The 531,402-nt window shown below is 40.5% G+C and overlaps 3 protein-coding genes across 6 annotated transcripts; 2 read left to right on the top strand and 1 right to left on the bottom strand.

Annotated features, from left to right (window-relative positions):
- The first annotated feature begins 14,910 nt into the window (after positions 1–14,910).
- On the top strand, positions 14,911–20,746 carry MAP1LC3C (microtubule associated protein 1 light chain 3 gamma). Its single transcript, XM_069544686.1, has 4 exons — positions 14,911–15,187; positions 15,294–15,349; positions 15,547–15,653; positions 20,034–20,746. Exons 1-4 carry the CDS (start codon positions 15,130–15,132, stop codon positions 20,257–20,259), a joined length of 447 nt encoding a protein of 148 aa, XP_069400787.1. The 5' UTR covers positions 14,911–15,129; the 3' UTR covers positions 20,260–20,746.
- Positions 20,747–48,040: 27,294 nt separating this feature from the next.
- On the top strand, positions 48,041–49,336 carry BECN2 (beclin 2). The gene has a single exon (XM_069544373.1). It carries the CDS (start codon positions 48,041–48,043, stop codon positions 49,334–49,336), a length of 1,296 nt encoding a protein of 431 aa, XP_069400474.1.
- Positions 49,337–107,925: 58,589 nt separating this feature from the next.
- PLD5 (phospholipase D family member 5) lies at positions 107,926–517,903 on the bottom strand. 4 transcript variants are annotated; one of them, XM_069545556.1, is made up of 10 exons: positions 516,861–517,903; positions 333,780–333,923; positions 262,501–262,669; positions 242,063–242,174; positions 194,386–194,513; positions 135,688–135,885; positions 125,701–125,837; positions 121,563–121,731; positions 116,605–116,719; positions 107,926–109,265 (listed from the first exon to the last, which is right to left on the bottom strand). In XM_069545556.1, exons 2-10 carry the CDS (start codon positions 333,827–333,829, stop codon positions 109,018–109,020), a joined length of 1,326 nt encoding a protein of 441 aa, XP_069401657.1. In that variant the 5' UTR covers positions 333,830–333,923; positions 516,861–517,903; the 3' UTR covers positions 107,926–109,017. The 4 variants fall into 4 exon arrangements, with proteins under 4 accessions (XP_069401657.1, XP_069401653.1, XP_069401656.1 ...); XM_069545552.1 differs by having other exon boundaries at positions 333,787–333,923; XM_069545555.1 differs by lacking the exon at positions 516,861–517,903 and adding an exon at positions 418,009–418,147 and having other exon boundaries at positions 333,787–333,923.
- Between the last annotated feature and the right edge of the window lie 13,499 nt (positions 517,904–531,402).

The following is a 531,402-nucleotide window of genomic DNA, read 5'->3' as shown; positions in this document are numbered from 1 at the left end:
TAGTTGACCAAGAAATCTCAGGAGAATACTGAGTATACTTTTTGAACACTGAAAAAGCAACAATAGCAGCAAAACAGCTGAGAAGCTCCCGTGAGCCATGCCTGCTCAAAGTTTAGGAAATTTATTTTTATTTAAACTACAGAAAAATGTTTAGGTCACTCCTTTACAAAACTGATTTAAAGAGTCAAGCAGTATAACATCTCTATAAATAATGAAAATCTACCAGAAAGGCCCACTGAGCCAATCAAAACCAGTGTATTTGAAAATGTGCTAAAAGTTAAATAAATGCTATGGAATATGAAGGAAATTTAGAACTGGAAAAAGTCAGAGGGGAAAAAAAAAGGCAAGCTCAGGAGAGCATTAGAAATAGAAATTTCAGAAATTAAAGCTAGAAGGAACACAAATAATCATACAGATAGATGATGCCTTAAATAGGTAAAAAAAAAAAAAAGGAAAAAACACCTTAAAAGATTAGCAAGTCACAGATATTGAAGATGGAGCAGAAGGTCCAATATACAGATAAAAAGAATCTCTGAAGAAAAAACAACCTATAATTTCAGAAAAATTTTAAATTTTAAGATTTGAAACAATATTTTTAAAATGCACTGTTACACCCAGGATTATTGATCCAAAACAGCTAACACCAAGACGTAAGTAACAAGTTACTTTAAAGAAGGAAAAATCCTCTGGGTAGGCAAGGACAGTGGGTGACATGTAAGAATAATAATGAGATTTTTCCACAATTATTCTTTATACCTGAAGAAATTGAGTAATGTGTTAAAGATACTCAAGGGAAAATGTAAGCAAAGGATTTTATATTCAACAAAATCAACTTTCAAGTATATAGAATACAAACATCTATCAAACAAGAATTTGGAAATTATTGCTCACTTAAGCTCTTCCTGAGAAATCAGAAAATAACCAAAATAACTGGAGAAATAGCACCATAAAGATTGATGATGACCATCAAACATAGTGACTTGTACAGCTAAAAATGAGAGCTAAAAGGGAAATATGATATGCAATGACTATGTGCCCAGATGACATAGATAGTACAGCTACAGAGAATAGAACGTATGTAAAACATTTGGTTTAGTTTGAAGTAGTCTGATAATTGTTATTTTAGGACTGTTTGTATATAATGTGGGATAGGGTAAATGAGTGTTTGTGGGATATTTTAATTCATCCCCAATTTTCTTGAGAACCAAGATACTTCCCCACCCCCAAGACTCTTAATGTCTAGGAAAAAGGAGATTAAGACAAAATACAGAACAGCTTAATTTTTTTAAATGTAGTTATGAACTTGAGTTGGAAGTACTGGTAAACTTATGAATGTGTATATACACACATACTATATGTACACACATATACATATATGTGTATGTGTACCTACATATAGCTTCCCTGGTAGCTTAAATGGTAAAGCATCTGCCTACAAAGCGGAAGACCTACCCAACAGGTACTAAAGAGACCCAGAAAAAAGTAACCAATCCTGTACCAATGAGCATCCCAATCACTAGTCTTAATATACCACTTTTTACTGAAAGAAATGAGAGCTTGGAAAAGACCTATAAAAGGCAAGCCTAGGATATCTTGTTAAAACAGAAGCCTTTAGTGAGTAATATGTAATTTCAAAAATGATTAAGGAGACACCTGAAGAGGACCCTACTCTCCAAACATGGGAGATTTTGATCTTGAAAAGATAGGAACTGTCCTTTATTTGATCCCATCATAAACATATTTTTAAAAATTGGTCACCTTCAGAAGATGACAGAGTATCGATGCATTATCTTGGATATGGGAAAGTAAAGGAGAAATATCAGGCATTTCCCCTATCTTTATACTGTATACTTATATTCCAGGCAAGAATACTGGGATGGGTTGCCATTTCCTTCTCCAGGGGATCTCAACCCAGGAATCAAACCTGGGTCTCCTGCATTGCTGGCAGATTCTTTACCAACTGAGGTACGAGGAATGCCCATCTTTATACTGTACCAGTGGGTTGCCAAACAGAAGATCAATCTCTTTTTAGTGCTCTAACAATGAAAAAGAGATATTACTGTTTTGCAACCCCCAGTGGATTAATGGATTTAGGTTTAAAGTGTCAGCTGCTGTTAACATTGTAACTAGACATTTCATTTCTCTTAATGAAAGAGCTCAGCATCCTCTAGTCTTGCCACGGGATTGGAGATAAGACATCATTCCTCTGGATCCAACTGCAAAATTGCAGGAAATACGGAGGACAGAGGAAATAGGGAACTGCAACCTGAGTGTGCAATTAGCAAAATTCAGACAGCAGCAAATTGCAGATGAAATGCCCCTGGATTCTCAACAGATAAATTATAAGGAAAGGGAGAGGAAAATTCCATATTAAAAGATGAAACTAAATTATTTAGGGATGCCCACTCTGGTGATTAGACAATAAGAGAAATATAAGGAAATGATAATTATAAAATTTAGGGTGGTGGTTACAGGGAGTTCAGTAGTGTCCAACTCTTTGTGACCCCATGGGCAATAGAGTTCATGGAATTCTCCAGGCCAGAATACAGGAGTGGATAGTCTTTCCCTTCTCTAAGGGATCTTCCCAACCCAGGGATTGAACCCAGGTTTCCCACATTATGACAAGGTTTGCTTATAATAGCTTATTAGGGTATCGATATCAGAAAGTAAAATGTTGGCCTTCTAATTTACTAGGCCATTTACTTGTTTTGTGTGGCTCTTCATATTCTGTTTTTTTTCATTTATGTAAATATTTTTTAAAATGTTTACAATGTCGTGTTGGTTTCTGCCATACAATGATAATTTTTTAAAATCATTATTTTAATAGTATTCCATCAAATTGAAAATATAATTGATTATAAGAGGCATCATTAATTTATGTACAGTTGGGAATAAACTCCATCAACTTTGAGGTACACACTGTTCTCAAAAATGTTAAAATATGTACCTTAGACTAGAGGCCCTGCCACAATTCAGAGATACACATCCTGTGACTTGGGCGCAAAATCAAGCAACTATCCTCATTTCGAAAAGTTAACTGGCCAGTTGGCACCAGACAGCCTCTGTTCTTGAAAGACATGAAGCACAGCTGAAAGTACAAGGCTGAAAAGATGGGATAAAGTGACAACAAATTGAACTCAGTCTCGCTTCCCTGTGTAGGCCCCATTCTCTCTTCTTTTGGGGTTCCGGCTGCACACATTAGAAAGCTGTAAGTTGTCACACAGCTATTAGTGCTGTAACGTTTACTCCGTTTTTCAGTTTGGGTAATTTCTATGAACCCATTTTCTAGTTAACCAGTTCTTTCCCTGACTCTTCATCTGGTTATTCTGCTTTTTGTTTTTATTTCTTGTATTTCTAACTTACAGTTTCCGTCTCTGCTGACATTCCCCCAACCTGCGCATGCACATACGGTCCATATTTTACGCAAGGCATATTCAGTTCAGTTCAGTCGCTCAGTCGTGTCCGACTCTTTGCGACCCCATGAATCGCAGCATGCCAGGCCTCCCTGTCCATCACCAACTCCCCGAGTTCACTCAGACTCACGCCCATCGAGTCAGTGATGCCATCCAGCCATCTCATCCTCTGTCGTCCCATTCTCCTCCTGCCCCCAATCCCTCCCAGCATCAGAGTCTTTTCCAATGAGTCAACTCTTTGCATGAGGTGGCCAAAGTACTGGAGTTTCAGCTTCAGCATCATTCCCTCCAAAGAAATCCCAGGGCTGATCTCCTTCAGAATAGACTGGTTGGATGTCCTTACAGTCCAAGGGATTCTCAAGAGTCTTCTCCAACACCACAGTTCAAAAGCATCAATTCTTCGGTGTTCAGCTTTCTTCACAGTCCAACTCTCACATCCATACATGACCAATGGAAAAACCATAGCCTTGACTAGATGGACCTTTGTTGGCAAAGTAACGTCTCTGCTTTTCAATATACTATCTAGGTTGGCCATAACTTTTCTTCCAAGGAGTAAGCGTCTTTTAATTTCATGGCTGCAGTCACCACCTGCAGTGATTTGGGAGCCCCCCAAAATAAAGTCTGACACTGTTTCCACTGTTTCCCCATCTATTTCCCATGAAGTGATGGGACCAGATGCCATAATCTTAGTTTTCTGAATGTTGAGGTTTAAGCCAACTTGTTCACTCTCCACTTTCACTTTCATCAAGAGGCTTTTTAGTTCCTCTTCACTTTCTGCCATAAGGGTGGTGTCATCTGCATATCTGAGCTTATTGAATATTTCTCCCAACAATCTTGATTCCAGCTTGTGTTTCTTCCAGCCCAGTGTTTCTCATGATGTACTCTGCATAGAAGTTAAATAAGCAGGGTGACAATATACAGCCTTGACGTACTCGTTTTCCTATTTGGAACCAGTCTGTTGTTCCATGTCCAGTTCTAACTGTTGCTTCCTGACCTGCATGCAGATTTCTCAAGAGGCAGGTCAGGTGGTCTGGTATTCCCATCTCTTTCAGAATTTTCCAGAGTTTATTGTGATCCACATAGTCAAAGGCTTTGGCATAGTCAAGAAAGCAGAAATAGCTGTTTTTCTGGAACTCTTGCTTTTTCCATGATCCAGCAGATGTTGGCAATTTGATCTCTGGTTCCTCTGACTTTTCTAAAACCAGCTTGAACATCTGGAAGTTCACGGTTCACCTATTGCTGAAGCCTGGATTGGAGAATTTTGAGCATTACTTGACTAGCATGTGAGATGAATGCAATTGTGCGGTAGTTTGAGCATTCTTTGGCATTGCCTTTCTTTGGGATTGGAATGAAAACTGACCTTTTCCAGTCCTGCGGCCACTGCTGAGTTTTCCAAATTCGCTGGCATATTGAGTGCAGCACTTTCACAGCATCATCTTTCAGGATTTGAAATAGCTCTACTGGAATTCCATCACCTCCACTAGCTTTGTTGGTAATGATGCTTTCTAAGGCCCACTTGACTTCACATTCCAGGATGTCTGGCTCTAGGTGAGTGATCACACCATCGTGATTATCTTGGTCGTGAAGATCTTTTTTGTATAGTTCTGTGTATTCTTGCCACTTCTTAATATCTTCTGCTTCTGTTAGGTCCATATCATTCCTGTACTTTATCGAGCCCATCTTTGCATGAAATGTTCCCTTGGTATCTCTAATTTTCTTGAAGAAATCTCTAGTCTTTCCCATTCTGTTGTTTTCCTCTATTTGCACACTGATCGCTGAGGAAGGCTTTCTTATCTCTTCTTGCTATTCTCTGGAACTCTGCATTCAGATGCTTATATCTTTCCTTTTCTCCTTTGCTTTTCCCTTCCCTTCTTTTCACAGCTAGTTGTAAGGCCTCCTCAGACAGCCATTTTGCTTTTTTGCATTTCTTTTCCATGGGGATGGTCTTGATCCCTGTCTCCTATACAATGTCACGAACCTCCTTCCATAGTTCATCAGGCAGTCTATCTATCAGATTTAGGCCCTTAAATCTATTTCTCACTTCCACTGTATAATCATAAGGAATTTGAGTTAGGTCGTACCTGAATGGTCTAGTGGTTTTCCCTACTTTCTTCAATTCAGTCTGAATTTGGCAATAAGGAGTTCATGATCTGAGCCACAGTCAGCTCCTGGTCTTGTTTTTGTTGACTGTATAGAGCTTCTCCATCTTTGGCTGCAAAGAATATAATCAATCTGATTTCTGTATTGACCACCTGGTGATGTCCATGTGTAGAGTCTTGTCTTGTGTTGTTGGAAGAGGATGTTTGCTATGACCAGTGCATTTTCTTGGCAAAACTCTATTAGTCTTTGCCTTGCTTCATTCTGTATTCCAGGCCAAATTAGCCTATTACTCCAGGTGTTTAATAGTTATTTTAAATATTTTGTCTGATATTTCTAGTATCTGGGTCATCTCTGAGTCTGATTCTATATCTTGTGTCCTAAAAGTGTTTTCATTTTCTGTGTTTTGTGTGTGTGTGTATCATGTTTTCTGATTGACTTGTATTGATGCCATATATTGATGTAGGAAAGTAGTGACCGAAGTAAATAATACAGTTGGAAATGAGCATGCATCTTCCACTGGGGGTTAGAGTGAGGCATTGTAAAGTCTACTCAGGAGTTTAACTGGCTTGGGTTTATTATTGCTATGACAATAAAGTCCTCTAGTGTGATGCTAGGGTTTTTAGTTTTGTTTGTTTCTCAGTGTTCCTGCTCTATCTTCAGTTTTTAGCCTTCTTCATGCACTTATGTCTCAGAAGGAGTCTATCTTCAAGCCCTTGCCCCTCTCCATCAGTAGACTCCGGTTGTTTATTGTTGCTTGTTTAATGACTAGATGCAGCCTGTGCTGTCCTTAGTCGCTCAGTCATGTCTGACTCTGTGACCCCATGGACTGTAGCCCACCAGGCTCCTCTGTCCATAGGATTTTCCAGGCAAGAATACTGGAATGGGTTGCCACACCCTCCTCCAGGAGATCTTCCCAACCTAGAGATCAAACCCAGGTCTGCACGTGCCACATTGTAGATGCATTCTTTAGTAATCTGAGTCACCAGGGAAGCCTAAGAATACTCGAGTGTGTAGCCTAACCCTTCTCAAGGGGATCTTCCTGACCCAGGAGTCAAACTGGGGCCTGTTGTATTGCAGATGGATTTTTACCAGCTGAGCTACCAGGGAAGCCCAGATGCAGCCTGAGGGTAATGTAAAACTATATCAATTACATTTGACTTTATAATCCACTGCACAATCAGCATTATCCACCTTTGTTTCTCAATGCCCAGAAAGTTCCTAGCAATATGATCAGTGTTTCAAGTTCTTATTACATGACTCCTGGATACCAGGCATTGCATATTGTGTAGCACTTGAAGTCTTTATAAACATGTGTCCAAAACTCCTAAGTGACCTTGAGTAAACTATTGAACCTTTGTTGTCTTCTTTTTTTTTTCTCATAGAACAAACATTACAGCTCCAAAATTCTGTGAATCAAACAGTAAATTCTCTGATTTATCCCTGGTGGCTCAGATGGTAAAGATTCTGCCTGCAATGTAGGAGACCCAGGTTCTAGCCCTGGGTCGGGAAGATCCCCTGGAGAAGGGAATGGCTACTCACTCTAGTATTCTTGCCTGGAGAATTCCATGGACCAAGGAGCCTGGCGAGCTACAGTCCATGGGGTTGGAAAGTCAGACAGGACTGAGCAACTAACACACATTTTAAAGTCTATTCCAAAGGCTCCACAAGGGGGCAGCTCCTCCACGTTGCTTAATGTCTGAAAAGAATTCCACAAGTCTTTAAGTCTTTACAAACTCACCCTTGCACACAATATTTTACTTTTGTTTCTTTTAATTGTACAAGTCAGGCACAAATATAGTCACACTTATGAAAAAAGTTCCAGGATTACAGACTAACTTCAAGTCTCTTAATTAGTACCCCCAATTTTCCCTACTGTCAGCTCATGGGTATTTTATTTTTTTATGAAGTTTTATTTTCTGTGACTTCTTTAAAACAGTTTCTGAAACTAACTAGTTTTACTCCACATAGGATTTAAACATCTTTTCCTAATAAAGATAGATTAGTTTACCTTTAATTATTCTAACTCCATAAAATGCATGTCATAATTAACTTATTTCTTAATGACGTTTAGATAGCGTTTTCAGTATTTAAACAATGTTGCATCAAAAATTTCTATACTGCATTTGGGAAAAAAGTGAAAATTCTCCCTCTCAAGATTCCATAGTAATTAAGATTTGAAAGCCGATTTATTCAACCAAAAGAGGAATGTTTTAGTAATTTTACTAGCCACAAAAATATATAACAGGAAAGATGTTACAGAAAAGGAGGTAGAAGGAGAAACACTTAACAGCCTTCCTTGGAAAATTTGCTCCATTTCATGATATAAATCATTTTAGATGCCATTACTGTTAGGGTGCTTCACAGATATGTTTTTGTTGTAGAGAAGACTAGACCTAGGCAACAAATGGCCTAATTAATACAGAATAGAGACAAGAAAGACTCAAGTGTGGCTACCCAGTGAGGGCAGGTTCTGTGTCTTGGTTACCTCTTTGTCTTCTACACTGTGAGGGACATGTTTTATGGGAATGAGCCAGAGCTGTTTATATGTTATATACCCAAAGGAAAAAAAAAAAAAAAGATATGTCTGGTGTTACTGCATGCATACACGCTAAGTTACTCAGTTGTGCCAGATTCTTTGCAACCCCATGACTGTAGCCCGCCAGGTCCCTCTGTCCAAGCAATTCTCCAGGCAAGAATACTAGAGTGGGTTTCTATTTTCTCCTTCAGGGGACTCTTCCCAGCCCAGGGAATGAACCCACGTCTCTTGTGTCTCCTGCACTAGCAGGCAGGTTCTTTTCCACTAGCACCATCTGGGAAGCCCCTGGTGGTATTAATGGATATAAGTTGTACCTATAGCAAATATTCCCAGAGAAATAGACAGGTTCTTCTTTGGAACTTTTTTAGAATTTGGAACCTGATTGTCCTTGAATGGGATGTGTGAAACAAAGACAAGTAAAGAGGCAGTTGGGATGCTTTCTGTGACCAAAACTTAGAGAAAGGGATGTACAGAATATGTTTGCAGAAAAGTGAAACTAGCTTAGCCAGACCATTCTAAACATGGAGGTTTGTTAGGCTACAGGACCAACAGTCAGGTGTTGTCAGGAATGTGTGTGTGTATGCTCAGTCCTGTGCCGGGGTCCAGCCCCAGTGGATCCAGGGAATTCGAAGGGTGGACGGCGTTGGCGTGGAAAGACTTGTTTATTGATTGATATAAGATTAGATTAAGAAACTATAGCGTAGTAGGAAGAATAAGTGGAGGAAGAGGGCTGAATAGCTTGGTTTACGTGGAAGACCAATAAAATTCCAGACAAGGAATTTGCACTATCTACGTTGGGCCACTGGCGCCCGCTTGAATATCTAAGGGTGCCTCGCCTTAAGCTCCCTTTCGTGCAGGTCTTAACAGCCAGGGCAAGTAAGTAGACCTGGCGAGCCTCCGTGCCCCAGGTGGAGATTCAGCCTGAAGTTAAAGTAAAGAGCAGAGAGAGGGAAAGGGAGAGAAGAAAAAAGAGAGAGAAAGACACAGGGGGAGCCAGAGTCCCAAGAAACCAGGCCGAGAGACTAGTTCGAGAAGCTGGTCCGAGAAACTGGCCCGAGAAGCTGGCCCCATCCTTTATTGTTCAGAAGGCCTTTTATACTTTTGATAAAACACAGAGATCAATGGGTAACACAAAATTATGTAGCGTTCGCAGCTCAGACTCTTTCTATACATCATTTTGTATACAAAAGGTCTCAGGTGATTTACATTATCTTCTGGCCAAGAGGCTTGTTAACACTTTTTGGCTCTCTTCCTTAATGAATGTTAATTTTGTTTCCCCTGAAGTGTTTTTCTTTAATCTACATCTCCTTAAAGCACTAAAGTTACATCTCTATAGAACAAAGGTGCAGTGGGTTATAACAAAGAAGGTACTTAACTCAAAGATCTAATGTTGCTAATACAAGGTCTACTACTTGTTTTTCTGTATACCAACTATATCTACAAATAAAGGATATGAAAATTTAGCAGCAAGCATTGATTCAACAAATGAAACTTTTAATCAGTCCTATTTTAAAGATTTTGACTCCTCGGAAGCTCCTACATTCCTAGGATGTTTTAAGCTTTCTGTGCCTCCTGCGGTCAGGAGGCCTCAAACAATCACACGCGCAGCTGTGCGAGTCCTGCAGGCAGGCTAGAAAGCCATCAGAGGGGTTTTTGGATTGAAACACTCTTTCAAATGCAGAAGACTAAAGCCCTGAATTGACTTTTTCCAGAAAATGTCAGAAGAGTAGAAAAGCAGAGCACAAAAGCCGGCAGATTTTTGTTGGGGTACATGCTTAGGAATTTCCAGAGGGGTCCCTGAAGTCTGAGCACGCCTTGCGTATGTCAGCTTCCTTCCTCATGACCTTGTCACGGGCGGGATTCCTCACACTGGCTCCCGGCAGTCCTGTCCTTTTTGCGACCCCACAGACTGTAGCCCATCAGGCTTTTCTGTCCATGGGATTTCCCAGGCAAGAATACTGGAGTGGGTTGCCGTTTCTGTCTCTAGGGGTACTTCCCAACTCAGATCAAAGCAGCATTTCTAGCATCTTCTGCATTAGCAGGCAGATTCTCTGCCACTGTGCCAGCCCATACATTAGAATAAATAAGAGGTGCAGAAGCAAGAATTTGCCTAGAATCTTAAAAAAATGGGCTTGGAACTCCCTCTGTGGCTGATCTCATCAAGGCCTGCCACCTCCCCAACCTGGTGTTCAAACTGTGGTCCAAACATTAGGCTTATTTTCCCCTTTCTACTTCCCTGTGTCTACGAGATGCTTTGATGTCAGAAAAGCATACCAAATTTTAATTTTAATATTTTTTTCCAATATTTAATTTTTTTCCCATAAGACACAAACACCTGAAAATTTGACTCATTAGAGGAGACCAAGGATTATGACAATGGATTTTCGGAGCTGTGGGGCAGGACCTTAAATCATTTACACTTACCCCCATAGGACTTGGAGGCAGCCTACTCACCTTTATTCTGGGATGCCATCTTTTGATTTCTGAAGAGACCATCTAGGATGGTATTTAGGGACTAAAGGAAGAATAGTCTTTGGAGGTATTGAGAAGGTATTCTTCATTTATAGACTTAAAGTGTTTAATACCTACATTTGGAGGTATTGAGGGGGTAGTCTTCATTTTGATCTGAACTTTGAAGATTTGTACACTGGAATGACAGTGTCTGGCCCTTTAAGAACTGTGCAGATGAGGAGGTTCCCAGAGAAATGTCTAAGAAAATATTTCCCCTAAAGCACAATATTTTCTACTCCCAGCTTCTCAACTTAAAATTCAAGAGCACGTTAGCAGCATGGTTTTTGTGTTGTTCAAATTCTACCACCTGTGCAATACAGTGCATGTTATTTTTTCTCTGAGCTTCAGTTCTCTTTTTCAGAAGAAATGAGAAAATATAGGTAGTAATTAGCAAGTACAGTGTCAAACACGATGTGCGCTTCCTGCCTATTCCAATGAGGGAAATAGTGATGATGATGACATTTGTGATATTGATAAACCAAGTCTGTTGTCCAGACTGACCTTGTCTTTTTCAAATAACATTACCCCTCTGATCCTCAAGCTGTTCATCAATTAAATGGTGACAACATTAACTTACACTTTATTGTTGTAAGTGTTTTCATATATTAATTAATTCATTTGATGCTCACAGTCCCCCAAGGTAGATATTATTTTTATTTTATACACAGGGTGTCAAGGGACATTTAACAGGAGGATTCCTGCATGCTGTTTTCTATTTCTCAAGGATTCTCTGTTCCTTATCAGTTCCTGTTTCAAGAATGAGTAAAGCTGCATGCAGTTCTCAGGACTGAGGTCGTGGGATGAGACATGCAGTGACTCTTTTCAGCGTCAGCGACCTTGTATGTATTAGACTATCCATATTGTGGCTATTGATAAAATTGCATCCTGTGCAATAGCTGAGTAATCATCTTACTAAAGATAAATAAGCCTGCATTTCTGCTAATAAAGCACTTTTGTTCCATCAGAGCTTGGGTCCCTGTGTCTTTCTTTCTTTCTGTCTTCCTCTCTTTCTCTCTCTCCCTCCCTCCAGCTCTCTCTCTTTCACTTTCTTGTTGTTGACTCTGGACTGCCAGGTCCCGGTCCATTAAAGGACCCCAACAACAGGGTAACTGAGGCAGAGAGAGAGGTTGGTTGCATCAATTGCCATAAGGTCACACAGCTAGTAGGTAAAAGATCCAGAGTTCAGCCCCAAGTGGTATGTTTTTTGCTTGTTGTTGTTTTGGTCACTAAGTTGCATTGGACTCTTTGGGACCCCATGGATGTAGCCCACCAAGCTCCTCTGTCCTTTGGATTTCCTAGGCAAGAATATTGGAGTGGGTTGCCATTAACTTTTCCAAGTATGTATATGTATACCAAATGGTATGCATACTATTTTTGTGGAATATTAAAATGTAAAATTAATAAAGAACATAGTAATTGCTTGGAATATAATCACTATGTTGGAAAAAGTAGTGATTATGATAGAGGCCTCTCTATAGGTATGGTCAAATGATTAATGTTCATCAGTGGAATATGAGTGAACACTATGAGATATTACCACGTTAAACACTTTAAGTCTGAGAAGACTATATGTAAGTGTCTTTTCCACCTATTTTTCTCATCTGAACTTGTGGGAACAAAGAACCTTGAGACGGCAGAATTTCAAGTGTACAGCAGGACGTGCACTTGAATTTCTTCTGAAACAATGCCAAACAGGGAGTCTCCTACCTGTACTGGAGTGCGATATGGGTGAAAATCAACTTTTTTTATGTTTATCTATTAAAGTTAGGGGGTTTCCCTGGTGGCTCAACAGTAAAGAATCTGCCTGCAGTGTCAGAGATGTGAGTTTGATCCCTGGGTCAGGAAGACCCTCTGGAGAAGGAACTGGCAACCCACTCCAGTATTCTTGCCTGGGAAATCTCATGGACAGAGGAGCCTGGGGGACTACAGTTCATGGGATGGCAAAGAGTTGGACTTGACTTAGCTTGTGGACTTGACTAAGTTGTGTTTGACTCTTTGTGACCCCATAAACTGCAGCACACCAGGCTTCCCTGTCTTTCACTATCTCCCAGAGTTTGCTCAAACTCATATCCATTGAGTCAGTGATGCTATCTAACCATCTCATCTTCTGTGAACCCCTTATCCTCTTGTTCAATCTTTTCCAGCATCAGGATATTTTCCAATGAGTCAGCTCTTCACATCAGGTGGCCAACATATTGGAACTTCAGCCTTAGCATCAGTCCTCCCAGTGAATATTCAGGACTGATTTCCTTTAGGATTGACTGGTTTGATCTCCTTATAGTCCAAGGGACTCTCAAGAGTCTTCTCCAGCACTACAATTCAAAGGCAGCAATTCTTCAGTTCTCAGTCTTCTATATGGTCCAGCTCTAACATTCATACATAACTACTGGAAAAACCATAGCTTTGACTATATGGGCCTTTTTGGCAAAGTGATGCCTCTGATTTTTAACCATTAAATGGAAATAATGATTATTTTCCTCAAGTATAAGTATTTCCTATATCTAGGAAAGAAAAATATCATAAAGTTAATATGAAATATGTAAAATTCTTTCTTCTTGAGAAATAAAAAGACATTTTGAAAACCCAGAGCTTAAGAGATTGGTTAGATGATATTGAGTGGAGACGAGAAGGAAAGCAAAACCAAGAAAGGGAAAAGAAAAGGGTCCCAAGGCAATCATGTTTCTATGGAAGACTGCCAGACCATAACAGAATGCCAGCACCTCTAGCCCCAACCTACTCCCAGGACATTGTCCATGGAGGAATGGCCGTACAATCTACAAGCCTTCTAAGACACCCTTCTAACTAGTGAGGCCAAGTTCCCTCTCCTCCCTGTGGACTCAAAGGACTCAGAGTGAGTCCAGCAACTTTATGATGTCCTAGCTTCCTGTTGTTGTTCTTTAGTCATAAAGTCACTTCCGACTATTTGGTGACTCCATGAACTGTATCCTGCCAGGCTTCTCTGTGGAATTTTTCCAGGCAAGAATACTGGTGTGGGGTGGCATTTCCTTCTCCAGGGGATCTTCCTGACCCAGAGATTGAACCCATGTCTCCTACATTGGTAGGTGGATTTTTAACCAGGGAATCCTACCTAGCTTCCTAGGCAGGAGAAAAGGCAAAAATAAATAAATAAGTTTTAATGGAGAAGTTTTAAGTAGTGAAAGTGAAAGTCTCTCATTTGTGTCTAACTCTTTGTGACCCCATGGACTATACAGTCCATGGAATTCTCTAGGCCAGAATACTGGAGTGGGTAGCTGTTTCTTCTCCAGGGTATCTTCCCAACCCAGGGATCAAACACAGATCTCTCGCATTGCAGGTGAATTCTTTACCAGCTGAGCCACAAGGGAAGCCCATAGAGAAGCAAAATAAACTACTTTTCTTTGTGTCTCTCCACAAACCTAGAGAATGTTTGGTTTTCTCTATGTCATCATCATTAGGCTGAAGACTTCAATGTCCGATGTCCTGCATGGAACAGAACCAGGGATGACCCATGAAAGTCATGGTACCTTCAGAGACCATGGAAGAAGTCCAAATGGTCCTATTTATTCTTAGGACATACCTGAATAAGATGGCAGGACCACTGTGCTCCTGGATGTAAGGTAAGGAGGTGATCAGCATCAAATGAGAAAGCTGAATCACTAGAACCATAATTAATGCATAAAAGAAGCGCAATCAGGTGAAACACCCTGATCTGAGAATAAGGAGACCAGTGAATCAGCTTCTATGGATCTCAGTTTTATCATCTTAAATGCAAGATCCTGAGAATAACAACCAGTGTTCTACACACATTCCTAGACCTGTAAAAATATGAACAAAATATGTTGGAAATACTACTTTGCTACACAGCTGGATTTTAACACTGGTTTTACATATTTTTATCTGGACAAATTGTTCAACCTTTTGGGAATACCTATTAGTATTTCTTACTGTGAAAAATAGCAATATATTTCAGGATAAGGTGAATCACTATTCAATTTGCTTCATTACTGTAGTATTACAATGTCCTCACATGAAACTGTTTCTATCCGTAACTTCTTAGCTTAGGCTCATAGGACCATTTATAGGGAGGACCAGTGCTTTTTGTTTTAGTCGCTGTCATGTCGGACTCTTTGCCACCCCATGGCTCCTCTGTCTATGGAATCTTCCAGGCAAGAATAGTGGTGCAAGTTGCCATTTCCTTCTCCAGGGGATGTTCCTGATCCAGGGATCGAACCTGCATCTCCTGCAATCTCAGGCAGATTTTTACCTCTGGGCCACTAGGGAAGCCTCGATGATCAATGAATGACAATATAAAATTTAATTTCTTTGGCAAAAACAAAATTTTTAAATAGTAGTGAGTGAAGTAACTTTCTTGAACCAGCAACCAGGTGCCTGTTTCATTTCCTTTCTCAGCACTGACCTCCTCCTGCCCGGGGAGAAGGGAGGATTGGAGAAGGGTGATGTCACACAGCCCTACATAAAAGCCTCCTTTGGGCTCCTGCCGGCAGTTTGGAAGCAGCTGGAAGGATGAATTAGGTCCTGGTGGTGAGATTTTTTTTTTCCAGGCAGACACAGACACAACTGTTGAGCAAAATGCAGACTCCACAGAAAAGCCCAAGCCTCAGACCTTTCAAGCAGAGGAAGAGCTTAGGTAAAGCTCTCAGAATAGCTGTCTGGGTTTCGGCCCTTGAGACAGCAAGAGAAGGTACAGACTTCTGTATATGCCGATGTGCTCATTTAATCTTAAATGTTCACAGCAACCAGAAGAGAGGAAGTTGCTGGAATCAGAGTGAAGTTCCCTGGCAAGATCCCGGTAAGACTCCATTGTCCTGGGGAGTGGGAGTGAGGGTGAGGGCAGGGATTAGGGGGAGGGGGCTGTGAGAGCCTATTCAAAACACCAAAACCAGCCAATGACCTCCTTCTTTCTAGTCCAAGTTCCTCAGACATAGAAAGTGAGGTGTATCCTTTGACATTTGCTTCAGAGGAGATTCAGGTTGAAACCCTTGACAGGTGATAGTGGAGCGCTACCCCAGGGAGAAGTTCCTGCCCCGGCTGGACAAGACCAAGTTCCTGGTCCCACAGGAACTGACCATGACCCAGTTCCTCAGCGTCATTCGGTAGGTAGCTAAGAGCCTGGGGGGTGGGGGGGGGGTGTTGTGTGGGCTTGGGCTTTTGGGACAATGAGAGATGGGAGGTGGCAGAGAAGGAGAATGATTTGTGCTCCCCCTTTCTCTTCAATATGCCTTTTGTGTGTGTGTGTGTGCGTGTGTGTGTGTGTGTGTGTGTGTGTGTGTGGCTGTCCTGCGTCTCCATTGCTGTGTGGGGGTTTTTCTCTAGTTGTGGCTGGCTGAGGCTACTCTAGTTCTGCTGCACGGGCTTCTCACTGTAGCGCTTCCCTTGTTGCAAAGCATGACGCTAGGGCTCGTGGGCTTCAGTAGTTGCATCACGTGGGCTCAGCAACTGTGGCTCCCAGGCTCTAGAGCACAGGCTCAGTGCCTGTGGTGCAGGGGCTGAGCTGCTCTGCGACATGTGGGATCTTCCCAGGCCAGGAATCGAAGAACCCGTGTCTCCTGCATTGGCAGGCGGACTCTTGGACTCTTTACCACTGAGCCACCAGGGGGGCCCCAACTACGCCTTTAAAAAGGATGATCTCATGAGTAACCAGTTTTAAAATGATGTCAAATATTTTGCTACCGCCCTAAAATAAATGAGCACTCCCAATATTGATGTATCAGCTATTTTCCCCTTTGTTCCACATTTTACTGGTACTGTGTTTTAATTTCTGCCTTCAAATTTCTCTAAGAATTTTTCAAAGAAACTTTTAGAAACTGGTCCAAAACCCTGTTTTCAGCTATTTTAAAAGCCTGGTGACAGCATTGTACCTCTAAATATTTTCCCTCTTGTGGCTGGGAGGGAATTTGGGGTAGGAAAATGCACTGTCCACCTGCTGAATCACTGAGCAGGAGAACCACACCTTCCCCCACATCCTTCTTTCTTCCATTCAGAGCAAGGGAAGGGTGTAGAGTAAAACCAGTGTTGCTGACTTTGAAACTTAAGGGATTGAGGTGGTCATCTGCCAGCTGGACTCAATAAAAAGTGATATGAAACCAAAAATAGCTGACTAAGGGTTCCATAAACATGGCTGGCGTGTGAGTCTCCCTGTGCTGGAAACAACCTCTCAAAAGTTTTGGCTGATGCAGACAGTTTCATCTGAGAACTTATTATGATGCTTTTTAAAATGAGCTCTTTCAGAAGGCCCTGCATTCTTCTCAGACCTACTTAAGGGTTAGGTTAATCCATGGAAATTGGGGCAACTCAAGGAGAACCACAGTCGGGTGTAGACCCCTCCTTCTGTCAGCCAGCAGGCTGCTGGGGCACAGCGTGGCTTCACCAAGAAGTGAATTTTGACACAACTTCCTCCTTTTTTCCATACAGGTACACCTCCAGTTATCATACGCTTCATCCTTCATCCTAATAATTTTGAATCTTTGTATGTATGTTAGTCACTCAGTCGTGTCCAACTCTTTGCAACCCCCGGGTCTGTGACTCACCAGGCTCCTCTGTCCATGGGATTTCCCAGACAAGAATATTGGAGTGGGTTGCCATTTCCTTCTCCAGAGTATCTCCTCGACCCAGGAGAACCTGATCTCCTGCATTGCAAGCAGATTCTTTACCATCTGAGCCACAAGGGAAGCCCTTGAATCTTTACATTAAGTCATAATGGGTGCTTAATATCAATATGTTTAGATGACTTGACTCTTAACCTTGTCATTAAGCACACTGATATTAAGCACCCATTATGTATCATGCACTGTGCTGGGAGCTGCACAAAGAGCAATGAAAAATACAGACCAAAAGTCCTATGCTAAACAACATTTAAACTAAAGTTTCCACTCTTGGAGACTCCTCACCCTTAATAAAATGAGACCCTCGTGGAAGAAGAAAGGAGATGAAGGTGCAATGTGGAAATATAGGAGCCCCATCTTCAGATCTACACTTTCCATGTAGAACAGGCATTTGCTCACCACACGAGAGCAGTGCAATGGTCAGGGTCTGGTCTTTGGATTATCCAGTGTTAGTTAACCAGATTCTGAAATTACTTCCTCTCCCACCCACCACATAAATTTAGCTCCTCCTAGCTAAGAGTAGCGGAGAAGGCAATGGCACCCCACTCCAGTACTCTTGCCTGGAAAATCCCATGGACGGAGGAGCCTGGTAGGCCGCAGTCCATAGGGTTACAAAGAGTCGGACATGACTGAGCGACTTCTTTCACTTTTCACTTTCCTGCACTGGAGAAGGAAATGGCAACCCACTCCAGTGTTCTTGCCTGGAGAATCCCAGGGATGGTGGAGCCTGGTGGGCTGCCATCTCTGGGGTCGCACAGGGTCGAACGCGACTAAAGCGACTTAGCAGCAGCAGCAGCAGCAGCTAAGAGTAGGGGTGTAATGCCTGTGCCTCTAATGTCTGGGTGGAGGATGGTCAGACAGGGCGAGCCATTGCCAACAGATTCATCTTGCTCTGCTATAAAAACAATTCAGAACTCCTATGAATCTAGCCAAACATGGCTGCTCCTCTGCATCCACAACCCAAGGGGAGGGATTTATACTTTTGCATAGTAATGCTTTTCCAAATGGGCTTCCCTGGTGGCTCAGATGGTAAAGACTGCCTGCAATGCAGGAGACCCGGGTTCAATCCCTGCCCAGATTGCTCAGTGGTAAAGACTATGCCTGCCAATGCAGAAGATGCGGGTTCAATCTCTGGGTCCAGAAGTTCCCCTGGGGGAGGAAATGGCAACCCACTCCAGTATTCTTGCCTGGAGAATCCCCATGGACACAGGAACCTGTGAGCTATAATCCATGGGGTTGCAAAGAGTAGGACACAATTTAGCAACTAAACAACAACAACCTTTTCCAAATGTCACGCCCAAGGCTGCTTAACTGACATGTCAAAATACACAGCATTATGTGTTTTCTTTGCACCACTCAGGAAATTCTTAACTTGAAATTCATAGCAAACTGAGGCATATTTACTTAGCATTTTTGAGCTAAGAATATTTTTTTCTAGTTTTTAATGGGATGGTCTCACAGTCTGAGCTTATCTATGAGTTTGAAGACATTTCAAATCGCCAGAAAAATGAACAATCTTTTAGCCAGTTTTTAATAAATTTATCTTATTTACTAGAGAGAGACAGAGAGCTATGATAGGCAGATTCTTTGATTTCTTTTATTATTATATTTTTAATTGTGATAAAATATTATTTTAATCATTTTTAAGCAATCAGATCATGGCTTTAAATACATTCACATTGTTGTGCAACCATTACCAGTACCCATCTCATCTTCCCAAAGGAAAACTCTGTCCCCATTAAAGACTGATTTTCCCATCCTCTCCTTCCCCTAATCCCTGGAAACCAGCATACCTTCTATCTCTATGAATTTGACTATGCTAGGTACCTCATGTAAGTGGGATCATATGGTATCCTTTTGTGACTGACTTATTTCACTGGACATACTGTCCTTAAAATTCATCCATATTGTAGCATTTACTTGTCAGAATTTCCTTCCTTTTTAAAGGGTGATTAATACTCCATTTATAGATGGACCACGTTTTGTTTATTCATGTGTTGATGGACACTTGAGTTGCTTCCATCAGATTCTTTAGCTTCTGTGCCTTAGTTTATCTGTTATTAGGGAATGAAATGGAACAAAGACTGAACTGTATATTAAAAAGTTAGGAAGTGACTTTTCACTTTCCTTGAGGTCCGTAATTAATAATCTGCATGCCCATGCAGGGGCCGCAGGTTTGACCCCTCATCTGGGAACTAAGATCCCACATGCACTGGGACAACTAAGCCTGTGCAACCTAGCTGCTGGAGCCTTAGTGCCCTAGAGCCAGTGCTCCACAACAAGAGAAGTCACCCTAGTGAGAAGCCCAGGAATAGCAACTAGAGAGTAGCCCCTGCTTGCCACAACTGGAGAAAGCCCACATGCAGTAACAAAAACTCAGCATAGACAAAAATAAAGAAATAAAAATTTTCAAAAAAAAGTAATGACCAGATATAAATTCCTATTTTAGCAGTCACTAGTATAAGCAAGCAAATAGATATAAATGACACTTTGAAAGACTCCGGGCAGCAGCAGGAGTGGAAGTTAGACTGCCTGTGCTTCTAGAGTAACGTTTCAGGGCAAGTTCTGCCTGCTTCACAGTCCCACAGATTCCTGGGCTGCTTCCAAGATCTACTAAACCAAAACCTGTAGGATGGAGTCCACTTTCAACAGGACTCTCCTAGGTAATTCTAAAGTTTGAGGGTAACAGCCCTGGAGTAGGGAGGTGGGGGCATCTTGGGTAGATGGGCTTACACTGGCCAAATAAAAGTAAGCAAGGCTGTGGGTCAGCGATCATTCTCTTCTGGATTAACTTTTGCTTCCGGGTTAACTTTCGCTTCCGGGTTAACTTTTTCCCTTCCTGTCCCCTGCACACCCTCTTCCCCAACCCAGGAGCCGCATGGTCCTAGGGGCCACTGAAGCCTTTTACTTGCTGGTGAACAACAAGAGCCTGGGAAGTATGAATGTGACCATGGCAGAGATCTACAGGGACTACAAGGACGAGGATGGCTTTGTCTACATGACCTATGCCTCCCAGGAGATGTTTGGCTGCTTGGGATCAGCAGCCCCTGAGGATGGGAGCAGCCTTGGGGAGGACAGGCCCTGCCATCCTCTCTAGCACGTGTGCTGTAACCAATGCGTTCACCAGTGCAGGAGGTACGGACTGCTTTGTGTGTGTGCAGTGATGATCCGGGGGCAAACCCCCTGCAGTGATAAGCACCAACCATGACAATGAGGCAAGACCTGCCGTGTTTCCTTTTTTGTGCTCACCCTCTTTGGTGGCTCTTGAAAATTTTGGAAATAGTCAGTCTTTTCTGAGAAAGAAGTAGTTAACTTGCTCAGTGAGCTGGGGAGGTATTTTAAGTGTTTCCTGTGATGGAGGCCAAGCTGGAGGCCCTGGAGGTGTGTGATCTGCCTTGGTGGGCAGGAGTCCTGAGTATGCTTGGGCATGGAGATCCTGTGACCTGTGGATGGTCTCCATGGAGCCCGGTGCAGCCATTGTGAACTGCCTCATTTGGGGGCGGTGAGGGTGGCGGGTGGAATGACTGCAGAGGGGAAGTGGCCTTATCTATGTCATTAAAGAGATTATTGTTATTTGCACAGCATTCACTTGACTTGGTTGTTTCCCCTTATATTCTTTTAGTCTGTCTGTGCCCCTCAAAATTTATGCCGAAGTGGTGACTGCTCAGTTTCAAATAATTTAAGTGATTAGTTTTCCTCACAATAGAAGTTTGTGAGTGCCATTTCTTTGGAGCATCTGAGCTGATTGCCAGCATGCCCACGGCTGAACACAGTGCCAACAACAGTGTATTTTGTGAGTGCACACAAAGGATGATGGGTGACAACAGAGAGCATACTTCTTGGTGGACACCTCCTGCAGAGGAATACTCAGTGGCTTCTTTAACAGCAGGTGCCTGCCCATTCTGCCCACCTCACACTGCAGCTTAGAAGTGGATCTAGGGAGCAGACCCTGCCCCTGACAGGGCTGTGACAACCCACAAAGCCATGAGAAGGCCCCAGCCAATATCCAGGGAAGGCTTGGATCACCACAACACCAATTATATCCCATACCCAGGGGATAAGGGCCAGCAAACACTGAGGAAAGATGTGATAGGCATCCATAGTAAAAACAGACTTTGCACCAAAAATACTAGGCTCACACAGTCTACACAGGGGCACTCTCACGTAGAAACAGTCTCAGACTCTCTCACTGATTTCCTGTTGCCAAGAGTCTGATAGGAGGAGTTTCTTGGTTCTTCAGGCATCATAAGGCTTCCAAGTCAGGGCTCCATTGCTCCTTCAAGAAAGTCTATGCCCTGCCTTCTCTCCCTGTTATTGTCTCCCTGTTATTGTGTGTGCCTTGCTCTTCAACACAGGGGACCCTGCTTCTCAGCGATCCCCCCACTCAAACTCCCAGGTTCCCAGGGTCTGAGTATCTCTCATACCATGAGTCTAAGTCACTTAAGACTAGTAGGGAGGAGGATATTTCTCTCTCTGTCCATCTTTAAGTCCTCAGTTCAGTTCAGTTGCTCAGTCGTGTCTGACTCTTTGTGACCCCATGAATCGCAGCATGCCAGGCTTCCCTGTCCATCCCCAACTCCCAGAGTTCACTCAGACTCACGTCTGTCAAGTCGGTGATGCCATCCAGCCATCTCATCCTCTGTCGTCCCCTTCTCCTCCTGTCCCCAATCTCTCCCAGCATCAGAGTCTTTTCCAATGAGTCAACTCTTCGCGTGAGGTGGCCAAAGTACTGGAGTTTCAGCTTTAGCATCATTTCTTCCAAAGAACTCCCAGGGCAGATCTCCTTCAGAATGGACTGGTTGGATCTCCTTGCAGTCCAAGGGATTCTCAAGAGTCTCCTCCAACACCACAGTTCAAAAGCATCAATTCTTCAGTGCTCAGCCTTCTTCACAGTCCAACTCTCACATCCATACATGACCACTGGGAAAACCATAGCCTTGACTAGATGGACCTTTGTTGGCAAAGTAACGTCTCTGCTTTTCAATATGCTGTCTAGGTTGGTCATAACTATCCTTTCAAGGAGTAAGTGTCTTTTAATTTCATGGCTTCAGTCACCATCTGCAGTGATTTTGAAGCCCAGAAAAATAAAGTCAGCCACTCTTCCACTGTTTCCAGATACATTTTCCATGAAGTGATGGGACCAGATGCCATGATCTTCATTTTCTGAATGTTGAGCTTTAAGCCAACTTGTTCACTCTCCACTTTCACTTTCATCAAGAGGCTCTTTAGTTCTCTTCACTTTCTGCCATAAGGATGGTGTCATCTGCGTATCTGAGGTGATTGATATTTCTCCTGGCAATCTTGATTCCAGTTTGTGCTTCTTCCAGCCCAGCATTTCTCATGATGTACTCTGCATATAAGTTAAATAAGCAGGGTGATAATATACAGTCTTGACGTACTCCTTTTCCTATTTGGAACCAGTCTCTTGTTCCATGTCCAGTTCTAACTGTTGCTTCCTGACCTGCATACAGATTTCTCAAGAGGCAGGTTAGGTGGTCTGGTATTCCCATCTCTCTCAGAAGTTTCCACAGTTTGTTGTGATCCACACAGTCAAAGGCTTTGGCATAGTCAATAAAGCAGAAATAGATGTTTTTCTGGAATTCTCTTGCTTTTTCCATGATCCAGCGGATGTTGGCAATTTGATCTCTGGTTCCTCTGCCTTTTCTAAAACCAGCTTGAACATCTGGAAGTTCACAGTTCACATATTGCTGAAGCCTGGCTTGGAGAATTTTGAGCATTACTTTACTAGTGTGTGAGATGAGTGCAATCGTGCGGTAGTTTGTGCATTCTTTGGCGTTGCCTTTCTTTGGCATTGGAATGAAAACTGACCTTTTCCAGTCCTGTGGCCACTGCTGAGTTTTCCAAATTTGCTGGCATATTGAGTGCAGCACTTTCACAGCATCATCTTTCAGGATTTGAAATAGCTCTACTGGAATTCCATCACCTCCACTAGCTTTGTTCGCAGTGATGCTTTCTAAGGCCCACTTGACTTCACATTCCAGGATGTCTGGCTATAGGTGAGTGATCACCATCGTGATTATCTTGGTATTGAAGATCTTTTTTGCACTGTTCTTCTGTGTATTCTTGCTACTTCTTAATATCTTCTGCTTCTGTTAGGTCCATACCATTTCTGTAATCAAAGAAGTCAATGCAAAGAAATAAAGGAAGACAACAGAATGGGAAAGACTAGAGATCTCTTCAAGAAAATTAGAGATACCAAGGGAAAATTTCTTGCAAAGATGGGCTCGATAAAGGACAGAAATGGTATGCACCTTTAAGTTCTCATGGTTGGACTGATAATTAAATTGACACGACAGATTAACAGGAGAAAAAGAAACTAATTTGTGCACCCACAGATCCATACAAATGGGACCTAAGAAGTATGTAGGAAGTGGCCAAAGCAGGCAGAGTTTATACTTTTTAGACATAAACAGTACATTTCTGAGGAATGGACAGGATAAAGAAACTTGGGCTTTGGGTGCCTAGTTAGTGAAGAATCTAAAGAGTTTGGGCTTGGGATGGTAAATGAAAAAAGTACAAGGTTTGTTTGTATAGGCTTCTCAACACCAAATGCCCTATCTCTGGCGATAAGGATGCCCTCTACCTTCAGATGCAGGGAGCACACCTTTTACAGAGGAGATTTATTTTCTGCTTTCAAAAAGACGGAATGGAGGCTCAGAGTGTCTCTCTTGCATTGACTCTTTCTTAAATAACTTCAATTCAAAGTAATCAATATGCTCTTGTGACTTACTAGGGAGCAGTCTGCCCTGGGCCCTAACAACGTCCAGAATCATGGGCAATAAGACCACTCTGCTTTTTATTCTCATCCCTTGGAAAACTGTCCTATTTATATTTCATCTCTTTCCATCCCTCTTCCAGCTCAAGTAGGATAAATTCCATGGGTACAATTTGAGCAGATACCTAACCCAACAGTATACCAGGAGAGGGCCTTCCTGGTGGCTCAGCAGTAGAGAGCCCACCTGCCAGTGCAGGAGACATGGGTTCGATCCCTGGATCAGGAAGATCCCCTGGAAAAGGAAATGGCAACCCACTCCAGTGTTCTTGCATGGGAAATTCCATGGACAGAGGAGCCTGGCTGGCTATAGTCCATGTCACAAAGAGTTGGACACAATTTAGTGACTAAACAACAGTGACATACCCAAACCTTGTAATCAGACAAACCTGGATTCAATGGCTAGGCCTGTCTCAGTTCTCAGCACAGTTACTTTCTTTCTCTGTGTTGATTTCTTTATCTGTCAAAACTGTGGACTATACCCTAGGACAGCTGCATAGACATATGTTGTACAGGGCCTTGCACTGAGAAGGGCCCTTTGGTTTACTGCTTTACTGTTGCCATCTTGAAACTCTTAACTTTCTAACAGGAGCCATGCATTTTCATTTTGCACTGGGCCCTGCAAATTACACCACCAGTTCTATCTAAACAATCAGGTTAATATGAAAAAAAGCCACATGCAAGTAAGTGAGATTGGTCAGTTGTTACAGAGTACTTACCATGACCTAGATTCCAGAGAAGATTCATGATATCTCATTTCACAGACAGATGGTAACTTCTATTAGCACATCATATGTGAAGGGGCAGACTGCTCTTTCCATCTGTGCCACCTTGGGAAATCTCAATGCCTCAGATGCCCTCAGGGTCATCATTTATAAGATGTAGATAATAAAAGTATTTACCCTGTGGGGTTTGGAAGAGGATTAAATGAGGTGATATATGAATCATTCCTAAAACAGTGCTTAGCACATAGCAAGTTATTCATATTCTTATTGTATATTTAACATTATTTTGTTTGAAGCTGTGTTTTGGTTTAAATATTTTATGTTAATACAGGGTAGTTGTAGGTACCATAGAAATAAACAACTGACCAAAAAAAGAAATACAAATGGCCAATAAAAATTTGAAAAGACGTTTCATATTTCACATGGCTAAAGGAATACAAAGTAAGTTAGTTATGGGTCGTTATTTTTCACTCATCTTACTGGGGAAAATTTTTTAAATGATAATAGTCCATATTAGCCAGATTATGGGAGATAGTTACCTCTGGAGCATTACTGATGAGGAATACAAATGTGTTCACAATTTTAGGACAATATGGTTGTGTTTACCTAAGTTTTATGTCCACAATCTCAATCCAAGGAAATGCAGTACTTGCAGAGGTAGTAAAAATATATTCACTCATTTATTTATTTATTGAATGTATATTGTACATCTGTTTAGTATCAGCTGAAGTCACTGATTTGTGGACTCCCTTAAAGGAGGTAATCAATCAGCTGACATGATTTCATGTAAGCATAAGTATTATTAAAACAAAGAAAGTCAGCTCGTGATTAAAGAATGATGAGACAGGGAACAGGATAGTCTATGGATGAAAGAGGAAGGCCTTGCTAAAGAAACGATACCGAGGGCTTCCCTGGTGGCTCAGTGGTAGAAGAATCTGCCTGCCAATGCAGGAGACACGGGTTCAGTCCCTGGTCCAGGAAGATCCTACATGCCACGGAGAAGCTAAGCTCATGTGCCACAACTATCGCACCTGTTTTCTGGAGCCCAGGGATCACAACTAAAAAGCCCATGTGCCTCATCTACTGAAGCCCCGTGCCCTAGAGTCCATGCTCACCAAGATAAGCCACTGCAATGAGAAGCAACTAGAGAGCAACGCCCTGCAACTAGAGAGCAACCCCCACTCTACGCAAGTAGAGACAAGCCTGTGCAGCAGTGAAGACCTAGGGCAGCCAAAAACAAACAAATAAATAAAATTATTTTTTTAAAAAAAGGAAGTGATACTGAAGCAGAAACCTGAAGGAGGGTGTGCTGCCTCCCTCTATGGGAAGGTCATTCAGTGCAGCCAACAAAGACAAAGAGGGCCCAGAGGGAATACAGTGGCTCTTCAGGGACCTTCAGCAGGGAAGGCAGTGTAACAAACAAATGACTATTAATAAAGGGGTAAAAGAGTGCTTTCTTGTCATCTGTACACTGGAATACTATATGAAGCTGAAAAAAGTGAGAAGACCCGCTTCTTCATATCTGGAAATGTGTTTGTGACACATGTAGTGGAAATAAAATTACATAGAGCAATGTATTAATAATCTTATTCTGATAAAAATATGGAATGTGTGTATGTTGTTTTGTGTAAACATTTGGGAAGATCTTGAGATAGAACACTAAGTATTATGGGTGGTTGTAGCAAGGGACAGTGCAAAGGATAAAAGAGAGTAGACAGATCAATGGATTTACAGTGTCATTCTCAAAGTTTCTTAAGTTTTCTGCTTCTCTCCAAAGTAACGGGAGGGTGCTAATCACATATTGGCAAGGATCTTCTTGTTGTGAAGTGGTTTCCCTTGTAAATAGTCCTGCAGGGGAAGAATATCCAGATCACACTGATGACTTATGTGCCTTTAATTAGTGCATTGTTCTGTGTTGTGATTATCACATCATTTGGCCTGTTGCAATCCCATCAGTGGGTGATAGATTCCCCACTGACAGCTCACAGACACTTGATCCAAGGACAGGCCCCGGAGCAGGCGCTCCCCACCCATCCCAGGCTACCTGGGCAGACTATGGGGCATCCTGAGGCCCCTCCAAGGCAACACTACCCACCTTCTTAGGCTAAGGTCAAGGTTAGATAAAATATGATGCCTGAAACACCTGGCAGATCTCCTGGAAAACACTGTGTGCATGTGTGCTAAGTCACTTCAACTGTGTCCGGCTCTTTGTGACACCACGGTCATGCCTGCCAGTCTCCTCTGTCCATGAGATTTCCCAAGCAAGGATACTGGAGTGGGTTGCCATTTCTTTCTCTAGGGGATTTTTTCCACCCAGGACTCAAACCTGCATCTCCCGAATTTGTCTCCTTCATTGGCAGGCATATTCTTTACCACTGAGCCACCTGAATGCTCTTTCACAAGGGGATTTTGATGCACTTTGAGAGAAAGAATGTAGTCATGGAAGCCAGAGAATAATCAAATGTTGTAGAATTTATAAATCATGGGAAAACGTCACCAAGAGTCAAAGCAATTATCTGGATTATTCAGGTACTGACCTTCACTTTTCCTGGATTGGATTTTATTCTCTGAAGAATTATCCTAAAAGTCATGTGAAATTTTCTTTTTCCTCTTCTGGTTTTATGAGGTCAGGGCTAATAAGAGTGCTTTCTGTCCTTAAACACCTTACATTTTGGTTCTACTTTATGATCTCATCTTAGAGGAAGAGGAAGATTTTTCTGGATCTCTGTTTCATCACGTGAACATTGTTACTGCTTCTCTTAAACCTCCCTTGAGGGATCCAGTTGGCTTTGAAAAAATACGTCATTTTGCTCTCCTGTTTGAAGATATTTTGCATGAGGGAGACAGCAGCCTGCTCTTTCTAGTCTCCATTCCCTCATTTCCTTCCCTGCCTATCCCCTCTATGCATTGGAATATGCTGCCTTTGTTCTGAGAACTGAAAGTCCAGGAGGCTAGTGCAACGGGAAGGAGGAGAAAAGCAGGACAAGAGGTAGGGCAGAGGGCAGGGGAGAAATCAAGCAAAACATTTATTTTCTTAGGATTTTGTTCTAAATGTGATAAGATGTCATGCGAGAGTTGCAAAAACTGGGGTGAAGTGACCCAGTGGACACTTTAAGGTCATTTCTGTGACTGTGATGAGAAAGGATTGAAGGCAGTAGATGTAGGTAGTCCAGGTGAGAGCGTGTGGCTTGGATAAAGAGGTGGCCAGAAAAATGAAGAGGGGTGGCAAAATCCAAGGACTAATTTGGAGGTTAAACTGCCAGGGCTTGAGGCACTGGATGTGGGATTGGGGGAGAGAAATCCAGGGTGAAGCTCAGTGTCAGCCTGATGCAATGACATGGCTGCCATTTACTGCAGAAGAAGGACCTGCAGGATGAGGCTACGGGAAGACTAAATTTCACAGAAAACCAACCTCTTCTTTTTGGACTTCCTAGGTGTAAAACGTCTACAGCATCCAAGGGAGGCCGCCCTCCAAGCAGCTAGTTTCAGAGTACAGCACCTGAGAGAGGCCTTCCTCCCCCTTTGTCTTGCATCTTCCTTCGTAGCTGAGCTGCCCTCACCTCCAGCATCACCCCCATCTGTGCACTGCGGCAGATTAAATTCAACACAGGTCCTGAGGGTCTTCTGCACATGGGGCTGCTCCTTGTCAAGGCCCAAGTCTCAGGCTGGGGAATCATCTCCCACATCTTAGGTGCACAGACTTTCCCTGTTGCTGGAGCTCAGGGATAGTCCTTTGACCCATGCTGGGGTATAGTCTAAACTGTGCTGGGAGTAGGGACACACACTGGAGACAGTGATCAATTGTCAATATAAGAATCTAAATAGTAGGAAGGAATGAGGGAACATAAAAATGGGAGGAACAAAAATGATGGGAATCCACTGAGAGGCATATATCTCCAAGCTATCATTTGAATTGAAACTTTGGTGGCTCAACTGGTAAAGAATCTGCCTGCAATGCAGGAAACCTGAGTTTGATCCTTGGGTTGGAAAGATCCCTTGGAGAAGGGAATGGCAACCCACTCCAGTATTCTTGCCTGGAGAATTCCATGGACAGAGGAGCCTGGCTGGCTACAGTCCATGGGGTCACAAAGAGTAGGACACAACTGAGCAACTAACACTTTCACTTCTGCCCTATGACAAGTCCATTCCTCAGCCCCACCTTTAGATCTGGGCAAGAAAAGCCCTTTCCCCAGCTGCTGACTTACAGGGTACTGTTCTAGGCCTCTCCAGTCACAACCCTTCCCATGGGTCTGAGTCCACGGTGCCCACCTGGAACCCAAGACCCTTCTGAAGAGTGCTAGGTTACCAAGGCCCCAGGATTAATTATCTACACAAATTGATGCAGCCTACTTCCAGGGCCAGTCTGGACCCTTCCCTGTCTAAGCAAATCACCTCATGTTATTGATTAGAGCAAGGAGGGAGACCAAATATTTGAACTGGGACAATATATCACCCACACCTCCCTCCTACTGTTACAGAAAGGTATGCATGGGGAGTCTGACTGCTCGCTGCTCAAAAGCCAATAAGCAGGCCAGGTTGGTGGAAAGGAAAGTTTGCTTTATTTCAGATGCCGCCAGCTGTGGGGGGAGGGTGGTGGGGGTGGCAGGCTTACTCCCTACCCCCAACAAAAAGCAGGTGAGAGCATTTATAAACAAAGCAGAGGGGGTTTACATGCAGAAATAGCATAGCCATCTCTAACAGTCACCTTCAGTTGGTCATCAGTGGTAGGGCTAGCATCATTTTGGTTGTTTTAGATACAGTTAGCCTTCAGCTCTGGGGTGCACTTTTCATGGTCAATTCTCAGAATTGTGGCAGCTCAAGTCCTGGGTATAGTCTGGTCACCATGCAGTTAGTTTCTCCACCTGGTGTTTTGGTATCTATAAGACAGCTCACAGGATATGGCTCAGAATATTATCTATAGCCCTTGAGAAAGAGCTAAATATCTTTGACTATGCGTAATGACTACATTATTATTATTTAATCTCTTTAGACTGTTTTGCTTTGTTTCAGTACTTCTCACTTCTCTGATTAAATTTATTCTTTGACTAAAGTTTTCCACAAGCAAAAGGCAGGCAGAAGATATGGTGGGGGGACAAGGATTAGAGAGTCCTTCACTACCACCCCATCCCAATGCAGCGTACTGATGGATCAAATAACTCTAAATTTGAACCTGGCTTAAAAGATTTTATGAAGATATGTTGTTCAAGGTATGAGGATAGTATTCTAGAACCATGTTTGTTTGAGCCCACACACAACAAGCCAATCACTGAGACACCGAATTTGCATCAGAGAAAGGATTTATTCACAAGGCCACCAAGCAAGACAGGAGAACAAATCTCAGGTACACAGTCCCAAAGGGACGAAGAAGCAGGGTGGTTAGGAGTGGGGAAGGCCATCCCTGAGTCACATGTTTCTTTATGGGATGCATGTTAGAAATGGAGGCACTTAACATCTGAGCATGGGGTTTTCACTCCTCTGACGTCAAAAGGTCACACAAAAGGTCTGACATCAAAAGGCACAGGCCCAGTTTTAGGGTTGGTAACCCCAATCAGATTTAGCTGACTCAAACTGGAAAAGAACTTCCTCCAAGTTTCTGAAAAACAGCTTAAACACCTCTTACTATTGTGACCCATATGTCAGAGATGTTATCTATAGGGGATGGTTGAAAGTGAAAATGTCAGTGTCCGATTCTTTGCAACCCTATGGACAATAGCCTGCCAGTCTCGTATGTCCATGGAATTCTCTAGGCAAGAAAACTGGAGTGGGTTGCCATGCTCTTCTTCAGGGGATCTGTCTGACGCAGGGGTCAAACCCAGGTCTCGCACATTGCAGGCAGATTCTTTACTGTCTGAGCCACTGGGGAAGCCATAGGGGATGGTTGCTGCTGCTGCTGCTGCTGCTACGTTGCTTCAGTCGTGTCCGACTCTGTGCGACCCCAGAGACAGCAGCCCACCAGGCTCCCCCGTCCCTGGGATTCTCCAGGCAAGAACCCTGGAGTGGGCTGCCATTTCCTTCTCCAATGCATGAAAGTGAAAGTGAAAGTGAAGTCGTTCAGACATGTCTGACTCTTCACGACCCCATGGACTGTAGCCTACCAGGCTCCCTGTCCATGGGATTTTCCAGGCGAGAGTATTGGAGTGGTGTGCCATTGCCTTCTCCGAGGGGATGATTAAGTAGTCAAAAAAATCCTGAAGGCAAGGGCTTCCCTGGTGGTCCAATGTTTAACAATCCACCTAGCAATGCAGGGAACATGATCCAATCCCTGGTCTGGAAAGATCTCACATGCTGTGGAGCAGATATGCCCACGTACCATAACTTATGATGCCCCAGTGCCTAGAGCCTGTGCTCTGCAACGAGGGAAGCCGTGCAATGAGAAGCCCAAACACCACAACTATAGCAGCGCCTGCTCTCCACAACTAGAGAATGCCTGCTTGTAGCAACGAAGACCCAGCACAGCCATAAGTGAATAAATAAAAATTAAAAAAATAATAAATTAAGGTGAGTTTGGTCAGTGAAGGCAGATTATAAGCTGAGGGTTTTTAACAACCTATACCCTTAACTGTTGTTCTATAAGACAAGGTCAAGAATTCCAGTCACCAGTTTCTATTAACCCTATGGGGCACAGTTTCAATAGAACATACTTTATTTAAAATTTTAGTTTGATTTAAACATCAATTATTTAAATATGTGGTACATAGACCTTCGTTTGTACTTTTACCCTGATTATTATTATATTTGGATCGGGCTAAAGTCCTTAAAATCCCTGTCTTGCTCAGGCTATAGGGAAACACAGCGGGATGGGATGGCAGAGAGAGAAAGAGCAGGCAATCTTAGGAATCAGACTGAGGTGGGCCCTAGAGTCCCACCTGTCCTGTCCCACTCTGCCTAGAACCACTGCAGGTATCTGGAAAGTTCCAACTAGTTACAGGAATGCAGAATTTTCTCCATGAATAGGCGAGGGTCAACCGCCCACCACATGGCACCAATCCAATTTTTGAGGGTCTAGAAGTGGGAAGCATTGGATTGTTGTCCAGTAAACATGTAAAGATCCAAACCATTTCAGACCTCTTAAGGGGTGTATGGAGAAGGTAATGGCATCCCACTCCAGTATTCTTGCCTGGAAAATCCCAGGGATGGGGGAGCCTGGTGGGCTGCTGTCTATGGGGTCCCACAGAGTCGGACATGACTGAAGCGACTTAGCAGCAGCAACAAGGGGTGTATATTTCAGAGGAGAGTCCTCTGAAAGGCTGGCATGGGGGAGGAGTGACTGTGTATAGATGTGGGGGAAGTGTCATTAGGAAAATTAAATGAGTGTCATCTATGTAAACGCTAACCAAGGAGATCCCAAAGTAGGCAACCAGAGATTAGAACTGCTGAGACCTTGAAAGTAACAAAACTCCATATAGGAAACCACAGTCCTCTCAACTCCTGACATTGTCATGGCAACTGGGGCCCAAATGAAGTCATCTCAAGGGCGGAGAGTGACCCAGGTGACTGATTGGGGGAGGGACTGGGGTAAAGACTCAAACCACCAGGAGGGAAATGGAAACTATGGGAGGAAACCAGAAAGAATGTCTGGTAACAGAATAAAATTAGTCACAGCCATTAAGCTACAGCCACAAAATCTTGAACAGAACTTTTGGCCAAAAAGAAGGGAAAAGACTCAGAATTTACTTTGCTCTTGTGTATGTCTCTCATCAGGGGATATTAAAACATTTCACTCACACCAAGCACTTTGTTCAGGGGGCAGTCGCATCCAGTTTATGAATAGTGCAGTCAAGTCAGTGATTCATGCTAACAGAGAGCATGGAATGTATGAATAAAGGCATTTCATGGAAACTGGCCCTAGAACTAAATATTTGCAACTCATTTGGGCCCCCAAGATTAAACCTCTTGTTTTATCAAACTTGTTTCTAACCTCGTGAATATAAAGGTAAGGCTAAAGGAAAATTACCTTTCAACAACCATATTGATTGTAGAAAAACCAAAAAATTAAAACTAAGGGTTTATAATGAGAAAATGGTGTAGATCTGGCTTAACTAAGGAGAGGGACAAAGGCAGGATTGTAGTAGAGATGACTTTCTCATGTCTACAGCTGAAATCACAAGGTTTCTTGGGGAACATAAATAACTATACTACCTTCCTTAACAATACTCTTCTACCACTTGATAGCTTTCAGCCTGAGGAACAGAGAACAACTCCTTACACAAGCCAAATCCTTAAGTCTTTCTAACCCCTCTTATAGTCAAAGGTATGGTTTTTCCAGTAGGCATGCATGAGTGTGAGACTTGGATCATAAGGAAGGCTGAGCATCAAGGAATTGATGCTCTTGAGAGTCCCTTGGACTGCAAGGAGATCCAGTCAATCCTAAAGGAAATCAGTCCTGAATATTCGTTGGAAGGACTCATGCTGAAGCTGAAGGTTCAATACTTTGGCCACCTGATGTGAAGAGCCAATTCATTGGAAAAGACCCTGATGCTGGGAAAGATTGAAGGCAGGAGCAGAAGGGGACAACAGAGGATGAGATGGTTGCATGGTATCACTGACCATGAACATGAGTTTGAGCAAGCTCCGGGAGATGGTGAAGGACAAGGAAGCCTGGTGTGCAGCAGTCCATGGAGTCGCAAAGAGTCGGACACGACTGAGTGACTGAACATCAACGACTCAAATGCCCTATAGTTCTTCATACTATGAGTTCTCCTTTGTTGTAAAGAGTTAATAAACTCAACTTTAACCAGAGGTGTGTTCCTTGATGACAAAGATAAGCCAATTTACTATTCCATAAGATTGGAGGGGATCATTATTCCATAGACTCCAGATTTACTTTTGTAAATCCTGCTTTATTTTCCTCAAAGACTAATCATGGTTTTATCCTCTGGTGATTTGAACATTTTATCATATCTCCTTTTATCTCTTATAATGCTTTTGCCTTAAGGTCAATTTCATCTGGTATTAATGTAACTATACAGATTTGGGGAAATTAGTGTTTGTATAGACTACTCTTTTAGTCTGTATGTGTGCTTTAGATGTATTTCTTTTTATTGGATAATAAATTTTAATAAAATTTCCTTTAGTTACAGTCCATCTGCATTTAGTATAAATAAGTGATACATTTGGGTTCTATTGTACTATAAAACTTATGCTTTGAGGGCTTCCCTGGTGGTCTGGTGGTTAAGAATCTGCCTGCTAAAGCAGGGTACATGGGTTCTATCCCTGGTCCCGGAAGATCCCAGGTGCTGTAAACCAACTAAGCCCATGCACCACAATTACTGAGCTGGTGCTCTAGAGCCCGCAGACTGCAACTACTGAGCCCAGGCACCCCAACTACTGAAACCTGTGTGCCTAGAGCCTGGGCTCCACACCGAGAGAAGCCACTACAATGCGAAGCCTGTGGATCACCACAAAGTGTAGCCCCTGCTTGCTGCAACCAGATAAAGTCCACACACAAATGAAGACCCAGTGCAGCCAATGAATCTCTTTTTTTAATTATGATTTTTGTTTTCCTGTTTTTTATTTCTTGGCCTGCATTTATACTTTATCTGACATCTTTTCCTTTATTTTTCTCTTGACATCTATTTTTTATTAGTCTACCTTCCCCCATTTTATTAGTTTAGAAGTTTTATGCTTCTGTTCTTTTTGTGGTGGATTGAGAAATTACAGCATGTCTTATTAACACATTAATGTCTAAATTTAATTTATTTACCTCATTGTAGATAATGAAAGAAATTTAGAACACTTTTAACTCCATTTGCCACTCCAGATTACTGCTTTACTTCATGTCTGTTAGTTTTACCCCTTTTGAAAAACTCTATATGACATTATTTTTCTATTTGATGAAGTTGGACATCTGTCTTGATTTCCCCACATATTTATTATTGCCTTTAGAATGTCTACCAGTGAGGCACTCTCAATTTTTATTTAATCTGAAAATGTCTTTGTATTGTTTATGTTCTTGAAAGATACCTCATCACATATGGGATTCTAGATAATATTATTACTTTTTTTTTTTTTTTTGGACTGCTTTAAGATATTCTCATAACTTCTATTTTCTGCAGTTTTACTGTGATGTATCTAGGCATTGTTTTTTAAAAATTTACTCAGCTGGGGATATGTTAGGCTTTTTGAATTGAAATCTTTCAGACTTTTATCACTTTTGGAGAATTTATTGTCATTATTTCTTCATATACTGCTTTTCTTAATTCTCTCTCTTCTCTCAATTAAATTAGGGCTTCAATTAAATGTACAGTAGACTATTTATTCTATTATTCACATCTCTTAAACTTGCTACCATATTTTCTTTTTGTCTATGTGGCATTGTTCCTTCTGACCTATCTTCTATAAATTTCTCTTGTTCCCAAACTCATCCATTATATTAATTTTGAATATTAGTTATTGAATTTTTTTCCTTTGGAGAACTTCCTTTTTCTTTTTTTTCAAGTATGCTGGTATCCAATTTATAATTTTCTGTTTCTCACCGACACTGTTTTAGTTCAGTTCAGTTCAGTCATTCAGTCATGTCCAACTCTTTGCGACACCGTGAGTCACAGCACACCAGTCCTCCCTGTCCATCACCAACTCCCAGAGTCTACCCAAACTCATGAACATTGAGTTGATGATGCCATCCGACCATCTCATCCTCTGTCACCCCTTCTCCTCCTGCCCTCAATCTTTCCCAGCATCAGGGTCTTTCCCAATGAGTCAACTCTGCATCAAGTGGCCAAAGCATTGGAGTTTCAGCTTCAACATCAGTCCTTCCAATGAACACCCAGGACTGGTCTCATTTAGGATGGACTGGTTGGATCTCCTTGCAGTACAAGGGACTCTCAAGAGTCTTCGCCAACACCACAGCTCAAAAGCATCAGTTCTTCGGTGCTCAGCTTTCTTTATAGTCCAACTCTCACATCCATACATGACTACTGGAAAAACCATAGCCTCGACTAGATGGACCTTTATTGACAAAGTAATGTCTCTTTTTAATATGCTGTCTAGGTTGGTCATAACTTCCCTTCTAAGGAGTAAGCATCTTTTAATTTCATGGCTGCAGTCACCATCTGCAGTGATTTTGGAGCCCCCAAAAATAAAGTCTGACACTGTTTCCCCATCTATTTCCCATGAAGTGATAGGACCAGATGCCACGATCTTAGTTTTCTGAATGTTGAGCTTTAAGCCAACTTTTTGACTCTCCTCTCTCACTTTCTTCAAGAGGCTGTTTAGTTCTTCTTTGCTTTCTCCATCAGGGTGGTGTCATCTGCATATCTGAGGTTATTGATATTTCTCCCTGCAATCTTGATTCCAGCTTGGGCTTCATGAAGCCCAGTGTTTCTCATGATGCACTCTGCATATAAGTTAAATAAGCAGGTGAAGAGCCTAAGCCACTCCATTATGCCAAAAAAAAAAAGAAGAAGAAGAAGAAGAAGACTCCATTTTAGAGTTCTGAGGAAAGAGTCTTTGGAAATCCCCTGACCTCACCCCACCACCTGCGAGCCAATCAGATCAGGATCTCCTGACTTTACGTTCAGGACTTATGATCTGCCCAGTAAATTAGAATTAAGCCCAGAAAATGGGAACCAATTAGAACCCAACACCTAACCCTTCCACAGAAGGTAACCAATTAGACGTCTCCTAACCTGGAAACTCCCGTTTTTCGAATTTTTCGTGAGAGAATATCCTACATAAGCAATGTAACCCAGAGTTCGGGGCTCCTCTCCTTAGCCGCTGCGTCGGTAATGGTGGGAACCCCAGCTCGAGCTTGGTAATAAAAACTCTCTTGCTTTTGCATTGGATATCGGCTCCCTGGTGGTCATTGGGAGATTTCACAACTTGGGCATAACACGGGGTGGCTATAATATACAGCCTTGACATACTTCTTTTCCTATTTGGAACCAGTCTGTTGTTCCATGTCCAGTTCTAACTGTTGCTTCCTGACCTGCATACAGGTTTCTCAAGAGGTAAGTCAGGTGGTCTGGTAGTCCCATCTCTTTCAAAATTTTCCACAGTTTGTTGTGATCCACGCAGTCAAAGGCTTTGGCATAGTCAATAAAGCAGATATAGATGTTTTTCTGGAACTCTCTTGCTTTTTTGATGATCCCACGGATGTTGGCAATCTGCTTTTTCTAAAACCAGCTTGAACATCAGGAAGTTCACAGTTCATGAATTGCTGAAGCCTGGCTTGGAGAATTTTGAGCATTACTTTACTAGTGTGTGAGATGAGTGCAATCGTGTGGTAGTTTGAGCATTTTTTGGCATTGCCTTTCTTTGGGGTTGGAAGGAAAACTGACATTTTCCAGTCTTGTGGCCACTGCTAAGTTTTCTAAATTTGCTGGCATATTGCGTGCAGCACTTTTACAGCATCATCTTTCAGAATTTGAAAGAGCTCAGCTGGAATTCCATCACCTCCACTAGGTTTGTTCGTAGTGATGCTTCCTAAGGCCCACTTGACTTCACATTCCAGGATGTCTGGCTCTAGGTGAGTGATCACACCATCATGATTATCTTGGTATTGAAGAATTTTTTTGTGCAGTTCTTCTGTGTATTCTTGCCACCTCTTCTTAAAATCTTCTGCTTCTGTTAGGTTCATATCATTTCTGTCCTTTGTTGTGCCCATCTTTGCATGAAATGTTCCCTTGGTATCTCTAATTTTCTTGAAGAAATCTCTAGTCTTCCCAGAATCATTCTATTGTTTTCCTCTGTTTCTCTGCATTGATCGCTGAGGAAGGCTTTCTTATCTCTTCTTGCTATTCTTTGGAACTCTACATTCAAATGGGTATATCTTTCCTTTTCCCCTTTGCTTTTCACTTCTCTTCTTTTCACAGCTATTTGTAAGGCCTCCTCAGACAGCCATGTTGCCTTTTTGCATTTCTTTTTCTTGGGGATGATCTTGATTCCTGTCTCCTGTACAATGTCACAAACCTCCGTCCATAGTTCATCAGTCACTCTATCAGATCTAGTCCCTTAAATCTATTTTTCACTTCCACTGTATAATCATAAAGGATTTGATTTAGGTCATACCTGAATGGTCTAGTGGTTTTCCCCACTTTCTTCAATTTAAGTCTGAATTTGGCAATAAGGAGTTCATGATCTGAGCCACAGTCAACTCCCGGTCTTGTTTTTGCTAACTGTACAGATACTGTTTAGTAAGTCATATTTTAAATACTATAATCATCCTTTAGAATAATTTGTGTCTTATTTCAATTTTCAAAGTCATTGGAGGTCAGTTTATGTCATCTGCTGTTTTAGCTGATTTCCATTCAAATGAATTTAGTTATCTTTGATGATAAGCTTCTCAAAGCCCTGGAATAGTTACTAATGTTCCTAGAAACATAGGCTCATTCCTCTACTGAGGGTTTATATTTGTATTTTCTAAATTTCTGGAGCATTACCAGTTTGCAACCACTTAAATTCACCATTTGATTCTGATATGAATGGAATACAATTCCCTGGAAACATGGGCATTAGGTTTATAAACTCTCAGAGACACATTTCTTACCCAAGCAACAAGAAGAAAATTCAATCTCTCCCAACAGGAGAATTCTTCCTATAGCTCTAGAAAGATGGGGAATGGCACTGGATTTCTGCTGATTTGTCTGATTTTGAGGAAGACATCTTTTGTCTTTCTTCTCTGGAGGATGCCTTGGGCTTTTATCTGTCAGCCTCTCCCCACATGTCAGTTTAGCAGCTGTTTTCATCCAGACCAGCAAATGCCTCAAAGGGCAAAAGTCAGCTGTGGCATTCCTGCTCTCTTCCCTGTTCTTCCTTCTCCTGTATTTTGGGCTGCATTTCTCATTATATTTCAGTTCTTCTATGCTTTAAGACATTTTCAGATATCTTCCAGTACTTTCATCTCTTTCAGTAGAGACGCTGATCTGAATAAACTAGACACCCCACAGTCCCCATTACCTGACATGGAAATCTCTCAAACGATATTTCTTTCCTGTCTCCCACTTTTGTGACCTGCCATGTCTGAATACCAGCAGCCAAAGTCACTGAGGTTCACTGGCTTCAGTTTCCTCAACTGTAAAACGGGGTTAATGATTTTCATTACCTCATGGAATTATGAAACTTAAGTAAGATAGATGAAAGTTCTCAACAAATCATGCTCTGTACTTTTTTTGTGTGTGTATGCTCAGTCATGTCCGACTCTTTGTAACTGCATAGACTGTAGCCCATCAGGCTCCTCTGTCCATGGAATTTTCTAGTCAAGAATACTAGAAAGGGTTGCCATTCCCTTCTCCAGGGGATCTTCCTAATCCAGGGACTGAACCCATGTCTCTTGTATCTTCTTCATTGGCAGGCAGATTCTTTACCACTGAGCCACCTGGTAGGCACCATAATTATTACATATATATACAATAATGTTTATATATAATTAATTATATAAATGATAAATGTATATAATAAAGATATTTATATATAGTGCAGGGGAGAAAAAATAATTTTCCCTCTACCTCCCCTTCTAACCTCTTTGGAGCAGTTCTTGAGAGTGATCTGAAATGCTGCCTTTGGGATATAGTCCTCATTTTGCCCCGTATAAAATTTAAAGCACAACTCTTATATTGTACATTTTTCTTCAGTCATTAGCCAGTGGGAGGCATTTTGTTTTTTCAAAAGTCCTCAGTGATTCTAATGTTCAGTCAGAGTTAAGAATCACAGTTGTCTTCCTTGCATTTTTCCATTGGTTGTTTATTTTTCTAATTGATTTGTGGAAATTCATTATATATTCTGATATTAATATTTGACTCTTACATGTGTTTACAGGGATTCCCTATACCCTATATTTAATAATGATGCAACTTAATGAACTATTAATACAGCATTCCAAAAGAAATTCATAGCTTTTAAGACACTTACCCTAGAACATATAACATAAAATCACCACACACATGCATATATACATAAATGTATTAAAAATTATGGAGAATATAACATAAAAACATCATATAGCTATTAAGTTGAAAAAAGATCACAAATATTGATAGTGTGAGTTTCTTTTTTAAGAAAAATTAAGCATGGGGCCTTAGATATAGCAGTTTCAGTAAATTTTATTAAATAAAGATAAACTTTTGAAGAATTTTTTAATAAGGACACATATACCCTTAATCTTTTTATAGTGGTAACTTTGCATTACTGCAACTAGAGGGGAGAAGGAAGGACTTTTTAAATAAAATAACTACTAATAAAAAGTAGAAAAATATACCATCCTGTAGTCAGAAAATCTGAATCCTTCAGGTTTAGCACTTCATTTATTCAATTATTATTTAATGGAAAACCTGCTACATGCCAGGCACTGGGATTAAATATACATAGAAGACAAGGTGACTGAAAATTTTAATCCTGTATTTGAACAGGGCTCTCAAGGAATAATTATGTATATTTTTATAATGCTTTCCCTCCCCCAGAAATCCAGCCAACAGCTTTATAGGAAGGGATCCAAACTACATCTCCCAGTGCTCTGTGGACTTGTGTTGGATTTGTCAAGTCCAGAGGTCACTGCCTATAGCAGAAGCAGTGAGTTTGCACATGCTTGGTGGTCTCTGCAGAACAAAAAAGTAGCCAGGATTGGGAAGACATCATATATGGCTTCTAACAATCCTAGACCTCCCTCCTGCTGCTTCACAATTCAATTGTGTGAAAATTGGCTAGACAGATTGAAGACCCTGTTGTGTGTGTTTGTGTGTGTGTGTATGTGTGTGCACGCTCAGTCGCTCAACTGTGTCCACCTATTTGTGCCCCCATGTTACAGTTCACCGGGATCCTCTGTCCTTGAGATTCTCCAGGCAAGAACACTGGAATGGGCTGCCATTTTCCCCAACCAGGGATCGAACCCATATCTCCTGTGTCTCCTGCATTGCAGGCGGATTCTTTACCACTGAGCTGTCGGGAAAGCCTGAGCCCTGTAACTACTTGTCAATGTGTTTATGAAACATGGGAACCACAGAAGCACTAGGTAAGCTTTTATTTGCTATGAATTTCCCTTGTAGTAAGAGTTAAATCCCTGGTGGCTCAGACGGTAGAGCGTCCGTCTACAATGCGGGAGACCTGGGTTCGATTTCTGGGTTGGGAAGAATCCCTGGCGAGGGAAATGGCAACCCACTCCAGTACTCTTGCCTAGAAAATCCCATGGATGGAGGAGCCTGGTGTCCATGGGGTCGCAAAGAGTCAGACACAACTGAGCAACTTCACTTTCCTAAGAGTTAAATGCTGTGTGAAATTTTTGATTAACAATCCTTAGAGTGAGTTTCTGATGATATTATTACCGAGTTGGAGCTCAAATTTCTTGCCGCCCAACAAGCCAGCAAGTTGAGAGACAAGCTGTTGAGGCAAGGAGCAGCATTTTATTTGGAAAACTGGCAAACTGAGAAGACGGCAGACTAACATCTTAAAGAACCATTCCATTTGGGTTTGAAAACAAGCTTCTTCTATGCTACAGAGGGGGAGATGAGAGAAAGATCAAAAGGTGAAGGGCTGTTGCAGAGTTCTTGGAGCCTGCCAGACCTTGAAGCTGACATGTTAATTCTTTGGTATTGCAGCATTTGTTCATAGTAGGCCTGGACATGTCATTCTTATAAGTCTTCAACGAGTGTCATTTCCTGTCCTAAGACAAGTGTCCTTTCCTGTCCTGAAACCGCTTATTTCTTTATGAAATATGTGATCACTAAGCAAAGGAGAGTTATCTTTCTAATAATTCATACTTCAAGCTGTAGGTCACAATCCTTTTATGATTAATGTGCCTGTGTGCAGAATTAGCAAGGCAATTAGCTGCAGAGTGCAAAATTTAGAGCTTAAAAAAAATAGATTCACTGTGGAGTCAGATTAGTTTTTCCCTGTTACAAGAAATTGCAAAATAATTATTTATAGAATAAAAATAACTTGTCTATAGATAGTGCAAATCAGTTTACATTATCAAGGGAAACAGCCTATCTTGGTAAATCCTGCTTTGGGATGAAAGCGAAAGCTAATTGCAGAAGATCAAAGAGAAACAGGTCCCAAATGCTTGGTTGCCATTTTCTAGTTTTCCATCCATAGGGAAATGGAACAAATTACATGTAATAAGCAGCATATAGGAAAATGGAAGTTTCTATCATCCTTGAAGAAAAAGAAAACTCACATTAAAGGATACTTCTATGGGCACAGAAGTAAAAATGTGTTGAAAGGAGAAGACTAGTGATGTTTCTGATCAGTTTCAATGTGTGGTGGATTTTCACCACCGATAAGCGATTCTTGGGCACCAGCCGAGCGTCCTACAGTTTAACTCAGTTATGACACTATCTGCCTGGAGATAACCTCAGATTCCATGGGTTGTGGACTCAATCTTCAAATATGTCTCCCTCCCACATGCATACTCAATCACTTCAGTCCTGTCTGACTCTTTGCAATCCCATGGACTGTAACCCTCCAGGTTTCTTTGTCCTTGGGATTCTCTAAGCAAGAACACTGGAGTGGGTTGCCATTTCCTCCTCCAGGGGATCTTCTGACCCAGCTAAGGAACCTGGGTCTCCTGCATTGCAGGCAGATTCTTTACTGCTGAGCCACTGGGGAAGCCCTTTCTCTCCCACTTCAGATGCCAATTCCAAGTCCAGGTTAGCTCTGCTTCTGACCCAACTGGATATAAGTCAGAGGTTCCCATGACCAGTTTCTCTGGTTCAATTAACTTGATAGAGTGGCTGACACAACACAGGAAAATTTTTTACTTATTAGATTGTTGGTTTGTTATGAAAAGATATAACTTAGGAATAGCCTGATGGAAGAGACATACAGGGCAAGCTACGGGGAAAGGATGAGGAGCTTCCATGCCCTCTCTGAGTACATCGATCTCCAGAATCTCCACCTTTTCACCAACTTAGAAGCTCTCAGGATCCCATCCTTTTGGGTTTTTATGGAGGCATCATTACAGAGGCTTGATGATCAAATAATGGTGAGACATTGGTGTTAACCTCCAGCCTCTCTCCCTTCCTCAGAGGTCAGGGGTGGGACTGAAAGTGTTAACCTTCCAATCACTTGGTCTGTTCTCTTGGCCACTAGCCCCCATCCTTTGATGTGGCTTAAAAGTCACTTAACAGAACAAAACAAAAAAGAGAACAAAAGACAGCTTTGTCACTCTGAATGCTTAGGAAATTCTCAGAGTCTTAGGAGGGTTCCTCTGGTGGCTCAGTGGAAAAGAATCTGCATTGCAAATGCAAGAAACAGAAGTTCAGTCCTTGGATTGGGAAGATCCCCTGGAGAAGGAAATGGCAACCCACTCCAGTATTCTTGTCTGAGAAATCCCATGGACAGAGAAGCCTCAGAGACTGCAGAGTTGGGCATGACTTGGAGAGTGAAAACGTATATGCACAGATTTTAGGAGCTCTGGGCCAGGAACAAGATCAAATACATACTTCATATTATAAATTATACTATCACATTAACAGAAAAGAGAACAAAAACTCTTAAATGGTTCCTTGGGGGAATGGAAGGGGCTAGATGTAGAGGACAAAGAAAGGGGTACTTTGCCTCTGTCTTTCATTTCCTCAAAATGCTTGAATATTCTGTAGTGGCAAGTCTTCACATATTATTTATGTGATAAAATTAAGGCAACATTAACAACAAATCTGGACAGAATTCATCAGTTAATAGCAAAACTATACTTGCTTTTCAGGCCTGATGTAAAAATGTACTCATTCACTCAGTCAATCATTAAGTCCCTAATTATCAAGTTCATAAACTACCAAACAAAAGGGCCTCAGCAATGAATAAGCTGGATTTACTTCCTGGTATGACAGAGTTCAAATTCTAATAGAGAAAGGCACAGGATAACTAGCTGAGCCACAGCTCACTAGGAGTGATGGTGTTCTAACCTAGGATTACCTGAAGAGAAGAGCTTACATAGGAAGGCCAGGCAAGAAACAGACAGGATTTAGCGACTTGATAACAACAACAAATGACAACAAAAAACAAACAGATTCTGCCCCGGGCACAGACTCTGTGAATTCCCAGACATTAGAGCAACAGGACAGGGGAGGCTGACCCTTCCTTTAAACTCTAGACACTAACAAAGAAGTTTCTTAGTAGACCACAGGGCCATGTTCAGTTTCTCTTTGGGTCAGTCTGACCCTGGGGGCAATACATTTGGAAAACAAAAAAATTACTCAGGCTCTCAAAAAATACACTTGAAATATATTTTCTGGTTAACTATATGAAGCCCTGCTGTCCTATTCCAGCCAATTTCCAAACAGCCTTTCCATTCCACAGCTTCCTCTTTCCTACTTTCCACTGGTAAGCCCTGAAATGCTTCTCCATACCAGAGCATCATTTTTAATCCCTGAGAGTTACAACCAAACACCTGCAAGCATGACTCATGAAAGAAATGAATCATGGCTTTCAGACAGAAGAATGTAGGAACTATGAGGCAGGACTCATTGTTTTTACTCTCTCTAAATGTATTGGAAGCAATCTGACCATCTATTACCTATGATGCCAGTTTGTGGTCTATACCTAACTATATTATTTATGTATGGCATTTAGGGAGAAGGGAAAGAAGGGGTTGCTAGCATCTGAGTGTCTGAAACTGCTTTGGTAATATAGAACTCATATTAGGTCATCTATTCTGTGGAAGTGTTTTCCCAGGTGGCTCAGTGGTAAAGAATATGCCTGCCAATGCAGAAGATGTGAATTCAACCCCTGGTTTGGGAAGATCCACTGGAGAAGGAAATGGCAACCCACTCCAGTATTCTTGCCTGGAGAATTCCATGGACAGAGGAGCCTGGCAGGCTGCAGTCTATAGGGTCACAAGAGTTGGACTCTGCTTAGTGACTAAATAACATTTCTGTGGAAGAGTCTAACACTTTGGTACTTAGGGCTACTGGAGGCGTATTCAGTTAACATTTTCTCTAAGACCACAGTTCTATGCTAAGTCAACTATTGCTTTACTCATCAAGGACTAGGCTTGTTATGTTTTAATGGAAAGCATGGCTGTTGATGTCATTTGTGCCTGGGCCTAAATCCCAGAATCTGAGGGATTCTGATATTTACGTTTCTGAGATTTTGTTGCCTGTTTCTGAAGGACTAAAATGAGAAAATACATGTTAAGTGATTAACACTGTGTCTATTAGTCATATTTTGCTGTGATAATAATTGCCCAGTTTTCATGGCTTACAACGCAAGCATTTATTTCTCAGAGTTTTGCAGGTAAGTTATGGTTGGTTTCTGTGTCTTCTCATTTGGGGACCAAGGTTGAAGGAACAGCTCCTTTATGGGATATGCTTGTCTCATGGTGGAGGACAGGAGCAGAAAAGAGCTAGCAAAAACCTGGACTTGGTACTAGGACACTGTCACTTCAGCCCACAGTCCATTGTACAAAATAAATTCCTATGTGGAGGGAGGGGAGGATGAATACTTGAGCAACAGTAATACAATCTATGAACTAAGCTGGAAACGTGACAGCTACTTACATGTTAGCTTCCATCCTTTCCCAATGCCTGTAGGAGTCAATAAATAAATGTGTCAACGATAAGCCAACTCTGTAGCTAGCCTTAAATTGTGACATAAAGTTGGTTGGCTGCTCTCTATGCTGAACCCAAATACCTTTGCCTTCATCAGTTTTATTGTCCAAGAACTATTTCACCATTTCCAGATCTACTCCCAAATTCCTCACTCCAATCACTTGCTTCACTCTCGCCTGCAGCACCTCACTTAACCTTGTGTCCTGACACTAACTGGTGAAGACCCCCACTTTCCACCCTCCCCATAACTCCAACAGCCCTGGGACCACATAGGATCCTGCCACTCTAGGCTCTGTTTGCTAGGCACAAAATGACTATGTGAGCCAGAATTTGACATCAGTCACCAACATCTTTGCCATTGAAACAGTGCATCAAGCATAAACACTTAGCCTGAACTATCCAAATAACTGAAAAAATAGCCTATAGTCACACAGCGATATCACATTGTTATTTTTGGATGTAAGTCTGTACATTTTAATAAATTCTGGTCTTTAAATGACTTTTCAGTGGTATTGTTATTGGGGGAAGGAGGAAATTTGAGGTGGGCACAAGAACTAGTTGGCAATCCTAACTAAAAGGAATGGAGGACTTCCCTGGTGGTCTAATGGTTAAGAATCAGCCTGCCAATGCAGGGGACGCAGATTCGACCCCTGGATCTGGGAAGATTCCACTACACCTACATTCCACAACTACTGAGCCCCAAAGCCCTAGAGCCTGTGCTGCGCAACAAGAAGCCACTGTAAAGGCTGCCTACATCTGGAAGTAAAATACCCTTATTGTCAGAGACAGGGAAACGGGGCTAAGAAGCCTGTATAAGCAAACGTTGCTACTTTTAAATTTTGCTAGTCAAAACTCTGTTTAGATTCTTCACTAACTGAGCACCTAAAATGTGTTTCTCTGTCCTGTCAATACCTATTAATTCCTCACAAATGTATTATTTCTTTGTCTAAAAAGTTTAAAAGCAGTCTGCTTTGGCCACTTCTTTGGTCCCATTTCTGTGGATCTGTGTGAGCACAAATTAAAATCTGTTTCTCCCGTTAAACTATATTGTGTAATTTAATTATTAGTCCAGACACAGGTACTCATGAGGGGTAGGGGAAAATTTCCCCCTCCCTGATGATGGTATTAGAAATGAGTAGGGAGTGGCAGACGGTGTAGCTACAGTTGCTTTGAGCACTTCCAGGATTGATGGCATGGGAATTTTCAGTGGTTTACTGAGCACTTAACTCGCAGCTATGTTAAGCAAAGAGGGTGCACAATTGCAGAAGCATATTGGGGTGGTATTTCTGAGCTGTGAATATTTTTTTTCTAGTTAACAATGAGATGGCCTTGGATTTTGAGCCCATCTGAGAGTCCTGGGACATTTTAAGTCTCCAGGAAAATGAACAACCTTCCAGCCAGTTTGCTTTCTTTTTTTTTTCCATCGACATTATTTTTGTTTATTTATTTTTGGCTGTGCTAGGTCTTCCTTGCTGCATGCAGGCTTTCTCTAGTTGCAGCGAGTGGGGGCTACTCTCTAGTTGTGCTATGCAGGCTTCTCATTGTGATGGCTTCTCTTGTTGTGGAGCACAGTCCCTAGGCAGAAAGGCTTCAATAGTTGTAGCTTGTGGGCTCAAGGGGGCAGATTCAGTAGTTGCAGCCAAGGGGCTTAGTTATTCCACATCATGTGGGATCTTCATGAACCAAGGGCTGAACCGGTGTCCCCTGCATTGGCAGGTGGATTCTTAACTGATGGACCACCAGGGAAGTCCCACTATTTTCTTATTTTTTAATTGACTTTATTAAATGATTCATAAATTAGGCAGCATCCCATCTAACAAGTAGAAAAGTGTTTTTCAGCCAGTTCCTAATATTTTTTTTAAATATACGTATTTATTTTTGGTTGCATTGGGTCTTCATTGCTGCATGCAGGCTTTCCTTAGCTGCAATGGGTAGGGCCTACTCTCTAGTTGCAATGTGTGGGCTTCTCACTGCAGTGGCTTCTCTTGTTGCGGAGCATGGGCTCTAGAGTACTCAGGCTTCAGTAGGTGTGGGCTTCCCTTGTAGCTTAGTTGGTAAAGACTTTGCCTGCAGTGCAAGAGACCTGGGTTGGGAAGATCCCCTGGAGAAGGAAATGGCAACCCACTCCAGTATTCTTGCCATGGACAGAGGAGCCTGGCAGGCTACAGTCCATGGGGTTGCAAGAGGCCGACACAACTTAGCAACTAACCCCCCCACCCCCATCCAAGCTACTTTATTTGATGTGATTTGTTAATTAAACAAATATTAATAAAATTTTCATGTATGCCCATTACATTACTATGAGATAAAGAATGTGAAGTGTGTCATCAGAACAGAAAACCCAAATTTTGTAGTCAGGGAAGGCTTTCAGGAAGAAATGACATCTAACCCAAAGTATGGGTAGAAGTCATCCAGGTAAAGAAGGGAAGGAACAGTGTTCCAGTCAGTGGGAACAATAAGAAATGTTGGAAGAGCTGAAATTCAGTTATTATGCAGGAGCCCACAGTGTGGGTGGCAGGAAATGTGAAAAAGTTGGAAAGATGGGCAGAGGCCTTGGTGTCAGGTTAAGATGTTTGGACTTTATATTAAGGTAAGATAAGGGCATTAAACATTTTAAGGAGGGACGTACCCATGACCAGATTTTAGTTTTAGAAAGATTATTCTTTCTAAGGGTGGAGTAAGATGATTGGCTTTTCTTTTTAGAAAGGAAGCCTATGAGGAGGCAAGGGAGGTATAAAAGTATTTAAGGAGGGTACCATTGTAAGGTTTTAAGGAGAGTGACAAGATGAGATATGAGGTTTTAGAAGGAATTCTAAAAGGTATAAATGGTTAACTAACTGCTGACCCAGAGGAAGCAGTGTTAAGTTGAGAGTCAAGACCTCCACCATGTCCCACCTCTGCTTTCTTTGCCAGCGCTGCAGCCAGGCCCTGAAACTGAATCATTCCATGGGGCCCTCCCAGGAACCTGGAGCGTCAATGCCTATCTCAGCTCAGGGAGAGACAAGAGAAACACAGGAGGGAGGCCCTCCCTCCAAGGAGGAGGCAAACCTTGAAAATCTACAGGATGGTGCCTTTTGCAGGACTCCTCACCCCGTCAGTGGTGCGATGGCCTTGGACTATTCCAACTTCACCCTGCTTGGGAAGTTGGAGCCCTGGAGGAGTCTCGACAGCATCCAGAAGACTATTAGGGGCAGTTCCGACATCCTCTCTGGTGAAACAGAGGTGGACCACCCACTGTGTGTGGACTGTACTGACAATCTTTTAGAGGTACTGGACATTGAACTCGCCATCACAGAATCTGATGTTCAGAACTACAAACGCTGTTTGGAGACCAGGAAGCGGGTGACTGAGGATGAGACGGAGATGCTGCAGGAGAAGCTGAAGGACATTGAGTTGGAGGAAGCAAGGCTACTCCAGGAAGCGGCAGAGATGGAAAAGAACCAAGAAAGGGTAGCAGCTGATCTTGAGGCAGCCCAGGCAGAGACTAAGATGCTGGAGCAGCAGGAAGAGCAGTACTGGAAGGACTACAGTCAACTGAAATGGCAACAATTAGAACTACACGAGGAGCTGAGCAGTGTGGAGATGCGGCTACAGTACGCCCAGATCCAGTGGAATCAGTTGGAGAAAACCGACATCTTTAATGCCACCTTTGAGATCTGGCAAGACGGCCCCTTAACCATCATCAATAACTTCAGATTGGGCCGCCTCCCCACTGTCCCTGTGTGCTGGAATGAGATCAATGCGGCCTGGGGACAGACAGCCTTGCTGCTCCTTGCCCTGGCCAACACAATTGGACTGGAGTTTCAGCGGTACCGTCTCTTCCCCTGCGGAAACCACTCCTACCTGAGGTCTTTAATAGATGACTGTGCTGAGTTGCCGTTGTTCTCTAGTGGGAAGCAGAATGTTTTCTTACATAACAAATTCGATCAGGCTATGATGGCTTTCCTGGATTGCATGCAGCAGTTCAAGGAAGCAGCTGAGAGAGGTGAGTCGGCTCTCTGTTTGCCCTACAGGATTCATGTGAAGAAAGGCCTGATGGAAGACCCTGGAAGCAGCAGGGGATTCTATTCCATCAGAACCCACTTGAACACGGAGGAGGACTGGACAAAGGCACTCAAGCTCATGCTTATAAATTTTAAGTGTAGTCTCACTTGGGTCTCCTTAAGGTATGGTCGAAAATAACTTATTATACGAGGGGGAGATTATTTTTTTGGTTTAATATATTTTATTTGTGAAAGTGTTATCAGATAAAATTTAAAACTGAAGCATGTGTGTTTATATGTACTTGGTTGTGCTGGGTCTTTGTTGCTGCGCGTGGCCTTTCTCTAGTTGTGGGGAGCTGGGGTTACTCTTCCTTGCGGTGCTCGGGTTTCTGATTGTGGTGGCTTCCTTCCCCTGTTGTGGAGCACAGGCTCTAGGTACGTGGCTTCATCAGCTGTGGCTCGGTAGTTGTGGCTCATGGGCCCTAAAGCACAGGCTCAGTAGTTGTGGTCCACGGGTTTTAGTTGCTCCTTGGCATGTGGGATCTGCCCGGATTAGGGATTGAACCCATGTCCACTGCGTTGACAGGCAGATTCCTATCCCCTGCACCACCAGGGAAGTCTTATATGTTTACTTTAAAAATGAATGGCCACACAGGCACTAATTTAAAATTGTCCCGAGCAACCCCAAAGTTATTGCTGTCTTTCCCAGAAAGTTTGTCCTCTCCCCATTTTTCCTAAACATTCAAAAGGACAAAGATTAAGTCACAAGATGACAAGACTATTTCTCCATTAAAATGGAATAAAGATTGCAGAAAAAACTGAAATGGGTGGTGGTGGGGGGGTGATGAGGGGATGGGGTATTAAGGAGAGAGGTGCTGACGTGCTCAATCGTGGCCAACTCTCCGCGACCCCATGGACTGTAGCCCGCCAGGTTCCTCTGTCCGTGGAATTTTCCAGGCAAGAATACTGGAGTGAGTTGCCATTTCCTTCTTCAAATGAGAGAGGTGGAGGTCTTTAATTTTTTTTGAGGAAAGTACTTGGGTCATTGTCCATAGAACTTTGGAGTCAGGAGGTGAATATTAAAAGATAATTATATTTCTGCTGTGATACAGTAAACCCTCTTCATCCCAGAAAAGCTTTCAATAAACTACATTTTCTTCTTTGATTTAGAATGAGAAGTGCGTCTTTGAGCACAAACCTTAGGTAAGTGGTTACGGAGGCCAGAGAAGGCTGGTAGCATTTCCACTGACCAATGCTCAGGTAAGGGTCACAGAGTGAACCCTTACAGAGAACTGAAGGTTGTAAAAGTCAGAGGATTCTGCAAACTGTGGGACTTTCCTGGTAATCCAGTGGTTAGAACTCTGTGTTTCCCCTATATGGGGCACAGGTTCAATCCCGGGTTAGGGAACTAAGAGCCTGCATGCGGCTGCAACATGCATTGATGCCAAGTTTTCTTTTTTTTCCAACAAAATACAAAAATTTCAAAAAAGCCTATTGTGTCATGTCATTTACTCAATTCTCCATTACTCTCAGAATAAAGTTCCAAATTCTTACCGTGACTTTTAGCCTGGGTAATCTGTCCTTCCTGCCTCTTTAGGCTCACCTCATACTTCTCCCAGCTCCTTTCTGTTCCCAAATATGCTAACTCCACTCTCCTTCTGCCTTCTGCCCATGCTCTTCCCTGTGTGTTTTCTAAAGTTTATTTTTGGTGTGCTAGGTCTTTGTTGCTGTGCCTGGGCTTTCTCTAATTGCAGTGAGTGAGGGCTACACTCTAGTTGCAGTGTGCGGGCTTTTCATTGTGATGACTTCCCCTGTTGTGGAACAGGGGTGGGCTCTAGAATGCGTGGGATTTAGTAGCTGTGGCTCACACGGGCTTAGCTGCTCTACGGCGTGTGAAATCAGGATCAAGGATGGAACCCGCATCCCCTGCACTGGCAGGCACATTCTTTATCACTGAGCCAACAGGAAATCCATGATAGCTACTTTAGCTTAGTGGTCCAGATGATGCCTAGAAAGACCCTCGTACATATTAAACATCCATCAATAGAAATCATTGTGGAAAATAAGAACAGGGAGTTGACTAATTCGTCATGGACTCAAGGCTTCCTGGGTAGCTCAAATGGTAAAGAATCTGCCTGCAGTGCAGGAGACCCAGGTTCATCCCTGGGTCAGGAAGATCCCCTGGAGAAGGGCTTGGCAACCCATTCCAGTATTCTTGCTTGGAGAATTCCATGTACAGAGGAGCCTGGCAGGTTACAGTCAATGGACTCACAAAGAGTCAGACACAACTGAGTAACTAACACACACACAAATGGAATTAGGAGGCTTCCCCGGTGGTGCCAATAAACTGCCTCCCAATGCAGGTAGATGTATGAGGCACAGGTTTGATCCTTGGGTGGGAAGACCCCCTGGAGGATGGCATGGCAACCCACTCTGGTAATCTTGCCTAGGAAATCTCATAGACAGAGGAGCCTGGTGGGCTTCTGTCCATAGGGTCCCACAGAGTTGGACAGGACTGAAGCAACTTAGCATGCAAAAGTAATAGAAAACTCCTAGGAGATTAAGCTTCCCTGGTGGCTCAGATGGTAAAGAGTCCACCTGCAATGCAGGAGACCTGGGTTTTGTCCCTGGGTCAGAAAGATCCCCTGGAGAAGGAAATGGCTACTCACTCCAGTATCTTGGACATGGGGTTGCAAAGAGTCATTTGTGACTGAGCGACTAACTCTTTTACTTTCCAGCCTTCAGACTTATTTACTGGAACAAGTTAAATGCCATCTTGAAGAAATAATTAGATTAGTCTAGAAATGTGGCTACATGTGGCCTAGGTTTTAAGAAGTCAACATTTTGTTTTTTAAGTAGGAGGTATATATTAAAAGAAATAAATGAGACATAACAACTGAATATAATGAGAACCCTGAGATTGAAAAAAAGGAGCCTCTGACTGCTGTCACTGAGTTGGCCTGATGTTAACAGCTGGAGTTCTCCTAGATACATAAATAACTTTACAGAACAAAAGAATCCCCTCGCTCTGTGACTGTGATGGAGCAAGACAAGAACAAGTCTAGTCTAGTGCTAAGAGACAAAAACAAGAACATTTCCAAACCACAAAAATGGCCAAACATTCCCCTTGCCTGCTGTGTTTCTTTTGCTTTCACATAAAAAATCAAGATAATCATAGAATTGTCCTTGCTTTTGACAAGTCCAGACAAAATCCCAAGAATCCACATTTCATTGAGATGCCACCTTCATTCCTTCCCTGTGGCAGCTCTTTCCCTCCTTGCAGAGAACTGATCAATCCAAATTTGTTCACATAGGTTCCCAGTCTTTGGCTGGAGGGCAGCAATCACTTTGATTAGATCCTGGCTTGAAAAAGCAAGCTCAGTTCAGTCACTCAGTCATGTCCGACTCTTTGCAACCCCATGGACTGCAGCATGCCAGGCTTCCCGTCTGTCTCCAACTCCTGGAGTTTTTTTCAGACTCATGTCCATCAAATTGGTGATGCCATCCAGTCAAGCATCAATTCTTCAGTGGTCAGCTTTCTTTATAGTCCAACTCTCACATCCATACATGACTACTGGGAAAACCATAGCTTTGACTAGACAGACCTTTGTTGGCAAAGTAATGTCTCTGCTTTTTAATATGCTATCTAGGCTGGTCATAGCTTTTCTTCCAAGGAGCAAGTGTCTTTTAATTTCAGGGCTGCAGTCACCATGTACAGTGATTTTGAAGCCCCCCAGAATAAAGTTTCTCATTGTTTCCATCGTTTCCCCATCTATTTGTCATGAAGTAATGGGACCGGATGACATGATCTTATTTCTCTGAATGTTGAGGGTTGTGTGTGTGTGTGTGTGTGTGTGTGTGTGTGTGTGTGTATGTAGCAGAGTTTTATTAAAGTGAACAGCATGGATCACAAGTCCCTTGAAAGTCTACAATCTGACAGATAGGTTAGTAGTTCTAATTCCCCACACAATTACTAAATGGTCAAAGAGACCAGGAAAAGATGACCCAGAAAGGAAAGTTCAGTCCTCACGCTTTCCCCATTTTTGGTCGCTCCCCTCACAGGGACCTTGGGTGTCTCTTGGCATTGGCAGGTCTGTATAAACCCCTGACTAGGCTCCCCTGTTTGAGGGTGCCTTCAGCCATTACAAGGCACTGAGAGATCACAAAGCAGGGCCCGTCGCTTGCTTCACTCAGGGCATGTCATTCATTCACACAAACACACTGTAGAGTTAGTAAAGTAAAGCAGAAAATGTGTATACTGAGAAAGCAGAGAGGTTAGCGCTCTGAGTGTTCTTACCTTGTCCTGAAGATCCTGGACAAGCCCTAAGTATGATAGCTTACAGTGAACGGTGTTGGATTCGTGATCTCTGAAGAAGGTTTAGCTTAGGGACCAGGGACCAGGCTTGATCACTCAAGAGATTTTGTGTAGAAGTTTTATTAAAGAGAGGAAGGGGACAGAGAGAGCTCCTGACATAGACATCAGAAGGGGGATGAAGAGTGCCCCCTGAATGTTGAGTTTTAAGCCAACTTCTTCATTCTTCTCTTTCACTTTCATCAAGAGGCTCTCTAGTTGTCTTCACTTTTTGCCATAAGGGTTATATCATCTGCGTATCTGAAGGTATTGATACTTCTCCTGGTAATCTTGATTCCAGCTTGTGCTTCATCCAGCCTGCCATTTCACGTGATATACTGCATATAAGTTAAATAAGCAGGGTGACAATATACAACCTTGATGTACTCCTTTCCCTATTTGGAAACAGTCTGTTGTCCCATGTCCAGTTCCAACTGTTGCTTCTTGATCTGCACACAGATTTCTCAGGAGGCAGGTCAGCTGGTCTGGTATTCCCATTTCTTTCAGAATTTTCCACAGTTTGTTGTGATCCACGTAGTCAAAAGCTTTAGCGTAGTCAAGAAGAAGTAGGCTAAATTTGCCTATTACTCAAGGTATCTCTTGACTTCCTACTTTTGTATTCCAGTCTCCTATAATGAAAAGAACATCTTTTTTGGATGTTAGTTTTAGAAGGTCTTGTAGGTCATAATAGAACTGTTCAGCTTTTTTCAGCATTATTGGTTGTGGCATAGATTTGGATTACTGTGCTTACTCCTTGGAAGAAAAGTTATGACCAACCTAGATAGCATATTGAAAAGCAGAGAAATTACTTTGCCAACTAAGGTCTATCTAGTCAAGGCTATGGTTTTTCCAGCAGTCATGTATGAATGTGAGAGTTGGACTGTGAAGAAAGCTGAGCAAGAAGAATTGATCCTATTGAACTGTGGTGTTGGAGAAGACTCTTGAGAGTCCCTTGGACTGCAAGGAGATCCAACCAGCCCATTCTGAAGGAGATCAGCCCTGGGACTTCTTTGGAAGGAATGATGCTGAGGCTGAAACTCCAGTACTTTGGCCACCTCATGCGAAGAGTTGACTCATGGAAAAGACTCTGATGCTGGGAGGGATTGGGGGCAGGAGGAGAAGGGGATGACAGAGGATGAGATGGTTGGATGGCATCACTGACTTGATGAGCGTGAGTCTGAGTGAACTTCAGGAGTTGGTGATGGATAGGGAAGCCTGGCGTGCTGCGATTCATGGGGTTGCAAAGAGTCGGACAAGACTGAATGACTGAACTGAACTGAACTGAACTGAACTGATATTGAATGGTTTGCCTTGGAAACGAACAGAGATCATTCTGTCATTTTTGAGATTGTACCCAAGTACTGAATTTTGGACTCTTTTGTTGACTATGATGGCTACTCCATTTCTTCTAAGGGATTCTTGTCCTCAGTAGTAGATATAATGGTCATCCGAGGTAAATTTGCCCATTCCAGTCCATTTTAGTTCACTGATTCCTAAAATGTCAGTGTTCACTCTTGCCATCTCCTGTTTGATGACTTCCAATTTACTTAATTCATGGACCTAAGATTCCAGGTTTTTATGCAATATTGATCTTTACAGCATCTGATTTTACTTCCATCACCAGTCATATCCACAACTCGGTGTCGTTTTCGTTTTGGCCCCGTCTCTTCATTCTTTCTGGAGTTATTTCTCCACTCTTCTCAGCAGCATAATGGGCACATACTGACCTGGGGAGTTCATCTTTCAGTGTCATATCTTTTTGCATTTTCATATCGTTCATGGAGTTCTTAAAGCAAGACTACTTGCCTTAAGTGGTTTGCCATTGCCTTCTCCAGTGAAGTGAAGTTGCTCAGTCATGTATGACTCTTTGCAACCCCATTGACTGTAACCTACCAGGCTCCTCTGTCCATGACATTTTCCAGGCAAGTGTACTGGAGTGGGTTGTCATTTCCTTCACCAGGGGATTTTCCTGACCCCAACCCAGGGATTGAACCTAGGTCTCCCAAATTGTAGGCAGACACTTTACCCTCTGGCCACTAGGGAAACCTGCCTTCTCCAGTGGACCACGGATTGTCAGAGCTCTTCACCATGACCCATCCATCTTGGGTGGCCCTACATGGCTTGGCTCCTAGTTTCATTGAGTTAGATGAGGCTGTGGTCCATGTGATCAGTTTGATTAGTTTTTTGTGATTGTGGTTTTCATTCTGCCCTCTGTGGGATAGGGATAAGAGGCTTTTGGAAGCTCCTTGATGGGAGAGACTGACTGAGAGTGGGGGGTGGTGGGGGAACTGGGTCTGGTTCTGATGTCCATTCTCTGCTGCTGCTGCTGCTGCCAAGTCGCTTCAGTCGTGTCCAACTCTGTGCGACCCCAGAGATGGCAGCCCACCAGGCTCCCCCATCCCTGGGATTCTCCAGGCAAGAACACTGGAGTGGGTTGCCATTTCCTTCTCCAATGCATGAAAGTGAAAACTGAAAGTGAAGTCGCTAAGTTGTGTCCAACTCCTAGCGACCCCATGGACTGCAGCCTACCAGGCTCCTCCATCCATGGGATTTCCCAGGCAAGAGTACTCGAGTGGGGTGCCGTTGCCTTCTCCACTGTCCATTCTCAGTAAATCTTTAATCCGATTTTCTGTTGATGGGCGATGCTGTGTTCCCTCCCTGTTGTTTGACCTGAGACCAAACTATGGTGGAGGTAATGAATGGTGACCCCTTCAAAGGTCCTGTGAATGTGCTGCTGCACTCAGTGTCCCGACCCTGTAGCAGGCGACAGCCGACCCACGCCTCTGCAGGAGACTCCTGGACACTCACAGGCAAATCTGGGTCAGTCTCTTGTGGGGTCACTGCTCCTGTCTCCCGGGAGAAAGGTGTGCACAAGGTTTTGTTTTTGCCTTCCGAGAGTCTGTTTCCCCAGCCCTGTGTAAGCTCTGTAATCAAATCCCACTGGCCTCCAAAGTCAAACTCCCTGGGGGTTCTCAGTCCCTTTGCCAGATCCCCAGGTTGGGAAATCTCTTGTGGGTTCTAGAACTTTCTTAGTAGTGTGAGAATTTATTGTTCTGCAGTTTGTGAGTTGTCTGCTTGGTGGGTCTATGTTGGGGTTAATGGCGATCTCCTTCAAGAGGGCTATTGCCATAGCCAGGACGGCTGCACCCAGAGCCCCAGACCCTGTGACAGGCCACTTGAAAAAGCAACAGACAGCTCTAAGAGACATATTGGGAAGAATTACTGAAATTAGATCATACAGAATTTGTCTTTCTCTGTACACGTTATTCTTTAATTTTTAAAAAGAAATAGTATAATGGTCAGGTATATACAAACCTTTTTTTTTTTTAATGTCATTATCAGATGTTAAAAAAAGCCCAGCTCCTTAGCTATACTACTTATAAACTAAATAGAAAGTAGATATTCTCTTTAAACTTTCATCTTATCTTCTACAACATGGAATTAATGATAGTAATTTAATTCTGGGGGTTCACTGACAATATTTTAATTTAGTAAAGTACTTGGCACATTTTATTATCATTTATTGTTAAAATTATGAAGATGTAAACACCTTTGTACATAAGTTTGTGTACTTATATGACATATGAGTATTTCCATATCATAAATTTCTGAACAGGGAATGTCTGAGTAAATGGATATGAATATTTTCTAAATTAAAAAATTTCTTCACCAAATATTGTTCTATAATGATTGCACATAGACCCACCCTGACATCCATGGAACCTAGAGCAGAAGCTCCAGTGGAGTATGTATAAACACTTAAACCAAGCTACAGACTATTCAATGACATGCATTTTCCCTTCCAGCCTTGATAAATATACCATCAACACCTCAAAGGCTAGCTTCAACTTTGGAATTCTCGGACAGATACCTTGAAGTTCCAGGATGAGATGCTACATGGGTCCATAGTCAATGAACCATCTCCCTCTTCTCTGCCTCTGTCTCCTTTCCATAAGACAAAGTCTCTTACACTTCCCTGTGAGCATATCAGTTTCAAGCTTCATCCACAGATCTGCAAGCAGCCATCCTTCAGTGGCCCCTTCAGGCCAAAGGTCCAAGCAGCACAATCCATCCTTAGGAAAACACCTGTGTAGTTTCTGATATGGGTACTGGGCCACTTGTACAGGATTGGGCAGGGTCCTAGACACATGGAGTATGATCTCGAAGGGGAGGGCCAGTCTTCTTAACCCCCTAGAACCTTACTCCAATGGGGAAGTAGGCAGCAGATGAAGACCAGAATGGGGTTCTCTAAAGTACAGAGAGGCCCCTCTTGCTCATGTTTAAGGAGGTACTGGTTTTATAAGCTTATATTCCTTTTAAAGTTGCCTATTCTATCACAACATAATAACACTGGATAGTACCAGTTTTGAAAACATTTATTAATCTTTTACCTGAGAAAGTCCCAGTGTTTCAACATGAATTCTTATAATTATCGTTAGACATTTTGGTGTTTGCAACTACTTGGATTTCCTCTTTGTTGAATGAAGAACATGTTGTTAATAATTTTTAATACTGTTCAATCCAATTCCAAGATTTTCTGTATACTAGGGAAGTTAGCAGTTTGTCACAAGGGTTGCAAACATCCCCCACCTCCAGGTTTTCTTTGATTGTATTTATAATTAAATTGGTTATCTAGAAGTCTTAGTTTTAATTTTTATGTAGTCAAAATCAGTATTCTTTTCTTTATGGCATCTGAGTTTTGTGTCATGGTGAGAAAGATGATCTCCATTCCAAGATTATAAAATTATACACCCACAGTTCATTTTCATCTAGCACAATACAGTTTCACTGCTTTTACATTAAAATACTTGATGCATCTGGAATTTATTTTAATGTAAGACTTGATTTGGGTCTCATGTTCTCTTTTATTCCAAATGGCAAGCTCATTGTCTCAATTGCATTTATCAAATAATCCATCCTTTGGCATGGGTGATCTAACTTGCCCCTGCTATAATCATGTTTTATCTCCCTAACAACACTCCACACTCAAGACAAAGGCTTTATTTTCTTGGGACACTCACGTCAATGGGCAAGTCCTCAACAAATGTGCTCAGAAGTGTTCAACAAATACTAGGGATAAATTGGAGGGCTTGCTATTATCTAGTGAGAAAATGGCTATTACAAAGATTAACTGAAATATTGGGACTTCCCTGATGGTACAGTGGATAAGAATCCACCTACCAATGCAGGGAATTTGGGTTCGATAAGTGGTCCAGGACGATTCCACATGCCATGGGGCAACCAGGCCCATGCATCACAACTACTGAAGCCCATCTCCCTAGAGCCTGTGCTCCTCTACAAGAGAAGCCATCACAGTGAGAAACTAGTGCATCACAGGTAGAGGGTAGCCCCTGATCTCTGCAACTAGAGAAAGCCCATGAGCAGCTACAAAGATGCTCAGTTGTGTCTGACTCTTTGTGACCCCATGGAATATGCAGTCCGTGGAATTCTCCAGGCCAGAATACTGGAGCGGGCAGTCTTTCCCTTCTCCAGGGGATCTTCCCAACCCAGTTATCGAACCAAGGTCTCCCACATTGCAGGTGGATTCTATACCAGCTGAGCCCCAAGGGAAGCTCACCCAGGGCAAACAAAAAAATAAATAAATTATTTAAAATATATATCTACATATAAAGATTAAATGAACTAGTACCTGAAAAGTTCCTAGGATAGGATTGGTACATATTAAGGTACTGCTACTTTTCTTTTAAGACTTTCCTGGTGGCTCAGACAGTAAAGCACCTGCCTGAAATGTGGGAGACCTTGTTCGATCCCTGGCTCGGGAAGATTCTGTGGAGAAGAAAATAGCAATCCACTCCAGTACTCTTGCTTGGAAAATCACATGGACAGAGGAGCCTGGTATGTTACACCCCATGGGGTCGCAAAGAGTCAGATACGATTGAGGGACTAAACTTTCACTTTCATTCTTCTTTTGATTAGATTAAAAATTATGTCCAGTATTATTTTAGACAGTGGCATTAACAACATAATGAGAGAAGAACTTTTACCATTTTAGTCAAGAACTCTACTTCTTGTCAGCTTCAGTGAATGAGTCACTCCTTCCCTCCTACTCTCCATTATTTCGCAATCACGCAGAACTAGCAAGACAAACAGCTGTATGTGACCACTGACTCGGTGACCTCAGATTCTCTTTTGTTTTTTAATTCATATGGCTTACCATAAGATCAAGATATTACAGAGGAAAAAAGAATAAAACAATAGTAACGTTTTTTGTTTGCTTGTTTTTATTTTTGCTTGTTGTAACTATAGTAAAGAAAAAACCTTTTTCAAAGCCTGTGTTGATTCCATATTTACTAATATGTAATCCTAGCTGTGTTACTTTCCCCAGGTCTATTGCCTGCTGCCTCTGTTGATCTCTAAGCCTCCATATGAGATTTCTAAGCGGGTACTGTCACTTAACAAAGAGCCTACTTCTTATTTATTTCCTACCAAACTTTCTGAGGGCAGAACTTCTCAAAGCAGACTGATAATCACATGGACCAAGTTCTAGCTCCTAGACAGTCCTGGGCAGTATGAGCACTGTTCCCCACCCGCTCCCACCCCCACTTTGGAGAAGTGCCCTAATTATGGTGAATCTGTGTTCATTCTGCTTCTGCTCTAGTAAAACAAATTTAACTAACATGTTTTGAGCAAATACTTTTGCCCAGCATGGTTCTGAGTGGTTGAAGCATCCTGGAAAGAGTATGGGCTTTGCAAACAGACAAATCTAGTTTGGGAAGATAGCCCACCTTGGGCCCAGTGAAGTTACTTAATCTCTTTGTCAGTTTCCTCATCTATGAAACTTGATCGTGTGATTTGAAACAATCCATGAACAAATGGACAAGACAGCCCACTGTAGCAGAGTAATCCATTCAAGCAAGATCTGGGGCTTCCCTGGTGGTTCAGATGGTAAAGAATCTGCCTGCAAGGCAGGAGACCCTGGTTCGATCCCCAGGTCAGGACCCTGGAGAAGGGAATAGCAACCCACTCCAGTATTGTTACCTGGAGAATTCCATGGACAGAGGAGCTTGGTGGGCTACAGTCCATGGGGTCACAAAGAGTCAAACTGAAGTGACTTAGCAAGCACATGTAGATCATTTTAAACCTTCTTCCAACTGTAATATTCTATAATTTTGAAATGCCTATGTATGTAAAGCTAGAAGAAACTATTTCTTCCAGAATCACAGCCAATTATTTCTGTATTAAATTAGGTTATAAATTAAAAGTAACACATGAGGTTGAAAAGTAAAAGTGAAAGTCATTCAGTCTTGTCCCACTCCTTGTGACCCTACAGACTGCAGCACACCAGACTCCTCTGTCCATGGGATTCTCCAGGCAAGCATACTGGATGGAGTAGGGCGCCATCCCTTTTTAGGGGTCTGGGTCTCTGGCATTGTAGGCAGGTTCTTTACTGTCTGAGCCACCACATGAGTTACTTTTTTTTTTTTAATTTCATTGTTACTCAGTGACAAACTGGCACTTGCCGAGAACATTTTCCATTTGCCTCTGTGGGAACTGAATCCTATGCTGCTGCAGCTGTTGACCTTTGACACACCCTGACGGGAGTTCAGGTGGAGAATGAGACACTTTGCTTCAGGAATACTGATGGAATAGGTCTTTAGATAGTTAGATATTTTCAGGAATTGATTTAATGAGTTCAATCCTTGCATCTCCTCCTATCTCAGTTCAGTTCAGTCGCTCAGTCGTGTCCAACTCTTTGCGACCCCATGAATCACAGGACACCAGGCCTCCCTGTCCATCACCAACTCCCGGAGTTCACTCAGACTCACGTCCATCAAGTCAGTGATGCCATTCAGCCATCTCATCCTGTGTCGTCCCCTTCTCCTCCTGCCCCCAATCCCTCCCAGTGTCAGAGTCTTCTCCAGAGTCAACTCTTCACATGAGGTGGCCAAAGTACTGGAGTTTCAGCCCTAAATCCCTTCATGGTGACATCAGCTCCTTGTGACTACCAGAAAACCTTTTGTCAGATAAATTATTGATTGCATGAACTGTCCCTTCACCAAAATCCTATATACTGACCTTGCCCCCTACCTCTTTGTTGCAGTATCTCAGAGCTATCTGAGGTGCTGTCTCCCAGGCTGCACTCCTCATTTTGCCCCAAGTAAAACTTAACCCGCAGTTCCCACATTATGCCACTTTAAGTCACCAGCTATTTTTTAAGTTCTGAAATTCCTATTTGAGAAAGAGAAAAGTACATACTTTCATACCGAGGAGCTGGCCTGGTACTTACAGATAAACCAGTGTCTTCCTGGTGAACATAACAACTTCATAGAGCAGCTACATCAGACAAGACCACTCTGACTATCCATGGTGGATCAAGATAAGAACAAGACCTCTCTGTAATCATGCCTGAACACAGGCAAAAACACAGGCATTGTCCAAGCTACAAAAACTACCCAGACCACAAAAATGACCAAAGAGCCCCTAACTTGGCCAGTGTGAGTGACTGCTATTTCTTCACCAATCACAGCTTTAGCCTTTTTTCATTCTTTTTCTCTTATAGATAAGATTTATTAAAATATCTAAGTATGGAATTTCCCTTGCTTCCTGACAGCATCCAATTCAAAGCAAAACCCTTCTGCTTTAAACTCTTTCCAAATCACCAACACAAGTCCAAATCCCATAATACCTTTATATCCCCTCTTACGGAGACCCATGTTTTCCAGTGAGTGTGTTCCCCCTCATTGTAATGGGCAATAACCCTACTTGTTTAACAATAGCTCTGCTTCTGGTGACCTTTGGCTGGCAATCATTAACACATTCAAAGCTGAACTATTCTCCAGAAAATTATTACCAAATGACCAATTTCTAGTGCTTTTTGCCTCTCAGAAAAGAAGCCCAGAGATTTCTTGAAGCAGAATATAGTTCAGCTTCATTATTTCTGCAGTTATAGAACATTTAACTTAGCTTCTTGGGGTTTGGAAATACCCAAACAGCATCTGTCCAACACACATCATAAAGCCTAAGAGACTTCATAATTTCAATAGGTGTGTACATATGAAACTAATATAATGTTGCAAAACAACTAAACCTCAATAAAAAAAATACTTTTCTTTTCTTTTTTTTAAAGATTTAAAAGAAACCTAAATGGATGAATCCAAATTGTCTGAAAATACCTCAGTCAGTTGGGAGTGAGGGTGGGGTTTGATAGGGGAGCAATGTAATGTGGAGTGTGGGGAATGATCTCCAGCCAAAGGTCACCAGAAGCAGAGCTATCATTAAATAAGCTGGGTTATTGCCCATTACAGTGAAGGGGAACACACTTGATGGGAAACATGGGTCTCGGTAAGAGCAGTGTGGAGAAAAGTGGGGTTCACAGTTGGGCAGAAGGGGATCCCTCCTTCACTGACTACCATGAGAATAGAAGCCCCTGAGCTCTGTAGCATGGCAAGCCTGGATTAAAGGGTTAGGTGAAGAGTAGCTATAAATGTTAAAAGAGTTTCATGCAACACAAAGATTAACCAAAGGGCATCTAAAATTGTCAGTCAGATCAGATCATCAGATCAGATCATCCTTAACTGCTGAGGATGCTGAAATGAGGAAAGCAAAAAAAGGAAAAAACCCCAATAGAAGAAAACACAACTTCCAAATCCTTCATGCTGCCATGGCAACTGGAGCTCACAATGATGGCATCATAAAGGCAGCTGGATTTGAGCACATGTGACTTGCTGGGAGCTGGAGGGTGGGGAGGAGGCTGAGGGCAAGATCCCACCATGAGGGAAATGGAAACTGGGCAAGGGAAAATGCACACTAATCCTGGTAACAAAAATAAAATTGGTCACAGCTGTTAGCTGCAAGAGAGGAATAAGTGGATTTTACTTTTGCATGATGTCTTTTCACCAGAGATTGTTAAAACACACTTAACTATCACCAATTCATTCCTTGAACACCTCACTGAGAGTACTGTCACCCGTTTTATGGGCAATATGGTCAGTTCAGTGACTCATGATTAGGGGGAAAAGGTATAAAATATTCCATAGCAACCGGCCTTTGTACTAAACACAAGTTTACAAACTCATTTGAACCCCCATATTCTATACCAAAAGGTCTCTAACTTTATTCAGTAAAGTTTAACATTAAAAGAAGTTTTTATCTCAAAATAGGGCTAAATGAAATGCATTGTTGAATCTTGGTAGAGGGTATGGGGGAGCTCCTTGTGCTATTCTTGCAGTTTATCTGCACCTTTGAATTCTATCAAAACACAAAGTACAACAAAATAACTAGAGCAGCTATGTCCAGTGCTTTTCTCAGGGCAGGGCTTTCTAGCTGTGGTGTCCACTGCTATGGCCCAGTGGCAAGTCTAGGGCTTTGCCCACAGTAGGTGGTCAATCAGTGCCTGTTGCGTCAATGGGCATTCAGTGAACGATAGCAACTGTTACTGAGTGTAGTTTGCCAGGGCATTCTCACTGAAGTACCGACCGAACAGCTTCAACAAGTCCTATATCATGAGGATATTCTCTGATGACTTCCCTGGTCATTAATATTCTTTCACCCATTCACACATATTTTCCAAGTGACTCTAGGGTGCTAGGAACTGTGCCAGATGTTGATTCAGAGTTGATGAATTTCAAGCACATGGACTCATTACATTTATAGGCTGGTGGAGGAGACAGACATGAAACAAGCAATCCGCAAAAGGGAACTGGCCTTCAACGGTGACAGGGATTATGGGAGGAGGGTACAGAGAGCTCTAAAAGCCTGGGACAGAAGAAAAGAAAAAGAATGAGCCATGAGTAATGAGCAAAGAAGAAAGTGATATGACGTCAGCCTGGAGAATTCTATGGAGGCTGGTGTGAGGGAGGAAAAATGAATTTCCCTCTACCCTCTAAGTTCTTGACTGGTGTAATAAAAGACAGAGGAGCAAACGAAAAAGTGAAAAGAACAATTATTAATGTGTATACGTGGGAGATGGGCTTCCCAGGTGGCGCACTGGTAAAGAATCCGTCTGCCAATGCAAGAGACACAGGTCTAATTCCTGGCTCGGAAAGATCCCCTGGAGGAGGAAATGGCACTCCAGTGTTCTTGCCTGGAAAATCCCACAGACAGCGGAGTCTGGTACGCTACCATCCATGGTGTTCCAAAGAGTCAGATACAGCTGAGCACGACAGCTTAATAGGCAGGGGAAAGGACTCTAGACCTCTCGCTGCTGCTGCTAAGTCGCTTCAGTAGTGTCCAATTCTGTGCGAATAGACCTCTTAGGGGAAAGTAAATGGGTTGGAGAAGACCTTGATGCTGGGAAAGATTGAAGGAAGGAGGAGAAGGGGATGACAGATGATGAGATGGTTGGCTGGCATCACCGACTCAATGGACAGGAGTTTGAACAAGCCCTGGGAGTTGGTGATGAACAGGGAAGCCTGGTGTGCTGCTGTCCACGGGGTTGCAAAGAGTTGGACATGACTGAGCAACTGAACTGAACTGTAACAGATTTTAGAAAGGTGATTGGTCCCTTAGAAGAATAGATGGGAGGATTGATAGTTTGTGATAGAGTTTGTCTGGGTGTGGTATTGATGTCTAGTCTCCTGTCTTGTGATAAGGTCACCAACCTCTTTAGTATAACGGTGAGTATATCCCCGCCTATATTATCGGAGACCAGAGTTCAATTCCCTGATGGGGAGGCAACAAGCCCATTTTAGGCTTCCCAGGTAGCTCAGATTGTAAAGAATCTGCCTGCAATGTGAGAGACCTGGGTTTGATCCCTGGGTGGGGAAGATCCCCTGGAGAAGGAAATGGCAACCCACTCCAGTATTCTTGCCTGGAGAATTCCATGGACAAGTAGCCTGGAAGGCTACAGTCCATGGGGTTGCAAAGAGTTGGGCACAACTGAGCAACTAACATGTTCACTTTACTTTCACATGTGATAAGAGTCAATCTTCCCTTTTTGATGAAACTCCCAGGGAGGAGATTTTGGAGAGTTGAGCTCCTTTCAGAGACTCTGTCTTTAGGTAGGAAAGGGAAGTTCAGAGAAAGCCTCTCGCTGCATTTGCTGTTTTTCAAGTGCCTATAGCTCAAAACAATCAGTGTGCCAAAGTGTATGCAGCGGTAACATATTCTGCTACCACTCATAGGCCATTTCAGACCTTTTAGCCAAAGTTATGGACTTGAGTTTTAACATCAGAGCAGCAGGAAGCATGAAGGAAGCCAGTCTTAGGAAGAACCTTCTAAAGACCTTTCAAGCTATTGTCAAAATCTGAAGTTCTTTCCACTGAGTCTCACTGCCATACCCTTTGGAGGGACAAAGATAGAATTTTTAAAACCTAACAATCTAAAGGTAACTTCTGTTTATGACAGCCAAGTGACAATTCTTATGCACTGAAGCTCAGCAGGCCAACTGCCTAATGATGGCACTTTATGCTTATTTAGTGCTTAATCTTCCTCAAGCATTATTTTAAGCTCATTACACACATTAACTCATTAAATTGTCATTAAGTCTATGAGGTAGGTACTATTTTTATTTCCATTTTTACAGATGAAGGTTTTGAGGCTTAGATAATTTTAAGTAACTTTCCCAAAGTCCCAGAGTAAGTGAAGGAAACACTGTTCATATCTTAGCAGGCTGGCTCCCAAACCAGTGGTGATGATACTGAAGGGATCAGGATATGCCACCTCAAAATGTATCATAAGAATTATTGGTATAATGATTATTTTGAGCTGAAGGCAGTTGAGAATTAATAGATTCAGGCAGAGTTCTCTGTTCTCCCTTATCTGCCTAAAAGCAGGGCATGAATTTCCCCTTGTGAAGGAGCCCCTCTGTACCAGCAACAGTAGGGCAACTCTTATCACCATAGATGGAAAGAGGAGTTTCCATAAACAGTCTTGACTAAAATAATCCTTCTATTTCATTAGTGTCCTCATATACAACTGACCCTTGAACAAATTCGGGGGTTAGTGGTGCCAACCCTCTGCAAAGTTGAGAATCTAACTTAATAAAACCAAACTTAGTAAAACCCTCTATATCCTCAGCTCCACATCCCTGAATTCAACCAACCACAGATTCAACCAACCTCAGATCATGCAGTAGTGTACGAGCGTGCTCAGGGGTTCAGTTGTGTGCGACTCTTTTCGACCCCATGGACTATAGCCCGCCAGGCTTCTCTGTCCATGGGATTCTCCAGGCAAGAATACTGGAGTGGGTTGCCATACCCTTCTTTAGCAGTAGTGCAGTATATACTGTTGGAAAAAATCTGCATGTAGATAAAACTGAGTAGTTGAAATCAATGTTGTTCAAGGATCAAGTGTATTTCCTAGCTACTTCATAATATATCATTCCTCAAACCCTTCTCCTTTGTTAAAATGATCTATAAACTACTGATTCTAACTATTTCTTTGAGTTTCACTTCTTTTCTGTGAACTCATCCTGCAAATAAATATGAATAAAAACTATAGGTTTTTTCTTGTTAGTTCATCTTTTGTTAGTTTGATTTGCAGGCTCCCAAGGATTGAATCTAAGATAGCAGGGGAAAAGTTTTTCCTCCTTTGCAGTAGAATTGGAAGTCTAGATCACCAAGGGAATGAACACGTCACAGAACTGTATGGTGCTCTGAAATTCAGATACACAGGTCCCTGGATTCCAAACCACGATGAGAGCACTTTGGTGACAGAAAACAACCACAAAGTAAAACATACATCAAACACATTTTAAAAACAAATAACTCCCTCTCCCGCCAAACCCACTTGGATTCTGTTTTCACATAATCTGGTGAAGAAGGTTTCTTCAGAAATCAACTGAAGTTCAGGCCCTGGTCCCATACACCCCCAGGCTTCTTACTCTTCCAGGGTCTATTCCCTGACTCTCCAGCCTATTGGGACTAGGGTCCCTGGACCTCAGCACCAGGACTCAAGCCCCCTTCCAGGTTTCAGGGACCTCTTCTAAGGCACTCCTAGGAGTTCCAGCTCCCAGAATCTTACTCTGTTCTCTTGCTGCTTGGCCTACATGTGAATTCTGTTTGTCTTGTCTCCCTCTTGCCCCAAGCCACCTCTGGTGGAGGTCTGCCCTGACATTCTGGACCACAGTCATGTTGATCTGGGATATGGATGACAGCTGTAAGTCACACAACAGTGACCATCAGCAGGGCTGAAACCCTCAGTTCTTGGATAAAAAGTCCAGTGTTTCTCAAAGTCTGTGTTGACCAGACCTGTAGCAACAGATCTCCTGGAAGCCTCTTAGAAATATTTAGGCCCATCCCTCAATTTTCTGAATTGGAAACTGTCAGGCTTAGGCCTGGCAATCTCGTTTAATAAGACTTTCAAGCAGAGTTGATAAGTGCTAAAGCAGAGTCACGAATCAGACAGGTTCAGCAAACTGTGGCCCATGGCCAAATTCAGGCTTCCACCAGTTTTTCTACTGCTCACAAGCTAAGAATGATTTTTGCATTTTTCCCAAGTGATTGGAGGAAAAAACTTTAAAAAGATGATATTTCAAGATATGTGAAAAATTGTGTTTAAAATCAAATTTTGGTGTTTATAAATAAAGTTTTATTGGAACACAGACCTGCCCATTCATATACATACTGTGTTATAATGGTAGAACAGTGATAGAGACCACAAGCTTGAAATATTCACATCTGACACTTTGGAGAAAATTTTTGTTGACCTCTGCTCTAGGCAAAGCTGCTTTGAAATCTACAATGTTTGGCATGGTGTGGCAGCTATCAGCTGCACCCCAAAACACAGGCTAGTTACACAGATTTCACTGCACAGAATCTATTTCTGTGACTTGCAGCAAAATTAATTTACTTCTCTAAAAATTGCTAATGGTGGAATTAGGATTTGGAAACATTTCCAAAGGCCCATCCAGTCCCAAATCCAAGTAAATGAAGCATGTGTGCTCAGTTGTCTCCAACTCTTTGTGATCCAATGGACTAGCCTGCCAGGCTCCTCTGTTCATGGGATTTGCCAGGTAAGAATACTGGAGCGGGTTGCCATTTCCTCCTCCAAGGGATCTTCCTGACCCAGGGGTCAAACCTGCATCTCTTATGTCTCTTGCACTGGAAGGTGGGTTCTTTATCACTAGCTCCACCTGGGAAGCCCCAGCTTCTGGTGTAAAGAGTCCCAAGAAACAAGGCTAGGCAGGTAGTTCAATCATTGAAGACCTTCTGCAACATACCACGGAAGTCAGAATTTATGCAATATGTAATGGGGCATCATGCAAGCATTTTAAGGATGAGGGTGCCAAGACTTCCCTGGTGGTGGAATCACTAAGACTTCAACTCCCAGTGCAGGGGGTCCGAGTTCAATCCTTAGGTCAGGGAACTAGGTCCCACATGCCACAATTAAGGATTCACATGTCAAAACTACAGATGTCAAAACTACAGAGAGAGTGTGCCACAACTAAGACCTGGCACAGCCAAATATATATGTGTGTGTGTGTGTGTGTGTGTGTGTGTGTGTGTGTGTGCTAAGTCTCTTTGGTCTGTCCTTTTCTTTGTGACACCAGGGACTGTAGCCCACCAGGCTCCTCTGTCCATGGGATTTTCCAGGCAAGAATACTGGAGTGGGTTGCCATGCCCTCCTCCTGATATATATATACACACACATATATATGTATGTATATATATGAATGAGGGCATCCATTTCTTTAATGCTAGATTGTATTAAACTCCAGGTATACAAAACAATGTTCTTGCTGTAAAGAAATGTCTAATCGGAGAAGCATATGTATAAACAAAAAAAGTTAATAATTAAATTTAAAAATTTTAACTTAATGTTAGGATTTTTAATGTTTGTGAATTCAAGAGCAAGACACCTTCAGTTTGGACATGCAGGTTCCCAAATGCCCCCAGCCTCCCACAGAGAGGTAAACTGCGCAGGTCTGGGTGAGCCACACGAGATGACTATGCTGTATGGAGTCCAGGACCACGACCAGGGAAACTCGCCCCCGAAGGAGGGCACTGCCAGAAGCGTCAGCAGTAACAAGTCTGTGGGCAGGAGAGGTGTGTCTGCTTAGGGAAAGTGAAGTTGTTCAATGTGATTGGAATTTAAGACTCTCACGGGGGGAAAAAACATCTGGGAGATATTTGTGATGAAGACTGGGTTCTGGAGTCTGACCAAATAGTGTTCAATTCCCAGTTTTCTTCTTACTTGCCTGGTGACCTTTCTTAATCTTCCACCTCTCAATTTCCTCATCACTATTAATAAAATGGGAATCATAATTTCTCCTACTTCATAGGATTATTATGAGGTTTAAATAAAACCTTTCACAGAAATAATGTAGCACAAAACTTGGCTTATAGATGCCAGTGAATGTTTGCTATTATTTTAAATTATTATTTGCATATGAGTTCAAAACAGTCAAGCCAAAAACAGCTTATAACTATATTAACCTTGTTCGTTGCCAGAGGTGGGAAGTGGGAGATGGGTGAAATGGGTGAAGTGGTCAAAATGCACAAACTTTCAGTTATAAGATAAATAAGGTCAGGGATTAATATACAGCATGGTGACTATAGTTCACAATACTGTATTGTATATTTGAAAGGTTCTGAGATTATATCTTAAAAATTCTCATCCCAAGGAAAAATTGTGATTATGTGATGTGATAGACGTTAATCAAACTTACTGTGATGATCACTGCACAACATATACTTTTATTAAATCATTAGGTTGTACACTTTAATACAACATTATATGTCAATTATTTCTCAACAAAATTGGAAAAAAAATCAACCAGGCCAAGCGCTTCTCTTTCCCCTGGTCAGGGATGACCACACCCATCAGAGGCCTTTCTTAGTGCACACCTGGTACATACATTTATTACTGCATTTTCTAAATTATTTTTCTTTACGTACTTAGCACACTGACTGTGTTGTAGTCAGTATTGAGGGCTTCCTGGGTGGTGCTAATGGTAAAGAGCTGGCTTGCCAATGCAGGAGACATAAGACATGCGGGTTCGATCCCTAGCTCAGGAAGATTCCCTGGAGGAGGGCATGGCAACCCACTCCAGTATTCTTGCCTGGAGAATCCCATGAACAGAGGAGCCTGGTGGGCTACAGTCCATAGCATTGCAAAGAGTCGGACACGACTGAAGCAACTTGGAGCTGAAATCAAGGTTTCCTCCCTTTCTTAAACATTAACAGAAAGTATTTGCCAGGATTCAGCAGTGGCTGTGCAGAGGCCATTGCAGGAGGTGTGAGATCCCTGGAAAAGATTCCTTCTACTACAGAGGCAGAAACCATCACCTTGGGATAGGAAAGGCCTGCCATAACTACATTTCACATTAATAGCTGATTTCAGATTTCATTTCACTTTGCTTTCCTTCAAGTGTTTCTTGGATAACCTACTTTTCAATAAGATGACAGAGAGGAGGTCAAAGGGCAGAGACTTTTTTTTTTAACGACTAAATGTTTCTTGTCTTGCCATAAAATATGAATTTTATTTCACACCAGAAGTGGAAAAGGAAACAAAAATTTAGGATTGTCCTCAAACTATTAAAAAAAAATTATTTAGGAAGTGGAGTAAGTTACCACTCATGATCGTCACTCTGGGGTCCACATGACTCTCTTCCTGAGCTTCCTGATAGTGTCCACCCACACAGACACTGGTCCATAGCCCTTCCTCTACTCCTCTGAGAGACAGGCAGGCTGAAAACAACTCCTAGTCAAGTTCAAAGCAGTTTCTGCCCAACTCCTGGAGGTTTTACTGACAGCATCCATTTCTCAGAACTGGCTGCCTACCTTCTGTGGAGACTAGTACCTTTTCCTGCCTTCTACCACCGAGTCCATTAATCCAAGTTGAGTTCAAGTCCAGGTTGGCTCACAGCCCTCTGAATGGATGGCCTATCAAGTCCAAGGTTCTCTAGTATTTGTAATCAATTCACAAGTCAATCCTAAAGGAAAACAATCCTGAATATTCACTGGAAGGACAGATGCTGAAGCTGAAGCTCCAATACTTTGGCCACCTGAGGCAAAGAACTGACTCATTAGAAAAGACTGAAGGCAGGAGAAGAGGATGACAGAGGATGAGATGGTTGGATGGCATCACCAACTCAATGGACATGAGTTTGAGCAAGCTTCGGGAGTTGTTGATGGACAGGGAAGCCTGGCGCGTTGCATGCAGTCCATGGGGTTGCAAAGAGTTGGACATAACTGAGCGACTGAACAAGAATACCTAGTATGGTGTAAGGATGGTTTGAGTCAAAGTTACCTGGGCAATTTTTAGCTCTGTGTCAAACACCTACTGGTTATTAAAAAAAAAAAAAAAAAAAAGCCAAATTGTCTGAAACTAAGTCAAACTAAATCAGTTTGTCTCTGAGTTAAGTAAGACGACAAAAACAATTTAATATGGTCCTAATACATGGAACACTCCAAAATTTTATTCTAGATCATTTAGTCCCTTCTGTTGCTCATCTTTCCCAACTGAAATAAGTGACCTCGCTCAAGGTTTTTTGGAGGTTGAGGGTAAAGTCATGAGATTTTTAACCTCAAAACTTTTTAAGGACTGACAGGCCAGTCTTGAATCAGGACTTAAAAGGAGCCAAGAGAACTGCATCTGGAAACAGACAACTTTGTTTTTCTCTAAAAAATAATTACTTATTTATTTGACTGCTCTGGGTCTTAGTTGCCACATGTGGAATCTAGTTAGTTCCCTGACAAGGGATCTAACCTAGGCCCCTGCATCGGGAGCCTGGACTCAAGTACAACTTTTATTTATTTATTTAACCATACTGTGTAGCTGTAGGGATCTTAGTTTCCTGACTAGGGATTGAATCCAGACCCTCTGCAGTGAAAGCCTGCATCTTAACCACTAGACTGCCAGGAATTCCCAGACAACTTTCTATTTCACAGTCATTCTAAGTGACTCTTCAGCTAAAGGCTAATAGCTATTGCCGGGGGAAATCTCAATAACCTCAGATATGCAGATGACACCACCCTTATGGCAGAAAGTGAAGAGAAACAAAAAGCCTCTTGATGAAAGTGAAAGAGGAGAGTGAAAAAGTCAGCTTAAAGCTCAACATTAGGAAAATGAAGATCATGGCATCTGGTCCCATCACTTCATGGGAAATGGATGGGGAAACAGTGGAAACAGTGTCAGACTTTATTTTTGGGGCTCCAAAATCACTGCAGATGGTGACTGCAGCCATGAAATTAAAAGACACTAACTCCTTGGAAGAAAAATTATGATCAACTTAGATAGCATATTCAAAAGCAGAGACATTACTTTGCCGACTAAGGTCCGCCTAGTCAAGGCTATGGTTTTTCCAGTAGTCATGTATGGATGTGAGAGTTGGACTGTGAAGAAGGCTGAGCACTGAAGAATTGATGCTTTTGAACTGTGGTGTTGGAGAAGACTCTTGAGAGTCCCTTGGACTGCAAGGAGATCCAACCAGTCCATTCTGAAGGAGATAAGCCCTGGGATTTCTTTAGAAGGAATGATGCTAAAGCTGAAACCCCAGTACTTTGGCCACCTCATGTGAAGAATTGACTCATTGGAAAAGACTCTGATGCTGGGAGGGATTGGGGGCAGGAGGAGAAGGGGACGACAGAGGATGAGATGGCTGGGTGGCATCACGGACTTGATGGACATGAGTCTGAGTGAACTCCGGGAGTTGGTGATGGACAGGGAGGCCTGGCGTGCTGCAGTTCACGGGGTCGCAAAGAGTCGGACACGACTGAGCGACTGAACTGAACTGAACTGAATTGAAAGTCAGTCATCCTTTCCTCCTAGGAGAATAAAGTCTCTAAATGGCCTTTAAAAAGAAAGTGAAGTTGCTCAGTCATGTCTGACTCTGTGACCCCATGGATTGTAGCCTGCCAGGCTCCTCTGTCTATGGAATTTTCTAGGCAAGAATAGTGGAGTGGGTTGACATTTCTTTCTCCAAGGGATCTTCCTGACCCAGGTATCCTAGCCTGGTCTCCCACATTGCAGGCAGACTCTTTACCATCTGAACCACCCGGCTAAACTCAGAAAATCTCTCTTCACAATCAAGCAAAAAAGTACTATACCCAAAACTTGACCTATCTTAGAAGGGATTTGGAGTTTCCAAACTCTGGAGTTTTCAAGAAATCCAATTCTAAGGTAATTACATTTAAGAAAGAAGGGAGGGGCACTCTGCTCTCTTTCTGCCTCCACCCACTCCCACCCTCCTACATGCATAGCAACACCCTTTCTCCACCCCACCCTCACTTGGTTAATTTCTTCAGGTTTCAACCTGAAAATCACCTTTTCAAAGAGGTCTTCCAAAATCTGAGTCTATATACGATTATCAAAAGGTGTAGATATTCATTAGTTTTTCCCTTTAATTTGATCTGATTTTCATGACTTAAGGTATTTGGTCTTCGTTAGCCATTTGTCAAAGGTGCTTTGGACACCAAGTTTCTGGTCGGTTGTGACATATTCATTGTTTTCCCTTGTCTTTATCTGTGCTTTTGTATTTAAACAACCTCCTTGCTATCTCCAAATGAATCTTTGAAAAAGTAAATGTAAAGAAGTTGAAAATGTGTTCACTGTCTTAATAATGGTTTATTTATTCATCAATCCCTTTGTTAATGATACTTTAAGGGGAACCATGATCTTAAATTCACAAGCAATTATTCACCTTGTTTTATGACTGAGGCTGGTCATTTTCAGTGACTGAAAATCTTTTGTCCTCCGTCCAGAGTACCTCTTCCAAGGAATCATGGAAGCTGTCTCAATTCAGGAAAGGTTCTTACCCACTGACCCCCTCCACCTCCTGCTCCCACTCAATTCTTGTTGACCCAGGAGTCTGCACTGTTGATTTTCAAGTGTTAATTCAACTTTGGTCCCTGAAAAGCCATTCTAATATCATTGCTTGGTGTATGAAAGGCATGGTAGTAGATAAGCTTTCTGAATTAGGTGCTTAGGGCTGAACATTGCCCACAGAGTGCTTATCTTTTGGTAAAAGGCATCAAAAAAAGGTAAAATAGCATCAACGTCTGGCATAGGTGTGCTAAGTTGCTTCAGTTGTGTCCGTTTCTTTGCGACCCTATGAATTGTAGCCCACCAGGCTCATTGTCCATGGGATTCTTCAGGTAAGAATACTGGAGTGGATTTCCATTCCCTTTTCCAGGGAGTCTTCCTGATCCAGGGATCAAACCCACGTCTCCTGCATTGTAAGTGGATTTTTTACCACTGAGCAACGAGGGAAGTCAGCTTGTTTTATTTCTGCTTCTAGAGATTCTCTTTTATCCCTCTCCTGTCTTCCTTTGTCACATGGTCGTCTGTGGTCCTCACTCCTCAACCCTTCTCCCAGAATTCACCAGGCCACTCATTCCTTCAGGATGGCTCCAATCGCTGTGGCAATACCAGCACTTGGGAAGCCCACGCTTTCCTTATGATGTTTTGCTGCTTTCAGGGTCTCTGTAGTTCTTTTCTGTGGACTTGTCAGCATGCATGTCAAGGAGATGCATTTACCATTCTACCCACTTTTCCCTCAAGTAATATCTGGTCTCCTCTGTAGCTAGAGCTAGACTTTGCAGAACTTTCAGATCAACCTATTAGGAACTTTAAAATTTGGACAAGACTCTCCAGGTAGTCCAGTGGTTAAGAATCCGCCTTCCAATGCAGGGGACACAGGTTATACCCCTGCCTGGGACAGGAATATCCCACATGCACCTAAGCCTGGGAGCCACAACTACTGAGCCCCCCCTCTGCAACAAGAGAAACCACCCTAAGCAGAAGCCAAAGCCACCACAGCTAGAGAGTAGCCCCTGCTCACTGCAGCTAGAGAAAAGTCCGTGCAGCAGCAAAGACCAAGAACAGGAAGTTCAGTTCAGCTCAGTCGCTCAGTCGTGTCCGACTCTTTGCAACCCTGTGAATCGCAGCATCCCAGGCCTCCCTGTCCATCACCAACTCCCGGAGTTCACTCAGACTCATGTCCATCAAGTCCGTGATGCCACCCAGCCATCTCATCCTCTGTCTTCCCCTTCTCCTCCTGCCCCCAATCCCTCCCAGCATCAGAGTCTTTTCCAATGAGTCAACTCTTCACATGAGGTGGCCAAAGTACTGGAGTTTCAGCTTTAGCACCATTCCTTCCAAAGAAATCCCAGGGCTGATCTCCTTCAGAATGGACTGGTTGGATCTCCTTGCAGTCCAAGGGACTCTCAAGAGTCTTCTCCAACACCACAGTTCAAAAGCATCAATTCTTTGGCGCTCAGCCTTCTTCACAGTCCAACTCTCACATCCATACATGACCACTGTAAAAACCATAGCCTTGACTAGATGGACCTTTGTTGGCAAAGTAATGTCTCTGCTTTTCAACATGCTCTCTAGGTTGGTCATAATTTTCTTCCAAGGAGTAAGAACAGTAAGGAAAGAAAGAAATTTTTAAAATTCTTTAAAAAAAATTTATTTAACTTATATGCAGAGTCAATCATGAGAAACGCTGGACTGGAAGAAACACAAGCTGGAATCCAGATTGCCGGGAGAAATATCAATAACTTCAGATATGCAGATGACACCACCCTTATGGCAGAAAGTGAAGAGGAGCTAAAAAGCCTCTTGATGAAAGTGAAAGAGGAGAGCGAAAAAGTTGGCTTAAAGCTCAACATTCAGAAAACGAAGATCGTGGCATCCGGTCCCATCACTTCATGGGAAATAGATGGGGAAACAGTGGAAACAGTGTCAGACTTTATTTTGGGGGCTCCAAAATCACTGCAGATGGTGATTGCAGCCATGCAATTAAAAGACGCTTACTCCTTGGAAGAAAAGTTATGACCAACCTAGATAGTATATTCAAAAGCAGAGACATTACTTTGCCGACTAAGGTCCATCTAGTCAAGGCGATGGTTTTTCCTGTGGTCATGTATGGATGTGAGAGTTGGATTGTGAAGAAAGGTGAGCGGGGAAGAATTGATGCTTTTGAACTGTGGTGTTGGAGAAGACTCTTGAGAGTCCCTTGGACTGCAAGGAGATCCAACAAGTCCATCCTAAAGGAGATCAGTCCTGGGTGTTCACTGGAAGGACTGATGCTAAAGTTGAAACTCCAGTACTTTGGCCACCTCATGTGAAGAGTTGACTCATTGGAAAAGATTCTGATGCTGGGAGGGATTGGGGGCAGGAGGAGAAGGGGACGACAGAGGATGAGATGGTTGGATGGCATCACTGACTCGATGGACGTGAGTCTGAGTGAACTCCGGGAGTTGGTGATGCACAGGGAAGCCTGGGATGCTGCGGTTCATGGGGTCGCAAAGAGTCGGACACGACTGAGCGACTGAACTGAACTGAATGCATTGGAGAAGGAAACGGCAACCCAGTCCGGTATTCTTGCCTGGAGAATCCCAGGGATGGGGGAGCCCAGTGGGCTGCCGTCTATGGGATCACACAGAGTCAGACACGACTGAAGCGACTTAGCAGCAGCAGCAGCAGCAGCATGTTTATTAGAAACAAACTATTAATACTTGGCCATTTCTCTATCTATTAAAGTGGTATTGGCGCCACCTGGTGGTATTTTCGAGCTCTGACTTCAACGTCAATGGAGACCACTGGGATTCCGAACACTAGCTATGGAGTCCACAGTGTAAAGGAAGTAATTCCTTGCATAGTCCTGTTCATTGGAAACTTGCCGTATCGGTGATTTCATCACTTGTGAGAAACTTATATGTGATTTGACATTTTCTAAAAAGTCTGCTGATCTTTTGATGACAACCTGCTCAGAAAGTCTTCATGTTCTGTAACACAATCCAGAGATTTGTCAGATAAGGACAATGAAACAGATTAAATAAGCCCCCCAGACCCAGAGGGACAGAGCCTTCTTTTGAACTCAGGTCTGTCTGATGACAAAAACCTGGCTCTTCCCAGGACAGCCCACTATCTCTTAATACAGTACTGGGCCAATGCGCGTGCTCGAAAAGTTGAGACAACCTTGATGTGAATGAAACATAGTTACCATACTTTACCAAGGAGTGCAAGGAGGAAGCAGCAGAGGCCTTACCCCCCAAAATGTCGAGATCAGTGCTTCTGATGCTGGGCTCCCGGGCACAGAGGCTTCTTTGTCCCCCAAAGGTAAGATTCCAACCTCCATGATCTTACCTGAGTTCCAAAAAGCAAATTCGAGCAGTTGCTAATCAAGAGAGGAGCAGCCATGAAACCACCTGAGGCCAGCTTAAAGGGACCAGAGAGACTCATCAAGGTTAGGAGATGGACCACCTGAGACCCTGAAAGCGAAAGTGTTAGTTGCTCAGTCATGCCCAACTCTTTGAGATTCCATGGACTGCAGCCCACTAGGCTCCTCTGTCCATGGGATTTTCCAGGCAAGGATACTGGAGTGGGTTGCCATTTCCTTCTCCAGGGATCTCTCTGACTCAGATATCAAACCGAAGTCTCCTGCACTGCAGAGAGATACTTTACTGACTGAGCTACCAGGGAAGCCCACCTGAGACCCTGCACACACCCTAATCTTGTCAGCAACCCCACTCTTATGAAACTTTGTAGAGGAAATAAGAATGCAAGACTGTTACTGCCTTGATTCCCATCATGTACCCCTGGCTGACTATAGAACCTCTCCTTATTCACAAGGGAGTGGGCACAGTTCTTGAGGTGCTAACCTACTGCGTTCCCCCTTTGCCTGGCAAAGTAATACAACCACTCTTTCCTTCTCCTCCATAACTCTGTCTCCTTATTTCTTTTTGGCATTGGTGCACAGAAAGCCAAGATTTTGGCATCAGTTCTCAAACTCTAATATACCTATGAATCACCTGGGGGATCTTGATAAACTGCAGATCCTGGCTCAGCAGTTCTGACAAGGGGCCTGGGATTTGGCATCTTGAAGAAACTCCCCGGTGAGGCTTATGCTGCTGGTCTGCAGACCACACTATTTCTAGGGTAGACTCTATACCAGTGGTTTTTCAGCCATTAGGGGACATTTGACGATGTCAGTGTTACTGAGTCCAAGCTCACTCTGCTTGCCGCACGACAGGCCAATGAACCCAAGAGACAAGGTGTTGAGGCAAGAGACTTTATTCGGGAAGCAGCTGACTGAGAAGATGGCAGGCTAGTGCCTCAAAATAACCCTCTTGTCAGGGTGTGGATGCCAGTTTCTTTTATAGATCAGGGAGAAAGAAGCAAGGAGGAACTAAAGTCAAAAGGAAGAATAGAGAGGGAGAGGCAGTGGGGAAGCAAAGTGAAAGCGCCTTCAGTCTTGCAAAACATCTCCAAGCGAATGGCCAGCCTTTGCAAAGGGTGTGTTAATCTCTTCTATTCACAGGTGGGCAGGGACAAACTATCTCTCCACGAGCTGAACAAAGGTACTTTACAGTCAGGCAGAAGGTCAGGGTCCTCCAGGCAAGCCACTGAGTATGATTCAATAACAAGAGCAACAAAAAGCAAGACAAAGAAACAGTTTTCAACATGGATTCAGAATTGGCTTCCTCCCTGCAACATCTGGAGACATTCTTGTTATCACTGCTGGGAACTGATGTCTAGTGGGCACAGGTCAAGGTTGTTGCTAAACATCCCCAAACCTCAGCATCCTCAGCCAAGAGTTATTTGCCCTGATGTCAATTTCATAGCAATTGTGAAACCCTGATCTAGACATAGTCTTAGATGATTTGGGCCCAGCTGCTTGAGAAGAGAGTTTGCTAGAAAATAGGTGTGAATTGGTTCTGTTCATTCATAGAAGAAAACAAAACACACGCACACATATATATATATGTGTGTATATATATACATATAAACAAAACAAAACATGTATCTCCCACACATGTTGTAGAGGCAAGCAAAGGATGAAGGAGAATGGACACAATGCTGTGACCGTGGGCCGGGACTAAGAACACCATCTGACCCATGAAGAGCTCTTATGTGTGCTATATTAAACTCTTCCAGCCCATGGACGTTAATACAAAATCAGGGAGTCCAGAATAACTGGGAATCTTGTACAAGACCAAAACGACATAAAGGATAAATATTTCTATTTTTCTATATCCCCCAAGATATCCTGTGATACAATTATTATTGTAGACCTAGAGTAGGTGGTAAGCAAACTTCTCCTGTAAAGGGTCATATAGTAAATATTTTAGGCTTTGCATACATCACAATTACTCAACTCAGCCATTGAAGCACAAAAATAGCCAGAGATACTAGTAAACAAATGAATGTGACAGAGGTTCAATAATATTTTATTTCAAAATGGGCCCCAGGCCAGATGGCCCATGGAAGAAATTGCTGACCTTTGGTCTAGGCAGTCAAATGAATCTGGGGTCTCTTGTTACCCATGACACAAGCAGCCACACTTTTTATCTGGCCCTTTTGGTTTTCTGCTGGTGGGGAGAGGGTGACTAACGCATTGCAAAGGCACACACACACACACACACACACACACACAGAGGTCTACAAACAGCACAATCCAGTCATTCTATTATCTCCCTCGTAAGTTGACACAGGGGTCTCTATTTTATCACTGAGTGTTAATTAACCACATAAGATGTGTTTCAGATCCTAAAAGGTGATGCTATAAAATGTTGCATTCAATAAGTGAGCAAATTTGGAAAACTCAGCAGTGGCCACAGGACTGGGAAAGGTCAGTTTTCATTCTAATTCCGAAGAAGGGCAATGCCAGAGAGTGTTCAAACTACTGCACATTTGTACACATTTCACATGCTAGCAAGGTTATGCTCGAAATCCTTCAAGCTAGGCTTCAGCCATATGTGAACTGAGAACTTCCAGATGTTCAAGCTGGATTTAGAAAAGGCAGAGGAACCAGAGATCAAATTGCCAACATTCATTGGATCATGGAGAAAGCTAGGGAATTCCAGAGAAACATCTACTTCTGCTTTGTTGACTATGCTAAAGCCTTTGACTGTGTGGATCACAACAAACTGGGAATTTCTTAAAGAGATGAGAGTACCAGACCCCCTTAACTGTCTCCTAACAAACCTGTATTCAATCAAGAAACACTTAGAATTGGACATGGAACAACAGACTGGTTCAAAATTGGGAAAAATGTACATCAAGGCTATATATTGTCACCTTGTTTATTTAACTTTTATTCAGGGTACACCATATGAGATACCAGGTTGGACGAATCACAAATTAGAATCAAGATTGCTGGGAGAAATATCAACAACCTCAGATATGCAGGTTACCACTCTAATGGCAAAAAGTAAAGAGGAACTGAACAGCCTCCGGATGAATGTGAAAGAGGAGAGTGAAAAAGCTGGCTTGAAACTCAACGTTAAAACAATGAAGATCATGGCATCTGGTCCCATCACTTCATGACAAATAGAAGGGAAAAAGTAGAAGCAGTGGCAGATTTTATTTTCTTGGGGTCCAAAATCACTGTGGATGGTAACTGCAACTATGAAATTAAAAGATGCTTGATCCTTGGAAGAAAAGCTATGACAAGCCTAGAAGGCATATTATTAATAAAAAGCAGAAACATCACTTTGCTAGCAAAGGTCCACATAGTCAAAGTTGTGGTTTTTCCAGTAGTTATATATGAATGTGAGTTGTATCATAAAGAAGTTTGAGCACCAAAGAATTGATGCTTTTGAATTGTGGTGTGGGAGAAGACTGTTGGGAGTCCCTTGGACTGCAAGGAGAGCAAACTAGTCCATCCTAAAGGAAATCAACCCTGAATATTCATTGGAAGGACTGTTGCTGAAGCTGAAGCTCCAATATTTGGCCTCCTGTTGCAAAAGAACCATCTCATTGGGAAAGACCCTGATGCTGGAAAGATTGAAGGCAGGACAAGAAGGGGCAGTAGAGGATGAGATGGTTGGATGACATCACTGACTCAATGGACATGAATCTGAGCAAAGAGCTGACTCATTTGAAAAGACCCCAATGCTGGGAAAGGTTGAAGATGGGAGGAGAAGGGGACAGCAGAGGACAAGATGGTTGGATGGCATCACTGACTCGATGGACATGAGTTTGAGTAAGCTCTGGGAGTTGGTGATGGACAGGGAAGCCTGGCATGCTGCAGTTCTTGGGATCGCAAAGAGTTGGGCATGACTGAACTGAACTGAACTGAACCTGGATGGGGCTTGGTTCCTGCAGAAGAACTCAAAGATATTGTTATTATATTCCTTGAATAGAAACCAAAACCCAGCCCCAGGGCTCTATTATTGTTTCTTGACTGCTCTTCCTGTGTTTCTGCTTTCACTGATTGGCAACTGTTTGAATCTGCCTTTTGGAACTCAAGGAAGGTGGAAGAGGCTGGATGAAGCCTATTTCCTACAAATAAGAAACAGGGGACACAAAGGCTTTTTGTGTCCAGGAGCCACACAAGATCCTTCTCAATTTCAAGGAAACAGACCCAGCACCCTAGAAAATTCAAATGTCTATGGATAGATTATGCATTATTGGCACATATGACAATTGGTTAGGCATTTGGAATAATTGGAACTGTCGACAAAAATTTACAGATCTCAAGAATTGTAGTTCAGTTTTACTTGGGACAAAATGAGGACTGTAACATAGAGACAACACCTCAGATGACTCTGAGAAAGTGCTCCGAAGAGGCGGGTGGGGATGGTCAATATACACGATTTTGGTGAAGGGGGAGTTCAATGTAATCAAGCGCTTATTTTACAAAAGATTTTCTGCTAGTCACGAGGAGCTGATGAAACCATGTAGAGATTTAGTGCTTTTCTAAATATGAGAAGATGCAAGGATTGGGCTCACAAAATCAGTTCCTGAAAGTATCTAATGATCTGAAGACCTGCTCATTGCCAGTTTTCCTGGAGTACAAAGTGCCTCCTGTTCTCCACCTGCAACTCTCTTTAGGACAGGTCGAAGGTCAACAGCTGCAGCTGCACAGGATTCAACTCCCTGCAGAGTCGATGGCAAATGCCCTTGGCGAGCACCAGTTTGCAGTTGACAGAATCTAAGTACGTCCTTCCGTTAATAGGATAAATTCCAGTTCCAAATGCTTAAGCATAAACAAGATGAAACCACAGTGCTAGAAGAAAACACAGGATTAAAAAAAAATTTTTTTTTAATAATCTTGAAGTTTGAATAGTCTTTGTTGCCTGAAAAACTGCATTCGCCTCTTGGTGGAGCTGAGCCAAAAGATATAACCAAGTCAAAAATTAGAATGTTAATATAATGTGTTTTTAGTTCTGATGCATAATTCAGAAAAGACTAAATATCTCTCCCAGCTGATTCAGCATGAATATACTCTCTGGCCACATTTACCTGAAGGCATGATGAAAAGCAAATATCCTATCTACCGTTTGTACAGAAAACATGACTCTTTTACTTTCCTGAGCCCTGCATGAAAATGGGTGCCTTTTTCCTGTTTAATGATTAATAACATTTGTGTAGGGTTTTCAAATGTATTATCTCATTTTCACAAGAAGTTGATGCCAAAGCAGTATTACTACCTTGCTACAAATGAAGTATCTGGGGCTCAAAAAAGAATTGACTTGCCCACTGGCACCCAGCTGATAAAGCAGCAAGGCTTCCAAGGAGAACCCTGGGCTCCATGACCTCTCTGCTTTCCACTGTAACACCATGCCTGTCTGATTTCAGTGTTTCTACTTCACAATGTCAAGTCTTTTCCAATACTGTTGCTTAATTTTGATATATTAATGGATTCCTTCCCTTTATAATCACAGTGTGATGCCTGACTTCTTACCTACATAGAGTAATACTTGGCTACATGAGTTGTTTGGTTTGAAATGGGTTTTCTCTATTTCCTACCTAAAATTCACCAAAAATTTGCCAATTCTGTAGCTTCTGCTTTCAGTTTTTGAGGGTTAATCATGGGAGGACTAGGTGGAAGTGTCTTTTCCTCAGTTCCCACTTTCTAAATAATGGATATTCAAGGACAGCATTAATTAATGCTGGCAGAATTTGAAATCTGTATTTCGGCGAGCACAGGTTTCGTTTGCTGACTCACTCTCAAGAGTGCATCACGCAGATTCTATAGCATAATTTGCCATCCGCAGAGCAGAGACTGTTAGTATACAAGCCAAGTGCATTTAAACATTTTTCTGCCAGTGCTAATGTATTGGCCTTCATCTCATCCATCTTTGTTAGTAAAAAGGCAAGACATCATAAATGGTTTCTTCTCTTTTTCCTCTAAATAATATAATGAATATTAATGCAACCAAGAGCTCGTGAGTAGGTGTGATGGATGGTTACTAGGAGAAAAGAAAATCAATGTAGTATAACCTCAAATCTCAATTTGAATTCCACTTTAGGAAGCTGTTCTGTGGTTTAGAAAGAAATGACTTTGATACCAGTTGTTTGTGAATTGACAAGGGGAAAAAAGAAAGATCTGATGACAGTTTTGTTCAAAGGATGAAGTCTCAGACAATGGCAGGTAGAACTAGTGCAAGCTCTGGGATGTAACTTTTGGGACAGTTATCTCCTCCTGCAAGGCTAGGTTTTCCTAGTGCTAGAGATTCATGGTGAGAAGCTGTGTCCTAGGTGAGGACTTGAAAGTTAAAGCTGTTTTGAATCCAGCATTCAAAATTGTAACCATGTTGTATCTCAATTATACCTCAATTTAAAACATGAAAAGAAAATTGTAACCCTGGCATAGTGTTTAACTGCTCCAAATCTTATTTTCTCTATCTCTGTAGTAGGAATACAATGCCTATTTTGCAAGTGTGTGTGTGTGCTAAGTCCCTTCAGTTGTGTCCGACCCTTTGAGACCCTATGGACTGTAGCCCACTGGGCTCCTCTGTCCATGGGATTCTCCAGGCAAGAATACTGGAGTGAGTTGCCATTCGCTCCCCAGGGGATCTTCCCAACCCAGGGGTTGAACCTGCCTCTCTTGTGTGTCCTGCATTGGCAGGCAGGTTCTTAACCACTAGCTCCACCTGGGAAGCCCTGATTATCAGTAATTCATGTGCCGTGTCTGGTATAGACATGTGCTTAATAGAGAGTAGCAATTATTCTTATGCTTCCTATCAAGGGATTATTTTGTAGAGAATTTATAAGATTATTCTCTTATTGATTCAAAAATGAATATTTTTACATATTATTTACTCAATCACTTCTAACCTTTTGGCTAAGATCAAGCATGGGGGCTTCGCAGGCAGCGCAGTGGTAAAGAATTCTACCAATGCAGGAGACACAAGAGACTCAGATTCCATCCCTGGTTCTGGAATATGCCCTGGGGAAGGAAATGGCAACCCACTGTAGTATTCTTACCTGGGAAACTCCATAGATAGAGGAACCTGGTGGGCTATAGTCCATGGGGTTGCAAAGAGTCAGACACGACTGAATGATTGAGCACACATTCAAAAGCAAATGATAACATAAAAAGCTCCATATTCTTCATCATTTTTTCCTCTTTTTAAAAATAATTGTATTTTTTATTTCTGGCTGCGCTGGGTCTTTGTTGCTGCATGGGCTTTTCTCTAGTGGTGGAGAGTGCGGGTTACCCTGTAGTTGCAGGGCACCAGCTTTTCACTGTGGTGGCTTCTCCCTATTCTTCTTCTTAATTAACCCCTTTGAGATCCCTGGTCTTAATCTACAAAGCTGTAAGGATAATGCTAATGATATTACCTACCTTTAAATATACACCAAGATTTCCATGACAGCAATTGAGATATGACGAGCAAAAATACTTTGCAAGATGTAAAATGTATTGCAATAGTATTTTTAGGCTTCGTCTCTCAATACTGAATATTAGTGCATTTAGCAGACTCAGTCTTTTGAAAGACTGATTGCGAAGCAGATGTGCATTTTTCTACATGTGTGTTTTGTACAATAGCAGACCTCAAACGGGTGTAGGTGATGGCCAGGAAAAGGCATTTCTTGTAGGAATTTGTCATGTCTGACAACCAGATTGTCTTCCTTCATTTGTCTTCCAGTCATTTCTAAGTAAACAGCTGTTTACATAAATATCACTGAGCAGTGGAGCTAAAAACCTTCCTTCAGAATAGCTAATAATAATTTGGATGGCTAGTGATGGAGAATGACAAGCAGCAAGCTACAAGAGTATAGGGGGTACTTCCTTATTTTTAACCAGAGTCTAATACATTTGGAGCTTTTATTTATTTACCGTTCTGCTCTGTTTCTACAAGTTCAGCTTTTTCTCCCCTTTAAATTAGTTAATTAATTTATTTTTGGCTGCACTGAGTCTTGGTTGCTGCTCTCAGGCTTTGTCTAGTTGCAGTGAGTGGGGGCTGCTCTCTGCTGTAGTGAGAGGGCTTCTCATTGCCGTGGCTTCTTTTGTTGGGGAGTGCAGGCTCTAGGCATGAAGGCTTCTGTGGTTGCAGCATATGGGGTTTAGAGAACAGGGTCAGTGGTTGTGGTGCATGGGCTTAATTGCTCCGCATTGTGTTGGGTTTTCCTGGACCAGGGATTGAACTCGTGTTCCCTGCATTGGCAAGTAGATTCTTATCTTCTGCATCACCAGGGAAGTCCTGCTGCTGCTGCTGCTAAGTCGCTTCAGTCATGTCCAACTCTGTGCGACCCCATAGATGGCAGCCCACCAGGCTCCCCCATTCCTAGGATTCTCTAGGCAAGAACACTGGAGTGGGTTGCCGTTTCCTTCACCAATGCATGAAAGTGAAAAGTCAAAGTGAAATCACTCAGTCATGTCCGACTCTTAGCAACCCCATGGACTGCAGCCTACCAGGCTCCTCCGTCCATGGGATTTTCCAGGCAAGAGTACTGGAGTGGGGTGCCATTGCCCTCTCCTGGGGCCTTTATTTTTAAGTTGTGACGATAATGGTGGGGATGGGTGTTATTCATACTTGTTATAATAAATCAAATAATACTGAGTATATAAGAAAATATGAAAAGAAGAAATATTCCTTCTCCCAAGTTTCAGAGGTATAGAATATTGACAGTTAGATGTGGGTTCTTCCAGATATACATGAGTTTTTCAGCTATCGTGAAAGCCATCAGGGAAATGACTTTGAAAGATGAGATAAGGAATCAAAATCCTGGAGAGACAGACTCTCTTGCTGTCAGGCTTTCAAAACAGTTACAAGGAGGTTATCTGGGAGATCAACAAACTCTTGTAAACTGTGTATAAGAATGCAAATATGACTATAGTTAACAGTGCTGGATGGTATATTTGAAAGCTCTTAAGAGAGTAAATCCTAAAACTGCTCATCACAAGGAAATTAAACTTGTAGTCATCATTTCACATTATATGTTATCATTAAGCTATGTACCTTAAACTTACACACTGCTGTATGTCCATTATATCTCAATAAAACAAGGAAAAACAGAATGCAAATAATTTTTGTTTCAATGGCATAATCCCCCTACACACACAGATGGCAAGTACGTTATAATCTGATCATGGCACTTTTTTTTGGCAGAAAAGAAGAAAAGGAAGATTTCCTACCCAAACGACTAGGAAAGAAAAAAATCCTTACTCTTTAGAATTGAATTTAAAAGTCTTCTAATTTAACTCCAATCTCTTTTTCCTATCTCACTTTCCACCACACACAGAATCTTAGGTTTGGGAACTTCAAAGATCATCTATCCGTAGCAATGCTTCTCTACCTGCAACAAGTGTACAGATCACCTGGGGGTGTTGTTTGAATATAGATTCCGATTCAATAGCCTGCATGAGATTAGGCTTTCTGCATTTCTAGCAAGTTTCCAGGCCTATATACCACATATTAACAAGTTCTGAATTTCCTTGGACAGTTCTTCCTTTTATTTCTATTTTATTCCTCATTTTATTCCTAAGGTCTGTCTCCCTATAGCTTTTCCCCATTAATCCTAGTTCCAAACATTTCAAGGTTGAATCCCTTTTACTACTAAAGGATCTGTAAACATTTGGAGACAGTTATAGGGCCACCTCTAGGTAAACATCTCCATTGCCTTCAACCCTCTCTGCATGTCAGGGTATTGCTATTCTTATACGCCCAGTGCTTCATCCCTACTCAGTGGCTATTTGGTTTGTTCTGGGTCAAAGACCTTCTTCGTCTCATTTGCCAGCATCTTGCAAGGGTCCATTTAAACACCGTATCTTCTCTGCTGCCTAACGTTCTCTCTCTCCTCACACATTCCCCCTCCCATTCTAACCAGGGTAATTGAGAGAGTGGCCTCCTGACTACTGCTTTGTTTTATTTCACCAAACTGACCTTTGGTAATGGGTTATAGTTGGATTATCTTAGTATCCCGAGTCTGTCATGGAAGCAGACACTTTGGGTGTGCTCAAGAATTGTTTCTGATATCTTTAATTATGTTCACTTCTATCTGGTTGGGTCTTGCCTGCTAGATTATCATTCTTAGAGGGTAGAGACCACATTTTTCATCCCTTGCCAACACTACCCTGGCTAATAAGAAGCAAACACATAGTAGGGAAGTACCCAAAGTATTGGAGTCAGAAAAGGAAGAACTGAGTGCTGATTCTGCCACAGTACAGATAAGTGATCTTGGAAATTCATTTAAACTCTCTGGGCCCACGTTTTCATATCATGTACTAAGTAGACTTTAACAATGAAGAAATGATTCCCCGTTTAGGCTTGAAATTGGAGAAGGGGGAGTAAAAATGATCAAGAAACTTGGAAGTGTTAGTTTCTGAGGAAAAACCACACCATCCACCTCCTGGTCCCTGAATATTCTTTGTGAAAGGGATGAGGCCAAGAGAAGAGCTGTAGCCTTCTGGAAGGTGAAAGATGTCTTAGCTTCTGGGACTAGGGAACAGGAAGAATAACCAAGGCAAGAAGAGCTGTATCTGTTTTTGTTCCTTTAGTTTCAACTTTACTGCTTCTCTGAGGTTATAAAAAGATAGTATGAATCAAGCCAAAACACAGCCTCCGTGACTCCGGCTTTGAAGTTAGCATGTAGGAAAAGCTGAAGTTGACTACTGGGGACAGTCTTGGAATTCTTAGCTGCCTGCAATTGGGTAAGCATACTCACACACAGGGAGCAGAGGACACACCACTGGCTCCCAATAATTTATATGGGTCAAAAGGAAGATCAATGGAGCCAGAGGATACATGGGCATGTTCATGGTGGCTTCCTGTACTTGAGGCAAACACTGGTACTTCATGCTTAAGTCCTTGTATCGGTCTTTGGGGTTTGATGACCTCATCCACCCTTCATACTTGGAGTATTGACTCACAAGGCAAAGTCCATGGGATAGAATAACAGAAATATCTTTTACCCACTGTTTGAACGGTATAAGATGTCATGTAACACAAAGCACTAATGACGAGAGGAACAGTAACATCAGATGGACCATCAGATAGATCTCAGTGACAAAGGCTTTAGAATTGTCTTCTTCATATGACTTGTCTGATATAACATTAGTACTCTTTTAGATACCTTGGGTGCAGTGGGAATAAGTCAGCTTTTTAAGTCTAGCATGAATGGGATAAAAATGTATCCAAATGAGCTTTTGCACATCTGTGTAGTGCATTGAAATGCTGACAGACAAAATGAGAACAAAGTCATAGTCAGTTGCAGAAACACAGAGCTGAAGCATCTGTACTGAGACCAACCCTCAACCTCCCATCTGTATCTGTGTTCAGATTTAACACACAGCTAAGTCTTCCAAGGGCCTGGCTAGGAGCAGAGGAGCTACAGTGACCTCATGGTCCAGCAGATTAATTCAACATTGCTCAGTGCTTGCGCATTGAGCACTCTTCTAAGCTCTCGGGGTACAGAATAAATAGATCAGCGTCAAAATTACTGGCCTCATGGATCTCACAGGAGGAAGGAAGTCCTCATGTCCTTCCAGAAATGAAGATAGTTAATTTTAAAAGTAAGCAAGTAAGATATATAATACTATCAGATGATAAAAATACAACCAGGCAGATGAAGAAGGAAGTCAGGAAAAAATAAATGGAAAAATCCAGAGGCAAGAATGTGCTTGACCTCTGAGAAATAGCAAAGAGCCAGAGTAGGTGGAGTGGAGTGAGCAGAGAGAAGTGGAGGGAGATGACTGCATAACAGCTGAGGCCATTTGACTTTTACTCTAAGGCAGATGGTTGTAAGGAAGAAAGCTGAACAGCTGGCCTTTAATGTATTTTTAAAAAATCTATTCTTCTGATTATTGGTGCAGAGGCTCCCAGGAAAAGAAAGAGGGGACTTTCCTGGGGGCATAGCGGATAAGAATTTTCCTGCCAACAGAGGGAACTTGGGTTCGATCTCTGGTGTGGGAAGATCTCACAAACCACAGAGCAAGTAAGCCCGTGTGCCACAACTACTGAGCCTGAGCTCTAGAGCCTGGGAACCACAGACTGAGGCCTGAGAGTCGATAATTTGTACCCTGCAGCAAGAGAAGTCACAGCAATGAGATGCAATGAAGAGTAGCCCCTACACATGGCAGCTAGAGAAAGCCTGTGCAAAGCATGAAAACGCAATGCAGCCCAAAATATAAATAAATAAATAATTTTTTAAAAAAGAGTAACAAGTTTAATCTTCTAGTAACATGCTGTTAACTAGATCTTTTGGTACACAGACATGTGTTACACGCCGAGAGAAGAGTCCTTCTTTATACAAGGCTCATAGCAGGATATCTCTGGTTTAGGATTGCTTATGATAAACTCTATGGGTTTCTGAAGCATGGCTCTCTGGAAAATGTCACAAGCCCTATGGTGATCAAAGATTAAAATAGAGAAATTTCATTACCTAAATACTTCCTCCTCTGTGAGGTGACCCCAAACCTTACATAGAGACTTTATGTATCATCCAGGCCAGAGACCATGTCTTTATTGTGGGAAGAAAGAAGTTGGGGAGCCATATGGTATCTCAGACCTCTCCCTGCTTTGCTGGTGCCTTTAAAGCTATTAGTAAAGCATGATAATGGATACGATCTCTTATTTGTGTTAGTCTGATTTGGGAATCCATTTCTTTTAGTATAGGTAGTTTATTTCCAAGATTCCAGGAAATGCAAATGAGGGAGTACGGAAAATGAGGCAGAGAAGGGAGAAAAGCAATGAAGGAGGCAATAATGTGTGGATTTTGCTGTGAGCAACTGTACCGCATGCTCACTCAGTCATGTCTGACTCTTTGTGAGCCATGGACTGTAGCCCGCCAGGCTCCTTCCTCTTTGGAATTTTCCAGGCAAGGGTATTGGAGTGGGTTGCCATTTCCTATTCCAGGAGACCTTTCCCACCCAGAGATCAAACCCACGTCTCTTGCATATCCTGCATTAGCAGATGGATTCTTTACCACTGTGCCACCTGGGGTTCACAGAGCAGCTGTACATAACCCTTTAAAGACCTCTGAGAAACAGGAATCCAATTCTTTAGTTAATTTAGATAAGGAGCCATTGAAGAGCTGAGTAACGTGGCATGTTCAAGCTGATGATTTTAAAGGATCACCTTGGCTCTTCTTTTTTTTCCTCTTGCTTTAAAAATAGATGCTATAGGGCTTCTCTGGTGGTTCAGTAGTAAAGAATCAACCTGCCAATGCAGGAGAAACAGGTTTAATCCCTGACCTGGGAGATCCCATGTGCTGCGGGATAACTAAGCCCGTGTGTGTGTTTGTGTGTGTGCATGTGTATACTCAGTTGTGTCTGGCTCTTTGTAATCCTGTGGACTGTAGCCTCCAGGCTCCACCAGCTCCAGCTCCTCTATCCATGGGATTTCCCAGGCAAGAATACTGGAGTGGGTTGCCATTTCGTCTTCCAGGGGATCTGCCTGACCCAGGGATCAAACCCTCACCTCTTGCAATCTCCTGGCAGGCAGATTCTTTACTTCTGTGCCACCTGGGAAGCTCTAGAGACTGAGAGCTGAAACTACTGAAGCCCACATGCCCTAGAGCCCGTGCTCCACAACAAGAGGAGCCGCCGCAATGAGAAAGCTGAGCGTTGCAACTGGAGAGCAGCTTCACTTGCCACAACTAGAGAAAAGCCCACACAGCAATGAAGACCCGGCACCGCCAAAAATAAAAATACATGAATAAATAAAATTGTTTTAAAAAAACAGATGCTATAGGGGCAAGGGTAGAAGCAACGAGACCATTTGGGGGCTAGTTCAGCAATCTAGATGAGAGTTGATGACTTCGACCACTTGGGAGTGATGAAAAGTGGTCCAGAAGACTTTGGGAGAAGATCAGAAGTTTAGACATGCTACCATTGAGTTACCTATTGGTCATGAAAGGTCAAGTGCCATATAAGCACTCGGTCCATAGTTCAGTGGAGAGATCTGACCAGAAGATATGCATTCTGGAGTCAACAGCATATTCATGCATACTGTGAGTGCACGCGTGCTCAGTTGCTTCAGTTGTGTCTGACTCTTTGTGACCCTATGGATTGTAGCCCTCCAGGCTCCTCTGTCCATGGGATTCTTCAGGCAAGAATACTGGCGTAGGTTGCCATTTCCTACTTCAGGGATCGTCCCAAACCGAGGATCAAACCTGAATCTCTTACATCTTCTGCATTGGCAGGCAAGTTCTTTACCACCTGGGAAGCCATAGAATATAGTATATATAGAGAAAAGAGAAGAGGTGAAGATCCAAGCTCTGCAGCCCTATAAAATGCAGCCCTATAAAATGCAGCCCTATGTAAAATGAAAGAGATGGGTGAGATGAGAAGGAACCAGTAAAAGAATCTGAGGAGGAGAAAATCCAAGCGAGAGCAGTATTCCAGAAACTCAGTGATGACAGTGTTTCCAGAGGCAGCAAGTAGTCACCTGGGGCAAATGCTGCTTTAAGGTCATACAAGATGTGGCTCAGAATTGGCTCTAATAATGTGTACATCCTTAGGGCTTTGGTAAGAGCTGTCTGGTTGGAGCAGAGAGGGTAAAGGGCTGATTGAGGGAGAACTGGAGGAGACAAAGGGGAGATGCAAAAAGAAACTTCTGTTTAGGAGTTTTGCAAACTAGGGAAGCAAGGAAATAGGAGAGGTACTTAGCAGAAAGGGTGAGTGGGAGAGAAGATCTACTTATTATTGTGTGTTTTCCTGAGATGGAACTATTACAGTATGTTTCAGTATTGATGAGAGTGTTACAATAGAGTGGGAGAAACTGTTGAGGAAAAACACGAGAGCAAATCTTGGAGTGATGTTCAGAGGGGATGAGATCTCTATCACAAGTGAAGGGATTGGCTTTAGATAAGAATGTAGGTGATTTACTGATAGAAAAGGAGGGCATGCAGAATTTAAGAGCACAGTGCAAGTGGGCGGGTAGACAGATTTGGTGGTGAGAACAAGTAGGAATTTTCTTTCTGTTGTTTCTATTTTTTTCAGTGATGTAGAAAGAAATTGTCTGGCATCAAATGCCTCTAAGTGTAGCCCACAGAATAGTAACACCAGTGTCATATGGAAGCTTATTGAAAATGTAGACTATTAGACTTTTCCTTAGATCTCCTGAGGCAGAAACTTTATTTTTAAAATTGATTTATTTAGTTTTATTTTTGGCTGAGCTGGGTCTTCATTGCCTCACAGAGACTTTCTCTGGTTGTGGTGTGTGGGGGCTGCTCTCTGTCGCTGCGGGCAGGCTTCTTATGGTGGCAGCTTCTCTCGGTGCAGAGTACAGGCTCTAGGGGCAGGCTTCAGTAACTGCAGTTTTCAGGCTCTAGGGCACACAAGCTCAGTAGTTGTGGTGCATGGTTTTAGTTGCTCCTTGGCACGTGGAATCATCACAGACCAGGGATCGAACCCAAGTCCCCTGAATTGGCAGGTGGATTCCTATCCACTGCCATACCAGCGAAGTCCTCAGTTCAGTTCAGTTGCTCAGTAGTGTCCGACTCTTGTGACCCCATGGATTGTAGCACAACAGGCTTCCCTATCCACCACTGACTCCCAGAGTTTGCTCAAACTCATGTCCATAAAGTCAGTGATGCCATCCAACCATCTCATCCTCTGTCATCCCCTTTTCCTCCCACCTTCAATCTTTTCCAGTATCAGGGCCTTTTCCAATGAGTCAGTTCTTTGCATCAGATGGCCATAATATTGGCGTTTCAGCTTCAGCATCAATCTTTCCAATGAATACCCAGGATGGATTTCCTTTAGGATTGACTGGTTTGATCTCCTTGCAGTCCAAGGGACTCTCAAGAGTCTTCTCCAACACTGCAATTTAAAAGCATCAAATCTTTGGCGCTCAGCTTTCTTTATAGTCCAACTCTCATATCCATATATGACTACTGGAAAAACATAGTTTTGACTAGATGGACCTTTGTGGGCAAGGTAAAGTCTCTGCTTTTTAATATGCTGTCTAGGTTGGTCATAGCTTTTCTTCCAAGGAGCCAGTGTCTTTTGATTTCATGGCTGCAGTCACCATCTGAAGTTATTTTGGAGCCCAAGAAAATAAAGTCTATTAGTGTTTCCATTGTTTCCCCATCTATTTGCCATGAAGTAATGGGGCCAGATGCCATGATCTTAGTTTTTTGAATGTTGAGTTTTAAGCCAGCTTTTTCACTCCCCTCTTTCACTTTCATTGAGAGCCTCTTCAGTTCCTCTTCATTTTCTGCCATAGCGTGGTGTCATCTGCATATCTGAGGTTATTGATATTTTTCCCGGCAATCTTGATTCCAGCTTGTGCTGTAAAGGAGTACATCAAGGCTGTATATTGTCACCCTGGTTATTTAACTTTTATTCAGAGTACATCATGAGAAATGCCAAGTTGGATGAAGCACAAGCTGGAATCAAGGGAAGTCCTAGAATCTTTATTTTAAGGGGAAGCCTCAGGTGATTCTTACCCACATTAAAGTCTGAGAAACACTCATCTAGAATGGTTGTTCCTGTTTAGTTATGAAGTCATGTCTGACTCTTTTGTGACCCCATGGACTGTAGCCCTGACAGGCTCCTCCGTTCTTGGAATTCTCCAGGCAAGTATAATGGAGTGAGTTGCCATTTTCCTCTCCAGGGGATCTTCCCAACCCAGGAATTGAACCCGAGTCTCCTGCATCTTCTGCTTTGGCAAGTTAGTTCTTTTACCACTGAGCCACCATGGAAGCCCACAGGAAACATTTTATTACGTGAAATAAGCCAGACACAAAAGGGTATTTATATGAGATACCTGGAATAGATAGTCAAATTCATAGAGAAAGTACGTATGCTGCTGCTAAGTCGCTTCAGTCATGTCCAACTCCGTGCGACCCCATAGACGGCAGCCCACTAGGCTCCTCTGTCCCTGGGATTCTCCAGGCAAAAGCACTGGAGTGGGTTGCCATTTCCTTCTCCAATGCATAAAAGTGAAAAGTGAAAGTGAAGTCACTCAGTCGTGCCCGACTCTTAGCGACCCCATGGACTGCAGCCTACCAGGCTCCCGCATCCATGGGATTTTCTTGGCAAGAATGCTGGAGTGGGTGCCATTGCCTTTTCCGAAAGTACGTATAATAGAATAGAAATATTAGGAGCTAAGGGATAGAGTGAATGGGAAGTTATTGTTTAATGGCTAGAAGGTTTACATTTGGGGTGATGGAAAATTTTTAGCAGAGGATTGCAGAAATGGTTGCACAAAAATGTGAATATATTTTGCTACTGAATGCTATACTTATGAAAGGTTAAAATGTTAAAGTGGTTGTTATGTATATTTTAGCACAATTTTTAAAAAGTATATCAACCTAGTATAATTTTTATCATTCTGTGGAGCTGGAATTCAGCCAATATACAGCTAAGGCAGTCTGTGGCAAAGGGAGCAAGACCATTTCTCCCCTTCCTAATCTGGTTCACTCCTCCTGAATATATTGGCACATATTCAGTCATTCCTGTCATTCACTGGAACAGAAACTGTTAATGTCCACTAAAACCCATTTCCTTTCCCTCCTGAGCATACAATTAGACCAGATTTTAAAAAAGTATATATTTATGTATTTTTGGCTTTGGTGGGTCCTTGTTGCTGCATGGGCTTTTCTCTGACTGCAGAGACCGGGGGCTACTCTCTAGTTGTGGTGTGCGGGCTTCTAATAGCAGGGGCTTCTCTTGCCGTGGAGCACGGCTCTGAGGCATGCAGGTTCAGTAGCTGCGGCACGTGGGCTCATTAGTTGCAGTTCCTGGACCCTAGAACACAGCCTCAATAGTTGTGGCACATAGGCTTAGTTGCTCGTCAGCATATGGGATCTTCCTGGATCAGGGATCAAACTGGTGTCTCCTGCATTGGCAGGCAGATTCTCCTACAGTTGAGCCACCAGGGAAGCCCTAAACCAGATCTCTAAGTTAGGAGAGGCCATATCTTAAGATCTGTGCCGTTTTGGGGTTCATCTACCCCTATAGGTGAACTTCTTTTTCTCTGTTTACTGTGAGAATGGAGAGGAGCCCAAGAACCCAAGGAGGGGTAGAGCTCAGCCAAACATTGCATTGGATATTCATTGGTCAAGAAACAGATTTATGCCATAAAGCCATGGAGAATATTCTAGTTTTTTCTGTTATGGAAGCCTTTGTTACATTAATTTAAATATCCACTCTTTGGGAAAGTTGTTTCTAATGAGATCTGTGGACAGGAAAGAGCTAGATATGCTGGTACTTTTATTATAGAAGTAGCACTATGATAAGAAAATCTTTTGTTCCCTCTCACAGAAGCGAATACAATCTTTTTCTTGAAACACATTTCTGAAAAAATTTACATCACAACATATCCCGTAATAGATTTTAGCAGCTATTACATAGAAGGCTATTAAAGTAAAATGTGAGATATTGGCCCAGTTCTTGCATGGACACAAAAATAGTGTTATGGTTTGTCATAATGTAAAAACATAGCATTCTGTAAAAAACAAAATTAAGAAAATACACAGCACTTCAGAATCATTTGTATAAAGCTTTGTCATAACAAAATATTTCAAATATACAAGGAAAGCACATAATTATTGAACAATATATTTCAGTGTGTGGAGAACCTCAATTAGATACTGGTATTAAAATTAGATACTTATGAAGCTGGGCTTTTTTCTCTTCCCTATTTTGAATCTATCTGCATACTCAAAGTATCCCTCCATAATCTTCCAATGAGACTCTTTCACATGGGAAAAGTACCCTATTTTTTAAAAAGATTTTATTGAAGTATAGCTGATTTGCAATGTTGTGTTCATTTCTGCTGTAACAGAAAAGTGATTCAGATATATATATTCTTTTTCATATCCTTTTCGATTATGGTTTATCACAAGATATTGAATATGGTTAATTGTGCTATACAGCAGGACCTTGTATATACTATATGTCTTATATATACTAGTTTGCATCTACTAATCCCAAACTCCCAATCCTTCCCTCTTTTTCCCACTGCCTTCCCACAAGTCTATTCTCTATGTCTGTGAGTCTGTTTCTGTTTCATAGATATGTTCACTTGTCATATTTCAGATTCCACATATAAGTGACATCATTCTATTTGTCTTTCTCTTTCTCACTTACTTAGCTTAGCATGTAATCTCCAGGTCCATCCATGTAGCTTCAGATGGCATGATTTCATTCTTTTTTATGGCTGAGTAGTATTCCTTTGTATATATGCACAACAATTACATCCATTCATCTATTGATGGACATTCAGGTTTTTTCCATGTCTTGGCTGTTGTAAATAGTGCTGCTATGAACAGAGGTGCAAGGATCTGGGAAAATTATCCTTGATTCCTGAGTATCTTTGGCTAAGATACAGTTAACTTCTATGGCTAAGCCATGACACATTGCCAGTCATCATACCCAACCCAAGTGTAACGGTGTACACCACAAGATGTAGAGAGGATATGCTGGGAAACAAGATTCAGTGTGTTTCCATAGTCTTTTCATAAGAGGCCATGTTTTAGGTCAACACTCTGGAGTAGCATCCTTCTGCATTAGGATGCTTGTGAGCAGTGGTAGAATGAGCCCAACATTTTCTAGATCCAATTTAAGTTGCTTGTGAAGATTAGAATTCACGATTTTCCTGAAACTTATTGGAGTTGGCCAGGAGTTAGAGGGGAAAGGAAGAGGTTGGAAAAGGAACTGGAAAAGTGTCTCCCTCTTCTTTCTTTTCCATGTTACCCATACACTCCATTTCCATTGGAAAGAAAGAGAAAGTAGGGTAAATTAGAACAAAGAAACAGAATGGAAGATAAAGCATGGCTTGCAGAAAATTCTCTGGAGTAACCATCATCCCTAAGATGGCAAGAGGGGAGGACCCGTCATGATGCTCCCACATTTCAAGCACTTGAATTGTAGACTGAGGTGATGGATCAGACCAAGAACTCTGTTAGTGATTTGGCTCTGAAGGGCAGAAGGATGCCTGCCCACAACAGACAAGAGCTGAGACTAAGGTGCCTGTCTATGTGTTTGTGAAAATGACATTGAAAACTGAATCAAGGGGCTTCCCTGGTGGTTAAGAATCTGCCTGCCAATTTAGGGGACACAGGTTCAAGCTCTGGTCTGGGAAGATCCCACATGCTGTGGAGCAACTAAGCACACTAACCGCAACTACTGAGCCAACGTGCCACAACTGCTGAAGCTTGCTCACCCTAGAGCTTGGCTTCTGCAACAAGAAAAGCCACAGCAATGAGAAGCCTATGCACCACAAGGAAGAGTGGCCCCGCTTGCCACAACTATAGAAAATCCCATGTGTAGCAATGAAGACTTAGCACAGCCACGAATAAAAGAACTTTTTTGAAAAGAATTAAATCTTAAAAAAAAAAAGAAACTGACTCAATCCCTCAGGTAAAGGTCATACTTTTAACAAATGAGAGGCTAAAGTGTAGTGTCTGGCAATTACCTGGGAATAAGATATTTCATTAAAAAAAAAAATAACTAGTGAAACTGATTATAGAAAGTGTGACTATACCTTTACAGAAATTGCTTGAGAGATAATTTATGAATAATAGTGGAGAAGACTTAAAGAAAAACCACTTTAGTCACAGTGAGTAGCTTGTGGTCTCAAGGAAGCATGATTATACCACACAAGAGACTCTGACCGAAAAGCTTTTGAGACCATATACTGAACTTGGACAAAATTTAATCTAAAATGAATCCGATTGTTAATAAGTCCCAAGCACTATGCTAATCATCCAAATTACCCTGAGAGTTATCTTATGTTGCTTTTGTTACAGATGAGGGAACAGAATTTCAGAGATTAAGATGCTCAGGATCACACAGTTTATAATAAATGACCAAATCCATATTCAAGTCTACATTTTTCTGGAATTCTTTTCACTTAAATTGACACATTTATTTATTAATTTACTCACAAATATTAATACTTATTCTGGTCAAGCAGGGATAATACAGCACTGCTATCAACGATCCTGTATTCTGCTGGTACCCACAAGAAACTGTTCCTCATGTTACAGTGAACTTTGTGATGAAGACTGTGGGGGAGCAGGGCACATAATGAGCATAACTAGAAATGAGCATAACCAGAGGGGACCTGTCTCAGTTTGGGGGAAGGGGCAAGAGACGAGAGAAAAGGAATGGGAGCCTAGGGAAACTTCTAAAGGCCAGTAGGTATAGACACAGGAAATGGGGTTTCAGCTGAAACCTCCAAGTGTAAGAAAGCAAGATAAATCCAGGGACCAACCAAGGGCCGGGGGGAAGGGCAAAATCAGAGGCTTGTGGGGGAAGGTCAGGGACAAAAATCCATGTCTCTGAATTGCAAGCAGTTTACTTACCATCTGAGCCACCAGAGAAGCCCCAACGTGAGAGGAATGGGGGCCAGATCTGAGCTCCTCACATGCCAGTCTGAGGAAATCAGACTTTATCCTGCAAAAAGTGGGTCAGTTTATGACTAGGTCAGCATGTTGTGATAGCCCGCTAGCTGCTCTTGAAGCAGGCAACACTGGAGATGGCAAGCTTTTTTTTTTTTTTTAATGCCAGAAAAAAGATAATGGGAAAGTAAGGTTGTAATGGACGTCCCTGGTGGTCTAGTAGTGAAGACTTCCAGCTTCTTCTACAGGAGCCACAGGTTCTCTGGTGGCTGTGTGGTAAAGAATTTCCCTGCTAATACAGGAACCACCAGAGATGTGGGTTTGATCCCTGGGTTGGGAAGGTCCTCTGGAGGACGAAATGGCAACCCACTTCAATATTCTTGCTGGGGAAATCCCATGGACAGAAGAGCCTGGCAGGGCTACAGTCTATGGGGTTTCAAAGAGCCAGACACGACTCATGTATTCAATGTAAGGTTGTAACAGGCATCAGGGATGTGCAGGAGGAGTAGATGTGGAAATAACATGGTGGGAGGAGTTAAAATTGCTAATTATCTAATTGATGGTAGGTAGGAGTGAGAGGCAATAGTAACTCACAGGTTTTTGGTGTGGGCGATTATCAGGTTTGAATGGTGATGCCCTTTGCTGGAATAGGAAGTACAAGGTAGAATGACTGGAGGAGGTGGGGTTAAGCAAGTACACCTGTATGTGTAAGACAGAGGACAATAGTTCTCTCTGACCACTGATTTGAGCTACCTCAAGTTCAGAAGAGCAGCCTTGCTCAACTCTATAACTAAAGCAGTCATACCTGAAGGCAGGTAGTGAACATATAAAGAAAAGTCCAAGAAGAAAAACCTTGTCAGTGTGTTAAATAACTCTTCAGAGAGGGGGTTAAGCTCTAGCCAGCTAGCAGAATTGCTCTGATTCCTCATATGTCCCTAAGTCCACATGAGCCCCTTGACTTGGATTTCTTCACTCACCAAGCAAGTTTATTATTGAAGCAGGCTCTCCAGATAGCCTTCGTCATGGAGAATACAGGCAGGCTGATAGCAAAAGTCAAATTTCTCATAGCAGATTAGTTAGGACTCTGGCTTATACTTTAGTCACTTGACTTGGTTATTCTGGATGAATCCCCGCCAAGCCCAATCACAGCAGGGTGTTCGGTCAAATGGGATCTGAACTTTGTTGACAGTCCATTTATAGCAGCCAACTGGTCTTTCTAGTTCCCAAATCCAAGTGATTTTGACAACATCCACTGATGCCAAGACAGCAGACGATACATATGTATATATATTTCCCATAAGTGTAACTTCTCAACTCTGAAATACCATTCTTTATCTTTAATAACATTTAATATCTCCTTTGTCTGATATTAACATAGCATCTCCATGTACATTCTTTTTTCATGTCTGAATTTTCAAGTTCTCCTTGTTCTTATATGTAAGGCAAATCTTTTTGAAGCAGCATAGAGTTTGGGTTTTATTTCAATCCAGTTAGAACAATTTTATCTTTTAAATGGGGTAGGTATATATTCTATTGGAAATTAGAATAATTATGGATAATTTTGGCTTAATCTACCATCTTACTATTGCTTTCTATTTGGCCTGTTCTGTGCTCCCTAGTCTCTTCTTTCTTGCTTTCTAGTGAATTATTTTTTAAATGTTTTCCCTCTCATGCATTAGCTTATCGGTTATACATCCTTTTATTATCTACTTAAAGATTACCATAGAGATCATAACATGCATTCTTGACTTACTAAAAAATAATATAAATATTCCCACTTTTTCTGTATCATGCTGCTGCTGCTAAGTCACTTTAGTCGTGTCCGACTTTGTGTGACCCCACAGACAGCAGCCCACCAGGCTTCCCCGTCCCCGGGATTCTGTATCATACAAGGCCTTTAAAACCATTTAACTACATTTACTCCTCAACTCCTAATGCTCAACAGCTTGTATTTCATTGTTGACATGTATTTTAATTCTTTCTCTCTATATTTAAATATGTATATTAAGCAATAAAAAATAAATATTTATATAGTCCAAATTTGTTTGGATGATCCCATATACTCACTCTGTTAATTTTCATTCTTTCTTATGTCTCTGAGCTTCTTTCTGGGTTCATTTGCCTTCTGCATGAAGACACTTTAACATTTCCTTTAATGGGTGACAAAATCCTCATTTTTGTTCCCAGAAAATTACTTTCTTGCATTGTCATTCTTTGAGGATATTTTTTTCCTGGGTAAAGAATTCTAGGTTGACAGTTCTTTCAGCACGTTCAATTTATTATTTATTCCTCTCTTCTCTAGATTCTATTGTTTCTGTTGAGAACTCAGCCATAATTTTAATTATTATTATTATTATTTCTTTAAAGGTAATACATATATATTTTTTAAGTCTATCTAATTTCATTGTCCTTGGTAGTTAGGTGTTTTATTGTAATGTGCTTTGGAGTGGTTTTCTTTGTATTTATCGTTCTTGGGATTCATGAAAGTCTTGAATCTATGGATTCACACCTTCCATTGTTTTTAAAATGCAGATGGTTAAGCTAGGAGCTTCCCTCCTGGTTCAGACAGTAGAGAGTCCACTTGCAAAGCAGGAGATCCAGGTTCAATCCTTGGGTCAGGAAGATCCCCTGGAGAAGGGAATGGCAACCCACTACAGTATTCTTGCCTAAAGAATTCCATGGACAGAGGAGCCTGGTGAGCCCCAGTCCATGAGGTTGCAAAGAGTCAGACAAGACTGAGCCACTAAGATGTTCATGTTTCACTTTCAAGCTAGGAGCAACACAATCCAAATCGTTTGAATTCAAGAGAAAAATGATTTGAAGTTCTCTGATAGGGCTTCCCTCTGATTCATCCTTATTCCTGTGTATTATCCTTTGGAGACCCAACTCCAAATCTGAGAGTAATACAGGTCCATTTCCCTTAGTGGATCTTATTTTCAATACTGTATTTCTAATCCTTTGAATCTGTTGAAAGTTCTGCTCAGCATCTGTGCTTGGAGAATCAGTAGATGCCTCTAAAGGAAACTGGCTGCAAACTGATTCACTTCTAGGCTTTTCTCTCTCAGTACTTGACCACACAAATTTCTTCCCTGCTTCGGTGTATCTCTTATGCATACAAATAAATGTGATATTAAATATGTTTCCAGTTTTTCTAATTGTTTTCTGCAAATGGATTGATCAGTATTACCTACTCCATCATTGTAGGAAGCGAAACATTCTCAAAGTTTTAAATACAACATTTTACTATTTTTTTTCTTTTTTTCTCACGAAACCCTGAGAAGAGAAACTTTAAGATGCCCCACTCAGCACAGAAATAGGAATGTAGCACAGGATTATTAAATATTTGTTGAATAAATGAATAATCACAGTTTCTGCTCAGGATTGGTGGCAATTTTTTTTTTAAAACTCTTTACCAGAAATTGAGAAAAGAGTATCACTCATAGTATACCAAGATTAGGGCCGTGGGATATGTATGCCCTAGTTCTAGGCAGTTGGTTAGAGCTTAGACCAATACATTTTTTTCCTCAAGGAGTATCTTGTCCTGACATTGTTTAGAATTGCTGGAGCATAGTGACAATGAAAAATAGATGATTTTTGTTAGCTATTTTATTATTTCAAAATTTCTACATAAAAGATGCCCCTTTGTCTGTACCTAGGAAGAGTTGACTTGGATGGATTTCAAGATACCCTCTAAATCCGAGATTCCGTATGGGTCTGTTGAGCAGACACCAGGTGTATCTGCTTATGGATTTGTGCCTGGAAGGAACAGAAGCAGTAAGTACAGAAGGCAGTTGAACTCCCTCCACAAAGGCTTTTTCTGTCATTGGGCCTGATCACTACAATGGTTTCTTTATTAAAAAAAAAAAAAGCATTTATTTATTCAAAACCAGTGCAAACTGTCATAAGAAAACACCTTAAAAATATAGAAGCAGGGATATTGTCACAATGATGCCTTCTTGGACAAATATACAACATGGTGGGACTGTAGCCACCAGTCGGCTTCATTCATATCTTTCAGTACATAAAGTACAGCTGGGAACTGAGGAGATACCTTTGTTTCTGAGATCAAGTTAAGGAAAAACATAAATGGCTCATCTCACAGAATAAAAACCATATAGTTATTACTCTTGAAAAAATCGAGCATTTGGTTATATGACAGGTTTGAGAATTTTAATGATGCCCCCAAATTTAGCCTTTTATAACACCAATTTATTTAGAATCTCTAGGTTAATAATATAGATATGTCCAGGCACAACTTTATCCTATTTACATAAAGAAACATTAAAAATTCAAGTCTCTTTTGTAACAGAATTAGAAGTTCAGTAGTTGAATGTAACAAAAGAAAATGCATAATGGCCTATTAAACCTCACATTTCTTTTCATAAAATTGCCAAAAGAAGCATCAGTGATCAGTGACTTTTTAAAAACTTTGTAAGTACAAGCCTGCTAATTGCTCAAAAATAAGAAAGTTTGGTTTTTATAACTTCAGGAAACTTCTAAAGTATGCCTATCTAGTCACAATAGAAAGCAATATCTTTATAATTCAGCCAATGATGGGGATTCTCTCAAATAGGAGAGGTGGCCTATGAACTGGGGTTGACTTCAAGGCTTTTATAAAGCTTCCACTAATTAAAATCAATAATATAAAAATAATAAACAGTTGTTTGGTTACTGACATAAAAAGAAAAGTTATAAGATCACAGTGAATGGAAAAATAGAGTTTGGATTAATTTATCCAATCTACCTTAGGCCAGATGGACACTATAATAATTTCTCCTTCAAAAGGCTTATAATAAAGTGCATCAGTTCATTGAGATTAAGTACAGAAAACCAAATAATAAAACATTCATCTACAATATACAGGGGTTATTTGTAAGGAACTGAGTTTGAATAACCAATAGCAAAGTAATAATATCTTTCGTCACAGAAAATAATTGTTCTATTGAGAGTGATGGTAGCTTTTTACATTCCTTAAATGTTAAAAATAACAAAATGATCTTTGGACAGAGAAACTCACATAAGCGGTACATATATGAAAAAAAAAAAAGGCAGGTTCTGGGATAGAATACCTGAGATAGATGGCTCTGGGTCTGATCTTATCAAGAAATTTCTATAGTCTTTTCATAGTTTTTCAACCTGGCATTTATCTCAATAAAAGTTTCTAAAAACAAATAAAATTCAGAATAAACATGTCTTGAGAATAGCCATAGACTGGTGGGAAATGAGCTTCTGTCAGTCCCAGGTTTAGCGAGGCACTTTTAACAAACCAGTAACTACAGTAAAAAACAAACAAACAAACATAGTTTTAAAGAGGTAAGATCAAACAAAAAGATGATCAGACCCATCTCACCAAGAACCCAATCAGAAATGAGACAAACGGTCCAAATGGAAAAAGTAGTGCCCGGAACTACACAGATACGGAACTTTCCCACAGCCCTTTCATTTCTTTTACTGAGTCTGCTTTGCCTTTTTTAATATGTTAGATTTATTCTGCTCCACAAGACTTTGGAAGGCCATGAAGCATCTCTTTACAAAGTCCTTTAGAGATAGTAGGGACATTTTCAGTGTGCCTTACTTCTGTCATATTCAGGTACTCAAAGTGTGGCATTTACAGAGCATGGATAGAACCTAGAATGTTCCACTTCCTCTCCAGTGGTTTGATAAAATGTGATTCAATTATTGGATATACTAGTGGCCCGTAGCAGTGCAATGGAGGCCCACAGTATTGATATTTGACAGTGTGTGTCAACGATTTGATTCGGAGGTGATCAAATTTGTGTGGTTTGGGAGGAGAGCAGGCTGCATAGAACCTATTGACACTCATATGCAAGTTTTCAACCACAAGGTCCATTAAAATTTCTACTGGATCCACAGTAAATTGAGGCATTCTCATATAGTGAGTCACTGTTTAAAATCAATGCTTGAGAATCAATAAGGCGCTAGGTCAATGCTGGCAGCACAGAAACCTAAAATATAGTCTCAAATTGTGTTTGTTTTCCTTTATCACCCCTTGGGAAATAATTCCTGGAATCTATCTGGAGAAAAAAATGGAGGTGAGTAGTTGCCCTACTCCTCATAATTTCTGGTATGGATACTCATTAGATAGTCTTGAATTAAAGTGTTTTTGTTTTGCCTTCTTGTCCTTTTGGGAAATAATTCTTAGGTTTTTCGTTGGTAGGGGGAAATGGAAGTTGTTTTAGCACAGATGCAAAGTCTAAAAGAGAGGAAGAATACTTACAGAGGGGTACACAAAGCATTCACATGAATAAGAACGTCTTGCAGAGTTAAATTTTCTTTTGGAAGACATGAACCCATTTATGACAATCTCTGGACAGGGGCTGTTTACCTGGCTGCCACTGAGGTTAAGTTTTGCCTCCCAGAATCTGTGGTCTAGCTGCTGCTGCCTGGACCACCTTGAGGAGGTCTGCTTGGCAAGGAATGGTTATGCTGCTGGTGGTGGATGGCAGAAAATCCTGGGACACATTTCCTGCAGCTACCTTTTTGATGGGGCTCAGAGGGAAAGGACAAAGATGACTTTTCCTATCATAAGCAGAAGATAGTGACAGTGAGGGAGTGCCATTACACCAAACCTATGCTTGTCCCCTTATGGCAGAAAGCAAAAAGGAACTAAAGAGCCAAAGAGGAGGGTGAAAAAGTCGGCTTAAAACTCAACATTCAGAAAACTAAGATCATGGCACCTGGGCCCATCACTTCATGGCAAATAGACGGGGAAACAATGGAAACAGTGATAGACTATTTTGGGGGGCTCCAAAATTACTGCAGATGGTGACTGCAGGCATGAAATTCAAAGACGCTTGCTCCTTGGAAGAAAAGTTATGACCAACCTAGACAGCATATTTGAAAGCAGAGACATTACTTTACCAACAAAGGTCCATCTAGTCAAGGCTATGGTTTTTCCAGTAGTCATGTATGGATGTGAGAGTTGGACTGTAAAGAAAGCCGAATGCCGAAGAATTGATGCTTTTGAACTGTGGTGTTGGAGAACTCTTGAGAGTCCCTTGGACTGAAAGAAGATCCAGCCAGTCCATTCTAAAGGAAATCAGACCTGAATATTCATTGAAAGGACTGATGCTGAAGCTGAAACTCCAATCGTATGGCCACCTGATGCAAAGAACTGATTCACTTGAAAAGACCCTGATGCTGGGAAAGATTGAAAGTGGGAGGAGAAGGGGACAACAGAGGATGAGATGGTTGGATGGCATCACCAACGCAATGGACATGAGTTTGGTAGGCTCTGGGAGGTGGTGATGGACCAGGAAGCCTGGCATGCTGCAGTCCATGCCATGACTGAGCTCCTGAACTGATGCTTACCCCATGACGTGATAAATAGTCCAGGAAACAACTTGAGAATGAACCAGTAAGCAACCAGGTTTTCAGTCTTTAGATGTCCTTTCCAAATTTAGCCCAGGTTGATTTTCCTCACCCAGGAGTGCAATTATTATGTTTCTTTGTCTCTATGTCAACTCTGCTTACTTTCTTTTGTGTTCTCTTTTTAATCATCATTAAAACTACCTTTATTTTACTGAGATGACTGACTGGATAATTCCCTACTTAAATAAGGATAGGCATATTCTTGTTTATATGGATATGGATGCAAGGTAAATATTTAGAGTTTTAAGGACTGGCCATTATCGGTGCAGAATTTCATTAAGAATTCCCTAGTTGAGACTTCCCTGGTGATACAGTGGATAAGAATCCTCCTGCCAATGTAGGGGACACAGGTTCAGTCCCAGGTCCAGGAAGATTCCACATGCCAGGCAAAGCTTAAAGCCTGTGTGCTACAGCTCCTGAGCCCACACTCTCGAGCTCACAAGTTGCAACTACTGAAGTCTGTGTGCCTAGAGGCTGTGCTCACAACAAGAGAAGCCCTGCAGTGAGAAGCTGGTGCGGCACAACAAAGAGAAGCCCTGGCTTGCTGCCATCTAGAGAAAAGTCACATGCAGCAACAAAGACTCAGTGCAACCACAAATAAAAATAACAAGAAAAAGAATCCCATAGTCCTTCATTAAAACCTGTTATTCTTAAAAATACATCTCTTTCCCAGCTCTCTTCACAGCCTGGTTAAATATCAAGTAGAGCAATACCTGGAAACAAGAAAGGAAATTATGTGATCACCAGATGACCAACAATGGCCATTTTCCACCATATAAACCCACTGGACAAGATTTGTGAGTTCCTACATCACTTTTTCTGACCTATTAGAATCAAGCCTCTAGAATCGCTTTTTCCTGCTCTAAAAGCACAAGCAGAGGCTAGTCCTAAAGAAGAATTCCAAGCACATGGTCTAGTTTAATGTTGATGTTATTTATGCCAAAGTGACATTCCATTCCACCATGGAATGACAAAACATTCCACCAGAATGATGACAATCCAGATCTCCAGAAGGGCTTTTGTGTTGCTGTGTTCACCCATGTTTGTAACTGGAAGCTGTGGATTTCTTTTCTCTTGTGGGTTTTCTGGGAGAACCTGTTATTGATTACATCAGGATACCACAAACATTATACTTCATAATGCTTAGCATTTATATAGGTTCTTTTGATTTCAAAACAAGTTAAAAACATTTTCTACCGTGACATCATCTTTGCGAGGTAGGTGATTATTAATGTCCCTACATTATCCACAGAAACCCAAGACCAAGAAGCGCAGGACTCTGTTCCCAGGCCAGGGAGGGTCAGGAGCGACATTAAGATGAGACGTCCTGAAGGGCACCTGCTCTGGGCTCTGAATAGGACATGCCTATCTCTAGTGCAACAGTCTCCATTAATATAGGGTTATATATCATACAGTTAACAGGCTTCCCAGGTGGCGCAGTGGTGAAGAATCTGCCTGCTAATGCAGGAGATGCAAGAGACATGGGTTCGATTCCTGGATCAGGAAAATCCCCTGCAGTAGGAAATGGCAACCCACTCCAGTATTCTTGCCTGGAAAATTCCATGGACAGAGGAGCCTGGTGGGCTACAGTCCATGGGGTTGAACAGAGTTGGACACGACTGAGCGCACACATTGTATAGATATAAAACAACCACACAAGGACATAATAGAACAATAATCCAATATTTTTGTTTCTTAGTAAAATATGTTAAGCACAGTATTTAAATTGCATTTCTCTGAAAAGCATTTGGTATATTAAATAGCAGAAGATATATTAAATAGCTCTATAAATGTTTGCTGGCATACTCTTAACAGCAAAGGATTATAAAGAAATTAAAATCTACTTTTAAACACCATAAACTAAACAAAAATGTGAAAAACTACTTTATTCTTATAATGCGGACTGAATAGCTTGCTGGATATTAGCAGGTGGCTACATAATTTTTCTGAGCTTGAGAGAAAGGATACACATTGTTGGCTGTGGTTTTAAAATATCAATTTGGTAGGGAAAAGTGCAGTTGAAAGGTGAAAATTAAAGGCTGCTTTTTACATTTTGCATTCATTCTGAACAATTCATACATTTTCAAAAGATACAATCATACTTGGAATTAATGTTTAGGTGAATATATGGGTGCTATATAATATTTTGTGAGACGAGAAAATGATAGAAAATAAAAGCCATAGTACTGGAAAAAATGCAGAAGGAGGCAAAAAGGGTATTTTTCAAGTGTGTTGAAGATGAGCATGAGATTAAGCTGTTCATGCTTACATGACTATAGAGGTCTTGGAAATGGTTTCCAAGGACAAATACTTGTCTTGATCAGTCCCTTCTCCAGACAAAATCCTCACACTCCTCTACGTCAGCAGTTTTCAGAATGGTGTTAAAGAGCTTACCTCATGCTAAGCTTCTTAAGAACGGACCAGGTGGTCAGCAGAAAAAGTTCTAAAACTAGAAAGGAAGAGGCATCAAAGTCTTAAAATTTGTATGCAAACGTAAAAACTAACCTCCAAGCCAAAATGACATTCTCTGTCAGAAGTAACAAATACAAAAGTCTTAAGTTTAGTGTACACGCGGCTAAGATATTGTTAGTTATTACATGTCGTTCCGAGAATATTTTTGTGTGTGCTTTTCCCCTAAAAAAGACATATTAAATTGTTTTTCTCTCCTCAAGTCTTTGTTTTTGTATACATATATATATATATATAAATGTGAAACACAAGATGTCCCATAAGTTTGTTCATTCAGACTACGCACTCTAGGGGTCTTTCCCACTTGGGTTGTACATGGCAGTTTTGTTTGAGGGGAGTCTGAGTCTGAAGAGGCTTGAGCAGTTGGGCTGCTTGGTGGGCTGCAGGGTTCTGGCATAGGGCGAGTACCAGTCCCTCTCAAACACATCCTTGAGTTGCTTAATGATGCTCGTGTTGTTCCTCACGTCTGCTTGGTTGATAACAAGGCCTGTGCCAGCATTCTGGGTGAAGTCATTCCCCACCCAGTCAAAATTTCCTGCAAAACACAAAGGAAATGAAGGTGAAGAGTTAATATTCCACTGGGGAATATTCTCCACTTAAAGAAATAGAAAGCAGATTCTATTAAAAACAAACAAACAAACAAAAAACACCCAGGAATAGTGACAGGGAGACTGAATTGTGTTGACAGCTCATAAAAAAAATCCAAGGAGGCTTGCATATGGCACATTAATATTTGCATATTATTTTGGCATTTTCTTCAGCTTTGCTCAACTTGAAACTGGAAACAGGAAATTTGATGGTCTTTTTTTGGTAAATGTTATTTCTTATTGACGTTCACAAGGTACACTAAATACAACAACATTTAAAATATATAGGAATACACTTAAACATCCTGCGAACATTTACTACCTTCTCAAAGAGACACATCTAATCCATATGTACAAATGAGAGGCGCTAATTACAATGCTCAGAAGCTTTCACATCAAAGAAAAAGTGGAGGCCAGAGAAGGAGAACCAGTTTTTAACCAAACACACAAAACACTCCTTGCCTGGGCTGTGAGTCAGTTCCCAGTCCCAGAATCAGGCTTCTCAGCCCAGGAATTAGGGAGGTTGCTGCAACAGCAGGTGCCCCATAGTAACTGCTGGTATAGGTGGTGTATTAATTTACTAGGTCTGCTGTAATAAAGTAGAACAGACCGGAGGCTAAATGTCCACAGATCTGGAGGCTGAAAGTTCAAGGTCAACATATTGGCAGGTTGGTTCCTTTTGAAGGCTGTGAAAGCAGGGTCTGTTGCAGGCCTCTCTCCTTGGCTTGTAGGTGGCCATCTCCTCCCTGTGTCTCCTTACATTGTCTCCCTTCTGCACATATCTCTGTGTCCAAATTTTCCTCTTGCATAAGGACACTAGTCAAAATGGATGAGAAACCCCCCTAATGAACCTCACCTTAACTTGATATTCCCTGTAAGGACCCTGTCTCCAAATAAAGTCATATTCTGAGGTACTGGGATTAGGAAGTCAACAGACTAATCTTGAAAGAAGCTGAAAGTAGTTGAAAGTGAAAGTAACTCAGTCGTGTCTGCCTCTTTGTGACCCCATGGACTGCAGCACACCAGGCTTCCCTGTCCTTCACTATCCCCCAGACTTTGCTCAAACTCATGTCCATTGAGTCGATGATGCTGTCTAACCATCTCATCCTCTGCTGCCCCTCTTCTCTGGTTGCCTTCAATCTTTCCCAGCATCAGGGTCTTTTCCAGTGAGTCAGCTCTTCGCATCAGGTGGCTAATGTATTAGAACTTCAGCTTTACTATCAGTCCTTCCAATGAATATTCAGGGTTGGTTTTCTTTAGCATCAGCTGATTTGATCTCCTTGTAGTACAAGGGACTCTGAAGAGTCTTTTCCAGTACCACAGTTTGAAGGCTCAAAGAGGTGAATAAATTTGCCCAAATTCACATAGTTAAATGGTCTATCCAGGTCTGCTAGACTCCACAAGCTATCTTCAATACCATAAACAAAGCATCATTCTCACCGATAAAAATTTAGCCATGTCAAGACTGACAAAGTTATTTCATAAATTACCACTGTCCTTTTTGGTTCAGAGCTGGTTCCATAAGTGAGCTGAAGGCTTTTAAATATACAGGTTGACTTTCCATTTCCTCAGTGGCTTCTCAGGCATCTTGCAGGAGCATTGGTTGAAAGATGTTGAGATCATGGTCCCTGGGTATCCTTGACCTAAGGCCCTGCAGTCATCTGTGGGAGAAGCTTCTGGGAGAAGGGACACCCATAGAGAGAGTCAATATCTGTTCCTCTATAGTTCTCATTCTTTGGCCCCTCACCTACTCCCTGGAGCTCGTTCACATATCAACTCCCTTTTCTGTATGGCACCGCCTGGAATACTGGAGGGTGATTCCTTCCTCCTCCATTTGACTCCTTAAGTTTATTCCTCTAAATCAAATATTATCAGCATGGAGAAGGAACTCCTCTCTCTCTCTCTCTTAATATCTCACCCCACCCCACACAAACACTACAATGATGCTTTCAATAGCTTCATGATAGACATAACTTTGGGGGCTTCCTTAGTGGTCTAGTGGTTAAGAATTTGCTTTGCAATGCAACAGACACTGGTTCGATCCCTGGTCTGGGAAGATCCCACATGCCATGGGGCAACTAAGCCTGTGGGCTACAGTTACTAAGTCCCCCTGCAATAATTACCAATGCCCACATGCCCAGGAAGCCATGCTCCACAACAAGAGAAGCCATCACAATGAGAAGCTCACATACCACAGCTAGAGGTTAGCCCCCACTCTCCGCAACTAGACAAAGCCCATGGGTAGCAATGAAGACCCAGCGGAGCCAAAAATAAATAAGTAAATGAATATTTTTCTTAAAAGACATAGACGTGAAAGTGAAGTCACTCAGTTGTGTCTGACTCTTTGTGACCCCATGGATTTTACGCCCACAGAATTTTCCAGGCAAGAGTACTGGAGTGGGTTGCCATTTCCAAAAAGACACAACTTTGACTGAATTTTATTGCTATAAATTAGCAATTGCTTGCCGAATGGTTTGTAAGACTGTGTTAGAGTCTGCACAGGGACTCCTTTCGCTGTTGGTGTGTTTTGGACCATGTGCTCTCAGACCATGCTCAGGGGCTTAAGTTTTGTGCAAATGCTCAGGGCCAGGTGAACATAGGCCTCAACCTCTAAGCAGAGGATCAGTAGCTACTCTAGGCTGAGAGTTATTCTGGAACCTGTTGGTAGATGGCACCTTCTAGTCATTCTATAAACGAGACTATCATTCTTGCACACTTTTCAAGGACTTCTTGAGAAGACACTATAATTTCATCTTATGACTTAAGTGCCAGGCATTAGACCAAAGGCAGTAATTTGTTATCTCATAACATTATCTCATTTGATATTCACTGCAGTCCTGTGAGGTGACAATATTAACTTCACTGTATTGATGAGTAAATTAAGGCACAGGAAAGTTTAGTAATCTGTCCAAGGTGGAAGTGAAAAAGTTCCACAGTTGAGGCTCAAAAGCCAGGTCTGACTCTACAGCCCACACTTAACTTCTGTTTCATGTCACCTCTGATTTGAGAGGTGTATTTGCTTTGTGCTAACTGTGCTCTTCGCCCTAGACTTCGTCAGCTCCCAGGGTTGCATCAGGCCACACTGAGATCTCCGCTCCATTCATTTGCATATCTCACTGTCTGAAAGAAACATGCATATGCTTTGGGGGCAACGTGGAGTGGGGCAAGATGATGGGAGAGAAGTGACAAGACTCTGAAGCCTTATTCTGCAAAGTTCAGCTTTTTTCCTTTAATGTAAAGGACGGAGCCAAGATTCTGCATCTTTATTGATTCTCAAAAGTTTTAATTAGTCTGTTCTCAGGAATCACAGCCCTGAAGGTCTACGGGGCATTCCTACACTAGGTGATTGTTTTCCTACCTTTCATTTCCTGATGGCTGGGTTAAACCTCAAAATCACGTACATGCTTCAATAATTTTTCAGGTTGGAAGTGGTTTTACCCAGCTCTTTTTGAGATTGCCATTTCAGCTTCTAGAATGCATACTGAGGCCCCAAATGCCAAGACAGTTGGGGAACTACCCTCAGGAATACCCTGTGAGGGTGCAAATGAACTCACAGGATATAATATGTAAATAATCAAAATCTTTCAAACAGCTTTGCCAAGCTTGACTCAAATATACTCTGGAGAATTTAAAGTACAGATATGATACTGTTTGGGGAGTTTTCTGTAAGTCATCAGAGCATTTAATGGAAGTATAATTCCATGCAAGGTCTTGTGTGGATTTTTCTTTATTCAGCATTCTCAGTAGGTATCTGAATGACTTCTAAGAGATTTTCAGAATATGCTGGTAATTATTTAAATTATCAATGAATTTTCCCTCTTTATGCTCTTTAAGCATTTTTATATTCGAACTATGCTTCATTATAGGGAATTAAAGTTTTACTAAGATGCTATGTGGTGTTGGAGAAGACTCTTGAGATTCCCTTGGACTGCAAGGAGATCCAACCAGTCCATCCTAAAGGAGATCAGTCCTGGGTGTTCATTGGTAGGACTGACAGTGAAGGTGAAACTCCGATACTTTGGCCTCCTGATGCGAAGAACTGACTCATTTGAAAAGACCCTGATGCTGAGAAAGATTGAAGGCAGGAGGAGAAGGGGATGACAGAGGATGAGATGGTTGGATGGCATCACCGACTCAACGGACATGGGTTTGGGTGAACTCCGGGAGCTGGTGATGGACAGGGAGGCCTGGCGTGCTGCGGTTCATGGGTCACAAAGAATCAGACGTGACTGAGCGACTGAACTGAACTGAACTGAAGATGCTATGTATAAAATGTACTCATTTTAAAATGTATTATAATAAAGAACTGCAAAACACACCCACATAAATAGAGTCAACCAATCATGATGAAGGAGCAAAGGCAATACAATAGAGCAAAAACAGTGTTATCAACAAATGATGTTAGAAGAACTGGACAGCCACATGTAAAAAAAAAGTCTAGACTCAGATCTTATACCCTCCACAAAATGTAACTCAAAATGTGATCATGCCTAAATGTAAAATAGACAATTGTAAAACTCCTAGAAGGTGATAGGTGTTTGTCACTCAGTCATGTCTGACTCTTTGTGACCCTATGGACTACAGCCCACCAGGCTCCTCTGTTCATGGGATTCTCCAGGCAAGAATACTGGAGTAGGTTGCCATCCCCTTCTCCAGAGAAGGTAACATACAATGGAATATTATTTAACAGTAAAAAGAAATGAGTTATCAAGCCATGAAATGACATGGAAGCACCTTAAATGCATATCACTAAGTGAAAGAAGCCAATCATAAAAGGCTACACACTATATGATTGCAACTATATATTTTGAAAAAGACAACACTATGAAGATGGTTAAAAAATAATCAATGGTTGCCAGGATGGGGTAGAAATGAATAGGTGGAGCACATAGGATTTTAGGGCAGTGAAACTACTCTATATAATGGCAGATACATGTCTTTATAATTTCTTGAAAGCCACAGAATGTACAACACAAAGAGAGAACCCTAACGTAAATGATGAACGTTGGTGATAATGATGTGTCAGTGTCAGCTCATCAGCTGTGACAAACGCAGCACTCTGGTGAGGGATGTTGGCAATGGGGGACGCTGTGCACATGTAGGGATGGGGGGCCTATAGGAAATCTCCGTGCCTTCTGCACAGTTTTGCTGTGAACCTAAAACTTAAACAAAAACCAAAGTCTATTTTAAAAATGCATTACAGGGAAACAAGGGAGAGAGTCAGGAATCAGTCTTTGCTAAGAATCTGGTAGACAGAGCGGAGACAGTGTTGGGAGCTTTTCATATATTATCTCATTCAATCCTCATACCACCACCAAAGGGTGGGTGTTATTATCCCCCTTAATTAAAGATAAGGAAAGAGAGGCTTTGCAGAGACTCAGAGAGATTGTGTGACTCTATCATCTTCTTTCTTGTGTCAGGGCTTGAAATCAGAGATTTGTCTGACTCCAACACACTTACTTAATTCATTATAAAGAGTATTTGGATATAAGCACATGTCACTGCTGAGTGTACATACAACAATTTACTTTAAGTACACTTTGCAGATAAAATATTCAGATTTGACTGTTATATCCCACTGTGCCCGAAACTTAATCCATCCCTGTGTTTCCTGTTTCCCAATATTGAACCAGAGGTTCACACTTTGGACTAAACACATTTGAGTCTGCTTTTGTCGCTTGTTTAAAAAGAAGCTCATTTCATTCTATTCTCCATGCATTGATGAACATGAGAAAATCTAAATTATCACACCTTGTGTCACTGAGAGGGACAACATGAACAAAACAATGTTCTCATATTCTAGGACTGGAATGATATACATTTTTAAAAATTTCAATACTCTATTCTACTAATGAGACACACAACTATTCAAAATGGGAAAAGGCAGATCGTCTCTACATTGACACAGGAGGTAGTGTTTCCAGGGGCTGACGACAGTGACTTCTGAAGGGCTACAGGGGGTGAGGGGTCTGGGTGCCTGGCATTTGAAACTTAGCTCTAAAATCTTCCCCCTTACATCTGTATGTGTAATTCACTTCATATTTTATGGCCCAATTTCCTTATTTCTAAACTGTAGGTGATTAAAGCTGCCTTCCCTAATGACAAAGTTGCTAAGAGAATCAAATAAAGTAAGGTGCTTTACAAAGTTAAAAGGGCACATTTTCTATTTACTCACTGAATTTGGAAAAAAATAATGCAAATTTCATATTCCTTTATTCCACACTGTGCTTTTCTTTTCTGCTTTGACTCTGCTACTTCATTTGGACATTGCAAAAACCATCCAGCTATTTTGTGATCTATGCTCCTTCATTTTATAGATAATAACTTCCACCCTACCTGTGACAGAACGAGTAAAGAGGTTACCCTGGACCCATACACGCCATGGGAAAGTAGAATAGATTTGAGCCCTTAGTAAATAATAAACCAATAACTTATTGTTTCTGTGTCTGGAGCTTTATTACCTTAATAATAATAGTTAACATGAATCAGGTGTCATCTATGTGTTAGGTGCTTTAATTGTGCAAGGTGCTTGGTACATATTATCCTAATTAAACATCATCCTATGAGGCAGAAACTAGTCAACCCCCTTTTACAGGTGAGAGAACTGAGGTTTTAGAGAGCCTAAGTAAATTGGCCAAAGTTAGCTGTTTAAAAAACGGCGGGTGTAGGATTATTGCACAGACAGTATTCATTTGGACATCAAATTTCAATGCTTCCCCACTACTCATGACAGACTGGCTGCGGTACGGTGGGTAAGAAATGAGCTCTGGGTTCGTTCTAGTGCCAGGATTGGCCTTTGCTAAACCATCCAGTTTCCTGCCTATAGGGCTTCCCTGGTAGTTCAGCTGGTAAAGAATCTGCCTGCAATACAGGAGACCCCAGGTCATTTTCTGGATGGGGAAGATCCCCTGGAGAAGGGCATGGCAACCCACTCCAGTATTCTTGCCTGGAGAATCCCATGGACAGAGGAGCCTGGTGGGCTACAGTCCATGGGGTCACAATGAGTTGGACACAACTGAGTGACTAAGCACAAAATAAGACAAATGGACCATGGAATCTCTGTAAAACACTTATGAGAAGATGTCCTGTATGGTTTCCTGGTCTATGAACCAAGCCACAGATGAGATGTTTGGTTGAAGAGCTCTTTGCCCTCACTCTCCTGTTTCCTGACCTTGGGGCCTCCCATTCACTGGCAGGGGCTTCCTCACCATGGGGTACAGCAGAGTGCAGCTGCATTACCACTAACCTGCATGATCCCCTGAGGAACCTCATAGCCCTGACACCTACCAATATAAGCTGCGCCATCCGTCACCATATACTTGTTGCGATTTAATCTAGGGAAGGCGTGATTCCTTTGTTCTTTTGTAATGCAAACATTCTCTCTTTCCAGATCAAAGAATTTCTGTAAGACAATAAATAAATAAATAAACCAGGTGAATATAGAGAACATTTTTGGTTTTGTTCAAACACAAAAAGGTTTCTTATCCAAGGATCAGAGATAGACCTCATACTGAGTTATTAAAACTGAAATCTTGTTACTTCATATAGCTGAAGCTATTTTCGGTCTCAAATCTATGTAGGCAACAAGAGAGAAAATGAACATGCTCATCCAGGTCTATAGTTAACACTTTTAAGCAATAAAATGAACATAAAATTCATTCTTTCAACAGGGAGAAGGCCAAAAGTTGTTTAATTCTTATCATCTTATTCATCAGGGTGCACTGACATTTTAACTATGCCTCAGGGTGCTTTCTGTCACGCATGCCAATGAACTGATTTCCTACATGCTGCATATCTTATAAGAAGCAGCAGGCCCATGTCAATGACTAGCTGAATTGACTGGGGATTTCCACAGGTCAAAAAAAAGTTTTGCCAAAACAACAAATAGTTTCCATCTAAACACCTATGTCTATAAGCTCTTTTAATAAGCACCTAAAAAAAAAAAATCACACCTTCAAGTCCTGAATTTCAATTCTAATGTGATTCAAAAGCAGCACTCTAGTTCAGCTGGAATGGGGATGGGGGTGCTAAGAAGAGAGGTGAATGACATCAGGAGTGGCTTCAGGAATCTGCTGAAATGGGCAAGTGCTCAGATGAGGCTTAAACTGTGACTGAGTTCATAGAAGACACCATTAAGGTTAGGACCTCAGGTCTCGTCCACATTGAAAAATGTTAAACATTTTCAAAACTGCATGGAATCTTTCCAGAATGTCTTACAGTTGTAGAATCATGTGTGTTTGAAGGAGAGAAAAGGCAGAGAGAAAAAATGAGATGATACCTAAAAATGGAGATATCATTATAGTTTCAAAACTGTAAGTGTCAAAATTTGGTTTGGGGAAATAATGAGAGTTGGTTTTTCCCATTTTTTTGCCTGGAAAATCCTATGGACAGAGGACCCTGGTGGGCTACAATCCATGGGGGTCACGAAGAGTTGGATATGACTGAGTGTGCACACATACACACAGATTGAGAAAGCAATGATAAACTAAGTGATCTCTAAGGTCCTTTCCAGCCCTGAAAATTCTAACCTATTATTATTATTTTTTTTTTGGTAGAACCCTTGAGATCAATGGTACACAGGTCTTAATCTACCACCTAAGAATTTTCTATTGCACATTCTAGAGGAAGGCTCTCCTACTGCCATGTCACCATGATTACAGGCAACGCAGCCTGGATCACCTTATTTCCTCAGTTCCTATCTTCGGCAGAATCTGTGTCAGATTTGATGGGTTCACATATAGCCTTGGTGGACTCTTCAGATGGACTTAATAACCTGTGAATGCTCTTACGTCATGGTTTTACATTTGTGTGGTCACACGAAACTGATTAACAGCCAGCAGTCATTCTGTTTGGATATTCTATCACAATACCTGTCTGTATAATGAGCTCTTTCCTTCTGAGGAAGATATTACTATAGAATCAAGACAAATTTGAGAAAGAATAACTTATGCATCCTAATTTAAGTCAGTGATGGCATCACAGCTTGAGGCTTGACTGAGAGCCCATTTCCTCCAGAGAGTTGACAATGACTCAAAAGAAGGAAAACAGATCTTTCTTGATGAAGGTGAAACAGGAGAGTGAAAGAGTTGCCTTGAAGCTCAACATTCAGAAAACGAAGATCATGGCATCTGGTCCCATCACTTCATGGGAAATAGATGGGGAAACAGTGGAAACAGTGTCAGACTATTTTTCGGGGCTCCAAAATCACTGCAGATGGTGACTGAAGCCATGAAATTAAAAGCCGCTTACTCCTTGGAAGGAAAGTTATGACCAACCTAGATAGCACATTGAAAAGCAGAGGCATTACTTTGCCAACAAAGGTCCATCTAGTTAAGGCTATGTTTTTTCCAGTGGTCATGTATGGATGTGAGAGTTGGACTGTGAAGAAAGCTGAGCTTCAAAGAATTGATGCTTTCGAACTGTGGTGTTGGAGAAGACTCTTGAGAGTCCCTTAGACTGCAAGGAGATCCAACCAGTCCATTCTGAAGGAGATCAGCCCTGGGTGTTCTTTGGAAGGAATGATGCTGAAGCTGAAGCTCCAGTACTTTGGCCACTTCATGTGAAGAATTGACTCATTGGAAAAGACTCTGATGCTGGGAGGGATTGGGGGCAGGAGGAAAAGGGGACGGCAGAGGATGAGATGGCTGGATGGCATCACCAACTCGATGGACGGGAGTTTGAGTGAACTCTGGGAGATGGTGATGGACAGGGAGGCCTGGTGTGCTGCGATTCATGGGGTCGCAAAGAGTCGGACACGACTGAGCGACTGAACTGAACTGAACTGAACTGAAGATGACATCAGAGATCATATTCTATTCACTGACATATTTTTAGACATCTAACATGCTGTAGGTACAGCAAAGACATTTCAAAAGTGACTGGTTAATATATTTACAAAACCCCTCATTTAACTAGGAAAGCTTGGTGAGTGCTATCTCTTTCCACGAGCCACCTCATGGATACAAACTCACAAAGCCAGGGGTGAGGGTGCATACTCCTCCAAGGATGAGGATTACCAGGCTATCTGCTTTATCAGTGCTGCTAGGCTCCTGAAGACATGCTATGTGCAAGATCCCAACTTTCACTTTTCTTAGAAAAGCTCTTCATCCATTTGTAGTCTTGGCATTGGGGCGATAAGATACTTTCTCATCTATGCTTATCTTGATGCTTAGAAATGCATGGCCTGGCTTATACAGAGATTGAAGTCTCTGTTTTGAAAAAATGTCTAGCAGGAAACTATTAATGTTTGCTTTATTAAAGTAATGTGACCATGAGTATTCAAAAAGATGAAGCTGAGTAAATACTGTAGAGGTTAAAAATGATAGATTCTACTTTCCTTGCAATTTCTTGTAAGTCTTAAATAAGAACCCTTAACATTTCATGCCAGAGATTTCAACTGACAGTGCCTCAGTGGCAGGTGTGTTGTGGGGTCAGGAAAGGGGTTTGGTGGAGACAACTGACTTGTTCTGAGGGGAAGTCGAGAGAGGACATAGGAGCAAATGGATCATGTGCCATAGGCCCCAGGTACTCTCCTCTGCCTCTCCTGTATTAGCTTTGTCTTATTTTCTATATTCTGATGCTTTGACATCTGGGGCCTTGCTGAGCATGGACAGACTGTCTGTCCTTTAGAGAATGAAGACTACAGGGATTTTACCTCCTCTAGGCCTAATTCAGAGAAGGCAATGGCACTCCACTCCAGTACTCTTGCCTGGAAAATCCCATGGATGGAGGAGCCTGGTGGGCTGCAGTCCATGGGGTCGCTGAGAGTCAGACACGACTGAGCAACTTTACTTTCACTTTTCACTTTCATGCATTGGAGAAGGAAATGGCAACCCACTCCAGTGTTCTTGCCTGGAGACTCTCAGGGATGAAGAAGCCTGGTGGGCTGCCGTCTATGGGGTCACACAGAGTTGGACACGACTGAAGCGACTTAGCAGCAGTAGCAGCAGGCCTGATTCAGAGAAGGCAATGGCACTCCACTCCAGTACTCTTGCCTGGAAAATCCCATGGATGGAGGAGCCTGGTGGGCTGCAGTCCATGGGGTGGCTGACGGTCTGACAGGACTGAGTGACTTCACTTTCACTTTTTACTTTGATGCACTGGAGAAGGAAATGGCAACCCACTCCAGTGTTCTTGCCTGGAGAATCCCAGGAATGGGGGAGCCTGGTGGGCTGCCGTCTCTGGGGTCGCACAGAGTCGGACACGACTGAAGCAACTTAGCAGCAGCAGCAGGCCTAATTCATAGGGCTTCCCTTGTGGCTCAGCTGGTAAACAATCCGCCTGCACTGTGGGAGACCTGGGTTCGATCCCTGTATTGGGAAGATTCTCTGAAGAAGGGAAAGGCTACCCACTCCAGTATTCTGACCTGGAGAATTCGGTGGACTGTATAGTCCATGGGGTCACAAAGAGTCAGACACAACTGAGCAACTTTCCCTTTAAGGGCCTCCGGTGCAGTCCTCCAATATTTCTCTTCCTCTGACTGGCCTTGGGGTATTGAGGCTCAAGGCAATCTTGGAAGCCATGTATCAAAGTTGACTGTGGAGCCTGTGTCATCTGGGTCCCTGAATGCTTCATGCATGGTGCAAAACTTTATCACTTAGAAGAGGTCTCAGTGTACATTTGTTGAATGTCCACAGTGGAGTTTGGGAAAGCTGAGATCTACAGGATTAGTGGGCATGAGTCAGGTAAAGCATGGAGAAGGGTTCCGTAGGAGAGGAAAGAGCGTGTGCAAGGGCCCTGAGGGGAGGATGCTACATGTGTGGACCGGAGGAGAGCTAGAGATGAGCTAGAGAGCTGGCACACTTAGAGCCGTATGAATCCTCAACCCTGCCTCCCTCACAGGATGCAGAGATGGATCAGCACATGGCCCGAGGGGCCTGGAACAAGGACAGGATCCTAGGCTGGGGGAGTCTGCGCTGGTGCATGTTCCAAGGCTCTGCTGATCACTGTCTTACAAATAAGAATAGTAGATAAAGGAGGAAGCTCAAACCAAATGGAGCGGATGCAACTGAAAGTGTGGATAAAGAGGGCTAGGCTGGTACCAGGAAACTTGGGTTCTAGTCTCCTTTTTGGGGGAGATATGATTATCTTGAAAAACTACTCAACCTACTTTTTGAGGTATTTTTCACTCTCAAAGATTGTCATCCTAGTTCCGATTGGAAGCGCATGTTTATGTGTGTGCTTAGAGCTTTCACATATGTATGAAGAAAATTAGATTTTAATAGTTCAGTCAATACAATACTTACAACTTTCAAACTGCAGTTGGCTATTTCAGTGCAAATAGCTTTAAGAGATGAAATAAAGTTAAATGTGAGGGGGTCAGTTTCCTTCCAGAAGCTTATAAGGAGTCGAACTTTGACGCTCCGCAGAACTAATGCTTCTCTGATTTTCCCATCCAAGTCTGGCCAGTAAGTCCTGTAGAAATAATATCCATACAGATAAAATAAAATTAGTCAGTTTGGGGGGAAAAAATTACTAGACTGCAGAGAACATTAACATTAACTTGATCATTATGTGATCATTTATATTATAGAATAAATCAGCCTCTAATTTATAAGTCCTATAGAAATAATATCCATAAAGATAAAATAAAAGAAAATTAGTTAGTTTGGAGAAAGAAATTTATTGGACTACAGAGAACATTGACATTATCTTGATCACTATGTGATCATTTATATTCTAGATTAGATCAGCCTCTAATCTATAATATAAATACTGTAGAAATAATATCCGTACAGATAAAGAAAATCAGTCACTTTGGGAAAAGAAGTTTACTGAACTACAGAGAGCATTGACATTAATTGGATCATTACTTGATCATTTATATTATAGATTAGATCAGCCTCTAATCTATAATATTTAGCCTTGTAGGATATGTTGACAAAATGCTAGTCTCCTGGGTTAGAACATTGAGAAATGGTGCATTAGGCAGGTGCAGTCCTACCTAAAATGAGGTTTCCTATCAGGGCCTCAGGTTGTGTGGGCTGAGGGCACAGACATACTGACCAGTGCCACATGCCACCCTCACAGACCTCCGACTTTACCTGGGCCTCAGTTCAAATGTGCAAGAAGAATCAACTCTCCAAAAGAATTCCAGTTAGGATCCTTGAGCACTCTGTGATCTTCAAATGCTTCTTAAACCTCTCTTCTTTGATAAGTGCCCCCTAAATGAGATCTTGCTCTGGTTATCCAAGCTGCCTGCACTCTTATTTCCAAACTGTCTTGGTCTCTCCTTGCCAAGCCCCTCCACTACTCTGGGACCTTGGAACCTTTCATCAGGCAGTTTCCCCTGTAGGTTTAGCCTTTTCCCTGAATTCTTGACTTTTTACTTCAACTAAATCTGGACTCTTTCGTAGGCCACAGTTTCTGCTAAAGTCCTGCTGTGTATTTCTCACCACAACCTGACCAATTGATTTAGGAGCCAGCCTCTGCTCCCCTCGGCACACACAGTGCTTCTTTTGGAACTGTAACTTAGTTCTCATGTTAAAAACCAAAAACAATAAGCTTTCCCATGTTAAAGACAAATCTCAAATTGTTCTCTCTTTAATCCTGTAATTTGTAGACCTTCTGTTTATTCATATAAACCTTTGCCTAATTCTAGGCCAATACATTATTTGGACTAATGATATATTATTCAAAACCTTAGCCTGTGAGTAATAATTTTACCTCCAAAGGTCTCCTCGTTATATCTGATCCCAGCCTCCTGTCCTTCAAGTTCACTCTTTTATATGTACCTGCCCTTTCACCTGTGTGGGCTTCTCTGGTGGCTTAGATGCTAAAGAATCTGCCTGCAATGCAGGAGACCTGGGTTCAGTCCCTGGGTCAGGAAGATCCCCTGGGAAAACAAAACGGCAACCCACTCCAGTATTCTTGCTTGGGAAATCCCATGGACAGAAAAGCCTGGTGGGCTACAGTCCATGGGGTGACAAAGAATCGGACATGACTGAGAAACTAACATGTTCACTTTTTACCTGTATGGGCCCTAGATCTAAGATCCCTCTACTTTTTCCTGATGTATCAGCTCCTCCTGGTCTCCTTTCCCTGACAAGCCTAGTTGCAGTTCTGATTACCTGAAGGATAGTTGCTCCTCTCCCTTCCCTTGTCTTTTTGTAGAATCTAAATCCTAGATCAGTGCCATTATTCCTTTGGTGTATTTCTATAGTCATAAAGCTGAGCACTACTGGAAAAAGTCATCTGAACCTTCAGGGTTCTCAATACCATCTGTCAGCCTCTATCCTTGTATTGGGTTAGTTCCACCTCCTGTATCTTTTGTAATTATTCTGTTACCCCACCCTAGAAAAGCTTGTTCTTTCCTTCATTCACAAAACTGGGGGCCTTGGTCATGGTTCTCCTCAACTTTCTGCCCTGATGGCGCACACATCCTCATCCCCTTCCCTCTAATTCAGAGGATAAGGTATCCTCCTCCTTCTCCCTTAGCTGTTCACTTGGCCCTCTGTAGCTGCATTTGATTAGTCGTTCCTTCCTGAGAATAGCTTCAGCTTCTCCCTGGAGCCTTCCCTGGTGGCTCAGATGGTAAAGATTCTGTCTGCAATGCAGGAGACTTAGGTTCGATCCCTGGATAGGGAAGATCCCCTTGAGAGTGAATGGCAACCCACTCCAATATTCTTTCCTGGAAAATTCAAGCAACTCTGTCCATGGAGTCTCAAAGAATGGGATGCTTGACTTTCACTTTTTTCCTTCTCTGCCTTCTCCATTTGTGAAAAAAATGCAAATCTTTCCCATTGAGAGACCCCTGCTTTGACTCTGCATTGCTCTATGGCTGGTGTACAAGCTCTTTCCTCATTATATTTCCAAGATATTTTAGATTATCCATGCTAATGGCTTCCCCCTTGGCTATGAAGGCTCTTAATTTTGTTCAAAGGAACTTCATGAAATGAAGTTTATGTCAATCTTATGAAATTATTATCCCAACCTAAAAAGTCATAAACTTAACCTTATTCTCCTTCAGAATAATTGGAAAATCAAGCAAAATCAATTGCTTCAAGTTCTTCCCAAAGAGAAGCTGAAGTCTAAAATCTAAAATCAAATAAACAATAAATGAGCAAAACATGAAAAGGCGGGATTGAAAAAATGAAAGTATGTGGGAAAAAAATCCATGAATGTTCAAAGGGTGCACAATATTTTAAGCAAAAATGTCTTAATAATGTATATTTTGAACTTCCTTGGTGGCTCAGACCATAAAGTGTCTGTCTACAATGTGGGAGACCCTGGATTCGATCCCTGGGTCGGGAAGATCCCCTGGAGAAGGAAATGGCAACCCACTCCAGTATTCTTGCTTGGAAAATCCCATGGATGGAGGAGCTTGGTAGGCTGCAGTCCATGGGGTCGTGAAGAGTTGGACACAACTGAGCGACATCACTTCACTTCACTTCACTAATGTGTATTCTGCTGCCTAAAATACTTTTTGACCATCATTAGGGGTAATCACTTTCTGGGAGAAACACATCTTTTGCAATTTTAAAGTCATTTGCATAAAGAAGTTGTGTATTATGCATATGTGAGGTTGGCAATATGAACAATATTCAAGCCATATAGGGCACATGAAATTACTTAACCTCAGCAAAATAGTTAATTTGAAATTGTAATTTTCCAAATCTAAAAGGTGTCAGGTTGTACTCCTAGAAACGTGCACTTTGGAAATTCTTCCTGGGTTAACTGGATTATTTGAAACATTTACAAGCACCCAAACTCTGCATTCCCAGCAAGAAAGCAAAAGTGGGAAATACTTGGGTCTTAGGCATACATTTATGCATGCAATGATTTAGGGGCATAAATTCTGCTTCTGTTTATTCCAAGTATTTCCACACTTGCACAGTGATGAATATTAAAAATACTCAATTTAAAAATGCTATGTTCCTCTTACAGATGGATGGATTGACTGAGAACATATATATTTTAAGTCTGCTTCTCCTGTAAGTGAAAAAGATAGTATGAAAATTTAGCATTTAAGGAAGACCGACATGAGTACAACAAAGTGATGCCCCTTTTAAAGAAAATCTTCGTTTTGGTATGCCCTTCAGGCACATGTCAACTGATAACTTCAAAAAAACTTTTTCTAATAATTTTTAATTTATTTTACTTTTCCAAATAATTTTCAAATCACAACCCAATCTTCAATCTAAAGTTGCTGTCATGCTTATAATGTAAATTACTGAGGAGGCAGTAATTTATGGGATGAGACCCTGAGTCCTTAAAATGGACTGAGGGAGGAGACACGTTCTGGGTGAGCTGCAAATATACTGAGATGTGAATGTGCAACCTTCTGTGACATGATAGCATCCCCGTGTCCAGGATGTTTTTGCCTGTGGTTCTTAGTTTCGTGCCTTGCCCTGGAGCCCAGGTTCTAAGTACACACTCACTGACCTTTTGGTGCTTGTGCTGGAGATAGGCAGGTAGTCCATGACTGCGATGTACACGTATTGCTTGGCATCATCTATTACACTGTAGATGGCGTCTATGTCAAAGCTTCTGTTTTTAGGGCAAAAGAGTTTGGGAGAATTCTGTGAAGACACAAAATACAAACTTTTTAGACTATTAGTTTTTGCCCTCTAGGGTTTTCTCTTTTTTTGTTGTTACTTAAAAACCATTTTTTAAAAAATGAATCTTGGCTTTTAGTTCTTTATGAGTTTAGACAAATATGTTTGCAGCTCTATCAAAGTTCAAGCAAGTAGAATCCAAAGTGTGGTGGAATGAGTCTCAAATCTGTCCTTTAAACTGGTTTTGGGAGGGAATTCTCGTTTTCAATACACACATGTTTTGTCTTTATAGAAGTTTTTCAGTTCTAAACTTATGTGACTCTGGCATACACTCATATCATACATAGTTAATTTTCTCAGATATTATCATGCATAGTATGTACACACACACACACACACACACACAGAGTATATATATATATACACATACAGCAAGCTATTTATGCTAGAAGTCATTTCACTTGAAAGGTAAGGTGGCCATAAAGATGTTCAAGACATATGGTCTAAAAACCTTGTTTTGTTTTTTCTTTTCTCCTATTTTTTCATCAAGTAAGGGAGAGGAGGGTTCATTGTGGAGAAAGAATCATCAGTAATTCTAGAGGAAAAACCAAGTGACTTATTAAGATGCCAAGCTCATGAGCAGAGACAGGGACTTGAGAAAAATGAACAAAGAGGCAAATTATACTTGAGATATTTTTCTTATGTTGCTCACAGTGGTTTCCATCTTACAGAAGTATGATTTTTTTCAGATAAAGTTATTATAGAAAGGAGGGATTCCCTGGTGGGTCAGTTAAAGAATCCACCTGCAACATAGCAGACCCCGGTTCAATTCCTGGGTCGGGAAGATCTGCTGGAGAAGGGATAGGCTACCCACTCCAGTATTCTTGGGTTTCCCTTGTGGTTCAACTGGTAAAGAATGAGACCTGGGTTGGGTCCCTGGGGTGGGAAGATCCCCTGGAGAAGGAAACAGCTACCCACTCCAGTATAATGGCCTGGAGAATTCCATGGACTGTATAGTCCACGGGGTCACAAAGAGTTGGACGTGACTGAGTGACTTTCACTTTCACTTTCTTCATTATAGAAAGGAAAAGATGTACTTTGGTTTTCTTCCCCGCTTCCTGCTGGGCAAGACTGGAAGGAGCATCTCCGTAGTTCCTGCCTTACTCTGACAAGCGAGACACGAAACGAAGGAGCACAAACAGTGCAGTGAGGGCTTAGCTGTTCAGTGTCCGGCTCTTTTGCGACTCCATGGGCCAGGCTCCTCTGTTTAGTAACAGAGGCCAAATAAATGGTTCCTGGAGGATTCCTGGCATGGCAGAACTGGGTCCTTCACCAAATGTTCTGCCAGTTATGGTGGTCAGGGGCCCTCCTGAATGCTTGGGAACAACTCCCCACCCTGTGCTGGCAGGTCCCAGCTTAGACAGAGGGAAGATGATGCTATTGGACTGGATGCACAGCTGAGGAGGAGCATGGGGCTGAGGTAGGAGCATGTTGAAGGGTCACACCTATCAGGCACCCTTACTCAGAATGTTGTCCTGGCCAATGAGTATCAGAATAAGTTTTGGATTTAAATCACTTTTCTTCCGGAATGAGGATGAACTTCCAGGTATGAAAAAACAAAGGACAAATGCTAAAGGAGAGAAACCAGAACAAAAAAGTCCAAAACAAAACAATAAAACATAAATTAAAAACCAAACACAATCCAGTGCTAGTCTTAGCACGCACTTTTCCCTAGCAGGCACACAGGCAGACACGCCATCCGTCACTAAGACAGATGGTGTGGGCCTCTGCAGTGTCTCTCGTGTCGTCCTTCCCTCTTCCTCCACATTGCTGTTTCCCTCACCCAGGCACTGGTGCTGTTTGCTGGGCACCACTTCTATGTATCTTCTGAACTCATTTCCCTGTCTCCATGATACTTACAAGACAAACAAACGTGTGTGTCTCTCAGGACCCCTGGTTTCTTGGAATTCAGCCTGATCTCACTGGGGCAGATGTATGCACGGCCTCTGTAACCTGGGTCTCCCATTTCTGTCTTCCTTATTTGCATGCTATCATGCCTTCTGCGTCCCAAACTAAGGTAATCGTCAGTCCATGACCCTGCTTTCACCTTGTCTGCCTCCGTTTATTTGCTCTGGCCGGTCCCACTGGCTGAAGTGTTTCCCTATCTTTACCCATCAGAGTTCTATACTTTCTCTAAGTTCAAGTTCAAATACTATCTCCTCCATGAACTAAAAAAACAAAATATTTATTTTTGGCTGTGCCGGCTCTTTGCTGCTGTGCATAGACTTTCTCTAGGTGCGGCAAGCGAGGGCTACTCTCTAGTTTCAGTGCTTGAGCATCTCATTCTGGTGGCTTCTCTTGTTGGGAGCACAGGCTCTAGGGCTCACGGGCTTCAGCAGCTGTGGCACACGGGCTTAGTTGCCCCCAGGCAGGTGGGATCTTCCTGGACCAGGGATCGAACCTGTGTCTCTGCATTGGCAAGCGGACTCTTAACCACTGGACCACCAGGGAAGTCCTGAAACATTTTTATATTGTCACCCAGAAGCTACTTCTCCTTTATCTGTCTTCTCATAATGTGATTTATTTGTTATATTATTTAGAATATTGAAACTTAAAATCACTTGCACCTGTCTCCTCTCCTTGCCTAGATGGTTACTATCTTGATTTTGGAAACTGTGTTTTACTCATTTTTCTATTTCCATTAATTAATGAATATTCAAATGAATTAATTCCCTCAGCCTGTTGGGTTTGCTTTACCCGACAAGTAAAGCTTACCATGAAGTAGCTAAGGATCTTAGCTCTAGACAGGAGCCCAGATCAGCTCTGAAATATGTCCAAATGCCCATATTTTTGCTTCAGTTAGGAATTTCCTGAACTTCCTTGCATGTTCCCTAAACTGGATTTTGGTTTCAGGGAGAAACAAATTTAGACACAGAGTCACTGGTTTCTTTCATTGGCTATCGTCTAATAAGTTTGGATACTGTGCTTTGGTGATGCAGCATTTACATGCTGGTGACATGCTGGCTTCCAGCATTTATAACCTGTAGTAGGCTGGGCATGTCCCTTACACTTCCTGAGCCTCTGTTACCAGTGGGGTGAGAACAGTAACAAATCTTTCATTATGATTTGCCTTTGAGGCTTAAATAAGAGAATGGCCTACTCCTGGTCTGGATCTGTTCCTCTTCTGCACCTGATTTCATTCATTCATCAAATATGACTAAGTATTGATACCAGCCATGCAACCAGCTCTAGTCTAGGTACTTGGCATACACCAGTGATCAATATGATTCCTGCTTTGTGCAGTTTCACTCCAGCACATACTACATTGTACTTCCTTCATCTGTGTGATTCTCTACCAGCTTGTGAGCTGCTTGGTTTTATGTCTCTGGAGCCTTGTGCCATGCCATGCTTAGCATGTATGCCATGCTCAATAAATATTTGTGGAATGTGAGAGTGCTTCTTAGATTACTAAGTGTTGGAGTCTTGTGTGACTCCCCAACCTCTACTCCTAGTTGGAGTTGCTTTCCTCTAGGTATTTCCATCTATGTGTGAATAGACCCTTACTTGTACTTGTCTTGTTTCCTACATTCTCATTTCCTAACCCAATGCCTAGAGCACAGCAGGTGCTACATGTGTTTATTAAGGAAACACATGACTATTTGCATTAGTACTTCTGCCCCTGGGGTCATGGTAGTACTTGTGTGTTCTCTGATCTGGCAGAGGAAATTAACTTGTTCTGCTTGTTTAATTAGAGAGAAGACTGTTGTTTTCTTATCATTCCTGGATTAATTTTCTGACCCTTGCACTTTGTACTGGTTTATTCCAAAGCAAAATACAAAGAGAAGGAAAATACAGATCCTTTTCTTTGTTTCAGCTCTCAATGATCTGTTACCAATCAAGTGCTCTTGAGGCACCTTGATTATAGGAAATCTCTATTTCCTTCTTACATCAATAAACACCTTATATTTACATGAACCTTGTTTTGCATATTCATTAAATTCTTGCTTTAGTAGCGTTTTATTTCATATCAGATTCCTGGTTTTAAAAAATCCATATTCCATTCCCAGAATATATATGCTAAAATGTAATTAAACATGAAAAGACAATCTACAGAATGGGAGAAAATACTTGCAAATCATATACATCCTTGTATCTAGAATGTATAAATAACTCTTACAACTCAATAACAAAACCCCAAGCAATCTAACTGAAAAATGGGCAGAGGCTTTGATAGACATTTCTCTAAAAAGATATACAAATGACCAATAAGTGTATTAAAATATGCAAATCAAAACCATAAGACAAATTGCACAAATGCTAAGAGGGCTAAAATAAAATGGAAAATAGCAAGTGTTGACTAAGATGTGCAGAAATTGAAATCCTCATTCATTTCTGGTGGAACTGCAAAATGGTGCAGCCAATTTTAAAAAGTTTGTCAATGCCTCAAAATGTTTAAGATAGAGTTACAACGGTACCCAGCAATTCCACTCCTAAGTAAAACTCAAAATAGCTGAGAACAGGTATTTAAATAAAAATTTGTACATGAAGCTTCATAGGAACACTATTCACAATAGTCAAAAGGTAAAAACATCTAAATGTCCATCAACTGATGGACAGACAGCAAAACATATAGCTCAGTCATGTCTGACTCTTTGCGACCCCCGTGGACTGTAGCCCACCAGGCTTCTCCATCCATGGGATTCTCCAGGCAAGGATACTGGAGTGGGTTGCCATTTCCTTCTCCAGCTATATCCATACAATGGAATATTATTTGGCCATAAAAGGAAAAAGAACTGAGTCACGCATTTTGAAACCATTTTATTAATACTAAGTGAAAGAAATCAGTCACAAAAGACTACATATTATATCAATATGTAGTCAATTATATCAATACTTCATTTATATGAAGTATCTAGAAAAAGGCAAATCCTTAGAGACAGAAAGTAGATGAGTGCTTTCTAGAGCCTGAGAGAAGGGGAAAATGGAGAGCAACTGCTAACAGGTATGGCTTTTTCCTTTGTGGTGATAAAAATATTTTAAAATTAGAAAGTATACAGATGATAATAAAACTCTGTGACCATACTGAAACCCACTGATTTTTACATTTTAAAAGGATGGATTTTATGGTAACAAATTCTCTCTCAATAAATCTATTGAAGTATAGTTAAAATATATAGCTGAGATTCTAACGGGAAATTTAATTATATTTTTCAGAGCAGCACCAAGTTCTATTCAATGTCTGCCCTCACCCACTAAATGACTACAGTATACATGAATGGTGGATGAATGAACTAAGCAATAAACAACAAGATATTAAATCTTTCTAGCACCCAGATCAATAAAAACAGACCTTGAACTAACTAGTCTTAATCTTGGAAATCAAATGCATTATCTTAAGAACTCTAAAAAGCATTCTACAAAATAGGACAAAAACCCTCACTCTGTTGTTATAAAATAGGACAAAAAACCTCAGTCTGTTGTTCCCATCTTCTGATTTCAATAGGGAATGTAAGAAAATTAGAATGATTCAGCCCCAAGTTATTAGAGATCACATACTTAAATCTAACCAATACCTCTTTCTGTCCTATGAGAAAATTGGAAATAATTTATATCTACATCACTTTTTAAATTTATATATAACCATGTTATTAATCACCTAAAATCTAATTTTTGGAATGATAATTCTTAAGGCCCTCAAATATATATATTTTGTGTGTTAATTTAATGTTGGGACTGTAAGCCTATAAAAATATAATATACTATTTTAAGATAATTTATAACAAATATTTTGAACAAATATTTTGAATATTTAAATAATATTCAAATTTATTTTGAATAAATTTGCCTTGACATTTGTTTGGCACATATACTCAGAAAACTGTATGTATCCTGGAACTTTTTATTGATATTACTACTAATAGAACCAATCCAACATTTACTGCTGCTTTAGGGAGGCCTGAGGGAAGACGAGACATTACTTTGCCGACTAAGGTCCATCCAGTCAAGGCTATGGTTTTTCCTGTGGTCATGTATGGATGTGAGAGTTGGACTGTGAAGAAGGCTGAGTGCTGAAGAATTGATGCGTTTGAACTGTGGTGTTGGAGAAGACTCTTGAGCATCCCTTGGACTGCAAGGAGATCCAACCAGTCCATTCTGAAGATCAACCCTGGGATTTCTTTGGAAGGAATGATGCTAAAGCTGCAACTCCAGTACTTTGGCCACCTCATGCAAAGAGTTGACTCACTGGAAAAGACTTTGATGCTGGGAGGGATTGGGGGCAGGAGGAGAAGGGGACGACCGAGGATGAGATGGCTGGATGGCATCACAGACTCAATGGACGTGAGTCTGAGTGAACTCCTGGAGATGGTGATGGACAGGGAGGCCTGGCGTGCTGCGATTCATGGGGTCGCAAAGAGTCGGACACGAGTGAGCAACTGAACTGAACTGAACTGAGGGAAGTAGCAGAAGTAACAATGATAAAGAGAGTACAATGTATGACCTTTGAAGCCTTATAAAAAAGTGGGAAAGTGAAAGTGAAAGTTGCTCAGTCACGTCTGACTCTTTTTGACCCCATGGACTATACAGTCCATGGAAATCTCTAGGCCAGGATACTGGAGTGGGTAGCTGTTCCCTTCTCTGGGGACAACTTGGGGATCCCAACTCAGTTCAGGAATTGAATCCAGGTCTCCCACATTTCAGGCGGATTCTTACCATCTGAGTTACCAGGGAACCCCAAAATAGTGGGAGAGATAATCAATAAACAAATAGCTACAAAAATGTGATTAATGTTGTAACAGAGGGGAGACCAAGGAGTTCTGGGCAAATGATACCAATATTGGGGGTTTTCTGACATTTATTTATCTTATGTCTGTAAGATTTTATTCCTCTCTAAAAAATGGTGTTGAATTAATATCTATTGAACTGAAATTCAAAGGTAGGCTTGAGATATTAATATGAAATGGAAAATAAAATAACAATAATTTAAAATAATTAAATAAATAAAAATAGAAAACAAAGGTGCCGCATGGTTTAAAAGATCATAGCTTAGGGAAAGAACTGTTAAAAAAGCTCAACCTATTTTTTAGCACCGGGCTTCCTCAGTGGCTCAGAGGTAAAGAATCTGCCTGCAGTGCAGAGGTTGCAGGAGAAGGGGGTTCAATCCCTGGGTTGGGAAGATCCCTGAAGAAGGGTATGGCAACCCAGTCCAGTATTCTGCCTGGAGAATTCCACGTACAGAGAAGCCTGGGGGGCTACACAGTTCATAGGGTCGCAAAGAGTTGGACAGGACTGAAGTGACTTAGCACAAGGAATATAACAAAGCCCTTGCATTTTCACAGATTTCACTAAAGGCCTGGGCTTTCTCTCTGAAGTAGATGTGTTAACTTTGGGATCAACAAAGGAGGACTCCCCCACTTTTTTAAGGGTCAGAATTTAAATTTATGCAACAACCATATTCATTCATCTCTAAGATTCAAACTGTAAATTCAAAATCCACCAATTATCTGAACTATGTTTATAATTCACCTGTTTCTTGCTGCTTCCAGCTGTTCTGCTGGGCCTTTAGGGTATCATGTTACCATTAATGTTGCCATTAATCTGGATTAAGGGTTCCTTGGAAAATTTCCTATTGCAACTAATCTACAAATTGAGAATAATATCCGATTTTCTTGTCTTACAGGGCTGTCTTAAGAGGAAACAAAATTGAATATATGCAATAATTATATTACTAAAATGCCTTAGATGATATGCTATATGCTGCTGCATTGTTTGACCTGTACACAAACCAAAAAAGTGAGCTTTTTAGTTCTATTTGATGGAAATCTTCTATAGTCTATTATTTTATGCTATTCACACTTACATGAATTTATTTAAGACAAGCAACTTCAATTTTCTCTCTATTGCTACACTTCTAAATTTTCAGAAAGTGCTTTCATTTTAATGGGCAAAAAAGCTACTATTTCCTCATCTATGAAAAGCTCTTCAGTGACATAAAAGTTGTTGGCAACTTGTAAGGCAGTGGAGAAACAGCCATATTAAATTGGGAGAATGGTTACGAGAAGTTTACCCGAGCAACAGGATCAATTCAGAAGCCTGATTCAAATAAAAATTCTAAGGTTTCACCCAGGTCCAGTGGATCAGACCCTGGTTAGGGTGGGGGAACTATAAGTTTGTATTTTTTAGTTACTTGCTTAAAAAAAAAAATCAAACCCAAAATTAAGATCATGGCATCCAGTCCCATCACTTCATGGCAAATAGAAGGGGAAAAAAATGGAAACAGTGATGGATTTTCTTTTCTTGGGCTCCAGAGTCACTGTGGATGGTGACTGCAACCATGAAATTAAATGATGCTTACTCCTTGGAAGAAAAGCTATGACAAGTTTAGACAGCATATTAAAATGCAGAGTCATCACTTTGCCAACAAAGGTCCATATAGTCAAAGCTATATTTTTTTCCAATAGTCATGTATGGATATGAGAGTTGGACCTTAAAGAATCAAAGAACTGATACTTTCAAATTGTGATGCTAGAGAAGACTCTTCAAAGTCCCTTGGACTGCAAGGAGGTCAAACCAGTCAATCCTAAAGGAAATCAACCTTGAATATTCATTGGAAGGACTGATGCTGAATCTGAAGCTCCAATGCTTTGGCTACTTGATGAGAAGAGCCAACTCATTGGGAAGGACCCTGATGCTGGGAAAAACTGAAGGCAAAAGGAGAAGGGAGCAACAGAGTTATGAGATGGTTAGATAGCATCACCAACTCAACGGACATGAATGTGAACAAACTCCAGGAGATGGTAGAGGACAGAAGGGCCTGGTGTGTTGCAGTCTATGGAGTCACAAGGAGACAGACACAACAGCAACTGAACTACACTTCAACAATACTACAACTTATTTATTTATTTTTGGCTTTTGGTTGTGCTGGGTCTTCATTGCTGCACAGGCTTTCTCTAGCTGCAGACAGTAGAGGCTACTCTTCCTTGCAGTGTGCAGGATTCTCACTGTGGTGGCCTCTCTTATTGCGAAGCACAGGTACTAGAGCATTCGGGCTTCAGTAGTTGTGGCTCCCGGGCTCTAGAGCACAGGCTTAGTTGCTCCGTGGCAGGTGGAATCTTTCCAGAGCAGAGACTGAAACTGTGTTCCTCTGTGCCACCAGGAAAGTCCCGAAAGTTTGCATTTCAATCAGGTTCCCTGTCTGGTTCTTAGATGCTTTAAAGTTTGAAGACCAGGACTGTAGGCTCAGATATTTACATTGCCCACTCTCAGCAATACTGTGGAGACAGCTGTGGTGTGTGGGCATCCAGGTGGTGGCTTCCAAGTGTAGTCAGAGGCTTGGAAACTGTGCCCTGGCCTTTCGGAAGGGCCTCTTGCCCCCCAGCCCCAGTCAAATACAATAGCTCTGCTTTTGTCTGTTTTACACACCAGGGTTTCCTCAGAGGGTTATATTGCTAAAATCGAGTCTGAAAATCACTGGCGAAAGGCACTGAAATTAGCATCTCAGAAGACCTGGGTGCTTGCGTTTCTCTTGGCACCTGCCATCTCATGGGCTTTGTGCTTGTAGATAAATGTCACTATCTTCCTTTGAAACACAGCCATAATCTTGGGTCTACCTAACGGGTGATGGTGGGGATCCAACCAGATAACACAAAGTATCTGAAACTAGGAATGATTATTAACAGGTATTGTTATTGTAACTAGGGACAGCATGTGCTTGAGTATAAGAATGAATATATTTTAACTCTTCCAGGGATATGTCAGGATAGACTAGTTGAATTCATTTTTACCCAACATAAGATTGCACTCAAACATTCCAACTTAATAAAGGGCTTTTGGAGGAAGGAGGGGAGGAGGAGGAGAAAAAAAGAGCAAAACTCACCGACACAAATGCTTGAGATTTGGTTTCGTTCAACTGAAGCTGCAATTTCTTTTCATTGTCATAGACTCCATAAAGTCTCTTGGACCAGGTCTGAGGTACTCTGCTCTTGAATTTTAATGAACTGTATAAAGCAAATATCCTTTGTAAATCTAGGACCAGGCAGCTGCAGTTGTAGAAGATGACACCGAGTTCTTTCATCTGTGAAATTAAAATAGAGAGCATCAATGCCATGTACATGCGATGGTGTTATTCTCAGACAAAAAAATGCACAAGAATGCAGAAATAGTGATTTTTTTCTTGTAGTTGTTATACTATAACAACTATATATGTGTATCCACACACACACACATATATATACATATGTGTATGTAAGTATGTAGATATAGTCATATTATGGTATACACAAATGATGTGTCATTAAAATGCTTAAATATTTGAGAAGTTTTGCCTGTTTTTGCATTTGAGCTCTTTTTTAAAAGATGCATTTATTTATTTTTTTGGCTGTGGTGAATCTTCACTGCTGCACATGGGCTTTCCTTAGTTGCAGCGAGCAGGGCTTACTCTTTATTACTGCGATCAGCCTTCCCATGGCGGTGGCTTCTCTTTTTGCAGAGCACAGACTCTAAGGCGTGCCGGCTTCAGTAGACGCAGCTTGCAGGCTCTAGGGCACAGGCTCAGTAGTTGCGGAGCACAGGTTTAGTTGCTCCGAAGCATGTGGGATCTTCCTGGACCAGGGATTGAACCGGTGTCTCTTGCATTGCAAGGTGGATTCTTAACCACTGAACTACCAGGGAAGCCCTGCATTTGGACTCTTATGGATAATTTTTCCATATCCACCAACATGTTTTATATCAGCTCTTCAGATTCTTTTCTTCAATATTAAATTTTTTGGTATGAATCCTTAAATAATGCAGCAATATAAAGATTGACTTTCAGTTGCAGCACAACAAAATGGTTTAGATCATGGATTCTGGAGTCAGGCAGCCTGGAATTAGGTTCCAGCCCAACAACTTTCTGACTGTGTGACTTTGGACAAGATATTTAATCTCTCACCATAATTTTCTTCTTCCATAAAAAGGAGATACTATTATTTATTTCATACAATTGCTATGATACATGACATGGTTAATATGTTTTTATGGGCTTAGAATAGTACCTATCACATGGTAACCACTTAAAATACATTAGCAATTATTATTCTTATTAAGACTGCACAAGCCTCAAGAGTAAGAGGGGCTACCCTGGTAGCCTCAGCTGGTAAAGAATCCACCTGCAATGCAGGAGACCCTGGTTTGATTCCTGGGTTGGGAAGATCCGCTGGAGAAGGGGTAGGCTACCCACTCCAGTATTCTTGGGTTTCCCATGTGGCTCAGCTGGTAAAGAATCCACCTGCAATGCAGGAGACCTGGATTCGATCCCTGAGTTGGGAAGATCCTCTGGAGAAGGAACAGCTACCTACTCCAGTATTCTGGCCTGGAGAATTCCATGGACTGTATATTCCATGGGGTCAACAAAGAGTCGGACACGATTGAGTGACTTTCACCTTCAAGAGTAAGAGACCAATAGGATCTTGCAACAAAGAAATCATAGTGTGATGCATCGGTAAGCCAATGTGCCAAAGACAGCTGTTGACTGTCTAGGATGCAGGGCTTCCCACGTAGTACAGAGGTATAGAATTCGCCTGCCAATACAAGAGACGCAGGTTCGATCCCTGGGCCAGAAAGATCCTCTGGAGGACGAAATGGCAACCCACCCCAGTATTCTTGCCTGGGACGGAGGATCCTGGTGGGCTGCAGTCTATAGAGTCACAAGCAGCTGGACACAACTAAGCAACTGAGCATGCATGAATGTCCAGAATGTAATTGAGAAAGAAAAAGAAAAAAAAAAAAAAAGACCTCTCTGTAACCCTGTGTGAACACTGACAAAATGTGAGCATTGTCCAAGCACAGAAATGACTGAAGAGCCCCATCCTAGTTGATATAGGTGACAGTTGCTTCTTTACCAATCACAATTTCAACTTTAATTCATCCCCCTCCATAATTGATGGCTTAGTAAAACACCTAATCACAAAATTGTTCTATTTCCAATAGCATCCAATCCTGAGCTTTCTTTTACCCTATTCCCTGCTTCCTTATACCTTCCCTTGCAAAACCTTGTACAAAGTCCAAACCCCATAAGACTTATAGTCTTTCCTAAATTCACCTTCCTTACACCCTGCAAGTGGCCACAGTGTCACTCTATCTCCCTGAAACAAGCAACTTGTTCATCTCCAGCATGCAGGCTGGTTTTTGGCTTGAGGGCAATGACACCTCCTTATTTCCAGAACATGCACATCACAGGGTTATGAGTGCTGGAAGCAGACAAGTTACTGCAGTAAGCACAGTGCCCAGCACTCAATGTGTGTTGGCTGCTGTTCTTCTATCCTAAGTCACACTGCGGAGGGAGCGCCGGATAGTCAACACGGTTCCAGCTGAAACAGGAAGTGGCCCAGGAAGCAAAGCAGGAAGCATTTAGGGGGAATGAATAAATGAATGAAGGCAATAATGGTTGGACATAAGGGCATGTTATGGACTTAGCGACTGAGCACGCACAAAGGCATAAAGAAAGGCTGCACTTGAGGAAGAGACTTTACCCTTAAAGCCTAAAGTCAAGTGGTGCTTCTGAAAATGTTCAGTGTTGCTGAAATCTGTTATGTCCTTTATGTTGGAATGCATTCTACCATACACTTTAATCTGGAAATCTAATGAAGTAATTCTTTAAAAGCTAATGTAAAATCTAGAAACAAAAAATAAAAATGCTTATTTTAATGGTGTCATAATTATGAATGATGTTTGTCCCTTTAGGTATGATCAGATAGAGGGAAGTGTATTTATAAACATTGTCAGCATTTATCATCCCCAGGGCTCCCCTTATGTACCATTTATCATCATCAACATGCAAGAGGTCACTGTCTCTCTGTGCACTCTACTTAGATTTCCTCTAGCTGCTAATATTTCCAGTGACTACATTCTAAACAAAGATTAAGTGTTCCTTTCCCCCTGTTGTGTAAGCTGCTTTTTGTGAGCTTTTCTCTGCAATGTCTGACATCATTTTGCTGTGACTACATTACAGCTTCAAAATCCAAAGGCAATGAAACAAGCCAAGATTTGCCCTCTCGGGATATAAAGAGAACTTGACCTCTGTTTATCGTCCTCTCAATCTTAGAATAACTCAAACCCATTTCTAAATATCTGTATTTGATTTAGGCTGGTATCAAGTGAAGATGGGGAAAAAAAGAAATTGGCTTTTGTTTTGGAGATCTTTAGGTCAGAGCCAAAATTCAGGACAGGTTTATGAACAGACATTTCTAAAATGCTGGCAGAGGGGAAAATAACAAAGATTAGGCTTCTGAAGAGCTTTTATGTCCAGATTATCAAAGGAACAAAAAGTTAAACTGAGAGATTCTTTGACTGATCAGTGGAGGTACTCTGATGGGCTGCCCCGACTTTTCAGTTCAATCACACAACTGATGAATGGCCCAACTGTTTGAGTAAAACTACCTTGAAAAAGCTGGAGATTTATCAGCTAATGATTCTTTGGAAGATAGTTATTCTTAGGAGGAGACTGATTCTCTTTTCCACAAAGTAGGAATGTGTTAGTGATCAACTCATAGAGCTCAGAAAGGTTTAGGGCCTCAAATGACCTGGAACACCCTGCCAAAAATCTCTTCTAAGGGTAATGATTTTATTTACAGCTTGAATTACATCAACGGTTCTCTTATATCACTTGCAATAGGATATTATGGGAGGCCCTGCTGAAGTGTTTTTTTTTTTCTTTCATTTTTTAGGATCCAATGAGTAAATTTGATTTGCAGTTTAACAATGTAAGCAATACAAAATTTAGTTCTACCATTCCAAATTTATTGGGGCTTTCCCATAGGTTCTAATTATTTGTTTTTGTTTGCTTGTAAAAAAGATTCTTTTTCTGAAGTGTTTGAGTTTGAGACAATCCAGCAGATACTTACTGCTTAGGGAGAAATAACAGAAGTAATACTAGTTTACTATAGTGCTTACTATGCTTCAGACACTGTTCTAAATGCTTTACAAGTCTTGTTGTTGTTGGTTAGTTGCTAAGTCATATCCGACCCTTTTGTGAACCCACGGACTGCCAGACTCCTCCGTCCATGAGATTTCCCAGGCAAGAACACTGGAGTAGGTTGCCATTTCCTTTTTCAGGGGATCTTCCCAACCCAGGGATCAAACATGAATCTCCTGCATTGCAGGCAGATTCTTTACTGCAGAGCCACCAGGGAACCCTTCACAGGTCTGCATTCATTTAAATTTCACAACAACTCATTGCACAGCTAAGAAAACTAAGGTTTGGAGAGATTAAGGGAAATGTCCAAACACACAGCTCATGAGCAGGGAATCTGAAAGTTTAGTTTAATATTTCATCGTTGGGAAGAATTGCTCTCAAAGAGGTACCAGAAGTTTCTTAAGGTGAGGGTTAAGTCCTACTGTTTATGAGCGTGTCCTCTTTTTTTCTGCCTTGGAATTTCTACTTATATTCGTAGTCTCCATTTCAAAGCAAAATAGGAATTAGGGAAAAGTAATTATACCAGAAAATCTCCATTTTCCTTTATTTTTTCAAAGTTAGTGGGAGGGAGTTATGAAGGGAAATGCAGTGAGAAAAAAAAAAAGAAACCTTTCCTACTTAGGGCATGAGACGCAGTATAAAGGGAGACAGGCTTGGTTTAGTGGGTTTTATTGGTGACACAGAAGCCAAAGCAGGCAGCTGATGGATGCTCTTGTCAGCAGAATAAGGGGATGCATTAGCATCGTTCTTCACTGTAACTTCACTGTAACTTCACTGTGACTCAGAATAATTAATCCAAGTGAGCTTAACCACAGCTCAATCTATCATTTATGGGTGTCTGGCTTGTTGTTTTCATGATCTTATAGAAATGTGAACCAGTATTTCTTTAATTTTCTAGACAAAGACAAAAGAAGTTGCAACACTGAGCAACTCTTAGGCATCCAGTTAGTGGTTGATTTATATTCTGAGTTACTGCAGGAAATTTAATTACTAGGAGCTCTAACTCGATTTTGTTTCTGCCCTCAAGGTGAAATTTTTGTTACTGGGGATGGAAAATAAAGAATTGAATCTTAGCAGCTCAAGACAGCCTCCTGCTCAGAAATGTCCTCTTTGGCCCCTTCACTTCCACAGTGGGTGGTCCATACCACTTAACTTCCTAATGTCTTGTTTTCTTTGTTACCAAGTGGGAATAAAAATGCTTGCCAGTAGGAACATGACTAATTGAAAAAAGGAGAATGTAAAAACCTTAGAGAACAGCTAGTTCAACCTTATTTCAAAATTAAGGAAACGGAGATCCCTAAAGGGGAAGTGACTCGCAAGATCACAGAATAATGTCCTCCGACTTCAGTCCTGGCTCTTCCTCCTGACAACGCTGTGCAGATACCTCACAGTGTTCCTTCATAGTGTAGATGAAGAATACTGTCTGCCACGTAAGGAAACCAAGGATGCTACTTTCCAAAGTACCACTATTCATTTGCCATCTTTGACTTTTGGCTATAAGGAACTCATACATCAATTTCTTGTCTGCAATCATCCCAGACTGTTCACCCCAAGGGGTTTCTGCATGGAGAAAAACTGGCGCTAGATAGTTAAGGTACATATCAAAGGAATCATTTCAATAAGACCGAATCATTTCAATCTTTCCATACATAGGAAAGCACAACCTCATTAACTTGAGATGTTTGTTTTTTTCTTTAGTTAGCATAAATCTTTTGATGTAAAACTACCTGGTTTGTTTTTGCAAAACTCCTATATATCCTGGCTCCTCCCTTACATCTCAGAGCTATTTGAGAGCCTGCCTCCCAGGCTTGAGTCTTCAGTATGTCCATCTAATAAAATGTAATTCTCAACTTCTAGGTTGTGTAATTTTTTGTCCCCTAACAGTAGGACGAATGAAGGGTTTTGGTTTTTCCTTTCCTTCCCTCCCGTTTCTCCCTCCCGTTTCTCCCTCCCTCCCTTCCTTCTTTCTGTCAATGCGTTATCTTTTATAACAGTCTGAAAACTTTCCAAAGTACCACTATCCTTTTGGCATCTTTAACTTTTGTCTGTAAGGAATTCACACATCAATTTCTTGGCTTTATCTGGTCAAAGGAAAATCAATAGATAAAACAGTGACCAGAGAATGCTAATGGGAGGAATTTTAAAAGAATGGGGTTAAGAGTGGAATAGGAGGAAACAAGTTGGAAACACATTTCAGTTATTCTTTGGAGTACTTTAATTTTATCCTGCTTCTTTAGAAGCGTTGAAAAATGATTCCAAAATGTTACCACAGCTCCTCCTATCATCCCTGTTTTCTCTCTTCTCTTCTTGGTGAGCAGTGAGGAAGCTGAGATCATGTCACTTTCAGTTCATTTTATTTGATCCCTTTTTCATATGTTGGGCCAGACCCGAGTGACTGTATTTGCCTTTCAGGCTTGTACAATGAACATCTGGCCACACATATGTACCAGGATGCTAATTAACATCAATGAGAATTTCACTCATTACCTTCTTATTCAGGCAAAGATGAAATACTTAAGCAAACTGTAGATGGAGAGAAACTCTTTTTTTAAAAAAAACACAGAAACCCCACCAAATGTATAAATCTCATGCTACTCTTCTGCAACCAAGTCATTTAATTGTGGGAAAAAGGGGCAAGTGGACAGTCCTTAGTGGGTTACATTTTTATATTATAATCTAACAAACTCTTTCAGTATTTGCAGTCTGCTTTAAGACCTTGAAGTATAGAAAAGCTCTGAAATTTTTCAAAACAAAAAAAGGATTCCCCTCTAGTTCCAGAGATGTTTTTGCCTCCATTCTGTTCCCTTCCTCCTGATTCATTTCTTGGCAGCTCGGAGCACAGTTCTTCGGGTTCCTCCCATTAAGTAATTCCTTCATGGATGGCACTGTGACACTTTACTAACACCAAAGTGGCAGAGCAACCAGGGTGGGAGGCTACCTAGCTTTTAAATGAAATGCTATACCTATATACTCAACCCCAGTGGTTCTTATCTCTTCTCTGTCCGTGGAGCTCTAGAAACATCTCAGAATGGTAAAAAGAAACTGTTCTGCCCTCGTCTGGGCCATCACTGGGCTGGCTGGCAACCCTGAGTACAATGGCCAGCCAGTCAGGGTGATTATTATGTTAGTGCATAGAGCAAGGGCTTGGGCTTGGATTCTGGTTCTCACAACCTTCTCCACTGTGACTCAGGGCAAGTTGTTTACCCTTTTGTGTCTGTAGCTCACCCATTCCTTAATCTCTCTGTCAAGTGGAGATGATAATAATGCTCATAAGATTGCTGCAATGATTAGACAAACACATATAATCTGTTTAGAACAATGTCCCTCACATAAAAAAACACAAGTGGGAGAACAGAAGGACTTGATTAACCGTGAATGTGCCCTGTGAGCATGTTAAAAAATGCAGCAGAGCCACTGGGACACCAAATACCAATGGCAGATAAAACTGGTCAGTAAGAGTGATCTGATGGAAACAAATGAAAGTAATGTCACTGAGTGTGAAAATAAATTAATAAATAGATAGGTAGATAAATAAATAAAAATTTAAAAGGTCAGATTTTTTTTTCCTACTTCAAAATTCTTATTTGGACCTAAAGTGAAAGCTAAATTACTCAATTCTTTCCACATATTTTTGGGTTACTAAGACACGGCTGTCATAAATAATTCAAAAGAAATAAATGCCTAAGGGCAATTATAGCAAAGAAAACTGTCTGGTAACCAAACATTACCAGAAAGGTGTGTTTGTCCCTGTATAATATAAAATAATAAATTTCTCCGATCTTACAAGCAATGCAATTTTTATAAAATAGTGCCTGCTTCATCAGTTCACAGACTGGTATCCAGACTTCATAAATAATTCAGTTCAATTCAGTAATTAAAAATTGAGCATGTCTGATGTATAACTGTGTGCATGGGTGGGCTGGGGTGTGAAGGAGTGGTGGTAGTTAGGAGAGCACAAAAACAAGCTATAAATCAATGTAGAATCTGCAAACTGCTCAAGGGAAATATCACCCACATTTTGGAAGACTCATATAAGAGAGAGAGAGATTGCATTTAGAAGGGATTTTTAACCTCTGGATCACCAGGGAGTTCAGCAGGTGTGAAGCCTACATATCTGCAGGTTTATAAGGAGAATTTTCATAGGTTTTGGCCAAATCCTCTGTGATTAAAATGGCTAATAGCTTGAGCAGCAGATGACTGCCAAATTAGATGGATGTGAAATGGCCTCATTGGGGGTAGAGAATTGGAAAAAGATCTTGGAAGATCTTGAAACAACAGTTTCAACAAGCAGAGTTGGGAGGACAAACCTGGCAGGATAGAGGGCGTGAACAAAGGCAGGGAGGTGAGAAATGTCAGGAGCATACGCTTAGAGAGAATGAGTGCTGGGAGGGAAAGTTCTGGTAAGTGAAAGGCTGGTATATTACGAAGTGTGGGCCCATCGCCCTACATGTTAGAGGTCAGAAACCCAACTGCCTGGGCATCAGAACAAACATGTGATGTAAATGCATGTAAAACCTTATGAATAGAGGAGATTGAAGCTGATCTAGGGAGTGTATGCCTTGCATGATGACATGAAATTTTATTTTTTATTATTTCTGGCTAGCCCCCAAATATTAGCCTGCTGAATTGGCCCTCTGGCCACCAGTTTGGGAATTGTACTTGGAATGTTAATGAAGTGAAGTGTCATTACCCAATTCCTCTGACACTGAATAGGTGGGAAAGAAACAAAGAAACAAGAAGCAGGGCCTGGAAGAGATGTTGGAGTCCCAAACCACAGAAATAGGAGGTCACTGTTGCAGGACCTGAGAGGATGGTTGATTAAATGTGTGGGGATAGGGAATGGAAAGAGACAGAGCTGACTGCTGGGTTTCTAAAGTGGGTGACTAGAATGAACAATAAACAGAGCAAATCTGACTGCAGATCTTTTGAGTTTGAAGTTCCTCTGTGAAATTCAATTGGTGAAAATATTTCACATTTATTGAGGTCTTACTGCTTTATAAACTTTATTTTTATTAACTCTCTCAGTCTTCAGAACAACCAAGTCAGGTGAGTACTATCACTGTCTCCTTTAACACAGAGAGGCACAGAACAACTAAGGCCAAACACTTAGTAAGGAGTGTGATCAGAATCTGAGCACAATCAGTGCAGCTCCAGGATCCACACTCTAAACCACGATGCTCTTGATGGTGGTTCAGTGGGTTGGTAACTCTGAATCTGAGCCGGTGGCATAAATTGGTGAACCAATATCACAGAAATGTGGATGCCACTACAAGAGCAGATGAGTATTGCAGGAAGAATAGGTGGGCTGTTCAGAATGGATTATGAGTGCTTTTGTCTTTTTTACTGTCCCTTTTCAAGAGCAACGTTGACTGTTTTATTTGCAGTGCCTAGTATATAACAGATTTTTGATAAGTATTTCTTAAATGAATGAATGGATGAATGAAATCACAGGGAGCACCATTAATTAAGGGAAAAACTCAGTACTTAGGAACCCCTAACAGGAGACAACAAAGTACCAGTCAAAAAGGCAGGAGAGGAACTTAAAGAATTCAGTGTCACATAAGAGAAATTTTTGAAAAACTAAAAAACTGAGAGGGAGTTCAAGAAGGAAGAAATGAACAAAGTCCATGAGCAAAGAAGTGCGCTGAAGCATTTCTTTTGTCGATGTTGGCAGTTAGAAAATCTTTCCCCTTAGACCTTTGCTAATTTCTTAAGTGTGTTTAGGAAAGTTTTCTGTTTCTCTGTCTTTCTTAAAGGAAGTTGGGCAGGAGATAGTTCAGCAGGGAGTGGATGGGAAGTAAAGAGTCTTCGATGAATTTCTCAGTCAAGCCAGGACTCAACTAGCGTTCTCAGCGCTGCTTACTAAGCCCAGGAGTGAGCAACGAGGCTGGAAGTGTGGGTGAGTAAGGAAGGAAACAGCTTCTTTTTTGTGCCTTGTTTCTCTTTCTTCACAGTTCAGTTTTTTTTTTTCTTCTTCCTGCCATTAAACATTTCTATTCACTCAGTTTTTAACAGTTCAATAGATTTCACTTTTTGATTCCAAATGACCTTTTTACTTGTAAATTAGAATTGACATTAATAAAAAGGTAATACAACTAGTATATGCCTGAATATTTAAATGAAAGGGCAGAGTAATTTTTCTATTTTTGATACGTTGTATTTATGCAAATACAGACAATATAGTAGTGAATAAATCCATTTCTTCATTATTTAAAAATCCTACTTTGATTTTATAGGAGAAATGGCTTCAATTTCTTCTTTTCAGATAATTTTAGATTTTTTTTCTACAACATGTACTTAAATTTTTTTGGAATGCGGCAATTTTATAAGCATCAAGAGGAAGGAACACAAGATTTTTTTTTCTCTAGTTATCTCTGTGATATAGAGAAGTAGTGATCCTATATACATATTAAAAGGCTCCTATGTTAAAATGACAGCATGAAACATAGAGCATAATTTATGGGTAAGAAACAGACAGCGTCATTTATACAAGCAGCTCATCAATATTCACTGAGGTGACTCAAGCTTAGCATATGTACAACAGAATGTTGAAAAACAGCCATGCTTTATACTATTACTGGTTTTGTTTTCTCCATAAGAATCATGGATCTACAAGAAGTCTGTTCTAAAATCTTATGCTTGATTATCCAAAACAACCACACCACACAGCATTACTAAATATTTACTGATAGTTTTTGAAGACAATACTATTATAAAATCACAGGTTTTTAAACATTTATTTTTCAGACTTTCCTGGTGGTACAGTGGATAAGACTCTGCCTACCAATACAGGAGACACAGGTTCAATTCCTGGTCCAGGAAGATTCCACATGCCACAGAACAACTAAGCCCATGTTCCACAACTACTGAGTCTGGGTGCCACAAGTAATGAAGCCTGTATGCCTACAGCCTGTGCTCCACACAAGAGAAGCCACTGCAATGAGAAACCCATGGACCACAAAGAAGAGTAGCTCCCACTTGTCACAACTAGAGAAAACTTGCACACAGCAAGGAAGACCCAGCGCAGCCAATAAATAAATAAATATTTAAAAAATTACTTTTCATTGTCATTAATGTACTGTGTACCTATAGTAAAATTCACCTCTTTAAGCATAGAGCTCTTTTTTAAAAATTCAAGTATAGTTTCTGGTCTTACATTTAGATCTTTAATCCTAGAGGAGAACATAGGCAAAACACTCTCTGACATAAATCACAGCAGGATCCTCTATGATCCACCTCCCAGAATGCTGGAAATAAAAGCAAAAATAAACAAATGGGATCTAATTAAAATTAAAAGCTTCTGCACAACAACGGAAACTATAAGTAAGGTGAAAAGACAGCCTTCTGAATGGGAGAAAACAATAGCAAATGAAGCAACTGACAACAACTAATCTCAAAAATACACAAGCAACTTATGCAGCTCAATTCCAGAAAAATAAACGACCCAGTCAAAAAATGGGCCAAAGAACTAAATAGGCATTTCTCCAAAGAAGACATACGGATGGCTAACAAACACATGAAAAGATGCTCAACATCACTCATTATCAGAGAAATGCAAATCAAAACCACAGTGAGGTACCACTTCACACCAGTCAGAATGGCTGCGATCCAAAAGTCTACAAGCAATAAATGCTGGAGAGGGTGTGGAGAAAAGGGAACCCTCTTACACTCTTGGTGGGAATGCAAACTAGTAGAGCCACTATGGAGAACAATGTGGAGATTCCTTAAAAAATTGCAAATAGAGCTGCCTTATGACCCAGCAATCCCACTGCTGGGCATACACACAGAGGAAACCAGAATTGAAAGAGACACATGTACCCCAATGCTCATTGCAGCACTGTTTATAATAGCCAGGACATGGAAACAACCTAGATGTCCATCAGCAGATGAATAGATAAGAAAGCTGTGGTACATATACACAATGGAGTATTACTCAGCCATTAAAAAGAACACATTTGAATCAGTTCTAATGAGATGGATGAAACTGGAGCCGATTATACAGAGTGAAGTAAGCCAGAAAGAAAAACACCAATACAGTATACTGACACATATATACGGAATTTAGAAAGACGGTAATGATGACCCAATATGTGAGACAGCAAGAGACACAGATGTATAGAACGGACTTTTGGACTCTGAGGGAGAGGGTGGGATGATTTGGGAGAATGGCATTGAAACATGTATACTATCATGTAAGAAATTAAGTGCCAGTCTATGTTCGATACAGGATACAGGATGCTTGGGGCTGGTACATGGGGATGATCCAGAGAGATGATATGGGGTGGGAGGTGGGAGGGGGATTCAGGATTGGGAGCTTGTATACACCCGTGATGGATTCATGCCAATGTATGGCAAAACCAATACAGTATTGTAAAGTAAAATAAAGTAAAAATTAAAAAAAAATTCAAGTATAGTTGCTTTACAATGTTTTGTTAATTTCTGCCATACAGCAAAGTGATTCAGTTCTATATATATATGTACACACACATACATTCTAATATTTTTTCTATGATGGTTTATCACAAGATATTGAATATATTTCCCTGTGCTATACAGTAGAACCTTGTTGTTTATCCACTCTATATATACTATTATAGTTTGCACCTGCTAATCCCAAACTCCCCCTCCATCCCTCCCAAACTCCCTTGGCAATAAGTCTGCTCTCCAAGTCCAAAAGTCTGTTTTCTGTTTTGTAGACAGGTTCATTTGTGTCATATTTTAGATTCCACATATAAGTGATATCACATGATATTTTTCTTTCTCCTTCTGACTTACTTCACTTAGTATAATAATCTTAGGTCCATCCATTGTTGCTGCAAGCAGTATCATTTCCCTCTATTATGGCTGAGTAGTACTCCATTGTGTACATGTGGGCTTGTCTGGTGACTCAGATGGTAAAGAATCTGGCTGCAATGCAGAAGATGGCGGTTCGATCCCTGGATCGGGAAGATCCTCTGGAGAAGGGAATGGCAACTCATTCTAGTATTCTTGCCTGGAGAATTCCAAGGACACAGGAGCCTGGCAGTCCATGGGGCCACAAAGAGTTAGACACAACTGAGCAACTAACCACTTGTGAAGTCAAGTGGGCCTTAGGAAGCATCACTACAAACAAAGCTAGTGGAGGTGATGGAATTCCAGTTGAGCTCTTTCAAATCCTGAAAGATGATGCTGTGAAAGTGCTGCACTCCATATGCCAGCAAATTTGGAAAACTCAGCAGTGGCCACAGGACTGGAAAATGTCAGTTTTCATTCCAATTCCAAAGAAAGGCAATGCCAAAGAATGTTCAAACTACTGCACAATTGCACTCATCTCACATGCTAGTAAAGTAATGCTCAAAATTCTCCAAGCCAGGCTTCATATTATGCGCACTATGAACTTCCAGTTCAAGCTGGTTTTAGAAAAGGCAGAGGAACCAGAGATCAAATTGCCAACATCCACTGGATCATGGAAAAACCAAGAGAGTTCCAGAAAAACATCTATTTCTGCTTTATTGACTATGCCAAAGCCTTTGATTGTGTGGATCACAATAAACTGCGGAAAATACTGAAAGAGACGGGAATACCAGACCACCTGACCTGCCTCTTGAGAAATCTATATGAAGGTCAGGAAGCAACAGTTAGAACTGGACATGGAACAACAGACTGGTTCCAAATAGGAAAAGGAGTACGTCAAGGCTGTATATTGTCACCCTGTTTATTTAACTTATATGCAGAGTACATCATGAGAAATGCTGGACTGGAAGAAGCACAAGCTGGAATCAAGATTGCAGAGAGAAATATCAATAAGCTCAGATATGCAGATGACACCACCCTTATGGCAGAAAGTGAAGAGGAACTAAAAAGCCTCTTGATGAAGGTGAAAGAGGAGAGTGAAACAGTTGGCTTAAAGCTCAACATTCAGAAAACAAAGATCATGGCATCTGGTCCCATCATTTCATGGGAAATAGATGGGGAAACAGTGGAAACAGTGTCAGACTTTATTTTTCTGGGCTCCAAAATCACTGCAGATGGTGACTGCAGCCATGAAATTAAAAGATGCTTACTCCTTGGAAGAAAATTTATGACCAACCTAGATAGCATATTGAAAAGCAGAGACATTACTTTGCCAACAAAGGTCCTTCTAGTCAAGGCTATGGTTTTTCCAGTAGTCATGTATGGATGTGTTGGACTGTGAAGAAAGCTGAGCACCGAAGAATTGATGCTTTTGAACTGTATATAATTGAAGACTCTTGAGAGAAGACTCTTGAGAGTCCCTTGGACTGCAAGGAGATCCAACCAGTCCATTCTGAAGGAGATCAGCCCTGGGATTTCTTTGGAAGGAATGATGCTAGGGCTGAAACTCCAGTACTTTGGCCACCTCATGCAAAGAGTGGACTCATTGGAAAAGACTTTGATGCTAGGAGGGATTGGGGGTAGGAGGAAAAGGGGACAACAGAGGATGAGATGGCTGGATGGCATCACCAACTCAATGGATGTGAGTTGAGTGAACTCTGGGAGTTGGTGATGGACAAGGAGGCCTGGCTTGCTGCAGTTCATGGGGTCACAAAGAGTCGGACACAACTGAGAGACTGAACTGAACTGAACTGATCCATTTCATCTAACTCATCAAAATTATCACCATAGAGTTGATTATAGCATTTTGTTATTCTTTTTTTAATGTCTATGGAATCTGTAGTTATGCTCCCCTCTTGAATTCCTGTTATTTATAGTTTATGCCATCTCTCTATTTTCCTTGGTTGGTTAAGCTAGATGTTTATCAATTTTGCTAATTTGTTCAAAGAACCAGTTTTTTATTTCATTCATTGGAAATCTTTTTTCTAAACAAGTATTTTGTGTTTTAAATTTCCCTTGAGTCACTGTTTTAGTTGCAGCCACAAATTTTGATATATTGCATTTTCATTTTCATTCAATTCAAAGTATTATCCAATTTCCTTGTGATCTCTTGATCTAGTCAATATATGGGATATTTTGCAATACTTTTTTTTCAAATTGATTTTACTCTTTTCATAGATTTCACTGTGATATGAGAACAGTTGGCTTAAAGCTCAACATTCAGAAAATGAAGATCATGGCATCTGGTCCCATCACTTCATGGGAAATAGATGGGGAAACAGTGGAAACAGTGTCAGACTTTATTTTGGGGGCTCCAAAATCACTGCAGATGGTGACTGCAGCCATGAAATTAAAAGATGTTTACTCCTTGGAAGAAAAGTTATGACCAACCTAGATAGTATATTCAAAAGCAGAGACATTAGTTTGCCGACCAAGGTCCATTTAGTCAAGGCTACGGTTTTTCCTGTGGTCATGTATGGATGTGAGAGTTGGACTGTGAAAAAGGTTGAGTGCCGAAGAATTGATGCATTTGAACTGTGGTGTTGGAGAAGACTCTTGAGAGTCCTTGGACTGCAAAGAGATCCAACCAATCTATTCTGAAGGAGATCAGCCCTGGGATTTCTTTGGAAGGAATGATGCTAAAGCTGCAACTCCAGTACTTTGGCCACCTGATGCGCAGAGTTGACTCACTGGGAAAGACTCTGATGCTGGGAGGGATTGAGGGCAGGAGGAGAAGGGGACGACCGAGGATGAGACGGCTGGATGGCATCACTGACTCGATGAATGTGAGTCCGAGTGAACTCTGGGAGTTGGTGATGGACAGGGAGGCCTGGCGTGCTGCGATTCATGGGGTCACAAAGAGTCGGACATGACTGAGCAACTGAACTGAACTGAACTGAACTTTTGAAAGGTTCAAGTTTTGTTTTACAGCTGATGATTTGTGATATCTTGATAACTGTTGCATATACAGTTGAAAGTAATATCAATTCTATTGTTCTGGGATAAAATATTCTACAAATGTCAACTTTGACAAGTTGTTGGTAGTGGTTTTCAAGTTTTCCATATCCTTCTGATTTTCTCTGTACTTACTCTATCAATTACTATAAATTGAATACAAAGTGAATGTTGAAGTCCTCATTTATAACTGTGGATTTGTTTATTTCTCTGACAATCTTTCAAGCAGTATATTTGGACCAATTATATTTAATGTAATTGATAATACTGTTGTATTAAAATATATCATCTTTGTAGCTCTTTTCTATTTTTGTGTTTAAAATTTTTTCTTCCTTATTTGAATTAACTGAATATCATTCAATATTCCATTTTTATCCTCATCCTCTCATCTGATTATCTATTCATTGGTTAAAACAGTTTTAAGTAGGCTTAGAATTATTGTCCTACATTTTAAAATATACTTTTATTTACCTACTTTTAAACAAGAGTTTTGATATTTATTGCCTGAAAGTGAAAGTGAAAGTGAAGTCGTGTCCAACTCTGCGACCTGTGGACTGTAGCCCACCAAGCTCCTCTGTCCATGGAATTCTCCAGGCAAGAATACTGGAGTGGGTTGCCATTTCCTTCTCCAGAGGTTCTTCCTGACCAGGGATCGAACCCAGGTCTCCCATGTTGCAGGCAGACGCTTTAACCTCTGCACCATTTGTCCCATAAAAATAGTAGGGGTTATTAAACTATTTAAAACTTTAGTCAGCAAAATTTTATGCCATTTTATATATAAGTACCTTGTAATAATATATTCTTAATTTATCCTTCCCATCTTTTGTGCTATTGTCATAAATTTTACTTTTACATATGATAAAACACAAAGTACTTGCTATTTTTTCTTTATAGACATCAGTTATTTTTTAAAACAATTAAAGTGAAGAAAAATTATATTTATTATTTTTTCTAGTGTTCATTTCTTGGTATAAATTCCAATTACTTTCTTATACTTCTTCCTGAAGAACTTCTTTTAACACTTCTCGTTCAGTTCTGATGGTAAGGACTTTTCTCAATTTTGTTTGTCAGAGAAGTCTTTATTTCTTCTTCATTACTACTTTCTAGTTTTGAAAGTCATTTTCACTAATTATAAAATTCTGGATTGAAAGCTTTTCCCCCCAGCATTTTAAAAAATGCTACTTCATTGTTTTCTGGTTTGCATAGCATTTGACAAGAAGTCTTATTTAATTCTTGTTGCTGTTCCTATATGTAGTGTATCTTTTCTATTTTCTCTTTATCTTTGAATCTTTATTATTCAGCAGTTTGAATATACTATGCCTAGTTTCTATTTGATTTTTAAAAGCAAGTTTCCTTATCAACTACTTGAAACCTGTCATTTTAAAAATTAAGAAGTCAAGACCCACAGAGATCACATCCCTAATTCAACAGTCATTGAGTTGTTCAGCCTAGCATTGATGAAATAATAGGTACATGTTAGAAAAAAAGAAAATCAGCAGTAATCAAAATGGCCACTAGGATATTGGTTAAATAAATTATAAATACTTATATATGTGAATATACTTTGATTGTTTCATGGTACTGTAGATATGTACTTTGATATTAGACAATGTTCATTTCATGGTTAAAGTAAAAACAACATACTACAAAATACTGTAAGTGGTATGATTGCTTTTTATTGTAATAAAAAAGTAAACAGCAAGTATGGGGGCTTATGGTTCCTATTTTATCAGTATTTTTATTAATATTTTAAATTTGGTATAATAACATTTGTTGTATTTTCAACGAGAGAATAGTTAAATATATATTTTTGTGCATTTTAGATATGCACTATTTGCAACCAAATTAAAGTATTAATACATGTGCCTATGGACATAGATCGGTGGGAACAGAAAATACTAGTATTAAAGTGGTTAGATTTTGGATGTACTCTTCCCTTTTTCAGTTTCCTATAATATAATTATAAACATTAGTTTGGGGTAATAGACACTGGGCATACTTAAGATGTCCTCCTTAAGGTTTACCCAGAGGTCTCGAGATAGGGGAAATGAGATGATCACACGAACTGCAGCTAGAGTTGATGCACACACAGTCAGCGTAGTTGACTCTTAGGAAGAGGTCACCCTCTGGTTATCCTTCTCCTCTGTTGCCTTTTCTCACTTTAATGATGAAGGTCTCTTCTAGAAGCAATATACATCAAAGAAGAAGTTATACATGTCCATCAAGGACTCTTATAAATATCCTTGGAGCCTTGATGATTTCTCAAGAAGGTGAAGAACACTGAGGGGCAACCACATGGGGAAATCAGAGCTGCCATGCAAAGAAGGAAGAGACCTTCCTCCTCTGGTTTATGCCTTGGGTCCTCGCTGGCTGAACATCTCAGGACAACATACACAGCAGCTCAACCCTGGCCATGGAACAAACATTGTCATCTTCTGCATGTTTCCAGTATTTGGTATAATTAAAAAATACATATGAAATGAATTTCTACAAAGAGAAAGACAACATTTATCTTACTAACAAGTTGAGATTGGAAGTTAAATTCTCCTCTGAATCTAATACAGAATTACATTTCAAATGAAAATTTCCAAAGATAGACATCACTGAATCAAAAGGCAGGAAACACAGGCACAGGAACCTTTGTTTTTCACTCAATAGGAAGGAGCATTTCTTTCTCCTCTGAATAAACTGAATGCTTTTTACTGAGTATTGTCTCTACTAACATGCTTTTTCATTGTTACACTCTATCAATCATTTTCCTCAGCAGGGCACTAATTTATTAGTTGAAAGCTGCTTTGCAATGATTGCAACCACTACCTTGGAAGCAGGTCAATATGATTGCTGTCGTTTTGAAACTGAGAAAGCTAAAATGCAAAGAAAATTGTCTAGCCCTGAGGCCAAGGAATCCAGTCTGTGTTTATTTCTCAGGCTTAGGTATTTCTTTTTTTCAGTCCTATGACACCACCTTAATGGCAGAAAGTGAAAAGAAACTAAAGAGCCTCTTGATGAGGGTGAAAGAGGAGAGTGAAAAAGCTGGCTTAAAACTCATCATTCAAAAAATGAAGATCATGGCATCTGGTCCCATCATTTCATGGAAAATAGATGGGGGAAAAAATGGAAACAGTGGGGAGATGGGGAAAAAATTATTTTCTTGGGCTCCAAAATCACTGTGTATGGTGACTGCAGCCATGAAATTAAGACGCTTGCTCCTTGGAAGAAAAGCTAGACACCAACCTAGACAGCATATTAAAAAGTAGAGACATCACTTTGCTGACAAAGGATCGTATAGTCAAAACTACGGTTTTTCCAGTAGCCATGTATGGATGAGACAGTTGGACCATAAAGAAGGCTTAGCGCCAAAGAATTGATGCTTTCAAACTGTGATGCTGGAGAAGACATGAACGTTTCTTAGACAGCAAAGAGATCAAACCAGTCAATCCTTAAGGAAATAAGGCCTGAAAATTCATTGGAAAGACTGATGCTAAAGCCAAAGCTCCAATACTCTGGCTATCTGATGTGAAGAGTCAACTCACTGGAAAAGACTCTGATGCTGGGAAAGATCGAAGGCAGGAGGAGAAGAGGACGAGAGAGGACGAGATGGCTGGATGACATCACCAACTCAGTGGACATGAGTTTGAGCAAACTCTAAGAGATAATGAAGGTCAGAGAAGCCTGGCGTGCTGCAGTCCATGGGGTTGCAGAGTCAGAAATGACTGAGTGAACAATAACAAGAGGCAACTTTAAAGTATTAAAAAAATGCCCAAGGATGAGAGTCCAGCAATTAATTATACAGAATGTAACTGTATGTTTGTTTGAATATTTATTTAATTTATTTAATTAATTTATATTATGCTATGTCTTTGTTGTTGCATGAGAGCTTTCTCCAGTTGCAGTGAATGGGCTTTTCATCGTGGTGGCTTCTCTTGTTGCTGAGCAAAGATTCTTGCTGTTTGGGCTTCAGAAGTTGTGGTGCGGGGGCTCAGTTGCTTTGTGGCATATGGAATCTTCCCGGACCAGGAATTGAAACTGTGTCCCCTGCATTGGCAGGGGGACTCCCCTCCACTGTACTACCAGGGAAGTCCTATTTAAATATTTTAAACAATATTTAGTTCTACTTTTTTGGGATCAAGATTGTGGCACCAAAAAGCTACAAGGAGCTTTGCTCTGGCTCACTTAAAATAATGAACATTTCAAAACAGTTTTCTGCTAATTGAGGAAGCATAAACAATTTAAGTCATACTGGAATCATAAAGCATATGCATTATTTTTAGGTGAAAAATAATTGCAAGGAAGGAGGAGATGGTAAGTATATGCGAAAGCTGCTATTTACCCTTTTTTTTTTCCCCCACAGCATTTCTCCTTTATTCTTTTGTCTCAATGCTTGGGCCAGGTTGAATTTGCATTCTCCACTGCTTCCCTGGGGGGTTCAGATGGTAAAGAATCTGCCTGCAATGCAGGAGACTGGGTTTCAATCCCTGGGTAGTGAAGATCCCCTAGAGAAGGCAATGGCAACCCACTCCAGTATTGTGTCTGGAGAATCCCATGGACAAAGGAGCCTGGTGGGCTGCAGTCCATGGACTCGCAAAGAGTTGAACACTGCTGAATGACTAACACTTTCACTTCACCACTCAGCAAGGGGAAGAAAGGAAGAAAAAGGTGACAGAAGATGAGGTTTAAGAAAAGGCTGAGGAAAGAAGAGAAGATGAGGAAAGTATAGGAAGAACAGGGAAGTTAGAACAGCAAAAGACCTTCTCTTCATCTGAAAAAAAGAAATAATATCCTTTATTTGTTTTGGGGGGACCCTCTAAAGAAAACTGTAATGGAATATAGCCAGTAAAGAATCTGCCTGCAATGTGGGAGACTGGGTTTGATCCCTGGAGAGGTGAATGATAACACACTCCAGTATTCTTGCCTGGAGAATTCCATGGACAGAGGAGTCTGGCAGGCTACAGTCCTGCCAGGCTGTAGATTGCAAAGAGTTGGACACAACTGAGCAACTACTGAGAGAGAGAGGCACACATTCCAGATGTGACTAAATCTCCAAGTGTCTGTAGGTAATTTCATCATTTAACTCATTAATGTTGGCAATGCTGGAGGGTTTTTAGGGAGTCAATTTAGAACACCATACACATGAAAGGGATAAGTTATTGTCTGCCAGAGTCATTATGTTTTAGAAAAAAGAGCTATTTGGACAAAGGAGGTAAAACCTATACATTGGTCATGGACCTGAAAAACAGCCAGAAAAAAAAAATCATGCAGTTATACATGATTATTCAAAGTACAGAAAAATCATCAGTTCTTGGAAATTAAGTTCTCTCAACCCCACTGATATAAAAAAAAATCCAAGTGAATGTTGGGGAGAAAGTGAAAAAAAATCTATAGGCAAGTGAAACTGTATATACCCTTGGAAAGTGAAAGTGAAGTCACTCAGTCATGTCCGACTCTTTGCGACCCCGTGGACTATAGCCCACCATGCTCCTCTGTCCATGGGATTCTCCAGGCAAGAATACTGGAGTGGGTTGCCATTTCCTTCTCCAGGGGATCTTCCCGACACAGGGATCAAACCCAGGTCTCCTGCATTGTAGGCAGACACTTTACCCTCTGAGGCACCAGGGAAACCCATAAAGTCTCTTTCAAATTTATCCAGTGAATTATCAAATATTCTAGAAATTTAAAAATGCTCTCCAACATTGTTTTTGAGGCACATCTACATCACAGATTCATTGATGTCTTACAAACATTGAGCCATATTAGTTACCAGTATGTGGATATTTCACCTGCAAACAGAATTCGGGCAAGAGAAATAGAACAGACGAACAGAAAGGAAGTTTTCGAAATGGCTATCTTAAGAACCCAAATTCAATTTATTTGTCTGTTTTTATATGTAGAAGCAAATCAAGCATTCGGCGAGTTAATAAATCTATTTGACAGCTATGACAGGCTTATGATATGTGTGATTAAAAAGGTACCGCCCATCTCTACATTACTGCAGGTTTTCATTTTCAAAGCTTCATTACTTTTGGTAAGCCTTGCTTAAGTTATTGCACTTGAGCTCCAATTTCTTTGGCAATCTATTTTATATAGCTAGTAGTGCTTCTATACTTGGTTGATACACCATTAATTTACAAGCGTTTATATGTTTACTTGTAAATCTTTGAAGATACTTTTCTTTTATGGATTTTAAGCTTGGTCTAAAATGCAAATTCTGTCTATATCCTTCCACAGATCAAATGTTTGATTGTTTTCTTATCTGCCAGTATGTGCCCAGCCTCAAGAGAAAACTTACCATCCTACAAAGAGCTTTTCCCTAAGGAGGAGGGAAAACTATAAGGGAGCATATACTAGAGGTGAGAGGTCTTTCTCAGTTGAAATAGCTTGCCATCTTCTCCTCTTCTCATTCCTCTCTTTACTTATATTTCTTTCACAGAAGCAAAATGTTCATTTTTTAGAGGGAGCAAGAATAGGACTTGATATTTTACTTAATGGGCTTCTCTGGTGGCACAGAGGTGAAGAATCCACCTGCCCATGCAGGTGACTTAGGTTTGATCCCTGGGTCAGGAAGATCCCCTGGAGAAGGAAATGGTAACCCACTCCAGTATTCTTGCCTGGGAAATCCCATGGACAGAGGAGCCTGGTGGACTATAGTCCGTGGGGACAAAAAAGAGTCAGATACAACTTAGTGATTAAACATAAAACATACATATATATATACACACACATACATATATGTGTATGTTGGACACGACTGAGTGACTGAACAACAACAATTTTACTTAAACAAGAAAAACAAGTGATTGCAGTCTGAACAGTGTTTACCACATGTAGCAATCTTTCTCTGACAGGTTGCTTGTACCACCTTGAGGTTTTAATGTCCTTTTGCAAGATGGTGTCTTCTCCAGTACAAGTTATAACTTTTATTTATAGAAAATTAAAGCCTTTTCCATCCTTAGTCTAATACATAGGCTGTGCACAGCCTTAAAGAAAATAAATGCCTGCCAGCAACCAGCTGGAAGTGAAATATAGACTATGGAAAAAAAAAAAAGCATTTTTCAAATCTTTATAACAGTAAACACTTGGAAGCCAACAAGAACGCCTGAGATCCTTGCCTGAATGATGTGTGTAATTAAGGAAAAGATGAAAGCTGATGCTGTTCTAAAACACACATGCCTCTATTCACACATGCCCATTCACTCACGTGCACATACTCCTGCACAGAGGTCCTGGTGGCAACTGAATACCATCAGGCTTTTCCCTTTGGCACAAAGGCAACATTAATTTCCCAAGCCCCCACAACTTGCAAGATCTACTGAAAATGGATGGCATGTCAGGTGAGGCACTGATTTTATTCAGCAAGTGATCTTCCACCTCTTTGGTTTTTAAAGGTTGCTTGAAATCCTACCCCATTTTCTTTTCTAATGGAGAGAGAAATTTTAATAAGTTTTCCTAAAAAATTTGATTAAATTTTACTTGAAGTTATTGACTAAATAGGTGTTGGGTAATAACAATCATTCAGGAAGGAAGCCACCTTGGAGAAAAAGGAAGAATTCACCCTTCTTGATGATTAATAGACTAATGACATATTTTATGGGCTCTTGTGGCCTGTGTAATGATATGCTTCCATGTCTTGTTGAATTGTGAGTTGTACATAAAACTCTCTTATTGATAAAATAAAGGAACCAAAGACTGAAACATTTTGCCTTAAGACAAATGAATTAAGAGTGAATCTGAGGCTACCTTTATTGTAAAGTCACTGTCACTCGCTTGCTTTCTGGCAGCCTTTCTGGAGTGGCATGCTAAAGGAGGTGGCCTTACAGTTGTTGGCTTGAGTAGGCCCTGGATCACAGTGGTGACAATAGCAGTAGCACTCTCAGGGCAACAGTAATAGCTAATATCAATGCAACCTGCAATAATGCTGATACAGCTCTGTTACCTTGCAAAACCTCACAATACTCAGTTTTTTAATCCCCATTTTACAGACGATGAAATCAAGACAAAGATAGCTGCAGGGACTTATCAAAAACCACACTTCTAGTAAATACATTCATGGCATGCACTGCCTACATGAATGCAATCTGTAAAGAATATCACGGCAGCTATAAAAATGAAGTCATTTGCATACATTAGACTTCCCCTTGTGCAAAGATTTAGGTCGTGTTTGGTAATTTGCTCATACTTTTCTGCTGATTTGCTATTTGCCTTTGGAATATTTCAATAATTGTTTACACAGTCACTGCTGAAGATAAATTTACACTGTATATGCTGCTACATATAAACACTTACATAGCAGAATATACTGGGAAAGTATGTATGTATACGCTAAGGTACAACCTCAAATCTATAGAAACAGGATCTCCAGCACTTGCAAAAGCAATCAAATAAACAAAAACCCAAGTGAAAATAATATAATTAATTAATAACAGCTGATATTTTAATAACCTTACAGATGTTTGCTCATCCTCTTATTATCATGAATAACTGAACAACAGCTTTTAAAGAAAGCCTTTGGCTGAACACAAAGAATAAATGAATTGGGCCAACAAATCAAATATGCATGTCTTTATAATACCAGAGTAATATAAACATGCCGCAGATGAAAAAATCTTCAAATTCTGTTTTTGACTTAATAAACATTTTTTGCTTAGAATATCGTATGGTAACTATCAGTGAATCAAAGATGATGGGAAAAGATACACTTTGAAACTATAACAATTCCACTGCTATCTGCATAGAGGGGAGATGACAGAAATGGTTGACCAAAATAGTCTTAGGAAAGAGAGTTTTTCCCATGTCCAAGTTTGCATAAGAAGTGGAATATATACAATAAATCCTTATCCATTTTAAACACATAAATTTAAGGTTATAATTGTACTAAAACTACAGTATCCTTTCCCACTTTTATTAGCCAAGAGGATTTTAAAGGTTTTTAGGAGCATCACTTTAACTTAAATGTAAAAACTTATTTTGAGTTCCACTGTGCAATTCATGCTAGTTAAAAATAAGTTATCTTCTCATTAAAGCAACAACTGAGGCTAAACATCTGCTTGAAAATTACATCTATAGCTGGTTTGATGTGTTATATATGCATTTAATAAAATACTTTAAATGAGACTTCACACTTACACTGAATTTACATGTACTCATTTTGAATTAATGAAGCTTTATAGACTAAACTTCTGGACCTCGGCTACTCATTTTAAAGCCAAAAGAAAAGAAAGAGAAGATAGTTTATGAATTTAGGCTCACAATGTAAGTAATAAAGAATTTCAAATCACTTCAGATGGCTTGGCGTGCTTTAATTCTCTCATAAACAATACAGATTAATACTGGAAAGACTGCCCTAATACACAATAAAGCTCCCAGTCTTGTCCAACCATTCGTAGCTCCAAAAACACAGAATACAATTCCAACTAAATGGTTTTAAATTAGAGCAGGTCAACCTAACTGCTTTCTCCTTTTCAGTCTGGAAACTTTTCTTTCATTAATCTATGAATATACTTTCCTCTTTAAAGAATAGGCCATTTCCACATAAATTTCAGTAGTTGCAGCTCCTGGGCTCCAGAGCACAGGCTCAGTAGTTGTGGCACACAGGCTTAGGTGCTCGGCAGCACGTGGGATCCTCCCGGATCAGGGATCTAACATATCTCCTGCACTGGCAGGTGGATTCTTTACCACTGAGCCACCAGGGAAACCCCAGGATATGTTCTTATTGACCATACACAGCCCATTAAGTCAAATCATTTCCAGGCAACATGCTTGTCATAATCAAAGACCAGTACTTAATCACCAGGCCTCGAGAAACAAGCAACCAGTCCACAAATGTGCTCCTCTTCTCACTCTGAGACCATAACATATGGGGGGTTTTAGCAATGAACTATTAATATATCTGGCACCTGGTTCTTACTTCAGGACCATCTCACCTAAAACCGCCCACTCTTTCCTCTTAAATAAGACATTTTGCTGAACTAATAATGACTAATCAGCTCACATGTAACTATGCTGTCATATATTTAGTATTTTTATATTTGGGAGGATACTGTGACTCACCTATAGCCATCCAAGGATTCAAAACAGTCAAGCAACTTGTTTAGCTGAGCATATATTGAATATTATTCACCAACAGTTGTTGAAGCCTTGAGACAGACGACTCCAGTGAAAAACCAACATATGGAGGTCCACTAATCCCTATCACTACTGAGAAAAGGTATATTTTGGCAGAGGAGTATCACACAACCTTCCAAAGAGTCTACAAACCTGTCCAGAATACATGACAGGGACCAACATGTAGAGTCTGGTTCAGAAGAAGATTCAGGCTTTGACACTGGGGGATCAAATAGGATTTAACTACCTGGATCCTTGCCATTAAGCTTGTTCTCACTTCTTGAGATAGGCATTAATCAACTGTGTGTTAATTGCTCAGTTGTGTCTGACTCTTTGTGATCCCATGGACTGTAGCCCATCAGGCGCCTCTGTCCATGGAATCCTTCAGGCAAGAATACTGGAGTGGGTAGCCATTCCCTTCTTCAGGGGATCTTCCTGACCCCAAGGATTGAACGCAGGTCTCCCGCATTGCAGGCAGATTCTTTACCATCTGAGCCACCAGGGAAGCCCTTAATCAATTGTCCACATGCAAATAAAATGGGTTAATTGAGGACAAATGTTATCCCTGAACCCTCCTCCGTGTTGACCAATGCTTTAAACCAGCCTTCCAAATTAAAGCCTATCTAGCTTCTAAAGCCAGCTCTTCATCCAGTCTCTACATACTGAAATGCTTCTGAGATTGCCCACATCATAGATCTGCCATATATGTTTATTATAAACCCTCAACTATTCTACTTTTGTGTAAACATTATTAGTGCCCTAATCTAACCTATGTTCCACCTTCCAGTGTCCTGCTCAAGTTGGAGTAGAGCCCCTTTCCCATTCATCACAACTCCAAAGGTCCTAACTCACGCAATTGAGTATCTTATTTAGTTGAAACTAAACATTCCACTTGCTTTTTCTCTTACCTGTGAGGTCTATCACTCTGTCTTGTAGAAAAAAGAACCCAGTAAAGTCAGAGTTTTTCTTCATAAACCCATGCTAGGGCCATCTTTTTCTTCCTAGGTACTTTCCCATTACTATTCTGGTGCTGAGTTTCCCAAGCTATTTTCAAGCACAGGTTTTAAAGCAAGACAAGATGTCATTTCAAAGACTCTCCCTGCTTACAGAGTAGGGTGTTCATAATACACTGTCAGCTATGAATGCATTAATTAACACTCAAATCACAATTTAATCTCCCCAGGCTTACAAACTGTTGCCATGTTGCAGAATCTGTGTTATAGAATGAAACACACATGATAAATGACTTTGGAAAATGAGTACTAAATATGACCCTATCAAGAAGACACTGATTTCTACATATGTATAGCATAAAGGACATAAACATTTTATTATTCAGGAGAATAGCTTTCATATTCCATTACAGTGCAAATAAGCTTTGCTGAGGGACTGAAAATTTGAAACTAAACAGAGTTCTGTTCAGTACTGTAAGACATCCAGATATTACCCAGGAAATAAACATGCTGCTTCTTATGGGAAGCCAGGTATTCAGGGGAGAATATATGAATTGTATATAATCGTTGACATGATCAGTTTATAATTATATAAATTTAGGAAAGCCCTCACACAGGGCTGTGTGGGTGTGATACAGAGGCTTATGGGGGATTCTCTTCTCTCTTAAAGATTTTCAGAGTATATTTCTTACGTCTCGGTCAGCAGAACATCCCACACCCTGGGAAAGCACCAGGAATGTCACATTATTATCTGAGGCAGTGGAACAGCAAGGGGGAAGGAGTAGTGGAAAAAACAAAAACAAAAATCTACCCAGGGTAGGCAATAGGGGATGTACAGAGAATCTGAAAACAGTAAGAAAACTGACAAAAAGTCAGTTTGGTTCACCTTGTTCCAGCAATTTTAAACAAATTCCATAATCATCCCTCTACAGGAGGAGGCTCTCATCTGTGCTTCCTCTCCCCATTTCATTCCCTTATGCCCCTGCACTGAGCCACTACTGCCTGCTCTGAGGATACTGAATGCTCTGTTACCCTGTCTTCCTGGGATCTATGTTTGTGCTGCCCTCGGCTGTAGTTTCTAAACAAGTCATCATAAGTAGGTAGAACTGAGTGTTGTGTGTGTGTGTAGAAGCAGAGCAGTTCGTGGTTAACCTATGAGTTTATTTCAGCATGTCAGATATCACAAACTCAGAGTTCCGAGCACACTCACTAAAATCTCAAGTTCTGTCGCTTTCAGCTGAAAATATTTAAACTTAGCAGGGTAATGCTAAGGCAAGGAGGTAAGTGGTATGCACACAGGCTTTGGTGTCAGACTGACTTGAGTTGGGTCCTTGCTGTGACCAGATGCAGGCCCTGGGAGATGTGGATATTCAGGCCTATTTTGCAGAGGGTTGAAAGAGGATAAGAGAAAATATATGTAAAATACCTAATCAACGGTCTAAGATGGGCTTCCCTGGTGGCTCAGCAGTAAAGAATCTACCTGCAGTGCAGGAGACCTGGGTTTGATCCCTGGGAAGATCCCCTGGAGGAAGGCATAGCTATCCATTCCAATACTCTTGCCTACAGAACTCCATGGACAGAGGAGCCTGGTGGGCTACAGTCCATGGGGTCACAAAGAGTTGGACCTGACTGAAGTGACTAAGCAGCCGCAGCAAGGTCTAAGACATGGAATATGCTCAGCTTTTACTGTATACTGACCAAAAGTTCTTTTGGAAAGTTACTTATTTATTTCAAAATTTTATATATATATATATATATATATATATATATATATATATAGCTTCATAGTGGACTATACTGGTTCCTTAACAAGTGGATTTTATTAGGGAAAATATCTCTCAAAATATGAGGCCCATGCGGAAAAATATAATGACATCTTTGCTAGAGAAAGATATTCTAGTATAATAGTTCTTAAACTTGAGTGTGTATCAGAATCACCTAGATATCACGCCCCAGAGTTTCTAATTCAATGGGTCTGTGTTGGAGTCCAACAATTTCTGAAGAGATACCAATGCTGCTGCTACTGGTGCTGGCCCCAAAATCACATGTTGAGAACCACTGTTCTAAGACAGTGATTTTCAAACTTTAACATGAACACAAATCACATGGGGCATCGTGGAGCATGGAAATTCTGCATTTCTAATAAGCTCCCAAGTGGTATTAATATTTTTGGTCTGCAGATCAGACATGGAATGACAAGGCTCTTGGGTTGCCTTGCCCAAAAAGGTAGGTGATAACCATGTGTGGCTACTGAGCACTTAAAATGTGGCTAGTCCAAACTGAGAAGTGCTCATAAGTATAAATTACACTCTGGATTTAGAAGATTTATTATAAAAATGTAAAATATTTCAATAATTTTTCATATTGGTTATTTATTGAAATGCTAATATTTTAGATGTGTTCGTGTGTGCTAAGTCACTTTAGTCGTGTCCAGCTCTTTGCGACCCTATGGACTGTAGACTGCCAGGCTCCTCTGTCCATGGGATACTCCAGGCAAGAATACTAGAGTGGGTTGCCTTGCCCTCCTGCAGGGGATCTTCCCAACCCAGGGATCAAACCCATGTCTCTTATGTCTCCTGCATTGGCAGGCAGGTTCTTCACCACTAGAGCCACCATCAGGTTAAAATAAAATATTAATATTTTTACATTAAAAACTTGTTTAATGTGTAGAAAATTTTAAATAACATAAGTGCACCTAATTACATTTCTGTTGGATAGCACTGCTATAGAAAACATTAATTTATCCTCGCCTCTGATGCTTAGTTGCTCAGTCATGTTCAACTCTTTGCAACCCCATGGACTGTAGCCCACCAGGCTCCTCTGTCTGTGGGATTCTCCAGGCAAGAATACTGGAGTGGGCTACCATGCCCTCCTCAGCAACCAACAACATTCTTGAAGCAGCTCCACTGAAGGGCTTTAAAGCACTACTCACTTTATGTAATAATATCTCCCATAGGCTGTTTCTTGGAGAAGGCAATGGCACCCCACTCCAGTACTCTTGCCTGGAAAATCCCATGGATGGAGGAGCCTGGTAGGCTGCAGTCCACGGGGTCGCGAAGAGTTGGACATAACCGAACAACTTCATTTTCACTTTTCACTTTCATGCATTGGAGAAGGAAATGGCAACCCACTCCAGGGTTCTTGCCTGGAGAATCCCAGGGACGGGGGAACCTAGTGGGCTGCTGTCTGGGGGGTCGCACAGAGTCGGACACGACTGAAGTGACTTAGCAGCAGTAGCAGCAGGCTGTTTTTAACTTCATCTCTCTAAAGTTATCCTTTCATTAAGTCAGGGTCAAAAATCTTCAATGGCCTTCCACTTGTTAAAAGATAAACTCCAAACTTTTAAAATTAGCATTCTAAATTATCCACAGTCTATCCAATTTCCTTTTCCAACTTAACTGCTTCCCTAAGCATGAGACTCAAAATTCTTTCTGTTGACAGATGAATGGATAAAGAAGCTGTGGTACATATACTGCTGTTTAGTTGCTCAGTTGTGTCTGACAATTTGTGACCTCATAGGCTGCAGCCTGTCATGTTCCTCTGTTCATGGGATTTCCCAGTCAAGAATACTGGCATGGGTTGCCATTTTCTTCCCCAAGAGCTCTTCCTGACCCTTGCCTTGAACCTGCATCTCCTGCATTGGAAGATGAGTTCTTTACCACTGGGCCACCAGGGAAGTCTGGTATATATATAGTACGGAACATTACTAAGCGATAAAAAGGAACAAATTTGAGTCAACTGAACTGAAGTGGATGAACCTAGAGGCTGTTATACACAGTGAAGTAAATCAGAAAAAGAAAAACAAATATCACATATTAATGTATACATACGGAATCTAGAAAAATGGTCCTGATGAATCTATTTGCAAGGCAGGAATAGAGACACAGACATAGAGAATGGAATTATGAACACAGAGGGGGAAGGAGAGAGTGGGACAAATTGAGAGAGTAGCATTGAAAAAAATATATTCCCTGTGTAAAATAGATAGCTAGTGGGAAGTTACTGAATAACACACGATGTTCAGGCTGGTGTTCTGTGACAACCTAGGGGGGTAGAATGGGGGAGGTGGGAGGGAGGCTCAAGAGGGAGAGGATAGAGTTCCACTTATGGATCATTAATGTTGTACAGCAGAAACTCATACAACACTGTAAAGCAACTATACTCTAATAAAAAACAAATCTAAAACAGTATTTGCTGATTGTTTGATAAAGGATGATTTTGCTCAGGATTAAAAAACTAGATTTCTCAACTGGTCTTGCTTAACATTGGTCCTTTAGAGTAAATTCTTAGATCTCTACTTGGTGGTAAAAGTCAAGATGGTAATTTCTACCTTCAAGGGTTGATGTAAGAATTTAATGATATATATATGTATATATGTATATACACACACATACACACATACATATATGGGTTTCCCTGGTGGCTCAATGGTAAAGAATCTGCCTGCCAGGAGACATGGATTCAATACCTGATTGGGAAGATCCCCTGGAGAAGGAAATTATAAGCTGCTCTAGTATTCTTGCCTGGGAAATCCCGTGGACAGAGGAGTCTGGCAGTCTAGTCCATGAGGTTGTAAAGAATTGGATGTGACCTAGTGACTGAACAGCAACAACAACAAATGTAAGTATAAATAAAGAAATAAATATATATATATACGTGTGTGTGTGTGTGTGTGTGTATGTGTGTCTGTGTGCTAAGTCACTTCAGTCATGTCTGACTCTCTGCGACCCTATGGACTGTAGTGCACTGGGCTTCTCTGTCCACTAATTCTCCAGGAATACTGAAGTGGGTTGCCATGCCCTCCTTCAGGGGATCTTCCCAATCCAAGATCGAACCCACGTCTCTTATGTCTCAGGCATTGGAGGCAGATTTTTTTTGCTGCTGAGCCACTGGGGAAGCCCATTAATGAGGGTAGTTGGTTATAAACTATAGTATGTTTTGCTTTACTATGGTTTAAATATTTTATTAAAACATCATTGACAATGTCAACAAATAGGTGTCTACACTAGTTGGACTAACTGACCACTAAGGCAGAGGTTCCCAAACTCTCTCAGATCACAGCATACTTAGTGAGTGTCTTGACAACTGTTGCAAAGTGCACCTAGTACCAAAAAAAACAGCTAAGATTTGGATTTATTAAGTAGTTAAGTCCAAAGTACTTCATTTTTCTTTATTTCCTGACAACTTAGTAGTCTACTAAAATATTATACACATAAATTAAAGAAAAAACATTATTTTTTCAGTCTCAAATAACTATCATTACTTATGAATGAGACATGTGTGCCTGTTTGGCACAATTTCTCAAACCTTGGAATCAGATTGGATATTGCCTCATTTCCTTCTCCACAAAGGTTTATGCCCCACCAAAAACCAAGTTTCACAAAGGATGTTAAATTATGGACTATTTCAAGATAGTAAATTTTTGGTGACCAGATCAACAATTTTGTTGGTTTCCTTTGAAAATTTAAACTAATGTGTAACAACTCTAGGAATTTACAGCAGTGTTCCAGGGTGCCTTGTCTCACAGTTTGGAAATCACAGCTCCAAGCTCTTTTCTGATTAAGAAATTATGATTCAAAGGATTTTAAAAACTTGAAGTTTGAAACTCCTTGCTTCCCCCCTGTTGAGGTTTAAATCTCATTACAGTGTCAAAAAAAAAAAAAAAAAAAAGCAAGCGTGTCAGAACAGCTTGGGACAGTGTACAGAAGGGCAGGGAGCATTGGAATATTTGCTCTTTTTCATATGGGGTAGGAGAAACAGATTCTTGACATGAAAGGTAATCAACAGATGTGATCCAGTGGTCACCCTGGGGTGGACCACTAGAACTTCCTTACCAAGCCCAAAGACTCCCTCTCCTAATTTCCACTTTTTCTCTCCAGCAGGCTTCTTAAGCAAAAGTAGTTTGGTTGACTTAGCACCAGAGTGTATGAAACAGTGTCTGAAGCTTTAGGCAATGGAACTCACTAAGATAACTAGCTGTCCCTATTTATGTCATGTGGAATCCATCTGGGGACACACACAGTGGTCACAGTGTGTTCCTGAGATGAATGAGGCTGCTACCTAACTGGCCCCAGACAGTCAAAGAAGTCCAGTTCCACATTGCTACCAGAATGAGTGATGTTTCATTTGCCAAATGCAATGAAAACCTTCTCAAAGATAGTAAGGGAGAAAGAAGCTTGGTAAAAGGAATTATCAACATATCAGACTCTAAACTAATTGAACAATTAGATGCATGTATTGTTTAGGAGAATTATGACTAGGAATATTAATAAAACAATCTGTGAATACTGCATGTCCTTTTCATAATTTTGGTTTGGGGGTAGAAGGACAAAAAATACCTGCAGCTATTTTTTAGATGGCCATAAACAAGATTTTGATTTTATTTTCAGATAAGACAAAAGCAATGAGAAGACAGCTCCACAAGGCTTGCCTGGGGCAGAGAGATATTATGGGAGAGAAAATGTTTATTTGTCAGAGAATCATTCTCAAGATCCCCTTAAGGGTCTCCAGTTAGAGCTTTGATGTATCTCTCTTTTCACTTTCTAACATAAGTTACATTGGGTATATCACTGAAATGAAATTAAAAGAATGCTCTCTGCTTTTCTTTAATGATAAAAATTTAAATTTAACTGGAGATTCTTTTACAGTTTTTTCTTAGAAAGGATGGAAAAGCTTCACAGCATGTGCTGTTGACAGTATGCCAGAAGACCCTAGACCCCTGTGGTTTCTTGATGACAATTGTGGAGCCACCAACTGTCTTCACAACTCAGAGTGATTACCCATAAACAGGTGCTTGGCGACAATTCCAGTTCATTACCCACATCAGAACCGAGAGTGCAGAGGAGAAAGTGATATGATTGGTTTCTTGGCAGTTATCCTGGGATGGATAATTTGAGTATTGTTAATAAAATATGAACTCGTTTTAATATACTGGTTGATTATATTTTATGTGGTAGGCAATGAGCTATATCCTGTAAGGAATTTTAAAAAAATTAGGTATATAGTCACTGCCCTTCATTAAGGGAAAACTGGGAAATGAAAAAACACACAACAGCTTTTCAGAAGGCAAAACAGAGGTAACATGAGAAACACACAGCATTTTATGAATTTTCAGGAGAAAGAATATCAGTTACTGAAAAGCTATTCAGTCCTATATATTCTCATATAATTTCATGTAATCTTCACAAAAGTCCCATAAAATAGTATAATTATAATTTTGTAGATTAGGTAACTGAGATTTCAATGATTATACAGTTCAGTAATGGACACATAGGGAATTTGAATTCATGGTTTTCCAACTCTGAAGTCTATCATCTTTCCACATTCTACTTTGAAATAAAAAATAAAATGTCATCCACTTTACAAGATGAAGGCTTTAAAGAGGAGATGGCATTTGTAATAAAATGTGAGGGGTAGAGTTTCTTATTAAAATTTTCACTAATATAAAAGTATATATATATATTCCTAGTATCAGAGGAGAATAAAATAAACCCTTAAATTAATCCCCCAGACACATCCACTATGGCAAGCACTCTCAGCTGGCTGACTCAGCACACAGTCTCACCTCTTTCTCCCCAGGCAGGGATGGCCAGGCAGCGACAGGAGATGCAAGAAAAGTACCTGGGTAGTACCTCCCTTCCTAAATATTAAGTCCCTAATAGGACAAATCTGCCTTGGCTACTATTGTCTTCTCCACTATATGCTTGCTGAAACTTCAAGTTTTCAGCCACTTTTTGACCATGATGCAGCAAAGAGGAGGATAAAGGCAGAAAGACTCAGGATCCTTGATGGTATCACTGAGAGCCACCATGTCAGCTCTGATCTGTTTCCTCATGGGCATTTTGTTTTGTAAAACAACCTAACTCTGATGTATGCAAGCCACTGTGAATTTTTATTATTTGCAGCTGAACATATTCATAACTAATATAAATATATATAATTAATACTATCTACATGTATATATTATATATTCTTCTATATACAGAATTTTGAAACTTGCTTTTTCATTAAATTTCTCTTGAAGAAATTATGTTTAATGCCTTCATGATATTTCATAAAGTTCATGTAGCATAATTTATTTTATCATTCTTTTGTGAGATTCATAGGTTACTTTTTTCTTTCCTTTTTAGGCATTATAAATAAACTTTCATATATATTTGATGGTTTACATCTCTGAACATGTGATGGATAGAAATGGCCCCAGGAAGTACGAACAGGGAAAGCATTCCATACAGAGGAAGGAGTATGTGACACAGAGGCAAGAAATATGAATATAGCCCAGGGAATAGTTTAGTAATATTATCCGGCTGATGTGTAAGTCCATGGATATAATGGTTGGAAAGATAGGTGGGAATGAAACAGGAGAGCTTTGAATGTCAGACTGAGGAGAGTCACTGGGGGCTACGATTAATTTAGCAACATGAATCTGTGTGTAGGGTTTAGGACTGATGACAATGGGGAGAGGCCAGAAGCAGGAAGACATCACTGTGGGCAAGTCAGTCCCAGGATAGACTGATGAGGGCATGCTCCAGTGTACACATAACTAGAAAGATGGCTATATTTGTGGGAGGCACAGTGAAGATTGAAGCTTCATCACGTAAAAATCAATTGGATGCAGGGAATGGGAAAAGGGAGTGAAAAGTCAAAGATGATGGCAGTTTTGAGATGAACTGACTTTAAAAAGTAAGTCAATGTACAGAAATAGTGATGACAATGAAAAAAGGAGCTGTGGGACTTCCCTGGTGGTCCAGTGGTTAAGAATCCACCTGCCAATGCAGGGGACAGGGGTTCGATCCCTGGTCTGTGAAGATCCCACGTGCTGTGCAGCAGCTGCAGCTAAGCCTGTGCGCCACAACTACTGAGCCCGTGCTCTAGGGTCTGGATGCTGCAACTACTGAAGTCCAGAGCCCGTGCTCCGCGATAAGAGAAGCCACCGCAATAAGAACCTGGGGCACTGCAATGAAGGGTAGCCCTTGGTTGCCACAACTAGAGAAATCCCACAGGCAGCGACGAAGACAGTGCAGCCACAAAATATAAATAAATATTAAAAAAAAAAAAAAAAGAAAAAAGGAGCTGTTAGGGTGGGGAAAATACAGTGGAGCCATGTTTATTTTTAAGACAGAGATAAGACTTCATGGTGGAGCATGCAGAGGGTCGAAGTGTATGTTTGCAAACTGAATGGAGAGTTGGGGATGAATTTAAAACTAGACACGCTTAGATGTAAGACGTCACTGGCACAGAGATAAGACATCAAGTTGAAGCAGTGGGTTTAATCATCTAGATAAAACTTAAGGCAGAGAGAGGCCGAGGAATATAGCCATGAGAGCAGTTAGGTAGGAGGACTGCTGTATACAGTTGGCTACAGTGGGGTGATCTCAGAAGATGAACACGGGTAGAAGCCTGCACAGTGCAGTGGCTTGAAGGGAACTCTGGGTTACTGGGTAAACAGTATCTAGCTATTTTGATATGAGGTTGTAGAAATACTTCATAATTCAAACTGACTGAAGGTGCCAGTGTAAACAACTATGAAAAGTTGTACAGTAACTACTAGTTTGAAATTCTCAAGTACATAGAGAAGCTGAAACTGACTGCAGAGTATTTCCAACAGAGATCCCAGTGCGACTATCAAATGAAAAGAGAAATGTCTTTTAAAATCAAAAGCATTAGTTGGTAAAAAAGAAAAACATTAAGAAAAGACCTGGGTTTGTCTGCCCTGGTCTGTAGTGAGTAGGCAGTGTAGGACAGAAGATGTGTAGGATTTCAGAGTTCTTTCCAGACTGGTGTGGGGTGTTTACTAGTCAGTCAGTATGTATTTATTGAACACCTTTTGAAAATTTTTATTCAGATATTCAAAGAGTATATTTTTGTTTTATCATGTAAATAATCTTGGAAATATGATAGTACATTCAATATAAGCAATTTTAATACTGTCATCTTATATGTGAGAGAGGCAGTAGAAACAAAAGTCTCATGGATATTTTTACTACGGAGAAATAGTCTAATACAGCCCTCAAGAAGGTACATGGGGAATCATCATGAGGAAAGGAGCTGGAAAAAAAAAATCTCATTCTTGTACCTCTGATGGTCTTTGCGGAGGACCTATGGAAGCAGGAGGTGGCTGTGGAGACTGGAAAACAGACTGCAAAGGTACACTATGGTCAGTTGCTGCCTCCTGGTTTTGGCCATATATCCACAATGCTTCCATGGTTCTCTCAAGCTATGATACTCGAGAACATTCCAAGATTAGAAGTGATACTCATTCAGTGTGTTTTTAAATGCTTTAGCTTCTTCTAGCTTCTCTGAGAGTTTCTGTTTGGTGCTTCTATTACCTCCAGAGTTGAATGCCACTCCAAACTCACTGTCACATCTGTATCTGCATACTAGGGCCTTTCGTGGGTCATGTGCTGTCATGGACCAGGGAGTCAGTAATGAAATGACACGGAGGCGCTGGATGGCTAATGGCCAACCTAGTTCTACTGAGCACCTTTAAGGTGTCACTCACTGTTCTAGGTTCCTGTTTATATGCTACTAAACAGCAGAGAGAAAGAAAGTCACTGCCCTCAAGGAGTTTAATTCTAGAGGAGAAAGACAAGCAATAAATAACGGCATAAAATAACTTCGGGTGCTGCTTGCAACACACAAAGAATATAACATTAGGTCATGTGCAGAGAGTGACTGTGTGAGCTGTGGAGGTGAGGGACGGCTGCTCTGAGCACAGGATAAATGATGGAAGATATGGGAGAAGAACTGTGCCAGCGGGAGGAGTGGTAAACACCAGACACCAAGAAGGGAGCAAGCTTAGCATGTTCAAGGAGCAGAGAAAAGGCCAGTGTCTTGGGAATATAGTGGATGAGCAAAGTGGATCAGGTTGAGGTGTAAGAGACAGGTGGGGGGATGACAGACTAAAGCACACTGAGGGAGGCAGCATTCAGTGTGCTCAACAGTGGAGGAGAGAGCCAGAGGGGAAAGGAGACAGAAAAAGTGAGACAGAAGGAGTCTCTCTCTGGCAACACCTTCACAGGAACAATGGTGAAGGGCGGCACGGCACTGCCAACCAGGGCAAGGTACATCCACACATGCCAGCTGCCTACAAGGCTGCACCAGTCACAAATTTAGAGCCTACCGAATTGACACCAGAGCTTCCTGGGTGGCTCAGCAGTAAAGAACCTGCCTGCCAATGCAGGAGACAAGGGTTTGATCCCTGGGTCAAGAAGAGTCTCTGGAGAAGGAAATGGCAACTCACTCCAATATTTTTGCCTGGGAAATCCCATGAACAGGGGAGCCTGCCGGGCTATAGTCTATGGTGTCACAAAAGAGTTGGACATGAATGAGCAACTAAACAACAACAAAGTGACATTGTCTTTTGGATTTTTCGCAGGTATCTTAATAGTAAAATGTACAAAACTGTGCTTGCTACCCAGTTTTCTTATCACCATTGCCCACCATGGCTGTCAACACCTCTGTTTCCTCAGCCCATTTTAGCAGGTCTCTTGAGGCAGGCCGCAAACCCATTCTCTTTGCCCACCTCCACTGTCACCATGCTGGTGAGCCTCTTTACTGGTCACATATTATTCCCATTCTTGCCCTTTCTCCATGCGGAGGCCAGAGTAATCTTCTTACAGGTAATTCAGTTTAGTTCAGTCACTCAGTCATGTCTGACTCTCTGCGACCCCATGGACTGCAGCATGCCAGGCTTCCCCATCCATCAACTCCCAGGGCTTACTCAAACTCATGTGCATAGAGTCGGTGATGCCATCCAACCATCTCATCCTCTGTTGTCCCCTTCTCCTCCCGCCTTCAATCTTTCCCAGCATCAGGGTCTTTTCCAGTGAGTCAGTTCTTCGCATCAGGTGGCCAAAGTATTGGAGTTTCAGCTTCAGCATCAGTCCTTCCAATGAATATTCAGGACTGATTTCCTTTAGGATGGACTGGTTGGATCTCCTTGCAGTCCAAGGGACTCTCAAGAGTCTTCTCCAATACCACAGTTCAAAAGCATCAATTCTTCAGCACCCAGCTTTCTTTATAGTTCAACTCTCACATCCATACATGACTACTGGAAAAACCGTAGCTTTGACTATATGGAGCTTTGTCAGTAAAGTAATGTCTCTGCTTTTTAATATGCTGTCTAGGTTGGTTATAACTTTTCTTCCAAGGAGCAAGTGTCTTTGAATTTCATGGCTGCAGTCACCATCAGCAGTGATTTTGGAGCCCCCTAAAATAGTCTCTCATTGTTTCCATTGTTTCTTTATTTTCTTGCCATGAAATGATGGGACTGGATGCCATGATCTTAGATTTCTGAATGTTGAGTTTTAAGCCAGCTTTTTCACTCTCCTCTTTCACTTTCATCAAGAGACTTTTTAGTTCCTCTTCACTTTCTGTCATAAGGGTGGTGTCGTCTGCATATCTGAGGTTATTGATATTTCTCCCAGCAGTCTTGATTCTGCCTTGTGCTTCATCCAGCCAGCATCTTGCATGATATATTCTGCATATAAGTTAAATAAGCAAGGTGACAATATATGGCCTTGACATACTCCTTTCCCCATTTGGAATAAGTCTACTGTTCCATGTCCAGTTCTAACTGTTGCTTCCTGACCTGCATACAGATTTCTCAGGAGGCAGGTCCAGTGGTCTGGTATTTCCATCTCTTTCAGAATTTTCCACAGTTTGTTGTGATCCACAGAGTCAAAGGCTTTGGCATAGTCAATAAAGCAGAAGTAGATGTTTTTCTGGAACTCTATTGCTTTTTCGAAGATCCAATGGATGTTGGCAATTTGATCTCTGGTTCCTCTGCCTTTTCTAAATCCAGCTTGAACACCTGGAAGTTCACAGCTCACATACTGTTGAAGCCTGGCTTGGAGAATGAAGGCAATGGCAACCCACTCCAGTACTCTTGCCTGGAAAATCCCATGGACAGAGGGGCCTGGTAGGCTGCAGTCCATGGGGTTGCAAAAAGTTGGACACGACTGAGCGACTTCACTTTCACTTTTCACTTTCATGCATTGGAGAGGGAAATGGCAACCCACTCCAGTGTTCTTGCCTGGAGAATCCCAGGGACGGGGCAGCCTGGTGGGCTGCTGTCTCTGGGGTTGCATAGAATCGGACATGACTGAAGCGACTTAGCAGCAGCAGCAGCAGCAGCATTACTGTGCTAGCATATGAGATGAATGCAGTTGTGCAGTAGATTGAACATTCTTTGGAATTACCTTTTGGGATTGGAATGAAAACTGACCTTTTACAGTCCTGTGGTCATTGCTGAGTTTTCCAAATTTGCAGGCATATTGAGTGTGGCACTTGAACAACATCATCTTTTAGGATTTGAAATAGCTCAGCTGGAGTTCCATCACCTCTACTAGCTTTGTTTGTAGTGATGCTTACTAAGGTCTAGTTGACTTTGCATTCCAGGACGTCTGGCTCTAGGTGAGTGATCACGCCATCATGGTTATCTGAAGATCTTTTTTGTATAGTTCTGTGTATTCTTGCACCTCTTCTTAATATCTTCTGCTTCTGTTATGTCCATACCATTTCTATCTTTTATTTTACCCATCTTTGCACAAAATGTTCCCTTGGTATTTTTTCTTGAAGAGATTGCTAGTCTTTCCCATTCTATTGTTTTCCTCTACTTCTTTTCATTGATCACGGAGGAAGGCTTTCTTATCTCTCCTTGCTATTTTTGGAACTCTGCATTCAAATGGGTATATCTTTCCTTTTCTCCTTTCTCTTTTGCATCTTTTCTTTTTTCAGCTATTTGTAAGGCCTCCTCAGACAACCATTTGCCTTTTTGCATTTTTTTTTCTTGAGGATGGTCTTGATCACTGCCTCTTGTACAATGTCACAAACTCCTGCTCATGACAGGTAATTCAGATACTTCATTATTTCAACTTAAACCCTTCACGGCACTTTCAACAAAAGTTCTGAGAAGGATGCATTCAGGATGAAAAATGAAACCAATAAATCTCTGCGGTGTCTGATCACATTTGGGGAAAAAGTTCTTCCCAAAAAACTTGTTGGGAAGTTTAAAAGATGGTTTAAAAAGTTAAAAAATGGTTAATAAAACTTTTAAAAAAGTTTAAAAAGTGGTTAAAAAGAAAAAAAAAAAGGATTCATAAGAAATAGACAAGTGAGAAAGGATGGTAGTTTGAACTCTGGGCTATATAATAAAGACAAGAATGGTTAGAGGACCAGAAGAGGCAGTTAAGTGAGTTGCCTAAACTGCTAAAGATGCTGAAGTCCTTGAGCAGGAAGGAGGGGGTGGGATAAAAACCACAGAATCTGGAGGAGGTAAAAGAAGTTAGAAGAGGGAGTCTTGAGATCCCTCCTACGTCTCTGGCCTGTTCTATTGGTCTTAGTCACATGCGTCTTGTATAAACCAAGCTAGAGAAGTTTTCCAGGCCTTCTGCAAATCATTTTTCTTCCTGGAATTCTCTCTCTCTGTCCCCATATCCTCCCCTCCCATTACCATGTGCCACAGCACTCTGTTCCTCTTTTAGCATCTATCACTCTACTTATTTTATTTCTTTGTTTATTTGATCTACAGTCTGACTCTCCCATCAGATGGTAAGTTCACTGAAAGAGGAAATTGTTTTTTATTGATCTCTTTTTATCTCCAGTGTCTGATATGATCTGGCTAGAGTGAATGATCGAATCCATTAAGGTAACGCAGAGAGAAGCAGACATAATTTTTCACTACCTCTGCCTTCTGGATTCTCATATAATATCACATTGCTTTGGGAGAGTTTGAGAATTCAGGGAGGCTTTTTTAATTTTTTTTTGGCTGGATCTCTAGGATGGTGAGAGGCAATCTGGAGGTTTAAAGTAACCCCTGGAGAATGAGACAAAATCCCACCAAGGAGGGCAGCCACAGCCAAGGCAATCTCCATGGAGGTGTTCACCTGGCTGAGAGCATGAATTGGCAGCAGCTGCTACACAGACTGATGGCTTCTGGGAGTGGGACCAACAGAAGCATTTGCTTCATTGTTCATTCATTGTAGACAGTGTTTGATAATTGGGACAATAAACCGTTATTCAATAAGCTATTATTCTAAGGGCCACTCGTCACAGTGTCACCTGAGTGAGTAACGTCAGGTTCCTTTTTGATAGAGGAGACTAGAACAGTCATTTCAGGAGCTATCTTCTCACCATGTCTTCAGACTGATCATTTAATGTTTCTGGATCTCAGTGCCACATTTGTGACCTCAGGAGAGTTAACAGAGGCCTCTCTCTTCTTCAGTAGTTAAGGAAGAATCAGACAACTTAATGTGTAAGAAAGTGTTTTATAAACTAAGCGTAGACAACTGATAGGGATGATTATCTTTCCAAAGACTTCATTGTCACAGACTTCCCTGGTGGTCCAGTGGCTGGGAGTCCACCTGCCAATGCTGGGGACACCAGTTCAATCCCTGGTTGGGGAGGATCCCACGTGCGTGCAAGGCAGCTGGGCCCATGCACTGCTGGCTGCTGAGTCTGTGCTCTAGAGCCTGCATGTTGCAGCTGCTGAGCTCATTTTGTGCACTATGTGTTTTGGGGATTTCTCTATTTTAAAAAATGGGTTGATGTTGTAGCCTTCCAAGCAGAAGGTAAGTAGGCTGATATGACTCAGGATACCCTGACTCACCTATGCCTTCTTTTGGGAGAAATTTGACAATGAAGAATCTGAAGCAGAGACAAGCAATGAGCCAACCCAGAGGGCTCAGCCAGACCAGGAGAGACCCTCCTTTCCCACTCTTCCTCACTGCCATGGACTTAGTTCAGGAACTTACTCTCTCCCACGCCCCCTGCTGACTCATTTCTGCAACATCTTCCTAAGCTGTACTCCAATCCAAACCATTTCTCTGGGCTTCCCCAGTGGCTCAGTAGTAAAGAACCTGCCTGTCAGTTCAGGAGACATGGAATCTGTCCTGGGTTGGGAAGAATCCCCTGGAGAAGGTAATGACAACCCATTCTAGTAATCTTGCCTGTGAAATCCCGTAGACGGAGGAGTCTGGTGGGCTACAGTCTACGGGTGTGCAAAAGAGTCAGACGCGACTTAGCGACTAAACAGCAACAATAATCCATTTCTCCACAGTTGCAGCTCTTTTGCCTAAAACTCTTCAGAAGGTTTCCCCAAATTTTAGACCAAATCCATGCTTCTTTGCATGATACCCAAGGCTCTAAGATCTTCCTGTCTCCTCCACTCATGGTGAAATTGTGTGTAACAGCCACTTGGGTGAGCGCTTTTTCTCAGAATCAGCCATGCTGTTTTCCTTTCATCTCTGTGCAAAGGAAAACCTTTCTCTCTAGTTCCTCTCTGCTTATCCTTCAAGTTCAGCTCAGGTACCATCTCCTGCATGGAACTGTCCCTGACCCTTCCCTTAGTCTGAGTTAATTTCACACATATCAAACTGTATTCTAAATGTTTACTTCTCTTCTTAAGGAAAGAGAGCTCACTTCTTTATCTGTGTACTCCCTTGCACTTTCAGTAGAGCCTGACACAAAGTAGATGCTAAATAATGTTTGCTGAATGAATGAATAAATGAACACATGAAAATAACATAGCCAGGAAATGACACTTGTTTGCAGCAGGCAAAGCATGTTTTAGAGATGTTCCCTGATGGAAGTTTTTGGCAGATAAAGACAATAGATATTTGACTTCTGAGAACAATATCAATATCATGTTGGAAAGACACAGCGCCTAATCCATAAATCTGAAGGTAAAAATAAGCAGTTTACATCAGTGCCATGTGTTGAATGGCCTGCAAAATGCAATTTCACAGCTTTCCAAATCCTGAAACTCTTATAGCTCCATGGGCAACCTGACTTCTGGAGGTTCTAACACCATAAAGACCAGTTCTTCCAAGGGAAGTTGGTTTATTTGTCAGATATAAAACCAGCTTTTCTGAGTAAAATCCTTAGTTCTTCAAGCTTGTGTGTTAACTTGGCAAAAAACATATTCTACCTCCTAAAGAGTGAGAAAGAAATGCTCTAGACCTGTGCAAGCAAGATGGTCACTAGTCAGATGTGGTTATCGAGCACTTGAAATGTGACTGGTCTGAACTGAGCTGTGCTTGAGTGTGAAGTGCCCACTAGATTTTGAAGTCTTGCTATCAGAAAAAGGTAAAATATCTCATTATTAAGTGTATTATATTGATGACATGTTGAAATGATAATATTTAGGGTACATGATATTATATAAAATATATTATTAAAATTAATTTGACCTTTTTCCTAGTTACATTTTTATGTGGCTACCAGAAAATTTTAAATCACATATGTGGCTCACATGAGTGGCTTGCAGTATATTTCTATTGGACGGCACTGCTTTAGAGGTTCAGACTACCCAGAGATAAGAGGTGACTGCTTAGAGGACTAACCCTCCAGCTGTTCTAAGGGGCTTATCTCTTAAAAGTTTAAGCACATTTCTTGTGTCCTGAACAGGAAGCAGTGAATGGACAGTTTTCCTTTTTCCTAAAGGGAAAGTCATAGTCATCCTGAAGGCTGGCTGGGAGGTAGAGAGGCTGGCTAATGCTGATTGGTTCATGATACTGGAATTCTAGAATTCGTGTGTTATTTTCGATGATCAGTGTCTACTTCTGTGGACAGTTCTCACTTGTCTGGACTGTCAGTGTTCTTTTCTGACAAGTGACTTCTTACTGGACAAAGTTGGAAATTAATTAGACCCATGGTGAGCCTAAGAATAAATGGATTTTGAATAAGGCCCAACGAGGTGCTCCAATATGTAAAAGGCTATAGCTTTGGGGAGTTTTGCCTCTGCCCAGTCTTCTTGCATCTTTTTTTTGGTTCTTGGTTGTATTCCAGTTAGAGAAGCTGCTCTGGTTTCTCGATCTGCAGGATATCACCTGCATGGCACATCTGGACCACTATTCAGGCACAGGGAAAAGAGTGTTGCATGAACACCGGGAATTTGTGTTTCATTCCTAACTCTGATGTTACTCAAAGAAACAATTCCAGGACATTCTTCTATTTCCTCATTTGCAAATTTAGAGCTTGTCTCATATATTAATATCTAGACCTTGTTTCATATATTAATACCTCACAGGGCTGCTGTGGGGATTAAATAAATCAATGTTCATGGGGAATTTCTAAAAAGAATAAAGTTCTTACTCAAAACTATGAATCTATTAGCATTTCTATATATTGTTTGGTTTATCTTAGTCTTGCTTTATTATAAAGCATGATTTCTCCTGCAGGCTTCTGAGAATGAAATTCAGACTCCTGCTGCTGCTGCTAAGTCACTTCAGTCGTGTCTGACTCTGTGCGACCCCATAGACGGCAGCCCACCGGGCTCCCCCGTCCCTGGGATTCTCTAGGCAAGAATACTGGAGTGGGTTGCCATTTCCTTCTCCAATGTATGAAAGTGAAAAGTCAAAGTGAAGTCACTCAGTTGTGTCCGACTCTTAGCGACCCCATGGACTGCAGCCTACCAGGCTCCTCCATCCATGGGATTTTCCAGGCAAGAGTACTGGAGTGGGGTGCCATTGCCTTCTCCAGACTGCTACTTCTACAATAAATATTCCAGCACCACAGGCCAAGTTAGAAGTAGGTGAGTATTTTTAGGCAGTAAATATGGTACATTCAACCTTGACTAATACAACATGGAAGTAATTTAGTAGTTTGTGAGTGGAGGTTAAGAAGGTCGTGTTACAATGGTACAAGGCAATAGAGTTAATTTTCTATACACAGTTTGCTGAGACAATTAAGCTTCAGAAAGGGTTTTTTAAAAAATATGACAGTTAAATTTTGTTGAATTCAACAATAAAGGACTGAAGTGACAGCTAATTATAATAATAAATGCTTGAGCTGTAAACTTGAAGTATGCAGAATGATTTATGGGTACAAAAGTAGTATTTTAGCAAGTCACTGTATCAGGATAATGCATTTCAATTTTTTTCTAATTAAAATATGAAAGCCATGAAGTAGGAAAAAATGGGGCAATAAAATTCACCTAAGTGAATCTTGGTTAATATATTTGTTAAATGAATTTCCTAGGTCTGACTGAGCTCTCAAAGAAATCCAGTAAAACATACTTAATAAACTTTTATTGAAGGAAACAAAATCCGTATGCATATATACAGCAAGCTTTGGCAAGTAGTTTACTTCAATATTAAAAACAATGCAAAATAAAACTTCATGGTTAAAACTGGTACTTTTCTGCATATAAAAATAAATTTTCATAATGATAGTATATTCTTAACAATCATGACGGTGATGTCAGAAATGTTACTAAATTGGTGTGGACCAGCTTTTGGCGGAAGTCACTAGTCTGTCACTAAGCCCAACACAAACTGAGTATGTGTAGCCAGGCTTTTGCTGTCAATCATTTCTCCTATAATTTTCAAGTTTTGATTCCAGTTCTCTCATGTGATATGGCTATCTTACACGGTTAGTAAGCACACTCTAGTTTGTTAATTCATGCATTCATCTGATAAATTTTTTTTAAGCATCTAACATCCAGATGCTGGGATTTCAGGTAATAACCCACAGGAAGGAAACTCCCCATCCCAGTTCTCAATATAGGCAGCCAGACACCTGTTTGAGATTCTAAAACCAGCCTGTGGGGAAGGGGATGGTAGGAGTCATGGGATTAAGAAGGCTTTGTTCATCCCTGTGAGGCTGAATATACAAATGGACAATGGCCAGACCATACATAAAAATACAACTCTAATCCACCACCTTCAGCAACCAGCCCAGAAAGCCAAATAATAACCCCCTGCAGCAACTGCCCCCATAAAATGGGCAGTATTTGATTAATAACTACCAGCTACCCTCATTTTGCCTGATTTCCAATTTAGAACAACATAAAGGTAAATATGTACCCCTAATCAATTACATAGGATGCTGTGCTTAGTCACTCAGCTGTGTGCTACTCTTTGTGACCCCATGAGCTGTAGCTCGCCGGGCTCCTCTGTCCATGGGGATTCTCCAGGCAAGAATACTGGAGGGGTTGCCATGCCCTCCTCCAGGGGATCTTCCCAAACCAGGGATTGATCCCAGGTCTGCCACATTGCAGGCAGATTCTTTACCATCTGAGCCACCATGGAAGCCCAAGACAGGAGTGGGTAGCCTATCCCTTCTCCAGGAGATCTTCCCAACCCAGGAATTGAACTGGGGTCTCCTGCATTGTAGGAGGATTCTTTACCAGCTGAGCTACCAGGGAAGCCCATTACATAGGATACCCTACTTTTTAGTTAATTCTCCTACAATTTCCCTATGCTAACAGCCTTCAATCAGCTTCATCCCATTTTTCCACTACAAAGTTTTCCGCTCCTCTGTCTGTCTTTGAGCCTCTGCCAAATACAAGTGGTAGTGGTTGATTATCTTAGTCTCACTTGGGTGGTCTTCATTTATTTCCATGCCCCTGTTCACTTTCCTCTTGTGAGAATTGTTCCAACGAACTCGCTGAAATCTCTTGAAGTCTTGTTTCTGAAAACTGAGACCTTAACTATATCTCCCAGGTTTGGGCTATTTTTAAATTTGGTCAGTTGCCTTCTAGGTATGACTATTGATGATAACCTTGAACAGCACAGGATATAGAATAAAGCTCTATGGTTAAGACATGTGAGATCTCCCTTCAGAGGGACACAGCCCCCAGCTCATGTCCCTTCTGGGCTGCTGTCCACCATGCTATACCTTTAACCAGGCCATGAGTCAGAGAGATTTACAAAATCTTTGCCAAAAATAGCAAATAAATGCCAGCACCTATAACATTCCCTTGATCTACTGATCTAGATACCTTATCAAAGAAAGAAAAAAGTTTCCTTGTCATTAGCTCTACTGGCTACAATTTACTGAGCAGTAGCTGGGCTGCAGTCCAGTGCTAGGGTGTGAGATCCAATCTGATCTCTAACAGTTGTAGGAGGTTGGTATCATTAATCAATTGTTGAGAGAAATTTAAGCTCAGGGAAATGAAAGAAACTTGCCTATGGTTATGTAATTATCAGAGATAGAAAGCAATTCAATTTTAGCTTTATCTGACTCCAACTATTATGCCATATTGCCAAGCAATGATGTTAGTAACAACAAACAAAAAATAATTAGGCTGGCAAAACATTAAATTCAGGTTTAGCTTCTATTTTCATAAGTATAGTGCCCACGTGACTGCAAGCCAAAGCCTGCAGGGCAGGGCTACTTTTGAAGTTCCATATTGAATTTTGGGCATCATATTTTAAGAGGAACTTTAGCCGATGGATTATATTAAAAAAAAAAAAAAGTGGCCAGGATAGAGATCTTGAGACATCTTATCTAAGGAGCCATTATGGATACCTCGGATTATCACATCACTTAGGATAGATTGAGGAGGCAAGTGTTGCTGGGACATATGAAGGAAAATATTTAGAAACAAATTTCACTTGAGAATGACCTACTAACTGAATTTCATCTTGGGAAAGGTGAACAGGAGAAAGCAAGTGATGTTCCTATTTCTTTACTTAATTGCACAAATTGAGATTATTTTATAACAGTAAACTGGTTTTGTGAGAATGTATCTCAGGAGAGACTAGGAAAGAGGATTTCCTACTTATGCCTCTTTTGAACAAAATTTCTGCCAAATTGTCACTTTGAAAATTGTAGAAGATAAGCATGGCTTTGTTACTGAAAACCTGTCTGCTAATACATTTTTTTTATATGAAATAGGGACGTCTAGCTCCTCATTTACTTTAGAATTCATATGCAAACAAAAAACGACCTTTTTGAGCAGCCCAGGTAATCTTCTGAATCAATACTGGAAGAATGAATCCTTTGTTTTCCTTCATTACATGTTGCCTAAGGAATATTAATGTTTAATTTTTGCTATTGAATTGCTTTTTCCTTTGGTTAGTTTTCATTTTGGCTCCAATATCTATTTCCTTGCATTACCAATGCCCACTTCCATAGGAGCTAAAACAGGTCTTTAGAAAATCATAAATTGTGAAAACGTCAGCTCAATGGTAGCACTGAACAGGGTGGCCGGCTGTGCTATGAAGCAGTGCCTCCTCTTGCCCACTGGCACATCTGCTCAGTCTTCAAAACTCTACCTCAGTGCTTTGTTCTTTTAATTGAAAGAAAAAGGGACAAGAAGAGGGAATCAAAGACACTTTAAGTCTCAGCACCCTTCCTCATCGGTAACATCAGGCTATGATTTCAACCCACAGAGACTAGGAAGAGGTAACTAGCTTGGCGAGGCAGAGGAGTACAATTCTTGTCACCATCCTACAAAATGGTTATTGTCAGAAATAGGAGCTGTGATGAAATCAGTAGCTTTAGGGTCAATCAAGAAACTATTACTATTCAGATGCCCAAGTTGTTAGATAAAAAGCATCAGTTCAGTTCAATTCATTTCAGTCGCTCAGTCATGTCCAACTCTTTGCGACCCCATGAACTGCAGCACACCAGGCCTTCCTGTCTATCACCAGCTCTCAGAGTTCACCCAAACCCACGTCCATCCAGTTAGTGATGGCATCCAGCCATCTCATTCTCTCTCATCCCCTTTTCCTCCTGCCCTCAAACCCTCCCAGCATCAGGGTCTTCTCCAATGAGTCAACTCTTCATATGAGGTGGCCAAAGTACTGGAGTTTCAGCTTTAGATCATTCCTTCCAAAGAACACCCAGGGCTGATCTTTAGAATGGCCTGGTTGGATCTCCTTGCAGTCCAAGGGACTCTCAAGAGTCTTCTCCAACACCACAGTTCAAAAGCATCAATTCTTCGGCACTCAGCCTTCTTCACAGTCCAACTCTCACATTCATACATGACCACAGGAAAAACCATAGCCTTGACTAGACGGACCTTTGTTAGCAAAGTGATGTCTCTGCTTTTAAATATGCTATCTAGGTTGGCCATAACTTTTCTTCCAAGGAGTAAGCATCTTTTAATTTCGTGGCTGCAGTCACCATCTGCAGTGATTTTGGAGCCCTGAAAAATAAAGTCTGACACTGATTCCACTGTTTCCCCATCTATTTCCCATGAAGTGATGGGACCAGATGCCGTGATCTTCGTTTTCTGAATGTTGAGCTTTCAGCCAACTTTTTACTCTCCTCTTTCACCTTCATCAAGAGGCTTTTTAGTTCCTGTTCACTTCCTGCCATAAGGGTGGTGTCATCTGCATATCTGAGCTTATTGATAGTTCTCCCTACAATCTTGATTCCAGCTTGTGTTTCTTCCAGCCCAGCATTTCTCATGATGTACTCTGCATAGAAGTTAAATAAACAGGGTGACAACAATATATAGCCCTGATGTACTCCTTTTCCTATTTGGAACCAGTCTGTTGTTCCATGTCCAGTTCTAACTGTTGCTTCCTGAACTGCATATAGGTTTCTCAAGAGGCAGGTCAGGTGGTCTGGCATTCCTATCTCTTTCAGAATTTTCCACAGTTTATTGTGATCCACATAGTCAAAGGCTTTGGCATAGTCAGTAAAGCAGAAGTAGATGTTTATCTGGAGCTCTCTTGCTTTTTCCATGATCCAGGGGATGTTGGCAATTTGATCTCTGGTTCCTCTGCCTTTTCTAAAACCAGCTTGAACATCTGGAAGTTCATGGTTCACGTATTGCTGAAGCCTGGCTTGGAGAATTTTGAGCATTACTTTACTAGTGTGTGAGATGAATGCAATTGTGTGGTAGTTTGAGCATTCTGTGGCATTGCCTTTCTTTGGGATTGGAATGAAAACTGACATTTTCCAGTCCTGTGGCCACTGCTGAGTTTTCCAAATTTGCTGGCATATGGAGTGCAGCACTTTCACAGCATCATCTTTCAGGATTTGAAAGAGCTCAACTGGAATTCCATCACCTCCATTAGCTTTGTTTGTAGTGATGCTTTCTACAGCCCACTTGACTTTACATTCCAGGATGTCTGGCTCTAGGTGAGTGATCACACCATAAAAAGCAAAAGCATCAATACTAGCCAATTTCTTTACTGTTTCTCCAACTGCCCATTGGACATCAGAACGGCCCCTACCCCCTGATATTCCCCATTTCTACTGATGGTATAGTCCTTCTCCTTGTTGGCCCAGGTCCATCCAGATGCTGGAACAACATCCATTATTCTCTCTGGCTCATTCCTTATAACCAATCAGTCCCTGTGACACAGCTTTACCATGTCTTTTCTGTTGTAGTACTTTCTAGTTCTCATAGTCTGAAATCTGTATAGAAGGCTAGTAATTCAGGTAGGGTTTCTATGTTGCAGTTTTGAGATCAAATTCCTTCTTCTGAAAACCTCAGTCTTTGCTCTTATGGTCTTCAGTTGACTGGATGAGGCCCTTCCACATAAGGGAGGATAATCTGTTTTACTCAGGTCTACCTATTTAAATGTTGTCGCTAAGTTGTGTCTGCTGCTGCTGCTAAGTCACTTCAGTCATGTCTGACTCTGTGCAACCCCATATACGGCAGCCCACCAGGCTCCCCTGTCCCTGGGATTCTCCAGGTAAGAACACTGGAGTGGGTTGCCATTTCCTTCTCCAATGCTTGAAAGTGAAAAGTGAAAGAAGTCTCTCAGTCGTGTCCGACTCTGTGCGACCCCATGGACTGCAGCTTACCAGGCCCCTCTGTCCATGGGATTTTCCAGGCAAGAGTACTGGAGTGCGGTGCCATTGCCTTCTCCAGAGAGTTGTGTCTGACTCTTTGTCATCTCATGGACTGCAGCATGCCAGGCTCCTCTGTCCTCCATTATCTCCTAGAGTTTGCTAAAATTCATGTCTTTTGAGTCAGTGATGTTATCTAACCATCACATCTTCTGCCATCCTCTTCTCTTCCTGCCCTCAGTCTTTCCCAGCATCGGGGTCTTTTCCAATGAGTCAGCTCTTTGCATCAGGTGGCCAAAATTTTGGAACTTCAGCTTCAGCAACAGTCCTTCCAATGAATATTGGAATAATAAAACCTAAAGGTTTTATTTCCTTTAGGATGGACTGGTTTGATCTCCTTGCAGTCCAAGGGACTCTCAAGAGTCTTCTCCAATACGACAATTTGAAAGCATCAATTCTTCAGTGCTTAGCCTTCTTTATGATTCAGACCTCTCATCCATACATGACTACTGGAAAAACCATAGCTTTGACTAGATGGATCTTTGTTGTGATGTCTAAAGGTTAATCAGATCTAAAAAATACCTTCACAGTAACATCTAGACTGGTATTTGAATACACAAATAGGCGTGTCAGCTTAGCCAAGTTGATATCTAAAATCAACCTTCACACCATCATAATTCAGTCCTGTCACTTTCCCCTTTAATCTTGGCCACGGAGTCTCTATCCATGCTTTCCTCACTCCTCAGCTTGAGCACTTTCTCTAGGTTTGTTCCAGAGTTGTCAGGTCCCGGCCCTTCACAGATCTTCAGTGTTTCTCCCATAGCTTGTAGGATTGAATCCACATCCTGCCCTGGGTTATTTTGATTACCAACACAGTCACTGGAAGACCTCATTTTAGAGCTCTTATGTTCCCTGCTCCAACAGCTGGTTTGGTTTAAGATATACCTTTCAGGTCTTTTCAGAATAAAGATGGACTAAGATGGACAGAGGAGCCTGGCAGGCTATAGTCCTTGGAGTTGCAAAAGAGTCAGACATCACTTAGAGACTAAACAGTAACAATAAGATTAAAACACACATTTACAGAGTCAAATAGGCCTATTCCTATTTGTTATAATTATATTTTAAAATTTTATTTAAATATTTCCCCTATACAGATTTGCCAGATTCATGTGAGCAAGGAACCCACTGAATCTTGCCTCCAATTCCAGGCTGTAGTTCATTTCAGAGGGTATATTTGAAAAACTATAAAAGCAAATTTACTAAAAATATGATTTTTACTTTTTCCTTTTCGGCTTCTTCTAGTTCAGCATCACACCTCCAGAACCCTGTGGTTTGAAGACTTGTGCCCTTTTCCTTCTACTTCACACACTGGTTAGTCTTTTGTTTGCTTTGTTAGTGCTGCGTTTTTGGTTTCCTCCTTCGTGATTTTAGGAGCTCCCTTTTCCCTTCCACAGGACTCCCTGTGGCCACAGATTCTAGGGGAGCACCTAGAACCACTGTGGGAGAATATAGAGGCATACACACATTGACTTCTAGTCTTTGAAATTCAACTCAGATAATTGAGTTTGCAGAACTTAAATACTGAATAACAGTAGGCATCATTCTGTGGCCATCATGTCATGGGTTTGCAATCAGAAAGATGTGAATGGAAAGACAAAGATCATATAATGTTGCTTATATGTGGAATCCTAAAAAGGGTATAAATGAACTTATCCACAAAAAAGAGTTACAGATGTAGAAAACAAACTTATGGTTACCAGGGAAGTACGTTAGTTGCTCAGTTGTGTCTGACTCTACAGAAGGACTATAGCCCACCAGGCTTCTCTGTCAATGGAATTTTTCAGACAAAAACACTGGGGTGGGTGGCCATTCCCTTCTCCAGGGGATCTTTACAACCCAAGGATTGAACCCAGGTCTTCTGCATTGCAGTTAGATTCTTTACTGTCTGAGCCACCAGGAAAGTATCATGGTTACCAGGGGGTAAGGGATAAATTAAAGATCAGTTCAGTTCAGTCGCTCAGTCGTGTCCGACTCTTTGTGACCCCATGAATCGCAGCACGCCAGGCCTAGGATTGACATATACACACTACTATATATAAAACAAATAACTAATAAGGACCTGTATAGCACAGAGAACTCTATTCAATATTTGGAAATGGCCTATGTGGGAAAAGAATCTAAAAACAGTGTATTGATGAATATGTATAACTGATTACTTTGCTGCACACCTGAAACTAACTCAACATTGTAAATCAACTATATTCCAATAAAATTTTTTTTTTAAAAGAAAGATGTGAATGAGTGAAGGTATCTAGATGAATAGCATTGTTAGCTATTCTTAAAGAAAAAAGAGTTAGAGGAAACTTATTGTATAGAATGACAGAAAAATCCTGAAAGAAAATGATTTTTCATAATGTAATGTATTTTTAAAAATTATTAGCATGAAGTAAGAGAGAAGGGTTTGGAACTAGATTGCCTTGGTTTGAATTCTTGCTTTGCAGCTTCTTGGAAGGTGACCACTGTGTGTCTCAATTTCCTCCTTTGTAAAATAAAGCAATAATAGTAGTATTTAAAAGAAAGGGTTATTGTGAAAATTGAATGAGTTCATATTCTTTAGCACTTAGAAGAATGCCTAGCATAGAGAAAACCTGCAACACACTGAAACTCTTATCATTAGTTTTATTATTTCTCTTACTATAGATTTAAAGCAGATTAAAAAGCAAAGACATCACTTTGCCAATGAAGGTCCATATAGTCAAAGCTATATTTTTCCAGTAGTCATGTACAGATGTGAGAGTTGGCCCATAAAGAAGACTGAGCACTGAAGAACTGAAGCTTTTGAACTGTGGTGCTAGAGAATTGTCTTGAGAGTTCCTTGGACTGCAAGAAGATCAAATCAGTCAATGCTAAAGGAAATCAGTCCTGAATATTGATTGGAAGGACTGATGCTAAAGCTGAAGCTCTAATCCTTTGGCCACCTGATGCAAATAGCCAACTCAAGGGAAGACACTGATGCTGGGAAAGATTGAGGGCAGGAGGAGAAGGGGACGACAGAGGTTGAAATGGTTGGATGGCATCACCAAGTCCATGGAAATGAATTTGAGCAAACTCTGGGAGACAGTGAAGGCCAGGGAAGCCTGGCATGTTGCAGTTCACGGATGAAGTCATAAAGAGTTGGATAGAACTTAGCAACTAAACAATAACACTATAGATTTAAGGTAATAATTGATAGTAATAATCTGATTTCACTAGAAAACTTCACAAAATATAAAGCTAATGGAATAGGTTGAGTTTGATACTTGGAAAATGTATTATAATTTTTCATGTAAATATTAGTCTCACACACATTTCTCAAATGAAAAAATCTGTTCTAACACATGAGCCCTGCTGTGCAATGTGTTATGTCTCATGAAGTAAACCAAGGAAAAAGCCCATATAATCAAGCACAGATGAAAGGAAAACATTTAAAATAGATGATACAAATATAACAACATGATTTCAAATAGCAAAAACTAAGGGGAAAGGGTGGACAAAGAGACAACATGTGTGCCTGTGTGTGGAGAGGAGGCAGAGAAACGGTGGCCACTGATGTAAGAGAAGTAGGTTAGCAGCTGACATATAGACTGTTGTTGCTATTTAGCCACTAAGTTGTGTCTGACTCTTTGTGACCTTGTGGACGGTAGCCCGCCCGCTTCCTCTGTCCATGGGATTTCCCCAGGCAGTAATACTGGACTGAGTTGCTATTTCCTTCTCCAGGGGATCTTCCTGACCCAGGGATCAAACCCACATCTCCTCTGTCTCTCACAATGGCAGGCGGAGTCTTTACCACTGAGCCACCTGGGGAGCCCGAGATTATGAATTATAAAATGAGTTATTTCAAAATTCTTAAAATACACTTACTGCATACTTAAGAAATAGCATGATAATTCATTTATGTTTTTTAAAATATAACTTTGTTGGTATATTTGAGCTGAAGGAAAGAAATCTAAGAAGTCCACTTAGTTTACTCTCCCTCTCATTCTGGGTTTAGGCAGTGGTGGTGGTTCAGTCACTAAGTTGTGTCTGACTCTTGCAACCCCATGGACCCCCTGCCAGGCTCCTCTGTCCAGGGGATTCTCCAGGCAAGAATACTGGAGTGGGTTGCCATTTCCTTCTCCCTCTGAGAACAAACCAGGATGAGGTCAGAGGGACATCTCTTCCAGACAGACTGGAGGGCTCAGTGCCATGCAGTGCCAACAGTGGAGAGGTTGTGATTCTCCAGTTCCTACTGAGAATGACAATAAGCGAAGCATAGGAGTTGGCTTGTCTTTAAGAAAGAAGCTTGATTAGTCATGATACAGAGAACCAGGTCCAGGTACTTGCCCACTGCATCCTCTGGTCTTCTCTATAACTGAAAGGAAACTAGCTACCACTTAGAAATGTGGAAATAAGGAAAATTCATAAAATAAGGTCTGCCCTTCATATGAATAGGAAATAACTTGTACCTTATCTTCTCTCTGTATTTACCATGTTTAATGTGGGGAAATTTTCATATTTTATAATGATGATACATTTAAAAAGGAAATAATATCTAAATGACTATACAGAGTAAACATTTAAAAGATCAACTTACTTTCTTACAAAATAAACAACTAAAAGCAAAGATAAAGGAATAATCCTCAAGCAGAGAAACCAATACTTGAATATATGTCTGTCTGTCTATATAAGGAAAGGAGTAGAAGGAAATAGAGAAAATAAAGATTACCTGCTCAAAAATTTGGAGAAAAATATCATTAAACCTCAATAATTCAAACTTCATTCAAATGGAATTAATAGAACTTTAAACTCTATTAGTTAATAACAAAAAAATAAAATTTAGTGGTAGGAAAACATACTTTAAAAAAGAGCAAATGATGCTCAAGTTAAAAACCACTTAGCAGGGGAGTGGAGTCAAGATGGTGAAACAGGAGGATGTGGAGTTCACCTCTTCCCACAAATGTATCAAGAATACATCAGGGTTTCTCTGGTGTCTCAGTGGTAAAGAACGCACTTGTCAGTGCAGGAGACATGGGTTAGATCCCTGATCCAGGAAGATCCCACATGCTGTGGAGCAACTAAGCCTGTGTGCCACAACTATCGAGCCTGTGCTCTAGAGCCTGGGGGCCACAACTACGGAAGCCCACGTACCCTAGGGCCCATGCTCCACAACGAGAGAAGCCACTGCAATAAGTAGCCCATGCACTGCAACTAGAGAGTAAGTAGCCCTCGCTCTCTGCAACTAGAGTAAAGGTCGTGCAGCAATGAAGACCCAGCACAGCCAAAAATTAATTAATAAAAAAGAATACATCTACTAACAGAACAGTTCTCACAGAGCACTTGCTGAACACTAGCAGAGGACCTTGGGCACCTGAAATCACATGAAAAATGCCCATACAACCAGGTAGGACAAAAGAAAGGCACATAGAAACAAGGAAATGGGATAAAGTCTTGCACCTCTGGAGGGGAGCTGAAGGAAAGGAAAGGTTCCCACCACTGGGGAAGCCCCCTCATCAGTGGGGAGATCGTCTGGGACAGAAGAGGAGCTCTAGGGACTCAGAGGAGTGGGCAGCAACCTGTCTATGGCAGGCAGGACAGCATAAGACCTACATAGGTGGTAAGTGCCAGAGCCCTCTGGCCTCAGCCTGAGACGGGTGTTTGCTGATGCAGAAGTGGGGTTGGGTGCTGGAATGTAGGTCCCTGCCTCCATGGGCACTGGGAGGGGCACTCACCTGAGTAGCTCACACACCCTACCCATTGCAGCCTCTCTCTGCCCACCTAGGCAGGCATGTGTGTTCCAAGGCAGCCTTGGGAGTAGATGCTGGTGGAAGACATGCAAAAGTGGGGCTGAAACCACAGCTGAGATCCAGGGGCCCTGTGACTAAGGAGGAAGAGCTCAAATCTCTCCATGGACTTACACCCCCACTGCTGACTTTGGAAACTCAGCGACTGTGGGATATCTGAACAGATAAATGCTCCCATAACTGAGACAGGTGTAGGTTTAGGGGCTATGGGCTTTGTGGGCATAGACATGCCAGGATTCTGTTCTCTGCTCAGACACTCAGTTGTGCCTGACTTTCTGTGACTCTACTGGATCAGGTCAAAATCTAAGCTGCCTCCATAGCCCCCACAGTGGGCCCCAATGCATGGTTACTGCAGTCCTGGGACCTGACTGGTGGATATGCACAGATGGTCTGGTGAAAACAATGCCTGAGAGACACCAGGGCCAACTGCCACCATACCCACAGTTACAGTAGGGCCGAGAGCAGTGCCACCAACAGTGTGATTTGTGAGCGAGCACAGGGTGTGAAAAGTGACACAACAGAGCACGCCCACAGGTGAACAGCTCCAGAGGAGGAATACTCCGTGGCTTCCGGGCTAGTGGGAGTGTTGAATCCCACCTACCTCACATCGCAGGTCAGAAACATGGCTAAGATACAGACCTGGAAGTCTCTACTCCAACCACTGGGGAGCCAACCCCACCTCAGTGACAATCACAGGGCAAAGAAGAGGCCCTGCTCAATACCCAGTGCAGACTCTGGTCACCACAACATCAATCCCACCATTTTCAAGGGGATAAAGATCAGCATACATGGAGAAAAGAGGTAGCAGACATCCACTGTAAAAACAGCCATCACATAAAAAAATATCAAACCCATATAGGCTACATAGAGAAGGTTCCACATAAAAATAGCCCTCTAAGAGAATCTATTGCTATTGTTTAGTCACTAAGTCGTGATGACTCTTTGCGACCCCATGGACTGTAGCCCGCCAGGCTCAGCTGTCCATGGGATTCTTCCCCACCCTGGGATCGAACCCACATCTCCTGTGTCTCCTGCACTGGCAGGCAGATTCTTTACCACTGTACCATCATGGAAGTCCAGAGAGTCTGAGGTCAAGCATCAGGAGGAAGAACCCCCAGAGGGAATGGCTACCCACTCCACTATTCTTGCCTGGAGAATCCCATGGGCAGAGAAGCCTGGTGGGCTACAGTCATGGGGTCACAAAGAGTTGGACACGACTGAGTGACTAAGCGCAGCATAGCACATGCTCTAAAGAATGTGGGAATAGCATCTAAGTTATAAAAGCACTGAAGCAATGGCAGTTTTTTTGGTGAAATGATTCTGACAAGGAAAGGTTTATTATTTTGCTTTAATTGAGGGTAAAACTACTAAAACTGTGCAGTTAAAATTAATAAATGCTATAGGTTTAAATTCTCTCAGTCACAGTAGAGGTTTTATGGAGGTGGTAGTTTTGATGCCGACAAAACTCTATATAATGAAAAGATTACCTGTCCCAGAGACCGCCAGTCCAAACCGGCACTGCCGATGTAAACATGCTGTTTGTCCACAATCCAGAAGGAGGACTGCAGTCGGCCCTTGTTGTAGGCAGTCATGTTCATGTAGGTCACCTCAGCTCCTAGGAGTTTAAGGAAATCCCAGTGAGCCTCTGTGTCAAGGCCCTGAACATGCAGTCACCTACCCGCAGCAATACTCATGGTCTGCATCCACCACAGCTGGCACTCAGGGAAGCCACATATTTACATTAGTTTAGTTCACAGAGGACCCCTGAGGAGCTACTTTATTCCCCAAAAGGATACAAAGGAATAAAAAAGAATAAGTTTTCCCTACGATATGACAAGATCATGGCTTCTCAAGTCAGATCTGACTCAGACCCCTGCCCCTTGATTTATCATTCAGATGGTGAGATAGGTGTGCCATGCTCTTCTTTTACTTTGGAGTTACTTTTCAAAGAGTTTTGCAATCAGTAAAAAGGTTGGTCTTTCTTAATAATATAGCTTTCCTCAACAAGGAACTGGCCTTCATTTTCTTTATTGATTTGTATATTGATTTATAATATTGCATTAGTTTCAGGTGTACAGCAAAGTGATCCAGTTACACACACACACACACACACAGTTGTATTCGACTTGTTGCAACCCCATGGAATACATAGTCAATGGAATTCTCCAGGCCACAATACTGGAGTGGATAGCCTTTTCCTTCTCCAGGAGATCTTCCTGACCCAGGGATTGAACCCAGGTCTCCCACATTGCAGGTGGATTCTTTACCAGCTGAGCCACAAGGGAAGCCCAAGAATACTGGAGTGGGTAGCCTATCCCTTCTCCAGCGGCTCTTCCCAAACCAGGAATCAAACTGGGGCCTCCTGCATTGCAGGAGCTATCAGGGAAGACCTCCTCCCCCACCCCCACCAAAACACACACATGGCTACATTTCAGGATACAGAAAGGAAGAGTAATTTACACTATAAACTTAACCTATAACTCTTGGGAAGATGTTAAGTATGCATCTGGGTTCTTGTGGCAGGAAGATAGAAAGAGAAACCAGGAAGCTGGGAGAGGATCTGAGGTGAAGAAAGCATCCAGGAAGACTTTCTCTGTGGGTGGAGCAAACTCATTATCCTAGATAAGTACAGGCACATGTTCCTTAGCCTTCAGCTGTCCTGGAATAGTAACATCCCAGAGGACGAACAGTTGGGAAAGGCGGACTCTGAATGTCCAAAGTGGGGAGTTACCATGGCAATCATGGAGAGACCCAAATCCGCATGGAGGGTGTGATACCCTCAGAGGCAGTTGCCAGTGCTCCTAAGTGGATGAAGAGCAGCATTTGTCTTTGGAGAGTGTTAGTTTCCTAGGGCTGCCATGACAAAGTACCGCAAACTGAGTGGCTTAAAACAACAGAAACTTATTCTTCTTTAGTTCTGGAGATTAGAAGTTCAAGATGTGTGGGGCCATGCTCCCTCTGAAACCTGTAGAGGAGAATCCTTTCTTGCTTCTTCCTAGCTCCTTGTGGTAGCCATCAATCTCTGGCATTCCTTGGGTTACAGATGCATCGCCCCAATCTTCCCACCTCTGTTGCCACATGACATATTCTCCCTATGTGTCTCTGTCTTCTCCTCTTCTTATAGTGACACCAATTATGCTGGATTAAGGGCCCACCCTGCTACAGCATGACCCTATCTTAATTAATTATATATGCAAAACCCCTATTTCCAAATAAGTTCATAATTGGAAGTACAGGGTGGGGTAGGTCTTCAACTTGTCTTTGGGCAGACACAACTCAATCCATAACAGAGATCTTGGCCAGTTTAAATGGCTGTGCCCTTCAATAGCACTATATTGACCAGCACTAATGGAACCATTTTCTCATCTCTGGAAGAAGAGTATAAAGGTGACCTTGGGTTTGCTTCAGAAAAAGGAGCAAGAATAAAAAGAATGGAGGACCATTTACAAGCCATCAAGGACAACATCAAGCGTGCTAACAGTCATACAATAGGGCTCCCATAAGGAGAAGAGGGAGAGAGAGAAAGGGGAAGAGAATGTATTTGAAGACACAATGGCTGAAAATTTCTCTAACCTGGGGAAGGTAACAGATACCTAGGTTCAGGAAGCACAGAGAGTCCCAACCAGGATCAACCCTAAGAAGACCATACCAAGACAAGTTGTAATTAAAATGTCAAAAGTTAAAGATAGAATATTAAAAGCAGCAAGGGAAAAGCAATGAGTTACCTACAAGAGAACTCCCATGAGGCTCTCAGTTGAATTTTTCAGCAGAAATCTGCAGGCCAGAAGGGAACTGCATAATACATTTAAAGAGAAGAAAGAGGAAAAGTAACAACTAAGAATACCTGACAAGGCTTTCATTCAGGTTGGATGGAGAAATCAAAAGTTTTACAAACAAGCAAAAGCTAGCACCACTAAAGCAGCTTTATAGTGAAATGTTAAAAGGGACCAGAAACATGAAAATTATGAAAGGAAAAAAAAAACTTCATTGGTAAAGGCAAATATATAGTAAAAGTAGTGTGGATTGCAGCCTACTAGGCTCCTCCACCCATGGGACGTTCCAGGCAAGAGTACTGGAGTGGGTTGCCATTGCCTTCTCTGGATAAAGGTAGTAGGAAGGATAAAAGACAAAAGCAGGGAGAACTGGATGAAGGCAACTGAAAGGTACAAAGTTCCATTTATAAGATAAAGAAGCACTATTGATGCACAACATAATAAATATGAGCAACAATACTGTATGTTAGAGATGAAAGTTTTAATAAGAGTAAATCCTTAGAGTCCTCATCACAAATTTTTTTCTATTTATTTAATTTTAATTAACATTTATTTAATTTTATTTAATTTTGTATCTATATGAGATGATAGACCTTTAGTAAACTTACTGTGATGCACATTTCATGATGTACATGAGTCAAATCCACCTTAAACATATAGTACTGTATGTCAATATGTCAATAAAACTGGAAGAAATAAAAACAAATTCAAGCATATCAAATAAAGTGTAAAATTTAAAATGATCAGGATCTGCTTCATCCCTGCTGTTCAGATGGCAAGGGGGTACTGAATATCTGAAAGATCAGAAAGGTGTGACCCCATCACTCTACCAAAGAACCCCAAGTGAAGGCTGAGAGCTTGGAAGACAGTGATGGTTCTGCTAAGCCGACAGCTACAAGGCCAATGGAGCTGCATGTAGAGATCAAGCAATATATAATAACAGTAACTCCTACTTACTGAACAGCTCTTTGAGAACAGGGTCAAGACAGCTGTTACAACACATGGTATATCATTTTTCCCCCTACAAATGACCGGACTTGGTGTAAGAAAACCCACTGAAAATATTTGATGATATATCTGGAAAACTGTCTACATATGGTTTTGAAATATCACTTTTTTATTAAGAATTGTTTATTTCTTTTTTCTATCTAAATCTAATTCCCATCTATTTCTGAAGATACATGCTTTATCTTAATTTGTACCTTAATTCAGATATTATATTTATATAATTTATATATTTACAAATATATATTTAGTTATATTCAACTCAGAAAACTAAGATCATGGCATCCAGTCCCATCACTTCATGACAAATAGATGGGGAAACAGTGGAAGACTTTATTTTGGGGGGGCTCCAAAATCACTGCAGATGGTCACTGCAGCCATGAAATTAAAAGACGTTTGCTCCTTGGAAGAAAATTTATGACCAACCTAGACAGCATATTAAAAAGCAGAGACATTACTTTGCCAACAAAGGTCTGTCTAGTCAAGGCTATGGTTTTTCCTGTAGTCATGTATGGAAGTGAGAGTTGGACTATAATGAAAGCTGAGTGCCGAAGAATTGATGCTCTTTTGAACTGGTGTTGGAGAAGACCCTTGAGAGTCCCTTGGACTGCAAGGAGATCCAACCAGTCTATCCTAAAGGATATCAGTCCTGAATAGTCATTGGAAGGACTGACCCTGAGGCTGAAACTCCTTTACTTTGGCCACCTGATGCAAAGAGTTGACTCATTGGAAAAGACCCTGATGCTGGGAAAGATTGAGGGTGGGAGGAGAAGGGGATGACAGAGGATGAGATGGTTGGATGGCATCACTGATTCAATGGACATGAGTTTGAGTAAGCTCCAGGAGTTGGTGGTGAACAGAGAGGTCTGGCATGCTGCAGTCCATGGGGTCGCAAAGAAACAGACACGACTGAGCGACTGAACTGAACTGAACTGACTGAACTGTTCCTCATTTTATTATGAACATATTATTCAATATTTTACTTATAAGAATTTATTTTACATATACTTCTAAACTATCTTTTTTATTGGTTATGGAAATTATCCTCATCCTACTGTTTTTTTTGGGCTTCCCTGGTGGCTCAGTGGTAAAGAAATTGCCTGCCAATCAAGAGACATCTCTGGGTCAGGAAGATCCCTTGGAGAAGGGCGTGGCTACCCACTCCAGTATTCTTGTCTGGAGCACCCCATGGACAGAGGAGCCTAGCGGGCTACAGCCCATAGACTTGCAGAGCCAGACATGACTGAAGTGACTGAGCATGCACACACATGCACATATCTTCTTTATATCTAGCATTCCTCTCTCTCTCTCTCTCTCTCTCTCTCTCTCTCTCTCTCTCTCTCTCTCTCTCTCTCTCTGTCTCTTTCATGAAAGGGAAACAAAAATCTTCACAGGATATGTCTTTAGTTGATGTTACGTGAGGTTGAGAGGTGCATCCTTTCTTCTTGGCAAATACCCTCTTTTTAGAGTGCTAAGTGGACCCACATGATGCAAAATGGAAAGGTCTAGGTACCGTGTAAACCAGTTTAGTCTCTATTTTGCCACAGCTGGTTGAACCAAATGCAGACACATGAACTATGATGACCAATAAGATTTCCTCTTTTGAGAATCCAATATTGAGTCACAAAAATCAAAGCAAAGAAGCTATGCTGGAGTCATAAACAGATACAGGATGCCATGACTGTCCAAGTCCACATAAATGAAGGGTAGGAGAAGACAAGCTTCAGAGAGAGTGTGAAAGAACCAGGTACATGGGGAAAAGAGATAAAAAGACAATGTACTCCCAGCCCTGTATCCTCAGACCAGTTAAGATTCAGACCTTGAGTTTCTCTAAATCTTTAGAATAAATTAATTGTTATTTAAACTGGGTTTGGAGGGGTTATGTTTCTTTACTAACTTATTCTTACGGGATGAATCAGATAAAACTGTACTTTATTTTGTGCACACAGAAGTCCTACAACCTCCATATGTACATTTTTAATATTGGACTAAAAATATTCAGTTCTGGGCTAAAAATCATGCAATTTTTAGCAACGAGCCAGTTGCACAAATTGCGTGATTAAATATTTCAAATTTAAAATAAACATCCTGTCAAAATACTCTTCATGATGACACAAAAGGAAATATGTTAGTACACTGTGATTAAAAGTAGAAAATAAAGCTCTACGCTCCCTTTGGTGATCATGAAAGAAAATCAAACGGAGCTATCTCTAAGTTACTTCTAGAAAGTCACCTGTTGAAAGCATATTACTAGAGCTTTAGTAAATTTTATGATGTATCATTTATATATTCAAGAGAAAATATGTAACTTAAAAGAAAATTATGTAGCTCCATTACAAATGGACATTGGTGAATCCCCCTTCTTATTAAAAATAAAAACTAAAAGTTTATCAATCTGATTAAAGCAGTGCCTCCCACTCAGTGATGATTCTGATCCCTTTCCCCCATGAAACCTGTGGCAATAACTGGAGACGTTTTGGATTGTCAAAATTGGTTAGAGGAACACTATTAACTTCCAGTGGGGAGAGTTCGGAGATGTGGCTAAATACCTGGCAATACACTAGACAGTCTCCCACAACAAAGATTTATCCTGCCCCAAATATTGACAGTCTCACAAGTGAGATATCCTGCGTAAAGCTGTTTGTGTGTTTATGCTTGAACCCATATCCCCACCAGTTTTCTCTGATACAACTAGGATCCTGAATTTAGTGTGTACCATTGTCTGATTTTTTAATATTTTATCCCATGTTAATGTATCCCTAATAGCATTATAAAAATGAGTTCATCACCAGCTTTTGAACACAGATAGTTAATGAACCTTAAGCATATATCAAAGGGAAATGTATCAGTATTAGTAATCACAGATTTCTGGAAAGGCTTATAGATGTTTCCTGAAAGCAAAGTTTGCAGCAGAAATCTATCTTACCAATCAAGTGTCTCTTCTTCTGAATGTATTGATTTGTGTGAGCAATGAAAAAGGTCATAGCCTATTCTTGGGAGCTTTAATAAAACCAGTACAGTTGAATCAATTTAATCAGCAACATTTTGGAATCCATTGGCCTGAAGGTTAAAGGGAACACCGAAGGGTAAAAATCACCAGTCATGACGTATTTGTTTTCAAATCATTCAGTGAGTGATATTCGAAAAATTTTCTAGACAATCAGCTATATGTTTCAGTCATGGAAAACGTGAATCTTAAGCACACATTTCAGTTTTCGTTCTAACATATCCATTCAAATACTGTCAAAACTATGCTGTAGAATTTTTCATAGGTTGTCTTTGATACTTTGCTTTTAGTCTACAGATCTGGGCTCACAGGGACCATTTCCAGGGAAATGCCATGCTTTGTTATTGCCTCATAGTTCAACAGTTATGCTATCTATAGGAATGCTTGATTTAAGGAACCATTAGGCTTTAAAATAAAATTATATTTAAAAACAAAATTTGCTTATAGTTAATGCTGGAGAGGGTGTAGAGAAAAAGGAACCCTCCTACACTGATGGTGGGAATGAAAACTGGCACATTCACTGCGGAGAACAGTATAGAGGTTTCTTAGAAAACTAAAAATAGAGCTACCAGATGGTCCTGCAACCCCATTTCTGGGCATATATCTGGAAGAAACTCTAATTCGAAAAGATATGCACCCCAATGTTCATAGTAGCACTATTTACAAAAGCCAAGTCATGGAAGCAACATGAAAAGCCATCAACAGATAAATGAATAAAGAAGATATGGTATATATACACAATAGAGTATTACTCAGCCATACAAAAGAATGAAACAATGCCGTCTGCAGCAACATGGATGGACCTAGAGATTACCGTATTAATTGAAGTAAACCGAAGAAAAATATACATTACTTATAGGTGGAATCTTAAAAAATGATATAAATGAATTTGTTCACAAGACAGAAATAGACTCACAGACACAGAAAACAAACCTGTGGTTACCAAAGGGGATACTGGGGGTGTGGGAAATAAATTAGGAATTTGGGATTAACATACACACACTATTATATGTTAATTACAAATTTAAACAATAAGGATCTACTGTAAAGCACAGAGAGCTATATTCAATAATTTTATAAAGACCTATAATGCAAAAGAATCTGAAAAAGAATATATATAAATTGAAATGTATAGTTAATTTATAATGTTATGATATATAAAAATATATATAACACTTTGCTATATACCTGAAACTAACAACACTGTAAATTAACTATAATTTTTAAAGTGCTTAAAAATAAAAAAATCATTGCCAAGAAAAAATTAAATTTTGCTTAAATTATACATAATAAACTATACAAAAAATTCCATATTCAAAACAGATAGGTGAAACATGATCTAAAATGGCTCATCAGTTGTAATAAAACAAGATAAGGTCTGGGATGTTGGTGGCCAGAGCTCATACTTATTACTACCTCTCTCTTCCTCCTACCTCCTGGAGTCACACAACTATTTACCTAGATAACAAGATGGGGAGCAGAGAATGAAGAGCCCTCCTGAGGCTTCTGTCTCAGTGCCAGAGCTCACTGGAAGGAGGCGTCCTGCTAGAGCCCAGCGCTGCTGCAATGCCAGGGAGGACGGGGACCCAGAAGCTTCACAGGTTGACTTTCTTGGCAAAGCCCACTCACTCTACCTTACCATTTGCTGCCCCAGTAGTTACAGAAGACTGCACAGCCAAATCTGCCAGGTCTCTAAGGTAGCAAGCCTGCCTACATTGAACATGGCAGTTCACCTAACACAAATCAACAGCCTAGAGGAGGCAAGTCAAGTAGAAAAAGCATATGGCTACTGTTGAGGCAAATCAAACAGAGGAAACAGGAATTCTTAAGGACATTTGAGAAGATATTCCAAAAGGGTAATCTAAGAACAAGATGTTCATAGGAATTAAGAGGATCCAAAAACAAATTCAATCAAGTCAACTTAATATAAGACAAGCAGTGCTGATAACCAGAATAGTGATCCAGAAGTTCAAATTCAACGTGACTTACAACACAGAATGAACCTAAAGGAATGGAAATGACCATTGAAAAGTTGATGCATAAAGGATACATTAGGGGAAATAGTAACTCAAGGTCTGCAAGTGAGAAAAAAAGGTCTACTTAAAAGAAGAAAGAAAGGTTGATATATGTGACTTTTAAAAGTATGCAGTTAAAGGATTTGAAAATCTATGAGTGTTCCAGAGAGAACCAAAATCACAGGGAAAAAAATGATAAAAGATGCTAGTAGCATCTCCTAGTTGTAACTACCAAAAATGTCTCCAGACATTGCCTCAAAACCTGTCCCCTGGTTGCAAACAAAATCTCCCCTGGAGGAGAACCAGTATCATAGGTGCAGGGCAGGAAGGTATTTATTGAGTCATTCTTATAACTTTCCTGTGAATTTGAATTCTTTTCCAAATAAAATTTAAAAAATAAAATAAATTATAAAGAAAATTTCTAAGAACTGAGGACATAAGTTTCTCAAATATAAAAGCCTCCACAAGAATATACAATGGAGAAAGACAATCTCTTTAACAAGTGGTGCTGGGAAAACTGGTCAACCACCTGTAAAAGAATGAAACTAGAACACTTCCTAACTCCATACACAAAAATAAACTCAAAATGGATTAAAGATATAAATGTAAGACCAGAAACTGTAACACTCCTAGAGGAGAACAGAGGCAAAACACTCTCTGACATAAATCACAGCAGGATCCTCTATGACCCACCTCCCAGAGTAATGGAAATAAAAGCAAAAATAAACAAATGGGACCTAATTAAACTTAAAAGATTCTGTACAACAAAGGAAACTATAAGCAAGGTGAAAAAACAGACTTCAGAATGGGAGAAAATAATAGCAAATGAAGCAACTGACAAAGAATTAATCTCAAAAATATACGAACAACTCCTGCAGCTCAATACCAGAAAAATAAATGACCCAATCAAAAAATGGGCCAAAGAACTAAACAGACATTTCTCCAAAGAAGACATACAGATGGCTAACAAAAACATGAAAAGATGCTCAACATCAGTCATTATCAGAGAAATGCAAATCAAAACCACAATGAGGTACCATCTCACACTGGTCAGAATGGCTGCTATCAAAAAGTCTACAAACAATAAATGCTGGAGAGGGTGCAGAGAAAAGGGAACCCTCCTACACTGTTGGTGGGAATGCAAACTAGTAGAGCCACTATGGAGAACAGTGTGGAGATTCCTTAAAAAACTGGAAATAGAACTGCCATATAACCCAGCAATCCCACTGCTGGGCATACACACTGAGGAAACCAGAATTGAAAGAGACACGTGTACCTCAATGTTCATCACAGCATTGTTTACAATAGCCAGGACATGGAAGCAACAAGATGTCCATTGGCAGATGAATGGATAAGAAAGCTGTGGTACATATACACAATGGAATATTACTCAGCTATTAAAAAGAATACATTTGAATCAGTTCTAATGAGGTAGATGAAACTGGAGCCTATTATACAGAGTGAGGTAAGTCAGAAAGTAAAACACCAATACAGTATAATAACACATATATGTGGAATTTAGAAAGAAGGTAACAATGACCCTATATGCAAGACAGCAAAAGAGACATAGATATAAAGAACAGACTTTTGGACTCTGTGGGAGAAGGCGAGGGTGGGATGATTTGAGAGAACAGCATTAAAACATGTATATTATCATATGTAAAATAGATGACCAGTCCAAGTTCAATGCATGAGACAGAACACTCAAAGCCGGTGAACTGGGACAACCTGAGGGATGGGATGGGGAGGGAGGTGGGAGGGGGGTTCAGGATGGGGGACACATGTACAACCGTGGCGGATTCATGTCAATGTATGGCAAAAACCACTACCATGTTGTAAAGTAATTAGCCTCCAATTAAAACAAATAAGTTAATTAATTTAAGAAATCAAAAGCTAGAAAAAGAAAAAAATTAAATGTTATTAAAAAAAAAAAGAAATTTAAAAAGACCCACACACATATCATGATAAGCTTTCAGAACAGTGGAAATAAATAAGATTCTAAAAGTTTTCGAGAGAAAACAAACTTACAAAAATGATAACACGCAAAAGATCAATAAATCTCAATTATACCAGGTAACAAAGGAACAAAGAAAACTAGGAAAGAGTCTAAGGGGAAACAAATTGTATATCTGAAAAAAACTGAAGAGAAAATAAAAACGTTTTCAGATATGAAAAGGTTTTAAGAGCAGCATTTCTTAGGAAGTTACTGAAGAAAGGGCTCCATCACAATGAGGAAAAAAAAGGGGGGGGGGGAATGTAGAAGACTGTACATAAGATAGAAGCAAACTGATTTCTTAGCATGATGGTGAAGATAAGTTCCTCTGTAACGGGCCCAGAAAGCTTGTGGAATGGTCTGTAGACTTGAAATGTGAAAGAGGGATCCAGAAAGGGTATTGCCAAGAAAAAGTAAATAAGATGGGTAGACTGATGTGGCAGACTATCTTAAGGCTGTGAGTTGTAGAGTTTTGAGATCATTTAAGAGAAAGTGAATAGAATCATTAACTAGAAGAGAAAAACTGGCTGTGCACAAGGAAATGTGGTTGCTGCACATGAGTGTGTGCATGCTAAGTTGCTTCAGTTGTGTCTGACTCTTTTCAACCCTGTGGACTGTAGCCCGCCCGGCTCCTCTGACCTGGGATTTTCCAGGCAAGAATATTGGAGTGGGTTGTCCTTCCCTCCTCCAGGTGATCTTCCCAACTCAGGGATCGAACCCGAGTCTCCTGCCTTTCCTGTATTGCAAGTGGATTCTTTACCGCTGAGTCACCAGGGAAGCCCTTATCTTTTGCATGTGGCTGTCCAATTTTACCAACACCATTCATTGAAAAGGCTTTCTTCCCCACTGTATATTCTTGGCCTCCTTGTCATAAATGAACTGACCACCTATGGGCTTAGTTTTGAGTCCTCTACTCTGTTCCATTGATCTACATGGTAGTTTTTAGGCCAATAAAATGTGGTTTTGGTTATAATAGCTCTTCTTTCATTTCTGATTTTATTTGAATCTCCCATCACTCTCTTTTGGTGAGTCGAGCTAAATATTTGTCACCTTTGCATATCTTTTTGAAGAACCAGCTTTTAGTTTCATTGTTTTCTATTGTCTTTTAACCCTCTATTTCATTTATTTCTGGTCTAGTATTTATTCCCTTTCTTCTACTAACTTTGGTCTTCATTAGTTCTTCTTCTAGATCCTTGAGATGTACAGTTAAGTTACTTGAGACATCTTTTTTCTCGAGGTAGGCATTTATCGCTATAAACTTCCCTCTTAGAACTGCTTTTGCAGCATTTTATAAATTTTGGTGTGTTACATTTCCATTTTTGTTTGTCTCAGGGTATTTAAAAGTTCTCTTAATTGCTCTATGATACATTCAAATAGCTTTCTTTTCTGTGATTGCATTTTTATCCATATTTTATAATTCTCTGCAGTAAGATAAGTCTGAAACAAGCCAATCTCTCAAAGTCCTTCTCAGCGATTCTAAGGCAATTAATTCTTTTGCAGTCCCATTATTGGAAAGCTGTTTTATCTCTTATATTTCCAGTACCTCAGGACTAGAAAGTGAAGTAGGTGTGTCCTTACTCTCCTTTGTTACCTCCAAGCTATTTTTCTTTCATATTTCAATATCCCAAGCTATACCGAAATTCATGGTATTTGGCTATATCCCCCATTTCCACTGCTTGCTATTTTCCTTTCTCAACTGCCTGCTTCTGTCATTCATTAAAGGCTCTAGTTAGTTGTTTTTTTCTATCCCTGCAGTATTGTCACATATTTCAACAGTCACAAGGTTAACTCATTCAGTATTCAGCTACTTTGCCCTCATACTTCCATTAATCTTTTCCTTTTTTTTCCCCTCTAATAACACACTCCCCTGGCCCTTATTTTTACCAGTAACTGTGCATTTAAAATGATTTTCAGATTCAGTTTCTAAATTCTTCTTCTTTTTCTCAGCTCATTTGCATAGCCCACCCTCCCCACTTCCTGCCACTCCTCTGCCCTCATCCAGATTTACAAGTCATTGCATGCACTCAGTCGTGTCTGACTCTTCGTGGCCTACAGCCAGGCTCTTTGTCCATGGGATTTTCCAGGCAAGAATACTAGAGTGGGTTGCCATTTCTTCCTTCAGGGGATCTTCCTGACCCAGGGATGGAAACTGCGTCTCTTGCATTGCAGGCAGATTCTTTACCGCTGAGCCATCAGGGGAGCCTGACAAGTCATTGACCTTACCACTTTTTCACTCTCCATCACTCAACTCCTGTGTTACTTCCCTCTTTATCAAGCTTATCTTTCATGATCACCTCTCTTTTTGTAACATTTCCCTGGTAAAATCTCAGACTAAGATGAATTCAACTGTTTACCCTCCTTAAGCTTTCACCAGAAGAGCTAAAGGTTGCTGGAAAAAAAAAAAATCTCACAATCATAGTGAGCCATTTAAAATTATGATGACAAACATCTAATGGACATTGAATGCTACCAGACAATTCTTTCAGTTTCTCTGAAAAGTTTGGTTTCTATATCCTCCTATAGCAAATGTTTGGAATGAGTTACCAATACTTGCTCTACCTTTTTGCCTGACCACTCATTTTTAAAATCTCCTTCAATCTGGCTTATCTTGTCCTTGTTAAATTCACCAAAGAACTATATGATGCCAAATCCAACAGCTCCTTCTGTATTCTTAGTTAACTTGGGTTCTCAGCAAGGTTGGGCAAAACCTTTCTCCTTCTTTCTCCTACCTCACTCATTCCTCCTACTTGCTCCTTGGCCCCACTGTATAGCTATAGTCACTCTTGTTAAAAAGACAAAAACACAAAAAACCTTTTCCAGCTCTATGGCTATAGATATTATCTTTATATGATGATTCCTCAAATCATATGTGTAGGTTTGACTCTTCTTTGAGCTTTAGACTCATAGGAGAGGTCAGACCTAAACTAATGTCTCTACTTGCATTTTAATAAGCATAAAACAGTTTGCTATGCCTCAAACAGAGCTCTTTACATTCCCTAAATGCCGCGCTTATTTCTTCTATTAGCTTTCTCATCTCATTAAACGATAATACCTTCCATTCAGTTTCTCAGACTAAAACCCTCAGGGTCATTCTTCATTTCTCTCTTTCCCTCAACTCCATTCCCACAGTTCAGTTCAGTCACTCACTTGTGTCTAAATCTTTGTGACCCATGGACTGCAGCACGCCAGGCTTCCCTCTCCATCACCAACTCCTGGAGCTTGCTCAAACTCATGTCCATTGAGTCGGTGATGCCATCCAACCATCTCATCCATTCCCACAGCCAATGCCTAATAAAGGGCTTCCAGTTGCATAGACAAAATAATATGTTGAATATGTTTATTTCTTTCTACCTTCGTTAGTCCAAACCATCTTTATCTCTTGCTATGGGTAATCCAACAGCCCCACTAACTTGTTTCCCTGCCTCAACAACAGCCAAAATGATATTTTAAAAAATCCAAATGAGATCAAATCATATCCATCACTGTTTCATCAGTGGTATACTATAAGAGCACAATAAATATTTGTTAAAAGAAGAAAAAATAAATAAATGGATGATGGAGAAAGCAACTTTCTGAAAGCCCTAGAAGTAGATTAAAATCTGTGTCTGTCTTTTTTCCCTATGACAAGCACTTTTACCTGGGATCCAGGAATGGTACCAGCCTTCATGCTTCAGCTTGTCTTGTTAAGACATGCTTTGTCAAATTTTGAAAGATTATAGATATTATAAAATAGCTGCATGTTATGCATTATAGTACTGCAATCATATTTCTTAGATCTTTTTTTCCATTTAACTTCATTTTATTTAATTCAGGAGGCATAGGAGCTAATAAACAGAAGAAGATGGATGTTTGTGTAAATTTTTCAGTCTCTGCCATATATGTAATTTATAAATATCCAATAATATTAACTAAAATCATGTGCATGGAGCTTTCTGCCAAGAACAAGCACTATAAATATCTTTTATCACTGAAGGAGTAGCCATCATGGTCAACAAAAGAGTCTGAAATACAGTACTTGGATGCAATCTCAAAAATGACAGAATGATCTCTGTTTGTTTCCAAGGCAAACCATTCAATATCATGGTGATCCAAGCCTATGCCCCAACCAGTAATGCTGAAGAAGCTCAAGTTGAACAGTTCTATAAAGACCTACAAGACCTTTTAGAACTAACACCCAAAAAAGATGTCCTTTTCATTATAGAGGACTGAAATGCAAAAGTAGGAAGTTAAGAAACACCTGGAGTAACAGGCAAATTTGGCCTTGGAATACTGAATGAAGCAGGGCAAAGGCTAATAGAGTTCTGCCAAGAGAACGCACTGGTCATAGCAAACACTCTCTTCCAACAACACAAGAGAAGACTCTACACATGGACATCACCAGATGGTCAACACCGAAATCAGACTGATCATATTCTTTGCAGCCAAAGATGGAGAAGCTCTATACAGTCAGCAAAAACAAGAATGGGAGCTGACTGCGGCTCAGATCATGAACTCCTTATTGCCAAATTCAGACTGAAATTGAAGAAAGTAGGGAAAACCACTAGACCTTTCAGGTAAGACCAAAATCAATCCCTTATGATTATACAGTGGAAGTGACAAATAGATTTAAGGGACTAGATCTGATAGACAGAGTGCCTGATGAATTATGGAATGAGTTTCGTGACATTGTACAGGAGACAGGAATCAGGACCATCCCCATGGAACAGAAATGCAAAAAAGCAAAATGGCTGTCTGAGGAGGCCTTACAAATAGCTGTGAAAAGAAGAGAAGTGAAAAGCAAAGGAGAAAAGGAAAGATATAAGCATCTGAATGTAGAGTTCCAAAGAATAGTAAGGAGAGATAAGAAAGTCTTCCTCAGCAATCAGTGCAAAGAAATAGAGGAAAACAACAGAATGGGAAAGACTAGAGATCTCTTCAAGAAACTTAGAGATACCAAGGGAACATTTCATGCAAAGATGGGCTCGATAAAGTACAGAGATGGTATGGACCTAACAGAAGCAAAAGATATTAAGAAGAGGTGGCAAGAATACACAGAAGAGCTGTACAAAAAAGATCTTCATGACCCAGATAATCACAATGGTGTGATCACTCACCTAGAGCCAGACATCCTGGAATGTGAAGTCAAGTGGGCCTTAGAAAGCATCACTACAAACAAAGCTAGTGGAGGTGATGGAATTCCAGTTGAGCTCTTTCAAATCTGAAAGATGAAGCTTTGAAAGTGCTGCAGTCAATATGCCAGAAAATTTGGAAAACTCAGCAGTGGCCACAGGAATGGAAAAGGTCAGTTTTCATTCCAATCCCAAAGAAAGGCAATGCCAAAGAATGCTCAAACTACCGCACAATTGCACTCATCTCACATGCTAGTAAAGTAATGCCCAAATTCTCCAAGCCAGGCTTCAGCAATACGTGAACCGTGAACTTCAGATGTTCAAGCTGGTTTTAGAAAAGGCAGAGGAACCAGAGATCATATTGCCAACATCTGCTGGATCGTTGAAAAAGCAAGAGAGTTCCAGAAAATCATGTATTTCTGCTTTCTTGACTGTGCCAAAGCCTTTGACTGTGTGGATCATAATAAACTGTAGAAAATTCTTCAAGAGATGGGAATGCCAGACCACCTGACCTGCCCCTTGAGAAACCTGTATACAGGTCAGGAAGCAACAATTAGAACTGGACATGGAACAACAGACTGTTTCAAACAGGAAAAGGAGTACTTCAAGGCTGTATATTGTCACCCTGATTATTTAACTTCTATGCAGAGTACATCATGAGAAACGCTGGACTGGAAGAAGCACAAGCTGGAATCAAGATTGCTGGGAGAAATATCAATAAGCTCAGATATGCAGATGACACCACCCTTATGGCAGAAAGTGAAGAGGAACTAAAAAGCCTCTTGATGAAAGTGAAAGAGAAGAGTGAAAAAGTTGGCTTAAAGCTCAACATTCAGAAGATGAAAATCATGGCATCTGGTCCCATCACTTCATGGGAAATAGATGGGGAAACAGTGGGAACAGTGTCAGACTTTATTTTGGGGGGCTCCAAAATCACTGCAGATGGTGACTGCAGCCATGAAATTAAAAGACACTTACTCCCTGGAAGGAAAGTTATGACCAACCTAGATAGTATATTCAAAAGCAGAGATATTACTTTGCCAACAGAGGTCTGTCTAGTCAAGGCTATGGTTTTTCCAGTAGTCATGTATGGATGTGAGAGTTGGACTGTGAAGAAAGCTGAGCGCCGAAGAATTGGTGCTTTTGAACTGTGGTGTTGGAGAAGACTCTTGAGAGTCCCTTGGACTGCAAGGAGATCCAACCAGTCCATCCTAAAGGAGACCAGCCCTGGGTGTTCATTGGAAGGACTGATGCTGAAGCTGAAACTCCAGTACTTTGGCCACCTGATACGAAGAGTTGACGCATTGGAAAAGACCCTGATGCTGGGAGGGATTGGGGGCAGGAGGAGAAGGGGACGACCGAGGACAAAATGGCTGGATGGGATCACTGACTTGATGCACATGAGTTTGGGTGAACTCCAGGAGTTGGTTATGGACAGGGAGGCCTGGTGTGCTGTGATTCATGGGGTAACAAAGAGTCGGACACGGCTGAGCAACTGAACTGAACTGAGCTGAACCTGAGAACTCAGGCACATTATTTTGCCTTTCCCTGTCTCAGTCTCCTTATCTGCAAAGTGACAATAAAAACAGCATCTACATCTTAGGGACGCCTTAGTGTTAAATGAGAATACGGGTGAAGCACTTAGGACTTCCCAGGCGGTGCTAATCATAAAGAACCTGCCCGCCAATGCAGGAAACATAAGAGATGGAGGTTCGATCCTTGGGTTAGTAAGATCCCCAGGAGGAGGTCATGACAATCTACTCCAGTATTCTTGCCTGGAGAATCCCCTGGACAGAGGAGCCTGGTGGGCTACTGTCCATAGGGTCACAAAAAGGCAGACATGACTGAAGCAACTTAACACACAACACACACACTTAGAACAACACCTGATTGTTAATTGCAGCTACTATTAACCAGTGAGTTGGCCATAAAGTTCATTCAAGTTTTTCTGTAAGAGCATATGGAAAAATCCAAACAAAATTTTTTGCTAACCCAGTACAATAATATTGCGAATGTACCTAAGTACCTAAGGCTTTTTTTTTTTTTAAGGTAAATGGTTTGATAAGTGAAGTGTCTTTTAGTAAATCCTAGTATTACCTCTAATCTGGAGGCTTTTTTGCCATCAACAGTTTAATACATATCCCATCTCCTGGTGATTATAGCAGCGTTTCATTACTGGTGACTCTGTGTCTCATCACTTTTTCTTTAGCTCCTTAAAAGCTCACTCCCTACTCTTCCACTCAGCAAGGAATCAAAATGAATGTGACAAAAATGGCTTCTCAAGCAATTTGATCAGAGTAACTGAACAGAGCCCCAAAAGAGTAAAAACAAGGAAAGAAAGCCTCTGAGGCTGCCAGCTTGCTGATAGAACTGCACACACTGAACACAAATGTCAGGTGCCTACTGGTGAGTTACGAGACTGTCAAGACTGGGGGAAGGATTGAAGGGCTTCATTAGGCTCAGGCTGATAAAGGTGGGAAAAGGCAGTTTAAAGAGTTTGTGACCAAATCAGTTAGAGAAGTGGGGACCTAGAGCGTGTACAACTTTTGTTTGGAATCCAGAAATGGATGACATTCTGTTTCTTCTAAAGGGCAAATAAAATGAGGTGGATTTTAACTGCAGCCATGAAGATGAAGGGTATACACTAGGAAGCAGAGTTTAGAGCTGAATTAGAGTGCAAAGAAATGCATAATTCAGGAAGAGATGTTTATTATCACAGAAGGCCACTCTCAGTTTGGGAGAGCTAAAGTCTTGTCTGTATATTCAAGTCAGTAAATATTTAGTGAGCACTGGCAGTTCTATGTACACACCAGGGAATTCAACTCAGTTCACCAATCCTGTGCCTTCCAGGTCAGGGCACGGTGGAAAGGATGACAGAAGAAGGGCACGGAGTTTTAGGAACTGCGGGCAGGTTGCCTTCTATCCATTCTGCGTCTTCTTCAGAGGCCTCTCTGCCACCCACAAAATCAAAAGGCAGGTGCACATGTCACGGCTCTTTAGTTTCTCTGCCCAAGGCATCGCTGACTAAAAAAGTATCCTAAAACTCCTCTATTAAAGATTCAATAGAGTTTTTGCTTTTTAAATTGAAACACTGAAATATCTATTCATAAACCGTGTACTTCCTGGATTGTAAAGCTAATATACAAGTTATTTCAAAACCATAATTTTTTTGGACATCAGCTGGTATTTCCATTTTCTGATCATAATGTAATTGAGGAGGCTGTTCCTTAAAGCTTTCAAATTTTCTAGATCATTTTCCAAGTTTCACAACATATTTAGAATGAGTATGTTTTCCATTTGAGATCAAATATATGCATACAAGTAAAAATATACATTTTACTTGATGTGGTGGGTCTGTGTCAGCCTCTGGTTGGGCATGAAACGTCTTGGGAGAGAGAAAATGCTCACTGAAGCTATTCTTTATGAGAGCACGAGAAATAAGGGCTACACTCAGCACTCCTAACCTGGAGTTTAACATGGTGATGTACCCAGCAGAGGAAGTCCATCAGTAGTCACTTAAGCTACTCCAGAGTACTTAGAACGTGGCAGAGGTGATCTGGAAAAGTTTGATTCCTGATCATGGAAACAGGAGACATACATGGGAACAACTAGGAGGTAGAACAGCAGCATCTAATTAAGTTGCAGAGGAAGTGACATGGATTAGACAGTGATGAAAATTCAAACATGGGAAAAACTTACTGGATAGTTTTGCTAGCTAGAACAGATTCACCCTGTCAAGTGTTGGCTTTAAATGACTGCAGATACACGCATCTCTTACAGAATCATGGGTCTGAAGAACACTGAGAGGATAAGTAAAACCAGGGTGTGATTTCCACATGCCAGTAGATTAAAATATTGGAAGGGAGTGTCACTTCCTTCTGCAGAATGGGCTACTGAAAACTCAGCATGTTATTGTTTAGTCTCTAAGTTGTGTCCAACTCTTTTGTGACTTCATGGACTGTAGCCTGCCAGGCTTCTCTAGCTGTGGAATTTCGCAGGCAAGAAAGATAGAGTGGTTTGCCATTTCCTTCTCCAGAAAATTCATCATAGCTCAACACTGTCCTGAGATTTCAAGGGTCAAGACCTCAACTTCTGTTGATTCCTTAGTAGTGGTCAACCACTGTGTATTGACTGCATATAACTTTTGAGCTATGAGCAATTCCAAAGAAAGATATTTTTCCCCAAGTGTGGTCTCAGTAACAGCCAATCAAAAAATAAATTTCTAGCTGAGTCTTCAAATAAGATGAATATCAAAACTCAGAAATTCAAATGAAACTCAGAAACTTAATTAACCCCATATTACTTTCAAAATGTTATTGAGTTATTTTATAATCTTAAGACTAATCATGTAAGATTCTACTCAGTTTATGAATAAGTTTTGTCATTACTAATTATTCTAGAAGCCTCAAAAATTGTTCCAAGTAAGTTTCCTTGGAACTTGCTGTGGTTTTCCCAGTAGCATATAGGACAGTCTGTTTTTCAAAACTGAACTATAATAATGTTGACTTGTCTCTATAAGCAAAAGAAAAAATGAAGTAGTCTTTTTAGAGAAGACTAATTTCAAAGATAAACATAATTTGAATTCAAGGAAAAATAAAAACCAGAGTAAAGGTGCTACAGAAGCTTTTTCAATAAACTCTATTCCCAAACTAAGGCGTGAGCCATCTTATTTAGGTACACTCACAGGAAGCACAGTTCAAGGAATGAAGTTGTATAGGCTCTCCACTTTCACAGGCTGGCGCTTGCCTTCTCATCAGCTTTACTTTGTGACTACTTAGATTCATTCCTCAGCCTCTTTGTTGAATGTAGCAGCTTCACATCAAGGACTGCTGCTCAGTACAGTATGTGGGGACTCACCGGTGTGAGCTCTTTGGCGAAAGCATAGTCTGGCTTCATGTGGAAACACAGGCCCATTTTCAAGCCTGTCAGGATGAGTTAGTTAAATCGTGTCTCTGAACACCTCCTTCTCAGTACCACAGGAGAGATTTAGCCCCTACTGGTAGTTTAAACTCATTCTCATCCAGTATTTATAAGCCCTGGCATCGTCATCTGAGAGGCTCTTTAGGGTATAGATGAAGCGGTTTCCCTGGGAGACCAGGGGACGGAGAAGCAGGATTAGCTCTTTAGGCCACACATCCCAGGCAGAAATCTGCTGAGGAGAGACGTCTGCTCTGGTCCTGTGGGGGTCCAACTCTGAGGCCCCCCCACAAGGCTCCTCTGTTGACGAGGGCCTTAGGGAAGCTTTACAGAGTGAACAGCTTCTCCTCTCCTTCCTCTCCCCCTCCTTCCTTCTCCCTCTCCCTCCTTTGACAGCATTTCCTCCTGCATAAAATATGATCGATTTTTTTTGAAAAATATTTTAAAATACTTATTGTGTGCCAGATACACAATACCTCATGAACATTTGGAATAATTCTATGCTGTAGTTATTGTTATTGGCACATTATAGAAGTCAGGAGAATGATGCTTGAGAGGTTAAATAATTCAGAGAAATTACCCAGTGGCAAAGCCAGGGATAAATTCCAAGTCTAAAATCTAAGCTTATAGCCCATACCCTATAGTTATGTGGGAAAGACACCACACACACACACACACACACACACACACACACACACAGAACAAAACCACCCATAATCTCTTCATTCAAAGGTAACCCTCTTAGAATTCAAAATCTTTGCACAAATATAAAATTAGGTGACTCTTGAAGAGAAATAGAATACTTGAGCAACTTCTGTTTTGTACACTGCTACTTTTTTCTGAGCAATATAATCTGAACATTTTTCACATGTCAGTGGCTAGTCTTCCTCAACCTGATTTTTGGAGGATGACTGGCATTCTATCATGTGGGTGTCACATTGTTTACTTACCCCAATCTCTTTCTAATTTTAGGAACTGTGCTGCAGTATACATATTTGTACACCGTTTTATGAATCTACCTCTGAACAGCCACTAGGGTAACCTGAGGTGGCAGGGCTGGAGAACAGAAGTTTTTGGCTGAACCCAATCCCAAGTGAGTCCCATCTCTGCTGAGGCTGTGGTCACCCACTAGCACAAATCCCAGTGTGACACAGAGTACCTCTGGTCTTGCTGCTTTGTATCAAGTTGTTAGAGCCATTTAACAATAGCTGTCAACAGCTATATAACAAAAAGCTCTTAGGAAACTAAGATACTGGGGGCAGGAGGACCTGGTTGAAAGATGCCATGGTTTTCTCAGTTGAAAGAGACTGAGAGGTCTGGGCTGAGAGGGTAGGTAAGTGGCTGATCTGACACTTTCCCTTTATTTGGGGATTAAAAAAGATATTACATGAGAGGTTTGTTCTGAACAAGAGGGACAAGACTCCTCCAGCTGGGTTATGACTTTTAAGGCAACTGAGAAATTTATGGGGGTGGTGGAGCCCTAATACCATGCAGTGGTCCCTAGGAAAATCTCCTTATTAATTAAAAGACTTGCTCATCGGGGGATCATGTACAAGAATTGGTCATTCAGTGATCCAAGCACCCATGGTAGCCTTAGACCAGGAGAACAGAGCCACATAAGAGGCCGAAATGACTCTAGGGAGACACTTAGAGAAGTTAAGCTCACAAGCACACTGGCCAATCATACAATTTCATCAGTAGAATTTTATCTCTGACAAATTCAACTTTAGAGTGGGAAATAGAGAAGTAAGGGGCGTTGGGAAGTCAGTCTCTAACACCCTCACCAATTTTATGTACCTTTGCTGTTGTTCAGTTGCTAAGTCATGTCCAACTCCTTGTGACCCCATGGACTGTAGCACACCAGACTCTTCTGAACTCTACTATCTCCTGGAGTTTGCTCAAATTCACGTCCATTGAGTCGGTGATGCTACCTAACCATCTTATCCTCTGCCACCCCCTTCTCCTTTTGCCTTCAATCTTTCCCAACATCAGGGTCTTTTCCAACAAGCTGGCTCTCCGCATCAGGTAGCCAAAGTATTGGAGCTTCAGCTTGAGCAACAGTCCTTCCAGTGAATATTTAGAGTTGATTTCCTTTAGGACTGACTGGTTTGATCTTCTTGCGGTACAAGGGATTCTCAAGAGTTTTCTCCAGCACTGCAATTTGGAAGCATCAATTCTTTGGTGTTTGGCCTGCTTTATGGTTCAACTCTCACATCCATATATGACTACTGGAAAAACCACAGCTTTGACTATATGGATCTTTGTTGGCAAAGTGATGTTTCTGCTTTTTAATATGCTGTCTACATTTGTCATAGCTTTCCTTCCAAGGAACAAGTGTCTTTTAATTTCCTGGCTACAGTTACCATCCACAGTGACTGTGGAACCCAAGAAAATAAAATCTGCCACTGCTTCCATTGTATGTATCTACAAAGCATACTTGCCAGTGCCTACATAATAGAGAATTAAAGGAAAAATTTGCCCTCAAAATAGCCAAAATGGGCATTTTTATTGCATACACAGTCATTAGACAAAGTTAGCTTGAAAAAAAAGGAATCATCTCAGAATTCTGAAATTGAGGGACTAGATCTTTCTATGAAAACTTGCCTTTTTCTCCCTGTGCCTTGAGACCAGTGCTCTCAGGAATACTTATCCATACCTTCTCTAATTCCTGAGAATGGGGTGAGGGGAGAGAAAGATCTTTTAAAGTTAACTTATTCCAACTGTTATAAACTAGTGAGCTTTTTTTGTAATGCCTGATTCATGACTAAGTTTAGAAAATGAAGCTATGAAATCTCTGGTTGTGTCTGTCTATATATTTACATGTGTAACTATATGTGTTTACCTTTGGGTGCTATAATCAAATTTAATTTGTAAACGTGCTGTGCCACGCTAAGTTGCTTTGGCTGTGTCTGACTCTGTGATCCTATAGACTATAGCCATCCTGGCTCCTCTGTCCACTGGAGTGGGTTGCCATTTCCTCCTCCAGGGATCTTTCCAACCCAGGAATCAAATCCCCATCTTCTGGGGCTTCTGCATTGGCAGGTGGATTCTTTACCACTGAGTCACCTAGGAAGCCCCAATTTGTAAATAAGCTCCATTTAATTGGCTTAAAGGAAATCAAGTGCTTATACAAATTCTCAGAAATATAAAAGAAAAACTGGCCAGGATGAATTTCAGGTTCATGTGAACTGGGAAATTGTCAGTATTAAATTAATACCTGGAGTTAAAGTTTATTGATTTAATTAATATAGACATGTCTTTAGAGTCAACATTAAGTATAACACCTTTATTGTACCTAGGTTTAATAGAAGTCAAATGAGATCTTATGTTTGTTGCAAATTTGTAAGCAATAAAAATGACTTGGAGTGATGAAATTTTTATAACTAAATTAAATATAAATGAAATAAGAGCTTTTGGGTGAACTCTTTGGGAATAACTATTTTAGGAATGTCTACTTAAGAATAATTTCTCCAGATATTCAGTAACTTAAAATTTTAGAGTTGTACTAAATTAAGTTATATAATGAAAGTTTATTGAATAGCTGTGTCATTCCAGAACAAAATAAAATATTGAAACTAATTACTGAACATTAGTGTCCCTTTACAGAAAAAAATTAAGGTATTTAGAACTATCAGTAAATATGTTTGGTGCTATACTGAGATATTTTCTATATGAAAGCACATATTTTTAGAAATTGTTGTTGGTATTATGATGTCCGTCTACAGAATGCAAATATAAAAGTTAATTAATAATTGGCTAATTCTTAGTCTTCAATAGAAATTAAGATTTTTAAGAGTTGAGTCTAACTTAAAAATATAATTAAAGCTACTAGAGATAATAAGGGAAGCATTTCATTATATAGTAGGAAAGTGGGATGTGTGTTTTCAGTAAAAGACGGTAAGAGGAATGAAGTTGTATTTTGTTAAGGGAAAAAAAAGCAATTTTTGTCCTAGAACTAATTGTTTCTACATGGAAAAAATAAGGGACAAACCAACATGGATACCAAAAGTGATGAAGGACTATGGAAAATAAATTCTGAGAAAAGCATTATATGCATGGTCAGGATTGGGTAAGTTTAGAATAAATTTAGTTAAGTGAATTTTAAAAGTAAACTGATGAAAAATTTGAATTTAATTTTTCTCTCTGTTAAGAGGACAAGATTTCTTAAAACGTTGGGCTGCTTTGATAACAGATTTTTAGCTTCTTTACCTTTTAAGCAATCTGTTAATTATTTGCCTTTGAAATATTTTATTGTCAACTTGGGCTTCCCTGGTGGCCAGCAGACGAATGGATAAGAAAGCTGTGGTACATATACACAATGGAATATTACTCAGCCATTAAAAAGAATACATTTGAATCAGTTCTAATGAGGTAGATGAAACTGGAGCCTATTATGCAGAGTGAAGTAAGCCAGAAAGAAAAACACCAACACAGTATACTAACACATACATATGGAATTTAGAAAGATGGTAACGATAACCCTGGATGTGAGACAGCAAAAGAGACACACAGATGTACAGAACAGTCTTTTGGACTTTGTGGGAGAGGGAGAGGGTGGGATGATTTGGGAGAATGGCATTGAAACATGTATAATATCATATATGAAACGAATCGCCAGTCCAGGTTCAATGCATGATACTGGGTGCTTGGGGCTGGTGCACTGAGACAACCCAGAGGGATTCTACGGGGAGGGAGGAGGGAGAGGGGTTCAGGATGGGGAACACGTGTATACCTGTGGCGGATTCATGTTGATGTACGGCAAAACCAATACAATATTGTAAAGTAAAAAAATTAAAATGAAAATAAAAAAATTCACAATAGGCAAAAGGTGAAAGCAACCCAAATATCTATCAACAAATGGACGGATAAATAAAATGTGGTTACATTCTGAAAAAAAAAAAATCTGCCTGCAATGTGAGAGACCTGGGTTCGATCCCTGGATTGGGAAGATCCCCTAGAGAAGGGAACGGCTACCCACTCCAGTATTCTGGCCTGGAGAATTCCATGGACCATACGGTCCATGGAGTCTCAGAGCTGGACACAACTGTGCAACTTTCACTTTCGTTACTTATTGTCACCTTGGTTAAGTGAAGAAGCATTATTTCACTGTGATCTATGATACTGTTTGACCAACTATTTTAAAATCTTTTTGATATTTTTTGCAAAATTTCCATATTAAATTCTAATGAAGTTTCTTTGATCTCTGGATAACTTTGGGATGTATCCCAAAGAAAGATCCTAAGCTAACTAGGTCCATTTGGTATGCAAAATTACACAGAAAGTATTGTCACATGAGTAACAAATCTTCTTAGGTTATATTATATGGGTAAATGTTCTTAAGGCTGATATTCTAGGAATTATGTGGAATTCCTAAAAATTTGGAAGGTCCTGGTAAATGTTATCAGTCATAATTCTAGTTAATATCTTTTTTTTTTCCAGTTAGTAGCTAAAATTGTGTGCATCACAGCAGGAACCAAGTCTCCTTAACTGCATTGTAATCAGGTCTTTAATTGTGCCTTCGTAAGTTTTCTGTCATTCATATACAGCTATGGTTTTACTCTGATGCTTTTGAAAAAATGTCTTCTCGTCAGGAAGATTTAAGGAAGGGCTTTTTCACAAGCACAGATTTCTGATAACTTTCATATCATACTGCAGAACTGGGTAAGACATTAAAGAATTCTAATGGGAAATCTGACGGCTTTATAAAACTGTTAATAAAAAGGATTATTTACATCGGACTGAAAGAACTGGTTAAAATGGTTGCAATTTTTATGATTTCTGTCTGAAACACTACTGGCTTCTAATCTGTATTTTCCAGATATAATAAAACTCCTCCCCTCAAGCTAATTATGAAAGCAGAATTGAAACATCTTTTCTCTCTACCTGATAGCTGTAGAGATTGGAAACTTTTAGGTTCTCAGCAACTTTATCAGATAAATTAGGGAAGCCACCTCCTAACAGATACAGGAATCTCAAAGTACTTTGGGGATCTTGAAAAGAGAAGAAAGGAGTTTGCTAGCAGAACAAGCCTTCAGATACTTATTTTCAGGGGAAGATTTTATATAAGCCCAAATTCTTGTATCTCCTCATACCTATAAAAACTCTAAAATCATTAATAGTGACATCTGCTCTCCATGACTAGCAACAAGTCTCTGCAAAAATGTTTGCTTGGCTGCATGTACCCCACTTCACTAAAATCATCTATAGACTGACCTTCCCCATACCTCTTTGGAGCATTTCCTCAGAGTTATCTGAGATACTGTTTCCTAGCTATAGTTCTCATTTTGTCTCAAATAAAAGTAACTCACAACTCTCACATTGTGCATTTTTTCAGTGGACATTATAGTTACATTTTTTTCAGTTGACACTATAGTTAACTTTGTGTGTACCCTTTCCTCCAGAGAAGCTATAATTTATTCATCTCAGTTCAGTCCCTCAGTTGTGTCTGACTCTTTGTGACTCCATGGACTGCAGCATGCCAGGCTTCTCTGTCCATCACCAGCTCCTGGAGTTTACTCAAACTCATGTCCATAGAGTCAGTGATGTCATCCAACCATCTCATCCTCGGTCATCCCATTCTCCTCCCACCTTCAATCTTTCCCAGCATCAAGGTCTTTCCCAATGAGTCAGTTCTTCACATCAGGTGGCCAAAGTATTAGTTTTAGCTTCAATATCAGTCCTTCCAGTGAATATTCAGGACTGATTTCCTTTAGGATGGACTAGTTGGAACTCCTTGCAGTCCAAAGGACTCTCAAAAGTCTTCTCCAATACCACAGTTCAAAAGATCAATTCTTCGGCACTCAGCTTTCTTTATGGTCCAACTCTCACGTTCATACATGACTACTGGAAAAACCATAGCTTTGACCAGACTGCCTTTGTTGGCAAAATAATGTCTCTGCTTTTTAATATGTTGTCTAGGTTGATCATAGCTTTTCTTCCAAGGAGCTAGTGTCTTTTAATTTTATGGCTGCAGTTACCATCTGCAGTGATTTTGGAACCACTGTTTCCCCATCTATTTCCCATAAAGTGACGGGACTGGATGCCATGATCTTAGTTTTCAGAATGTTGAGTTTTAAGCCAACTTTTTCACTCTTCTCTTTCACTTTCATCAAGAGGCTCTTTATTTCTCCTTTGCTTTCTACCATAAGGGTGGTGTCATCTGCGTATCTGAGGTTACTGATATTTCTCCCAGCAATCTTCATTCCAGTTTGTGTTTCATCCAGCCCAGCATTTCTCATGATGTACTCTGCATATAAGTTAAATAAGCAGGGTGACAATATACAGCCTTGACATACTCCTTTCCCTATTCAGAACCAGTCTGTTCCATGTCCAGTTCTAACCGTTGTTTCTTGACCTGCATACAGATTTCTCAGGAGGCAGGTCAGGTGGTCTGGTATTCCCATCTCTTTCAGAATTTTCCACAGTTTGTTGTGATCCACACAGTCAAAGGCTTTGGTATAGTCAATAAAGCAGAAGCAGATGTTTTTCTGGAACTCTCTTGCTTTTTCGAAGATCCATTGGATTTTGGCAATTTGATCTCTGGTTCCTCTGCCTTTTCTAAAACCAGCTTGAACATCTGGAAGTTCACGGTTCACGTAATGCTGAAGCCTGGCTTGAAGAATTTTGAGCATTACTTTGCTAGCATGTGAGATGAGTGCAATTGTGTGGTAGTTTGAACATTCTTTGGCATTGCGCTTCTTTGGGACTGGAATGAAATCAGACCTTTTCCAGTCCTGTGGCCACTGCTGAGTTTTCCAAATTTGTGGCATATTAAGTGCAGCACTTTCACAGCATCATCTTTCAGGATCTGAAAGAGCTCAATTGGAACTCCATCACCTCCACTAGCTTTGTTCATAGTGATATTTCCTAAGGCCCACTTGACTTCATATTCCACAATGTCTTGCTCTAGGTGAGTGATCACACCATCGTGATTATCTGGGTCATGAAGATCTTTTTGTAGAGTTCTTCTGTGTATTCTTGCCACCTCTTCTTAATATCTTCTGCTTCTGTTAGGTCCATACCATTCCTGTCGTTTATTGTGCCCATCTTTGCATGCAATGTTCCCTTGGTATCTCTAACTTTCTTGAAGAGATCTCTAGTCTTTCCCATTCTATTGTTTTCCTCTATTTTTTTGCATTGATCACTTAGGAAGGTGTTCTTATCTCTCCTTGTTATTCTTTGGAACTCTGTATTTAAATGGATGTATCTTTCCATTTCTTCTTTGCCTTTGGGTCTTTTCTTTTCTCAGCTATTTGTAAAGCCTCCTCAGACAACTATTTTACCGTTTCGCATTTCTAGTTTCTCCTTAATAATTATAGAATATCAAGTATCTCCACACTCCTTCAAGCCCTTTTCCAAAATAGATGAAAAACAGTGAAAAACTATGAGCAGGGACATCAAACATTAATAGCCAACTTTTTGTTGAGAAGGAAATCACTTAATGCTTCTCTCTATGTATTATGGAATAAAAGAAGTACTCAACATCCCAGCAAACCACACCTGGTCTTCTGTGTCCCTACTCTATCCTCCAACTGATCAAATGGTAAAGAACGTTCAAAATAGTGTTCTTATCTCTGATTTCCACACAAGCTTATTAAAGGAACAGACATGAAGTCAAAGTAGCTCGAATTTTATCAATCCTTCAAATGTATCAATCTTCAAATGATAGAAAATTTTTACTATTTTCTATCAGAAGAAAGGTACTATGCAAATTTCTATGAAAATTAACATTTACCTAGCATTTGTATTTTCAAAATGTTTGTACCATTATTTACTAGTTAGCATAACATTTGAGAACCATCATAAGCTTTAAACACAAGGAAATTCCTTTTTTAATATAGTTCCAGTAGTGACAGTGAATGTTATCCTTTCACCTCCTGGCAGGTTTTAATCATGTGAGACAAAATTGTCAGCTCTTCTAAATCTTCTAATTTTGAATTTAGTAACTTGCCACATCGCCGAGTCCTTTCCATAGAATATTAGAATACTTAATATTACAAAAATCAAGACTCAATCTGAAATCTGCAACATCTTTAAGCTGCTCTATATGATGCCTCACACACCCAAAGCAAGTGGTATTTGTTCAACAAGCATTTATTTATGGCCTACATGTGTCAGGCATCAAGTCTCTGCCTTGTCTTTACTGAGCTTAAAGTCTGTAAGTAAAAACCTGCATTGCAGTGTGGTGAATGCTGGAAGAGCAGCAAGGCCTGAGGGCTAAAGAAAGAAGGCATGGCTCAGGCTGAAGGGATGTAGAAGGAACTCAGATGGGGGATTTCTCTTCTAAGCTGCCATTTGATTTCCAGACTGTTCTGTTTTTTTTTCTTTTTTAACAAAACAAAAACAAGTCAGTCTCTCACCTGTGCTTATGTAACTTAATTATATTAAAGATATTAAAATTTAAAAAAATAAAAAAAATAAATTAAAAAAAACACAACTGGCAGCCCATAGGCCAAACCCAGCCTGCTGTTGTATTTTGTTTGGATTAAATAATGTTTTAAAACCAAAAAAAAATCAATCAATCAATCAATCAATCAAATTTCAAGTCATTATTTTTTAACTTAGCTTTGTCTTAAGCATTGATATGCAGAAAATGAGACTAATATACTCATTATTTTATCCTAACACACATTTTAAAAGTATATTAAAAAAAAGTCCAGGAAGACCTAAACTCATCTCACATACCATCAGTGGCATACAAGTCCTATGTTGGAACATGTTAACAAATGGTGATGGCCAGTGCTGATAAATGTTAAGGAAGGAAGGAGTGGGGGAATTTGCTGATTTTTAGAAGCATCATTCTGTTAAAATGATTAAACAAGGAGGCTATTAGACCAAGGCAGCTTTAATGCTGTGGTGGCTACAGAAGCAAGGAAAACTTAAGCCTGTAAAGGCCTAATGGTTATGAAATCAAGATGACAAGGACCACCAATCACAAGCAGCTAACTATATTTTAAGCCAAAATCAATGAAATAATGTCCTTTCTCTGCTTCTGAACTTTCTCTCTTATCTATCCCCTAGCTAGGATTGGCAGAACACTCCTACCACTACCAGTTTGGTGCTATTCAATTCCAATCAATATTTGTTCAATAAACTCTTAAAATTTTTAATATGCCTTAATTTGTCTTTTAATAATTTTGTGTGGTGAATGATATATAGTAAGAATGGAGACAGGAAAAAACTGTTGCGTGTGTGCATGCTAAGTCGCTTCAGTCATGTCCGACTCTTTGTGACCCTATGGACTATTAGACTCCCAGTCTGCTAGACTCCTCTGTCCATGGGATTCTCCAGGCAAGAATACTGGAGTGGGTTGCCATGCCCTCCTCCAGGGGGGCTTCCTGACCTAGCGATCAAACCCACGTCTCTAAGGTCTCCTGCATAGGCAGACAGGTTCTTTACCACCAGCACCACCTGGGAAGTCCAGGAAAAACTGTTAGAATGTCATTAGGCACGACTGAGCGACTTCAGTTTCACTTTTCACTTTCAAGCATTGGAGAAGGAAATGGCAACCCACTCCAGTGTTCTTGCCTGGAGAATCCCACGGACAGGGGAGCCTGGTGGGCTGCCATCTATGGGGTTGCACAGAGTTGGACATGACTGAAGCAACTTAGCAGCAGCAGCAGCAGTCATTTAAGAGGGAAATGACAAAGGCCTAAATTAAAGTAGTAATTGTAGAGGTGGAAAAGGGAACAGCTTAGAGAGATGTAAGATTGTACACTGGTTTGATTTTACACTGGTACACACAGATTTGATTTTAGAGGTTAGTGAAAAAAGGAGTCAAAGATAAATTTAGGTTCCTTTTTGGGACCAGTGCAAGGAAATGTTATGCCATCTATATAGATCCAATATAAAGGAAAAAGAACATTAGGATCAGGGTAGGGGTGTTGCATTGATTCGATTTTGCATAAGTTGATTTTGAAATATTTTAAGAATATCCAAGTAGAATGTTAACTTTGTAGCTAAAAATATGAAAATGGGGCTTAGGAGAAATAATCAGCTGCTATCAGCATATAGGTGATGAATGATGCCACAGATGAAGAAGCAATCAACACAGGAGGAATATGGAAATTGAATGGAAAAGAAGAGGATAAGAAAGAGAAGAGGCCAAAATTTAAGAACAAGATAAGAGTATTCAAAGTCAGCAAAGGAGACTAGAAGGAATAGTCAGAAACATAGGAGAGAAGAGTCACAAAATGGAGAAGGCGATGGCACCCCACTCCAGTACTCTTGCCTGGAAAATCCCATGGATGGAGGAGCCTGGTAGGCTGCAGTCCATCAGGTTGCTGAGAGTTGGACACGACTCAGTGACTTCACTTTCACTTTTCACTTTCATGCATTGGAGAAGGAAATGGCAACCCACTCCAGTGTTCTTGCCTGGGGAATCCCAGGGACGGGGGAGCCTGGTGGGCTGCCGTCTATGGGGTCGCGCAGAGTCGGACACGACTGACGCGACTTAGCAGCAGCCAGGAAGAGGAAAGAGTAGCATACAGTGTCCACAGCTACAGATAGGTCATGTAATGTCTAATACGGCTCCACAGGGACTAATGACCCAAAGTCCCTTGTAACTTTGACAAGGTAGCTTCAGTAGAGTTGGGACAGAACCCAGACTGCCGTAGTTTGAGGACTACATGGGGTGGGGATAAAGAAACTGGGGACAGCATGCAAAAGCCTGAACATGGAGAAAAGGGAAGGAAAAAGGAGAAACAGCAGGCGGAGGGGTCTGGTTAGATATTACTGAGCTCTTGTTTTTTGTTTGCCCCCAGTCGACTTGAGCATGTTTTTATGCCCAGGGGAGAGAACAACTTAAAAGGCAGAGTGTAACTATAAAGGCAAGAGAGTGGGAAAACTGATAGAAGGAAATCCCTGATAAAGTGGGACCAGATGCCAGATGACAGGGTTAATGTTGGAAGAGAAACAAAGAACCCCCTCTTTGGAGACTGAAGGAAAGGAGGTGAAAATGAGCATGAAAGTAGGTAAGTTTACTGGCACCAAGTATGGTGTTAAGAGATGCCCAATTTGGCAGCCTCCAGTTCGTTTGCTTGTTGTGCTTAATTAAAAAAAAAATGGTTAGAAGACTTGAAAGGAGCTGTGAATATATGGAATAACCTGTTATAGATGAGAGAGGAGAAAGTTAGCAGACCCACCAAGGCATGAGGAAGGGCTGGGAGAAAAGTAATTTACAAAAAGATAAAACATGGTAGGAAAGAAGGGGGCAGATAAATAGCAGGCAATTATAAAGGTTCATGCTGAGCAGAATGCTAGAAACAACAGAAACAGTGCTTTGCATCTTAACCCACACTACTTTTTACAGCGTTGATTTTAGAAGCAGGACCTGGAGATTATTATACTAAGTGAAGTAAGTCAGAGAAAAACAAATATATGATATTGCTTATATGCAGAATCTAAAAAATGATACAGATGAACATATTTACAGAACAGAAAACAGACTCTCAGAGAATAAACTTAACGGTTATCAGGGGGAAAGGGCTGCATGGGGAGATAGACTGGGAGTTTGTGATTGACATATATACACTGCTATACTTAAAATAGATAACCAGGACTTCCCTGGTGGTGCAGTGGAAAAAATCCACCTGCCAATGCAGGAGACGTGGGTTGGATCCCTGGTCTGGGAAGATTCCACATGCTGCAGAACAACTAAGCCTGTGAGCCACCATACTGAGCCTGACCTCTAGAGCCCATGAGCTCTATCTACCGAGCCCACGTGCTGTAACTACGGAAGCTCACACACCTAGAGCCTGTGCTCCACAACAAGATAAGCCACTGCAATGAGAAGCCCATGCATCGCAACAAAGAGAAGGCCCCGTTCACTGCAAGAGAAAGCCTGTGCAAAGCAAACAAGACCCAGCACGGTCAAAAATAAACAAATAGAATTTTTAAAATTCTTTAAATAAAATAAAATATATAACCAACAAAGACCTACTTTATAGCATAGGGAACACTGCTTAATATTCTGTAATAATCTAGATGGGAAACGAATTACATGTATAATGTATAACTGAATCACTTTGCTGTACACCTGAAACAAATACAACATTGTTAATCAACTATGCTCCAACATAATTTTTTTTTTAAGTAAGTGTATTTAGGATGTTATGATTAAACACAGAAACAAAGTCTCAGAAGTAAAAGACATCATGCATTTGTGTATGCAATTACTATTCTCTACATGGCTACTTGAAGCACAGCAGGTACTGCTCAAAGTCAGTGAGTAGCAGACCAAAGAGGAAAACCTATGTTTTGGTCTCTTTCAGAGAACTGATACACGAATGGCTGGAGATGATGGTCACAGGATCCCTAGGAGTCAGATGGCTATCAGGAAATTTTAAATGTATTCCTTTGTTTATACTTATATAAACTGCTATGTTTTTATATCTCTTAAAGGATATCCTCTCCAAATTCTAGTATCTATTGAATAGAAATGCATAAAGTCATCACTAGATCGAATAGATACAATCTTCTTAATTTTATAACATCACAAGGCCTCATATGCATAAAACTTCCCATAAAAATGCTGTATCTGTCAACATTCTTATGTATTAGAGATAAAATAAAAGCTTCAGCACAAGTTTTTATATTTTAGAGCAAATGTATGACTGATAAAATTATAGGCATCAGATGACCCCTTCTTAAACACATGGAATTGCAACCTATCTGAGTAGATTGAAAAGAGACTAAAAATAAAGATGGGGTGGGTTTGGTGTTGTCAGCTGAAATTTTTCTATCACAAACTGAGTTATTGCACAGGCATAAAGGCAAATACATCAGCTGCATTCCCAAGAATGACTTGCATCATGTGATAAGAATGAGGTCTTCCTATCAGAAAAATCATAGTGCTGGGTGTGTGCTTTAGGGAAGTGAATGAATTCTGTCTGCGTGGACTTAGGGGCTCACAGGTCAAACACATACATACAAAATAACATACCTGGGTAAGAGACAGAGGCTAGAGTTTTACATCATTGATTAACTGTTTACCAGGACTAGAAAAGATCAGTTTTCATTCCATCCCAAAGAAAGGCAATGCCAAAGAATGCTCAAACTACTGCACAATTGCAACCCACTCCAGTACTCTTGCCTGAAGAATTCCATGGATAGAGGAGCCTGGTAGACTGCAGTCCATGGGGTTGCTAAGAGTAGAACACGACTGAGAGACTTCACTTTCACTTTTCACTTTCCTGCACTGGAGAAGGAAATGGCAACCCACTCCAGTGTTCTCGCCTGGAGAATCCCAGGGACGGGGGAGCCTGGTGGGCTGCCATCTATGGGGTCGCACAGAGTCGCACAGACTGAAGCAACTTAGCAGCACGCTAGTAAAGTAATGCTCAAAATTCTCCAAGCCAGGCTTCAGCAATACATGAACCATGAACTTCCTGATGTTCAAGCTGTTTTTAGAAAAGGCAGAGGAACCAGACATCAAATTGCCAACATCTGCTGGATCATCGAAAAGGCAAGAGAGTTCAGAAAAACATCTATTTCTGCATTATTGACTATGCCAAAGCCTTTGACTGTGTGGACACAATAAACTGTGGAAAATTCTGAAAGAGATGGGAATACCAGACCACCTGACCTGCCTCTTGAGAAACCTATATGCAGGTCAAGAAGCAACAGTTAGAACTGGACATGGAACAACAGACTGGTTTCAAATAGGAAAAGGAGTACGTCAAGGCTGTATATTGTCACCCTGCTTATTTAACTTCTATGCAGAGTACATCATGAGAAACGCTGCTCTGAAAGAAGCACAAGCTGGAATCAAGATTGCCGGGAGAAATGTCAACAAGCTCAGATATGCAGATGACACCACTGTTATGGCAGAAAGTGAAGAGGAAATAAAAAGCCTCTTGATGAAAGTGAAAGAGAAGAGTGAAAAAGTTGGCTTAAAGCTCAACATTCAGAAAACGAAGATCATGGCATCTGGTCCCATCACTTCATGGGAAATAGATGGGAAAACAGTGGAAACAGTGTCAGACTTTATATTTTGGGCTCCAAAATCACTGCAGATGGTGATTGCAGCCATGAAATTAAAAGACGCTTACTCCTTGGAAGGAAAGTTATAACCAACCTAGATAGCATATTGAAAAGCAGATATATTACTTTGCCAACAAAGTTCTGTCTAGTCAAGGCTATGGTTTTTCCAGTAGTCATGTATGGATCTGAGAGTTGGACTGTGAAGAAAGCTGAGCGCCGAAGAATTGATGCTTTTGAACTATGGTGTTGGAGAAGATCTTGAGAGTCCCTTGGACTGCAAGGAGATCCAACCAGTCCATTCTGAAGGAGACCAGTCCTGGGTGTTCATTGGAAGAACTGATGGTAAAGCTGAAACTCCAATACTTTGGCCACCTCATGCAAAGAGTTGACTCATTGGAAAAGACCCTGATGCTGTGAGGGATTGAGGGCAGGCGGAGAAGGGGACGACAGAGGATGGGAAGGCTGGATGGCATCACCAACTCGATGGACATGAGTTTGAGTGAACTCCTGGAGTTGGTGATGGACAGAGAGGCCTGGCATGGTGTTTCTTGAGATTGCAAAGAGTCAGACACAACTGAAGAACTGAACTGAACTGATGAGCTATATACCTGCCTCTGATGCTTTTAATCTAATTTATTTCTCCTGATGAGTTAGCAGGTAAAGAATATGCCTGCAACACAGGAGACAAGGGAGATGCAGGTTCAATCCCTGGGTCAGGAAGATCCCCTAAAGGAGGAAATGGCAAACAACTCCAGTATTCTTGCCTGGAAAATTAGATGTATAGCAGAGCCCGAAGGAGGAGAAGAAAATCCAGCCAGAAAATCCCTGGCAGAGGAGCCATGGGGTTGCAGAGTTGGACATGACTGAAAGCAACCAAGCACACAGCACACAGCCCTCAAAAAATTAACATTATCCTAAGTTTATTGAAAGAGACATTGAGGTTCAGAAAAAGTGAGCAATTTGGCTAATGTTACATAACACAGTAAATGCTATTGTTCAGTTACTCAGTCGTGTCCGACTTTTTGAGACCCAAAGGACTGCATCACGCCAGGCTTCCCTGTCCTTCACCAACTCCCAGAGCCTGCTCAAACTCATGTCCATTGAGTCAGTGATGCCATCCAAACATCCTGTCCTCTGTCACCCCTTCTCCTCCTGCCTTTAATCTTTCCCAGCATCAGGATCTTTTCTAATGAGCTGGATCTTCACATCAGGTGGCCAAAGTATTGGAGTTTCACCTTCGGCAACAGTCCTTCCAACGAATATTCAGGACTGATTTCCTTAAGGATGGACTGATTTGATCTCCTTGCAGTCCAAGGGATTCTCAAGAGTCTTCTCCAACACCACAGTTCAAAAGCATCAATTCTTTGGTGCTCAGCCTTCTTTACAGTCCAGCTCTCACATCCATACATGATTACTGGAAAAACCGTAGTTTTGACTAGACAGACCTTTGTTGGCAAAGTAATGTCTCTGCTTTTTAATAAGCTATCTAGGTTAGCACAGCTTTTTTTCCAACGAGCAAGCGTCTTTTAATTTCATGGCTGCAGTCACCATTTGCAGTGATTTTGGAGCCTAAGAAAATAAAGTCTCTCACAGTTTCTCCATCTATTTGCCATGAAGTGATGGGGCCAGGGACTGAAATGCAAAAGTAAGTAACGCTGAAGAAGCTGAAGTTGAACGGTTCTATGAAGACCTACAAGACCTTTTAGAGCTAACACCCAAAAAGGATGTCCTTTTCATTATAGTGGACTGGAATGCAAAAGTAGGAAGTCAAGAAACACCTGGAGTAACAGGCAAATTTGGCCTTGGAATATGGAATGAAGCAGGGCAAAGGCTAATAGAGTTCTGCCAAGAGAACGCACTGGTCATAGCAAACACCCTCTTCCAACAACACAAGACAAGACTCTACACATGGACATCACCAGACAGTCAACACCAAAATCAGATTGATTATATTCTTTGCAGCCAAAGATGGAGAAGCTCTATATAGTCAGCAAAAACAAGACCAGGAGCTGACTGTGGCTCAGATCATGAACTCCTTATTGCCAAATTCAGACTGAAATTGAAGAAAGTAGGGAAAACCACTAGACCATTCAGGTAAGACCTAAATCAAAGCCCTTATGATTATACAGTGGAGGTGAAAAATAGATTTAAGGGACTAGATCTGATAGACAGAGTGCCTGATGAACTATGGGCGGAGGTTCGTGACATTGTATAGGAGACAGGGATCAAGACCATCCCCATGGAACGGAAATGCTAAAAAGCAGAACGGCTGTCTGGGGAGGCCTTACAAATAGCTGTGAAAAGAAGAGAAGCGAAAAGCAAAGGAGAAAAGAAAAGATATACCCATCTGAATGCAGAGTTCCAAAGAATAGCAAGGAGAGATAAGAAAGCCTTCCTCAGAGATCAATGCAAAGAAATAGATGAAAACAATAGAATGGGAAAGACTAGAGGTCTCTTCAAGAAAATTAGAGACACCAAAGGAACAATTCATGCAAAAATGGGTTCAAGAAATACAGAAATGGTATGGACCTAACAGAAGCAGGAGATATTAAGAAGAGGTGGCAAGATTACACAGAAGAACTATGCAGAAAAGATCTTCATGACCCAGATAATCATGATGGTGTGATCACTCACCTAGAGCCAAACATCCTGAAATGTGAAGTCAAATGTGCCTTAGGAATCATCACTACAAACAAAGCTACTGGAGGTGATGAACTATTTCAAATCCTAAATGATGATGCTGTTCAAGTACTGCAGTCAATATGCCAGAAAATTTGGAAAACTCAGCAGTGGCCACAGGAATGGAAAAGGTCAGTTTTCTTTCCAATCCCAAAGAAAGGCAATGCCAGAGAATGCTCAGACTACCACACAATTGCACTCATGTCACACGCTAGTAAAGTAATGCTCAAAATTTTCCAAGCCAGGCTTCAGCAATACGTGAACCATGAACTTCCAGATGTTCAAGCTGGTTTTAGAAAAGGCAGAGGAACCAGAGATCAAATTGCTAAAATCCACTGGATCATCAAAAAAGCAAGAGAGTTCCGGAAAAACATCTATTTCTGCTTTATTGACTATGCCATGCCTTTGACTGTGTGGATCACAATAAACTGGAAAATTCTGAAAGAGATGGGAATACAAGACCAGCACCTGCCTCCTGAGAAATCTGTATGCAGGTCAGAAAGCAACAGTTAGAACTGTACATGGACAACAGACTGGTTCCAAATAGGAAAAGGAGTATGTTAAGGCTGTATATTGTCACCCTGCTTATTTAACTTATATGCAGAGTGCATCATGAGAAATGCTTGGCTGGATGAAGCACAAGCTGGAATCAAGGTTGCTGGGAGAAATATCAATAACCTCAGATATGCAGATGAGATCACCCTTATGGTAGAAAGTGAAGAAGAACTAAAGAGCCTCTGGATGAAAGTGAAAGAGGAGAGTGAAAAAGTTAGCTTAAAGCTCAACATTCAGAAAACAAAGATCAAGGCATCTGGTCCCATCACTTTATGGCAAATAGATGGATAAGCAGTGGAAACAGTAGCAGACTATTTTGGGGGGGCTCCAAAATCACTGCAGATGGTGATTGCAGCCATGAAATTAAAAGACTCTTGCTCCTTGGGAGAAAAGTTATGATCAACCTAGACAGCATATTAAAAAGCAGAGACATTACTTTGCCAACAGAGGTCCATCTAGTCAAGGCTATGGTTTTTCCAGTGGTCATGTATGGATGTGAGAATTGTACTATAAAGAAAGCTAAGTGCCGAAGAATCGATGCTTTTGAACTGTGGTGTTGGAGAAGACTCTTGAGAGTCCCTTAGACTGCAAGGAGAGCCAACCAGTCCATCCTAAAGGAATCAGTCCTGAATAGTCATTGGAAGGGCTGTTGCTGAAGGTGAAAGTCGAATACTTTGGCCATCTCATGTGAAAGAACTGATTCACTGGAAAAGACCCTGATGCTGGGAAAGATTGAAGGCAGGGGGAGAAGGGGACAACAGAGGATGAGATAGTCGGATGGCATCACCGAGTCAATGGAGATGAGTTTGAGTAAACTCTGGGAGTTGGTGACGGAGAGGGAGGCCTGCGTGCTGCGGTCCATGGGGTCACAAAGAGTCGGACATGACTGAGTGACTGAACTGGACTGAACTGATGCGACCAGATGCCATGATCTTCGTTTTTTGAATGTTAAGTTTTAAGCCAATTTTTCCACTTTTTTCTTTCACCTTCATCAAGAGGATCTTTAGTTCCTCTTCACTTTCTGCCATAAGAGTGGTGTCATCTGCATATCTGAGATTTCACCCAGCAATCTTGATTCTGGCTTGTGCTTCATCCAACCAGCACTTCATATGATGTACTCTGCATATAAGTTAAATAAGCAGGGTGACAATATACAGCCTTGACGTTCTCCTTTCCCAATCTGGAACCAGTCCATTGTTCAATGTCCGTTTCTAACTGTTGCTTCTTGACCTGCATACAGATTTCTCAGGAGGCAGATCAGGTGGTCTGGTATTCCCATCTCTTTCAGAATTGTCTGCAGTTTGTTGTGAGCCACACAAAGGCTTTAGCATAATCAACGAAGCACAAGTAGATGTTTTTCTGGAATCGTCTTGCTTTTTTGAAGATCAAATCGATGTTGGAAATTTGATCTCTGGTTCCTATGCCTTTTCTAAATCCAGCTTGAACATCTGGAATTTCTCAGTTCACATATTTTTGAAGCCCCACTTGGAGAATTTTGAGCATTACTTTGCTTGTGGGTTAGATGAGTGCCATTGTGTGGTAGTTTGAACATTCTTTGGCATTGCCTTTTGGGATTAGAATTAAAACTGGCCTTTTCCAGTCTTGTGGCCACTGCTGAGTTTTCCAAATTCACTGGCATATTGACTGTAGTACTTGTACAGCATCATCTTTTAGGATCTGAAATAGCTCAACTGGAATTGTATCACCTCCAGTAGCTTTATTCGTAGTGATGCTTCCTAAGCCCCACTTGACTTTACGGTCCAGGATGTCTGGTTCTAGGTGAGTGATCACACCATCGTGACTATCTGGGTCATTAAGATCCCTTTTGTATAGTTCTTCTGTGTATTCTTGCCACCTCTTCTTAGTATCTTCTACTTTTGTTAGGTTCATACCATTTCTGTCTTTTATTGTACCCATCTTTGCATGAAATGTTCCCTTGGTATCTCTAATTTTCTTGAAGAGCTCTCTAGCCTTCCCCTTCTATTGTTTTCCTCTATTCTTTACATTAATCAGTTAGGAAGGCTTTCTTATCTCTTCTTGCCAATCTTTGGAACTCTGCATTCAGATGGTACATCTTTCCTTTACCCCTTTTCCTTTCACTTCTGTTCTTTTCTCAGATATTTGTAAGGCCTCCTCAGACAATCAGTAAATGACAAGTCCAGATTTCTAACACGAGTCTATATGACACCAAAGTATAAGCTCCTAAGTGCTATGCTAATTACTATTCTAATTATCATTAAGGAGCAATGCATTCAAAGAAGCTCCTGCCTTGCTTGTATTCTGTAAAGAAAAGTAGAAGACAGATTCCTTACAATGAATTTTGTCTGATATAAATTAAACAAAGGCACCAGTCTTTATGCACCCAAGCATAAGCAAAACTGGTAACCACTTTGAGAAGGTGTGAAATGAAACATACCTGGGTGACAGCAAGGGCACCTTGACTTTTATCTCAATTATTACCAGATCAGCTTAACTTGCTCTTCTACCGAAAGGAACCCACCCTGAAGTATTCACTAGGACAGTGCTTCACTTTGTCAAGAAAAGACCTTACAAAACTTTGAGGTTTTTCAAAATTGGCAACCTCTCAAAGGGTGGAAATGAAAGCCAGAATAATATAAAGTTTTCTTTGGAGAAGTTAATAAAATACACCTGTTAAGGTTACCTGAAATTAACAGATACAACCATACCTACTTGTACAATTAGGCTTTGGAATAATTATAAACCAGAAAACCTAAGTTAAAAAGTCTCAATAAGCATAAAAATCTCAAATTATTTTTGAGATCTCTAATTAAGGAGCAAGCAGTTAAAAAAATTACTGTGTAAAATTTCCAAGTTGGAATAGGAGCCGCCTGTATTAATTTTAAAATTTACAAATGCCCCTATTCTCATAGTTAGGCATATATATTCCTTTTAAGTTTTGGAAACCTAATCCATGAATGTGAGAATAGAAACATGGATTATCAATGATGAATGAATATAGCTTTCTTGAATTCAAATAACTGTTGGTAAGAATCACACTTTGAATGTGATAAAATGAACACAGCATCCCCTCCTTCTTTTTTAATAATGTGGCTAAAAGAAAATCAGAACATAAAATTAAAAATAGAGGTGTTATCAAAAGAATGAAACTGGACTTCTCTCTTACACCACTCACAAAAATTAACTTAAATGGATTAGAGACTTAAATGCAAGATCTGCAACTGTCAAACTCTCTGGAGGTAACATAGAAAAAATCATCCTGACATTGGTCTGGCCAATGATTTTTTTTTAATATGACACCAAAAGCCAGGCAACAGAAACAAAAATAAACAAGTGGATCAGCACCAAACTAAAAAGCTTCCTTTCAGAAAGAAAACAATCAACAGAATGGAAAGGTAACCTACAGAATGAGAGAGAATATTTGCAAACCATATATCCAATAAAATACATAAATAAGAAACTCACACAACTCAGTGAAAAAAAAAACCAACTAATAACCTGAATAAAAAATAGGCAAAATACCTGAATAGAGATTTCTCCAAAGAAGACATATAAATTGTTAACAGGTACCAATCAAGATTGCTGGGAGAAATATCAATAACCTCAGATATGCAGATGACACAACCCTTATGGCAGGAAGTGAAGAAGAACTAAAGAGCCTCTTGATGAAAGTGAAAGAGGAGAGTGAAAAAGTTGGCTTAAAACTCAACATTCTAAAAACTAAGATCATGGCATCCAGTCCCATCACTTTATGGCAAATAGATGGGGAAACAATGAGAGACTTTTTTTTTTTTTTTGGTTCCAAAATCACTGCAGATGGTGACTGCAGCCAAAAATTAAAAGACACTTGCTCCTTGGAAGAAAAGCTATGGTCAATCTAGACAGCATATTAAAAAGCAGAGACATTATTTTGCCAACAAAGGTCCATCTGGTCAAAGCTATGGTTTTTCCAGTAGTCATGTATGGACGTGAGAGTTGGACTGTGAAGAAAGCTGAGCGCCGAAGAATTGATGCTTTTGAACTGTGGTGTTGGAGAAGACTCTTGAGAGTCCCTTGGACTGCAAGGAGTTCCAACTAGTCCATCCTAAAGGAAATCAGTCCTGAATATTCATTGGAAGGAGTGATGCTGAAGGTGAAACTCCAATCCTTTGGCCACCCAATACAAAGAACTGACTCATTTGAAAAGACCTTGATGCTAGGAAAGGTTGAAGGCAGGAGGAAAAGGGAACAACAGAGGATGAGATGGCTGGATGGCGTCACTGACTCTATGGACATGAGTTTAAGTAAGCTCCAGGAGTTGGTGATGGACAGGGAAGCCTGGCATGCTGCAATCCATGGGGTCACAAAAAGTCAGACATGACTCAGTCACTGAACCGAACTGAAGTGAACCTGAAAAGGTGCTCAACATTGCTAGTCATGAAGGAAATGAAAATCAAAACCACAAGATGTCACTTCATGCATTAAGATGGCTCTTATAAAAAAGCTAAGAGATAGGTGTTGATGAGGATGTAGAGAAAGGGAACTCTTTGTACTGTTTGTTGGACTGTAAATTGGTACAACCACTATGAAAAACAGTATGGAGGTTTCTAAAAATAAACGTAAAATAAAGCCAACATATGATTCAGCAGTCCCACTTCTCGGTACATATCCAACAGAAACAAAAATCAGTATCTTGAAGAGATATCTGCACTTCCATGTTCATTGTTGCATTGTTCACATTAACAAAGATATAGCAAAGCTAAGAGTCTGTTAATGGATGACTGGATAAAGAAGATGGGTGCATGCATACACACACAAACAAACACACAGTGGAATATGTTACTCAGCCATGAGACAGAAGGAAATCCTGCTTGTTGCAACAACACAGATGAAACTAGAGGACATTATTCTGACTGAAATAAGCCAGAGTGAGAAAGACAAATACTGTGTTGTCTCATTGAACTCTGGAACCTAAAATAAATAAATAAATAAATAAATAAGTCAAATTCATAGAAACAGAGAGTAGAACAATAGGTACCAGGGACTGGGGGAGTGTGTTTGGGAGAAATAGGGAGATGGTGGTCAAAGGGTGCAAACTTTCAGTTATAAGAGGCATCCACGTGTGCTAAGTCACTTCAGTTGTGTCTGACTCTCTGTGACCCTACGCACTGTAGCCCTCCAGGCTCCTCTGTCCATGGGATTCTCCAGGCAAGAATATTGGAGTAGGTTGCCATGCCCTCCTCCTGGGGATCTTCTGGACTCAGGGATTGAAACCTTGTTTCTTATGTCTCCTGCAGTGGCATGCAGGTTTTTTACCCCTAGTGCCACCTGGGAAGTTCTCAGTGATGATTAAGTTCTAAAGCAGGATGCAGAACCCTCTCAGGCTTCAGACAATGCTGTTAAATACAAAGATATAGTAATCAAAATGGTGTGGTACTGGCACAAAAACAGAGAACTCAGAAATAAACCCACACACCTATAGTCAATTAATCTTTGACAAAGGAAGTAAGTATATACAATGGGAAAACGTCTCTTCAGCAAGTGATGTTGGGCAAATTGGACAGGTGCTTGTAAATCAATACACAAAAATAACACCATCCACAAAAATAAACTCAAAAAGGCTTAATAACTTAAATATGACATGACACCATTAAAATCCTAGAAGAAATCATAGGCAAAACATTCTCTGAGATAAATTATACCAATGTTTTCTTAGGTCAGTCTCCCAAGGCAGTGGAAATAAAAGCAAAAATTAAAATATGGGATCTAATTAAATTTACAAGCTTTTACACAGTAAAGGAAACCATAAACAAAATGAAAAGAATGAGAGAAAATATTGGCAAATGATGCAACCAACAAGAACTTAATTTCCAAAATATATAAATAGCTCATAAAACTCAATAATGACAGCAATAAAAAAAATTGAAAAATGGGCAGAAGTCCTAGATATACATTTCTCCAAGAAGAAATTCAGATGGCCAATGAAAAGATGCTCAACACCACTAAGAGAGTTCAAATCAAAACTACAATTGAGGTACCACGTCACACCACTCAGAGTGGACATCATTAAAACATCTACAAATAACAAATGCTGGAAAGGGTATGGAGCAAAGGGAATCTTCCTATGCTGTTCGTAAGATGTATGAACTGTAATGTATGAATGTAAGCTGGTGCAGCCACTATGGAAAACAGTATGGAAGTTCCTCAGAAAACTAAAAATAGAATTGCCATATGATCCAGCAATCCCACTCCTGGGCATATATACCCAGACAAAACTATAATTCAAAAAATGGCATGCATTCCTATGCTCATAGCAACACTGTTTACAATAGCCAAAACATGAAAACAACCTAATGCCCACCGATAAAGAAGATGTGGTACGTATATACAGTGGAACAGTACTCAGCCATGAAAAAGAATGGAATAATGTCATTTGCGGCAGCCATGGACGCAACTAGATGTTATCAACTAAGTGAAGTCAGGAAGAAAAAGACAAATACTATACGATATCACTTGTATGTGGAATCTCAAGTGTGACACGAATGATCCTATCTATGAAACAGAAATACACTCACAGTCATACAGAACAGAGTTGTGGTTGCCAAGGTGGAAGTGGGGTTGGGACAGGGATGGAGTGGAAAGCTGGGGTGGGCAGATGTAAGCTGTTATATATAGAATGGATAAACAAGGTTCTACCATATATCACAGGAAACTATATTCAATACCTTTGATAAATCATAATAGAAAAGAATGTAAAAAGAATGTACATATATGTGTGACTGAATCACTTTGTTGTACAGCAGAAATTAACACAACATTGTAGATCAACTGTAATTCAATTTAAAAATATGAGTAAATTCTATAGATCTAATGTACAGCATAGTGACTACAGGTAATAACACTGTATTGCACACTTGAAATTTGGTAAAGACAGTAAATCTTAAGAGTTCTCACCACAAAATAGAAAAAAAAAGGTAACTGTGTAAAGTGATTAATTAACCCTAATGCAGTCATCATTTCAGACCATCAATGTATATTAAATCACCACATTGTAACATTTAAATATATATAATTTTATTTGTTGATTGCATGTGTGTGCATTCATGTTAAGTCACTGCAGTCACATCTGACTCTGTGTGACCTTGTGGACTGCAGCCCGCCAGGCTCCTCTGTCCATGGGATTCTCCAGGAAAGAATATTGTGGGTTGTCATGCCCTCATCCAGGGAACCTTCCTGACCCAAATTTGTTGATTATATCTCAATAAAACTGGAGGAAAAAAAGGAACAGCTTTCACTGACAAATAGAAATTTTTGTATATTTTTCTCTATAGGTCAAGTTTTACATTATGAAGTATTCTGTGAACACTGATTAATAATGAGAAATTGGTACTACTTGTACAATACTTAAAATGTACAGATTGTATTGCCATGAGATAGCTAGCATTTGTGGCACTAGAAAAATAGCATCACCCAGATGTAGCTCTATCAACTATTAAACTATTCTGTGGTAATCTTTTTTCTAAAATTCTGAGCAGATAATTGGAAATTAAAATTAGGAATTAAGGGATAGCAGTCTAATTTCAAAGCTGTTTGCCCCTCTGATATGAAACAACTTTTATATGCTTGTAAACCTGAAATCAAAATATTTTATCCTAGCTAAAGCCATATTTTCTTTTTCAAGTAATATTTTAGAGTTTTATCAGACTAGTTACTATGAAAAGCTTGCTGATCTCCAATTCTGAACTGTTTTGAAAAGTAAAAATGAACTATCTAATACACATAATTGCCAATTTTCATTTCTTGTTTTACCACAAGTTATTAAACAATCATGGAGAAAGAAAATATAATTAATGATTTATTTTTAAAATAGAGTTATTAAGGAAAATGAACGTGTGATATTCTTATTTCAGATATTAAAGTTCTGACTTAGATGAGTAAGATTTAATCACAAGGAAATGCCAATTAAATATTTACTGTTTGGTAAATTCTTTGTGGTGAGGAAGCCAAAATGATCTGAAAATGCCCAAAGAATGCTCATTAGGATTCCTGGATGCAACTAGAGATTATCATATTTAAGTGAAGTGAGTCAGTCAGAAAGAAAAAGACAAATACTACACAATCTCACTCTCATGCAGAATCTGGAATATGACACAAACGACCCTATCTATGAACACCTACCACCACAGAGAACAGGCCTGCGGTTGCCAAGGCGAGGGCAGGGGAGGGGAGGAAGGATGGATTCGATTAACTTCCAACCTCAGGAACTCCTTCACAGCTGAAGTTGCTCATGGCTAGTCTTACATTGACCTGTCTTTTGTGAACTATTCAGGACAAACCTTCCTGGAACTTTACCAAAAGCCTAGGAACTCTCCCTAAAAAAATAAAAGATACCCCAAAGCAAAGTATTCCAACACAGATTTCAAATGGTTCATCAAAAAATTTCTGTTATTTCTGTTAATAATAAATTTCTGACATTTATTATATGTCGTTCACAGGCTTACAGTCTGCATAGCAAATTCAGAGTATATATATATGTATTTTTTTTTTTATAAATCAGTAAAAACTCTTTATAAGTGAGAGTTCAGTTAGTAAAGATACAGCAAAATGAAGAAATTTATTTCATAATTATCCTCAGTGTTCAGAAAGTGTGAAGCAAATTGTAAAGTGACCAAACAAATGACGGTCTCCTGCAGAATTACCTTAAAAGTCGTGAATAAGGCGGTGACTCATAGACTCCTACCTCTGACTATATTATTTCAAACAATATATGTAGCACAAAGAGAATGTCCATCTAACGGTCAAGAGAAAACCAGAAATCCAATGTTTGTTCTGATAGAAGTGGCTCTTCTCTCTAATCACATCACTGAAGTGTTCACAAAGGGAAAGATTCTTCTTTCTAGTTAATTATCATCTAATGGCCAGTAGAGTACTTTGCATAAGCTAATATGCAACAACACTATTTTAAAAATCCCAGTAGAATTGATTAATTAGTTCTCTCATTTAAAGGCTTTAATCAGGCTGTTTTTCAAAGGACAAACAAGAAGTGTACTAAGTCAAGTGTGTTGATTATAAAGAAATTGTGTATAAAGAAATCATGTACTACTCTAAATAGAATTAAATGTACTGGAACAGAACACCCAGAGGTAGAGTACCATGTCAACCTTGGCCTTACCCTTTGATTTCAAGGCTTCTAATACCTTTGAATCAGCTGTTACATCACTCACTAGCTTGATTTCAATACTTTGAGAAGTCAGTTGGAGCAACTTTTCGAAAAGACGTTGACCCTAGAAAAAACATTCAGAACCAAAGTCAGAAAACCTAAAATTATGCTGTTTTAAATAGGAATAAATAAACATTGAAAATTAAAACTATTCATTCAAATTTTAAAAGGCAAGCACTTCAGCACTTGTTATTCATGGAAAAATTTTTCAAAAGAGTTTATAGAAGTGGAGTAGTAGTACAAACACAGATTACATTGTTTTTTTGAGTACTGTGCAACTCAACAATTATTGCAATAATCATTCCAATGCTACAATGCAAATTTACTTTTTTTTTTTTTTTACTTTTTCATGAACTCTTAAGTATCTACACATGAAGAGGCAGAGAACATTAAACAGTTGTGACTGGGCCCAGAAAGACCCAGATTCCAGCTGATTTTCTAATTTACAAATTGTTTCTTAATTCAGTGAAATGAATTTCACTTTCTTCCTCAGTGAAATGCCAATAATATTAATATTTACTTTAAAGGGTTTTTGTGAGGATTAAGGGTTACTAGTAGGTAAGTATCCTTTAAGTGTTAGCTATTATGGGGGGAATCATGACTACTTATCCAGTGTTAGTCGCTCAGTCATGTTCGACTCTTTGTGACTCCATGGACTGGAGCCTGCCAGGTTTCCCTTGTGGCTCAGCTGGTAAAGAATCTGCCTGTAATGTGGGAGACCTGGGTTCAATCCCTGGGTTGGGAAGATTCCCCGGAGAAGGGAAAGGCTACCTACTCCAGTATTCTGGCCTGGAGAATTCCATCGACTATACAGTCCATGGGGTCACAAAAAGTTGGACATAACTGAGTGACTTTCACTTTCACTACTTATGAGGGATTTACCTAAATTCACTTTCTCATTTCAAATTTATGTTTTATGGAATTCAACTAGAAATCTATAATTATTACCCTAGCCTAAAAAAACTGAAAAAAAAAGGTTTTCTTTATTAGATTTCACAAACATAATTTTTATAGTAAAAAATAAATTTTTAAAATCAATCTCAGGGAGACTCTGCATAGTGGTGGGTTCATTACATCATCGCAAGTGAGTAGATTGTAATGTTATCCTGTTTATTTTCTCTTTTCCATAGTGTTTTCATAGACTCCTTCTCCTTATCATAAGAGGGAACTGGTCTTCCTTTATTGGTTTTTCAGGTTTGTGTTATTCAGCCACAAACTCAAAAGCCCTCATAGGCTAAACAGGCAATAAGGCTTTGGTCTTAATGGTCCCCAAGTGGTAAAGTTTTATCTTACTTTGATTAGAATAGAGTATTGATAATGATTATGGAGAAAGAATTTGAAGACTAAGAAAGTAAATGGATGGAATGTAGATGCAGAGCAGTGATTCTTGCAACTGGGTCTTAGAAAAGAAAGAGACCAAAGATCAAAACCCTAAAGCTTTGGAATGTGAAGGAGCAAAGGGCTGGTATGCCTGTGCTAGGGTGCCAGCTGACTGTAGGGAGGAGTGTCTGGCATAATCCAGCCATCTCCTGCCTGGAGCTGGTGCAGTATAGCCTAAGATCCCAAATCCCCACATGTTTGAGGATGGAGGAGTTGCACCCCGTACCAGGCATGGAAGTTTCCTTTTTGTCTAACCATGCTGGTAAAGGTTGCCCCAAAAAGAACTCATCAAAAGTGACCAAATTTGGGCTTCCCTGGTAGCTCAGTGGTAAAGAATCCACCTGCCAATGTAGGAGACACGACTTTGATGCCTGGTCGGGGAAGATCCCATGACTTTGATCCCTGGTCGGGAAAGATCACCACAGAGTGAGCCTTGTTTGAGAGCCTGGGAACCACAACTATTGAACCCACGTGCCACAACTACTGAAGCCTGCATGCCCTAGAGCCCATCCTCTTCAACAGAAGCCTGCAATCAGAAGCGCACACAGCAACTAGAAAGTAGCCTCCATTTTCCCCAAGTAGAGAAAAGCCTGCATGCAGCAATGAAGCACAGCCAAAAACAAACAAATAAATAAAATTATGAGAAACAAGCCTGGAAAAAAGTGACCAAATTACTCCACATGCAGAACCTGGAGGCAGCCTCCCCACAAAATGAACGTGAACGTGAAGTCACTCAGTCGTGTCCGACTCTTTGCGACCCCATGGACTGTAGCCTACCAGGCTCCTCTGTCCATGGGCTTTCCCAGGCAATAGTACTGGAGTGGATTGCCATTTCCTTCTCCAAGGGATCTTCCCAACCCAGGGATCGAACCCAGGTCTCCTGCATTGTAGACAGATGCTTTACCGTCTGAGCCACCATAAGGGATGTCGAATGAGGGCATTAGGTAGTTGCAAATTGCTTTTTAAATAAAGAAGTAAGAGGGGAGAGGGAGAGGGAGAGAGGAGATATAAGGAGGCAGAAGGAGATGGATAGGGAAGAAATGGTTGCTGATTTGCTGATTTCAGGGTCCATATAAATTTCAAATTTACTATGGAGAAGTGAGGGCTTGGCAGTGAGAGGCTCTGACACTGGGTGTAAGGGAAAATGCCCTTGGTGGGACTTTGTGGGACTTTCTGCCAAGCTGTCTGCCACCAGCACGACCTCCTCTCTGTTAGCTTTGTCACTCTGCCAAGTTGCTATACTCTTGTCACACACCCTTGAAGGCTGGCTGATGCCTGCATAGCCCAGATTTCTAGAGCCTAGATGCATGGCCATCTCATAGTCACATAAATGTTTGTATTTCTCACTTTCACACAGGGAAAGGGCACATGTACTTTGCGTGTTCTGTGAGTCCTCATGGTTAGTGAGCCAGTATTTTTAAACAAACTTTTTTTGTTGTTGTTGTTCTTAGTTAACAATATGTTTAGCAAAAACCAAACACAGGAGATCTTCTAACCTATCTGTATTTCTGGCTGTGTGCCTTAAAGTGATTCCCACTGTGTGATTTTTGTTGAGATCTAAAATAAAAACCAGAACTCTCAAACACGAATGAAAATTGAAACTCCAAAAGTTACAGATAGTGGCAGACTATCATTAAGTAAACCTTATTTTTACTTCCCTGATAGCTCAGGGAAGCCCTTTTCCCTCAGCTGCATCTGACTCTTTGCGACCCCATGGACTATGCAGTCCATGGAAGTCTCCAGGCCAGAATACTGGACAGGGTAGCCTTTCCCTTCTCCAGGGGATCTTCCCAACCCAGGGATCGAACCCATCACCATATGAGCCACCAGGGAAGCCCAAGAATACTGGAGTGGGTAGCCTATCATATGTGCTGATTACTTACACCAAGGATTCTTAAAATTTTTAATTATAGTGCTCACTTGTAATAAACTTGTGCTGGGGTAGAATTTCTGTACCTGGGCTTGAAGCAGAATTTCTATTAAATTTCTCCTGTTTTCAGTGTCTTACCTCCCAGTCCACACGTTTTTGCTATGACATTCAAAATATAATTACTTCAAAAGGTATGAAACACTTATTCTATGCTGAGATCTGCAGTTAGGACTATTGCTTTCTGAGTTAAATTTACTCATCATGTTTTCATAAAGAAATAACAAAAGCCCCTTTGGCTTTTAAACATCAGTATTTTAAAGACTCGCTCTTTCTGGTGAGATACATCAGCCAACATTTTAAACTCAACTAAATCATCTTGAAGATAGCTAGTGGCTCAGGCACATTGACCTACTTTAAGCCTTTTTTTTTTTTTTTTAATCTGCTAAAACCTTATGATAGACAGTACTGTCCTGGAGAGGGAGGGAGTGGTACCCCAAGGACAGAGATCCAGTTCAGCCCCTCTGTGGCTCTGAAGAGACTGCTTAACCCAAGAGAATAGAGGTTATAAATCCTGCCAATTTCTGTTGACCCAAAACAACTCATGGACAGGATAAAATTCCACAATAAAATGTGAAGGGGGAAAAACAAAAATACCAAAGAGAAATCAGAATAAAGTCATGCTCTGTAAGATTAATTCTGGAGATGATATAGAATATGGTGATGGTTTTCAAACTTGTTTTAACAGTTAAACTCTTCATTTAAATGAAAACTTCAGCCAAGCATCTCCATCAATCCATCTCTGTCCTCTTGTGCATTTCCCCAGGGCTCCACAGAAAACAGCTGTAAAACCACTGAACCTCACCCCTTTATCATACTGATGCAGAATCATTAGAATACTGAAATTGAGAATGTCAGAGCTGGAAGATAGCTTTGCGATCAATGATCTACCAGTCTCCCCACTTCATAGATAAGGATAATCAGGCCCAAGAAAATTAAGTGATGCTGATTTTCTATATACTGATTTACTATAATTTTCTCTATATGACCACTTTATGTTAAAGGGGTATTCTTTCTTTCATAAGGGGTATCTGAAAGAAAGTTACATTCAAGTCTTTTCCTCTCATTTCCCTCCCAGCTCCAGTATATCTAACTCCTTTGAACTAAGCAGTTCTGGGGCTGGAAGGCATTTAACAACCAGCAGAGTCAGGTTCTGGATACCAACGTACCTGCAGAGTCAGTCCCTGTCTAACATGAATGACCAAGTGCTCCTGTTCTCCAGGAGACTACACAGGAGCTGGGGCAAATCTCAAGGCCTGGGGCTGGGAATGTGAAGTACTATAGGGGGTGGTGGCGGGGAGGGAAGATGTTCTTCAATTGACCTGTGATAGACAGGTTAACCATCTAATACAGCCCCTCCTTCACCTGAAAGAAAGCCATGAATAAGCTGATAAAATAAAACACCAACACACTTAACAGGATCCATCAAGAGAGATGCTTGGACACAATGGGCACTGGCCACTCAAGAAGACAGGAGGTGGAGCTAAGACACAATCTGAGTACTCAAGGACAGTCAGACATGGCTGGACTAACACTCTACAATTTCAGAGCTAAATTAGAAAAGTTATTAAAGAATACTGTTGAGACCCAAATCAGTGGCCCAAAGATGAAATGGAAGAAATATATCAAAGCCCAGACAAGCAGGCACACACACATACATGGAAACATATGGTGACAAGGGGAGAAAAGGGAGATGGATAAATTGAAGATATATAACCATGTGGCTAGGGCTTCCCAGGTGGTGCTAGTGGTAAAGAACCCACTGCCAATGCAGGAGACGTGAGAGGCGTGGGTTCAATCCCTGGGTCGGGAAGATCCCCTGGAGGAAGGCATGGCAACCCACTCCAATATTCTCGCCTGGAGAATCCTATGGACAGAGGAGCCTGGAGGGCTACAGTCCATGGGGTCACAAAGAGTCAAACACAACTGAAGTGACTTAGCTCACACACACGCATCATGTGGCTTATAGGTGTATTGGAAGAGAAAAAGAGACAAAAAGGAGGGGTTTGCAATAAAAGAAGAAAAATGTGTCTAACTTGAGAAAAGAAATAGATTTATGGGTCAAAAAGATAACTGAAGACAGAAGCAAATATAATGTGGAAAGTCACATATAGGCACATTCTGTAAAATTAATCAACACCAAGGAAAGAGAGGAATTCTTACAAATGCCTGGCCAAAAACAAAACAAAACAAAACAAAAAGGTAACTATTAAGCAAAATGGATCACATTAGCATGGAGCACATCTCCTGCATTGGCAGGTGGGTTCTTTACCACTAGCACCACCTGGGAAGCCCTAGCCACATGGTTATATATCTTCAATTTATCCATCTCCCTTTTCTCCCCTTGTCACCATATGTTTCCATGTATGTGTGTGTGCCTGCTTGTCTGGGCTTTGATATATTTCTTCCATTTCATCTTTGGGCCACTGATTTGGGTCTCAACAGTATTCTTTAATAACTTTTCTAATTTAGCTCTGAAATTGTAGAGTGTTAGTCCAGCCATGTCTGACTGTCCTTGAGTACTCAGATTGTGTCTTAGCTCCACCTCCTGTCTTCTTGAGTGTTGGCAACACTAAACCAGCATTTGGTGGTGAGAAACTACGGAAGAAAAAGAGTGACGCCCAGGAGTGTTTTACCTAGTCAAGAATTTTACTGCCAGCATGAAGGAAAAAAATACGTTCAGATATATACAGGTTTAGAGACTGTATTACTATATAACCCATATGAGGAACATATGCAATGAAGGGCTCTAACCAAATAGTAAATAACACTAAAAGCCAAGAAGGAAGATGATGGGAAGAAATAATTGGTTAGCAGTGTGATATGGATATGTGTTTGATGTATTTGCTAATTAAGAATTCTTATAAGAGACACATTTTAGGAGAAGGCCTACTAAGAATCTATTACACGCATTCCCTGTAGGGGTGTTATTACCCTAAAAGGACTAACAAGTGATTCCTTCCTGTGTGAGACTAGAGATGTATGTGAAAATGAAAGTTACACTTGTTTATTAATAAAACACAGGTATACATACAGTAAATATGTAATATATCTGTGGCATTAAATTTCTTGGTGGGAAGGATTAGGAAAAAAAATGTCTAAAAAGAACAAGCCTACATGGCTAGCAAACATAAAGAGATGCTCTATGTCAACAAGCAAAGCACAATGCAAAACAATAATGAGATCTCTCTTTGTACTCAAAGAGATTGAGAAATAATTTATGAGGGGCAGCATATTCTCTTGTCAACAATTTCGGGAAAGAGTACTCTAACATACTGCTTTTCTTCCACTCAGCAATCTCATATCTAGAGGCCCATCCCAAAGAAACAAAGGCACCAAAACGTGTGTGTATACTTACGATTGTATAATTACAAACACACACACGGGATAAAAAGTTTAAATCAGGACTTTCCTGGTGGTCCGGTGCTCAAAAGTCTGCCTGCCAATACAGGGGACACAGGTTTGAGCCCTGGTCCAGGGAGATTCTGTATGCCTTAGAGCAAGGAAGCCCATGCATCACAATGACTGAACCAAGCCCTAGAGCCGTGTTTTGCAACTACTGCAGCCCATGTGCCCTAGAGTCTATGCTCCACAGCAAGAGAAGCCACAAGGAGGAGCCTGTGCACCCCAACTAGAGAGTAGCCCCACTCATTGCAACTAGAAAAAGCCCACCTGCAGTGCAACGAAGACCCGGTGCAATCAAAAATTTGGGGTACTGCATTTACTGAAAAAAAAGCTGTTTACAGTTTAGAACACTTACTAAATTTTCTTATTTATCTATTATGTTTACTGAAATATACAAAGTCTGCCAGAGGTCTGAACACAGATATGTGACTGACATATATTTGTTAGTGTCAACTTTTACTCCCAAATACCGTCAAGACAAAGAAGAGAGTCTTTTGAGCAAATTCATTTACTAGATGTATGCTATGTACCAGGGACCTTAATATGTGTTGGAGATACATGATAAAAAGAAAATACAGCCCGATGTGTCAGGTGGTAGGTGGACAAGGTACAGGCCTAGAGGAAATACAGCAAGAATACCAATAACCCAGTCCGAGATATGCAAGGCAAGTTCCCTCAAAAGGAGGAAGAAAGAAAAAATATTCTGGGTGGAGGTCTGTGGCAGGGACCTAAGTAGGAGCACATCACGAAGGGTCTTGTAAGCCTGGGCAAAGCGTCTACACATCATCTGAAAAGAAGTGTGGACCCCTGAAGGATTTTACCTAGAGAAGGGCATAGTCAAATTTTTGTTCTGAAAGAAAACTCTTGACTATAAACTGGAGAAGGACTGGTACAGGGCAAGCCTGAAGGCTGAAAGAGAAATTAGAAGGTTAGTGTGAGATAATGTGACCTGAGCTACAGCAGAGTCAATCAAAAAAAAGGGGGGGTGGGGAATGATCTCAGGTATTATGAGATAGCACAGCAATGAACTGGATGGTTAGATGTGGGCTGAAGAAAAGAGCAGAGTTGGGGATGGGGGCCAGAGACTTTGGCTACTCTCAGAACATGCCAATGGAATATAGAATTCCTTATGTGAAGCCACAAGATGTTGGCCATTGTATCAGTTCACAGATGTCTTGTGGTCATGGATCAATCATAGCTTTGGGAACTCAGTGTCACAGACCCAACAACTTAGCTGAGAATGCCCACTTTTTGGGTGATGAGCAACAACGATTACCTGCTTGATAACAGCAAAGAGTATCTGCTGTGTAGGCATGCTGGCTGCCAGTCCAGGATCCATCCCATTAAGAGATTTAATTATTCAGAAGAGTTAATCATCAAGACCTTGCCTAATGATGGTTATTCACAATTATGCACCCCTTAGATATGAACAAAGCCATCCCCGTCAGGGACAGATGAAGAGAGATGAATAGGCTCATCACACCAGTAAAGGGCCAGGAAATTGCAAGGAATTAGTATCAGGAGAATAATACTTATTATAGGGACCTGAGCAGCTGGATTCCTACAGTACTAGGGAGTAGCTTTAAGGCTGCTCCAGAGTCCAGTCTGGCTGCAAAAGGTGAGTGGACAACGTGAAATCTTGGCAGAGCATTCAGCAGTATGGGCAAGCGTGCGGATGGCACTGCAGGAGACGGTGGCCTGTGATGTGACTGGGGCGAGGGAGGAATATCAAGATGTGCCCAACACTGCAGCTCTTCCACAATCACTTCTTCTCAGCCAGCAGAGGGCCCTGCAGAGAATGGAAGCAAAATTCCTTCAAGTCCTCTCTCCCAGTGGTCCCAGCTTTCCTAGGTGGCAACCATGAGAGTTTTCTACATGTTCCCTCAAAACCCCATTGTTTTAAGAAACCAGTTCAGACTCTTTAGCCCTCTAACCCTATTTCTAAGAATGGATACTGAGTGAATGAACAAAAAGAAAACAATGGTTTGCACAGAAATATTAACCGCAGGAGAATTCATTTCCAAAAAAGAAATAGCTTAAATGTTCAATAATAGAGAAATAGTTATATATGTTTAATCTGGTATGTACACTATATTTGTATATTAGGCAGCCAATTTAAAATGATGTTTACCAAGGTTTCTAATAGCCTGGAAAGATATTTATGGTATGACATTAAGTTCAAAATGAAAATACAAGTTTCTTTATATGAGCCCATGTATATGATTATGCATAAAATAACTATTACAAAATGTTTGCTGATGATCATGTGGATGATTTTTTTCTCTTTCATTTCTCTGTAATTTCCAGGTTTTTTTTTTATAGTATTTATATAAGTATTCCACAGGGTCACAAAGAGTTGGACACGACTGAGTGACTGAACAACAACAAAATTAATATTCTAATGGGAAAAAAATCCAACCTATTTTTTTAAAGAAATTTCCAAAAACATAAATTGACCTTAGGAAAGTGAAAGTCTAGACAGAAAACAGCATATAGGCAAACAAAACTAAGATAAGACAATTTAAAAGAAAAGTTATTATTTAATGAAAACATTAATAATTGAGAAGAATCTCTTTGGATTCATGATTTATTCATGTCTCTTTGATTGGATTCTAAAAGAATCAAAGAGGTTAAACTCTTGCTAATCATAGTGTTTATGAGTTTATATCTGAATGATGATTTCCCTTGGAAATATACTGGAAAGCAAGCAAGACTATAATTAGAATTATTTAACAGATGGGGAAGCAAAAGCACAGAGAAGCAGCAGGAATTCACTAAGAAACAGAGAGGACCAGAATGAATCCCACATTTGTAGAAATTAAATTCCTCTTTTAATTTTACATGGTAATCATGCTGGAGTCTAGCATAGTATAAAGCACCCAGTGAGAACTCATTCTTTGTTACTATAATTAAACTGACTTGAACCAGATTTGTAGTTTGTACCCAAATAAGTCACTGTGAACAACATTCACGAATTTGGTAATAAACACTAACATAGGCGATAAATGGTCAAAGACTATTCTATGCCCTCTATGAATATTAACTAATTTAACCTACACAATGACCTATGAGGTAGGTTCTGTTATCACCTTGATTTTGCTGATGAGAAAACTGAGGCACAGAGAGTTCAGCATCTAACTCAAAGTCACAGAGCCAATAATTGGATAAAAAGAAATATAAGCTATACTCCTGACTCTACAATCTGTCTACCACTGATAACTGCCTATCACTCATTGTCTAGAGACAGAATTCTGACTTATGCATTTCAAAACAACCTCCTGGATCATTAAACTTTCAAACATGCTACTTCCTAAATTGAGCAAATACTGTTATATTTTTAAAATCATAGTTTTTCAAAATCAAACATCATGGTTCACTGTAGACCAGTAACTAATTGATTTTGTGTAAATACATCTCTTTAAGAAAGCCCAGAGATAAGTCTATGCACCTATAGACACCTTATCTTTGACAAAGGAGACAAAAATATACAATGGAGAAAAGGCAATCTCTTTAACAAGTTGTGCTGGGAAAACTGGTCAACCACCTGTAAGGAATGAAACTAGAATACTTTATAACACCATACACAAAAATAAACTCAAAATGGATTAAAGATCTAAATATAAGACCAGAAACTATAAAACTCCTAGAGGAAAACATAGGCAAAACACTCTCTGACATAAATCCAGCAAGATCCTCTATGACCCACCTCCCAGAGTAATGGAATTAAGAGCAAAAATAAACAAATGGGGCCTAATTAAACTTAAAAACTTTTGCACAATGAAAGAAACTATAAGCAAGGTGAAAAGACAGCCTTGAGAGTGGGATAAAATAATAGCAAATGAAGCAACTGACAAAGAACTAATCTCAAAAATATACAAACAGCTCATGCAGCTCAATACCAAAAAAATAAACGACCCAATCAAAAAATGGGCCAAAGAACTAAACAGACATTTCTCCAAAGAAGACATACACATGGCTAACAAAAATATATAAAGATGTTCAACATTACTCATTACCAGAGAAATGCAAATCAAAGTCACAATGAGGTACCATCTCATGCCGATCAGAATGACTGCTATCATAAAATTTACAAGCAATAAATGCTGGAGAGGGTGCGGAGAAAAGGGAACCCTCTTACATTGTTAGTGGGAATGCAAACTAGTAGAGCCACTATGGAGAACAGTGTGGAGATTCCTTAAAAAACTGGAAATAGAACTACCATACTACCCAGCAATCCCACTGCTGGACATACGGACTGAGGAAACCAGAATTGAAAGAGACAGGTGTACTCCAGTGTTCATCACAGCACTGTTTACAACAGCTAGGACATGGAAGAAACCTAGATGTCCATCAGCAGACAAATGGATAAGAAGGTCGTGGTACATATACAAAATAGAATATTACTGAGCCACTAAAAATACCACATTTGAATCAGTTCTAATTCAGTTCAGTTCAGTTCAGTTCCTCGGTCGTGTCCGACTCTTTGCGATCACATGAACCGCAGCATGCCAGGCCTCCCTGTCCATCACCAATTCCCGGGGTCTACCCAAACCCATGTCCACTGAGTCAGTGATGCCATCCAATCATCTCATCCTCTGTCGTCCCCTTCTCCTCCTGCTCTCAATCTTTCCCAGCATCAGGGTCTTTTCCAAAGAGTCAGCTCTTCGCATCAGGTGGCCAAAGTATTGGAGTTTCAGCTTCAACATCAGTCCTTCCAGTGAACACCCAGGACTGATCTCCTTTAGGATGGACTGGATGGATCTCCTTGCAGTCCAAGGGACTCTCAAGAGTCTTCTCCAACACCACAGTTCAAAAGCATTAATTCTTCGGTTCTCAGCTTTCTTTATAGTCCAACTCTCACATCCATACATGACCACTGGAAAAACTGTAGTCTCGACTAGATGGACCTTTATGGACAATGTAATGTCTCTGCTTTTTAATATGCTGTCTAGGTTGGTCATAACTTTCCCTCCAAGGAGTAAGCGTCTTTTAATTTCATGGCTGCAATCACCATCTGCAGTGATTTTGGAGCCCCCCAAAATAAAGTCTGACACTGTTTCCACTGTTTCCCCATCTATTTGCCCTGAAGTGATGGGACCAGACGCCATGATCTTCGTTTTCTGAATGTTGAGCTTTAAGCCAACTTTTCACTCTTCTCTTTCACTTTCATCAAGAGGCTCTTTAGTTCTTCACTTTCTGCCATAAGTGTGGTGTCATCTGCATATTTGAGCTTATTGATATTTCTCCCAGCAATCTTGATTCCAGTTTGTGCTTCTTCCAGCCCAGCATTTCTCATGATGTACTCTGCATATAAGTTAAATAAGCAGGGTGACAATATACAGCCTTGATGTACTCCTTTGGAGAAGACCCTTGAGAGTCCTTTGGACTGCAAGGAGATCCAGCCAGTCCATCCTAAAGGAAATCAGTCCTGAATATTCATTGGAAGGACTGATGTTGAAGCTGAAACTCCAATCCTTTGGCCACCTGATGCAAAGAAATGACTCATTAGGAAAGACCCTGATGCTGGGAAAGTTTGAAGGCGGGAAGAGAAGGGGATGACAGAGGATGAGATGGTTGGATGGCATCACCCACTCAATGGACATAAGTTTGAGTAAACTCTGGGAGTTGGTGATGGACAGGGAAGCCTGGCATGCTGCAGTTCATGGGGTCACAAAGAGTCAGTCATGACTGAGTGGCTGAACTGAATGGGGCAGATGAAACTGGAGCCTATTATACAGAACGAAGTAAGTCAGAAAGAAAAAAACCAATACAGTATATCAATGCATATATATTGGAATTTAGAAAGATTGTAATGATGACCCTATACGTGAGACAGTAAAAGAGACACAGATATAAAGAACAGACTTTTGGACTCTGTGGGAGAAGGCGAGGGTGGGATGATTTGAGAGAATAGCATTAAAACATGTATATTGTCATATGTAAAATAGATGACCAGTCCAAGTTTGAAGCATGAAATAGGACACTCAAAGCCGGTGCACTGGGACAACCCCAAGGGATGTGATGGGGAGGGAGGGGGGAAGGGTGTTCAGGATCGGGGGGCACATGTACACCCATGGCAGAGTCGTGTCAGTGTACAGCAAAAACCACCACAATATTGTAAAGTAATTAGCCTCCAATTAAAATAAATTAATTAATTTTAAAAAAGAATAAAAAGGTCATAGCTCATTAATTAGTTTTTTGGTTTCCTCCAGCAAACTCATAGAGAATAAGATTTTTTTGATCAATGAATTTGGTAGCTCTACTAATAAGCCATTGCCAAATCATATTTTCCTAAACAGTCTTGATTTCATAAAACATCATTTTATCCCATAAATTAGCAATCAAGTTATCCTAGAAATTCAATACTTCAGTGTCTAAACTCATCATCTAGACAGAAAGAAACAAAACCCTTAGGTCAACCATGTATTTTGATTAAATATGAAAATATAATTTTCATGGAACTGTAGACCACACTAGCCCTTAACATGACTGTGATGCAGAGGGAGGTCACTGCCCAGTTTCTTTTAGCACAGAAGGAAACAACCTCCAAAAGATTAACAATACCCAGTGCAAGGTAGAAAAGACAAAATGAGTTTTTCAGGGTGGGAATTAAACTAGCAACCCTCTGGTGACACAGATTAAAATGTATTTTTAATGAGTGCTTCTGTTTCCAGGCAAATGAAAAAAAAAAAAAAGATAGGCTTTCATCATTCTGTTAGTAATGACCATAGGTCACTCTTGGGCTTCCCAGATGGTGCTAGTGATAAAGAACCTGCCTGCCACTTCAGAAGATGTAACAGACATAGGTTCAATCCCTGGGTCAGGAAGATTCCCTGGAGGAAAGCAGCTCAACCCACTTCAGTATTCTTACCTGGAGAATCCCATGGACAGAGGAGCCTGGGGTGCTACTGTCCATGGGGTCACAAAGAGCTGGACACAACTGAAGCAACTTGGCACACACACATAGCTCACTCTTGTGAAATGGCATCCAGAGAGGACACAGACATCCAGAGAACACACAGATACTGCGTGCCACGTTTATCTGTGTCCATTTTCTGCTGAGCTGGGGCCTGCCTGCCACTGGCTATGCTGTTCCTTGGTGTACTTTGCTTACAACTGCAGGATGATAAGCAGATGGCTGCTTTTCAATTATAGGTCCTACTTATCCAGTTACCATTTAGGTTCCCACTTAGGAATTTTCAGACGCTGTTGCTTTAGAAGTAAACATTGGGTTCCTTGAAATAAGAATATTTTCTTTTAAAAATATATTAATGGAAAAAAGTTTCAAAACTGAGCCAATTTTCATGATACTGGATCACCTGAAAAATTTTAGTTAGTTCACTTGAGTAATTAAGGGGTGGATTTCTTAGTTCAATAAGAAATTGTTTGTCTTCTGTGTGCAGTAAGCCAATCAATAACTATATCCCAGTAATTATGAGGGCATAGTAAAACTAAAAGGCCCAAAGGTTAGTCACCTCAAATTTGAAATGTTGGGTAAAATCTTGAATTTTCTATTTCCATTTGAAAGATAAAATCAGGTAGAATTTAAATCAAATGGTCTTTCAGTCAGTACCTTACTTTGTAGAAATGGTAAAACTTGATGGCCTGGAGAGAACAGGATATGGATCCTTTAAGAACACCTGAAAAGAAAAAGCTGGCAGCAAGGACCTTTCTTTTTTCCATTTCTGATCTCTGTACAATTACCCCTATGGTGTGGTGAGAGGGTAGGAAGGAGTGAGCCAGGCTCTAAAAATAATCTCTGAAAGCCCAAGGCATGTGGTATTTGGACAAGTTCTTCTGGGCCTTTGTATCCTAAGTTCTTCTGTGAACACTACTCTAGGACTTAAGGGTCAGATGAGGGGAGATGGGAAATGGAGCAAACTGGGGAGCAAGCATTCTATTGCAAGCAAGGAAAGCTTGCTCTTTCTTTCAGGACCAGAGTCCATGCCTGGTGTTTGACCAGCGGCAGTCACCAATGGACCAGAGGAAGAGGAGAAAAGCCACTGTCTTGTTGCCGTAGTGAGGCAGGAGATAGATGAAATCCGAGTTAGGCATTTACAATTGGCCCCCTGTTTACATTTCATGGGGCAGGGAAAAGGTGGGCTTCAGGCTGGACACTTAGAACTAGCTTCCTGTCTACATTTTCTGAGACAAGAGATAGGTGGGTTCCAGGTTAGGCATTTACGATCACCCTCCTGTTTATTCCCCAAAACAGAAATAACAACAGAAACAGGGTAAATAGCCAGGCTTTGTCTCCTGTGGACGCCTGAAGATAACAGTCACGGCAGCCACAAAGAGGCACTAAACTCTGTTTAAGAAAAGGATCAGGACATGGTATATTTTTGGTCCTTGGGGCAAGGGAGATACTACACATGTACAGAAGGACTTCTTGGGGGTCAAAAGGCAGGGGATGGCCATCAGGCCATACGTCTTGCAATTTTCCCTCCCAGACACCTTGAGCGGGACTCCAACTTGGCAGAGGGGTACATGCACATCTCGGGGGGGTGGGGTAGTCATAAGACAAATTAATCAGAGGTGCAAAACAAGATGATGGCCAGAGGGTGGACAAAGATCCAGTGAGGGCAGACAAAGACAAAGTGCCCCCTTACAAAGAAATCTTGAGAAAGAAGAATGGAATTGGAGGAATCAACCTGCCTGACTTCAGGCTCTATTACAAAGCCACAGTCATCAAGACAGTATGGTACCAGCACAAAGACAGAAATATAGACCAATGGAACAAGATAGAAAGCCCAGAGATAAATCCACACACCTATGGACAGCTTATCTTTGACAAAGGAGGCAAGAATATACAATGGAGAAAAGACAATCTCTTTAACAAGTGGTGCTGGGAAAACTGGTCAACCACTTGTAAAAGAATGAAACTAGAATACTTTCTAACACCATACACAAAAATAAACTCAAAATGAATTAAAGATCTAAACGTAAAACCAGAAACTATCTAGAGGAGAACATAGGCAAAACACTCTCCGACATAAATCACAGCAGGATCCTCTATGATCCACCTCCCAGAATAGTGGAAATAAAAGCAAAAATCAACAAATGGGACCTAATTAAACTTAAAAGCTTCTGCACAACAAAGGAAACTATAAGCAAGGTAAAAAGACAGCCTTCAGAATGGGAGAAAATAATAGCAAATGAAGCAACTGACAAACAACTAACCTCAAAAATATACAAGCAACTTATGCAGCTCAACTCCAGAAAAAAAAACGACCCAATCAAAAAATGGGCCAAAGAACTAAATAGACATTTCTCCAAAGAAGACATACACATGGCTAACAAACACATGAAAAGATGCTCAACATCACTCATTACCAGAAAAATGCAAATCAAGACCACAATGAGGTGCCACTTCACGCTAGTCAGAATGGCTGTGATCCAAAAGTCTACAAGCAATAAATGCTGGAGAGGGTGTGGAGAAAAGGGAACCCTCTTACACTCTTGGTGGGAATGCAAACTAGTAGAGCCACTATGGAGAACAGTGCAGAGATTCCTTAAAAATCTGGAAATAGAACTGCCTTATGACCCAGCAAGCCCACTGCTGGGCATACACACCAAGGAAACCAGAATTGAAAGAGACACATGTACCCCAATGCTCATTGCAGCACTGTTTATAATAGCCAGGACATGGAAGCAACCTAGATGTCCATCAGCAGACGAATGGATAAGAAAGCTGTGGTACATATACACAATGGAGTATTACCCAGCCGTTAAAAAGAATACATTTGAATCAGTTCTAATGAGGTGGATGAAACTGGAGCCTACTATACAGAGTGAAGTAAGCCAGAAAGAAAAACACCAATACAGTATACTAATGCATATATATGGAATTTAGAAAGATGGTAACAATAACCCTGTATGTGAGACAGCAAAAGAGACACAGATGTATACAACAGTCTTTTGGACTCTGTGGGAGAGGGAGAGGGTGGGATGATTTGGGAGAATGGCATTGAAACGTATAATATTATATATGAAAAGAACCACTAGTCCAGGTTTGATGCATGATACAGGACGCTTGGGGCTGGTGCACTGGGATAAGCCAGAGGGATGGTATGGGGAGGGAGGAGGGAGAGGGGTTCAGGATTGGGAACACGTGTATACCTGTGGCAGATTCATGTTGATGTATGGCGAAACTAATACAATATTGTAAAGTAATTAACCTCCAACTAAAATAAATACATTTATATAAAAAAAAAGAAAAAATCAAATCACCTAAAAAAATTTTTTTTTTCGAAGGTGCAACTCTCTTCCAGAGTTTGCCCATGCTTCCTTCTGTGTTGTACTCTGATTTTCTCTTTTTCCTCCACCTCCTTGTCAGAATTTTCTTTTCAAGACAGGTAAGCACTTGGGATTTAGGCCCTAGCTGCTGGCCTTCGTGGTCCAGTGGACAGGAATTCTGGTTTACACCTGGGTGACCAGGGATCCATTCTTGGTCAGGGAACTATGATCTCACTTCCAGCTACTGCTCACTGCTGCATGCATCTATAGTAGGAACCCTGTGAACACTGCTGTCAACCTCTCGCCTTTCTCCTGTTCACCCCCTCTCACAGGGCACGGTACTCAGGGCCAGGAGCAGGCAGGAGTAGGGAGAGTTGTTTATGCAATCAGTCTCACATTCTGCTTGAATCCATTTAATTTCCAAAGCAGGTAAAGCCCCTCTATTCCTCATGTCTGCAAATGCAGCCTTCTCCTTGTAAAGGGAAAAAGTGAAATTAGCTCAAAACTCTGCAGAAAACCAGCTGATGTTAATCTGTAAAGGAGCCTGGGGCTGTTGGGGGAATGAGAGGCAGTCAAAAGGCATCTCTGGCGGGAGTAGAGTGACTCCACCAGAAGATACTAGTTCACACCCAGGGTCTCTTCCCAAAGGTTTGCTGGGTGAGCTCAATAATAACCAGGTTGTTGTTACTGTTGTTCTCTAGTCGCTCCGTCGTGTCTGACTCTTTGAGACCTCATGGACTGCAGCTGGCCTGGCTCCTCTGTCCATGGAATTCTCCAGGCAAGAATACTGGAGTGGGTTGCCATTTTCTTCTTCAGGGGATCTTTCTGATCTAGGGATCAAACCCGCGTTTGCATCGGCAGGTGGGTTCTTTACCACTGAGCCACTGGGGAAGCCCTTACTTAATATTTACTACTTAACAAATATTTACTGAACACTTAGCATGCATCAAGCACCATGCTAGGCACTGTTAAGCAAAACAGATTGGGAGCCTCACTCATCCATTTCATCACTGCCCTGTGAGCAGTACTGAATACTAACCATAATGTGACTTTACGGGCCATGACGCAGAAAGGCCGTGGCATTCTCTAATGACCCATCTTCTCCCAGAGTCTGAACACTGAAAGGGTTCGCTGGGCTCACAGAACAAGAGGTTGGAATGATGTAGTTCAGCTCTTTTCCAAGGTTTGCAAGTGTACAAACCACCTGGGAATTTGGCTGTCAACAGTTCCTCCCATTCTTGTAACATGCATACTCCTCCTGGAGTCCCTTGTTCTTCCCTGGCCATGTGACTGTTTTAGACTAAGAGAATGTAGTAAAGTTCTAGGAGCCCAAGCATTAAGAGGTCTTATAGTTTTCATTTGCACTTTCCCGGGATCCAACTGCCCTATAAGAACCTTGGTTTAGATTACTGAATGATGAGTGTCCATATGTAGAGAATGAGCCTGTCTGGCCCTCGGTCAGCCCAGGCTCAGCTACCCTCCTACCTCCACACAACTGAATAAGTAATCCCAGCCAGCACTACTGGAGCCAAAGAACTGTCAGCCAACTCACAGAATCATAGGAAACAATAATGAGCAAGTTTTGGAGTTGTTTGTGAAACCACCATAGAAAATTAAACAGAGACTACTGCTGGGAAAATTTACAGCATGTGGCATTGGCTATGGGACTGGGTGGTGAGATGGATTGGAATCTCATTCTGTTACTCAAGGCTGGAAGAACAGGAAAGAAATTGTTTTCAAGTCCTTGAGAAAGTAATGGTAGAAAGTTTGACAAAGCTACTGCCTGCTGTAAAGCAGGAGACAGAAAACGTGATGAATGGGTTGGGAGATCCGGCTAACGTGATTGTTCAGGCAGGTTATCAAAGCTTTGGCGGTACATGATAAGAAGGAATTAGTTCGTTTTCATGCAGAACTTTGAGAGAAATGCAGAAAATCTAGGACAGTCTCTCAGTTTAGTAAAACATTCTCAAAGTGAGAAATGGCTGCAGGGTAAAGAGCAAATCAAAATTGTGGCTGTAACAGTGCACACTGAGTCCTCTGATGGATTAAAAGTGGGAGGTGACAGACCGTCTCAGACAAAAGGACTCCTGGAAGTGAGAACAGTGAGGATCTGAAGAATCTTGACTCACCATCCACGGTGGAAAAAGACCCACCTGTGAGTTATTAGCTTTTTGCTAATAGAGTGGATTATCACTGAATACATAGAAAGTTTTTAAGGGGCTGTTCCATTTTGAACTACTTAAAAAGGGACATTGATGGTTTAAAATAAAAAGAGGTCTCTTGGGCTTAGATTTCTACTGGCAGAAAGTCAACTAAGAAAATAAGTCTGAAGCAAACACAGACTTATTTTCTTATGAAAAAGAAAGAAAAGCATAGGGGGTGGAGCAATGAGTTTCTGAGAACAGTAGATTAGGAAAGTACTCCTGGGAAGCACAACTAGGTCCCAATCTACAAACATTCCCTGTTCTCCAAGTTCGGAAAACTGGTGATGTGTCAGGCTGGCTTTCAAAACTGCTGTGGACTCATGGGGCTTCTCAGGTGGGGCTAGTGTTAAAGAACACAGCTGCCAACGCAGGAGACATAAGAGGTGAGGGTCCGATCCCTGGATTGGGAAGATCCCTTGGAGGAGGGCATGGCAACCCACTTCACTATCGTTGTTTGGAGAATCCAATGGACAGAGGAAACTGACGGGCTACAGTCCATAGGATCGCAAAGATTTGGACATGACTGAATCAGCTTAGCACATACACATGTGGACTCATGACTAATTTAAATTTAGGCCAAAGGTCATACACTTGATAGCTCAGTGCTATCAAGGTTGTACTGACAAAAGGAAAACACATGAACAATTACCTGGATTATTTTCATATCTCCAGGATAGCATTTCATTCAGAAATCATTTCAATCATTTAGTCAGTTTTTTAAAGGTTGTTCCTATAACTAGTAAACTTCTTTCTCCTATTCACCCAAATACGACAGTCAAGAATATACAGCTATACCGGAAAGTGTGACTCCACTATTTAAAAAGTTGGCTCTGTGCCACAAAGACAAATTAAGAAACCAGTGAACCAAATAAATGCCTCAGCAAGCAGTTACAGAATTACAGCTGAAAAAACATGCAGGTTGTGCAAAGTAGAATTCTGCAGTGTGCCATCAACAGACACCACAATGGGACGACATCCCTGAGGTTGTCCGATACAGCATAAAGAGCCTCTTCTTTAAAGGATGAGATGTGATTTTGCCCCTGAAAACCTGGCATTCTAGTAGAAACTGAGCAACCGTTGATTAACAATGGCACATACATATAAATGTAATAATGAACATGAACTATGGGTATAGATAGAAAAAATGAACTTAATCTTGAGGAGCGGAAGCAAGAATATTGCAGGGTATAAAATGCACAAAAGTCAAATCATCACACACATTAGAGGATGCAGCTTACCTGACATGCTGATGGATGACTGTGGTTGAGATCCCAATGGGAAGATACTATGTCAACAGACTTTTTGGCCATGCTGAGTAAATTCATCCAGCCTTGGAAAAGTGATAAGTGAAATGGTGCATTTTCTGAATAGTTAAGGCCTTCAGGAATATTTTCCACCAGGGCAATTCTTAGAAAAGATTTTGAAAAACAAACAAACAAAATCTAGTCAAATTTGAAGCCACAGATCTTTACACATACATACAGAGACATCTGAAAAATATTCTTTACTCTTTCTGAAAGTATATGTTCCTCATAATTTACATTTTTCATCAAAGGATTTTAATATTTCCCCTATACTAATCTACTGTGTTCTGAGTTTATGCTCTGCTTCTCCCCAGTTAGCACTCATATTTCAGAAAATCATGGTATATATCCCTAACGTCTAGTGTCCAACTAGCCTTGGGAAAAAATCCAGAGTATCCTACACAAACATCTTCCTCTAGTAATATTTCTTTTTTCCCCTTACAGTAATGCTATTTTTTAAAAAGATACTACTTCTGTGAGCTACTTAAGACCATAAATTAATTTTGCATATCTCTAGTTTCTAGTATAATGTTGAACATATAATAGAACTAGTTCAGAAACAAAAATGTTGTTAGGTTTATTACTACCAGAAAATAAAAATAGTAAATGCTATTACTATCGCTTAGAACCTCTGTTAACGCTTTGCAGCCTAAGACATAAAATGATACTAAGAAGGAAATTTTAAAACTTGCCTGTTGCAGGGATTTGTTAAAGTTGGAGATAGGGAATGTATAAAATAATAGCAATAACCAAGCCCTAAATAAACTGCAGGGGCTTCCCTGGTGGCTCAGTGGTAAAGAATCTGCTTGCCGATGTAGAAGATCGAGTTCGATCCCTGGTTGGGGAAGATCCCCTGGAGAAGGATATGGCAACCTACTACAGTGTTCTTGCTTGGAAAATTCCATGGACAGAGGAGACTGGTGGCCTACAGTTCATGGGATCACAAAGAGTCACCCACAACTGAGCACTACAACCATGGCAGAATGGGCTTCCAGAGACTAAACTACAACCAGTATTATCCGAATAAACGTGTCTTCTCTTTTTATATCACTACTTCCTCATTTCTTGACAAAGTGTACACTATGGCTTCCCTTGGTATTGTGTGGTTTCACTTCTGAGTTAGCCCAGGTGACACATAACATTTCAATAAAGGGAAAAACAATTTTTTTTTTCCAGTTTAAGAAACATAAATTCTCCTGCAACTCTTGATGGGAAGCTCCAAACTCTTATGAAGATATCTATAAGCCCTTCCAGAACAAAGATCTTTTTTATTCAAAGCTAGGTATCCTTAGAGTTGGATACATAATTAGGGCTTGAGAAATAGAATGAATTTCAGCTTCCAATATAGAATCCAAAACTTCTCAATAAATCTGTTAACTGTGTCTCTTAATAAGACTCGTTCCATTTAGCCAGTTTTGGAAACAAAAACAATACTCATAGTAAAATGTCTATGTATTTGATGAATATCAAGCCCAAATAAGGTTTAGCTATATGTCTTGCAGACATCCACAAATTTAGGGTTCAATCACCCAACCACTACCCACAATTGAATTTAAAATTTTTTGGAGCCCTTAGGAGCAGCAAAAGCAAATCACTCACTGTACACAACACAGAAAGGACTACAACAAAACTCTTTAGTTCTCTGGAATTTATAATCCAGTGAAAGAGCTTGTCTCATATGTAATGACTTAAACAGAAAGTAGACTTTAAGAAGTGGCAAAACAAGAGTAAGGATTAATTAGATGGATAATGCACCATCTAAAGTTCCACTGGAGCATGAGAAGAAAGGAAAAAATAATTAAGTTACGAGCATCTGGAACTGAAGAAAGTGGGACTTGAGTTTGCAAAGATAGAATTATTTTTACAGGTGAGCTGGAAGAGAAAGATATTCTAGGAAGGAGGAGGAATTTTAAAACATGGTGTGTTTGGATACTTGAGAGTCGGGTGGCCAAGGGGAGTGTGAGGTGGAAGAGTTGTGGCAGGGGCTTGCCACGTGGAGAAGAATGGAAACATCTATAGGGATCACACTGTAGAGGTTGTGAATCAAGAAGAGAACCTTGGACTTAATTGTGATGCTTTTGAGAGTGACCAAGTACATTTTAGGGGTCTAACTCTGACAGCATACCTGTATACCATTGAAAGAAGATGACAATCAGTAAAAGGTCCATTGAAACTGACAAGGAGCATGATTGAGAGAGATTATCAAGGCAAAAAAGAAGAGAAAACTAGCTCATGATCTAATGTAGGAGGAATGCCTACATTTTTCTGGTTAGTAGGGTGTGAAGCAGATGAGAAGATTCAGAAGTGACCGAAAGAGTAAGGAAGACAAGAGAGGTCCAGGAGAATGCAGTGTTTGGGAAGCCAAAGCGGCAGAGGGTCAAAAAGGTGGAGATGGGATATTTTTATCCAGGTCAAAGCCTTTGAAGGTAAGATGCTGAAGTTGGATATCTTAATTCTATCCACACTTAAAAGTCCAATTATCTATATTAACAGTAGCTAGACATAGCATGAAGAAATGATTCCAGTTAATCAGCAATTTCAGTCCCCCCTACAACTAAGGAATATATTCTAAAATCAAACAAAAAAAGAATCCCAATAAACAAAATAAAAATAGAACATCATTTAACAAATAGTACTCAGTAGTTTCAATTTTACTTCAATATAAAAGTCATGCTGAGAAAGACAAAGAAAAGAGTCAAGAAGGCCTGATAAACCAAACATACACAGCAATGGATATAGAGTACCTGTACAGTTATAAGTGGTTCTGCACCACCCCTCTCTTCATAGCACACACATGGTTTCTGGTAGGCATACAATACGGATTCCCAATTTCTTTTAGAAATCTTTAGACCAGATATTCTTAATCTTGGATGCATGAATAGAATTTAGGGTGACCTGTGAGCTTGATCTTTATTCTCCTTCATCTCTAACTGAAATTTAACATTCCCCTCAGTTACAGACATAGGCAAAAAATGACAGGAACATTAAAAGAACCTGTGATTCTGCTATCATGAAAAATTTTCATACCATGGTACTATTACTACTACTGACATCTCCAAGTATTAATATTTATCACTACTTTGAAATTATGGGACTCATCAGATCTTCTTATTTCTTGACTATGTAGTATACTATACCACATTTTAAATTTAATTAATTTAATTACCACATTTAATTAGGAATTACTATACCACATTTTACAAAATATTTTGGATAAATTTATTTTAATGTTACTGGTTTTCTTTGGAATCCTATGTATTTCAACTTATGCATTTAAAACATTATTCATGAAAGGAGTCCATTGGCTTCAGCAGACTACTAATAGTGTCTATGGCACAAAAAAGAAGTACTATCAGATACATAATATATCATCTATTCCTTTTTTTTTTCTACTTCAAACACATTCTTAAAAGTTTTTTTTCCCATTATTGAAGTCTTAGAAGTAGATAAGATTATCAAGAGAGATTTTTAAGAGATGGGAACTGGGTCAAAGCCTAATATGAAAAACATCTAATCACATCTAGCTAAGATCATGACATCTAGCTAAGATCATGGCATCTGGTCCCATCAATGCATGGCAAAAAGATGGGGAAAAAATGGAAACAGTGACAGATTTTATTTTCTTGGGCTCCAAAATAGCTGTGGATGGTGACTGGAGCCACAAAATTAAAAGACACTTGCTTCTTGAAAGAAAGCTATAACAAACCTAGACAGTGTATTAAAAAGCAGAGACATCACTTTACCAACAAAGGTCCATATCGTCAAACCTATGATTTAGCCAATAGTCACATTCAGATGTGAGAGTTGGATCATGAAGAAGCACTGAAGAATGGATGCTTCTGAACTGTGGTGCTGGAGAAGACTCTTGAGAATCCCTTAGACAGCAAGAAGATCAAATCAGTCAATCCTAATGGAAATCAGTCCTGAATATTCATTGGAAGGACTGATGCTGAAGCTGAAGCTCCAATACTTTAGCCACCTGATGTGCAGAGCTGACTCATTGGCAAAGACCTTAGTGCTGGGAAAGACTGAAAGGCAGGAGGAGAAGGGGAGAACAGAATATGAGATGTTTGGATGGCATCACTGACTCAATGGACAAGAGTCTGCGCAAACTCCAAGAGATAGTGAAGGACAAGGAAGCCTGGTGTGCTGCAGTCCATGGGATCGCAAAGAGACATGACTGAGCAACTAAAGAACAACAAATCACATCTAGAGAACATCTAGAAAACATCCAGAGAAAGTGGGGCGGGTGAAGAAGACAAGAAATTGTTGGAAAGACTGGAAAAGAAGAGTGAAATTTCCTGGAAGTCGAAGAAGGGCATATTTATCATTATTATTTGGTTTTTACTAAATAGAAAAGTAAATAATGAATTTATACTAAATATAAAAATAGAGACACCACCAAAGGTCTGGAGACCACACCTATGTTTGGTAATGAATTCTGGGGAAACTCTGCTCACCTCACTTTCCTCCTCTCTCATTTTACCTGGAGAACTTGACTGTTGCTTCTGTAACTCACCACTTGTCTCCTATATGCTCCTAGAAAAGGTCTTTGGAAACCAGCCTTGAAATGACTGGACTTACTTTTGTGACCTATCGTTGTATTGTCTTTAACAACCAACAGCTAGCTGCTCTACAGGGGCTCGAATCGAAATAACATACACACAGAGCTCAGTTCCATGGATAGCAGCGCTGTTATACTCTTCTTTCTCAAGCAAGGAAAAAAGTGGGCAGAAATCATCGAAATTCACCTTTGGGCAAATCCCCAGAACTCCTGCATGCCTTTTCTAAGTGAATTATGCCCAAAGGCATAGCACTATTTCTGACACCTAATAACAGGGGAAAAGTTGAATATATAGAGACACAGACAGCAAAAATCTGTTTTATGCCTCTTTTGATGGTACTGAGAGACAACTACAAATGACTGAAATGGTGAGTCCAGGGAATTTAGATGGAATAAATTTATATTGTTAATAGATTTTTACAGTAGAATTATAGCTGCTGTTAGTAATAGTATGCATTTTACTTTCCAAACTTAATGTGATCATCAACATTTCTCTTTCAGTTCAGGAACAATATCTAACCTTCTCAAAGAAATAGTTGTAGTTCTATAAGCTACAAAAAAGGGAACCAACCCTAGCATCTGCTAACTTTATTTAAAATGTGGCACATGTGCTCGTATTGATAAGCACAAGAATCCTTATAAATTATATTTTCACATACATATGACTTTGCTGTTATTATAGAGAAATATTTAAGACAAAAAGATTTTGAATAAGGTAGACAAAACTCAGCTCTGCCAGCTATTACCTATGTAACCTTGGACAGATGACTAACCTCTTAAAATGTATTTCCACTTTTGGAAAAAAAAGTTATTTTTTTTTTAGAGGAGATAATCAATGTAAAGAAAGTGCTCGAACATTGCTTGCTTCATAGTGAGCACTAAATAATAGATAAATTTTTAAAGTAATTTACAGTCTGAAAACATAATTTTAAAAAATTTCTCCAAGTTCTCAAACTGATATAACACAGTTACTAAAAACAGTCTACACATATTGGTTAAAAGAATCTTATATCTGGGACCTACTTGATATTTTCAGAGAGAATGTGAACTTTATTTCATGTGTGAGTATAACAGATTGTTATTATGAGGTGATGACCTACACAGGTGCTTTACAGTTAATTCATTGACATTCATTCTTTAGATCTTGGCTATCTGATAGCATAATCAATGAAGCTGAACAGATGGCCACAAATCATCAATACAATTAGTTTTGCACTCAAAAATAAAATGATACCGGCATTGTACCCTTTCTGTGGGTCATCTGGCTATAATTAAAGCCCAGGATTGACAAGGCAAATGTTAACCTTCCAGAAGTACCTTGGAGTCTCTGAGACTGAGGTAGAAGATGTCCTGCTACTCATATGGAAGATTCAGTGGCCAGTGCTGGATGTGGAAATAGTTGATACAGATCTCTTGAGCTGGCTTAAATATAAGTGAGATATATTTTTCTGTAAACAGAAGGAGTGTTACTCACCATCTGGTTCTACAAGGATGGATTCCCTGCCCTACATTACATCCTGAAAGGAGCTCAAGGTGAAGATCAGGATGAGGCACTTTGTGCCCTGGGGAAATAGGCAAACAGGTCATTAGATAGGCATATTTCAGAAGGTTTTTATGAAGCCAGACTTTTGCATTTTCCAAGACTCTTGCTTTTCCATTTTGGAAAAGCACTAAAATCATTAACTGTGGTATCTGTTCCTCATGACTAGCAGCAACCTTCTATCAAAATGTATGCTGGATGACACACATTTCTTAGCCAAAATCACACATATACTGGCCTCTTCCCTACCTCTTTGGAGCATTTCCTCAGAGCTATCTGAGAGGCTGTCTCCTGGGCTATAGTCCTCAATAAGTCTTTGAAAACAAATGAAACTCACAGCTCTCACGCTGTGCATTTTTTATTTTAGTTGACATTTCATTTTTTCCAAGAATTGGGTCAAGGTGAGTTTACTTGAGAAAGACGGCAGAAAGGATACCAGATAGGCCTGGCTGACTAACAGGATCCAAATCATTCTTAATCTGGCATAGGGAAGAACATAGCTGAATATTAAAGTAATTGGGGATTTGCCATAACAATTTTTAGCCAATTTTGAAACATTTGAAGTCCACAAAAAAGTTGCAAGAATAGTATAGTGAATACTATATTTCAAGAAAGAATATTATATATGCTATACATATACAATTTTTAGTAAACCATTTGAGAGTAATGTTACAGACATTGAGATAATTCTCTCAATCTTGAGTATGCATTTCTAACAAGGAGACCAGGTTTCTAAATAAAATAAAATTATCACACAGTAACCATAACATTGTGTGCATTCTCAGTCACTCAGATGTGTCTGACTCTTTGTGACCACCATGGACTGTAGCCCTCCAGGCTCCTTCCTCCATGGGCCTTTTCTGGCAAGAATATTGAAGCAGGTTGCCATTTCCTACTCCAGAAGACCTTCCTGACCCAGGGATTGAACCCACATTTGCATTGGTAGGCAGATTCTTTAACACTGTGCCACTTTTATAGTCCTATTACCTAATATTTAAAATTCCACAAATGTTCCAATAATGTCTTCTGTTTCTTTTTTTTTTTTGATCCAAGATCCAATCAATGTTTACTCATCACACTTAGTTGTCGTGTCTCTTTAGTTTAAGAGAGTTCCCTAGCCTATTCCTGTTTTGTTTACCACGATGTTGACAATTCAGAAGAGCCCAAGTCAGTTGTTTTGCTAAATACTCCTGGATTTGATTTGCTTGGTTGTTACCACATAAGTATATTTAGGATAAGTATTTTTGGTAGGAATGGTACATACATAATGTGTCCTTCTAAGTGTGTCATATGAGGTAGCACATGATTTTGGGCAGTCCCACTACTGTTGATGTTAAGTTTTATCACTTGATGAAAGGGGTGTCTGTTAGATTTTTCATTTGAGCAGGACCATCCTTCCTCTATAGTTAATAAGTGATTTGTGCAGAGGTGACTTCAGATGGCACAAATACTTTCTTTCCCAACATTTTACTCACTGATTTGGCTTCCATCCATTTATGATTTCTTTCTGAATCTATTTTTATTATCAGTTCAATTTCAGTTAAGTTCAATCACTCAGTGGCGTCTGACTCTTTGCAACCCCATGAATCACAGCACGCCAGGCCTCCCTGTTCATCACCAACTCCCAGAGTTCACTCAAACTCATGTCCATCGAGTTGGTGATCCCATCCAGCCATCTCATCCTCTGTTATCCCCTCCTCCTCCTCCTGCCCCCGATTGCTCCAAGCATCAGGGTCTTTTGCAATGAGTCAACTCTTTGCATGAGGTGGCTGAACTACTGGAGTTTCAGCTTTAGCCTCAGTCCTTCCAATGAACACCCAGGGATGATCTCCTTTAGGATGGACTGGTTGGAGCTCCTTGCAGTCCAAGGGACTTTCGAGAGTCTTCTCCAGTACCACAGTTCACAAGCATCAATTCTTCGGCGCTCAGCCTTCTTCACAGTCCAACTCTCACATCCATACATGACTACTGGAAAAATCATAGCCTTGACTAGACAGACCTTAGTCGGCAAAGTAATATCTCTGCTTTTCAATATACTATCTAGGTTGGTCATAACTTATCTTCCAAGGAGTAAGTGTCTTTCAATTTCATGGCTGCAATCACCATCTGCAGTGATTTCGGAGCCCCAAAAAATAAAGTCTGACACTGTTTCCACTGTTTCCCCATCTATTTCCCATTAAGTGATGGGACCAGATGCCATGATCTTAGCTTTCTGAATGTTGAGCTGCAAGCCAACTTTTTCACTCTCCTCTTTCACCTTCATCAAGAGGCTTTTTAGTTCCTCTTCACTTTCTGCCATAAGGGTGGTGTCATCTGCATATCTGAGCTTATTGACATTTCTCCCAGCAATCTTGATTCCAGCTTGTGTTTCTTCCAGTCTAGCATTTCTCATGATGTACTCTGCATAGAAATTAAATAAGCAGGGCGACAATATACAGCCTTGACGTACTCTTTTTCCTATTTGGAACCAGTCTGTTGTTCCATGTCCAGTTCTAACTGTTGTTTCCTGACCGGCATATAGGTTTCTCAAGAGACAGGTCAGGTGGTCTGGTATTCCCATCTCTTTCAGAATTTTCCAGTTTATTGTGATCCACACAGTCAAAGGCTTTGGCATAGTCAAGAAAGCAGAAATAGATGTTTTTCTGGAACTCTCTTGCTTTTTCGATGATCTTGGAAATGTGGACAATTTGATCTCTGGTTCCTCTGCCTTTTCTAAAGCCAGCTTGAACATCAGGAAGTTCACGGTTCACATATTGCTGAAGCCTGGCTTGGAGAATTTTGAGCATTATTTTACTAACATGTGAGATGAGTGCAATTGTGTGGTAGTTTGAGCAATCTTTGGCATTGCTCTTCTTTGGGATTGGAATGAAAACTGACCTTTTCCAGTCCTGTGGCCACTGCTGAGTTTCCCAAATTTGCTGGCATATTTCGTGCAGCACTTTCACGGCATTATCTTTCAGGATTTGAAATAGCTCAACTGGAATTCCATCACCTCCCCTAGCTTTGTTCGCAGTGATGCTTTCTAAGGCCCACTTGACTTCACATTCCAGGATGCCTGGCTCTAGGTGAATGATCACACCATCATGATTATCTGGGTCTTGAAGCTCTTTTTTGTACAGTTCTTCTGTGTATTCTTGCCACCTCTTCTTAATATCTTCTGCTTCTGTTAGGTCCAGACCATTTCTGTCCTTTATTGAGTCTATCTTTGCATGAAATGTTCCCTTGGTATCTCTAATTTTCTTGTAGAGATCTCTAGTATTTCCCATTCTGTTGTTTTCCTCTGTTTCTTTCAATTGATCACTGATGAAGGCTTTCTTATCTCTTCTTGCTGTTCTTTGGAACTCTGCATTCAGATGCTTATATCTTTCCTTTTCTCCTTTGCTTTTCACTTCTCTTCTTTTCAAGCTATTTGTAAGGCCTCCCCAGACAGCCGTTTTGCTTTTTTGCATTTCTTTTCCATGGGGATGGTCTTGATCCCTGTCTCCTGTACAATGTCATGAACCTCCGTCCATTGTTCATCAGGCACTCTATCAGATCTAGTCCCTTAAATCTATTTGTCACTTCCACTGTATAATCATAAGGGATTTGATTTAGGTCTTACCTGAATGGTCTAGTGGTTTTCCCTACTTTCTTCAATTTCAGTCTGAATTTGGCAATAAGGAGCTCATGATCTGAGCCACAGTCAGCTCACAGTCTTGGTGTTCGCTGACTGTATAGAGCTTCTCCATCTTTGAAAAAAATATAATCAATCTGATTTCGGTGTTGATCATCTGGTGATGTCCATGTGTAGAGTCTTCTCTTGTGTTGTTGGAAGAGAGTGTTTGTTATGACCAGTGCATCCTCTTGGCAAAACTCTATTAGCCTTTGCCCTGCTTCACTCTGTACTTCATGGCCAAATTTGCCTGTTACTCCAGGTATTTCTTGACTTCCTACTTTTGCATTCCAGTCCTCTACAATGAAAAGGACATCTTTTTTGGGTGTTTGTTAGTTCTAAAAGGTCTTGTAGGTCTTCTGTTAATAACTGTCTATCATTTTTATATATGTTTGTTGGAAGTATTTTGTAAGGAAATTTTTTTTCATGTCCCATCACATCTTTTTACATTTAAAAAGATATTCAGAACTATGTTGAATAGTAGCGGTGAAAGTGGACACCCTTGTCTTGTTCCTGACTTTAGGGGAAATGCTTTCAATTTTTCACCATTGAGGATAATGTTTGCTGTGGGTTTGTCATAAATAGCTTTTATTATGTTGAGATATGTTCCTTCTATTTGAATCAGTTCTGATGAGATGGATGAAACTGGAGCCGATTATACAGAGTGAAGTAAGCCAGAAAGAAAAACACCAATACAGTATACTAACACATATATATGGAATTTAGGAAGATGGCAATGACGACCCTGTATGCAAGACAGGGAAAGAGACACAGATGTGTATAACGGACTTTTGGACTCAGAGGGAGAGGGAGAGGGTGGGATGATTTGGGAGAATGACATTCTAACATGTATACTATCATGTGAATTGAATCGCCAGTCTATGTCTGACGCAGGATGCAGCATGCTTGGGGCTGGTGCATGGGGATGACCCAGAAAGATGTTCTGGGGAGGGAGGTGGGAGGGGGGTTCATGTTTGGGAATGCATGTAAGAATTAAAGATTTTAAAATTAAAAAAATAAAAAACTAAAAATTAAAAAAAAAAATAAATAAAAAGATATTCAGTTTATCAGTATGCAATTATGGATTCTTTTCTTTAAATTCAAAGTGTTATAGTCTATTACTGCCCTTACTCATTGAGATGCTCAAATTGTTGTATATATTGCCAATGGAGGCCCCTGGAAGCTGTCTCTTTTGTCTTTTTGATGTTGCTTTCAGTTTTTGAATACTTTCTTATTTTTTGTCACCAGGTGTTTCAATTACACTAATTTTTTAAAAAAAATATTTTAATTATTCATTTATTTAATCTATTTATTTTTGGTTGCACTGGGTCCTCACTGCTGCACACAGGCTTTGTCTCGTTGCGGTGAGTGGGGACTTCTCATTGCAGTGACTTCTCTTGTTGTGGAATATGGCTCTAGCTGTGGGCTTCAGTAGTTGTGGCACATGGGCCCTAGATCATGTGGGCTTCAGTAATGGAGGTGCAAGTGCTTAGTTGCCCCTCAGCATGTGGGATCTTCCTGGACCAGGGATCTAACCTGTGTCCCCTGCACTGGCAGGTGGATTCTTAACCACTGGACCACCAGGAAAGCCCTACATTAACTTTTCAATCAATTTTACAAGACAACAACTGCAGAGACTATAATGATGAGTCTGAGTTGACAATAGCAGATCCCTGTTTGTGTAAATCTAGAAAGTTCAGATTAAAGCCTCATTAATTCCTGGTCTATAATTGTATTAAGCAAAGAACAACTATGCTTTTCTTTATGGAGAGTGGCAGTATAGCATTAGAAAGGTTATTATTGTAGCAATTATCCTTTCTTTGTATATTAAAGTTTAAAAGTACATTCACAGATAATATTATACATCATTATCTCAAAGAGACACTAAGACAGGCATGATCTGAATTTTGGAGATGAAGAGAGCCAGGCTCCTAGTGGCCAGATGTCACGCAGGTGGACAGAATGCTACACAGAAGGGATTTAAACTCAGGTCTGTCTCAGCTCATATGCATTGCACAGCACTAGGTTAGGTCCTGGTCTTATCTGTGAAGGTTCTCCACAGCCTTTGGGTCTATGGGAGCAACAAGTAGAGTGATGCTAAAAAACAGAAGCTGCTGCACTAGAGGGAAGGTCAGCGTGGCTTGAGATCTGAACTTTGCCTGGAGAAGAGGTGAAGATACTCTTCGCTCTATGCTCCACTCTGGCCCTGTCAGCAAGGACACCTACAGTGACAGAAAGGCACACTTGTCCATGGCTCAATACGTCTTGATACTGGCCTAGAGAGGAAGAAACCATCAGAGAAGAAAGGAGCCAGAGTGCATGAAGACAAAAAGGAAAAACATAAGATGTGAACGAAGAAGTAGGGAGCTCATGGATGAAAAGACCCTGACACTGTCCTCAAAAACACACGGTAGGAAGCCAGATGATTGAAAATGAAATGGCTAAGATGCAAAAGGCCTAATGGAAAAATAGATTTGCATTCAAGTCAGTTATTACCCTTTGACATCTGTCAATAGAGTAATTATACTACTACCATTAATACTTTAACTGAACAATGTTCAATTGAGGGCTTATTTTGTGTCAAGCACTAGGTTAAGATTTACTGCATTAATTAATGTTCACAAGAATTTGTAGAAGCAGGTACTGTAATTATTCCCATCTGGGGGATGAAGAAACTGAGACATAAAGAAGTTTAAGTAATGTGTCCAAGGGTTAGTGACTGATGGGGCCTGGGTAGGATGATTGCTGACTATATCCTCTTAACCATTATGTTCCACTTCCAATTTTCAAAGCAAAAAAAAAAAACAAAAAACAAAAAAAACAGGCAGAGGTACAAAATGCAATTTACTTCCCACATTCTCAATGTATCTTCAGTGAATCACATTCATAAATACCCTGGGGGATGAATTCGTGACAGTAAATGCTAGAGAGACAAGCAGAGTCCTTTTCTGTTAGGATTTATTCTCTCACAGTCTGCTTTTTAATTTCTGTGTTTTTGTTTTCTTTTGTTTATTTTACAAAAGACACATTCTTCAACCCTAATTTTTTAAAAAATTTTATTTTATATTGGAGTATAGTTGATATAGTTGGGATCAGCAACTCATAGATATGACTTTGAGCTAACTCCAAGAGATGGTGAAGGACAGGGAAGCCTGGTGTGCTGCAGTACATGGTGTCGCAGAGAGTCAGACATGACTTAGCAACTGAACAAGAACAATAATAATTGACTTACAATGTTGTGTTAGTTTGAAAATGAAACTATTACAGCAAAATGATTCAGTTACACATATTCATATATCTATTATTTTCCAAATTTTTTTCAAGATACTACAGAATATTGAGCAGAGTTCCCTGCACTATACAGCAAGACTTTGTTGGTTATCATTTTTAAAATAGTAGTGTAAATATGTTAATCCTAATTTATCCCTCCCCCACATCTTTTCCCTATGGTAACCATAAGTTTGTTTTCTAAGTCTCTGAGTCTATTTCTGTTCTGTAAATATGTTCCTTTATATCATGTTTTAGATTCCACATCTAAGCAAAATCACATGATATTTATCTTTCTCTGTCTGACTTACTTCAAACTTAGTATGATAATCTCTAGGTATATCCATGTTGCTACAAATGACATTGTTTCATGATTTTAATATCTGAATAATATTCCATTGTATATATGTGCCATATCTTCATTATCCATTCCTCTGTCGATTGGATTTAAGCTGCTTCCATGTCCTGGCTATTGTAAGCAGTGCTGCAATGAACATTGGGGGCATGTATCTTTTTGAATTATGATTTTCTCCATATATATGCCCAGAAGTAGGGTTGTGGGATGAAATGGTAGCTCTATTTTTAGTTTTTTAAGGAACCTCCATACTGTTCTCCATAGTGGTTACACCAATTTACATGCTCACCAACAGTGTAGTTGCTTTGGTGGTAAGGTTAGGTTGTTTGAGATTTTTCTTGTTACCTGAGGTAAGACTGTACTGCTAACAACTCCCCTCTCATAACTGTTGCTGCTGCATCCCAAAGGTTTTGGATCATAATGGTTTCATTTTCATTTATCCCTAGGTTGTTTTTTTTTTAATTTCTTCAGTGATCCATTGGTTATTTAGTAGCATATTGTTTAGCCTACATGTATTTGGGTTTCTTACAGTTTTTTTCTTGTAGTTGATTTCTAGTCTCAGCATTGTGGTTGGAAAAGATGCTTGATGTAATTTCAATTTTAAAAAATTTATTAAGGCTCACTTTGCGGCCCCTCATGTGGTCAATTCTGGAGAATATTCAATGTGCACTCGAAAAGAATGTGTATTCTGCTGCTTTTTGCTCTACAAATCTCAATTAAATCCATCTGTCTAATGTATTATTTAAGGTCCATGTTTCCTTATTGATTTTCTGTCTGGAAGACCTGCCCATTGAAGAAAGTGGGGGTGTTAAAGTCCCCTACTGTTGTCTAACTGTTGATTTTCCTGTTATGGCTGTTAATATTTGCCTTATGTATTAAGGTGCTCCAATGTTGGGTACATAAATATTTACAACTGTTATATCTTCTTCTTGGATTGACCCCGTGATCATTACATACTGTCCTACCTTATTTCTTGTAACAGTCTTTATTTTAAAGTCGATTTTGTCAGATATGAGTATTGCTACTACAGCTTTCTTTTGATTTCCATTTGCATGGAATACCTTTTTCCATTCCCACATTTTCAGTCTGTATGTGTCCCTATATCTGAACTGGGTCTCTTGTAGACAACATATAGATGGGTCTTGTTTTTGTATCCATTCAGCCAATCTATGTCTTTTGTTTGGAGCATTTGATCTGTTTTTGTTTAAGGATTATCGATATGTATGATCTATTTCCATTTTGTTCATTGTTTTGGGTTTGCTTTTGTAGCTTTTCTTCTCTTCCTCTTTTGATCTCTTCTGTTTTTCTTTTGTGTGTGTGTATTTATTGTAGCTTTTGGGGTTGTGGTTACCATGAGGTTTTGATATAGCGGTCAATATACAGACAAGATTGGTTTAAGTTGCTGGTCTCTTAATTTCAAATGCATTTCCAATATTCTGCATTTGCAATCTCCTCTTTTCATGATTGCTGGTTTTGTGATTATGTTTGTGTATGGACAATTTCCTACATTTATTGTATGTTTGCCTTTATCTGTGAGCTATCCCATTTGTAATTTTGTTTCTAGCTGTGACCTTTTCTTTTTCCCCCTGCCTAAAGAAGTTCCCTCAGCATTTGTTGTAAAGCTGGTTTGCTGCTGCTAAGTCACTTCAGTCGTGTTCAACTCTGTGCGACCCCACAGACGGCAGCCCACCAGGCTCCCCCGTCCCTGGGATTCTCTAGGCAAGAACACTGGAGTGGGTTGCCATTTCCTTCTCCAATGCATGAAAGTGAAAAGTCAAAGTGAACTCGCTCAGTCGTGTCTGACTCTTAGCAACACCATGGACTGCAGCCTACCAGGCTCCTCCATCCATGGGATTTTCCAGGCAAGAGTACTGGAGTGGGGTGCCATTGTTTGGTAGTACTGAATTCTCTTAGCTTTTGCTTGTCTGTAAAGCTTTTGATTTCTGCACTGAAGCTGAACAAGAGCCTTGCTGTATTCTTGGTTGAAGGTTTTTCCCTTTCATCATTTAAGATATATCATGTTACTACATTCTGACTGAAAAAAAAATCTGCTGATAATCTTCTGGGAATTCTTAGTATATTATTTGTTGCTTTGCTCTTGTTGCTTTTAATATTTTCTCTGTTTAATTTTTGTCAGTATGATTACTACGTGTCTCAGCATGCTTCTCCTTGGGTTTATCCTGCTTCCCAGATTTGGGTTACTCTTTCCTTTCCGATGTTAGGAAAGTTTTGAGGTATTATCTCCTCAAATAGTTGCTCAGATCTTTTTCTTTTGTCCTTCTTGGACTCCAATAATGTGAAAGTTGGTACATTTAATGTTGTACCAGAGAAATCTGTATGCAGGTCAAGATGCAACAGTCAGAACCAGAACTGGAACAATGGACTAGAAAGGAGTATTGTCAAGGCTGTATATGTCACCTTGCTTATTTAACTTATATGCAGAATACATCATGAGAAATGTCAGGCTGTTTGAAGCACAAGCTGGAATCAAGATTGCTGGGGTAAACACCAATAACCTCAGATATGCAGATGACACCACTCTAATGGCAGAAGATGAAGAGGAACTAAAGAGCCTTTTGATGAAAGTGAAAAGAGAAGAGTAAAAAAGCTGGCTCAAAACTCAACATTCAAAAATCTAAGATCATGGCATCTGGTCCCATCACTTCATGGAAAATAGATGGGAAAAAATGCAAACAGTGGCAGATTTTATTTTCTTGGGCTCCAAATTCACTACAGACAATGACTGTACCCATGAAATTAAAAGATGCTTGCTCCTTGGAAGAAAAGCTATGACAAACCTAGATAACATATTAAAAAGCAGAGACATCACTTTGCTGACAAAGGTCCATATAATCAAAGCTATGGTTTTCCCAGTAGTCATGTATGGTTGTGAGAGTTGGACCATAAAGAAAGCTGAGTGCCAAAGAATTGTTGCTTTTGAACTGTGGTGTTGGAGAAGACTCTTGAGAGTCCCCTGGACAGCAAGGAGATCAAATCAGTCAATCCTAAAGGAAATCAACCCTGAATATTCATTGAAAGGACTGTTGCTGAAGCTGAAGCTGAAGCTCCAATACTTTGGCCATCTGATGCAAAGAGCTGACTCACTGGAAAACACTCTGATGCTGGGAAAGATTGAAGGCATTAGGAGAGGAGGGTGGTAGAATTTGAGATGGTTAGATAGTACCCCCACACAAATGTGGCATTTGATCTTACAACGGACAAGACAGATACTACTATCCTGAACCATGTCCATCCCACAAAGCTTACATTCAAGGAATTCCATGTGGCTCATGTGGAACATCCTTTCACTACAACTGGCTCATTCTGGCAGGGCTCAGGGGCCAAGCTGTGAAACTGCTCTGGAAGCAAGAAGTGGCAGCCTCTATGCAATGTTAGTTTGAATGGAGCCTATGCCTCACTGCCTGCATAAGCAAGCATTTACCCCTCAAAAAGAACATAAAATTAAAATTCAAATATGTTCTATAAAGTCACCCACTATGTAACAAACAGAAAACCTTACTCATACCAAGGGACATACAAGTTTGTTAACATACATAAATTTATGTACACAAACATGAATACCTAAAGGTACAGACTGAAAACATCAAGTTTCAGTAAAACTTAACTCATCCCATGAAATCTTTTTATGACATCTACACATATCCACTCATGGTCAGAAAATGGCATTTTCCATTAATTTTTGATAGAGAAATCATATCAAGCTTTTCAGAGGAGGAATCAAGGAGTTATGAGATGTGGGCTCTTGACTAACTTTCACCATTATCAGTTCATAGGACTGTTAGGGACCAAACGACGGTCTCTAGGACCTGAGTCATGTTTACCAGAAAGAGACAGGATATGCGCTCATCCTGCCTGGCCAATCATGTAACGCCAGCTACTCCTGTAACTGAGACAAAGAACTGCCTGTATATAAGCCGCCATACTCCTTTGTTCGGGGCTCTTGTCAGATTCCCTTGTGTGGGATGAGACTTGGGCCCTAGCGCGCTAGGAATAAACAAACTCCCTTCTTGCGTTTGCAATACTGTGGTGGCCTTGCTCTCTCAGTCGGTTAGGAGATACGGGCTCGGAGCATAACATCTGGGGGCTCGTCCGGGATCTCCGTCCCGCCGGGGAGGACAACTCTCCTGGTAGAAGGGAGTAACCTCGTTAGGAGATAAGAGCTCTGAGCACCAGTGCTAACATTGCAGAAGCCCAGATTAAGTCCGAGGCCTAGTATCTTACTGGGGAGGCATCTGGCTGTAAAGTGCAGAGGTAAGTCAGGGTAAGGCCGGGGCCTAGCTTCGTGCTGGGGAGGCAGCTGGCTCTGATACTGGATTAAGTCAGCGTAAGGCCGGGGCCTAGCTTTGTGCTGGGGAGGCAGCTGGCTCTGTGAACATCCTGCAGGTAAGATTGAGTGCATCGTCGGTGGCCACCTTGTGTTTGTTATCTGTTTGTCTATTTGTGGTGTCTGCGCTGCTCTTTGTGTGCTCTGTTGGCTCCCAGTGTACTTTTCTGTGATCATGGGACAAACAACTTCTACTCCTTTATCTCTTATGATTAACCACTTCTCTGATTTCAAGTCTAGAGCTCAGAATCTTTCGTTACTGGTAAAGAAGAGCAAACTGGTGACTTTCTGTTCTGTCGAGTGGCCCACCTTTGACGTCGGATGGCCACAAGAGGGAACCTTCAATCCCCAAATTATCCAGGCAATTAAAGAGAGGGTGCTTACTCCTAGTCCTGCCGGGCACCCAGATCAGACTCCCTACATTCTGGTCTGGCAGGATCTAGTGAGGAACCCGCCAGAATGGCTTAAACCCTTTGTTCTCACTCCTCCTAAACCTCCCCATCCCTCTTCCCCAACTCCAACCTCACCAAGCCCACAGGTGTTAATAATGAAGGCTTCCGAAGAAAAAGAAGAAAAAAAGGACGAAAATCGACCAAAGCCGGTATTCCAGAAATCTTCTCTGTATCCTAATCTGATAGATCTGGAGACCGAATTGTTCCCACCCCTGTATGCAGATCCACATCCGCCCTTGCTTTCACAGGTTTCATCGGGAGAAGCCAGGAGGAGAACCGAGCCTTCAGCTCATCCCAGAGAAGGGGGCCCCACCCAGGGAACTCGGGGAAAAACAAGAGAAATGGCCAATGTAGCGGAAGAAGACCCGGAAGTCCCCTCCTCCACTGTTCACGCGTTTCCGGTCCGGGCAGGACCAGCCAGAGAGGGTGGAAAGCGGACATATCAGTATTGGCCCTTTTCCACTAGTGATTTGTACAATTGGAAAACCCAGACTCCCTCCTCCTCTGAAAAACCGCAAGGTCTTATTGATCTGTTAGAGTCTATCCTTTTTACTCATAATTCCACTTGGGATGATTGTCAGCAACTGTTACAGGTGCTTTTCACTACAGAAGAGCACGAGCGGATCCTGTCAGAAGCTCGAAAGAACGTGCCAGGGGTGGATGGGAGGCCCACAATACAGCCTAACCTCATTGAGGAGGGGTTCCCCTTGGTGCGACCCAACTGGGACTTCGAATGCGCTGAAGGTAGGGAGCGTCTCTGGGTATACCGTCAGACTCTTATGGCCAGCCTTAGAGCGGCCGCCAGAAAGCCGACTAATTTGGCCAAAATAAATTCAGTGAGGCAGGAACCAAATGAGAGCCCAGCAGCCTTCCTTGAAAGGATAATGGAAGCTTTTAGACAGTATACCCCTATGGACCCACAGGCAGATGAGTCACGAGCGGCAGTTATGTTAGCATTTGTAAATCAAGCAGCCCCCGATATTAGAAAAAAGTTACAAAAGATAGAGAGGTTAAATGAACAATCCTTGCAAGATCTAGTGAGGGCAGCCGAGAGAGTTTTTAATCATAGAGAGACCCCAGAAGAGAGAGAGGACTGCATTAGAAGAGAAAAAAGAAAATTTAGAGCTGAAGAAAACCGTAAAAATCAAAAAGAGCTGGCCCAGATATTTTTTGGTGGGGTTGAAAACAAAAACAGGTTCCAGAAAGGGAAAAAATTGGACTCAAAAACTGAAGAAAAAATGACAAGGCGTAAGCTTGAGAAAAACCAATGTGCGTTTTGTAAAGAGTTTGGACATTGAAAAGATAAATGCCCCAAGAAAAATCTAAAAGAGGAGCCCAGGGACCCCAAAAATGAGACTCCCTTTCCAGACAGTCATATCCTCTACGCGGGTGAGGATAGCGACTAGGGGGGTCAGGGCTCGAAGCCCCTCCCCGAGTCCTGGGTAACTATAAATGTGGAGGGGAAACCGGTTGGCTTCATGGTGGACACGGGAGCCCAATACTCAGTCTTAAACCAAAAAGATGGACCCATGTCTAAGAAAAGTAGCTGGGTGCAGGGAGCAACCGGGACTAAACGATATGGATGGACTACAAAACGGCATGTGAACTTGGGGGCCCACCAGGTGACCCATTCTTTTCTGGTGATACCTGAGTGTCCAGCGCCCTTGTTGGGAAGGGATTTACTGTCTAAAAGTAAATGCCCAAATTCATTTCGACCACGGACAAGTGTCGGTTTTAGATGGGACCGGGCATCCTCTTCAGGTCTTGTCTCTGGCATTAAAAGATGAATACAGACTCTACTTGCCAGAGGCCCCAGCGACAATAAGCCCCGAAGTACAACCATGGGTTCAAAGATACCCTCAGGCCTGGGCTAAAACTGCAGGAATGGGACTAGCCAAACAGAGGCCCCCTATCATTGTGGAACTGAAAGCCAGTGCTTCCCCGGTGAGGGTACGACAGTATCCCATGAGTCAGGAGGCTCGACAAGGAATTACTCCTCATATACAACGCCTCATAGACGCTGGGGTCCTGAAAAGGTACCGGTCCCCATGGAACACTCCCCTGCTGCCTGTGAAAAAGCCTGGGGGAACTGATTTTAGACCGGTTCAAGATCTACGAGAAGTCAACAAATGGGTGAATGATATTCATCCTATGGTTCCTAACCCTTATACATCGCTAAGCAACTTGCCTCCAAACTACATTTGGTACACTGTTGTAGATTTAAAAGATGCCTTTTTTAGTTTGCCTCTTGCCCCTGCAAGCCAAGAGATCTTTGCCTTCGAATGGCAGGAAGACGGTGGTCAGACCCCTGTGCAGCTGACATGGACTCGCTTACCACAGGGTTTCAAAAACTCGCCCACGTTATTTAATGAGGCCCTGGACGAAGACCTCCGTGAGTATCGTGAGTATCGGGTTGAACACCCTACCATTGTTTTATTACAATATGTTGATGACCTTATGCTGGCAGTGGCTACAGAGAAAGAGTGCCAAGAGGCAACAGGTGACCTTCTCCAAACCTTGGGGACTTTAGGTTACCAGGCTAGTGCCAAAAAGGCCCAGATTGCCAAGCAAGAGGTTACATATCTCAGTTATAAGATAAAACAGGGCCAGAGGTGGCTAACACAGGCTATGAAAGAAACCATCCTCCAGATCCCTGAGCCGGCTAACCCTAGACAAGTGAGAGAATTTCTGGGAACGGCGGGATATTGTCGGTTATGGATCTTGGGGTTTGCAGAAAAGGCCAGGCCCCTATATGAGGGGACCAAAGAAAACAAGGACTGGAAATGGACTGAGCCAATGAAAGAGGCCTTCCAAGAGCTCAGGTGAGCCTTGCTAGAGGCTCCTGCCCTTGCCCTCCCTGATCCATCTAAGCCTTTCCAATTATTTGTAGATGAAAAGCGGGGGATAGGAAAAGGGGTACTAACACAGAGATGGGGACCATGGAAGCGACCTGTAGCTTACCTTTCCAAGAGACTGGACCCAGTGGCAGCCGGATGGCCACCTTGCCTCTGTATCATCGCAGCCACCTCGCTCTTAGTCCACGATGCTGATAAACTGACTTATGGACAGAGACTCTTGGTCTACACTCCTCATGCCATAGAGAGAGTTTTAAAGCAACCCCCAGGTAAATGGATTTCTAATGCCCGCTTGACGCACTACCAGGCCTTGCTACTTGACACCCCACGGATTCATTTCCAAACGCCCTGCACTCTAAATCCGGCCACTCTTTTGCCCAATCCGGGGGAAAATAGCCCCCTCCATGATTGTGATGAGATACTGGCCGGTGTAACAGCAATGCGAAAGGACTTAACCGATACTCCACTGGATAACAGTGAGCTAAGATGGTTCACAGATGGCAGCAGTTATGTAAAAGATGGACAGAGACGGGCGGGAGCTGCAGTAGTAGATGACTCTGGACGGACGATATGGGCAGAGGCCCTTCCCCCGGATACCTCAGCACAAAAGGCAGAGTTAATTGCCCTGATTCAAGCATTAGAGAGAGCCAAAGGGAAAAGAATAACTATTTTCACTGACAGTCGCTATGCTTCTGGCACGGTACACATTCAGGGCCCGATATATCGGGAACAGGGGTTTTTGACAGCTGAAGGAAAAAAAAATTAAAAACTTGCCCGAAATCCGTAGACTTTTAGAGACTGTACAGATGCCTCGGGCTGTGTCAATAGTACACGTACCTGGACATCAGAAGGGTGACAGCCCCACGGCACGAGGGAATCGTGCCGCAGACCTGGCAGCTCGAAAAGTAGCTGATGAAGATTTCATCACCCCTGTGTCGGCGATCGGACTTCCACCTCCAGGTATGGGAACTCTGCCCTCAACCCCTGAGTATTCATCCACAGACTTTGCTTGGATCCAAAAACACACCAACCTTCAAAAAGATAAAGATGGATGGTACCGAGACTCAGACGGCTACTTGATACTCCCTGCTCAGTTGGGACGGCAACTATGTGAGCATTTGCACTTGTCTACTCATCTGGGAGAAAAGAAGACTCTGATGCTCTTTCAAACTGCGCGCCTGCTATTTCCCCGGCACCAGACAACTGTAAAGAACATAGTGCATGCTTGTAAGGCGTGTCAACAGATGAGGCCAGGAAAAGGACAACATGCAGGACTGAGGTATCGGGGAGAAGGACCAGGGCAACACTGGGAAATAGATTTCACCGAGGTAAGGCCAGGCAAGTATGGTTACCGGTACTTGTTAGTGTTGGTGGATACCTTCTCAGGGTGGGTAGAAGCTTTTCCTACAAAGGGAGAAACCACGATGATAGTGGCAAAAAAGATTTTAGAAGAAATAGTTCCCAGGTTTGGCCTGCCAGTGACCATCGGCTCTGATAACGGACCTGCCTTTGTGAGTCAAATAGTTCAGAGCCTTGCCCTAGCCCTGGGGACTAAATGGAAGTTACATTGTGAATACAGTCCACAGAGCTCAGGGCAAGTAGAAAAAATGAATCGGACTCTAAAAGAAACTTTAACTAAATTGGCTATAGAGACTGGCGGGGACTGGGTGACCCTCCTTCCCTCCGCCCTCTTCCGTGCGCATAATACTCCTTATCAACTTAATCTGAGCCCATTTGAGATTCTGTATGGGAGACCTCCCCCTGTATGTCCAATATTTGAAGGGAAAAAACTACCACCTCCCACGTTGGGGCAACTCCAAGAGGCCTTGATGGCCTTAAGCAAGGTGCACTCTCGTGTCTGGAAACTGCTCCGGGAAATACATGTGGGTCAAAATAAGGGAACTATTCCCTCACATGACATTGGCCCAGGAGACTGGGTGTGGGTCAAAAGGCACCAAACCAAGGCACTAGAACCCAAATGGAAGGGTCCTTATGTTGTTCTTCTTACCACCCCAACTGCCCTAAAGGTTGACGGTATCGGGCCTTGGGTGCATTGCAACCACGTACACCCAGCTGCTTCAGCAGAGCAAGAAGACGCTAAGAAAGAATGGGAAGCATCTCTGCACCCGTCCAACCCCTTGAGGCTAAAGCTTCGAAGGCGCCAACAGGACCAGGACAACTCGGCTGGGCCTTCTTGTGGATGACCCAGTTACTCTGCTCCGGAGTTGCCAGTGTGAACCCGCATCAACCCATCAAAATCACCTGGAAGCTGCAAAATAGACTAACATGAGAGGTGCTAAACTCCACTACCGCAATACATCCACCAAACACATGGTGGCCAGACTTGTACTTTGACTTCAAGCCGATGGTAAATGTGCCTTGGGCTAGGGGTTATCTCCGAGAACAAGGGTTCTGGGCATGCCCAGGCGCACCCAGGCATGACTGGAAGACCTGTGGGGGGGAACAAGACTCTTATTGTAAAACTTGAGATTGTGTTACTTCTAATGATGGACCTCGGCACTGGGAAGTAGGAAATTGAGATTTACTTAATTTTTCATTCGCCAAGCCCCTCCCTAGGGTCCTCGGAGATCCAACTTTTAGCTGTGAAAGTTGCAATTATGCACAAGTCAGAACAAGGTTCAATCCAGAAAAAAGCAAAAAAGAGGGGACCTGGATCTCTGGCCTATCTTGGGGACTACAGACGAGGGAATCAGGAGGGTTTGGGGTTGATGGGAAAGGGATTATAGTAGTGAGCCAGGTCTTAGAGCCAATTCTTGTACACAGTATCGGGCCCAACAAAGTAGAAGAGCTGGCTGTAACCCCCCGCCTAACGACTTCCATGCCAACATCTTTGGCAGTGAGTCCCGAAGCAGAAGCGCTCGCTGAAATAGATCCCCTATGGAAGCTGATTAGGGCAGCTTATGCCACCCTGAATCAGACCCATCCTGAGGCAACTAAATCTTGCTGGTTATGTTACAACTTAATTCCCCCTTATTACGAAGCAGTAGGCCTCAATGCCTCTTATGACTTGGCCAACAGCACCGATCCTCCTCAATGTCACTGGGGGGACCAAAAGGTGGGTCTGACGATGAAAGAGGTATGGGGAAAGGGCTTATGCATGGGCACGGTGTTACCAGCAAAGTCTCCACTTTGTGTGCATGTCGTCGAGCCTGATGATTTGCCTGTAGCTAAATGGTTAATACCTCAAAAGGGGGAATGGTGGGTCTGTTCACACACGGGGCTAACTCCATGCCTGCATAGTTCAATCTTTGACCCCAGAGAAGAATTCTGTGTTATGGTGGCTGTCATGCCAAAGATTCTGTACCGACCAGAGAAAGCAATATATGATTATTGGGCCCAGAAATTAACTCTAAATCCTCCAAAAAGAACTTATAAAGTTAAGAGGGAACCTCTTACCGTCATAACCATAGCAACTATGTTCGGTCTTGGAATAGCCGGGGCTGGGACTGGAATAACAGCTCTGTCCCTGCAAGGCCAAGGATTTAACTCCCTGAGAGCGGCCATAGATGAAGACATTACCCGTATAGAGCAATCTATTAGTCATTTAGAATCGTCTCTAACTTCTCTATCTGAAGTAGTTCTGCAAAACAGGAGGGGATTAGATCTGCTCTTTCTGCAACGAGGGGGACTCTGTGCTGCCCTAGGAGAAAAGTGCTGTTTCTATGCGGATCATACAGGAATAGTTAGAGAATCTATGGCCAAAGTGAGAGAAGGACTAGCCCAACGTAAACGAGAACGTGAGGCTCAACAGGGATGGTTTGAATCTTGGTTTCAACAATCCCCTTGGCTGACTACCTTAATCTCCACCTTGCTAGGACCCCTGCTAGTACTTTTACTAATGCTTACCTTTGGCCCATGCATTATCAATAGACTTGTAGCCTTTGTAAAGGAACGCATAAATACCGTACAGCTGTTTGTGCTTCAACAACAATATCAAACTGTGTCTCAGGACCGAGAGGAAGATTCCTCTATATGATCTAAGGACAGGGGGGAATGTTAGGGACCAAACGACGGTCTCTAGGACCTGAGTCATGTTTACCAGAAAGGCAGGATATGCGCTCATCCTGCCTGGCCAATCATGTAACGCCAGCTACTCCTGTAACTGAGACAAAGAACTGCCTGTATATAAGCCACCATACTTCTTTGTTCGGGGCTCTTGTCAGATTCCCTTGTGTGGGATGAGACTTGGGCCCTAGCGTGCTAGGAATAAACAAACTCCCTTCTTGCGTTTGCAATACTGTGGTGGCCTTGCTCTCTCGGTCGGTTCAGAGATACGGGCTCGGAGCATAACAAGGACAAAGTTAAGTTCCATGGCTGATTTACTCCTGGTGAGAGATTAAAATGTCACTAAAAGGATACCCCAGGTACTAACAGTGCATGTGCTCTGGAGACAGAATATTAAGCCAAATCTTCCTATGTTTTAATTATTTTAGCAGTACACAGCACCGTGTGGGCCGGAACGAACTTCTTTGTGTAGCGGATCTCTATCTACCAAAAAGATGTGATCAACTCAGAAAAATGTGAAATTAGGAAATGGGCAAAATCACAAACATTAGAAACTCTTCTAATATACACATGAATATCCATATATCTGTTGTAAAATCACAGAAAAAACACAGGTATAGAGAGAGCACTGCCCCCAGTTTTTCACACAGAGCTCCCGAGACCCTTGGAAGGTGACAAGACGAGTGACAGTAGGGTTTTTTGTTCTAGGTGACTCCTGGTGAGTGTCTGGACAAGCCTTGGTCACTAGAAAGACTAAGGTATGAGCAGAAGCTTGGAGTTTTCACCCTTGCCCTCCATTCTCTTGAGAAGGAATAAGGACTGAAAATAGAGCTAATGATTGGTTAAGTCTATGTGATGAAACCTCTAATAAAAATACCGATAGTGTGGAGTTCCAGTTTTCAGGTGGGTGTATGGGGAGAGTAGCCCAACCCAACCACACTTGGACAGAAGCTCCTGTACTTGGGAAACCTCCAGACATCACTCTATGTATCTTTTTACCTGGCTGTTCATCTGAATCCTTACCACATGCTTTAATAAACTGGCAAACATAAGTGTTTCCATGAGTATTGTGGGCTGCTCTAGCAAGTAACAGAATCCAAGGGGAAGAGGTCATGGGAACCTCTGATTTGTAGTCAAGTTGGACAAAAGTGGCTAAGCCTGGGCACCTACTACTTGCTACTGGCACCTTAAATAAGGAGCAGTCTTGCGGGACAGAGTTCTCCACCTGTGGGACCTGATGCCATATCCAGGTAGACAGTGTCAGAATTGAGTTAAATTGTAGGACACTCCCCTGGTGTTGCACAGAATTGCTGGGTGTGGAAAAGCCCCACACAATTGGTGGCCCAAAGTGAAGTGTTCTGTATGATAGGAGATATATTGGAGGGACTGTTTTCTTTCCTAATATATCTGTATGTTGAAAAATGGCAAAAATGACGATGATGATAGTAAAACTTCCATTTATTATGTCCATGTGCTATAAGTACGGTGCAGACTTAATTGTATTACACTGCCTTGTGACACAGGTATTACTATTCCTATATTTTAAGAGGAAGACAATGAGGCTTGGGGAAACAGTGTAAGAAGCCCAAACAGTAGTAGAAGAAGCAGTTTTCAAATCTTGTTTCCTCTGGTGCCAAAATCTGCCCCCCTCAACATGTACCACTTGGAAGCCCCTCTCTTGTGTTATGCATATGACCTTGCAAGGACAAATAGTGTAAATCCAGCCTTGGTGCTGACTGGGTCAGGATAAGAGTGAAGTACTATCACCAATGAACATTGGTGAACTGGGTTTCTCCTCCATTTTCCTTTACTAAATAAACATATATTTACTACTTCTACTGATGATTGTCTATACAACATCAATACTCTGATGGATTCTCATCCTGAAATGGTCACATTAATTAGCCAAATCTATCTTTAGTTTTCTCCAGCAGCTGTTATGAATTCTGTAAGAGTGTTCAATGCTCCAAGGTGTATAATATCTCTACTTGAAATCCTGATGAATTTAGATATATTTTAAAACATATGAGCTCTATTATAAAGTATGATAAAGTTATTAGGTGTTATAGACACAAGGAAAATGAACATCAAAGTGCTATTTTCTTATTAATATGTAAGCATTTAAATAATGAAAAATAAACCTTTCACTAATATCCACATTATAATTAACTTATTAATTTAAGTGGTATCCTAGAAGCTATAAATTTGGGTTCCAATCACCTTATATTTTATATTTGTTCTCATTACAACTAGTCTATGAAAAACTTCAATCTTGAAATTCTCTAATATTGGAAATTTAATTTATAAGGTATAACTAGAATCTGCACAGGAGACATTAGTGTTTCAGGAAAAAAATGCTGAATTAAGAGTCACAGGAACTTGGTTCTAGGCCAGAGTCTGTTTCTACTCAAATTGTTTCTTTGAAAACAACTTCACTCATCAACAAACTGACAAGGATCTTAGAGATACAATGTAAGGTCCCTTTTCCAAGTTAAAATTCTAAATTATACATCTTAAAACTCAGAAAACCATTTAAACTCACTAATCACTTCATGGGAAATAGATGGGGAAACAGTGGAAACAGTGTCAGACTTTATGTTTTTGGGCTCCAAAATCACTGCAGATGGTGACTGAAGCCATGAAATTAAAAGACGCTTACTCCTTGGAAGAAAAGTTATGACCAACCTAGATAGTATATTCAAAAGTAGAGACATTACTTTGCTGACTAAGGTCCGTCTAGTCAAGGCTATGGTTTTTCCAGTGGTCATGTATGGATGCGAGAGTTGGACCGTGAAGAAAGCTGAGCACCGAAGAATTGATGTTTTTGAACTGTGGTGTTGGAGAAGACTCTTGAGAGTCCCTTGGACTGCAAGGAGATCCAACCAGTCCATTCTAAAGGATATTAGTCCTGGTGTTCTTTGGAAGGAATGATGCTCAAGCTGAACCTCCAGTACTTTGGCCACCTGATGTGAAGAGTTGACTCACTGGGAAAGACTCTGATGCTGGGAGGGATTGTGGGCAGGAGGAGAAGGGGACGACTGAGGATGAGACGGCTGGATGGCATCACGGACTCGATGGGTGTGAGTCTGAGTGAGCTCTGGGAGATGGTGATGGACAGGGAGGCCTGGCGTGCTGCGATTCATGGGGTCGCAAAGAGTTGGACACGACTGAGCGACTGAACCGAACTGAACTGAACTGAACTGAATCTTATTACAAGTTGTAGGTATGTATATACATAGATATTATATGTAATGTCAGAAATAATTTGCTATTATAATAAAATCACAGTTAAATGTAAGTAATACACTTTCAGTTTACAGCATGTCAAATGAGAGGGGAAAACATGAAATTCTAAACATCTTAACTTAATGTTTTCAAACTATTATTATTGGAAATAACTTTAGGAATTAGTTATTTTTGAGTATTTAAAACCTTTCAACATACTTCCTAATCTTTATCTTGTAGGAAAATAGTAATAGCCTAATCACTCAAGTTCAGAAAAATAAAAGAAACTTTGACTTTCCTTGAAACTACCTAACATATTTTAGAATAGAGGGCTTGTTATCAAAATAGAGCTATCCCTAGAGAAATCTGCAAAGAATATGGGGTAGGTGTGGTGGGCAAAACTTGCCAGGACCCAGAGATCAGAGTCCACTCTGTTATTCCCTTGTGTCTGCATGGCACAGCAAATATTATTCACCAAACATTTGCTCTTCCATCTCCACGTTTAATGACTTCCTCCATTTTGAAGTTTCAAATCCCAACATCCTCTTTTGTCCTTGGAGTAGAAAATGGCAACCCACTCCAGTATTCTTGCCTGGGAAATCCCGTGGGCAGAGGAGCCTGGTGGGCCACAGTCCATGAGGTCACAAAGGGTTGGACATGACTGAGCATACACACACAGATGGAATTTAAGGGGAAGACTTCAGCCATTTTTGGTGAGTTACTCAGTTTTTCTGGGTTTCTCCTATGTATCCATGTTATTAAACTTTTGTTTGACTTTTCTTGTTAATCTGTATGTCAACTTAATTCTTAGACCAGTCAGAAAAACCTAAAAGGGTAGAGGATAAATTTCTTTCTCTCTGACACTGGTCAAGTTTAAGGATGAAAATGGAAGTTTCCAAGGCTTTTATTATTATTTAATATGGTATTTTAAGCAAGGTCCTCTCTGAGTGGAATAAATAATTTATTGGGGTTCTTTTATTCTTATAGTGTGGAAAAATATTTTACCTGGAGAAGGTCAAAGAGAACATCTTGCTATGCAAAATCTGAATCAGGATAATAGCAGTCTCAACAGTTCTTTTAGTGTTCACACTTAAATGTCAAAGCTTACTTGGTTATAGGATTGATTTTTTTTTCTGCAAAAAGTCACCCTCAGCAGGGGCTCTAAACCCAAAGCATTTGTATGTAGCTGGGGCATAAGTCAGCAGCAATAATGATAGCAAAATGTTGTCAAGTATTAGAGTCTGTATTGCAGCAAGACTGTCAGCCCCATCTCATGTTCCCTAAACATGTGCTGTGAACAGATAGTCCATACTTTGATACTTGTCTCATCCTCTTTTTTTCTACAAGTGGTGCACAGACATACGTGACACCTATCTCTTGAAAACTTCCCAGAGAGATCAATGAGATTCTTTTACTTCTCTTCTAACATACTTAATAAAACCAAATCCTCCTGCATTTAATGGTTGTTAACAGTGCATTGTAATGCTCAAAATTCTCCACCCCAGGCTTCCGCAATACATGAACTGTGACCTTCCAGATGTTCAAGCTGGTTTTAGAAAAGGCAGAGGAACCAGAGATCAAATTGCCAACATCTGCTGGATCATCAAAAAAGCAAGAGAGTTCCAGAAAAACATCTATTTCTGCTTTCTTGACTATGCCAAAGCCTTTGACTGTGTGGATCACAATAAACTGTGGAAAATTCTGAAAGAGATGGGAATACCAGACCACCTGATCTGCTTCTTGAGAAACCTATATGCAGGTCAGGAAGCAACAGTTAGAACTGGACATGGAACAACAGACTGGTTTCAAATAGGAAAAGGAGTACATTAAGGCTGTATATTGTCACCCTGCTTATTTAACTTATATGCAGAATACATCATGCAAAACGCTGGACTGGAAGAAACACAAGCTGGAATCAAGATTGCTGGGAGAAATATCAATAAGCTCAGATATGCAGATGACACCACCCCTATGGCAGAAAGTGAAGAGGAACTAAAAAGCCTCTTGATGAAAGTGAAAAAGAAGAGTGAAAAGTTGGCTTAAAGCTCAACATTCAGAAAACTAAAATCATGGCATCTGGTCCCATCACTTCATGGCAAATAGATGGGGAAACAGTGGAAACAGTGTCAGACTTTATCTTTTTGGGCTCCAAAATCACTGCAAATGGTGACTGCAGCCATGAAATTAAAAGACGCTTACTCCTTGGAAGGAAAGCTATGACCAACCTAGCATATTCAAAAGCAGAGACATTACTTTGCCGACTAAGGTCCATCTAGTCAAGGCTATGGTTTTTCCAGTGGTCATGTATGGATGTGAGAGTTGGACTGTGAAGAAAGCTGAGCGCTGGAGAATTGATGCTTTTGAACTGTGGTGTTGGAGAAGACAAGGGGATCCAACCAGTCCATCCTAAAGGAGATCAGTCCTGGGTGTTCTTTGGAAGGAATGTTGCTAAAGTTCAAACTCCAGTACTTTGGCCACTTCATGCGAAGAGTTGACTCATTGGAAAAGACTCTGATGTTGGGAGGGATTGGGGGCAGGAGGAGAAGGGGACGACAGAGGATGAGATGGCTGGATGGCATCACTGACTCGATGGACATGAGTTTGAGTGAACTCCGGGAGTTGGTGATGTACAGGGAGACCTGGAGTGCTGCAATTCATGGTGTCGCAAAGAGTCGGACCAACTGAGCGACTGAACTGAACAGTGCATTAAAAAAAAAAAAAAAAGTCACATCTGTTTCTTAGCCTTCCTCCCCCATAACATAAACAATGTTGATTGCTTCTCTAGGGAAGCAAAAAGTTTCCTTTTTTCAATTCACACGAATAGATGTGGTCAGAACACTTAGCTTCTGTGAACCAAGAGGCACCTGGCTAGCCTTTTGGTATCAAATAAAGAGTAATTTGCAACTGAAATATCAAGATGAAGAGAACATCACAAATCTGTGTTCAGTGTATATTGCCCCCACGGAGAACTAGTGATGGAAGAGATTGAGATTCACTACTTTGATCCTTAGTTTAAGAGGAAAGAAACAGAGGTAGAGAGAGATCGCATTGCTTTTCAAGGTAGCAGGGCAAGCCTGAGGCAGACCTGGGGCTGGTTTGAACTCAGGCTTCCAGCACTGGTGCCAAGTGCTCTTTATTCACCAAACTGGTCCATAACCTTGATTTCAAACTCTTACATCCAAGTCTGTCTATATTATACTTACTATAAACAAATAGTCAAACACACTCATATCTTTACAGTGAAAATACGAATATTCACTCTAAGCAGGATAAAGACCTTCAGTAGCCAAATGCTAGCTCAGGTAAGATTTTGCTACCACAAGTTATTAAGGAAATTTTATTTTTGTATTTAAGGTTTTTTCCTTTCATATTTTTTTTTGAGATTTTATTTTGTATTTAAAAATTTTTTTTTATTGGGGGCATAGTTGATTTATAACGTTTTGTTAGTTTCAGGTGTATGGCCAAGTGAATCTGTTATACATAAACATACATCCACTCTTCTTTATATTCTTCTCCCATGTAGGCCATTACAGAGTATTTAGAGTTCCCTTACTATATGTTAGGTCATTACTGCAGGCATGCTCAGTCTCCAAGTCACATCTAACTTGGTGACCCCATGGACTGTAGCCCGCCAGGCCCTCTGTCCACAGGACTTTCCAGGCAAGAATATGGAGTGAGGTGCCATTCCCTCCTCCAGGGGATCTTCCCGACCCAGGGATCAAACCCGGGTCTCCTTCATTGCAGGCTGATTCTTTACCACTGAGCCACCAGGGAAGCTCACCCTGACACATACATATTACTATAAATAAAATAGATGACTAATAATGACCTGGGCTACCCAGGTGGCTCAGGGATAAAGAATCTGCCTGCCAATGCAGGAGACCCAGGTTTGATTCCTAGGTTGGAAAGATCCCCTGGAGGAGGGCATGGCAACCCACCTTCAGTACTCTTGCCTGGAGAATTCTATGGACAAAGGAGCCCAGTGGGCTATAGTCCATAGGGTTGCACAGAGTCAGACACAACTGAAGGGACTAAGCAGGAGCAGCATGTATGTGTCAATCCCAATCTTTAATTTATTCTCCCCTATTACTCCCCAGGAACCCTTAATTTTATTTTCTACATCTGCAACTCTATTTCTGTTTTATAGATAAGTTCATTTGTAGCCCTTTTTTCGTTTTCAAATTGCAGATGACATTACATCATACAACTATGCTTCCATTATAAGGAGAGGGAAAATTCTTCAAGCATTTTAAACCAGCACATCGGTTATAACACAATGGTTAACAGCAGTTCAAACATCTAGAGGCCTAATTAAAAGAGAGATTGCTACATTCTACTCCCATAGTTTCTAATTCAGGAAGTCTGGGGTGAGGCAAAGAATTTTCACTTCTAACCAGCTTATAAAGATTTGTTTTGTTCCTTGGGCCTTTTCTGAGTGATGCTGATACTTCTGGCCCAGGATCACACTTTTGAGAACCACTGGTTAAGAGAACAAGACTTCTACTGATGGCCCTGTGTTCAAGTCTACCATCTCGTAGCCACTTATAGATAAATTACATAATGCCTGCTGAGAAATCCACTGATAATCTTACGGAGGATCCTTTGTATGTGATAAGTTACTTTTCTCTTGTTACTTTCAAGATTATGTGTCCTTGGCTTTCAGTTGTTTTTTTAAAAATAATTTAATTTATTTAACTGTTTATTGATTTCTGGTTGTGCTGGGTCTTTGTTTCTGCGTGGGCTTTCTCTAGTTGCAGTGAGTGGGGCTACTCTCCAGTTGCTGAGTTTCTCACTGCCATGGCTTCCCTTGTTGTGGAGCACAGGCTCTAGGGCACGTGGACTTAAGCAGCTGCAGCACATGAGCTCCGTAGTTGTGGCTCACAGGCTCTAGAGAACAGGCTCAATCATTGCGGCACACAAGCTCAGTTTCTCCATGGCATGCAGAATCTTCCCAGATCGGAGAATGAACCTGTGTCTCCTGCACTGGGAGGCAAACTGCTTAACACTGAGCCACCAGGGAAGCCCTCAGCTGTTTTGAGTCTGAGTTTATTTTATCCTGCTTAGAGTTCACTGGGCATCTTGTATCTGTATATCCACATCTTCCCTCGAATTTGGGACATTTTCAGTCACTCTTTCTTCAGATAATCTCAAATAATCTTCAAGTCCCTGTCTTTCTCTCTTCTCCTTCTGAGATGCCCGTAATGCACACACTGGTCCATTTGATGGTGTCCCACAAGTCTTTCCGGTTCTATTCACTTTTCCTCATTCTTATTTTCTGCTCCTCAGACTTGATAATTTGCAATGACCTGCCTTTAAGTTCACTGATTGTTTCTTCTGCCTGATGAAGCCTGCTGCTGAACCCCTCTAGTTAATTTTTCAACTCAGTTATTATATTTTTCAGCTTCAGAATTTCTCTTTTATATTTTTTCTCTTTGTTGATATTCTCAATTTGTTCATGTATCATTTTTCTGATTTCCATTAGTTCTTTGAGCATATTTAATAGAGTTTTGTTAAATGTCTTTGTCTAATGACTATTTTTCTTCAGGGATGGTTTCATCTGATCCTCTAATTGAACAATGTTGTCCTGTTTCTTTGTATGCTTTGAGATATTTTGCTGTGAACTGGATATTTGAAATAACGGTCACCTCTGCCATTCTTTGCAGATTGGCTCCAGGAAGGGAAGGACTTTACAGATGAGTCCAGGATTAAGATACATTTTCTCAGAGCTGTTCTGGAATGCATCTTCTCTGGGCCTGTGTATACACCTTCCCCACCCCCACCACCCCTTTTTTTTTTTATTCTGTTTCCCCTTTATCAATGGCTAGTTTTAAATGTCTCAATTTCCCTAAAGGTCTCTCAACCCTGCTTTTTCTTATTGTATTCCTCAGTCAATAATCTCTTGCCTCAGGCCTCTGCAGTTTCCTTGTGGTTCCCACAAGCCACATCTACTGTTTCCTGTGGTTTTCTCTAACCTGAAATCTGAGTGGTACTGTATTTTAGCTTGCTGAGCTTCTAGTCAAGCAAAACAAACCAGTCCTTCAGGAAGCCCTCAGATAGCTTAGAACACTGCAAATTCAGTCCACTGCACCCTCTCTAGTTTGTGGAAGGGAATGGTAACTGGGCTATTACTCCCCCCAAACTATACCATGTTACACTGGGGGCAGGGTAGGGCAAGGGTGACTTAAAAATACCACAAGCACCCAACTATTCTGCATGTCGGTAATTCTTGATTGAGCATTCACTTGGCTGCTATAGATTTTTGATTTCGAGAATTCCTATAAAATTATTTTATCCAGTCTCTAGTTATTTGATGTTTCCATGAGAGCTTCCTATGCAAACTGGAGGGTGTGGATGAAGTTGCCTAGTCTGCCACTTTGCTGATGTCCTTATTACATAATTCCTTAAGCCCCAGTTTCTTATAGAGACTTATAGGTTGTTAAAATGATTAAATGAGATGATGTACAGAAATATTTAGCACAAAACTCTGCATATAGTAAAAGTTCAATAAATTTTGACCCACTATCATTGTCATAAAAAAAACAGTATAATCACAGATTACATTCCTTATCTACATTGTTGAAAGACTTCAAGGTGAGTGACAATGTTGTGCTTTGTACAACATGAACCTCCCCAGCAGTCCTACAAATATAAGTTGCCTAATCCGTGCCTATCTTCTATAATGCTATTTTGTATCCATTATCCATTGAAGGTAGATGTCAATGAATATCTAAAGCAGATTTTTTTATTCTCATGTTTCAGGTTTTCTACATCTTGCTTATTCATGACTTTTAACAGAAGTTTTCATTCCCATCACCTATCTAGAGAATTTTCTCTAGTGGCAATGTGAGAAAGCCACATGTAGACATACGTTTCATTTTTAATATGGGTCTGGTCGGTTTTATACTTTAAAAATGAAACTTACTATATTCTCAGTGGCAAAGAATCTGCCTGCTAGTGCAAGGACATTATGGGTTCAATCTTTGGGTAAGGAAAATCCCTTGGAGGAGGAAATGCCAACCCATTCCAGTATTCTTGCCTAGAGAATCCCATGGACAGAGGATCCTGGTGGGCTACAGTCCATAGGGTCACAAAGAGTCAGACATGATTGAGCAACTAAGCACTGAACAGTTTTAATTTTAACACATTCATGCATTAAAACAAAAACAAAAATAGCAGAAGTTCTTTCTAGAGAACACCACTTCACACTGGTCTTATACTGTGAAGACATTGCTAAGCGAGTGGATTGCCAATCCACTCTTTGAAAATCACCTTGGGATAATATAACCTTGGGGCAGGACAGGATGGTAAGATGTGTAACTTGGAGAAATTGTCCAAGCTAAATGTCAAAAGCTTATTTCAAAGAATTAGTAATAACCTGGTAGTCAAGAAGCAACCAGCAGGGGAACAAGGAAGATGAGCCTTTTGCCTAAGCTGCTGCAATTGCTCACAGGAGATCCACACTTCAGAGGAAGTCAACTGACTGTTGGAGCAGCCCAACCAGTGTCACAAAAATTACTGAATTCACTACCTCAGGGACTGGTTTTGGGATGTGCATCCCAGAAACCTGATTTGGTCAGCACATTGAAATTTGGATGCTTTCCAATATGGAACTGCATTAGCCAAGCTCAAAGAGATTCAAGTCAGATAACCTTGTGCTAATCTCCCATAGCCTGGAACAAACAGGTAGTTCTGGCAAATTTATATCCTCACTGGTGACAAGCTACAGAGTTCAAAGAGTGAACATCTTTTATAAGAATGTGAAAGTTTGTTAGCTGCTCAGTCATGTCTGACTCTTTGCAACCCCATGGACTGTAGCCCGCCAGGCTCCTCTATCCATGGAATTCTCCAGGCAAGAATACTGGAGTGGATAGCCATTCCCTTCTCCAAGGGATCTTCTTGACTCAAGGATCAAACCCAGGTCTCCTGCTTTGCAGGCAGATTCTTCACCATCTGAGCCACCAGGGAATGGAGTCAATAAAAAGTAAAGATCATTGTTGTTGTTCAATCTCTAAGTCATGTCTGACTCTTTGTGATCCCATAGACTGCAGCACACCAGGCTCCCCTGTCCTTCACTATCTCCTGAAGTTTGCTCAAATTCAGGTCGATTCAGTTGATGATGCTATCAAACCATCTCATCCTCTGCTGCCCCCTTTTTCCTTTGCTCTCAATCTTTCCCAGCATCAGGGTCTTTTCCAGTGCTCTTTGCATCAGGTGGCCAAAGAACTAGAGCTTCAGCTTTAGCATCAGTCCTTCCAATGAATATTCAAGATTAATTTCCTTTACGATCGACTGGCTTGATTTCCTTGCTGTCCAAGGGACTTTCAAGAGTCTTCTCCAGCACCACAATTCGAAAGCCCAATTGGAAAGATCGTTAGTTTTCAGAAATATCTCTCATTTCTTGAATCATCTCACCCAGTACAGGAACTAATTTGACAAATAAGTTTCTAGTTTCCTGGACAAAGAAAGCTGCTCCCTCCTATCCAGGGCTTCCCTTTGTGTCCTTTCTGTTTCCATTGCAGATTGACTTCCTTCCTATTCCTTCTCTTACTTTTCCTTCAAAAAAAATACAATTTCCTACTTGAAATTCTAATCACACAATAGGTCTGCTCTGCTGAAAATACATCCAGATCACCTTGATTGGAGTTTTTGGATGTTTAGTCCTATAGCTATATATAACTTATAACTATTCAGTAATGTAATATTTGCAGATAGGTCTCTTGACACCCTCCAACAGATGGCCCCTAACTTTGATTGCTTTACTAATTTATCTTATCTTCACAAACATTATTTGGAAGTTGAGAGAGTAACTTCATTAAGCCCCTCTTGCATGCCAACAGATACAAAAACCACATTATAAAGTCTAATCATTTAAAAAATTAAAACATTGAGATTTCTCTGCAGAAATACTGCATAATTTCTCTAAATTAAATGCAACCCCAAACAACACATAGACAAGCTGAGAATTCTCCTTATTATGTTATGTGTGATTTGGTCAGGCATTTAGCTACCTACTTGAGGATTTACATATTCTAATATGCAGCTAGCATTGCTATGACTGCTGCGAATGAAAATCCCATGAGATGGTGCTTTTCTCCTGCTCACAGTCAACAACTTTAATCTGGACTCTATGCTGTCATGGCTTTTTCTTAAAGAAAAAATAAAAGACTGTAAGGTAGGCACCAAAGCTTAAATAACTAGTTGAAACCAGTGACTCAAATAAAAATCATATTGGAAAGGATGGCATTTTAAGTTCCTTTTGGAAATAGATGGAACTTAAGAAACAATATTGGAAAAAACAATTGCCTAATAAGTTGCACATTTTTTGGTGACATATTTGTTGAGTCAACAAACATTTAGTAAGTACCTACAATGGGTCAAGAACCATACTAGACTGAGGAAATGTAGATGAAACTGCAGTTCTGCTCTTCGGGCTGACTCACCTACCTAGAATATGGACAGTCTTCAGCACTCCTTGTAGCTCTAGGATTCATACTTCTAACTTGAAATAATGCATTTCTAATGGGTACTGAGGTACTCAGGTACTCAGCTCCAGCTGCACCGACAATTTTTTGCATGTATTATTCAACTTTTCATTCTCTTTGATTCTCTCTGCTGATTTCATGTTGAATTACTCTGGTGTTTTAAAGTGTAAGCTTTAGAATCAGAAGGACCTGCTTTAAAATTCTACTTACCCCGGGAAAATTACTTAGACAAGTGAGCCTCAGTTCTTCTTTGCAAATTGGAATTCAACACATGGCTAATAGGTCTGAAGTGAGAAGTACAACCAACGGCTAAGTCACAGTCACTTTCCACTCGGGTTATTTTGGTAAAGTACTTACCTCCTCCATGTCTATGATTATTTCCTTACGTGTGAAAAGTGGAAAGAATCATCTTCCATAGGACCCATGCAAGGAGTAAATAACATAATGCATGTAAAGTGTTTATACAGTGTCTAGTATATAGGACTCACACAATAAATACCAGTTATAATTATTATTTGATCATTAAATGACTTACTACATTTTCAAGCACTTAGCACATTTATTTTAGGGAAGCAAATTCCAAAGATAGCATTTTGTTTTCAATATGGTTTATAACAGAGGCATCCATCAGTAGAGCTGCCTACCTCAGGAAACTGTGTTCTGTCACTATAAACAGCTAAAAAGGCGTTTATGGTTTTCAGTTAAAGCTGGGAAGAAGGGTCTCTTGTACTGGAAAGATCCTGCACGCGATGAATTTTAAGCTTCTTCTCAACTTTAGTTTTCCTCATTCTATGACTTATATTTGTCTCTGGTTAGAAATGCTATTATTAATAGCACTGAAGTAACATTAAAAACTTTATTTTTACAAAGAACCTCTAATTGGGAAATACTCAACAATTTATCTAATTTTTCTTCCAGAAAAATGTAAGTCCACCCCCCTTTCTGCTTCTCTTAACAGTTAAAAAGAAAAGCTCAAAACGAAGTCAGTTGCCTCATTTCAGGATATACTGTGATTTTTCTTTAAATATTTTTGTGTCTTGTTCATTTTTCAATTTTATGACATAAGAATCATGTTCTTGGTTAACTCTGATTCTGGTGATAATATTATGAACTAGGTCAGAAGTTAGTTAAAAAAAAAAATGTGTCCACAGCTAAGACTCTCATATCAAAAAAAGAAAAAACACTTGGCCATGTTTTGTGTTCAAAATAAACTTTTCCCTCTATTCTGGGGCAATCATGAGATGTTTCTGAGAAAAGTGGCACCATGAATACTAGCCAAGGAAAAGCACCATGGAGACAGTAAGAGTCAGGGCCTGACCACCTGACTGTTATGCCATCCCCTTTGAGAGAGGATAATTGACAGATCACTTTCCACTTGTTTCTCAATGCCTCTGATAAGCTGTTACTGGGAAAGGGGTCCTGGGCACCTGGTCAAGGAAATATTTAAAAGCTTGCTTTGACTGATGCTTTTATCTGTAGCTTGAAAAGGGTGGTTTGGGGATATGGGTTTCAGTATATTCTTGAAGAGTGGCTTAACTAAGAAGAAGAAACACTTAGAAAGGAATAATAATGGCACTGTCTAGGACAAAAGGATGTGCCCTGCAGATATGAAGAAAAGTGTGACAAAGGAAGGCTGGGTCCAAACCCCCTTCTGTGCCAGATAAAGAAGAGGTCAAGGAAGGTGACTCACAAGGAGCGCGTTCACTGCAATACTGGGACCTCGAGTGTTCCTTTGTGGGAAGAAGAGGTTTGCAAGGTGTTTTTCAGATGCCTCGGTTGTCCTGCCAAATGCTGCCAGTGAGCACTGCCAAGACCTGGACAGTCTTGGTCCTGTTCCCAAACAAAGTATGCGGAGGGGCAGAAAAAAAAAACAGCTCAGTGACCAGATGGCCCTTATGCTTTGCTAGGCAAGCTGTTTATTTTTGCATTTAATTTATATGGAACTACTTTTATACACTGAAAATCCCTAAGTAGGATTGTGGGGTACCTGCCCTAGGGAAGTGTTAAATTCATTGGTACAGAAAAAGGAGGTTTTTTTTTTCTCTCTCTCTCTCTTTTTTTTTTTGGTAACAGCGGAAATACTGGTTTTAATTAGAAAATGGGGGAAAAGGTGTCAAAAAGAGAAAAGGGAAGGAAATGATAGAAAAAAGTAATGTTTTCTGCACAGCGTTAAGAGAAATTAAAAAGTAAAATCACCTAGTCTTGGGACATCATTGGGGGTGGACGTGAAAGCAAATGAGTCTATTTTGTTGAGCTGAGTCCCTGGGTAGAGTCGGGGAGAGGCTCCAAAGAAACACTCCTGGAATACAGACATCTTCAGCACTAATTTGGAGTTCTCAAGTTTTAAGAGCATGCACAGTGAACTTAAAGAAAAATAACCCTGGGACAAGACTGAATTGCCCATTTTTATTTTGTCAAGGAAAAAAAAAATCTTACAATTTCAATCTAACATCATTTTTAACATCCCACTTCCCCAATAAAAAACACCATCCCCGGATAAAAATAGTCTTTCTCAAGAAAGCTCAGACTCATTTCTATCTGCAATGATTATATATAATTTCTATAAATATATACTAATGCCAATAAATGCATATATATGTGTGTATGAATATATATGTGTTATATATATGTCTATGTGGTATATATTTATAAACATGTATATGCACACACATTGATATACATGGATATTCTTGAGATGTAAGTACAAAAAATTTAATACACCCTTTATTCATGGTATTATATGGTAGGTGATCATTTTTTCAAGTGGGCCAACTGGGGGGTTCATGTTGAAATAAAGCTCTAATAGGTAACTTGTGGACAATTTTAAAGCATGTTCTAAATGTATACTTATACATAGACTTGCTGAATGAAAATGGAAGCATTACGCCTAACTAATGTGAAGGACGCAGTGAAGGCAGTGAGGTAGGGCTGGCGGAGACTTCAGGAGGGAGACTGCTGACAGACACACTCCTTGCTCAGCGGCCAGTCACACTGACATCTCAAAGGTTGTCTCCCAAGCTGAGAATCGGAGAAAAAGATGCTACAGACAGATGAAAGCTTGGTCATGAACCAGCTCTGGCTCTGAACCAGAAGTCTACAACCCAGTCATAAATTAAGCTGGGATGAGAAGGCTGAGGAGAGTTGTGGGTAGAAAGTTTTCAAGGTCTTCTGACCTTGGGAGGCAGGATAATACAAGGAGGCAAACGCCAGCATATCATAAGACAAAAATAAATATACTTGGTACCTGAGCAAGAGTTCCTGCCCTGAGTAGCCCATGAAAGTCACCTGGGGAGCTTAAAATAAAAACTCTGGGATTTAATTGGCTTGGGGTGGAGTCTAAGTAGTGGTTATTGATTTATGTTTTCCAGATGATTCCAGTGTTGAGAACTAAGCTAAGTTGAGAACCACTGCTTAGAAGGCTGGTAAAAGGCAGCAGGAAAAATTCTCTCTCATTAGAGATTCTCAAACTGATTCATTTTCAGTGCTTGGAGTACGACAAAATATTCCACAATCAGATATTTAGGGGCTCTGCTTTGTCACTATAAAGTCTCACTGTGGTTAACAGGCAGAAGGATACTCTTCTCATCACAATTTCATTGAGATCGCCTGTGCAGTGAAAAGTGACAGAACAAAGGCACTGTCATGAAAAACGCTAGTTTCACAAAGAAGGCAGGAACCACCTAGAAAATCCACAAAGCACCTGGATTACCTTTGGAAATGCCTACACTTTGAGCGGGAGCAGGCTGAGAGCTGGCTGAAGGCACAGTGGTGTTTTCACAGCCCTGGAACCTTGATTATGTGCCAGGGACTGCCACAAGCTTAGCGTAAATGATCTCATTTAACGGACGTGTTTCTTCACCCAGTTCTGGCCACACAATCCCGCTACTCCTCCTCAAACATGTCAGGTGTGTTTCCACCCTCTCCTTCCACCTGGAACTCTCTTCCTCCAGGTATCTACCTTGCAGGTCTTTGTCCAACATTCACCAACTCCATGGGGGCTGCTTGAGAAAAGCTGCCACCAGCACCTCCCTCTCCCTGTTCCCTATTGCTCTTATCCGGCTGTGTTCTTTTCTTGCCACGCATTCATCACTTTCTAACAATTATCTATTCTATCTATCTATCTGTGTAGCTGTCTTCCTTCTAGAATCTAAGCTCCACTAGGGCAAGCCTTTCCCTCTGTCTCTCCCACTGAACAATGCCTAACCATCTATCTATCTATCTATCTATCTATCTATCTATCTATCTATCTGTGTAGCTGTCTTCCTTCTAGAATCTAAGCTCCACTAGGGCAAGCCTTTCCCTCTGTCTCTCCCACTGAACAATGCCTAACCATCCCTGACATTCAATATAGAATTGTTGAATAAGTAAAAGATTAGATATTATAGTAAATTAATATTATTTTGATTAACAAAATATTACTTGTCTGCTAAAAATAACTACTTTATTCTTCATTTAATAAAGAGAAAACTTTTGATAAAGGAGGAAACTGAAAAGAGGAGGAAGGAAAAAACTTTAGTTGGCTGTTGATGACACTGGTACCTTCACAAATTGATGGGTTTTTCAATTCCTTAAAGTATAAAATATATTCAGCTTACAAAGCTGAAGCTGGTTGATTTACACTTTCAGTTATCTCCATTACTCTCCCTTTAATTTCGTGTTCTTTTGCAGTTTTCAAAATTGGCACCTGATAGTCACCTCCCCCAATTTACCCATGGGATCTGACTTCTCAAGGCTAATGACACATCTTAAAACAGAAACCCACTCCAAGGGTTGCTGAACAAACACCAGCAGGGCTTTCTGCTCCCTGGGAGGGTTACAGTGCCTTCCTGATCTCCACCAGAGCTGTTGGATAATGAATGGTAAGGGAACACAGAGTGTTCTTGACCCTTTTGCTGAAAACGCCTGCAGCCTTTCTGGAATTCTTCCTAGGTGTATTGGTGCTGCTATCTCCATTCAGAATTCTCTAAGCAAGTCTGTTAACTCTAAAATCCTAACTCAGCAGGGAAACACTTTAAAACATTTCTCCTTTCTCCTACTGTAATAGTACAAAAAATGTACATTTTTACAAGGTTTCTATTCTTCTAGCACTAAAATATTTAAATGGACTCTACACAAAGGATCAGAGGCTTCCCAGATGTCAGAAACTGATGATGGCAGGTGAGGAGGAGGCACAAAAGCCAGAGGATTTGAAAAGAAGTTGACAAGTGCAGTACTCAAGGCAGGATACTGTGAAATCATTATATTTCAACAAAGAGAGTAAGTACACCCCTGCAGAGTCAGATCTTTGCACTCAAGCATTAAAATCTTTATCTTCACCAGATGCATAAAATGAAAAATAAAATCTGAGAGAGAAGGAATCATGACCAATTTCAATTCCACCCTCTCCTTCTCAACAAAGCAATTCATTGTAGATGCATTTGAAGCAGCAGCCCTCACCATTACTATGAGGCAAATGAGAACCAGTTAAAACATAAAAAGAGCTCTCAGTCCAAAACCAACATGTGGGAATAAATCTAGATAATGTCAGATCAGATGAGTAAAAAACAAGATGGTTTCATTACAATGATCAAATCTAGTACTCAGTTCAGTTCAGTCGCTCAGTCGTGTCCGGCTCTTTGCAACCCCATGAACCACAGCACGCCAGGCCTCCTTGTCCCTCACCAACCCCCGGAGTCCACCCAAACTCCTGTCTATTGATTCGGTGATGCCATCCAACCATCTCATTCTCTGTCGTCCCCTTCTCCTCCTGCCTTCAATCTTTCCCAGCATCAGGGTCTTTTCAAATGAGTCAGCTCTTTGAATATTTCTATTGTTCAGTTCAGTTCAGTCGCTCAGTTGTGTCCGACTCTTTGTGACTCCATGAACTGCAGCTCACCAGGCCTCCCTGTCCATCACCAATTCCCGGAATGGAAATGCAGCTTTTTAATGGAAATGTAGTACCGGATTGTGGTTTCACACACACACACACACACACACACACACACCACAATCCACAATCCAGTACTACATTTCCATTAAAAAGCTAACTTGCATGCTAAGCCAAAAGGAGTCAATGATTCTTTGCTTAAAACAAAGCATAGTCCTTCTAGGTCCTGTCTGGTACCAAAATCTGTGGATGCTCAAGTCTCATATATAAAATGGTGTAGTATGTGCATATAACCTACATACATCCCCCCCATATAGTCTAAATAAACACTTAATACAATAGAAATGTTATGTAAATAGCTATAAATAGTTGTAAATGCTATGTAAATAGTTGCCATTGTGCTGCAAAGTCCAGTTTCAATTTTTGGAACTTTCTGGAGCTTTTTTCCCCTTTATGAATATTTTCAACCCTCCATTGGTTAAATCTGCAGATGCAGAAATCTTGGATATGGAGGGCCGAATTTAAGTGCATTTGTGGAGTACATCCTTAGTGGTAATAAAACATTTATTGAGCATAAAGCTAGAAAACATCTTATACATCTAAAGTTAGGCTCTCCTAAATTCTTCATTAAAACAAGCACAAACTCTATTATTTGCCAACCCCATCTACATTCTGAGTTGACTTCCTTTACATAGCAGCTTGCTCTAACTGGAAGCAGGAATCCAAGGAATGGTCTATGAGGCTGACTCCATACTGAAGAGTAGAATGTGTGTATTTTTTTTTTTTTAATAGCACATTTGAATCCTTTCCTGCTGGCAAGTATGGACTCTGGTTCTACACTAATCCCACCCCTTTCTAGCATTTACACATTTCCTCAGGCCATGACTTGAGGCTCCTATGACCTGGAATGACTGACTAAAATTGCCTGCCCTGGTCAGGCACAGTAGTAACCATTTGCATGAGTTATCTTACAACTCATGAGTTATCCTGCTAAGGAATGTGGAATTAACAAGCTACCGCCAGCAGGAAGAACTTGGAAAAGATCAAAAGGAGAGAGGAGGCTACAGTCCATATGCCCTACCAATCTCCCACAATCCCTCTCGCTGGAATCCATCTTAACTGAGCAATGTGGAAGGATCCAGAGTCAGAATGATTAGCCAAAGACAACCGGGAAACTTACTCCATGACCATAAAACCTGAGATTGCAAGCCATGGGGCAAAACAGTTCTCTGGGTTCCCTTTCTCTGCTGCTCTCTACCTGGGCTCCCTTTTCCAATAAAATGTCTTTCTTTGTCTCCTTGGACAATTAATTTCCAACTCTGTGTTAGACAAAAGTTCACTCTTGGGCCCTGGAGTGGGCCCCCTTCCTGCAACAGAATAACAAGAGTGACACAGAGACCAGCAGGCAGAATACATACACACAACTACACTCTGGGGAGCTGCACCCCTTACCTGTCCACCCTGTAACTCTCAGAACTTGCTGGCAACTCTTTTGAAATCATCTCAAGAGCCAAACGTAACCCAGAAAAGTCATTATAGTCATAAAGCATTTTTGACCAGAAACCAAATTACTTATGTAATTTGAACTAATGTTCACAAACTCACGTTCATACTCTGCTTTTTCAAAAGTGTTTGCTGGAATAGGTTTCACTTGTTTCTGAAATTCAAAACCATCTACTAGGTCTTTGCAGACTAGGCATAAGATTGTGGGAGTTCGAAATTGTTCTTCCCTAGGGTGGAAACATGGGGTGGTGCTGAGGTCAGGGACTGGATTCCTACTTGGCAGCTATCCCCTGTTTGTGTGTGGGTAAGTTACTTGACTTCTCTCAGCCTAATCCAGTCATGAAATATCCTGTTTATATACAGCCCTTGACATATACCAATGTTAATGTTAGATCCTTCCCCATCCCTTATTCTGGCTTGGGGGGAAAATAATAAAAGTAAAAATATGGCTCATCCTCTGCTTAAAATTTCATACAATTAAAAGTGGCATTTACTTATATTCACTTCTGGTTATTACATATCTCTTTCCATCTTTTATATAAGTTTTTTTTAATTGAAAAATTTTCCACATTTAATCTTTTTTTACTGAAATACAGTTGGCTTACAACACTATATTAATTTCAGGTGTATAGCACAGTGATTCAGTTATATATATACATTTCTTTTAAGATTCTTTTCTTGTATAGGTTGTTACAAAATACTGAGTATTACTTCCTGTGTTATATAGTAGGTTCTTGTTGGTTATCTATTTTATATACAGTAATGTATATATGTTAATCCCAACCTCCCCTATTAGTTCATTTGTATCTTTTTTTTTTTTTTAGATTCCACATATAAGCGACATTATATGATATTTGTCTTTTTCTGTCTGGCTTACTTCATTTAGTATGATAATCTGTCAATACATATTGCTGCAAACAGCACTGTTTCTTTTTACAGCTGAGTAATATTCCACTGTGTGTACGTACCAGGTCTCCTTCATCCTTTCCTCTGTCAAGGGACACTAACGTTGCTTCCACGTCTTGGCAATTATAAAGAGTGCTGCAATGAACACTGGGGTGCATGTATCTTTCAAATTATGATTTTTTCCATATATATGCCCAGAAGTGAGATTCCTGGGTTATATGGTAGTTCTACTTTTAGTTTTTAAAGGAACCTCCATACTGTTCTCCATAGTGGCTGCACCAATTTATATTCCCACCAACAGTGTAGGAGGATTCTCTTTTCTCCACACCCTCTCCAGCATTTACTGGTGTAGACATTTTGATGATGGCCATTCTGACCAGCATGAGGTGACACCTCACTGTAGTTCTGGTTTGCCTTTCTCAATTAGCAATGATCAGTATCTTTTCATGTGACTTTTGGCCATCTGTATATCTTCTTTGGAGAAGTGTCCATTTAGGTCCTCTGCCCATTTTTAAAACTGAGGTTGTTTATTGGATATTGAGCTATATGAGCCACCTGTTTCTACATTTTGGAGACAAGTTTTTTGTATGTGTTTTTCAATATAACTGCACATAACTCATTTGCTTTATAAGTAGTTCTTAAGTAAATAAGTGAATGAATCAAATAATCTCTTGACAATATAAGTTAAACTTCTTTAGTACCTACTATTTTAAACCTGAAATATAGTGAGTTATAATTCTTTGTATTAGCACTTGAACAGCATAATGTTCTAACAATCTCTCAATATTTATTAACAGTTTTAAATGTATTAACTTAGAATAATAAAACTCAAGACAAGGAATTTCAAATGTGCTGACTCATTGAAAATCTTCATTAAAACTATGCATTTCAAATTTAATAGGAGTCAAAAGAGCATCATCCTTAAAATTACAAAGTGATGAGTTTTGACATGCATTACAACGGTTATAAACCACTATATGGAATTCAGTATATGCAGGCTTTTAACTTTCCTAATGTGAATTCCTTTATCCCCAAGCATTTTTACTCCATAGAAGGATTCCTTCCCTCAGTAAAAACTCTATCAAGGAATAAAGATTTAAGTGAATAGTCAATGATTAATAACCAACTGAAGAGGATATCATTAGGAGAGAGTCTTGTTTTTGTAGTAAAAACAGTAATTTTGATTCTCCAGAGGACACAGACTTCTCTAAATTACCAATATCAACACTTTGTATACAATAGTTCTTGAGAACAAGAGGTGCTTGGGAGTATTTGTCCCATTCAAGGAGCAATAAACACTTTCTGCCTCTGAAGCTTCATGGGGTATTTCAGGTTCAAGAATAAACTCAAAGACAGCAAGGTTTCTATCCAATCAATGCACTAAGTGACCAACTACCATGACTTGAGCTCCCAGTATTGGTAAGACAAGTTTCTTGCTGTAAAGAAACTTTCAGTGTTACTTGATTTCCCTGTGGGGTGGTCTCTCTTTTGTTTGCTTCTAAAATGAAACCCTCTCCTGTTTCTCTTTATCCTCTCATTTCTTTTCAGTTTTGTTAATGTTATTATCCTGAAAATGGATGTTGACATGGAGGCAATGAGGCCCCTCTTTATTCTCCATCTCATCCCTGGGGGTCATACCTACTTTTTATTACCTTTCCAGGCTTTTCTCTGAAGTCTCTGTCCACTAATGAGCACCAGTTTCTAAAGACCTCCACTTAGATGACCCATAGATAGACCCCACCATATTCAAAACAGAACTACATTCTCCAGCTATGTTTGGGCATACCAACCACACAAACAAAAAACTTTAAAATGACTTAGACAATTCCTGAGTCCTGGATATTGTCTCTTTAAAAAATCTCTTGAATTTTCCCATTTTTATACCTTCACTGTTACCACCTTAGGGAAAGGAGAGCTGATATATTCTGTGCGATTCCTACTAGTTACTAACCAAAATCATCCGTGGAATTTCTTGAATCCTTTATAACCCATTCCAGAACCTTAGGGAGCACAGAGTTTGAACAACTTCTCCAGGTGATTCCATATGCCTTCCAACATATGTTATCTCAACTGAAACCCTATGAGGTAGGTACTTTTAAACCCACTTATGGAAGGAAAAAAATCTCAGCCTTAGAGATGCTAAGTAACTTGGCTGTGATGAGACAGCTACCAAGTGACAAAGCTGAGATTCACGGTTTACCTGACTCCAGAATCTGTGTTCTCCCGAGTTCCCTGCCATTTACTCTCCATTTATTTGGCCAGTGATTTCCATGTAAAAGGGTTTTTTCCTTTAAATGTCAGTTTCCAAGTCAAACCCACAGAAATTCTGATTCTGTAGGATTAGATTCCAACCTAGGAATACACATTTTAACAAGCAACCAAAAGATTCTAAAATAGGCATCTAGAATCATGCTTTGAGTAAAATCTGATTATTCATTAGACATATTAAACATTTTTTCCCCAGGATGCAAATAAAATCATGTCTATCTATTTTCTTATTAACCATTAAATAGATTCCAATTTATTTCATAATAAATCCAAATTTCTAGTCATGGTACTCATGACCTCCACATGGTAGTCACAGTCTTTTTTGTCTCATTCCCACCTCTCCCTTGCTTTCATTCTGTACTCTAGTCATATGGAACCAAATGTTTGTTCTTCAGTGACAAAGTCATGTCTTTTTTAAAAAAATTATTTTTTATTGGAGCATAGCTGATTAACAATGTTGTTAGTTTCAGGTATACAACAGAGTGATTCAGTTATACAAATAATATATCTATTCTTCCTCAAATTCTTTTTCCCACTTAGTTTATTACAGAATATTGAGCAGTACTTCCTGTGCTATACAGTAGGTCCTTGTTGGTTATCTACTTTAAATATAGTAGTGTGTACATGTCAATCTCAGACTCCCAGTCTATCCCTCCTCCCACTCTTCCCCTTTTGTAAACATAAGTTTGCTCTCTGTGAGTTGCTTCTGCTTTTTAAGTTCATTTGTATTATTTTGATTTCACATATAAGTGATATCATATGATATTTGTCTTCGTTTTTCTTACTTCACTTAGTATGATAACCTTCAGGTCCATCCATCTTGCTGCAAATGGCATTGCTTCATTCTTCTTAATGACTAAGCAATATTCCATTATATATATATGTATATATAAGAATGTATATAATATTCCAGTTTATGTGTGTATATATATATATATATATATACACCATATCTTCTTCATTCATTCATCTGTCAATGGGCTCTTAGGTTTTTATCTTCAAATCTTTGCACACGCTATATGTGCACCTTATTTGGAAAGCCTGGGAATTGTTCAAATTCAGTTTTACCTGCTCTGTCATTCCTCCAGTTAGCTGCTCCTTTCTATGACTTCCTAACAGGAAGGGCATCACTCATGTTAGCATTTCACTTATTTCTTAACTTTTGTAATTCTTACCATACTCTTGGTATAAAAACTGACAATTCTTTGTATCTTCAGGGTTAGCACAGTCTACATAAAATAGGACATTCAATATTTGATCAATTTTAAAAAATAACTTTTGGCAGATAATCCAAAAAGCTTAAAAATTTTATAGCTATATTTGGGCAGTTTTTGTACCCAAATTTCATACCCATAATGAAATTTTCATTTCATTAATGAAATATATGGTCAACTATATCAATCTTTTGGCATTTTATAGGCTCATATAATTGCTAGAGGAAGAGGGGATTTTGGAAGTCATGTTAGGTGATATCCCCATTTTTACAGATGGAAAAACAGAAACCTGAAAGAATTAAGTGACTTTCTCAAGTTTATTCAGCAAGCTCAGTAGAGACTGAAAGCTTATCTTTCCCTGATCTAGTTCTCCTTTTGTTCTGCCATATTGCTTGTTTTTTCTCCTTTTCCTTCCATTATTCTACTTACCAGGACTTAGCCCACTCCAGCACTCTTGCCCGGCAAATCCCATGGACGGAGGAGCCTGGTAGGCTGCAGTCCATGGGGTCGCTAGGAGTCGAACACGACTGAGCTACTTCACTTTCACTTTTCACTTTCATGCACTGGAGAAGGAAGTGGCAACCCACTCCAGTGTTCTTGCCTGGAGAATCCCAGGGACGGGGGAGCCTCGTGGGCTGCCATCTATGGGGTCGCACAGAGTCAGACATGACTGAAGCAACTTAGCAGTAGCAGCAACAATGCTTATTTGAGCACCACTCCATCTGTGGCACTGAGTCAGATATGTTATCTCAGCTCTGCATTTTTTTTCTCTCCTTCCATCCCCAGAACTTGAACGTTTGATATGTACCAGCATAGTGCCAGTTGCCAAAAATGTAACTATTCGGGAGACATAGTTCCCACTCCAATAAGCTTACAGTCTAGAAGAGAAGACAGACAAGTATACAGTGACTTAAGACATGGTTCCTGAAGTGGGCGCTCCATGACATGCTTGGGGTTAAACATGGAATGAAAATTTGGTGACTATGTATTCAAAGGACAAATGTTACTGCTCCTTTCTTTACCAGATTTGTAATAAGGACCAAAAACACCAATCAGGAAAAAAAATTAAGCACACATTTGAGAAGTCTCATCCTAACTCACCTATCTATCATAGAATTGCCAAAAAAAGAGAGCATTCTTTGAAGAGGACCTTTTCATATTCCCTAACTCCCAAGAGAGTAAAAATTGAGACCTCTGAGACTATAGTTATCAATGCCTGAATCTGAAAAGAGACATAATAGACATGAAGCAATGTAATTATCTTTTAACATCACACTTTCAGGCTAGATTGATTTACACATAAATTGAAACTGTCTTACATTTTTAAAAACACCCTTTGACTCAACTTTCATTAATTTTCTACCTTGAACCAAAGTCCAAAGTCAACATTCATTCATGTAAGAATAGTTAGAGAGATACATGACACTTGGTGTTAATACTTTTGGAACTCCAAATACTTTCGGAATGTACTGTGTTCCATATTCCCAATATACTTATACCTGGTGGGGCTGGGTGTGAGGGGAGTTAGGGAAACAATCCCTCTCTAAGCTATGGCTCCTAATTTTTAAAAAAACTATAACAATAAAAAAGAAAAGATAAAGTCACAAAAGCCTTTATATAAAATAGCACAACACTACGGATTAACTTAAATTTATACTTATAGTTCACACAGCTAATAGGGATTCGCAATGACTTTGAGATGCCAATTTTGTAAAAAAAAAAAACAAAAAACAAAACCTCTTTTGGAGACTAGATAAATTAATACTTAGTATTCACCAGTAGATAATGAGTATTATATAGGAGCAGTCAGCTCAGGCATTGTAGGTCCACTCAGGATGTAATGTAGCAGACCCAGGAGGCCAGGGCAAACCTGCAGGAGGGGTGGCCTTAGATGAAACCCAAGAAATAAAGACGAGAAAGAAGGCTGTGTCCAAGAAAGGAAGCAAAACATAGAAAGGCCCTGAGGCCCAGGGAAGTGTGGTGCTTTTAGGTCCCAGGTAGACATTTAGACTGACCTCACAGTATGGAAGCTTGTAAAGGATGGATGTCAAGAGATGGGAGCCAGGGGGCTTGAATCTCATGCATATCAGAATTTTATACAGAACTCCCTCAGGTCCTCAAGAGTTAGTTTCTATTTTGTGAGGAAAAACAATCTTCTGATCCAAGCCTGAATTGGGGGCTAAAAATATTCAGTACAAGGATTTATACCTTAAAGTCCCACATAATTCAGAAGCATATTTTTTTTTTTAGGAGTGAAATCAAAGGGGAAGTTTCAGCAGGCAGCAATATGTTCCCTGAAAATGCCCCTCCTCTATGCAAAGTTTACTATGAGTCCTGGAAAGGGCATGCTGAGACCTCAGGACAGGGTCTGCTGGCAGAAAGGAGGCAGGAGGAGGCCAAGACCCACCTAGGGGATAGTTCTGAGGTGGGGAAATCCAGACAGAGAGAAGCCCAGAGCTATGGGCTGGGACAGAGTACGAGGTGGACAAGCTTTGTGAGAGATTGCAGTGATTCAGAATTTACGTGTTCTCTTAGGGTTCATTTCTAGGGCACAAGATACTTTGCCTGTTGTCATAAATCTTTTTTAGTTTGTTTGTTTTAGTGGAAAATAACTTTACTTTTTATTTTTTAAAACCCTTTTTATTTTGTACTGGGGTATAGCCAGTTAATAAATAACGCTGTGATAGTTTCAGGTGGACAGCAAAGGGACTCAGCCATACATATACATGTATCCATCTCCCCTCAAACTTCCTTCCCATCCAGACTGCCACATAACATTGAGCAGAGTTCCCTGTGCTCTATGGTGGTCCTTTTTGGTTATCCATTTTAAATACAGCAGTGTGTACTTGTCCATCCCAAACTTCCTAGCTATCCCTTTCCCCCTTCCTTTGCCCCTGGCAACCATAAATTTGTTCTCTAAGCCTGTGAGTCTCTTTCTGTTTCGTAACTTCATTTGTATCATTTCTTTTTAGATTCCACATATTGTTGTCATAAATCTTAATCTAAACATTTCCACCCCAACCCAGTATGTATAGGAAACAAAGGTAGGTCTGTTTCATCAGCTGAAGTCTTGTGATGGAAGATATTCATGTTATTGTATAAAACAAACATGAAGTATGGAGGCAGAGGCTGAGAGCTAGCTGGAGGAAACAGTTCTACAGCTCACCCATACTGTGGAAAGGCTGGGGCGGTGGACAATATATGTGAATTTCATGGACTACTCCCCACTTGGGTGGGCAGCCCTTACCGTAGCAGCCCCTTGAAGTATAAGAAAAAAACAAAAAACGAGTAAGCAAGACCTGGATTTGCACCCAGCTTGACTCCTTACTAGGTGGGTAGATTATTTAATAACTTTGAACCTGTCATTTCTTTGGTAAAAGAAGGATAATAACATCTGCTTTATTGTAAGAATCAATGAGATAACATTAAGTACCTTACTAGTTGGCATATTTTGATATACAAGAAGTGATAATTGCAATAACAAAGTCAGATAATATCTAAAACTGGTCATTTGTGGAGGGCCACAGACCACTGCCACTTGGGAATGTAGTTTTAGGTCCTTTCTGTGACAAGGACTCTCTACCAGGATAATGGGACACTCAAATGAAAATAGAATAGTTGACTCTACCCTCAGTTACTAGTAAATAGCATTACTGAGAATTGCATGCTAAAGACAAGACCACATCTGCATAACAGCTAGATAACTTAATATCCCAGCCTGCAATATTTCTAAAAGAGTGCTCAGAATAAAGTACTTCATTTATAACAAGGGACAAGTCTGGCTCATCTCATGTAGTAAATGTCACAGTTATTGAAGCAAAGAGATCACAGTGAAAGTTCACCTTATCGATGCACACAGGATCAATTTTCATTGTTCTACAAAAATAAAATACAATAATTTTTTGTAAATATCTCCTACAACTTGTTATTTCTAATTTGAAAGAAAGGATCAGAAAGCTCATTATACCTCTCCAATAAAATATATTTGCTTTATATGTTACATCATTTATTTGTTACTATTACTATTATGATGATGATTATTGTATTGGTCTCAGATATTTTGTTGTGTTCTACTGGGTTCTCTACCAACCCACACTTTTCCATGTCTTCTACCAAACCACATGTTATACAAAAAATCATGAACAGTTGAGTCACAGATGAAGAAACAGACATGGCTCTTAAACATGGGTAAAGATTTTCAACCTAAGGCTATGCAGCCACGGATCCATGGGTGTGTGCTTAATCGCTTCAGTCATGTCCAACTCTTGGTGACCCCATGGCTCCTCTGTCCGTGTGATTTCCTAAGCAAGAATACTGGAGTGGGTTACCGAGCCCTCCTCCAGGGGATCTTCCTGGCCAAGGGATTGAACCTGTGCCTCCTGCATTGCAGGCAGATTCTTTACCACTTGAGCCACTTGAGAAACCATATCTGAATATTTAAAGATGTCCAGAAAAACACTAAGGCGCAAAAACAAGATGCAAACCCATTTCTATCTGCTCCCATATGTGAGAAAAAGGGAGAGTTATACAGATATACATAATATTATAAATATATGTATGTATATAAATATATACAAATACACACAGGCATATATAAAATCATAATTCCAGAAAGATATACGAAATCATGGCAGCAGTGTTTGCCCCTGGGCAGGGAGATCCAGGGTCTGCAATAAGAGGGAGATTATGTTTCATTGTAAGACTGTGTATTTGCATATTTTTGTCATCTGTATATGTTAGTTTTCCAATTGTATAACATTGCTTATAAAAGCAAGACTCTAATGGAATCACTTGGAGATATGGGAGGAATAAAGCAAGCAAAGTTGCCTGAGGCAAATCTAAGATGATGGGTTTTGTAAATTAACCTTGAAAGAAGTAATCTCCAACCCACTATAGAGGTTTCTTCCAGTTAGTCATCCAGGTCACTCATTTTAATTCACTTACTTTTTATAAAACTCTATGGTTCAAGAGGGAGGGGACATATGTATACCTATGGCTGATTCATGTTGATGTTTGACAGAAAACAACAAAATTCTGTAAAGCAATTATCCTTCAACTAAAAAATAAATTAATTAAAAAAACAAAACTATGGTATATGTACCGTCGCCATCATTTTACAGCTGACACAAGCAGGTTAAACGATCAAGTTGGCACAGTGGGTGGCCAAATGGAGATATGTATGCAGGTTTCTTGGATGTCAGACCCACACATGCACGTGGGCATCACACACACACGGACACTGCACCTTGACCTCTGCTACCAGGGGTCTGAAACCTCTCAATGGCTTATATGGCTTTGGCAAACTACAATTTCTATTTTTATAAAAGTCAAAGCCTCACCAGATGTGGTTAATACCAAAAAATGTATTTCTGGATACTATTTGTCTTTGTGAATATGATTCAAAAAAACAAATGAATGATATGATGCTTCACTTGGGTAAAGTAGCTAGACATTTTCTACATATACATTAACTGACTTTCATGTCACAACAGCCTGGAAGAATAGTTATCCTCAATTTATAAATGAGAATACTGTGGCTTCATTTAGGGACCTACTACTCTCTTTGAAGGGGCAGAAATGGGACTGACCTCAGGTCTTCCAAGCTTAAATTTAGTGGTCTAAAAACACAATGCCACATCAAGGGTGAATACCATCTGAAAACTACCTTTTGGTGTGTGAGGTTTAATTGCAGACTCTGACTGTATGCAGTCATGTCTTTTAGACCCACAATTCAAAGTTCCTACTCTAATGTGAGCCCATTCTTCATTGATGCTTTCTAAATATGCAAGCTGTTCTAAATTTCAAGTTTTGCAATTTGGGAAGCTGAGTTCCAGAGAATTCTTCAGCAGATTTTTCTTTTAAAAACTTTGTCTCAACATACTTGTTATAATCATGGCAATTACTTTAATAGAAAGTTCCAATTACAAAGTTTTTCTAATTACAGGTCTATAAACAAAACATAAAAATACCTATTGGGCACACCCAGCTACATTTTCTTTTTGTTTACCTCCCCTCTTCTTTTGTCAGTGCTTCTCTTCCCCAGGTTAGGGGCTGGGCTCTTCACTGTTGCTGTTGAGATTCCCTGGTGGCTCAGTGGTAAAGAATCCACCTGCCAGTGCAGGAGATGTGGGTTGATCTCTGGGTCAGGAAGATTTCCTGGAGAAGGAAATGGCAACCCACTGCAGTATTCCTGCCTGGGAAATCTCATGAACAGGGGAGCCTGGTGGGCTACAGTCCATGTGGTCACAAAAGAGCTGAACAAGACTTAGTACGCATGCACATCCTTTCTGCACAGGCAACTGAAATAGGCCATCCGGGGAAAAGACAGCTGTGCTTTTTGTGCCTGACACCACTCTCGATGATCAGATATGACTGTGCTTATAAGGGTTCAATGAACTTTTTGAAAAATATATACCACATTCAAATAAGCTTTTTTGCAAAACAAACCTGGCAACAGGAAATGTCAAAATCATTAATCATATATTAAGTTTCATTAAAATTAAAACTTTGAAATAATTAGCTTCTGCTGCTTCCCAAGTGGTAATTATAGACCATCAGGAAGTATCACACTCTCTAGAATTTACTCCTCTAAACATTAAAGGCTAAATATAAAACATTATAGTAAAAATAATTTTTGAGATTTTAACTATGGGAATATAAACAATACTTCCTGGGCACTGAGCTAAGCAAATCTCTCACAATTCAGGAAATCCGAATTTTACTTGACTCCGTGGTGAAATTAAAATGTTAATGAGTGACATTTCAAATGAAAACAGGGCTTGGGGCCAGGAAGATCCCCTGGAGAGGGAATGGCTATCCACTCCAGTATTCTTGCCTGGAGAATTCCATGGACAGAGGAGCTTGGTGGGCTACATTCCATGGGGTCACAAAGAGTTGGACACCACTGAGCGACTATCACTTTCACTTTTTTCCCCAAATGAAAGTAGAATACAGAAGCATAAAAAAACCTATATTTAAATATTTGAAGACTTCTCCCTCTTTTCTTTCATTTAAAACTAAGCATTTATCTTCCATTCTCAAATTTAAATGTTATTTATTCCGTGATAGTTATAAAAAAGTATGTGTTAGATTACTCTATTACATATTAGCAATTTCTCAGCAGATTTCTTTTTCTAACCAACTTCCATATGAGAACCTTTAAGTATATAATCTATAATCTTCAATTCCTCCTCTCATAATCCTATTATTTTCCCAAAATTAATTCCACCATGGAGGATAAGAAACTTATCTAGATGATACATATTATCTAAACAAACAGAATATTGTTAAACAATACTAAACAGTATTATAACAGTATTAAAAACAACATTGTTTTTACATGGAAATTATTGCCCATTAAACAAGATTAGCTGCTCGGTCCTGATGTGTGAGACACTCTAAGACACCAAGAGAGAGAAACAGACAGGGACCCTTGTTCTTAGGGAGTTTTGATCTTAGATGATGAGACAATGCAAAAATAGAAATGTTTATAGTACCTATAAAGGCCACATCTGCCATTCCAGAAATGAAATGGCCTTGAATTTGTGGAAAGGGGGCAAAGAAGTGAGATGCAGGTGGAGAACATTGGCCCAGGTCCCTGCTAAGCTGCTAAGTCGCTTCAGTCATGTCCGACTCTGTGCGACCCCTGAGACAGCAGCCCACCAGGCTCTCCCGTCCCCAGGACTCTCCAGGCAAGAACACTGGAGTGGGTTGCCATTTCCTTCTCCCAGGTCCCTGCTGCTGCTGCTGCTAAGTCGGTTCAGTCGTGTCTGACTCTGTGCGACCACATAGACGGCAGCCCACCAGACTCCCCCATCCCTGGGATTCTCCAGGCAAGAATACTGGAGTGGGTTGCCATTTCCTTCTCCAATGCATGAAAGTGAAAAGTGAAAGTGATACCCTCACAAAGTAAAGGCTCCAAACAGAAAGAAAATAACATATAGTGAGTCCCTAACTCAAGCAGGGTTCTAAGTGCTCTATGTTAACATCACGTGGGCCGAAGAGATAGTCTAGTTGGTGCATAAGGAGAGAAGACGACAAGAGAGGAATCATTAGCCTGAGCTAGGGATTTTGGAATTACTTGATAAGAAGTAGAGGTGAAATCACAGGAATGACTCTGCCAAAGCAGAGAATAGGAAATGAGAAAGAACAAGACTTGAATATTGGCTGTGTTTGTCAGTGGGCAATGAAAAGGCTATATGAAATTGAATACACAAATGGACAAAACTCAGATTATATATAAAAACAGAATTCAGACCCACATGTGCAGCAATTTAACCAACATCTTATCCACAATAACTAGCCTAGGAAGCCAGGTCATACAGGTCAGACATGTAGGAAGTCACACTACTATCTCTGGTAACAATCCACAGAGCCAAACAATAATTTTTGCAACCGAAATAACCAGGATTTTCTCATTTGATTAATAACTGATATCTTCTGTAATTTTTGTCCACACTTCCAACTTAGAAACAACCAGAGAGAGAAATATGCTCCCTTACTCCATCTCATAGGATGGCTCATTTTAATTAAGTTAGAACCTAACCTAATGTACCTCCAGCATCCTGAGACCAACAGCTTCCAATAAGCGCACACATGAAGGCTTCCTTTTTCCACTATAAAGTTTTCCCCCTTCTCTGCTTGACTCTGAGTCTCTACCAAATGCAACTGATGGTGACCGACTCCCTTACTATAGCAACCTCTGAATAGTCTTTTAATTTTTTTATTTGCTTGTTCTCAATTTATTTCCACAGGATTATTGGTATAGAGATGGTTATCTTTGGAAAGGGCAAGAAAAATCTCTTCCTTTGAATAAAAATGGGAGGAGGGAAGGATGAGTAAAGACACTTAGGGATTCTAAGGTGGCAAGAAAGCTGAAGTAACAAATTATACCACATAGATGCCACTTCTCAAAGTAATCTCTAAACAGAGATTTAGGAGAGGGAAGGTTGGGGCTGTAGGAAAGTGAAAGGAGTTTAGAACTGGAGAAAGAAAACAGGGAGCCAATAATAAATGGGTAAAATGCCCAGAGCAATCTACAGATTTAATGCAATCCCTATCAAAATAACCATAGTATTTTTCACAGAACAAGAACAAATAACCTTCACATTTACATGGAATCAAGAAAGGCCATGAATAGTCCAGGTAATCTTGAGAACAGAGAACAAAGCTGGAGGTGTAATGCTCCCAGACTTCAGACTAAAGCTATAGTAGTTACAACAGTATGGTATTGGCCAAAAACAGGTACATAGATCAGTGGAACAGAATAGAAAGCCAAGAAATTAACCCATACATTTGTGATTGATTAATCTATGACATTCAGGTATGACCTAAATCAAATCAAATCCCTTAATGTTATATAGTAGAGGTGATGAATAGATTCAAGATATTAAATCTGATAGACAGAGACCCTGAAGATCTATGGATGGAGATTCATAACATTGTACGGGAAGCAATGACCAAAACAATCCCAAAGAAAAATAAATGCAAGACAGCAAAGGGGTTATCTAAGGAGGCTTTACAAATAGTTGAGGAAAGAAGAGAAGTGAAAGGCAAAGGATAAAGGATATACCCAACTTAATGCCAAGTTCCAGAGAACAGCCTTGGAGAGATAGGAAAGCCTTAAGTGAATGATGTAAGAAATAGAGGAAAAAAATAGAATGGCAAAGACTAGACATCTATTCAAGAAAATTGGAGATATCAAGGGAACATTTCATGCAAGGATGGACATGATAGCGGGAAGGAGCTGACAGAAGCAGAAGAGATAAGAAGAGGTGGCAGGAATACATAAAAGAACTACACAAGAAAGGTCTTCATGGCCTGGATAACTATGATGGTGTGGTCACTCATCTAGAGCTGGATATCCTGAAGTCAAATGGGTCTTAGGAAGCATTACTATGAACAAAACCAGTGGAGGTAATGGCATTCCAGCTGAGCTATTTCAAATCCTAAAAGATGATGCTGTAAAATGCTACACTGAATATGTCAGCAAATTTGGAAAACTCAGCAGTGGCCACAAGACTGGAAAAGATTAGTTTTCATTCTAATTCTAAAGCAGGGTAATGCCAAAGAATGTTCAAACTACTGTACAATTGTGCTCATTTCACATGCCAGCAAGGTTATGCTCAAAAGCCTTCAAGTTAGGCTTCAGCAGTATATGAACTGAGAACTTTCAAATGTACAAGCTGGTTTAGAAAAGACAGAGGAACTAGAGATCAAATTGCCAGTATTCACTGGATCATGGAGAAAGCAAGAGAATTCCAGAAAAACACCTAGTTCTGCTTCATTGACTACACTAAAATCTGACTGTGCAGATCACAACAAACCGTGGAAAATTCTTAAAGAGAGGAGAGTACCAGACTGCCTTACCTGTTTCCTAAGAAACCCACATGAAGGTCAAGAAGAAACAGTTAGAGCCAGACAAGGAACAAGGAAAGTGAAAAGTGAAAGTGAAAGTTGTTCAGTCATGTCTGACTCTTTGTGACTCCATGGACTGTAATCCATGAAATTCTCCAGGCCAGATTACTAGAGTGGGTAGCCTTTCCCTTCTCCAGGGGATCTTAGTTCAAAATTGGGAAAGGAGTATGACAAGGCTGTATGTCATCACCCTGTTTATTTAACTTATATGCAGAGTTCATCATGTGAAATGCCAGGCTGGATGAATCACAAGTTGGAATCAAATTGTCAGGGATAAACATCAATAACCTCAGATATGCAGATGATACCACTCTAATGGCAGAAAGTGAAGAGGAACTAAAGAGCTTCTTGATGAAGGTAGAAGAGGAGAGTAAAAAAGCTGGCTTGAAAGTTAATGTTAATAAAATTAAGATCATGGCATCCAGTTCCATCACTTCATGACATACAGAAGGGGAAAAAGTGGAAGCAGTGACAGGCTTTATTTTCTTGGGCTCCAAAATCACTGTTGATGGTGACTGCAGCCATGAAATGAAAAGATACTTGCTCCTTGGAAGAAAAGCTCCGACAAACTAGACAGTGTTTAAAAAAGCAGAGGCATCACTTTGTTGGTAAAGGCGTGTAGTCAAAGCTATGGTTTTTCCAGTAGTCACATACAGAAGTGAGAGGTGGACCATAAAGAAGGCTAAGCATGGAAGAATCGATGCTTTTGAATTATGGAGTTGGAGAAGGCTTTTGAGAGTCTCTTGGACTGCAAGGAGATCAAACCAGTCATTTCCAAAGGAAATCAACTGGAATATTCACTGGAAGAACTGATGCTGAAGCTGAAGCTCCCATACTTTGATCACTTGATGGGAAGAGCTAACTCACTGGAAAAGACCCTGATGCTGGGAAAGACTGAAGGCAACAGGAGAAGGGGGTGGCAGAGGAAGATGCTTAGATAGAATCACCGATTGAATGGACATGAATTTGAGCAAACTCTAGGAAACAGTGAAGGTGTGCTGCAGTCCATGAGGTCACAAAGAGTCAAGACAGAACTAAGCATCTGAACAACAACAACAATCTATGACAAAGGAGGCAAGAATATACAATGAGGAAAAAAGTCTCTTCAGTGGATGGTGCTGGGAAAAGTGGAAAGCTACTTCTAAATGAATGAAATGAGAATATTTTTTATGCAGTACACAAAAATAAACTCAAAATATACTGGAGACCTAAATGTAAGACCAGAGATCATAAAGCTCCTAGAAGAAAGCATAGGCAGAGCACACTTTGGCATAAGTAAGTGTAATAATTTTTTTTGGATCTGTTTCCTAAAGCAAAGGAAACAAAAGCAAATACACATGAACGAGACCTTATTACATGTAAAACCTTTTGTACAGCAAGGAAAAGCATCAACAAAACAACAACAAAGACAGCTATTAAACAGAAGAAAATATTTGAATGTGATATGGCTGATAAGGGGTTAATACCAGAACTATATAAACAACTCATATAACTCTAAATAAAAAAAAATAAACAACTCAATTTAAAAAATGGGCAGAAGTCCTGAATAACTATTTTTCCAAAGATGACATGCAAATCTCCAGCAGGCACATGAAAAGATGCTCAAGATCACCAGTTACTAGGGAAATGCAAATCAAAGCCTCAACGAGACACCTCACACCTGTCAGAATGGCCATTACCAAAAAACTCTACAAACAAGAAAGGCTAGAGAGGATGTGGAAAAAAGGGAACCCTTGTACACTGTTGGCGGAACTGTGAATCGAAGCAGCCACTGTGGGAAATGGTATGGAGGTTTACCTAAAAACAGAACTACCATCTAATCCAGCCATTCTACTCCTGTGTATATAATCCAAAGAAAACACAGTAATTCAAAACATACATGTACCCCAGCGTTCATAGCAGCATATTTAAAATAGCCAAGATATGGAAGCAATCTAAGAAACTATCAACAGACGAATGGATAAAGATGTGATACATATATGTATGGAAGGAAATGGCAGCCCACTCCAGTATTCTTGCCTGGAAAATTTCAGGAACAGAAGAGCTGACAGGCTACAGGCCATAACGTCACCAAGAGCTGGACATGACTTAGCCACTAAACGTAATGTGTGTGTGTGTGTGTGTGTGTGTGTGTGTGTGTGTGTGTGTAATGGAATATTAGGCATAACAAAGAATGGGGTTTTGCCATTTGCAACAATATGGATGATGGATGGCAGAAACAGACTCACAAATACAGAGACCAAACTTGTGGTTACTGGTAAAGAAAGGAAAATGGGGAGGGGTAAGATAGAGTTAAGGCATTAAGAGGTACAGTAAGTTAGAAATAAATAAGTTACAAGAATATATTATTGTACAACATGGGAAATATAGACAATACTTTATAATAACTTTAAATGGAATATAATCTATAAAACTATTGAATCCTTTTTTTGATTCAATAATATTGAATTGGATCATCATATACTCAATCATTGAATCATCACACACTCAGAATGAATATAGTATTGTAAATCAGCTTTGTAAATCAACTATGTTGTTGTTTAGTCGCTAAGTCATGTCTGACTCCTTGCGACCCTGTGGGCTGTAGCCCTCCAGGCTCCTCTGCCCGTGGGTTTCCTAGGCAAGAATACTAGAGTGGCTTGCCAGTTCCATCTCCAGGAGATCTTCCTAACCCAGAGATCGAACCCGAGTCTCCTGCATTGCAGGCCTGTTCCTTTACCTCTAAGCACCGCTATACTTCAATTAAAAAAGAAATAGGTAAAATGGCTCATTTTTGATACTGGCATTATAAAAGGAAAATTACATTAAGAAATTTATAAGGGAAACAGGTTCATGGTGAGCTAAAATGGAGAAACTAGGAGAAAATGTGGAACAAAAGCTCTAGAGCCAGTTTTTGCCTTAGTCCACCTTTCATCATGATTGTTTCACTTCAGTTCAGTCGCTCAGTCATCTCCAACTCTTTGCGACCCCATGAATCACAGCACAGCAGGCCTCCCCTGTCCATCACCAACTCCAGGAGTCCACTCAAACTCATGTCCATCGAGTCAGTGTTGTTTAGTACATTAGAAATCTATTTGTAGTACCAGGTGCTCTAGGCTTTTATATTCTTTCCTGTTCCTTGGGGGTGGGGGGTGTAGATTAATGTTTCTCTTTCTCTTTAGACAGAAAAGCATGCAGATGTCAAATATGAAGCCAAAAACTGAGTCTTCTAAATTTGGGAGCAACACTAATTAAAAAACATGGTTGGGTTTGTCAATATAAACCATGGTAGATCAAAGTTAATCTAAATAGAGGAAAAATTTGTAGCTTAAGAATAGGATTAAAAAAATGGATGTAAAAACTCTTATTTTGGAGCAAAGTTAAATGGAATGTAAAAGGGGACTGCAAAATATTTATAATGAACTTATGTCCCTTAATAAAAGGAACAGTCAACACTGTGCATTTATCATATGACAAATGTTATTGTTTGAAAGGTACTTACATTAACATACTTAGTCTTTACAGAAACTTTTCAAATAGGACATCATAATTGTCTTCATTATAGAGATGAAAAAAAGTGTGGCAATAAAATTGAGAAATTTGCCCCAAATTGCAACTCTCCTAAGTGGTACAGCTAAATTCAAACACAGGGAACTTGGCCCCTATAGTCCATGTTCTTATTTCCATAGTATGAAAGGAAGGAAAGGAAAAAGGTGAAGGAATGCTGCTCAGTCACAAAAGCAATTTTCAAAACCTCTTCTCTGATGTCCTTGTATCCTCATCACTAATATCCTTGGAGGATAATTTAATGACACTCTTAGAACTTAAAGTTTTGATATTTAATAGAATGCTCCACGAAAGGAACCAGGGCTCATTAGATAGCAGACAAACACCACGTCTCAGAATCAGAAAATTCAAAATGGGGCTGGAACAGCTTGCAGCTTCCAGGAGGTAAGGCTGCTCTCAGAGAAATCTAGAATAATGTCCAAATGTACCAAAGACAGCTCCTACTAGCCAAGAATAAAAAGGGCATTAAAAGGGAAAACAATGATTATAGTCTATTGGAGCAAGTTGTATCTGTTAAAATAGCTCTAAGGTCGTGATACAAAGAGAAAGTACAAACTACCAGGAAGTGATTGTCAGTGCACAAAGAGGTCTCTCAATACTATCTTCTAGAAATGTTATATATTGATGATCCAAAGTATATATGTCCTATTTTGGAGATGCAAGTGGGTTATTAATATATAGATACCTCAGTGACTCAGATGGTAAAGAATCTGCCTGCAATGCAGGAGACCCAGGTTCAACCCTTGGGCTGGGAAAATTCCCCTGGAGAAGGAAATGGTAACCCACTCCAGTGTTCTTGCCTGGAGAATCTCATGGACAGAGAAGCCTGGCAGGCTATATAGTCCACGGGGTTGCAAAAAGTCAGACACGACTGAGCAAGTAACATTTTTGCACTTTCATGAATATAGTATATTATTTTAAAGTAAGTAAATAATGGATCAGAGAAAGAAATTCAGAAAACAGAGGTATGGAAAACATAAAATAGGGAAGCCAGCTTTCTAACAGAAAAATTGTAAAATTTATACAATCTATATAAAGTGTGTGTGTGTTGGTGGTGGAGGTGCCCTATTAAAGTGAGTCTGCCCTTACCATACTTTTTTCAGCCAAACCTTGGTGGTCTAGGCCACCCTTTATTAGAGAACAACTATTATAACTTACCCTACTCCCCTGGTGGCTCAGTGGTAAAGAATCCACCTGCAATGCAGGAGATGCAGGTTTGATCCCTTGGTCAGGAAGATCTCCTGGAGTAGAAAAATAGCAACCCACTCCAGTATTTGTGCCAAGGAAAATCCCATGGACAGATGAGCCTTGTGGGCTATAGTCCATATGGTTGCAAAGAGTTGGACATTACTGAGCAACTGAACACACACATAGTAACTTATATGTTAATTACCCAGCCTAAAATATTACATGGGTCCCATTTTATACAGACCCAAGTCCATTCACTTTATGGTAAAAGCAAATTACTGGGTTCAGGAATAGTGGGGATTATATGGAGAGAGAGAAAGAGAGACTGAGTTGGTCCATTCCCTTTATGTTTCAGACCAAATGGGCATAAGCTAAAATGGATATACAGATTTGTGAGTGAGCCCAACCAGGCTAGTAGTCACCCAGACCCAGGACTGATTCACAAGGATGAGAGGCAAGTGTGAGGAAGCCCAGGAGCAGGGGTTGACATAATTAATAATTACCTGGATAGAAATGACGGCAAACATCCATCAATATGTTTAGAAGCGAACAATAGCCCACCTAGAAATTTATGTTTATTTAGCTTGTTTATTGAGAGTTTACATTACTATAGTTTATGGGAATTGGGCTTGAGACAGAAAAGGAGCAAGGTGAAAAGTGATTCTGTGTGCATTTATCCACAAGGTGTGGTAAAGAAAAGTCCATCTTCTAGTAAGTGTCTAATGATGTTTCTAGTGGGGCAATAACAATCCAAAACAACTGATGTAGGATTCGTCCAGGAGAGATAGATGTAACTGCAAAATGAAAAATGGAAGTCTCTCATCCAAATGGGTGAGTTCCACAGGTGAGCAGGCGTTCTGCATGTGAGCAGCAGTGGGAGTAAGTTCCAGCATCTCTGGTCCCTGGGGATGTGACATGTGGGAAACATCATAGTGCATAGTTACATCTTGCAGGAATGGTGTAAAACAATAATTAGGGTCACTAGTGAACCACAAATTAGCCCAAACACAGGATGTACACAATCTCAACTGGCCGTTTAAGTCATTCTTGACTCTCAGTAATGCCCCAGAGCCTACTGAAATATAGTTTCTTGGTAAAACTAGAAAATCTGCCTCTCACCCTCTCAGGTGATCAAGTGACGTGGAGGTTTATATTACTAGGGACTAAATCAGCAATTAAAAACACACAGGAAAATGATGGAAAGTACACATAAATTTAGTATAAAGAGACAGAGAAATAGGTCAAAGTCATTTACCGAGGTCAGAAAACCTTGTTTCTGGGCATGAAAACTGAGGTTGGCTGAAATACACTTTGGAAGATGTGTTTAGAGCAGTTATTTTATTGACTCATATGGAAAACTATAATCAAGGGTATCATTATTCTATTAGAACAGTATTATAGAAGCTAACTAATAAAAAGAAGAAGAGAAATAAAATAAGTCAGGAAATAATAAATCACAAACTGGATATTATTTGCTGGGAGATACATGTTTTAGAGAGACATATAAAAGACTCAACAAAGAAAGACATGTTGAGTGGGCAGTATAACTTAGAGCGGGAATCTTTCAGAGGACAGAAAGGTATCTAGGCTAGCTAGTAGAGATAAAATGAATTAAAGTAATATATATAGAAAAGAGTACACTGGGTGAAGAGACCTTGGAAAGGGGCTGTCAAAACAGTGAGAAGCTGCTGACAGACTGTAGGATGTCTTGTATTCTTTCAACTTTCAGGAGTGAGGAAGCTACAAACACAGAGGGAGCTTAATTACAAAGGTAATGAGATCTCAGCAAAGGTTGCACTGAGCAAGCAGCACTCTTTAGGATAATGACACCATAAGGAGAAGAACATAAAAAGAAAAGTTTGCGAGTGAAAGCATTAGTTGCTCAGTTGTGTCCAACTCTTTGCAACTCCACGGACTATAGCCTGCCAGGCTCCTCCGTCCATGGGATTCTCCAGGCAAGAATACTGGAGTGGGTTGCCATTCCATTCTCCAGTGATCTTCTTGACCAGGAACTGAACCCTGGTCTCCCACATTGCAGGCAGATTCTTTACCATCTGAGCTATCAGGGAAGCCCATATAAGGAGAACATAAAAAGAAAACTATGTGAGTGAGTAAAAGGTAACTGGAAGCTGAGCATCATGTGACTTCCTCAGTATCACCTTGAGGCTGGAAAGGTTAATGACAGGAAAAGGTCATGAGAGGAGGACTAGAACTTTGTAGAGAAGGGCTAAGTTGAGACTGGTATGCTAGGGCTTCTGCAGATTGGCAGTTTTCCCTCCTAGTCTACATCAGCACCAGCAGACTCCGCGGGTGCATCTCCAAACAATGTTACTTCTTTTACCCGGGGCATCCCTGCCTGGAGGAATCTAGGACTGAAGAACAAGGAACTCACTCTCTCTGCACGCTGCTGGCGGGGGTGAGCAATGGCTGAGGATGCCCTGAGAACAGGATGGGTGGGACTAGGAGTCAACCAGTTTAAGAACTAGCAGCATGGTTGAGGCACAAGATCCAAGGAGGCAAGTAAGAGTACAGGATGCTACAGTAAGTATCCAAGACACACTGGTCACGGTCTAAGAAATGGATAAAAACAAAATGAAACCAGAAGGGGCTGGTAGTATAGGAGGAGGTTTAGGGAAATGGGAGATTGAATATGCAAATCAGTAATGGCCAGTCCACATATATATTTATATATATATGTATGTGTGTGTGTGTGTATATATATATATGGAGATATATATAGATATATATATATATGGTAGAACTCTGACCTCATAACCTACAGCAACCTGCCCAGGAAACCAACTTCTTATCTACAATACCCAGCCCAGGAAGTCAGCCTGCTCTAAGTAGGAAAGAGGATTGCTCTTTCTGCAGGAAAGAGGATTGCTATCTCTAATAATAATCCAGGAAACTAAACAATAACTTCTGAAATCAAGATAGCCATAACTTAATTAATAACTGCCATCTTCCCTAATTTTTGTCCCTACTTCCAATTTAGAACCAACCAGAGAAAACAAATATGTACCCCTAACCCATCACGTAGGATGCCTGCTTCTAGCTAGCCTGCCTCCAGCTCTCCCAGGCCCACAGGGCACAGCACTATGAAGCTTTCCCCCTCCGCCGCCTGCCTCTGAGTCTCTGCTGAAACACAAGTGACCGAGGTGAACTGCCTTGCCACAGCAAGCTCTGAATCAATAGCTCGGTTCTCACGTTTACATCACTCATTCTCATATGTTCATTCTCTTTGTTTACCTCCACAGTATCAAAGACTACTAAAATCAAGATGAACAGTAGATTCAGGATGAGTGTGAAGGTGCAGGGGAATAGGAAGCTAGTTGCGAATAGAGAGGGGGGATTCTGTATGCTTAGGAAGGGACAGGGAGGGGGCTTACATTTATATATTGCTTGTTATGAGTTTCCTGTGGCTTGGTTGTAGATTTATACAATTTACTGAAGCCTCATAAAACCTTGTGGGAGAGATTTTGTTTAATCTACCATTTTAAGGGAAATAAAACTAAAACCGTTTTCATAACCCATCAGGAGTAGAGTGGCATCCAAGGCCAGGTTTCCTCTTTCTACTCTGCCAGGCCACTCCCCTAAACCTCCTCTGACTTTCCCACTGCACTTCTGACCACAATCACCATGACTGTCTCATGAACTATGTTGCGACTCCTTGTTCAGTCCTTTGTTGCTATGCAAAAAGGTGAATAACATAAATTACATATCTTGCCCAAGTTTACACAGTCAGTAAGCGGCAGGATGTAAATTTGAATCCAAATCTTTCAAATTTTAAAGTCCATGGTCTTTCAGTACATTAGGCTACTTGGGAGGTCTAGTTTGCTGGCAGGTGCCAAGGCAAAGTGGATACTAAATTTATTGACTTGAAGTGGTTAAATACAGTAAAGCTAGGGTACTGGAAATAAACTTCACAGTTACTAACGATGATGGCACTGGTGAGAGACGAGACTGGTGGTTGGAAGGCCTATTGTTGTTGTTTAGTCACTCGGTCATGTCTGACTATTTTGCGACCCCATGGACTGTAGCCGGACAGGCTCTTCTGTCCATGGGATTTCCCAGGCAAGAATACTGGAGTGGGTTTCCATTTGATTCTTCAGGGGATCTTCCTGATTCAGGGATCAAACCCACATCTCCTGCATTGCAGGCTTATTCTTTACTGCTGAGCCACCATCCCAGCCCAGAAGGTCTATTAGCCAGGTACAAAAGGAGGGAGTCTTGGAAGTTGGAAGGTAATGTTGCCTATAGTGATAAGGAGATAGTGACTGACATAAGAAAAGTTCATCAAATTAAAATGAGAATGACTGATGGTGGGGAAATGGACTGACCCACTGGAGACTGGGATTGGATTGGGGTTTAGGAAATTGCAGTTGCCTTGCCTCCACCCTGTGCTCTGAAGAGAGGAGAAAAAGCAGAAGCTTCTCAGGATGAGGACAGGAGGAAGCCAGATATAACCTAGGCAGATATACAAAAGTGACAAGACTGAGAATGCAGGAGGAAAGAAATGCAAGACACAGGAGAAGCGATTGTAGAAGAAGGAAGATCTGGAGGGACTGCAAGTTCTGGAAAAGAGTTGCAGGGCTTCCCAGGTGCCACCAGTAGTAAAGAACCTGCCTGCCAATGCAGGAGATATAAGAGGCTTGGATTCGACACCTGGGTTGGGAAAATCCCCTAGAAGAGGAAATGGCAACCCACTCCAGTATTCTTGCCTGGAGAATCCCAGGGACAGAGGAGCCTGGTGGGCTATACTCCACAGGGTAGTAAAGAATTGGACATGAATGAAACAACTTAGCACATGCAACCTAGAGATTAAGGTGATAATTGCAGCTACCCAAGGAAAAGAAAGCAGGAAACTGGTTGGTAAATAGAAGATTATATTCTAGATGAAGGGAGAAGCAATACTGAGTCATCAGGATTTAGTTACTGATTAAGATGGAAAAAATAACCAGGTCAAATTCCAGTTGTATGAGTTGAAAATTAAAATTAGATTAAATTTTATAATAGATTTCTCCAAGTGAAAATGCGCATAATTTGAAGGTTTCCCCTTTTTTGTTGTAAAAAAACACATACCTCGTAACGTTTGTTAAAAGGTCCTGGGTATTTTGTCTTAAGGAAGTTATTACAGTTTGACCTTTACAAAGTTTCCTTCTAGATTCTGGAGTTTGCCATTTAAAGTACTCAGCAGTCTTCATTACAAGTGAGGTGAGAGAGAGGGGCGAGCCACCCCAGTGAATAAGTATGAGTCATTGGCCCCCCGCCCACAGTATGCTTATATGTGTCATGTAACAGGATTAGCACAAGGTAGTGACGTAGAGAGAGTTTTCAGGAGGAAGATAATGATGATCTATTGTTTTTCTATTGCTTTCCTGATAACCCCAATATAATTTTCCTCCCAAATTCAGTCTGGGAAGTAGACATATTTAGGAACATCTATCTAGCATGAAGGAATAACCTAAAATGTATACTGATTTCTCTCTTGTACCCTTTGCTCTATACAGTACTGTTGCCTGGTAATTAAACTATAATGTATCATGGGTTAAAAAAAAAAAACAACCCAAATTTCTATTGTCTTATCCAGATGTTTTTTTCCTGTCAGACAGTCAACCCTCAAAGCAAAATATCTAGGATAAAAACTTGCATATACATTTCTAGGCTGTGGCAGATTTTAAGCTAGAAAAGAGGGGCGCTTTGACTAATGCTTTTCAAAGGGAAAAATAATATTCAAAATTCATTATAAGCACTAATTCACAATAACCATGTAATTTTATGGCCTCACTTCGACTCTGCAGCACACAAACCTAAAAATAAACGTCTTGTTTCCCTGCCCCTTCTTGGTACTTTTTTACACCCTCCTACGAACCTCAAAAAACAAAGTAGCACCTAGGGAGGAGTTGGATGAGGAGATTTATGAGGATAAAACCAGGCTGTGATGGCTCTGCAGTCAGAAGTGACCCTAGGGAAATGTTATTTAGTGTACCTGAAGAAAAACAATACAGATATGTAACGCTAAAGCTGTTGTAATTTCTGGATGAAAAAATACTTTGTGCTAAACTGGGACAGACTGAGGAGGCACATGTCTTCTCATAGATACGCTTATTTATTTGATCCCTAATTTTAAGTTGGAATTTTCCCTGAGATGTTGTATTTAACTTCTGATCAACAACAGCTAGCACGGCGTCCTCAGTCTGTTGAGGCTTTCATTACTGCTGAGCTTATTATAGAACAAATCAAAACCTCATACACAGAGGTCTCCAGAAACGCAGGTTGTTGCAAAATTTCATTTTGTCAACCACACTTCTGTACAGAATATGCCCAAACTGTAAAGTGAATTAAAGTATGACTCATTTTTATTCCCTTAGTCTAAATAAACATAAAATCACCAGTGGACAGCGACTCATGCCTCAGCTTAACCCAATAGGCAGTTAGGTGCTCATGTGTGTTTATGATATTTTTCTCTCACTGTCCAAGACCCCCTCTGATTTTCTCACCCACTCCCTAAAAGAGAATTTTTAAATTTCTGTTTGTTACCTCTTACCGACATTTATTTTGACAATTTTTTTCTGACAGTCCATCTTCATCCTCTCCCATGATATCCACAGCTGAAAATATCAATGCAACGAGAATGGCAAAGCAGCACACCAGCGCAAAGATGACGATGCACTTCTGCTGGGACTGCAAGAGAGAAAGACGATAAAGAAAAGTAAGGGGAGCAGCTTTGGCTTAGGAACCTCAGGCTGTGACAGCTTCTTTAAAAGTTCCATGCAAAACCCTCTGGGGAAGAGTTAGTTTTGTTACTGCCAGAGAAGCACTACTCTCTGGGTGAAATGTCTCAGACCTTTATGCTTATTCCTTAACAAAGCTTTCAAACCCTTGCTAAATATGTTAGAATCTATTAAATAATTCAGGTGCTACATCAAGACTTCCAAATGAATGTGCTCTTTTTCTTTCTAATCAAAAGCAGTCCAGAAAAGATGACTGTAAGACCCATTACTGCAAATTAAAAATGAAACACAAGGTGGCTCAATAATTATTTTCTGTTCCCTGTTATCACCACTATGCAAACTGCATTTATAACTTCTAGGGAGTATTTTCAGTAGGAGCAAGAGTGACCTTTGACCAGGCAGCCAGGAGCACTCTCTTACCAACGGGACACATATATGCACAGATACGCATGCACACGCACATAGATTTCAGACTTTTGGTGAAACCAACCGGCTTTGTTTCCTCCTACCACCCTCCCACCCTTCATACCTGCAGCCACATGGTCTCTAAAGAATCATGGAATCTTCTAAATTACAGTGTCCAGTTTGTCCAGGGGCAGCCTCAGGTTACAGATTACACAGAAAGATGCAGTTTGGAAATAATGATGTTTCTGTGACCAGGCACTATCAGTTCAAATGGTTGTTTCTTTCTAGTGTTTTCTAACCCTCCCTCAGGTCTCATCTCACAGAACCTGTTCCAAGTCCATTCGTGCCTGTCATTATTTTCTACTGCACATTCAGGGATAAAATGGGAGAAAGCACAAGTAAGATATACCATTGTTCTTTAACCACACGCTCTGGGTATCTCTAGGGCATGGGTTGTTTTATTCCTTCCATCTACGAGCAAAAAGCGAAGAGCCTAACCAATAGAAGGTGCTCAAGAGGTAGTTACTGTATAAAAAAATACAGAGTGAATGAATGAAATGAAAATCACCATGCAAATGGAGAGCAACATGAGATTTCTTTCAGTGACCTTCCTAAAAGAAAATCAGTTCATTTCCACATTTTGGTGACTGTAAATCTTGCAGCTCGTTCTTTTTCACACTGTTTGGGATCTAGAGGCAAATCTATAGGCCAAGCTTATCAACTCTGCAAAATTCTGCAGAACAGATTATGCATTCATCCTTGCTCCTTTACTTGGCATTCATCCTTGAATCTTCACTAATCTTATTTTTAAGAAGCAGCACTGTAAACTTGTTGAAGGCTCAGACTTAAGAAAAAGATTGCTTGGATTCTGCCACTTAATAGTTGTATGACCTTGGGCAAGTATTTAGTCTTTATGCTTTAGATTCTTTGTCTGTAAAATGGGCATAATAATAATAACAACAACTGCCTTATATGGTTGTTATTAAAAATTGAATTAAATAAGATAAAGGACAGAAATGGTATGGACCTAACAGAAGCAGAAGGTACTAAGAAGAGGTGGCAAGAATACACAGAAGAACTCTACAAAAAAGATCTTCATGACCCGGATAATCACGATGGTGTGATCACTCATCTAGAGCCAGACATCCTGGAATGTGAAGTCAAGTGGGCCTTAGAAAGCATCACTATGAACAAAGCTAGTGGAGGTGACAGCATTCCAGTTGAGCTGTTTCAAATCCTGAAAGATGATGCTGTGAAAGTGCTGTCCTCAATATGCCAGCAAATTTGGAAAACTCAGCAGTGGCCACAGGACTGGAAAAGGTCAGTTTTCATTTCAATCCCAAAGAAAGGCAATGCCAAAGAATGCTCAAACTACTGCACAATTGCACTCATCTCACATGCTAGTAAAGTAATGCTCAAAATTCTCCAAGCCAGGCTTCAACAATATGTGAACCATGAACTTCCTGATGTTCAAGCTGGTTTTAGAAAAGGCAGAGGAACAGAGATCAAATTGCCAACATCTGCTGGAACATGGAAAAAGCAAGAGTGTTCCAGAAAAACATCTATTTCTGCTTTATTGACTATGCCAAAGCCTTTGACTGTGTGGATCACCACAAACTGTGGAAAATTCTGAGAGAGATGGGAATACCAGACCACCTGACCTGCCCCTTGAGAAATCTGTATGCAGGTCAGGAAGCAACAGTTAGAACAGGACATGGAACAACAGACTGGTTTCAAATAGGAAAAGGAGTGCGTCAAAGCTGTATATTGTCACCCTGCTTATTTAACTTCTATGCAGAGTACATCATGAGAAACGCTGGACTGGAAGAAACACAAGCTGGAATCAAGATTGCCGGGAGAAATATCAATAACCTCAGATATGCAGATGACACCACCCTTATGGCAGAAAGTGAACAGGAACTAAAAAGCCTCTTGATGAAAGTGAAAGAGGAGAGTGAAAAAGCTGGCTTAAAGCTCAACATTCAGAAAACGAAGATCACGGCATCCGGTCCCATCACTTCATGGGAAATAGATGGGGAAACAGTGGAAACAGTGTCAGACTTTATGTTTTGGGGCTCCAAAATCACTGCTGATGGTGACTGCACCCATGAAATTAAAAGACGGTTACTCCTTGGAAGAACAGTTATGAGCAACCTAGATAGCATATTCAAAAGCAGAGACATTACTTTGCCGACTAAGGTCCGTCTAGTCAAGGCTATGGTTTTTCCTGTGGTCATGTATGGATGTGAGAGTTGGACTGTGAAGAAGGCTTGTGAAGAGTGTGAAGGACTGTGAAGAGTGCCGAAGAACTGATGCTTTTGAACAGTGGTGTTGGAGAAGACTCTTGAGAGTCCCTTGGACTGCAAGGAGATCCAACCAGTCCATTCTGAAGGAGATCAGCCCTGGGATTTCTTTGGAAGGAAGGATGCTGAAGCTGAAACTCCAGTACTTTGGCCACCTCATGCGAAGAGTTGAGCCATTGGAAAAGACTCTGATGCTGGGAGGGATTGGGGGCAGGAGGAGAAGGGGATGACCGAGGATGAGATGGCTGGATGGCATCACTGACTTGATGGACGTGAGTCTGAGTGAACTCCGGGAGTTGGTGATGGACAGGGAGGCCCGGCATGCTGCGATTCATGGGGTCGCAAAGAGTGGGACACGACTGAGAGACTGAATTGAACTGATGTAAGTACTTGGAACAGTGCCCCCCAAATAAAGAGCACTAAATGAGTGTCATTGTTAGTATATTGTACTAATATGCATCTCTGTAAGCTGCCTCAAATATTTTGGGGAAACAAGGTAAAGATATGAACAAACAAAACATACAACAAAAAATACAACTAGGTCTAGAGAAAGGCCGAGAGATAGAGATAGAAGAGCAGGAAGAAATAAGACAAAAAGAGAGAAAAGAAATGTGAGCTGGAAGTTTTCTAGGATAAAATTAAGAAACTGATCTAGATCAGTACTCAGAATTCAAAGCAGTATTTTTCAAACTTAAGCATGCATCTAAATTACCTAGAGGGCTTATTAAAACATTCATTGATGAGCCCCACTTCCAGAGTTTTTGATTCATTAGGTCTGGGGTGGGGCCCACAAACATGCATTTATAACAAGTTTCCATGCGGATGTTGATGCTCCCAGTCTAGGTGCCATACTTTGATGTATCAAAGTTTCATCTCTACTAAATGCTGCTTAATACATGTTCATCATTCAAATTCACCTGCCTACAGTAGTTTATTTTCAAACATTAAAGGGATCATTATAAATACACCCTACTAATCCAAATGTAAACCTTGTAATTTTTTTTTCCTTTGTGAAGGTTTAAAAAATTATTTAAACTCTTTACTTGATATTTTAATGATACTCATCACTCATATAATAACAAAATGTTTCCTGTTAGTTATTTAATATTAAAAAGAAAATAAATCACCAGGGTCCCACTGAGATATCACTGTCATCAATATTTTCTTCTGGTTCTTTCCTATACCACATCTACCTATATAGATCTGATAATATTTATAGTATTCTTTATACAGTTTTACATCCTGCTTTTTGAACAAAATCATGTTTTACTATATTAAATACTCTTTTAAAGCATAGTTTTAAGTTGTTGTGTCGTGTTTCACTGCATGAAAAATAATTATCTCCTTTGCTCACAAATCTTTCCTTCAAAGCCACTAATTTTACGACAGAAATAAAGATTAAACATTTCGCTCATTTTATTCATTTCTCTATAATTATAAATAGAAGCAAAAAACTTTTAGAGATTTAAAATAATATAATGATACTCACATTAATTTTGTACAGAAGACCCTCTAACCCGAGATAATATAATTAAATATTTTCTCAGAATCCTAGAGACAGCAGCATGTCAGCTATATAGTGGGTACTGTATGCAGGTCAAGAAGCAACAGTCAGGACCAGACATGGAACAGTGAACTGGTTCAAAATTCAGAAAGGAGTAGGTCAAGGCTGTATATCGTCACCCTGCTTATTTAACTTATATGTAGAGTACATCATGTGAAATGCTGGGCTGGATGAATCACAAGCTGGAGTCAAGATTGCTGGGACAAATATCAATAACCTCAGGTATGCAGATGACACCACCCTAATGGCAGAAGGCCAAGAGGAACTAAAGAGCCTTTTGATGAAAGTGAAAGAGTAGAGTGAAAAAGTTGGCTTAAAACTCAACATTCAAAAAACTAAGATCATGGCATCTGGTCCCATCACTTTATGGCAAACAGATGGTGGTGGGGGAAGAAAACAGTGGCAGATTTTATTTTCTTGGGCTCCAAAATCACTACAGATGGTGACTGCAGCCATGAAATTAAAAGATGTTTGCTCCTTGGAAAAAAAAGCCATGACAAACCTAGACAGCATATTCAAAAGCATAGACATTACTTTGCGGACAAAGGTCCATATAATCAAAGCTATGGTTTTTCCAGTGGTCATGTATGGATGTGAGAGTTGGACCATGAAGAAGACTGAGCACTGAAAAACTGATGCTTTTGACCTGTGGTGTTGGAGAAGACTCTTAAGAGTCCCTTGGACAGTAAGGTGATCCAACCAGTCAATCTTGAAGGAAATTAACCCTGAATATTCATTGCAAGGACTAATGCTGAAGCTCCAATACTTTGGCCACCTGATTTGAAGAGCCTACTCATGGCATCACCGACTCAATGGACATGAGTTTGAGCAAACTTTGGGAGATAGTGAAGAACAAGGAAATCAGGTGTGCTGCAGTTCATGGGGTCGCAGAGTTGGACATAACTTAGCAACTGAACAATAGCAACAAAGTCTTAAATAATCTAAACTTCTACTTAAGAATGTAGAATATTTTTTAAAAAGAAGCATGATAAACTCAAAATAGAGAAATGGAAAAAATACAGACCAGAATTCATTTAAAGAAAAAATTGAAAATACCAAGAAGATTTAACAATGAAACAAAAGCCTGGTTCTTTTGGAAGATCAATAAAATTGATAAATTTTCAGCTATACATATATGAAAAAAGAAAGACACAAATTGAAAAAAGCTCTGTCAGTTCTGTTCATTTCAGTTCAGTCGCTCAGTCATGTCCGACTCTTTGCGACCCCATGAATCACAGCACACCAGGCCTCCCTGTCCATCACCAACTCCCACAGTTCACTCAGACTCACATCCATCTAGTCATTGATGCCATCCAACCATCTTATCCTCTGTCGTTCTCTTCTCCTCCTGCCCCCAATCCCTCTCAGCATCAAAGTCTTTTCCAATGAGTCAACTCTTCGCATAAAAATCTCTATAAAGTCACATAAAATGAACCATAAAGAAGGTAATATTATGAATAAGTTGAAATTAATCAGTGCAGATAAAATGGACAACTTTTGCAAAATAAAATTACTAAACCTCACTCAACAAGAAACAGGTAAACTTAATACCCTTATATCAATTAAAGGAAATGAACTTTTAAATTTAAAACGTTAACACAGAGGAAACTCCAAGTTTAGGTGGTATCATTTTAGAAATCAGTTCAGTTCAGTGGCTCAGTTGCGTCTGACTCTTTGCGAACCCATGGACTGCAGTATGCCAGGCTTCCCTGCCCATCACCAATCCTGGAACTTACTCAAACTCATGTCCATTGAGTCTATGATGCCATCCAACCATCTCATCCTCTGTCGTCCTCTTCTCTTCCTGCCTTCAATCTTTCCCAGCATCAGGGCCTTTTCCAGTGAGCCAGTTCTTTGCATCAGGTGGCCAAAGTATGGAGTTTCAGCTTCAGCATCAGTCCTTCCAATGAATATTCAGGACTGATTTCCTTTAGGATAGACTGGTTGGATTTCTTTGCAGTCCAAGGGACTCTCAGGAGTCTTCTCCAACACCATACTTCAAAAACATCAATTCTTTGGCTCTCAGCTTTCCTTATAGTCCAACTCTCACATCCATACATGACTACTGGAAAAACCATAGCCTTGACTAGATGGACATTTGCCAGCAAAGTAATGTCTCTGCTTTTTAATATGCTGTCTAGGTTGGTCATATCTTTTCTTCCAGGGAGCAACTGTCTTTTAATTTCATGGCTGCAGTCACCATCTGCAGTGACTTTGGAGTCCAAGAAAATAAAGTCTCTCACTGTTTCCATTGTTTCCGCATATATTTGCCATGAAGTGATAGGACCAGATGCCATGATCTCAGCTTTCTGAATGTTGAGTTTTAAGCCAACTTTTTCACTCTCTTTCACTTTCATCAGGGGGCTCTTTAGTTCTTCTTTGCTTTCTGCCATAGGGGTGGTATCATCTGCATACCTCAGGTTATTGATATTTGTCCTGGCAATCTTGATTCCAGCTTGTGCTTCATCCAGCCCAGCATTTCTCATGATGTACTCTGCATAGAAGTTAAATAAAGCAGGGTGACAATATACAGCCTTGGCATACTCCTTTCCCCATTTGGAACCAGTCTGTTGTTCCATGTCCAGTTCTAACTGTTGCTTCTTGACCTGCATACAGATTTCTCAGGAGGCAGGTCAGGTGGTCTGGTATTCCATTTCTTTCAGAATTTTCCACAGTTCGTTGTGATCCACACAGTCAAAGGCTTTGGCATAGTCAATAAAGCAGAAGTAGATGTTTTTCTGGAACTCTATTGCTTTTTTGATGACCCGACGGATATTGGCAATTTGATTTCTGGTTCCTCTGTCTCTTCTAAATCCAGATTGAACATATGGAAAGTCATATTTCATGTACTGTTGAAGCCTGGCTTGGAGAACTTTGAGCATTACTGTATAAGCATGTGAGATGAGTGCAATTGTGTGGTAGAATTTGAGCATTCTCTGGCATTGACTTTCTTTGGGATTGGAATGAAAACTGACCTTTTCCAGTCCTGTGGCCACTGCTGAGTTCTCCAAATTTGTGGCATATTGAGTGCAGCACTGTCACAGCATCATCTTTCAGGATTTGAAACAGCTCAACTGGAATTCCATCACCTCCACTAGCTTTGTTCATAGTGATGCTTCCTAAGGCCCCCTTGACTTCACATTCCAGGAAGTCTGGCTCTGGGTGAGTGATCACACCATCATGATTATCCGGGTCATGAAGATCTGTTTTATAGAGTTCTTCTGTGTATTCTTGCCACCTCTTCTTAATATCTTCTGCTTCTGTTAGGTCCATACCATTTCTGTTCTTTATTGAGACCATCTTTGCATGAAATGTGCCCTGGGTATCTCTAATTTTCTTGAAGAGATCTCTAGTCTTTCCCATTCTATTGTTTTCCTCTATTTCTTTGCATTGATCTTAGAAATAAACATTATCAATTCCATAAAAATTTTTCCAGAAAATGGAAGAGATGGAAAATCTTCCCAACACATTCTGAGGTTACTGTTACCCTGATAGAAAAACCAAACACTTAAGAAAAAACTTTTTTCTCTCCTATTGTTTAATGATGCACTGCCTAGAAAACCAAGACAGTACAGTCATATTGCAACATTTATTTAATGTCTACCTCACTCAAAAGGAGCACAGGGAGGGATCTGCAATGGCCATAACCTCAACAAGGAACAGAATTTCTCAATTATCTTCAGAATTCTTACAACAATTGCAGAAGATCTTATCCATCTGAGCACACCTTGAATTGAAAGATAAAACACCAGCTACACAGCTGCCTTTTTTTTTTTTAAAAAAATGCCTACTACAGTTCTCCCAATGGCACTTAAAGGTGTCCCTCTTTTAGGAAATTTTCACTCTTTTTACCGGACCAATAATGAAAATTATTTCTATAGTAACATAAAGGCTTATATTTTTCCCTTTCAAGGACATGCAAATTCATTATTTGAGCATGCATAAATTTTCTACCTTTTGGTCTTTTTCACTAAATTGAGCTCTTTGAGTTCTACAATCTTACCTAAATCTATATGCATGGCAGACATGATCGATAAACATTTGTTAAATAAGTGATGAATAAATAATAAGGGGAAAGGGCTAAAAAATCAAAATGGTGATTGTTGTTTTTCATAACCCTGTTTATTTACTATGGCACCCCACTCCAGTACTCTTGCCTGGAAAATCCTATGGGTGGAGGAGCCCGGTAGGCTGCAGTCCATGGGGTCACTAAGGGTCGGACACGACTGAGCGACTTCACTTCCACTTTTCACTTTCATGCATTGAAGAAAGAAATGGCAACCCTCTCCAGTGTTCTTGCCTGGAGAATCCCAGGGACGGGGGAGCCTGGTGGGCTGCCATCTATGGGGTCGCACAGAGTCGGACACGACTGAAGCGACGCAGAAGAAGAAGAAGAAACACTTTCCTATGGATTCCCATAACAGAAGAACTTTTATTTGTAAAATTGAACAGGAAAAAAATTAAAGAGATCAAAATTAGCTAACACAAAGGATAACAATGTATAGAGAAGGCATCTTTTCCAAAATATCAGGACAGAAAACAAAAACTCAAGTTTGAATCAACATGTGAACTGAGCACAAGAACCTACTCCCAATACTATACTAAATCATTAGAGATGAAGAACAGATATAATAATGATAATGATAATTCTATAACAGCGTTTGACAACTAAAAGTTACCATCCACGGACAAGAAATTTTGAAGATTTATTGTAAATTAGATTGATCAAGGAGATCAAAGCCCAAGACACATATGCATACATACATGGTAAGTCTCTTCAGTCGTGTCTGACTCTGTGTGACCCTAAGGACTGTAATTCCCCTCGTTCCTCCGTCCATGGGATTCTCCAGGCAAGAATACTGGAGTGGGTTGCCATTTCCTACTGCAGGGGATCTTCCTCACCCAGGGATTGAACCCATGTCTGTTACTTCTCCTGTCTTGACAAGTGGGTTCTTTCCCACTAGTGCCACCTGGGAATCCCCAAGACACAACAGGAAAACACAAACAGCTATAAAGGAGAGCTCTAAGTGTAGAGGTGATAGAAGAAACTGGAAGGAACTTTGGAATGACAGACACTATACAGTCACACCTTAGAGATATTGCAGGCTTGGTTCCAGACCACTGCAATAGAGTAAATATCATAATAAAGTGAGCCACAAATATTCGGTTTCCTAGTAGTTATAAATTTATGTTTATACCATAGTGAAGTCTATTAAGTATAAAATAGCAGTATGTCTAAAAAAAACAATGCACATATCTTCAGTAAAAATGCTTTATTACTAAAAGTGCTAACCATAATCTGAGCTTTCAGTGAGTCATCATATTTTTGTTGGTGGAGGGTGTTGCCTTGATGTTGATGGCTGCTGGCTGATTAGGGTGGTGGTTGCTGAAGAATGGGGTGACTGCAGCAACTTCTTAAAATAAGACAACAGTGTAGTTCGCCACATCGAGTGATTCTTCCTTTCATGAGTGATTCTCTGTAACATGCAATGGTAGTGTTGTCTTTTACCCACCATAGAACTTCTTTCAGAATTGTAGTCAATCTTCTCAACCACTGCCATGGCTTTATCAACCAAGTTTATGTAATAATCTCAATCCTCTGGTGTCATTTTAACAGTCTTCACAGTCTCTTCACCAGGAGTAGATTCCATCCCAAGAAACCACTTTCTTTGTTCATTCATAAAAAGCAACTCCCCATCTGTTCAAGTTTGACCATTGCAGTAATTCACTCACACTTTCAGACTCTACTTCTAATTCTAGTTACTTCCTTCAATGAAGTCTTGAAACCCTCAAAGTACACTTAAAATGTTCAGTAAACCATGTTGTAAACAGACTTGATATCATCCAGACTCAGTTGTTCGATTCATAGAGCACAGGCAGAGTAATTTAATGTAATTCTTAAGGGCCCTTGGATTTTTGAAATGATAAATGAGCACTGGCTTCAACTTAACGTCATTGGCTGTCTCTAACAAGTGAGTCAGCCTATCTTCTGAAGTTCTGAAGTCAGGCATTGACTTTCCTCTATAGCTATGAGGGCTTCCCTTATGGCTCATCTGGTGAAGAATCTGCCTGCAATGCAGGAGATCTGGGTTTGATCCCTGGGTTGGGAAGATCCTCAGAAGAAGGGAAAGGCTACTCACTCCAGTATTCTGGCCTGGACTGTAACGTCCATGGAATGGCAAAGAGTCAGACACGACTGAGTGACTTTCACTTTTCACTATAACTATGACAGTCTGGGAGAAGGCAATGGCACCCCACTCCTAGATGGCATCTTCTTCCAATATAAGGTTGTTTTGTCCACACTGATATGTCTTTCAATATATCATAGTAAGCCCAAGTCCTTTCTTCTTACTGCGATTGGAGATTTTTTTCTGAAGTCAGTTGGTTAAGACTGCTTCATGTTTCTTATATAAATTATTTTTTCCCAATCACAGTAAAGGTTGATATATCAACCAATTGGGGGCAAAAGAAAAAAATCTCATTTCATACAGCCACCTTCATTAATTATCTTGGCCAGATCTTCTGTCTAACTTCTTGCAGCTTCTACATCAGCACTTGCTGCTTCATCTTGCACTTCTGTTACAGAGACATCTTCCTTCCTTTAAGTTCATGAACCAACCTCTGATAACTTAAAACGTTTCTTCTGAAATTTCCTCATCTTTCTCAGCATTCACAGAATTGAATACGGAACCTAAAAGTTGCATCTTCCTATATACAGAAAAGTGCTAAATTAATTAACTCTGCACTTAATGACCTCATACTTGCAGTCTGTAGGTCTGTATTGTGCAGGATGGGCAAAGAAGTATAATACAATATGATCTACACCTCTATAAGGCTGAGGAGAGGGATGTGACTGTGATCCATTTCATGGAAGAGTTGTATCAGTTCAGTTCAGTTCAGTCGCTCAGTTGTGTCCAACTCTTTGCAACCCCATGAACCGCAGCAAGCCAGGCCTCCCTGTCCATCTGAGCAGGCCAATTCTGTTGCCTCCCACCTTCTCTTCTATGCACATATAATCTCTGGAATACAGAATTAGGGATTTCCTCTATACTCATCATGAAGAGAAACAAGGTATTTAGAATATTAGTGAATGAACAAGGCTGCTTTATGTAAGTCCATAAGAAGCAGCCAATATTTAATGGCTAAAATGTTATACTTTCATGTTCTCTGTGCCCCCATGTCCATTATAGATAAAATTAAACAAAAAAGTAACAACAAATTGACAGCTGGTCTTTGAAAAGTTGAGGGCTTATTCCTCAAAAGCCTTGTATTCTACACTTTGCTTTTAACAAGCTGAGAAAAAGCTCTGAATCTTTCAATATATCAAAGTAAGTCCAAGTCCTTTCAGCTTATAGTGACAGTCAGTTGGTTAAGACTGTTTTATGTTTCTTACATAAATTACTTCCCGATCACAGTAAAGTTTGATATTTTATCCAGTTGGAGGTAAAAGAAAAAACATTGCTGACAAAACTCAACAATCTTTATTGTAAACTAATTAAAATGTAAAGAAAAGCAAGGGTTGACTTTGGGTATAACAGTAAAGTGAGCAAAAAAAGCAAATTTTATCTTTCATCCCCTGTGTTCAGTTTCCTCTTATTTGAAAAAGGAACACACACACACACACACACCCCCCACAGATATAAAAGGGTGTATTCAGGGAAGCTTGGAGTTGGAGTGGGATGGAACTTAAAGCCTTCTAATCTTAATTTGCCACTCAGTGCAGGGGTCTCATTGGCAACACCATGCTTCTCAGCTAAGACACTTCTAGCTACCAGTCTCCCTACTTAATGAGTCAGCACTAATTTTTGAAAGTCCTTCAGTTCAGTTCAGTTGCTCAGTTGTGTACGACTCTTTGCAAGCCCATGAACCGCAGCACACCAGGCCTCCCTGTCCATCACCAACTCCTGGAGTCCACCCAAACCCATGTCCATTGAGTCAGTGATGCCATCCAACCATCTCATCCTCTATTGTTCCCTTCTCCTCCTGCCCTCAATCTTTCCCAGCATCAGGGTCTTTTTCAATGAGTCAGCTCTTCGCATCAGGTGACCAAAGTATTGGAGTTTCAGCTTCAACATCAGTCCTACCAATGAACACCCAGGACTGATCTCCTTTAGGATGGACTGGTTGGATCTCCTTGCAGTCCAAGGGACTCTCAAGAGTCTTCTCCAACATCACAGTTCAAAAGCATCAATTCTTCATTACTCAGCTTTCTTTATAGTCCAACTCTCATGTCCATACATGACTACTGGAAAAACCATAGCCTTGACTAGATGGACCTTTTTTGGCAAAGTAATGTCTCTGCTTTTTAATATGCTGTCTAGGTTAGTCATAACTTTTCTTCCAAGGAGTAAGTGTCTTTTAATTTCATGGCTGCAGTCACCATCTGCAGTGATTTTAGAGCCCCAAATAATAGAGTCAGCTACTGTTTTCCATCTCTTTCCCATGAAGTGATGGGACCGGATGACATGATCTTTGTTTTCTGAATGTTGAGCTTTAAGCCAACTTTTTCACTCTCCTCTTTCACTTTCATCAAGAGGCTTTTTAGTTCCTCTTCACTTTCTGACATAAGGGTGGTGTCATCTGCATATCTGAGGTTATTGATATTTCTCCTGGCAATCTTGATTCCAGCTTGTGCTTCCTGCAGCCCAGCGTTTCTCATGATTCACTCTGCATATAAGTTAAATAAGCAGGGTGACTATATACAGCCTTGACGCACTCCTTTTCCTATTTGGAACCAGTCTGTTGTTCCATGCCCAGTTCTAACTGTTGCTTCCTGACCTGCATACAGATTTCTTAAGAGGCAGGTCAGGTGGTCTGGTATTCCCATCTCTTTCAGAATTTCCTACAGTTTATTGTGATCCACACAATCAAAGGGTTTGGCATAGTCAATAAAGTAGAAATAGATGTTTTTCTGGAATTCTCTTGCTTTTTCCATGATCCAGAGGATGTTGGCAATTTGATCTCTGGTTCCTCTGCCTTTTCTAAAACCAGCTTGAACATCTGGAAGTTCACAGTTCTTATCGACATGCAAAGGCATTCAGTGAACAGAAGCATATCTTGGATTGCCATGACTAATGCCTACCCAGATGGCCCCTTTCCCTCTTACTTCTTCCTAATTCTCTTTGCCTCTTTTCCTTCTCGTCCCCTCCCCATCCCTTTGTCTCCTTCATTAGTCTCTCTCTTTTCGGACTTCCTTTTCTTCCTTATCTCTTCACTGCTTTCCATCTCTGCCATTGTTCTTACTCCTTTTCAAAACTTCCATTCCCCTGCCCCCACACATCCCAGTCTTCTCCTGTTCCTCTGCTCCCAACTCTCAATCCACTGTGGAGCTTCTGTGGGGTTTTCCCCACAGAATTCACTCTCCTCTCACCCTGATTACCAGGAAGGAGTCCTGAAAAAAATACAAATAATAATATCCTGAGGCAATGGATAAAGAAATGCAATTTTGTAATATAGACAAGTCAAGTCATTTAGAGTAGAAGGGAGAAGGGCAGAGGTAAATATTTTAGTACATACTTTAACAGATTTCAACAGAATTCAAATTTTGTTTAATTAACAGCACTGTAGGAAAAATGTTTTCTACTGCTTTTACATATACCAACCTGTCCCTCTCCCCAAACCATTAATTTATCAACTTTCTTTTTCAAAGACTCAGGCAAAAGTCCATCACAAGCCACACATGCGGGTATAGCTACTTTCATATACCTAACAGGATAATCTATAAGAACGCTGCTTTGTGAAGCCAGGGAGAATATAGCAATATCTGAACAAAGCACCACTTTGAGCCACGGAACAATCACTTTCTGCAAAGAAAGTGTGGTCTCAGGTTGAAAGGAAGCTGAGTTGAGTTGCTGTCAGGCTAGACATAAATCTTCCTTTGGTTTAGCCATTCATAGCAATTGCTCTTCAAGCTTTCATGCCTTCCTACCACAACATATTTATCACTCCCGCAAAAGCAAAACAAAACACCTTACAAATCCTGAAGCCACAAAATAAATTTATTAGAAGATCAGAAGAGAACCTCTACTCAATGTTCTGTGATGACCTAAATGGGAAGGAAATTTAAAAGAAAAAAAAGAGAGAGAGAGAGGATATATGTATACATTGGAGAAGGAAATGGCAATCCCTCTAGTATTCTTGCCTGGAAATTTCCATGGACAGAGGAGCCTGGCAAGCTACAGTCCATGGGGTCGCAAAGAGTCAGCCACGACTGAGCAACTGAGCACATATGTATAAATAGAGCTGATTCATTTCACTCTACAGTAGAAACTAATACAACATTGTAAAGTAACTAAATTTTTAAAAGAAGATCAAGGAACTGGGAAGAGAAAAAGAGTGAGTATGGTTTTGACATACTTTCTTTTCTTCCTTGGAGCAATGCTCCATCAATCTCTCCATTTATCACAAAGGCTGATGTGGGTTCTAATTCCTCATCAAGGTTCCATAAACATGGACAGGGATAACTATCACCAATTATATATGGCTTTAGAGTTTACAAAGCCATTATGTATACAAGTCTGTATACATAACTTGTACGTATACAAGTCTGTATACATAACTTGTACGTATACAAGTCTGTATACATAACTTGTATGTATACCCTGCTTCTCCTTTCCTGATCTTCTTTCTTTGGGTCATGATCCCCGAGCTGCCCACACCTACCTTCAGAGTCCTCAGGCAGTGGAATCAGGTTAGACGTTTGTTAGGGCTGTTTCTGGGCAGAGAATGGTCAGGAGTGATGGATCCAAGCCCTAGGAACTATGCTGTCTAGTTTTCTAAAAGGTCTAAGTAGTGTTTCTTGCACTGCAAGGACATCAAATCAGGGATTTCATATCTGCTTGCCTCACAGAGCAAAGTTTAATTTTTTATAGTAAACACAGCTTCTCCCCACAAAAGTACCTGAGAATGGCTGCCTTGCTATTCATTCTAGGCAATGGAATCTCATATTCTACATTAGGAACTTGACCCAGTCACAGGACAACCTCATATAGGAGGCTTGATATCCTGGGGAAACTGGTAGATGAATAAACAGATAAATAACTCAACAACAACAACAAAATAAACAACTTCATTAAAAAGTGGGCAAAGGACTTGAATAGGCATTTCTCTAAAGAAGATATACAAATGGTGCTAAACATCACTTTGCTGCTGCTGCTGCTGAGTCGCTTCAGTCGTGTCCGACTCTGTGCGACCCCACAGACGGCAGCCCACCAGGCTCCTCCGCCCATGGGATTTTACAGGCAAGATTACTGGAGTGGGTTGCCATTGCCTTCTCCGAAACATCACTTTAGGGAAATGCAAATCAAAATCACAATGACATACTTCTTCATAATCATTAGGATGGCTAGTATCCAAAATAAACAAAGAAAAAACAAAAACCAGTATTCATGAGGATGTGGAGTAATTGGAACCCTTGAGCACTGCTGGTGAGAATGTAAAATGGTGATGACCCTATGGAAAATGATCTAGCAGTTCCTCAAAAAATAACAATAGAAACACTATATGATCCAGCCATTCCATTTCTAAATGGAAAGAATGGAAAGCAGGGACTCCAACAGAGATTTATATACCCATGTTCTTAGCAGCATTATTCACACCAGCCAAAAGGTAGAAACAGTACAAATCAATGGATGAATGGATAAATAAATCATGTCTTTAGCTATATCTGTTCATTTGGATATCTATATCTATATCTATATATCTATATCTATCTATCTATCTATCTATCTATCTATATATATATATATACAATGAAATATTATTCAGCCTTAAAAAGGCTGATACATGTCACAATAGTGGATGAACCCTGAAAACATTATGCTAAGTGAAATAAGCTGAATACAAAAGAATACATACCATATAATTCCACCTATATGAGGTACCTAGAGTATAAAGATGGAGAAGGCAATGGCATCCCACTCCAGCACTCTTGCCTGGAAAATCCCATGGACGGAGGAGACTGGTGGGCTGCAGTCCATGGGGTCGCTAGGAGTTGGACATGACTGAGCGACTTCACTTTCACTTTTCACTTTCATGCATTGGAGTAGAAAATGGAAACCCACTCCAGTGTTCTTGCCTAGAGAGTCCCAGGGACAGGGGAGCCTCATGGGCTGCCGTCTATGGGGTCGCACAGAGTCGGACACAACTGAAGCGACTTAGCAGCAGCAGCAGCAGCAGCAGAGTATAAAGAAAGTAGAACAGTGGTTGCCAGAGGGAGGGAGGGATGGGGAACTATTGTTTAATGAGTACAGAGTTTTATTTTGCAGTATTAAAAGTGTTATATGGATGGATGGTGCTGATGGTTGCACAACAATGTGAACGTACTTACTACCAGTGAATCATACACTTAAAATGGTTAAAACAGTAAACTTTGTGTAATGTATAGTATAAAGAAAAACCCAACAACCAACAACTGCTGAGTTTGGACTTTTTATCAGCTTTTCCTCTCTACCTAGGACTTTTTCTAAATAGTTCAAAGCCTTCCTCTTGGCCCCTGACTCATTCTTGGGTTGTCCACACTTGAGAAACTTTCTTCCACATTCCAGGAAGTCAATACTGGCTGATTTTAGAGGGCACTCTTTGCTTCTCCTGCCGAGGAGATAACTAGCTAAATCCATTAGTCTAGCTGTGGGAGATATGGGGTAAAAATCTTCCACTCCTGGTAAGAATACCAGGCACTTTTTTTTGGGGGGGTGCATTTTGTATATGGTGTTCCTGAGGTCACTTACATGCACAGGGTGAAGTTCTCAGGTGAAATATAACCTACACAGTCACCCTTCAGATGGTGCCTATACCAAATACACTGAAACCCACCAGGGCACTTGACTGCCTATCCTTTGTGAGCACAGCCTATTCCTGTCTGAATGTAGCTGGTTTCAGCTCCCTCTCAAATAAATCTCAGCTTGGTCCCTAATACCCAAGAACTGTGCAGAAAAAACCATGTGTATGTGTTGGGGAAGGGGAGCACAACCAGCCATTGCTAAAAATATCACAGTTGAGTTACAGCTAAGCTACCTTCCTTTCTTTGTTTTCTACTTTTATGAATTTTGTGTGTATATTTTTTCAATGTCTTAGATTAAACAGGAGCACATCTTATATTTCATACTTTTTGCAGCTCCTATTTCTTTTTCTGACAGGTCTACTTTTCAATGGTTATATTATTCTCCCTACAGTAAGTTCAGGGAGATGTATGTGCCCATCCACTTTCTGCTGTCCTCTGCATCCCATGTGCATGCTAAGCTGCTCAGTCAGTCGTGTCGAACTTTTTGCAACCCCAAGGACTGTAGCCCATCAGGCTTCCCTGTCCATGGGATTCTCCAGGCACGGATACTGGAGTGGGTTGCCATCCCCTCCTCCAGGGGATCTTCCCGACCTAGGAATCGAACCTGTGTCTCTTACCACTTCTGCATTGACAGGTAGGTTCTTTACCGCTAGCGCCACCTGGGAAGCTCCTGCCTCCCATATATTGGGGTAAAATGTCATGCTTAAAGGTGAGACCCTTTACTTGTGCCCTGTTTACTGTCTCAAACATCTGCTTTTATTCTGTTACTCAATTTACCTTTTAGCAGATCCATCTTTTCATCAATTCCCAACAAACACACAAATAAAACCACACTAATATGTTAACAGATGTTAGTGAACCTACACAATATACTTCATTTGTCACCTGTGGCTCTCATGAAGATCCTTAAGAACACTAGGGCTTTTCGGTTACTACAGTAAACCAATGGAATGACAAAAGATTAAAAAGAGCTAACATTTATTCAAGGTCTTCACTGCTTCAAATATGCTGCACAATGAAATGTTCATATATATATATATATATATGTAATATATTAAGATGAGACTACTAAGAAATTTCTCACTTATAGTGGGTATGCTCTCAAGCTCTGAGAGAAATATGTGCTCTTTTCCATCTTTGGAATATTTCAGTGGAAAGGTTTATTAATCCTTTCAACAATATTGCTGAGCTGTTGCCATTCTTATTAACTAGGAAACAAGAGATGAGAAATATACCCAGGGACCAGCATTTGCTAAGTGGCAGAAAATGAATGCAAATCCAACACAGAGCTCAACAAACCACAACCAAGCAGCGACAGCCTCGGATAACAAGAAATCTCTTCATCCCAAATACCTGTCCTGAAAACTTTGCTTTGCCCCACCACCCCAGAGCCCCACAGCTGCCTATGCATTTCTTCATCCAAGTTCTAAATTGCTCATTAAAGCTTAACTAAGTGTTGAACAATTTTGATCTATAGCTCTCATGACTGAAGCAGGTTGTTCTTTTTCAAAGTTTACCACTTCTGTATTCAAAATACCCTGAGGAATTCAAAATTTTGAATACCAAAATACCATGCCCTAGGAAATCTTTTAAATCAACTCGCTTCTCCCCTTTTGCTATCTGCTATTCCCCAATGTTTCCCAGTCTAAACCTTTATGATAATCCATTTTGCATCATCATACTCACCCCAGGGCCTCTGTTCCTGCTGCTTTGGGAAAGGAACTGTATTCTGTACATCCATGGCCATGCTTCATTCCCAGCACAAATTACACGCTATGACCTTGTGATGTGAGTCAAACGCTGGCTGTGCGCAAACACCTGTCTTCTTTGTTGAACTCCAGGTATATGTGAATTGAAGAATAACATCCCTTTAGAGGGTACAGTACAACCACACCCTACTTCCAGCCAAAGTTCACTGCTTCACACAAATGCGCACAAAAAGAGGGGGAAAGAAGAACAAAAGAGGCGTCCTTGGTGGCTCAATGGTTAAGACTCCACCTGCCAATGCAGGAGACATGGGTTCAGTACCCGGGCTGGGAAGGTCCCACATGCTGTGGAACAATTAAATGGGCAACAATTACTGAACCTGTTTTAGAGCCTGGGAGCTGCAACTACTGAGCTCATGAGCACTACAGCATGTGCTCCACAACAAGAGAAGCCACAGCAATGAGAAGTCTGTGCACTGCAACTAGAGAGTAGCCCCTGCTCAGTGCAACTAGAGAAAAGCCTGTGCAGCAACAGACTCAGTACAGTCAAAAATAAATTTAAAATTTTTTAAAGAAAAAGAACTGAAAAGAATAAGAGAGAGAAAAAAAGATTTTTATCTGTTGCCAAAGGTGTAGAACAGTAACAGATGATGTTCTTGGGGATCCAAAAGATGAGATGAAAAGTACATTTTCTTCTATACTATATAATTGCTTTAAAATATACCTAGGATTCATTTTACTCAGAAGACAAGGAGATGACTGCCTTCTTAAGAGTTGATCAGTTACAATTTCCAAGGGGAGAAGGGACATGTTACACCATACAGCAGGGGTCTCCAGCCCCTGGGCTATGGACTGGTACCAATCAGTGGCCTGTTAGGAACAGGGCTGCACAGCAGAAGGTGAGCAGTGGGTAAGCAAATGACGCTTCATCTGTATTTACAGCCATTCCCCACTGCTTGCATTACCACCTGAGCTCCGCCTCTTGTCAGATCAGCGGCAGCATGATAAATGTAATGTGCTTGAATTGCCCTGAAACCATCCCTGCTCCCTGGTCAATGGGAAAATTGTCTTCCAGGAAACCGGTCCCTAATGTCCAAAAGGTTGGGGACCACTGCCATATTATAGGGCCACATGGGGACACATCAGCACCAGGGTTGGTCAGGAGGCAATAGAAGTGAGAGGAAAGCTTTTGCCAGAGACTTTGTTGTGGTTTCCAGAGAAAGGAATGGGTGAAGGCAGAAAAGCAAATGTGAGCAAGGATTGGATAATTAGGATTAGGTAGTTTGAATAATTTTGGTGGGCTCTGCGGTATACGCAGTGGTCTCTAGTTGTCTGGTACCTGGCCCTGGGTGATTTAGGGCAAGGCAAATGTTGGCTTGGAAAGCTAGAAAAACAAAGTGACTGGGGATTTGGGCTTTGGACTGGTTGATTTACATATGAAAGGTATGCTCACAGGCAAGCTGCTGGCTATCTCTAGAAATTAGCTACTCCTTGGAAGCGCAGTCTCTCTAAGATGAGCAGGGCTCTAAGATGGCAAAGCATCATAAAATACAGGGAAAAAAGAAACCATATTAACATTATAATGCTTTCCTTGTGGCTCAGCTGGTAAAGAATCTGCCTGCAATGCAGCAGATCTGGGTTTGATCCCTGGGTTGGGAAGGTCCCCTGGAGAAGGGAACAGCTACCCACTTCAGTATTCTGGTCTGGAGAATTCCATGGACTGTACAGTCCATGGGGTTGCAAACAGTCGGACATGACTGAGCGACTTTCACTTCACTTCACTTCAATGCAATAGGCTTTCCATTTCAACCGAGAAACAGAATAAACCAAAATAAGAGCTGGAAACTAATCATTCCCAGTAAGCCCACAGTACCATTGTTGGTGGTCTATAAATTCACAGCATCCACTCTCACTAAAGGATACTACATCTTAATAAAGCCAAACACTGTCTCTTACTAATATGAAAAACCACATTGAAGTTGGAATCCAACTGACATAGAATGATGTCATATTTGGGCTTCCCATGTAGCTCAGCTGGTAAAGAATCTGCCTGCAATGCAGGAGACCACAGTTCGATTCCTGGGTTGGGAAGATCTGCTGGAGAAGGGACAGGCTACCGACTCTAGTATTCTTGGGCTTCCCTGGTGGCTCAGCTGTGAATTAGATATTATCTTGTTTAACTGAATATTTTGCATTATGTTATATGCTATTCTTAGCATTGAGTGATGTACTCATTAATAAAGGATTTTCTGTAATGATACTAAATTGAAAAATAATTATTTAAATGAAAAGCTCTTAGAATTGATAATAAAACTCTTAGTCTACTTTCAGAGTGGAGGCTAGGGTTGTATAAGAGGTAGAAAAGGTCACGAGTAGTGGGATGTTTCTCCTCTGAAGGTCCAGGAAGGATTCCCCACAGTGAAATCAAGACTTTTAATGATCTTACCTATCACTTCATAATAAACACTGAGGTCCTCAGATAAGAACTTCTTAGCAGAGAAGAACAATAAAATAATGAATGAAATACGTTTGGGTATATTATAGTTCCCCACACTAAAAATTAATTAAGTCACATATAATGGAATATTTGACAAAAATATTTTGGTGCATGAAGTTTTCAGTAATCTGACTTTCTAATGATTAGAATTTGGGGTTGAACAAAATTCATTCATGATACAAATAGTTTTTCAGAGCCAATCAGTCTTAACAGTATTCTAGGCTCTGGAGATTTAGCAGTAAACCAGACAGATATGGTCTCTCCTATTGGAGCTTCCATTTTAACAGGAAACGTAAATAATAAATAGGTAATCAAATAAAAAGCAAGTTGATGTCCAATGCTGAAAAATGCTACATAGAAAATGAGTAGGGTGACATGATGGTGACTGAGGGTTAGCACTTTTGGTGGAGTGGTTAAGGAAGGCCTCTTTGAAGAAGTGAAGAAGTGACATTTTATCTAAGAATTGGAGGAGCTAACCAAGTGAAATCAAAGAAGGACTCCAGGGAGTGAGAATAGCACAAGCAAAGAACTTTGGATGGAAATGCTTTAGGTTGGTACCCAGGTAATATGCATTTTATGCTCAGTAAAATAGAAAAACATTGAAGGATTTAAGGCAGGAAACTGGTATGCTATAATCGAACTTGTTTTTACCCTAAACCATTGAAAACAGGTTCTAAGCATGATGTTTCATTGCCTGTGAAATATTTCCACAACACAAAAACATTCTTCTACATAACTATAGTACATAACCAAAGCACAACCATTTAAATCAAGACATTAGCACTTATACAATTTACAGTTCACAGACCCTTTTCAAATTTTATCAATCTATAGCAAGTGGGTTCAGTTCAGGATGATGTACTGGCGCTGGTTGTCATATCTCCCCAGTCTCATTGTTACTGCATTATTGCTTCTCCTGGACCTTCCAGTTCACAGAGTTAAGAAATAAACACATACTCGCATTCTCTCTCTCTCTTTCCCTCCTTCCTTCCCTCCCTCTCTCCTCTATTTATTTTGACATTTATCTTTATATATTAAAAACCATGAGTTCACTCCAACATCTCACATTCCAGTCTACATCCCAGTTCATTTTCACTTTCCCATTTTATATTTGTAACTCCCTTTGTTGTCAATAAGAAACCTTTCCCCATTATGTCCAATATGCATATCTGTTCAATTCTTTCATGTGCAAGTAATCTCCCAACCCTGTTGGACCACCACCTTCCTAACTTAGTGCCAAATGCTGTCTCCAAGAAGCATTAGGGAAGAGAAAAATGGACAGCGCTTTATCACTTCAAAAATATTTCTCTGGCTGCTGGTGGAGGGCAAGAGTAGAATCAGGAAGAACAGTTAGGAGGCCATATATTTATCAACTTAGTCAAGAGAAAAATGATTTAAGAATATAAAAATAAGTGGAAGAATCCAAAACATGTCTTGGAGTTAGACCTGGAGAAGTGGATGTGAGAGTTGGACCATAAGAAAGATGGAGCATCCAAAAATTGATGTTTCTGAATTGAGATGCTGGAGAAGACTCCTAAGAGTCCCTTGGACTGCAAGGAGATCAAACTAGTTAATATTAAAGGAAATCAACCCTGAATATTCATTGGAAGGACTGATGCTGAAGCTGAAGCTCCAATATTTGGCCACCTGAGCTGACTCATTGGAAAAGACTCTGATGCTGGGAAAGACTGAAGGCAGAAGAGGGCAGAAGAGGATGAGATGGTTAGATAACATCACTGACTCAATGGACATGAACCTGAGCAAACTCCGGGAAACAGTGAGGACAGGAAATCCTGGTGTCTTGCAGTCCATGGGGTCAAAAAGAGTCGGACACAACTTAGCGACTGAACAACAACAACAATGCCAACTAAGCAGTTGAATATGAGTCTGGAGATCAGAGGAAGGATTGGGACTAAAGATACACAGACTGACAGCAGCAGCAGCATTGAAAGTGGCATTTAATATTGTGGGGTTAAAAGAGATGTCCAAGGAAAAGAATAAAGATAAAAATGAAAAGGGAGCCTGTGGCCAAGCCCTAAAGTTCTCTAACTGTAAAAATATGTCAGAGGAGAATGAGTCAGCAAGAAAAAGATAGAAGGGGGGGGGCCTGTGAGACAGGAATGTACTCGGAGATGACAGTGTCCTGGAAACCAAGAAAAGAAAGTATTTCAAGTAGGAGGGAACATCTGACTATGTCAAAAGTTGCTGATGTGTTTGCTAAGTGAAGAAAGAGAAGTGCCTAAAGGAATGGAAATTGGGGGATCTGGATAAAAGTATTTTACTATTACAGTAAGGATTGTTGGAGGGGGTTGAAAAGTGAAAGAACACTGTCTTTCCAGCAATAAGGACAACTAGTTATCAGGAGAAACTTTCCTGATAGAAAACATATAAAATGGTTCATAAAATATTTATTTATTACAGATTGATGTATATGGGCTTCCCAGGTGGCGACAGTGGTAAAGAACCTGTCTGCCAGTGCAAGAGACATAAGAGACACGGGTTCAATCCCTGGGTTGGGAAGATCCCCTGGAGAAGGGCATGGCAACCCACTCCAGTATTCTTGCCATGGAGAATGCCATGGAGAGAACAGCCTGGCAGGCTACAGTCCATAGGGTTGCAAAGAGTTGGACACGACTGAAGCGACTTAGCACATAGCACAGTGTCTTTACATTAAAAACAGATACAATTCATTTATAGGAAAAATAATATCTTTAATCATATGTGTTCCATTAAAATAAGTACTGACATTTATTAATTATATTCAAATAGATGTCTATCTTTTCAATTAAATTCCTTCAAAGACTAGTATTTTTATCAAAATAGTCACAGGTGCAAAATTGCTCATAGGTCTGAAGTGACAGATCTTGGGGCAGAACTAGCATCTTCAGGGAAGGTTTGGTTTTCAGTGAAAACAAATGTCAGCTGTCTACCAGACCTGGGTCTAGCACGTCATCCTCTAGCACCTTCCTTTCCTTCATGCAAAGCAGCTGCTGCAGCGGAGTCAGCACTTCGCAGGCTGGAGGGTCTCACATCTTTTCCCTTGAATTTTCTTTTGCCACTTCTTAGTAAGCTCTTCTCAATTATTTTCCTTCACTAATTCTATGTCTCTTTCAAACATTCAAGTCTTTTGTATCTTTAAGAAGTTGCCCTGTGTCCTGATCATTGATGTCACAACCCCTTTTTCTCCCTTACCTCGTTTATTCTTTTCCCCATCTTTTCCTTTTTTGTGGATCTTGCTTTGCCCAAGCTTTATTTTTATATATATTTTTCTACCTTCATTTTCTATATATCTTTTCTTCCCTATACTACTTCAGAAGCTTCTGCCTCGGCTTTTGTTTAGTATTATCTTTCAATAGAAACTGTGCCATTTTCATAAACATAAAACCTGCAGATTACTTTCTTCTTAATTCAAGTGTTCAGTGGCAACCTTAGGAGAGAAAAACCTTGCCAAGTCTAGAAAACTTCAGATTTCTTAATTTGAAGAAGAGGTTATATTCATGCTTTGCATAATCTTAAACATACGATATGTAAAGCTTTCATTCCCCTTTTAAACAGAGCTCTGTCATCTATGGTTATGGGCTGGCAGGGCTATAGAACAGATTCTAATGTGTTTTCCTGAGGTTTCTTTCATGTACCTTTTTTTTTTTTTTTTTGGCTGCTTGCTTGTTAAAGTAGAAGGAACCTGCTGGAAAGGAACCTACTCTTCCTGTAAAGTAAGAATCCCAACATTTTGCCTCTTCGGTCATATTGGGCTGTTCAGCCTCAGGACTATATCACAAAAGCATTTGCATTGCTAGCGGAATGCATTGTAAAACTCGGTTTAACTTAGGAATGGCTATTTCCTGAGCCACCACATCTATGAACTGGAAAATTCCACTTTGCAATTTGCTTGTGTTTCATATTACCTTCAGAGAAGGCAATGGCACCCCACTCCAGGACTCTTGCCTGGAAAATCCCATGGATAGAGAAGCCTGGTGGGCTGCAGTCCATGGGGTCGCTGGGAGTCGGACACGACTGAGCGACTTCATTTTCACTTTTCAGTTTCATGCATTGGAGAAGGAAATGGCAACCCACTCCAATGTTCTTGCCTGGAGAATCCCAGGGACGGGGGAGCCTGTTGGGCTGCCGTCTATGGGGTCGCACAGACCCCACAGACGGAGACGACTGAAGTGACTTAGCAGCGGTAGCAGCATATTACCTTTATAACCTTTTCAGGTTCTCCAGAGTCTTTCCACAATATTCTAACCAACTGCAAGAACGAAATGATAACAAAATGATTTTCCAGGTTCTTAGTTTGAAGAAAATGCACCATTAAATTATGTTCTTTTCTCTCATACATACTGTATAGTAAGAGAGAAACTATAGATGGGTGGGGTTTCCAATGCTTTCAACTGCAGCCCCATTCTCCTCATAGAGATCCAAAGTAGATCCCAGATTTTCCATTCCTGGGTCCCAAGTGGTTGGGAAAGATTTGCTCCCTTTGCCTTGGCAAAATCTTTGAAATGGTATTTATATGCACCTCAAATGCATATCCCAAAGTCTTTCTATTTCATCAAACACCAGGATATCAAAGGATTTCATCCAATGGCTAAATTCAGTTGCTCAGTCTTCCTTTAGAACATGCCCTCTAAGTGGCTTGAAATTACAACTCTGAAGTCTTTAGCCCTCCAGTATCCTTTCTGAGATTCCTGTGTATAGTATAAATAATCTAAGCAAACAATGGCAGCTGCCTTGTTTGTCTGAACAGCCAATTTTGTTGCTACAACCTACTTTTCTTTAACACTTTTTTTTTTCTTAAAAGAATCTTCAAGATAGAAAGAAAAATGTGTTACCTTTTGACTCAGAAATATGCTCCTCAGAATCAACCTTGAAAATACAGCTTCACCAAAAAATAAAAGAAACAAAAAACAAAATCCATGGATTGTTCTCACATTGCTGTTCAGTAACAAAATATCGAGAAAATAATCTAGGAGTAGCAGACTGATGAAATAGATAATGATATATCCATACTAATACTACACAGTGTTAAAAACATTTCTCTGCACTGATTTGGAGAAATCTCCAAAACATGTTATACCATGGGAAAAAGCAATGGGCTGGATACTTCATTTAATATGCTAACTTTTTTTGTATGAGGAGAATAATGGATAGAGGCATAATACTGTTCTATAATTCTGAAACTATCTCATGTATATTATAAGATAAAGCAAATTAGAAAATATGCCACTGTGGAGAGTGTATTCTAATGCCATCTAACCAGCAGGGCTAGTGACAACTCCTGGAAGCTGCATGGCCCAGTGGCACTCAAGCCAAGAGAAAGACAGACAGAGTCAGTGGTATGGAATCTTCGGGTGTGGGTCAGCTTGAGTTAGGACGACAAACAAGGAGCTTTAAGGAGTTTTAGGGCTGATTCTCCTATTGCATCTAGGCAAGGAAGCTATTTCATAACCACCTGCATTACTAAATACAGCCTTCAGCCAGTCCAAACAGGAGACCTAACAAGGGTATACAGGAAGATGCATAGCCCATCCAACAGCCCTACAGCTCAGTTCAGTCGCTCAGTTGTGTCCGACTCTTTGCAACCCCATGAATCGCAGCATGCCAAGCCTCCCTGTCCATCACCAACTCCCAGAGTTCACTCAGACTCATGTCCATCGAGTCCGTGATACCATCCAGCCATCTCATCCTCTGTTGTCCCCTTCTCCTCCTGCCCCCAATCCCTCCCAGCATCAGAGTCTTTTCCAATGGCTCAACTCTGCTCATGAGGTGGCCAAAGTACGGAGTTTCAGCCTTAGCATCATTCCTTCCAAAGAAATCCCAGGGCTGATCTCCTTCAGAATGGACTGGTTGAATCTCCTTGCAGTCCAAGGGACTCTCAAGAGTCTTCTCAAACACCACAGTTCAAAAGCATCAATTCTTCGGTGCTCAGCTTTCTTCACAGTCCAACTCTCACATCCATACATGACCACTGGAAACTACATACAGTGATATTTGAACAAAAAGTAGAGCCCATGGCTTCCCCCATCTGCAGAGCAAAACCAGCGGCCTCACATGACCAGGGAATTCAGTGCACACTGAGGCCTGATTTCAGCTCCCAAACAATGAGCTGTACAAACCCTGAGACACATACTGCTTCCCTGACAGAGAAGGGAAGCTAATATACAACTCGGTCTTCTACTGAATACAGTACCTAGTACACAGTCCCAACCATGTAGTCAGCCTGACCAAAGAATCTGGGAATCACAGAGTCTACCCAGTATCCTCACCTGGGTAGGAAACCAAGCTAGCAACCTTGTCCATCTGTTCCCAGCCAGCAGCATACCCTCTCTCATCTTTGTCCTCAGACTTCAGTTGCCTTGCCCCAACACATAGCATGCCCCTCATGCCCAAAGATACTACCAGCAGACACACTCAGAAACCCAAATACAGCTGACTGGTGAAGAACTGTTTCTGCTGAAGGAAATTTATAGAGTCTGGAAGAGGAGTCCAATTACTCAAACGTGCAGATATCAATATAAGCAATCACAAAATCAGATGAATATGATGTCATCTAATGAAACTAATAAAGCTCCAATAACTGACATTTAAGAAATAGAGATCTATGAACTGTCTGACAAATAATTCAGAAAAATCTTCTAAAGTTTAGCGAACAATAAGAAAACACAAACAGACAACTAACCAAAATTAGGAAAACAATGAATGAAATAGATGAAAAGTTTGACAGGAAAGTAGCAATCATAAATAAAAAACAAAAATCCTGTAGTTGAAAATACAGTCAATACAAGAGTTGAAAAATACAATCACAGAACTGAAGAATACAAAAAGAATCTCAAGAGTCTCAAAACCAAACTCACATGCTGAAGTAAGAATCAGTGACCTGGAGGTTATGACATTGGAAATTGCCCAGTAAGAGGAAAAAGTAAAAGGCAATTAAAAAAAAAAAGAATAGTTATTTAAGCAAACAAAATAGATGTTAAACTAAAAATGTTAAAAAGAGACGAATAAGGTCATCACAATAATAAAGGACTCAATATAGCAAGAAGATATAACAACTGTAAATATTTACATGTACAACATCAGAGCACCTAAATATATGAAGCAAAAACTAATAACTAAAAGGAGAAATCAACAGTAATAAATAGTTGAAGATTTTAATACTCCACTCTCAATAATAAATAGATCATCTAGACAGAGAATCAATAAGGAAACTGCTTATTTGAATGCCACAGACCAAATGAATCTAAAAGATATATAAAGAACATTCTGTCCAACAATGGCAGAGTACACGTTCTTCTCAAGTGCACATGAACTATTTCTAGGATAGACCATTAGGCCACAAAACAAGTCTTAGAAAATTAAGACTGGAAAACATATCAATTATTTTCTCTGACCACAAAGGCATAAGACTAGAAATCAATAAGAAGAAGAAAACTGGAAAATTCACAAATGTGAAAATTAAACACTTTCCTGAAAAATCAATGGATCAAAAAATTAAAAAGAAATTTTCTTGAAACAAGCAGAACTGGAAACACAACATACCAGAACTTGTAGAATGAAGCAAAAGTTCATAGCAATAAATGCCTACTTTAAGAAGAAATGAAAATATCAAGCAAGGAACCTACAAGCAACCTAACTTTATGCCTTAAAGAATTAGAAAAAAAAAGAAACAACTGAGCTCAAAGTTAGCAGACGAAAGGAAATAACAATTAAAGCAGAAATAAATGAAAAAGATAACAGAAAACCAATAGAAAGGATTAACCAAACTAAGAGTTGGTTCTTTGAAAGATGAACAAAATTGGTAAGATCTTATTTAAGGGTTGGTGTACACAGGTGAAAAAGAAAAGATACAAATAAACAAAATTATAAATACAAATTAGACATTGCAACTGACATGCACAAAAATTCGACTATACAATAACTGAATAACCTTGAAGAAACAGAAAACAAAACTTATAAAAACTGAATCAGGAAGAGATAGAAAAACAGGAAAAAAGCATGATGGTGGATGAGTAGGAGAACGTGGAGTCCATCTCTCTCCACAAATGCATCAAGACTACATCTACATATAGAACAATTCTCACAGACCAGCTGAACACTAGCAGACCTTGAACACCATAAGGACAAGAAAGACCCCTGCATAACTGGGTAGGAGGAAATAAAGAAGGGAAAAAGAAGAAGAGAGGAAGTGGAGGGGACCCGTGCCCTTGGAGTAGGGGAGCTGAAGGAGCAGAGAGGTGCCCACATTCAGGGAAACCTCCTCACCACTGGGGAGGTCAGTTGGGACAGAAGGAGAGCATCTGGAGCTGTCAGAGGAGAGCAGATATGCTGGTTGGGACAGAAAGGACAGAGTGAGATCCACACAGATGGTCTGTCACATTCCTGAGCACCCTTGCCTGGGACATGTGCCCAACAGTGGGCATGGAGGCTGGGTGCTGGGACTCGGAGACTGGGGAACAAACGCAGGGAGAACTGCTCCTGGATGCAAGGAGACAGCCTCAGGGGATGGGAGTGAGGAAATTTTGCAACCAGGAATGCTTGCGGAAGAAACCCACACTGACACAGAATCAACATGCCATTTCTAAGTGATATGGGGGGTGGAGCCGCCATTGCAGCCTCTCTTCTTGTGCACTGGCCCCTGCCCCTCAGGCCCTTGGAAAGCCCCCACTGGGGCTGGTCCACACACATCTGCTGCTGGAATTGGAAAGACCCCTACTGGGGCTGGCCATCTTGTGCAGGTGGCCAAGAGCTAGGAAAGGCTCACACCAGGGCTTAGTCTCTCACACCTGTGGCCACTGGCTTTCCTGTGTGTCTCATCATCAGTTGGGTCAGATCTCTCACGGCCACTGATTCCCCGGCACATCTGTCACCATCGGGCTCCCTCCACTCTGGCAGCCAGGCTATATCCACACTGTCCTCACTGAGTGCTCCAAGGCAGCCTCAGAAGCAGACCCCTGTGGGTGGCCCACATGCAGAGGTGGGGCTAAAACCACAGCTGAGCTGCAGCTAAGGGGAAAGAAAAGCTGAAATCTCTCCTCACAGCTGTGCAAACTGTGAATTGACACCCCCACAACTGACTTGGTTAAAAACTCAGCGCCTACAAAACATATGAACAGACGAGTGTTCCCACAGCCAAGAGAGACGTAGCTTTAGCAGCTGCAGACTTTGGGGGCCCATATACATTGGAGTTGGGCCAGGTTAAACTCTGAGCTGCCTCCATAACACTAACACAACAGGTCCAGATCCGTGATTACTGCAATCCTGGGACCTGACTTCAGTGAATGTATTCTGGGGGCCTGGTGAGAGCAATGCCTGAGAGACATCAAGGCCAATTGCCAGCATACACACAGTTAAGATGGGGACAAGAGCAGTGCCAACATCAGCATAATCTGATAGTTCACACAGTCTGTGACACGTGATACAACACAGCACACCCACAGGTGAACAGGTCCAGCAGAGGAATACACTGTAGCTTTCCTACCAGCTGGAGTGCTTCAACCCTACCTCTCTCACACCATAGATCATAATCACAGCTAAGAAGCAGATAGGGGCGGGGCAGCTCTACTCCAACAACTAGGAACACACCACATCCCTGACAGGGAAATGACAGCCACAGAGCAAAGGGGGAGCCCTGTACAATATCTAGGGTGGGCTCTGGTCACAACAGCAGTCAAACCCCCTACCATGCATCTGGCTTTAGTGGCTCTGGGCTCTGTGGGCATGTATACTTTGTTTAGGGCCACTTCAGGGTTGCAACTGCCTACACAGTTCCCATGGCAAGTCCAGGAGCATAATTACTGTGTCACTGGGACCTAACCTCCGTGGACCTGAACCAGTGGCTGGGTGTAACTATGCCTGAGTCACTAGGGCTAACTGCCAGCATAGCCACAGTCAAGGCAGGACCAAGAGCAGTTCCAACAACAGAAGGCTTTGTGAGCCTACACAGTAGGTAAAAGGGGACACAATAGAGCATGATCACAGGTGAATACTTCCAGTGGAGGAAAATTCTGTCTTCACTTCCAGTGGAAGTGCTCCAATCCCACCTACCTCACAGCACAGATCAGAATCTCAGCTAAGAAAGAGATCTACAGACCTCTACTCCAACAAACAGGGAGCATATCCATCCCTGAAAAGGCAGTGATAACCACAGAGCAAAAGGGAAGCCCTGCTCAATATCTAGGGCAGACTCTAAGCAACACAGCACCAATCAAACCTCCTATCGAATAAAGTAACAGCACAAGTCTCTGGATCAAACTGACACACCAGGGGCAGATACCAGAAGCAAGAGGAGCTATGATCCTGCAGTCTGTAGGAAGTGAAAGTGAAAGTGAAGTCACTCAGTCATGTCCAACTCTTTGTGATCCCATAGACTGCAGCCCAGGCTCCTCCGTCCATGGGATTCTCCAGGCAAGAATACTGGAGTGGGTTGCCATTTCCTTCTCCAGGGGATCTTCCCAACCCAGGGATCAAACCCATATCTCCTGTGTTTCCTGCATTGGCAGGCAGTCTGTAGAAAGGAGACCACAAATACAGTAAGTCTGCTAAAGTGAAACAACAAAGGAAACATGTTGCAGACAAAGGAGCCAGATAAAAACCTACAAGAAATACTAACAGAGAATATAAGCAATCTATCTAAAAAAGAATTCAGAGTAATGACAGTAAACATGATCCAAGATCGTGGAAACAGAATGGAGGCTCGAATCAAGAAGATATAAGAAAAGTTTAGCGAAAACCTAGAACTAAAGAACAAGCAGAGATGAACAAGACAAGGACCGAAATAAAAAATACACTAGAAGGAATCAACAGGAGAATAACTGAGGCAGAAGGGATAAGTGACCTGGAAGGCAGAATGGTGGTAGTCTCTGTTGTGGAACAGAATAAAGAAAAATGAATGAAAAGAAAAAAGAACAGTCTCAAGAGACTTTTAGGACAACAGTAAATGTGCCAGCATTTGAATTACAGGGGTTCCAGAAGAGGAAGAAAAAGGTAAAGGGCCTGAGGAAATATCTGAAGACATCATAGTCAAAAAATTCTCTAACATGGGAAAGGAAATGTATACCCAAGTCCAGGAAGGGCAGAGTCTAGTACAGGAAAAACCCAAGTAGAAAACACAAAGACACATATTAATCAAAATAATGAAAATTAAACATAAAGAAAATATTAAAAACAGCAAGGGAAAAGCAACAAATAACATGCAAGGGAAATCCCATAAGGTTATCAGCTGATTTTTTTAGCAAAAATTCTGCAGGCTAGAAGGGAATGGCAGGACATATTTAAGGTGATGAAAGGGAAAATCTTACAAACAAGAATACTCTAACCAGTAAGGCTTTCATTCAGATTTGAAGGAGACATCAAAAGCTTCACAGACAAACAAAAACTAAGAGAATTCAGCACCACCAAATCAGTATTACAACAATCGCTAAAGGCATTTGTCTAGGCAAGAAACGAAAGAGAAAAGGACAAAAGAGGCAGGGAAGAAGAAAAGATAAGAAAACAAACCCCAAACAACTAAGACAATGGCAATAGGAACATACATATCAATGATTACCTTAAATATAAATGGAATAGATGCCCCCAACAAAAAACAAAGTCTGGCTGAATGCATATAAAAACAAGACTCCTGCATACGCTGTCTAACGGAGACCCACTTCATACAGACTGAAAGTGAGGGGACAGAAAAACATATTCCATGAAAAGGGAAATCAAAAGAAAGCTTCAGTAGCAATACTCACATCAGATGAAAAAAAAGACTGTTACAAGAGACAAGGAAGGACACTACATAATGATCAAGGGATCAACCGAAGAAGATGCACTAAATGTAAACATATATGCACCCAACATAGGAGCACTTTAACACATAAGGCAAATGCTGACAGCCATAAAAGGGGAAATCGACAGTAACACAATAGCAGGGAATATTAACACCCCACTTACATCAATGGATAGGTAATCCAGACAGAAAATTAACAAGGAAACACAAACATAACATAAACCATTAGACCAGACAGACTTAATTGATATTTATAGGACATTCTATCCCAAGCAGAAGAATATACTTTCTTCTCAAGTGCACATGGAACATTCTCTAGGATAGACTACATCTTAAGTCAGAAATCAAGCCCCTGTAAATTTAAGAAAACTGAAATCAGGTCAAGCATCTTTGCCACAAGGCTATGACATTAGAAATCAATTACAGGGAAAAAAAACTGTAAAAATCATAAACACGTGGAGGATAAACAATGTTACTAAATAAGCAATAAATAATCACTGAAAAAACACAAAGAAAATTTAAAAATAACCCTGTATGCAAGACAGCAAAAGAGACACAGATGTAAAGAATAGACTATTGGACTCTGTGGGAGAGGGAGAGGGTGGGATGATTTGGGAGAATGGCACTGAAACATGTAGACTATCATGTAAGAAACGAATTGCTAGGTTTGATACAGAATACAGGATGCTTGGGGCTGGTGCATTGGGATGACCCAGAGAGATGATATAGGGAGGGAGGTGGGAGGGGGGTTCAGGGTTGGGAACTCATGTACACCTGTGATGGATTCATGTCAATGTATGGCAAAACCAAAACAGTATTGTAAAGTGAAAAAAAAAAAAAAGAAGTTCAACCTTGGCATAGAAGTAATGTAAGAATGAAAAATGCTCTCTATTAAAACACCAGATTTTAAATGTCAAAAAAAAATATCTAGAAACAAATGACAATTAAAACATGATGCAAAACCTATGACACACAACAAAAGCAGTTTTAAGACAGAAGTTTATAGCAGTACAATCCCACCTCAAGAAACAAGAAAAGTCTCACATAAACAACCTAACTTAAACCTAAAGCAATTAGAGAAAGAACAAACAAAACCCAAAGTTAGCAGAAGGAATGAAATCACAAAGACCAGAGAAGAAATAAATGAGACAGAAATAAAGAAAACAGCAGCAAAGATTGAAGAAACTAACAGCTTGTTTTTGATTAGGTAAACAAAATGGATAAACCTGTAGCCAGACACATCAAGAAAAAAGAGGAAGAGGATTCAAGTCAATAAAGCTATAAATTAAAAAGAAGTTACAACTGACACTGCAGAAATACAAAGAATCATGAGACTACTACAGGCAACTATATGTCAATAAAATGGACAACCTGGAAGAAATAGACAAATATTTAGAAAGGAACAACCTCCCAAGAATGAACCAGGAAGAATAAAAAATATGAATAGACCGATCACAAGTAGAGAAATTGAAACTGCGATTAAAAATCTTCCAGCAAACAAAAGTCCAGGACCAGACGGATTCACAGACAAATTCTGTCAAGCATTTAGGGAAGCACTAACACCTATTCTTTTCAAATTCTTCCAAAAAATTACAAAAGGAGAAACACTCCCAGACTCAGCCTTCAAGGTCACTGTTACCCTAATACCAAAACCAGAAAAAGGTATCACAAAGAAAGAAAACCACTGTCTAATATTTTTGATGAACACAGACACAAAAATCCTCAGTACAGTGCCAGCAAACAGAATTCAACAACACATCAAAAGGTTCATACACTATGATTAAGTGGGATTTATCCCAAGGGTGCAAGGATTCAATATATGCAAATCAACACGTGTGCTTATCATATTAACAAATTAAAGAATAAAACCGATACAATCATCTCAATAGATGAAAAAAATCTTTTGACAAAATTCAACACCCATTTATAATAAAACCTCTCCAGAAAGTGGACACAGAGGAAACCTACCTCAATATAATAAAGGCCATATACAGTAAACTCATAGCAAACGTTACTCTCAATGGTGAAAAGCGGAAAGCCCTTCCTCTAAGATCAGGAACAAGACAAGGGCGTCCACTCTTACCACTGTTATTCAACATAGTTTGGAAGTCCTAGTCGTGGCAATCAGAGAAGAAAAAGAAGTAAAAGAAATTCAAACTGGAAAAGAAGAAGTAAAATTGTCACTGCAGATGACGTGATACTATACATAGAAAATCCTAAAGAAGCCATCAAAAAACTACTAGAGCTTATCAGCGAATTTGGCAAAGTTGAAGGATACAAAATTAACACAGAGAAATCTCTTGCATTTGTATCTACCAACAATAAAGGATCAGAAAGAGAAATTCAGAAAACAATCCCATTTACCATTGCAACAAAAATAATAAAATAGCTAGGACTAAACCTACCTAAGGAGACAAAAGATCTGTATTCAGAAAACTTTAGAATACTGATGAAAGAAATCAAAGACAACATAAACACATGGAGATATGTACTTTAATTCTGGATTGGAAGAATCAATATTGTGACAATGACTATACCACCCAAAGCAATCTACAGATTCAGTGCAATCCCTGTAAAATTACCACCAGCATTTTTCACAAAAAGAGAACAAAAAATTTTACAAATTTGTATGGAAACACAAAAAGTTCCAAATAGCCAAAGCAATCTTGAGAAAGCATAGCGAAGATGGAGGAATCAGGGTTCCAACTTCAGACTTTACTAAAAAGCTGCAGTAATCAAGACAGTATGATACTAGCACAAAACCAGAAATATAGATCAGTGGAACAAGATAGAAAGCCCAGAGCTAAACCCATACACCGACAGTTGCTTAATCTATGACAAAGGAGGCAATACACAATGGAGAAAAGACACCTTCTTCAATAGGTGGAGCTGGGAAAACTGGACAGCTACATGGTAAATAATGAAATTAGAATCCTCCCTAACACTACACACAAAAATAAAACTCAAAATAGATTAAAGACCTAAATGTAAAGCCAGACACTATGAAACCGTTAGAGGAAAACACAGGTAGAACACGCTGTGCCATAAATGGCTGCAAGGTCTTTTTTGACCCCCTTCCTAGAGTAATGAAAATAAAAACAAAAATAAACAAATGAGATCTAATCAAACTTAAATGCTTTTGCACAGCATAGGAAATCATAAACAAAATGAAAAGATAGAATTCTCAGAATGGGAGAAACTATTTGCAAATTAAGCAGCAGACATCAGACATGGGATTAATCTCCAGAATATACAAACAGCTCATGCAGCTCAACACACACACACACACACACACACACACACACACACACACACACACATATATATAAAGCAATCAAAAAATGGGTGGAAGACCTAAATAGACATTTTTTCCAAAGAAGACACGCAGATGGCCCAGAGGCACATGAAAAGAAACTCAGCATCACTAATTATTAGAGAAATGCAGATCAAAACTGCAATGAGGCATGGCATCACATCACTCCAGTAAGAATGGCCATCATCAAAAAGTCTACAAACAATAAATTCAGGAGAGGGTGTGGAGAAAAGGTTATCCTCCTGCAGTGTCTGTGGGAAGGTAAACTGGTACAGGCACTATGGAGAGCAATATGAAGGTTCCTCAAAAAACTAAAAATAGAACTACCATACGAACCAGCAATCAGACTCCTGGGCATATACCCAGAGAAAAACCATAAGGCAAAATGATACATGCACCCCAAAGTTCACTGCAGAACAGAATGTGGGGTATCACAGGTAATGCTGTTACCACTAAGAATAAAATCTAGAGTGTAACCATAGGAATGGCTGACTGAGATGGGATGGAAGAAATTATTCTTAAAAGTCATTAAGGAAGATTTCCTTGGTCACCCAGTGGTTAAGAATCTGCCTTCCAAGGCAGGGATGCAGGTTCTGATTGGGGAACTAAGATTCCACAAGCAGGGGGCGACCAAGTCCAGGTGCCATAACTACCGAGTGCCGCAATTCAAGCCTGTGCTCCACAACCACAGAGAGCCACACGCTGCAGTGAAGCACGCACATGGGGACCCAGCTCAGCCAACATACTGTTTCCTTAAAGTTATTAAGAAGGTATTAGATAGGGTTTCCAAATGATGCTGAGATCACAAAGGATAATAATGTGAATCTGGATAAAAGAAACAGAATTTTCAATTTAATTTCAACAGTTTTTGATTTTTAGTAGTTAACTAATATTCTAACCTTAGAAGCAAATGGATATATTTCAAAGTGTGAAAATATATTTATTCATAAAATTCTCAACTACTGGAATCCATGCTACACTGTAGCTGATTTTCTTTTTTATTTTTTATTAGATTATTTATTTTAGTTGGTGGCTTTAAAATATTGTGGTAGTTTTTGCCATACATTGACATGAATGTGGCTGATTTTCTAATAAATAAAAGAGCATTTGCAATTTAATGCACATCTTATAATTGCTTATACTTTTCACAGGTTTGAATTATCTATACCAACAGTTTTTATAAGCTGAGTCATCAGTATAGTAAGTCTATATATCTCTTCCAAAGGATTGTGTTTAGATATTACTTGTGGTAACATATGACATCTAAAATAATGTCTAATAAAATCCCCAATGAGTGAGAAATACCTCACTGTTCTAGAATTTAAAAAACACTCAAATACTCTTTGAGAAAAAAATATCATCTGTTCAAGATTTTCTATATCTCAACACCAGACTGAGAAATAAATATGCCACTTAGACTTTTAATGCCCTTCTTTGGATAATATAAAATGATGTAAGATTCAGGCTAAACTGGTGTAAGATGATGTAAGACTCAGGGCTTCCCTAGTAGCCCAGACATTAAAGAATCTGCCCACAATGTGGGAGACCTGGGTTCAATCCAAGGGTTGGGAAGATCCCCTGGAGAAGGAACTGGCAACTCACTCCAGTACTCTTGCCTGGAGAAACCCATGGACAGAGAGCCTGGTGGGCTACAGTCCACGGGGTCACAAAGAGTTGGACACAACTAACAACTAACGCACATAGGCTAAACTGGCTTGAATAACAGACATCCATTCCAACGGCCTCTCTGCAGTGTGTTTCATGGGAGGCTAAGATAAACAGTGGCCCTTAATATACACTAGCACCCCCTTCATAGTTCCATGGATTTATGTAGAATTCAGTAACCCTGAATGTAGGTTACCCTTCTATTTTATGAGCTACAGAAGCCATATAATCTCATCTCTGGTACAAGTTTGGGGTTTGGCAGGATGCTATTAGCATCTGCTATATACTATTGCTGGACTGTATAAAAATTTGATGCACTCTACTAGGAATAATGATACAAATTAGTCAAGTCCCCACTTAAATTAACCAGTGCAGATAAGAGATGTAACCTTAGAACCCAGAGAAGGGAGATTAAGTATAGTTTGCACTAGAGGAGGATGGACTGGTTGGGTAAGAGTTATTAAAATAAGTATAACACAGAACATTGCAATGGATGGTGGGGAAGTAGTTGGGTGTACAGTTAATAACAGAGATGTCTACACAGGGTAAATGTTTATAAAAGAAATACCTTCCTGATTCCACTTTCTCTTCCAGCTACCATCTACTTCATTACTCTTTTTCTGTGCATAGAGAGTACTTTAACATCTTTGTAATCACTGTCTCCAGTACTACCACTCCAAAGAAAATTCTCTGATCAAAGTTATTGACAACTTCCATGTTGATAAACCAGCAATCAATCAGTCCTTAACTCAGCTGACCTGCCAACAGCATCGTTTTCCTTTGAAAATTTTTCCTTCACTTTGAAGACAGAACTCTCTCTGTTTCCTTCCTGACTGTCTGACCTCTCCTTCTTAGTCTCTTTTATTAGCTTTTACTCATCTTTCACATTTGTAAATGTTTGGCTTCCCAGGTGACGCTAGGATTATAGATGAAACAGAAAGCTGTAGGACATGCTTGACAAATTAAGAAACTATGGACATCAACACCAGTAAGTGCTAAGACTAGCAGTTCCTTCAGGATGTGCGCTCTGTTGCAACGGGGATAAGAGAATAGTGATAACAGAACTGTTCTAATAACAGTTAGGGACAAGGTTTAGGAGACAGGGAGTCTTTCCACTACAATATATTCCCTTGGTAAAGATCTACACCTAGATCCTTTAAGGCCATCCTAACATCACCTTTTCTATGAATATTCCCCTGACCTTCTTGACATGTCTTTTTTTTTTTTTTTTGTATCCTCAACATCTTTCAGAGTTCTTAGACTAGAGCAGAAATGTATACAAATATTTGCTAAAAGTTAGAATAAACACATTAAGAAGTATATCAGTCAATGCTTCAGATGTTCACTTCAATTCATGGCTTAAAAGAAAAAAGTCCCAATTCTAGATATATTTAAACTTAAGCACCCTTCTTGAGAAAACACTTAGAAAAGTACTTTCCAAAATGAGGACCTCCATATTTATTGCAGACAGCACAGATTGCATGGATTTACCCCTGTTTCTGGAGGCAAATCACAGCCATATGAAGGAAGTTCAAACAAGCTGTGGAGAGAAAAGAGCAGCTGAAAACTTCTTATGTATTTATAGAGGTGCACAGAGGACCCAGCAATATAGCATTTTCATGTTCAACCCTGCAGTATACATTATTATATGTAGGCCAGGGGAAAAATTAACATCCCATTTCCATAGATTTATTAATACAGCTCATATGTACTAAACTCCTAGGGGTTGTGTTTCTCCAGGGAAGCTTTTTATTGCTCAATCAAAAACCAGGAAGTGTCTCAAAATGCAAGCTCTTTCTGCTGAAGATACTCACATCTTGTTGAAAACACCTCCAGGGCGATCACTCAGTCCATGGCAAGAAAGAATGTGCTATTTTCTACAAAACCTCTGCCACCTCTAGCATATACTGATGTCTTGCTCCATATTCTCTTCACACAAATTTTTTAGCGATCTACCACTAAATACTTTCTGGAATTTCTTGTATTGCAATCATGGATGCCATTGGTTGGTGGAAAGAATATGTATTTTTGGAGTTTCAACTTCGTTTTAAACTTATGTTACACAAGCTGTGTGATCTTGAGCTTTTAGTCACTTAACTTTGTAAACTTCCAACACTGTAACAAACTCAAGTTATTAAAAAATAAGGCCACGTAGAGATACTCAAATTTTTGTAGGCATGGCATATGACAGAACGATCAGATGGAAGCCACAGAGAAATCTCTATACAATTTCAGGACATGATTCAAAGTTGCCCAAAATTCCAACAGGGAACTGAGGGAAGTGGTGAGCCCCCTCACTGACAGGCCTCAACCAAAAGAGGCCATACTATTGTGGGAGTTATAGAAGGGGCATGTGCATTGAGTAAGATTTGGAGGGAGAGCATCCTCAGGTTCCTCCCAGTTTGAAGTTTTGGGGAGATTTTTCCATTTTCACATAGCTAACCCTTCTCTCAGTAATTAATTCACAAGGAGAACAACATTGTGCATGATACTTGTTTGTATTCTTCACATGCTTAGCAGGGTTCTACACATAGTAGGGGTTCAATAAATATTTTATGATTGACTGAGAAAAGCTGTAATAAATGCCACTGTTCTGGAAGTTTTTCTCAACATGAGTAGAGAGAATTTATGTGAAAAGAAATAACTAAATTGCATGCACCCAAAATAAACATTATCAAACCCAATTTGTGTTTGAAAAAGATGTTGGCAGTCACTTGTACATGCCTTGGGAATGTTTCCAAATTACATGCATTCTGGACAAAAACACAAGACACAATTAAGAAAATGCTGGGTATAAAAAATCAGCTGAGTCTATTCATTCTTTCCTAGAAGTAAAACTCACACTACTAGGCAATAAAGCCAGATTTTGTTTCAAAAACATTTTTAATGATTATAAAACAGGAAGATTTTTGTATTGATTAGTTAGTTTTAACTGCTGCCTTGGTAGGCTATGCAATGGTGGTTAAGATAATTTTTTTGAATCCACATTGATCATCATGATTTGTCCAATATATACTGAATGCCAAAATATTGAGACTCAAGGTAGGACAAAAATGAAGAAATTCATGGTACCTACCTCTGATGAAAAACAAGCTTGTCAACAGGTCTCAATTGTGGAGTAAAGGTATAATCTCTACACTCTGGATAAGGAGATTAAATTCCGTTTTAACTGCATTTATAAAGCACCTACTATATACTGAGTCGAGGTGGCACTAGGGGTAAATAACCCACCTGTCACCAGTGCAGCAGACATAAGAGACTTGGGTTTGACTCCTGGGTCAGGAAGATCCCCTGGAGGAAGGCAGGGCAACCCACTCCAGTATTCTTTCCTGGAGAATTTCATGGACAGAGAAGACTGGTGGGCTACAGTCTGTAGCGTCATAAACAGTCGGACACAACTGAGCAACTTACCATGCAGTTATACGCAGAAAGTCTCAAGTCATTCCATGAGCTGAATTACCTGTGTTTCTCAGATGAAGTTCAAGGCAAGAATGGCTCATCATGAACCTGAAGCCAAGTCCCAGGATCTCTGATTCCAAGCCCCAGGATCTTTCCCCAGCACCAGGATGCTCTTCCAGCCCTCCCACCCACTGAGAGTCTCCTGTCAAATATGTTTCTGGCACATAAGCCTTTTCTGCATGTAGTACAGGGAAGAAAGTGAAAGTGAAGTTGCTCAGTCGTGTCCGACTCTTTGCGACCCCATGGACTGTAGCCCCCCAGGCTGCTCAGTCCATGGAATTTTCCAGGCAAGATTACTGGAGTGGGTTGCCATTTCCTTCTCCAGCGGATCTTCTCAACCCAGGGATCGAACCTGGGTCTCCCGCACGGCAGGCAGATGCTTTACTGTCTGAGCCACACGGAAGAAAGACCCAGCCAAAACATGAGTTAGTCAGAACCACATTCAGGAGCAGAAGGAAATTCTGGAGTTAGCAGAAGTTACAAAGTAAGAGTAGGGTGAGAAGAACCAATCCTGTATGTGTAACTGGCATCTGTATGTTGATAATGCCTAAATTTTTATTTCTGGTCCTGCTTTCTACTCTGAGTCCAAAACCATTATCTTTAACTGCCCACCCAACATCACCACTTCCATGTCTAATAACCAACACAAATACACAAGCAAAACACAAGTTTTGATAGCCCCACTCTAAAGCCTGTTCCTCTCTTCACTGTTTCCATCTCAGGTCCTGGCATTAGCATTCATCCCACTGGAGCCTCAAACCTGGGGTTCACCTTTGATTCTTCTCTGTCTCTTCCACCCACGCTGACTGCCATCATTGAATCCCATCAGCAATATCACCAACATTTGTTCCAAAACTGTTTCTGCCCCCACCACTGGCAGCCTCATCCAAAGCACCCTCGCCTCTTGCTCAGACAGCTACAACAGCCTCTGAAACCACTCTTGCCCCCTTCAGGCTGTTATCCACCCACAGCAGCCAGAGTGGTCTTCTGCAACCAGAATCAAAATCCTATCGACTGCTCCCTGCCTCTACAGACATTACACTTAGGATAAAACCCAGACTCTTTCACTTTGGTCTGTGAAAGCCCAGCATGATCTGGCCTCTGCAGGATCTTCAACCCCATATCCTGTTAAGTTTTCCCAACAAAGGATTCTCCAGTCACCTGGGTCTTGATATGATGTTACTTCCTCCAGCTATCCACACATCCTATCCTCTCAGTCTGAAAGCTGTTCTTTCAGACCTGGCATATCATCCTTTTCTCAATGTCACCACCTCAGAGAAGGACCCTTGACAGTCCTATTCGAAAAAGACTGCAATCTGTATACCCGACCTGATTCACTCCCTCCAGGGCCGTCACTGACTTGAAAGGTCATTTTTGTCTACCCCATTCCATCCTTCTGCACATTAGGTCTCATTAGGAGCTATGAGATCCTGCCTTTTCTGTTCATCACTGTATCCCCCATGGTAGAGGAGCTCCTACAAGTTCCTAGGGGTGTTTAGTAAACATTTGCTGGCGGAACGAACAATGAATGAGTGAATGAATCAGAGTCATGTTCTAAAGTCTAGGGAAAAAAACCTATTTGTTTTCCACTTAGAGTATTTTCAACATAAGCTATAGGTTGAGAGTCCCTTGGACTGCAAGGAGATCCAACCAGTCCATCCTAAAGCAGATCAGTCCTGGGTCTTCATTGGAAGGACTGATGTTGAAGCTGAAACTCCAGCTGACTCACTGGAAAAGACCCTGATGCTGGGAAAGATTGAGGGCAGGAAGAGAAGGGGACGACAGAGGATGACATGGCTGGATGGCATCACTGACTCGATGGACGTGAGTCTGAGTGAACTCCGGGAGTTGGTGATGGACAGGAAGGACTGGCGTGCTGCAGTTCACGGGGTCACAAAGAGTCAGACACGACTGAGCGACTGAACTGAACTGATGTTGTATTTCTGTTCTTTTCTAATGTTTCAGTGCTTTTCCTGGCATCAAAGTTGCTGAGAAAATGACTAGGAGACTTCAAGTCCACTCACGCTGAGAGAATGGTATAGAATGCATTACAGGAGCAAGATTAGTCAATTATGTTTTGACAGGACAACGACACGACATAATTTATATAAACTTGACATTAAATGGAACAAGTAAGATTATTCATAGTTTTATAACACTTATAATAAAACAAAACAATACATATTTTTTACACAAATTTTCACCACACTGACCTTCACCGAATAAATCTAAAGTTATTTCATGAGCTGTTTATTTTAAAATTTGTGCTGTCTTGTGCATTATAAAAGATGTCATCTGCATTGTAAAAGATGAAAAAAAATCAAATGTTATAAGGAAAACGATTACAGATGTCAGCAATTACGTGCAAGTAAACCTATACGGCACAAAATAAAATAATTTAAAATGTGAATAATTAGATAAATTACACGTGGCCTATTTTATTTAACACTGATTTATTGAAACTTTATAGTATAAATTTATTATATAGCTGGCTATAGAGAAAAACATACATTTCTGGTGATACTATTCTATAAAATATGGATTTAATGTGTCTATTAAAGATATATTTTTATTTACTGTGCCCACACACAAAGCTTCCCTGGTGGTTCAGTGGTAAAGCATCTGCCTGCCAATGCAGGATACCTGGGTTCAGGAAGATTCCCCTGGAGAAGGAAATGACAACCTTCATATCCCATGGACAGAGGACCCTGGCAGGCTGCAGTCCATGGGGTCAAAAAAGAGGTGGACATGACTTAGTGACTAAACGACACTAACAACAATACATGAAATAATCTTTCCCCATAAATCAGTACATTTTGTTATTTAATGTCGAACTTTATTTTTTCCTTCTAATATGAACATTCACAAGAGGAATTTTCCCTTAAAAGTGAAAAAAAGTACTGCATATAGTAAATAGGGGATATGGGGAAGACTGGAAATTGTGAGAATGACTGTAATCCCTGTTGTATGAACTAGCAAAGCTACACTATGATTAGTAAGTGAGGGTAGAGTCCTTTAAGATCCATAAATGATGCTGAAAGATACAAGTACTTTCCAATTGTAATAAATTAGACTGTGATGAACACAAACTCAGGAGAGAACACTGAAGCCTCCTTTTCCCTACCATTTCCACACAGTGTCTTTTTAAACTTATTTATTTGGCTGTGTTGAGTCTTAGTTTTGGCATGCAGGATGTTTTGCATCACATGGGATCTTTCATTGCAGTGCAGGAACTCTCTAGCTATGCCCAGTGGGATCTTAGTTCCCTGGTTAGGGATCAAACCTGCGTCCCCTGCATTGCAAGGCAGATTCTTAACCTCTGGACCACCAGGGAAGCCCATCCACGCAGTGTGTTTTGGAAACCTCCTCTCATCTTATTACTCAACCCTTTAGCACCAGACTAAGGAACAGAAGACACGTAGAAGTAGGTTTTTCCTTCTAAAGTTTAATCTCCCCTTTAGGGTAAGGAACACAATACCTTTGGTTCAGTTCTATACCTGACAGTTTCTGGGTCAGACGGCCATTTGCCAGGCTGGGTTGAAGGTGAGTCCCCTGAACTCCCCCAGAGACCTGACCCACCTGTTGCCATTGTCCAATTGGTGGTGGCTGTTGAGGCCAGGTCTGTGTTTTTTGATTCCCTTCCTAGAGAGAGCATCTCCCCTCAAGTACACCAAATGCCTTCTGCATTCTACACTGAAAGTCTACCTGCAGCACAAAGGCACAAGCCAGAAGCAAGGAGAAGTGATGCCCCAAGGGCAGCTCTGCACCCAAGGAGACAAAGGGCAGTGGGTTCAGGCTTCTCCCCAGGCTTCTTGACAGGCCAGGCAGAGAGGCATCCTATGTGTCTAGAAGCCCATGGGTGGAAATGAGCCCCAGAGGTTCCTCCTTTCTTCTTCTGAGGCCCTCAGTCTCTCATTCAGTGGGAGTCTGTACTGGATGAATGCGAGGTTCCTTCCAATTCTGCGTGTTATTAAAAAAAATCAGAAAGTCACATTCCAGGTGTGAAATGTAGTATTTCCAACTACCCATGGCTTCTGAAAAATACCTGAATTGGGACAGTTGGCCAAATCTCTTTCTCGAATGCCTGTAAATGGCAGGTACTAAGCCAAGTGATGGAGATAGAGTAGGGGCAAGATAAAGACGCTCCTACATGAAATAATAGACTGGTTCCAAATAGGAAAAGGAGTATGTCAAGGCTGTATATTGTCACCCTGCTTACTTAACTTATATGCAGAGTACATCATGAGAAATGCTGGGCTGGAGGAAGCACAAGCTAGAATCAAGATTGCTGGGAGAAATATCAATAACCTCAGATATGCAGATGACATCACCCTTATGGCAGAAAGTGAAGAGAAATTCAAAAGCCTCTTGATGAAAGTGAAAGAGGAGAGTGAAAAAGTTGGCTTAAAGCTCAACATTCAGAAAACTAAGATCATGGCATCTGGTCCCATCACTTCATGGGAAATAGACAGAGAAGGCAATGGCAACCCACTCCAGTACTCTTGCCTGGAAAATCCCATGGACGGAGGAGCCTGGTAGGCTGCAGTCCATGGGGTCACCAAGAATCGGACACGACTGAGCGACTTCACTTTCCCTTTTCACTTTCATGCATTGGAGAAGGAAATGGCAACCCACTCCAGTGTTCTTGCCTGGAGAATCCCAGGGACGGGAGAGCTGCCATCTATGGGGTCGCACAGAGTCGGACATGACTGAAGCGACTTAGCAGCAGCAGCAGCAGCAGATGGAGAAACAGTGGAAACAGTGACAGACTATTTTTTTGGGCTCCAAAATCACTGCAGATGGTGACTGCAGCCATGAAATTAAAAGTCGCTTACTCCTTGGAAGGAAAGTTATGACCAACCTAGATAGCATATTGAAAAGCAGAGACATTACTTTGCCAACAAAGGTCGGTCTAGTCAAGGCTATTGTTTTTCCAGTAGTCATGTATGGTTGTGAGAGTTGGACTGTGAAGAAAGCTGAGCACCGAAGAATTGATGCTTTCGAACTGTGGTGTTGGAGAAGACTCTTGAGACTCCCTTGGACTGCAAGGAGATCAAAAGAGTCAGTCCTAAAGGAAATCAATCTTGAATATTCATTGGAAGGACGAATGCTGAAGCTGAAGCTCCAGTACTTTGGCCACCTGATGGGAAGAGCTGACTCACTGGAAAAGACCCTGATGCTGGGAGGAATTGAGGGCAGGAGGAGAAGGGGACGGCAGAGGATGAGATGGCTGGATGGCATTACCGACTCAATGCACATTAGTTTGAGTGAACTCCGGGAGTTGGTGATGGACAAGGAGGCCTGGCGTGCTGTAATTCATGGGGTCGCAAAGAGTCGGACACGACTGAGCGACTGAACTGAACTGAACTGAACCTTTAGGGAGCATACAGCCTAGAAGGGAAAGGCAGTAAACACATGATTATCAAGAGGTGAATACATACTTAACACTGAAAACTACTGCAGGAAGTACCAGATGTTATAAGGGAATAAGAAGTAAACTATTACTGGGGTGCGCAGAGAGGTCCTGAGGGGGGTGTTCTCTGATGAAATTACTTCTAAGACTTTAAGAAAAAGGGTAGATGAAGAGAGATTGGGAAGAGCTTAGCACCTGGAAGGATTAGTCAGGAGACAACCTTTGATGGAAAGAGCATGGCATGTTCAAGGTACTAGGAAAACGAATTGTTTGATTCTAATCAAATGTGCGATTCAAACCATATCAAAAATTAACTAGAACATACGGAGTTGGTTTCTACATGGTGATAGTTCACACCCCACCAGACGTAGGTGGGGAGAGGTTAGGGCCTTTGAAGCTGGCATTTCTTATTCTCCTAATGAACACTGTATCTGTCACCTCTCCAATCTAACAATTTCCTTAGACCATCAGGTCACTGATTATGCCACTTTTGTCCTCCTAATTACCGCCAGCCATTACTCTTTTTACCCTCTCACTCTCTCACTTTTTGTTTAGGCATCATGATAAAATCCTTCTTTTTACTCACTTCCCCAACACCCACACATTCACATGCACACACTCACATAATTATTTCCAAACCTGTGTGATCTCCATCCCTCTTGATACCTCTGTGTCTCTCCCCTTTTCCCATCATACCTTCATCTGTTTACTGCAACAGCCTGGATGGACCCATGTCTCCTCTCTGTTCCCTGCTTTCTTTCAGAGCAAATCTGATATTCTCAATGAACAGCGTCAATGCTTTCCCACAGTTTGCAAGGTTATGTTCAAATTCCTTATCTCCATATTTCCCAGCTGGGATAGTTTTATCCCCAGAGGATATCTGATTATGTCTGAGGCAATTTTGGTTGTAGAGCCAGGGGAGGAGACTAGTGGCATCTATTGGGAAATAGGCACCAGGGATGCTGCTAAATATGCTACAAGGCACAGCATCATCCTCCAACAAAGAATTATCTGCCACAAAATGTCATTGGAGCTGTGGTTGAAAAACCCTGCCTTTGCCAGGCACAGAAAGCTCTTCCACATCTGGTCCTGCCCATCATTCCCCACCCACCTCCTGCTATTTTATCCCAAACACCTTTGCTCTGGGCATAAAGGACTATTAGATTGCACCAACGCAACTGCCAATATTTGACAATTTTAACTAAAAAACTTCAGCTATTTCACAATTTCACGATTCAACACAATGTCATTCCTTGGGTGCAATTGTGTTCATGCCTAAATGCAACATTCTCATTGCTTTCTCCTACCCATCTTCCCAAACACAGACCAAGTTTTGCATTCCTAAAAGCCCTTCCCTGAGATCTGAGCAGGACATCATGTCTATCTGCTGTGCTCATAGGCAACCTGTCAGTTCCATCACACTCTCCTGGAGATGTCTGATGTCTGGTCAGAACAGTTAGCAACTTATGGCCAGGTGCCGTGTGTCATTTACTCCAGACACCTAGACACACAGGTCTTGGTACATAGGCAATGCTCCATAATAAGGATAACTAAATGAAGAAACTCATCTATCTATTCCAAATGTTTAATCACATCCATGTCTCCACTGGGCTTCCCAGGTGGTGCGAGTGGTAAAGAATCACCTGCCGATGCTAGAGACATGAGACATGAGTTCAATTCCTGGGTTGAGACGATCCCCTGGAGGGTATGGCAACCCACTCCAGTATTCTTGCCTGGAGAATCCCATTGACAGAGGAGCCTGTGGGCTACAGTCCATGGGGGTCGCACAGAGTGGGACATGACTGAGAGACTTAGCACACACACGCATGCACTCACATGTCTCCAATGGGAGAGGCAACAGCAGTACTGAGCTACTAAGAAACGTCCCCCACTGTAATTCAGTTAAGTAACATAACCAACATTTCCCAAAGGCTCGAGGCCTGGCGTGCTGTGGTTCATGGGGTTGCAAAGAGTCAGACATGACTGAGCAACTAAACTGAACTGAATGAAAAATTTACTTCACATACCCAACCAGCGATTTTTTAGTCCCTAACTGCTGATCTAGCCCTAGGTGTATGCTAAGTATCAATATAATAAACTAACTATCTGTGACCCAGGTTTCTTGCTGACTGCCAAGAAAGATTTTGAGAAAATCTTAAATTTTTTAAAGAAAAAGCTGGGAAAGGCTCAGAGAAACCAGCCCTAATGTTAGTTTTAAGAGATATGCTCAGTTACATCAAGATCTTAGACAACGACTTAACTTTCTCCCAGAACAGTGTTCCATATTGTTTCCAAATTGAGAATTTGATACAACTTAAAACTAAGATTTAGTTTATAAAATTTAATGAAAGATATTGAATGGGGATGAGATAAATAAAAAAACTCAGATCTTTCTGGTTGGCTAGAAAATCAAACAGCCTTCAAAACCATTAACAGATTATAACAGAACTTCTAAATTGAAACAGGCATTTAACAGAAGGTATGTGTATTTGCTGGGTTTCTGTTGTTAGTGGATTTAGAGATTTTTTTGCCTACTTTTTAGTTCTACAATGTTTTTAATTTAATTTCTCAAGTAATATATCATACATTTCTATTTTTAAACACTGTACTCAAATATAGACCACTAAAATATAATATATACTAAAATCCTTCCTACTCCATCACTACTCCTTCTCCAGAGATAATCACAGCTGTTTGCTATATTTCTATAGAGATCTCTATGCATATTTCTATACCTAAATACCCATGTAAACATAGTTTTGCTTGTTTTTTTAAAACAAAATGGAATCAAATTATGCATATATTTTGCTACTTTCTTTTTTTAGTTGATAATTCTTTGAGAATCTTCTGCATCAGCTGATGCAGAAGTATCAGTACATCAATACAGCTATTCTTTATTCTTTTAGGAGCTGAAGAGTATTTCAGAGTATAATGGGTCTTCAAAATTTCTTTTAAAGATCAAAACATTTAAAAATAAACATTCTCCATTTACTAACATTTTATAGATTTACTTGAAACCATAAATTGTGTGGAAGTTTAAAACCCTGCTGCTTTTACTAAAAGAGAATTAATGTGTCTTGGGGGACAACCTGGAATTGTCCTCAGCCAGGTTTCAGAGAAGGTGGAGTAAAAGATGAATTAAGTACTGAAGCTGAGAGGATTTTCCAGACAGAGAAAGATTAACTATATGGAGATCAGTCAGGAAAACAGTGGTGCTTTCATCCTTTGAATATTTTAGGAAAAGTAACTTTCGGCCCAGGCTTACATGAAGGGAAGTTCTAGCCAGGGGTTCCAGACCCAGCCTTCTCACTACTAGCTTTTTGCCTTTGGTAGAACCACCTTCTCATGCCCATTTTTTCATCTTTACTTATCTCAGCAGTTTTCTATACATCAAGTACAATAAACACCTGGAAAAAATATGAGTCCTCATAAAAACTCCAATATATTAGCCACCTGATTTGAAGAATCGACTCATTGGAAAAGACCCTGATGCTGGGAGAGACAGAAGGCAGGAGGAGAAGGGGACGACAGAGGATGAGATGGTTGGATGACATCACCAACTCGATGAACGTGAGTGTGAGCAAACTCTAGAAGATGGTGATGAACAGGGAAACCTGGCCTGCTGCAGTCCATGGGGTCGCAAAGAGTCAGACATGACGGAGCGACAGAACAAAAACAACATACAAGTTTAAATTTGGGGGCCAGAAAATTGATCTAGATGATTCATGAGGTCCATTTCCTTTCAGATGATGACAAATTCCACTAGTAAGGTGAAGTTTCATTCTCATTTATCACATTAGGAAAAAACTGTATTGCTTATTGGTGTGAGCAGAGCTGAAAGCATCAGGCAGACAGGCAAAGCTGAAGCACAAAGCACTTTCAGGATACACAGATAGGTACCTAACTGAGGTACCTGATGGAGGAACAGACAGGCAACTGAGGATTATCCAAGGTCTTATAAGAATCGTTCCAAACTAAGCACCCAAGGGGATCTGCAACTCCATCAACAGGTCTGCTGGGACACACCCCAGAAAAAAACCCACTCACTTTCATAAGCATATTGCTTGTAATATCATGTCATCATTTCCAAATCTCTAGAGATACTGCTTTGTGCCTCACACAATATTTCAGAGGAAAAAAGACACAACTAACTGACTTGATGGAAGAAAAGAAGTTTAAAAAACTGTTTGTGCTCAGCCACTTCAGTCGTGTCTGACTCTGCGACCCTGTGGACTGTAGCCCATCAGGCTGCTCTGTCCATGGGATTCTCCAGGCAGGAATCCTGGACTGGGTTGCCATGTCCTTCTGCAGGGGATTTTCCTGACCCAGAGATTGAACCTGCATCTCTTGCATCTCCTGCATTGGCAGGTGGATTCATTACCCCTAGTGCCACCTGGAAAGCACAAGAAAACTGTTTAAAAGAGTTTTAAATTGTTATTAAAATTTTTTTTTCACTCAGGAAATAAAGGAACTGAAATTAATCTTACTAAATATTCATCAGTAAATTATAATCACCTTACTCAGATGCCTGGACTTCCCTGGTGACTCAGATGGTAAAGAATCTGCTGCAAGGTGGGGAGACCTGGGTTTGATCGCTGGGTCGGGAAGATACCCTGGAGAAGGGAATGGCAACCCACTCCAGTATTCGTGTCTGGAGACATCCATGGACAGAGGAGCCTGGCGGGCTACAGTACATGGGGTTGAAAGAGTCGAACATGATTGCGAGTAACACTTTCTTTTCTTCAGATGCTTGGGCTCCCTCAGGTACCTGGTAAGAGGCTGTACCAGGGACTCCTAATACCTCCTTCCATGCTGAGTCAGTGATCCTGTACTCTATGTCTCAGGTGGTCAAACACCACTGACTAGCAGGGAATGGAAATCTGTGGATCACAGTTGGATTATTCAGTGTTTTGTTCTGTGCCCAATGCTACTTTTATCAATAACCTAAAAAAACAAATATTTTTAGAAGGCCATTGAAGAATGCAAATTACCCCAGAGGGAAATGGGGCAGACCAGCAATTTGACAGACAAAATAAAAGTCAAGGTAATTTTGACAAATAAAAGCAATAGATTGCAATTAATAGAAGAATCATAAAATAATAGGTTCTTCAAATGGAAGGACAAGGGAGGGTCACACACTCAATTCTAACCTATCCACCAGGTCTCTCCACAGAATCCCTGAGAAGGGACTACCCAGCTGTGGGTTTTCTTCACCTTTCAGAATCATGATTTAATGAGAGGCTGAATTCCAGCTCTTAATGGGGAGCATAAATTCAGAATAATATATTTTATGAATTACTTTAGGGTTTTTACTAGATAATTCAGACTAATTATAATGTTTTTCTTGACATTTTTACTGAGATAATTTTAGATTTGCATGCAGATATCAGAAATAATACGGAGACTTTCCTTGTACATTTTGCCCAGTCTCCCCCACTGGTAACATCTTACAAAATAACAGTTTAATAATTCTGGGGTGCGGGGAAGAGTTGTCTTTTAAAAGATGGCTGAGCAAGGCTCACTAAGATGTAACACAGGCATAAAGACCTCAAACAAATAAGGAAGTTAGGCATGGTGTTAATCTGGAGGAAGAATATTCAAGGTAGAAGGAAGCATAAGTTATAGATTGTGGGAATATTCCCGGCATTTCTGTGGAAGGAGGAGGCCAGTTGAGGTGAGGGGGTGAGGAATAAGAAGGAGCAAGAGAAGGAGCAATGGGAAAAAGATCAGCAAGGCATACGAGGCCACATCCTGGAGGCCATTATTAAGAACATTAGCTTTACTCTGAGGGATATGGGAAACCACCCACGGAAGAAATGTTGGCAGAAGAGTGATGTGATCTAAACTAGTCTCCACTCAAAAAGACGCTTGGTGAGAACAGCCCTGGGGGACAAGGGTGGACCAGAGAGCTTTTGCCACAATCCAGAAAAGAAACAGGGTGCAGCTTATCAGTGTTGGGATGGAGCACTGGAAGTGGTGAAAACGGTCAGATTCTGAATATATTCTGAAAGAAGGTTCTATAGTATTTGTTTACAGACTTAAATCTATAATTCAAGAGAAATGAACACAGGCAAGATTAACTCTAAACTTTTGACCTGAGAAACTAGAAGGATGGAAATGCAATTAAAGAGACGGGAATTACTACACGAAAACCTAATTTGGGGAAGAAGATTAGGAGTTTTGTCCTGGATGTGTTAGACCTGAGATGCCCATTAGATGTACAAGCATCAAATTAGGCAGTTGGAAATGAGCCTGAAGTTCAGGGTGAGGTCAAGGCTGAAAGAGATAAATGTCAGAGTCATCAGTGTGTGAACAATATTTACAAAGAGGAGTTTGGATATGATCATGGAGGCAGTGAGTACAGACAGAAAAAGAACGTACTCTTTTCTGGGGTACTTCAGTATTTAGCTGTCAGCAACATGAGATGAGTCAGCAAAGGAGACCACAGGAAAGCCAGGAGGGTGAGGTATCTTGATACCTCAGAAAACAAAGCGCTTTTAGGAGGAGGGGGTGATCTACTATATCAAATTGATATATTACATGACGTGTTAACTGAGAATTGTGAGGTCCTTCTTGGTCATTGACAACTGAAGATGGTGCTCTTTGAACAGTTACCCCACATCACACCCTGTAGTCTCCTTTATCCATCAAAACCTGTGCTGTATCTGAGGCTATGGCCACATGCTCTTGACTGAGGATCCAAGGAGGTCTTTCTGATCCCAGAGTCATATGGCAATACCAGCACCAAGCTGGAACTGTCTCTAAGTAAAAAGATTCACTGTGATCTAGCTATTATCTAGCGCTTCTCTAGTGGCTCAGTGGTAAAGAACCTGCCTGCCAGTGCAGGAGATACAGGTTGGTCCCTGGATCAGGAAGAGCCCCTGGGGGAGGAAATGGCAACCTGCTCCAGTATTCTTTGGAAAATCCCATGGACAGAGGAGCCTGGCTGGCTACAGTCCACGGGGTTTTAAAAGAGTCAGAGACAACTTAGTGCCTAAACAACATACATTATCTAAGAACCAGTATTTTAGTTTCCTAGCTAGATATCCTTGATGCGGGTTTAGTTTCCTTGATGTGAGTCCACCTTCCTTTCAATGAGTGAGACTTCATACAAAGATGTGGTAACATAGCAGAGGTAACAGTCAAGCAAGCTTTAATGCCACCACCTATGGTCCTGAGATATAGGGAGAAGAAAGGGAATGGTCTGAAATCAAAGAGACTAATTAGAACCTCACCCCTCCAGGCAGGACACATCTCATGTGTCCTAGAGACATGGGTGGCTATGATGTTCTCAGAGCCCATGGGACTTTCCTCATGCTCTGGATAAGGATCTGGAGGACACAAAAGTCATGGAAAGGATAAGGTACATGAGATGTGGTCTCAAGCTATCTAAGGAACAAGCCATTTCAGATGCAAGTTGAGTGGGTCCTGAATTTTATTACAAGCAGTCAGAAATACAGAGCTCAGGCTGCCCAAATACAAAATATGTCATCATCCCTTTAAAAAGGTAAAGTGAAAAGCTAACCACACTCCTACATTTCAAGTGCAGCACTGGTGCCTCAGTTCATACCACTGTGCTGTGTTGTGCTTAGTCGCTCAGTCTTGTCCAACTTCTTGCGACCACTCCAGGCAAGAATATTGGCGTGGCTTGCCGTGCCCTCCCCCAGGGGATCTTCCCAACCCAGAGATTGAATCCAGCTCTCCCACATTGCAGGCAGATTCTTTACTAGCTATGCTACCAGGGAAGCCCAAGAGTACTGGAGTGGGTAGCCTATCCTTTCTCCAGGAGATCTTCCCGACACAGGAATCAAACTGGGGTCTCCTGCATTGCAGGTGGATTCTTTACCAGCTGAGCTACCAGGGAAGCCCTCATACCACTGTGTCAGAAATAAATTACATCAACCAGATTTTTATACAAGGTTTATAGGCTTCATCAGCTTTGAAAGTTCTCACAACAAAAGAAAGTATCATTAAAATGTGTCATCTGCTCAGGGAGCCCCAACTCAGAAAGAAGACTTTCAAGGACTCTTAAAAACTCTTCACTAAACTTTATTAAATATAGTACTCCTGCAGCAGAAAGATCTTCTAGCATTTCTACAATAGTTGTAAATAGTATATTGATCACTTGCAGTGAGGCAAGCATAATTTCAAATGGGTTATGTACATCAATATCCACAAAAGCTTTATGAGTGGAACACATCATATGGATGAGAAAATTGACACTGAGTAAGACTGAGTTATTTGACCAACTTCTTGCAATTACTAAGTACTAGAGTCAGGATCCAAACATGCACTGAGGCTGCAGTCAACATGCTACATACACCTCCTGGGAGTCTCTCCTGTGGTCAAATTCTTCTGCAGCCCCAAATGCCACAGCCAGTTGTATACTTCCGATGTTATGCAAATTTCTACTCCTATGTTATTACGAAACTTTGTTAGATATTAAAAATATCTTTAAGTATATATATCCTAACTCCCCTAAAGTTTACTTCTGCACCTACTTTTATGATGCAACTGGATGGAAACCTTAACTCCTTTGATAATTTCTTCTCCTATGTGAACATAACTATTCAACATTGGAAAGATTGACAAGTATGTATCAATACATTTGAATTCTCAGTTCAGTCCAGTTCAGTCGCTCAGTCGTGTCTGACTCTTTGCAACCCCATGAATTGCAGCACGCCAGGCGTCCCTGTCCATCACCAACTCCCGGAGTTCACTCAGACTCACGTCCATCAAGTCCATGATGCCATCCAGCCATCTCATCCTCTGTCGTCCCCTTCTCCTCCTGCCCCCAATCCCTCCCAGCATCAGAGTCTTTTCCAATGAGTCAGCTCTTCTCATGAGGTGGCCAAAGTACTGGAGTTTCAGCTTTAGCATCATTCCTTCCAAAGAAATCCCAGGGTTCATCTCCTTCAGAATGGCCTGGTTGGATCTCCTTGCAGTCCAAGGGACTCTCAAAGAGTCTTCTCCAACACCACAGTTCAAAAGCACCAATTCTTCGGCACTCAGCCTTCTTCACAGTCCAACTCTCACATCCATACATGACCACAGGAAAAACCATAGCCTTGACTAGATGGACCTTCGTCGGCAAAGTAATGTCTCTGCTTTTGAATATACTATCTAGGTTGGTCATAACTTTTCTTCCAAGGTCATAACTTTTCTTTTAATTTCATGGCTGCAATCACCATCTGCAGTGATTTTGGAGCCCCAAAAAATAAAGTCTGACACTGTTTCCACTGTTTCCCCATCTATTTCCCATGAAATGATAGGACCGGATGCCATGATCTTCGTTTTTTGAATGTTGAGCTTTAAGCCAACTTTTTCGCTCTCCTCTTTCACTTTCATCAAGTTTCCCTATTTTTCTACTTCTGCTTTCTGGGGCCTCATCTCTCATCTATATCTTCCAATCAGCTTTTCCATGCAAAGTGATCATCATAGTATGTATCTCAGTAGTTTATCTGATGTGGACCATCATAAATTGTGAAAATTCTTAACACTTTAAAAATGCATGTTAATTTTGATCTATAATTTATTCATGGTTATTTTAGTATTAAAATATATTTTAAATGACTTGATTTTAAGCTGAATGTGAGAATGACCATATGCTGGGTTTTTTTTTTTTTTTTTCCTTTCACAGAGTTTGTATTTCCCTTGAGGGAAAGAGAAAGTAAATAAAAGAAGCAAATAAATAAACAAGAAACAATGTTAATTTTAAGCAAACAATAAACAATGTTAGCACTGAGTGCTATGCAGAGAATATAAGTGTGGTACTATTAAAAAAATTTGAGCATCACCTTTAGATTGAACATTTGGCAAAGATGAAGAAAAACATTTTCATTCTCTCTGAAGATTTGAATTTTTTTCAAACTTTTTATTTTTTATTGGAGTATAGCTGATTAACAATGTTATGATAGTTCCAGGTGGACAGCAAATGGACTCAGCCATACATATACATGTATCGATTCTCTCCCAAACTACCCTCCTCCATTCAGGCTGCCACGTAACACTGAGCAGAATCCCATGTGTGATACAGTAGGTCCTTGTTGGTTATCCACTTTAAATATAGCAGTGTGTACATAAAGACCATATGTTTTTGCTTTTTACTGTAATACCAGAGCCAAGGCATGTCCTAAAATTTCACTGAATTAAAAAACCAAAACAGGTGTGTCAGGCTGCAGGTTGGGTGTGGATCAGCTACAAGGATCTTCTGATTCTGGGATCCAGGCTGAAAGAACATATGCTTTTATATGTCCAGATAAGGCTTTTCATAGCAAACAACACAGGAGCACTGGAGGCTGATTGGAACCTGGTAATAACAATGAATGCTTCCATGACACATACCACTGAGGTTCCATTTGTTGAAGCAAGTCATGTGGCCAGGCCTGACCATAGAATGTGAGCAACCACAGGGCAGGGAGTGAGGAAACATGAACAACCGCGCAGCTCCTGGCATACTGTGTAAGTGTAAGTTGGGAGGACTTCTGCAAGCTCTGGAGGGAGCTTCTAGAAGGCAATGATCTGGAGGATTTAGTGTCATTCAATTGCAAGATTCCTCAAAGGTCACTTGTACATAGTTTTGTTGATACTGCTTTTAATAAATATAAATATATTCAGAATGTAGTAAAAAGGTCTCAGCTTTAAAGAAAAGCAAGAGCCATCTTCTGAGAAAATGAAGAATCCTGATGAAATGCAAATATTTTCTTCAGTGAAGGCTTAAACAGTATGGATTTGGGGGGTTCCAACATTTTCCTAAGGTAGGCATATCCTATTCTGTCTCTAAAAATGCAATAAAATTCAACTGAAGAGAGGGGAAGCAAAGTGACTGATTCAAAAGATTCACCATCCACAGATCCTCAACCCTTATTCTTATTCAGGCTGGTTTGAGAAGGTCCTCATTTCTCAGTCAGTTTCCTAAGTGTTCTTAGGGAGCCTGCCCCCTATTTTGCTAGAGGCACTTAGTTTCCATGCAAGGCACTAGTTTTGTTCCAGATAAATGGAAAGCACTAAATATACACATTCTGCTCCCAACATATTTTCCACGGGGAAGAAGACAGGAGAGAAAGAGACACACAGAGAACATCTGCTACAAAGCAAACCGCCAAGTTCATGGCAAGAAGTGCTTGGCGGGTGCAGTCCCAGGCTCATCTTCCTGGGACAGGGAAGAGAAAATACAGCTCACGACTAGACAAAACTTAAAAAAACCCATTTTTATAAATGTGGAGAAGCACTACAAATTATTATAAGGTGAATTAACTAGTAATGCAGGATTTTCACAGGGTACTCCAAATGGAAATATCTGAATATACAATATTATATTGCGCACATATTATATATACTGTACAACATAAATAAACAATATATAGTTGTCTTTAATAGCAACCTCAGTATTGCTCTAGGTGGTTTGGTGCTTTTAGTCACTAAGTCGTGTCTGGCTCTTGCAACCCCATGGTCTGTAACCTGCCAGGCTCCTCTGTCCATGGAATTCTCTGGGCAAGAATACTGGAGTGAGTTGCCATTTCCTTCTCCAGGGGATCTTCCTGACCCAGGGATCAAACCCAGGTCTCCTGCATTGCAGGCAGATTCTTTACCAAGTGAGCTACAGGGAAGCCCCCATTGGCCTAGGTAACAGTGTAATTTATTTAGGGAAACTGAAGTTGGATTTTTCTGAAAATTACCTTACACTCTTGGAAACGTTTCTGCAATGACAGGCAACAGTTGGATATCTGGCATCCACAGAACAGGACTGAAATACCATTTTGGGGGCATAATGTTGGCTATAGACAATATAAGTATAAAAATTACTCCAGTTTCTGCTTTTCTGTACTAAGCACTGTGGTCAAAAGAAGTAAAAGCTAAAGCTTCTGTCCATAATGAAGCGACAATCTAGGAAGGAAAATAAAGCGTATTTCAAAACAATTAGTAACCAAGAGTATCTGTTCAACAACAAATCAGAACTAAGAAAGTAGAAAAACAAGGTGTGGCTATGTATGGCAGACAGTAAATGCAAATGGATCAGAAAAACCAGAGATAAAAAACATGTTCTAGAGGAGAAGCGCCTGTGGTGAGCTTGAAGGTGAGATGAGTATAAGAGATAAAAGTGATGTGGTATTGAAGGGCAGGAAGCAAGGACAGGATAGCATGATAAAATATCTGAGTGACCAGATGTACCCTACAACACTTTACACTCACATACTTGACACTAACTGGGAAACCTGGACAAGTCATTTAGATCATTTGGTCCTCAGTTGCATCATCTATCAAGTGAGAATAAACACTTTATCCATTTTACCAGGTGATTATATCAACAACACATTGTATGTAAACACCTACTGGAAACGGGAATTATTATCCAGTACACTAAGCCATCCATTTGGGGTATCAAAACTAACCCCAGTGAAAACTGAGACTGAAAGCTGCTCAGCTGTGTCTGACTCCTTGCAACCCCATGGACTGTATAGTCCACGGAATTCTCCGGGCCAGATACTAGAGTGGGTACCCTTTCCCTTCTCCAGGGAATCTTCCCAACCCAGGGATGGAACCCAGGTCTCCTGCATTGCAGGTGGATTCTTTACCAGCTGAGGCACAAGGGAAGCCCCTAACTCCAGTGGATATTGTCAACATTAATATTTTTACCACTTAGAAAGTTATTAACAAATAATACTGTCACTTTGGTTTCTTCATACTTTCACCAGTGGGAAGCATCTGTCTTCTACGCTATCGCAACTATCATGTGTCATATGTATTACAAGCATGGAAATCCTGATAAAGCTCATTCTGCTGTGACTAAATAATTACTTTAATACCATGGTAACCACTGCTGTTGTTGTTCAGTGTCTAGATCGTGTCTGAATCTGATCCCACAGACGGCAGCACACCAGGCTCCTCCGTTCTCCACTATCTCCCAGAGTTTGCTCAAATTCATGTCCATTGAGTCAGTGATGCCATACAACCATCTCATCCTTTCCCACCCTCTTCTCCTCTTGCCCTCAATTTTTCCAGGCATCAGGGTCTTTTCCAATTAGTCGGCTCTTCACATTAGGTAACCAGAGGACTGGAGCTTCAGCTTTAGCAACAGTCTTTACAATGAATATTCACGGTTGATTTCCTTTAGGATAGATTGGCTTGATCTCCTTGCAGTCCAAGGGACTCTGAAGACTCTTCTCTAGCACCACAGTTCAAAAGCATCAGTTCTTCAGTGCTCAGCCTTCTTTATGGTCCAACTCTCACATCCATAATTGACTACTGGAAAAACCACTGCTTTGACGATACAGACATTTGTCAACAAAGTGATGTCTCTGCTTTTTAATATGCTGTCTAGGTTTGTCAAAGCTTTTCTTCCAAGAAGCAAGCATCTTTTAATTTCATGGCTGCAGTCACCATCCACAGTGATTCTGGAGTCCAAGAAAATCAAGTCTGTCACTGTTTGCATTATTTCCCCATCTGTTTGCCATAAAGTGATGGAACTGATTGCCATGATCTTAGTTTTTGAATGGTGAGTTTCAAGCCAGCTTTTTCACTTGGCTCTTTCACCTTCATCAAAAGGCTCTTTAGTTCTTCACTTTCTGCCATTATAGTGGTATTTGCATATCTAAGGTTTTTGATATTTCCCAGCAATCTTGATTCCAACTCGTGATTCATCCATCGCAGCATTTCACATGATGTACTCTGCATATAAGTTAAAATAAGCAGGGTGATAATATACGACTTTGTCATATTCCTTTCCCAATGTTGAATCAATCCATTGTTCCATGTCTGGTTCTAACTGTTGCTTGCCAACATGCATACAGGTTTCTCAGGAGACAGGTAAGGTGGTCTGGCATTCTCATCTCTTTAAGAATTTTCCACAGTTTGTTGCGATTCAGTCAAAGGCCTTTAGTATAGTCAATGAAGCAGATGTTTTTTGGAATCCCCTTGCTTTTTCTATGATCCAACAGATGTTGGCAATTTGATCTCTGGTTCCTCTACCTTTCCTAAATCCAGCTTGTACATCTGGAAGTTCTTGGTTCGCATACGGTTGAAGCCTAGCTTGAAGGGTTTTCAGTATAACCTTGCTAGTATGTGAAATGAGCACAACTGCACAGTAGTTTAAACATTCTTTGGCCTTGCCTTTCTTTGGGCTTGGAATTAAAATGGACCTTTTTCAGTCCTGTGACCACTGTTGAGTTTTCCAAATTTGCTGACATATTGAGTGCAGCACTTTCACAGAGTCATCTTTTAGCAGTTTAAATAACTCAGCTGGAATTTCTTCACCTTCACTAGCTTTGTTGGTAGTGATGCTTCCTAAGGCCCACTTGACTTCACACTCCAGGATGTCTGGCTCTAGGTGAGTGATCACACCATAGTGGTTATCCAGGCCATTAAGAACTCTTTTGTATAGTTCTTCTGTGTATTCTTGCCACCTCTTCTTAATCTTTTCTGCTTCTGTTAGGTCCTTACCATTTCTGTCCTTTATTGTGACTATCCTTGCATGAAATGTTCCCTTGATATCTCCAATTTTCTTTAAGAGATTTCTAGTATTTCCCATTCTGTTGTTTCCCTCTGTTTCTTTGCATTGTTCATTTAAGAGAGCCTTCTTATCTCTCTGTTATTCTCTGAACTCTGCATTCAGTTGGGTGTATCTTTCCCTTTATCCTTGGCCTTTCACTTCTCTTCTTTCCTCAGCTATTTGTAAAGCCTCCTCAGACAACCACTTTGCCTTCTTGCATTTCTTTTTCTTTGGGATGGTTTTGTTCTCCGCCTTCTGTACAATGTCATGAACTTCCATCCATAGTTCTTCAGGCACTCTGCCTACCAGATCTAGTCCCTTGAACCTATTTATCACCCCCACTGTATAATCATAAGATATTTGATTAGGTCATACCTGAATGGCCTAGTGGTTTTCTTACTTTCTTTGATTTAAGCCTGAATTTTGCAATAATGAGCTCACAATCTGAGCCACAGTCATCTCCAAAGTGAAAAGCACAATGATGGCAGATGGGAACATGAAAGGCTTTCTACTTCATTTTAATACTTTGGAACCCAGCAGATCTTCCACTCCTGGAAATTTTACAAAGCCAAAACTCTATCATCCCATAAGGAAATTTAATTGCTTTCCTTTTTAACATACTTATTCCTAGACCAGTCTGCACCACTCCAAGCAGACTGATGATTAGTTGACAAATCTGTTTCATCCCGCCTACCAGAATCAACAGACAGCAGAGACTCTGCCTCTCCAAAACAGAAATGGACAGTTGTCCTTTTTTTCCCATTCTTTTCCTCATTTTAATGAGCAGATTCTGATTAGCAGACATTCTTCAATATTCTTACTAAATATTAATAGTTTTTCTCTAGTCTAAATAACAAAAATGTGTTTAAAGATGAGAGGACCAGGGAGGAAAACAATTGCAATAAGACTAAAAACAGACCTAGATCCATATAAACTTCTCTAGAGCTAAAATGGTAGAAGTTTTATCCTAAAAAAAGTTTCACAGACTTTCAAATGCCTTTCTGTGATTTTTTTATCAGTTTATTGTCTCCATTTTAAGCAGACATACTGAATTGCAGCAGACTGTTAGAGAAAAGTAGGATGCTACAAAAACCTTCTCTAAGAAACAACTATTTTAGACTCTTTGATACAGTAAGCATTAAAAAAAAATGAAAATGTACTTTGCTGAAATCTGGGATATGACAAAAATGAAAGCCAAAACCACTTTCTATTTTCCCTTGGCTTATAAACCAATTGCAGAGTATCACAGTTTTGTTCTATACGAGGACATGTTTACTCTCTGGCTAGAAAAGTAGCTCAACTACTCTTCCAATATTTATTCTAAAACAAAAAGTATTTCACTAGGTATAGAGTTATCAGTGAACGGTGGTTAGAAAAAGGAATGGAAATTCCTGCCTTAGCTTCAGTTGTTGTATATCAGTCATGTCTTATTCTTTGCAACCCCATGGACTATAGCCCACCAGGCTACTCTGACCATGGAATTTTCCAGGGAAGAATACTGGAGTGGGGTACCATTTCTTACTCCAGATGATCTTCCCAACCCAGAGATCAAACCTGTGTTTCTTGCATTGGCAGGTGGATTCTTTACAACTGTGCCACCAGGGAACTCCTGCCTTAATTTAGAAACTCCTTAAAATAGTTAATCAGGCAAACCTATCTGTGCAAAATGTCAGATTATCTTTAAAATTCGGAAGCATACCGCATAGCCTCGATGATTTCAGCTGTCAGCTGCAGGTTGTCTGTCCATTAAAAGTCATATTTAACTAAGCAGCTGCTCCCGCAGCCTGGTGGGTTACGGTCCATGGGGTCGCAGAGTCAGACACGACTGAAGCAACTTAAGATGCGTGCACGCACACTGCTCCCATAACCTGAAGCTCCCTACTCCTTATTTCCCCAGTACTTTATAATCTCATATTTTAGTTCTAAGCTGGGGAAACTTTGTGGAATAAACCTTTAACTGTACCAATTTTAACTGTGCTAGCTTTAGAGGAAGTAGGGAGGAAAAGGAACAAAGAAGAAGTTACAATGATAAAAATATGCTGCTACAACCAGCGCAGAATGTTTCAATATGCCGAAGAAGATGACAGAACTGCCAGTTTAGTCAGGGAGGCAGTCATACTCTTACGGGATGGATATCGAGGATTCTAGGCAAAGGTTCTCACTCTGTCTCAGGCAGAGGCAGCCACCTTCCTCTGAAGATGGATATGGTCCTGCCAGGCTGGATGGCATTTCACAGTCCCTTCAAGCCTCATGATGCCATGGCTCTGCACACAGCAAGCTACAGTTCAAAGGTGAATGACCACAAAAAAGTCATCCAGTGAGAAATAAGATGTCACAGTAATATTAAAACAAAAAAGAAAAATTGAACCTCCTTTGGTGCCAATCCAACATTTATATCTGCTAAAAGCAGTTTCATTTCAGTTTGGCAGAAAATGTTGCATATAACTCAGGAGTAAGACCACAAGCTTTCCTGAAATCATTTAACCCACAGGAAAGCAAACAAGTTGCTTAAGTTTAACTGCAGCAACTGTAAACAAGAACGGAAATATTCTTCATCCATTGATCAACATGTCTCTAGATATCAGAAACAACCTCAGAAAACTGTATGAAATATCTTCACAGATTTTCTTACTGATTACCATTTCTAATTATCATGAGTACATTCCCAATAGCATCTAAACTGTTTTTCTCTTTCTATATTGAAGACTAACCACCACTTCTACATGTTTAAATCACCATGAGGATTTGGTCATAGAGTAAAAGCAGAAATATGAATTTACAGATTAAAATGTTCATTGGCCATACTCTTCCACTAACCAAATAAATTTATAGATGCAATAATGAGTGAAAATATTTATGATATGAATGCAAGTTTTCTAATAAAAATTGAGAAATCATTTTTAAGTATTATTTGTAATCAATTTATCCTCCCACCCCAACTTCCCCTCCACCGCCAACACACAAAGACACAGAGAGCTACTGTTCTCCACTCCCCAGCTTGACCATGTGAAGCATCAGGCATGGTTCAGGCCCAGCTGCCTAGACATTATTTAGTGCTCATCGGCTTCATGAGTCTCTGGAGTGTGTGTGTATGTGCTCAGTCATGTCCAGCTCTTTGCGACCCCATGGACTGCAAACTTCCAGGCGCCTCTGTCCATGGGATTTTTTCAGGTAAGAATCCTGGAGTGGTCTGCCATTTCCTTCTTCAGGGGATCTTTCCAACCCTGTGATCAAACCTGGGTCTCCTACACTAGCAGGTAGATTCCTTACCACTGAGCCACCAGGGAAGTCCAATATGAATTCAGAGAGGACACAAACATTCAGTCCATTAAGACCTAGAAATGACCAAAAATCATCCATGCACTTGCCAGACACACCCTACTTATTTCCTACTCCGGGTGCTGGGAGGTTTCTCTGTGTAGACTCGGTCTCTTGCTACAACCAAGTCCCCATCCTAAAATGCCCAGGACCCAAAGCCTGGTGCTAACAGTCACTCACAGGCATGTATCTATCTTGTCCTGAGTTTGCTGCTGGGTTCCCCGTCATTGTTCTCTAATCAACAGCTGGATCTAGATGAACATGGAAGCGGCTGGACCCGTGAGCACTGTACCCTCCTGTCTGCCCCACAAGCAGCTCCACAGTGTGCCTCTGAAGCTGGGTCTCTGTGTTCCTTTCTCATCCTGTGTTCTGCCTCATGGTAGATCTTGTACTTGGATCCCACATCTCCTCTGGCCCTTCCTTCCCTGTGGTGCCCTTAAATGGACTAGAAGCCTCACCTCTAAGCCCTAAGTCATGCTACATGGCTCCAAGAAATGCGGCTTTGATTTAAAAGTTGCTACATAAGTCGGAATCATCCCATAGACAGTGATGAGCACAGACATTGATTAAAAGTTAGTGTAGCCATGATCACTTGGCTACAAGAAGAAGAGAGACCCCTTGGAGAATCTTTTCTAGGGAATTATGATAAGCAGCAAGTCATTCCCACATGGCACTTAAATCTTTCATCCATATCACCTACTTCTACCCAAGGTCTTCATATTTCACTCTTACTTGATCTCAAACAATAAACTGTGTGGTGCACGTGGACTCTGCTCATAGCAAGTCATGCTGTTGCTCTATTTCTCTTTTATGGTTTATTTACACATCTTCTTTCGGTTTAGCTACTTTAAGAGACAACAAACACCAGAAGAACAACAATATTGATCAACACTGGCTGTAACCTAACAGATGGATTTAACTTTGCCAAGGGTAATAGAAATGCAAGTCACATATATCTGAACAGTCAAGCATCTGTTTATTCTGGAGATAACCTTTACCTTTTTAGCTGTGCCAGGTTTCAATAGCACTAGGAATCCAGTAGAAATCAGACTATGAAATCCTAACTGTGTTAAAAGATCATAAAGTCAGAGGAGTTTCAAGTCAGAGGCACAGAGAGACTGTGCACCAGCTGCTGCGTAGGCTCACATCTGACCCTTAGAGGGAAGTCACGGATAGTCACAGGAATCCTACAAGAAAATTTGAGAAACCACCTGCTACACTTAGTCATGTCTGACTCTCTGTGACCCTATGGACTATAGCCTACCAGGCTCCTCTGCCCATTGGATTTTCCAGACTAGAATACTGGAGTGGGTTGCCATTTCCTCCTCCAGAGGATCCTTCCGACCGAGGGATAGAACCCACGTCTCCTGATTGGCAAGCAGATTCTTTACTACTGAGCCACCTGAGAAGCCCACCTGCTATGCTTGCCATGAGCTAAAATGAAATGATCCATGTCACCAGCAACATGAAGGGAGCATACAGAAGTGGAAAGCGGGGATTCACGCGAACAGTGAAAGTAACAAATTCACCATGCTGTAATTATACTACTGATAAACATTTACTGAGCATCACTTATTATGGAGTAATAAACTATGGGGCCAGGACTGGAAAAGGTCAGTTTTCATTCCAATCCCAAAGAAAGGCAATGCCAAAGAATGCTCAAACTATTGCACAATTGCACTCGTCTCACATGCTAGTAAAGTAATGCTCAAAATTCTTCAAGCCAGGCTTCAGCAATACGTGAACCGTGAACTTCCTGATGTTCAAGCTGGTTTTAGAAAAGGCAGAGGATCCAGAGATCAAATTGCCAACATCTGCTGGATCATGGAAAAAGCAAGAGAGTTCCAGAAAAACATCTATTTCTGCTTTCTTGACTATGCCAAAGCCTTTGACTGTGTGGATCACAATAAACTGTGGAAAATTCTGAAAGAGATGGGAATACCAGACCACCTAACCTGCCTCTTGAGAAATCTGTATGCAGGTCAGGAAGCAACAGTTAGAACTGGACATCGAACAACAGACTGGTTCCAAATAGGAAAAGGAGTATGTCAAGGCTGTATATTGTCACCCTGTTTATTTAACTTCTATGCAGAGTACATCATGAGAAACGCTGGACTGGAAGAAACACAAGCTGGAATCAAGATTGCCGGGAGAAATATCAAGAACCTCAGATATGCAGATGACACCACCCTTATGGCAGAAAGTGAAGAGGAGCTAAAAAGCCTCTTGATGAAAGTGAAAGAGGAGAGTAAAAAGTTGGCTTAAAGCTCAACATTCAGAAAATGAAGATCATGGCATCCAGTCCTATCACTCCATGGGAAATAGATAGGGAAACAGTGGAAACAGTGTCAGACTTTATATTTTGGGCTCCAAAATCACTGCAGATGGTGACTGTAGCCATGAAATTAAAAGACACTTACTCCTTGGAAGAAAAGTTATGAGCAACCTAGATAGCATATTCAAAAACAGAGATATTACTTTGCCGACTAAGGTCCGTCTAGTGAAGGCTATGGTTTTTCCTGTGGTCATGTATGGATGTGAGAGTTGGACTGTGAAGAAGGCTGAGTGCCGAAGAATTGATGTGTTTGAACTGTGGTGTTGGAGAAGACTCTTGAGAGTCCCTTGGACTACAAGGAGATCCAACCAGTCCATTCTAAAGGAGATCAACCCGGGGAATTCTTTGGAAGGAATGATGCTAACGCTGAAACTCCAGTACTTTGGCCACCTCATGCGAAGAGTTGACTCACTGGAAAAGACTTTGATGCTGGGAGGGATTGGGGGCAGGAGGAGAAGGGGACGACAGAGAATGAGATGGCTGGATGGCATCACTGACTCAATGGACGCGAGTCTGAGTGAACTCCAGGAGTTGGTGATGGACAGGGAGGCCTGGCGTGCTGCTATTCATGGGGTCGCAAAGAGTCGGACACGACTGAGCGACTGGACTGAACTGAACTGAAACTATGGGGAGCTATGGCAGCAAACTTCTATCATAATATTTGTGTGTGTGTCACATTTTCTCAATTCATCCACCCTATATACAAACCCAAAGACTTCAGTGACCTCAGGGCAAGGTAGGAGGAAGTAAAGGGAATAACATTAGTGGGAAATACTGATATTTCCAAATCTAAGCTACTGATCCCTACTGGAAATTATAGCACAAAATTAGCTTATTATAAGAAAAGGTTGAAAGGAAGCTGCCAATTGAGAGTATCCCTCATTAATTTAAGTGACCATATGCTAATAAAGGAGGAGCCAGCACCCATGCCTCTGTGTGGCTTGTGCCCTGCTCAGCGCTCATAAGTGGAGCTGTATCTTAAGAATCCGTCATCCAAAGCCAAAGCTTAAGACCATGGATAGACCTCTAAGATCTTTTTCCAACAAGACAGGCAGGTTTAAGTATAACCTCACAGGAGCAAATGAAATTTTCCCCTTTTTTCCAAGTTGAGCCTAAGAAAACTCATTCTGGCATAAAGCCTAGAGGACATGGAGTGTTTCAGGTGGGGTCCCCTGAGTAGGCACCACAGACAGCCACAGCAAAGGACAGGGCTGATGGAGGCCACCTTCTTGGGCATTTCTGTTCATTTTTTTTCCAATTAGATTTGTGGTATAGGAACGCCAAATGAAAAACCATAAGGGAACAACCACAGTGGGGAAAAGCCAAAGAGACAAAAGGCAGATTTCAACAGGAAAATGTGGCCTCTTAAAACAACACAGATAACAGCCTTGGAATTTTTCAGATTAAAAAAAAGAAATCACACCCTAAATGCTGCCAGTTTGACTCTGCGCCCATCTCATCCCCATGTCAAAGTTTCTGTGGCAGATGGTAAGGAGCAAAATGACCCAAAAATGTCAGTCCTTTTTTCTTCTAATAAAGAGAAGCTATCAAAAATACACAAAACAGCAGAGAGCAAGGCAAAAAGGAACAATGTGAGTACCCTTGTTCCGTAGAAACGGAGCAACACATATTAGTTCTCTGAATTTTGGAATCTTTCCCCCAAATATGGCTTAGGCTTAATAGAGGGCTTTTAAGTAAATTTTTTTTTAACTTTTTTAGTTGGTTTGCTTTGAGAGAAGATGTTACTTGCAGATTGTATTAAACATACAATATATAGTGAAAAGTGGCTTCCCAGGTGGGTGCAGTGGTAAAGAATCCACCTGCCAATGTAGGAGATGCAAGAGACTTGGGTTTGATTCCTGGGTCAAGAAGACCCCCTGCACAAGGAAATGGCAACCCACTCCAGTCTTCTTGCCTGAAAAATACAATTGACAGAGGAGCCTAGTGAGTTACAATCCAGGAAGTTGCAAAGAATTGGACATGACTGAGGATACACATAACGTGAAAAGTAGGTGCCTCCTCCCCTCACTCCTGATAGAGTTCTCTTTCTCTGAAGGAACCATTCTTACCAGACTTTTCCGCATCCTCATCTTTAATCCTAGGATAGAGGTATATATGTGTTTGTGTTGCTCCCTCTTTTTACACAAATAAAAGTAAGAAAGCAAATGCACAAATAAAACAATCTAAATATATTGCCTGCACCTTGCATTTTCAAGTTAATATTTTAAGGATATTATTCTGTATTTATTCTTTCACTTACTCATTTTGGGGATAAATTAGTTTAGTAGTGAATAAACTAATGTCCTTACTCCAAGAAAGCATAGTAGAAGGGCTCATGTCAAAAAATAAAATCAATGTCTAATAAGTATGTATTACATCAGATGTATTATTTTTAAAAAATAAAGCAGGGTAAGGGGACAGGGTAGCCACGTTGTGATGGGAAAGAGGAAGGCTTGCTCTGTGTGATGACATTTCAGGAGTGACCTCAAGAGAAGATCATGTGGCTATCAGAGGAATAACTGATCAGACAGCAGGAAGAGGATGTGCAAAGGTCCTGGGACAGATGTGTGGTGATCACAACTGAGGATCAGCAAGGAGGTCACCATGGCTTCTGCACATTAAGCAAGGGAGTGATAGGAAATGAGGTCACAGGATGAAGAAGGGAGCCAGATTATGCAGACTCCTGTAGCCCTTGGTCAAATATTTGGCTTTTACTCTGAGTGAGATGGGAAGTCACCAGCAAGTCTGGAGTGACATGCTAGACACACATCTCAGAATGATTATTCTGACTACTGTGCTGAGAAATTTCGGGTGGCAAGGTTGGAAACAAGAACCTAGTCCAGGCAAAAGGTGATGCTGGCAGAGGCCAGGATGGAGCAGTGGAAACGGTGGATGGTGGTTGGATTCTGGATGCCTTGTGAATGTGGAGCTGTCAGAAGCTGCTGATGAATTGGATGTGGAGAATGAAAAGAAAGAGAAGTGCCAAGGAGGACTCTCGAGAGTTCTAGCCTGAGTCCTGAGAGTTACTGCAAAGACAAAGTTGCTGTTTATTGAAATGAGAAGGCTGTGGGAAGAGCAGAGCTCAGGAAAGAGAAGCAGTGAAGACCCTACTGATTTAGTTATTAGCTGCAATGAGTCTTCAGCACTGTGCACTGGCTTTCTCCAGCTGTGGCGAGTGGGGCTACTCTTCATTGCAGTGTGTGAGCTTTTCATTGTGGTGGCTTCTCTTGCTGTGGAGCACAAGCTCCAGAGAGTATGGGCTTCAGTAGTTACAGCACACAGGCTTAGTAATTGTGGCTGGCAGGCCCTAGAGTAGGGGCTTAGTTGCCCCTCAGCTCATGGAATCTCCCCAGACCAGGGATCAAACCCGTGTCTCCCACATCGGCAGGCATGTTTTTAACCACTGAGCCACCTGAGAAGTCCAAGGCATTGATTTTAGACATAGCAGGTTTGATATGTCTATGAAAGAAAGAGAAGTCGCTCAGTCGTGTCTGACTCTTTGCAACCCCATGGACTGTAGCCTACCAGGCTTCTCTGTCCATGGGATTTTCCTGGCAAGAATACTGGAGTGGGTTGTCATTTCCTTCCCCAATGTCTATGAGACCTCCAAGTAGAAATGTCAAGGAGCCCATAGGACATATGAGTCTTAAAGTAAGGCAGAAGCCAGGGATGGGGGGAGAGACGTGGGAGATTTCAGCACACGGCTGACATTCTAAAACATGTATTTCTTACAAACATTTATGTTACATATATTCTACTCAGACTTCACTTGAACTTTTCAAACAGCTGCATAATAGGAAACTTTTTAGATTAAATTCATTTTTATATTAAGTTTAAATGAAGACCACTGTTTTGTGAAAAGTCAGAATATACAGTTGGTCCTCGATATTCATTGAGTCTGTATTTGCAAATTTGCCTACTTGTGAAAATGTATTTGGAACACTAAAATCAATTCTTGCCTTCATGGTAAACCACAGACTGGTGGAAACCTTAACTCACTCAACACACATTTTCCCAGCTGAGCTGTCTTCTTGTTTCTGCTTCCATACCATAAAGAATTGTCCACTTCGTGGTCCACTCCCTGTCACGTGTTTTTTGCTCTTTTTGTGTGTGCTTTTCTATTTTCTGGTGATTTCTCTTTAAAATGTATCCAAGCGAAGCACTGAAGTGCTTTCTGGTGTTCCTAAGTGCAAAAAGGTTGTGATGTGACTTACAGAGAAAATACATGTGTTAGAAAAGCTTGGTTCAGGCAAGGGTTATAGTGTCCAGTGGCTTAGAGTTCAATGTTAAAGAGTCAACAATATATATTAAATAAAGTGTCTTTAGATAGAAACACACATAGCTCAAGGTTATATACTGACTGAAGAAAATGGTATGACCAGAGGTTTGGAATCTAATGCTGCACTTCCTCTAGAAGTAACTGGTTAGTATTTACTAATTAGTGTTATAGTGACTTTTTAGGACGTAACTGCCACGTAATGAGAACTGACTGGTTTGTTTTTTGATCATTTCATAGCTCAGTGGTAAAGAATCCTCCTGCCAAGTAGGAGATGTGGGTTTGATCCCTGGGTTGGGAAGATCCCCTGGAGGAGGGCATGGTAACTCACTCCAGTGTTCTTGCCTGGAAAATCCCATAGACAGACGAGCCTGGAGGGCTACAGTCCATGAGGGTCACAAAAATGTCAGATACAACTTAGAAACTAAACAACAATAACAACCCTTCACATGGGAAGCAAAAGACTGAAATTACTTGGAGAAATCATCTACCACTACTCTGCGTCTTAAGAACCTCATGGAAGCCAACCCATAAAGCTGGGGCTATGACCTATTTTTAAGAAGCAGTAGAGAAGAAAAACCCAAAACAAACAAACGACAACAACAAAAACCCTCCATTAATAAGTGCAATGATCTGTGCACAGCGAACTTTAATAAATGTCACTGACTGACAATTTTCAAAACCAGTTGGAGTATCTAATGGCTTTCCTTGTCGGAAAAGTATCTTTGTATCTTACCCAAATCCCACTGCAGTTTAAAATCCCATCTACTCTTTTGTGTTCACAGGAGAAATGAAAACTTGCTAAGCACCAGCTTCTGCTCTAAGTCCATCATACACTCAAACACATTAAATTGCCCCAGGCTCTTCCATTCTCTAAGTAAAGTAATTCCATTTACTTTAATATTTCTTTCTTAGGGCTTATTTTCCATCCTCTAATCAGTCAAATACAATTCTTCCTGCTTTTAAACACTTACAATCATGTCATCCTTTTTGCCCTGTTAAATGATGAATTGCAATTTCCATCTCGTTGCCTCCAGAGCCCACACTGTCGGTCATAAATGTTTAACTGGTAAGGTCGTTTCCTATCAAGATCTCCATGAGCAACTGCTTTAATATGTAATTGTTCTTCTGATCTTTCTATTTAGGGATTCCCCTTCTTGTATTATAAAAATATTTTTACAATCAAACCATGTTATTAAAGACAACAGGTCAAATGCAAAGACAGAAAAGGCTTTTTATATTTAAAAAAAGTTAATAAAGTAACACTGAAGACAATCAGCCTATAAATGCAAGTTAATTATAAAGAGATTTAATGTTTACTGGACTGCAAGGAGATCCAACCAGTCCACCCTAAAGGAGATCAGTCCTGGGTGTTCATTAGAAGGTCTGATGTTGAAGCTGAAACTCCAATACTTTGGCCACCTGATGCGAAGAGCTGACTCTTTGGAAAAGACTCTGATGCTGGGAAAGATTGAGGGCAGGAGGAGAAAGGGATGACAGAGGATGAGTTGGTTGGATGGCATCACCGACTCAATGGACATGAGTTTGGGTAGGCTCTGGGAGTTGGAGATGGACAGGGAGGCCTGGTGTGCTGCAGCTCATGGGGTCGCAAAGAGTCAGACACAACAGAGAGACTGAACTGAACTGAACTGACCCAAGTTTTAGAACATGTCCACCTTGAAGATTTGGGGATTTGGGTGCAGGTACCATTGGGTTTCCCTGGTAGCTCAGGTAGTAAAGAATCCGCCTGCAAGGCAGGAGACTTGGGTTCGATCCCTGGGTTGGGAAGATACCCTGGAAAAGGGAATGGCAAACCACTCCAGTATTCTTGCCTGGGAAATCCCATGGACAGAGAAGCCTGGTGGGCTACAGCCCATGGGGCTGCAAAGAGTCGGACATGCCTGAGTGACTAACGCACTTCACACACACTTCTGCAGGTACCCTTTCTTTTTGGTCCTCGTTAGCAATGTATCTTGTCATTGAAAGGAGCTCTTAAAAAAGGATTTCTCTCTTTTAAAAGTAATAGTTTTATTCATCCATCTTTAGGCAACAGTGTGCTTTTGAGTCACCTTAGAGGATAGAAATGAAGCTTGGTTGTACCAAGCATCTAGATGCTTGAAAGTGGCTCACCAGTCCCAAGAACTGAGTCCAGCCAATTCTGTTGTGCTGAATGGATGGGAAGAAATGACACCTGAATGTCCTGGGTGGAGTGTGGTTCCTAAATTATCAGTGCTTATGCTTGATGTATCAATAAAATGATTAAAGAGTGAGGATTATTTACCTGAGGCTGATTGTTTAATAAATCTATAAGCACAGACTATACGCCATTTTTCAAAGTTTATACATTTGACCAATTATAAGGGCCAGCTGGACCATATAAAGAGCAAAGGTGAATTGGGAGACCTTTAACTCTCATACTTTAGAATCACAGAGATCTCAGCTCCAAGGGAGCTGAGATATTGCCTTGTGGACTCATCCCCATGCTTCTCTTCCTTTACTTCCAGCTCTCTTTTCAACCCACAAACTAAGCAAAGAACACCATACCTTTCTGAAAACCTTAACTTCTCTTATTTCTTTGATCATTACTTTACTCAACACTCTTAAAATTAGGTCACTTACCCTCTTGATGTTGTACAAGTGAAATAGCAAAAGAAATGGATTGGCAATTGCTTCAACTTGAATGTACAAAAATGCTTAGTCAGTATTATTAAATAACTTTGCAGGAAAATTGGAAATAACAACCATGTCCCCTAAAAAGATGACAGAGTTAAATATATTGGCATGGAATGATGGCTACAATAAATTAAGTAAAAAATTCAAGACCAAACAGTACATTGATAAATAATACTCATAAGTGAGTGTTTACTGATACATATAAATAAAATAATATTATTTTTTTTGTTTTCTCAACAAATATTAAATGTGCCATGAACTCTTCTAAAGATCGAGATTTTGATGGGAGACACAGTTCCTACCCTTGGGTGTTCACAGCCTGTTGGGGAGGTAAACGTCATTGTTCAGTCACTCAGCCATGTCCAACTCTTTGCAACCCCATGGACTTCGGCACATCACCTTCCCTGTCCTTCACCATCTCCTGGAGTTTGCTCAAACTCGTGTCCATTGAGTCGGTGATGCCACCCAAACATCTCATCCTCTGTCGTCCCCTTCTCCTCCTGCCCTCAATCTTTCCCAGCATCAGGGTCTTTTCCAATGAGTCAGCTCTTCCCATCAGGTGGCCAAAGCACTGGAGCTTCAACTTCAGCATCGGTCCTTCCAATAAATATTCAAGATTGATTTCCTTTAGGACTGACTGTTTTGATCTCCTTGCAGTCCAAGGGAGTCTCAAGAATCTTCTCCAACAACACAGTTCAAAAGCATCAGTTCTTTGACGCTCAGCCTTCTTTATGGTCCAGCTCTCACATCCATATATAATTTCTGGAAAAGCCATAACTTTGATTATATGGACTTTGTCAGACCTTAGATAAACATTAATCAGATAATAATATAATAAAAACTGTATGTGTGTGAAGTATATATGCATACAAGTGAGTGTGTATATTTATAAAAGGAAAAGGCTAAAATCACATTTAAAACCAACAGGTATTACCCGTGAATGATCTTTTTTTTTTTTTATTTTCAGCATGCTATAAATTTTCAATTATCATCGCTTTCTTTTGTAATTAGAAAAAAAATTAATTGGATTTACTGTTTCTTATTTAGTTTCCTCAGGTCTACATCAGGCTACCTTTAGATTTAGTGATTAGCTCTCTTCTGTCTTCCCTTAAGATAAAAAACAATGTTGTCTATTTCCTGACTTCAGGAGAAGGCAATGGCACCCCACTCCAGTACTCCTGCCTGGAAAATCCCATGGACGTAGGAGCCTGGTAGGCTGCAGTCCATGGGGTCACTAGGAGTTGGACACAACTAAGTGACTTCACTTTCACTCACTGGAGAAGGAAATGGCAACCCACTCCAGTGTTCTTGCCTGGAGAATCCCAGGGACGGGGGAGCCTGGTGGGCTGCTGTCAATGGGGTTGCACAGAGTCAGACACGACTGAAGCGGCAGCAGCAGAATGCATAAGAGCGTACTGCTTTGACACATGTGAAAGTAACAGCAGTAAGAGGTAACTGAGAAAAAACCAGTCAGACACATCATTTTCTGAGACACATGGATGGTTATCCAAGGCAGGGGAACAGAGACCCATCTTCTCCTCAAGGTCCAAGGGAGCTTACACTTACTTGTACTTGGCAATGCTTTTTTAGCAACCCTCTGCTAAAGCTGAAGCATCAATTACATGGCATTTTTAAAGATTTCTTTATCTGTTTATTTACTTATTTACATTTTGGCTGTGCTGGGTCTTCGTTGCTGCACATGGACTTTGTCCAGCTGCAGCGAGTGGGGTGGGGGGCCGGTACCCTAGTAGCGGTGTGCAGGCTTCTCATTGCAGTGGCTTTTCTTGTTGCGGAGCACAGGCTCTAGGCTGCGGGGGCTTCAGTAGTTGTGGTGCATGGGCTTAGTTGCTCCACGGCATGTGAGATCTTTCTGGACCAGGGATCGAACCCATGTGCCCTGCATTGGCAGGGAGATTCTTAACCACTAGACCACCAGGGAAGCTCCCGTTATATCTTAATATGAAAGTCTGACTATTATTTCTGATGAGACTTCTTACAAAGAATTGCAGATAAATAACTTGCAAAATACTTTATGCTTTGTTATTTATATTTTTGCACTTTACAATTGTTTCCAGTACTTTTAGTAGTTCTTATGAAATGAGAGTAAAGGTTCTGCCATCTCTTCTGACATTCAGAGAACCTCTGATGAGACCACAGAACTCTACCTCACTAAAGGCTCAAAGTAAAGTAATGCTCAAAATTCTCCAAGCCAGACTTCAGCAATACGTGAACCGTGAACTTCCTGATGTTCAAGCTGGTTTTAGAAAAGGCAGAGGATCCAGAGATCAAATTGCCAACATCCGCTGGATCATGGAAAAAGCAAGACAGTTCCAGATAAACATCTATTTCCGCTTTCTTGACTATGCCAAAGCCTTTGACTGTGTGGATCACAAGAAACTGTGGAAAATTCTGAAAGAGATGGGAATACCAGACCACCTAATCTGCCTCTTGAGAAATCTGTATGCAGGTCAGGAAGCAACAGTTAGAACTGGACATGGAACAACAGACTGGTTCCAAATAGGAAAAGGAGTATATTGTTACCCTGCTACTTAACTTCTATGCAGAGTACATCATGAGAAACGCTGGGCTGGAAGAAACACAAGCTGGAATCAAGATTGCCAGGAGAAATATCAGTAACCTCAGATATGCAGATGATACTACCCTTATGGCAGAAAGTGCAGAGGAACTAAAAAGCCTCTTGATGAAAGTGAAAGAGGAGAGTGAAAAAGTTGGCTTAAAGCTCAACATTCAGAAAATGAAGATCATGGCATCTGGTCCCATCACTTCATGGGAAATAGATGGGAAAACAATGGAAACAGTGTCAGACTTTATATTTTGGGCTCCAAAATCACTGCAGATGGTGACTGTAGCCATGAAATTAAAAGACACTTACTCCTTGGAAGAAAAGTTATGAGCAACCTAGATAGCATATTCAAAAGCAGAGACATTACTTTGCCAACTAAGGTCCATCTAGTCAAGGCTATGGTTTTTCCAGTAGTCATGTATGGATGTGAGAGTTGGACTGTGAAGAAGGCTGAGCACCGAAGAATTGATGCTTTTGAACTGTGGTGTTGAAGAAGACTCTTGAGAGTCCCTTGGACTACAAGGAGATCCAACCAGTCCATTCTGAAGATCAACCCTGGGATTTCTTTGGAAGGAATGATGCTAAAGCTGAAACTCCATACTTTGGCCACCTCATGCAAAGAGTTGACTCATTGGGAAAGACTTTGATGCTAGGAGGGATTGGAGGCAGGAGAGGAGAAGGGGACAACAGAGGATGAGATGGCTGGATGGCATCACTGACTCGATGGACGTGAGTCTGAGTGAACTCCGGGAGTTGGTGATGGACAGGGAGGCCTGCGTGCTGCGATTCATGGAGTCACAGAGTCGGACACGACTGAGTGACTGAAGTGAACTGAAAGGCTCAAAAAGTAACAGGGACTCAGCCACCAGATTTGGAAAATGACCTGGCCAATGTCCACCATAAAACATTCCAAAGGCTTACTGTGAAGCATCAAAGTTCATTTAAAAAGTTGCTTACATATATATATTTTTGTAAATGGCACACACTCATGTTTATAAAGAACATGGTCCAAATAAGGAAAAGAATAAAGAAGAAAGTTTCAAAATATCCCCAAATTCCATAAGTGTTAATGTGGTGAACATATTTCTCTATATCTCTATCCACGCACAGGGCTGTATTGATATAGTGCTATATAATACGATCATTCGCTTCTTTTTTTTAAAGCAAAAATGAAAGAGCGCATATAAAGCTTAAAAATAAGGACAACTCAATTTGGGAGGTGAAGATCATGAGATGCCTCATGAAGGGAGCTTTGGGTCCCAGTGATGCCCCACTCTTTGAACTGGGTGCTGATTACAAGACTGTGATCATTTTGCAAAAATGTGATGTACATTTCTGCCTTATATACTTTTTTAGTTTGCATCTTATACTTGAGTGAAAATTTTTTACATAAAACTCCCTGACTAAAGTAAATCAATATGCCAAGCAAATGAAGGAGAAGGTAAAAGAGAGGAAACATATTAAGTCCTAGAACCAATTAAGTCTATTTTCATGCTTTAATTTCAGTCTTTAATTTTTAGTATCTTAAAAATTTATCTGTTATTTGTTAATGTTCTTTCACACAAAGAGTATTAATATTTCTTAACAGCATATTCTAAGTCCTAGAAAGAGTAAATGGTCTTCATGTTTTTCAGCATATTAAACATAAGTTACATAGTTTTATAAAGAATCTTCATGGTAAGTGAACATAAATTGGGGGAATCTTTAGGTGTAGCAACATATTACAATATAGCCTGTGCTGGCTATGACAGAACCCCTCAGCCAATAAGCCACACTTTCTATGAACTGATTAATCAACCAGTGTCAGTCAGAAACATTAAAGTCATATAGATACAGCATAACAGTTAGTTTAAAAGTAAGATTTATTAATTATATACAGGTGTAATTTTCCTTTGCTCTCTATTTTAGCCATTTCTTAAAACATTCCTATACATGTTCTGGGGCTTCCCAGGTGGCACTACTGGTAAAGAACCAGCCTGCCATTGCAGGGCACATAAGAAAAGCAAGTTCAATTCCTGAGTTGGGAAGATCCCCGGGAGGAGGGCATGGCAACCCACTCCAGTATTCTGGCCTGGAGAACCCCATGGACAGAGGAGCCTGGCAGACTACAGTCCATAGAGTCACAAAGAGCTGGACACGACTGAAGCAACTTAGCACAGCACAGCATACATGTTTTATTATATTTTGATGTCACTTTTGAAACCAAATAAACACAGCAATTAAATAAATGAGGAAATTAATCCAAGCACTTTTGTAACACAAGTTATAAATCCAAATAGAGCAAATTTCAGAACGCAAACACCAAATTTCTCCAAGTAGATATATACCTGCCCTGCAAGGGTGGGGCCACAACAAGGGGGTGCTGACTCAGGGTAGTGGGTTTGGGGGGAGTCTGGGATCTTCATAGATCCAATAAGCAGCTGTTTATAGTCAAGTCCTTTAGGAATCCAGGATGTCTGGGAAGATTATCCACACATGGGACTGGTAAACCCAAAGAGTAAGACAGGAAGTAAAAGATGGGTAAGAAGGGACACTTATGAATGAGGAGCACTGGAGCAAGAAACGAAAGGGAGGAGAGAGCAAACTTGGACTATCATAAGCTCCACTGGAAGCTGAGAAGTCTGATGTTATTCCTGTGCTCACACTTACAGCAGGGCATTTAAAGCTGAGTTAAAGGCTAAAAATCTAAACTATACCATTTTTCCTCTGAGCAGCTCCTCAGAGACTTTGTCCATCTTGAACCTATTTAATTTCTAGGTTATGCAGCTAATTGGTGTCTTTATTCTAGGTCTCCCATCTATCACATTGATTTTACAATCAACATTAGGCTAAATCAGCAACAACTTAAATGGTATTCCATCCATCATCCCATACAAACTGGCTCTTGTGTCTTCTCACCAAATGGGACTTATTCAGCATCCATCATGAATTGTCTATACCCAGGGGACTAATCAACAGCATGAAAATTTGAACTGAGCTCACATTTTGCTTATTTTCAGCTTGGCAGTTCCTTTAGCTATCAAGTGTAGCTCACAGAAGACAACAGACAGATGAATGAGAGACAATTCATCTTCATTACACTATTGATACGTGCAGTTTATAATTTTTTAATGCTCTTGACACCATCTTCAAGGAGAAACTCAAAGCTAACCATTGCATTCAATAACCTAAAACTTGTCAGCAAAGAATCCTTTTCCATCAGCATCATACCCACCCTAATTAATAAAATCATTTAGATATTTATTATATGTTTGGGTTTTTTTTTCAAGTTTTATATCCTCTCATCCTCCACATCCTTCCATTAGTTTTATCAAGGTGGCTACCAGTTATCAATCATCAAGAAAAGAACATTGTAGCCATTAGTTATTTATAGTTATATCCAATCTGTTCTCTTCATGTTACTTTCAAACTTCTAGAATCTGTGAACACATGAATGTAGGTGTAGATAATCTCCTCTGATCCTCTGAAGCCAACTTCTCTTAAGGGACATAATCAAAATACCACTTTATATTGTCAGCCTCCACGTTCTTTCCAGAACACAATGCATTGTCGCTCACTTCTAAACACCTTATTGGACTTTGGGTAACAGACTATAGGAATTACCTATTATATATTTGACTCTCATACTTTTTCTTCCTTGATATATGCCTTTATTCATTCAACAAGACACAGAACCTACTATGCACGAAGTACTATGTCAGGCAAAGTAGGAATTGCAGCCAGTGGACTTTTATTCACATTTCTTGAGCCACCTGCTTCAAGTGTGAGGGTCTTTGCTTTTGTTTTTCGTATTTCACATCTAATCAGTGGCCAGGATATATGAAGTTTTCTTTCACATTATCTTCTTTTTTTCCCACTTTCTTCCCACCACCCTATTTTAAATTCTTACCATCCTGTACCTGCTGCTGCTGCTAAGTCGATTCAGTTGTGTCCAACTCTGTGCGACCCCATAGATGGCAGCCCACCAGGCTCCCCTGTCCCTGGCAAGAACAGGAGTGGGTTGCCATTTCCTTCTCCAATGCATGAACGTGAAAAGTGAAAGTGAAGTCATTCAACTGCGTACAACTCTTCACGACCCCATGGACTGCAAACTACCAGGCTCCTCCGTCCATGGGATTTTCCAGGCAAGAGTACTAGAGTGGGGTGCCGTCGCCTTCTCCAATCCTGTACCTAGATAATTTCAAAAGCTTCCTCCCAATCTGTCTCTCTGCAAGGCTCCAACCTAATCAAACACCTTACTTATTCTAGAAACAGTATGTTATAGCAATATATTAATATCATTATTACAATGATACAATAGAGGTTAAGAATCATTATTTGCTTTTTGTAGATAACAACATTAATTGTTAAAGAGTTTTTTTTTTTAAGTCCCAAATCACATAACTAATGCATGACTCACACAGAAATTTAATTCTAGGTCTGAATACATTTAAACCCTCTTTCCGTAACATCAGACTAACTCCCAGTTTAAGGGAATTGTTTAGGGGAAATCAGCCAGAATGGGAAGAAAAGGTATGAATTATGCTGGCATGAAAAGAACAGGAAACCAAACAAGTGACATGGAGAAGGAAGAACAGACCTGTACATGGGACCAGATGGGCTACGAAGAGGAGAGAAATGTCCAAGATTTTTTGGTAGTTTTAGACAGTGGGTCATTGGAGGTTTGGCCTGGCTTTGCTTTCTCTATGTCTTGGAAAGCTGTATGATGAGATGGTTTAAGAAGTAAGGGCCCGAATTTGTTCCCAGTCTGGCACTACCTCTTACTAGCTGTATGTCCTTAGGAATGCACTTAACTTCACTGTGCCTTATGTCAATACAATGGGGATAATAATAAACCTGCTTAAAAGGAAGTTTGAGGATTTTTTATAATTTATTTATTTTTAATTGAAGGATCATTGCTTTACAACATTGGTTTGATTTCTCCCATACATTAACGTGAATCAGCCATAGGTATATCTATGCCCCCTCCCTCCTGAATCTCTCTCCCACCTCTCACCCTTTCCTGCCCCTGTAGGTTGTTATAGAGCCCCAGTGTGAGTTCCCTGAGTCATATGGCAGATTTCCATTGGCTATCTATTTTACACACGGTAGTGTTCAAATTGCTGCCCTGCAAATAGGTTCATCAGTACCAAGGCTGAGGATTATTAAAGTGCTAACAACACTTTGGATCCCAGCACATATGTCCTCAATATTTATAAAATATTATTTACATCCATGCATTTCTTTTTCTTTCAAATAACTTAATATTTATATAGAATGGATTCAGTTATTTGCATTTCCTTTAAGTTTATAAATAAAGCCAAAAAAAGCAACGAGAGGTCACAGCCCAAGCCAGGCTGACTTATTTGGTATAACATCCAGCAAGCCCTGACATGCTCTGGATTCTAATCAGGTCAAGGAGACGGTTTTTCATAGTGTCTTTTCTCTTGGATAAGTGAGAGAACTGATCGTATTTGCATGATGAGAAAAAAGACTGGCTTCCTTTTCATCATGGAAGGGATTTAATGAAAATCCAACCTACAAATTCACTCTCCTTATAGTCAAAGACTGGTTTTTCAACCCACTGTTCTCTGCACAGAGCTCTCACTAAAACGAAAGGTGAAGTATGGTTTCCTTTGCAAAAGCTGGCCAGTTAGGACACCTTCCCTGCAAAATTGTTACCATATCAGTGTTTGCAGTTAAGAGTTCAGTTAGACTCAAGCATTTACTTTAATATACAGTGGGGTAATTTTTCCAACTCTCCAAATAATAACTAATCAAAATAGCCAGAGGGTGGCCTGGATGCAAACATGCCAACAATCTGCAATCACTCTCTTGGTTCCCACCGTCCCTTCCCCCTACTCCATAGGGAAGTTTGCGCCTTCGGAGGTCTTTATATCTTCATCAGGTTGTGCTACTGCCCTTAAGTGATCTCAGCCCCTGACTGGCTCCTTGTTTTCTCCCTAAATACTGTACATAACCATCACTATGCTTATGTGTATGCTCATGCTTAAGACCTGTTGGCAAGGGACTCTTGGCAAGGGACTCTATCTGCATTTCAGCCCCGTTCTTTTTAATCCTTAAAGGAATGTTCCCAGGCTAATTAAAGAGAAAAACAGAATTATTATGCCCCAAGAATTCAGGCAAAACATTCCGAAGCACTAAGAAGCCCTAATGAATCCTCGTGCTGGACATGCTGATTCTCAGCCATCCTGCTGGTTTAGGAGAAATGGGGTGAGTTTCTGCGAAGTTCTCTTCACTGGACAGGAAAACTTCTAAAACTGATGAGATGATAAAAGGTACCAGGTGTTAACTAAGGAAGGGAAAATCTGACCCTCATCTTTGCTGCTTTATTTCTGTGGTCGGTTTGCTTATGAGTAAGTGAGCTAGGACGGATGATAAGGCCAGGAAGAGAAAGGAAATATTCTTACGAATCCAGCTTCCAGTTTCCCCTCTTGTGAATTGTTAGAAAAGCAGACTTACTTCTAAAAATTCCCACATCCCTTTCATCAGCACTTTCTTCATTCATCTGGATTATAAACGGAATAATCATTTCCCACACATCAGCTGTGCAGTCAAATAAGTGTATTTCAGGCATTCTCTCTATATAGTAATAGGTTTTATTTTCTCCCAAATGTTATATAATCGTATTATTACCAATGTCCTTCATCTCGTAATCCCTTAAAGAAAAGTTTAGTGGCTTCTGTGTTACACCAGCTCTTCCCCTGGTATCGAGGGCAATGGAGAAGCAGCAGCTGGAGAAAACACATGGAGAGCAGGGACCTGAATTAAGCACACAGTCATTCCCACGGCGACTTCTAATGCCAAGTCCAAAGACCTCATTTCCATTTCGGTGTCCCTAACCCCAGCAACATTTGCTCTGCTACAGTGAATCAAACAAACTTCTTCCAAACAAAGTCAGAACACTTCCTTTTAAACGTGGGCTCCTGTTGCCGCTGCCTGCATATGCTAGCTTTAAAATGAAAGCAACATCTCTTAGAAGTTTGCTCTAGTAACGTTTAATGTGCAAATGCCTCCAATCAATAGTGAAGCTCACAGAACTGAGACGGCTCACTAGTCAGAGAAGAAAGCTGCTTCAGTACGAATGAGTTTGAGCCTCATATGGAAATATCAAGACAATGGGCAATTATTTCTATGAAGGAGTCTCCTGGAAATTACAACAACATTCAGAAGAAAAGAGTCCACTTCAGACACCGTATTCATCAAGGCTGCATCTCAGGCCACCGCGGGGTCTGTCTTTGCCTGGCAGAGAAGCCCTCATTAATTACAAGGCAGCATTACTCCTGACACAAAAGAAATTATTTTTCAAAAATCAGTGTGCTGGTAGCAAAGGTGTTCCCGCCCTTCCACTGAAAAACCGACAGCTCCCCAAAGCTCAAGGGACTGTCAGTCATTCTCAGGTTACCAACAGCCATTTTCACGAGCACATGCTAAATATTCTTTCCCAGGTAGCAGACCAGGTCTGCCGAAAGCTCCGGAGTTTCTTACCATTGCGATCCGATCTTCCCTCCCTTCGGACTCCGGCTGCCAGGAGCTGTTGCTGGTCCGCTGCTCCTCCAGCCACCGGATCCTCTGGAGGCTGAGAATGTCTCATGTGGTGCGAATGTATCGCCACCGATTATATTTCAGTCCCTCAATTGCTAGCCTTGATGCTTTGGAAATCAGCCAAACCAAGCGCAAAGAGAAAGGGCTGCAGCTTGCAATTTCAGAACTTTCCCTAGAATGTGCTCTTAAAAACGTGGGCCCCTCATTTAGCATTTGAGCAAATACCCAGGGCTTGCTACATTCAATCGCACTTCTCTCGTTTTCCTTTTAAACTGACTTGGGTTTTGTTGCTAGTGGAAGGAAATTACAGCAAGATACTCAAAGCTGACCCAGGGGATGCAGACCTGGTGCAGACTTCCACATGCTTCAGACCTGACAAGAAAAGGCTGCTATTCCAATCAGAGATGAGAATCCTGCTGAGATGGGGAGGAAGGCAGAGGGACAGTGCTGGCAAGCTGTCTAGGGTGACAGCATTTTGATAACTGGCGGGAGTCTGCAAAATGCTCTGAGGAACAACCATGGGACCCAAGTCGGCTCTAAATCGTTTGGTACCAGACTGCTCAATCCAAAGAGGCAAAGTTCTATCAAAGGAATCTATGGAGCACAGCCTTATCTTGAAGGATGAACTAGAAGTTCTTTAAGGGCAGTTTTTCAAAGGGTCTGCTAAGACTCTTTAAGTCTACTGGGTTACTCAATCATATTAAGTTATTTGTTGTTACTTAGTCACAAAGTCGTGTCTGGCTCTTTTGCAACCCCATGGACTGTAGCCCACCAGACTCATCTGTCCATGGGATTTCCCAGGCAAGAATACTGGAGTGGGTTGCCATTTTCCTCTCCAAGGGATCTTCCCAACCCAGGGATCGAACCTGCATCACCTCCACTGGCAGGCAGATTCTGAGCCATCAGAGAAGCCCCATTAAACTATTAGTATCTTGCTTTTCCTACATTTTGACAACATTTTCAATTCTTAAAAATTTTATTTCAGAAGGATTTACTCTGACAACTAGCACACAGCACAGGCAAGACCTCAACTGAAGCTCAGGCCAGAACTCTTTAAAATAACAGCACACACGAGCCAACACATCTATCAACTGCCAGACTGTTTACCTGCCTTTGCTTCCCCCACTGACTGTGAACTCCCGCAGGCAGCGTCCATGTTTGTTTTGTTCACTACTTTATCCCTAGTATGGCCTCTATTCCACTGTAGGATATTAATTGGCTGAATTAATTAACTTTCCACAATCACTGGAAATGTTGGTGGAGCCCCACAAATTGGTAAAATTCCCTTTGCTTGGAGCCTCATGTGTTGGAGGCTTGGGTTGGGTTCTTTCCATGGCTTCTTTTCCTCTCATCAGAAAGGTTCATACACCCTAATATGGTCAGGCTTAGAAAGGGCAGGGAAAAATTCCAGCAGAGTTAAATACTTGTTCTAAGGAAAATGCAACTCAAGGAATATAATTCATGTTGATGGCCAAGGGTTCTGATTTGTTCAAGGAGTCCATGGCCTTTATTAAGCCTGACAGCATCAAGAAGAAGTTGTGCATCAAGCGTTCAAGAGAGCTATTCACAACTTCCTTCCCTGTAGGCAACAGTCATTTAGAACAGAAAAGGAGACACAGTAAGTAGGTGAGGCACCCAGGTGAGACAACAGAGCCCACTCCAGTGGCCAAGATGCAGCTCGATCCCTGTATACAGTAGTTCTAGATACTTACTGAATTCATACAAACCTTTAAAGTACTGCTCTGGAGCTCTGGCATGTCAGACACATCCTCAAACAGAAAGAAGCCAATGCTGCCTAACTGGAGACTCAGCTCATGACTCCATCTCTAGGTCCTCTTCCCAGGACACTCCACCACACTGCTCCAACCATTCCCCGCTCTGTGCCCAATTACACCGTCCTCAGATGGAGTGAGGTGGTGACATCAATGAAGTATCTCCCTTTTCTTCTCCTTGTTCTTCCAGGTGCCGTGTCATTCTTTCCTTCATCAAGAAGACTCCTCTGATGGCTACAACATACAGCAATTTCTCTGCCCCATTCCTGGCATTCACTTTTGTCCCAACCATTTAATATACTGTCGTCTTACACTTCTTGGACATCACTGTTTTTATTTTTAGGTATATCTTATCATTTAACCAGACAGTAAAGATGTATTCCTGTACAAAATTTGTGAATGGCATCCCACTGATTAGAAGATGAAACTAAAACTACTCAGCATGGCATTTGATGCCCTTCATGAATGGGCCCCTTATAAGTTTTCTTCCCCACCACACCCCTGCAAGTATAGTCTGCTTTAGTTACAGGGGAAAAAAAAGTGTAAGTGAAAGTCGCTCAGTTGTATCCGACTTTCTGTGATTCCATGGACTGTAGCCTGCCAGGCTCCTCTATCCATGGAATTCTCCAGGTAAGAATACTAGAATGGGTAAGTTGTTCCCTCTCCAGGGGATCTTCCTGATCCAGGGATCAGAACCCAGGTCTCTCGCATTGCAGGTGAATTCTTTCCCCTCTGAGCCACCAGAGAAGCCCAAGAATACTGGAGTGGGTAGCCTATCCCTTCTCCAGGGGATCTTCCCGAACCAGCAATCGAATCAGGGTCTCCTGCATTGCAGGCAGATTCTTTACCAGCTGAGCCACACTCCATTCACTTCTCTCAAATCTTTATGCTCACTCTTGCTTCCAGCTTTTCCATACACCAGGTCCACACTGGAGCTTCTGCTCCCCTGGGTCTGCACTTTTTGTGCCATCTCTTTCGTTTCTCCTGCAAGAACTCGACAGTCAGGTGAAGGATGAATATCTATTAAACACTGATGTGGACCACACACCCCCCCCCCCGTTATGTTTGTGGCAGAGCCAGGCACAAATCAAACTAGATTAAGAATCAGTGATTTGCCTAAAGTGAGTGTACTGGCATTATTTTCCCCTAAGAAAAATGGATTTTTTTTTCCTCACAAATTACCATTTGGCAGAAACCACAAGAGAATATGAAGAAGGATTTCTGAATAATTGTCTCCCTGTTGACTGAATCAGGTTTTTATTGACATTAAGAGTTGTTTGGACACTTGTGCTAATCGAAGTTGTTAGACTTCTCAGCTTGGTGTTGTCAGAACGAAATGAAACACTGAAATACAGCTACCTCACTGATGCACAGTCCCAGACAACATCAGCAAAAATGTCAAAAATTTCTGGAAAGTTAGAAGAAGAAAGGAATTGACATTTTTCTTTAAAAAAAAAAACCCTGTAATTTGTATATTTTTATTTAAAAGTGTAAACATCCAAAAAGCCAGTCTTTTTGTCTTGAACCACCCCATCCTCCCACAAACGTCCCCTAACAGCTAGAGTCAGGTACAGCAACAAAGAGTTTCAGACCCAGGGGCAAAAGGTCCACCAGAGAGCTGCCCCCACCTTCTTTGACCCTGAAAGAGTTCAAGCAAAGAGAAACTCTTTTCCAAATATGTACAAATAGTGTTTCATGTTTTCTTACAGAGCAAATCCATTTGATCCATCTAGTGTAACATTTATTGCACCTTTAAAAGACATGTAAAATGTATTTGAGAGGCCCAACAAGACATAATTATCTCCTTCCAGACAATGCTCATTTATTCCTTTTCTCAGTGCTTCTAAATGCTGACCCTGCATTGATAAAAAGTTTGCTTGGCATTCCAAGACAGTAGCCAGTAGAGAATGGGAGCATCGTACAGCTGCTGCAACACGCATTCCCTGCCACCGCAACACAGGGCACCCCGGTGGGCAAGAATGCAGAGGGAAGGAAACAGCAGACTCCTAATTATTCCAGAGCAGCAGTTACACCTGCCAACGCTCTCAAAAGAACTGAAGGAAAAGTTTGGAATCTTGTTCGGTATTTTTGCAGTAAGCACCTTCATCACAAGCACTTTTCTGCAGAGTGAACTGGCCTTGGGCAATTTTGCCATGAAAGGTCTACAGTCTTGCTTCAACTGGTTGAGATGTTAGCCTTTCTTCCAGCTATTGATGGCTTCAATGAGCCGAAGGATGATGATGATCTGCCCCAAGAACTGGTTTCTTATTTTGAAACACGCTACACTGGAGGAGAAAGAAGCTGAGAGCCTCGAAGGCATAGAGTTGAACTCACATTTTCCACAGAACTTCAGAATTATCTACCAAAATATATGTGACAATATGCCAAGAACAAACAAATAATGGGAGAGGTATTCACAAAACAATACAAAAACTCAGTTAAAAATATGCATCCTAGTGTTTGGAGACTGATCTCTCTCTTAACAAAGGAAGAAGTTTTAGCACAACAGAAAAAAGTGTGATATGAAGAGACAAATCAACAGGCCAAAAAAAAAAAGTATCATATCTTAGGAACAAAAGACTCCTGAGAAAAGTGCTTAGGTACAAGTCACAAAATAAAATAAATTATTCGCAAAGTACTAGCCTCAATCTACACACATTTTAAATGTATTCAAATATTTTGTATTTTGCAATAGTCTTTAAAATTTTGTTATTCATGTCTCATCTTTCATTAGGTCTTTTTTAATGTCCTTCTTTTTGTTTTCCATTATTTGATTCTTTACTGCAAAACTGCCTTACTGCTGATTAGCTATGTAATGAAAATGTCCATGACAGAGACGATTATTGTGAAAGTGCCTAGAACAGTTGGGAACCACTTGTCTTTTTTTTTTAATATAAATTTATTTAAATTGGAGGTTAATTACTTTACAGTATTGTATTGGTTTTGCCATACATCAACATGAATCCGGCGCAGGTATACACGTGTTCCCCATCCTGAACCCCCCACCCTCCTCCCTCCCCGTACCATCCCTCTGGGTGGAACCACTTACCTTTCGCTGTTTCTTCCATCTCCAGGTTTAACCCCAAGTCCCGTCCTCCTATACTGCCTTGATGTTTTACCCTGTTGCTGAATGAGTTTAGCCTCACCTAGCCAATTTCCCTGGTGGCTCTGTGGTAAAGAAATCTGCCTACCAATGCAGGATATGATGCAGGATATGTGGGTTGGATTCCTGGGTCAGGAAGATCCCCTGGAGGAGGAAATGGCAACCCACTCCAGCATTCGTGCCTGGGAAATCCCATGGAAAGAGGAGTCTGGTGGGCTATAGGCCATGGGGTCACAAAGAGTTGGGCACAACTTGGTGACTGAACAACAAAAACAACCACCCATCCTTGCCTAGCCCCATATCTGCAGCCAATTCAGGCGGTATGCCTAAGGAAGGCTCAACACGGACCAGTGATTATACAATCCTATAGAAATAATTGCATGCACAAGATGATGCTTTCAAATTTAATCTCAAGCAAACCCACTCATCTAAAAACCATACAGCCCTTGGGATGCCTTTCAGTTTCTAATAGTGTTTCAAAGGTTTCTGTTTAAATAGACCAAAATTGATGTTGGCAGAGGAGAATTAGGTCAAGGCACTGAGAAAAAGAAACCATCACATCCTAAAACCACCCAAAGACTGCCAAGTACTTACGTTATGAAAAGAGTTACATAGGAAAAAACATACTTCATCAGTAAAATATTTACATTAATGTTAATTATGGTATTCCTTATGAAATATAAAATCATACAAGATAGTTTCTAACCATGAAAAGTGGATACAGTAAGGAGAAAGTTAAAGGGACAGCAATAAAATGTGAGTGCCCTCGGGGAGGGTACAACAATCATGTATCAGAATCCTTTGCAGGATTTAAACTATCTAGCAGAAGGCATGAAGCCTGTTTCCTAGACAATTCTGAATTATGGAGACAACTGGCTGGAGGCTTTACAGTCCTATTTCTTTTCTTCATCTGTCACAGGTTATATTCCTGTTCTCCTTTTTTACCACAGGAGGGAGCCACAGCATAATAAGGGCAGAGTTCTCCAGTTTTCCCTGAGTGGTAATATAAAATAATTTTTCATTACCACATCAGTTACAACATGGCATAAATCAGCTGTCCCCAGCATTCTGGGGACCAGGGGACCAGTTTCATGGAAGACAATAGTTCCATGGACCAGGAGTGGGTATGGTTTGGGGATGACTCAAGCACACTACATTTATTTCTATTCCCAGGTGGCTCAGTGGTAAAGAATCCCCCTGCCAATGCAGGAGATGTAGGTTCAATCCCTGGGTCAAGAAGATGCCCTAGAGTAGGAAATGGCAACCCACTCCAGTATTCTTGCCTGGGAAATCCCATGGACAGAGGAACCTGGAGGGCTATAGTCAGCAGGGGCATGGAGTCAGATACAACTGAGCACGCATGCACGCACTGACTTATTTCCATTGTTATTACATTGTGATATGTCATGAAATAATTACACAGCTCACCATAATGCACAATCAGTGGGAGCCCTGAGCTTTTTGTCCTGCAACTAGACGAGCCCTTCTGTGGTGATGGGAGACAGTGACACCTGAAGTGGGATGCTTATGTCCAGACTACTCTGTAATTTCGTTTTGGTTGCTGTCGCTGCAGGAAAAAAAAACCCTTCACAAAGGATGTTGGAAGCAGAAGTAGGCTTTTCAGTGCTTTTGTGGTAATCCCAAAATATTCTGCCTTGACTTTAATCCAGAGTGTATGGAAGTTCGAAGTTGTCTCAAACATACTTTGAAGGCCACCATCATTTGCGATCTCAAACAGGTGATCCCCTTCTAGCATGGACAAAGTCAGTTCACCTGGCCTGTTCACAAATGGGTCGTGGATCCATTCCTTTCCACTCTGAGGGTCTTTTGTGGTAGGGGAGTAATGCTCAAACTCTTTTGAATATTGAGACAGGTGATCATGCATCCAGCTGGGAGAGAGGAGTCTCTTTCAAAAATCTCTGCTAATGTTTGAAACATGTCAAAAACCCAATGTTCACTCATCACACCTATAACTGCAGACTGGCTTTGAATGTCAGTCTCTGTTGACTTGAACATATTTTCATTCTCCCCTGAAGTGACAGACTGAGTTCACTGAGCATGTTGAGTATGTCACACAAGTAAGCAAGTTTTGTGATCCATTCTGTGTCACTGATATGTGCTGCCAGTGGTGACTGTTTTTCTAAAAGATATCTCTGGAGTGGTTCTCATAACTCAGACGCTCTGACCAGTGACCTACCTTTAGAAAGCCACCTCACTTCTGTGTATGAGAGAAGATGTGTGTGCTGTGTGTCCATCTCCTCACAGAGTTGTGCAAACAGACATGAATTAAGCGCAAGTACTTTAACATGATCATTTTATTCACATCCTGCAAAACATTGTTAAGTTCAGGGGACAGTTTTTGGTTAGCCAGCATTTCTCTCTGGATGACACAGTGCACAGACTCACATTCAGAAACGATGTCTTTGACTCAAGCAGTGAAACCAGAAAGCCATCCAGTCATGGCAGCCACTCCATCCGTGCATATATCAACTCAAAATGACTAATTCAGTTTTCCTGATATGTAATTGTTCAAAGACTTGAAAAGTTCTGCAGCCGTGGTGTTGGTTGGCACAAAAATGTATATCACATGTCCTCGTGCATATCTTCCTGAAAAATATATACACAAAAACAAGCACTGTTGTCTTGTCAACATCAGTAGACTTGCCAACCTGGATTGTGTACCACGGTGACTCATTAATCCTCTCTAACAGTTACGCCTCAATATCTTCTGCTGTTTCATCAATTCCTCTGGTTATGTTGCTAGCCAAAAGAGGAACATGTGCCACCTTTCGAACTGCAGTCTCTTCTAAAAGTTCAAGACAAGTGTCCTTAGCAGCAAGCAGGATCCACTCTTCACCAATAGTAAAAGGCTTCTTAGCTTTCAAAATGCAGTTAGTCACTGAGAATGATGCTCTTGGTGCAGATAAATTTGATGAAGTGGTGAGCTTCAATAATTGCTTCTGGTTTTTGTGTTCATGTTTTTTTTTCTTTTGAAAAACTCCAAAGGCTTGTCTTTTAATGCATGGTGCTTGGTCTCCAAGTGGCAAAGCAGCTTTGAAAGTTCATGGCTTTGCTGAACAGTTAGCCACCACATATTATACAAAGCAGGCGTGGAGAATGTGAATCACCTGTTGCAACAGATCCATAATTTAAGTAGAACTCTTGGTATTTTCTTTTAAATGCAGTTTTCTTTTTGTTGGCAGTCTTAGAGTCTTCTACATCTTTAGAGTCCTTCATTGGAAGAACTGAAACTCTAATACTTTGGCCACCTGATGCAAAAAACTGACCCACTGGAAAAGACCCTTATGCTGGCAAAGATTGAAGGCAGAAGAAGGGGATGACAGAGGATGACATGGTTAGATGGCATCACCAACTTGATGGACAAGAGTTAGAGCAAGCTGCAGGAGCTGGTGATGAACAGGGAAGTCTGGCGTGCTGCAGCCCATGGGGTTGCAAAGGGTAGGACATGATTGAGCAACTGAATTGAACTTAGAGTCTTCTGCCATCTCATCACTGGGTCTTTTCCCATTTTCAAAGAAGTTCTTCAGCAACATTTTTACTCATTTTAGCTAAGGTTATTAGCTTATGGGGCTTCCCAGGTGGTGCTTTAAGAGATGTGGGTTCAATCCCTGGGTTGTGAAGAACCCCTGGAGGAGGGCATGGTAACCCACTCCAGTATTCTTGCCTGGAGAATCCCACGGGCAGAGGAGCCTGGCAGGCTGCAGTCCATAGAGTCACAAAGAGTCAGACACCACTGAAGCAAGTTAGCATGTACACAGGCATTAGCTTGTGGGCTTATCAAAACTGTAACTGAGACAAGTGTGCAGTGCAAGAAAGAGGCGTGACACAAGCGGTAAATAAAATAATGGGTAGGCCATGCATAGACAAGGCAATGGCACCCACTTCAGTATTCTTGCCTGGAAAATCCCATGGATGGAGGAGCCCAGTAGGCTACAGTCCATGGGGTCACAAAGAGTCAGACACGAGTGACTTCACTTTCTTTCTTTCATGCATAGACTAAAATAAGTGTCAGATTCTGACTTAAAGGCTGCCACCAGATGGAGTTTAACTGTCACTTGCCACTCACTGACAGGGTTTTGATATGTCTGCAAGCAATTATTTGATATGGTCTCTGTACAGTCAAACCTGTCTGCTTACGATATCTGCATCTGTAGCCACTCCCTACCACTGACATCACCGCCTCAGCTCCACCTCAAATCATCAGGCATTAGATTCTTAGAAGGAGCGTGGAATCTGTTATAGATTTCTCACGTGTGCAGTTCACAGTAGGATTCTTGCTTCTATGAGAATCTAATGCCACCACTGATCTGTCAGGAGGCAGAGCTCATACAATAATGCAAACGATGGGGAGCAGCTGTAACTACAGATGAAACTTCATTTAATTAACCTTACTGCTCACCTCCTTCTGTGTGACCCAATTCCTAACAGGTCACAGATTGGTATCAGTCTGTGGCCCAGGGATTGGGGACGCCTGGTATAAATGCCTCCAACAGAAAAGGATGCGACCTTAAAATTTCCAAAGCTGTCCTCCAACCGAACCTGCTCAAGTTTTTCACACACAGACACACACATAGGCATGCACACACACACATGCATAGTGCAACTCTTCTTTTTTACTGATTACCTAAATACCCAAATTTATACATCATTGTAAGATGTTATTTAGGTGAAGATAATCCACACACACATCTTAAGTATTACAATACTTGTTATTTTTTTACTGACTTTAATCACATAGAACTCATTAGATTGATTTATACATGGATTAAAAGCAATCTGCAATTCATCTCCTACTCCCCAACACTTTAGGCATAAATGACTGCCCCAAGAAGTCTTCCGAGGCATACTGCTGAAGATGATTTAGTGATGTAATAGGCAGCCTAATAAAGATGTTAAATAGGCAGTTTAATGAACTCTCCTTATTAACCTTTGGCCAGAGTCACATTTGTACCCATTCCATGTTCCATCTCTTAAGCAATCTTTAAAAGCTGCAGCCAAGTTCAGTTCTATTTCACTATAGCCTTGTTCAGTTCTATTTTACTTCTCAAGAATTCAGGACAAATGTATTTGGAAAAATGATTATTCTTGAATTTGTAGGTGATGAAGTAGGAGCTTACAAGAGATTCCAAAAGGGATTAATCAGATCATGGTGCTTGACTCAGAAGGAAGGTCTATGCCCAAATTAACACAAGATCTTATTTTATACGGCAATTTTACAGAGCTATATACAACGTCTTAACGTCAAACTTAGCTATAGTCAAAATGGAGGAGAGGTGGAACATACCACAGGCATAGCAGAAGTATCCCAAATATGGCCCTTGATCACTGGTTACATAAATTTCCACTCTGCCCAGACTCACTGCTCAGCTCACTTGTGACACAGGGTGGACCTGGACTGGGAACAGAGGAGCTAGCAGAAGCGTAGAGTCCAAGAATTCTATGAGGAGGGACTTCCAGGTCCCGATGAAGGAATATGTAATGAGGTGAGAGGAAGGAATACATTTTACTTAGGAATGTGCCAACTTGATTGATGTTTCATAAACTTAGATGCATGAAATTTTGCCCAGACCCCACCAATGTTGGGGTAGGTTTGCTCCTTTCTCTCCTTACTACACTTTGTCCATCAAGGGTTTATCTGGGCTTGGTTCAATCAATTCAATAACTCTTAGTCAGGTTTCTGTGAGGATAAGAGTTGTACAGAGACCAGGAAGTATGGCTCGATTGCCACTGGACATATTCAGCTATTTCAATTCAATTAAAATTTAAATTAAATTTTAAATTTCTTAGTCCTACTAGCCACAATAGCAGAGAAGGCACTGGCGCCCCACTCCAGCACTCTTGCCTGGGAAGTCCCATGGACGGAGGAGCCTGGTAGGCTGCAGTCCATGGGGTCGCTAAGAGTCAGACACGACTGAGCAACTTCACTTTCACTTTTCACTTTCATGCACTGGAGAAGGAAATGGCAACCCACTCCAGTATTCTTGCCTGGAGAATCCCAGGGATGGGGGAGCCTGGCAGGCTGCCATCTGTGGGGTCACACAGAGTCAGACACAACTGAAGCAACTTAGCAGCAGCAGCAGCAGCAGCCACAAAAGACACTAGTGGTTCCTGTATCAGACAGCACAACATTTCTATTCAGAACATTCTACTGGACAGAGCTGCCCTAGAGGACCCTGAACAGAACAAGTATGAGAAAGATAGGGACATCAGCACCAGAGGGTACAAAGCCACAAGTAAGTCTACACCTTTGAAGATACAGCCTAAAGAGACCATAGCAGTTCAGTTCAGTTCAGCTCAGTTCGGTCGCTCAGTCGTGTCCAACTCTTTGCGACCCCATGGACCGCGTAACGCCAGGCCTCCCTGTCTATCATCAACTCCTGGAGTTCACCCAAATTCATGTCCATTGAGTCAGCGATGCCATCCAACCATCTCATCCTCTGTTGTCCCCTTCTCCTCCCACCTTCAATCTTTCCCAGCATCGGAGTCTTTTCAAATGAATCAGCTCTTCACATCAGGTGGCCAAAGTACTGGAGTTTCAGCTTCAGTATCAGTCCTTCCAATGAACACTCAGGACTGATTTCCTTTATGATGGACTGGATGGCTCTCCTTGCAGTCCAAGGGACTCTCAAGAGTCTTCTCCAACACCACAGTTCAAAAGCATCAATTCTTCGGTGCTCAGCTTTCTCCTCAGTGCAACTCTCACATCCACTGGAAAAACCATAGCCTTGACTAGACGGACCTTTGTTGGCAAAGTAATGTCTCTTCTTTTTAATATGCTGTCTAGGTTGGTCACAACTTTCCTTCCAAGGAAAGTTATGTCATGTCCAACTCCAAGGAGTAAGCATCCTTTAATTTCATGGCTGCAGTCACCATCTGCAGTGATTTTGGAGCCCAGAAAAATAAAGTCTGACACTGTTTTCACTGTTTCCCCATCTATTTCCCATGAAGTGATGGGACTGGATGCCATGATCTTCGTATTCTGAATGTTGAGCTTTAAGCCAACCTTTTCACTCTCCTCTTTCACTTTCATCAAGAGGCTTTTTAGTTCCTCTTCACTTTCTGACATAAGGGTGGTGTCCTCTGCATATCTGAGGTTATTGATATTTCTCCCTGCAATCTTGATTCCAGCTTGTGTTTCTTCCAGTCCAGCATTTCTCATGATGTACTCTGCACATAAGTTAAATAAGCAGGGTGACAATATGCAGCCTTGAAGTACTCCTTTTCCTATTTGGAACCAGTCTGTTGTTCCATGTCCAGTTGTAACTGTTGCTTCCTGACCTTCATATAGGTTTCTCAAGAGCAGGTCAGGTAGTCTGGTATTCCCATCTCTTTCATATTTTCCCACAGTTTATTGTGAGCCACACAGTCAAAGGCTTTGGCACAGTCAATAAAGCAGAAATCGATGTTTATCTGGAACTCTCTTGCTTTTTCCATGATCCAGTGGATGTTGGCAATTTGATCTCTGGTTCCTCTGCCTTTTCTAAGTCCAGCTTGAATATCTGGAAGTTCACAGTTCACATACTGCTGAAGCCTGGCTTGGAGAATTTTGAGCATGGTTCTACTAGCGTGTGAGATGAGTGCAGTTGTGCAGTAGACCATGGCAGTTACTAGACATGATAAATGGCAACACTGGTTTGGTGATAGTCTTCAGAGGTCTCAAATGGCTTACCTGTAGGAATATTTTCTTTTGCTTCCATTACATTGTAAACATGAGTGACTCAGTTTCTAACATTAAAAAGTATGGGAACTCATTAAAAATCTAGTTTTCTAGTTTCATTTGAAAAATGAGAAGGCCTGGCCCCTCTGGGCCTGCATTTCCACCCTGTAACACAGACCTGGAGTCAAGGAGCTACAGTTCCCTAAAAGGAGCCTGTGCCCTTCACTTTACCAATCCTCATCAGCCACTGGATCCAAGGTACTCCCTCTCTAATTTCTGCTGCATATGTATTTGAATGGGAAAAAATAACATCTTTAGCAATGCATAAAAATAAATATCTATAATGAAATGCCATAAAAGATACCTAGAAAACTCCTGCTTATTTTTTCTGTATCTTTAAATAAATATATTCTATTCACTTATTCAGATGGTACTTTTTCATCTGTAGAAACAGGATTAGTAAATTATGGAAGAAGGTTAAGGTCAACGTAATATTTTCAATAATTCTATACTTAACACTCTCAGTTCAGTTCAGTTCAGTCACTCAGTCATGTCCAACTCTTTGTGACCCTATGAACTGCAGCACGCTAGGCCTCCCTGTCCATCACCAACTCCCGGAGTTCACTCAAATTCACGTTCATCGAGTCGGTGATGCCATCCAGCCATCTCATCCTCTGTCGGCCCCTTCTCCTCCTGCCCCCAATCCCTCCCAGCATCAGGGTCTTTTCCAATGAGTCAACTCTTGGCATGAGGTGGCCAAAGTACTGGAGTTTCAGCTTCAGCATCATTCCTTCCAGGACACCCAGGACTGATCTCCTTTAGGATGGACTGGTTGGATCTCCTTGCAGTCCAAGGGACTCTCAAGAATCTTCTCCAAACCACAGTTCAAAAGCATCAATTCTTTGGCGCTCAGCTTTCTTCTCAGTCCAACTCTCACATCCATACATGACTACTGGAAAAACCATAGCCACTCAACACTCTAGGCTTTTAAATTTGATGGAGGTAAGGAGGGTAAGCAGAGGGGAGAGATGATACATATGTGACTCTTTCCTCCTTTGTGTATATACACACACACAGAAACTGTGTCCTTAAGTGTGGTACAGCTGCAAAAGGTCTCATTGTGTGTAAATAAAAACGAGCCAACTTCTGAATTAGATTTTAAATAATCTTTGGGCACCTAATAGAAAAACATCTCAATCATGAATAAGTCTCTTCATTCAAAAATCTAATCTTAGGCTCATGAGTTGTACCCATTTAAACTTAAGCTCTTTATTAAAGATGGGACCGTATCTGTCCTGTACAATACCAGGATGCATCAGGTAATCACTTCTCAATAAATATTTGTTAAATGGAATAATATAACCCTCAGGGCAAAGGGAAAATTCCCTTGGAAATTTTAAGTCTCTGCCATATTCCTTTTGATCTCAACTTGATATGATGATATTTATATTAATTTATTCAACAAAGCCTTTTATGTGCTAAGGTTCTGTTGGAGATTATCTTAGTATGCAGCTGTTGACTCTCTAAGTCACAGGTCATATGTTTAGGGAGGGGACTGCAGGAAGAAAGCAGTCAAGATGGCACAGTAGAAAGACCCTGGGCTCGCCTCCTCTCACAAGCACACCAAAATCACAACTATCTGCAGAATAACCATCAATGAATAAGTCTGTAACACACCAGATAAGATCTCCTACAACCTAGACAAAAGAAGAACCACAATAAAATGAACAGGAAGGACGGAATTAAGATATAACAAATCCCATATGCTGCAGGTGAATAAACAGCAGAACAGTTACAATTATTCTCCATAAGCAGGAGAATAATTATATCACAGAGATTTTCCCACAGGAGTGAGGGTTCTGAGGCCCCTGTCAGGTTCCCCAGCCCTAAGGCTTAGCACTAAAAAAATGAGCCCCCAGAGTATACAACTTTCAATGCCAATGAGGCTTAATTGCAGGAACCCCACAGAACTGAGAGAAATAGAAAATTCACTCTTAAAGGATGAATACAAAATCTCACACGTACCAGGACCCAGGGCAAAAGCAGTAATTTGACAGGAGTCTGGGACAGATCTACCTGCTGATCTTGGAGGGTCTCCTGGGAAAATGGGGCAGCTGTGACTCACTCAGGGGACATAGACACTGGTGGCAGATATATTAGGAAGCATTCATCTGCAGGAGCTCTCCTGGAAGGTGACATCTTGGTGCCAAGACTTGGCCCAAACAGTAGCCTGTGGGCTCCAAGGCTGGGAGGACTCAACCCATACAACAAGCTAGGCAGAAACACAGGCCCAATCAGCAGCAGACAGGTTACATTAAAAACTTCCTGAGCCCAGAGATGCCTCCAGACACCCCCCTAGACATGACCTTGCCCAGCAGAGGACCAAGACTCAGCTCTACTCATCAGTGAACAGGTGGCAGCCCTTCCCAACAGGAAGCCTGTACTAGTGTCCAGACCAGCCTCACCCACCACAGGGCAGAAACCAGAAGAAAGAAAAATACAGCCCCACAACTGAGTCTGCAAGCACAGATCAGAACCTAATCTGGGACCATCTAGCCCCTGGCCCCTGGGTGACGAGATGGGGAGTACACTGCTATGATGAGAGAGAAATGCACAGGGCATCTAATCCAGAGAACCACTTCTCAAAGGTCAAAATACTTAAGTTACACAGACATAAAAATACTTACACAAAATAAGGTTGCAGACAAATATGTTCCAAATGAAGGAACAAGATAAAGCCCCAGAAGAAGAACTAAATGAAGGAGAGCTAGACAAATATGTTCCAAATGAAGGAACAAGATAAAGCCCCAGAAGAAGAACTAAATGAAGGAGAGCTAGACAATCAACCTAAGCAAGAGTTCAGAATAATGATTGCAAAGATGATCAAAGAATTCACAGGGAAAATGGCTGCACTGAGGGAGAAGTCAGAGGTTTTTAACAAAGACTTAGAAAATTATAGAACCAAAGAGAGCTGAAAAATACAAAAAGTGAAATAAATACACTAGAAGGAAACTTCTAACGTATAATGTAGACTAAATGATACAAAAGAATGGGCTGGAAAACAGTAATATAAATCATGGCTGCTGAACAGAAAATAAGAATGAAAAAAAAAAAAAAGAGGACACTTTGAGACCTTTGGGAATTAAACACACTAATATTCCCATTATAGGGGTCCCAGGAGAAGAGAGAAAGGGCCTGAGAAAAAATATTTAAGAAGAAAATAACTGAAAACTTTCCTAACTTAGGAAAGGAACCAGTCACCCAAGTTCAGGAAGCAAAGAGAGTCTCATACAGGAATTTACCCAAAGAGGAACACACCAACACACATTATAATCAAAATGACAATTATTAAAGAGAGAATCTCAAACACAGGAAGTGAAAAGCAACAAATGTACAAGGGAACTCCCACAAGGTTGTTAGCTGATGTTTCAGCAGAAACTCAAGTGATGAAAGGGTAAAACCTACAACCAAGAATACTCTACCCAGCAAGCAATACTCTACTCTTTCAGATCTGATATAGAAATAAAAAGCTTTACAGACAAGTCAAATCTAAAAGAATTTAGCACCACCAAACCAGCTTTACAACAAATGCTAAAGGAACTTCTCTAAGATGAAAAAGAAAAGGCTACAACTGTAACTGGGAAGGGTTAATTTTGACTCCACACTGGATCTGCTCCTGTGACTTTAACTCTTTAGTTTGCCACTTTTGTTGTTATAATTCTACATAATGGCCTGCCTCGGGGAGCCCTGCCTGGCCCCATCCACCTGACCCATGGGCTAGGGTGCCTTTGGCTCACAGGGAGATAAACAGACCCTGCCCACCTATGAAGGACTGTGACATTCTTGCTTTCTTTGTGTGGGAAATGGTACCTCTTGTCTGCTGCTTACCAGCATGGCTCAGAAACTCACATTTGGGGGGCTGGAACTGCAGACAGAGGGGGTACCTTTGTTTATTGATATGACCAGAAATATTCCATTTCATGCCACCCATGAAATGACTGTAAGGAAGTGAAACTAATATCCCCCTCCTTGCCTGAGGCTTGTCATTCTAGGAGATATTTGGAAGAATTAAATGGTCTTTTTTACTTTGTTTCCTCACCTCTCCCAATCTCTGATCCATAAAAGAACCTGGCATCTAGGCCCCAACAAGACAGTTATTTTGAGATATTAGTCTGCCATTTTCTTAGTTAGCCAGCTCTCCGAATAAAGTCACATTCCTTGCCTCAGAACCTCATCTCTCAGATTTATTGGCCTATTGTGCAGCAAGCAGAGCAAGCTTGGACTTGGCAACACAACTAAACACAGGGAAACTATGAAATGAAAAAGCTACTGGTAAAGGCAAACATAAAGGTAGGAAGTGATCCACAAACAAAGCTAGTAGGGAGGTTAAAAGGCAAAAGTAGTAAAATAATCTGTATCTTCAATAAGCAATTAAGAAATACACAAGAGAATTAGATGTAAAATATGATATTCAAAACAGTATTTGTGGGGGAAGGAAAATACAAATGCAAGGTTTTTAAAATATGTTTGCAATGAAATGAGGAGATGTAGAGACACTGAAACCCTCTTTATTTTTATGGGAATGTAAAATGGTGCAGCCACTTTGGAAAAGAGTTTGACAGCTCTTCAAATAGTTAAACATAGAATTATCATATAACCCAGCAGTTTCACTCATAGGGATATACTCAAAAGAAATGAAAATGAATGTTCAAATACCTGTACATTAATATTCATTGCAATACTATCACAATAGTCAAATGGTAGAAACAACCCAAATGGCTATCAATGGATGAATGGAAAAACAAAATGCGGTCTATACAGTCAAGGAAATATTATTCAATCATAAATGAGAATGAATAACTTTTCTAATTTATATGTTATATTGGAGAAGTTGATTAACGACGTTGTTAGTTTGAGATGTACAATAAATTATACAAATACATATATCTATTCCTTGTCAGATTTTTTCCCATGTAGGTTATTATAGAAATTGAGTAGAGTTCCCTATGCTATACAGGAAATAGTTCCTTGTAGATTGCAGATGGTGACTGCAGCCATGAAATTAAAAGACGCTTACTCCTTGGAAGAAAAGTTATGAACAACCTAGATAGTATATTCAAAAGCAGAGACATTACTTTGCCGACTAAGGTCCGTCTAGTCAACACTATGGTTTTTCCTGTGGTCATGTATGGATTTGAGAGCTGGACTGTGAAGAAGGCTGAGCGCCAAAGGATTGATGCTTTTGAACTGTGGTGTTGGAGAAGACTCTTGAGAGTCCCTTGGACTGCAAGGAGATCCAACCAGGCCATTCTGAAGGAGATGAACCCTGGGACTTCTTTGGAAGGAATGATGCTAACGCTGAAACTCCAGTACTTTGGCCACCTCATGTGAAGAGTTGACTCATTGGAAAAGGCTTTGATGCTGGGAGGGATTGAGGGCAGGAGGAGAAGGGAACGACAGAGGATGAGATTGCTGGATGGCATCACGGACTCGAAGGACGTGAATTTGAGTGAACTCCAGGAGTAGGTGATGGACAGGGAGGCCTGGCGTCCTGCGATTCAAGGGGTCGCAAAGAGTTGGACATGACTGAGCGACTGAACTGAACTGAACTGAAGGCTGTATATGTTAATCCTAGCCTCCTAATTTATCTCTCCCCCACCCCTCCATCTTTCTCCTTTGGTAATTATGCTTGTTTTCTATGTCTGTGAGTCTGTTTCTGTTTTGTAATAAATTCATATCATTTTTTAGGCTCTACATATAAGTAATATAATATTTGTCTTTGTCTGACTTACTTCACTTAGTGTGATAATCTCTAGGTCCATCACATTGCTGCAAATGGCATTATTTCACTCATTTCTATGGCTGAGTAATATTCCATTTATAAATGTACTAAATTTTCTTAATCCATTCTTCTGTCAATGGAAATGTGGCTTGTTACCATGTATTGGTTATTGTAAACAGTGCTGCAATGAACACGGGGGTGCATTTATATTTTCAAATTATGGTTTGCTCCAGATAAATGCTCAGGAGTGGAATGCTGGATCATATAGTAGTTCTATTCTTAGTTTTTCAAGGAGTCTCCATACTGTTCTCCATAGTGATTGTATCAATGCTCCATGCGCACTTGAGAAGAATGTATTCTGATGCTTTCAGACAGAATGCTATATAAGTATCAGTTAAGTCCATCTGATCTAATACGTCATTTAATGTCTATCCCCTCATCAATTTTCTGTCTGAATGATCTGTTCATTGATGTAAGTGGGATGTTAAAGTTCCCCATTATTGTTGTTACAGGTGATTTCTCGTTTTATAGCTCCTGCTATTTGTCTTATATGTTGAGGTGCATACATAATTGATATATCTTCTTCCTGGATTGACCCTTGATCATTATGTAGTGTCATTTTTGTCTCTTGTAACAGGCTTTTTAACTTCTATGCAGAGTACATCATGAGAAACGCCAGACTGGAAGAAGCACAAGCTAGAATCAAGATTGCCGGGAGAAATATCAATTATGTCAGATATGCAGATGACATCACCCTTATGGCAGAAAGTGAAGAAAAACTAAACAGCCTCTTGATGAAAGTGAAAGAGGAGAGTGAAAAAGTTGGCTTAAAGATCAACATTCAGAAAACGAAGATCATGGCATCTGGTCCCATCAGTCCATGGCAAATAGATGGGGAAACAGTGGAAACAGTGGCTGACTTTATTTTGAGGGGCTCCAAAATCACTGTGGATGGTGATTGCAGCCATGAAATTAAAAAACGCTTACTCCTTGGAAGGAAAGTTATGACCAACCTAGACAGCATATTAAAAAGCAGAGACATTACTTTGGCAACAAAGGTCCATCTAGTCAAGGCTGTGGTTTTTCAAGTAGTCATGTGTGGATGTTAAGAGTTGGACTAGAAAGAAAGCTCAGTGCCTACCGGAGTCCAGCTCCAGCAGCCAGGGAATCAGCCTGAAGGGGTGAGCGGTGTTGGCGGACAATGAGGTAGCCTCTGACTCGAGGTATGGGACTACGTGTTTATTTCAAGCTTCAGGTTTTCTTTTATACTTTGACAAAAGCATTAGGTCAGAGGTTTGACATTTTTAGTTTCCCCCACCCAGATTTATCATCTCCAGAAATCATTGTTGCCCTACAGAGTTCCTGCTTCAGCTATTCTCTCGGAATCGGCTTTACTATCTATTATGTACTTCCTCTTATGTGTCCTATACTTAACTTGTGATTACATTGTAACTCATGCTACATTCCTCAGTTTATTTCTTATCTTTCTAAAGCCTGTTTGCCCCTAGCATCTTAAGATCACTATCTCCTAAAAAGGCTTCTAGCTATTAATATCTCCAAAATCCCTAATCTCTATAAGCTACAGTAAAATATGCTAATACTACAACATTCCTTAAACTTTTAGCTTCTAACTATTCTTAATTACTCCTAAACCCTAAACTCAGCAAACTTCTTTTGCCATAAATATTTCCCTCACAAACAGGTCTCAGATAACAATCCTTCCCATGGCCTCAAGCTGCGGTCTACATGCTCATCCTGGAACATTCTTTGTAAAGATCCTTGAACAAATGTCAATGGTTACTTTATAGATTATTTTATGGGAACAACTGCAGAAGGCTTTGTGCTTTCTCATGCTTCTCTCAAGAACAATAAGCACCTTAACATTCTTTCCAGCCAACTCAATCGAAGAAAGGAAATAACAAGTCAGAATCACAAAATCTAACTCCTTCATCCTGGGACTGTGCCTGCGAGGTGAGGACAGTGAGTTGGGGCCATGCCTCCATTTTGTCAGTAATGCCTAACGTGGCTCCCGACAACTGCTGAAGAATTGATGCTTTTGAACTGTGGTGTTGGAGAAGACTCTTGAGAGTCCCTTGGATTGCAAGGAGATCCAACCAGTCCATCCTAAAGCAGATCAGTTCTGGGTGTTCATTGGAAGGACTGATGTTGAAGCTGAAACTCCCAATACTTTGGCCACCTGATGCGAAGAGCTGAGTCATTTGAAAAGACCCTGATGCTGGGAGGGACTGGGGACAGGAGGAGCAGGGGACAACAGAGGATGAGATGGCTGGATGGCATCACTGACTCAATGGAAATGAATTTGGGTGGACTCTGGGAGTTGGTGATGGACAGGGAGGCCTGGAATTATGCGGTTCATGGCGTCACAGAGTCAGACACGGCTGAGTGACTGAACTGAACTCAACAGGCTTTAAAGTCTATTTTGTCTGATACACGTACTGTTACTCCAGCTTTCATTTGATTTCCACTTGCATAGAATACCTTTTTACATTCCCTCACTTTTAGTCTGTATGTGTCCCTAGATCTGAATTGGGTCTCACATAGACAGCATATGCAGAGGTCTTCTTCTGGTATCCAAACAGCCAGTCTGCTTTTCGGTTGGTGTATTTAACCTATTTACCTTTATAGTAATTCTCAACATGTATGCTCTTATTGCCGTTTTGTTAATTGGTTTGGATTTGTTTCTGTAGGTCTTATTTTTCTTCTCTTCCTCTTTTGTTCTCTCCTTTTGTGATTTTAATGATTATGATTAGTGTTGTATTTGTATCGGTTTTTTCTTTTTGTGTATCTATTGTAGATTTTTGGTTATTGGTTGTCATGATGCTTTGATATAAAAGTTGATATATGTATATATACATGTATATAATTGTTTCAAGTTGCTGATCTCTTAATTTCAAATGCATTTCCAATATCATGCATTTGTACTCTCTTCTCATGAATGTTTGTTTTCTATCATTTGTGTGTAGATGATTTCCTGCCTTAATTGTATGTTTGCCTTTACTGCTGAGCTTTCCCCTTTGTAATGTTCTTGTTTCTAGCTGTGGTTTTTCCTTTCCCACTTAAAGAAGTTCCTTTAGCATTTGTTATAAAGCTGGTTTGGTGGTGCTGAATTCTCTTAAGGTTTGCTTGTCGGCAAAGCTTTTGTTTCCTTCATAGAATCTGAATGAGAGCTGTGCTGGCTAGTGTTCCTGGATGCAGGTCTTTCCCTTTCAACACCTTAAATACATCATGTCACTCCCTTATGGACCAAAGAGTTTCTATTAAAATCAGCTGAAAACCTTATGATGATTCCCCTGTATGTTATTTGTTGCTTTACCCTTTTGCCTTTAATAATTTCTCTGTCTTTAATTTTTATCAATCTGATTAATATGCACCTTGGTATGTTCCTTCTTGGGTTTATCCTGTATGGGACTCTGAGGTTCCTGGACTTACGTGCGTATATCCTTTCTCATATTATGTAAGTTTTCAGCTATTATCTCTTCATTTATTTTCTCAGAATTTTTTCTCTCTCTTCTCCTTCTGGGACCCCTATAATGTGAATGTTGGTGCATTTAATGTTGTCTCAGAAGTCTCTCAGACTGCCCTTATTTCTTTTTAACCTTTTTTTCTTTATTCTGTTCAATGGCAGTGATTTCCACCAGTTTGTCTTCCAGTTCACTTATTCCTTCTTCTGCCTCACTTATTTGCTATTGATTCCTTCTAGTGTATTTTTCATTTCAGTAACTGTTCATCTCAGTTTGTTCTTTAAATCGTCTAGCTTTTTTATTAAGAATTTCTTGTATCTTCTTGGTCTGTGCCTCTATTCTTTTATTATTATTCATAAAATTTTTGATGACAGCCATTCTGACTGTGATTTACATTTCCCTAATATGTAGTTTTGATTTCCATTTCTCTAATAACTAGCAATGTTGAGCATCTTTTCATGTGCCTCTTGACCATCTGCATGTTTTCTTTGGAGAAAAGTCTGTTTACATCTTCCGCCCATTTTTGATTGGATTTTTTTTTAAATTGAGCTCTATGAGCAGTTTGCATGTTCTGGAAATTATGCTCTTGTCTGTCACATCATTGGCAGACATTCCCTCCCAGTCTGTAGGCTCTCTTTCTTGTGTCTTCCTTTGCTGTGTAAAAGTTTATAAGTTTAATTAGGTCCCATTTGTTTATTTATGCTTGTATTTCTTCTGTCTTCAGAAACTGAGAGAAATATTGCTATGACTTATGCTAGAGAATGTTTTGCCTATATTTTGTTCTAACGGTTTTATAGTGTCATGTCTGATATTTGGGTATTGAAACCATTTTGAATTTATTTTTGTATATAGTATGAGGGAATGTTCTAACTCATTGAGTCACATGAGGCTATCCAGTTTTCCCCAAACCACTTGCTAATAAAACTGTTTTTACACCATTGCATATTCTTGTCTCCTTTGTCAAAGATTAATTCTGGACCTTCTGTTCTGTTCCATTGATCTATATATCTGTCTTTGTGCCAGTACTATATATGGGATGTTTTGTTTCCTTCCATTAAAAATAACAACTATGTTCAGTATTACAAAATGTTAAAAATTTGCAATTCTGCTTATTCTGTGGGCATGATTACAGGATCCTGTGTACCTTTTTTGTACGGCTTAAATTTCTTGAAATTTTAAAGGCAAGTTAAAAAAAAAAAAGCTCTTTACTTTTTTTATAGCAAAGAATTCCTTTGCTCTTTCTAAAAGAAAAAAAGAAATAGTATTAGAATTTTTGTAACAATGTCCTTTCTTGACCAAATACAGCCATCTGGCAACTGCCCCATTCACCTCTTCTCAGTGGATAAAGAAACCAGTAGTTTTGAATACAGAAAAACAATCTTCATTAAGTTGACCTCCTCCACACTGTGTGATGAGGAGACAATCCAAGTTGGAACAGCACTGTATCCTGTGGCCACCCACTGAAGTTACATTGAGGGCCCACAGATGACACCACAAGTAAATACTGACAGCCAGACTCCCAAGCATTTCTAAAGAAAGACCTTCCCAAAACATCCTTGTTCAGCAAATTGTAAAGCTGTTGCTTCAGCATGTCTGTGATTCAGGCACCCATGCTTAAGTCTAGAGATCTCAAGTAGAACCCTCTCCCACACTCACCTACCATCTCCTTTCCAGGTGACATCCTGATATTTCAGCATCCTACAATCTCTAGACAAAATTTAAAGGCATTTCTTTTGTAAAATAAACTCGGTGTGTACACTTATTTACTTTTCAACTGTTCCACAGCAAAACAAAGGTTGTATCGCCAAGGGTTACAAAATTAGAGAGGAAAAGAAAATCTGTTATTTTCATGATAAGGTCTTTTCACTTAGCCAAAGTATTCTTAGTTCCAAAACAACTCACATAGCCAAATGGTTGAGTTTTCACAGTGACTGACTTTAGGCATTGATAGTAGGCTCTAACTTAATTTTAAACATGGCAATTTTTAACCTATGCCTGGGACTAACAGAATGAGAAAGACTAGAGATCTCTTCAAGAAAATTAGAGATACCAAGGGAACATTTCACGCAAAGATGGGCTCAATAAAGGGCAGAAATGGTATGGACCTAACAGAAGCAGAAGATATTAAGAGAGGTGGCAAGAATACACAGAACAACTGTACAAAAAAGATCTTCAAGACCAAGATAATCACGATGGTGTGATCACTCACTTAGAGCCAGACATCCTGGAATATGAAGTCAAGTGGGCCTTAGAAAGCATCACTACGAACAAAGCTAGTGTAGGTGATGGAATTCCAGTTGAGCTATTTCAAATCCTGAAAGATGATGCTATGAAAATACTGCACTCAATATGCCAGCAAATTTGGAAAACTCAGCAGTGGTCACAGGACTGGGAAAAGATCAGTTTTCCACATGAAAAGATGCTCAACATCACTCATTATCAGAGAAATGCAAATCAAAACCATGAAGAGGTAGCATTTCACGCCAGTCAGAATGGCTGCTATCCAAAAGTCTACAAGCAATAAATGCTGGAGAGGGTGTGGAGAAAAGGGAACCCTCTTACACTCTTGGTGGGAATGCAAACTAGTACAGCCACTATGGAGAACAGTGTGGAGATTCCTTAAAAAACTGGAAATAGAACTGCCTTATGACCCAGCAATCCCACTTCTGGGCATACACACCAAGGAAACCAGAATTGAAAGAGATACGTGTACCCCAATGTTCATCGCAGCACTGTTTATAATAGCCAGGACATGGAAGCAACTTAGATGTCCATCAGCAGATGAATGGATAATAAAGCTGGGGTACATATACACAATGGAGTATTACTCAGCCATTAAAAAGAATACATTTGACAGTTCTAATGAGGTGGATGAAACTGGAGTCGATTATACAGAGTGAAGTAAGCCAGAAAGAAAAACACCAATACAGTATACTAACACATATATCTGGAATTTAGAAAGATGGTACAAATAACCCTGTATGCAAGACAGCAAAAGAGACACAGATGTGTAGAACAGTCTTTTGGACTCTGTGGGAGAGGTATAGGGTGGAATTATTTGGGAGAATGGCATTGAAACATGTATAATATCATATAAGAAATGAATTCCAGTCTAGGTTCGATGCAGGGTGCAGGATGCTTGGGGCTGGTGCACTGGGATGACCCAGAGGGATGGTGTGTAGGGGGGAGGTGGGAGAGGAGTTCAGGATTGGGAACACATGTACACCCGTGGCAGATTCATGTTGATGTGTGCCAAAACCAATACAATATTGTGAAGTAAAAAATAATAATAATAAAGGGAAAAAAAAGGAAAGGAAGGAGATGTTGGGGGGGGGCAAGGAATCCTTAAAGAAGTCTAGGAAAATAAAATGATTACCCTAAGACCAGTAGCTGAGAGGAAGAGTAAACTGGATGAATGGTGAGTGTGATGAAAAAGAATTTTGCAGCCAGAGACAAGAGCAAAATGAATGAGGATGAACTTTACTGTTCAAGGAACCAAAAGGAGCATAGTAGTTGTCAGTTGTGTTTGTTTAGCTAGTTTAATAATTTCTCTTTTTAAAGAAAAATATATTTTGATATTAAAAAAGGTCAGTTTTCATTTCAATCCCAAAGAAAGGCAATGCCAAAGAATGCTCAAACTACCACACAATTGCACTCATCTCACGTGCTAGTAAAGTAATGCTCAAAATTCTCCAAGCCAGGCTTCAGCAATACATGAACCATGAACTTCCTGATGTTTAAGCTGGTTTTAGAAAAGGCAGAGGAACCAGAGATAGAAGTGCCAACATCCGCTGGATCATCAAAAAAGCAAGAGAGTTCCAGAAAAACATCTATTTCTGCTTTATTGATTATGCCAAAGCCTTTGACTGTGTGGATCACCACAAACTGTGGAAAATTCTGAGAGAGATGGGAATACCAGAGCACCTGACCTGCCTCTTGAGAAATCTGTATGCAGGTCAGGAAGCAATAGTTAGAACTGGACATGGAATAACAGACTGGTTCCAAATAGGGAAAAAAGTACCTCAAGGCTGTATATTGTCACCCTGCTTATTTAACTTCTGTGCAGAGTACATCATGAGAAACGCTGGACTGGAAGAAAACACAAGCTGGAATCAAGATTGCCGGGAGAAATATCAATAACCTCAGATATGCAGATGACACCACCCTTATGGCAAAAAGTGAACAGGAACTAAAAAGCCTCTTGATGAAAGTGAAAGTGGAGTGAAAAAGTTGGCTTAAAGCTCAACATTCAGAAAATGAACATCATGGCATCTGGTCCCATCACTTCATGGGTAATAGATGGGGAAACAGTGGAAACAGTGTCAGACTTTATGTTTTGGGGCTCCAAAATCACTGCAGATGGTGAGTGCACCCATGAAATTAAAGGACGCTTACTCCTTGGAAGAAAAGTTATGACCAACCTAGATGGCATATTCAAAAGCAGAGACATTACTTTGCCGACTGAGGTTCATCTAGTCAAGGCTATGGTTTTTCCTGTGGTCATGTATGGATGTGAGAGTTGGACTGTGAAGAAAGCTGAGCACCGAAGAATTGATGCTTTTGAACTGTGGTGTTGGAGAAGACTCCTGAGAGTCTCTTGGACTGCAAGGAGATCCAACCAGTCCATTCTGAAGGAGATCAGCCCTGGGATTTCTTTGGAAGGAATGATGCTAAAGCTGAAACTCCAGTACTTTGGCCACCTGGTGAGAAGAGTTGACTCACTGCAAAAGACTCTGATGCTGGGAGGGATTGGGGGCAGGAGAAGAAAGGGATGACAGAGGATGAGATGGCTGGATGGCATCACTGACTCGATGGACGTGAGTCTGAGTGAACTCCAGGAGTTGGTGATGGACAGGGAGGCCTGGCGTGCTGCGATTCATGGGGTTGCAAAGAGTCAGACACGACTGAGTGACTGAACTGAACTGAACTGGGACTAACAGATAACCTTTACAATATTATAATTAATTCAATATCTAATAAACAAACAAGCTCTACATAATATGCTCATAGTATGCTGACAAGGTATTATGATATCTTTTATCACAAAAGTAATACAAGTTTAAATAAAATTCAAATACTTTAGAGGCATATGAAATAAGGCATTTTTATAATGTTTCTGTGTGAAACTTTGAGTGCTTTATCTGTCTGAACTCAATCACTAGTGATACCCCCTGAGATAGGTACTATTTATTATCCCCTTTACAAATGAGAAAACTGAGACTTGGACATGATAGATAAGTTGTTCAAGGTGATGGAGCAAGTAAGAGGTGGTTAAGATTCAAACTCAGACAATCTAATTCCAAAGCCTATGGCCTTCACCATCAGACTGGATTGATTATATCATAAACTGATTAACAGTGTCTCTGGAAATTGATATTTATATTGTTTATTTCCCATATTAAACAATGCTAAGTCATTTCAGTTGTGTCCAACTCTCTGTGACCCTATGGACCATAGCCTGTGAGACTCCTCTGTTCATGGGATTCTCCAGGCAAAAATGCTGGAGTGGGCTGTCATGCCCTCCTCCAGGGGATCTTCCCAACCCAGGGATTGAACCTGAGTCTCTTATGTCGCCTGCACTGGCAGGTGGGTTCTTTACCACTAACAGCACCTGGGACACTCTAAACAATACCACAATAAATATCCTTAAATGCATATCAGTATTTCTTGAAGATTTGTTTCCAGAAGTGAGATTGCTTGCACAGCCATTTAAAACAGTAGGTAACGCCTAGTTGACTTCTAAAGAAGCAAAGTCTACTATATACTCCCAAACAGTGCTGTTTTCTTGCTCCTTACTGACCCCTGGTGGTACCAGTCATTTTTCATTTTTGATAAGCTGATAAACACTAAATTATGATGCTTTTAATTTGCATGGCCCTGAACACTTTAAAGTCTGAACAGCATTTTCAGCATTTATTTGCATCTGTGGGTCTCTGGATTTTGTCTTCTCACATTGTGGCCCATTGTTCTATTGAGTTGCCTTTTCTTTGGGGTTTGTAGAATTCTCTATCCCCACACACTTTGCCCCAGTGAACAGGCACTGATTCTGCAGGAATCCCCAGCCAGCATTTAGAGAAACTGCTTCACAATAACAATGGGCTTCTGTGCCAGGTCCAGAGGCAACGAGCTGAGAACAGAACACATGAAATTTTAGTTTCTTCCTCAAAGCAAAACCGCCAGTATAGTAGAGAGATAACAATGTTTACCTAAAGGTATAGCTCACAATCTGCCCATGAAAGTCATTTTCCTTTGTGGCAAATACTGTATTGATTCAACATGATGCATTAGACAAAGAAAATGGGACAGTTGCCAAGAAAATCCAGGAGATGCTATAGAATTGGGCTGGCTTGGGTTGCAATTTTGGAGCCTTCATTTTATTTAGGTAGGTGGCTTAGATTAATTTCTCCCAGCATCCAAGCCTTCAAAGAATAAGAATCATGGTATCTACCATGCAGAGTTATAAGAATTGAGGAAATCATCTATAAGCATCTATAATAGTCTGGCCACATAATAGGGATAGAATTACTAACACAAAAAATAATATTTATCATTACTATTAATAATACTGATATTATGGATGGTGATTAAAGCAGAGGCAAAAGTTATGACTTGCCAAATGTAACTGACATGATTGGCTGTGCTAACTTAGCTATGGATAAAATTAGGTTATATTCTTTTACTTCCCAATTTAAAACTCACCTCTACCTCCATTTACCCAGTGAGTAGGAAATCTATCTTTTCTGGCTGCCCTTCTCTTCTCTTTCCATGGCCAGGTTGCTCAGGAGACCAAGCCTACTTTCTCCTATGTCACACTGCTAGTGCCAAACTCACGCACTTCCATTGAGGTTAGCAGGCTCCTTTCCCACCAGTCTCTGTCCAAGGCACTGTGACTAAGACCCTGGCAGTCCCCATCCAAGCCACAGCGGTTCTCAGGGTGGTGTGGGAGTCTGGTCGCTATCCCTAATAGGCTTCAACTAATTCAAGGGTTCCCTGGTACCTGATCCGAGTTCTCAACTTTTCATCTCCTTGGGCTCATCTGGATACCCCTTTCCCAGAGGCCTGGCCTTTCTCAGGGGTGCTATCTGCCACCTCACCTACCCAAAAGCATTTACCCTTTATACGTCTCTTCATTCCCTTCCTCAATCTGAAAGTCCCCACAACTCTGTGCCAGCCCATTTCCCTTTTTCTGTTGTAGAATGCAAGCAATTATTTCAGGGGAGAAAATGCCAGTCACTCTAGGATATTCTTTATTCTTCTCATTTTACAAGGGACCTTCCTCAGATCTAGGCAGTTGCAGATGATTCACTCAAGCCTCCAGTTGTTTAAAGGCAGCAGGAGGTAAAGGAGGTGAAGGCCCATAACTGTGATTTAACTTGGAGTTCAGGAAGTTCATTCCTAAACAAAATGGATGTAAAATATATCCCCTACCCTTCTGGAACTTCCAGGTTGTCATTCTTCTATATCTAGCACAATAAATGCTACCCAGACACAATAAACAATGACACTCACTGGATTTCTGAAACAGAGCTGGATATAAACTATGATCGTTTTAGTGGCAACATTCATTAGGGGAAAAAATGTCTTCTGACTTTGAAACCAATCATGTCTGTTGCATAATGGGCTGAAGAAAAACTAAGATGATTATGATTTTTCTTCATATTCCTACCCTGCGCCATCCAAGTTAGCAAATTTTAAAGCAATTTACTTTAATTAAGCTTGAGAAGTGATGGAAACTTGTTGAAATCAGTCACTTAACTGCTTTCACAGATCATACTTTTTAAAATTAAAGGACTTTGACAGACCAGCTTGATGGAATTCAGTAACCCACAAGATTGTGTATTCTCCTTGGTGTTACAAAAATATCTAAGCACACTGAACTTAAAGTCATAGAAAAAAAAATGAGAGAACTGTTTACTTGCTCATGGAAGGGCAGGTGTTCATACTTAAATGAGCAGAAAATGGAATATGGAGTCAGTACCCACTTCAAACTGCTGAACTGCTTGGCACTGAGTGCATCATAGATTTTGATAAACTGAAGATGTCTGGTCTCAATAACCTCACAGTTTCCAAAGATATTCCCAGATACTCACAGGAGTCCATGCTGTTTGCTTAGATGTCTTCGGATGGATCTGAATGACTCGACATCTGATTCAGTGTCAGTGTGGCTGACACAACAGAAGGTAAACCCTGCTCTTCATCCCTGATTTTGGAGATAAATCCTAGAACTATCTGCAATGTACAACTCAGTGGTCAAATTCTGGGCAAGGTGGTCTGGGTACATCTCACTGGGCAAAAGTCCAGTCTTCTTCAAAGGCTGTTGGAATCAGAATGGAGTATGGCTTTCAGCAGTGTAAACCCAGAGCCAAAATATGGAGCTCTCTAATAGATGTTCTCAATTAGAGACTGGTTTAGTCTGTTAAATGCAGCAATATTTTTGGCTTGAATAGAATCTTTCAATGATTTTTACTTGATCAAATGACAAAAAGCTATATTTTTTACAAAATAAAGTTAAATAAACTGTACATATTTTAATGCCTAAAACACTTTATTTTTTCTCATTAACATCTCTATTTTATGAAATTCATACGTTTCATGTATGTATGGATTTCAGATTATGGAGCCCATCAAACAAACAACTTAGATGTACCCAAGATAAAAAGTCACGTTTGACTCATTTTTAAACAAAATAGCAGAATCATTTGAGTTTTCAAAGATACTTTAAAAGAAATACAGAGAAAAGTGAAAGAATGTTTCATTTTTTTAAATCTCCAAATTCCTTGAGATCTTATGTGAAAAGAGAAGAGGATATTTTTTAAAATTAGTAGAAATGTTCAAGTATAAACTAATACATAAGTCTAAAATTGCATATCAGCACTCAGGAATGATGTTTAACAAGAGCCCCCAAATGATATTTCAATTAGCAGTACATCCCCATGTTATCAGAATCTCAAGGTCTAGATTTAAAGAGTAAGATATCATTTTGGGGGGTTAAAAATAAGCAAAAATAATACAGGAATTTAAAACAAGTAGATAAAATAGAATGGAGAAGACAAAGAAACTGTAGTCTGGACTTTGTTTCAACACAAATTTGTACGATGACCTTAAGTAAAACTCAACCAGTGTACTTTGGTTCTATTTCCAAAGAGAAATGGTACTGATTCTCTTATACAGTCCAGTGTGAAGATAAGACAGGGCATAGCACATACACACACACAGGTTACCTATAATACTAATGCTATCAGAAAAAAAATAATGTGGTTTGTAACTCCAGTATTATCAAGTATGAGTACAGGTATGCTCTACAATATAGCATGTGGTATATCAAAAAAGATAAAAATAAAAATCACATAAAAATTTTTCCCCCAGAGGGGGCACAGGTATACCTATGGCTGATTCATGCTGATGTTTGGCAGAAACCAACACAAAACTGTAAAGTAATTATCCTTCAGTTAAAAATATATATTTTTAATAAAAAAATTTTCCTCTCCAAAGGCAAAATAATCTTGCAAAGTATACACATAAAGGGCTGTTACTAAACCCACAGATTGGTCTAGTAATGAGTATACCAGCAAGAATGTCTATAATCTTCCTGGGAACATCAAGGGAAGAATATAAAAGGTTGCTTGTGTACATGAAAAGGATGTATAGGGCTAACCTGAGCTAGTATTTCATCAAAGCACTGAGAAACACTTCCACAAAACAGTTAAAATTTGAAAGGGGCAACTATAGAAACTAATGAATGCTGTTTGGTTTTTAAAAGTAAGTTTCAACTATGGGAGAACATTCCATTTCCCAAGATAGTAATTTTACAGAGTGTAATTACCTTTAAGTATGTTGTCTTTCAAATTCAAATAAAAACTCAGCACCAATCAGACTGTTAAACCATGTAAAAATAGCTTTATTATTTAGGCATTACAGAATTAATTTCAAGAAGATGCTTTCCTAGAATTAGCAACTTTAGGAAAGTAAGTCAGAGCTGAGAAATCAAGAACACAAGTCTCACTCTCTCCTTCCACTGCCACTGGCCATCTCTGCTGGATTCCTGCAGAGACCTATAGTCCACATGTGTGAGAGAATTCATCATCACTAAAGATGCTCTTCCTCTATTTTCCATGCTCACTTCATGTTACCACCACACTTCTCGGACTCATGTCATTAACCCAAATCACTCCCAAACACTGCTCCAAAACCAGTCAACCAAAATTACTTCTTAAACAGTCTGCAAGTATGTACCTATCTCTCAGGCATGCCAGGGCTTTCATTTACCTTCTCATTATTCCTTATCTAAAACACTGCGGTGGAGGGGAGGAAATCAAGATGGTGGAGTAGGATGTAGAGGTCACCTTCTCCACAAATATACTAAAAATAGATCTACATGTGGAACAGTTCTCATAGAATACCTATGGACTGACAGCTGTATGAGATCTTCACACAACCAAAGCTGCAGGAAAGATCACCACTTAACCAGTAGGACAAAAAGGAGTGGGGGGGGTGGAAATCTGGGTAAGTCCTGTGACCCTGGGAGGATGCTGTGCAAAGAAAGCTTTCCTCACCCTGAAAATACCCTTCGCCAGTTGGGAGATCAGCCAGGACAGACAGGGAGCTTCAGTGGCTCAGAGGAGAGCGTAGCAGGAAGAACAGAGAGAGACCAGCGCAGATAGCCCTGGCTACCGTGTTGCACTTCCCAGCCTGAGATGAGCACCTGCTGGTGTGGGCAGCCCTGAGTGCTGAATTTTAGGCTTCAGCCGACAGGCCCCAGGAAGAGGACTTGGCTTGGCTATGCAGGAGACAGCCTGAAGGGCTTGGAATATGGAGCCACATCTCGGGATGTGCAAAGGATGGGGCCTAGATTCTCAACAGAAGCCCCATATAAGCCTTATTCTCAGCATGCAAAGAGTGAGCACAGCTCTGCCACTACAATCTTTAGCAATTGCCTATACACAGCGGTAGGGCAGAAATCTGAGTTGATTCCTGTTGAAGTTGATAACTTCAGTGGATTTACACCAACAGCTTTGAAAGCATAGTGCCTGGTGGGGGTGGGGGTGTGGGGTGGGGGTGGGTACATCTGAGCTGATTACTCACACTCCCAAAGCTGGGGTGGGTTCAATGTCAGCAGCAGCAGTCTTTATGGGCACACACGTGAAAGCGGGGCTGAAATCTGAGCCAGTTACCAGGGTTCCCACAGCAGAGGAATAGACAAGGGCAATGCCAATAGCCCTATTCTTTCTGAGTGCACAAAATGGGTGACAGGTGATGTCATGCAGTGCATATCCTGGTAGACAGCTCCTGGGGAGTAATACATCATGGCTCCTTCCCAGCAGGAGTGCTTCAGTCCCACCTATCTCACATTGCAGCTCGAAAACAGATCAGGGGGCTTCTACTTCAACAACTGGGGAGCAGATCCTGCCCCCAAAAGGGCTGTGACAACCACAGAGCAAATAAGAGGCCTCATCCAACACCCAGTGGAGGTTCAGGTCAGCACAATACCAATCTCACCCTGTGCGTGTGTGTGCGCGTGTGTGCACGCATGCGTGTGTGCACCTGCGCGCATGCACGTGTGCGCATGCGCTTAGTTGCCCTGGCTCCTCTGTCCATGGTATTTTTCAGGTGAGAATACTGCAGTGGGTAGCTATTTCCTCCTGGGTTGTATCCTTCCCAACTCAGGGATCAAACCTGTGTCTCCTGCATCGCAGATGGACTCTTTACCCACTGAGCCATTAGGGAAGCCTCAATCGCACCCCCTGTCAAGGAGATAATGACTAGCACACACTGAGGAAAGACATGGCAGGCATCCATACCAAAAAGATCACTTGCATTAAAAACACTGGACTCGAGAAAAGGCTACAAAGGAATGCCCCTGCATAAAAACAGCCCTTTAGGAACACACTAGATGACCGATGACTGTTTCCCCTAAATTCACAGAGTCAGAGAAATAAAAATAAAATGAAAAAGGAGAGGAACTACTCACAATTAAGAGAACAGGAGATATCCTTTGAAAGAATAGCAGACCCCAAGTTCAAAAATTAAAATTAGACAACTCAATTGCCAAGATGAAAACCACGCTAAAGACCTTAAATAACAAGGCAAACAAATACAAAAGAACAAATAAGTTATTTGGAAGATAGAATCAGAACAGCAGAGAGAAAGACAAAAGAAAGGCAAATGAAAAAAAAAATGAAAGCAATATGAGACCTATGGAGTAACATAAAGTGTGCCAATCTAAGCATGATAGGGATCACAGAAGAAGAAAGAGAAAAGTGGGCTAAAAATTTCCCAAACCTAAAGAAGGAACCAGATAGCCAAGTACAGGAAGTACAGAGGGTCCAAAACAAGAACATAAAGGCATGTCACAATAAAAATGGCAAAAGTTAAAGAGAGGATCCTAAAGGCAGCAAGAGAAAAACAGTTAAATACATGGGAACTCCCATAGGATATTAGCTGGTTTATCTACAGAAACTTTGATAAACAGAAAGATAGATTCTAAGCCCTGATAGGGAAAAACCTGGAACCCAGGATACTCCACCCAGCAAGATTATTACTTAGAATAGAAGGAAAGAAAAAGAATTTCTTAGACAAGCAAAAACTAAAAAGAATATGACAATATTAAACCTCTCTTAAGAGAAATATCCCTTGTGACTCAGCTAGTAAAGAATCCACCTGCAATGCAGGAGACCTGGGTTCGATCCCCTGGGTTAGAAAGATCCCCTGGAAAAGGGGAAGGCTACCCACTCCACTATTCTGGCCTGGAAAGTTCCAGGGACTATATAGTCCAGGGGGTCACAAAGAGTTGAACACAACTGAGCGACTTTCACTTTCAAGAGAAATATTGAAAAGTCTTTGCTAAATAGAAAACACACACACACACACACACACACAAATCTATAAGACAGGGGAAAACACAATAGGAAAAACAAACACAAGAAAGGATTTTAGATTACTTTAACAAGCCCGTACAGGACTTCCCTGGTGGTCCAGTGATTAAGAATCTGCCTGCCAATGCAACGGACACAGGTTCAATCTCTGGTCTGGAGAGATTCCACAAGCAGTGGGGCAACTAAGCCCGTACAGACTATGTACTGCAACTGCTGAAGCCCGTGTGCCCTAGAGCCCATGCTCTGCAACAAGATCAGCCACCTCAATGAGAAGCCCCCACACTACAACTAGAGAGTAGACTCAGCTCACCACACTAGATCTAGTGCAGCCAAAATACTAAGCAAATAACCCCACATACAGATTTTAAAGGTAATCACTATATAGAGAAAACTCTAGAGACTCCACACAAAAATTACTTGAACTGATAAATGAATTCAGCCAGGTAGCAGATACAAGATTAACATACAGAAGTCAGCTGCATTTCTTTACACTAAAAATGAAATACGAGGAAGGGAATGTAAAAAAAAAATCCCTTATAAAATTACATTCAGAAGAATAAAATACTTAGGAATAAAAAAATCACCAAGGAGGTGAAAGACATATGCAGAGAACTACAAAACATTAATAAAGGAAAACTATAAAAAATTAATAAAGTTCAAAAAATGAAAACATATCCTATGGTGGAAGAATTGATATTTCTATTATGGCCACACTACCCAAAGCAATCTACAGATTTCAAGTGATTCTTATCAAATTACCCATGACCTTTTCCACACAACTAGAACAAAGAGTCCTAAAATTTATAGGGAACCATAAAAGACCTAGAATAAAAGCAAGAGGAATAACCCTCCCAGAATTCAAACTATACTACAAACCTATAGTAATCAAAACAGCATGGTATTGGCACAAAAACAGACATATGGATTAACAGAACAGAAAAGGGAGTCCAGAAATAAACCCACATACTGATGGTCAATTAATCCTTGACAAAGGAGGCAAGTATATACAAAGGTTTTGAAAAAGACATTATCTTCAGCGTGTGGTGCTGGGAATATTGGACAGCTGCCTATAAATCAAGGAAATTAAAACAGACCCTCACACCAGCTGCTGCTGCTGCTAAGTCACTTTAGTCATGTCCACCTCTATGCGACCCCATAGATGGCAGCCCACCAGGCTCCTCGGTCCCTGGGATTCTTCAGGCAAGAACACTGTAGTGGGTTGCCATTTCCTTCTCCTCTCACACCAGACACATAGATAAACTCAAAATGGCTTAACAACTTAAACATAAGACACAAGACTACAAAACTCCTACAAAAACACATTTGCAAACAGTCTCTGACATAAATCTTACCAATGATTTCTTAAGTCAGTCTCCTAAGGCAATATAAATAAAAGCACAATGATATCTATTCAAACTTAAAAACTCTGTATGGCACAGGAGAACACAAGAGAAATGGAAAGACAACATACAGACTGACAGAAAATACTTACAAATGATGTGACTGACAAGTGCTTAATTTCCAAAATGTAAAAACAGCTCATACAACTCAACCACAAAAAAGTAAACAACCCAATCAAAAAAATGGGCAGAATACCTAAACAGACGTTTCTCTAAAGAAATATACAGATGGTTAGTGGGCACATAAAAAGGTGCTCATCATTATTAATTATTAGGGAAATATAAATTAGAACCACAATGAGGTACCACCTCACACCAGTCTACAAATAAGAAATGCTGTAGAGGGTGTGGAGAAAAGAGAAACCCTTTTACACTTGTACATGGGTATGTAAGTTGGTGTAGCCACAATGTTAAACAGTACTGAGGTCTCCCAGAAAGCTAAAATTAGAGCTGCCATATGATCCAGCAATATAACTCTTATATACATACCCAGACAAAGCTTCACTCAAAAATTACATGTACCCCAATCTTCATAGCAGCATTATACACAACAGACAAGACATGGAAAGAACCTAAATGTCCCTTGAAAGATGAATGGATAAAAGACGTGATATGTATATACAATGGAATGTTACTAACTCATAAAAACAATGAAATAATGCCACTTGCAGCAACATGGATGGAATTAGAGATTATCATGTTAAGCGAAGAAAGTCAGAAAGAGAAAGACAAACATATGATACCACATGTGTGGAATTTAGATTATGACACAGATGAATCTATCTAGAAAAAAAAAGAAGAAATAGACTCACAGACATAGAGAATAGACTTGTGGTTATCAAGAGAGGCAAATGGTGGATAAATGGATTCGGAGTTTGGGATTACCAGATGCAAGCTATTGTATAGAGACTGGATAAACAATACAGTCCTACTATATAGCACAGGGAATTATACTCCATATCTTGTGACAAATTATAATGGAAAAGAGTGTAAAAAAAAATGTACACATATGTATAACTGAACCACCTTGCTATACAGCAGACACTAACACAACACTGCAAAACAACATTCAATAATAAAAAGGTAATCAAAAAATCCTGTGAAAGGTACTATAATCATAATGAACAGTAAAAGGATAAACATGAAGATCTAAATAGCACATCAAAATCATAAACTATGGGGGAAGAGAATAAGAAAATGTAGATTTTTTTTTAAAAATGTGTTTGAGCTTATATGACTGCCAATCTAAAGAAAGTAGATATAGTAAATGAGTTAACATACTTGAAAACCAGGTTAACCTCAAATCAAAAGCATTCAATAGACTCACAAACTCAAGGAATAAAACTCAAGCATATTATAACAGAAAACCATCTAGCTAGAAAGCGAAAAACACAAATAGAAAGGAACAAAGAAAAAATACAAAATCAACTGGAAAACAAGGTTTAAATACATACCTATCATAATAAATACACATGGCAATAAATACATACCTATCATAATTATCCTAACTGTCAATGGGCTAAATGCTCCATTGAAAAGACACAGAGTGACAGATTAAATAATAAAACAACAACCTGCAATATACTGCCTACAAGATACTCACTTTAGGGCAAAGATAGATTGAAAGTGAGGAGATATTAAAAGATATTTCATACAAATGGAAATGACAAGAAAGCTAGCAATACTCATATCAGACAAAACAGACTTTAAAACATGGCCATAAAGATAAAGAAAGACACTATATAATGATAAAGGATCAACAAAAAAGAGGATATTATACTCATTAATATATATGCACCAAATATGGGAGACCTAAATACATAAAACAAATACTAACAGACATAAAGGAAGAAGTTGATGGGAATATAGTAATAACAGGAGAATTTAATACCTCCATTGACATTATTGGACAGATCTTTCAGAAAGAAAATAATAAGGCAACAGAGATCCTAAATGATAAAATAGAACAGTTAGATTTAATTTATATTTTCAGGGTACTACATCCAAAGAAAACAGAATAGACATTCTGTACCAGCACACATGAAACATTCTCTAGGATAGATGAAACACCAGGACACAAAATAAGCCTCACTAAGTTTAAGAGGACAGAAATTATTTCAAGCATCTTTTCTGACCAAAATGGCATGAAACTTGGAAATCAACCACAGAAAAAGAAAGGAGAAAAAAAGTACATAGAGACTAAACAACATGCTTCTATAAAACCAATGGATCAATTATGAAATTAGAGAGAAAATTTAAAAATACCTTGAGATAAATGACAATGAACACAAAGGTACAAAAATTTATGGGAAGAAGAGAAAACAGTTCTAAGAGGGAAGTTCATAGTGATACAGATCTTCTTTAAGAAACAAGAAAAATCTCAAATAAGCAATCTAACCCACCACCTGAAAGAATTAGAAAAAGAAAAACAAACAAAACCTAAAGTCAGAAGAGGAAGGCAATAATAAAGACAAGAGAGGAAATAAATAAAAGAGATTAAAAAAAAAAACAACAACAACCAAGACCTGGTTTTTCCAAAAGGATAAGCATAAGTGACATAAGCCTCTGTCCAGGCTCACCAAGAGAAAAAGAGAGAGGACCCAAACAAAATCAGAAATGAAAGAGGAGAAATAACAACACATAATACAGAAATTTAAAAAAAAAAACCCATAAGAGAATGCTACGAACAATCCTGCAGACAAACTGGATAACCTAGAATAAATGGACAACTTTCTAGAAATATTAACATATAGACCACCAAAACTAAATCAAGAAGAAATATGTAATTTGAACCTACTAATCACTAGAAGTGAAATAGAATATGTAGAGAGAGAAAAAAAAAAAAACTTATAACAATCCTTCTCAAACAACCAAAATACTAAAGAGGAGGGAATATTCCCCAAATCAGTCTGTGAAGCCACTATCACCCTAAATATCAGGCAAATATACCAGCAAAATATTATAGGTCAAGATCTTTGATGAATATGGATGGAAAAATCCTCAAGAAAAATTAGCAAACTGAATCCAAAAACACATTAAAAAGATGACCACAATGATCAAGTTGAAATCATCCCAGGGTCACAAGGGTGGTTCAGCATTCACAACCAATCAATGTGAAATGCCACATCAACAAAAGAAAAGGCAACCACATGATCACCTAAAGATGCCTAAAAAGCTTTTGATAAAATTTAACACCCATTCATAATAAAAAGTCTTGCCAAAGTGAGTACAGAGTAAACATATCTCAGCAAGATAAAAGTTTTCTATGACAAACCAACACCCAACATAATACTCAATAGTGAAAAGCGGAAAGCCTTCCCGTTAAATTCTGGAACAAGATCTTCATTCTCACTACCTTTTTCCAACACAGTGTTGGAAGTCCTAGCTACAGCAATCAGACAAAGAAAAAGTATATATCAACATTAGAAGGGAAGAGGTTAAACTGTCATTACATACAAATGACATGATAGTCTATACAGAAGCTCCCAAAGACGCCACAAAAAAACATTAGAATTCATAAACAAATTCAGCAAGGTATCAGGAAACAAAACTAACATACATAAATCTGTTTCATTTTTTTACACTAACAATGAAATATCAGAAATTAAAAAAAAAAAACCTTTAAAAATTAAACCCAAAAACATAAACTACTTAGGAATAAACATCACCAGCAAGGTAAAAACTTATATGCTGAGAACTATAAAGCATTAATAAAGGAAACTAAAGATGATTCAAATAAATGGAAAGATATCTCATGCTCTTGGATTGGAAAGATCAATACTGTTAAAACGATTCTATTACCCAAAGCAATTTATAGATTTAGGGTGATCCCTATCATATTACCTGTGATATTTTTCACAGAATGAGACTAAATAATCCTAAAATGGAACCATAAAATTCTGGAATTGCTAAATAAATCTTGAAGAGAAAGAACAAAGTTGGAGGCATAGCACTCCCAGACTTCAGACAATGCTACAAAAAGCTACAATAATACAAAAAAAGACATATGGATCAGTGGAACAAAGAGCCCAGAAATAAACCCACACACCTATGTTCAATTAATCTTCAACAAAGGAGGCACAAAAATACAATGGAAAAAAGACAGTCTCTTCAGCAAGTGGTGTTGGGAAAGCTGGACAGCTTCATGTTAATCAATGAAGTTAGAAAACACCTTCATACCATATACAAAAATAAATTCAAAATGGTTTAAAGACCTAAATATTAGACATGATACAATAAAACTAGAAAAGAATGTAGGCAAAATATTCTCTGACATATCAGAGCAATGTTTTCTTAGGTCATTCTCCCAATGCAAAAAATACAAAGCAAAATAAGCAAATGGGACCTAATTAAAAGCTTTTGCAGAGCAAAGGAAATCATAAATAAAAAAAGAGAATATACTCACTGGGAGATAACATTTGCTAACCATGTGGTTAATTTCCAAAATATACAAACAGTTCATACAGCTCAATATTAAAAAAGACCCAACCAAAAAATGGACAGATCTAAATAGGTATTTCTCCAAAGAAGACATACCAGTGGCTAACAGGCACGTGAAAATAGGCTCAACACTGCTAATTATTAGAGAAATGTAAATCAAAACTACAAAGAGGTATCACCTCACATCAGTCAGAATGGCCATCATCAAAAAGTCGATGAATAGTAACTGCTGGAGAGGAAGTGGAGAAAAAGGAACCCTCCTATGTTGTTGGTGGGAATGTAAATTGGTACAGACACTATGGAAAGTAGTACGGAGGTTCCTTAAAACACTAAAAATCAAGTTACCATATGATCCAGCAGTTCTACTCCAGGACATATATCTGGAAAAGACAAAAACTCTAATTAAAAAAAGATACATGCACCCCAATGTTCATACAGCACTGTTTACAACAGCCAAAACATGGAAACAAATGAAACATCCATCAACAGATAAAGAAGTCATAGTATGCATATATACAATGGACTATTGCTCAGCCATAAGAAAGTGAAATATTTCCATTTGTGGCAACATGAATGAACCTAGAGAAAATCATACTAAGTAAAGTAAGTCAGTCAAAGACGGATAAACACTACCATACATACAACAGGTAGAAAAAACGGACCTACTTTATAACTTAGGATACTACATTCAATATCTCACAATAATTTCTAATGGAAAAGAATTAAGAAAGAATATATTCATACACACACACTTTGCTGTACATGTGAAACTAACCCAAGATTGTAAGTTATACTGTAATAAGAACATAAAAATTAAAAATGATGAGAAGTCTAAAAAATAAAATACTACAATGCAGTCTCAACTGGTCTCCCTGTTTTCCTCTACACTCATGTCCACCTTGTCACAAGAGCTCTCTTCCAAATACAGAACCTGGTTAGGTTATTCCTCTGCTTAAAATTCTTTAATGAAAGCATGGCATACAGTCTGATGTGGCTCCTTCCTTTCTCTCCAATATCATCACTTCTGCTACTCATCTTTGATTTATATCCATATATATTGCTGTTCTTGAAATACATCTCGTAGTTCCCACTGCATTCATTTGACCAGTTCTGAATCATCTTTCAAAATCCAAACCTGAAATCACCTTCTTTGTAAAGTCTTCCCTGACTGACATAGATCCACTGCTACCTTCTTTGTGCTACCTCTGTAATTTTCTCAGAGTTCTATTTTGCACTTAACACACTGCATTATAAATACATATTTATAAGTGCATTGTCCCATAATTTATGAGCTCTCAGAGGGCAGAGCCATTGCTTAGTCATTCCTATGTGTCTCATGCCTAACACAGTGAGTAGAAAAAATAGTGCTCAAGAAAGAGAGGTTGAATTGAAAAGCTAAAGCTCCCAAGTTCTCTCCACTGGAGGTCAAATAAGAGAGACCCATCATTACGCATGTGGGACAGGAAAGCACGTATGCATGCTCAGACACACACTCACACACACACATACACACACACACACACAAAGAAAGAGAAAGAAAAGAGAGTGAAAATGAAGATCAAGACAGGAAGAAAAGGAAAGCTTCACATTGAGGGCAAATGTAAACAGTGGATTGGCCAAAAAGTTCCTTTGGTTTTTAAGTAAAAATAAAAGACACATCTTTCATTTTCACCAAGAACTTTATTGGACAAGGTATTCACCATTTTGTTCTACTACCATCTACCATTTTTCAGGCAACTTCATAATTCCATCTTCCCAATACTTTATGAGCAATACTTTTTGAGCAAAGGACTATTTCAAGTGTTGTTTACAATCTTCCAGGGAATTGAATTTTTTTCCATTAAGAAAATGTTGTAAAGACTGAAGTAAATGGAAATCTGAAGGTGCAAGGTCTGGGAAATACAATGAATGAATGAGAACTTCCCAGTCAAGCTGTAACAGTTTCACCTGGGCATCAAAGATAATGTGGTCTTGCATTATCCTGATGGAAGATTATGCGTTTTCTGTTAACTAATTCTGGATGCTTTTTGTCAAATTCTGTTTTCAGTTGGTCTAACTGGGAGCAGTACTTGTTGGAACTGATCATTTGGTTTTTCAGAAGAAGCTCATAATAGAGGACTCCCTTCCAATCCCATAATATACACATCACCTTCTTTGGATGAAGGCTAGCATTTGGTGTGGTTGACGGTGGTTCATTTTGCATGCCCCATGATATCTTCCATTCCACATTATTGCACAGCATCCACTTTTCAATGCCCATCATAATTTGTTTTTAAAACAGAACATTTTTGTTACATTTAAATAGAGAACTGCATGCAGAAATATGGTCAGAAGGTTTTCTTCACTTATGTAGAATCCAAACATTACAGAGATTAACATAGCCAAGCTGTGAAGATGATTTTTAACACTTGATTTGGATATTTTTGGTATGTCCACTATCTCCTGCATAGTATAACTTTGATTGTTCTCAATCAATGTCCCAGTTTGATCACTATCAACTTCAACTGTTCTACCCAACCGTGAAGCATAATCTAGTGAGAAATCTCCAGCACGAAATTTGACAAACCACTTCTAAAACATTTGATCAGTCATAGCATTTTCTCTGTTCACAAATCTTTTTTTTAATTTCAATTGTGTTTTTACCTTTCTCGAAATAATAAAGTATAATATGCCAAAATGTTGGTTTTTTTCTTCTATCTTCAATGTTAAAATGGCTACACAAAATAAACCAGTTTTGATGCTTTCTTTTTTAAATGCATGCTGATATGACAGCTGTGATGATACAATCTAACAGAGCCTTCAAATGAAGTTAAAGACAAGACAACTAAGCGCTACCAGAGCCATCTTATGGAAAAAAGAAAAAAAAATGAACATTTTGGCCAATCCAATTACCACCAACAATTTTTCAAATAAACCTATAACCAAGATTACCTATCCCTGTTCACCAATGTATCCTGCCAAGAAAGTTCACTGAAGCATCTTCAGAGACTAAAGCAAACAAAGAAACAGCAAGGAGACTATACCCATACTGTTATGAAATTAATTAGGCTCCCCAAATTCATATGTTGAAATCCTAACCCTAGAATCTCGGAATGTTACCCCATTGGAAGATAATGTTTTTAAAGAAGTTATTAAGTCAAAATACCACCATTAGGATGTGGTCCTAATGAATATGACTGGAGTCTTTAAAGGAAGAGGAAGAGACACCAGGGGTCAAGGGCATGCCTGCATGAGATCGTATGGCCTCATCATGTGAAGAGGCCATAAGGGGAGGCCCATCTGCGAGCCAAGGAGAGAGGACTGCTATAAGCCTTCAGAGTAAACCAACACTGCCAGCACCTTGATCTTGAACTTTCAGGCTTCTGAACTGCCAAAAAATAAATTTCTGTTGTTTAAGTGACTCAGTTTCCAGCAATTTGTTATTGCAACACTAAGAAACTAATAACCATATCCTATATGGGGGGGCTTAGTAATGAAAAAAAAAAAAAAATAACCTGAGAATCCTGAGAACTAATCTTTAAGTATCTGAAAAGCTGGCAGGTAGAAAAGAAATCGTAGTCATCTTTCCTAGGATTATTGCATTCCAACTCAGAACAAGGAAGGACTAATACCAGGATTCATTAACTTTAAAGATACCTTCCAACTCTGATATTCTATGGCAATTAAAAAAGACATTCCTCTTAGAAGGACTAAGGACATTCCTCTTAATCAGTCAGGACTAAGAACTACCCTTTAAAAGCTCAAACCATTTCTATAAATAGCTAATATTTCATGTGATACTTCATTTAAAATGACATAGTATGGCAGACATCAAGGCAAGATCAGAACTAGAATTTAGATACTTCTTTAATACCTCCTGCTCTCTCCTGAAGCAGATTTGTTTTCCTCTGCTGAGTGACATGCAGATTGAAGGACTTCCTGGGAAGAGAATTCAAACATATTTATTACTAGTGATGGTTTAGTTGCTAAGTCATGTCTGACTCTTGCAACTCCATGGACTGTAGCCCACCAGGCTACAGGGAAATCCATGGGATTTCCCAGGCAAGAATATAGGAGTGGGTTGCCATTTCCTCCTCTAGAGGATCTTCCCAACCCAGAGATCAAACCTGGGTCTCTTGCATTGCAAGTGGATTCTTTACAGACTGAGCCTCCAGGGAAGCCCATTAGTGAGGTTCACACAAATATAGCCATGTGTGAAAATTTGGTGTACCATATGTGGGAGGAGAAGGAGCAGAAATACTTTAAGAATGAGGAACCCCTGAGAAAGTTATTCTATCCACGGCCACAGAGAGAAAGGCAGTGCTGCAGTGCATATTACTTGGTAGTTGTTGGCTGAACCATATATGAACACGGTACTCCTTACTGATTGCGTGCATGTCAAGGCGAGAGTAGGGAAGTTGCAGGTCAGTAAACCTTCCCTCCTATACTCTGCACAACTTTCGGACCTAAAAACATGTTACAGGACCATTCTAAAGCAAGAAGGAGGAGCAGTGCAGAGGGAAAATGGCCCAGTAACTTTGGGAAAGTATATATGATACACTAATATCCCCCTGGAGCACTGAGTTCTACCCACGGTTGAGCAGAAAAATAAAACGTCATCCTAGAGAGGATCATAGCAGCTCAGGGGTGGGGAGCTTGGCAGCAGGGGTAGAGCTCAAGCAGCAGAGCACTATGGACTGTCCAGGCTGGGCAACAGTACAGGTAGAGCATCAATCAACAGTCACGAAAATGGCAAGTGGCAGGGCTGGCGTGGGGTTTAGGACAAGTAAAGAATTGTGCGGATACAGGTGGGAGCCCAAGTGGAACATTAAGAATAGCCTGGAGCTAGGAAGAAGCAACATGAATTCAATCTTGGAAGGATCTCTAAGAACTGCACCTCAAGTGCCTTTGTTGTTCAGCAGCTTAGTCCTGTCCGACTCTTTGCGACGCTATGGACTGCAGCACACCAGGCTCCCCTGTCCTTCACTATCTTCCAGAGTTTGTTCAAGCTGATGTCCATTGAGTCGGTGATGCCATCCAACCAACTCACCTCACCCCTTTCTCTTCCCACCCTCGATCTTTCCCAGCATCAGGGTCTTTTCCAAAGAGTCAGCTCTTCACATCAGGTGGTCAAGGTATCTACTAAAAGATATGGGGAATGTTAAAACATGGTCTGAGTTCCTTCTGTCATGTAAAGGGAAAGGATAAAGCTCTAGATATTAAGTTTTAAATGTAAAAGTGTCCTTATTGATATCCACAGCTGGTGAGGTCTGGGAATATTTACTATGCAAAAGCTCTCATTAAGAATATATTCCTTAAAGCACATTTCACAGCATATATATATAAAGCAAACCTGTAGCATGCCATTAAATCTGGGCACACTGCCAAATGGAATATGACAGGAATAAGTGGGTCTGGAGATTTTCAAGGGCAATCAGAGCATTTTCTCTGATCGCCATTGATGGGTTCTCAAGAAGGCTCTGACCCCTAAACCCAATTCCCAGATGAAAGCTTTGTCTTAGAAGCTTTGCCATCAGAAGCTCACTGCGCTCTGTTGTTATTTGGAGAAGAACACGCAGAACGAGGGCCCAGAAATTCGAAGACCTCTGGTAGTCTGGCTTAGTTCAGAGAATACAGAGCAAGCTAGTAGAAAAGCTACAGGAAGAGAAGACAGACAGTTGAGACCCTGGTCCCGTTTCTGCCAGTAACAAACTGCTTGGCCTCACTCTCCGAATCTCAATTGCTTCTATCATAGGGCAGAATGTATATCTAACTTATTGACCAAACATGTGAGGACTGAATAAGAGAGCAGATGATTCCTGAAAAGGTACATGTCACATGTCAGCAGAAATAAACGGTATTATTTATCAAGTTCAATCACCTCTCAAGTTTCACTTATGCAAGGGAAACTTACTGTTTATTATGTTCTATGGATGGCTAGGCATTAGGGCACTGGGTAAGCCATTAAAAAAAAAAATTGTAATCCACTGTTTCTTTCAGAGATGCTCTTGAAAAAGATTATATTACAATGAAAAATTACTATAAGAGAAATAAGGTATCAGAAATACCAAAAGAGAAGCTTTACTATAGCAATATTTAAACCAATGTAAACAACCTAATAGTCCAATAATAAAAGTGTATTAAATTACAGAATAATCATATGATAGAATACTAAGTAGCCACTAAATAAAGGTTTTTATGAAGCTTAATAATATAAAGAAATTTTAATGACAGTGTTAAATGAAAAAGTATACAATAGTGGTAGTAGTCTATGTGGAATAAGACATATTCTATTAAAATGAAATCCATGAAACCCTCTCTTCTGGCTCTAATGAATTACTGTACCAGACTACCTCCTCCATTGTTAACAGAATATGGGCAAAAACATAAAACTTATTTTCAGACATTAGACTATAGGCAGCACAGAAAATGAAATAAGAAGTACAGGAGGTCCAATATCAATTATGAACATTAATTATCTTTTCATATACAATCAACACTTGTATACAGACAACAACTATCAGTTGGAATGAAAAACTAATACAATTAAAACCACAACTTGGAGGACCACTGAAACATACACTATTTAGGATGAACTTAACAAGCTATACATAAGACTGGGTCACATAAACTAAAAAAAAAAGAAATCTCTCGAAGAACAAAAATCCAAATAAATGCAGAAATATATTATGCTGACAGATTAGAGTGGATATTGTTAGTATTTCAATTCTCCCTCTATTACTCTATAGATTCAATGCAATTCTTAAAAAAAAATCACAGAAGATTTTTTTTTTGTAGAAATTAACAAACTGATTCTAAAATACATATATAATGAAAGTGATCTAGAATGGCTGAAATAACCTTGAAGATGAGAACACAGATATAAAATTTATGCAACCAGGTGTTAAGACTTATGATAAAACTGCATTAATCAAGACAGTGTGGTATTGGCATAAGGTCAGCATATAGATCAATGAGACAGGATAGAGAGCCCAGAAATAATGTAACATAAAAATGGTCAACTGATTTTTTAAAAAATAGTGCCAAGAGAAATCCATGGAGTATAGATAACTCTTTTACAAGATGGTGTTGGAGTAAATAGATAGCATATTGAAAGAAAAAAAAAAAAACTAGCTTTGACCCCTATTCCACATCATGTACAAAAATTAACTCTAAGTGAACTAAGAACTTATGTCTAAGAGCTAAAATTCCAAAACCTCTAGATGAAAACACTGAAGATAATCCCTAGAACTCTAAGGTATGCAAACATTTCTTAGGAGGCAAACAGCATTAACCACAAAAGGAAAATAAAGACGGTAGGTTGGATGTTATCAAAATAGAGAACTGCTGGTCTACAAAAGGTGTCATTAAGAAAATGAATACAGAAACCATAAATCGGGAAAAAACATCTGCACTGCAGATACGTGGCAAAAGATTTCTAGAAATCTTTAAATATAGAAAGAGGACTTAAAATTAATAAGAAGACACACATAAAATATGTGAGAAAGATCTTAACAGACATTTCAAGAAAGTAAATACAAGACTGGTTGTTAAAAGGTATTTGACATCATTACTAATTAAGAAAATGCAAATTAAAATCACGATGAAATGCAACTATACAGTTATTCAGTTCAGTTCAGTTGCTCAGTTGTGTCCAACTTATTAGGATGTCTTAATAAAGACTGAAAATACTACAATAGGAAGGATGTTCAGTTCAGTTCAGTTCGGTCTCAGTCATGTCCAACACTTTGCAACCCCATGGACTGCAGCACGCCAGGCTTTCCTGTCCACCAAACTCCCAGAACTTGCTAACTTATTTCCACTGAGTCGGTGATGTCATCCAACAATCTCAAGCTCTGTTGTCCCCTTCTCCTTCCGCCTTCAATCTTGCATGAACAGTATGAAAAGGCAAGGATGTGGAGAAAATAAAATCTCCACATTGACAGAGCATAAAATCAGTTGAAAAATAGTTTGGTTTTATTTTTCAGTAAAATAAATGTCCACTTAGCACACAAACCAGCCATTCTAATTCTAGGTATTTACCTAGGAGAAATAAAAATATGTGTTCATATAAAGACTATTACATGAATGTCCACAGCATTTTTAAAAATTAATTATTTTAATAGGAGGCTAATTACTTTACAATATTGTAGTGGTTTTTCCATATATTCACATGAATCAGCCATGGGTGTACATGTGTCCCCCATCCTGAACCCCCCTCCCACCTCCCTCTGCATCCCATCCCTCAGGGCCATCCCAGTGCTCAGGCCCTGAGCACCCTGGCTCATGCATCAAACCTGGACTGGTCATCTATTTTACATATGGTAACATACATGTTTCGATGCTATTCTCTCAAATCATCCCACCCTCGCCTTTTCCCACAGAGTTCAAAAGTCTGTTCTTTACATCTGTATCTCTTTTTCTGTCTTGCATATAGGGTCATTGTTACCAACTATCTAAATTCCATATATATGTGTCAGTATACTGTATTGGTGTTTTTCTTTCTGGCTTACTTCACTCTGTATAATAGGCTCCAGTTTCATCCACCTCATTAGAACTGATTCAAATGTATTCTTTTTAATGGCTGAGTAATACTCCATTGTGCATATTTACCACAGCTTTCTTATCCATTCATCTGCTGATGGACATCTAGGTTGCTTCCATGTCCTGGCTATTATAAACAGTGCTGCGATGAACACTGGGGTACGTGTCTCTTTCTATTCTGGTTTCCTCAGTGTATATGCCCAGCAGTGGGATTGCTAAGTCATATGGCAGTTCTATTTCCAGTTTTCTAAGGAATCTCCAAACTGTTCTCCATAGCGGCTGTACTAGTTTGCATTCCCACCAACAGTGTGTACGTTTTATTCATGATTACCAATAAATAATAGAAATGGGTAAATATAAATAAAACGTAATATACTCATACCACATTATCAGAATACACTGCTTGATAATACTCTTTAGCAATAAAAAGAAACAAATTCCACATGCAAAATAAAAAAAAGAATCTAGAAACAGATTTTATACCTTTAACAAAAATTAACTTAAAATTAATAATAGCCCTAAATGTAAAACACAAAACTGTAAAACTCCTAAAAGGTAACACTGGAAAAAATCTAGGTGATTATGGTTTGGGAATGAATTTTTATATATAACACCAAAGGCACAATCTGTGTTAAGTACACTTTATTAAAAACTCCTGTGGAAAAATTATTTAAGATAACGAAAAGATAATCCATAGACTGCGGGAAAAATCTTTGTAAAAACATACCTGATGAAGAGCCAGTATGCAAAATATACCAAAGAATTCTTAAAACTTAACAATAAGAAAGCAACCAATTTAAAAATGAGAAAAAGAGGAAAGTGTGGTCAAGAAGACTCTGAGCTCACCTTCTCCCATAGGCACACCAAAATCACTAATATTTATAGAGCAGTTATCGATGAGACTCAATGGACGTGAATCTGAGTGAACTCTGGGAGTTGGTGATGGACAGGGAGGTCTGGCGTGCTGCAATTCATGGGGTCGCAAACAGTTGGACGTGACTGAGCGACTGAACTGAACTGAACTGAACTATCGATGAGAATGACCTAAGGACTAGCAGAAAAGATTTCCCACAAGTAAAGATATAAAGAAGGAACCACAGTGAGATGGGTGGGAGTGGTAGTGATGTAGTGCAGGCAAGACCCACCGTATTCCCAGGTGGGCAATCCACAAATGGGAGGATAATGATAACTGCAGAAGTTCTCCCCTCAAAGGGAGGGGTCCAGCCCCACAGTATGCTCTCCAGAGTTGGGCTGCTGCTCTGGGAGGACAGGCCTCCATGATCTGTGGTCCTGAAGGCAGCGAAGCTCGTATATAAAGAGCCAGAGGGCTGCAAGAAACAGAGGCTCTGTCCTCAAAAGATGAACACAAAATCTCACATGCTCCAAGACCCACTGCTTAGCTAGTCATTTAAAATGAGTCCAGGTCACGTTGATCTTGGAGAGCCTCTGGGAGAGGTAGAAGGCAACTGGGAATCTGCCTGAAGATACAGAGATGCTGGTAGCAGCCATTTTACCCAGAGCTTATTCTGCCACAAGGACCCTGGCATGGGAAACATCCCTTTGGAGTCCTCCCTCTAGCCTATTCGTGTTAGGGACTTACCCACCCACCAGTCCATCAGTACCAGCCATCCTGGACCACCCAGCCAGCTGCTCAGGGACTTTACTCCACGGGCAGGCAGCCTCTGCATGAGTGAAGCACAGCCTGGCAGCCCACTGGGTTGACTACCAGCGCCGACTGACTACCAGCACCCCACAGTAGTCACCCCCCACAAAAGAACGGTCCATGCAGCCCACATAAGGGGTATCCCCTACAGTACATGGCCCTGGTAAGCGTGGGAGTTTTCTGAGTGAGAGTGTCAGAAAACAGAGGGCAACATGCTTCTATATACCTGGTATACCTCCCTCACAAGGACTCTACACCAATATCAACAAACACTACCTAATATCCAGAAGTAAAAACAGAGAATTGGACAAAATAAGGTGACAATGGAATATGTACCAAACAAAAGACCAAGATAAAACCACAAAAGAACTAAGTGAAGGTGAGATGAACAGTCTATCCAAAAAATAAGATCATGGTTAAGAACATAGAGGTACTTATTGTACTCTGGGAGCTCCCCTGGTGGCTCAATGGTAAAGAATCTGTCTGTCAATGCAGGAGATGTAGGTTTGATGTCTGGGTCAGGAAGATCCCCTGGAGAAGGAAATGGCAACACACTTCAGTATTCTTGCCTGGGAAATCCCATGGACAGAGGAGCCTGGCAGGCTATAGTCCTCAGGGATCACAAAAGAGTTGGGCATGACTTAGCAACTAAACAACAATATACTCAGAAGACTAGATAAACACACTGACAAGTTTAACAAAGAGAAAGTACAAAGAATTTTTAAAAAAAAAAAAGAGCTGAAGAATTAAATAACAAGAAGAAATCAAGCATAGTTTAGATAACACAGAGGAGCAAATCTCTAAACAAGAAGACAAAGAAGTAGACATCAGTGAAGGAGAACAGAAAAAAAGAAAAATAAAAAAATAAGGATAATTAAAAGACCTCTCAGACAACATCAAGCATACTAACATCTACATTATAGGGGTCTGAGAAGGAGAAGAGAGAGGAAAAGGAGCACAGAACGTATTTAAAGATATAAAAGCTGAAAACTTCCCTAACCTGAGAAAGGAAACCGATATCTAGGTCCAGAAGCAATGAAAGCCCCAAACAAGATGAACCCAAAGAGATACATACCAAGAAACACTGCAATTAAAATGACAGAAATCAAAAACAGATTACCTTAAAAGCAGCAAGAAAAAGCAACCAGTTACATGCAAGGGAACTCCTAGAGTATTATCAGTTTACTTTTTAGCAGAAACTTCTAAGGCCAGAAGGGAATTGCATGGTATATTTAAAGTGATTAAAGGAAAAAAAAAAAGATTATAAGCCTATCATTCTGATTGTAAGAAGAGATAAAATATTTTACTGATACATGAAAGATAAGAGTTTAGCAACTCTAAATTGGCTTTATAAGAAATGTTAAAAGGACTTTCTAAGAGGGAAAGAAAAGTCCACAGCTAAAAATATGAAAACTGTGAAAGAAAAACTCTCATAAGTAAAGGCAAATACACTGCATTTAGAGCAGTAGATCCACCATTTATAAAACAAGTGAGAAGGTTAAAAGACGAAAGTAGTAAAACCATTTGTTTCCACAATAGATAGTTAAGGGATACACAAAGCAAAGAAATGTAAAATATGATGTCAAAATATTAAACAGTAGAGAGGGAGGAAAAATGCAGGACTGTCAGAAATCATTCAAACTTAAAAGATCAGCAAGTACACACTGACACAAACACACTCAGGTATACACTTACTGCCATCTTGTTCATTATTTTTTAGTTGTTTTTGTTCTTTTCTTTCTTTCTTCCTTTGCTCCCTTTTCTTGTGATTTAATGACTGTCTTTATTGATATGGGCTTCCCTTGTGGCTCAGCTGGTAAAGAATCCGCCTGCAATGTGGGACACCTGAGTTCAATCCCTGGGTTAGGAAGGTCCCCTGGAGAAGGGAAAGGCTACCCACTCCAGTATTCTGGCCTGAAGAATTCCATGGACTATACAGTCCATGGGGTCACAAAGAGTTGGACATGACTGAGCAACTTTCACTTTCACTTTTTATTGTCATATTTAGATTCCTTTTTTTAAAATGTGTGTGTATCTAAATTCTTGGTTTGTGGTTACCAGCTCAGTTCAGTTGCTTAGTCGTCTCAGACTCTTTGCGACCCCATGAATCGCAGCACGCCAGGCCTCCCTGTCCAACACCAACTCCCGGAGTTTACTCAAACTCATGTCCATCGAGTCGGTGATGCCATCCAGCCATCTCATCCTCTGTCGTCCCCTTCTCCTCCTGCCCCCAATCCCTCCCAGCATCAGGGTCTTTTCCAATGAGTCAACTCTTCGCATGAGGTGGCCAAAGTATTGGCCATCAAGTCCTTCAGCATCAATCCTTCCAATGAACACCCAGGACTGATATCCTTTAGGATGGACTGGTTGTATCTCCTTGCAGTCCAAGGGACTCTCAAGAGTCTTCTCCAACACTACAGTTCAAAAGCATTAATTTTTTGGTGCTCAGCTTTCTTCACAGTCCAACTCTCACATCCATACATGACCACTGGAAAAACCATAGCCTTGACTGCTGCTGCTGCTGAGTCGCTTCAGTCGTGTCTGACTCTGTGCGACCCCATGGACTGCAGCCTACCAGGCTCCTCCATCCATGGGATTCTCCAGGCAAGAGTATTGGAGTGGGGTGCCATTGCCTTCTCTGATAGCCTTGACTTGACAGACCTTTGTTTGCAAAGAGGTTCATATATAACAACATATATACGAGCAAAGGAAGAAAGGAAAAGAACTACAGAAACAACTCAAAACAATGAACAAAATGGCAGTAAGTATATACCTATGAATAAATACTTTAAATGTAAAGTAATTTAATAAAGAATAAATATTACAATCAAAGGAAATAGGAAGGAGAGAAGGAAGGAGGGAAGAGAGACAGACAGGACTAGATATAAGTTGCAATAAAATATTAGTAATGATCACTTTAGAAAATGAGACTGTATCAATAGGTACTTTTTATTTCCTTCTTAATATGTTTTTGTATTTCCATTCTTTAACACTAAGTATTATTCTATTTATAATAAAAATATTATATTAAAAACAATACACACAACACTGTAAGAAGAAAGAAAGGAAGACTGCTGCTGCTGCTGCTAAGTCGCTTCAGTATCCGACTCTGTGCGACCCCATAGACAGCAGCCCACCAGGCTCCGCCATCCCTGGGATTCTCCAGAAAAGAACACTGGAGTGGGTTGCCATTTCCTTCTCCAATGCATGAAGGTGAAAAGGAAGTCTAGGAAAGAGGGAAAGGAAGGCTAGCTAGAAGTGGAAGTTTGTAGTGAAGAGGAATCAAAGAACTACTTACAAAGGAGGATATATTCATACTGAATCTTAAAAGAATCAACAGAATTTCATAGGACTTTGCCAACCCTAGAAGAGAGAGGAGATCAACTCAAGCAGAAGAAACAGCTTCTGCAGAAGTTTGTGTGGAAAAAGCACTGGTAATATACAGAAATAAACTTTCTCGAGACAGAATATTTAAGTTGTAATTTAGAGGACAAAGCTTCTGACAGCAGATTTTTTTTTTTTAAACAGAGAAAGTGTCCACCCAAGTCTGGTATTTCAGTAGTTGAAACCTCTCATTCAGAATGCTTTCAGGGGTTCACTACAATGACTGAGGTCACCTCTGCAAGAAGACGCATCTGCAGCTTCCTCTGCACAAGGCGAGTGGGACATCAGAGAGTTCTGATGCTCACCACTGACAAAGGAGAGGCATGGCCCCAGAAAAGGTTTCAGGCTAGTCCTGGGTCTTACGATGACTCTGTACCATCTGTTCCCAGAATTTCACTTCTTACCTAAAGGTTTTTATGTATCCATTTGTAATAAACACAGAGTCAAAATCAGTAAGCTCTTTGTTTCATAGCTCTTTAGAGACCACTGTTTTGCTAACATGAACCAAATACCATTTTACTCTTGTACTGCAATTGTGTGTATACATATAAATTCTCTTTCAATCTTTCTTTTAAACATAAAATTTCAAAACTATAACCTGAATACAGGATTAATAATCTATGACCTTCAATTTTGTACAGTTATACTTTCTCTTAATAATATATTTTTCTTCCTTTAATAGCCTAAGTTCCTCCCTGGCCAGATCCAACAGTTCATTTATTGCTTTAACTTTATTACTAAAACATCCAATATTGGGACTACACAGCAATGCTTCAATTGCAGTAACTCTCTGCTTAGAACCCACATCTCCTTTATAAAATCTTTTCACTGCTCACCTCCTCATTAATCTTGAAGTTCTCAATATCTGTCAAAAGCAGTTCACCAAACCTACTGTTCCTAGTGCCCTTAGGAACAGTGCTTCTCAAACTCAATGTGCTCTCAAACTGCAATCCTGGTGACTGCAGAACCTTAGTCAGTAAGCTAGCGTGAGCGCCTTTAAGTACAAGATCCCAGGGGATGTTTGTGTTGCTAGGCTGTGGACCAAACTTTGAGTAACAAGGCTTAATGGAAGCTTCCTGAATACCAAGCTTTGGACTTTCCCTATATACATACCTTTGGGACATGGCAATCTCTTACCTTCAGAAACATTTTATTCCCTTGACCTTGGCTAAGAGATTCTTCAGGCTAAGTGCATCTAAATTATATTGCTAATTCTTACTAGTAGGTAATCGTGCATGCTTAAAATTTCCTAGTAGTTTCCTTATCCTTTGTATTCTTTCATTTTCATGTTTTAGTTCAGGAGGCTTACATATTGCACCTTCTTTCTGTGTATTTGATCTCCAAATTCACACTTATTAATCTTTCCATGTCTCCTAAGATTTAAAATTTTCCTCTCATACTTGTAAATCATGATTCTAAATGAGAAAATTCAAAATACAGTCCCTCCTCTTTTCCATACCATTTATAGGGAGATAGGTAGGTATGTAGATAGGTAGGTAGGTAGGTAGATGGGCTTCCTGGTAGCTCACCAGGTAAAGAATCTGCCTGCAATGCAGAAGACCCCTGGTTGATTCCTGGGTCAGGAAGATCCCCTGGAGAAGGGATAGGCTACCTACTCCAGTATTCATGGGCTTCCCTGGTGGCTCAGACAGTAACGAATCCATCTGTAATGCGAGAGACCTGGGTTTAATCCCTGGGTTGGGAAGGTCCCCTGGAGGAAGGCATAGCAACCCATTCGAGCATTCTTGCCTGAAGAATCCCACGGACAGAGGAGCCTGGTGGGCTACTGTCCATGGGGTTGCAAAGAGTCAGACACAATTGAGCAACTAAGCACAGTACAGTACAGATAGGTAAATATAGGTAGAGATACATAGATATATAATATGTACACACTGACCTACTTAAGAAATAAATAAAACTCAGAGATCATCAAACCTTGAGAAGACAAACACTGGATATGGTCTAACTTCACTGCTCATAAAATAATCTAAAATTTTTTTTAAAGTAGTAATCCTGTATCATATGTAAACACTTCAACTCTTTAAATCATTCCATGAATTGGGTGGATTCCCACAGAAAATTTCCAGATAGCCCATTGTTTTATTTTGCTTTCAACCTCCTCTGGTCTAATTTGCTAGCTTTATGCAGCCTCATTCTTTCTCCTGAAATTCTGCCTTTGAGGTTTTATAAACCCCATTCTGTGGTTTATACCTTGAAGTTACAGGCTTCCCTGGTATCTCAGCCAAAAAATAAACCACCTACAATGCAGGAGACCCGGGTTTGTTCCCTGGGTTGGGAACATTCCCTGGAGAAGGGAGTGGCTACCCACTACAGTATTCTTGCCTGGAGAATCCCATGGACAGAAGAGCCAGGAAGGCTACAGTCCATGGAGTCGCAAAGAGTTGGACAAGACTGACTGACTAAGCACATACATAATTGGAGAGCCAGTGCTTCCCTTGATGGTAACCAGACTCTGTCTCCATGAAACTGTTGGAGTAAATTTCCATGCACATGCTTAGTATCTGGCTTATTTATACCTTCCCTTTCCACTCCATTCATATTGATATGCAATTACCAAAATTTTATGATCTTTGGAGTACACAACTCTAAAGAGTTCTCACAGGCTTGAAAATCACAATCCATCTCTTTGCTAGTCACTATCATTTTTATCTGTGTAAGCAATATATCAGGCTCAATAAGTCTATTTCTTATTATCTCATAGTCTACTGATTTTCAACATACTATACAGTTTCTTATGAGGATATCTACGTCAGGGCATATAGCTGAGAATTCTATGAGTACCGCCCCCCTCCCCATTACTTGGTCTCTTCTGCTAAGCAGGAACATGAACACACAGCATAGTAACAGTATACATAATATAGTAATCCAATCGATCTGATAAATTTGCAAGACGGTCTACATGTTTACCATGTGCCTTAGTCAGTTTGGGTTGCCTTAACAGAATATCAAAGGTTGGATCATCAATCTCATGTTTAGAGAAAAAGTAATTCCATTCATGTGGGTTCTACCCTCATTGACCTAATCAACCCCAAAGGCTCCACCTCCTAATACCATTACCTTTGGGGTTAGGATTTCAGCAGATGAATTTTGGAAGGGAAACAAAGATCCTGCGCATTACACTATATGTATGACAAGAAAAAAACACAAGAAACAAACCTGATCTATACAGATTTCTAGCTCAAGCTCACTAGAAAAACAAGTTATAAATACTTACTTGTATTTCTTCAATTCTTACTGTCTTAGAATACCTCATTTTTATCTTTATGATTCAAAAATGTTAACAATTTTCTGAATTTTATTCAGAACATCCTACCAGTTTATCATTACTGTCATACCTATCTTGACCCTGGTCACACCCCCACACTTCCTGAAATGAGAGAGAAGAACCACCTATGGACTTGATTAGGAAAAAGTTGGGGAACTCAACAGGGATAAAGGGGTTGGGTCTGCCTGTTGGCTGAAGTTCAAGTCCAAAGTCAAAAGTGCAGAGGATATGTAGCAAACCTTCTACTTTGGTTCAAGCATCACCATGCAAAGGTTGGAACAGAAAAAGAGAAGTCAGCATAGGGTCACATTTCTGGACAGTGTCCATTCTATGGGTGAGGGGGAAATTCTCAGATAGTGGGATGGGCAGGTCCAGAACAAAGGAGACACCTTAGGCAGGGAGGACTGACAGAAGACAGGCAAGAGGAGTCAGACTCCCTTCCCCATCTCCAAAGCCTGAGGCTGCCACAGGGGCACCAGAGGTGGCTGGAGAGAGGATGGGCCAGTCTGAGAAAGTTGACCCAGGGAGCTTCCAGGATGGGCCACAGGAGAGACCAGAGCTCACTGCTCTCAGCCCCACACACTCCCTCTGAGGCCTCTAGCACAGGACAGTTACAGACTATCCACTCTCATCCTCCCCATGTGGCAGGGAGGAGATCCTGGCTACAGTGCAAGGCAGGGCATCATCTCCTAGGAGCCAGTTCTTGGAGCATCATTCCAGCAGGAAGGGACCCACAATGCTAAGTATTTTAAAGAATATCCCCCATGACTCCCTTCTTAGCATTCCCAACTGCACAAGTCTCTTCTCATAGTTAAGCTCTGCCAAAAGAGACTCAAGCAATGAGTTATTCTACCAATGGGAACCTGCCGTATAGCAGAGAGCTCAGCTTGATGCTCAGTGATGATACAAATGGGTGGGATGGGGGAGGGGGAGTAGGATGGAGGTCCAAGAGGGAGGGGATATACGTATACATATAGCTGATTCACTTTGTCATACAGCAGAAACTAACACAACACTGTAAAGCAAGTATGCATGTGTGCATGCTTAGTCACTCAATCATGTCCAACTCTTTGCAACCGCATGGACTACAGACCACCAGGCTCCTCTGTCCATGGGATTCTCCAGGCAAGAATACTGAGATGGGTTGCCATGCCTTCTTCCAGGGAATCTTCCCAACCCAGAGATCGAATCCAGGTCTCCCACACTGCAGGCAGATTCTTTACCATCTGAGCCACCAGCGAAGCCCAAGAATACTGGAGTGGGTAACCTATCCCTTCTCCAGGGAATCTTCCTGACCCAGGAAACAACCCCAGGTCTCCTGCATTGCAGGCAGATTCTTTACCAGCTGAGCTACCAAGGAAGCCCAAAGCAATTATACTCCAATAAAAAAAAGATTATTCTCAACATTAAAAAAAAAATGTGGCTCTTAAGAGTAAGCTGAAGTATCTCAGAAAATCTCTTTTATTTCTCATCATATCTAATAATTACATTTGCCTTTGCAAATGTACATCCTCCTGCTTCTTTCTCTTGGTTTTAGAGTTAAAAGTTCTTTTTGACATCTCTTCCTTCCCAATTATATCTCTGGCCAAATGACACTCCCAAACTCTTTCTACAGATTATGAGAAAGGGTATGAGCCCTGTGCCCTGTAGAACCCTGTTGTATACACCAGGCACACTTAGAAATGTGACAGCCCTATTTAAATGCTCCACAGATCTGCCTGAGCTACCAGGCACATGTGGATATGCAGAAGCTTCCTTCTGCTTGCAGGTCACAAGCTTTAAGCAGATGGCTCACCCCCATCTCTGCCGACATCATTTCCCCACACTTTTGCCATCCCCTCTCCCTGCCCCAAGCCTGCCCCCAAAACCAGAATTACTTAATCACTGAGCGAATGCTGGACCACACACTTCCACATCTCTGAACCAGCCTTTATGTAACAGAAATGCTATGATCTGGAGCTGTTCAGTGCATGCTACTTTACCCCTCCGCCAAGGTTTATGTTCCCAAATGACCATAAACTGTCCCAAACTCATTTCTGGCTTTCTCATCCATGGAATCTCAATAGCTGAAAAAGAACATCACCCCGTCATCACCAAATTTATCTTTACAGGGGTTCTTATGTAATAATCTTAGTATATCTCAGGCTTCTATCTTTCTTTCTGTAAACTTTCCTTTCATTGGTCTATCTGAAAATCAGCTAACACAACCATAAACCATAAATTTACTCAGGTTTTTTTTTTTTTTTTGCCCTTATGAGTAAATAAATACAAGTTGCCCTTTCTTGCCTTCCTTATTTTTATTCCTCTGATCTTTTATGTTCAGTCCATTAACTTCTATTGGGCTGTGTTTTAGTTCACAGCTCTGCTAAGCTGGAAGTGAGAAAAGAGCCCCAGGATAAGGTGTCCCTCTCGTCAGCCCTCTTTTTCAGTCCCTTGCCACACTCTTGCTTTCCTGGGTTCCCCAGGAACACTCCTGTTTTGTCCTATGTAGTTTTCTTTCCCCTAATCATATCCTGCGTTTGGTCCCTTAGTGCTGCCTCAAAAGTGAGAGCCTATGTTGCCAGCTAAGTGACCACATTCCTAAAAGGCAGCAGGAACCATCTTATTCAGGGAATGTTAACACAAACCAAGTCACTTCACTGGGTCAAGCAGACAGCTCTGCCTCAGCTAAAACCAGAGGCACGGCAGGAATACTAATTATACAAACTGGATATTGTCTCTTACTCTAGAAGCAGGTACCAGTATCTTGATTATCTAATATGGAAGCCCAACTCCAGCCCCTGACTGTGACCTCAACAGTTGCTCAAAAAAATGCTCGTTCACCTGCATCCAGCACCCACAGGCCCAGTGAGGAGGTCTTAGCTACTAACACCACTTCCTCAGGGAGCAGGGGGTCCACTGAATTTTTTCCAGGCACAGAAAAAGGAAAGTTTTAGAAGAACTGGATTTCAAACAAGTTCATGAATGAAAACAGCAGTGAAGATATAAGCCATAAGCCAGATCCTAGGGAGAAACAAATACAGATACAGCAATCCTAAAATAAGAAGGGAAATAATGCTTTCAGTATTACTGAGATGTTATTTTTACTTTAGCGAGTCGTTAACATAATTTGTTACAGGCATATTAGTGTTCAAGGGAAACTGCTGAATGAATAAATGAGTCAAGAGAAGAAAATGAGATCCTACCCACAGGAGAAGAAGCCTAGAAGACAGAATGTGATTAGCTTGATTCTCAATCTCGAATACTCACTGGTTTAAAATTAAATACATCTGGGGCCTTAATCTCATCGAGGGTTAAGACTTGTGACATATAGAACACTGATCTAAATCAACATTATTTTGATTATTTATTCAATTAGAAACTGTGAAACTACCACATACATTATTTGTAATCAGGCCCCTGTGGTAACTTAATGCGTTATTATAAACTAAAGATGAAACGTTAGCAGGGGGTCCTAAGTTTCCACATTTTGTCATGTTTTATGTTTAATTATATAATCTTAATATCCCCATTAATTTTTTAATCATATTGGTCTAATGTAAAGAAATTATTACCAAAATTCACATTCAAATATTAATTTTGTTTTTGCAGTTATCAGTGAAGAGAAAGCAGTTCTCTTTAACGTGTCTACTGTACAGCCAGGGACACTTCTCAAACCACAATAACAGCTCAAAACACTGATTCCATTCCAACAAAAAATATTTGCAATGGGCAAAACAAGAGAACTAAAATAACCTTGTGTGTGCATGCTCAGTTGCATCTGACTCTTCGCAACCCTATGGACTGTAGCTTATCAGGCTCCTCTGTCCATGGAATTTTCTAGGCAAGAATACTTAAATGGGTTGCCATTTCCTCCTCCAGAGGATCTTCCTGACCCAGAGATCAAACCCACCTCTCCTGCATCTCCTGCATTAGCAGGCAGATTCTTTACCACTGTGCCACTTGGGAAGCCTCCAAAATAAGGTTAATTCTCCTTTAAATTGCAAAAGAGAGATAAAGCCAGAAGAAGAAGAAGAAAACAAAAACCTGTCTGGCTTGAATTTTTGCTCTCCTAAGACGGAAGACTGAAGGCAGCTTTGAAGAAAATAAAGGTCCATACATTACTCTTAAGAAGGGCAGTTCAACTCCAGTAGGCACAGATTGACACTCTTTTCAATTATTTTTTTTAAAATGGAGTTTTTCACTATTTAATGTCATACAAGGTAAAGATTTAATAGCTTCTACTGCTGCCTCATCCAACATCACTTGGTTATGCTCCTATTGGCAGTTCATTTCTGGATATATTCGCTTTCTTTCACTTCATCAGACTTTGACATACTTTTTCTATTAATATAAGAAGAAATGACAGTTTAAGTGAAATGACAGTTTAAACATTATCAACATCATCCCTTAAAATTCTTTTTTCATTTTTTCCCCATATATGCAACACACAGATCAAAATAATTTATAAAAGTGGTGCAGACTTCCCTGGGGGTCCAGTGGCTAAGACTCTGAGCTCCCAATGTAGAGAGCCAGGGTTTGATCCCTAGTCAGGAAAATATATACATATATGGCAACTAAGAGTTCAGCTCAAATGCTGAAACTTAAGATTTTACATGCCGCAACTAAGACCCAGTGCAGCCAAATAAATATTTTTATAAGTGGTATTTTAAGGGATACCTAAAGAATCACGGACAGAATGCTAGAACAGCCTTTAAAAGATTGTGGCACAGATTTCTAAGAATCTTCCAATATCTGTTCTTTCTGAGAACCCCTAAACGTGGTCACGTTGCCCAAACTAAGGCTTACCTGTGTTGGCTTCCCTTGCAGCTAGGTTCAGCATGTGGAAGTGTCCAGCATGTGGAAGTGTGCAGCATGTGGAAATGAGACGGTGCAACTTCTATGTTCTGTCCTTAAAGGGGAGAGGGGATGCCCCTTCTCCCCAGCCTCCATCCCAAGGCCGGCAAAGTGGGTAGGAAGGTAGGTATTCCCCCTTGGACTCTGAGAAGGAGGAAAATCATAGTAGAAAACTGGGAAATGACTGCGTCCCGTGCGGCTACAGCCTTCACATAAGCCCAAGAGCTTCCTACAACTGGATTTTCATGTAAGAGGAAAAGCAAGTTCTACATTTTTAACAATTTGAGAACTCTGTTTAATGCAGCCAAAATTATATCTAATGCATAAAGGTATCACAGATGAAGAAACTGAGCTAGGACCCAGAGCTACCAATTTCACAAAATCCAGGGTTCTTTCATTTCTGCCAAACAAACTTACCTAACACTGTCCCCATATTTTTAGAAACTATTAATAATATCTCAGGGCTTCCCAAGTAGCTCAGCTGGTAAAGAATCTGCCTGCAATGCAGGAGATCTGGGTTCGATCCCTGGTATTTCATTAAATACCAGTTGAATCTCATTTTTCTTGCCTATAATCTTGCTAATAAAGGAGAAAATGATCTTTCACATACAAGTGAAGTGAAAGTTGCTCAGTCGTGTCCAACTCTTCGTGACCCCATGGACTATACAGTCTGTGGAATTCTCCAGGCCAGAATACTGGGGTGGGTAGCCTTTCCCTTCTCCAGGGGATCTTCCCAACCCAGGGATCAAACCCAAGTCTCCTGCATTGCAGATGAATTCTTTACCAACTGAGCCACAAGGGAAGCCCAACATACTTTCAGACACAAAGTACCTACCTAAAATAACCTTTCTCTTCCTCTGAATTTTCTCTATTTATGGGCCAATTCTCTGTGTGGGGAGATGAGGGACAAGGGGACAGAAAGTGGGAGGCAATTAAATGGAGATTCATCTGGGTTTGAATACCAGTTCTCCACAGTCTAGCTGTTCACCTTCTCTAAGACTCTGGTTCTAATCATAAAAAACAGCTCCATTCTTCTCTCGTACCACTGCCATAGAAATTAATTAAGATAACACATTTAAGGTACCTAGTATTATACCTGGCTCATAGGAGGTGCTCAACAAATGTAATTCTCTGCTTTCCTTCATGTCATCATGTATTCACTTATTCATTCAATAATTATTTATAAAGTGCCCGTATATCTGTCAGACATTATGACAGGTACTGGAGCAGGAAAAAGATTTCTGCCCTCATGGGTTTAACCTGGTAGATAGCAAAGAAATAAAACAGGGACAGGGGGGAGGTAGTTGGAAAACAATAGGTTTTTAAACTTTTCTTAATTCCTTTTTATGAGGTAATGCATGTGGAGTATAAAACTTTTAGGAAAAATAGAAAAAAAGAATAAAAATTATTCATAATCACACTATTCAGAAATAATCCCTGTCAATACTGTAGACTATATCCTTTCTTTCATTCTACCTATGTGGTATGCAGTCCTTTTTTATAAATATACAGGTTATACAACATGTATTGCAAATAGTTTTCTTAACTTCTCTCACTTGACATTTATGAAGAAAATTTGAACATTATTACTATTTCAATGGCTGCATGGAATTCCCTCATCTGGATGTACCAGAACTCATTCAAAAGTCTCCATTTGGGATCATTAAGGGTTTTTAGAAAATGCAGGGTTTATTCAGTCAACCATTAAAAATTCATTTCTAATAATCAAGTCTAGCATTGTGTTAATAATAAGCACAGTATCCACAGGCAAGCATAAAATACTATCTCTGTCATCAAATTTATGCTCTAACTTGGCAGTTACAGAAGAACACCTGAAATGATGGGAGTGCAAGTGATCAAAGATACAACAGAAATTTCATAAAAGCAAAAAAGTTGTGAGGGTTGGTGCAGAGACTAAAGCACTATATAATAGGGCTGAGTTGTGTGTGCGGGATTTGGAATCTAACTCCTGTAGTGAGCAGGTCAGGAGAAGGAGGTAGAAAAGAATGAGCAAAGGCTGACAGCCCATAAGTCTTGGACATCTAAAGCTGAGGAAGTCGACTAAGATGTCGTCAGTAATAAGATAGGTCAGGCCGAGGATAAACTATTAATATGAAGAGTTCATGAGCTGGACTTCATTCAAGAGAAGGTTACTGCAGAATCTTTACCTGACAAGACATCTGGAAGGTTAGGGACAGTAACTTAGTGCCACATTCACATACCATTTAATGTTTTTCTTTAAGTCAACTCACTTTTATAATCTAAATATATTTATGTAAAGAATGAAAAGAAAATGTTGTATCAGTACTGAAAATGGAAGAGGAGTATGGCTAGGGGTGTGCGTCCATCCATCTGCCTCTCTTTCTGTCTTACTAAAAAGATTTAGTAGTGGAGGTGCATGCTCAGTTGTGTCCAACTCTTTGCGACCCCATGGACTGTAGCCCACGAGCCTCCTCTGTCCGTGGGATTCTCCAGGCAAGAATACTGGCATGGGTTGCTATTATCTTCTCCAGGATATCTTACTGACCCAGGGATCAAACCCACATCTCTTAAGTCTCCCACGTTGCAGGTAGATTCTTTTTTTGGGGAGGGTATGTGAATTTTTAGTTTTAATTGGAGGCTAATTACTTTACAATATTGTATTGGTTTTGCCAGACATTCACATGAATCCACCATGGGTGTACATGTGTTCCCCATCCTGAACCCCCCTCCCACCTCCCTCCTCATTCCATCCCTCTGGGTCATTCCCAGTGTACCAGCCCTGAGCACCCTGTCTCATGCATTGAACCTGGACTGGTGATTCGTTTCACATGTGATATTATACCTGTTTCAATGCCATTCTCCCAAATCATCCCACCCTCGCCCTCTCCCACAGAGTCCAAAAGACTGTTCTATACATCTGTGTCTCTTCTGCTGTCTTGCATACAGGGTTATCGTTACCATCTTTCTAAATTCCATATATATGCGTTAGGATACTGTACTGGTGTTTTTCTTTCTGGCTTACATCACTCTGTATAATAGGCTCCAGTTTCATCCACCTCATTAGAACTGATTCAAATGTATCCTTTTTAATGGCTGAGTAATACTCCATTGTGTATATGTACCCCAGCTTTCTTATCCATTTGTCTGCTGATGGACATCTAGGTTGCTTCCATGTCCTGGCTATTATAAACAGTGCTGTGGTGAACATTGGGGTACACATATCTCTTTCAATTCTGGTTTCCTCGGTGTGTATGCCCAGCAGTGGGATTGCTGGGTCATAAGGCAGTTCTATTTCCAGTTTTTTAAGGACTCTCCACACTGTTCTCCATAGTGGCTGTACTAGTTTGTATTCCCACCATCAGTGTAAGACCATTCCCTTATCGCCACACCCTCTCCAGAATGTATTGCTTGTAGACTTTTGGAAAGCAGCCATTCTGACTGGTTTGAAATGGTACCTCATTGTGGTTTTGATTTGTATTGCTCTGATGATGAGTGGTGTTGAGCATCTTTTCATGTGTTTGTTAGCCATCTGTACGTCTTCTTTGGAGAAATGTCTGTTTAGTTCTTTGGCCCATGTTTTGATTGGGTTGATTATTTTTCTGGATTTGAGCTGCAGGAGTTGCTTGTATATTTTTGAGATTAATTCTTTGTCAGTTGTTTCATTTGCTATTATTTTCTCCCATTCTGAAGGTTGTCTTTTCACCTTGCTTATAGTTTTCTTTGTTGTGCAGAAGATTTTAATTTTAATTAGGTCCCATTTATTTATTTTTGCTTTTATTAGGTGGGTCATAGAGGATCCTGCTGTGATTTATGTCAAAGAGTTCTCCTCTAGGAGTTTTATAGTTTCTGGTCTTACATTTAGATCTTTAATCCATTTTGAGTTTATTTTTGTGTATGGTGTTAGGAAGTGTTCTAGTTTCATTCTTTTACAAGTGGTTGACCAGTTTTCCCAGCACTGCTTGTTAAAGAGATTGTCTTTTCTCTATTGCATATTCTTGCCTCCTTTGTCAAAGATAAGGCATCCATAGGTGCGTGGATTTATCTCTGGGCTTTCTATTTTGTTCCATTGATCTATATGTCTGTCTTTGTGCCAGTACCATACTGTCCTGATGACTGTGGCTTTGTAGTAGAGCCTGAAGTCAGGCAGGTTGATCCCTCCAGTTCCATTCTTCTTTCTCAAGATTGCTTTGGCTAGTCAAAGCTTTTTGTGTTTCCATACAAATTGTTAAATTATTTGTTCTAGCTCTGTGAAAAATGCCATTGGTAGCTTGATAGGGATTGCACTGAATCTATAGATTGCTTTGGGTAGTATACTCATTTTCACTATATTGATTCTTCTGATCCATGAACATGGTATATTTCTCCATCTATTAGTGTCTTCTTTGATTTCTTTCATCAGTGTTTTATAGTTTTCTATATATAGGCCTTTAGTTTCTTTAGGTAGATATATTCCTAAGTATTTTATTCTTTTCATTGAAATGGTGAATGGAATTGTTTCCTTAATTCCTCTTTCTATTTTCTCATTATTAGTGTATAGGAATGCAAGTGGTTTCTGTGTGTTGATTTTATATCCTGAAACTTTACTACATTCATTGATGAGCTCTAGTAATTTTCTGGTGGAGTCTTTAGGGCTTTCTATGTAGAGGATCATGTCATCTGCAAACAGGGAGAGTTTTACTTCTTCTTTTCCAATTTGGATTCCTTTTATTTCTTTTTCTGCTCTGATTGCTGTGGCCAAACTTCCAAAACTATGTTGAGTAGTAGTGGTGAGAGTGGGCACCCTTATCTTGTTCCTGACTTTAGGGGATATGCTTTCAATTTTCACCACTGAGGATAATGTTTGCTGTGGGTTTGTCATATATGGCTTTTATTATGTTGAGGTATGTTCCTTCTATTCCTGCTTTCTGGAGAGTTTTTATCATAAATGGATGCTGAATTTTGTCAAAGGCTTTCTCTGCATCTTTTGAGATAATCATATGGCTTTTATTTTTCAATTTGTTAAGGTGGTGTATTACATTGATTGACTTGCAGATATTGAAGAATTCTTGCACCCCTGGGATAAAGCCCACTTGGTCATGATGTATGGTCTTTTCAATGTGTTGTTGGATTCTGATCACTAGAATTTTGTTAAGGACGTTTGCATCTATGTTCATCAGTGATATTGGCTTGTAGTTTTCTTTCTTTTTTTTTTTTGTGGCATCTTTGTCAGGTTTTGGTATTAGGGTGATGATGGCCTCATAGAATGAGTTTGGAAGTTTACCTTCCTCTGCAATTTTCTGGAAGAGTTTGAGTAGGATAGGTGTTAGCTCTTCTCTAAATTTTTGGTAGAATTCAGCTGTGAAGCCATCTGGACCTGGGCTTTTGTTTGCTGGAAGATTTCTGATTACAGTTTCAATTTCCGTGCTTGTGATGGGTCTGTTAAGATTTTCTATTTCTTCCTCGTTCTGTTTTGGAAAGTTGTACTTTTCTAAGAATTTGTCCATTACTTCCAAGTTGTCCATTTTATTGGCGTACAGTTGCTAATAGTAGTCTCTTACGATCCTTTGTATTTCTGTGTTGTCTGTTGTGATCTCTCCATTTGCATTTCTAATTTTATTGATTTTTCTCCCTTTGTTTCTTGATGAGTCTGGCTAACAGTTTGTCAATTTTATTTATCTTCTCAAAGAACCAGCTTTTGGCTTTGTTTATTTTTGCTATGGTCTCTTTTGTTTCTTTTGCATTTATTTCTGCCCTAATTTTTAAGATTTCTTTCCTTCTACTAACCCTGGGGTTCTTCATTTCTTCCTTTTCTAGTTCCTTTAGGTGTTGAGTTAGGTTATTTATTTGACTTTTTTCTTGTTTCTTGAGGTATGCCTGTATTGCTATGAACCTTCCCCTTAGCACTGCTTTTACAGTGTCCCACAGGTTTGGGGTTGTTGTGTTTTCATTTTCATTCATTTCTATGCACATTTTTATTTCTTTTCTTATTTCTTCTGTGATTTGTTGGTTATTCAGCAGCATGTTGTTCTGCCTCCATTTGTTGGAATTTTTAATAGTTTTTCTCCTGTAATTGAGATCTAATCTTACTGCATTGTTTTCAGAAAAGATGCTTGGCATGATTTCAATTTTTTTGAATTTACCAAGGCTAGATTTATGGCCCAAGATGTGATCTATCCTGGAGAAGGTTCCGTGTGCACTTGAGAAAAAGGTGAAATTCATTGTTTTGGGGTGAAATGTCCTATAGATATCAATTAGGTCTAACTGGTCTATTGTATCATTTAAAGTTTGTGTTTCCTTGTTAATTTTCTGTTGAGTTGATCTATCCATAGGTGTGAGTGGGGTATTAAAGTCTCCCATTATTATTGTGTTATTGTTAATTTCCCCTTTCATACTTGTTAGCATTTGTCTTACATATTGCGGTGCTCCTATGTTGGGTGCATATGCAGGTAGATTCTTTACCACTGGCACCACCTGGGAAGCTATTTCTTTAAGATTCGTTAGCACTGAATTGAGATTTTCCTGCACTAAATCAGCTGAATTATAAGAGAATTTGAGAATCACTTACTAAAGGATTCAAAATTACACCGTAGCATGTCTGAACCTCCTAAATTCCTTTGTTCATTATCAGCCTACTCAGGAATCTCAAACCAGAAGGCAAAGCAATTGGACTGGATGATGTATTAGTATACTACACACTTCTCCTCTGTACCATATCAGATGTAATAATACTAACCAATATTATTTTATTGTTATTATCATTACTATTATTATAAGCCCAATGGTTTTCATAAGACCTTCATCCTCCTACCTACTTAGTTTGCCATATTTATAGTTCTGTCTACTCTAGGGCAAACATGTATCTGTCTCATTGACATAAACACTGTAAAGTCTTCATTTTCAATGTTAATAAAGAAAATGAATTAAAACCAAACCAATTTGCACATGTCATGGGACGGAGTAATTTTTGATGGAATTCAAAGGTATGAAAGGCTGAGGAATAAAAGGAGGAAAAATCCAAAGAGAATTTCTTTTGAGCTTTGGAATGTATAACATGGCAGGAGGGAAAGAAATAAAAAATACTTACATTCCTAATTCTTATTTGTTTGATTTTAAATTAAGATATATTAACTGATGCGAAGAGCTGATTCATTGGGAAAGACCCTGATGCTGGGAAAGATTGAGGGCAGGAGAAGGGTACGACAGAGGATGAGATGGTTGGATGGCATCACCGACTCAATGGACATGAGTTTCGGTGGACTCTGGAAGTCGGTGATGGACAGGGAAGCCTGGCATGCTGTGGTTCATGGGGTCGCAAAGAGTCAGACACAACTGAGGGACTGAACTGAACTTAACTTCAAAAATAACAAATAAAAGAGGGGCAGAGTAGAAACCTGGAAGTAGTCCAAGATGCTAAGGCACAAGTTACTTGCCAATCTCATCTACTCTCATGATTTTAGCTATTACCAATATACTAATGACTTTAAGTCTATGTCTGCCACCCAGATGTTTTCCTGAGTTCCAGGCATACATCTAACTTTGCATTAGATATCTCCAGTTTCATAAGAACCTCAAATTTAATATATTCAAAACACAACAGAAAGAGGCCCCCAGTTCTGATCAGGTGCAGAGCAGGCACGTGCTTCAGGGATGTCCAGACCACTCAACCCCAGGATGAGAAGATTTCCCATCCAGTGATTGGTTTAGGAGAAACCTCAGGCCAACAACACACGATGTTAAGTTCAATGGGGAATGAACTTTTGAGAAATATTTCATTGCTCTTAAAGAGGACAGAGACATTTCTCTCTTCTGGTCTTTAAATATTTTTTATGAGGTTATGATTCCTGGAATTGTTGATTCTATAGGCATTCTATAACCTGAGACAGAAGTCAGATGTTGGAGATGCAGAGCAAAAAGAGTGATAACAGCCCAGGGACCTTGACCATGCTTTGGGCTGCTAAATTATTCAGGCCTTCAAACTGTTTATGTAAGATAATAAACTTCCTTACTATTTAAGACATTCTGACTTGTGTATTCTCTTACTTAAGGTTGAACTCCTCATAAGTGATCACACTAAGTAAGTGTGTGTTTTCTAGTTTTGTGTTGTTTCTTAAAATATTACATGCTTGCCATTTCTTCTCTTACAATAGGAAACTACAGAAAATAATTTTACATTTGCTTTTCTGATGCAGGATAAACAGGTTTTAAACATATCAATGATGGGAGGGAAAGACAGTCCAATTGACTTAAAGAAGAAGATCAAAGGAACCACATCTTTAGGGTGCCTCTCAGATATATCATTATAATCACTCCAGTCTTTAAAGTTTTGTTAAAAGCAGCTAGTTGATTTGCCTTCAACATAATTTTGAGGGTTTTCTTAGTAAAAAGTAGGCAACCAATATCATTCAAGAGCCTGTTAAACTTCAACAAGCCAAAGAAACCAACCTCTAGTTTTCTGCAATCCATAGGGTCCACTTCGGATTCATCATTCTAAAACACAGCAATTTCTTCAATTAATTTTCAGACTAGACAAACTGAATCTTTAAGTACAGAGCATCATGTTCTTTTGCAATTGCTGCCTCTATCTATTAATATAAAAGTACTTCTCATACTGTAACATCTAAATATAAATTCAAAACTCTCACCCAAAACAAGTTTATAGCTTAAGTTTACTTTTTTAGCATATATGTGTTTATTGTCCTCTACTTTAGAAATTTATATCTCTAAGAAATTCATTAATCAGGGAAAACATATTTTCCCCTAGGTGAAACATGACTTTCCTTATGTTTCGATTTTTCATATAGACTTTTCAAAATCTCATTTTTCTAATTAATACGAATTTTAAAAATTCTCTTACAAACCATACTTCTGCTGAAATGCAGAGTGACTATATATGACATAATTTGGAGAATTAACATTGAATATAAAATTAAACTGATATTTTGAAGCTATTCCCCATTAAGAAAAACTATAGTCAATACTTTTCATTCTGTTCTAAGGATGACAGAACAATGGGGAAATGGGTTTATCTGCAACAAGAAGATTTAATTAGTCATCAGGAGGAGCTTTCTGAATAAAGATGCATTTCTAAGGGAGGCTGTGAGGGCACTTTTTTCCCATACACTTATAGCTGCACTGTATTTCACAGATATCATGGAAAGGTTATGGGGCATCATCTCTTCGCCATATAATGGACAAGAGAAACATGACTTACCAACTAAACTATGAAATTAAAATGGTGTCATCAGACCTCAAAATGAAAGATAAGGTGATGGGTGTGAGGGTATTTTCTTATGGTTATGCAGCACAATCACTTCCACACCACACACAACCAGTTCGCTGAGAAATCACTACCTTTCTCAGCCTTCTGCTACCAGTACACGAAACAGAAAGATGGCATAATAAAGGCTGTACAAACACAAGCGTAGACGTTAAAAATGAAAAGTAAAGAGACTTTAATTTTAAAAAATAAGTGGAAAACATACATCACTTGTTTGAGACAGTATAAAAGTTCCCATTTTTTCCTCAAGAACTCATGAGATGCCGTCACCATTCAAACAAAAATAGGAAAGTTTTTGTGCAGTAGAGTCAACAGAATCAACTGCCAAACAACTAATATGGCATGAGCATTTACGTATAGAATTTTAATGCTGGAAAGAACCTCTGGTGGTTTGAAGCTCTTCTTTGATAAGTTAATAATCCTCTTCCTCTCACTGTATATAGATATTAAATCTAAATTAAATACTACCTGTTCTCTCTTTGGATAACTTTGAGTGTAAAAATGATTTGAATAGGAAATCTCACTTTACTGAGACACTCATGCTTGTTGCCCATGAATATTTAACTCTATGAAAGAAAATAAAATTCTGACAGAGTTCTGTGGGACCTCTAGGATTGAGCCCAGGCAGACTGGAGAATTTGTACGCATTACGGAAGGACTTCCCAGGTAGCTCAAGTGGTAAAGGATCCACCTACCAACGCAGGAGATGCAGATGTGGCTTTGATCCCTGGGGAGGAAAGATCCCCTCGAGATGCGAATGGCAACCCACCCCAGTAATCTTGCCTGGAGAATTCCATGCACAGAGGAGCCTGGTAAGCTAAGTCCATGAGTTTGCAGAGTCAGACACAACTGACCAACTAACACTTTAAATTTCCAGGGCTAGAGCAAGAGGACGAATGAGCTTCCCAGGATGGAATTTATGCTAAAATGAAGAATAAGAAATCAGGATATATCCTGGGCACTGGACAAGAGGGGTAATTATTAGAAAGATACATTTCCTATCCCTTGGTTCTGCCTTAAGACTCTGCTTCCATGAAGTAATAGGGTGCCACAGAGAAAGGGGGCAGTTAGAGCAAAGTTGATGTTTCCACAGAGCATCTCAAAGGCATGAGAAGTGTAAGGCAGCACTACCTTCAAACAACGGCTCAGTGTGTAGCACAATACTGGGATGAGGAGCGTCTTTGCCGTTTACTAGAGTAGCATTGGTGTACTGACAGAAGTTAGCTTAAAGAAAGTTAGTACATTAAGTCAGGCAATGCCAGCCTCAATGTAGCTCCAGCTTCAGCATCTGGAAGTGTCTCTGAGGACAGAAGAGCAGCATCACAATACAAAAATCACCTCAATGGGGGCTGCACCAGGGGTGAGAGGTGGACACCATGGCCTTGCGGGCAGCAGAAAATAGAACCCCTGGCAAGGGCACCATTTCCCAGATATAACAGTCTACCTCTGGAGTTTATTATCTCTTCTCAGACAGTCAAATTACTTACAAGAGTGAGCTTTTAACCATACTAATGTCTAAAGTTCTTTTTATCCCTGGTTGCTACAAATCTTAAAACTCAAAATTTTGTTTCTGGTTAAGAAAAGCTGTAAGAACAGCAAGACTTTGGCATTTAGGGATTTAATATATTTGGTCTAAAAATTTTCACAAGCAACCCTGAAATTCAACTTTTTGTGGTAATTTATAAACTTCTAAGACATGAACGTGGGTGTTTTGTAGAAGTAGGCAAGGCTAGTTGACCATCCAGCCTCTACATTTCAACACAACTTTGCTGTAACCCCCAGCTCTTTTTAGGAAGGCGCTATACTAGAAAAATCCTTCCTTGTTAGAATAATTGTCCTTTCTCTCTAAGATAGTGACAGTGAATAAAATGTGAAATTATCCATGTGACTGTCTATACCCTGTGGATAATGACCCCACACTATACAAATAAATGTTAATGCAAAATGATAAATCCATTTACCTAAATATCCTTCTCAGATTGCACAACTACTTGGAATTATATCTGGCAAAGATTACATTAAGTCTCTTTCTCTTTCAAACAAGTCCACTGTCTAAAATGACAAACTTCTAAATGTAACTAGAAACCTACTTTGCCCACATCAAAAAGGAAATGTCCTTCTAGATGAACAAAACAACTAGCCACCCAATAGTCTTACTCCAAAGCCCATTTATCTTCTTGCATGTTAGTGCAGAAACATGGAAGCAAGAGACCCAGAATAGGTGCTAGGTTAGGTACTGGCCTACTTATTTTAGTGGAAATTAAATTTAATGAATGAATATAAGTAGTCACTATTCTTTCTCCATAAAAGACACTTAACTTTCCTTTTTAGTAATGAAGAATTACTTCATTACTTACCAATGAAGAATTTTTTAATTCACTTCCTTTTACTGTTGACCAGCAATTCTATTCAAATATTTTGTCACCAATAATAGGTTCTAAGCTTCATTCCCACAAACTTTTCATTACATGAACAAGTGAAAATAACTACATGTATCATTTGAAGCCCCCAATCAGAAGCATGGAGGCACTTTAAAAACTGCCACACTGGTGAGCTTTTCACATGCTCTAAAAAAAGAGATAAGAGACAAAACTAAGGTGAGTACGTTTTCCAGCCCCAATAATTCACTTCCATCTGTAAACTTTTTGCCTGACTAACCACTTCACACATGATATCCTACTCAGACCTGCCAACGGTCTTTCCTTGAACTGAATACCAATTCTGTGACAGTTATTCTAAATCCAATATAAAATTAGGTAAAGTGAGGTATCCAAATAGAAAAAAGTTATCCTAATAAAATAAAGCAAACATATATAAAATGCATAGGGAGCAAGTGCTTGTCCATTTTGAATGTCTGTCTGAACACTGCTCATTGTCGATGCTCCATCAGTATTAACGCCAATTCATTTGCATCTGCTCCACACAGCCCCCAAGCAACTACTTTTCTTTCTTTCTCCTTTCCACTCAGAAGATATATGAGCACCCTATTCAACTTTGTTTTTGTTAAAGAAAATGGGCAAAATAATGGTAAAGCACTTCTTTCACAGACCACTTTCAGCAAAGCCCTGGGAACTGCTATCCCAGTAACTGCCATTACTCCATTTTTGTAATACTTCCTAGAATGAAAAAGCTATAGCCATAATGATCATTTCATTTTGGGGTTTCAGGGATACCTTTACAAACAAGCAACCAATATGTCTACATTTGGGCTTCCCTAGTGACTCAGTGGTAAAGAAACCACCTGCAATGCAGGAGATGCAGGGTCAATCCCTGGGTCAGGGAAGATACCGGGAGGAGAAAATGGAAATCCACTCCAGTATTATTGTGTGGGAAGTCCCATGCACACAAGAGCCTGGCCAGCTACAGTCCACAGGGTCTCAAAGAGTCCTATACGACTGACCAACTGCGCGCACGCGCACACACACACACACACACACACACACACACGTCTACTTTCATGGTATAAATAGGAACTTAGGTGGATGAGAAAGCAGAATTACTTGTGGCTTGTCAGGAGCAGCACAGGGACGCAGGCTGACTACAACGAGCAAGAACCACCTTGAAATGAGAGATGGGAGACTCCAAAGACAAACGTACATTCTTCATACTTTTACACTCCTGAAATATCACACCAAGTCTCTACCTTGGAGTGCTTCACTTACGAAGCTTTTCAATGCCTATCACACCATATTTCCTTCTCTTTTTGCCCATTCTTTTCTTGGTTCTGCTTGGAGATGCTATCTAAGTGTGAGTGGGCTGATGCTGAAAAGATTCCAGGTAAACTTTCAAAGGGGATTTAAAATCTCAGGAGACAGTATCCTGGCTCAGAAAACAGGAAACCATGATGGTTGACAATGAAAGGCCCCTTTTCACACACAAATCAAGTATCTAAGCAGGAACAAATAAGCTGGAAAAATAATGGCAAAATGGAAATCAGGGAAAGGATTATTGATGCCCAAACACAAAATTTGGTTCCCCACCAACAGACCACTAACTTTGGGAAAAAAAGAATGAAAATATCTATATACACAAAGAGGTGTGTGTGTGTGTGTGTGTGTGTGTGTGTGTGTGTGTGTGTATGTGAGTGTACATGCATATCACACACAATATTAGAACATAAAATCTATACCACTCAGCATGCCCTATAATTTGCTTAGTATTTCTTTCCATCATCAGAATGAGAATTTATGTATGGGGTTATAAATAAACTATTTCGGGGCTTTGATTTAAAGTACAAATGAAGATGTTGATTTTTACCAAAATATGCGTATTAAACTTTGATATATGAAACTACTAAGCATTTCTCTTATTAGAGTCTTTTAAGAGTAGACCTAGCTGGAACTAAAAATGAAACATCTCTTTTTTAAACATATATGTGAAAATATCTTTAAGAATATATTAGGAAGAGGCAGGAAAAATATAAGATAAGCTTATAGCATTTTTAGTGCCAGTAATAAAGGAAGTATTCAAATAATACAAAGATGGAGGCATTTCCAAGAGAGACAAACAGCTCCTAAGAGCCAAAGCAGAAACAATTTAAGGAATAAAATGAAAGAAAAACCCCATAGAATTGGATTTTACCCACAGTATAAAATAAATATCCAAGAGATCTACTGATATAAATAAGTCATTGAACAACAAATATTGGGGAGGAAGAGATACATCTTCCTTACAGAAGAATTCTGAATAATAAATGCAGCTACTCCATAGTCTAGGAGTTTCTGAGTATGGGGTCCTGGCACTTAATGCCTCACTTACAAACATTAGTATGTGGAAAGGGGAAAACAAAACAAAACAAGGAAATCACTACCTTAACCATATGAACAACTATAATTACAAAAATTTATTAATGGGTACACAATACGAAAAAAGTAAATAGTGGCATCAAAAACACAAAAGTTGTATAAAAATACAAATCTTCAGTATGAGTTCAAACTTCTGTCGAAATCAGTATAAAATAATGTTATAAATATATTTTATATATGCCTCATTATAATCACAAAGCAGAAACATACAATAGGTACACAAAGATCACAAGAAAGAAATCTAAGCATTATCATTACTGAAAATGAATAAATCACAGGAAGTAAAAGAAAGAGAAAGAAATAAAAAACAACCAGAGAACAAGTAACAAAACTGCACCAGTAAATCTATGTCTATCAATTCTTTAACTGCAGAGGCTTTTCAGAATGGGAGAAAATATAGCAAATGAAACAACTGACAAAGAATTACTCTCCAAAATATACAAGCAGCTCATTCAACTCAATACCAGAAAAATGAACAACCCAGTTAAAATGTGGGCAAAAGACCTAAACAGACATTTCTCCAGAAGGTATACAGATAGCTAATAAACTCATGAAAAGACACTCAACATCACTCATTATTAGAGAAATGCAAATCAAAATCACAATGAGGTATCATTTCACACTGGTCAGAATGGCCATCACCAAAAAGTCTACAAACAATAAATGCTGGAGAGGGTGTGGAGAAAAGGGAACCCTCTTATATTGTTGGTGGGAATGCAAACTGGTACAGCCACTAAGGAGAACAGTGTGGAAATTCCTTTAAAAACTAGCAATAGAACTGCCATATGACCCTGCAATCCTATTGCTGGACATATACCCCAAGGAAACCAGAACTGAAAGAGACACACGTACCCCAATGTTCACTGCAGCACTATTTACAATAGCTCAGACATGGAAGCAACCTAGATGTTCATAGGCAGATGAACAAGGAAGCTGTGGTATACATACACAATGGAATATTACTCAGCTATAAAAAGGAACACATTTGAGTCGGTTCTAACGAGGTGGATGAACCTAGAGCCTGTGATACAGGTGAACTAAGTTGAAAAGAGAAAGACTAATACTGTAAATTGACACATGTAATTTAGGAGGATGGTGCTGATGATCCTGCATGCAGGGCAGCAGAGGAGACACAGATGCACGGAACAGACTTTGGGACTCAGCGGGAAAAGAAGTGGGTGGAGCACTGAGAGAACAGCATTGAAACACATACATCACAACGTGTAAAACAGGTGACCAGTGCAAGTCCCATGGCTGACACAGGGCACCCAAAGCAGGTGCTCTGGGACAACCTAGAGGGATAGGATGGGAAGCGAGCTGGGATGGGTGTTCAGGATTGGAAGGACACGTATATGGCCAGTTCATGCTGATGTATGTAAATATGTATACACCCAACATGGGGCTTCCCAGGTGGCGCTACTAGTAAAGAACCCAGCTGCCAATGCATAAAACATAAGAGATGCAGGTTCCATCCCTAGGTTGAGAAGATTCCCTGGAGGAAGGCATGGCAAAACACCCCAGTATTCTTGTCTGGAGAATCCCATGGACAGAGGAGCCTGGTGGCCTATGGTCCATAGGGTTGCAAAGAGTCAGACATGACTGAAGTGACATAGCATGCATGAATGCACACATACACCTAACATAGAAGCACCTCAATATATAAAGAAATATTTACAGACCAAAAGGGAGAAATAGACAGCAGTGTAATGATATTAAGGAATTTCAATATCTCACTTTCAAAAATGGGAAGATCATCCAAACAGAAAAACCAGTAAGGAATTATTGAACTTAAACTACACACCAGAACAGATGGACTTAACAGACATTATAGAACATTCCATCAAATACTGGCATATATATATTCTTCTCGAGTACACAAAGAACACTCTTAGGATAAATCATACACTAGGCCAAAAAACTAGTCTTAATAAACTTAGGAAGACTGAAATCATATCAAGCATCTTTTCCAACTGCAATGGGATGAAACTAGAAGTCAAAACTAGACAGAGGATGAGATGGTTGGATGGCATCACCGACTCAGTGGACACAGATTTGAGTAGACTCTGGGGGCTGGTGAAGGACAGGAAGGCCTGGCATGCTGCAGTCCATGGGGTCGCAAAGAGTCAGACAGGACTGAGTGACTGAACTGAACTGAGAAGTCGATTAAAAGAAAATTGGGACATTCACAAATACATGAAGATTTTTAAAAGGTACTGAATAACCAACAGGTAAAAGAAGAAACCAAAAAGGAAATGAGAGAATATGGTGCACTTTGCAGTCAGCACAACCCATGGCCCAGTGCCTCAGCTGCTGTCCACGGCAGGTTCCACCTGGGAGCCTGATATTTCTGGAAGCTCTAGGTGGAGTTCCAGGAGCTGAGGGGGACTAGTGGCCACTACTGAAGCATAAAGAAGTGATCAGACAAGAGCCCCTTAAGATTTCTCACTTTTCTTAAGATTACTGACATACCCTTTTAGTAAAATGGAAATTCATATAGGCATTGCAGAGGCAGCTGTTTTAAATAGATCCCCAAGAGGCCAGCAAGATAGCAAAGAAGGATGTAAGCTCATCCCTTCTTACAAAAACACCAATATCACAACTAACTCCTGAACAACCACCAACAAAAATAAATCCTGGAATCTACCAAAAAAGATACCTCGCACCCAAAGACAAAGAAGAAGCCATAACAACAAAGTATGGGGGCACAATCACAACCAAATCAAACTGCATTCCCACTGGATGGATGACAAACTGGAAAATAATTCTGACAGGAGTCAAAGTCTTAAGCTCAACATCTGGTTTCCTAGCCTGGGGGTCTGGCAATGGGAGGAGGAGCCCCCAGAAAAGCTGGCTTTCGAGGCCAGCAGGGTTTGATCACAGGAATTCTACAAGATTGTGGGAAACAGGAAATGTACTCTTGGAGGGTACACACCCACTCTTGTGCACAGCAGGGCCCAAGGAAAAAAAGTGGTGACCTCATAAGAACCTGGGCCAGATCTGCATGCTACTATCAGAGCGTCTCCAGCAGAGGTGGGGGTGCTGGCTCTGGCTCACTGCAGGGACAAAGACTCTGGCAGCTATAGCTCTGACGAGTACTCACCGGCATGAACCCTCCTGGAAGCCATCATTTCCCCTCAAAACCCAGCATCATCCCAAAGCCTATATATAGGTACCAATGCTAGGACACCTCAGGCCAAACCACCAAAAAGGAGGAAACACACCCCCCGGCATCAGTGGGCAGGGCCACGGTCAGGAAGACTTTAAGCAGCCTCCCTTCAGATTCCACAGAGAAATCAAAAGCTTTACAGACAAACAAAAGCTAAGAGAATTCAGCACTATCAGGCCAGCTTTCCAACAAACATTAAAGGCAGTTCTCTAAGTGGGAAAGAAAAGGCAACCACCAGAAATAAGAAAATGACAATGAGAGAGTTCATCGGTAGAGGCAGACATAAAGCAAAAGTAGGAAATCATTTGGACAAAAATATAATATCAAAACCAACAACTGTGAGAAAATCAGAGCACAAAAGCAGGATATTGGAGATGCATTTGAACTTAAAAGACCAACAATTTAAAACAATCTTGTTTATATATATACTGTTACATCAAATCCTTATGGTAACCACACACCAAAAATCTACAATAGATACAGACACACAAAAAAAGGAAAAGGAATCCACACACAACACTGAAATTAGACATCAAGTCACAAGAGAACAAAAAAGGAAGGGAAGGAAAAAGACCTATAAAAACAAATCCAAAGCAATTAAGAAAATGGCAGTAGGAAAATACAAACTGACAATTACCTTAAATGCATAAGCATTAAATGCCCCAACCAAAAGACATAGTCTGAAGGAATGAATATAAAAACAAGACCTGTATATATTCTGTCTACAAGAGACCTACTTCAGCTCTAAAGACACATACAGATTGAAAGTGAGGGAGTGAAAAAGATATTCCATGCAAGTGGAAATCAAAAGAAAGCTAGAGTAGCAATACTCCTACAAAATAAGACTTTAAAATACAGACTCTTATAAAAGACAAAGAAGTACACTAAACAATGACCAGGGGATTAAGGAGGTGATATAACAATTGTGAATATGTATGCACCCAACAGAGGAGCATCCCAATACATAAGGCAAATACTAACAGCCATTAAAGAAGAAATGAACAGTAACACAATAATAGTCACAAAAGTGGGGAACTTTAATACCTCACTTTCATCAATGGGCAGATCATCCAGAGAGAAGATTGATAAGGAAACGCTGGCCTAAAATGACACATTAGATCAGACAGTTTAATGGATATTTATAGAGCAATCCAAACAAAAGCAGCAGGATACACATTCTTCTCAAGTGCACAGGGAACATTCTCCAGGAATGAGCACATGCAAACCTTTTACCACAAAGCAAGCCTCAGTAAATTTAAGAAAACTGAAATCATATCAACCATCTTTTCCAATCACAAAGTTATGAGATTAGAAATCAACTACAAGAAAAAAAAACTATATAAAACATGAACATGTGGAGGCTAAACAACATGCTACTAAACAACCAAAGGCTCACTGAAGAAATCACAGAGGAAATCAAGAAACACCTAGAGTCAAATGAAAATGAAAGCATGACAATTTAAAAAATATGGGACTCAGCAAAAGCACTTCTAAGACGAAGTTTACAGCAATGCAGTCTTACCTCGGGAAATAAGGAAAATCTCAAACAACCTAACCTTACAGGTAAAACAACTAGAGAAAAAACAACAAAATCCAAAGATATTAAAAGGAAAGAAGCCATAAAGATCAGAACAGAAAAAAATGAAATAGAGACAAAGAAAACGGAAAAGATCAATGAAACTGAAAGCAGGCTCTTTGAAAAATAAAAGACTCATCAAAAAAAAAAAAAAGGGAGAGGACTCAAATCAATAAAATTAGAAATGAAAAAGGAGGTGTTGCAACAAAAACCACAGAAACACAAAGATCGTAAGAGACTACTACGAGCAATTATATGCCAATAAATTGGACAACCTAGAACAAATGTACAAATTCTTAGAAAGGCACAATCTTCCTAGACTGAATGAGGAAGAAACAGAAAATACGAACAGGCCAATCACAAGTATTAAAATTGAAATTGTGATATAAAAACTCCCAAGAAACAAAAGTCCAGGACCAGATGACATCACAGGTGAATTTTATCTAACATCTAGAGAAGAGTTAATACCTATCCTTCTGAAAGTATTCCAAAAAATTCCAGAGGAAGGAATACTCCCAAATTTGTTCTATGAAGCCACCATCATTCTGATACAAAAACCAGACACAGACACCAAAAATAAATTAATTAATTAAACTACAGGCCAATACCACTGGTGAACATAGACACAAAAATCCTCAAGCAATCCAAATCCAACAATACATTAAAAGAATTATACACCATAATCAAGTAGGACTTACCCCAGGGATGCAAGGATTTTTTCATCTATAAATCAATGTGATACACCACATCAACAAGTTGAAGAATAAAAATTACATGATCATCTCAAAACATGCAAAAAAGGCTTTTGACAAAATTCAACACCCATTTATGACAAAACTTCTCCAGAAAGTGAGCAAAGAGGGAACACACCTCAACATAATAAAGGCCATATATGACAAACCAACAGCAAATATCATATTCAACTACAGAAAACTGAAAGCATTTTCTCTAAGAGCAGGAAAAAAGACAAGGATTCCACTCTTGCCACTATTATTTAACATAGTTTGGAAGTCCTAGCCACAGCAGTCAAAAAAGAAATAGAAATAAAAGAAATTCAAATTGGAAATGAAGTAAAACTGTTACTGTTTGCAGATGACATGATATGGTACATAGAAAATCCAAAGATCCTACCAGAAAACTACTAGAGCTCATCAATGAATTCAGTAAAGATACAGGATACAAAATAAATATACAGTAAAGGTACAGGATACAAAATAAATATACAGGATACAAAATAAATATACAGGATACAAAATAAATATACAGGATACAAAATAAATAAATATACAAAATAAATATACAGGATACAAAATAAATTGTTGGTGTTGCATTTCCATACATGAACAATAATGATCAGAAAGAGAAATGAAAGAAACAATCCCATTTACCACTGCATCAAAAAGAATAAAAGTACCTAGGAATGAGTCTACCTAAGAAGACAAAATATATGTTCTTAGAAAACTTTGAGATGCTAATGATGACACAAATCAAAGAAGACACAAACAGATGGATAGGTATACCACATTCTTGCATTGGAAGAATCAATACTGTCAAAGTGTCTATACTACCCAAGGGAATCTACAGATTCAAGGCAATACCCATCAAATTACCAATGGCATTTTTCACAGAACTAAAACATAAAATCTTAAAATTTGTATGTAGACACAAATGACCATAAATAGCCAAAGCAATCTTGAGAAAGAAAAAGAGAGCTGGAGGAATTAGGTTCCCTGACTTCAGATTATACTGCAAAGCTGCAGTGATTAAAACAGTATTATACTAGCACAAGAACAGAAATATAGATCAATGGAACAGGACAGAAAGCCCAGCAATAAACTCACATGCCTATGGCCATTAATCTTTGACAAAAGAGGCAAGACTGTACAATGGAAGAAAGACAGTCTCTTCAATAAATGATGCTGTGAAAACTGGATAGCTATATGTAAAAAAATGAAATTAGAACATTCTTTAACACCACACACAAAAATAAACTCAAATTGGATTAAAGACCTAAATTTAACACCAGATACTATAAAACTCTCAGAGGAAAACATTGCAGGCCACCCTTTGACATAAACTGGGCAGAATAACATCAGCTCAGTTCAGTTCAGTCACTCAGTCGTGTCCAACTCTTTGTGACTCCATGAACCACGGCACACCAGGCCTCCCTGTCCATCACCAACTCCCAGAGGTCACTCAGACTCTCGTCCATCGAGTCAGTGATGCCATCCAGCTATCTCATCCTCGGTCATCCCCTTCTCCTCCTGCCCTCAATCCTTCCCAGCATCAGGGTCTTTTCCAATGAGTCAACTCTTCACATGAGGTGGCCAAAGTACAGGAGTTTCAGCTTCAGCATCAGTCCTTCCAATGAAGACCCAGGACTGATCTCCTTTAGGATGGACTGGTTGGATCTCCTTGCAGTCCAGGGGACTCTCAAGAGTCTTCTCCAACACCACAGTCCAAAAGCATCAATTCTTTGGCACTCAGCTTTCTTCTCAGTCCAACTCTCACATCCATACATGACCACAGGAAAAACCACAGCCTTGACTAGACGGACCTTAGTCAGCAAAGTAATGTCTCTGCTTTTGAATATGCTATCTAGGTTGGTCATAACTTTCCTTCCAAGGAGTAAGCGTCTTTTAATTTCATGGCTGCAATCACCATCTGCAGTGAGCCCAGAAAAATAAAGTTTGACACTATTTCCACTGTTTCCCCATCTATTTGCCATGAAGTGATGGGACCAGATGCCATGATAACATACAAACTACCAATACTGTACCATGAGGAAAAGGAAATCTACACAATCAATTACTAGTAAGGACACTGAATTACTAATTAAATTTTTTCCCATAAAACAAAAGTCCAGGACAAGATGTTTCCATTGGTGAAATCTACCAAACATTGATATTAGAATTAACACCAATACTTCCCAAACTCTTCCAAAAAACAGAAGAGAATGGGACACTTCCAAAATCATTTTCTGTGGCCAGCATTATGCTGATACCAAAACCAGGCAAAAACACTACAAGAACATAAAATTAGAAGCCAGTACCCCTGATGACTACAGATGCAAAAATATCAGCAAACCAATTTTAACAGTACTTTAAAAATACCATAATCAACTAGGATTTATTCCAGGAATGCAAGTATGGTTCACTGTTCACAAATCAACCAATGTGACCCACTACACTAACAAAATGATAATTAAAAAAAACCATGCGATCATCTTAATATACATAGAAAAATCATTTGACAAAATTCAACATCCATTTATGCTAAAAACTCTCAATACATATAGGTAGAAAGAATGTACCTCAAACATAATGAAAGCCATATATGATAATCTCACAGCTAACATCATACTCAACAGGAAAAGCTCAATGTTTTATCTCTGAGACAAAGAATGGCAACAAAAATAAGGATGCTCAGTCTCAATACTTTTATTCAAAACAGTACTAAAAATCCAAGTCAGAGCAATTAGGTGGGAAAAAGAAATAAAAAGCATCTAAACTGGAAAGGAAGAAGTAAAATTGTCTCTATCTGCAAATGACATGATATAATACATAAAAATCTATAATGACTTCACCAAAGAAATGTTGAGTTGCTCAGCTGTGTCCAACTCTGCGACCCCATGGACTGCAGCACACCAGGTTTCACAATCTCCCAGAGTTTGCTCAAACTGATGTCCATTGAGTCAGTGATCCCATCCAACCATTCTGTCCCCAGAGGGCAGACAGAATGAGAAGTGTTAGATGCAATAAACAAATACAGTTAAGTTGCAAGGCACAAAATCAACAAACAAAATTCTGTTGTGTTTATATACATAAACAATGAGCTAACAGAAAGAAACATTAAGAAAGCAATCCCATGTATAATCACAACCAAAAGAATAAAAAGCCTAAGAATACATTTAACCAAGGAGGTGAAAGACCTGTTTACATAAGACACTGCTGAAAAAAACTGCAGGCAAAAGTAAATGGAAAGCTATTCCATGCTCACAGATTGGAAGAATTAACTAACATTGTGAAAATGTCCACACAACCCAAAGAAATACACAGATTCAATGTGATGCCTATCAAAATTCCAATGGCATTTTTACACAAAGAATTCTAAAATGCATATGGAACTACAGAAGACCTCAAAAATCCAAAACAATTTGAGAAAGAAGACCAAAGCTGGAGGCCTCACACTCCCTGATTTGAAACTATTTTACAAAGCTATACTAACCAAAATGCTATGGTGCTGGCATAAAGATACACAGATGAACAGAACAGAATAGACAGCCTAGAAATAAACCCATGTATATGTTGTCAGTTAATTTAAGACAAAAAGGCCAAGACTATATACTGGGGAAAGGACAGTCTCTTCAATAAATCATGTTAGGGAAACTGTACAGCCACATGCAAAAAATGAAACTGGACCTCTACACACAAAAAATAATGGAAAATGGATTAAAGATTTGAATGTTAAGACCTGAAATCACAAAACTTCTAGAAGAAAACCTAGGCTGTGAGCTCCATGACGTCTGTTTTGGTGATGATGTTTTGTATTTGACATCAAAGGCAAAAGCATCAAAAGCAAAAATAAGTAAGTTAGACTATATCAAATTAAAAAGTTTCTGCACAGCAGGGAAACTACCAACAAAATGAAAAGGCAACCTATCAAATGGGAGAAAATATTTGCAAATCATATATCTGATGAAGAGTTAATAATCAAAGAATTCATACAACTCAACAGCAAAGAACAAACAACTTGATTTTAAAAAGGGACAGAGTATCTGAATAGACTTTTTATTTTCTTAGAAGACACACAGATGGCCAATAAGTAATTGAAGATACGCTCAACATCGCTAATCATCAGGGAAATGCTTCTTAAAACCACAATTAAAAATAAAACACACACACACACACACAATGGGATATCATTTCACACCTGTTAGAATGATTAGAATTTTAAAAAGACAACAAGCAACAAGTGCTAGTGAAGATATTGAAAAAAAAGAAACGCTATAGCACCACTGGTGAGAATATAAACTTGTACAGCCACTATGGGAAACAGTATGGCAATTCTTCAAAAAATTAAAAATGCAACAACTGTACGATCTAGCAATTCTACTTCCGAGTATTTATCCAAAGGAAATGAAAATAGGATATTGAAGAGATATCTGCACTTTCATGCTCACTACAGTATTAATTCCAGTAGCCATGATATGAAAACAACCTAAGTGTCCATAAGCAGGTGAATGAATAGATAAGATGTGATACATGAATGTACAGAATATTACTTAACCATGAATAAAAAGGAAACCCTTTCATTTACAAAAAATATGGAGGAACTTGAATGCATTATGCTAAGTAAGGTAAGCCAGACAAAGACAAATACCACATGGTACCACTTATACATAAAATCTGAAAAAACAAAACAACAACAAAAAATCCCACTCAAACTCGCATACTCAGATAGTGGAAGAGTGGTTGTCAGGGCCTCGGGAGTGTGGAAAATAGGGAAAGGTCAGTAAAAGTGTAAACTTTCAATTATAAGATGAATAAGGTCTGAGGATCAATATAAACAGGGCTCTCCTCATGGTTCAGTGGTAAAGAACCCACCCGCCAATGCAGGAGACACAGGGTTGGGAAGATTCCCCTGGAGAAGGAAATGGCAACCTATTCCAGTATTCTTGCCTTAAGACTCCCATAGACAGAGAAGCCCGGTGGGCTACAGTCCATGGAGTGGGAAAAGAGTCGGACATGACTTAGGGACTAAACAACAACAGTCAATACAAACATAGTGATTACCAATGATAACGCCATGATATAATTTAACTTTGCTTTCAGAGTAAAGCTTTAATGTTCTCACACACACAATAAGTAAGTGAGGTGATGGATGTTTTCATTAACTCAATGGCGGGAATCCTTTAAATATCTTACAATTTTTTGTCAGTTATGCCTCAATAAGGCTGTAAACAAAAACTGTCACAGACCAGAGGTTGACTACGGAAGCATGACAACTAAATGCAATGTATTGCCTTGCATTGGATCTTAGAACAGAAAAAGGTCATTAAAAACTGGTGAAGTTCTAATGAAATCTGGAGTTTGAAATTTATTATAATCCTAAATGAAACTGAAATTGGAGTGAGGGATGTATAAGAAACACCTCTATTATCTGTACAACTTTTCCATAAATCTAGTTATTCCAAAATAAAAGTTTATTTTTTTAAAAAAAGATGTACCTAGAATCTTACAGGACAGATTTTAAGCAATGTGTGCACAAGTCGTGGATTGCAGAAAAAAGATCTTAGAGAACAAAAAAAAATTTGGTAACAGACAAGTCAGGAAGTCATGGTAGGAGATTCTTAACGATCAAGAGTGGTAGGTCTTTAAGGAGATTTTGGCAGTTTTGACACATTCCCTGCCATAGAGTATCTTACAGTCTCTGACTGACTGTACTCTGCCAAAACAGGGCAGAGGCTAAGTAATGAACCAGCAGATTTAGGCATGGCAAAAAGTTAGACCATGGTACTTGTGAAACTTTAAAAGTTAATATTCTCCTTGATTAATAAAAACCAAGATATATAGATATAAAAAACAAAAAATAATCATGTAAACAATAGCATTAGATACTGGAATAGGCCACTAAAGTGGCCATAAAACTCTCACGTCCCAAGTCTTAAAAAGAATGGATAGAATTTCAAATAAACTAAAGATGGTTTAGAGGCAGCCTTGTCTGTTATCTTCTCCTTGTCTGTTATTTAATCATAACACTTCTCAGGAGTTTCTCATGGAGCTTCTGGTATTTCTTCCTACTGAACTCTTCTTGCATTTAACATCTTGCCATTTATCTGTCAAGTAGGACATGCTACTTTATTCTTTCACTTGTGTATAAGTCCCACCTGCCCTGCTAAGGACATGTTAATTCATTCACTCTTTCAATAATCAAGTCAGTCAACACTGGATGTCTACCAGGCATTCTGAAGGGCATTAAGGGTACACCGTTAATGGGACCACATAAAAGGTGTATTTAACTGGACTTTAGGTTTAGAAGTGAAAACATTCAAGCTGAGTTCTGAAAAACTAGATCATAAACAACCTGATGTCAAAGGCCCAATCACAGACATTTGAATTTTCTCAAGCCTTGAGCTCAGCTCCTTGAAGAGAGCAGAAATTGGACTCTGTTAATTATGATCATAATATTGATACTATTAACAATACTGATGCTATTGAATCAAGATAATAACAATGGCTTGGATCCAAGATTCCAAAATGAGGAAGGCAGAATTCCAACTCTCAAGATGTTATTGAGAGTTCATGCTTGAATCCGTTCATGCTTGAATCGATCATGCCAATCACAATTTCTGTGACATGCTGACACTCAGACTCCTCACCTCCAGTCAAGCACCAAGCCCCAGGAACTCTGTTTTTTTAATAAGACTGTTTCACTTTATCATAATTCGAGTGTTTACTGGAGTAGCACTTTTGGTGGGGTGATGTGTGCCGTGGGCTTGTGAGATCTCAGTTCCTCAACCCAGATGGAACCCTGGTCCACTTGATGAAAGCACCAAATCTTAACCACTAGATGACAAGGGATCTCTCCCCGATGAACTCTTATCTTACTTCACAATATTTCTTGCATCTGTTCCCCAATTTTTCTACTTGCCACCACATTCCTTTGTTACTTTTCAGCTCTACCACTAAAAGAGACTTTACACCGGTCCCCTCCTCCAGGCTTTCCTTCTTCAACACTGCAAGCCACCAGCAGGTTTTCTGAATAAGTATCTACTAAAATATCTCCTGTTTGCTTACAGAATAAAGCTGAGCATTATCAGCTTACAATTCCAGTTCTCAAGTCCTCCCTGGTCTTGTCCTTACCTACCACTATGGATGTTTTCACACCCAACACTCCCTTAAACAAACCCTGTCCTCCAGTCATACTTGTCATACTTCCATACAGGCTTTTTCTAGCTCAGATTCCACTTGGTTCAGGCCATTCCTACATCCAGCAGCTCTTGTTCCTAGGCTCCTTTATGCAAAGTAAAGTGAAAGTTGCTCAGTCGTGTCCTTCTTTGAGACCCCATGAACTGTACTGTCCATGGAATTTTCCAGGCCAGAATACTGGAGCGGGTAGGCTTTCCCTTCGCCAGGGGATCTTCCCAACCTAGGGATTAAACCCAGGTCTCCAGCATTGCAGGCGGATTCTTTACTGTATGAGCCACCAAGGAAGCCCTAAGGCCCAATACAAAACTTTGCCTAGAGTGAAGCTTTCTTTACCCACATTTGTGTATAGTGTGAAAAACAAACCACTTTTTTTAAAAATATAGATGTATGACTCAACACCAGTTTTTTAAAAAGACCATCTTTTCACCTCTGTGCTTCTATGCTGGCCACTTTTGTCATAAATCAAGAACCTATCAATAATAAAGTATACACACGTCCGTTTCTGTACTCTGTTGATCTATTCATTTACCCTTGCACCAATACCACACTGCTTAATTAATCTAGATTTGCTATCTGGAACGTTGACTAACTTTGCTCTTCATCAAGATTCTCTTAGCTATTCTTGGCCTTTTGCATTTTCATATAAATTTTAGAATCACTTTCAACAAATACAAACTTGCTGGGATTTTAATTAGAATTACACAGATCCATCTGGGAGAGAATTAAAAAGAGGTCTTATCAGCCTCCTTAAATATTTGATCTTGTTATGCCAGTGTAAACGGTAACAGTTTTTAGTTTTATTTTGTAATGTTTTTCCCTAATTTAATTTGCATAGTAACTTTTTATTCAGTGGCCATGATGAATGCAGTGACATTACTAATTCATTAAGTGTAGCTGTAGTTTATTTTGTTCAGATGTACAGAATAATGTCATCTACTAATAACATCAATTTTACTATTTCCTTCTGAATTCTTACTCTTACTTTATTGCATTGGTTATGACCTTCTGTACAATGCTGAATAGATCTAATGATGGTAGCCATCCAGGCCTCAGTATCCAGGAAGGTATTTTTAAGTATTTCACCATTAACTTGACAGTTAATAAAGTTAACTTCATAGTTTCTTCATCTTTTTAAAGAAGCTCCATATCAGAATAATGAAGTTTCCTTTTATTTCCAGTTTATTGAGAATTTTATCATACCTGTGTATAGAATCTCAACAAACACTTTTACTTCATTTATTAACATACAGGTTTATTTTCATGTTTAATGTGATAAATTAGATTGACTTTCAACTTTTATATCAACTTTGCATTACTAGAATAAATTTAACTTTGTTACAATATGTAATCAGTATATCACAAGATTCATTGCCTATTTTAACCTTGTCTAAACTAAGTCCTTTGAAGATAGTTTTATGCTACTTTGCATTTTTCTGTATTATTCATAACACTGTAATCATATTATAACTGTATTTATAAAAACTGTAAGCATCTTAAGGGAGGGCAAAGACTTGCTTTGGTCTCTGTATACTCTCTACTGTTTGAAACACAGTACATATGCCAGATAAATGCTTGTTGAGTCTAAGTCCTCGTAATCTCCTAACAAGATATCTTTCACATTAAAGTCATTCTCAGTAAATATCTGTTGATGATGAGTATGGCAGTGTTTGTTTTTTTTTTTTTTTATTTCAATGAGTCCCATCTTCTCAACTTAATTCTTCATGTTATTACCTGTTATAGACCTAACAACTTACTGGCAGGAGCACAATTACAGCTCAATGCAGAAAAATAATATATTCACAAGGTTCACTGTCTACTCTAGAGGATATAAACTCATACTTATCACCCAACTGCTACAACATTGAGTCCCATGGTAACCGGCCGGGTAGTCCAGCTTGGGCCCACTTCATATGCTAGACATCAGTGAGATTTTCCAATGGACCTACGTCTACCTGAGAAATTTTGCCATGTTCTTCTTATTCTTCAGAAGCCCTGCTTACCAGTTTGATTTGTGATTTTAGAAATGGAGCTCTTTTGTCTCCGTTTCTAAGGAAAAACTTGGGCTTCCCTGATAGCTCAGTTGGTAAAGAGTCACCTGCAATGGAGGAGACCTCAGTTTGATCCCTGAGTCGGGAAGATCCTCTGCAGAAGGGCTAGGCTACCCACTCCAGTATTCTGGTCTGGAGAATTCCATGGACTGTACAGTCCATGGGGTCGCAAAGAGTCAGACATGACTGAGCGATCTTCACTTTCACTGAGAAAAATTTAAGTGTACATTTTTGGTAAAAAGGTGTCTCTTTCCATCCACTGTGTGGCATTCCAACTGTACCCTGACATTTATGCTGTATTCTAAACTCCTGCAGCACGATATACGTACATATGAATTTGAGGCAATCAGTAACTTTAAAAGTCCCCAATGCATACACATGGAGCAACATCTCTGGGTTTTTACCACAAACTCTCTCTCTGCCTAATTGCGCCATCTATCAATCAATTCAGTACAAGAACATATCATATATACTATGTTAACAAGCTATTGTCTTGTTCCAGAAGTTAAAAAGGTTCATCAGACTTCTTGACCTTCGGAGCTAAAACAGAAGAACTGGAAACTGTTACACAGCTGTAAACCTGAGACAGATATAGAAATCTGTGAAAAGAAGTGAAAACTTTCAGAAAAACTAACCATAGGAAATATGCAGTGGCTCTTACACGGAAGAAGGGAAGTAAAAGGAATCTTAAGCTCCGTGGTCTTAAGCTTCTCAAGTTAAATATATTTAATATGATATATCACTGACTGCAATTATATTAAAATAAGTCAATAAGCCAGAGTTCAAAGAAGTCAACGTTTCTTCAAAATAAACTGAAATATCAACCCACAGTCCATTAGCCCTTTATAAACATACGCCACGTAAAGTAATGACAAATACAGTAGTGGACACAACACTGAGCTGCTTCAGAAGATACTCAAGAGACACCTAGACTTTCATTTCTTGACCATGGGTTAGAGAGGTAGGGAATTCTGCCTCAGTCTAGGCTTTCTGTATTCTGTTTATCTAAAGTTGCAGGAAATAACCCTGGTAAATGTTAATGTTGACAAAATTTACCCAGTCTGGCCAAAAATACTATTAACGTAAAAAAGGATATTTCCTCCTTGGTTGGTTGGTTGGTTGGTTGATTAGCTGGTTGGTTTTTAATGGTATATTTTAAAGATTCATTCCCTTAGGTTGAACTCTGTCTTCTGGTGCTTGACTGATCTGCTCCATGGAGTATAATTACTTGGACGAATTTGTTCTGTGGGACATCAACAGCATTACATAATATGAACCTAGACCATGGTGATCAAGTTTGCTCTAATCCATTTATTCTTTGCTCTTTATGTGAATAATTTACTCCAGGAGGCAAGTGTGCACTTGATATTTATTTACTATTCACTGGTAACATAAATTCTATTTAAGTGTGAAAATTAACACTTGGAGGAGTGTTTTGTTTTGTTTGTTTGTTTTTTAAGCGAGGCACTTATTAAACCTTGCAAGATACTAAGGCTCACTATAATATGAACATTAAGGATTCTGGCTTCTACTCTTTACAGTTTCTTTTCTGCTTTCTCTTTGAATTTTAAAAGGGCTTTCTGAGCACCATGCAGCACAAATTTGCGAAGGAAAGCAGAAATTGGGGATAGGGCAAGGAGTTGATCTCTACTAGCAGAACCCACAGAGACAGTAAGAATAAGAGTCAGCCTCAGAATGGCCAGGCAGGGAGCAAACAGGAGCCCACTGGCCCAGGCCTGCTGGAAGCTCCATCCTGGTCCTTGTTTTCATGATTGTCAAATCAGCTATAGGGAAGCTGGTGGATCCTGTAATGCCCTTCAGTGCTTCTAACCAGAAGTGATACATCTATTTGACTCATAGTTGTTTTTGGCCAAAGAAAGTTTCCCGGCCAAGTCTTGCTTGAAAGAGGGTAAAGAAGACGGATTCAACCAAGACCCAAAAGAAGGAGAAAGAGAACACCCATGACTAGCTCATAGCCATGAGACATAAAGCTCTTAGCACAGCATATGGCCCATGTTCAATGTTCAACACCCAGAACCCATCTGTATAACTGCTACTCAGGTGTTGCCTAGCTGATCACACACACACTCTACCCGAAAAGCTTCCATATTTTATATCTGAGATCAGCCTGCCTGCATTAGGGGCTTCCCTGGTGGCTCAGATGGTAAAGAATCTGCCTATGATGCAGGAGACCCAGGTTCGATCCCAGGGTTGGGAAGATATCCTGCAGGAGGAAGCATCAAAACGGGGTCTCCTGCATTGCAGGTGGATTCTTTACCAGCTGAGCTACCAGGGAAATCCTAAGGAAAAAGTTAGGCCCCCAGAAAATGAACTAGAAGCTGGGCAGAGAGACAACTTAATGGGCCCAGGATAGCGAGCCAGCCTTACTGACAAAGGGAACCATACACTCTGAGTCCACATCTAGAATGCCGGCAAAAGTGTTAGTCGCTCAGTTGTGTCCAACTCTTGCAACCCCATGGACTGTAGTCCACCAGGCTCCTCTGTCCTTGGGATTTCTTCCAGGCAAGAATATTTGAGTGGGTTTGCCATTTCCTCCTCTAGGGGGTCTTCCCAACTCAGGGATCGAACCTGGGTCTCCTGCATTGTAGGCAGATTCTTTACTATCTGAGCCACCAGGGAAGCCCCTAATGCAGACAGGCTGATCTCAGATATAAAATGTGGACGCTTTTTTGGTAATGTGTGTGTGTGTGATCAGCTAGGCAACACCTGAGTAGCAGTTATACCAATAGGTTCTGTGTGTTGAACACTGAACATGGGCCATATGCTGTGCTAAGAGCTTTATGTCTCATGGTTATGAGCTAGTCATGGGTGTTCTCTTTCTCCTTCTTTTGGGTCTTGGCTGAATCCCCCTTCTTCACCCTCTTTCAAGCAAGCCTTGGCCAGGAAACTTTCTTTGGCCAACAACAACCATGAGTCAAATAGATGTATCACTTCTGGGTAGCAGCACTGAAGGGCATTACAGGATCCACCAGCTTCCCTATAGCTGATTTGACAATCATGAAAACAAGGACCAGGATGGAGCTTCCAGCAGTCCAGGGAACTAAGATGTGGAAAATCCCCTTCTGCTATGGATTGGATGTCTGGATGCTTATGTGCCCCCCACTCCACCCCCACCTACTAAATTCATATGCTGAAACCTAATCCTTAATATCCTGGCCTTTAGAGGTGGGGCCTTTGGGAGGTGATTAGATAGTAAGGCCAGAGTCCACAGGAACAGGGGCTTCCCAGGTGGCCCTAATGGTAAAGAATCTGCCTGCCAAAGGAGAGGCAGGAGACATGGGTTTGATCCTGGGATTGAGAAGATTCCCCTGAAGGAGGAACTGGCAACCCACTCCAGTACTCTTCCCTGGAGAATCCCCATGGACAGAGGAGCCTGGCAGGCTATAGTCCATGGAGTCGCAAAGAGTCAGACATCACCAAGCGACTGAGCAGGCAGGCGTGCCACATGAACAGAATAGTCTTCAGAGAGCTCCTCGACCTCCACCACCATCCGAGGACTCAGCAGAAAGATGGCTACCTATGAACCAGAAAGCAGGCCGTATCAGACACCAAATCTGGCTAAGACTTGACCTTGGACTTCCCAGATTCCAGAACTGTGAGAAATAAATGCTTAAAAGGCACCCCGTCTATGGTATTCTGTTATACCAGCCTGAAATAAGACATGTGCCAACCTGCACAAGTGAGAAGTGTAGGGAAAAAATTCTTCTGTAGTACTGAGGCCCTGCCATAAGGGGACTATACCTCACTGGAGTATAGACATGGACTGTCTCCTTAAGTCATCTGGTAAACCTGTGACTTCTTACAGAGGACTGTGAGTATACATCCTGGTGACGGTGAGTCCTTTGCCCAGGACTATCTCACCAGAGCTCTGCTCTTAACCACAATCTGACAAAAGCTAACTGAACAAGCAGGAGAGAAAACAAGACATCCCCATCTCCATAAACAGCATCAAGAAACCTCTACACGCACAACTGGTATAAAGCCAAGCAACTTAGCAGAGTAGCCTCTGCAACTCTCCCTGCTTGTGGAAAAAAAAACAACAAGAAGAAGTCAATCAAGGCATACATTAATACCACCAAAGGACACCAGCCTAACATAATACTGTGCTCTGAGATAACCAGACTGTATTAAATGGTGACTCTCAAAGTGTCACAAAGTGTCTCAAAGTGTCAGGGAGGCCTGACAAAGCAGAGGGGTTACAGTTGGAAAAGTGGCCCCATACTTGCTCTTGTTTGCTAGATCATAACCTTCATTTGTACCTGTGTGTATGCTAAGTCGCTTCAGTTGTGTCTGATTCTCTGCGACCCCATGGACACTAGTCGACCAGGCTTCTCTGTCCATGGGATTCCCCAGGCAAGAATACTAGAGTGGGTTGGCATGCCCTCCTCCAGGGGATCTTTCTGACCCAGGAGTCAAACCTGCGTCTTCTGCATTGCAGGCAAATTCTTTACCATCTGAGCCACGAGGGAACCTCCATTTGTACATTATACCTAAATTAAATACAGGATCCTACAGAGAGTCAGACTTCCATTGTCTCCCAAACCTAATGCCTTTTAAAGCCATAGGAAGTATCAGGCACAACAGGAGGCAAAAGAGTCTAAGAACCAAGAGCACAGACAAGCTCCCAAGATGATAGCTTATGATGAACCATGTTGGATTCTTGATCCCCAGAGAAGATTTAGCTTTGGGACCAAGGACAAGGCTTGATCACTCAACAGCTTTTGTGTTACCACAGTTTTATTAAAGTATGAAAAGGGACACATAAAGCTTCCGACATAGACATTAGAAGGGGGACTGGAAGCACTATTTGAAGCTAATAAGACAACACTCTACACAGGACCCAGAAATTTTACTTTTTCCTAAAATTTACAAGTAGAATTCAAAATCTAGAATTTATAGTATAAACGTAACTTCTTTGTAGCTTCTAATCATGACTATGAACAGAAGAATTCCCTCACATAAATGGGTATTCATCTGAAGTATCAACCAACCAATACCAGGAATCCAGTTGAAAGATGGGTTGAATGTATTCCAATTATTAATCATTCAATTCATGTCACTTTTCTTTTGTCCAACCTGGAGATTAGTCCTGTAGCCTTTAAACTAGAAAATGACAGATAAACCATTCTCATTTTTACCAAAGTGAGTGGTAATATATTCTCCAGCTGTCACTTTACATCGTGTTATTGACTTTCAGATTAAGCAATGCCTCTGAAGTCTGGACAGAGTCCACACACTGACACATTTCATTTCGGGGAATTCCGTTATTGAGAAGACTGAACATGCAATCATTTGAAGCCATAATTTATTTATGCCCTTAATACTAGACTTGATTTTAAAGCATGAGCAAAGGAACAGTAGGCTGTTTTCATGCATATGATCTCCACTACAATTACTCATTTTTAACATAATAAAAATGATGGTCATCCATTTGATTAGACAGATCAAAGAGGTCAAACTAGTGTACATCACCCTTGAATTTCACATGATACACTCATCCTAATCTTTCCAACATCTAAATCTGAAGGTGTCACATATGTTCAGAATGCTGTCTATTATAAAGTCAACATTATATTTTTATGTTTTGCATGGCAATAATATACTTGGATATATTTGTTATAGGTTTTTAGATTTGTAATTAGAAATTAACTTCAAACTACCTGAAACATCATAGTGTATATAATATAAGATAGCTGAGCCTGCATGCAGATAAAATTACATTGTTATACTAATTTACTTTTTCATAGCACTTTCATAAATATTATTTCATTAAAATGTTTATAGATGTTTCAAAGGGGCAAGAGAACATCACCAAAAATTTCAGCAGAAGCAAAGCCCCATTCCTAACTGAAAGCAAGTGTATGTAGAACAAAACATCAGAACAGAATATGTTTCATGAAACGTATTTGAGGAAGCAAACAAAACTGTGACTTTGATTTAAACAACAAATGAGATAATTTTTCAAAAACCAAGTACAAGGCTCTATTTTGGAGCATCTGAGTGAAGAAGAAAGCATAGATCCTTACCTGGAAACAACAAGATCTCACTTTCCTTGGTCTCTAATCCTCAGCAAGTGCTGAGCATTCTATACTCATCCACTAAGGGGAGGCGGCCATGGCCCACTCTGTAAGACTTGGTACTTTCAGTGAAAATCTAAAAGTGAGAAACCATCTAAATATAATATGCGCAATGTCTGCGATTCAAGAAGACAATAGTCATAGAAGGTGGCAGTATTGATTTTCAGTAAGAAAATAAAGGAACTCCATCAGCTAAAAGCACAAGCTGCAAATGAACACACATTCAGAGTGAAACAAATGAAGATATACTCTATCAGCATCCTCAGGGTAGACCATTCTCCCTAGTACTAAAATAATAAACCACCACCAGGAGTCAAGTTACAGGAAGGTGCTATTTGGTCCTTTTTGAACTAATAACCACCGGTTTCTTCACTAATTCTGGAGCTTGCATTTTTAAGCAGACACTGCTGCCTTTCACACAACTTACATCCTAGCAATCTCCTTCAGTTATTTGCATGGTCTTAAGGATTTAAGACATCCATTTGATGTTAGGAAATTGTCTCTACACACAAGACAGCCTGCACCCCAACTCAAATCTTTGAATTTCTCTTTTAGGGACTGGATCAGGACCTCAGAGGAAGGGCAAAGACTTTCTTTTAAGATCGGGTAAGAGAAATACTCTTTTGCCCGGTTTCTCCTGGGATGCTAGTTGCTGCTGAAAAGCCCAGAAGAGAAGCCGGGGGGCGGGGGGAGGGCGGGATGTTTCAGGGTAGGGGGTGGTCCTTGCGGCGGTAGATGTGTGAGTTCCAGAAGTTCTTATTCTTCTCTTTCTACCATAATTGGCGATGTGACCCAAATACAAGGAAACCTTCTCGTTCCATTAACAGACCCAATTTGGATTAAGCAGCTCCGCGGGAAGAAACGACATCCTCCCGGCGGTAGCTAGCTGTTCTGCACTCTTGAGATAATTCTCTTAGTTTCATGATAACATTTGGTTAAGGAGATGCTGGTGGGTCAGATTTGACACTGTGAATCCACTAAACCGTTTTAGAAGGACTTTTTCTCTCCCGAATGGCGAGCCCTAGGAGCTCAGCCCCAGCGCCAACAACCTTTCCGGTGAAACACGTACTCTTGGGGAGGGGGTCCCGCTCGCCGGCCCCCCAGCCTGCAGCGGCGCGCCCGAGAGCTGGGCGACCTTGCAATGTGCAAATTCTTCCCTAGCTGGGCGCAGGTAGACAGGACCGCCACCTGCTCATCCCAGAGGATACGCTGCAGAAAACTCGAATGGATTGTGTGTGGACGCAGGCTAGTCGCCAGCGGCGACAACTTTACAGATTTGTTCATGTTAGTTCTGGACCGGGTAAAATAGCCCCCTAAAGACAGGAAGCAAACGCCCCTCTATAAAGCCCACTACCGTGTCACGCCGGCTCCTTGGAGCCACCCTGGGTTAGTTCCCCGTCTTGCTCACCCCGCACAGGCACCCCAGGAACGCACTGCGAATGACGCCCGCCCCCCTCCCCGCAGTGGCAGCCCGGGGAGGTCGAGGTGTGCAGGGACAAGCAGTGCCGGAAGGGAACATCCCCGCCCCTCCCCTACCCGCAACCCAGTCCTTCCCGGGGCAGGAAAGTGCTGGAGAGGCTCCGGGCTGGCGGAGGACTCGGACGCCCCAGCTCCGAGCGGGGCCGCCGGCGGGGTCCCCGCTACCGGCTCCGGGGTTGGGGTGCGCGTGCGGCAGGTGCAGGGCCGCGGCCCGGGGAGCGAGCCGCGCTTACGTGCTCCAGCTTGTCTTTCCTCCGGAGCCAGACGCTGGCGCTGTAGTCCTGCTGCTTGACGCTGCTGTAGAAGTTCGCGCCCACTCGGGTCAGGCTCGGCGAGGGCTCCTTGGGGCGGCTTTTCAGCCTCATCTGCTCGAAGCCCTCGTGGGGGGAGGCCGAGAGCCACTCATGCTGCCGGATCTCCATCCTGACATGACCAGACGGCTGCCGGCGCGCAGCGGGCTCGGGATGGGCGTGCGGGAGGCCGGCCGGGGCTGAGGGAGGAGCGAGCGAACGCGGGCCGGGCGCGGGGAGCGCGGGGGAGCCGAGCGCGGGCAGGGCGGGGTGGAGCGGGCGGGGAGGGAGGGGGAGGAGAGGGATAAGAGGGGAGGAAGATGGGGCAGGAGGGACGCCGCGAGCGAGGTGGAGGCGCGGGGTGCGGGCGCCTGCGGTCCAGGGCTGGCGCTCAGCACACCGGCCCCCGGCGGCACCGATTGGGCCGGGTCGGCTTCGGGCGGAGTGCGGCGGGAGGGGGCGGAGTGCGGCGGGAGGGGCCGCGCGCGCCTGCAGGTTGGCGCAGTGAGGAGGCCGAGGACTGCGAGTCCGGCCGCCGCCCCTCCCGCCGCGCCCAGGCGGGCGGTGGATCTCCCTTCCGCATCCTTTCTTCCGCAGGGCTCGGTCCCTTCCCCTCGGATTTTTTACTCGAAAGCGAACCACGCCTGGAGAAGTCAGCGTCTCCGCGCCCCCTCCCTCCTTGGCACCACCCTGCCCTTCCCCCATTCGCCACCCCGACCTCTGCCTCCCCTCTTTCTCAAAGTTCAGTAACTTCCAGCCTCAGGAGCCCATTTATCCCACCCCCGGGGACTCCCAACAGAAGGTGTCCAGAAAACGGCCCCAAGGACAAGTGTCTTCTTGAGCCTGGTGCGCTTTCCTGGGAGGGTGTGTAGAGATGCGGACCCTCCGGGTGCGGTAGCCCGGCGGCGGCGCATGGCTCCCCGCAGCCTCGCCCCTCGGATCCTGGGAGGGCAATTCCAGGGGACACTCTGCCTCCGCTTCGTTCTGGAGGCGTCTAGAGTGTTGTGCGGTTCTTTTCTTGGTTCCCGAGCTCCCAGAGCCAGGTTTGCATGCCCAAACCCTTTTACGAGTGCTTTCCCTCCCAGACTGTCTTAAGATAGTGTGGCATGATTTTTTAGACGATTTTTTTTAGAAATAAAGTGGCATATTAAGAATTAAATCTTAATAATCTCTTTATCCTTTTGCTATTTTTAAAGTCAACATTTTTCAAAACATTCTTTGGTTTTTCTGAAAAGCCGAATAACAACTAGTGTTAAGGATTTCTCAGGTCCATTTAAAAGCTTGTTAAGTGTTTGAAAGCTTGAGTGTAATGGAGAGTTTAAAGGGAGCCGCAAAGGATAAACTGATCTCTCTAGCCTTTGGCAGAACAGTTACCCAGAACTATTCACCTTGCTTGATAGCTTCAAAGAATAAAATTATGGGTTGGAATTTGATGAAGTTCTATGAAGGCAAGGATTGTGTATCATGTTTTTTTAAAGTCTCCAAATGAAAAGATGATATTGTAATAGTCGTCGTTGAAATAAAATCCAATGAGCAGTCAGTTTGAGGATGCAGCAACTACATATAAACACACACAATTCTTGGTTATTTTAAATCGATTTTCTTAGGAGCTGAATTGCATTGTGTAATGTGTACGCAGTCTATGGGATATCTCTAAATCTCAACAGTTTGCAAAGACACAGGTTACTCATCCCATTTTCCTGGTGACGGAAAGAACTGAGACTAGTGCATGAATCACACTTCAAGGATTTGAACCACGTTTAAAAGACATCTAATCCTGTACGTACCACTGGCTTGTCTCTCATATTTTGGTATTACAATTTAACTTTCATTGATTTTGCTTTTATTTAAGTATAAACATACAAGTTAAATTATTACAAGTATTTGTGTGTGTGTGTGTGTGTGTGTGCTCACATACCTGCGCACGCACGTTCAGTCACTCAGTTGTGTTGGACTCTTTGCCACCCTATGGACTGTAGCCCACCAGGCTCTATCTGTGGGATTATATACCTGCAAGAATACTGGAGTGGGTTGCCATTTCCTCCTCCAAGTAATCTTCCCAACCCAGGGATTGAACCACATCTCCTGCACTGCAGGCAGATTCTTTACTGCTAAGCCATGGGGGAAGCCCACATGAGTGTGTGTGTGTGTGTGTGTGTGTGTGTGTGTGTGTGTGTATCTTTTGTAATATTGGTGTTAGAAAAACCAGACTGCCCTTTTGCTAAGGCTACCTCTGCTTCTCGTTCTAAATATTACACTGTAGGTCATGTGATTAGCCAAAGCTTGACAAGAGACAGATTTGCAATTCAAAGTAATAATGAAATGTTCCACTGTAGTTGAATTTAAACAAATGGTGTCCATATCAAGTCAAACTTTCATATTGAATAATTTTTTTCTTTACCTTTTTCGAGGAAAACACTATAGATACTACCACCATTTTTTTGAAATAAGTATACTAGTAGCATACGTGTTACAGACAAACTACTAAATTGAACATTAAATCAATTCATAGATAATGTTTTTATGATAAAAATCAATCAAAACATAAATTTGTACGGTTTCATATTTAATCTACTTAGTATACAGTGCCAGATATCAAAATGGATTCAACAAATTTAAATAAACCTGGGTATAATCATATTCACAATATTTTTTTCTTTCTTGGATCCTGTCCAGATTCATTGATCTTGACATTAATGTAGAATTTTCTGGTTGATCTTCAAAAGAACATTGTATATCAAACTGTTGTGGAGAAGATAGTATTTCTAAAGATGGCCAATGAGATTTTAGTATGAGAATCTCACACTAAAATATTATTGAAATATATAAATATTGCTGCTGCTGCTAAGTCACTTCAGTCGTGTCCAACTCTGTGTGACCCCATAGACGGCAGCCTACCAGGCTCCTCCGTCCATGGGATTTTTCCAGGCAAGAGAACTGGAGGGGGTTGCCATTGCCTTCTCCGGAAATATTGTTGAAATTATATTAAGTACTTAGCACCCATAGCGCTTTCTCCTATACATTTTCATAGCTCTTAAAAGTTCTTATTGCAGCATAGACGTTATGATTATCTATCCTATTAGTCCATTGGCTTTTGGGGGAACTGGGACCACACCTGATCCTTTACTGTACTAAATGGTTTTCATGTGATTTCAGTAGGCTTCAAGTTTATCTACTAAATGGAGATTAATCATTACTATCTCAAATAATTGCTACAGGGATTAAATTATATAATACATAAGAAAACACTGTGAACAATAGGCTGCTATGTTATTGTTATCAGAACATTCAGGCACAGGAAAATATATAATTCCAATGATATTGTCATTTTCATTGGCAGTTATATCAATTAATCTTGGTTGCTTGTAATCAGTTACAGAAACTGCACTGATCCACAAATTTGCATCTCATTAATGTTTATATTTATTCTATAAGCACTTTACCCAGTCTTGGTAAAGTCATTACTGGTATTTTACACAATGCTTTCAAACTGTATAGCATTTTCAAGTAAAACATACGTGATCCATCAACATCTGTTGATTTCAAACTTAAGCTTAACCAGATACCATTGGCCAGAAATTGTTAACATTGTCTGAATTAAACATTTTGCATGGGTGTAAAACCTAAGGCTAGAGCAGGCTGAAAGTATTAAGAAGTAACAGGGAGGAGTGTTTTATTAAGCCTTTCATAACAATAATAGTACCTTACATTTCTACAATATTTACATTTGTAGCATGTTTTCATACCCTTTATCACATTTTTACTTCATGGAAATATTATCTGAAAGTTGTCTTGATCACAGAGTCTGGTCTACAAGCTGTGTTCATTGACTCTAAATAAAGGATTTTTTTCTCTAACCTAAGATAAAAAATATCTCAAATGAATACTTCTTAATATTTAGCATTTTACTTTTTAAGTGTTTACTTTTACTAAGTTATTAGCAGGTTTTGTTAAAGGTTTATTAAATAAAATATTTTGATAATTAGACCTTCCTTGGTAGCGTGCATTATGTCCTCCCTAATTACCTTCACAATATTAAAGATCATATTAAAACATTGACCCAAGAAATACTCAAGTCTTTGTTGTCAAGAAGTTGATTCAGCTGCTTAAACTTGCATTACTTGAAAAAAAGAGACTATTTTTTAGAACACTTAAAGGTTCACAGCAAAATTTAGGAGAAAAACAGAAATTTCCTATATCCACCTGCTCTACATATGGATAGCTTCCCTCATCAGCATCACTCACCAGAATGTACATGGGTTACAACTGATGAGCCTATACTGATACATCATAATCACCCCAAGTCCATAGTTTACCTTGGAGTTTGCCCTTGATGTTTTAAGTTCTATGGGTTTGGACAAATGTATAAAGACATTATTCATCCCTATAGTGTCACAGAATACTTTCAGGGCTCTAAAAATCCTCAGTGCTCCACCTACTCTCCTCCCCTGCAACCCACGCCCATGTCTATAGCCATGTAGTTGTTACTGATCAGTTATAAAATGACAATGAGGATTTTTGAAATACTAAATTATTGACAAAGTGTATTTATCTGTACACAAACTTCTTTTGGACTAACAATTCTTTTTTTCAGTGCCTACTTTGCTGGTCACTGAATTGGTCCATCACCAAAGGTATTATATCATTTGTTTCTCACAAAAACCATGCAAAGTAAACATAATCATTCCTGTGTTTCAGATGAGGAAACAAAGACTCAGGAAGATTAGCTTGCTCAGGAGACAGAGCTAACAAAAGCCAACACTATACTGTTTTCACAGCACAAACCTGTCTGGTGTTGTGTGGGTCCCTGGTATCTCTGCTGGGTTAAGAGTGCCACAGTGAGCTGGAAAGAAGCTGGTGAGTAGTGGAAAAAGTTGATTAGCCCCCAGGATGAGACTCTAGTAGAATGAGTTTATACTGTTAGGTGCTCACATCTTACTCACACAAGGAGAACCAAGTGAGATAGCAGTGTGATATTTCTAAGTGTTAAGAACATTGGTTCTAGTGCCAACTCACTTGACAACCAACCACTTGTGGGACCTAATCAAAATACTTTGCCTAATTATATCTGCCAAGTTGCTATGGTTTAATCACAAAGTTGACCTCCGCAGTGAGCACTGGACAGATCTCTCATATCAACACATCTGATTGGCTGTGTCACAAAAAATTAGCCAATGTCTATACTGAGAAAAAAGTAAAGAGGTTAGTTGAAAAGATTAACTGGATGCTTAGTACAACAGAAAGCTTCTGGTAGAAAAAAGAAATCTAAATTATCCTAATTCATAGTGTGGATAGATTAAACCATTCAGACAGTTGCTTAAATTGTCACTTCATGTGGCCTTTATGCCTACAGCCATTGAACTGTGAATTCATACTTGAAAATCACCCTGACAGTCTAAATTCAATTCTGAGTACCTGGGACAATTTTTTATGTGTCTCTTATGGTATCATTGGGCTTCCCTAGTAGCTCAACTGGTGAAGAATCCACTGCAATGCAGCAGACCCTGGTTCAATTCCTGGGTCGGGAAGATCCCCTGGAGAAGGCACAGGCTACCCACTCCAGTGTTTTGGGGCTTCCTTGGTGACTCAGACAGTAACGAATCCACCTGCAACATGGGAGACCTGTGTTCAGTCCTGGGGTTGGGAAGATCCCCTGTAACAGGGCATGGCAACCCACTCCTGGAGAATCCTCATGGACAGAGGAGCCTAGCAGGCTATGGTTTGTGGGATCACAAAGAGTCAGACTCAACAGAGTGACTAAGCACAGCACAGCATGGATGGTATCATTATAAAGTATATTCAACTCAACAGTAAAAAAGGAAATATCTGTTTGGTAACTTATACCATAATTATGGATACACCATTAATATAGTAAGTTACACCATAATTCTCACTCATTCCTAGAATCTTAAAATTGAAATCTAACCTTAAATAGAATGATGTGAGAATGATGTATAGTTACTGAATCTAGGCACCCATGAAGAATGTTCTTTGCATGGTTTCTTATATTTTTACACCACCCTGGTAGTGATCATAGCTTTCTTTTACTTTTTGTTCTTCTTAGGAACCCATTGTTATTGACATCAATAATATGGAACTAGTAAATATCATAAAAACTATTTAGACATCTCTGAAATCTCCTACTTGTGCATCTGTGCTAAAAAGGAATTTACTAACTTCATAGGTATTCATAGGTACCTGACAATTAGAGTAGTTTTTTATTTCTGTAGTAAATCATGTTGATATGTACCATCTCAATGCTTGTCCAAGCTCACTGTTGATAGTTCTGTACGTAACACAATATCTTTTGAAGATAAAATGTATCATATTTAGTACCCAGCAATGAAATTCAGGAAGCTTGGAGCTAAATTTTATGCTCAGTTGCTGGAGCTTATCTTGGTCTTAGGTTTTCTAAGCTACTGATGTCCTTCTCTCACTCCCTATTATGTGATTCTAGTTCCTTGCCCTTGTTTTAATGATATTTTTCCAGTCTTCATTTTTTGCAAATGGCTTTGTTAAATGAAGGCAGAGAATAAATAATAGATGAAGAATTCGTTAATCTGTCATGAGCCAACACTGCCTGTCAGCTTGTCAATCTGATGGATTGGTTTCAAGTTGTAAAGACTGTTAAATTAATATACAAAGATGGATAGTGCCCATTAAACAGATTTCATTTCCCTCTTTGAATATTTCTATTCTAGTTATTCTCAAGATACTCCAGTCCTTTCCAAAAGCATCCATTTTAGCAATTTATGTGTACTAGGCCATGAAGATACAAGATAAATAAAACAAGATTAAAAATTATTTAAGCTTGATCTGGTTGGAGAAGCAGACAGGTGAATGCTGTAACACAGCCACAGGTGCAGCGAAACCAGGAGAAGTATGAGCTGGGGGAAAGTAACAGAGAAAATTACCCAAATGGGGATAAGACTCTAAAAAGAAACTGAGGTTACACATTTAGATGATGATCTCAACAAAGAGAGAGAGCACAGTTTTGCAGAATTCAACTCAAGAGTTTCAACTTGACAAACATGTATTGAGTATCTAGTGTGTCCTTAGTTTGGTGACCACCATGGGCATTCAAAATTCAGAGAAATCATAAACCCTAGTGTAAATGAATTTACAGTCTTAAAAATAGACAAAACCTAACCGGATCACAGATAACATGAGATTATGATCAAATGTTGAAATAACATGAGATTATGATCAAATGTTGAGAAACGACCAAATGTCAAGAAATAAGATACTAAATCAATAGTTCCCAATCCGTCACTGAAAAATACACTTTCGCTGATTTTAGGGTATATAACTTGGTTTGGGAAGGCAGATCTTGCTTTGGGAAAAGTGAGTAGGTGGCAGGTATCACAGTGGTTCTGAGAGTTGTTTAGTAAGCTAAATATAAAATAAAAAGGCCTGCTTAGAAGAGCGATTCTAATTTATTTGATGTACCTGTTAGTGTGGAATAGGTGGATGCTCAAGGTAGCTTCTGAAAGTTCACTCACTGAACCTGACATGCAGCTGGACTGAGGCTTATAATTTGGTTGTAGTCCCAGCTTCAGAATGAAAATGTAAACTCTATAGGCTTCAGTGTCTTTATTGGGAATAGATATGTAAATAACAAGTGCATGTAACTTCCTCCCTTTTAATCTTGTTACTCTGTTGCCCAATTATTTATTTTACAAATACAGATGCAAAAGTTATAATTCTAATATAATAAGTCATTAGTATACTTAGGGCTATTCTAAATGATTGTTCAACTAGAATTTTGCTGACAGGAAAAAAAAGTGAATTATGATAAAGTATTACTAAAATCCTCAGTTACCCTGAATATGTATACTTCTCAAAATCTTGACAGAGAATCTCAAAGCCAGTGTAAACAGTATGAGACAAAGGTAATTAAAGATTTAGATTCTCTAAGAAGAAAGCTCCCTGGCTTACACTTATCAGACATCACAGTGTTTACCTACCTGCAAGTGGTAGATGAAGGAGGCTATAAATTCCAGTAAAGGAATAGGAAGGCGGATGAACCCAATGGGGTAGAAACAAATTATAACTAGAAAACCTAGCCAAGGAGTCCCTTAGTGTGCATGAGACGTAAAAGGACTCATAGTTCGCCAGACCAGGAACTCAGATAGAAAAGGAGGGGATGATAGAAAACAAGTTAAAATCAGGTATCAGCAGCTCGCTAAGAACATGCATAGGAAATGCAGAAACCAGAAAACTGGTTTCGCTGATAAGTGGGCCTAGTAAATTGAATGTAAACTGTCAGGAAACTGTTCAGAAAAAGACAAAACGGCAGCAAGCCAATTGGAATTTCAGAGAATCCTTGCTGGGGGTGGAGTGAAGATGGCAGAGCAGGAGGATGCGGACTTCACGTGTCCTCACAACTAGGGCACAGACCTCGCACTAGTTGGGGGCCTCAGACACCTAAAAGGATGGGAGGAACCTTTGCACAACTGGGTAGGAAGTGGAGGGAGGTGGAAGAGGGGGTAAAAATAGTGGAGGCAGAACAGGACCAGCACCGCCGAGGAGCAGCTGGGCAAGGGGAGGGGTTCCAACGATCAGAGGGCCCCATGTTTTCATTTTTATTTTTCCTAATGCATTTTTAATTTTTCTAAGTCTTTGTTATGGTTCTGTTCACTTTTTGTTTGTTGCCTTTTTATGCCCTTGCACGGTCTGTGGGGCCTTGGTTCCCAGGTCCAGGGGTCAGGCCTGAGTTCCTGCGGTGGGAGCAGAGGGTGGGACAAATTGGGAGAATAGCACTGGTGCTTATACACTACCATGTGTGAAATAGATAGCCGGTGGGAACCTCCTTACACCACAGGGGGCTCAGCTCTGTGATGACCAAGCGTGCTGGCATGGGGGGTGGGAGGGAGGGTCAAGAGGAAGGGGCTTTATATATACACACATACACACTTATAGCTGGTTCGTGTGCTGTAGAGCACAAACTAACAGCATTGTAAAGCAGTTATACTCCCCCCCAAAAAAAGAATCATTTTTTCCATTTGCAACTTTATTATGAGAAATAAAATGGCATATGATTTATATGAACTCTCTTATGACTCACCCTGTCCCACTCTTCATATGTGAGATGAGACAGAGCCCAACCTGAGACATCACTTTCCACACCCTCTCAATCCCAAAAGAATTTTACCTGGATTTTTCTAAAACCACAGAAGCTCTTTATTCAGGAGGAGAGCAAGTTGGTTTTTTTTTTTTTTTTTTTTAAGTATAGTTAAGCATAATGATTCCTGGTTGTTTTTGTTTGTTTTTTTGTAGATTATATTCCATAACAGGGATTACAAAATATTGGGTATAATCCCCTGTGCTGTACAGTAAATCCTTATTGCTTATCTGTTTTATGTATAGTAGTGTGTATTTTTAAATCTCTATACCCACAATTCGTAATCCCATACCCCTAATTTGTCCCTTCCCACCTCCTCTTTGGTAACCATAAATTTGTTTTCTGTCTGTGAGTCCGTTTCTGTTTTTTATAAACATAAATTTGTAGTACTCTTTAGATTCCACCTATAAGTAATATCATGTAGTACTTGTCTTTTTCTGTCTGATTTATTTCGCTAAGCATAATATTCTCTAGGTACATCAAAGTTGCTGCAAATGGCAATATTTCATTCTTTTTATGATTCAGTAGTAGTCCACTATACACATTATATACATACACACACACACACACACACACACACCACATCTTCTCAAGCTATTCATCAACTGACAGACACTTAAGTTGCTTTCATGTCTTAGCAGTTGTAAATAGAGGTACTATCCATGGGGTTGCAAAGAGTTGGACCTGACTGGGTGACTAACAGACACACAGACATGAACATTGGGTGCATGTATCTTTTAGAATTAGTGGTTTTGTTTTGTCTGGATATATAAAGAATGGAGCAACTCTGAATGCTTACTCCATGCCAGGTGCTATGCTAAGAGCTTTGTATACATTGTCATCTAATGCTCAAAGCAATTTACTATTACCCCAATTTCATATTCTAGAAACTGTGGCTTCAAGAGGTTAAGTGAACTGCTCAAGGTCACATAAAAGTAAGTGACAGAACTTGGAGTCCAACCCACTACTGATTTTCAAAACCCAGGTTCCTAATATATATTCTGTTGTAATCAGTTTATTAAATGAATAGGAAGCAGCTGTGCACTTTCACCCTGTTAAACTCAGCCTGTGTAACTTCTCTCCTTGCTCATAAAGGACTCTTCTGGCATATTTCATAGTTTATTTTGTCATTTTTTATTAAATTTTAGGAAATTCAGCCTAGAAATCACAGAACTCCAATTTTGCATGCAACTGACAGACTTTTCCCTCTTCCTGAAAACCTGCAGCTGGGGAAGGAGGCTTCTCCATCTCCTCTACCACTTAATGACCTCTGCTCATGGCCTCTCCAGGTTAGACATTAGAATAAAGAGGGTGGCAGGTTGGGTTCCCCAGGAATTAGACTCTTAAGACCAAGCTTAGTATCCAAGGATGGTCTTAGGGATTAACATATGTGGAAGGAAGGGGGCAAAGGGAGAAGCCGATCAATCCCAAAAAGGCCTCACGTGAACCCATGGAGTGCTCTGGAGCTGGGATGGCTCTTCAACTTAGCCTGAGTTGGAGTAAGGGGTTAGAAATTCATTTGTACCCAGTTTTGATCAGTCCTTGTGTGTGCTACACCCCTGTGACCTTAGGCAGGGCAATTTTCTTCACCTGAGGTAGTCCCCAGACAAAGTTGACAGCTGAAGGCCATCTCGAGGCAGCACTCCAGAAAGTTGCAGGAATAAGCCTCTCTTTTCTAAAGAGGGTCTCCATGGGACACCACAGCATCCACTACAGGGACCAATGGTAAGAGGGAAGGAACATCTTTCTGGCTAGATGGTCCTCTGGTCCTGATGCTCTGTTCATGCAGCATATACCAATGCTGATTCTTTTCCTTCCATGGGGAAACTTTAGAGGGTTCTTTGAAAGCCTTCTTGTTACTAAGGATTTCTCTCCTGCAGTTCTCATGTTGGTAATGTGTACTCAGAGGAGCTGCTTAAAATTTTCCTCTGAGCCCCCTTCCATCCGGGCTTCCTCAGGTCCATGCTCTGCTGGGTCACTTCACTTCTCAAGCAGAGAAGGCAGAGCATTCAAAGATGAGCATTGCCAGAAAAGCCTCCAGGATTAGCTCATAAAATTAGACATCCTTGTCCCTCCACTCCAGACATGTAGAACTTTTAGTGTAGCCCTAGCTTTGTGTTCTTCAAAAAGAAGACATCACCTTCTATCTGTAGACTTTCCCAGGAAGGGATTGGGTACGACGTACATTGTTCCCCAAGCCCCAGGGGGCAAAAATATATATGCTACCATATAAATCTAGTTCTATTCTCCTCCAGTGTCTCCTTTTGGAATAAACCTGGTTATGTTCTCATTTTTCACTTAAATCCACCAAGAAACACTTCCATTTTGTAGCCATGAAGTGCTTGATCCCAGAAATCTTGTCTGACGCCACATGAAAGGTGACAGCCATGCAGGCATCCCACTATGGCAAGGCAGACAAAGACAGCGAGTCCATCTATTCTCCAATAAGATGAACCAGAACATGCATAGGATGGGTACCACATAATCCATATGTTAAGTACTTCTACATTTCTAGCCCTTCTAGATCAGTTAAGTCACTCAGTTGGGTCCAACTCTTTGCAACCCCATGGACGGCAGAATGCCAGGCTTCCCTGTCCATCACCAATGCCCAGAGCTTGCTCAAACTCATGTCCATCAAGTAGGTGATGCCATCCAACCATCTCATCGTCTGTCATCCCCTTCTCTTCCTGCCTTCAATCTTTCCCAGCATCAGAGTCTTTTCCAGTAAGTCAGTTCTTCACATCAGGTGGCCAAAGTATTAGAGTTTCAGCTTCAGCATCAGTCCTTCCAATGAATATTCAGGACTGATTTCCTTTAGGATGGACTGGTTGGATCTCCTTGCAGTCCAAGGGGCTCTCAAGAGTCTTCTCCAACACCATAGTTCAAAAGCATCAATTCTTCAGCACTCAGCTTTCTTTATAGTCTAACTTTCACATCCATACATGACTACTGAAAACCATAACTGACTAGACAGATCTTTGTTGGCAAAGTAACGTCTCTGCTTTTTAATATGTTGTCTAAGTTGGTCATAGCTTTTCTTTCAAGGAGCAAGTGTCTTAATTTCATATCTGCAGTCACCATCTGCAGTGATTTTGGAGTCCCCCCAAAAATAAAGTCTCTCACTGTTTCCATTGTTTTCCCATCTATTTGCCATGAAGTGATGGGACTGGATGCCATGATCTTAGTTTTCTGAATGTTGTGTTTTAAGCCAACTTTTTCACTGTCTTTCACTTTCATCAAGAGGCTCTTTAGTTCTTCGTTTTCTGCCATAAGGGTGGTGTCATCTGCGATTCTGAGGTTCTTGATATTTCTCCTGACCATCTTGATTCCAGCTTGTGCTTCATCCAGCCCAGCATTTCACATGATGTACTCTGCATCTAAGTTAAATAAGCTGGGTGACAATATACAGCCTAGATAACACTCCCTTTATTTTCACATGTCACACTTTGAAGACAAAGGGCCTGAACAATCTCCCTGAGCAAAGAATAATATATTCTTTCTGCTTGATGATTTGCCCCCAACCATCTGGGCCATCCCTGAATTTTGAGAATGGTTGAGGTTTGCGCTCTGCTTTCCCTGGCCGTGATAACTAATTTTCACAAGGTTACACAGTTCATGTGTGTGTGCATGCTGTCACTTCAGTTGTGCCTGACTCTTTGTGACCCTATGGACTGCCAGGCTCCTCTGTCCATAGGAATCTCTAGGCAAGAATACCAGAATGCCCTCTTCCAGGAGATCTTCCCAACCCAGATATAGAACTCACATCTGTTATGTCCCCTGCCTTGGCAGGCAGTTTCTTTACCACTAATGCCACCTGGAAGCCCATACAAGGGAGTATGACCAACACCACAAACTTGTTCAGGTATCAATCTTAAAGTATACTAGCAGGAGTGTCAATCCAATAACTGATTAGGGCTAAAATAGCTTTGAATACCAAGAGTTTATTGCTGTTACCAAGAAGTACTTTTGTTTTTATACTCTTCATTCAATTCTAATAATTACTCTGGGACTTAGCAGAGAATCAGTTCAGTTATCACAGTGTGAATCAGTGTGTTAAAAACTCCTAAGACATTGCCCCCAGTCTTCTGGCTTAAGCAGGTGTAAAGTCAAGAAGGATATTGAGCAACATCGTCTGTATATTAGAAAAGTCCTTAAGGGGGAGAATCAAGATGGCAGAGTACGAGGATGTGGAGCTCACCTCCTCCCACAGACACATCTACAGGTGGAACATTTCTCACAGAACATCTACTGATGTACTGATGTTCACCAGCAGAAGACCTCAAACACCTAAAAGGACAAGACAGATCTCCATGGAACCAGTAGGGTGAAAAAAAAAAAAAAAAAAGAAGAGGAAGCAGGATAAGACCTGTACCGCTGGGAGGGAGGTGAAATAGAAGAAGGGTTCCCGTACCCTGGGAAGCATCCTCACCAGAAGGGAGGTCACCTGGGACAGAAAAGGAGCTTCAGAGGCTAAAGAGGAGAGGGCAACAACTGGTTTATGGCAAGCAGGACAGAGAGAAACCTGCAAAGATGGGAGGTGCCACCTCCCTGTGCATCCCAGCCTGAGGCATGTGTCCACTGGTGAGGGCAGGGTTGGGTGCTAAAACTCGGGGTTTAGAGGACAGCCGTGGGATGAGGACTGTCATTGACTGCATGGGCACAGCCTGAAGGGCCTGGAATGTGGTACCACTGCAACCAGGGCTGTTTGCAGAAGCCAGGGCCAGCAATAGAAGGAAAGTGCTGTTGTTAAGCACCATCGGAAGGGAGGGGTAGAGCTGCCATTACAGCCTCTTTCTCCCACCTCTGCAGTCTCCGGAAGAGTGTGCCCCAGCTGCCTTGCAGGCTGGCTTCAGTGCCAAGCACTGCCTCAGCAGGCACCAGGAGAGCTGGAGAGATGTCAGGAGGTTACCCACATGCAGAGGCAAGGCTGAAAGCACAGCTGAGCCCCCGGGACCAGACAACTAAGAAAGCAGGGCTGAAAACTCTCCCCCTGTGGCTCTATGAGCCATGGATTTTTGCCTCCTGTGCTGGCTTTGTAAATTTAATGCCTGAGGGACATCCCAAGGACAACGGGTGCTCCCAGTGACTGACCTGGCCTTAGCAGCTGTGGGCTTTGTGGGCGTAGGCACATGGGGCTGGCTGGGCTGGGACTGGCTGGACCAGCATCTGAGCTGCCTCCATGGCTCCCACCATAGATCAGGCGCACAGCTTCTGTGACTTCTGGGGCCTGACTTCAGTGGGCCTGTGCTGTGGCCTTGTGAAAACAGTGTCTGAGAGACACCTGGGCCCATTGCCGGCATTCCCATGGTTGAGGCAAGGCCAAGGACAGTGCCAACAAGGGTGTATTTTGTGAACTCACAC

This window comes from Ovis canadensis, chromosome 12, assembly GCF_042477335.2.
Source record: "Ovis canadensis isolate MfBH-ARS-UI-01 breed Bighorn chromosome 12, ARS-UI_OviCan_v2, whole genome shotgun sequence".
Taxonomy (NCBI): Eukaryota; Metazoa; Chordata; class Mammalia; order Artiodactyla; family Bovidae; genus Ovis; species Ovis canadensis.
The sequence above is the reverse complement of the archived record's forward strand: the minus strand, read 5'-3'. Positions and strand labels throughout refer to the sequence as shown.

Bases quoted from the DNA above. Each gene is read 5' to 3' on its own strand.
- PLD5 (XM_069545552.1), bottom strand. From the start codon at position 517,622: ATGGGGGAAGGGCAGGGTGGTGCCAAGGAGGGAGGGGGCGCGGAGACG. The intron at 333,924-516,860 runs GTAAGCGCGGCT...TCTCTCTTGCAG, and splicing joins GGAAAGACAAGCTGGAGCAC to TCCCAGCAGAAGTGCATCGT. The intron at 194,514-242,062 runs GTAAGGCCAAGG...TTAAACTCCTAG, and splicing joins AGAAGCCTTGAAATCAAAGG to GAGCTGAGGTGACCTACATG.
- BECN2 (XM_069544373.1), top strand. From the start codon at position 48,041: ATGTCCCACCTCTGCTTTCTTTGCCAGCGCTGCAGCCAGGCCCTGAAA.
- MAP1LC3C (XM_069544686.1), top strand. From the start codon at position 15,130: ATGCAGACTCCACAGAAAAGCCCAAGCCTCAGACCTTTCAAGCAGAGG. The intron at 15,350-15,546 runs GTAAGACTCCAT...AACCCTTGACAG, and splicing joins AGTTCCCTGGCAAGATCCCG to GTGATAGTGGAGCGCTACCC. The intron at 15,654-20,033 runs GTAGGTAGCTAA...TCCCCAACCCAG, and splicing joins CAGTTCCTCAGCGTCATTCG to GAGCCGCATGGTCCTAGGGG.